This window comes from Hypanus sabinus, chromosome 4, assembly GCF_030144855.1.
Source record: "Hypanus sabinus isolate sHypSab1 chromosome 4, sHypSab1.hap1, whole genome shotgun sequence".
Classification (NCBI taxonomy): domain Eukaryota; kingdom Metazoa; phylum Chordata; class Chondrichthyes; order Myliobatiformes; family Dasyatidae; genus Hypanus; species Hypanus sabinus.
The window spans coordinates 60247160-60823875 of NC_082709.1; the positions used below are offsets into that span (position 1 = coordinate 60247160).

At 40.7% G+C, this 576716-nt stretch overlaps 4 protein-coding genes and 1 long non-coding RNA gene across 9 annotated transcripts; 4 read left to right on the plus strand and 1 right to left on the minus strand.

Moving 5' to 3' along the window:
- Positions 1-12626: 12626 nt before the first annotated feature.
- On the plus strand, positions 12627-105676 carry itgb2 (integrin, beta 2). Its single transcript, XM_059967203.1, has 17 exons — positions 12627-12680; positions 43653-43716; positions 45875-45963; positions 48479-48674; positions 51390-51560; positions 53728-53969; positions 55209-55367; positions 58909-59004; positions 61026-61115; positions 70224-70365; positions 71166-71352; positions 77837-78069; positions 89535-89757; positions 91021-91229; positions 95194-95360; positions 98432-98530; positions 101192-105676. The coding sequence occupies exons 1-16, from the start codon at positions 12642-12644 to the stop codon at positions 98495-98497; spliced, it is 2373 nt and encodes a 790-aa protein (XP_059823186.1). The 5' UTR covers positions 12627-12641; the 3' UTR covers positions 98498-98530; positions 101192-105676.
- A 30851-nt stretch (positions 105677-136527) lies between these two features.
- On the plus strand, positions 136528-401084 carry LOC132392808 (disco-interacting protein 2 homolog A-like). 2 transcript variants are annotated; one of them, XM_059967204.1, is made up of 38 exons: positions 136528-136751; positions 235566-235637; positions 279334-279474; positions 289093-289212; positions 299215-299424; positions 323620-323751; positions 324709-324828; positions 328018-328215; positions 328364-328455; positions 329708-329818; positions 329945-330068; positions 330834-330943; positions 335298-335400; positions 336304-336368; positions 338658-338751; positions 341683-341802; positions 344278-344392; positions 345063-345202; positions 352600-352736; positions 355145-355225; positions 355836-355963; positions 357056-357170; positions 358703-358904; positions 364874-364983; positions 366321-366401; positions 367674-367797; positions 371325-371446; positions 373956-374067; positions 378042-378151; positions 381892-382022; positions 384084-384252; positions 384510-384680; positions 386566-386627; positions 391414-391471; positions 392317-392391; positions 395282-395456; positions 397452-397575; positions 399505-401076. In XM_059967204.1, exons 1-38 carry the CDS (start codon positions 136673-136675, stop codon positions 399755-399757), a joined length of 4686 nt encoding a protein of 1561 aa, XP_059823187.1. In that variant the 5' UTR covers positions 136528-136672; the 3' UTR covers positions 399758-401076. The 2 variants fall into 2 exon arrangements, with proteins under 2 accessions (XP_059823187.1, XP_059823188.1); XM_059967205.1 differs by lacking the exon at positions 136528-136751 and adding an exon at positions 200363-200452 and having other exon boundaries at positions 399505-401084.
- Positions 388952-436516, minus strand: LOC132392810 (uncharacterized). The gene is made up of 3 exons (XR_009511657.1): positions 436383-436516; positions 392713-392903; positions 388952-389276 (listed from the first exon to the last, which is right to left on the minus strand). It is a non-coding gene; the product is annotated as an uncharacterized LOC132392810 (long non-coding RNA).
- Positions 436517-436820: 304 nt separating this feature from the next.
- Positions 436821-446845, plus strand: LOC132392809 (UDP-glucuronosyltransferase 1A1-like). The gene is made up of 5 exons (XM_059967206.1): positions 436821-437825; positions 438335-438466; positions 441335-441422; positions 445166-445385; positions 446176-446845. The coding sequence occupies exons 1-5, from the start codon at positions 436974-436976 to the stop codon at positions 446462-446464; spliced, it is 1581 nt and encodes a 526-aa protein (XP_059823189.1). The 5' UTR covers positions 436821-436973; the 3' UTR covers positions 446465-446845.
- Positions 446846-494077: 47232 nt separating this feature from the next.
- On the plus strand, positions 494078-523330 carry LOC132392811 (UDP-glucuronosyltransferase 1A1-like). 4 transcript variants are annotated; one of them, XM_059967209.1, is made up of 6 exons: positions 494078-494112; positions 495380-495845; positions 504636-504767; positions 508899-508986; positions 510040-510259; positions 521812-523330. In XM_059967209.1, exons 1-6 carry the CDS (start codon positions 494093-494095, stop codon positions 522086-522088), a joined length of 1203 nt encoding a protein of 400 aa, XP_059823192.1. In that variant the 5' UTR covers positions 494078-494092; the 3' UTR covers positions 522089-523330. The 4 variants fall into 4 exon arrangements, with proteins under 4 accessions (XP_059823192.1, XP_059823193.1, XP_059823191.1 ...); XM_059967210.1 differs by lacking the exon at positions 494078-494112 and adding an exon at positions 494876-494905; XM_059967208.1 differs by lacking the exon at positions 494078-494112 and having other exon boundaries at positions 494916-495845.
- The last annotated feature ends 53386 nt before the right edge of the window (positions 523331-576716 follow it).

The window sequence follows — 576716 nt, forward strand, 5'->3', positions numbered from 1 at the left end:
AGGTCCGGCTGTTTGCTGCTACTCTGAGTTGGCTAGTGTGTCTCCTTGTTGTCCAAGTCCTTCAAGTCCAGGCTCATGGTCCGTGTCTAAGTCCAGGCTCCAAGCAGTGTTCCAGTTCCTGGCTCCATGTTCCAATTCTAGGCTCTGAGTCAAGTTCTGAGTCCCAGTAAGGTTCCGAGTCCACGTCAACATCCAAGTTCTGAGTCCGAGTCTGAATCAAGATCCAAGATCCGAGTCTGCGTCCAAGCCAAGTCCTAGTCCAGGATTTACCAGTTTGTTATCCAATGTTTACATCTATGTTCATATTTTTGTCCTCGTTCCCTGGCCTTCCTAGTAACTATTAATAAATACTGTTCTATTTATAATATTGTTCTGCGTCTGTGTCCTGCACTTGGGTCCGCTCCCAATGTCTCCTTGTAACATCAAGTCTGCTCTGCCAAACCATCATGGCTGATCCTGGATCTCACTCAACCCCATACGCCTGCCCTCCCGCCATATCTTTTGATGCCCTGACCAATCAAGAAACTATCCTAATCATGTTTTGATTATCTTAATGAGGGACTTGGATATGACTGACTCTTATATTTATAACTTCTGGCAATAGCAGAACAAGCATAAAAATGACTGCTACTAATAATAATTACAGCCTTTGACACCAACTGTATAATGGCAACCAACTGTAAGAATATGAAAAATGGCGCTATTGCTATTGCATTCATCTGTTGACCAGAACAGTTTCATTTTATTAACAACACTAAGTAGCACTTCAATATCATTGATCTGTGATTATATTACTCAGACATAGAATGACTGCACTATAGGGAAACCTTTAGTGATTAACTTGCTCTTTTGAATTGAAAGTAGTTTCAAATTTTTACAAGTATCTTGCGTCAGTTATTTTGATGGTAGAATGTTAACTCTATGAATCTTTAGTGGGCAGTTTTCTTTCTCCTCAAGGTATTATTTTCATGCTTAAAGTCTAGTTTCACAGGCAGGATGATAACCTTTCCAAATAACCATCCTTCATGAAATTGTTCAAGCAGTATCACCAGAATATATGCCCAACTAGTTCACTGGTTCCCAACCATTTTTGTGCTACCATTAACTGAGGGGTTCATGGACCCCAGGTTGGGAACCCCTGCACTCGACAACAGGTAAACAAGTTACCCAGTCTGTCTCACTGTAGTGCTCAGATGAAATGCACAGCAACACAGGAAATGCACGGGCAATTTCTGGTATTGTAATAAGGATGTTTTGGGCTTCAGATATGGGCTTGGAAAGAAATACACTACCAGGCTGCATCTTCAAGGGGTGCAAGAAACAAGGGCATTGAAGCAAAACATAGTAACATAGAAAAGAATGAGGAAAATGTACTTGAGGGAAGTTGATATTGTGGAAGTTGAGGCAAGTAATTACTCCACTGTTTTACTGTAACCTCGGGGTTTCACTTCTGTACTGAATACTGAATAAAAATGTAACACAATCTGAATTTCTTTACTCTTAATCGTAAAAAGCACATATGAGCAGAAATTACAGTCAATTAGAAAAAGTACACAAATCAAAATAGCTGAAGGAGTTAAAGAACTTACAGAGGTTCAAAAATTGTAATTGAATTAGAATGTGAAGAAGAAAGATGAAGTGTTTCAAATCTGTAAATTCAAATATATCAATAGTAGAAAATGATTTATCATCATAATGGCATATTAGCATAAGGATAGAAGCAGCTGAGATGGGAAAGTCTTTAATTGGGGTGGGCTAATTACTCTGGTATTTGGCAGGAGCTTAGGAGCGTTAACTAGGAACAGATATTCTCAGGGAAATGCATGGCAGAAATGTGTAGGTAGTTTGGGGATCACTTGCACGGGGTTCTGGATAGGTTTGTCCCAGTGAGACAAGGAAGGAACCAAAAGAAGTGGAACAGTCAAGAGGAAGAGAAAGCATACTTAAGGTATAAGAAGCAGAAATCAGGCAGGGTTCTTGATGGCCAGGAAGGAGCTTAGGAGAGTTAGAGGGAAATATGAGAAGGCCTTGGTGAGTAGCATTAAGGAAAACCTTAGGACATTCTACATGTACATGAAGAACAGGAGGATGAGCAAAGTAGGACCAATCATAGATAAAGGGGGAATTGTGCCTGGAGGCAAAGGAGGTAAGGGAGATCTTTCTGAATGTTGCGCTTCAGTGTCCACCAGGAGAGGGACCTTGATGAATGTGAGGTCAGTGCAGAACAAGCAAATGTGCTGGAGCACCTTGGGGTTACTAAACAGGAAGTGCTGGAGTTTCTAAAAAACATTGTGATAGATAAGTCCCCAGGACCAGATGGGATATAACCCATGTTACAATGGGAAGCAAGGGAAAAAAATGCTGGAACACTAATGATGATCTTTGCATCCTCGCTAGCCACAGGAGTGATACCGCAGGATTAGAAGAAGGCCGATGTTGTTCAAAAAAGGTAATAGAGATAACCCTGGGAATTATACACCAGTGAGGCTTGCCACTGTGGTAGGCAAACTATTGGAGAGGATTCCTATGGACAGGATTGATGAGCATTTTACAAGGGATACCTGGAATGCATTGCAGATGTGGTAGTAGCTGTTAATATATTAGGGACAGTTAAAAGATTCTGAGATAGGTACCCGGATGAAAGAGAAATGGAAGGTCATAGGCTGTATAAGAGGGACGGTTTAGATTGATTATGAAGTAGGTTTAGTCTTAACTCTAGGTCAACACAAACTCGTAAGCTAAAGAGCCCATACTGAATGATCATGATATTCTATTGTACTTACCAACACACGTAAAATGCTGGAGGAACTCAATAGGCCAGTTAGCATCTAGGAAAAGAGTACAGTCAGCATTTTGGGCTGAAACCCTTTGGCAGGACTGGAGAAAAAAGCTAGGGAGTAGATTTAAAAGGTTGGTGGTGGGGGGAGAGGAGAGAGAAACACCAGATGATAGGTGAACCTTGGAGGGGGAGGGATGAAGCAAGGAGCTAGGAAGTTGATTGGTCAAAGGGACAGAAGGCCATGAGAGAAAGAAGACAGTGGGGGGGGGGGGCATGGGAGGAGCACCAGAGGGAGGTGATGGATGGGCAAAGAGATAACAGGAGCAAGGGACAAGGGGATGGAAAATGGTAAATGGGGTGAGGGAAGCGTTACTGGAAGATTGAGAAATCGATGTTTGTTCCATCATTCCAATGGGTTGGAGGCTACCCAACACTAAGGTGTTGTTTCTCCAGCCCAAGTGTGGCTTACCTCGACAGTGGAGGAGGCCATGGATGGAATGGGAGTGGGAATAGGAAGTGGAATTGGTTGGCCACTGGGAAACCCCGCTTGTTCTGGTGAAAGGAGTGTAGATGCTCAGCAAAGCGGTCTCCTAGTCTTCGTTGGGTCTCACGGATATACAAGAGGCCACACTGGGAGCACCCAACACAGTATATGACCCCAAGAGATTCACAGGTAAAATGTCGCCTCACTTTGGGACCCTGAATGGTAGTAGCTATAAGGGCAGGTGTAGCATCTGCTCTGCTTGCAAGGGTAAGTGCCAGGAGGAAGGTCAGTGGGGGAGGGAGTCAGTAGGGAGCGATCCCTGCGGAAAGCCAGTGGGGTGGGGGGGGGTGGGAGATGTGTTGGTGGTGGAGGCTTCCGACAATTATGTGCTGAATCACATGCGGCCATACGTCAGAGTTGGCTTAACTTCACGGCCCAGCTTTGTGGCTCCTAATGAGATTGATGTGTGAACATGCAGATTCCCTGACAGGGGCAATAAATGGCAGGTAGGGCAGATAGTTTGGGTGAGGTGCTGACTTGCCTCCACCAGTTTCACTGATCATCTGGGCGCTCCCTCTCAGCACCAGAAGCTGCTCGGTACTGAGCACATCCCCACATACAGAGATCCACAAGAGTCGGTGGGAATACTTCAAGGAGGCTTTGAGCACATCCTTAAATATCTTCCTCTGACTACCTGCCAGGCCCTTCCCGTTAAGCACTGTGCACCAAACGGCAATCTATTTCTAAATAACGAGGTTTAACCACGGCAGATTTGCAGTTCTCTCTGGAGCGTCCCTGCGACCTGCTGCCAACATCAAAATGCCCTTGTCTTGCTGACGAGATTCACGTTTGGGTGGGACGGGTTAATGGTGCTGCTAGTAATGCCGATGGGTGTTAGCCGCCTGGCTATTGCCGAGTCAATAATTTTTTTGAAAAAGACGTTTATGAAAACGTCACGAGTACGAAAATCGCTATTCGATAAAGGAACAGATGAACTCTCCTAATGTCCTTGGCTAACACATGCATTTCAGAGTGGGGGCGAACGTTCAGATTGGGTTCCGTTCAGTTTGGAAACGCATTGCCACTTCCGCCAGTGTTCTTTAAAACTCACTTCCCTCGCGTGAATTAAGTATTGGGAAGTTCAAAGAAGAAACTAGAACTGCGGGCGGAAAACGGAGCGGATTTCAGTTCAGTAAGTATCCAGCTTATTAACGCAGTGGATCTACCCTAATAATAACGGAGCTTCTGGTTGCTTTTTAAATATAATTTCGTTATAAAATTTGCACAGGAAGTACGAATGTTGATCGTCAACCTCGCCTCTCGCTGCAAACTCTCGGTTAGGAGGTTGCGAGCTTCCCCACGCTATAGAGAGTGTGTGGCAGCTCCTTTCAATCTGAGCAACGCACACGCAGAGGAGTGAACTCCTCTCCATAGATGCTGCCGGACCTGCTGAGATATCCCAGCATGTTGTGTGCGTTGCTCTGGGTTTCTAGCAGCTGCGGTATATCAGCCTTTCGGTCTGAACTTTCTCGTCTCTGCTGAATCCACGTTCTGTCACTGCCCAACTTCGCCATCAGGGCAAACTGGTGCCAGACAACCCACAGCTTAAGGCGGGTTGGTGCAATCTTTAGTTAGAAACAAACGTATTTGCAAACTGATTTGACAGCAACCCGTGGTCGAGCTTCATGGTGACGCGAGGGTTCGCTGTTGTGGAAGGTGCCGCGGTACACTCTCGGAGTGGGGCTTCGTTATCCGGATTGCTCCACTCTCTCCGCTCACTGTCCTCCTCCTCAACGCCCTGGCTTTTCAAACCGTAACCTTCACCCCCGCAGTTTTCGCTTCTCTTGTGATCTCTTGATTTCCCATTCAAATTTCTTCTCCTTAACGACCCCCCCCCCTTCCTTTGAACACATGCTTCATTTTCTCTGCTAGAATCTCCTAAAAATTCAGGTTGGTGGAACATAACCTTCTACCCGTGAACATTTTACAACGTATATCATTGCACATTTCCAACTTAAAGCTCTATCATGCGCTGGTATCTCCAAGATCTATGTCAACCCATTTGAATCTCGTTTTTACTGGAATATCTCATAAAGGAAATTTGCATTGAGCCACAAAAGGGGGGCCAAGGATAGGTGGCTGAATACTTGGTGAGGATTACGGGCTTCATGGTAGGTTTTGGAAGTAGAGGAGGAAGGCACAGAATGTAGGTTAAGTCAGGGTTGGGTTTTGGAAAGGTGAACAGGAGGACACAGGAAGTACCAGACCTTTAATGAGAACTAACTGATGAAGGGGAAAGGCAAGCTGGTTCTGTGATGTTATTGAGTCGTGCAGACCTACAGCATAGAAATGGGGTCTTCAACACAACAAATCCATGGCAACCCATCTTGCCTAACCACACGAATCCCATAGGCCCTGAAGGTCAATTGCATGTAGTAATTTTATCTGATTCCATCACCTTCTCCTCTGGCAGGAAGTTTCAGATATTAACTACCTCTGTGTATTAAAAAAAAGATTTCCCTTCCTTCCTCTCACCTTGGTTGTTATGCCCCTACCTCCAAGGGAAGGAAAGATTCTGACTGTCTACCCCTATCTAGGTCTCTCGTAATGTTCATCCTTCCATTAGGTTTTTTTTATCCCACAGGGTATCCTTTACTCCAGGGAAGGCAAGCCCAACCTATCCAATCTCCTTTAAACTAAAATCCTCAAGATGCACTTTATCTGTGTACCTGTAGAAAATAGACCTGTGGTTTTGGAGGATGTCAGCACAGTGCAGCTTCCAACAGGAAAGTGGGCAAGACTAAAGATCCATCCTTGCAGAACCCAGTCAGCTGACAGAAAAAGAGGTAGTTAATTTTAGTGTTAAGGCTGCAGCAGGATTGTGGTGTAGAAATAGGAAGTGCAACTTCACACTTCTGGACAGCGGAAGAGGGCCATTGGTCAACCGTTTGACTGTTGAAAGCCAGGCAGAGGTCAGGGACGGAAAACACATGATGATCACAACCCACAGTTGTATCTATGGGTGTGTCAGCACTTTGGGAGGTGCACGATGAGCAGCCCATGAGGCAAGCTGCTACAAGGAGAGTTCTGCTTTAGCTACAAGTCTGTAACACAAGACTTTTATTTAGAATAGTACCTCACTGAGTCACTCTTACAAAACCAATGAACAAAGTTAAATAGTTATTTAAGTTAAAAGTTAAACATTTTAAAGTTAAACATTGTTTGAGAATTACTGAAATCAACATGAGAAATGTGGACATTTTTAATTAGTTTTGTAATTTCCAGCAGTGAGTAGTTATTTTAGTATGTTAGTAGCACTTTAGAGAGGTCTGTTTTCATGATGTTAGCTCAGGGAATAAATATTGCTGATATTTCCCCCACTCTTAAAGATTTTATCACAGTCACCCACCTCAAGTTAACATCAAGGCTGAAAGAAAACACCTTTACCAGCTTAGTGGCAACTGTAATTATATTTGCGGGAGGTCCAAATGAATGGATTTTGCCAAGAATCCACATATGTCTCACTAGGATTGTGCAGAAGATCACTATCATATTTGGAAGTACATGATGTGTGGGACACCATTATACTTAGCTGTGGGGAGATATCCCTGTGGGTATTCCGTGTAGGAATTTGCATGAACTTAATGAGTATTGCCATCCGGGATTTGGATTTGCTCAGAAATACCTTGCTAATACCTAAGATTTGACCTCATTGATAGATCTTTATCAGAAGGTCGCTACTTTAATGAGTAATAACATGACTGTGATAATGAGGCTATAACAATACAGAAGACATGAGTGTATGGGATGATGATCTGCAAATACCTGCAGTATTCAAAGTTCAAAGTAAATTTATTACCGAAGTACATATATGTCACCATATACAACCCTGAGACTCAGTTTCTTTCGGGCATACTCAATAAATTGAGTATCATAACCGTAATAAAATCAATGAAAGATCACACCAAATGGGCATTCAACCAATGTACAAAAGACAGAAAACTGTGGAAATACAAAAAACCCCAGAAATAATAATAATAAATAAGTAAGCAATAAATACCAAGAACATGAGATAAAGAATCCTTGAAAGTGAGTCCATAGGTTGTGGGAACAGTTCAGTTATGGGGCAGGTGAAGCTGAGTGGAGTTATCCCCTCTGGTTCAAGAACCTGATGGTTGAGGGGTAATAACTGTTCCTGCACTCGGTGCTCTGAGTCCTGAGGCTCCTATACCTTCTTCCCAATGGTAGCAGCGAGAAGAGGGCATGACCTGGGTGGTGGGGATTCCTGATGATGGATGCTGTTTTCCTGCGACAACAGTTCATATAGACCTGCTCAATGGTGGGGAGGGTTTTACCCAGGATGGAATGGGCTGCATCCGCTACTTTCTGAAGAATTTTCCATTCAAGGATATTGGTGTTTCCGTACCAGGCTGTGATGCAGCCAGTCAATATATTCTCCACTGCATATCTATAGAAGTTCTTCTGAGTTTTAGATATCATGTTGAATCTTTTCAAACTCCTAAGGAAATAGAGCTGCTGCTGTGATTTCTTTGTAATTGCCCTTACCTGCTGGGTGTAAGAGATGTCCTCCGAAATGATAGCACTGGGTGGAAATGTCCTCCGAAATGATAGCACTGGGTGGAAATGTCCTCTGAAATGATAGCACTGGGTGGAAATGTCCTCCGAAATGATAGCACTGGGTGGAAATGTCCTCCGAAATGAAAGCACTGGGTGGAAATGTCCTCCGAAATGATAGCACTGGGTGGAAATGTCCTCCGAAATGATAGCACTGGGTGGAAATGTCCTCCGAAATGATAGCACTGGGTGTAAGAGATGTCCTCCGAAATGATAGCACTGGGTGGAAATGTCCTCCGAAATGATAGCACTGGGTGGAAATGTCCTCCGAAATGATAGCACTGGGTGGAAATGTCCTCCGAAATGATAGCACTGGGTGGAAATGTCCTCCGAAATGATAGCACTGGGTGGAAATGTCCTCCGAAATGATAGCACTGGGTGTAAGAGATGTCCTCCGAAATGATAGCACTGGGTGGAAATGTCCTCCGAAATGATAGCACTGGGTGTAAGAGATGTCCTCCGAAATGATAGCACTGGGTGGAAATGTCCTCGGAAATGATAGCACTGGGTGGAAATGTCCTCCGAAATGATAGCACTGGGTGGAAATGTCCTCCGAAATGATAGCACTGGGTGTAAGAGATGTCCTCCGAAATGATAGCACTGGGTGGAAATGTCCTCCGAAATGATAGCACTGGGTGGAAATGTCCTCCGAAATGATAGCACTGGGTGGAAATGTCCTCCGAAATGATAGCACTGGGTGGAAATGTCCTCCGAAATGATAGCACTGGGTGTAAGAGATGTCCTCTGAAATGTTAGCACTGGGTGGAAATGTCCTCCGAAATGATAGCACTGGGTGGAAATGTCCTCTGAAATGATAGCACTGGGTGGAAGTGTCCTCTGAAATGATAGCAATGGGTGGAAATGTCCTCTGAAATGATAGCACTGGGTGGAAATGTCCTCTGAAATGATAGCACTGGGTGGAAATGTCCTCCGAAATGATAGCACTGGGTGGAAATGTCCTCTGAAATGATAGCACTGGGTGGAAGTGTCCTCTGAAATGATAGCACTGAGGAATTTAAAGTTGATGACCTGCTCCTCCTCTGATCCTCCGATGAGGATTGGCTCATGGACATCTGGTTTCCTCCAACTGAAGTAGTTAGCTCTTTCATCTTCCTGACATTGAGTAAGAGGTTGTGATGGCACCACTCCGCCAGATTTTCAATCAATCTTCTATATGCTGATTCGTCGTCACCTTCGATTCTGTCCAAGGCAGTGGTGTTGTCAGCAAACTTAAATATGGCATTGAAGCTGTGCTTAGCCTCACAGTCATGGATGTAAAGCGAGTAGAGCAGGGGGCTGAGCACACAGCCTTGTGGTGCACCTGTGTTGATGGAGATTGTGGAGGAGATGTTGTTGCCAATCCAAACTGACTGGGGTCTGCAGGTGAGGAAATCGAGGATCCAATTGCACAAGCAGGTATTGAGGCCAAGGTCTTGAAGCTTATTGATTAGTTTTGAGGGGATGATGTATTGAACGCTGAGCTGTAATTGAAAAGGAGCATCCTGTTGTATGCATCTTTGCTGTCCAGATGTCCCTGGATTGACTGAAAAGCCAATGAGACGGCATCTGCTGTGGTCCTGTTTGGAGAGGATCCAATTCACTTCTCAGGCAGGATTTGATAAGTTTCATCACCATCCTCTCAAAACACTTCTCAAAACATTACTGTGGATGCAAGCACTACTAGGTGATAATCATTGAGACAGGTTACTACATTCTTCTTAGGCACTGGTGTAGTTGAAGTCTGCTTGAAGCAGGGGGGTACCTCAGACTGTTGAAGCGAGAGGTTGAAGGTCGCAGTGAGCACTCCAGCCAGTTGCTCTTCAGCACTCGGCTGGTACCCCGCCTGGGCTGGATGCTCTTCATGGGTTCACCCTCCTGAAAGCTGTTCGCGCACTGGCCTCGGAGACTGAAATCACTGGATCATTGGGGCTGAGGCAGTTTGTGATGGTTCCTCCATGTTTTGAGGATCAAAGTGAGCACAGTATGAAAGTGAAAGTGAAGCCCTATTGTTGGCTACGTTGCTTGATTTAACTCCATAAGAGGAATTAAAATGTTTCATAGCTAATTGAATTGTGAACACACAATGAGAAATTTGCAAACGGAAAGTTGATACCAACAGTGAGATAAGTTAGTGATCATTATCGTTTCAGGTAGTGCATCAGAATATAGGAGCACCAGAAATAGAATTAGACTTAAGCCTCATGGTTTCCATCTCCTGCTCGGCAATGCAATAAGATCGTGGCTGATGTTTTGAGATAAGTGAGTCTGCAGATGTTGGAAATTTGTATCAACAGGTCCAGAGTCTGGGCTCTCCCCTTCCCCCTGTCCTTTTATTTTGGCTCCTGCCCCTTTTCTAATCTTGATGAAGGGTTTCAGTTTGAATCATCAACTGTACATTCCCCACCATAGATGTTTTCTGACCTCCAGCATTTCAAGTGCATTGATTGACAACCTTTTATCTGAGTGCAGCTCTTCTGCATCAAATCCACATCTGTTGACTCCCTTAATATTTAAATATTTATCAACCTCTGACTTGAGTATACTCAACCACTGAACTTCTTGTGAAATGAATTGGAAAGATTCACCCTGGGGGCAAAGGTTTGCTGTCATCTCAGTCCTGATGGCTGAACCCCTTTGTTTGTTAAGCTGTGATCCCCAGTTCCAGATTCTCAAGCTAGGAAACATTATTTGTTTATGCTTGTACTCAGTGAAGCTACGTAAGATTTAATTCAATCTCATAGTATAATCCTCTTCACCCCAAAAACCAAGATGATAGATTTTTAGTGTGCTCACTGTTCTGCAGGTGTAATGTGTCTTGTTTAGGGAGACCAGACCTGTACATATTATTCCAGATGGAGTTTCAATAGTGTTCTTGATAATTTCCGTGAGACTTGTACATGCATTCTCCTGCCTTCATAACTGGTTACTGAATGTTATGTTTTGGTGCTTCACTTGCAACCAGATCCTTATGAGAACCAGTTTCGTTCAATCTCTGAACACTCAAAAAAAATACTGTTTCTCTCTATTTTCTGAGCAAGTCAATAAAAATTTGGCAAATCCTATTGCAGCTGCATATAGCTTTGGTTAGACCACATATGAAGTAGTTTTGACCATTCTGCATTACAGGACGGATGTGGAGGGTTTGGAGAAGGTGCAGAAGAGGTACACCACAAGGTTACCTCGAATTGAGAGCCTTTGCAATGGGGAGAGAATCGGACTCAGAATCAGGTTCAATATCACTGGCATAGTTGTGAAATGCAGTTTTGTGGCTGCAGTACATTGCAATACATAACAATGAGAACATAAATTACTATATATGTAATATATAAGGTATATATTAAATTGATAGTGCAGAAAGAAAGCAAAGAAAAAAAGTGAGGTAGTGTACAATGGTTCATTGTCCATTCAGAAATGCGATGGTGCAAGGGAGAAGCTGTTCCTGAAATGTTTTATGTGTGTCTTCAGGCTCCCCTACCTCCTCCTTGATGGTAGCGATGACAAGAGGGCACGTTCTGGGTATCGGGGGATCCTTACTAATGGATGCAGCCTTTTTGGGGCATTCCCGAGGAGGCTAGTGCCCATGATGGAGCTGGCTGAGAGTGCAATTTTCTGCAGCTTTTTCTGATCCTGTGCAGTGGCACCTCCTTACCAGATGGTGATGCAACCAGTTAGAATGCTCTCCACGGCACACCTATAGAAATTTGCGAGAGTCTTTGGTGATGTAGCAAGTCTCCTCAAACTCTTAGTGAAATATAGCTGCTGTCGTGCCTTCTTTGTATCTGCATCAATATTTTGGGCCCAGGGTAGATCTTCAGGGGTACTGACACCCAGGAACTCACCATTTCCAGGGCTGATCCTTTGATGAGGACAGGTATGTGTGTTTCCTCATCTTCTCCTGCCTGAAAGATGTGGATTGTTTTCCCTGGAATATCAGAGCTTGAGGGCATTTGTCTGCTTGAGAGAAGTGTGTAAATTTATGAGAGGCATAGACAAGGTAGACTGTCAGACTCTTTTTCCAAATTAGGAGAAGCCAAACACCAGAGGGCAGAGCTTTAAAGTGTGAATGAGAAAGTTTAAAGGACATTTACGGGGCAATGTGGTATGTACCTGGAATGTGATTTTTAGCGAAGTGATGGACGGTGTTATAATGGCAATGGTTGACAGACATTTGGACAGAAATATGAATAGGCAGGGAATGGAGGGATATGGGTCATGTGCAGGCAGAAGGGAATACTTTAACTTGGCATTATAGTCAATATGGGCAATGTTGGCTGAGGGACCTGTTTTGGTACTGTACTGTTCCACATTCTATAACTCATTTTTATTCATTATATTCTATCTGACTTACTCTTGCCAGTCAAAATGCTTGACTATATTTACCTGGAACTTATCTGCATTTTTTCCATAACTGATAGGAGCTGTGTATATAAAAAAAACTTGTTTAGAATTCCTGTTAAATGTGTGTACATGTTTCTATCTGCACTTCTGCTTTTAACTCTCCCTGATGCACTGAGCTAACAACGAAACAGGCTTACATCATTTCTGATGAGTGTAATTCTGCAACATTTATCTGAGTGCAGTATTCCTCAATATGGAAACTTAGTGTACTTTTTTGCTTCTTGCTTGTTGCTTTTATTTCTGGCAAGGGACGGAGCTTCCATTGTGTGCTGCGCCTGTGAGGCTGAGTCGGGTGGCGCCGAGGAAGTCCATAGCGGGGTTACTCCCTTCTGCCGTCGGAGTGGGATGGCGAGTCTGTCAGGACCCTGGGGACTTGTGGAAACTGTGTGGTGATTTCTTTTGAACTTACAGTCCTTTAACATCTTGGATTATTTTTACTGTGCCCATAGTCTTTTTTTTAATCAATTATGCTATTGTTTGCACTGTTGTGACTATATGTTGTAACTATGTGGTTTTGTGCAGGTCTTGTAGCTTTAATTTTTGGTCTTGTTTTTGTGTGGCGGCCCTTCCGGGGAACGCGCTAGAGGGTAGCGCGTTATTAATACGCAGCAGCCTCTCCGGACTCTGGATTGGGGATTGCCAAACGTTACGTGGATTTTCTGGTGTAGTCTGTTTTGTCATATGCTTTTGTGATATCATTCTGGGGGAACGTTGTCTCATTTTTTAACTGCATTGCATTTGTGGTTTCTAAATGACAATAAACTGAATCTGAATCTGATATGAAGTGTGGGAGGATGTATATTTTATTTATTTAGATTTTTACCACCCAGTATCCCACAACAACCCTCCTGACTAGCCCTAACCTAATCACAGAACAATTTACAATGACCAATTAACCTACAGACCTTTGGACTGTGGGAGGAAACTGGAGCACCCAGAGAAAACCTACATATTCCATGGGGATGACGTACAGACTCATTACAGAGGACCCCAGGATTGAACTTTGAATTCCAGCACCCTGAGCTAAAATAGTTTTGTGTTAACCACTACAAAAATTATCTTCAATTTTTCAGAGGTTTCTACAAAAATACGAGATTGATGGGAACTGAAACTAAACAAACAGATTGAGGGCTAAACCAAGTGATCTGGAGAGGGGCAAAGAACAAATCAAATGGAAACACATTTTACAATCTTGTGACTCTGCAAGGGAATTCACATGAAGTTCTGTTGAAGTGAAAAAAATTTGCAAAAGATAATATGCTAAAACCAGATGATCTTTTTCTGCAGTAATGGAAGGCTAAATATTGACCGGGGCTCCTGGGAGAACTACATTGTGCTGAACAAAAATCTTACCATTTAATTGTTGACGTAAGTGTTTGTGGCTCAACTCCCTCAGAACTGCAGTGCAAAGTTGGCCCAAACATTCTGCTCAAGTTTCAAATGAATCAGAATCATGTTTATTATCACTGGCATGAGACGTGAAATTTGTTAACTTAGCAGCAGCAGCAGTTCAATGCAATACATAATCCAGCAGAGAGAGGGGAAAAATAATAATGAATACAATAAAACATAATAAATAAACAAGTAAATCAATTACATATATTGAATAGATTATTTGAAAACAGGAATACTGTATATTAAAAAAGTGAGGTAGTGTCCAAAGCTTCAAATTCAATTTAGGAATCAGATGGCAGAGGGGAAGAAGCTGTTCCTGAATCGCTGAGTGTGTGCCTTCAGGCTTCTGTACCTCCTACTTGATGGTAACAGTGGGAAAAGGGCATGCCCTGGGTGCTAGGGGTCCTTAATAATGGACGCTGCCTTTCTGAGACACCGCTCGCTGAAGATGTCCTGGGTACTTTGTAGGCTAGTGCCCAAGATGGAGCTGACTAGATTTGCAACCTTCTGCAGCTTCTTCCGGTCCTGTGCAGTAGCCCCTGCACAGTAGTGTGAGCTTCAGCGCCTTCAGACTCAGCCACCATCGGAGCTTGTTAATGTAAAGGTAGTTTAAAAGACTGAGATGCTCACTAATCGAAATGGCTGGAAAAACAGGCAAATATGGATTTTCTGTGCTCAGCACATCTTCCCACCAGCTTAACAGTGATAGAGTTCTTTTTGTCCTTACCTACTACCTCATGAGTCTCTGCATCCAACGCATCACTCTCTGCAACTATTGCTATCATCAAAGGGATATAGCTTTACCTTCCTCTCATTCTCTGCTTTCTGCAGGGATCATTTCCTCTGTGACTCCCTTGTCCATTTGTCTCTCCCCATCTTTTATGTCATCTATTATGTCCAATACACCTAATATGGCCTCCTCGACATTGGTGAGACCCTTCGAAAATAGGGGCACCACTTTGTCAAGCACCCCCACTCCATCCGCCAAAAGCAGAACTTCCCACTGACCAAGCAGTTTAATCCTGATTCCTATTCTTGTCCCGACATGTCAGTCCATTGCCTCCTCTTGTGCCACGATGAGGCCACCCTCAGGGTGGAGGAGCAATGCTCGATATTCTGCATGGGTAGCCTCCAAACTGACGGTATGAACATCGATTTCTCTTCATGATTGAAAAAGAAATCCCCACTGGATGCCCTCTTCCTTCCCTTTCTCCAGTGGTCCAATCTCTCCTATCAGATCCCTTCTGCTCCAGCCCTTTACCTTTCCTACCCACCTGGCTTCCCCTAACATCTTCTAGCTATCCTCTCTCCCTTCCGCCCACCTTTTTACTCTGGTGTCTTCTCCCTTCCTTTCCGGTCCTGAAGAAGAGTCTGGGCTGAAAATGTTAACTGTTTAGTCTTTTCCATAGATGCTGTCTGACCTGCTGAGCTCCTCCAGTATTTTGTGCGTATTGGTTTGGATTTCCAGCATTTGCAGAATTTCTTGGGTTTAAGAATATGGAATGCAATGTATAATTGGGGAGAAAGTTTGAAGTAGATTTTGTGTTTTTAAAAAACTGAATATATATGCAGTTTATGGATTTTCCATCATCTGGCAGGTCCCATGCCTTTGGAACATATTGGTATATACGTAAAGTAACTCCATTTTGAAAAACTGTATTTGATCATTTGTACTTGATGTGATGGCAATGATGTTATTCATTGGTCCAGTAAATGGGTATGATAGGGTACTTTGGAGTGGTACAGGATATCACAGATTATTCTACCAAATAAGGGGCACTTTGACACGTTTGCTGAGGTATTTATGCTCAGAGGGATCTGTTTTCATCCTTTGGAGTCAGTGGCATATCTAAGGTATGGCAGGAATGGCACGTGCCCTGGGTGCCACTCGAAGGGGAGGGGGGCGCCACTGAGCAGTTTCTATTAAAGTCAGACAAGCCATCCTCGGATAGTGAAAAAAGAACTTTCTTCAGATGTATGATCTGTCTTTGATTATCATGGGTGAGAAGCACTAGGATGGCCTTATTTTGGAGCATTGACTGTATTCAAAAGAGGCTGCAGGATCCTAGCATGAACTTCCACGATGCTGCCCTGGATTTGAAAGCCCTCCCAGACTATTTTTTATCATGAAAGAGATGTGTTGGTCAGTGAGTCACTCAAAGAAGGTGTCAGTTTCTGTCAAGAATGGAATATTGAAATTGACGTCAGAGACAAAAGAAACGAATGGCTGATGAGAACGCAAGAGACGCTAGATTAGCAGCTAAGGAGGAGATGGAAAGAGTCATGAAAGGAACACTCGACCATCTTCTCAGAGAAATGGAAGAAAGGTTCACTCATTTGCAGGACACTGATGCCAAGTTTGGGTTCCTTTTCGATGTCGAGGGACTTTGTAATGGCACCGACTGTGTTGAACTAAAGAAGAAGTGCGAAAATTTGGGTGAACTGTACAGCTCTGATGTTGATGGACAGCAGCTATATGAATAAATTTTGGACTGCAGAATGTTGCTATCAAGGTGGGTCAACATGAAAATATCAAGACCTGAAGAGCTTCTTGAATTTATTGTTCAGTATGGAGAACAATCTTCACATTGCTATTCAGATAATGCTAACCGTCGCAGTTTCCATCGCCAGCTGTGAGAGATCATTCAGCAAGTTAAAAATAATACTTTCATATGTGAGAGCCTCCATGGGTCAAGGCAGACTCTGATCTTGCTCTACTGAGAGTAGAAAGAGAAGAAACTGAGAAAACTGACTTTGATCACATCATAGACTAATTTGCATCAGTGAAAGCAAGGAAGGTGCAGTTATAATTTTCATGTGTGCCATAATTTGTCAATTAAAAGATTAACAAGCTTGACTTGTATTTTTGAGCTGATTTTATGGTAAAGTTACCTAAAAGATGGGTGTCAGATGTTTGGACAGGGACACAATTTCAGTGCTTGCCATAGGCGCTATTTTCTGTAGATACGCCCCTATTTGGAGTTTCCCAGTAATGATAGCTTAAATTAGTAATGGGAAGAAGTCAGCAAGATTACTGTTACTAGGGCAGTGACGCAGAGAAAATTGTTGAAGGTGGGGACTGACAAATTCCTGAGTCCTGATGGACTTCATCTGGAGACTAAAGTGAAATGGCTGTTGACATTGTTGATGAATTCGATTGGATCCATTAGATTGGAAAACAGTAATGTAACCTATTTTACTGAAAGGATGGGGAGTCCAGTTTTAGGGAAAATATAAGAAGATATTATTAAAAACGAAATGGCAGGGCACTGAAAAAATATCACAGGAATTAGGCAAAGTTAGCATGATCCCGTGAAGGGGAAATATTTTTGACCAGCTGAACCTGTTCAAAGTAATTGTGATTTAGATAAAGAGAAAATAGAGATACTTAGATCTCCAGAAGGTATCACACCAAATTTTATTGCAAAAAATAAAATCACGTGGTCTAGTGTTGGCATGCAGGTGGGTATATCAACCAGGCTCAGAGGAAACAGTGAGTCAGAATAAATAGTTTCTTTTTATTAATGATTGGGAAGCTAAGGTTGCTCCTGTCATAGAGACAGATCAAAAAGTAAGGTGTGAAGAGGGTACAGATAGTGAATGGGAAACAAATGGAAAGGTGTGGGAAAATGTGAAGTTCTCCATTTTGGTAGGATGAGACACTTTTATCCCTTTTTCATGGTTTAGGTGGTGAAAGATAGCAGAACACTGAGATGCCAAGGGGTCTGCGTGTTCTAATGACTCTCTAATGAGGTTCAGAAGATAATTAGGAAAAGGACTGAATGTAATTGTCTGTTACTAAAGGAGCTGAATACAAAAGGAGAGAGATTATGCTTTAATCGTACAGGCAATGGTGAGATCATACTTATGAACACAATTGGTCTCTTAATTAATGAAGGATGTTAATGCATTATGAGTACAGATCGGTATGAGCCCTAGCCTCCCTGCCATAATCTGCATCTGAACGCCTCTACACCAACCTTCTGGACTTCCATCAGGTGAACTAAGCCCTGAACCTTGTCTTCTCTGAAATGAAGTTGGAATCCTTCAACAAGTTAATACAATTGATCTTCCTTCATACCCCCAGTCAAGCTGGCACCACCGAACAACGGTTCCTTGGACGACTCCTCGGGCAGTTAGCTGATCTCTTCAATTATTTCACTTTCTCTACATTTTCTGCTTGTTCTTTTTGTCTTGATTGTGTTTCAGAAACTTTTGGAGCCTGTGATGTGCAGTTTGCATGAGTGAATTGTTAGCTTTTGTGTGAGGGAGGGAGTTGGGGGTTTGGGGTTGATGTTCTAGCTGCCATTGCCCATGTGGGCGATTTGTTAGATTTTTGTGGGGGGAGGGTGGGGATTGGGGTTTGCAAGTTTGTTTCTTTTTCATGTGGGGGCAGGGTGGGGGGGCTTGATGTCTTTCAACAACTCCCATGATTTTTCCATATTTTGTGGCTATCTGGAGAAGATGAATATCAGAGTTCTATTGTATATGTATGCTTTGATAATAAAATGAACCTTGGAACCTTTTCATATGCGTAACGAGCATGGATGTTGTTGATAACAACATCTGGCCTGACGTTGTCCCAACTCAAATGGTAACCAAAGTTTTTTAAGGAATTTCACCCATCAAGCAAATACTTTATAAGGTGTGGACAAGTATTTGGTGAAATATTAATGGACTCCTCTACACAATCTCCATGCTGCTTAATTCATGTGAATTTTAAAAAAAGCATCATACTCTGCCTTAAAATCTAAATTGTATTTTAGAAACTCCCTATGTTTCACTATGTCATGGACAAGATGACTTAGAAAGTGATACCCATGTCACAAAATATCTGCCAAATTGGATAAACATTAAACTGTGGCTTTTATCCTATGAAAACCTATTACACTATGTGAGTGCAGAGATTAAAATTGTTAATGCCCTCTTATTTGAATGAGGCACTGTTCTTTCTATTTAATTGTAATTATTATCTATTTTAATGTCATTCATGGTTTGTTCAAATTTAATAATTCTCTGCAAAAAAATCCTTTATGTACTTCCACTTCACAAAAAAAAAACACAAAACGCGAAACTTACAGGGGGAAAGAACTTTTCTGAATGACAAATATACATCAAAATGGTGTTTTTTAGATTTTAGTGTATATATCTATCTCATCTGTCTGCATGTCTCCTGTTTCAATGCATATGTCGATTGCTTGCAGACTCTGACCTCGGTAAGACAGGAGTTATTTATGAACTCTTCCATTTGTCTGTGTGTGGACGTGTCTGTCTTAGGCTGACCATTTATAGCTCTGAATCTAACTGATGTCCATCTCTTGCTGTTCAGGGTCATGTATAAGCAAACAACCAGATTCTGGTAGTTTGTGTGGATGTGAGTCATAAGCTGGATGCTTATCATTCATGGGAACCTAGAAATTAATCTTGATGATTTTTGGCATGTTATAACATGGCGTTAAAGATCTAAACTGCTGGTTAAATTCAACAGTGTTGGGCTTCTTTGCATTTTGCCATATTGTTTCAGAAACAGATGGTGGAGTTGAGAAGCTTGAATTGAGGCACTCTGGTAATTTGTGATAAAGCTGAGAAATCATGATCCGGTCCTTAATGAACATCACCAGCATTCTTTGGTTGCTGAAGTTGGTAAGTCAAAACTGCATCAGTAATCCCAAACAACAGGAAATATGCTCCTGTGCTTACCAGGAAGACCGTATCACCCATTTTTATAGCAAAGTACGCAATGTGCTGGAGAAATTCAGCCAGTCACGCAACATCAATGGAGCTGAATAAGCAGCTGACATTTTGGGCGGAGGCGTTGACCATTTATTCTCCTCCAGTGCTTTGTGTGGTTGCTCAAGGTTTCTAGCATTTGCAGAATCTCTTGTGTCCTTTTTTTACCATCACATAGACCCTCCAGTATTACAGCTAGGATTTCCTGGCTGGACATTACTTGGAAGATGTTTATAAGGATGTGACTGCAGCTGCATAATATCTGCACTTCGTGGAAAACTTGCAATAACAGAACATGCCCATGGGTGCTCCTGTGCCTTGATGAGAAGGAGGTGGCATCTGAACATCTCACACAGATGATCACTGACTTCCTGAATGGAGTGTAAACAGTCATATGTAGTATATGCTATTTACCACTAACTATGGCCTAGAATGAGCCTGAGGCTGAGAGATTGAATGAACTTGATGCTTCGTTCCAGAGCAATGCAGGCTTGTAGGTCACTTGAGGTTTCTTGGGGGTCCGAAATGTAAGTGAGGACCACAGGAACCTGAGCAGACTTCGCCCATCGAAGAATTGCAGATTGGAGCAACACCGGGATGGATAAGGTGTTGAGAGCTGCCCCCATGTACTCCAGCTCTGATGTACCTCCTGTGAGTCCCTGTGACTGCTGGGGAGCATCTTTTGCACATCCTCGTCATTCATAAAGAGTAGTAAGTTTTGGCAAGTTGGTATTGGAAGGAAAACTTGGTGCTGACAAAGTATTTGAAGATGCAAGGAAGAGTTAGACCTCAGTGTGAGCACCAATGCAGAGTGGTCAGTGGGCTCAATGTATGTAGTGCAGCAGGCAGTCCGACTGTGACTCCAGTTGTAGTCGAAGCAGTGGATAGAGTGGCAATCTGTACAGCAAGCTATGATTCCAGCTGTAATGTGAACTGCACGTAGAGTAGGCTGTGTTTGAGTAGCATGCCGTGCAGAAGTCAATGACTCCAGCTGTGAAGTGAGCAGTTTTGCAGAATAAGCTACAAGCATGTTGTGTGCTGTATATCAGTTTGACTGTGACTCCACATGTAACGGCAACAGTTCATCAATACTCAGACTAATTTGCTTGGAAAATTCACCAATGAATTTTCCTTGTTGCGCTGCTGTTGACATTATGTAATGATAAAGATTCATCTTATTTGTCACATGCACTTTGGAACATTGAAACGGAGTGAAATGCGTCATTTGAGTCAAATCAGATCAGGGAGAACTGTACTGAGGCAGCCTGCGAATATCACCGTGCTTCCACTGCCAACATAGCATGCCCACAACTTATTAACCCTAACCCAGTCCCTGGAATGCGGGAGAAAATCAGAGCACACAGAAGAAACCCACGTGGTCACAGAGGAAGTACAAACTCCTTCCAGACAGCAGCAAGAATCGAACCTCGATTGGTGATCACTGGCACTGTAAAGTGACTGCACTCATCGCTATGCTGTCATATCACCCACAGTGTTTATTTGATGGAAGAAAAACAATAACGATATGCAACATTAATCTATAATGTGTGCAAAACTGTTGTAATTAATGTCAATATTGCTTACAAATTTACAGTCTTGTTTTTCCCAGAGCTCTGAGCTGTGCTGTTTGCCATCTTCAAACAGTAAGAATCCATTTAGCAACTCTTCAGATTTACCTTGTGGAATTGTAATTTCACACAAGACAGACTTAACTTTTACAATAAACAATGTTGTATTTTCAAGTAACAAGAAATGAATGTAAAGTTTTCAGTAATTTGTGACTAGTTGACAATAGATCTTCACTTTTCCTACAATCCTCTCATATACCTTTCCTCTTTTAGTAACGATTTGTGCGAAACATTTAATAATGATTAATAACAATTTAATAATGATTGTGCGTCCCTGTTATGAATGTAGATAATGACCGAATGTTAACAGCCCTCTTGAGGAAGAAGATATAAAGATTTAATTATAAACACAAGAGGTTCTGCAGATGCTGGAAATCCAGAGCAAACATATAAAATGCTGGAGGAACTCAGCAGGCCAGGCAATATCCTTGAAGGAATACAGACTATCGACATTTTGGGCCAAGAAGTCAACTGTTTATTCCCCTCCAAAAATGCTGCCTGACCTGCTAAGTTCCTTCAGCATTTTGTAAGTGTAGCCCAAAAATTTAATCTTCAAGGTAGTGAGCACCAGCTGCATGGTTCACTTTGACACTGGGTCTTACTTGAGATCTACATGTTCTGTCCAGAAAGATTCATCAAGTTATCTTCAGGAAAGGGGAAAAGTGCTTGCATTTATATAGCACTGCCCAAAGCTCAGGATGTCTAAGAGTGCTTGATAATCGTTTGTATGTAACACAGGATAATAAAAGTCATTTTGCGCACAGCAAGAGCTTGCAAACAGCAAAGAAGTTAATTTGTTGGGGTGAAGTTGGTGAAGGGATAAGTTGCTGTGTTAAGATCCGGAAGAACTATTCTTGTTAATGCACGGGCTGATAGCATCTGTGAGAGTGCAATACTCCTTGAGCTGAGACAGTCTCTGTGTCAATACCCAAAATAGCGATGGACACAGAGCATTAGGCCACCTGAAACAAAACAAAGTATTTTGTAACCAAGTTGATGTGATAAACCTGTTTTCCTTTGGCCAAAGTCAAACATGAGCAGCCCAACTGTGCACGTTGTGCACCTTCCGCTGTCTCACTTAGATCAGCCACAACAGCAAGTAAGTTTAGGATATTCACAGACCTGTAGGACCCTGGGCACAGCACAAAACAATAGCAATACAGGTGCTTACTCATTTATTTAGTGATGCTGCTGTAGGCCCTTCCAGCTCTCGAGCCACACTGCTTCAGCAGCCACTGGAAAACATGATTAACCTGAACCTATTTGCGGAGTAATTTACAATGACCAATCAACCCACACGGTACGTCCTGGACTGCGGGAGGAAACTGGAGGACCCAGAGGAAACCCATGGATTCCAGACTCCTTCGAGACTCCTTCCCGAACAGTGCTGGAATTTCACTCCAAGCTCCAGAACAGCACAAGCTGTGACAGTGTCTGCTAACCTCTACTCTACCGTGGTCCATCTTGTGAAGAGTCATTTTGAACTGTTCTAGGCAGTAAAAAAACCTCAAGGGGGAAAGGATGAAATATGAAGGGAAGCTTGCCAATACTATCAAAAATGACAACAAATATAATGAGTAAAAGAGAGGTGAGAGTAGGTTTTGGACCACTGGAAAATGACGCTGAAGAGATAGTACTGGGGACAAGGAAATGGCAGACAAACTGAATAAGTATTTTGCATCAGTCGTCACTGTGGAAGGGACTCGTAGTATGCCAGAAGTTCAAGAGTGTCAAGGGGCAGAAGTGAGGGCAGTTGCTATTTCTTGGGAAGAGGTGCCTGTGAAAACTGAAAGGTAATCTGCACCAGATGGACTGCACCCCAGGGTTTTAATAGAGGGAGCTGAGGAGATGGTGGAGGCATTAGTAATGATCTTTCAAGAATCCATAGAATCTGGCATGGTTCTGCAGGACTGGAAAATCGCAAATGTCACTCCTTCTTCAAGAAGGGAGAGAGGCAGAATACAGGAAATTGTAGGCCAGTTAACCTGACCTCAGTGGTGAGAAGATGTTGGAGTCGATTGTTAAGGATGTGGTTTCAGGTACTTGGAGGCAGAAGATAAAATATGCCAAAGTTAGCATGGTTTTATTAATGGAAAGGCTTGCCTGACAAATCTGTTGGAATGTTTTGAAGAAATAACACGTTGAATAGACAAAGGAGAATCAGTGGATGTCGTGTACTTGGATTTTCAGAAGGCATTTGACGTGTTGTCATACATGAGGCTGCTTATCAAGCTAAGAGGCCAGTGTATTACTGGAAAGACACTAGCATGGATAGAGCATTGGCTGATTGGCAGGAGGCAAAGTGTGGAAATAAAGGGATCCTTTTTGGATTGGCTGCCGGTGACTTGTGGTGTTTCACAGGGGTCTGTGTTGGGACTGCTTCTTTTTACATTATATGTTAATGATTTACATGATGAAATTTATGGCTTTGTGGCTAAGTTTGTGGACAATACTAAGGTAGGTGGAAGGGCATATAGTGTTGCGGAAGAAGAGAGTTTATAGAAGGACAGACAAATTAGGAGAATGGGCAAAGAGGTGGCAGATGGAAGTGTCTGGCCATGCACTTTGGTAGAAGGAATGAAAGCATAGACTATTTTCTAAGTGGTGAGAAAGTTCAAAAATCTAAGTTACAAAGGGATTTTGGAGTCCTAGTGCAGGATTCCCTAAAGGTTAATTTTCAGGTGGTGAGGAAGGCAAATGCAATGTTACTATTCATTTCAAGAGGACAAGAATATAAAAGCAAGGATGTATTGCTGAGACTGTATAAGGCACTGGTGAGGAGTTTTGAGCCCCTTATTTAAGAAAGTATGTGTTGATATTGGAGAGGGTTCAGAGCATGTTCACAAGAATGATTCTGGGAATGAAAGGGTTATCATATAAGCAGTGATTAAAAGCTCAGGTCCTGTACTTGCTGAAATTTAGAAGAATGGGTGTGTGGGGGGGGGGGGGATCTCGTTGAAATGGATGGAATGTTAAAAGGTCTAGACAAAGTGTATGTGAAGAGGATGTTTCCTTTTGTGGGAGAATCTAGGGCCAGAGAGCACTGCCTCAAAGTAGAGGGATGTCCATTTAGAATACAGATGAGGAGGATTTTTTTGGCCCGAGGGTGATGAATCTGTGGAACTTGCTGCTACAGGTGGCTGTGGAGACCAGGTCACTGGGTGTATTTAAGGTGAGGCTAATTAATTCTTAATTAGTCAGGATGTGAAAGGTTATGGAAGAAAGGCAGGAGAATGGGGTTAAGAGGGAAATGGATTAGCCATGACGAAATGGCAGAGCAGACTTGATTGGTCAAATGGCCTAATTCTGGACATGGTCTTAGGGTAAACAATGTAGTAAGGCTTGAGCACTGAAACACTGAAAGTAAGTCACAAGGGTTGCTTTGGTCAAAGAAATGCAAAGTTAGATCTTCTTGACATATAGGATCTGTGTTCAGTAGGTCATGGAGTTGATGCGGAGAAACAAGGCCCAAAGGTCGAATTGGAAGACTGGAAGTTGAGGCCAGTTGGCTGGAGCCCCAGATCTGTGAATCTCAGTGGACTCACTGTAATCTGCAGTTCCAAGTCCACTGGACCAGCAGGCGGAAGGAAGTGGTGGGTTTAGAGGACTGTGTCTGTGCATACATGGGAGGAGAAAAAGAAGCTTGCTTTGCTGTTGTTGTTCTGTTGCTGGTTGTGTTCAGTGTGTTTCTGCTGAGCATTGTGGGCATGCTACGTTGGTGTCAAAATGTGTGGTGACACCTCCAGGCACCCCTCAGCACATCCTCAATGTGTTGGTTGTTAATGCAAACAACTAATTTCACTGTATGCTTTGTTATACGTGTGATAAATATTCCTGAATCTTGAATTGGCGTGTCTCAGAATTCTGTAAAGTTATTAGCTTGTTCAGGCCACAGCACCTTCCCATGATTCTTGGTGAGTGACAACTCTGTTCCTGTCTTCAGTGCAGATAGCAATATCCGAAGATGTCAAGGTGGAATGCTTGTTGTAATTCGTAATCTGTGGCATTTTCAAATGCCAGCTCGATATGCAACATGCTGCAAACCTGTACTATTTAGTCAGGTGGTTCACTTCTGAATTTATTCACAGTTCTGTTCAACATGGACAAACAGGGAAATGACTGGGTTTACAATAATTTTGACAAATCGGGAAAAAGGGAACTAGCTGACCTTTTGGGAACTTATGGGACGTGTTCTACTATCTACCTGATGTCGTGCTAGTTTAAAAAAATATAATCAATGACAGCTTAACAAAATTTAAAATATTGTCATATCACAACATAGGAAATCTGATAAAAGTGGCAGGAAATGGATCAGAAAAAAAATTGTTTTGTACTTGGAGATTCAATGACTCTTATGAAAATACCAGATTCAATCTGACTTCCGTTACAGGAAATGTTTTTGCTTATGTGCTCCCTGACGATGAAGAGTTCTCTGCTTGAGAAGTGATATAAGGAAAAGATTTAATTCAGTAAGCCATAGAGTTCTGTTTGTCAGTTTGGCTGTCAATTGGTCTTTCTCTGTCGTGCTCCCTTCTGGCTTCGTGTGCCCCGATGCTGCTGACTTAAGAAATCAAGGGTTTATTTTTGCCTTTTGGGAAGCAAAAGTTCGACAGCCATTGGAGATAAGAGAAACTGTATCTCTCCATGAGAATGCAGAACAATGGATATTATGAAGAATGCAGAACATTATGAAGAGCTTTAACAAGATCAGCAGGGAAAATCCATTGAACAGTGTGATGATGTATCCTTAAGGTCAGTGGCAGTAGAGGGGGAAGGGTGACACAAGCGGCAGCAGATGGCACACTAGTTGATTGTGAGGCTATGGCAAGGCTGAGGCAGTAAAGAGGGAGGACCTACCTGTGAGAGAACATCGCTTCAGGGAGACCAGCAGCAGCTACGGAGATGCCTGCATGACTCAGAAAGTAATGCATGACAGGAGAGCCAGCTAACTGGTAAGTAGGACCAAGTTAGGATTTCTACTGTTTTCATAGTTTAAGGTAAAGACAGGATGATCGGTAGTGAGATGGGCATTCATCAATTCAAAGGGAATTGAAATTTCATTAAAAGTACCACAGATTGGAGCAGATGCAATGCTAGGGTTTGAAGTCTGAGTATTGGCTGCCTACACAAAGCTGAGTATTTTGAGGTGCTTTCCCCACAACTTAAGGAAGTGCAGTCTGAGAGTGAATGGGGGCCCTCTAGGCAGCAGAAGGGAGGCAGGTAGGTCATCAGGGAAGGTTCAGAGCAAATTTCAGAGAGTGACCTGATAGTGAGGAGAATGGATAGGCACTCCTGCATCAGTAGACATGAATCCAGGATGGTGTGTGGCTTCCTTCAGGCTAGGTCAAGAGTATTGCTGGACATTGAGAAATGGGAGGACAAACAGTCAACAATCGTGGTTCACAATCGTGATGCTACTTCTTCAAAAATGGCAGCAGGGAAAAGACAAGTGGTGAAAGGCCTGTGAATATAACATCAGTGACAGGGAAATGAATGGAAAAGATTTTGAAGAATAAAATTAATCTACACTTGGAGAGGTATGGATTAATTGGTGATAGTCAGTATAGCTTTACTAATGACTATTGAAGAGGTAACTAAGTAGTACAATTGATGGAGTTTATGTGAACCTCATTGAGGCCCTTGACAAGGTCCCAGTGGGACTTGTCCAAGAGGTCAGAGACCATGGTATCCAGGACAATTTGTAAATTGGATCCAATTTAGCTTGGTGATATGAGGTATGGAGTGATGATGGAAGGTCTTGATGCAAATTGGAAACTTGTGTCTACTGGTGTATCATTGGGATCAATAATCAAACCCTGTCAATGTGCTACAACAATATAGAAATGAAGCTGGAGGATTGATTACTCATTTTGCAGATGATGGGAAAGGTGCTGGTTTTATTAATAGTGAAGAGAAACATCTTTGATAACAGAAAATACTGACGAACTGGTAAAGTGGGCAGAAAAACAGCAAAGGAAATTTAATCCTGAAAAATATGAGGTGTTGGATGTTGGGAGGATGAATACAGCTCGAATATATATAATGAAAGATAGGACCCAAATAACAGAGGGATCTTGGTTTATGTGTCAAAGGATCTCTGAAGGTAATGTGTAATACTTGCCTTCATTAACTTGGGCAGAATCCAAGAACAGGCAGGTTGTGATATAACTGAATAAAACAACTGTTAGGGCTGGAATACAGAGTGCAATTTTGATTGCTGCAATGCAAGAAGGATTTCACTGCAGAGGCTGCTCAGGATGGAGTGTTGCAACAAAAAGACGAGGTAGGCAGGGTGTTTGGTTTGAGCACTAAAGGCTGAACAGTAAAGAACTAGGTATAAAAAAAACCTAGTTATAGGGTAGATTGGAAAAATGTTTTCCCCCATAACACAAATGATAATAACTGGAAGGCAGAGGTTAAAGTAAGGCATAGAGCTTTAGAGGGGATTGAAGAAGAGACATTTCACCAAAATATGTTTGAAATCTGGATCCCACTATTTGAAATGGTGGGGAGGCTAGTATACTCACCGCATTCAAGAAGTGTCTAGTCAAGGACCCGAGACCCCACAGCATAGAATTGAGAGCTGGGAAATGAACTTGGTACATTTAGATAAGATGAGCATTATGAATGCAATGAGCTGAAGTATTAAACAGTATCTAAACAGTTGGTCTGTTTTAAGGAAAAGGGTGTTTAGTTTTAAAATGCCTAACCAGCAACCACAACCAAAGTGTAAACCATAACAGTTATTAACAGGAGGTAAATAAGAGTACATTTTGTAAAGTAGGGCAAAAGGCAGAGAAAACAAGACCTCCATTGTAACCCTGCTGTGGAAATTTCCCATAAAGGAAAATACACATTTTTTTACACAGTACAACCTCTGATCATTGCTCTGATTAAATTGAGTATTCCTGGTTCATCTACTGATCAGTAATGAACATCAAATGTGTGATTTTTTTTGCTGCATTGCAAATGACTCATGTAGCTTTTAAATGAAAACAGGAAGCCAACATTTAGCAACAAGCTGAGCTGAAACATTAATACATGTCCCCACCCTTTGAAGTATGGACCAATGTGTTATTTTTTCATGATATATGGCCAATATGGAACTAATTCTGCCTACAACCCTTATTGATCAATGGGCAGTCTATTAAGGAATGGTTTCTTTAAGATCTCATGGTGTGAAATCGCAAGGAGCTTTAGGGGAAATAAAATGTATTCAAAGCAAGAGAGAAGAACCAACACGGTTTTACTATACTGTTTGCTGACTTTGGACAGATGATATGGAAAGAATATTTAATTGGGAGAGGGTGAATTATGCTGCTATTAGGCAGGAACTTGGGAGCATAAACTGGGAACAGATGTATTCAGTGAAATGTACAATGGAAATATGAAGGTCATTCAGGGAGCACATGCATGGGGTTTTGAATAGATTTGTCCATTTGAGACAGGGAAACGATGGTTGTCAAGGGCAGTGGACCATTTAGTCTGGTGGAAGAAGGAAGCATTCTTAAGGCTTAGGAAGCAAGGATCAGACAAAGCATCTGAAAAAAGATAAGGAAGCCAGGAAGGGCCTTTAGAAGGTTCTTAGGAGAGCTGAACAGGGACAAGAGAAGACTTTGATGAAGACTGTAGCCCCTGGTAAGCCTTAGGCTCACTCAGCTCGCTTCCGCATGGGAGGAGCAGCCTTCAGCCCCGCCAGACTGGGTAATCAGCTTGTGTGGATGCTGTGTGATGTCCCCACCCTGCCAAATAATAGATAGTACACCATATGTGATTAAATGATTACACTTTATAGATCTTACTGGAGCTATGTACTTAATAGAGATACAATATAAAAGGAAAAGTAAAAGGCACCAAACTTATCAAAGTCCAACCACTTCGTGCACAACCGTTGGAGCTCAGTTAACAAAGTCTTCTTGTCACCATTCGATCCCCTCTGACCTCCTCAACCCGCCGCCTGGGACCAACAACGGTGGCCAACCAGATGCTCCATGTGAATCTGTCCTCGCCTCCTCTCCTCGCCGAAAATCCTGGGCCTCAGACCCCTGCTTGGGGACCGTACCATCCCTCAGTTTACAGCATCGCGTCTTCTCTCTCTCTAACCCCCTCGCATTGTCTCCCCAAAAGCCTCCCCAACACTAGCTTACAGACCCACAAGAAAGAATAACCTCTATCCCAATTGGGTAACAAACGATTACAATTTTCGTTATCAGTAATTATAACCCAAACAAGCTGTGAGAGAAAGCACTCTCTCACCAGTTAGCATAACAAAGAAGCATTTTTACTTTTAACAAACAAAGAAGCCATTTTGATTACATACACAGTACATAAAAGAAGAAACCCCTTACAAGAGGATTAAGGGAAACTCTACAGCGTTTTACACAGACATGGAGAACAGGAGGATAACTAGGTGAGGGTAGGATTGATAAGGAATAAAAGAGGAAGCATGCACCTGGAGTCAGAGATAACCCTTAATGAATAATTTGTTTTGGTATTCACAATGTACAATAGTCTAATATGACAACGATAAGACCATAAGATTTAAGATCAGAATTGGGCCTTTGGCCCATCAAATCTACTTGCCATAACATCATTGCTGATCAATTCTCCCTCTCATCCCCAAATCTCCTGCCTGCTCCCTGTATCCCTTCATGCCCTGATCAATCAAGAATCTATCAACCTCCATCTTATGTATACCCAATGACTTGGCCCCTACAGCTGCCTGCGGCAACTAATTCCACAGATTCACCACTCCTCCTCATCTCCTGCCAAAAGGACAACCCTCTTTTATAAGGCTTTGTCCTCTGGTTTTAGACTCCTCCACCTCAGAAAATGTCCTCTCCACATACACACTGCCGAGGCCTGTCACATTTGATAAGTTTCAACGAGGTCACCCGTCATTCTCTGAATTCCAGAGCCATCAAACACTCCTCATGTCACATGCTTTTCAGTTCCAGAATCATTTTTGTGAACCTCTTTTGAACACTCTCCAATGTCAGCACATCCTTTCTTAGATAAGGGGCCCGAAACTGTGCTTAGTACTCCAAGTGAAGTCCTCACTGGTGCTTTATAAAGTCTCAACATTATGTCCTTGCTTTTATACTCTAGTCTTCTTGAGATGAGTCCTAACATCGTATTTGCCTTCTTCACCACAGACTCAACCTGCAAGTTAAACTTTAGGGAATCCTGTACAAGGACTCCCAAGTGCCTTTGCACCTCAGTATTTTTGTATTTTCTCTCCATACAGAAAATAGTCAACTCTCATTTCTTCTACCAAAGTGCATGATCCTACACTTCCAGACATTGTACTCCATCTCCACTTTTTTGCTCATTCTCCTTTCTGTAGCCGCTCTACTCCTCAAAACCAACCGACCCTCCACCTATCTTTGTATCATCCACAAACTTGGCCACGAAGCCATCAATTTCATCATCCAAATCATTGACATATCATGTAGAAAAAGAAGCGGTCCCACCACAGACCCCTGTGGACACCACTAGTCACCGGCAGCCAGCCAGAAAAGGCTCCCTTTATTCCCACGCTTTGCCTCCTGGCAATCAGTCAATGCTGTATCCAAGCTTGTATCTTTCCTGTAATACCATGGGCTCTTAACTTGTTAAGCAGCCTCATGTATAGCACCTTGACAAAAGCCTTCTGAAAATCCAAGTACACAACTTTCACTGATTCTCCTTCGTCTCTCCTGCTTGTTATTTCTTCAAAGAAATCCAACAGATTTGTCAGGCAAGAGTTTCCCTTGAAACTGCCTATTTTATCATCTGAGCACCCTAAAACCACTTCCTTAGCCATCAACTCTAACCACTGAGTTCAGACTGAACTGACTTATAATTTCACACACAAGAGAAAATCCGAGCAACACACACAGAATGCTGGAGGAACTCAGCAGGCCAGGCAGCATCTATGGAAAAAAGTACAGTCAATGTTTTGGGCCGAAACCCTTCAGCAGGATGGGAGGAAAAAAAGCTGAGGAATAGACTTAAAAGGTGGGGGGAGGGGAGCGAGAAACACAAGGCAATAGGTGAAACTTGGAGAGGGAGGTATGAAGCTAAGAGCTAGGAAGTTGATTGGTGAAGGAAATGTCCTCCATTTTCAAAGAAAGCGGTTTCCCTTCCTCCACCATCAATGCTGCCCTCAACCGCATCTCTTCCATTTCATGCACGTCTGCTCTTACCCCATCCTCCTGCCATGCTACCAGGGATAGGGTTCCTCTTGTCCTCACCTACCACCCTACCAGGCTCCGCATCCAGCACATAATTCTCTGAAACTTCCACCACCTCCAACTGGATCCCACCACCAAACACATCTTTCTGCTCCCCCCTCCCACCACTTTTTGCTTTCTGCAGGGATCACTTGCTACAAGGCTGCCTTGTTGATTCGTCCCTCCCCACTGATCTCCCTCCTAGCACTTATCCTTGCAAGCTGAACAAGTGCTTCACTTGCCCCTACACCTCCTTCCTCACTACCATTCAGGGCTCCAAACAGTCCTTCCCGGTGAGGCAACACTTCATCTGTGAGTCTGTTGGGGTCATATTTCTCAAACTTCCATTAAGACTTCCAGTAAACTTTCCTTCACCATTTCCCATTCTCTTGTCCCTCTCTCATGTTATCTCCTTGCCCATCCATAACCTCCCCACCTTTCTTCTTTCTTCCATGGCCTTCTGTCTCTTTCACCAATCAACTTCCTAGCTCTTTGCTTCATCCCTCTCCCTCCAAGTTTCACCTATCGCCTGGTGTTTCTCTCTCCTCTCCCCCCACCTTTCAAACCTACTCATCAGCTTTTTTTTTCTCCAGTCCTGCCAAAGGGTTTCAGCCCAAAACATCGACTACTCTTTTCCATAGATGCTGCCTGGCCTGCTGTGTTCCTTCAGCATTGTGTGTATTGCTTGGCCTGTAATTTCCTTTCTTCTGCCTTTCTCCCTTTTTGAAGAGTGGAGTGGCATTTGCAATTTTCCATTCTTCCGGAACAATGCTAGAATCAACTGATTTTTGAATGATCATTACTAATGCCTCTGCAATCCTTTTAGCCATCTGTTTCTGAACTCTGAGGTGTATATCATCTGGTGGAGGTGACTTATCTATCTTCAAACTTTCAGTTTCCCAAGAACCTTCTCTCTAGTTATGGTAATTTCACACACTTCATGCCCCTGAATTTCCACCATACTGTTAGTGTCTTCCAAAGTGAAGACTGATACAAAATACTTCCTCAGTTTGTCCACCATTTCCTCATCCCAGGATCATTTTTCAGTTGTCCAATATCTTTGCTCACCTCTTTTTTACAATTTATATATCTGAAGAAACTTCTGGTATCCCCTTTAATATTATTGATGGCTTACCTTCGTATTCTGTCCTTTTTTATTACATTCTTAGTTGCCTTCCATTGGTTTTTAAGTTTCCCAATCCTCTAACTTCCTACTGAATTTTTCTCTGTTATATGCCCTCCCTTTGGCTTTATGTTGGCTTTGGTTTCTCTTGTCAGTCATGGTTGCGTCATCCTGCCTTTAGAATACTCCTTCTTCTTAGGGACATATATATCCTGTGCCTTCCAATTTGCTCCTAGAAATCCCAGCCATTGCTGTTCTGCCATCATCCCTGCCAATGTTCTTTTCTAATCAATTTTGACCATCTCCTCGCTCACGCTTTCATTCCGTTTACTCCACTGTTATACTGATATGTCTAACTTTAGATGCTTCTTCTCATATTGCAGGGTGAATTTTATCATATTATGATCACCGACACCTTAGAGTTCCTTTACCTTAAGCTCTCTAATCAATTCCAGTTCATTGCACAACATCCAATCCAGAATAGCTGATCCCCTTAGTGGGCTCAACCATGAGCTACTCTGAAAAAACACCCCAAAGGCATTCCGAAATTTCCCCTCTGCGGATCCAGCACCAACCTGATTTTCTGAATCTACCTGCAGATTGAAATCCCCGATGACTATTGTAGCATTACCCTTTTGGTATGCATTTTCTATCTCCCATAGTAATTAGTAGATCACATCTTCACTACTGTTTGGGGGTCTGTATATAACTCCCATCAGGGTCCTGAGCTCTATTCACAAAGATTCAACACATTCTGATCCTATGTCACTTCTTTCTCAGGATGTGATTTCAGAGCCATACCACACCCCCTGCCTACCTGCCTGTCCTTTCGATACAATGTGTATCCATGGACATGAAGCTGCCACCTATAATCCTCTTTCAGCCTTGATTCAGTGATGCCCACAGTGTATACATGCCAAACTGTAACTGTGTTACAAGTTCAACTACCTTATTCTGTATCATGTGCGCATTCAAATATAACACCTTCAGTCTTGCATTCAGCCTTTTTGATTCTGTCTGCCTTTTACATTGCAACTCATTCTGTTGACTGCAATTTTTGAGCAGAATCATCTGCAACTTAATGTGAAAAAGACTAAGGAGCTGGTGGTGGACCTGAGGAGGGCTAAGGCACTGGTGACCCCTGTTTCCATCCAAGGGGTCAGTGTGGACATGATGGAGGAATACAAATACCTGGGGATACGAATTGACAATAAATTGGTCTGGTCAAAGAACACTGAGGATGTCTACAAGAAGGGTCAGAGTCGTCTCTACTTCCTGAGGAGACTGAGGTCCTTTAACATCTGCCAGACGATGCTGAGGATGTTCTACGAGTCTGTGGTGGCCAGTGCTATCATGTTTGCTGTTGTGTGTTGGGGCAGCAGGTTGAGGGTAGCAGACACCAACAGAATCAACAAACTCATTCGCAAGGCCAGTGATGTTGTGGGGGTGGAACTGGACTCTCTGACGGTGGTGTCTGAAAAGAGGATGCTGTCCAAGTTGCATGCCATCTTGGACAATGACTGTCATCCATTCCATAATGTACTGGTTAGGCACAGGAGTACATTCAGCCAAAGACTCATTCTACCGAGATGCAACACTAAGCGTCATAGGAAGTCATTCCTACCTGTGGCCATCAAACTTTACAACTCCTCCCTCGGAGTGTCAGACACCCTGAGCCAATAGGCTGGTCCTGGACTTATTTCTACTTGGCATTATTTGCTTAATATTATTTAATTATTTATGGTTTTATATTGCTATATTTCTTCACTATTCTTGGTTGGTGTGGCTGTAATAAAACCCAGTTTCCCTCGGGATCAATAAAGTATGTCTGTCTGTCTACCCTGTCATCAGCCTCTCCTTGATAGCAATCTCACTGCACACTGTCACCGCTTGTAATCCAATTATCTCATCCTCAGTACTATCTCTCGGGTTCCCATTCCCCCAACAAATTAATTTAAACCCTCCTGAACAGCACTAGCAAGCCTGCTCACAAGACAAGGACCCCCTTGTAACATATTCCTTTTGTACCTTCCCCAGAAGAGATCCCAGTGTTGCATAAGTTGAACCCTTGCCCCCTGCACCAATTCCTCAGCCTCAAATTTATCTGCCAAGTGCTCCAATTCTTACCCTCACTGGTGCGTGGCACGTGATAAGAAAGGACGTGCTGGAATTCCTTAAAAAAACATGAGGACAGTTGAGTCCCCAGGGCTGGACACAATATGGCCCATGTTACTGTGGGATAGGCACACGAACAAAGGGAAAAATGGAGGGCTATGTGGGAGGGAAGTGATTTTGGATTAGATTAAAAGATCAGCACTACATTATGGGCTGAAGGGCCTGTATTGTACTGCCCTGTTTTGCATTCTATGTTCTTCGTGTGTATGTATATGAGAGAGAGAGGGGGAGAGAGAGAGAGAAATCAGCTGACAGATCAAAATTGCTCAGAGATTTTTTTTCACATTCTCCTTTGAACAAGTGTCTTAAGATGTATTATATCCAGCTTTACGTCCACCTGAGTCTGGGCCTCAGTTGTTATGGGAACGTGCCACCAGGTTAGTTGAAGGCCCTTGCGCGTTCTGCTTATGTCCTTTATTGGCTCCCAGTTTGTCACTGAAGACAACATTTCTATATGCTAGGAAAAAAAAGTTAATTGGTTCGGAAGCTGAACTGCTATGTATCTCCAAATAGGAGAATGCACAGGAAAACCACAGGACCTTCTGTAGAAGTTATATCAGAGATGAGGGACTTTTTGAAAGAGGCATGCGCTATCTAAAAGAGGAAAGATTATTTTTAATGTGCAATACAATGATGCTAGACTTGCACAGGCCTCAACACTACTTCAATTTGTACTCTAGTTTTGTTAGCTCTGCTGTTCAGTGAACTTATCTCTTCAAATTAGGTTCAATTACATCATAATATTGGACATATATTTTAGAACAGTGTATTCCTGAGACAGCCTAAAATGTGACATTACTGTTCAGTGGCAACATTAACTCTCGATGCTATCACAATATATTCATTGCTTTGTAAATAACAACAGCAACAAATAATCAGATTATAATATGCAGCCACAGTATTGTATTGAACATAAATTATAAGACTGCACAAGCAATATCTCTTTCCAGGATTGTCTATATTTTGACATAAAGTTTCAATGGTGCAGTAGAGCTGAGGCAGGAAGGGAGAAAAGGGTCTTGGGCTCTGTCACCACATTTGATTTTGGCAACGAAAGACTTTCTTATGGCTGTGCTAATTAGTTGCAATATAGTTACTGAAGATTTATTGATTGCATTTGGGGAATGGGAAAATGCCGTAGAGTCATAGAAAAGTGTATTGTTTGGCCAATCAGTTTCTCCTGGTCAGAAGGGAGTAGGACCAGGCCAGAGTATCCACTGCTTACTTCTATCTTAATTCTGTGGATGTTAGTGTTGAGAAGGTACAATGACTGCACATGACTCAGGAGAAGTGGATTCTGCAACATTAATTCAGATATAGGTTTTGGGACTACTAAGCCCTGAAATTCATCGTTTCCCCATGTTACTTCAGCATTAGATTTGGGATATGATACTTCCTCTTTGTCTAACATGATAAAATAGCAAGCAGAAAAGGGAAAACATAGTTTCCCCTCTGAGAAATCTTGCAGTTAACCAAATACAAATCCAAAGTTTTGTATCCTATACAGATCCAGAAATTGATTTTATCTGGTAGCCGCCAATTTCTCTAAATACAGTTTATTTACAAAGCAGTGAGTATATGTGAGTTCCCAGATTTGTGAAGTTGCCACTGAATAGTAATGTCACATTTCCAGCAATGTACTAAACCAAAATATATCCTTAGTATTACAGTGCAATTGAACCTAGTTTCAAGAGATAAATTCACTGAAGAGCACGATCAACAGAACTATAACGCAAATTGAACCCGCACTGAGGGCAGTGAAAGACCATTCACCATTCCCCATACAAATTACTATCAGAGCAATCTTATTTGCATATGCTCATGGTCAAGTTAGATTGGGGAATTCTAACGTGCACAGAAGACAGATGATATCGACAAGAGTTGATATCAGTATCCATTTTCAGAAATCTCTGAGCCTCTCAACGCGTTGGTTCTTCATTCTTGCCACAGGTCATGCATGTTTTGTGGGAGTTCTATAGCTGGTTCTTTATTCTAGTATTCAAATGATCAACTCTCAACAAGAGCCTGAATGGTGTCTAGGGATCAGGTTACATTTTGCTTTTAGAAATCTGAAGATGTTATGTCTTGGCTCGGTCAAAATTACCACTGAATAGCAATGTGATTGTTTGACGTGGAGCTCACAGCAATTGTTTGGTACCAAAATTAAAACTAATAGGCAGCATTCATTCTCTCTTAGGAGAACACTCCAGTGAATATATTTTAGACAATTTTCTTGAAAAGCAAATAACCAAATAAGTACAATTCCAAGTTGAAGTATTTGAGCATTTCTTTAGATCAAGGACAAAATGAAAGAATTGTACATTGAACATAGAACACTCAGTACATCATAGGCCTTTTGGCACACAACGTTGTGCCGACCATGTAACCTACTTTAGAAGCTGCCTAGAATTTCCCCAGCACATAGCTCTCTTTTTCTAAGCTCCATGTACCTATCCAAGAGGCCCTTAAAAGACCCTGTTGTATCCGCCTCCACCACCTTCGCAGGCAGTGTATTCCAAGCACCCACCTGTGTGAAAAACTTACCTGTGATATTCCCCTTCTACCTGCTTCCAAGCACCTTAAAACTATGCCCCCTCATGTTAGCCATTTCAGCCCTGGGGAAAAGCCTCTGGCTATCCACACGATCAATGCCTCTCATCATCTTATACACCTCTATCAGGCCACCTCTCATCCTCCAGCACATAATTGTAATTGAGGCTCTTTCAGATAGTTACTTACTGTTTCTCAACCATTTTTGGCTAAAAAGCGGTGCTATTTTGTTTATATTCTACCATTGTTTCTGATTGTTTGGATAACACAATTCGTTTGTCAACAAACCCTATTCAGCAATTTGCTTGTGCTGTGGAGCAATTCCACTTGTGGCAGCTGTGAGGCATTGAAATTAAAAATTGTCCATATGCTTTTATTAAAAGGGATTTATTCAGGATAATTTCAGACGAGGTTTGTACCAGGTTTTGTAGCATGTGAGCTTGAGTGTTTTATCTTTTCGAGAACCCAAATCATCATAAGTCGTCAATATAATCAGCAAAGTGCATTCAAATTGTATGGTGGTGTTGGAAAGGGGTAGTAGTACTTGAGGAAATGGGAGTGCTCATTGAAGTGAGAGATGGGCAATGAGTAACTCAGACCTCTTGGCATATTTTCTTCAGTTGGGATCCATGCTTCTAATATACATTTGGCAATAGAATATGTTTTGTTCTACAGTAAGTGAGCAATATTATTACTCGTGATATAGCTGGAGGATTTTGGGGCCACAAACTACATAAAAGGTCTCGTGTGAGCTGTGGAGAAGACTTTGAAGGCACGTATTTACCCAGTGCCGGCTGATTAGCGGTAACTGTGCATCATATTCAGTAATGAGGCATCACAGCGTGGCATGGCAACCACTCTGCCCAAGACAGCAAGAAATTGCAGAGTTGTGAACGCAGCCCAGTCCATCGTAAAATGCAGTCTCTCCTTCGTTGACTTTGCCTGCAGTTCCCACTTCCCTGTGAAGGTAGCCAATATAATCCAGGTCCCTCCCACCTGGATCGTTCTCCCAATGGGCAGAAGATACAAAAGGTTGAGAGCAGGTAGAACCAGACTGAAGGATGGATGCTATCAGATTCTGGAATGGACCTCTCAGTCATGAACTCTTATACATGAACGTTGTGGTCCTTGCATTTTAGTGGTCAAACCTGCACTACAATTCCTCTGCCATTGCAATACTATATTCTGCATTCTGTTTACTCTTTACTGCCTCTGTCTTAACTAATAAGACCTTAGTTAGACCCCACTTGGAGTACTGTGTTCAGTTCTGGTCACCTCACTACAGGAAGGATGTGGAAACTATAGAGAGAGTGCAGAGGAGATCTGCAAGGACGTTGCCTGGATTGGAGTGTGTGTCTTATGAGAATAGGTTGAGTGAACTTGGCCTTTTCTCCTTGAAGCAACAGAAGATGAGAAGTGGCCTGATAGAGGTGTATAAGGTGATGAGAGGCATTGATTTTGTGGATAGCCAGAGGCTTTTCCCCAGGGCAGAAATGACTAACATGAGGGGGCATTGTTTTAAGGTGCTTGGGAGCAGGTACAAGGGGGATGTCAGGGGTAAGTTTTTCACACAGGTGGGTGCTTGGAATACACTGCCAGCGAAGGTGGTGGAGGTGGATACAATAGGGTCTTTTAAGAGACTCTTAGATAGGTACACAGAGCTTAGAAAAATAGAGGGCTATGTGGTAGGGAAATTCTAGGCAGTTTCTAGAGTAGGTTACATGATCGGCACAACATTGTGGACCAAAGGACCTGTAATGGGCTGTAGATTTCTATGTTTCTAATTATGTACAGCGTAATCTGTCTGGCATGCAAAACAAAGCTTTTCACTGTATCTTGGTATGTGTGTCAATACCAATACAATGCTGTCAGTAGTGCCATCTTTCAAATATTTGGGGAGTATTCTCTCTGAGGATAGCGACATTGACAACGACATCCAGAGCCGCATTAAACAGGCATCAGCTGCCTTTGGGAGACTTCGGCGTAGAGTCTTTCAGAACAGGAGCCTGCGTTCCTCCACAAAGGTCACTGTATTGCACCATCTCGGATCGCAAGACCCTGCTGCGGATTGTGAGGTCAGCTGAGAAGATCATCGGGGTCTCCCTTACCGCCATTACGGACATTTACACTACACGCTGCATCCACAAAGCAAACAGCATAATGAAGGACCCCACGCACTCCTCATATAAACTCTTCTCCCACCTGCCGTCTGGGAAAAGGCACCGAACAATTCGGGCTCTCACAACCAGACTATGTAACAGTTTCTTCCCCCAAGCTATCAGACTCCTCAATACCCAGAGCCTGGCCTGACACCTTACTGCCCTATTGGCTTGTTTATTATTTATTGTAATGCCTGCACTGTTTAGTGCACTTTATGCAGTCCTGGGTAGGTCTGTAGTCTAATGTAGTTTTTTTTTCTGTGTTGTTTTTTACGTAGTTCAGTCTAGTTTTTATACTGTGTCATGTAACACCACGGTCCTGAAAAACGTCTCGTTTTTACTATGTGCTGTACCAGCAGTTATGGTCTAAATGACAATAAAAAGTGACTTGACTTGTATACCAAGCGGTCTGTGTCACCACCCTCCTTTATGGCTGTGAAGCTTGGGTAACCTACAGCCGTCACATTAAGTCCTTGGAGTGCTTACACATAAGCTGCCTTCAGCACATCCTAGGAATTACTTGGCGTGAGCGGGTGCCTCACACTGAAATACTTGTAAAGACCAACTGCAGAATTACTGAGGCCATGATCACCCAGTGTCAGCTGTAGTGGCTGGGGCACGTGATAAGGATGCCCCCATGTTGGCTACCCCACAGAGTGTTACACGGCCAGCTACATCATGGTGGATGCTCAGCTGGAGGGCCGAAGAAGCGCTATAAGGATCAGGTGAAGAATGCTTTAAGGAAGTGCGAGATCAGACCCGAGGGCCTGGAGGATGTTGCTGCTGACCGTAACGCTTGGCGACAGCTATGTAGGGATGGGGTTCGTATTCTGGAGATGGAAAGAACAACCAGAAGGCAGCAGAAGAGAGCCAGGAGAAATGCAGCCATGGTTGCCATCACTACCACATATACATGTCCCATCTGCAATAGAGCTTGTGGGTCCAGGAAAGGACTGTATAGTCATCAAAGATCTCACTGTTAAAGGAGTGGACATTGTCATTGGATTCCGATGGACAATTGAAGAAGAAGAAGAATATGAATTATAAACCTGACATTTAAACCAGAGGCCAGAAAAATAAATAAACAGATCAGGTTAAAATCAGTTGCTAAAAGGTAAATTTTTAGGCCTTTTCAGGTTTATCATTGGGTACACAGAAAACAATTTCCAAATCTCCACATAGCATAAAACTTAAAGGTGGAGCGAACTGTGAGGAATGGAGCGATAAAAAAAATCCTGGTTGAAAAAGATCTTTCTTCCAAAGACACAACGTGAGACTATTTCGGAAAAGTCAACACTGCTGTTTGTCAGCTTTTACATTCAGCTGTATGGAACTCAAGGTTACTCAATGTCATTTCCTGTACAAGTGTAAAGGAGAACAAAATAATCTTTCTCTGGATCTGATGCAGCACAAAAAAACCCACAAAAGATAAAGAACACAATAATAATAAAATATACTCAATAAATATATATACATAAGATACTGTAGCTTACATTCATTGATATAATGCCATAAAGTGATGGTAGGCTGTACATAAGCTGACTGACAGGATGTAATAATGTAGAAATGGAATTAGTGGGTGGAGATGTTGATCAGCCTTCCTGCTTGGGGAAGGTAATGTTCTTTGAGTCTGGTAGTTCTGGTGTAGATGCTACGTAGCCTCATCCCTAATGGAAGTAGGACAAACAATCCATGAACAGGGTGGGTGGCATCATCAATGATGTTACTGGCCCTTTTCCAGCACCTTTAGAGTCATAGAGAAGTACAGCACCGAAACAGGCCCTTCGGCCCATCTAGTCCATGCACCAGGACCATAGTCCTCCATATTCCTACCATCTAAGCAGCTATCCAAAATTCTCTTAAACATTGAAATCGAGTCTGCATGCACCACTTATGCTGGCAGCTCATTCCACACCCTCATGACTCTCTGAGTGAAGAAGTTTCCCCATCATATTCCCCTTAAACTTCTCACCTTTCACCCTTAACCCATGACCTTTGGTTGTAGTCCCACGTAACCTCAGTGGAAAAAGCCTACTTGCATTTACTCTATCTATACCCTCATAATTTTGCATACCTCTTTCAAATTTCCTCTCAATCTTCTACGTTCTAAAGAATACAGTCCTAACCTATTCAATCTTTCCTTATAACTCAGGTCATCCAGACCCGGTAACATCCTTGTAAATTTTCTCTGCACTCTTTCAATCTTATTTACAGCTTTCCTTGTAGATAGGTGACCATAACTGTACACAATACTGCAAAGTTAGGCCTCGCCATTACCTTATACAACTTCAACATAACTTCCCATCTCCTGTACTCAATATATTGATTTATGAAGGCCAATGTGCCAAAAGCTTTCTTTACAGCCCTATTCTCCTGTGAAGCCACCTTCAACCAATTATGGACCTGCATTTTTTTGTTCTACTACACTGCTCAGTGCCCTACTGTTCACTGTGTAAAATCTTGCACTCATCTGCGTTAAATTCCATCAGCCATTCTGTATATATGTCATTGCTGGTGGGTAGGCTGGTGCCTGTGAGATGCTGAGTAGTTCTGACTACCCGTTGCAGAGTCTTCCTGTCCACCACAGGCTTTCATGAGAGGGTGTGTGTGACGTTTCCTCCCAGGAATTTGAACCTGCTTGCGGTTTCCAATGCTGTTCCACAGATGTAGAGGGGGTGTGAGTGGTGCGAATTTTTCCGAAGTCCATAACCATCTCCTTTGTTGACAGTAAGGAAGAGGTCATTTGCCTGGCACCAAGCCTTGAGTTCTTCCATCTCCTCTCTGTAGTCTGCCTCATCGCTGTTGGTGATGAACCCCACCACTGTCATGTGCTCGGTGAACCTGACAATGTGATTACTTGGGTGTTCGGCCATGCAGTCCTGTGAGCAGAATGTACTGCAATGGGCTCAACAACTTGGGGACACCCGTGTTGAGGATGATGGGGAGGGAGGAGCCGTTGTGCATCCTGACTGCATGGGGTCTATTTGTCAGGTAGAGTATTTAGACCAAGAAGTAGGAGTTTATTGACCAAGGTCTTTGGAGCAATGGTGTTGAACTGAATTCCAGAAACAGCATTCCGATGTAAGTATCCTTGCTTTCTCGGTGTGTCAGAGCCAGGTGCATGACAAATAACTATGACATCTGATGTGAAGTGGTCCCGTTGGAAAACATATTGATGAGTGTGGCAGGAATGGAGATTTTGATATGTACCATTATCAACCATTCAAAGCACGTCATGATTGGTTCAGTGCCACCGGAAGGTAGTCATTTAGTTATGAAGGTGTCGAGCTCTTTGGTTTGGGAATGATGGTGGTTGATTTGAAGCATGTTGAGATAGTAGCCTGAATGAGTGAAGTGTTGAAGGTGTCTGTGAAGATGTCAGTGAGCTGATGTGCTCAGCCTGAAATGTTGTCTGGCCTGGCTCTCTACATATGTTATAGACAGTGGCTTCTTACCTGGGAGGTGTGCAGCTTTTATGACCGGCAAAGTGTTGCATGCCTCGAAGCATGAGGGAAAATTGTTTAGAGTGTCAAGGAGGGAGATGTAACTGGTACAGTCTACGCTGGGGTTGTTATTGTACAGGCCTTTCTAAAATTTTTTATACGTAGGCAGCCTTTTCCCTCTTGACGCCCAAGAAGAGGTTTCACCTGGCTACTCTGAGAGCTGTTCTGTCCCTGGACTTGAAGGCCGCATCCAAGGTTTTTAATGGAGAGCACATCTTTACCTTCAGCCAGGGCTTCTGGTGGGGCCGTGAGATGACTGTTTTTGAGGCACCAACGTCATCTGCACACTTACTGATGTAGGCAATGACAGCTGAGGCATATTCCTCGAGGTCTATGTCTTTTCTGTTTGTGGCGGTCTCCATGAACATCCACCAGTTAGTCTGTTCAAAACAGTCCTGAAGTGTAGAGATTGCCTCATTAGGCCATACAGTGATGGTCTTCTTACTGGTTTCTCAGGTTTCAGCGGCGGTCAGTATGCTGGATTTATATTATGGAGCTGTGGTCAGAGAGACTAAGGTGAGGGTATGAGATGTCTTTATGAGTACCAGGTAGTCCAATCACAGGCAATCTGTTTGTTCTCCCAGTGGCCTTGGAGAAATTTGTGTAAAATGTTCTGTAGGTAAACGTGATTGAAGCCTCCAGCATTTTATGAAGAGACCATCCTGATACTGCACAGCTCTTCCAGTACGTCCTTGGCATTTGCGCTTGGGGGGATTTATACAGCAGTGATGAACACAACAGTAAACTCCCTGAACAGGTATAATGCTTCAGTACTGAATAAACTTAAGTGGACCTACTTTAATGAACAAGCAAGCTTACAATGTAATATTCAATTTCAAATGAAGATAGTAATCTGTCAATTTTCCTTTAAAATTACAGGAAATGGTCAAGTGGTTCCTCCTTCAGCTCGCATTAGCCTTGGTGCTGGAAACAAAATGGGCTGGTGAGTTAATGTGAAACTTCAATGGATTTGGAAATGAATTTAATAGGAAAAGAGGAAACTCAGCTAATTTATATGTGGTGCCTTTCATGATCTCAGGCTGTCTGTAAGCATTTTACAGTTAATGCAAGGATTTATTGTTATTGTTATTTCAGTAAATATTGGAAATGAAGAAGCCAATGTTTTCTGAGCAAGATGGTGCCAATGGCCAGATAAGGTGGCCCATTGACCAATTGTGGTTGTAGTTGAAATATTGGCCATAGCAACAGGATGCATTCACTTGCTTGTATTCCTAATTCTACAGTCCACCCAAGAAGGTAGATGAAATCTCTATTTAATGTCGCATACTACCTCCAACAGTCCAATAGAGTTGCACTGGAATATCAACTAAAGTTGTACATACAGCCTCGTGAGAGGCATTTTCAGACTCATACAGGAAAGGTAAACCCTAAGCCCTTTAAAATGTTAGTGGTAATAATCCTAATGTCATATCCCTATATTGCATCGAGGAATATTCTACAGCATGGAAGCAGGCCTACTCACCTGGCAACTAGATCAACACACCCATCACTTCCTGTGTGAAAAATCTACTCCTCAGACGTCCTTTAAAACTTTTTCCTCTCACCTTAAGTCTCTGCCCATCTAGTTTCAGGCTCTCCAGCCCAAGGAAAGAGATTGTGAACCTCTGAAAGAACATAGAAAGTAGAATACAAGTCACCCCTCAGCCTCCTTCCCTCTAAGGAAAACAATCCCAGCCTATTTAGTGTTTCCTTTTACCTCAGGTCCTCCAGTACTGGCTCCATCCTTCTGAGGCCTTTCTACCAGCTCTCTAGCTTACTCTCATCCTTCTTATAGTGAGGTGACAAGAACTACAAATCATTGTCCAAGTGCGGTCCCACCATCAACTGAACAGCTGTAACATATCGTCCCAACACCTGTACTCAACGCCCCAAATGATAAAGGCATCATATTCTTCCTTTTTACAGTTTCTTGCTTGCTAAATTGGCAGCTACTTTTTTCCTGTACTGTCACACACTTCAAAAATTGGCAATCATTTTTTGTTTTATTCTGAGGAGGTGTCATAAAATAGAGGTTCTGCGTGTTGATAGCTGCTGACAGCCACTAATTAAAAATCAACCTTGTTGGGGTGTTCAGATTGACCAAGCATCCATCATCAGGGACCCGCACCATCCAGCCCATGCTCTCTGCTCGCTGCTGGCATCAGGAAGGAGGTACACACCTTCAGTCCCACGTCATGAGCTTCAGGAACAGTTATTCCCCCTTGGCCATCAGGCTCCGGAACTCGAGAGGATAACTTCACTCACCCCAACGTTTCAACTGATTTCACAACCCACTGACTTGCTCTCATGGGCTCTACAATGCACATTCTCAATATTTATTTTATTATTATTTTGTTTTTTTTTTGTATGTGCACAATTTTGCCATCCTTTGTCTATCTTTGTGTGCTGTTTTTCAATGATTCTATTCTATTCCTTTGTACTTACTGTGAAGTCCTGCAAGAAAATGCATCTCAGGGTAGTAATATGGTGACACACCTATATATATATATATATTCTTCACCAATCTGCATAACACCCATAATCTGTGTTCCAGCTATCAACATACTTTCCATCTGACTGTGATCTACACTCTGAACTGCTATAGCAGTTCTTTTGTGAGCTACCCGAATCTAGATAACCTATAGTTTTGGTAAGATCTCTTTTAAAGGTGGACCAGATTTGAGGAGGTGAATGATGCACCCATGTCCATCATTCATAAGTTTGCATGCAAACAAGTTATTTCTTCAAAATTCTACATCATAATAAATGTATCTCAATGGATTGAGGATGGTTGTCAGTTGCTGCAGAGGAGGCACTGGAGGATGCCAATTACATATCATTCAGCATAATGGACAGGGAGCTACGATAGGAACAACACCGTTACTTGTCCTAACCTCTGATCTTCCATCAGTGACAGAGATTTTCTGTGGTTCTTCTGAGCATTGGCTTGATTATAAAGCTGAATAATGTGATCTATTATTGTATGATGTAGAGCTGTATTTATATAACTGTCTGTGCCAATTATCTTTTTTCCCAGTATGGAATTTTTGTAAATGTGGTCAGCGGTAATAGAAACTGATTCATTTTTCTTTCCTTGTCAGAATCATCTAGATGCAATCCCACAAAAGCGGAAGAGACTTGCAAGGAATGCATCAAGTTAGGACCAGACTGTGTCTGGTGTAAGGCAGTGGTAAGTCTCTGACAGAATAGAACAGTTTGTAATACCTGGTATAGCACCCATATCTGAAGATGTATTGCGCTTTAGCAGTAATGAAATACTTTGTGACTGAATATCGTTCAATCTGTATGTCTGAGTTTATATCATTTTGAAGAATAATACAGTCCTTAATATTGTGCGGGGGTAAAGGGAGTTACTTTTGGCTTGCATGCGTTTCAAATGACTGACATTTCATATAATTACACAGAATTGTAACTTCTACTTATGCTAAATTTCACCATTGTGCAGATAGAATTCAAACCTGTTGTTGGGTTTAACAAACACAGAAAAGTCAAATAACCTGTATGCACTTTAATTATGAAGCAATTGACTGGATTCCCATGGAGACTAACACCCTGGTCCTATCCAATTATGCAAGATTTTCTTCAATTTTTAGGCCTGAGCAAAACCATTTTAGAACAGTGGCTAAAAGTCCAATGATTCACCAGAGGTACATTGGTGACTGCCTGCAGCCAAAGGTGCAGTGAGCACAGCCATGTATGGCCATTTTCTAAGATCCCTATCATAACAGGTGCCTTCGATCTGCAAATTCAATTCACTCCATATGGCAGCTGGCAGATGAGTACTGAGCACGCACAGAGATTTTATGTGTCTTGGGCTTTGACAGCTCTCTAAATATGGTGCTGAAAAATTATATACCAGAACTCAGTCACATTGTTCTATAACAAAATCATACGTCTAGATCAGTGAAAAATAATTCGGGATTCTCTCTTGATCAGAACCCTGATATAACATTGTCATGTCAACACTATAAAAGAGTGCTCTTTGTAAAATTACAGATTTTATCAATCTACCATAGAAAGCACCCTGTCTGGATGCATAATGGCATGGTATGACCACTGCAGTGAGAAACGGCAGAATTGTGGACACAGCTCAGTACAACGTGGTGATGAGCCCTCTCCCCATGGGCTCTGTCTAGACTTCTCAATGCCTCAGAAAAGCAGCCAGCATATTCAAAGACACTACCCATTCAAGACGTTCTTTCTTTTTCCCTCTCATAAATTGGGGCTGAGTGGGAAATTGGATCAGTCGGTGGGTAGAGTGGCCTAATTCTGCTCCTATATATTATGGTCTTATGGTCCCTTCCATCAGGCAGGAGACGGAAAAATAAGAAGGAACCTGGACCTCACAATCTACCATTATGATCTTGCACCCTATTGTTTACCCATGATGCACTTTCATTCTGCATTCTGTACCTCATTACACTGTATGATAATTTGATTTGCATGAACAGTAAGTGTGAGAAGGTTTTCATAGTATCTTGATATAGATGACAATAAACTGATCCCAATTTCTAATGAAAGAAGGAAAAAATGAGTTGTTCTGGCTGAATCTGATTGAAGCCATGAAGCAAAGCAGGATATTTTCCATTGTATTCTTAGTTCGTCCAGCATATGTTTCACTTCATGAAAGTAAGGCAGCCAGATCATCTATCTAAACAGTCATCTGTAGATCAATATCTATTTCTGGACCTAATTAATCTTCAGAAATCATCTGAGTTCCCAAGACTTTGTGTTCCACCACTTGATTTCCACTATCATATTGTCAAATTGTGCAATTTTCAGTCAATTTTCCTTTAATGCAAATAGCATATATTACTTTTAAGAGCCCTATCTCCACTGATGAAGGTTAAGGATTATGGAAGAATTATGGATTCTTTTGGATAGCTCTATAAGCAAAATATTTGGTAAGCCTGCCTTAAGGGAAGATAGCTTGTAAAGCAATTGAAAAATTCACTAATTATTCTTGCTTTGATGTGATTGAGTGCTTGGTTCAATACAGTTCGGCCATTAGTATGAAGTAATAACTAAAATCAAAAGCAGCTCAAATAATTTTATAACGAATAGAAGTTAAATATGAGTGTCTGATTCCATCAAATTTGGAATCATATTTGCCATTTTAATGTTAATTCCATTATCATTGTTAAAATTCTGGGAGCATAAAAGATAGTAAAGTCTGATTATTGACATTTTTAATCCGGACATAAAAACTAATTCCACCACTTAAAAATAAACACTAGAAAATGGATTGGTTTGGGCTTTGAATCTATCCCCGTTCCCTAAATGTCCTAAGATTATACATGGGCTTCATTGTACGTTCTGACATGAGCCATGGTGTAGCGGCTAGTGCAATGCTACTACAGTCCAGAGTATTGGAGGTCAAAGTTCAATCTTGGCGTCAATTGTAAGAAGTCTGTATGTCTTCCCCCTGGAACGTATGGGTTTTCCGCAGAAGCACCAGATTCCTCCCACAGTCCAAAGACATACTGGTCACTGTAAATTGTCGCAGAATTAGATTAGGGTTAAATCAGGCTGTCATGGGTTTCTCTATCTCACGCTATATTGTTAAATAAGTAAAATAATATAAAGTGAGTACTCACAATTATCTCTTCTGTTTCCTTAATGATTGATACATTTTGTATTTTTATTGTAATTTCCTGCGCATTATAATTCTATTTCTGATGCAGAATTTCACGAAGGCTGGAGAACCAAATTCTGCACGGTGTGATTCTGAGGACTTGCTCAGGAGTAGAGGTTGCAAAGATACAGATATAATTAATCCCAAAAATATGCTTAATTTGGAAGACAACCGACCACTTGGAATACATAAAAACAAGGTGGTACAAATAAAGCCCCAAGAAGTTCGACTAACTCTTCGTCAAGGTAAAAACCCAAAATACTTGATATAATTAAAGATTTCACAGATTTAATTGCTTCAAATGTTGATATGTGCACATTTAAAATAAACTCACAGCATCTAGAATCCTTCAAGATATCTGCATTCTGGGATTAAATATAAGAAAACATCTTTGCTGAGAAATTTAGTTTCCATTGGTCATGCTGAACACACTGAAATGAACCGTTTTGAAAGTGAACGCAAAATGCTCTGGCTACCATAAATATTATTGAATGTTCAATACCAGGTGAATTTCTTGGAAATGTGTTTAAGGGCTTGTTCTCAATGCCTTGCTATTTATGCCTTTCCATAAATAAATGTGGGGAAAATTGCCTTTGATTGTTACTGCCAAACCCAGCAAAAGTCATGGTTGTTAGTTGTACTCACCCATGGGCATTCAGTTCCAATGATTTCAATGAAATTGCAAAGAAGAGTTGAATGAACTACAATGCAGTCATTCCATTGCACAGATATATTTTCAGTTATTTTATTTCTCTCTTCCATTGTACAAAATCTCAATCCCTTTCAAAGACACTGCCATCAATGTCTCTTTCAAGCTACATCAGTGAGTGCTAAGAGTACTCGCAGTCTGCAAGTATGTTAATTGATTTCAAATTAAATCCTTCTATATTAATATGTAGAGCTGTGTTAAGATCTCAAATCATTTACCCATGTATTCTGATTGTTTCACTGGAATATCATGTCCTGACAAAGTTCCTATATGATGAAAGGCCACAATGACTATGTATAAACAATTTATTCCCTCTCCTGAGGTTGGTATTCTCAATTTAGGAAGTAACTGGTAACAACTAGAAAGCTTTTGGCACATTGGCTGTACTGAGTACTGAAGATGGGATGTTATGTTGAAGTTGCATAAAATGTTGGTGAGGCCTAATTTGGAGTATTATGTGCATTTTGGTCACCTACGCACAAGAAAGTTTTAAACAAGATTGAAAGAGTGCAGAGAAAGTTCACAAGGATGTTGCCAGGTCTGTAGGACCTGAGTTATAAGGAAAGGCTGAATAGTTTAGGACTCTGTTCTTTAGGAGGTAGAAGACTGAGAGGAGATGTGATGTATACAAAATTATGAGAGGTACAGATAGGGTAAATGCAAGCAGGCTTTTTCCACTGAGGTTGGGTTGGACTACAACCAGAAGTCATGGGTTAAGGGAGAAAGGTGAGAAGTTTAAGGAGAACACGAGGGGAACATTCTTCACTCAGAGGGTCATGAAAGTGTGGATTGAGCTGTCAGCACAAGTGGTGCACGTGAGCTTGATTTCAACGTTCCAGAAAAGTTTTGTTAGGTATGTACATGGATAGTAGGGATGTGGAGGGCTATGGTCCCAGTGCAGGTCAGTGGGAGCAGGCAGTTTAAGTGGTTTCAGCCTTGACTAAATGGGCTGAAGGGCCTGTTTCTGTGCTGTACTTCTTTCTGCCAATTACTATTTGCAGGAGTATACAGTTCTTGAGTGTGTTCCATTTGTAATAGAACTGATAACACAAAACTAAGTGGGAATAGGGGAAGTGATGAGGATGGGTAGAAGGTTAAAAAAAGTAGATATTTAATTAATGGGCAACGATATGGCAGATGGAAAATGTAAGGCCATCCACTTTGGTAGAAAAATAGAAATTCTGAGTACTTTTTAAATGGTGAATGATTGAGAAATGCTGGTGTTCATGAGGACCTGTGCATTTTGGTGACATCAGTGAAGGCACTGAAGACAGGTAAAAGACAAATAGTATGTTGGCATCTATTGCTTGAGGATTTAAGCACAAGAATCTCCTTACCTAAAGCTCTTGTTGGATGAAGGCTCACCAGACAGGTTTCTGGGAAGCTAGGCTTGTCATATGAGAGCATATTGCATAGATGTGTCATAATACTTTCGAGTTTAGAAGAATGAGAGGTGCTCTCATTGAAATCTAAATTTTACATGGGCTCAGCGAGTTAAAAATTTTTCGGCCTAAGGAGTTGAGAACTAAAGATCAGAGTCTTAAAATAAAGGGTGGGCTTTATTTAGTAGAAAAGGGCGGTGAATCTTCAGAACTTTCTATCTTTGAAAGCTGTGGAGGGACTTTCACTGATTGCATAATTGATTGCATTCACAACAGAGATATTGTTAAAGGGCAGGAAAATATGTTAAGCTAGAAGATCAACCATGGTGGAGAAGTTTCAATGAACCAAATGCCCCATTCTCCTATGTTCTGAAGTCTTTAATATGTGCTTAATCTGTCTAAGGAGACTTAACCAGAAATGTCATCGAAATGAGCATGTCAAAAATTAGGGGTGTGTGTGTGTGTGTGTGTGTGTGTGTGTGTGTGTGTGTGTGTGTGTGTGTGTGTGTGTGTGTGTGTGTGTGTGTGTGTGTGTGTGTGTGTGTGTGTGTGTATGTGTGTGTGTGTGTGTGTGTGTGTGTGTGTGTGTGTTTTAGAGAAGAGCAAAGGAGATGACGCCTTTGGGAGGTACATTTGGAATTTCTGGAGTTAACCAATAGATTATTGATATACCACTTAGGGCTTTGGAGCAGAGTCAAATCATATAAAAAAAACTGATGATATGTTATTTTGTAACTTACATTGTGCAACATTAAATTGCTGAAAGTTTTAAGATTGCCCCATGAAGCAGAGAACAAAGAACAGTAAAACTGTTCCTCTTCAGTTTTTGGTTACTGGTTCCTTAATATATACATTGCTTTGTGTTTTAGGTAGCCCGGCAGTAGTCTCGGTGAAATTTAAGCGTGCTGAAGGTTACCCTATTGATCTGTACTATCTCATGGACCTGTCCTATTCCATGAAAGATGACTTGCAGAAAGTAAAAAACCTGGGAAAAGAGCTCCTTGAAGCCTTGACAAGTGTCACTAAATCTATCAAAATTGGTGAGCCCACCATGTTCTGTTTTGCTTACTATGAATTAAGAAGCTCAGAAATCTAGTAGAATTACATATCCTTTCAAAGTCTGCATTTTGTTTCACAGACTTGGAGGGAAGCTGTCATCTTCCACAGTAAAGGATGCTTTCCTGTCTTAGGGCAGAGCATAATTTTAAAAAGAGGATTTATTAGATATGAATTTCATTAAGGTCATGTTTAATTGGCAGTTCAAGAACCTGTTTTTCATCTGAGTTTAATTCACAGTTTTAAGGATTAAGATATAATCAGAAATATTAAATAAAATATAAACCTTTCAATACTGGTTATAACTTAGAAATAATTGGGCCTCAACATACATTTAAGTGTCACTCACCCTGTGCTCCTTGAGTGCTCCTGTGGTGGAGAATTACATTTTCTCATCATTCCTTCTTGAGGAATTGAAGATTTCCTCAAGAAATATATTGCTGCACCCTGACCATGATTAAGAAAGTCAGCAACTGGTCAATATCACATGTACAGCTTGCTTAGTTCTAAAACTCAGGTTATCCACTGCAATCCGGTGTAGTTTTCTCTTTTATTACTGGTACAACACTGTGTTTGTTTGGTGAAACATTAACAAATGGTTTTATTCTCAAATATCAATGAAATAAAACTCAAATTTTTCAATATTCTTAAAAATAACAGATTTTCATAAAATTGCTTGCAGGTGACCAAGACAGCAATCTTCAGAAGAACACTTACTTGCTCCTGCCTTCTCAATATTTCCTCAATAAAAAACATTGCTATGATGCTTTTTTAATGCTGTCTTATTACCACAAATGCCAGTTACATTATTCCATGGAACCAATTTTCTGTTGGAAAATGAACTAAAAAGGGTCAGTTGTGGAAAGAGCGAGCAGCTTTAAATTCCTGGGCATCAACATCTCAAAAAATCTATTTTGGACACAACATATTGATGCAGTCATGAAGGTGACACACCAGTGATTCTATTCCATTAAGGGTTTTAGGAGATCTTGCATGTCACCAAAGACTCTGCAACTATTTACAGATGTACAGTGGAGAGTATTCTGACTGGTTGCATTACAGCCTGGATTGTAGCCTCCAAAGTACAGGATCACAGGAGGCAGCAGAGGGTTGTAGCTTTAGCCAGTGTAGGCCTTACTACTATCAAGAACATCTTCATGAGGTAGTGCCTCTAGAGGGCAGTATCCATCATTAAGGACCCCCGCCACTTGGGACAGGCCCTTTCTACTTACTACCCTTGGGGAGGAGGTACAGGAGCCTGAAGAGCATACAAAATGTTTTAGAAACAGATTCTTCTCCTTCAACATCAGATTTCTGAATGGTGCATGAACCCATGAACACTATCGCATTATTTATCTTTTGCAATATTTATTTAATTAGTAATTGTTGTGTCTTGCACTGTTGTGCTGCTGCAAAGTAACACATTTCACAACATACACCAGTGATAATATGCCTAATTCTGACTCTGATTAAATTTGCATTCTACTTAAAGACAACTTTTTCATTTTGAGGTACTACAGGAGGGAATTTGTTTTATACTGCAATAAGCATTAGCTTTATATCACTCAATAGCTATGAAACTAATGTGGCTTTACAGGAAACATTTTCTTAAGCTCTTTTTGTCCATTGACAACATTAAGCATAATGTACATCAAGATTTGGAAGGTGACTGTTCAGTTCTGGTAAATGATTATAATGCATCTGAGATAATAGCAGCTAGTTAAGTGGAAGCAACAACAGTAAACACTGGCTTCCAAATAACAATCTGGTCTTTGTGCCAGGTTACAACACACAGAAAATGCTGGAGGAACTCAGCAGGAGAGGCAGCATCTATGGAAATGAATAAACAGTCGATGTTTTGGGCTGAGACCCTTCTTCAGGGCTGGAAAGGAAAGGCAAGATGCCAGAATAAAAAGGTGGGAGGAAGGGAAAGAGGATAGCTAGAAGGTGACAGGTGAAGCTGGGTGGGAGGGTCTTCCCCCTGCTGAGTTCCTCCAGCATTTTCAGTATGTTGCTTTGGATTTCCAGCAAAGCAGAATTTCTTGTGTACATGGTACTAGACTTTCTCATGGTTGAGTAACCAATTAACATCCAATGTAAATAAATAAAATCCACAACAAACTCTTAAATAATGACTTCCCTTGCTTGTAGGATTTGGTTCTTTTGTGGACAAGACGGTACTACCCTTCGTTAACACCCACCAGGAGAAACTGAAAAATCCATGCCCTGATAAGAATGAGGCATGTCAGCCTCCGTTTGATTTCAAGCATGTCCTCAAGCTGACAGATAATGCAAATGTATTCGCTACAGAAGTCGGAAAACAATCTATTTCTGGAAACCTGGATCCTCCGGAGGCGGGCCTGGATGCCATGATGCAAGCAGCAGTGTGTGGGGTAAGGCAGAGCTTAACTGTACCCAGACTTACAACTGTACCGTGCAGATAGCATTGGCTTTCACTTCCACCATCCATCTCAGGCTGCTTTCCCAGGTCCTTCGCTCTCCTCAATCATGGCCCAATTTTCACTACTTGGCATATTTCTTGAGTTTTACTCCTTGGCTTGCCTGTGTCTTTCATTGTTTTGCAAATAAGTGAAGAAATTTTAACTGTTACATTTACTTTGCTTGCTTTTAAAGCAATTAGTGTACAATTGATTCATGATGAAGCGTGCCTGGGAAGGCAGACATGAGTCTGTCTATTGGATCAATCTTCATCTGGCTTCTCATCCACAGCCGCTCCAACATGGGTGGCCCTGAGCTGGCATCGCCTGATGGAGTCCTTGAAGCACGCAAACCTCCACATGATGTCTACATGCTAAGTCATGGAGGGACCTTGCTCCTTCTGGGCTTTACTATTGCTACCAGAAAAAAAAACTGAACAGCTGCAAATAGACTCAGAAGTCGGCATCCAAAAGAGCACAAGCACTAAACCAATGGGGCACTTGACAAACCCCAGCCTGCCCTTGTGGTGCCCCGACCCAGGACGTCCTCCCCCTGGTCCAATCATGCACTCTCACCAAGATCTGAGACAGCTTTTCCATGGTCCATTGACGTGGCCAGGAGCTGGAGGACTGGCTTGACAAAAAAACAATTAGAAGTTTGAAGGGTAAACACCTGCCATATGAAACAACAGCAACAAAGTGTACAATCTTTGTTTAGTATCTCCAGGTAAACACTGCATGTACTTAATAATTCTTCCAAAGAATTCTAAGGCCAAGCTGCCAGCTTTAGTCTAAACAGCAATATGATGGACATTGTCTGCAAAGGTGAAAAGGCATTTGCTGTATTTCCCTTACTTAAATGTCACTTGCATACACTCACACAGATGGAAACTTTTGACTATTCTTTGCCACAAGGAGAAAATAGGAAACTGAGTTGGGGCAAGGAACAAAACATCAGTAGGGATGCCAACTTGCTCCACATCTACTGAAATTCTCTCTCTGTTACTCAATCACTCTCTCTGTCGCTGTCTGCTGCCCCTGCCCATTAGTATAAGCTGAAAGTATGAAATTTAAATATTGCTTCTGTACATTTTCAAGTGAGCCAATAAATATTAAAATGATTGAAACATATATCTTTGTAAAAGCTTGCATAGAAGTTATATACCTGGCTAAAATGAACATTGTTCCCCACAGGAGCAGATTGGGTGGCGCAACGTCACACGGCTTCTTGTTTACACTTCAGATGATGGATTTCACTTTGCTGGAGATGGGAAGCTTGGAGGAATCCTAACACCCAATGATGGCAAATGCCATCTCAATAAAAATGGCATTTATGAAGACAACACAAAATATGTAAGTGTAACCTCTAAGTTGTCCACGTGAACGGAACTGTCCAAGCATTCAATGAGGGGCCTAAATGTTGCAGCTGAGAAGCAATGTCACTTGGTTGATGGCAGAACATTCGCCCATTCCTTATTTGCTTTGACTCAAGGGGACTGTTTCAGAGGGAGGTTCAGCATTGGCTTCCAGTTATTTGTTAGGCTTCATTTAGTTGGCACAAGGATGGATGAGTAGCAAAGGGAAATAAATGGGTATTGTATCTCACACCTTGTTGAAGTTCATCAAAGCATAACTTTTAAGTTCTAACTTTGCTGGCAAGTTCAGCCTTACAACAGGAATTATGTAGAATGAGATCTTCCAATACATACAATAATGCCCATTTACAAGGCAGTAGAAAGCCTGACAGCTATCACTTCTCACAGTAGAGGCTACTGTGTCAAAAAGGCAAAGCAGTGGCAGTGACAATCCCCATGGTCCAAATCTCAATCTCAATCACTGTTTGTTGAAAATCCAACCTCAAAATATAAAACATACTATAGATTTCAAAGTTCAAAGTAAATTAATTATCAAAGTACATATACCATATGTCACTATATACAACCCTGTGATTCATTTTGTTGTGGGCATTCACAGTAAATACAAACACCTCTGCTATTTCTTCTGGTTCCATACACACTTTCCCACTGTCACACTTATAGGTCCTATTCTTTCATGTCTTATCCTCTTGCTCTTCACATACTTGTAGAATGCCTTGGGGTTTTCCTTAATCCTGTCTGCCAAGGCCTTCTCATGGCCCCTTCTGGCTCTCCTAATTTCTGTCTTCAGCTCCTTCCTGTTAGCCTTATAATCTTCTAGATCTCTAACATTACCTAGCTCCATGAACCTTTTGTAAGCTTTTCTTTTCTTCTTGACTAGATTTACTACAGCCTTTATACATCACGGTTCCTGTACCCTACCATAACTTCCCTGTCTCATTGGAACGTATATATGTAGAACTCCACACAAAAATCCCCTGAATATTTGCCACATTTCTTCCATACCTTTCTCTGAGAACATCTGTTCCCAATTTAAGCTTCCAAGTTCCTGCCTGAGAGCCTCATAATTCCCCTTACTCCAATTAAACGCGTTTCTAACTTGTCTATTCCTATCTCTCTCCAATGCTGTTGTAAAGGAGATAGAATTATGATCACTATCTCCAAAATGCTCTCCCACTGAGAGATCAGACACCTGACCAGATTCATTTCCCAATACCAAATCAAGTACAGTCTCTCCTCTTGTAGGCTTATCTACATATTGTGTCAAGAAACTTTCCTGAACACACCTAACAAACTCCAGCCCATCTAAACCCCTTGCTCTAGGGAGATGCCAATAGATATTTGGGAAATTAAAATCTCCCACCACAACAACTCTGTTATTATTGCACCTTTCCAGGATCTGTTTCCCTATCTGCTCCTCAATATCCCTGTTACTATTGGGTAGCCAGTAAAAAACACCCAGTAGAGTTATTGACCCCTTCCTGTTCCTAACCTCCACCCACAGAGACTCCGTAGACAATCCCTCCATGACGTCCTCCTTTTCTGCAGCTGTGACACTATCTGTGATCAACAGTGCCACACCCCCACCTCTTTTGCCTCCCTCCCTGTCCTTTCTGAAACATCTAAAACCCAGCACTTGAAGTGACCATTCCTGTCCCTGAGCCATCCAAGACTCTGTACGGCCACCACATCATAGTTCCAAGTACTGATCCACTTCAGTATAAATTGGGATTGCAAATGATAATCATTGGTTCACTGTTGTACCCATTACTCACCAATGGCTCATATAGCAACACAATGCAGTATTTGAGAAATATTTATAGTCTTGGATGGATTAACTGGTGCCTGGCTGTCCTTAGCCAGACTGCACTATATTTGACTTAACAACAAGAGGAATGTAGTTGAATTTTAACTGAGCTCTGAAGTGGCCCAGTAAACCAGTAAATGCTACCAAAATAGTGATACACTAGTCAGAATATCTCCGTTACATTGGTGGCAACAGTCCAAGAAAGCATCTTTGGTGATGAAGGTTGACTAAGAGATGCTGGCTTTGCCATTGATGCCGTGAAAGCAAACTAAAATAATACAACCACAGACTAGACAGAAAATTTCACAAAAATGCATGTTTGACCACAAACCTGGGGCTCAAGATGTAAGAAAATGAGTGCCGAGCAGTATTGTGTTATTTCTGTAATCACAGAGGAAAGCTTTCCACCTAAGATAGCTGCAGAGTTGAAAATAAATATAGACAATGCTCTCATGTCTTGGACAAACAAATTTATGCATATTATTTAATTGACTTCAAAAGCCCCACCATCAATGAAGAATTGAAATTTACTAACAGAATCACAACTCTTGCTAATGTCATCTTTACCACCTATTACTTGAGGTTCTTTTACAAATCACATTCATTCTCTGTCTCTTGTTCTTGCCCCTTCTACCAATAAATGTTTTTTTCTCCATTTTCTCTGTTGGGTTCTTTACTGATTTTAAATCCCACTATTATATTCCCTCTCATGCTCTTCTGTTTCAAGAGGAACAGGAAAAATGAAGTATTTTCAACTACAGATATGGGGAATATGCTTCCCTTGGCTCTGTAGTTTGTGAATTGTGGAGGTTGTCTATCATGGAGACCTGTGGAGGCTCAGCTATTGACTACATTGAAAAAATAGATATTTATTAGTAATCAAAGTATATCAGGATAGGGTAGGAAAATGGTGTGAGTTCAAAGACCAGCAGGTTTGAAGAGCTGAATGCTCTTTTATACTCCTACTTAATATGTTCTTCAGTCTGTCGATGAAACAAAAATACTTAGTTCCTGGAATTAGCCCAGTAAATCTCCCCTGAATAACTAAGAACTCTCTCATCCCGTCAATACTCCACCAATCTGTTTCAGTCCTATCTCAACATGGGATTCAAAATGGAAGGAAATGCAATGCAATATTGGGTTACTTCTGCAATCACAGAAAACGATTTCTACTTAAGATAGCAACAGAGCCAAAAGTAGATACTCTAGTGTCTTGGACAAGCAAATTATTGCATGTCAATTATTGATGATTTGAAAAGTCACACCATCACTGAAGAATTGAAATTTGATAACAGAATCATAACTATTGAGTGTGCAATATTGGTACCACTGCACTATCTGGAATGGGAGTCCCATATAGAAAGATTGTCTGATACTTCTGAATTTGAGTCAAGGCAGCTGAAATTATGGGCAGCACAGTCACAAGCTATGAATCAACCAGTCAATGTTCATTGTGGAGCTGGGTAGTCTTCATTTATCAAGCTGAGTTTTCCATTTGAATTCAATGTAAAAGAAAATCTGGTGGTTAATTAGTTGAGATGCTGACCCACAAAGCTAGTTTCGTTTCTGAATGAAGCCATGAATTCTTTTGTGTTTTCTATAAATACTAATCCTATTGTTGGTCAATGTGTTATATAACAGTTGCTGTTCATTTCCCCTATCTTGATGTTAATAAGGCATTTTATCTTTTTTTCTGATGTCTGTTTTCTAGGACTATCCATCTGTGGCTGAGCTGGCTGATAAGTTGGCAGAAAATAACATTCAACCGATTTTTGCCGTTACAAATAAAATAATGCCAATATACCAGGTAATCATTTCAGACAAAAGTTAATATTTAACTATTGACAATAAAGTCAGTGTGTTAGTTCATTTGTTATAGTATAATTTTGCCATTGAATTGTTGCAGAACTCCATGATCGTGATATGATTTCACAGAAAAGTGAAAAGTGCCAAGTTACCTATCATAAAAGAAAGCCTTTGCAATTGGCTTTCACAAAAATATAAATTGATCAACTAATAATTTATAGAATTTTACCTTAAAAATGTGAAAGAAGAACAAAACATCTTGAATACAAACTGTAACAATTAACAATTGATAATAGGGAAGTCAGGAAACATTTTTCTGATCTCAGAGGCGTGGGAGAAAACATCAAAATATCAATTAACCATGACTTTTATAATATTTAATCAAGAGTTTGTCTTCCACATGCTTTTTTTTCTTCTCTAAACAAGGAGAACCAGTCTTCTACTGGATTGCCCCCTGATGTGAACTGTACATACCAAATAAATGATCCAAAATGCTGTGAACTAAATGCTGTTTTGTCTAGGGTAAAGTTAACATGCTAAGTTTAACTTGCATTGAGTTCTTCTCTTTATTTATCAATTATATTTTTATTGAAGGAATGACACAATACAGAATACATAATGGATTACATTTTCCTCCATTTTGCTTTTATATCTTACCCCTAAACAAACTTCCCCTCATCCACCCTCCCCAAACATACCTTGGCAGCTGATGTATTTACAACACAACGCTTCACAAATACAAGTATGGACATTTCACAGCCATATCCCCACACTCCTTCAAGACGAAGGCCCACACACATCTACAACATGTCAGATGATCCAGAATACACTCATATTACAATTCATCAGTCACCCTGTGAGGTAAACCATATGCGTGTTAAAAGGGAGGCAACTTCCCAAGTACGATCAAATGCCCTCAACTAGTAGCTAATTCCTTAAGACTCCCAAAATATAACAAGAAAGGTTCCCATTTCAAATAGAACTTTTTCACAGTCCCCTCAGAGTGAATTTAATCCTTTCTAGTTTCAGAAAAAACATTACGCCCTCTAACGAAGCAGCAGCAGATGGGGGAGTGGCAGATTTCCAGACCAGCAAGGTTCTCCTACGGGCCAAAAGTGATGTAACTGCAATGATATCCGACTGGTTTGCATTTAAACCCAAAACATCATCTGCACACCAAATACAGCTATAAGCAGGCAAGGTCTCAGTGTCACCCCCAAAACCAGTGCCCAATAGCCATCAAGCAGAGGGCAAGACCAAAATGCACACACTAAACCAGGCGGAGAGAAGGAACACCGGACACAGCCAGTGTCTGTCCCGGGATATATGTCACATTGAGTTCTTCTCTATTGGATAATAATTAAAGTCACCATTCAGCCAGCTGTTAACAAAAAATTTAATTTTTGTTGTTCCCAAAGATAGCCAAAAGTATAATAGCTCCCTTCTTCCATAAATAGGAGTCACATTTCTATGCAGAAAAAATTATGTTGTACTTTAAAGATTAAATGTGTTTTATCTTTGGGTATGGGATTTTTTTTTTGAGAAATGTACAATAGACAAAAAAAGAAAAATTCTACACTTTATTGAATAGCACAGATACATTTAATGATGGTTAACTACCTGAAAGGGGAAGGAATAAAGAATCAACAGACAGGGTATGAAGACTTGAGCATGGAACATAAAAGTTACTTAAATCTTCACAAAAGCTGAACCTAAACAAAGCAAAATACAGATGTTGCCAATGTGTTATTAACCCAATTGTTCTAATTTATGCTTCAAATAAGCACAACTCTTGTGAGTTTATCAGTAAGTTATCCAATTTGAGAGCCTAATAGCACCCAAAGGGTTTTAAAAATAATCAAATTGTATTCACTACTAACGAACAATTTAAATTATTTATTTTTCCTGGTTCTTGCTGCAAGGTCATACCTCTTTACACTGCAGACTTCCTTTTTACGGTCTTCTTCTAGCACCATGAAGTAATAAAAATGTCTTCTTGTATATCTTTTGGCTTCATTCTAGGAGCTAAGTACCATGATTCCAAAATCTGCAGTGGGAGAATTGAAAGAGGACTCCAGTAATGTGGTTCAGCTAATCAAAGATGCCTATAATGTAAGTCCTGCTTAATGTGAATTTCAATCTTGACTAATTTCTTGCCATTAAAAAGAAGGATCAAGATAGAGGACTAACACTCTGTGAGTAAGCATATTGATAAGCTCAAAGGTAAAGCCTCTGTTTATTTTGCAACAACAGCTTCAGAGCAGACATTTGACTTGGAAAGATCATGAAATTAAGAATGTGCTTGAGCATTCCAGTCATCCATATCACTGTCCTCTGTCCAAAGCCTGACAAGCTACTTCCTTTCTTATCCAATTTCCCTTTCAATCTCAAGATTTATTTAAGGTATTGGAAAAATATGGATTAGGAACATCATTTATAAAATGGATTAAAACCTTAAATACTAATCCCAAAGCTAAAGCAGTGACAAATGGTCAAATTTCAACATCATTTCAGTTAACAAGATCAACTAGGCAAGGTTGCCCATTATCACCTGCTTTATTTGTGTTGGCAATAGAACCACTAGCTGAATTAATTAGAATGGACCCAGATATTAAGGGTTTCAGAGTTAATCAGGAAGAATACAAGATTAACTTATTTGCTGATGATGTTCTACTTTATTTAACAGATCCAATACATTCACTATGCAAATTATCTTATAGATTAGAAGAATATGGGAAAATATCGGGTTATAAAATAAATTAGGATAAAAGTGAAATTTTACCTCTTACTAAAGGAGATTATAATCAATGTCGATTAATAACTCAATTTAGATGGCCAGCAAATGGTATAAAATATTTAGGTATAAGAGTTGATAATGACATAAAAAACTTATACAAATTAAATTATTTACCACTTTTGAAAAAAATTTTGGAAGATCTTGATAAATGGATGGCATTACCAATAACATTAGTAGGTAGAGTAAATACTATAAAAATGAATATATTCCCTAGACTACAATATTTATTTCAATCATTATCAATACAATTACCCCAGAAGTTTTTTCAAGAGTTAAACAAATATGTGAGGAAATTTCTCTGGAAAGGTAAGACGTCAAGAATATCGTTGGAAAAATTGACATGGAAATTTGATCTAGGAGGATTACAACTTCCAAATTTTAAGAATTATTATAAAGCAAATCAACTTAGATTTATTGCATCTTTTTTCGAGAAAGATAAACCGGCATGGGTTAGAATAGAACTAGATAAAATAGGAGAAAACGTACCAGAAGATTTTATATACAAATGGGAATCTAAATGGATACGGGAAAAGAAAGAATCTCCTATATTAAAACATTTGATTGATTTATGGAATAAGATAAATGTTGATGATGAGACAAAAAAATCTTTATTAGCAAAGAGATCTTTAATTCAAAATAGACTTATTCCTTTCACAATGGACAATCAACTTTTATATAATTGGATTCAAAAAGGGATTAGATATATAGGGAATTGTTTTGAAGGAGGTATATTAATGTCATTTGATCAATTAAAGAATAAATATAAAGTATCAAATAACACTTTATTTTGTTACTTTCAATTAAGGGCTTATTTAAGAGAAAAATTAGGTCAAACAATGTTATTGCCGAAACCTAATGAAATAGAAATTTTAATTCAAAAAGGAAATATTAAAAAATTTATATCTTGTATGTATAATTTGATTCAAAAACAGGCAATTAAACAAGGAGTCCATAAGTCAAGACAAAAATGGGAAAGTGATTTGAATATTAAAATTGAAGAAACAAATTGGTCAAGACTATGTCTTGATAATATGACAAATACAATAAATGTTCAGTTAAGATTAGTGCAGTATAATTTTCTACATCAATTATATATTACACCACAAAAAATAAATAAATTAAATCCAAACTTATCGGATCAGTGTTTCCGATGTAACCAGGAAACTGGTACTTTTTTACATTCTACATGGTCTTGTTCTAAAATTCAACCTTTTTGGACAAATTTAAGACTTTTACTGGAACAAATTACAGGAACACAATTTCCTCATAATCCAATATTACTCTTATTAGGTGATATTGAAGGGATAAAACCAAAACTCAAACAAAATAAATACCAGAAAGAATTTATAAAAATTGCATTGGCAGTAGCCAAAAAAGCTATTGCAGTTACTTGGAAATCGGATACACATTTAAGTATAGACTCTTGGAAGAAAGAAATCTATGGTTGTATTCCATTAGAAAAAATTACTTATAATTTAAGAGATAAATATGAAACATTTCTGAAAATTTGGAGCCCTTATTTACAAAAGACAGGATTAAATCTATAGATGCTCTGAAGATGAAACAATTGGTTATTTGGGGAAAGAAATAAATATACATATTAAAGTTATTACGAATTCCATGGAGCATGTGGAGATCTTCCAACAACCAGGCATTCTTTCTTTCTTTCTTTCTTTTTTTTTCTCTTTCTCTTTTTTTTTCCTATAGGACAGTTAGGGGGGGAGGGGTTAAGGGGAGGGGGGAAGGGTTATATACATTTTTTTCATACTTCATTTTGTAACTACTTAAAAATGCAATAAAAAAAAGTTTTCAAAAAAAAGATTGAATACACTTCCACTTATACTACAACCCTGACCTCCTCCCACCCAGGCAGAGCTTTCAGACTAATTATTACTTGAGGTTCTTTTGCAAACCACATTCATTCTGTGTCCCTTGTTCTTCCACCTGCTGGCAACAGGTATTTTTTCTCCATTTTCTCTGTTGTGTCCTTCAATGATTTTAAATCCCACTATTATAATATCTCCCATGCTCCTCTTTTTCAAGAAGAACAGGGAAAATGAAGTATTTTCAACTACAGATATGGGAAAGATGTTTCCCTTGGTTCTGTGGTTGGTGAATTGTGGAGGCTGTCTACCATGGAGACCTGTGGAGGCTCAGCTATTGATTACATTGAAAAGAGAGAGAGATAGAGATAGATACATTGTGGTAGGACTAATCAAAATAGGACATATATGGTAAATGGTAGGGCATTGAAGAATGCAGTAGAACATAGTGATCTAGGAATAATGGTGCATAGTTCCCTGAAGGTGGAATCTCATGTGAATAGGATGGTGAAGAAAGCTTTTGGTATGTTGGCCTTCATAAATCAGAGCATTGAGAATAGGAGTTGGGTGTAATGTTGAAATTGTACAAGGCATTGGTAAGGCCAAATTTGGAGTATTGTGTACAGTTCTAACTACCAAATTATAGGAAAGATGTCAACAAAATAGAGAGAGTACAGAGAAGATTTACTAGAATGTTACCTGGGTTTCAGCACCTAAGTTAGAGAGAAAGGTTGAACAAGTTAGGTCTTTATTCTTTGGAGCATAGAAGGTTGAGGGGGGACTTGATAGAGGTATTTAAAGTTATGAGGGGGATAGATAGAGTTGACGTGGATAGGCTTTTTCCATTGAGAGTAGGGAAGATTCAAACAAGAGGACATGAGTTGAGAGTTGGGGGCAAAAGTTTAGGGGTAACACGAGGGGGAACTTCTTTACTCAGAGAGTGGTAGCTGTGTGGAGTGAGATTCCAGTAGAAGTGGTAGAGGCAGGTTCGATATTGTCTTTTAAAGTAAAGTTGGATAGGTATATGGACAGGAAAGGAATGGAGGGTTATGGGCTGAGTGCAGGTCGGTGGGACTAGGTGAGAGTAAGCATTCGGCACAGACTAGAAGGGCCGAGCTGGGCTGTTTCCATGCTGTAATTGTTAAATGGTTATATGTATCAGTAATCAAAGTATATCAGGATTGGGTAGGAAAATGGTGTGAGGTCAAAGACCAGCAGGTTTGAAGAGCTGAATGGTTTTTTCCTACTCCTACTTTTTATGTTCTTTGGTCTGTCCATGATAAATGCTTCATCCCTGGAATTATTCCAGGGAATCTCTCCCATATACTCTCTAAATCCTTCACATTGCTCCTTTAAAGTGCTCTTCAGAACAAGACATGATAGTCCATTTGTGGCTGAATTAGTGTTTTGTAAACATTTATCATAACTTCCTTACTCTTCAGAGTACAAAAACAAATTACTTAAATAATTCAAACAGATTCATCAGACAAGTTTTCCCCTTAAGGAAACCATGCTGACTTTGGCCTATTTTATCAAGTACCCCAAAATCTCATCAATTATAATGGACTCTCAATGTCTTCCCAATCACTGAAATCAGGGCAACTGGCCTATAATTTCCTCTCTGCTGTATCCATCCCTTCTCAAAAGAGTGACATTGCAATTTTCCAGTTGCCTGGAACCATACCAGATTCTAGTGATTCTTTAAAGATCATTACTAATGCTTCCACAATCTCTCCAGTTATCCCTTTCAGAACCCTGGGTTGGATCCTATCTGGTCCAGGTGACTTATCTATCTTCATACCTTTTAGCTTTCCAAGCACCTTTTCCTTCATAATACCAACAACACTCACTTCTAGCCCAAGACAGTCTGCTGGTGTCCTCCACAGGGAAGATTGATGCAAGATGCATTAAATTTGTCCACCATTTCTTTCCTCCCATTATTACCTCTTTAGTGTAATTTTCCCAAGGTCTGATATCCACTTTTGTCTCTCTTTCACTCTGTATATATCTGAAAAAAACTTTTGGTATTCTCTTTTATTGGCCAGCTTTCCTTCATATTTCATCTTTTCTCTCCTTATAGGCTTTTTAGTTGCTTTCTGTTGGTTCTTAAAAGCTTCCCAATCCTCTGACTTCCCACGAATTTTTTGCTTTACTTCATCTCCTTTTCCTTTTATGCTGCGTTTGACTTCCCTTGTAAGTCATGGTTGCCTCATCCTTCCTTTAGAATAGTTCTTCATCTTTGCAATGTATCTATCCAGCAACTTCCAAATTGCCCCCAGAAACTCCAGCCATTGTTGTTCTGACATCATCCCTGCTAGCATCTTCTTCTAGCCAACTTTGACCAGCTTCTCTCTCATGCCGCTGTAATTTTCTTTAATGCACTGTAATACTGATGCATCTGACTTTATCTTCCTCTCAAACTGCCGGGTGAATTCTATCCTATTATGATCACTACCTCCTATGGGTTCCTCCACCTTATCAAATCTGGTTCATTACACAACACCCAGTCCAGTAGTACCTTTCCCCTAGGAGGTTCAACCACAAATTGCTCTAAAAAGCCATCTTGTAGGCATTCTTCAAATTCCTTATCTTGCAATCAGGTGCCAACCTGATTTTCCCAATCTACCTGTATATCAAAATCCCCCTTGACTATTGTAACATTGCCCTTTTTACATGCATTGTCTATCTCCCATTGTAATATGTATCCCACATATTGGCTATTATTCAAAGGCCTGTTTCTAAATCCCATCATGGTCTTTTTACCTTTGCAGTTTCTCAACTTTACCCACAAAGATTCACAATCTTTTGATCCTGCCGTCTCTTTATAAAGATTTGATTTCATTGTTTACCAAGAGTCACCCCGTCCCCTCTGTCTACCTGCCTATCCTTTTGATACAACGTCTATCTTTAGATGTTCAGCTCCCAACTATCAGCTTTTTTCAGGTATGAGTCAGTGATGCCAACAATTTCTATCTGCCAATCCCTAACAGCACAACAAGACCATCCACCTTATTCTGTATACTGTGTGTATTCAAATATAGCACCTGCCATCCTGTATTCATAACCCTTTTCGATTTTGTTCCCAGGTTACTCTTTGACTCATCCCACTGACTGCAAGTTTGCCCTATTATCTACCTATCTTTCCTCACAGTCTCACCACACACTGCATCTACTTGTACACCAACTGCTCCACCCTCTGTTCTCCTTTCTGACTCCTATGCCCCTATCAAATTTGTTTAAACCCTACCCAACAGCTCTAGCAAACCTGCCCACAGGGATACTGGTCCCCCTTGTATTCAGGTGTAGCCTGTCCTTTTTCTACAGGTCATCGCCTTCTCCAGAAGAGATCCCAGGAATTCAGCAATCTGAAACCCTGCCGCCTACACCAATTCCTCAGTCACACATTCATTTGCCAAATTATCCTTTTCTTACCCTCTCTGGCACGTGGCATGTTCAGCACACCTTTGTGGGCCGTAGGGCCTGTAGTGTGCTGTAGGTTTTCTCTATGTTTCAGTGTCCTTGCTTCTTCTTGGTAGGTCATCCCCCCAAAGCTGTATGCATATTATTGAGGGGAATGTCCACAGGGATACTCTGCACTGGCTGCCTACCCCCTTTTCCTCTCCTGTCTCCTGCAATCCAGGGGTGACTATCTCCCTGTAGCTCTTACTGTCACCTCCTCATTCTCCTGTAGGAGCCAAAGGTCATTGGGCAGCAACTCAAGTTCTTTAACATGGTGTCTGGGGAGCTGTAGCTCAATGCTCTTCATGTAGGTATAGTTATCAGGGAGACCAAAGGTCTCCCAGAGTTTCCACATCTGACACAGAAGCATACTACTAACTCTAGACCTATTCTCAGTGCCCTAGCTATGTACTAATAGGCAAAGAAAGAGAAAACAATCTAGAAACTTAGAACCTCCACCTGTGCTTGCCCAAGCTTATTGAGCCGGAGCCTCCCACTCTAACCCTGGCCCACTCCAACAATGGCTGCTCTGCCTACGCCTCCCTTCTTTGTTTTTTGGCTCAAATAAAATTCATTCTGAGTTGGACTTGTTCTTTACAAATGGCTCCCACCTTGCAACAATGTCTCTCTCACTCGATACTTCAAATTATGACTTACTCCTGATGAAACTTGTTCCCACCTTGCAACGATGTCTCTCTATAAAATTATAAAATCTGATATGTATGATGTATAATGAAAATATTATAAATAATAATTCATATTTTTCTTCATTGAAGTTGAACTATTACATCCCCCATTTCACTATGTTATCTTGAAGAAGATTACTTGTATTATTACCATTCTTTGCAATGTTAGGAATTTTTTTCTCCCATTATCTCTACTCTTTCATGTTCTCTTTAATTTTCTTGTAATTTTTTCTCCTTTACACTCCTCACACATCAGGGGCTTAGAGAATACCACCCCACCCCCCCCCCCCAATGTGTACAGGTATCTCTATTGTTTCTTAACACTAAATTTTTCCAAGATACCTTTTCTCTTCAGCACTGCAACATTATCTTTACTCAGCATCCAATCCGCTCCTTTTCTGAACACTTTGAAGCGGGAATATTTTTATTATTCAGTCCTCCCCTATTACTTACTGTGCCTCTGTCTGTCAAAACATCACAATCCCATGTTCTATGTTAAACCTTTTTACATCCTTCTTAGACCTTCATGAGGCTTTGTACAGCATTGGTCAGACCACATTTGGAGTACTGTGAGCAGTTTTGGCCCCCTTATCTAAGTAAGTATTGGAGTGGGTGCAGAGACAGTTCACAACAATGATCTTGGGAATGAAGGGTAATGTATGAAGAACTTGTGATGGCTCTGGGCCTGTACACACTGTAGTTTAGAATAATGAGAGGTGATCTCAATGAAACCTATTGAATATTGAAAGGCCTGGATAGAGCGGGCATGGAGAGGATGTTTCTAAAAATAGGAGAATCTAGGACCAGAGGGCACAGTCTCAGAATAGAAGGACCATAAAACTTTGGAGCAGAATTAGGCCATTTGGTCCATTGAATCTGCATTGCCATTTGATCATGACTAATTTATTATCCCTCTCAACATAATTTTCCTGCCTTCTCACATAGCCTTTGGTGCTCTTAACCTACCAATCTCCATTTTAAATATATCCAATGACTTGCTCTGCAGCAGTCTATGGCAATACATTTCACAGATTTACCACCCTCTGTCTAAAGTTCCTACTCATCCCTGTTCTAAATGGATGTCCCTCTAATGTGAGGCTGTGCCCTCTTGTCCCAGACTCCCCCTCTATAGGAAACATCCTCTCCTATTTAGGTCTTTCAATATTTGATAGTTTCAATGAGATTCTCCCCCCCGCTTGCTATTTTAAACTTCAGTGAGTACAAACCCAGAGCCATCAAGTGTTCCTTGTACATTAACCCTTTCATTCCTCAAATCATTCTGGTGAACCTCTCTCAATTAATCCAATGCCAGCACATCTTTTCTTTGAAAAGAGGTGCAAAACTGCTCACAATTCTCCAAGTGTGGTCTGACCAATGACTGATAAAACCTCAGCATTACATCCTTGCTTTTATATTCTAGTCCTCTTGAAATGAATACTTACACTGCATTTACCTTCCTTACCACTGTTTCAACCTGCAAACTAACCTTTAGGGAATCTTGCCTGCGAACTCCCAAGTCCCTTTGAACTCCTGATTTCTGAATTTCCTCTCCATTTAGAAAATTGGCTATGCTTTTATTACTTCCACAAAAAAGTGTGACCATTATACTTCCCCACACTTTATTCCATCTGCAGCTTCTTTTCTCATTCTCCTAATCTGTCTAAGTCCTTCTGCATACATGTTGTTTCTGAGTGGCCTAATTCTGATTCTGTGCCTTATGGTCTTCTCGTACTCCCTATTAGCCTGATCATATGAAAACCTCACTACTTTTGGTGCTCTCCATCTTCCCTAATCCTTTGTGTAACCACCTCCAATACTTTCATATAACCATCAAACAATTACAGCATGGAAACAGGCCATCTCGGCCCTTCTAGTCCGTGCCGAACGCTTACTCTCACCTAGTCCCACCGACCTGCACTCAGCCCATAACCCTCCATTCCTTTCCTGTCCATATACCTATCCAATTTTTTTCAGTGTTTTTCTGCCCCTCCTCACTGCTTCCTCCAGTACCCCAATCCTTCCATTGTCCCAGTGAGGACACTGGCCCTGGCTCCAATGAGGTACGGTCCCTCTAGTGCACAAGTGTTGCCTCCCAGAATTAACTCTGATGCTTCTGGAATCTGCACCCCTTCCCCCTGCATCACCCCGGCAGCCACACATTTCATTCTTTTTCAGAGGTTGCATCTGGTTTTCTACCCACATACGTTACCAATGTCCCCTGTAAATACTGCCTCACTCTCTTTCCCCCAAAAATGTTTATTCATTTTTATATTTTCTTAGCTACCCTAGTTATAACATTTATTTTAATGATAAATTATTATTTTCTTATTAATAAACACAGATTTTTTTCAAAGTATAGAACAGGGCCTTCCTATTGCTTCATCTAACTAGCTTGCTCTTTTCCACTTGGTAGAAGGCAATATTCATTGCTTAATAATCAGTGTGTATTTTCCAGAATCTTTCTTCTAAGGTGATAATAAAGCACAACAACTTGCCAGATGGGGTCCGGATTTCTTACAGATCACTCTGCAATGGTGAAAGAACAGAAAGTGAAAAGGAAGGAGTCTGTTCAAATGTGAAGATTAATCAGGAGGCAAGTTGGGACTGAGATCTCATTGTTGGAAATACCTAGAGAAATTCCAAAAATTGGATTCAATATGGCTAAGAATTCAATATTGTAGGAAAAGGGGGAGTATTAATCCACGTGAGGAGCTCATATATTGTGTACAGTGAGCCCCTCCCAATTCAGGAAGCCTGTCATGTATATCCTTTGAAATCATTAATCTTGCAAAACCAGTCGCCAGATGTGCTGAACAGCTCTGCAATCTAGTAATCAGAATTTTAGAGACCATTATATAATTCATCACTGTAAAAGAACATAGACATTAAAAGCCTAAAAATATCACCTAGATATCCAAAGTAAGAAGCAACATTGAAGTAAATAGAATAATTTCAGTTTGCTATGTATAAAATAAATTGCATAGCTAATGAAAATGCACAATAGTTCAAGGGAGAAATAGGACATATTAATTATTTAATTGAGACCTGTTGGGATTGCAAAGGCACTGTTCCCTAAGTATGAACTACAGGAAAAATGGAAAAATATGGATGGAATGTATTTGCTATACCTAACTTCTAATGTTGGAGGAACTCAGCAGATTGGGCAGCATCAGTGGAAACAAACAGTCAATGTGTTGGCCGAGACCCTTCGTCAGGACTGGAGAAGTCCTGCTCTTTAGTCCTGACGTAGGCTCTCGGCCCGAAACGTTGACTGCTCGTTTCCACGGAAACTACCCAACCTGCTGAGTTCCTCCAGCATGTTGTTGCTTTGACCCCAACATCTGCAGTGTACTTTGTGTTAACTTCTAATGTTTATGTATTTCACCTTCCTAGATAGATTTTGAAATCACAATAACCGCAGAGAAGTGCCTATCAGAAGAACAATTAATTGAGATCAAACCCTTGGGCTTCACTGAGAAATTAGACATTCATTTGAAGACAGAATGTGACTGCAAATGTGATGATCAGCCCGAAGTTTCTATATACTGCAACAACAAAGGTCATGTTAAGTGTGGTGTATGCAGGTACAAAAATTCTTTTGAAATTCCTTTATCTTTCTTGTCAATATAACTGTTTAACAAAGCTTTTAGTTACTTTCCTTAAAGGTGGCTTAGTGCCAAGTTTTGTTTGCTAGTCCTGTGCACCTTTTTACTTTACTAAAGTTGCTATACAGATATACATATTTGTTGCTGACTGGAGATAGATCAAGTGTCTTACCTTATGAAGTTCCTTTTTGTTTGAAAATTTAATTTTGTTCTCAGTTTGATTGCTTCTCTGAAGTTCATTCAAAATTATAATTGCTCAGAAATCCAATCTAGGAAAACAGTGCTATATAACAACTGTAGAATCAAGTCCATTGATTGCTTCCACAATATGGTAAAGTATTAATTTTTAGCTATTTGCTTTTTCACATCTTCCTTCTTCTCCCTCCTTCACAGAGTGCATTAACATCAAGCACAGTTGCTTTGACTATTTTGTTCCTTTATTCCTTAATTTTAGAACTCCTCAGCCTCCTATAAACTAAACAGTTCAAACTGTAAGCATTCTTAGAAAGACCTTTGATAAGATCCCACATAGGAAGTTGGTCAAGAAGGTTCAGTCGCATGGCATTCAGGATAAGGAAGTCAATTGGATTACAAATTGGCTTCACGGGAGAAACCAGTGCAGTAGATGCTGGCCTCTCTGGCTAGAGACCTGTGACTACTGGTGTGCCGCAGGAATTGATGCTGGGTCCATTGTTTGGCATCTGTATCAATGACCTAGATGATGTTGTAGTAAACTCAATTAGCAAACTTGCAGCTGACACAAGATTGGAGGTAGCAAGAAAGCTTGCGGTAGGATCTGAACCAGCTAGGAAAATGGATAAAAATGGCAGATGGAATTTAATACAGACAAGTGTGAGGTGTTGCTCCATGGGAGGACAAACCAGAACAGAACTTACATGGTGAGCAGTAGGGGACTGAGGAGTGTGGTAGAACAGAGGGATCTGGGAATACTATCCATAATTTCTTCAAAGTGGCTTCACAGGTAGATAGGGTTGTAACGAAAGCTGTTGACACATTGGCCTTCATAAATCAAAGTATTGAGTTCAGGAATTGGGGTATTATGTTAAAGTTGGAAAAGATGCCGGTGAGGCCTAATTTGGAGTAGTGTGTGCAGTTCTGGTCACGTACCTACAGGAAAGATATCAATAATAATGAAAGAGGGCAGAGAAAATTTGCAATGATGTTGCTAGGACTTGAGCACCTGTGTTTTAGGGAAAGTTTGAAGAGGTTAGGACATTATTCTCTAGAGTGTATGAAAATAAGAGGAGATTTGATGGAGGTATACAAAATTATGAGGAGGATGGTTAAATTTCAACGTTCAGGAGAAATTTGGATAGGAACACATATAGAGGACTGTGGTATCAGAATCAGAACTAGGTTTAGTATCACTGGCATAGATCATAAAATTTGACATTATGTGGTCGCAGTACATTGCAATACATAATAATAGAAACTATAAATTTCAATAAGAAGCATATATAAAAATTAAATTAAATATATAGTGCAAAAGGAGAAGGAAAATAAAAGTGAGGTAGTGCTCATGGATTCATTGTCTATTCAGAAATATAATGGTGGAGGAGAAGAAGCTCTTTATGGAATGTTCTGAGTGTGTGTCTTCAGGCTCCTGTACCACATCCTGAAAAGAGGGCATGTCCTGGGTGACTGGGTGTCCTTAATGAAGAATGCTACCTTTTTGAGACAATAGACAGTAGGTTCAGGAGTAGGCCATTTGGCCCTTCTAGCCAGCACCGCCATTCACTGTGATCATGGCTGATCATACACAGTCAGTACCCCATTCCTGCCCTCTCCCCATATCCCTTGACCCCGCTATCTATAAGAGCTCTATCTAACTCTCTCTTGAATGCATCCAGAGACTTGGCCTCCACTGCCTTCTGGGGCAGAGCATTCCACATATCCACCACTCTCTGGGTGAAAAAGTTTTTCCGCATCTCTGTTCTAAATGGCCTACCCCTTATTCTTAAACTGTGACCTCTAGTTCTGGACTCACCCATCAGCGGGAACATGCTTCCTGCCTCCAGTGTGTCCAATCCCTTAATAATTTTATATGTTTCAATCAGATCCCCTCTCATCCTTCTAAATTCCAGTGTATACAAGCCCAGTCGCTCCAATCTTTCAACATATGACAGTCCTGCCATTCTGGGAATTAACCATGTGAACCTACGCTGCACTCCTTCAATAGCAAGAATGTCCTTCCTCAAATTTGGAGACCAAAACTGCACACAGTACTGCAGGTGTGGTCTCAGCAGGGCCCTGTACAGCTGCAGAAGGACCTCATTACTCCTATACTCAATTCCTCTTGTTATAAAAGCCAGCATGCGGTTAGCTTTCTTCACTGCCTGCTGTACCTGCATGCTTGCTTTCATTGACTGATGTACAAGAACACCTAGACATCGCCTTTTGAATGTGTACTTGATGCTGGGGAGGCTAGTGCCCATGATGGAGCTGCAGGGGGTACAATTTTCTGCAGATTTTTCCAATCCTGTGTAATGTCTGCTCCATACCAGACAGTGATGCAACCAGTTAGAAAGCTCTCCACGGTACATCTGTAGAAATTTGCCAGTGACTGGTGGCATACCCACTCTCCTCAAACTCCTAATGGAATATAGCCACTGTCGTACCTTCTTTGTAATTGCATCAATATGTTGGGCCCAGGACAGAACTCCAGAGATGCTGACACACAGGAACCTGAAACTGCTTACCCATTTCCACTTCTGATCCCTCGATGAGGACAAGGTGTGTGTTACCTTGACTTACCTCTCCTCAAGTTCACAATCAATTCCTTAATATACTGACATTGATGGCAAGGTTGTTCTGTGACACCACTTAACAAGCTGATCTGTCTTGCCCCTGTACACCTCCTTGTCACCATCTGAAATTCTGCCGAAAAATAGTTATGTAGTCAGCAAATTTATAGATAGCATCTGAGCTGTGCCTAACTACACAATTGTCGGTGTAGAAAGAGTAGAACATTGGGCTAAGGATGCATCCTTGAGGAGCCCCAGATCTGATGATCAGTGAGAAGGAGATGTTATTTCCAATCTGTGCAGATTGTGGCCTCCCAGAGAGGAAGCCAAAGACCCATTTGCAGAGTCAAGTACAGAGGCACAGGTTTTGGAGCTTGTTGATTTGACTGAGGGTATGATTGCGTTGAACACTTCAATAAATAGCAGCCTGATGTAGTTATTACTACTATCCAGGTGATCCAAAGCCGATTGGAGAGCCAGTGAGATTGCATCTGCAGAAAACCTATAGTGGCGATGGGCAAATTGCAGCGGCTCCTTGTCCTTGCTGAGGCAGGAGTTGATTCTATCCATGACCAATCTCTCAAAGCACTTCATTGCAGTAGATGTGAGTGCCACTGGGCAATATTCGTTGATGCAGTTCACCTTGCTCTTCTCAGGCGCTGGTTTGATTGTTGTCCTTTTGAAGTAGGTGGAACCTCCAATTGCAGCAGTGAGAGATTGGAGATGGTCCAGGTGCGAGTCAATAGGACTAAGCAGATTAATAGTTTGGCACGAACAAAATGAACCAAAATGTCTATTTCTGGTTGTAGTGCTCCATGACTCTATGACAATATGACTCATGGTCATCAGTTCACTCTTTGATTCTACATCTTTCAATCCAACATCTGGACACTTAAGTATTTTTTAAAAATAACAAGAAATTGAAGTGAATCATTTATGTGACCCTGTGATCCATTGCTATTTCAACTTTTTATTGCCTTGTGTGGTAGTGTATTGTTGCTGCTCTGACTGGTCTCGGTTAGAAAAAGATCATGTCTGAAATGCAAACGTGCAGAAAGGTACACCACGGACTGTATTCAGCATGTTGGTAATGCCAGGTGTTGTATAGCAAGACTATCAGTAAGGACCTATATTTTCCCAATTAACAAAGGATGCAAAATACAGATTTCACACAAGCCCTTGGAACCATTGACTAGAGGTAGGAACTGCTCGGGATTATGTTGGGTGTATCTGGAGGAGATGTGAGTAGAGGAAAATGAATGAGAGCAAAATGTGGAGATGATTGAGGAAAAGAGCGAGAGAATATTGAAACTCTCACCTCTGAAAGTGAGACCTCAGAAGTGCTAGAAATATGCAATAGAGAATGCTGTCTGTAGTTGGGAAACATCAATCTCTCTTGAGGAATATACAGTGCCTATAAAAAGTATTCAACCCCCTCCCTTGGAAGTTTTCATGTTTTATTGTTTTACAACATTGAATCACAGTGGATTTAATCTGGCTTTTTTGACACTGATCAACAGAAAAAGACTCTTTCATGTCAAAGTGAAAACAGATCTGTACAAAGTGATCTGAATTAATTACAAATATGAAACACAAAATAATTGATCGCATAAGTATTCACCCCTTGTAATATGACACACCAAATCATCACTGGTGCAGCTAAATGGTTTTAGAAGTCACATAACTAGCTAAATGGAGATCTGTTTTTGGAGACCTGTGTGCAGTCAAGGTGTTTAATTTGATTGTAGTAAAAATACAGCTGTATCAGGAGGATCCAACTGTTGGTGAGTCTGTATCCTGGCAAAAACTAAACCATGAAGACAATTCCATGAAAAGCTTATTGAAAAGCACAAGTCAGGAGATGGATACAAGAAAATTTCTAAGTCACTGAATATCCTTTGGAGTACAGTTAAGTCAATCATCAAGAAATGGAAAGAATATATGCAGGAAATATGTTCCAGATGCTGGGAGAGTCCAGTACCAGAGGGCATGGTTTGAGAATAAGGGGTAGGTCATTTAGGACAGAGTTAAAGAAAAATTTCTTCTCCCAGAGAGTTGTGGGGGTCTGGAATGCACTGCCTCGGAAGGTAGTGGAGGCCAATTCTCTGGATGCTTTCAAGAAGGAGTTAGATAGGTATCTTATGGATAGGGGAATCAAGGGATATGGGGACAAGGCAGGAACCGGGTATTGATAGTAGATGATCAGCCATGATCTCAGAATGGCGGTGCAGGCTCGAAGGACCAAATGGTCTACTTCTGCACCTATTGTCTATTGTCTAATATGGCACAGCTGCAAATTTGCCTAGAGCAGACTGTCCTCAAAAACTGAGTGACTTTTCAAGGAAGGGACTAGTGAGGGAGGCAACCAAGAGATCTGTGCCAATTCTGGAAGAGTTAAAAGCTTCAGTGGCTGAGACAGGAGAGCCTGTGCAAAGAACAACTGTTGCCTGGGTGCTTCACACAGTTTTATGGGTGTGTGGCAAAGAGAAGGCCGCTGTTTAAAAAAAACTCATATGAAATCTTGGCTAGAGTTTGCCAGAAGGCATATGGGAGACTCTGAAGTCATCTGTAAGAAGGTTCTATGGTCTGATGAGACCAAAATTGAGCTTTTTGGCCTTCAGACTAAATGCTATGTTTGACATAAACCAAACACCGCATATCATCAAAAACACACCATCCCTACCATGAAGCATGGTGGTGGCTGCCTCATGCTGTAGGGGATGCTTCACAACAAAGTTAATGTCCTGGAGTGGTCAAGTCAGAGTCCAGACCTCAATCCAATTGAGAATTTGTGGCTAGACTTGAAAAGGGGTGTTCACTCATGATCCCCATGCAGTCTGACAGAGCCTGGGCAGTTTTGTAAAGCAAAATGGGGAAAATTTGCAGTGTCCAGATGTGCAAAGCTGATAGAGACCTATCCACATGGACTTAAAGCTGTAATTGCTGCCAAAGGTGCATCTACTAAATACTGGCTTGAAGGGGGTGAATACTTATGCAATCAATTATTTTGTGTTTTATATTTGTAATTAATTTGTTCACTCTGTAGAGATCTGTTTTCACCTTGACATGAAAGAGTCTTTTTCTGTTGATCAATGTCAAAAAAAGCCAGATTAAATCCACTGTGATTCAATGTTGTAAAACAATAAAACATGATACATGAAATCTTCTGGTGGGGGGGGGGGGTGAATACTTTCGATAGGCACTGTATTTCAAGGGGAAAATCTGATTTAAAATTGTGCGTTGGTGTGACCTTGCATCAGAAAGGGAAGTTCCAGTATAAACAAGGAAGTCCAGTTACTGAAATCATTAAAATCTATGTGAAGTGCCGATTCATGTTTCTCTCTCCCAAATCTTTGAGTATATCTGGCTTTTCTGTTTTAATATAGCATTGGTCATTAGATTTGCATTTAAAATGTTGCATTGATGTATTTTGGGGGAATGAGAAAGGGAACTCTTTGGACAAAATTCAGAATACTTTTTGCCCGAAGTAGAGAGCTTGAAAATAAGTCAGGCTGCATTTACATTGTGAATTGTCATCTTGTTGGATCTTCTCGAGTAGTGGATTACTTTTGAAATCCACTCATTGGTGGTGTAGGCAGTGAACAGAGTTGGACACTGGTTGGCTTTTACTGTTTATTTTTTATTACTCTACATGCTAATGTGACCAGAAGAGCTGAGTTTGTTATTTCTCTTGCTAGCTGTCTTTCGGGTTGGACTGGCAAGTCTTGCGAATGTGACGCTGGTAAGCGCTCCACTCAAGAACTGGACGCAGCCTGTCGTAAAGATAACACATCATCCACCTGCAGCAACCAGGGAGACTGTTTCTGTGGTGTATGCACTTGCCATACTTATCCCAACAAAAAAGTTTATGGCAAGTACTGCGAATGTGATGACCAGAACTGTGAGCGAAATTTGGGTAAAATGTGTGCAGGTGAGTATTTCTACTTTAACATGCTTAATTTAATTATACACTCAGTGGACACTCTATTGGGTATACTTGTACACCTGTTGTTTGTTAATGCAAGAATCTAAACAGCCAGTCATGTGGCAGCAACTCAATGCATAAAAGCATGCAGACATGGTCAAGAGGTTCAGTTGTTGATCAGCCCAAACATCAGAATGGGGAGAATTGTGAACTAAGTGACTTTGACCATGCAATTATAGTTGGTACCACACAGGTTAGTTTAAGTATCTCAGTAAGCGCTGTTCTTCTGTGATTTTCACACAACAATCTGTCTAGTTTATAGAGAATGGTAAGAAAAAAAATACAGTGATTGGCAAAACAGCCTTGCTAATGGGAGAGGTCAGAGGAGAATGGCCAGACTGGTTCAAGCTGACAGGAATGTGGTTGTAACTCAAATAACCATGCATTACAACAGTGGTGTGCAGAAGAGTGTCTCAGAATGCACAGCACATTGAACCTTGAAGTGGATGGGCTACAGCAATGGAAGACCATGAACATACATTAGGTGGCTACTTCATTGGGTACAGGAGGTACCTAATAAAGTGGCCACAGAGTGTAGAATCTTCCTTGTATGGAATTGTCCTTTATGTTTGTAACTTAACTGTCAAAGAAAACCTGTATGATTCTCTGTGATTGCTAATTCAGAATATTACAAAACTATTACATTTACAAAAGTCATAATGTCTGGCATGCAGTTTGCATCCCAGCTGAATGGGAGTGATGCCGTGTTTGGCTGATGGGATATGATGGGACAGTTCTGGAAAACAAATTTTGCCTTGACCATCAATAAACTGCTCATTTGATTGAATTGCTTCCTCTGGCTGGTGTTTCCTGACTACAGTTTATCTTAGAACTAAAAGAGGTGCTGAGTGGCTTTATCTGTGGTCTTATTTTAAACAATAGATATAAAACACATACAAAGAATGATATGGATAGATGGATGAGGGCCTCTGTTAGTCAGAGTTGACCATGGATATTGCATCCTGGCTACCTAGATACACAAGCCTGGGCAGTACGACATTGAGAGCAAGCCGTTGCCCGTGTAGCAAGCTCCCCCTCTCCACACATCTGATGAACCCAAAGGAATGGCAGAGACCGATACAGTTTGGTACCAGCAGCATTGAACTCGACGTAGGACTGCCTTAGGGACACCAGCTCCAGACTTTACCCTCGGGGTTTACTCCCAAAGCCTTCCCCATGAGGGAGTATACAGATAGCCACAAAGCAGTGGAGGTTTGAAATCAAAGCTTTCCTTCTCGAGGTGAGCTGCCAACCATGGTTATCAAGCCTCATCTGCCTGAAATGTACCAGTAACCTGTCTTTGCCCCTTCACCTGTCAATAGAAATGGTTCCGCTGGGCTTAGTAGCTAAACCACATGTGAAGTTCAGGAACTGGACTTAGTTGTCAGAGTCTAGTTGAGGCACACGCCATTGGGACCATTTAATAGCTAGCAGGAGCTTGTTCCTATTACCACTCCCAGCTATAACAGCCTTAAGGAATAAAGAATGATAGCAGTCAGTTAAAATCAATAGGGAGAAAAATAATAGAACTCCTACCAATGGAAAAAGTAGAAAACTATCTAGAAATAGGTGGTGGAATGGTGGTGCAGTCAATAGTTGCTGTCTCACTGCTGCAGTGACACAGGTTCAATCCTGATAAATAGTTCTGTCTGGAGTTTGCACGTTCTTCCCTTGACCCTGTCAGTTTCTTTCAGGTGCTCCAGTTTCAGGATCAGAATCAGAATTAGGGTTAATATCACCATAATATGTTGTAAAATTTGTTAACTTTGTTCCAGCAGTACAATGCAATACATGATAAATAAAAAAATCTAATTACAGTAATATATCTATATATATATATATTTATCCAATAATTAAATTAAAACAAGTAATAGACAATCGACAATAAGTGCAGGAGTAGGCCATTTGGCCCTTCGAGCCAGCATCGCCATTCAATATGATCATAGCTGATCATCCACAATCAGTACCCCATTCCTGCCTTCTCCCCATATCCCTTGACTCCGGTATCTTTGAGAGCTCTATCTAACTCTTTCTTGAAAGCTTCAGAGAATTGGCTTCCACTGCCTTCTGAGGCAGAGCATTCCATAGATCCACAACTCTCTGGGTGAAAAAGTTTTTCCTCAACTCAGTTCTAAATGGCTTACCCCTTATTCCTAAACTGTGGCCTCTGGTTTTGGACTCCCCCAACATTGGGAACATGGTTCCTGCCTCTAGCATGTCCAATCCCTTAATAAACTTATATGTTTCAATCAGATCCCCTTTCATCCTTCTAAGTTCCAGTGTATACAAGCTCAGTCGCTCTAATCTTTCAACATAGGACAGTCCCGCCATCCTGGGAATTAACCTCGTGAACCTACGCTTCATTCCCTCAATAGCAAGAATGTCCTTTCTCAAATTTGGAGACCAAAACTGAACACAATACTGTTATGGTTGGGTCTGAAGTCCATGTTCCGGTTCTTGATCCGGTCTGCGGATTCCAGGTCCTTCGACTGCCCCTTGTTTCGCCTGGAACTCAAATAGTCACACCTGAGGATCATCTTAGCTTGGTTGGGCCAAGGAGGCGCACCTGATCACTATTGGTTGGCTGTGAATATAAGGGGCTCTGGGAGTGAGTATAGTTTGGGGGTCGTCCTGTCTGTCCCGGCTTGGAGTACCACCATTAATGATGAGTTCTGTGAGTGAGCTATGAACTGGGCTGCACTGTAGCCCGCCCGAGTCTTCCGGCCTCAGTGAGTCTTGAAGTCACCCTGGACCGAGCTCCCTTCCTATTCCTTGCCTCCATCGGGTAAGCCAGGCTGGATTGCCGTTGCCCGGCAGGGGACTCTGCCCCTTCCTATCCCTCTGTGCCCTGCCTGGGAGGTCCGGGTCCTACCCGGGGTTCTGCGACCCACCAAGGGGGCTATCCTCCCAGCATTCCTAGTCCCAAGAACCCATCCTCGCCAAACCTCTAGACCCCAGCCTCCAGCCAAGCCTCAAGACCTCAGCCTCAAGCAAGCCTCAAGCCAAGCGTCGAGACCACTCTGAACCCCAGGATCCTCTCTGAACACCACTGTCTCTACACCTTGTCCTATTCTTTAGCTTGTCCTGTCCTGCCCCCAGTACTGCAGTGCCTGCGTCTTGCATTTGGGTCCAGTCTCACATCCCCTTATGACAAATTCTCCAGGTGTGGTCTCACCAGGGCCCTGTACAACTGCAGAAGGACCTCTTTGCTCCTATACTCAACTCCCCTTGTTATGAAGGCCATTAGCTTTCTTCACTGCTTGCTGTACCTGCATGCTTGCTTTCAGTGACGATGAACAAGAACACCTAGATCTCGTTGTACTTCCCCTTTTACTAACTTGACACCATTCAGATAGTAAGCTGCCTTCCTGTTCTTGCCACCAAAGTGGATAACCTCATATTTATCCACATTAAACTGCATCTGCCATGCATCTGCCCACTCACCCAACCTGTCCAAGTCACCCTGCATTCTCCTAACATCCTCCTCATATTTCACACTGCCACCTAGCTTTGTGTCATCTGAAAATTTGCTAATGTTACTTTTAATCCCTACATCTAAATCATTAATGTATATTGTAAATAGCTGCGGTCCCAGCACCGAGCCTTGCGGTACCCCACTAGTCACTGCCTGCCATTCTAAAAAGGACCCATTAATCACTACTCTTTGTTTCCTGTCTGCAAACCAATTTTCTATCCATGTTAGTACCCTACCCCCAAATACCATGTGCTCTAATTTTGCCCACTAATCTTCTATGTGGGACCTTATCAAAGGCTTTCTGAAAGTCCAGATACACTACATCCACTGGCTCTCCCTTGTCCATTTTCATTGCTACATCCTCAAAAAATTCCAGAAAATTAGTCAAGCATGATTTCCCCTTCGTAAATCCATGCTGACTTGGACCGATCCTGTTACTGCTATCCAAATGTGTCGCTATTTCATCTTTTATAATTGACTCTTGCATCTTCCTGATGTCAGGCTAACTGGTCTGTAATTCCCTGTTTTCTCTCTCCCTCCTTTCTTAAAAAGTGGGATAACATTAGCTACCCTCCAATTCTCAGGAACTGATCCTGAATCTATAGAACACTGGAAAATGATTACCAATGTGTCCACGATTTCTAGAGCCACCTCCTTAAGTACCCTGGGATGCAGACCATCAGGCCCTGGGGATTTATCAGCCTTCAGTCCCATCAATCTACCCAACACCATTTTCTACTTGATGTGAATTTCCTTCAGTACCTCCGTTACCTTAGGTCCTCTGGCCACTATTACATCTGGGAGATTGTCTGTGTCTTCCGTAGTGAAGTAGTGCAAAACTCAATTTTTTTTTAAAAAGCTGTGAGCTAGTGTTCATGGGTTCAATGTACATTTAGGAAATGCATGCAAGAGGGGAAGAAGCTGTTCCTGAATTGCTGAGTGTGTGCCTTCAGGCTTCTATACCTCCTTCCTGATGGAAACAGTGAGAAAAGAGCATGTCCTGGATGGTGGGGATCGTTAAAAATCAATGCCACTTTTCTGAAGCACTGCTTTGTCGAAGATGTCTTGGATACTATGGAGGCTAGTACCCATGATGAAGCTAGCTAATTTTACAAGTTTCTGCGAACTTACTTCAATCTTGTACAGTAGCCCCCTCCCCACCAACCTGGACAGTGTTGTGACCAGTCAGAATGCTCTCCATAGTACATCTGTAAAAGTTTTTGAGCATTTTAAGTGACAAACCAAGCTGCTGTCTTGCCTTCAATATGTTGGGACCAGGTCAGATCCTCAGAGATGTTGACACCCTGGAACTTGAAATTGCTCACCCTCTCCACTTCTGATCCCTCCATGAGGATTGGTGTGTGTTCCCTCATCCTATCCTTTCTGAACTCTACAATCACCTCTTTGGTCTTACTGATGTTGAGTACAAGGTTGTTATTGCTCAACTAGTTGGCATATCTCATTCCTGTATGCCCTTTCCTCACCATCTGAGATTCTACCAACAATGGTCATGTCTTCAGTAAATTTACAGATAGCATTTGAACTATGCCCAGCTGCACTGCCATGGGTATAGAGAGAGTAAAACAGTGGGCTGAGCACACATCCCTGAGGTGTGCCAGTGTTGATTGTCAGCATAACAAAGATATTATTCCCAATCCACGCAGATTGTGGTTAGGAAGTTGAGGATCCAGTTTCAGAGGGAGATACAGAGGCCCAGGTTCTGTAGCTTTTCAATCAGGACTGTAGTTTCCACCAGCATCCCAAAGATGTATACACTGGTAGGTAAATTGGCCACTGCAGATTGTCCCTGGTGAGTAGGTGAGTGGCAGAATTCAGGAGCAACTGAAGGGACTGTGTGGAGAAGTAATGAAATTATAAATGCAAATAGGTGCTTGATGGTGAGCACAGGTTTGTGGGCTGAAGAGAAAATCTATAAATCAAAAACAATAACACTAATAATAATCACAATAATGATAAATAATTATCTACATACATTTCAAAAGGGAAGGAGGCCTTGCCTGACCACTATCTCTTTGAAGAGGTGATTCAGAATTTACAAAAGGCCATTGATTAGAATTACAAGATAAGTAATGAGTAAGTAAGTCTGGAGAATGCAGACAGTGGATCAATAGAAGTAGAGAGAGCTGACTGCAGAAGAACGGAAGTGACGTTTTACAAGGATCAATTCTGGATCCGCAGCTACTCAATATTTTTTACTGGTTATCCAGTGATCGTGCGGGCGGCACGGTAGCACAGCGATTAGTGCAATTGCTTTACAGCAATCTCTGATAGTGGTTCAATTCCTGCTGCTGCCTGTAAGGAGTTTGTACATTCATGACCAAGGGGGTTTCCTCCAGGTACTCCACTTTCCTCCCATATTCCAAAGACATATGGTTAGAGTTTGTGAGTTGTGGGCATACTATGTTGGTGCTGGAAGCATGGTGACACTTGTAGGCTGCCCCCAGTATAATCTTGAGTTGATGCAGACAACTCATTTCACTGTATGTTCTGATGAACTTGTGACAAATAAAGCTAATCTGTAGATTGAGGCAGAAATCTACCAGCAGTACCACTGTTCTGCAACATTTCATTCATTTTACTTTTCTCATTACTAATTTTAACCGACTGCTCTATTATCCCTTAAATATGTCCTATCTTCATTGTAAAAAAATAAATATCAAGTTAGCAAACTCTGTGTAATCAAAAACATAATTTAAATTTTGCAAGTGACACCAAATTGAAGGGATACTTATTACTGCTAACAACATTAACAAATTAAAAATAAGATAAGATTGCAAGATAAATTTCAGCGGAGAGATGTGACAAGGAAAATAAAGAAGTGGCGTGTTACCAGAGAAACAAGTAATTATGTGAGCTCCACATGCGAGATCTATGCGACGCCCAAAACGCCAAGGTTGATTTCCTCCATCTTTCTGGTAGCAGCGTACATTCCACCTCAGGCCAACATCAGGCAGATACTGGAGGAGCTCAGCTCCATAATCAGCAGGCATGAAACAATGCACCCTGATGCCTTCCCTATCGTTTTGGTGGATTTCTACCAGGCCAGTTTGAAGAAGTCTCTGAACATCTACCACCTACATTTCATCTGTGGAACCAGAGGAGCAACACACGTGACCACCATCAAGATCACTTACTGGACCATCCCAGCCCACACTTTGGAAAGTTCAATCACCTGGCTGTACTTCTACTCCCAGTGTATAGACAGAAACTAAAGCCAGCTGTACTAGTGGTGAGGACCAAGAAGATATGGTCAAGGAAGGTGGAGGAGTGCTTAAAGGACAGCTTCGAAACTGTGGACTGGACAATATTCAGGAATTCATCTTTGAAGCTGAACAAATTTGCCACGTTTGCACCAATTTCCTCAAGACCTGTTTAAATGAATGTACGCCTTCAAGAACATACAGGACATACACAAACCAAAAGCAATGGATGAACCAGGAGATTTGTAGTCCGTTGAAAGCTAGATCTGTGGCATTCAAGACTGGCGATCCAAAACTATACAAGAAATCCAGGAGTGACCTACAGAAGGCTATTTTAAGTTATAAAAAAAAACTATTTTGATTGAGGTTAGAGATGTAATCAGATGCCATGTCAGCTCTGGTAGGGGTTTGCAGGACATTACTTCTGACAAACCTAAAATCATGAATGGCTGTGATATTTCACTTCCAGATGAGCTCAATGCCTTTAATGCACACTTTGAAACAGAGAATAAAGCTACATCTGTATGAACCCCTGGTTACCCTGAAATCTCTGTCTTGGAAGCTGATATCAGAACATCTCTCAAGAGTGTGAACTCTTGCAAGACATTAGGCCCTGATTGTGTATCTGGTGGGGCTCTGAAAAACTGTGCCAAACAACGAGCAAGAGTGTTCAAGGACATCTTTAATCTCTCACTGCTGCAGTCGGAGATTTGGAGGGCAGCAATCATACCAGTACCCAAGAAGAGCAGTAAGCTCAGTTCTAATCAACAAGCTCCAAAACCTGGACCTCTGTATTCCCCTCTGCAACTGGATTCTCCTCACCAGGAGATGTGGATCGGAAATAACACTTCCTCCTTGCTGACAGTCAACACTGGTGTACCTCGAAGCCTGCTCTACTCTACACCCACGAATGTGTGCTTAGGCACAGCTCAGATGCCATCTAGAAATTTGTAGATAACACAACTATTGTTGGCAGAATTTGAGATGGTGGCAAGGAGACATACAGGAGTGAGACTGATCAGCTGTTTGAGTGGCTCCAACAACTTTGCACTCAATGTCAGGAATTGATTGTGGACTTCAGGAGGGGAAAGTCGAAGGAATACAAGCCAATCCTCATTGAGGGATCAGCAGTGGAAGGGTGGGTACCTGGGTGTCAACATTTCTGAAGATCTATCCTCGGCCAAGATATTGATACAATTACAAAGAAGGCATGACAGCAGCTATATTTCATTAAGAGTTTGAGGAGACTTAATATGTCACAAATGACACTCGCAATTTTACAGCTGTACCACACGAAGCATTTTAACCGGTTGCATTACCTTCTGGTATAGAGGAGCCACTGCACAGGACTCAAAAAAAGTTGCAGAAATTTATAAACTCAGCCAGATCCATTATGGGCATTAGCCTCCCCAGCATCAAGGACATCTTCAAAAGCTGATGCCTCAAAACGGCGGCATCCATCACAAAGCACCCCCTTCTCCCAGGACATGCCATCTTCTCATTGCTACAATCAAGGAGGAGGTACAGGAGTCTGAAGATAGAAACTCAGTGTTTAAGGAACAGCTTCTTCCTCTCTGCCATTAGAATTCTGAATAGACAATGAACCCTTGAACACTACCTCACTATGTTTTCCTCTACTTTTGCACTACTTATTTATTTTCAAAATTTATATACGTTTTGTAATTTATATACAAAGTTTGTAGTTTTAATTCTTTTATATTGATAGAATGACACATCTTACGATATACTCAGACACATCATCAGTGATGCAACTTGGGATCACAGTGTTTCAGGTCTTTCAACATCAGACACCCTCACCCAGGGGACCAAGACAGGGTTGATCAGGCCCCGATTTGTACCTGAGTAGCATTCTGCCATGGATCACGCCTCCTGATCCACAGCCATCTCGAGACTGTCTCCGCTGCCTTTATGATGTTCCTGTTGGCTTTCCTCTTCTAGGCTCCTGAGATGCTCATAAGCTGTAGGTTTGGGAGAGGGATTAGCCAGCAAACCCTCTGCACCCTCTATGGGCATACATTGTGCCCACCACCCCTTGTTGTAGCACTCCTACACTAAGTCTTGGTAATTTCTTTTTCCTTTCATGGGCCTCCTCCATCCAGTCCTCCCAGGAAATGGTCAGCTCCAACATGACCACCTGTCTAGATGATTCTGACAGTAGCATTATGTCTGGCCTAAGCATGGTCGAGGAGATATACTTGGGGAATCTGAGTTGTTACCCCAGATTGATTCTCAATTGCCAGGCCTTTGCTGTTTCTAGGAGGCCGGCATGCTCCTTGGATTGGATTTGAGCTTTCTTCCCTGCCTTGATAAAAGCAATTGCTTGCTTTGCGGGCGATGGCTGTGCACAAGGTGTCAGCCACTGTCTTCAGCACCTGGTCGTGGCACCAATGATAATGTTCCTCCCCCAAGGCTTTTGGCAGCAGCTGAGGATGTGCTGTAGTGTCCCCTTCCCTCAATACAGGGAGCATGCCGGTGTTTCAGCCTTGCCCCAGCAGTAGAGATTCGCTGGGCTTGACAAGACATCATAGACTGACTGGATCAGGAACCTGATGTGGTGGGATTCAGTTTGCCAAACCTTCCCCCACGAGATGTCACACTCCATTGCCTGGTCCCATCTTGTCAATGCGCCTTGTTGCCGTATGCCAGCAATCTTGCTGGCACATATCTCCTCTGCAGCAGCTCACACCTCATGCTGGACCAACTGGCACTTCACTCTTCCTAGCACCATAATGTGGCAAACTGTTGGGAAGCAAGCCAAGCCTGCCCATCCTGATGCCACTGAGCCCACCAGCACACTATGGCACAGACGTGCTTTGGCTTGTTCAACTGTATCCTGTGCCCTTCATCTCCTGCCTGTCTTCACCTGAATGCCTGTGTGTGAGACCTTTGGGTCACTGGATTCTCTGTACTTCAGCACTTCTCTTGCATGGGTGACCATGAACTCCTCACTCACACTGCTGATGGGGAGTTTCATTCTGTTTTCCTTCCCATACAAGGTGATGCTGCTTAGGCTCTTAGGTAGACCCGGGCACCTCCATAGGGGTTGGCTGATTTTTCACTCAATAGTCTCAACTGCTGACATCATAGACTATCAGAGGCTACAGGATCCGAGGGAGATTACCATGCTGGCAAATCCAAGCCTTGAATTTACCTGACAGCCCTGACTCATCCACAGCAGTCAACCATTGCTGCAGCTCTTTCCTAGCTGCTTTGATGGATGCTTGGATGCTGTGTCCTTCAGTGAACTGTTAAACACCTTGCCAAAGCTCTTCAATGTCTTCTCTGATAGGCGTGGAATTTGGGCACCTCCCAGGTTAAAGCGGAATTTGTCAACTATCTTTCCTCTCTCAAGTACTAATGATCTGGATTTCTTAGGATTGAAGCTCATTCTTGTTCAAGCAATGAGCTTCTCCAGCCCCTGGACGATCCATCTGCATCCTGGAACTGATGTTGTTACAGTTAGGTTATCCATTAATTCTCTTATAGGTAGTTAATGGACACCCTACTTCTGCTGACTTGGTCGATATGTTCATCGCCAAGGAGAAGATGATCACAGACACTGTACATCCTGTTATGGTTCCCTTCTCAGGATATTGCCAATCAAATATGACTGTCCCAGGGGTGACTCTTAGACTTAAGTTACAACATATGCAAGTGGTATGAAACCTGATTCTGAGTTCAAAATGTTACTCAAATACTTCATGCAGCCACAAAGGACAATGAAGTTATTAAAAACATCCCTAAAATTAGGACTATTTTTAAAAGAATAGAGTTGGAGGTCTAAAAAGTTTACTTGAAACCATATTATGATGTATTATATTTAATTCTGGTCATCATATTATGAAAAGATACAGAGACAAAGGGGAAAGACACACACAAAAAACAGATTTACGGGGTAATAGCAGAATAGTGAGGTTGCTCTCAGCAGGAAGGAATGGGCAGGCTGGGTGGGGTAAGACTGTGAGTTATCGTAACAGAGTTTGCAATTGATAAGAGTAAATAGAGCAGGAGTTTCAGCTGTTCAGAAGAGCAAATTTAGAAATCACCAGTAAAACAAAATACTCCTTAAGAAATCAAACAGAGAACTTATAGAAGAGTCGGAACGTAGCTCTTGCTAACATCGAGAATGGTTGAGGGGATCAATTCATACGAGAGACATATTGCTCATGATAGATAAAGGAGAATAGGAAGCTTGATTTGGACAGAAAATGGAGTTGTTTTTAAACAGTATATACATACTGTAGTTATTCTATGTAATACTTTGTATGGATAAAATCTGTATTACTGAGTCTAGTATAATCATTAAGAACATAGAACATGGAACAGTAAAGCATTGTACAAGCTCTTTGGCCCTCAATGTTGTACTGGCCTTTTAACCTACTCTAAAATCAACTTAACCTTTCCCTTCCACATAGCCCTCCAGTTTTCTTTCATTCACGTGCTTATCTAAGAGTCCCTTGAATGTTCCTGATGTATCAGCCTCTACAATTACCCCTGGCAGTGTGATCCATGCACCTACCACTCTCTGTGTTTAAAAAACCACCTACCTCTGACATCCTCATTAAACTTTGCACCAATCACCATAAAATGTTGTCCCTTTCTTATTTGCCATTTCTGGAGAAAGATAATCATGAAAGTCTTTATAATGATACAACAGTGAATATTTACTTTTTACCTTTGATGTTAACTTTCAGGACATGGAAAATGTGATTGTGGAGTATGTCGATGTGATGACGGATTTAGTGGAACTGCCTGTGAGTGTGAAAATGCCTTCGAGCAATGTAAACGGAGCTCAGACAGTGAGATTTGCAGTGGAAGAGGAAACTGCACTTGTAATCATTGCACATGCAATGCAGGTTATCAGCCTCCATATTGCAAAGAGTGCCCAGGATGTTCATCTCCATGCCCTAACTACGTGTAAGTTCCCATTTGCTTTTGATCCATTAGAAAGAACAGCTTAATCTTATCATTTTCTACATTGTAGTGGAACAGAAATAAGTGACTTTGCAGCAGCACTAGCTGTTCTTTGAGAGTTAGACTCACAATGGGTCGCCACTATGGCACAGCAAGTAGAACCACCGCCTCAGAGTCCAGTGGACTGGGTTCAGCTGCAACCCCTGCTGCTGTCGAGCTACACCCCTGATCCCTTCCCATCAAGTCTTTCCTGGTACATTGTCTCCATAGTAGAAATATAATAAGGCAGAAAGGACCAGCAGGTTTTAATGGTTGAAATACTTCAAACGATAAAGAGGTATACTGTGGCAGGACAACGGTGCATCCAGTACAGCTGCTGCCTGACAGCACTGGATACTGTCGTGGTTTTTCGTGCCTCAAAAATGACCAGGAGACGCAGAAGATTCTTTAAGAACGGTTAAACTTTAATTTGCAAATCAAAGCTGAGACAGTCGGTGAGCTAGTCACTGATTGTCCACCGATCCTTGGACATAGCATTTTTTATAGCAATCTCCTGGTTTAGGTGCATTAGCATATCCAGGTCTATAGTATCACAAGTACATCCGCCACTATTGTTTCTACCCATTGACTTAATCATGTTCTAATCTACATCTCTTAGCTACTTCTTATTAACACACCATTATAATCTACATCTCTTAGCTAGCCTCTCATTAACACATTCTTCTACATCTTCTACATTCTTAAGATTTCATTCTCCTACTAAATTGGATACATGCAGAGCAAATAGCAAGTTCAAAGCTGACTACATAGTTTTGGTTACACAGCAAACAATGCAACTTTTATACTCCAGTAATACCTGATTCATTTGTGACCTTGGATGGCATTTCTGTGGAATTTGCCGGTTCTCCTGGAGGCTGCATGGGTTTTCTCACAATAATCCAGCTTCCTCCCAAATGTGGGTTACTGGGTTGCGTGGCCACTGCAAATCTCTCCTAGTGTGTAGGTGAATTGATAAATCTGGGATTGATGAGCTGGTGAGAATGTGGAGAGAATGAAAAAGAGGTTAATACAGAATTAATGTTAATGGAATATTTACCTTTGGTGAGGGTTTGATGGGTTAAAGGGCCTGTTTCGTGTTGTGTCTCTCAATGACTATGTTATTTTATTACGTTGACCTATCTTGCATTATGAAAGAGGAACATATAGTGCAGTCGTTCAAAGAATGTAGTTCTGTGACCTTTGTATTTTATTTGTTATTTCAAACAGACATTGTATAGAGTGCCTTGGATTTTCAAGTGGTCCATTTGCAAAAAATTGCACTCAGTCCTGTGGGAACTTGCGATCCAAAATAGTGGATGAACTAAAAGGGCAGAACAGTTGTAAAGAGAAGGACTCAGATGGGTGTTGGATGACTTTCATCATGATGGAGCTAGATGGAGTTGGAAAATATGAAGTGATTATCCAGGGAAAAAAAGGTTTGCCTAATTATTTTTATTTTAGCAAATAGAGTCACTTCACAGAGGCACTTTACGTTATAAGATACTGATTTCATTTTCATTTGTTTTTAAACTAATATAGAATCATGGAAAAGTACAGCATAGAAATAGGCCCTCTGGCCTAACTGGCCCATGCTGAAACCATTTAAACTGCCTAGTCCCAATGACCTGTGCCGGGACCATAGCCCTCCACACACCTTCATTCCATGTACCTATCCAAACATTGCTTAAATGTTGAAATCATGTTCACATGCACCACTTGAGTTGGCAGCTCATTGCACACCCTCACAACCTTCTGAGTGAAGGAGTTTCCCCTCATATTCCCCTTAAACTTTTCACTTTCACCCTTAACCCATGACCTCTGGTTGTAGTCCCACCCAACCTCAGTGGGACAAGCTTGCCTACATTTATCCTACCTATACCCTTCTAAATTTTGTATGCCTCTCAATCTTCTATGTTCTAAGCAATGAAGTCCTAACCTAGTCAATCTTTCCTTATAACTCAGCTCCTGAAGACCTGACAACATCCTTGTAAATTTTCTCTCTACTCTTTCAACCCTATTTACATCTTTACTGTAAGTAGGTGACTAAAACTGCACACAATACTCTAAATGATGCCTCACCAGTTTCTTATACAACTTCAACATAACATCCATCTCCTGTCTTTCTTCCATGGCCTTTTGTCTCTTTCACCAATCAACTTCCACGCTCTTTACTTCACCACTCCCCCTCCAGGTTTCACCTATCACCTTGTGTTTCTCTCCCCCTTCACCCCCACCTTTTAAATATACTCTGCAGCTTCCAGTCCTGCTGAAAGGTTTCAGCCCGAACCATCAACTGTACTCTTTTCCATTGATGCTGTCTGGCCTGCTAAGTTCCTCCAGCACTTTGTGTGTATTGCTTGGATTTCCAGTATCTCCAGATTTTCTCTTGTTTGTCCCATATCCTGTACTTAGTACTTTGATTTATGAAGGGCAATATGCCAAAAGCTTTCTTTACGATCCTATCTACCTGTGGCACCACTTTCAATGAATTATAGATGTTCTTCCCAGATCCCTTTGTTCTACCACACTACTTAGTGCCTACCATTCACTGTGTAAGACCTACCCTGGTTGGTCTCATCGAAGTGCAACATCTTGTACTTGTCTGCATTAAATTCCATCTGCCATTCTTCAGCCCATTTTCCCAGCTGATCCAGATCTCTCTGCAAGCAATGAGTCTTCCTTGCTGTCCTCTACGAGGAACTATCCTGTTGACAATCCTGGTGACAACCAGAAACTTGCTGACCTAGTTAACCACATTATCATCCAAATCATTGATATCGATAACAAACAAATGGATCCAGCACTGATCTCTTCGGCATTCCACTAGTCATAGGCCTCCAGTCAGAGAGGCAACCATCTACTACCACTCTCTGACTTCTCCCACAAAGCCAACATCTAATCCAATTTACTATCTCATCTTGAATGCCGAGTGACTGAACCTTCTTGACCAACCTCACATGTGAGACCTTGCTAAATTCCATGTAGACAACATCCACTGTCTTGCCTTCATCCACTTTCCTGGTAACTTCCTCGAAAAACTCTATAAGATTGGTCAGATATGACCTACCATGTAGAAAGCCCTGCTGACTATCCATAATCAGTCCCTGTCTATCCAAATACTCATATATCCAGTCCCTTAGAAAACCTTCAAATATCTTTCCCACTGCTGATATCAGACTCACCGGCCTATAATTTCTTGGTTTGTGTTTAGAGCCTTTTTTAAACAGCAGAACAACGTGTGCTATCCTGCAGTCCTCTGGTACCTCACCTGTCGATAAGGATGATTTGAGTATCTCTACTAGGGCCCCAGCAAATTTTGCACTTGCCTCCTGTAGGGTCACCTTGTCAGGCCCTGGCGATTTATCTATCCTGATTTGCCTCAGGACAGCAAACACCTCCTCCTCTGTTTTCTGCTTAGGGTCCATGAAGCTGATGCCATTTTGTCTCACTTCTGTGGACTCTGTGTAAATACGGATGCATAAGAATTATTTAAGATCTCCCCCATCTATTTTAACTTCATTCATGGATTACCATTCTGAACTTTCAGAGGACCAACTTTGTCCCTTGCAATCCTTTTGCCTTTAATATATCTGTAGAAGCTCTTAGGATTCTTCTTCACCTTGTCTGCTAGAGCAACCCCATGCCTTCTTTTAGCCCTCCTGATTAATTTCTTAAATGTTCTCTTGTATTTCTCATACTCCATAAGCACCTCATTTGTTCTTACCTGCCTGTACCTGCTATGCACCTCCTTTTTTTTCTTAGCCTCAATATCTCCTGAAAAACAAGGTTCTCCACATGAGTTATCTTTACCTTTTATTCTGACAGGCACATACAAGCTTCGTACTCTCAAAAAATGTAGTTTTGAGGGTTTCCTACTTACCAAGTACACCTTTGCCAGAGAACAGCCTGTCCCAATTCACGTTTGCTAAATCATTTCTGATACCATCAAAATTAGCCTTTCTCCAATTTGGAATTTCAACTCGCGGACTAGACCTATCTTTTTGCATATTTACTTTGAAATTAATGGTGTTGTGATCACTAGGTACAAAGTGTTTCCCCACACAAACTTCTGTCACCTGCCCTGTCTTACTCCCTAATATTTGGCACCTAGTTTAATATTTATGACCAAAACACAGATATCATTGGCAAGTGATATTTCACTTCCCTCATTGCTCTTTTTGAGCATATTTAGTTAATGGACCAGAAGGAAATTATCATTATTGTATGTTGAAGTGTTAAATCTAATAGCATATCGAGTGGTTCCAGATTCAACACATAGTGAAAAAAAAATATCTGTTTTTATTCAAATTATGTAGGATTTAATCAAAATCTAAACTTTTCCTGCTTTTTGACATTTCAAGCTGGAGTAGTACTAGTTTTAGAATTATGTCATATTTATGCATGTGTTTTGACACCCTCTATTCAAATTTCATGATAATCCTGTAAGAAATAGAGAGACTTTTGTTAAATAACTAGTGACATCTCATCTCACTAGGTAATATAAATTAATTAAATGAATTTATAAAAAAATGCTAGTATTAGATTTGGTGACTGTGAAACTACCAGATTATTGCACATTTTTAACCACCTATGTGCTTTAGGGAAGGAAACAAGCCAGTATTTAATGCTATGACCAAAATAACCAAACCAAAGCAATGCAGTTAATTTTTGATTGTCCTCCACAGGCCAATCAGTTGCTTGAAATGGGGAGCAAGCATCAAACTTGGTACTGAATTTTCCAAAGAAAATAAAACATTCAGTAATTTCTTCCTCCAAAGACCTAACATCTGGGACATCTGTTCCACGGATAGTCATCGACAGCCTGACATTTGCTACTAAATCAAACCTTTCCTCCAGTTTCTCAGATTCTCCCTTAACAACTCTTGCCTTATTTATAATAGAGGTGTTAAAACTGCATACAACCACAAGGAAATGCCATAGGATCCCTCAACAATGCTCAAATTTGGTCAAGGATATTTCTTTTCCTTACTTAATAACTCAGTGCTCTGTCATGTTGAAGAACACTAGGAAAAGCTACAACAGAGCTCTAACGGTACTGACCATCCATCACCAAGACTGATACAAAAGCAAATTTCCCACCTTGCCAAAGGCACAGGCACTAAAACAAAAGTTACTTCATGTTGCACTGTGATATGTCAGCCAGTTACTAAACCAATGGCAACACACCGCGACTAAGAAAAGAGATGGGGTGAAACAGCTCTGCTAATCCACTAGTGAAAAGCTTATTTCTCTTTAATAAATTGCCAGATATTGGAGCTATATTTATTCTGGAAGAATTACCTAGAAAGACCAATCATTAATTTAATTGATATATATCCAATAACTGTTCAAATGGACTGTGCTTTTCTGTGATCACCTGTTTTTGCTTTGTAATTTCAGAATGTCCTCCACCCACAAATGTCATCGCTATTGTTGCTGGTGGAGTAGCTGGCGTGCTGCTGATTGGATTGGTTATTCTCATGATCTGGAAGTTGCTGACTTATCTGTATGACAGAAGGGAATTTAAGAAGTTTGAAAAGGAGCGAGCAAAAGCAAAATGGAATGATGTATGTAGAAATAGTTGTTAAACTTGTACCAAAGCTATGCATTATTAAAATGCCATGCTATGCCATTGTAACATACTGTGGTAACAGTGCATGGTAACCTCTGCACAAAATGCATATCTATAGTTAATTTTCTGTCAGCTAGTATCACATTTTAATTAGACCTTGCTGTCTCTGTGGTATCAATACTAGTTTGGTCTTGCATGACATTGCAAGCCCTGCATACAATAGGTTAGATGACTGCTCTATGATCACCAGTCATCATGCATTCAGGACCATGCTGTATCTTCCACTGTGGTCCAAAGTGCAAACTTTCAAATGAAGCCCAGCTCCCAACATGATGATGAGGTCAGAATTTTCACAAACATTCAAAATCAGTTTGTATTTTCACACCCATATTTTCCTTGTCCTCTTCCCTAAATACACAAGCCGAATAATAATACCTTCCAAGGAGAGGTTTTAGCTGCACTGGAAAACAAAAACATGGAAAGCAGGCATTGGGTCTCAGATTATGAAATGAGGGGCCTAGGCTTTTACTGACTTGGAAGTCCATTCTGTCTTCACTGATAATCCTAGAAACTATAGATTGCTGAGTCTCATGTCATTGGTAGGGAAGTTGGAGAGAATATTTTGGGATAGGATTTATGAATATTTGGAAAACCATGGCCTAATTAGGGAGATAACTTGATGGGATAGTGAAGATGATTGATGAAGGTAGAGTTGTGGATGTTGGCTGCATGGATTTGACAAGGCCCCTTGTGGGAGGCTGATCCAGAAGATTAAGATTCATGGGATTAATGGTGAATTGGCTGTTTGGATTCAGAACTGGCTTGCCCATAGAAGACAGAAGGTGGTGGTTGAAGGGGCTAATTCTGGCTGGAGGTCTGTGATTAGTGGTGATCTGTAATGGGACCTTTGCTGTTTGTGATGTATATAAATGACCTAGAGGAAAATGTAGATGGGTGAGTTAATAAGTTTGGTGATATGAAGACTGGTGGTGTTGTAGATGACTGGCAAAGAATACAGTAGGATGTAGATCAGTTGCAGATATGGGTGGAGAAGTGGCAGATGGAGTTTATCCCAGACAAATGTGAAGCGTTGCACCTTGGTGGGTCAAATGTAAAGAGACAGTATGAATTGAAGGTCTTTGGTGTCCAAGTTTATAGCTCCCAGAAATTGGCTATGCAGGTTGGTAAGGTGATTAAAAAGGCAAATGGCATTCTTGCTTTTATTAGTTGAGGCATTGAGTTCAAAGGTCAGGAAGTTACGTTTGCTGGTTTATAAAACTCTAGTTAGGCCTCATCTGGAGTACTGCATACAGTTCTGGTCACCCCACTATTGGAAGGGTTTCGAGGCTTTGGAGAGGACACATAAGGGTTTACCAGGATGCTGCACTTAAGGTGAGAGGGGGCAATCTTGAGGTAAGTGAGAGAGGCAAGTTTTTTACACAGATTGGTGGGTGCCTGGGACGGGTGTAGAGGCGGATACATGAGGAAATTTTAAGACATGTTTAGATAGGCACATCAATGTAAGCAAAATAGAAGGATAATGACATGGTGTAGGCCTAAGTGATCGGTTTAGTTGGCCATTTGATTGCTAATGTATTTGGTTCAGCACATTTTGGGCTGAAGGGCTTGTTCCTGGGTTGCCATGACAAAATAGTTTTAGATCATTTATGGCCATGATCCGTTTTTTTCTGGAATAGAGAATTATTTGCCACTTTTCATATGGCTTGTGATTAAAGACAGGAGGGAGAGTGTAATGATGTCACTGGGAAGTTTTTACGAATGATATGAACTGTTCACCTATATAATCCCTGGCCGATAGGTAGCATGAAAGTTTCCACATAACGTTCCGTCTAATTGCTGTCTAATCACTGTCATTCAGTTACAGAGCAATGGTAAAAGAGATTGGCACCCACACAGGTTGAATACAAAGGGTTGACTTCAAGTTATTTGAATTGAAGAAATATATCAAATTCAGATTGAAATGAATGTTACTGTGCTCGAAAGGTGGTCAAAAAGTGAATTAGTAGAAAGTATATAATTATGAAATGGTGGGGCAAAGAAAACAGTGTTTCCTCTGGTAGAAAGATAAATCAGATTTAAGATTAAATGCAAAAATATTTTGCAAGGAGGTAGGAGAAAGTATGGAGAGGATTATGGAGGAATGCAGAGCAGAGTTTTCACTCACCAGGGTTCCATTTCCTGCATTCCCTTCCCACTCACTGGAGCTAGTTCCCACACTTCACTTAGGCTTGCCTAGCTACAGATATACTACAGTATTGTGCAACATCACTAAGAAAAGTCAATCAAAAATGGGTTGAGATATTCATAGAAATGGCACCCAACAGTCCAGAAAATCTGCTTGTCTAGCAGTACTCTGACCGTGCCGGACTTTTACTGAAGCTTTATACTGCCATCAGAATTTTATTGGAATAAATTCTGCTGGAACAGATGAGGACTGAATGTTCTAAAGGAAGTTCAGCATTCAGAATCAGGATCAGATTCAGAATCGCCTTTAATATCACCAGCATATGTCATGAAATTTGTTAACAGCTGCAGTACAATGATAAATAACTACTTAGTAGACATATATAATTCATTTTTTCTCTATATTTAAGTTAAAATAAGTAGTACAAAAACCATAAATAAAAAATGTAGAGTTACAGAGAGCCAAGTTACTTTTACTTGTATAAGCTTTTACAATTTCTCCAAAATCTGTTGGTTAGAATGCTTCCTTTTAGTAAAGCCTCAGAACTTGATTGGTGAGATATCTAAGGCTAGAAATCTGAATGAATTTCAGATTTTCAATTTCAGAATTTCTGATATATACTGAACCAATCAAGTTTACTAGCATTGCATTGGTTTTCTTTACTGGGTCTAACAGCAGTGTTGTGTATTTAATATTTCACTAATATTTGAGTAAAATTGTGAATACACAGTTTGATTAATCATTCTTGGTTAAGACAGATGGTAAGGCCAAATGGTCTGCTACTTTGGTATAACTTGTGGTTGTTTGTAATTATACTGGATGGCTTTTCAGATACTAATTTTCTGTGTTACCTCCACCAGGGCGATAATCCATTGTTTAAACAGGCCACAACTGTTACCATAAATCCTAACTTCAAGGGAGATTGAAGATGTTAATAGAGACAAGATCAATTTAAAGTGGTAGGTTTGCATAAGTGGATGTCATTTAAAAGGCTTAACTTTACTGCCAACAGTTTACAGTAATGTTAACTAATGAAAATTGCTTTTAATACATGATTAGAAGTAAATTTAAATTGCATAAATTTGTTTATTATTGTCACAGGTACTGAGATACCTTGATAAACCTCAAAGTTCAAAGTAAATTGATTATCAAAATACATATGTGCCACCCTATACACACCAGAGATTCATTTTCTTACCAGACATTAAGATTTTAATGAATGCAAGTAACACAACCGAATCAAAGAAAGACTACATCAAACAGGACAAACAATCAATGTGCAATAAAACAGCAAACTGTGCAAATATAAAAAGAAAGAGAAAAAATAATAAAGAAATAAGCAATAAATATTGAGAAAATGAGATGAGGAGTCCTTGAAAGGGAGTCCATATTTATGGAACAGTTCAGTGATGGGATGAGTGAAATTATCCCTTCCGAATCAAAAGCCTGATAGTTGAGAGATAGTAATAGTTCCTGAATCTGGTGGTACAGGCCCTAAGGTTTCTGTCCATTCTTCCTGATGGCAGCAATGAGAAGAGAGCATGACCCGGATGGTGGGGGTCCTTGATGAAGGATTCTGCTTTCATGCGTGTAGATGTGCTCAAAGATGGGGAGGGCTTTACTTGGTTCATCACCACCTTTGTTTTGGCCAAAGGCAGTGGTGTCATCAGCAAACTTAAATATGGCATTGGAGCGAAGCATAGGCTCACAGTCATAAGTATAAAATGAGAAGGAGCTCTGTGGTGCACCTGTGCTGATGGAGATTGTGGAGATGTTGTTGCCAACCTGAACTGACTGGGGTCTGCAAGTGAGGAAGTCAAGGAAAAGCTTGTTACAATGGTGCATTGAGAAAGTACAAGGTGAAACAGTAACAATGCAGAATAAAGTGTTGCAGTTCAGAGAACACTTAGTGCAAGCAGGCACTGAGGTGGAAGGTCACAGCAAGTAGATTATGAGGTCGAGTTCATTTTATTGAACTAGGGAACCATTCAGTAGTCTTATGACTGTGGGATAGAAGCTGTCTTTGAGCTTGGAGGTACATGGCTTCAAGTTTTTAGGTCATTTCAATCAGTTTAGGAAATGATTCCAATGAAGAGACAGTGTATAGTCTATTACTGTTGTTTAAGTCAACATGCGGTAGCGTAATTTAATTGGCCACTTCAATTGCATCTATTGTGAGGTGGATGGAAAAGCCTGGGGGATGTTGATGGGAATGAGGAGAACAGAATAGGTAGGGTAGTATTCGTATTTTATGGCCAATGTGGACTAAGCAGATCAGAGAGCTTGTTTCATATTGTATCTGAATAACGAGTATAAATTTTATTGCACATTGCATTTGTGTGAGTTACAAATACTAATATATAATATTTAGAAAGCATCAAAATTTGTACTATTGTCCCAAATAGTGACAAAAATGGTGGTAAAAGTGGTTGGGAACATTTTGGGCCAGTATAAGGAGTACAATTCACATTAGTTGATCCACATGGACGAGCAAAACAAAATTTCTGGTTGTATCTTGGTAAGTGACAATAATAAGCCAATAACAAATAAATAAAGAATCTAATTAAAATTACAATCCTTCAAAGGAGATTAAAGAGTGAAATTGTAAATATATTTTAAAATTTTGAATGGATAAAGCAAAGAAGGCTGAAACTGTGTTTCAACTAGTAGGCAGATCAAGAATGAGATGAAGCAGACTGAAGATTAATGGTTAAAGACTTAGCATGTAACCAGAAGAGACGTTTATGCAGGAGCCTGTAATGAAATGAAAAGTTGTTGATCTAATTTATTAATTCATTTTGTTATAAATATTTAACATCATTGTTAAATTATTACATTGAGCTAAGTTATTGTTCATCTTATTCAGTGAAAAATCAATGACACATTGCCCTAAATTGTTGGTCAGTTCAGTTCTGTTGCAGTAAGTGAGAAATGAATATTCTAAAGGTTCAGCATTCAGAAAGCCAAGTTACTTTGACTTTTCCAAACAATTGCAGTTTCTAAAATGAAAAAAAATATGTATTTCCCTTAATGAAGCTTCAGAATTCAATTGTTTTGGAATCTATAGATTCAAACGCTTAATAACGCATTTACTATTTGCAAAACTATGCTTCCTGTTTTCATTATTTTGTTATACAGTTAAGTATTTTTTTCAATATGCAATCATTTTGTCAAACCCTCCTGGTGATGGCAGTATTGTATGCCCGAGTGACTGTGCAGAAACTCTGATGATCCAATAAATTAAACGCTGTCATACAACTATTACCCTGTTAAGTGCCATGGAAATGTAATGACTTTTTAAAAAAATATGTATCATTAACTGGGGGTAAACAAAACAAGATCCAAAATCAGGGAATGGCTGAAGTGAGCCCAATTCTGTTTTTTTCTATACTTACTGAGTAAGAGACAATAGCTCAAACTTTTAGGCTTGTTTTGCATTGGTTTCCCAGGCTATTTTACTTGGTTTGATAATAGCTGTGGAGTGGTCCATAAATACCAGCATGGACTGGATTGGTCAAACGGCCTGTTTCTCGGCTGTATACCCTGTGGTACAATGTAATTCCTTCAAGAATGACGCTTTTGTAAACTGACTTTTGTTATTTCTGAATCCTCTTCACCAGGGTAATAATCCACTGTTTCGACAAGCCATTACTGTGAATCCCAGCTTCAAAGAAGACTGAAGATTTTGATGGAGATGGGTTCAAATGCTTCAGATATCATTTTACTATTTCCACTTGCAGTATCGCAAACACAGACTATGTGACAGATGAGTAAACAGCCAACCTGAATTGATTGAACCCATAAAACTCACTAACTTTGCATCAGTGATGTACACCCTTGACATATACCCACATTTTTAGATGATAAAAATCAGTTGTCCAGTGCAATACATCTTACCTGCTGTAAATCAATCAATTAATAAAATTTTAAGCACAATGCCTAACAGGTGAGTGAAGAAGTAGCTCTCATTGTGCCTGTGCAAAAACCATCTATCATCAATGAGAACAAGGCAGAAATAATGAAGATGGGTTGTAACTGAGCTTTGATTAAAGCAAGTGATAGTTACTTTAAACAATGGTAATCAAATGCCAGTTAATTCAGTATTCTGGCACTTGCTGCGGTTATTTTCAAAAATACCATTTCCAGTTTTAATAATTAATCTCTAATAGAAGCTGAAACCTCTAGATCCTAAAAAAAAGTTTGTTTTTATGTGCTATGCATTCTTTTATTTGTTTATGAAAATAACAAGTTCAAATGTACGTAGATGAGATTATTATGTTCTATGAAGGCAATGACTATTTGTAAATAGTGCAACCTGCTTCCATTGGTGCTATGCCAATCATGGCTTGTCACAGTGATGCCATCGCAAGAAATCAAAACTCTGCAAGACAAAAAAGCAAATGTTGAGTTCCAGTGAATGAGAAATAAAATCTGAAATATAAACAGAAAAAGTTGGAAGCAAGTCCAGATCTGCTTAGTAGATCAGACAGCACCTCTGGAAGGAGAAACTGTCAATGTTTCTCATCTGTTACACTGTGTCAGAACTGGGAACAAGAGGGAGAGAAAAAAGTTAGTTTTCATTTGGCGGAAAGGGTGTGTCGATGAAAAGGAATGTCTGTGATAGGCGATTCAAGATAGCTCAATGGCAGCAGTTACAGCACATTGAACTTTGTGGTCTGTCTAACTTGTTGTTATTGGTGAGATTGTGGGGCTTGCCCAGCAGGCCATTTTTATTAGAAGGATAAGAATAACTGAGCCAACATGATACAGAGATACATAAAATGATAGTATTTCCCTTTTGCTGTTTCATATGTTGACTTAGTTTTTCTCAATCTTCTGTCTGCATGTTTGTATGGGGGTATATGTAGCTTAAGTGTGATGTTTGCATGTAAAACCTTCTTTAATTGCAGAGATAGTACCATGTTCATTTGCACCTGTACCTAAGGTTAATAATATTATTTCAACCATGCTTTATATGCCTTCCTCATTGATATGTAAACTGCTAAACTTCTTCAAGATAAGTTTATCACAAGCTGTATATCTTCTTCACCAAATCCACCCCCGCTGTTATTGACACTGGTTAAACTGTTTTGTGCACCTGCTTCACTCATTGCACACCCACTCCAACAACCCCAAGCTCTCCACCCTCACCCTGCCTTCCCACCAGCACAGCATACATAGTTGCATCTGATCACACATCCTCGCTACCTTAAGTAGTTCATTTCAACCTCTATAAAATTGCCCGTTTTCATTGCTAGCTGGTACATAATGGTAATTTGCTTCCTTTATTACTTACACTCTATAACATTTAGCACATCTAATTCTGCTCCCCATAATCTACTCAAAGCATGTTATGATAGTCAGCAGGTCTCAGCTTATCTTCTAGTACTTCACTTTAAGATGTTGGTCCTCCTGGTAACCTGCTTCCCTTCCACCAGCCCTTGTGGTCAAAATCAAGAAATTCTGAATTATTGATTTTCACCTCTTGTGCAGTCCGTATACCTTTCCCTCACTTTGGTGGCAAGTGTTCTTTAATTTCCTCCCCTACTTTCAGACCTATCTTGCACGGTCTAGTTCTCCTTCTTCAATATCTGTTTCCATGAAGGTCCAGTACCATATAATATCTTAGTACATTCTTCCTCTATAAGGTGCTACATAAATTGTTCTGTGCACTTATATCTACCAACCATGGATGAATTTCAAGTCTTTTTCTTTTCCTCCAAGTGTGCCAATGATGCTGTGTGATTTACTTCAATGCAGTGTATCTATTTGTGTAATCTGCCCCAACCCTAAAACTTTCCAAGCTTCTCTTGTCCGCCCCTGAATTTACTTCATCCATCACAGACAGCCACGTCATCCATTTCACAGGCCCGAAGCTTCTGAATTTTCTCCCAAACTTTTTCCATCTTGTACTGTTTTCTCTTTTGATATACTCTTCAATGTATCCCAATTGGCCAAGGTTTTGGTCAATTGTGCTAATATCTCATTTTGTGGCTCAGTGCAATGTTATTATATGATAATAGTCCTATGAAGCAGATAGGGATTTTTTCAGTACTAAAAGTAGTATATGAATTGACATTGATATTATCAAGATACATACATTACCATGAATTCATTTACACTCAAAATTGGATTAACTGCAAAAGTCTTCAGGACTGAACATGTCATCCAAATTTTGCTGTACAGAGCACATAAGGGTGCCGGTGGATAACTGTGACAGTGATTTTTTTTATGTGCAAGCTATTAAGCAAAACTAAAGCTAAATTGTAAATTCAGGAAGAAACTTCAAGGAAATTACAGTATATTAAAAAGAAAGGAATTTTGAAGACAATTGTTCTGTTGAATTAATCTCTTTGTAAGCTTTAGACATATTCATGCTTTCTTTTGCATAATACTGATCATAATTATTTTGCACTCATGAAGCTAATGCTAACTGTAAAATAAGAGAAAAGAAATGAACAGATTTTAACACAATAATCCAGAATAAAGAAAAATATTGTAGTTGCCATTTGTTGTTATTTTTCCGAGGAACAGTTCTCAATGTACAGTGAGCAGAAAGAGAAAGAGGTGAAGAATTTAACCTAATCCGGCATGAAAATCAAAAGACTGCAGAGGCTAAAAATGGTTTAAATACTCAGCAGGACAGGCCTCGTCTCTAGGAAGAAGTATCATCAGCACTTCAGATTGGAGACAGAACAAAAGGGGAAATAAAAAAAGCTTGTTGAGCTGCAAAGAGGGTGGAGCAGGGGGATGCCTCTAAAATGGTAAAACTGGGAGGACTAAGTCAATAAACTTTCAAAGTTGTGATGCATGGGATCCACAGAGAATTGGTCAATTGGATTCAGAATTGGCTTGCTCATAGGGGAGAGAGGATAGTGGTTAATGGGACTCATTCTGACTGGTGATCCATGACCAGTGGTGTTCCACAGGGATCTGTACTGTGATACCTGCTGTTTATGATACATGTTAAATTATTTAATGAAAACATGATGGGTAGGTTAGTAAGTTCACAGACAATACAAAAATTGTTGGCAGTGTGGATAGTGTAGAAGACTGACAAAGGATACAGTAGATATTAATTGTTGCAGAAATGGGTGGAGAAATGGCAGATGAAGTTAATCTGGCTTGGTGTGGAGTGTAATCCTTTGGGAGATCAAATGTAAAGGGTTAGTGCCAGTTTTAATAGTTTAACAAAGGGATCTTGAGTCCTGGCCCATAGCTCCCTGAAGGTGGTTCCACAAGTTGGTAGGGTGGTAAAGAAAGCATATGGTATACATTTATTAGTTGAGGCAATGAGTTCAAGAATCAGGAATGTTGCAAACTTGTAGAACTCCGGTTAGGGCACAGCGCAAGGACTTCATTCTATCTGGTTGCCCCATTAAAGAAAGGATGTTGAGGCTTAGGAGAGGATGCAGTAAGGGTTTACTCGGATGTTGCTGGGTTTAGAGGGCATGTGCTAAAAGAAGAGGTTAGACAAACCTAGATTGATTTCTCTGTGGTGGCAGGCGCTAAAGCGAGATATGGTAGAGGTTTGAGAGACATTGACAGGGATTTTTTTTGGGGATTGGAATACGGCATACTTTTAAGGTGTCTGGAATGTGTTCCATGGGTGGTGGATGAATATATGAATATGCAGAGAATGGAGGGATATGGATATTGTGAAGTATGAAGTATTAGTTAGGTACAAAACACCAAATATAGGAGGAATTCAGCAGAACAGGCATCATCTATGGAGGGAAGTAAACAGCTGACGTTTTGGGCCAAGACCCTGCTAAATTTCTCCAGCATTTTGTGTGTTGTCCCACATTTCAAGCATCTTCAGTCTCTCCTGCATCTCATGCAGTCAGGTGTTTAATTACTAGTTCAGCACCACATTGTGGGCTGAAGGCCTGGTTATTGTGCTGTATGTTCTATTTCATCACCCTTATTGAATGTCTGACATTAACTATTACTTCAGTCTTTAAAAGAGCCAAAAAATTTACAACAGTTATTCTTAATTTAAAGAATGGCCCCAGCACCTCCTCGGACTGTGGTCGTTGTTGGTGAAAACAATGCATTTCACAGTATGTTGTGATGTACATATGAAAAATAAAGCTAATCTCTAATCCTTGAGGTGCACCTGTGTTGATAGTCACAGCCTAACTTTTTTTTTGAATATCCCCAACCCAGACCTTTTACCCGACTCCTTAATGCCCTTAATGTGACCAATGGAATAATTCCGCATGAAAGCCACAATGATCTACCTGGAGGAAGACGGACACTTTGGACTGTCGGTTGGTAATGGTATAAAATGAATCCTCCCTTAAAAATGGATAAACAGGCCTCAGCCTAGGATTAAATCTCGATTTGGCAAACAGGGTACATATTATTTGTGAAACAAGCATTCAGGTACAATTTTGCATGTGGAATCGAAATATGGCTTGTTTTACCTTACCAGGCCAATACAGCAGCCTTCATGCAAATATGCATGTTGCAACATGAACAATAATCTATACAGTACATGCACACACAGACAGAAAATACTGGGTAACATAATTAAAGTTCATTATTTTAGTATCCATATGATTGCTAATCATACTCTGTTTTGTTTCTATCGACATTTCCACTGCCTCTGATTCAAATCTAGGAGGCTGCAATCTCCTTCTGTTCAGTACCGCGGAGTCCAAGGTACATTAAAAATCAGGTGCCCACCCCTCGCAAACCCTTCAAAGCAGTTGAGGGGGTTCCAGCCATAAACGAAAACCTCTCCCGAGTATTTTGTTTACAGCCCAGGAAACCATTCTTAAAATCCCACTGGGCCAATTAATGAGTGCTGACCTGGATCTTTGGCCATTTTTGGAAAATGACTCTCCATTCACCTTAAAATTATACCCCCTCAGTTTAGCCATAAATTTGAACATAGGAATAACATCCATAGAGTGTTCGGGAAATGCATCACCTTGCAGTCATAAAAGAGTTCAGATAATAGCAAGTAAGTAGCTTTGTAAGGCTGCAAAGGAGAGCAGTTTAGTACTGGTATTCATAAACTTTTCACTAGAGGGTGCTGTCAGTTTAAACCCGGAGCTTAATTTGAACTGGTTTACAGTATTGGAAAGGTATCAATGCTGCCACCTCATGGATGCTATAAATATCAAACGAATTTCTGACCCTCAAGCAGAAATTTACTAAACAGTAAATTTACTATACTGTTTTATTACTGTTAAATATTACTGTTTTACATAATATTAAATTATATCTGGGGTACATTTACTATTTTTATGGAAAGTGACTAAATAGATAAAACAGGACAAGCCATGCACAAATAAATAAATGAAAATGTAGCGTTCTTTGGCACCTGTTACCAATTTAAGATTTCCCTGAACTCTGGACAATAATGCCACATCCTAAAAGTCATTTCATGGAAGAAATAAGGCAACTAATTTGCACACAGTAAGCTCCCACAAATAGCGATAATAACCAGATATTCTGTTGCAGTGCTGCTGGTTGAAAGGTAAGCATTAGGCACACCTATGAAAAATCTCTTCTGCCCTTCTTCAAATAGTGGCATGTACTCACTCACCTGATGTTGCAGATTGGGATTCTATTTAGTGTAGCACCTAAACATAGCACTGAGGCACTAATCCTTTCAAGAAGACCTTTAACTCATGGCCATGGCTGACAACTAGATATGATATCTAAGTGGAGAAAATAAGATGTTCAAGCAACACACACAAAATGCTGGTGGAATACAGCAGGCCAGGCAGCACCTATAGGAAGAAGCACTGTCGACGTTTCAGGCCGAGACCCTTCGTCAGGGCTAAATGGAAAAGATAGTAAGAGATTTGAAAGTAGGAGGGGAAGGGGGAAATCCAAAATGACAGGAGAAGATAGGAGTGGGTGGGGTGAAGCTAAGAGCTGGAAAGGTGATTGGCAAAAGGGATACAGAGCTGGAGATGGGAAAGGAGCATGGGAGAAAGAAAGCGGGAGGGGGGAGCACCAGAGGGAGATGGAGAACAGGTGAAAACTGATGGGCAGAGAGAAAAAAAAGGAGGGGGGGAAATAAATAAATCAAGGATGGGGTAAGAAGGGGAGGAGAGGCATTAATGGAAGTTAGAGAAGTCAATGTTCATGCCATCAGGTTGGAGGCTACCCATACTGAATATAAGGCGTTGTTCCTCCAATCTGAGTGTGGCTTCATTTTGACAGTAGGGGAAGCCATGGATAGACATATCAGAATGGGAAAGGGACATGTAATTAAAATGTGTGGCCACTGGGAGATCCTGCTTTCTCTGGCGGGCAGAGCATAGGTGTTCAGCGAAACGGTCTCCCAGTCTGCATCAGGTCTCACTGGGAGCACCGGACGCAGTATACCACACCAGCCAACTCACAGGTGAAGTGTCCCATTTTTAACAAAGTTCAGAGGAAAAGGTACAAGAAACACATGTTCTTACTTCAGATGAGAATTACAAGAAGGCTCCATTTTCAAAAGAGTTTTAAAATTACTTAATCACTAAAGAGGAAGATCACTCTTGAGAAATTTCCTGTTCAATGTTCTTGCATTTCAGCTGAGTTTTTCCAAATAAGAATTTCTCAGAAGAATTATTAAAAGTAGATTTTTAATAGAGGCTATAAATACTGACCAAATCATAGTTAAAAAGTCTACTGACATTTATTTGAGAGTTCCCTAGCAAATTGAGTAATAGTGTACAGCATTAAGATGGAATGGTGAAAGCAACAAATCATGGTGGCTCCAATCTATAAGACATTAAATAATGTATTATGACACAAGACTACATATAAGAACACAACAGCAGTGAAATGTTAATACAGTTTCAGAATGAAAAGTGAAGTGATGTATCAAAAGTTCAAATTGGATGCACATCGGTATGAAGTCATAAATAACTAAATCACAGGATAATAGCAAGCAAGTAACCAAATAAATATATTAGGTGATCCATTTGATCTAACAGATAAATTTAAATAAAGATACAAATATCAGACGTATCTGAATTTCATTGAATTACAATTTAGTAGACATAAATAACAATCAATTGTAGCAAACAATGAGTACATGAGTGGATACCTGAATATGAGTAGATGGAAGAGCTAAACCCAACAAATTCCTGTTGGCCTTCAGTATCTTGAAACAACCAACTGGCTGTAGTGTTCAAAGGTATCTTCAAACTCTTCCTGCTGCAGTGGGAGGCTCTCATCTGCTTCAAAAGGGCATCAATCATTCCAGTGCCCAAGAAGAGCAGGGTGAGCTGCCTCAATGACTTTCACCTGGCACCACTCCCATCTACTGTAATGAAGTGTTTTGAGAGGTTGGTCATGGCTGGAATTAGCTCCTACCTCAGCTAGAATCTGAAGCCACTGGAAATTACCTAACACAGTAGGCCTATAGCAGACGCAATCTCACTGGCTCTCCACTTGGCCTTGGACCACCAGGCCAACAGTAATACTTATGTCAGGATGCTGCTTATTGAGTACAACACAATCATCTGCTTGAGGATACTTGACTTCCTTGTTGGGAGGCTACAGTCAGTGTTGATTGCAAGTAACTTGCTGATAATCAATATAGGCACACCTCAAGGATGTGTACTTCGACCACTGCTCCACCCTCTCTATACTCAATACTGCATGGCTAGGCACAGCACAAGTGTCATTGATAAATTTGCCAGTGACACGATGTTGTTGGCAGAATTGCAACTTGTGACAAGGAAGTATACAGGAATAAGACAGATCAGCTGGTTGAGTGGTGTTGCACTCAACATCAGCAAGACCAAGGAATTGGTAGTGGATTCAGGAAAGGGACATGGGGAGAACACACACCAGTCCTCACTGAGGGGTCAGTATTAGAAGGAATGGGCAGCTTCAACTTCCTGGGGTTCAACATCTCAAAGGAGCTTAATATACTAATGCAAGGAGACACACCAGCGACTGTACTTCATTAGAAGTTTAAGGAAATTTGGTAGGTTACCAAAGACTCAAGAAAATTTCCACAGGTGTACTATGGCAAGCATTCTGACTGGTTGCATTACCAACACACAGGATCAGACAGATCCGTGGAAGGTTGTAAACTCAGCCAGTTCCATCATGGGCACCAGCCTCCCCACTGTCAAGGACATCTTCCAAAGGTAGGCAGCATCCATCACGAAGGACTCTCATTACCCAGGACCCAGATACAGGGCGCACACCCTACACTTCAGCTTCTTTCCCTCCGCCTTCCGGTTTCTGAATGGTCCACAAACCCATGAACGCTCCCTCATTATTTTTCTCTCTTTTTGCACTATTGTTTTATTGTCTATGTTTCTTAATGGAACTTACAGAAAATTTCATGTATTGCACCATACTATTGCCACAAAACAACAATGTCAGTGATAATAAACCTAATTCTGATTCTGATCCTTGAAAACCCATTCATGCAGGAAGTTCTTTGACACAGATGGGCTTAGGTCACACCAGGGAGTACTGGAAGTCACAATTTTCCTGGATCATGCATTAGGGGGAAAATCAGAGCACAGAATATTCAACAGACTCTTTTACCCACAATGTTGTGCCGACCTTTTAACCTTACCTCCTACAAATCCTTGTACTTTTCTATTATCCAAGAGATTCTTAAATGTACCTTATGTATCTGCCTCTATCACCATCCCTGACAATGTGTTCCATGCAGCCACCACCCTCTGTAAAAGAGTTACTCTGTCATTGCCCCTAAACTTTCCTCCATTCACCTTAAAATTAATACCCCTCATTTTAGCCATAAATTTGAACATAGGAATATAACATCCATAGAGTGTTCAGGAAATGCATCACCTTGCAGTCATAAAAGAGTTGAGATAATAGCAAATAAGTAGCTTTATAAGGCTGCAAAGGCGAGCAGTTTAGTACTGGTATTCATAAACTGGTTTTCAATGGCCTTTATCAGACAGAGTGGCAACACTTCAAAGGATTGTGTTTCTGAGCAAATATATATCATTGGACAAACTACAGTATAGCACTGTGCTGAAAAGCAGAGGTCACATGAAATCAAGCGATCTCTGCAGAAGATGGTTCTTCTCCAGCCACCAACATGACACTCAGAGGTTGTAGCACATCCCCAGTGTCAAGGGTAAAGGAACTCATGGAAATGGAGAACAAGAAGCAGGCAGAATGAAGGTAGTCTCTTCATCAGTGTTATGGTCCAGTTCGGAGACCGCATTCCGGGTCTTGATCCAGTCCGTGGACTCTGGGTCTTGTAGCCATCCCTCCTTTCACCCTTAAGCCCAAATAGGATCACCTTGGCTTAAGGATGTGCATCTGAGACCTATCGGCTTGCAAGTGTATTTAAGGGGCTCTGGGACTGAGTCTGGTTGGGGGTTGTCTTGCTTTGACTATCCACTGTTAATCATCTAGTTCTGTAAGTCTGTTCTTGTAGTCACCCTGGACTGAACTCCCTTCTGACCCCTTGCCTCTGTGGGGTAAGCAGGCTGGACTGCTGTTGCCTGGTGGGGGGACTCTGACCCCTTCCTACCCCTCTTGTCTGATGGGTTGTGCCCTGCAACCTGCCCAGGAGTTATGTTGCCTGCCCTGAGGACTCTGATTCTTTCCTACCCCTTGCTTCTGATGGGTTGTGCCCTGTGACCTGCCCAGGCCCCTGTGTTCCTGCCTGGGAGGCTGGCCCCTGCCCAGGAGTTATGTGGCTTGCCCAGGGGGCTATCCTCCCAGCATTCTATAGTCAGAGGGGGTGGATAGGAGATTTTGTGGGGAAGATTGGCAGTCTTTGATGGTATGTTGCCTCCCTGATGCTGGGGTCTGGGATATCTCAGATCGGGTGCAGGTTATTCTTGAGAGGGAGGGCAAAAACCCAGATGTTGTGGTCCATGTAGGGACCAATGACACGGGTAGGATGAGTGAGGGGGGTCCTGTGTAGTGAGTTCAGGGAGTTAGGTGTGAAGCTGAAGGGCAGGACCTCCAGGGTAACAATCTCAGGATTGCTACCTGTGCCATGTGCAAATGAGGCAAGGAACAGAAGGATTATACAGATTAATATGTGGCTGAGAGGATGGGGCAGGATGGAGGGCTTCAGGTTTTTAGATAATTGGGCTTTCCACCAGGGAAGGTGGGATCTGTTCTGATGGGATGGTTTACACCTGAACTGGAGCAGTACTAACATTCTTGCAGGAAAGTTTCCTAGTGCTTCTCGGGGGGGGGGGGGAAGGTTAAACTAAATTTGCAGGGGGCAGGGATCCAGAATGTGAGAGGATAGTGAGATGAAGAATAAAGGACAGGTGGGGACTACATGGTTCCAGAATATTAAGTGTGTAGTAGAGAAAGGTGAGGTGGAACAAGTGATAAGGAGGACACATATACAGAGGGATGGTCTGACGGAACATGGAATTAAATGTGTTGAAAGAATAAGTAAATTTAGAAAGGACAACAAAATTCAAGGGGTGTATAGCCCGAAGGGAGTTTGGGGAGCTGGGTTAAGCACAATAGGCAGTGATTTAAACAGAGGAGAAATGGGCTAAAAATTCTATATCTGAATGCACGGTGTCAGAAATAAGGTGGATGAGCTTGAAGCTCAGGTGTGAATGGGTAACTATGATGTTGGGATAATGGAAACATGGCTGCAGGGAGATCAGACCTGGGAAATGAATGTACAAGGGTATACGTGCTATTGTAGGGACAGAAATGTGGGCAGAGGGGGTGGGGTGGCCCTGTTGGTGAGGAATGAGATTCAGTCCTTTGCAAGGGGGGACATAGGATCAGGAGAAGTAGAGTCTGTGTGGATAGAACTGAGGAACAGTAAGGGCAAAAAGACCCTAATGGGTGTTGTCTACAGGGCATCAAACAGTAGCATGGATATTGGGTGCAAGTTGAATAGGGAGTTAACACTGGCATGTGGCAAAGGTAATGTCGCAGTAGTTATGGGGGATTTCAACATGCAGGTGAACTGGGAGAATCAGGTTGGTGCTGGACCCCAGGATAGGGAGTTTGTAGAGTGCCTACGGGATGCATTCTTGGAACAGCTTGTACGAGAGCTGACCAGGGACAAGGCTATTCTGGATTTAGTGTTGTGTAATGAACAGGATTTGATAAGCGATCTTGAAGTAAAGGAACCATTAGGAGGTAGTGATCATAATATAAGTTTTTATCTTCAATTTGAGAAGGATAAGGGCAGATTGGAGGTGTCAGTGTTGCAGTTGAACAGGGGAAACTATGGAGCCATGAGGGAGGAGCTGGCCGAAGTTAACTGGATGGATATCCAAGCAGAAAAGACAGTGGAACAGCAATGGCAGGTACTCTTGGGAATAATGCACAAGGTGCAAAATCAGTTCATCCCCCGGAGAAGGAAGGATTCAAAGGGGGGAAAGGGGCCACAGTGGTTGACAAAGGAAGTCAGAGATTGCATAGCATTAAAAAAAAAGGAAGTATGACAGAGCTAAGGTGAGTGGGAGGACAGATGATTGGGAAGTTTTTAAGGAACAACAGAACTTAATGAAAAAGACAATACATGGAGAAAAAATGAGGTACGAACGCAAGCTAGCCAGGAATATAAAGGAAGATAGCAAAAGCTTTTTTAGGTATGTGAAGAGAAAGAAGATAGTTAAGAACAATGTTGAAGAATGAATTGGGTGAAATTGTTATGGGAAACAGAGAAATGGCAGAAGAATTTAATAAGTACTTTAGATCTGTCTTCACTAGCAATCTAGATTGCTTCACAAGCAATCTCCCAGATGTATGGATGGGCCAAGGACATAGGATAACAGAGGAATTGAAACAGATTGACATTAGGAAGGAAACAGTGATGAGTAGACTGATGGGACTGAAGGCTGACAAATCCCCAGGTCCAGATGGTCTGCATCCTAGGGTACTAAAGGAGGTGGCCCCGGAAATTGCGGATGCATTGGTAATCATTTTCCAATGTTCCTTAGATTCAGGATCAGTTCCTGAGGATTGGAGAATGGCTAATGTTATCCCACTTTTTAAGAAAGGAGGGAGGGAGAAAACAGAACTATCGTCCTGTCAGCCTAACATCAGTTGTGGGGAAGATGCTAGAGTCCATTATTAAAGATGAAATAGTGGCATATCTAGATAGCAGTGATAGGATTGGGCCGAGCCAGCATGGATTTACCAAGGGCAAATCATGCTGGACTAACCTATTGGAGTTTTTCGAGGATGTAACCAGGAAGTTAGACAAGGGAGATCCAGTGGATGTAGTGTACCTTGATTTTCAGAAGGCATTTGATAAGGTCCCACATAGGAGATTGGTGGGTAAAATCAGAGCTCATGGCTTTGGGGGGAAGATATTGACATGGATAGAAAACTGGTTGGCAGATAGAAAGCAAAGGGTAACGGTGAATGGGTGTTTCTTGGAATGGCAGGTGGTGACTAGTGGGGTGCCACAGGGCTTGGTATTGGGACCACAGCTGTTTACGATTTACATCAATGATTTAGATGAAGGCATTGAGAATGACATCAGCAAGTTTGCTGATGACACTAAGCTGGGTGGCAGTGTGACATGTGATGAGGATGTTAGGAGAATTCAGGGTGACTTGGATAGGCTGAGTGAGTGGGCAGATACTTGGCAGATGATGCTTAATGTGAATAAGTGTGAGGTTATCCACTTTGGGAGTAAGAACAGGAAGGCAGATTATTATCTGAATGGTGTAGAGTTAGGTAAGGGAGAAATAAAAAGAGATCTAGGAGTCCTTGTTCATCAGTCAATGAAGGTGAATGAGCTAGTGCAGCAGGCAGTGAAGAAGGCTAATGGAATGTTGGCCTTTATTACAAAGGGAATTGAGTACAAGAGCAAGGGAATCCTCTTGCATTTGTACGGGGCCCTGGTGAGACCACACCTGGAGTATTGTGTACAGTTTTGGTCTCCAGGGTTAAGGAAGGATATCCTGGCTGTAGAGGAAGTGCAGCATAGATTCACGAGGTTAATTCCTGGGATGTCCGGACTGTCTTACGCAGAGAGGTTAGAGAGACTGGGCTTGTACACACTGGAATTAAGGAGATTGAGAGGGGATCGGATTGCAACATATAAGATTATTAAGGGATTGGACAAGATAGAGGCTGGAAATATGTTCCAGATGCTGGGAGAGTCCAGTACCAGAGGGCATGGTTTGAGAATAAGGGGTAGGTCATTTCGGACAGAGTTAAGGAAAAACTTCTCTCAGAGAGTTGTGGGGGTCTGGAATGCACTGCCTCGGAAGGCAGTGGAGGCCAATTCTCTGGATGCTTTCAAGAAGGTGCTAGATAGGTATCTTGTGGATAGGGGGATCAAGGGATAGGGGGACAAGGCAGGAACCGGGTATTGATAGTAGATGATCAGCCATGATCTCAGAATGGTGGTGCAGGCTCGAAGGGCTGAATGGTCTACTTCTGCACCTACTGTCCATTATCATTCCTTGTCCCATAGACCCATCCTTTAGCCCAGCCAAGGACCTGGCTTTGCCATGAATTCCCTGAACCCCAGGATCACTGTTGCATGCCATGGTCTCCCCACCTTGTTCTATCCTTTAGTTGTTCCTATCCTGCCCCTAGTACTTCAGTGCCTGTGTCCTGCATTTGGTTCCAGTCTCCATGTCCCCTTGTGACAATTGGACTGAAAGGAAAAGGCCATTGAAAGATATAAAAATGGCATTTTATAGAGTCATAGATACATTCAGCACAGAAACAGTCCCTTTAGCCCATCTCGTCCTTACCTAAATATTTAAACTGTCTACTCCCATTGGCCTGTGCTAGGACCATAGTCTTCCATGCCCTTACCATCCATGTACCTATTCAAACTTCTCTTAAGCATTGATACTGAGCTTGCATGCACCAGTTGCACTGGCAGCTCATTTTACAATCTCATGACCCTCTGAGTAAGGAAGTTTCCTCTCGTGTTCCCCTTAAATTTTTCACCTTTGATCTTTAACCCATATCCTCTAGTTATAGTTTTGCCCGATCTTGGTGGAAAAAGCCTGCTTGTATTAACCCTGTCTACACCCCTCATAATTTTGTTGACATCTATCAAATCTCTCCTCGGTCTTCTATGTTCTAAGGAATAAATCTTCTAACTCAGGTCCTTCAGTCCTGGCAACATCCTTGTAAATTTTACCTGTACTCTTTCAATCTTGTTTGCATCTTTCCTGTAGGTAGGTGACCATAACTGCACTCTGTTCTCCAAATTCGGTTTCACCAAAGTCTTCTATAACTTCAACATAGCAATCTATCTCCTGTACTCAGTTCTTTGACTTGTGAAAACCAATGTATCTAAAGCTTTCTTTACGACCCTACCTACCTGTGATGCTACTTCCAATGAATTATGGACCTATATTCTCAGATCCCTTTGTTCTACAGCACTCCTCAGTGCCCTACCGTTCATTGTGTAAGACCTACCCCGGTTGGTCCTACCAAAGTGCAACACCTTGCACTTGTCTGCATTAAATTCCATCTGTCATTTTTCAGCCCATTTTTCCAGCTGGTTCAGATCCCACTGCAAGCTCTGCTAGTCTTCCTTGCTAACCACTACACCCCCAAACTCAGTGTCATCCGCAAATTTGCTGATCCAGTTAACCACTTTATCATCCAGATCACTGATATTTACGACAACCAACAGACCCAGTACTGATCCCTGTGGCACTCCACTCATCACATATCTCCACAGGCCTCTCGTCAAAGCGACCACTTAGTACCACTCTCTGGCTTCTCCCACAAAGTCAACGTCTAATACAACCTACTACCTCTTCTTGAATGGCAAGTGACTGAACCTTCTTGACTAACTCTCCATGCAGGACCTTGTCAAATGCTTTACTAAAGTCCTTGTTGACAACATCCATTGCTTTGTTTTATCAATTTTCCTAAAACTTCCTTGAACAACTCTTTAAGTTTGGTTAAACATGACCTACCACAGGGGTCACCTACATTTTTTGCACAGCGGACCGGCTGACGGGGGTGGGGGGAGGAAATGTTAAACACGATAGGAATACATTGGTACTCGAAGGAGGGTCCTTATGTCCAGTCTATTCTGCAATCTGGTTTATATGGCTCTCAGCACTTGCTTCTGTCCTGCTTGCTCATGTTTTTTCTGCTCAAAAAAACTCAATGGGTTTGTACTTAAGTGCAGGGTGCTTGGACTCAGGTACCGAAGCAGTTTTGAGTGCTTTGTTGCCTCATTAGACAACCTCCTGCCTGCTGCCAGACGCCTTGGCCAGGTGTGGCTGGTCGTGGGTGGGATGAGAGGACAAGGTCAGGGCCAGAGGTCGCAGTCCGGAGAGAGCGACCAACTGAGCGAGGAGTGTGTTAGGACACGCGCCCGACCCCCTTGTAGGATCTATCGGCTGACAGAAGTTTGTTTCAGTAGATCGCAGTGAGATAGCTGCTCTGATACTTACGAAACCCTGAGCCCCAATTAGGTCGTCTGCAAATATTTTAGCACCGGGTTCCCCACGAACACTTGGTGTGCTAAACAGGTTTAGAGGTGGCGCCCATCTGCCCGCGCTCCAGGCCAATGGCGCTTCCCACCAGCTGCGCGAGGCCATCACTGCGTTTCGGCGGCTGATGACCTCGTGTGGGTAATGACTTCGCGTGCATTCAACAGTGGACGTGACAGGGAATGAGGAAAGGTGCAGCTGACTCGTATCGTTTCATATCACCAAATCATACCATTTCCTCGCGGCCTGGTAGCACATGCTTTGTGGTTGGGGGACCACTGACCTACCACACACAAAGCCCTGCTGACTTTTTCTAATCAGCCCATGTCTAATCAAATACTCATATATCCAGTCCGTTAGAATACAATTCAATAACTTTCCCACTACTGATGTCAGGCTCACCGGCCTATAATTATTATTAGAGCCTTTTTAAACAGCAGACAATATTAGTTATCTTCCAGCCCTCCACTACCTCACCTGTTGCCTATGGGTGATTTAAATATCTCTGCTAGGCCCTCTACAATTTCTGCACTTGCCTCCCACAGGGTCCAAGGGAACACCTAGTCAGACCCTGGGAATTTATCCACCCTTATTTCCCTCAAGACACCAAACAGTTCCTCCTCAGTAATCTGTATATAAAGTTGTTATCGCTTTGCCTCACTTGTTTAGACAGTGTCCGTCTCCTGAGTATAGATGCAAAAAATTAATTTAAGATCTCAATATTTCTTAGGACTCAGGGCTCCCTAAACCTGTTATCTTTACCTTTTACTCTGACAGGCACATACAAGCCTTGTACTCTCAAAATTTCACTTTTGAAGACCTCCCACTTATCAATTACACCTTTACCAGAAAACTGTCCCAAACCACATTTGCCAGATCATTGGCCTGTCTCCAGTTTAGAATCTCAGCCTACAGACCAAACCTATCATTTTTCATATTTACTGAAACTATTGTCATTATGATCATTGGATGCAAAGAGGTCTCCAACACAAACCTGCCCTGTCTCATTCCCTAATCGCAGATCAAGTAGCATACTCTCTCATTGGGATTTCTGCATACTGATTAAAGAAACTTTCCTGAACATATTTGACAGACTCTGTTCCATCTAGTTCTTTTGCAATATGGGAGTCCCAGTCAACCTGCAGAAAGTTAAAATCATCTATTGTAACAACCTTATGTTTCTTGCAACAGTCTGTGATCTCTCTTTAAATTTATTGCTTGAAATCTTGGGCTGTTTGATGGTCTGTAACCTAGCCCCATTAACATGTTCATACCTTTCTTATTCCTCAGTCACAACCATAACACCTCACTAGACGAGTTCTCCAGTCTGTCCTGACTGAGCACTGCCGTGACTAGTTCCACTACAATGGAACCCCGGAATATTCTGCTGCCAGTCCTGGCTATCCTGAAACCAAGTCTCACTAAAGGCTACAATATCATAACTTCATGTGTTGATCCATGCCTGAGCTCATCTGCCTTTCCTACAATACTTCTTTCATTGAAAATATATGCAGCTCAGGTTCATTAGTCGGACCATAACCTTTTGATTTTTAATTTGTCTGAGGTCTTAGCAATATCTGTCTCCACAACCACCTGTAACTCTAATTTAACACCCCCACTCCATGCAGCACAACCAAACCTTACTGAAAGGATAATAGTCCCCTTCCAGTTCTGGTGCAAATAAGAAATGTAGGAACAAATATCTGAGCATATCTTCATACATGAATGATGAAGGAGGCAGGATATAAGAAAGAAGGTATTAGTGTAATGAATGTTTCTTGTTTTGATACTAGAAGTCAGAAAAATATCCTTTTAGAATTACAGGGTACTTTGTCAAATTTTGAACCTTACATTTTTTTTAAAGAAAACAAAGCTTTAGAGAGAATACAGAGGATATTGGTAATAGGGGTGCAAGATTTAAGTTATAAAGAACATTTTTTCAGAAGTCGTACCCTCATACTAGAGGTTAAAGGAATATTTCATAGTATTATTCAAAGCATTTTGTGTTTCAATGGAGTAAGTGAGCATAATCTGTTTCCAGTGGCAGAAGGATCTGCATCCAGACCAAGCTATCAGAGGAGAATTTTTTGCACTAAAAGTTGAGAAAACCCAAGCTAATCCCTTCCACAAACAACATTCTTTTATCTTCAGTTCTACTTCTCTTCATGAACTACATCATGCAGAAAACAATGTTATATCTGATCCAAAAGATGAGAGATCATCACCAAGACAGCTCAATTCTTATCTCCATTACATTTTGAGTTTATTCCTGTAGAAAGGTTGATCAACATATTTAGAGTTGACTATTTCAATGTGTTTCTGGATGGTTTCACTTGTGATGCTCTCTGTAAATTCAGTAGTCAAATATGTTTCCTGAATTCTATCTTGCACCGATTTCCGCTGTTCTGTCATTCTTGTGTGCGTTGACCTACATTGACTTCAGTTGAGCAAAGGCTCAATTTTTAAATTCTCAGCAATAGTTTAGAACCTCTCCATGATCAAGCTAGTTCAATTTCAGATCTTCTCCAGTCACACAACACTCTGAGGTATCTACACTCCTCCAAATTCAGCCTCTTCAGTGCTATCATGAACAAAGAATTTAAAGAACTGGAATACTTTCACTACTGGAATTTATATTTCAGTCCATTACCAAAATTCAACTAACAATATTACTTTAGAGTAAAGCTGGTGTTTCAAAAAATAGACATCAATTTCAGAAAAAGGAAGGGGAGCATGTGGACTTTGCAACTGAAGTATGACTGGCCTGTTCCCTTATTTTCAAGCAGCATTTGCTGAAGTGACCAAATACATGTACAAATCTTTTACAGAAACTTACAGGAACCAAACAAGCGTCATGGACAAAGATGTCCTGAATGACTGCTTTGATCTCCATTGTACTTCACAAAGCTCATACATGGAATAACAGTTGCCATACAAAGGGATTGCATTTTTTACTAAACATAACATTACATACCATTATTGAAGCATTGAATTAACGTCTAGAGACTTTTTCCTACCTCTGGTGAACACCATTCCCCAAACCATTTGAATGGAAGGTACAATTGCCCAGCTTACTACTCATATCTTATGAATTCATCAAATGGGCAAATGGAACTCATACTCAGCCATCAGATCAAATCAGGGAAACTACATTGGAAAAGACTCAAATGACACACAATGAGATCTCATTGGAACAACAAGATAACAAACAAAGACTTCATAATCAATTCTACAGAGCCATTGTCTGGACTGGATCCTTAACACATGTTCATCTCAGAACCAGCCAGAAACCTATCTAAAAAACATGGTCACCTGTTGCTTGAATTAAAACTCAAATCAAAACCTAGTTGTGAATGCAACAATGACAAACATTGTGGTTTAGGAAAAGAAATGGAATGGAAATATAATTGATATCCCCATTGAAGCTCCAAAAAAAGAGACAAAGGACAGAACTACTACTGTCTACTCAACCATCTTATGGTTTCATACAGAACTTAAAAAAAAAATAGACAACTTGATCTTTGAAGCCTATCATTAAGATTATCTGTGGAAGGAAGTTTTTGTTTTGAACAAATTAAGTTAATGTATAAAAGCTTCCAATTCAAGGTCTACCTATGAACAAAGTACACAGGTGTTGCTATAAGCACAAAAGGCAAATTGGAACACCAGTATGTTTCATACAGCAGTGACTTCCCAATACCTGGTTGCACTTAGTTACATTATTTAAGTGTGAGACTGCAGAAAGGGCATGAGCCTTCCATAAAGTGAATTGAGAACCTCAATGGCTAAGAAAACCTTGTTGTTTGCTGGAAGTGGATAAAGTGTCCAGGTAGGCTGCAACCTTAGTTGCTGAAGGAAGGAAAAGATATGCTTTGGCCGTAATAGTCACAATTATTTCTAATCAGATGGTATACCATGAATAAAAATTTGCAAATATTGGAAAAGAATGTTTTCTAAATACATTAAGCATTTGTTCAAACAAAATTGTATTTCTTATTTATATACACTTCCAAAATATAGCTGATAATGTCACACATAACACCACAGTTTCAGAAAGATGTGGAGGATGTTCAAGAAGATGTAGAGAGGGCACAAGGGAGATTTTATTGTCATCAAGAATGAAGGAATTAAATACTTCATCTATTTGTGACCGTCATTCTTTGATACAGTTCAAGATAGTGCATCGGGCGCATATGTCTAAGGACAAATTAGCCCATATCTTTTCCAATATTAATCCTATTTGCGATAGATGTAATATTGAGGTGGCTACTTTAACACATACGTTTTGGTCTTGTATCAAGTTAGATAATTTTTGAAAATAAATCTTTAAAACTTTATCAAAAGTCTTGAATTTGGATCTACATTCGAACTTATTTACAGCAATTTTTGGGATCATTCTATTGGAAGCAGAAGATATTCCTGTTTCTGCTCAACGGATGATAGCTTTTACAACCTTATTGGCTAGGAGAGCCATTTTGTTTAAATGGAAGGATTCTAATCCACCTACTGCTCTTTATTGGCTTACCTCCATTATGTCCTGTTTAAGTTTAGAGAAAATAAGAAGTCAGACATTTGATACATCCTTTAAATTTGAGGAAGATTGGCGACTTTTATTCAATATTTTCATATGCTTTGACTTATGGCCCTTCCAGTTACCTTTTCAAAGCATTGGATTTGACCAGAAAGTTTTTCTTTTTTTTCTTGCTTTCACTCTTAGTTTGAGCAGCCCAGTTCTTTTTTTTTTGTTTTTCTTTGTTTTGGGGTTTTTTCATGTGTAACATTTTAATCATAAAAGTTTCTTTATTGTTTTACTTCTTTTTAAGGATAAGAGGAGAATCAATTATCTTTTTTTATTATATACTATTAGATTAATACTATGTACGATCTTGATAATTATTTTACATGAATTGTTATAGATATTTGAGATAATTCTCCTCTTGTTTATATATATGTGCTCTTGTATTTAACTAATAAAAATATTGATGAAGAAAGAAAGAATGAAGGAATTAAAGGGGGCCGAAGTACCATGGCTATAAAGTTGACCAAGTGACTGTCACAACCATGGATTCGGCAGCGCAGTAGATATGGCAACAGTGCTTGTGAATTTGCATGTGTCAGGTAATTATTATTTAATTGTGATAGTACTTAACTCCATTCATGTCGTCATAGTTCTTGTCGAGACTTGGACAGAGCATAACAACGCTTCGCTGCTGTTTTGTCTCCGGCTTACCCTAAGATATTGGACTTCCAAATCAACTGACTCTGAAGACTAACTGTATTCGTTGAATGTTTAGATGTCCTTTTCAGCTGCAGTGTAGGCTTAGTTTTCCTTTGTGAGTTTTAGCTAATGGTCCTGTTTAGCCTAGCGTTTGTTGTTTTATTTTCCCTTTAGCACTGTTCATATTAAAGTCTGTGAACTATCAGCTTGCTTCAGTGTCTCTCACTCTGCCCTCGGGCCATATCTGAATCGTGGTGACAGTAACAGCAATGAAAGATTACAGGTAAGTTCAAAGGTTCATTTATTATCAAAGTATACAACTCTGAAGTTCTTCTTCTTCAGGTAGCCATGAAAAAAATGAAAGAAAAGAACTTCAGGATGATCATCAACCCACCCCCCCAAATCCCTCCTCCTGCAAGAAAAGAAACAAACAGAAATGGAACAGTAACATTATCCCTCAAATCCCTCCTCCATGTAAAAAAAAACAAAAACAGAACAGGCACATCAACCACAAATCCCTCCTATCACACAAAAATAAAACAAACAAAAATGGAACAGGCACATCATCCACCAAATCCCTCCTCCCATGTAAAAAAAACCAAACGAAAACAGAACAGGCACATCAACCTCCAAATCCCTCCTCTGGCACAAAAATAAAACAAACAAAAATGGAACAGGCACCTCAACCCCAAAATCCCTCCTCTGGTGTAAAAGAAATGAATAAAGTGGAACAGGCACATCAGCCCCCAAAACCCTCCTCCCTGCACAAAAAAAAACAAGAAAGTTTGGGCGAAAAACACAAAATATTTTTAAAAAATCAGTCTTTAAAAAGTCTATAGTCCATGTCCACATCCAAAAGGCAGAAAGGCTGAGCAACACTTTCCAGGCACAGTAGCAGGCTCTCCCCTCTCAGGTACAGAGTGATCAAAATGTAGTGGAACTCCCTCAGTCTGGCACTTAAGACCTGTGCTTTTCTTAATATATATGAATTATATGTACTTTAATACACTTCCAAATTTATTGATGACACAATGCTTGGAGGTATAGTGAACAATGAGAAAGATAGTAGTTATCTCCATGGAAGTGAAGAAAGACTAGAGTGGATGAATAGATAATAAATGGAGAGTGCTTAGAAATCCTTCCAACAACTTGATAGGAAGAATGTAAAGAGAATGTAAACTAGAGGGCACAATCTTAAAAGGAGAGCAGGACAAGTATGTACACAAAAAAGATTTATAGGAAGTGACAACCGGGCTAAGTGAGTCATGGTGAATCTTCATACAGCATTCTTTTGCAATAACTTATGTATTCTGTCAATTCCTTAACACCATACTTTCAGAAGGAAGTGCAGGTATTACAGACGGTGCAAGAGAGGTTCAATTCATTTTTTGGGCTTTGATGGTAGGGGCAGGATTTATTGTCTGTCCTATTTTCTGTTAGAAACTGGTGATGTGTTGTCTTTGGAACCTTTTTGAGAAGTAACTCAAATATATTTTCCATTTTTTACCACAACTTATAAGGAAAGCATCTCATTTTCCCACAGGTCTATGCCAGAATAAAAAATTGTTAGTGTGAGTGGGTGCTTGACAGTTGCAGTCAGTGAGATGTCCTGAAGGGCCTGTTTCTGAGACGTTTAACTCCATGACCAGAATGTAAATGGTGACCTAGTTCTGTTACTTCACTGACTTTTGCATCTAGCTCTTTCATAGTTCTGCTTTCCACACTGCCAATGTTTTAGATACATAATTTAGCAAAGTCAGCAGGAAGACATGAGGCCTATTAAGAGTGTGCAACCTTTTTTCTGTTTCTGTCCAAGAGGAACATGCCCCCTCCTGTAAAGAAAAATTCTCCTTTTCTTCTCTATTGGAAACCAGTCAGAGCCTATAATTGAATATATTTATGACTATGGATTAATGGAAGAATATTTTGAATAGGGAATTGCACAGCAGATGTTTCTTGATTTACCTAAGTTTGTTAGGAAATGTATGGGAGGCTTAACTTAAAAGCAGAGCAGCTGAGACAACTTAACATTAAATAATATTTTACTAATAACTGCAAAGTAGCAAGCCACAAAGGGCCACAAGAGTGAAAATTTATGTAACACAACAAGGCAATTAGGTAACTAAAGGCTAGTAGCCTTTGAGTTAGGTTGAGGCTGGCTGGTTCAATGGGTGAACAAAGGTCTGTGGGTGAGATCTGAGTTTAAGTAAGGGGCAGTAAATGAGCTGGAAGTAAATGGCAGATGACTCCTGTAGCTGGGTGTAGACTGGGAGGCAACTGCCTGTGTAAGCCTGACAGGATCCCTTTTCTATAGCTGGCACCTGATGGCCCAGGACAATCTGGATGGGTTCAGTGAACTCCTCAATGAGTGATAGATCCAAGGTGAAGCTGAACAGCACCCAAGACATCTCCTCCAGGCCGTAACCTTCCCATTTTGCACACCGCATCCACGACAATGTGAATCCCTCAGCTAGTAAGACTGTAAACACTGGGCCACCTTCCACCATCCTTGGTTCTGGAGGTGCAGGCTCAGGCAGATTGAGTGGTCTATGGACAATGGGTTTGAGAGACAGTGGCTGCTGGAGGTGGTAAGTGACTGGGTTGATGGGATGGGTCTTAAAAAGACCAATGAACTGAGACGAGAGCTTGCGAAAATCAATGCACAGCTGCAGATCTTGGATGGACAGCCAGGCACAGTCCCCAGGCTGGAGTAATCTGGCTGACTTGGCAGCAAGGACAGCCCTCTGTGTCCTCTTCCAAACATTCCAGCAGCAGCAAGCCGGGGCCCTGATGGACGGGACCTTCACTGTTGCTCCTCCATAAGGAAAAACAGGGTTGGTGGCTGTGAAGCACTTCAAGGGGAGAGATATCTGTGGCAGAGGAGGTGTGTAGATGTGGGGCGGTTCGACTCAGAGCAGATAAGTCTTCACTTGCTGATTGGTTCTTTCTAATTGACCATTGGTCAGCTGATGATAGTTAGAGGGCAAACCCACTGAGATGCAGGCTCGGCAGAAGTGGCAGATGATTTATGGGCCCTGGTCTGACAAAACGTCCTGAGAGAAACCGTGGAAGTGGATTATATGTTGGAGAAACAGACATGACACTTTAACTGTTGATAAAAGTTTGGGTCGGGGAGGCAATGAAATGAGCTGCCTTGGAGAACCAGTTCACCACTGTCATGATCACTGCGGCCCCATCAGAAGGTGACATGGGACCACGCATGTTGGGGCCCTGGTTTGGCCACAGGAGCCCAGAGGGCCGCTGGTTGGAGGGATTGGACTGGGCACATTGAGGGCAGGCAGCAATGAACTGATGTATATCTGTGATCATGGTGGGATACCAGAGCCAGTGTTACAGAAATTGCATTATGTGCCTGGATGGCTGGAGAAGCGTGAGAAGTGGTTCCACTGGAGTGCCTCAGCTGCCGGCATGTTTTTTAGCATATGCTGATGACTGAATGAGACAGACATGGTCTTTGGGATCCTTGGAGAAAATGAGGGTGCCATCAAGTTAGACAAACACATACCTGTGGAACATGTCTCGGAGGATCTCATTGATGAAGGCTTGGAAAACTGCTGGATTGTTGGAAACTCTGAAGGGCATCAGTAAGTATCTGTAAGTGTTGTATATTTAATATTTCAGTAATATTTGAGTAATATTGTAAATATATTGTTTGTTTAAATACTCTATTTATTTACATAATTCATTATGGGTTGTATGTAAGAGCACGTGATTGGCATACATCATCACATCACCACGTTATAAGTGTGTGCCTCACTAAAGCAAAGAACACTGTGTATACATTTATCCTGGTCTCCCATATTTTTCTTTTGATTATTTTTTACAGTTACAAAATATAACCAATGCAGGTTTAAAGGCAAAACTTGCAGAACATACAACAATGTAGAACACATGCAATGAGCATGTCAGACAAATAAAAATAAATGGACTGCACAGGGAAGAAAAAAGGCTAAAGCATCAAGTTGCAATTTCAACACTTATGTATCTGAATGCTGTTGATGAAAAATCTGATAATGATGAGAGTGACACAGGACTGAGTAGCCTTCATATTTAAGATATGCAAACTAACATAAGATAAGCAACATGACTTACCACAGAAGTGAATGGCAAATTAATTATAATGGAAATAGACACTAGCTTGGCTGCATCAGTCACTCTACAATGAGTCAGAATGACCCGTCAAAGATAGTGAACTGAAGCCTGCAGATATTCAACTAAGAACTTGCACAGGAGAAAAGATAACACCTGTGGCAATGACATTCATAATAGTAAAATGCAATGACCAACAAGCCACATTGAGCTTGTATGTGATAAAAACAGGAGGACCAACACTGTCAGGCTGAGACAACTACAACTTGTTTGGGGAAACATCCATCATTTGTATGCCACGTCCCCTGCAATAGAGTCAACCGAAAGTGAAGTAAGAAAGGTACTAGATGATGCCACAGCAGTGTTCAAGGATGGCAATGGAAAACTCAAACATATCATAGGTAATTATAGTGTTAAATGAAATTGCCTTACCCAAGTTTTACAAAGCCCAACTGGTTTTTTATAGTGTCAGTCTAACAGGATCTGTGGTGATCTGAAGGTCACCATCAACCCAGTACTTAAAGTAGATCAATATCCCCTGCCCAGGATAGACAATATAATTGCAAACCTTTCTGGACAGAAATATTTCAGCTAAGTGAACTTAGCTAAGACCTACCTACAGATGGAGATGGAAGAAGAGTCCAAAGTGTTTCTCACCATAAACACTCACAAAGAGCTTTATTGCTTAATATGCTTATTTTTGGAGTAGTATTTGCACCCACACTCTGGCAGAAGCTATGGACCAGGTGCTCAGTGTTACCTGGATGACATCATTGTTACTGGTAAGGATGACAACATCCCCAAAATCTGAAGATAGTGTTAAAAAGTTTAGAAGATTATGGGCTCAGAGCATGACACAACATGTGTGTTTTCTTTAAACCAAGCATCACTTATTATGGTCACACCTTTGACACACGAGATTTACACAAGTGTGCTGAGAAAATTCAAGCAGTGGTGGATGCCCCAAGGCAAAAGGATGTGTTACAGTTAAGGTTCTTTTAAGGATTTGTCAATTACTATAACAGGTTCCTGCCAAACCTAGTCACTGTGCTCCACCCCTTGAACTCATTATTACAGATCTGGAAGAAATGGCAATGGACAAAACAGTGTGATGTGGCTCTCAAAAAGACAAAGGGAAAGTGACGGCAGTGTACTCACACATTATGATCCACATCATCCAGTGAAGCTTGTCTGCAATGCTTCACCTCATGATATAGTTGTAGTTGTCACATGTTATGAGTAATGGAAGTGAACACCCCATAGTCTTTGCATCGCTTCCCCTTACAGAGACAAATTACGCACAGATTGACAGAAAGGCCTTGAGTCTGGTTTGGAGTGTAAACTGTTTCAACCAGCACTTGTATGGGAGAGCATTTACCATTATTACTGATCACCCACCACTGGTGTCCATTTTTAATCCCCAGAAGAGTGTTTCACGAACAGTGGCAGTATGAATGCACCAATGAGCTCTGCTTCTTAGAGGACACAGTTAAAAGATCAAATTCAAGAGTACAACTAACCATGGAAATACTGATGGGTTGTCCCATTTACTCTTGGAAAAGGAGATACCTGAAAAATTTACAAAGGGGATACTCCTCTTGACTTATTCTCCCTAATGCAAATCCAAAGTCTCCCTATTACGGCAGAGAAGATCCAAAGGGAAACCAGAAAAGGCCCCACTCTGTCTCAGGTCTACACGGTCACCAAAAATGTCTGGAATGTGCAGCAGAAATTCCAACTTCCACATTTTAACCAGCACCGGGATGAACTTGGCCTTGATGGGGATTGCCTTATGTGGAAATTGGGAGTGGCTGAGAGCTAAAGTGTTTCAGGAGCTACATGCAGGTATGGTCAAAATGAAAGTGTTGGCTCGAATCTTTGACTAGCGTCCTGTGATAGATCAGCAGATTGAGCTGCTGGCCATGCACTGTTCAGGATGCCAACACTTCCAAAAGATGCCAAGAACAGCACCTTGTCATCGCTGGGAATGGTTTGCATTGCCCTGGCAGAGGATTCATGTGGATTTTACCCGACCATTCATGGGCACAAATTTCCTGGTATTAGTGGATGTGGTTGCCACTACAGCCTCACACAGCACTCATGTGTTGAGAACACTTAGTCAGTGACACTGGACCATAGTTTGTTGGGGTATAGTTTCAGTCATTCCTGAAAATGAAATGAATAAGACATCTAACGAGTCTGGAGTGATGATTGTGTACTCAGAAGACTATATCAAGTTGTTCCTCTTTTCTTTCAACAAGTATTATGTGAGGAAATAACCTGGATGACTTTATAGTCAGTAATGCCTCAGACATCTCTTAATCTTTGATAACACAGCTGACAACATCCAAGAAGCATTCTCTGCTCCTTAATCTCACTCCATTGTTGAAATGTATGGGTTGGAGTGTTTCAAAGCTGACTACCTGCAGTGAAAGGGCAATGAAAAGCTGACATCCAGAAGAAATACAATATCAAGATAGCCTCAAAATAGATCAGAGCCTCTTGGATGATGTAATGCATGCAACAATGGTGTATCGTGGAAATGACAGCTAGAATGTATGTCCGATTCTGTATGCTAATGTACCAGAATAACCACCAAAGATATTATCAAATTGGTAATCGAAGATGTATCTGATGAACCAAACCAGGATTATGTAGATGTGTTATTGGAATTTCATGATAAAATACTTGCAAATAAGGGTTTGCTTTTGTTTAAGAAACAGAGTCTTACGAGGAACAAAGCACCACTGGCATGAAAGCAATTCACTACAAAAAAAAAGCTTTGAGAGGTATTCCTCCACAATGAGAAAATTGAGCTATCTTCAAAAATAATAATCCCATACAAAGCACAGTGCTGGGTGTGACCACATGAGAGAAAATCCCGTGCTTTGCTCTAAGGTTAGGTAAAGCAGATCTGCCCAGATTTCTGTCCACACTTACCTTAAAATTCATTCCACAGGAACAGCCCTCACCATCAATGTTGCAAACTCAAACTCACTATCTTCAAAACGCAAAAACCAGTGACAATACATTTACCTCCATCTCAACAAGCAGAAGCACTACAATTACTTATTTACAAACACGTGAGTGGTAGTCCACTCAAGATCTTGAGCCTGGCACTGACATTTAATAAGATTATGGCTGATGTGATTACAACCTCAATTCACCATTCCCATCGATTCATGACTGACTTTCACCACCTCGTGTTATCAAGAGCTAGTCTCAAAGAGGGTCTCCCTCAAAGGCTGGTGGAAGCAGAGACCCAAGATACCTTCACACTCATCTACCATTACTGAGAATGCCCTTATTTAGATGGGGAAAAACTTATTTGAACACAGTAACCCCCAGTTCTAGGTTCTCTGAAATGAGAAAACATCATCTCCACATCCACATTATCAAGATTGCTGGATCTTGCACGTTACATTAATGAGAAACTTATAAAGGTATTTTAAATTATTATCTCGTTAAGATTGTTTTATTAATAAAAATGTATTTTATTATTTCAAACTGAAATTCTTGAGCTCTGTAATGCAACAATTAGGTCTTTAAGCACAGGTCTTATGCAAACCTTAGGAAGCTCCACTACATACTTTCCTGTAATCTTTCATTGCTGTCACTTGGTCAACTTTATAGCTCTGGCACTTCAGCCCTTAATTCCTTCATTCTTAATAATAAAATCTCCTTTGTGCCTTCTCTACATCTTCCTGAACAACCTCCATCTTTCTGAAACTGCGCTGTTATGTGGGATTTTATCAGGTGGCTTTTGGAAGTCTATACAAATCAAAAAATACAATTTTCCTTGAACAACTGCAAAAAATATTTTGAAAACACTCTCTTTTAACTTAATTTTCATTCATGAGACACCATCTGAATTGATATAATTTGAAATATTATGGCCAAAGTCTATTTTTTCCTTCTATCAGCAACTTAGGTAACAGACTGCTTAGATGCTTTAAGCAGAGAAGCATTTAGGATAACATTGAAAACCTTATTGATGGGGAATGCAAAGAAGCCCAGTGTAAGCAGAAGGATCTCCAAAGCTATCAGTATCCCCATTTCATTGGTGTGTCTGAAATTGGCTTTAAACTCTTCAAAACCCATACAGCTGGAGTGAGCGGCAGCAACACGTTCTTGGTACCTGTGATCTGGTTAGAAAAGAGCACAAAAGCCTCCCAGGAAACTTTGATGTTCTAGTATCCAAAGTAACATTCTTCCTCAATCAGTCTTCATTTTCACATTTAAGCTTTCCTCTATTTAATGAGAAAATTGGCTGTAACATTTGTTCATGTGACAGTAATTGTAGTTAAGAAGTAATTAATTGTTCATGAAGTGCTTTGACTATCCTACGAATGGAAACAATGTTGAAGAATTACAAGTTTTCCCTTTCTTTACCTTCAATCACCTCAAGGTTCTTTATTATTCATTTCCAGTAAGGAAAAAATATTATTGTTCTTTTAGGTGTATATTCTATTTATAGAGATCCATAATTCAATACCTTTTCTTAAGTAAATATGTAAACTGAAGATACTCTGCCCAATACACAATCTTTTGATGTCAGTGGTGATATCGAATGCCATCTTATACTGTTATGGCTTTGGTAGGACAGACATTAAGCAAGTTCTTGGCTAAAAATATTTAAGTCTTAAGCCAGTCAAGACTCCAGACGATGCATATTTAACTCCCTATTTGCATTACTGAAGGCCTTTAGTAAACCACAACTTAATCTTTATGAAATTTTAAACATATTCTTTAATGGTATCTGTTCCAAGGACATACTGTATTTTCATGAGACTTCATTCTTTTTTATTATTAGATTCTCATCTTTATAAATTCAGAGGACACCCTTTTTTCACATATTTCACCAAGAATCATCATCCTGAAATATATAAACGAAGATTTAAAAAATCTGTTTTAATTATTGGTGAAGGCAAAGTACTGAGACCATTGAAGGAATTACATATAGTTATGCATGCTATGAATAAAATTATATTTTTATTCCTATTAATTGTAAGCAAATAGGTTTCAATTTCAAACAAGAGTAAGTCTACAGCTGCTGGAAATCCAAGCCACACACACAAAAAGCTGGAGGAACTTAGCAGTCCAGGCAGCATTTATGAAAAGAAATACAGTTGACAGTTTGGGCTGAAACCCTTCCGCAAAACTCTCTCCAGTCCTGTCAGCATTGGCAGTCCAAAGGAGATGCACCAGGCTAATTCCTGAGAAGCAGTTGTCCATCAAGAGAGGTGGCAAACCTATAAACATACATGCCAAAGATGGCACATGCAAAAATGATTTTTTTTTACAACAGAAGAACAGTGAGATGGTTGCGAGAACACGTGAGGTTGGATAATTACTTTCTGAATCCTCACAGACCTGGTGTACACATCATTATTTGGATAGTAAACTGCTGTGCCAGTTGGTGTTGGCTTCATTCTGCTTATATTTTTTCTTGTTGTTTGTGAGTGAACACTAGATATTCAATAATAATGATAAATACTGTATGTGGTTTAGCATTTCCATATTTAATTTTAATACTGAACATTTTACTTCTATTAGTAAATTATGTGATCTGAGAGTATCGATGAGATATTTAAAAGTCCGTCAAACCTTTTTATCTTGTTCAGAATGCCACATACATATGAAAGAAACAAAAATGTTCAAATCAAATTCAAGTTCAACTGTCATTCAACCACACATGAATACAGCTAAATGAAACAATGTTACTCCAGGGTCAAGGGACAAAACACAATACCAAAAGTCATACACAGCACAAAGTCACGTATAAGATAGCACTAAAATACAGTCACACAAAAATATTCTTAAGCGCCTGAATCTGTTAATGTTGCAGCAGTCTGCAGTTGAACACAATCCAGCTTTGTCTTCTTCCGAGTGAACATTCGGGGGGGGGGGGGGCAACACTGACAACACTGACTCCAGCTTGGACGTTGTGCCCCACTGCTTCCGTCATTTCAGATTTCAGTGGAGTGCCTGATGCCAACGCCTCCCCCTGGGTGGCTGCATATAGGTGATACCGTGCCTTGAGGCCTAGCCTTCATAGAGACCTAAGCAACTTCAATAAACCAAACAATTAGACTTGGAATATTTCACACCACCAATGTCCAAAAGGTTCTTGCAATCACAGAGAAAAGTGACTAAGATGATCTCTCATTGTTAGACTGCACACCTCCTTTGTGCATCGATGCCTCATAGGCAGCATCACAGTTCACACTGTCCGGCTCCTTCAGTTTCTCTGCCAATGAGCACTGGTAGACCTGCAGTATCTAAGTTCTTAATGTCCAGCAGGATCTTGCGATTGTAAAAACATACATTAAAAAAAGACAATAACACCTTTGGTTGACTCTGAAGAAGCTGCTGCCATCTCACCAGAAGCCTGGAAAAATGATGGGGGAGGCAGCAGCAACTTTCAAGAGTGGTAGAGTGGAAGATTTGGCATGATTAAGAATTGTGATAAAGCATTATGCACCTTGTATTCTGAAACGGTGGTGTACTGGACTTCCTCCATAAAGTGGCTTTATAAAACTGTTCATAAATGGCTTTACAATCAAAGTGGGTGAAAACAAAAATAACACAATTCTTGTGAATTGAAGAACCAAAAAAAAAGCAGTCAAATATTTTTATGGCATTTTATTTCCGGGTAGTTCCAATTTAGTTGCTGCTGGTTTTGAGGTCTATAAGATTATTGTTCAACATGGAAAACCACTTAGTGATGGGGAATATGTTAAAGGATCAGAGGTCGAGTGTGCTCCTTTCATTTTTGATGGTCTTCCAGAAAAAGGAAAATTATTAAGGACATTAAGGATTTACCAATGAAAATAAACCCAGTAAAAGATAGAATATTAATGATGGGAACAAACATAGCAAAACAAGTAATAAAAATAGCATTTCATATAAATTTCTTTCCATTTGTCATGATAAGAGCACTGATCACTGAGCACTGATCATCAGCTAGGCTAGCCATTCTGGCTCGATTTTGTGGAGCTGATGAAATATGCTAAGAACAGGTTAACTTGGTGATGCAGCCGAAACACACCGTAGCAGTTGAAATATATAAGGCAGTAGTAAAATAATTTTCAGATCAACAAGTTAACCTTTTAAAAATAGTTTTTGTGACAAATAATTGTGCACCCAGCATTTGGTAAGAGGTAAGCTTTGTCAATCTGTTTGCAAAATATGTTGGACATCCACTAATAGGTTTACATTGTATAGTACACAAGGCTTTGCGTGCAAAAGCTGGTCAGCTTGAAAAAGTGATGAAAATTGTATCAAGGTAATTATAAACGCAAGAGGTTCTGCAGGTACTGGAAATCCAGAGCAACACACACAAAATGCTGGAGGAACTCAACAGGTCAGGCAGCATCTATGGAGATGAATAAACAGTTAATGTTTCTGGCCAAGCTCCTGCAACAGGATTCAAGAACAAAAATAATTAATTTTATTTCTGGATGAGCTTTGAAAAAAAAACTTGAGAATCTGCTAAGCAAGGTGAATTCAGTATGCACAGGACTACAAATGTACAACAATGTTTATTGGCTAAGCAGAAACTCTGTCCTTAAATGATGTAGAGTATTTGGATGAAATTTGACTGTTTTTGATGAATGAAAAAAATTCTTGTCAGGAATTCAATGACGTGTTTTTTTGCAGATTTCTCCTCATATTAAATGACTTGAATACCAAATTACAGGGATCTGACAAAACATAATGTCACAAATATGAGAAAATCTGCAGATGCTGGAAATCTAAAGCAACACAAAATGCTGGAGAAACTCAGCAGACCAGGCAGCATTGAAGGAAAAATGTAAACAGCTGACATTTCGGGCTGAGACCCTTTTTCAGGATTGGAAGAAGATGAGAAGTCAGAGTAAAAGGGTTGGGGAGGGGAGAAAGAAGTACAAGGTTACAAATAATAGCTGAAACCAAGAAAGGGGGAAGGGGTGAAGTAAAGAGCTGGGAAACACAATGCTATGTTTGTTAATATAAAAGATTTTGAAATCAAACTGGAAGTATTTAAGAGAAGCCAAAAAATGTCCCCATATATTTCTGAAACCTTAAAAAAACACACGGCAGCTACTGAAATTCCTGAAAAGCCTTCCAATACAGAGCCTCCCAATCTTGGAGCATCATTGGTTCAAATACTGAATAATATTAAGATCTGAAGAAACTGCAAGGTTAACAGAAACTGCAGTGTAACATTAGACAAATTTGGAAATATTGCAGTGGAGTGATTTTGACAATTTTGAAACAGTTGATTGATTTACAAAGCAACTCAATTTGGAGGCAACAATTTCTCAATTTACTGAGCTGAATTAGAAAATTTTGAAAAGATCAGTTAGTGGCTGGATCAAAGCATAAAAATCATGACAGAGGTTCTGAAAATCTGGAATTACATTCCTGAAGCTTTTACCTGTCTGAAGATCTTGCACTGGCAATATTAATAATATTTTCATTAACATATTCATTTGAGAAATTGTTTTCAGTGTATTCCTATAATCCATTATAGGAGCAGAATTACTAGTGAATAAACTAGTGACAGATGTATAGGTCTCAAAACTAAATTCATGTGGATATAAAAGACTTGTCATTGTTGTGCAGCAACAAAACTCACTGAGAATAAGGTGTCTTATTTTCATTTCCTTGATCTTTTGTGAAATTTCTTATGTTACACAAGACGAGCAATAACAATACTATTTAGAGATGTTATTTTTCAATTGTCTTAAAAGATTAATATTTTGAACAGGTTTTCTAAAATGCTTCATTTATTTCAATCTGTTTCTATTTTATCTTTATCAACAGTAATACAATGAATACATGTAAATAAGCAACATGACTCATCCTTTTTTCCTTAAAAAGTCCATGGCTATTGTTACTACTGCTAAATTAATTACCACCTCTGCTCAAAATTACTTGGTACATGAAAGAACAGAATTTCTTTAGAAGATTATCGCCAATTTGGGCACGTACTCAAAAAAGGTCTGTCACTCCTGGGCTAGACTGAGTTTGCTTTCCTTGGAGTATACAAGTTGGACTGCAGGTTTTTGTACCTTAGACACAAGAAAGGCCGCAGAGGCTGGAAATCCAAAGATCCTTGTATCTCAAGAAGACGTTACAGAATAGATGTTGAGATGGTTTTACTCGTAAAAAAGTTATAAATAAGGGATATTGCTACAAAATTAAGGGCTAAGTACATAAAAATTCACCTATCCAAGTAGTGAATCTCTGGAGCTCTCTAGCTTAGAAATCGATGAAGACACACTGTAAAGATGATTATTTAAAAGATCAATTTATTGAGTGTTATTAAGAGCTGGAACTGAAAAGGCGAGACTAGCAGTTTTACTTGACTAGGCCTGAGGAACCAAATATCTCGTGTTCTTACTGGAGCCGGTCCATGAAGTATATGGTGAAAGTCAGGCAGATCACGCACGGTATTTTGGTCATGAAGGGGTGGAATAGACAAACGACAGCAGCGTTAGGAAGCTGTCGCGGGAAGGCAGCATTGTGCAGTCAAACGGGGATCGGATCAAGCATTTGATTATGGGTCTGGCAATGAGATGACAGGGGCGTTTCATAATGATGGGGAGGCACCTACTTGAAGGAAGAAAGACAGTTCTAACTGGCCGAAGCCCGACAAGAAATTCCAAAGCAAGTCCATCCGGTGACGTCCAGCAGCTCACGGTGGGCGACGACGACTATTTGAGCCTAGACTTCCTTCTCCGGTGGGAAAATGACCCTCAATGTCCTCAACTTTGAACCGCTCCATTCTGCTTCCTCTTCACAATATATAGACCGGAAGGTCCCCGTGCAAGATACATAGACCTAACCATTCATCTCGTCTTGATAGCCTCCACTCATCATTACCGTCCCCCCCCCAACTCGGGATCACGTTTCTGGGTTTATGTTACGTTCTCCGTACCTGTCACTGCGCATTCTCTCGCTTCCGCCCGCACAGCCGCGTCTTCAACTGTCAACGGAGCGCGTCATCCACCCTCCGACCAATGGCAGGGTTCGGCTGCCCGGCACCTGCACGAATGGGTTGGGGGAACGCGTCCAATCACAGCCGCCGCGGGACGCGGTAGACGCGGAGGAGGCTTGAAGACCAATGGCGAGGGCGGGCGGCGAGTAAACATGTGCGCACGTGCTCGCGGAGGGCGTCGCCGTCGGGTGGGCGCGCGCGCTCGCTCGCTCCCCGGCGGCGGCGGCGGCGGCGCGGGGCGCGCGCGCCGGGCGGAGTGTGGGCTTGGCAGACGGCGGAGGTGGGAGTGGAGTGGAGGAAGGGCTGTTTGCTAGCGCGTGCTGGCGCTATGGCAGCGTTGAGCAGCGCGTGAGGGACAGAGGACGCCGAGAGAGAAAGCGAGAGGGCGAGAAAAATATCCATGGCCGGCATGGAAACACCCAGCCTCCCGCGCGACGTGAAGGTGAAACTGGCCGAGCTCGAACTTGAGCTCTCCGAGGGTGAGTTTCGGTGCCCCGAAGGGCGTTCTTTTCTTTTTTCTCTTCCTTACCACCGCCGCAGGTGGCCGAGCGCAGCCCGTCGATCCCTGGCGTCGGGAATGGATGGCGGACTCGATGCCCTTCCGCTCGTGGTTGCCGGCGCTGCGATCGCTTTTCCCTTCATTTGTCTTTGCAGCGAAAAAAAAATTAAATGTCCGCAAAAGTGGGCCGTGTTGGTGGAAAGGGACGTAGAGCATCCGGACTGACAAGTTGCAGTGTACAGAGACACAGGAGGAAGCTGTTATATGCCTGCCGTGTCGCTGGGAGGTACTACTCTTGCATGGCAGGCAGCTTGCCTGCTCTGTTAGTTGGAGAGCTTCAGCTGTCTGCCTTCTGATGGCTCTCACTTGCTCAAGACAGTTACTTGCTTCAGCAGGGGAAAGTGCCCCAAGAGAGTGAGGGAGAAGTGTTTTTAATTTAGAATCAAAATATTCTAAGTGGGTATTAAAGATCACCGTCGTGTGTGTGTCACTAATTATATTCCAAATTTAGTTTGCGGTGAATTAGGATTTTTTTTTCCCTTTTTAGGATTTGATTCCAGATGCCGATTTAATTCGGCATTCCCTACCGCCCTACACCCACCCGAGCTTGTTTCTTTATTGCTTCTTGTAAGTTAACGTCATCAGCTTGTGTCGGTGTAGCAACCTCCAATGTAATGAAATGTGTGTTTTGAGGGGATGTTATGGAGTAAAAATGAATAGTGAGCCATATGAAGATATGTTTAGGCAAATAAACAAATTGGTTCAGAAGTAGGTTTTTTTTAAAAAAAGAGGAAGGTGGGGAGAGAGGGAATTCCAAGACCAAAAACCTTGGCAACTGAAGGTATGGCTGTCAATGATGGATGATTTAAAATAGCGAGTAGAGGTTTGAGGCTATAGATGAATGTATAAATAGATCAGATGTTAAAGTCTAGTTTTTTATTAAGGATGTTAAATGTCGTTAAGCATGGATGGTAGGTGAATAAGACTGGGTGTAAGCCAAGTCAGAAGTAGTTATATTTTGGATGACCTTAAATTTGCTGAAGGTGGTATATGGAAAACTGGCAGGTATATTTTGGTATTTAGAGTTAACAAAAACACAGATTAGAATTTCACGGTCCTAATTCTTAATTGTTAGCTTTTAAAAAATCAGTTGCATGATGAAAGAAATTTATGTTGCAGCTATGGAACAGCTAGATCACACCTGGACTATTACGTACATCTGTATCTACCACATGTTGTGAAGGACACATTACCTTTGGAGGCTGGGTTGTATAGATTTATGAATATGATACCGTATTACAGGGGTGAATGCCTCCACAAATCCAGATTATCTTTTCAAGAATTTTGAAGGTTGGAGAATGTGCTTGGTGGTGTTTTCTGTCCTCCCTATTTCTTAATGGGGAGCCAAGTACTTACTGGCTACAACATCAAGACAAAATGCTGGAGGAACTCTGCAAATTAGGTAGCATCTATGGAAGGGACATAGATGACATTTTGGGCTGAGATCCTTCATCAGGACTGAAAAGGCAGGGGGCAGAAGCCAGAATAAGAAGGTGGGGTGGAGGTGAGAAGGGATTAGAAATGGGTTGTGGTAGGTAAAACCAGATTAGTGGAAAAGTGGTTGGCTGGGGGAGGGGGAATGAAGTAAGAAGCTGGAAAGGGATAGGCGTAAGGCTGAAGAAGGAAGAATCTAATTGGAGAGTTCAGTGAATCATGGAAGAAAGAAAAGGGCGGGGAAGTGATGGGCTGATGAGAAGAGGAACGAAAGTAACCAGAACGGGAAAGGGAAAAAGCACGGAGGGTTGTGGAGAGAAGTTTTATGTTCTGTCATCAGGTTGGATGCTTCCCAGTGAAATGAGGTTTTGCTCTTCCACCTTGAGTTTGGCCTCGTTGTGGCAGTAGAGGAGGCCCTAGGCAGATACTTCAGTATGGGAATGGGTAGCTGAATTGAAATGGGTTGATCCTGTCTTTTGCAGCAGTCAGAGTAAAGTTGCTTGACAGAACAGTCCCCCAATCTGCATTAGGTCTCGCTGATGTAGAGGAAACTACACCAAGTACAATAGCTAGCTCTGAGAGACTTGCTGTGAAGGGTTGCCTCACATGGAAGGACTGTTTGAGGCCCTGAATAGTGGCAAGACAGGAGTTAGTAAGGGCATGTACACTTGTCTTGCTTGCAGGAATATGTGCCAGGGTGGAGATCAGTGGGGATGGACAATGGAGGCATGTGGAGAGCAATCCCTTTGGTAAAGGGGGAGAGGGAAAGAGCTGCTTAGCAGTAGGGTCCCATTTCTCTTTTATTTATGAGATGGGTCAATTGACATTTAAAAATATGAAAGCGATGTCTGTTAATGCAAGTTTATTAACCAGACAGAGGGATTGAAGTCAGACCAATAGTGATTTAATAGAATGGTGGAATATGACTAAATGGGCTTCATCTATTTCAATGCCAAGGATCAGTGGTTAAGAGTTGTATATGTTGAAGACCATTTTGCTTCTATTGTTACGTTAATTTGTAAATAAGGTTTTCAGTTGGTAATGTTTCTGGTCGATCTTTTGGGTATCAAAGTCAAAAGGTTGCATCTTGCTACATAATTACAGATATCTGAAGGCAGTGTTGATGCAGGAAAAACAATACATTGAATTTCTTCCTTGTCTGAGTACATTGAGGGGTGTGTCCAGGGACATGGGAAGTGCCTCACTTTTTTCCTTTGTGGAGTTTTATTGTTTGAAGGTAGCATAGTACAATGGGGCCAGGTTGGTCAAGATATAAAGTATAACATCCTCTTCCATCTATATGCTTCAGTGAATAATTTGAAGTTAACCTAGAGATTAGCCTCCTGCTGTGCATATATGGAAGTATCTTCTGTATACTGTGTACCTTAGCCACTGAAATTGGGTTGATGTTAGTTCTGGAGTCATCGTCGTTGTCTTTTTCTTAAGCCTATCGCTTCCTACTGGGGCATAGGCTGCTGATAGGAACTCTCCAGAGTCCTCTGTCCTGGGCCAGTCTTTCAAGTAGTCCCCAGGTGTAATTCATCTTCAAAGATCCATCCTCTCCCAGGGATGTGTTTGTGTAGCTCTGGGTTTTTAGGAGATGGAGTTGCAAGCCCTGTGCCCAGCCCTCCTCCTTTCGCAGTTCTGGAGAAGAGGTGATTTATGTTAAACATTGTCCTATAAAGTAGCATCTCTTCAGGAAACCTTTGGAGTGCAACACTGAAGTGAGAAACATTTTGAAAAACTGGCAATAATACACCCTTGTTATCAGTCTGCCATGATATTGGGTCTTTGGTATGGTTAATTAAGGTTATGATATGTATGCCATCATGTAATGTGTACTAGATGGACAAGAAAATCAAATTTTGTAGTTGCTCCTCTGTCCATTTTGGGGTCGTCAGATCTAGTGAGGAAAAAATAAGGGTCTGCATAGTGGATGATGCTGCTCATTTTACTTCTCTTGGAGTTGACTCCTGGTAAAACTCTGTTCCACTTTGAAGGACAGATTCCGTCTGGGAACAGCTCCTCAGTCACTGAGAGCCAGTGGTTGAGGAGGACTCTAACCACGATATTTTCTGTGGCAGACAACAAGGAATCTTCTTTCTTGAAGGCTACTAATTTGGCACAAAGCTCATTGTCAAAGCTCATAGTCATCCTTATCCTCTGTAATGGCACATTCTTTCCTCAGCCTTTCCTATGTCGTAGCATAACTATCTTTATTTTATTTATTTGGGTATGTCTGACATCTGGAAACAGATTATCTATTCCAAACCCCACAACTCCACGGACAAAGAATCCACCAAATGATCCACCATATTCTCTTGGAGAATATGTATAACTTGCCTTTGGATTTGTGAGAATTCCAAGCTATAACTACTCAAAATGCAGAAGGAGCATTTGGGTTAGCTCTGAGAACCACAGAACTATTTGTTGGGGATGCATAGAAACACAATATAAACACTGAAAAGAGTGTTCTATCTGGCAAGTAACCACTTGCCAACCACATTTGTGGAAACGTCTGAGTGTCCCACATTTTAAAAATAGTCAGTGGAGGAGGGGATGAAGATTAAGCAGCTTTTTATTTTTAAGTAAAATTTATATCTAAAGAGGGATTGGGGAGGTTGTTTATCTGTCACAATGTTATCTTGCATAATGTACTTGTGGAATTTTCTTCGTTTTGCATTTTCAAGAAAAGCATCCCAAGGCTGCTGTTAGTATTTGATCGGTTTTATTATTCAGGATTCTGGAAACGGTTTCTTCTCAACTTCTTTTCAGACAGATATAAATATATGTGGGTGCAGTTGGTGATCAAATCCTATTTTTAACAGAAGTTTTCTGAATGTGGTAGTTTAATGATCTATGCCAACATAAATATAGAAATTTTTAATAAATACAAATATCCAGGTATGGCATTGAAGGTTTCACTTAGCTCAATGAAAGGGTGAAAATTTGAGAAGTAGTTGTTAGTCAATAACAAACAGATTCCATATGATGTGATCCAAAAGAGGAAGGAATTTCTTCATGTCTTAATCGCAACTATTTAGGCAATATGATCTCATTGAGGTGATAAAGTACATTGTGCTATGGTACAATTTGGAGAACAAGTCATTTTTTTAAAAATGTTTTTTTCTTGCAGTGTTAATATTGAAGCCTACAGTACGGTGATATAATTATGGATACTTTCAATGGGGGATTGTGGGTTCTTTTAATGCAGCAATAGATTGTCTTGTATGATTTATCAGTTTGTTCTCAAGGAGGGGCTGTGATATTTTCTGTTTGAGAGGAATCCAAGGAACTATTTCCAGAAGCTAGTTGAGCTTGCTCTTGGGATGGGTGTATGGATGACATTGGGAAAAAGCTTGATGTTGGTTGGAAACCGAACCAATGGAAGGAAATATTTTAATGTGTAAGCATAGAACAATGTGTAACAAGCCTTTGGGCCAGTGTTGTGTTGAACTGACTAAATTAGTAATCAAATGCCCAACTAAACTAATCCCTTCTGTGTACGTAATGTCTATACCCTTTAATTTTCGATCCTTTCATGTGTCTATCCCAGAGTACATTCTGGGCATCCGCTATTCTGTGGGTGTGTTTATGTAATATTAATACACCCTCCCCCTCTGATTTAGCCCATCCACTTCAAGGTTCAACGTGTTGTGCATTGAAAATTGCTCCTGCACGGCACTGTTGTAATGTGTAGTTATTGGAGTTATTCTCACCTTCCTGTCAGTTCAGAATCAGGTTTATTATCACTGGTGTGAAATTTCTTAACTTAGCAGCAGCAGTTCAATGCAATACATAATCTAGCAGAGAAAAATAATAATAAATAAAATAAAAAGAGAATAAACAAGTAAATCAGTTACATATATTTTTTTTTTAAAAAAGTGAGGTAGTGTCCAAACATTCAATGTCCATTTAGGAATCGGATGGCAGAGGGGAAGAAGCTGTTCTTGAATCACTGAATGTGTGCCATCAGGCTTCTGTATTCCTATCTGATGGTAACAGTGAGAAAAGGGCATGCACTGGGTGCTGGAAGTCCTTAATAATGGACGCTGCCTTTCTGAGACAACGCTCCCTGAAGATGTCCTAGGTACTTTGTAGGCTAGTACCAAAGATGAAGCTGACTAGATTTGCAACCTTCTGCAGCTTCTTTAGGTCCTGTGCAGTAGCCCCTCCTTACCAGACAGTGATGCAGCCTGTCAGAATGCTCTTCACGGTACAACTATAGAAGTTTTTGAGTCTATTTGTTGACATACCAAATTTTTTCAAACTCCTAATGAATTATAGCTGTTGTCTTGCCTTTATGACTATATCGAATTGTTTGGATTAGGTTAGATCCTCAGAGATCTTGACACCCAGGAACTTGAAGCTGCTCACACTCTCCACTTCTGATCCCCCTCAGGATTGGTACGTGTTCCTTTGTCTTACCCTTCCTAAAGTCCACAATCAGCTCTTTCGTCTTACTGGTGTTGAGTGCCAGATTGTTGCTGTGGCGCCACTCCACTAGTTGGCATATCTCGCTCCTGTACACATCACTACCTGAGATTCTACCAACAATGGTTGTATCATCAGCAAATTTATTTGAGCTGTGCTTAGCCACACAGTCATGTGTAGATAGAGAGTAGAGCAGTGGGCTAAGCACACCCCGCTGAGGTGCACCAGTGTTGATCATCAGTGAGGAGGAAATGTTATCACCAATCTGCACAGATTGCGTTCTTCTGGTTAGGAAGTCAAAGATTCAATTGCAGAGGGAAGTTCTGCAATTTCTCAATCAGGATTGTGGGAATGATGGTATTAAATGCTGAGCTATGGTCGGGGAACAGCATCCTGACATAGTGTTTGTGTTGTCCAGTTGGTCTAAAGCCTTGTGGAGAGCCATTGAGATTGTGTCTGCCGTTGACCTATTGTGATGATAGGCAAATTGCAATGGGTCAAGGTCCTTGTTGAGGCAGGAGTTCAGTCTAGTCATGACGAACTTCTCAAAGCATTTCGTCACTGTCGATGTGAGTGCCACTGTGCGATGGTCATTAAGGCAGATAAGGCAATAAGGTCTGAACCGGCCCGGCCATTCTCCTGTGATCTCACTCATTTAACAAGATGTTTTTGCCCTCAGAACTGTTGCTCACTAGAAGCTCTTTTTTTTTGTTTATTGAATCATTCACTGTAAATTCTGGAGACTGTTGTACGTGAAAATTCCAGGACCTTGGCAGTTACTGAGACTTAAATCATCCATTCTGCCACCAATAGTCGTTCCATAGCCATAGTCACTAAGATCACATTTCTTCCTCCATTCTGATGTCAGGTATGAACAACAGTTGAACTTTGACCATGTCTGCATGCTTTTATGCTTTGAATTACTGCCACATGATTAACTGATAAAATAATTGCATTAACGAGCAGTTGTACCTAATAAGGTGGCCACTGAGTGTTTATATCCTGCACATCTCCTTTGAACTTGCCCCCTCTCACATTAAATGTATGCTCTCTTATTAAGCATTTCAAGCCTTGGAGAAAGGTACTGGCTGTCTTATCCATGCCTTTCATAATATTATATAGAACTCTATCAGATCTCCTCTCAGCCTCCACTGCTTCAAATAAAACAATCCAAGTTTGCCCAGCCTCTCCTTACAGCATATGTTTTCAAATCCATGCAGCATCCTGGTAAACCTTTTCTGCACACTTTCCATCGCGTGCTCATCCTTCCTATAATGGAGTGGCCAGAATTGAATGACAAACTCCTCATTTGACTGAGATAGTTTTATAAAGCTGCAACATAACTGCCAACTCTTGAACTCAGTTCCTCGACTGTTAAAGGCAAGTATTCCAATACCTTCTTTACTACTGTATCAACATGTGTAGCCACTTTCAGGGAGTTTCGGATCATGGATCCAAGAAGCCTCTGCACATTGACGCTCAAGTTTCTTGCCATTAATAGTGTACCATCCCTTTACATTTGATCTTCCAAAATGCAACACTTCATATTTGGCTGGATTATGTTCCATCTGCCATTTCTCTGTGTATATCTGCAGTTGATTTGTATCCTGCTGTATCCTTCGGCACTGCTCACAATGTCACTCATCTTTGTATCACCTGTACAGAACTTGGAATAGTACAGGCCCTTAAGCCAACAATGTTGTGCTGATCCTTTAGTATACTCCAAGCTTAATCTAATCTTTCCTTCCTTAATAATCCTCAACTTTTCTATCATATATTTGCCTATCGTTAAGTGTCTGTTAAATGTCCTAATGCATCTGCCTCTATCACCATCCCTGGCAGTGTTCTATGAAATTACCACTCTGTGCACAAAAGAAAAGCTACCTCTGACATCTCCCCCCCCCCCCCCAATGCTTTTCTCCAAACCCCTTAAAGTTATGCCAAGATCTTGGTAGGCCCCAGCAATCTCAGCTATTGACTCTTAATAATCTGGGGTATATCCCATCAGGCCCTGGGGACATCCTTCTTGAAGAGACCCAATAATTTTTTTATATTTTGAAGTGCCCTAGCAAATTAGCACATTCCACATTGATCTCCCTATTCTCCACATCCTTCTCTGGAAAATACTGATGCAAAGTACTCATTTAGGATTTTGCATACATTCTCTTCCTTCCAGCACATATACCCTTTTTTTTATCCTTACCTGCTCTCTGGTTATCCTCTTGCTCTTCAAGTCTACTTAGAATGCTTTGGGATCCTCTTCTGACTGGAACATGACTGTGTCCTATAGTCTGTGCAGTTTGTCTTTTATCAACCTCTGCATGTCAGATGTGGACTTAAGCAAGAACAGCTGATCTCAATTAGATATTTCCTAAATTGTCCTACTTGTAGGTCATTCACCTAGCCAGTCTGAGCAAACGTGAATGTGATCCACCTGTAGCGTTCTCGCTCGGGTGTAACGAAACGCTGAATTAAACGCCGAGATAAACCGCAGTCAATGAAACAAGGTTGCAGTAAGATTAACCATTTACTGTTCACTCTTCACATTAACGTATGGTGAAAACTGTTGATAAAACAATACAAGATTGATACAGTATTTGTTCCCTTCTTGATATCACGTTTACATTGTAAATACTTGTAAAAGTAAACTACAACTACATTGCATTAAAGTGCAGCATACAGTCAGAATCTATCTACGCCATGGACCACTTTAAATACACTTCAACACAAACTATCCGCAACTCTTTAACTAACGAAAACATAAACCTTATCGGCCGTCGTTACTTTTAACGGGATCGGCGTTAACATTTTAATTCAACATATCGATTATCTATTAACTTACAGCGTTGCTCTCACTGGGATTTCTAATGCTTACAAACAACTTCTGGCACGGTTCTGCCTCGTGCGAGCCCCCGCCCTTGTGTTGATCCCAAACCGGTATTTTCCCACAAGACGCGGCGAAACCGGATGTGACGTCATCACATGCCGATATATTTTACAGGCAATGAATATACTTTAAACAATTCTAATTCTAACTAGAAAATACTAACAAATGAATTACTAAGCGAAAATATTATAAACTAAATAACTGCCATAAAGGCAACACACCACCTATCATGACATGTTCTCACTGCCTGCTTCATCTTTGCACAATCTGAAATTAATGGTTGCTATCATTTTAGTTCTGTTTTGTGCTAAGATTTGAGTGGCAGCTGAATCTGTTAACTCCCAAGCTGCTTTAGTCCCCTGGCAAAAGCATAGCTAAAGACTCTGTTAGCCATTCACCTGTATACACATGGAATTGCTGTTTATTTACCAGTGGGAAGTCTCAATGGAAATTGAAAACTATTTTGGGAATCTTTTTGTGCAATAAATGCAGGTGGAGAGTTAAAGATTTTTGAAAACAATGTGATTGCTTGTTCTAGATGTAATGATTTTGAATAAAGGAACTTGTAATCCTGGTAGCATACATGAGAGGTGTCTTGTTTAAGATGTTCAAGTGTGGAAATAAGAAGAAAATGTCAAATTTAGGAACAGATTACATTCATTGATATTAATTGGGGCACTTTGGGCTAGAATTAAAATGGCTTGGCTACATGATTGGAAATAGCAACATCTTTTCACAGTTTTTGCCTCAATGAAGCTTTTTAAAAAAGTGCTCTGAAAATTAAAGTAGCATTCTGTTACTTGTAGGTATTTTATTTGATTCACAAGACGCTTCACTGGCTTAAATTATTATATAATTCACAAGATTGATCAGGAATAGCATTCCATGGTTTGGTACCTCAGCAGCTGCAGGTGAGGTTGTCAGAGCAGTGTATAGTTTTTGTATACTTGGAAGAATAGAAATGTTTGGTATAGATGTCTTTTTTTATTAATTTGAAGTGTTGGTGTGTTATTTAAAAATTTTGTCATTACACATTTTAAGGAGTTGCTTTTTAATTGTTGACATTTAGAAACATCAACAAACCCTTGTATCTTTGCCAGACAACAAATCTGATGGTGGGCTTTGCCATCTGTTAAGTTTTCTAGAGTTGTTTCATGAAGAGGACTTGTGCTGACCTATTCTTGTCAGGGCATATGGCCATTTTGAGGGCTGATTGCCGTTCAGGATCTCTTCTCAGCTTCAGGGTCACTTTGGTCAGCAAAATTGAACAGTGATCCAGAGAATGAAGGTTCAGGGACTTCACGGAGTATGACTGGTGAGGGTCAGTTTGGCAATGTCTGGAAGATGTGAGGATTTAACTGAGGGATAATAATGACTAAAGTTGTTGACTAGGAACAAGAGCCACATTGAAAGGTAAAATGCTGTCAGAATGGATGTCAATGGAAGTGCAAGATGTTGGGTGGCTTGTTTTGAGCAACCAGACCTGCTTTGTCTGTTCCATTTAACAAGTGTCCTTAACATGCAGGGAGCATTTTGTCACCTTAAGGACAGTGGTCATTCCTACCAATATTGTCATTGACAGCCACCAAATTTGTGATGAGGAAGACGTGTGTGTTATTCCTTGGAATGGTTCACTCATTGCCTAATATAGACCTTGTCTAATAGCTGTGTCCTGCAGGAATTGGCCAGCTCAATCAAAGTGGTTGCTACTTAGTTATGCAGTGTTATGAACACTGAAGCTTTCTGTCCAACATGCATTGTAGTCTTCCTACACTTGTTTATATTAGGAGCATTGATTTTTAGCAACAGTGGGTCAGTAGAAAGTGGCAGTCAGCAGGAGATTGCTAGATTAGTTTGACGTTTTTAGAGAAGGATGCTCATTCGAAGTAAGGTCAACTTTTCTGTGTCTGAATCCGGGACTGGGCAGTTAAGAGTCAACCACGTATGGGTTAGACCAAAGGCCTTAAAAGACATTAATGAACTATAAGTTTTATGTGACAATCCGTAGTTTGATTGTCAATATAATTACGACCTTTCTTCCTAATTTAGTTCCGGATTATTCAATTTATTTGAATTTAATTTTCACTGTCTTGGTGGGATTGGGACTTGTTCCCAGATTTTTAGTTTGGTTCTTTGTATTACTTGTCAACTCTGTTAACCACTTAGCCATTTATCCCCAAAGATTTAAATATTCAGCAATGAAGTATTGTGTGTGAATTGGTATATGGTGTTGGAAACTAGTAAATGTGCTCGTCATCAGTTTCCTATAGGAAACAATTGTCTATTTGCTGATTGAGAGTTCATTGCCAATTTTCACAAGATTGCTTAGTTTGAAACCCATTTGACCTTGTGAATTTCAAGGCTGTCAAGGGTGAATTTCAAAGCAATTAATTGTCAATGAAGCTGGGTAGAGAGATCAGTGTGCAGTCCAGTTTGGACCTCAAAGAACACTCCCTGGTTTTAACTAGGCTTTTTGTTGTTACCATCCACCGTATTTAATAGGATTTGTCTATCTACAACTCATGCATGCATTGATTAGATCAAGGAGCTGTCACCTTTATAAGTTGTTAGATTGTGGTGGGTATGTCTCAGAGGCTATCATTCTGTAGAATACTGTCATTGTATTAATTGTATTTTCCTCTCTGTGTAAAGGAAAAGGGTTCTATGGCCCGATTTCAGGACCATTTGATGTCTGATAAAACAAGCAATATCTGAGTATCTTTAATTGTATACAGACTGACTCTTACATCAGTTTGCTTTTGTAGCGCTGAGTCTTTTGAAGTAATTGGTCTGGGATGTGTTTTGGGTAACCCAGGATACGAAAGGAAATTCATAGATGAGGGAAGTTATTTTTTTTCCTCATTTTTAAGTTGAATTTTCTTTTGTTTATTTTACATGTTTTATGATTTGTTTTATTTTTGTGATTAAATAAGGTAGTAACCTACAAATCATTGGCAGTTTCACATGATGAAGGACGGCTGATTCAATAGTGGTCTTGCAAGTCAGACTTGGCTGATTAGATAAGTGGGAAAACCTTGAGTTTCCTCATCTAGAGCAGGAGATATGAGATTGACTGGGTAGGTGGGTAGTTTAAGATGGGACATTCCTTTCAGGATTTCTGTGCACTTCCACTAAATAGACTTAGTTTTAAATAACAAGCTGAATATGCCTTTTCTACTTAGAGTGATACTGGACCAGAGATTCGTGGCAGTCAATAGAACACCTTTTTAATTTCATTAAAATGATTTTGGACACCTCTGAAGTTTTTCCTCTATCCAGGTAGTACTCTCTTCCTTTGACAGATTTTTCTCAGGCAAGTGAGTAACTGTAGTACTTTTTTTAAGGGAGATGGCAAATTGGAGTACATCTATAAAGATAACTGAAGTACTTGGATTTGAATGAAATAAAGATGACCAGTACAGTATTTTAGTGTTTGATGGAGTTGTAACTATCAATGGTAATCTGATTCAGAAGGGCAAAGACAATGTGATTCATTATTCCACCAGCATTTTGTGTGTGTTGTTTGAATTTCCAGCATCTGCAGATTTCCTTGTGTGTGATTCATAATCTGTGGAGTTGGCTTTTCATTACTTTATCATCTCACCTTCAAGTCCTTGTAATTAATAGATGCTTATTCTAATTATCTACTGCTTATTTTCATACAAGCAATTTCTTTGAGTTTTATTTGCCAGTCAGTGTTTGTCTCAGTTCCCAGTGACACTTTGGATGAGGTTAGCTGCTAATATTGTCATTATTGGTTGTTTTTTATTTGCAATAGCTATCTGATGGCCCTTTCAAAAGGTTTTGGTACATCTACAATACTATACAAAATTCTTAGGCGAGATAATAGCCTGGGTGCCTCAGACTTCTGCACAATACTGTATTTGTCAATATGGAGCGGAGCGCAAGTTTGTAAATCTGGTGGGAACAAAGGATGTTGGGAATGGTGAGGTTGGAGCACTGTGGGAGGGGGGTGGGATAGGTCACAGGAGGAGTGCCGGGGCAAGGAATGGTGAGGGTGGAACACTGTGGGAGGGGGGGGTGGGACAGGTCACAGAAGGAGTGCCAGGGGCAGGGAATGGTGAGGGTGGAACACTGTGGGAGGGGGGGGTGGGACAGGTCACAGAAGGAGTGCCAGGGGCAGGGAATGGTGAGGGTGGAACACTGTGGGAGGGGGGGGTGGGACAGGTCACAGAAGGAGTGCCAGGGGCAGGGAATGGTGAGGTTGGAGCACTGTGGGAGGGGGGTGGGCAGGTCACAGAAGGAGTGCCAGGGGCAGGGAATGGTGAGGGTGGAACGCTGTGGGAGGGGGGGTGGGACAGGTCACAGGAGTGCCAGGGGCAGGGAATGGTGAGGGTGGAACACTGTGGGAGGGGGGGGGTGGGACAGGTCACAGAAGGAGTGCCAGGGGCAGGGAATGGTGAGGTTGGAGCACTGTGGGAGGGGGGTGGGCAGGTCACAGAAGGAGTGCCAGGGGCAGGGAATGGTGAGGTTGGAGCACTGTGGGAGGGGGGTGGGCAGGTCACAGAAGGAGTGCCGGGGCAGGGAATGGTGAGGGTGGAACACTGTGGGAGGGGGGGGTGGGACAGGTCACAGGAGTGCCAGGGGCAGGGAATGGTGAGGGTGGAACACTGTGGGAGGGGGGGGGGTGGGACAGGTCACAGAAGGAGTGCCAGGGCAGGGAATGGTGAGGTTGGAGCACTGTGGGAGGGGGGTGGGCAGGTCACAGAAGGAGTGCCAGGGGCAGGGAATGGTGAGGGTGGAACACTGTGGGAGGGGGGGGGGTGGGACAGGTCACAGAAGGAGTGCCGGCGCAGGGAATGGTGAGGGAGGAACACTGTGGGGGGGGGGGGTGGGACAGGTCACAGGAGTGCCAGGGGCAGGGAATGGTGAGGGTGGAACACTGTGGGAGGGGGGGGTGGGACAGGTCACAGAAGGAGTGCCAGGGGCAGGGAATGGTGAGGTTGGAGCACTGTGGGAGTGGGGTGGGCAGGTCACAGAAGGAGTGCCAGGGGCAGGGAATGGTGAGGGTGGAACACTGTGGGAGGGGGGTGGGACAGGTCACAGAAGGAGTGCCGGGGCAGGGAATGGTGAGGGTGGAACGCTGTGGGAGGGGGGGTGGGACAGGTCACAGAAGGAGTGCCGGGGCAGGGAATGGTGAGGGTGGAACACTGTGGGGGGGGGGGGAGTGGGACAGGTTACAGAAGGAGTGCCGGGGCAGGGAATGGTGAGGGTGGAACGCTGTGGGAGGGGGGTGGGACAGGTCACAGAAGGAGTGCCGGGGCAGGGAATGGTGAGGTTGGAGCACTGTGGGAGGTGGGTGGGATAGGTCACAGAAGGAGTGCCAGGGGCAGGGAATGGTGAGGTTGGAGCACTGTGGGAGGGGGGTGGGCAGGTCACAGAAGGAGTGCCAGGGGCAGGGAATGGTGAGGGTGGAACACTGTGGGGGGGGGGGGTGGGACAGGTCACAGAAGGAGTGCCGGGGCAGGGAATGGTGAGGGTGGAACACTGTGGGGGGGGGGGTGGGACAGGTCACAGGAGTGCCAGGGGCAGGGAATGGTGAGGGTGTAACACTGTGGGAGGGGGGGTGGGACAGGTCACAGGAGTGCCAGGGACAGGGAATGGTGAGGTTGGAGCACTGTGGGAGGGGGGTGGGCAGGTCACAGAAGGAGTGCCAGGGGCAGGGAATGGTGAGGGTGGAACACTGTGGGAGGGGGGTGGGACAGGTCACAGAAGGAGTGCCGGGGCAGGGAATGGTGAGGGTGGAACACTGTGGGAGGGGGGTGGGACAGGTCACAGAAGGAGTGCCGGGGCAGGGAATGGTGAGGGTGGAACGCTGTGGGAGGGGGGGTGGGACAGGTCACAGAAGGAGTGCCGGGGCAGGGAATGGTGAGGTTGGAGCACTGTGGGAGGGGGGTGGGCAGGTCACAGAAGGAGTGCCAGGGGCAGGGAATGGTGAGGGTGGAACACTGTGGGAGGGGGGGGTGGGACAGGTCACAGAAGGAGTGCCGGGGCAGGGAATGGTGAGGGTGGAACACTGTGGGAGGGGGGGGTGGGACAGGTCACAGGAGTGCCAGGGGCAGGGAATGGTGAGGGTGGAACACTGTGGGAGGGGGGGGGGTGGGACAGGTCACAGGAGTGCCAGGGGCAGGGAATGGTGAGGGTGGAACACTGTGGGAGGGGGGGGTGGGACAGGTCACAGGAGTGCCAGGGGCAGGGAATGGTGAGGGTGGAACACTGTGGGAGGGGGGGGGGTGGGACAGGTCACAGGAGTGCCAGGGGCAGGGAATGGTGAGGGTGGAACACTGTGGGAGGGGGGGGTGGGACAGGTCACAGAAGGAGTGCCGGGGCAGGGAATGGTGAGGTTGGAGCACTGTGGGAGGGGGGGGTGGGACAGGTCACAGAAGGAGTGCCGGGGCAGGGGATGGTGTGGGTGCAGACATACCCAGCCCTGAGACAGCAGGCAAGTTCACTTGAATACAAACAATTACTTTATTGACCATTACAGAATGCCTCTCTGGCGCTTCCCGCTCCTTCCCCTCCCCTTTTTCCAACCATGATTCTCCTCTCCCCGCCCCCTTCCCCTTTCCCACTCTCAGTCCATAATAGAGACCCATATCATAATGGGGAGTATCATCACTCACGTATGTGATGAATTTTTTAAGTGGTAGCAGTAGAGTGCAATGCATAAAATTACTAAGACTTTTGTACTGTACTTTTACCTGTTGGCTTATCAGGTTACTGTTATCAGTGGGGATTTTATTAACGTTCTGTACATGCTCCAAAGTGTGACATCTCACCATGTGACTGGTAGTAGCTTTAAAATACTTTGAACCATTTTACCTTCATTTGTTTTAGACACTTGACTTGTTGCTGTCTGGAGAGGGCATAGGAAAATCCTCAGCAGGTTAACTTGCCGTATAAATACTTGTCCAGCATATGATTTGTGCTCAATGTCAGTTTTTCTTTGGTATTGTTTTCATTGTCTTTTCTCTCACTCCTCAGACTTTACACTTGGGAAAGGCACTATTGAGATAAATTCCCATTTGAATTTCTGGAATTTGAAGTGTTTTAAGGAAATTAACTCTCTTCATCCTTTCAGTAGCTCTACACCCTTTTGTTTTCAGGATTCTCTAAGAAAAGGCACATCATATTTTGCTATCCCACTCATGTCATTTGAACTAACTTGTCTCGGCAGCTTTCCTCTTGTTTCTTGCCTGTTCAACCCTCAAGGGTGACATAATTGCCCTTTGCCCTTGTTTCCTTCCCTCCTCTAGCATTCCAGACACCATTGTTCCATGTTTTGTTCATGAAGCAGACTCCTGTACACTTGGAAGACCAATTAGAGAATTGATTATTAGTTTATTACCTGTTTGGTGCCACAGAAAGTTGTTGAGGCCAAATTGGAGATGGCTTTTGTCCAACTCATTCTTAAATATGAGGTACAAAAAGCATATAATGAGGATGGGCAGATGATATTGAGATAGAGAATCAGCTGTGATTGTTTTGAATGGTAGGATGATTGTATTATTGCCCTTGGAGTGGCCTTGCTCTGCTCCTTTTTTTATGTTTAAATGCCTAACTCCAGTGCCAATTTTAAAAAATTCTACACCCTTTTCTCACTTACTATGTTGTCTCTGGGTGCTCTCCCATGAAGTCAACATGTGCTGGTGGAATGAACACAAACTCCTCTTTCAGCTAAGCACACAATTTAAAATGTTACCTTTTTTGCCTCCATGGTTCTAGTCTGATCTGAATATTTTCGAACACTTCTATTCATTTTCACATTTGTAGCAGCCACTGTACTTTTGAATTATGGCCTTTCCTTTTATAAAGCCAGATCTATTTGCATTTTGTTGAATATTTCTCAATTTGTTTGACTATAGGGAAAACTGCTTTGTCAGCTGCCTGGGCTTCCAGCTAGCTTTATACTAGCTGTTTTGCATTCTGGACAGAATTTAGCCAGATCTGAAATTTTACCCTCCTGTGCTTCTATTTGGTGCTTTCACACCATTCAGCAGTGATTCACTTTTGTTGTTGATTGTTCCAGGGTGTCTCAAAAATGATTGTGCACTTGTTTTGCTTTCCATATTACATAGGAAAATGGGGTTTCTGTTCTGGAATTTACTGATCTAATTGAGAACTGAAATGTGACTATAAATTAAAGTTAGTTCATTGAATGTGCAGTGATTTAACACACCCCAGGGTTGTGAAAGGCATCATGTAAATGCAGATACAAAAGAAAATCAGCATGCAAGGAAAAACAAGTTTGGCAGCATCTTTGGTGTGAGGAGTGGCTCTTGGATTGACAGCCCTATCAGGTCTTCTATTTGCAGATTCAGTTTGTTTCTTTTGGGCATGCTGCCTCATGTTTAAACTGAACTGGGACGCAGAAATCAAAATGATATCACCTTCGGTATAGTTGTCTGAATGAAGGCATGTTCAGCAGTTGTGCATATGTTGCAGCATTGTTTATAGAGTGTTGTTGGTGACACAATGAGGGGGATATAGCATGCAATTGTTTTGGTTTGCTAAGGTGTAATTGGAGCATTAGGTTTCATTATCAGTTGAGCTTTGAGATCTTTATAGATTTTAAGTTTCTTGAGGTGGAAGGGACAAAGTGAAGGCCCATTAGCAATCTCTTGAAGCTGCTTATATGTTAGAAATCCTATTACCCTGTTAGCTCAGCATGAGGTCCCAGAAATGAGTTAATGGAATCGGTACTCTATATGTGAACAACAGACACAAAATGCTGGAGGAACTCAGCAGGCCAGGCAGCATCTCAGGAAAGAGTACAGTCGACATTGCAGATGAAACATTGGCTCGAGTCCCTTCCTAGATGCTGTCTGGCCTGCTGAGATTTTCTATCATTTTGTGTGTGTTACTCGGATTTCCAGCATCTGCAGATTTTCCCGTTTGTGATTGGACTCTATGTATGTGATGTTACTTGTGCTCTTGCTGTTCCAGGAACTTGATGCGAACGTCTGTCCTGCATCTCTTGTTATGTCTGTTGGAATAAGTCACCCGCAGCTTGGTGAGGAAGGGCTGCTTCAATGGGCTTTGCAGGGTGGCTGAGCCAAGTGTGCTCGTGTGTATGCACTCATTGTTGAGTGCACGGGCTTTGCTGAGAGCAGCAGCCCTGCTGCACATGTTGACAGACTGTCTGGGATCTCATGCCCTGGCTCTTCCGTAATTTCAAACATGTCTACTATTGCAAGTCCCAATATGGCTGCCTTCAATTGGCAAAATCTGTTTTGACTAAAGAAAAGTGTTAAAAGTTAATCCAAGGTAATAGCCACATCTTTAAAAAAACACGTTAAATTACTGGTATTCTTTTTTAAAAATGTGGTATTGTATTGACAGATACACCTAATTACATGGGTGGCTTGACACTAGATAGGTGATAATTGCTGTTGAATCCAAACTACCTTTAACCTAGGTTATGTGGGAAATTGAATGCATGTGAATGGTAATCAAATAACTTTAAAGAAAAATACATTCATTAATATTGCACAGTGGTAATGAGCTAAATACTTTTGATTTGCTATTGTGTATGAAATATAAGTGCTGCTGTTGGTACATCCGTTTTCAGTATGTTTTGGCTCTGCTCTTAGTAACGCTGCCGCTTCTAAACCTGACCCTTTTCCTATTTTTGTGACTGCTTCCTGTGCATTGCCTTCCGTGACTCCAATTATGCCGCTCAAAATTAAAGAGACAAGTGATTTGTTATGACTGGTGCTTTTTTCCCATTTTCTTTTCTCAATGTATGTGTGAATGGTGCACGTAGATTAGAAATTGAGGTCAAGCTGAATTGAGATCTCTGGGGCCTGAGGAATATCAATTTTGGGGCTTTAACTCTTTTTAAAATGAGATATTTTCACACATTTGTTGACTAGCAACTCATTTAATACGTCATTCACATTTTCTTATCTGGTGACAATTAATACTTAACTAAAACTAAATTTTCTCCTTTTTCTGGAGACAAAACTTCAAACTTTTCTGAAGTTTGGAAAGTATAAATTTACAATTAAACTGTAAATTTTTTTCTTATGTTTTCTTAATGCAAGTGGATGTGGAGCGAGAAATTTAACAGTTTACTCTTTATCTGGCAGCCAGATGACAAAACAATTATTTCCATATCTTAACATTGTTACTTAAAGTCTTTGGCCCATTAATATTATTGCTGTAGTGTCCTCTGATTTGTGTTCTATCTGGCTATAATTCTGAATTTTGTTAATTAATGTACCTAACTAATCTATGTAGTTCATTTTACAGTCACAGGCCAGATAGGTTATCCAAAGTGTTACCAATTTCCAATCTTCTACATGGAGCTAAAAGATGTTTTGATGTTATGAAGTGTCCCATCTGGCCCAGATTGGAATTTTTAATGAGATTGCATGATTCTATCTGTGTTTTTCCTTATACATGTCTGTAATTTTTCAAAAAAAAAATACAGTCCTATAATTATGATGTAAATTAAGTATTATACAGTTTGCACTTCAGTAAATATCCCCTGGAAATTCATGCTGTCCTGCCCTGTTGTGAATAAGTAGATGGGGCAATTGTATGGAAGAATGATTTTGTATAATATACAATTGAAATTTATCTATAAATATGATCCAGGTCTTCTAGACAAATATAGTGATGTCAAATGGCAAGCAATGGATATCAATGCCATTATTTTACTAAATTACTTTGTTCATTCAAAGCCTGGGCACATGAGGACCACTTATGCCCACACATTTTAAACAGAAGTTTAAGCTTGCTTTGGTATTAGTTAAAAACAACTTTACATTGATCCTTGGAGGGAGGGTGAAGCACAAGTCATCTCACTACTTGGTCATCCATTAAGTATTCTTCTTAGTGTTTACTTGTGTGATTCTCCACTCTTTGCATGGAGGATACTGAGTATCTGGGATGAGCTTCCAAAGCAGGTGCAAGGTCAGCATTTAAGAGGGTTTTGGATAGCTACATGGAGTGAAGGGCTTGGGGAGTTGTTGGCAGAATGAGATCAACTGGAACTAGCAGGGAGGATGCTGTGGTTGGCATAGACCAGTTGGGCCACAAGACCTGTTTCCATATTGCATTACTTTGTAATTCTGTTTATGTACCCTTAACTGGCATGGAATACCATAACATTGAATGTACTTCTGTGCTCATCTTTAGAGAGACACTTGAATGGCCAGTGTTGCTGATTGGTAGGAGCTACATTATCATGTTCTTGTCAGTGTCTGAGAAAGGATTGTGCCAAATGGTTGGTAGTTCAGTTGATGTTCAACCATTAATATAATTAATATACTGATATTGCATTTGTCGTGTGATGTGAAAAGTAATTAGTAACTGACATTGACATTTGGCTGGAAAATGTTCAAAATATCTTTGAGTCTATCATCAGGCAGAGTGATAAGTACTGTTTGTCTCTGTGATCTTTTCTTACTTTAAACATATATATGGAATATGTTTTGCTGACCTGCCTGAATGCATCTCTGAGACATTTTGACTTCAGCAGTGCACTTGACCAGAGGGAATTTGTATATGGATCTTTATTAATAGATATAAAACATATCTAGCTGTTTGAATGAATATGGTACTTAATAGAAGCATCCATGTTAATTGTATGGAATGAGCAATTTTTCTGTGACATGGAACTGGATATTTGGTTGTTTTCCTATGGAATGAATTTTGCTGGTAATCACAATATGGTTAGCAGACACCTTTTTATTTTTGAATTTTGATCTCCTATGTGAATTATTTTTGTTCATTACATTAACAGCATTTGTTTTTAATCGCAAGTAGTCCAGACATTTGCTGGAGCTTGTTTCTGCCATTTTGTTTTCTTGGATGCTGATACAGGTTTATGATATTCCTTTAACAGGAGCAACGCGGTTCCTTGGTGCATTGATTGCTTAATGCTATTTTGCAGCATTTGATAGTACTGGGGAAAAAATATACTTTGCTGTAGTAACCAAGGCTGTATTTATTGCAGAAATCAAACCTTCAGAATGATTTGATGACCTTGGAGCTGAAGAAATTGAAGAATATTTGAGATAGTTTTATAAATAACTGGATTTATGATTTCCCTCTTCTATGGAGGATTCTAGTTTTTTGTTCCTTGCACACTCTTGGAGGAATACATAGAAGAGTAAAGGTGTGTGCTTTAATCTTCACCTGAATATTAGGGCTGCTGCTAGTCGTCTTTATTAGGCAACAGGGTACTGCATTGTTCCATATTCTCACTTGCATTTATCCTTTGCTCATCTTATCCTTTGAAAGTGAAAAAATACTGAGAGTCATCTTTATAAAACAATATCAGTATTTTAGATTGCATTAATTCCAGCTGTGCTTGTTAATCTGCAGTGAGGTTAGAGTTCAAACTGTGTACGGCATACTCTACAGTGCAGTAATTTCATTGGTCTGACTTTGGCATATACAGGCTAGTCGGTATAATAATGCAAGGTGGGTCTATTGATTAACAGTTTTTTTTGTACATCACTTCAGTTAACCAATTGCTTTGAAAGCCATTTACTCTTCATCTGTAAATTAACTTTTGAGTCTTGTAATTGAATGCCTTCTCAAGCTTGTGAGTGATGCATTGTGCTCCCACCCGGTCTAAATGTGGTTTTTACAAATGCTTCTGGAAAATGGCTGTAGTTGTAGAGATATACATGGTTTACTTTGAGTTTGTTTCCCAATGTCTGTTAACCACAAATTAATTTCATTATAATCTGTTTCAATATGAATTCAAGCATTGAATACTTGGTAAAGATTAAAGATTAGTTTTGTTTGTCACTTCTGCGTTGAAACATACAGTGAAATGCATCATTTGCGTCAGCAACTAACTCATTCTAAATACTCACTACCCTCTATGCAAAGAAGAGTAGCAAATCATGGAAGTAAACATGAAGAAAAATACTTAATGGATGACCAACTTGTGTGATGACTTGTGCTTTACTCTTCTGTCCAGGGATCAATGTAAGGTTGATTTTAACTAACACCAAAGCAAGCTTCAACTTCACCTTTAAACTTGTTTAGGTATGAATGGTTCCCTTGTTCCCAGGTTTTGAATGCACAAAGTCCTAGCCCATATGTTGTTGCTGTGCTTCTAATAGTAGTAGTGTGATCACTTGAGTTGAGTAAGCTGTTCTCCTAAGGGGTCATTGGGCCCTCAATGGCTGTAGAGGCCATTCTGTGATCCATATATTCTGGTGCAGTGTGGACACAAGTGAGTGGTAGCTGTGGTTAGTGGTTGGGTCTTTTGGTTGTTCATTCTCTCCTTTTGCAGCTGCTGCTTATTCTCTGTGGCACAGCGGAGGTCCCTAGGTGCACATCTCCCTCTTGAACAGATTTCCTCCAGGTGTTTCTATTGTTTAGTGACTTCCCAGTTTTTAGATATAATGTCAGATTTCTTCAGATTGATTTTGAAGTTGTCTTTGAAGAATTTCCTTTGTCCACCAGGGATTCGCTGACCTTCCTTCAACTTGGAGTAAAGGATCTGTTTGGGGATAAGTGAGTTATACGTTCAAACTATATGACTTATCCATTGCTGCTGATGTTCCTGTATTGTGATAGAGTTCTGTTCACATTGGTCTCCTCCAGCATGTTGATGCTGGTATTTCTATGCTTCAAGTTGATCCTCAAAATCTTTGGTAAGGTTCTATGATGGTATTTTTCCAGGGCTTTCTGGTGTCTACTGTAGGTAGTCCTTGATTCAGCTCCATACAGTAATGTAGGAAGGGCAACTGCTTTATCACTTTGTTTGGTCCTGTAGGTCATGGTCTTCATAGGCTCCTCAATCTTGCATAGGCTCTACTGTTACTGTGGTTATCTCTGAGTCTATGCGATGGTTGATCTCTGAGTCTATGCCTGCTTTTGAGGAAAGACTGTTGCCAAGGTAAGGAAGGTGGTCAGCATTTTCAAGGGTAATATTGTCAACCTTTACGGAGGGCTAGATAAATGGCTAGTTGGGCAGTGGCTGATATAGGACCTGTGTCTTTTTATATTCAGAACAAGACCCAGGGCTCTATACATCTTGACAAAGGCATTCAGGACATATTGGAGGTCTTCTTGAGTGTGTGTTGAGTTGGTGTTATCATCCACATTCTGATATGCAGATGACAGTGCTATGATAGTGGTGGTGCTGACCTTGTTCCTGGGCTTAAACCGGTTAAGGTTGAAAAACCTTTCTTCCGTTCTACACACGTTTGGGATTCCCTGTAGCATGTTTTGGCAAATTAAGTGAAGGATGTCAGTAGTAAAGATAGCAAATACCATGGGATCACTGATGCAGCCCTGTTTGACTCCTGTCTTGACTGAAGGGTTCTGATTCAGCACCACTATTGCTGAGTACTGCAGCTGATGTATGCCATCATACAGTAGCCTTAATATTCATAAGTACTGGTCAAGACAGCTACGTCCTGATAGTATGTGCCATAGAACTTGATGGACAACTGTGTCAAATACCTTTGTCAAATCTATGGAAGCCAAGTACAAGGGTTGGCTTTGTTAACAGCATTTTTCCTGTAATTGGAGTGCTGTGAAGATCTTGTGTGCTACCTCTAGATGGGTGGAAAGCACACTGTGATTTAGGGAGTATTTCTTGAGATAGCAGACGGAATTGGTTGACAAGGATATGTTCAAGTGCTTGGTGCTGCTGTTGGCAGGAGGGAGACTCCTCTAATTGCCACAATCTACCTTGTCCCCTTCTTGAATATGGTCACTATTAGAGCATCCCAGAGCTCTGAGGGCAGTTGTTCCTTTTCCTCATATCTGGCTTCAATGCTGAGGCCATTATTGCAAAAGCTGGAAAAAATAGTGCTTTCAGTCCTCAAACCCAAACTCTGGGTGCAGTACATAGACAATACCTTTGACATACTCAAATTAAATGAAATGGAGGATACCTTCAGTGACATTGTTTACAATGGAAAGAGAAAGCAACTGACTTGCGTTCTCCTTGTCACGAGAAGGATAGACGGTAGGTTCTGTCTACTGGAAGGGTGTACACACAGACCAAGTATTGAACTACCACAGTAACCACCCAGCCTGCCAAAAGAAAAACATTTGCACCTTAAGAGAGCACAAACACATTGTAGCACCACTGAACTTCAGGCCAGGGAAGAGAAGTATTTATTCAAAGTATTCCAGAACAATGGTTACTCATGGAATTTTTTCAGAAGATCCTGACAATGGGGAGACAATTGAGCTGACTTTATTCAATGTGTGACCTTGCCCTACATCAAGAATATTGCAAAAAATGACAGCTCGACTGCTTGACACCACAATTGATCACAAACCAACAGCGACTTTAAGGAAGCTTGCATCAAGAACCAAAATACCAGTAAAGACGCCCAAGAAAAGCAATGTGGTGTACAGGATCATCTGTGGAGACTGCAACAAGAACTACATTGGCCAGACGGAAAGTAAACTCTGAACTTGTTTATGTGAACAGAAACTGGCAGTACCGAGACCTGATCCCCTGTTGCTGATCTTGGAACATGAAGACCGAGAAGGACACTGCTGAGGTTCTGGTGCAGACAAACATGAACCAGGTGCGAGAATTTTTAGAAGGTCATTCTCTTCTGATAACTCCTTAAACAAAAATATTGATGGGGGGAGGGGATGAAGTGATGGGTGAAACCTGGAGGGGGAAGGATGAAGTTCAGAGCTGGGAAGTTGGTGAAAGAGACAAGGCCATGGAACGAAGAAAAGGCGGGAGGAGAACCAGAGTGAGGCGATGAGCAGGCAAGGAGATAAGGTGAGTGAGGGGGTGGGGTGAAGTACTGGAAGTTCGAGAAGTCAATGTTCATGCCATTAGGTTGGAGCCTACCTAACCTGAATATAAGGTGCTGTTCCTCCAACCAAAGTGTGGTGTCATTACGACAGTGGAGGAGACAAAGGATGGACATATCGGTATGGGAAGTGGAATTAAAATGGGTGGCCACTGGAAGACCCTGCATTTTCTGGTGGATATTTGTAGGTGCTTGGCGAAGCAGTCTCCCAATCTACATTGAGTCTCACTAATATACAAGAGGTCACACCGGGAACATTGAACAAAGTATATGACCCTAACAAACCACAGGTGAAATGTTGCCTCACGTGGAAGGACAGTTTAGGGCTCTGAATGGTAGTGAGGAGCAGGTGTAGCATTTGTTCTGCTTGCAAGGATGAGTTACATGATGGAGATCAGTGGGGAGGAACAAATGGACAAGGGAGTTGCGTAGGGAGCGATCCCTGCAGAGAACAAAGTGGGGGGAGGGGAAGATGTGGTATTCCTTTGGAGCTGGTGGTGAATTGTGTGCTGGATGCAGAGGCTGGTGGGGTACTAGGTGAAGACGAGGAATCCTATCCCAGCTAGGCTGGCAAGAGGATGGGGTAAGAGCAGATGTATGTGAATTAGAAGAGATGCAGTTGAGGGCAGATTTGATGGTGGAAGAAGGGAAGCCCCTTTCTTTGAAAAAGGAGGACATTGCCCTCTTCTGGAATGAAAAGCCTCATCTTTAGGGCAGAGGCAGGGGAATTGAAAGAAGGGGTGGCTTTTTTACAAGTAACAGGGTGGGGCAAGATATAGTCCAGATCACTGTGAGAGTCTATGGGTTTATAATAGACATCAGTGGATTCAAAGTCACTGAACATTCCTTGGAACCAAAAGTGGAAAAGACTTCCCACTCGTTTTTTAAAAAAAAATGTGGAGAAAAAATACAAACCTACAACCATGCTGTCTAGGTCAAGTCAACCCTCTAAACTTAGTCACTGGAGAAGAATAGGACCTGTAAGCGAGTTTACTGTGACACCAACAGTCACTCTGAGTGAGCTGCAGAAGTCAGTGGCTGCAACTGGAGATGATGTTCATGGCTCCACAGTCTCTTGGGCCTTGCACGAAAAGGGTATTTATGGAAGAGTGGCAAGGAAGAAGCCCTGGCTAGGGGGGGAAAAAAGCATTTCTTTGCCCTTCAAGACCTTTGCAAAGCATCACTTGGAAGATGCTGTAAAAATGAGGAAGAAGATATTGTGGTCGGATGAGACTAAAGTGGAACTTTGGCTTCAATACTAAGGGGTATGTGTGGCATAAATCTAATACTGCACATCTGCCTGACTGACCTAGCCATTGCCAGAAAGCATAAACTGGTGAGGAAGTTTGTCTTTCAGCAGGATAACTACCCAAAACGCACTGCCAGAGCATTCATGGAGTGGCTCCATATGAAGAAATTGATATCCTTGTGTGACGTTGGCCTGATCGAACATCTTTGGCAAGACCTCAAGATTGCTGTTCACTGCCACTCCCCAACTAGCCTGGCACAGCTTGAGTAATTTTGCAAGCAGGAATGGGCAAATCTTGCTCTATCACGTTGTGCAAAGCTGACACTGTCCAAAAAGACTACTGCTGTAATAAAGACTAGCTGTAATAGCTGTGAGAGGTAGTTCAGCTAAGGACTGTACAAAGGGAGGTGAATAGATTAATATCTTTGAACTGCTGACATTTTAGTTCTTGAATTTTTAATTTTTCATGCCTTACATTTTTCCCTTTTATGCGGGGACTTTGCTATGGGGGGGGGGAGGAGCATGTCATTCACAAATAAAAATTCTCAGTTATATTGATCAAAATTCCTGTTTATAATATTCATTTATGTGAATAAAGGGTTGGGGACTGAATACTTTTACAAGGCACAATAAGTAATTGTCAGGACTCTAGACATACTTTGCTACAGAAAGTGGCAAAAGCCTATTTGTATTAAAATCATGGCACTTGGTCTTGATTTTTAATTGGTTTGGAAGACGCCTCCACCTACCTTCTTGTGCAACTGGATCATTGATTTCCTTACTGGCAGACCCCAGTTACTATGGACTGGTTACACCACCACCTCCATACTCACCATCAGCACAGGTGCACCATGAGGCTGTGTTTCTCTCCTGCTCTACTCATGTTACACTTGTGGTTGTATGGTTATGTATGTCTCCAGTGCCACATTAGTTTGCTGACTACATTACTGTTGTTAGTCAAATCAAAGTGTTGACAGATCACCATATAGGAGGGAGATTTAAAATTTGGTTGAGACATTGGAGCAGAATTAGGCCATTCAGCCCATCAAGACTTCTCTGCCATTCCATCATAGCTGATCCCACTCAACCCCATACACCTACCTTTTTGTCATATTCTTTGATACCCTGACCAATCAGGAAACAACCTACTTCCACCTTAAATGTACCACTGGACTTGGCCTCCACCACAGTCTGTGGCAAAGGATTCCACAGATTCACTACTGTCTGGCTAAAAAAAATTCCTCCTTACCTCTGTTCTGAAAGGTCGCCCCTCAAAATTGAGATGTGCCCTCTAGTTCTGGATACTTCCACCATAGGAAACATCCTCTCCACATCCATCCTATCTAGTCGCTTCAACATTTGGTAGGTTTCAATGAGATCCTCACGCATCTTTCTAAATTCCGGTGAGTACAAGCCCGAAGCTACCAAATGCTGTTCATATGTTAACCCCTTAATTCCCAGAATCATCCTCGTGAGCTTCCTCTGGACTCTCTCCAATGTCAACACATCCTTTCTGAGATATGGGGCCCAAAACTGTTGACAGTATTCCAAGTGGGGCCTGACTAGTGTCTTATTAAAAACTGAGCATTATCTCCTTGCTTTTATATTCTATTCCCCTTGAAATAAATGCCTTCTTTACCAAAGACTCAACCTGTATATTAACTTTCTGGGTGTCTTACACGAGGACTCCTATGTCCCTCTGCACTTCTGCAGTTTGAACCTTCTTTCCATTTAGATAATAGTTTGCACCATTGTTCCTTTTACCAAAATGCATTGTCATACATTTTCCAATGCTGTGTTCCATCTGTCATTTTGCTCATTTTTCTAATTTGTCCAAGTCATGCTGCAATTGCATAACTTCCTCAGCACTTCCTACCCCCCTCCACCTATCATGGTGTCATCTGCAAACTTTGCCACAGGCCATCAATTCCATTATCCAAATCACTGTGACAAACAATGTGGAAAAGCAGTGGTCCCAATATTGAACCCAGAGGAACATCACTAGTCACTGGCAGCCAACCAGAAAAGGCCCCTTTTACTCCCACTTGCTGCCTCCTGCCTGTCAGCCATTTATCTATCCATGCCAGTATCCTTCCTGTAATGCCATAGGATTTTCTCTTGCTAAGCAGTCTCATGTTTGGCACCTTATCAAATGCCTTCAACCACAACAACTTGTCAGTCAACGTCAGCAAAACTGAAGAGCTAAGTACCATCAGGAGAAAGAAGCCAGAGGTCCATGAGCCAGTCCTCATTGGGTTAGCAGAGGTGGAGAGGGTCAGTAACTTGAAATTTCTTGGTATTAACATATCAGAGGATCTGACCTATGGTCAGCATGTAAGTGTCATCACAAAAAAGGCATGACAATGCTTCTGCTTTCATAGAAGTTTGTGTAGATTCAGCATGTTATCTAAAGCATTGACTAAAGCATACTTTGGATGCACAGTGGAGAATATCCCACCTGGTTGCATCCTGGCTTGGTATGGAAACACCATGCCAAAGAATGGAAAAGGATTCAGAAAATTGTGGACGTAGCCAGTCCATCACAGGCAAAGCCATTGAATACATTTACATGGAGCGCTGTTGCAAGAAAGCAGCATCCATCATTAAAGACCCCCACAATGCAGGCCATGCCCTTACTACTATTGCCAGGCAAGAAGTTTAGAAGTCTTGGGTCCCACAGCACTAGGTCAGGAACAGTTACTGCCATCAAGCTCCTGAACTGACATGGATAACATCAAGCACCATTACTCTGAACTGATTCTATGAGCTACAGACTCACTTTCAAGGATTCTTTACAGCTCATGTGCTACTTTAAAAAAATTTGTACAATGTCTTTTGCACATTGGTTGTTTGTCAGTCTTTGTTTATGTATGGTTTAATACAAATTCTATTGTACTTTTTTCCTGTAAATGTCTGCAAGAAAATAAACCTCAAGGTAGTATATGGTAACATATATGGACTTTGATAATTTACTTTGAAAATGTGCCCAGTCATAGCAGCCTTTATATTCTTAAGTTTCTGAAGTGGGGTTTGATCTTGATTTCCTTTGTTTCATAGTACTGTTGACAGTTGTCTTCTTAGGAGAAGAACTTCCAGGCTATATTGTTTGAATGCCCTAATTTTTCCTTTAAAAATAAATGGGGGAAATGTGAAATACTGTGGTTCTTTACAATAGCATATATGGGTGATAATAAAACACCCGTGCTATAATGAGGAATGAAGTGATTACAATTACTACCCAAAATAATAGCAAGACCCTTTGCTCTGATTTATAATTTGTTTAGACTGGAATATTTCAATTCAGTACTTTAAATTAATCTTTGTCTTGTAGTGTATTGGAGGTGGGGTGCTGAATAGAAACTAGCAATGTGAGAAATAATTTGATATTTACTTAGTATTGCAGTCACCAGGAGAAGAAAGATTATCTTGTTGCAGTGAAAAATGTAAATTAGACATATCATCTGTTTCATAGGAGGAATATGTTAAATGTAATTTGCAGCATAGTTTGAGTAAAATTCTTCTGCCTAGTGAGTAATTTTCCATTGGTTGAGAATGGAGGTTTTTATGAGACTTCATTTGTACCAGTTAGTTCACTGAACTGCCAGTACCATTCATCTTTGTTTACTTTAAAAGTAATTGTATTTAAGAATGCATTGTACTGTGGCTGTCTGTTCACAGATCTTGTGTAATCAGGATGATTATAAATGTGTGCCAGTATTGCACTAACTTTTTGTTATGTTTCATCGTAGAGTGCTCGTGTGTGTAAAGTGGGATAATGAAAGCTCCTTGATCTGTAAATGAAAAGCTTGTGTTTGGGTAATAAACTTGTATGTCAAAGCCACTTCCTTTTTCATAATGGTTAAATATATTAGGGAGGAGCTGAAGAGCAAGGCATTTATATAACAATAGAATTTTATTGGAAATAGCAAACTCTTAATTGGTTGAGGTTTTAGTTGCTAATTTTTCGATTGAGAGAATATTGTGTGGATGAAAATTGCAGGGAATGAACTGTAAGCAATACATGAATCTTTAGAGCTTAACTTAGTTGAAAAGTTGAGACTACCAGGAGAAATTAAAATCAAGGTGATTTTAACTGTGTAGGGTGTTGGGTTTTTAAATTGCAAACTATAGTATATGAGCATTAGCTGCCTGCTAGAAAGTCAGTTTTTGCAAATTAATGGGACAAATGTGTTTCAGTCACCCATGTAAGGTTTTCATTTGTTTTAAGTTGAGTGGTGGAGTAAAAATGAGTGAATAATATTAGTGTAATTTATATTTACTGTTTCTGTCTGTGTTCCAGAACTAAGGCATCACATATGCTGGAAATCTGAAATAAAGGTGAAAATTCTACAATTGCTCAGTAAATCAGACGTTGTCTGTGAAGAATGAGCACAGTTCTTGATTCAGGTCAAGGACCTTTCATAAGAACTTTGAAAAGTTAACAATAGTTCAAATAGTACTTTATAAATGCATGCCTTACTTGCATTAATAAAAGAAATATGGAAAGAAATATGTTATTGGATGGTCTTTATGCATTTCGTAACCAACCAATGTTGGTGTGTTCAGAGCTTTTCAGATGTTACTGTCAGTGTAATATGCTATGATTGTTAATTAAAAGAGCCGAGAGTGAAGTACAGCGTACCTCAGTGCAAGTATTGGAATTGTTAGAAATCTAAGATGCAAATTTTAAAAATCCCTGTTTATTTGCCTCGACGCAATTGTTCCAATGTTGCAACCTTCCACACCAGTGTTCAGATTCATCTTCATTTTATTTCTCATGTACAACAAAACAGTGAAATATGTCTTCTGCATTAATGTCCAACACACATTCAAGCACCAACATTGCAAACCCACAATGCTCAGTAGAAGAACACAACACAATGAATAACAAAACAACAACTGCAAAACAAGTCCCTCTGCTCCCACCCATCCATGCACTTAATCCTACAGCTGAAGGGCATGCTGTTTTTGGTCTGCAGCCTCCAATGGACTCACAAGATTTGCAGACATTGGTGAGCTCATAGATTCAGCACTCCGCCCATTGGGCTCCAACGTGTTTTCCTTTATTTTCCACCTGTGGGGTTTCTTCCACCAGAGTTGATGGGCTCATCAGTGTTTGTTCAGTTTCCTATGCTCCACTTTCATTCTTTTTCCTCTCTCTCAGAACCAAGGTTGAATTCTTAATTTTCTCTCTCCATCCCATCAGCCATCACATCCAATAACAGATAAGGCAATGCAATTTCTAAAATACTGCCATGTGACACATTTTTCCCCTTTCTACCACTTTGATTTTTCCCAAAGGACCATTTCTTATCAGATACCATAACTCGCTCTAATTTCCATGACTGTCTTTGATCCGCTTTCCTACGGCACACTTCTAAACTGTCTCTGCCTTGGGTTCTAAATAGAATTTTGAATTAAAGCAATGTGCTACAGATTTAATACGCTATTTGCTGTGTAATATTGTTGCAGTTTTCCTTGGGTATAAGGAAACCTTTTTTTTAGTTTTGGAGTCTGTTTCTTTGGGTTTATCAGATGAAGTTAGTATCTGCCAATTGTAAGTAAAGAAATGCTTATCCCTTATGCAAGTTATTAATGGAATTCATAATGTTGAAATTTGAACTTAAATGTTCTTTGGTTTGCAATAATGGTAGGTGGAGAGGTTGAATGAAAAGTAGATCAAATTAAGAGATGTGATATGTGCAAGTGATTCCAGTGCTAGACATCAAGTTTATTGGCATTGTTAACTTGTAATCATGGCAAGAATGTCAGTTAAGGTGAAATGGAATTAACTGTGAATCATTGATTGGGGCAAGTGAAGAGGAAACATTAAAATTGGCAGTGTGGTTTAGAATTCTGATGTTTAGCTCAAGGTAAATTTAATTGTTCTTAGAAGATTGCTGCGTTGTAAAGGCTCAGTGCTGCAACTTTTTTTTCTGACTTCCTTTTTTGAAGGTGTACCCAGTACTTGCTGTTTCCATCACCACTCTTTCCTCTCCTCCACCTCCTCCCCCAAATAGAATAAGAGTACAAACAGTTATTTTGAGAAGGTCCTATCTGATGCTCTAGTTTGTTTCTAATTATTTGAAGGATTAATAGTAAAAATAAACAATGTAATTATTGCAGCAATATTACTTCTGGAGCTCGAAATAATAAATTGGGTTTGGTGTTCAAGTGTGTAGGTGAAAAGCCATTTAACACTGATCCAAAGTAGTTCTATCATTGGATGAATGGGGAAAAAGATTTTTTTTTACCTCCTACAGTAAGAAGATGGTTTCTTAATTAAAGTCAGATTTGTTTTTCATCCATTGAAATATTTAGCTTTATTTAAGGGGAAAATTGAAAAGGCTTCATGTAATCTCCTCAGAAGGTCAACTTTCAGTCTTTCTCAAAGTGAGCCTTTGGAGAGCTGTCTCTGACAAATTGCATTTATTTATCACCTGTATTGGAGAGAGAAATTTCTGGACAAAAATCTGGAGTAGGTAACATGGGTGTTGGATGGTTTATGTTAGCATGTTCATCAATTAAGGCTAGATGTCTGAAGTAAAGAATAGAAAAAGGCTAGTCACATTGTTAAGTGTGTAGGTGAGTCATTCAAATGATTTGGGGACTGGAACTCCAAATATGTAAGCAGATCCCTAAAATGAAGAAACATTTTGGGTGATTCATATTCCATAATGTTAACTGGAATGCAGTCAGCTTACAAGTTTTAAAGGACGCAAATAATTTAAGTATAACGTGGAGAAGATTTTTGTTTTAATCAAGTATATATGCATTAAACTTAACTGTTCGATGGAAAAATTCTGTATTTGATTTTATGGAATGAATCTGAATAGATGCAGAGAGCATGTTTTTGCATAAAGCAGTCAGATGTAGCATGGTTATGAAGAATGAGCATAAAATGGGAATAAAAGTTATAAATTGGGTTAAGGCCTATTTTATTAAAGTAAAATCCCAAAATTTGTCTGGAAGCAACTTACTGAAGGTAAATAAGTTGAAAGAATGAGAGGCATTTTAGAAAGACTTTTGAAGGGTTCAAGAAAATTTGTAAGAAAAACAAAATATTGTTAATTCTTGGTAGGTCAAACAAGATCTGTAGAAAAAGAAACTCTCAACATTTCACTGGCCCTTCAAGAATTATGCTGAGATTGTCAAACCTGGCATAAATGACATGATGCATCAAACAAACATAAAAATCTTGTTTTAGATGTGGATAATACTGCAGTTGGACTTGAGGCAGTTAAGTTTAAAATATTGCATGGGGTTGTGCATAAGAGGGAAAGTATTTTGTCTTTGAAAATGGGCAAGTTGCTGGGCCCAGGTGAAAAATGTCAGTCTTTAAAAGAGGCTAGAGACCACGTAATGGAAGATCAGACTACTCTTTCTACTCTCATGGCAAAAAGATGACTGGTTAACTTGCCTTCAAAAAGGCACAAATTTAATGAGGGAAGTTGAAATAGATTTGTGAAAAGAAGTCGAATGATTGAAGAGTTAACAAAAATAGCAACAAGGGCAATTTGTTCATAAAATCTGCAAACAAATTGGCAACTGTATAAACTGTGTAGGACTTTAGCTGATTGGTCAGAGAAGTCTTGCATCATGAAATATCAACTGTCCCTTTGTCTGCACAAGTGTTGCTTGACCTCTGGTTTTGCTACACATTTTACCATCTACTTTCTGTCTCCAGAAAAGTGCAAGCCCAGGGATCCAAGGGATATGCAGGAAGTAGTACAATGATGGTTGACAATTGATTTTGTGACTGGGGGGGAAAAACGTGTTATTGGGGGTAAACTTGGGCTTACAATGAGATTCCATAGGAGCAGAAATAGGCCATTTGGCCCTTTGAGTCTACTTTGTTATTCAATCAGGGATGATTTATTTTTCCCTCTCAACTCAATTCTCCAGTCACCAGGAGAAGAAAAATTGTCTTGTTGCAATGAAAAATATAAATTAAACGTATCATCTGTTTCATAGCAGGAATATGTTAAACGTAATATGCAGCATAGTTTGAATAAAATTCTTCTGCCAAGTGGAGTAACTTTCCATTAGTTGAGAGTGGAGGTTTTTCCCTGTATCCTTTGATGTCCCTACATTTATTATCGAAGTATGTATACTTAATAGAACCATGAGATTTGTCTTCTTACAGGCAGCTACAAAACAAAGATATGCAGCAGAATCCATTAAAACAAAAAAAGACTGGGAAATACCCGATGTGTAAAGAATAAAAAAGGAAAAAATCGTGTAAACAATAAAAGTAAACAAATAGCATTCAGGACTGAAGTTTATAAAAGTGAGTCCACACTGATTGTAGCAGGCCACAACCATGGTGCAGAGGTGAGTAAACCACGGAGTTATGAATGAGTTTGAGGTTCAGCACAGAGACAAGTAAACCTCATGGTGCAGCAACTTGAACCTGCCCGTGCCTCTCCTCCAGCCCCGACACCCTGTCTATTTCAATGTGGCCCAGCTCTTAAATCATCCAGCCCTTGCTCTTGGACTCGGACCCTAATGCTTTGATTTGTTAATGGGCTAGTGCCACGCCACCTCAGTTTGGCTCTGTGCTTAAATTGATCAAACCTTTCCCCGCTCTTAGGCCTGAGTGTGGGCCCCGTTGCCTTGATTCTACATTGCCTCCGCTCACCTCGGTTCTACTGAATAGAATTTCCTCCAAGTTCGCTCCAGGAAAGGTCAAACATTGGCTTGTTCCTTGCTCTTTGGCCTGGACCCCACTGCCTTGATTCAGCATGTACACACAATGCCACAGCTGTTCTGCACCTTCGAGACTTAATCAGCAGTATCTTAATCAGGGACCTATCAACCTCTGCTTGAAATATACCCAATAATTTGGCCTCCAGAGCCATATTTGGCAATGAATTCCACTGAGTCACCTCCCTCTGGCTAAGAGATTCCTCCTCATTAAGATAAATGATGCTCATATAATCCACTATTATTTGAGAAGCACTTGGGAACAAGCTCAGCAAAATGAATGAACTAGTAGTTACACAGAGAAACAGGTTTGAGAATGAAACCACAGAAAAGAATGCAATAAAGATCAAATTCAAAATATGGAAAATAATGAAGATGCCATATCAAAATTACTTTCCATTATATGTGGTGATTACTTTTCAAAATAGTTTTATCTGCAATAAAGAGTGTTGAAATATTTTGAGGTTGTAAAAGAAACTGGGAAAAAAAAGGCACGTTTTCTCCTTCAAAACACTTTTTTCCACACTAAACCTAATTTTAAAAAAGATTTCCTCAACTTGTGCTGTTCGAAGGTCTTATAAATTATTATTTTTTGTATTTTTATTAGGCTTGTCCCATGTGATTTATTTCTATACAATCCTAGACGGCCTGAATATATGATAGTAACCAAATAGTGTCTTACATCAGATTGTCATGGAAAAAGCTTAGTCCCGATATCTTTAAAAAGCCAATCATATCCTTTCATTGGAAAATCAAAGCTAATTGATTTATTGTGTTTAATCATCAAAAGCTGCAAAAAATCTGTTGGAAAGTGTATGAGCTAACCAATTGACAAATCGAATATCTAAGCTAACTACATGAAAGATGTTTCCAATCCAATTTTTGGTTTAATTACTTTAATTCCCATTTCCCTAAAATGATGTTTCTGCCATGCACTTTAGAATTCACTCCCTCAGTAGTGCCACTTGTAAAATCTTCTCGAAAAGCCCACCCACAAAGCTGAGGCAGGAAATGCTGTCTAAAAATCTCTTCTTGACATTGGTATTGTGCATTTCATGATTTCAGAAAATGGGTTAAAACAGAAACAAGCCACTGTGCCTGTGATTGGTAAAAGAAGGTCCAGTCAACCAAATCCAACTATCTGGCACTTGGACCACAGCCCTGCAGATTTTAATTCTCAAAGAACTGGTGAGGTTTCTGTCTGTGCCCTTTGTTTCAGACAGTAAGTTCCAGACCTTCATGTGAGAAAGATTTCCTTAACTGGCCTCTAATCCTAGCAATTATTTTGACCACACTGCTGATTAATTTTATTTTTATTTTATTTAGTTATACAGTGCAGAACAGGCCCTTCCAGTCCAATGAACTGTTACCCAGCAACCCACCTATTTAACACCAGCCTAAAAGGATAATTTACAATGACCAATTAACTTACTAACCGGTATGTCTTTAGAATGTGTGTGGAAACCGGGGCACCTGGAGAAAACACACATTCACACAGAGGGCATCCAATCTCTTTGCAGACAGCATTGGAATTGAATTCAGAACTCCGATGCCCCGAGCTGTAAGAGTGTTGTGCTAACCACTAAGGTACCAATTCACTTCACAAGTTTTGTATAACTCAGTTAAGCAGTCTGTCAATCTTGTATGTTTGTAAGAAAGCAACTCTTTTGCATCCAGTCTTAACTTATAGCTATTGTTTTTTCAGCCCTGACAACATCCTCTTAAATATCCTCTACATCCTTGCCAATACAATTGCATCCTTTCTGTAACATGGTGGCCAAATCTGTATGCAATACTCAAACTGAAGCTTACTATTCCTCAAGAGATGAGGGAAACAAGTTGATCTGTTTTGGAGGACATTCCTACTACCAAGAAAGAGATATTTGCAGCCTTTCAGCATATTTAAGCTTAATAGATCCCCAGAGCCTGACTGAATGCATCTCAGACTTTGTGGGGGGTGACAGGAAATTGCAAAAGCTATTGCAGAAATGTTTGCTTTATCGTGAGATACTCAAGACCGGAAGTGGCTAATATTGTTCTGTTGTTTAAAAATGGTTGCAAGGAACTGCAGGCCAGTCAACCTGAGATCAGTTGTGGGTTAGCTACTGGGGAAGATTCTCAGAGACAACATTTGGGAAGGCAGTCTGGTAAGATTAGAATGGCTTTCTGTGTGGGATGCTGTGTTTGATGAACCTTTCAGAATTTTTTTGAAGAGGTAACCTAAATGAGGGTAGGGTAGTAAATATTGTATATTTGGGTTTCAGCAAGGCCTTCAACAAGGTACTTCATGGTGGGCTGATCTGGAAGGTTAGGAATTCAGGGAGAGCTACGTGGATTCAAACTCAGCTTTGAGGTAGGATACTGAGGGTGGTGGTTAATGGTTGGTTAGTGAATAATGGTGTGCTGCAATGATCAGTGTTGAGATCTTTGTTATTATTTATACAAATGATTTGGATGCAAATATAGAAGATTCAATTTTAGTCAGTTAGTATACTTTGAAACATACAGTGAAATGTGTCATTTGCATTAACAGTCAACACACCTGAGGGTGTGGTGGGGTCAGTCCTTAAGTGTCACCACACATTCCATTGACAGCATGGCTTGTCCACCATGCTCATCAGAACTACACAGAATACAAAAAAAAAAGCAGAACACAACCAGCAACAAAACAACACCAGCAAGTCAGGTCTCATTCCTCCCTTCCATCCACGCACTTATACAGTTCTTCAACCCAGAGCAGGCTTCCAGGCTCTAGTAGACCCAGATGGGGGCCTGCAGACACCAGGCTTTGACTTGTACAGTGAACTTGCAGGTAAATTTGAGATGAAGTCAAACCAGCATAGAACTTGTGCTTTGAATGCTAGGGTACCTGTGAGTGTAATAGAACAGAGGAACTGAGGGGTACAAGTGCATAGATTGTGGAAAGTAATGTCATAAGTAGACAGGGTGGTGAAAAAAGACATTTAGCATGCTATCCTTCATCGGTCATGGCATCTTATATAGGAATTGGTACGTTATGTTCTAGTTGTATAGGCTCTGGTTGGTGTATTGTGTACAGCTTTTGGTCACCCTGTTATTGGAAAGATGTGGTTAAACTGGAAAGAGTGCAGAGAAGAATAACACTATACCTGTGTGAAACCCCACAGCATCCAGTTACCTGTGATCTCAGTCTCGGAGGTTGATGGCAGAGCATCCTTCAAGTGGGTGAACCATTACAAGACATCAGGCCCCGATGGTGTAGCTGGTTGGGTTTTGAAAATCTATGCTGAACAACTGGTTAGAGTGTTCACCTCTTCAACCTTTCACTGCTGTAGTCTGATGCTTCAAAAGAGCAATAATCAGTTCAGTGCCCAAGAAGAGCAGAAAAGCTGCCTCAATCACTATCACCTTATAGCACTCACCATAATGAGGTATGGTACAGAAGGGACAGTTGCATCTGAACTGGAGGGGGACTAATATCCTGGCAGGAGATTTGTCAATGCTGTATGATGGGGTTTAAAATAGAGTTGCAGACAGTTGGGAACCATAGTGCTAGAACAGTTAGTGGAGAGGTTGAGGAGGCAGATATTGGTAAGACTTCAAAGTTGGGAATCAAGGTTGGGCATGGTGCGACTAGTGTCCTGAGCTGTGTATACAGTGGTGCTAGCAAGTTTGTGAATCCTTCAGGATTTTCTCTATTTTTGCATAAGTATGATCTAAAATGTGATCAGATCTTCACTCAAGTCCTAAAACTAGACAGAGAACCCAAGTAAATAAATAACACAAAAACATTATACTTGTTCATTTAAAGGGGAAATTTGTCAGGTGTTTTAAAACAATCAGGTTTGAGTGTGGGAGGCCCTGCCCAATTTAAAGAACATCAAGTTGGGTCTTCACTATCAAAGACTGATCTTTGACTCACAGGTGTTTGGAAGTGTGCCATGCCTTGATCGAAGGAGATTTCTGAGGACCTCAGAAAAAATTGTTGGCACTCACAGATTGTGGAGGCATTAATAATGATCTTTTAAAAAATCCTTGAACTCTGGCATAGTGCCAGAGAACTGGAAAATTTTAGAAGAGAGGAGGGTGGCAGAACGGAAATTATAGACCAAGTAGCATGACCTCAGTGGTTGGGAAGATATTGGAGTCAATTGTTAAAGATGAAGTCATGGAGTACTTGGTGACAGAGGACAAGATAGGACACAGTCAGCATGGTTTCTTTAATGGAAAGACTTACCTGACGAACCTGTTGGAATTCTTTGAGGTGATAGAGGGGATGCAGTGGATGTTTATTTGTTTTTCAGAAGGCCTGTGACAAGGTACCACATTTGAGGCTGCTTACCAGAGCCCATGGTGTTACAGGAGAGTTACTGGCATGGTTAGATCATTGGCTGATTGGGAGGAAGCAGTGAGTGGGAATAAAAGCCTTCTTTTCTGGTTGCCAGTGACTAGTGGAGTTTCGCAGGGGTCGGTACGGGATTCCTTTTTATGCTGTAAATCAATGATTAGTTGAGTGGTCACCAACCTTTTTAAGCCCAAGATCCCCTACCTCGACCTTAGTGAAAGGCAAGATTGACCCCACATCAATTAGTTATACGCATGCGCACCGGGGCAGAAAAGACCAGAAGTAAAACCTCACAACCTGGAAGCAGAAATAATGTATAAACACCAGGGGTCACCATCCTTTTCTCGGACCGCGGACCAGTTTAATATTGACAATATTCTTGCGGACTGAGGGGGGGGGGTGTTAAACACAACCGGAATACAATGATACTCGAAGCACGTTCCTTATAGTCTATTCCACAATTTAGTTTTCGTGGCTCTCAGCACTTAGCTTTTGTCCCGCTTGCTCATGTTTTTTTTTGCTGAAAAAACTCAGACGGGTTTGTCGAAGTGCAGGGTGCTTAGATTCAAGGTACTGAAGCAGGTTTGAGTGCTTTCTTGCCTCATTAGACAGCCTTCCACCCGCCACCAGACGCCTTGACCAGGTGCAGCTGTTTGTGTGTTGGGGTCGCGGTGGTTGCAGTCCAAAGCAAGCAACTGACCAGCGAGGAGTGTGACAGTGCGCACCCGCCCCCCCCCCGTAGGATTTACCAGCTGAAGAAAATTTGTCTTGGGGGTGACGTAGGTCGCAGTGAGGTAGCTGCTATGCTACTTACGAATTAGGTCGTCTGCGAATATTTTAGCACCGGGTTCCCACGAACATTCGGTGTGCCAAACAGGTCCAGAGGCAGCGCCCATCTCTCTGCGCTCCAGGCCAGTAGCAATGACACTTTTTGCTGGCCGTCCTAGGCGGCCGGTTACCCGAGGCCAACCAGTGATCCCTGGCGCAAGGGTATCGCTGCATTTAGGCGACTGATGACCTCGCGTGTGTTCAAGTTCAACAGTGGGCGTGACGGAATGAGAAAAGGTGCAGCTGACTCATCGTTTCCTTACAGCCTCGTGGTTGGGGACCAGCGCGTGGTGGGGGAGCTACATGCATGCGCACTGGGCAGAAAGAACGGAACTAAAACCCTGCAACCCGGAAACAATCTCTCAACAGTATTTGTGTATTTTTCTTTTTTTTTGGGATCTACTGGGAAAGTCTCAAAGATCGACCAGTCAATCGTGATTGGTGGGTTGGCGACCACTAATTTAGTTGATGAAATAGATGGCTTTGTTGCCATGTTTGCAGATGTTACAAAGATTGGTGAGAGGCAGTTAGTGTTGAGGAAACGGAGGCCTCATAAGGACTTGGACAGATTAGGAGAATAGGCAAGAAAGTGGCAAATGAAATATAATGTTGGAAAATACATAGTCATGCACTTTGGTAGAAGAAATAAATGTGCAATGTTAGCATTCATTTCAAGAGGTCTAGAATACAAGAGCAGGTATGTGATGCTGAGGCTTTATAAGATACTGGTGAGGCCTCACCCTTGAATATTGTGAACTGTTTTGGGGTACTCAGCTAAGAAAAGATGTGCTGGTTTTGAAGGAAGTTCACAAGGATGATTCTGGGAATGGAAGGGTTATCATAGGAGGAACATGGGTCTGTGGGAATTTGAGGGATGAGTGGGAATCTTATTGAAACTTTTTGAACATTGAAAGGTCTAGACAGAATAGATGTAGAATGGTTGTTTCCCATGGTGGAGGAATCTAGGATAAGAGGGCACAGCCTCAAGATAGAGAAGTATCCATTTAATACAGAGATGAAGAGCAATTTCTTTAGCTCTAGAGTGGTGAATTTGTGGAATTTATTACAACAGGCAGCTGTGGAGGCCAGGTTGTTGGGTGTATTTAAGGCAGAGCTTGATAGGACACGGCATCAAAGTTATGGAGAGAAGGCTGGGGAATGGGGCTGAGGAGAGGGGGAAAAGGAGCAGCCATGATTAAATGGTGGAGCAGACTCAATGGGCCAAATGGCCTAACTCTACTCCTATGTCTTATGGTCTAAGTTATTGCTGTACACTAGTTACTGAAAGCAAAGGTTCACATACTTTTTCCAACAAATACATATAATATTGGATAATTTTTCTCAATAAATGAACAAGTATAATGTTTTTGTGTTATTTATTTAATTGGATTCTATTTATCTAGTTTTAGGACTTGTGTGAAGATCTGATCACCTTTTGGGTCATATTAATGGAGAAATAGAGAACATTCTTAAATGGTTACAAACTTTCTAGCACCACTATTTCAATGCAAGAAGTAGCTTAGGAAATGCAGATGAGCTCAGGGCATGGTTCAACATCTGGAATTGTAATATTGTAGCCATTAATGAGACTTGGTTGCAGGAGGGGCAGGATTGGCAACTCAATATTCCAGGGTTCAATTATTTTATATGTGACAGAGCTGGAGAGATTTAAGGAGGATGGGTGGCGTTACTAGTCAGGGAAACTGTCGCAGCAGTGCTCTGTCAGGACAGAACTTGATGAGGCACTATGGGTATTACTGAGAAATAAAGGTATGACCACGTTAATGGCATTTACTTGTTGGACCTGGTAGTCAATAACCAGCTCCTTCATCATTGCCTGTGATTCAGCCAATGACAGTGGTGTCAAGAGGAAACTTAAATATGGCATTGAGCTATGTTTAGTCTTAAGTATTAAGATAGTAGAGCAGTGGGCTAAGCACGCAGCTTTGTGGTGTACCTATGCTGATGGAAATCATGTGGAAATGGTGCTAATCTGAATTGACTGGGGTCGACGTGAGGAAATAAAGGATCCAGTTGCACAAGGGCATATTGAGGCCTATGAACTGCAAGCTTTTTGCTTAGTTTTGAAGGGGTGATGGTACTAAATGCTGAATTGTAGTCAATAAAGAGTGTCCTTTCTTTTCTTTCTTTTTTTTTTCAATCTTTTTATTGAGTTTCATATATAAAAAAAACATAACATAATAATGAATAGGTTATAAATACAATAGACTTGATATTGCATTAATAATAGGATAATAATATCCTATTAAACATCAACAAAAAAAGGTACATTAATCAATCAAGTCTATATAATTATATATGAAAAAAAAACAAAAATAATCGTCAAAAGAAAAGGAAAAAAAAATTTGAAAATATATAAAAGAGAATATATATTGAAAAAAAACCACTAAACTAAACTAACATGGGCAATAATAACAGTTTATAAGTATATGATAGTGTCAAAAAACTCCGGAACTCCATACCTGAACAAGAATAAGCAGAGAGAAGGTCTGAAAAAGGCCAAATTAATTCATATGAAAATGTCGGATGAATGGTCCCCAAGTTTCTTCAAATTTAATTGATGAGTCAAAAATAGTGCTTCTAATTTTTTCCAAGCTCAGATAAGAAATAGTTTGAGAAAACCACTGAGACGTGGTAGGAGGATTTACTTCTTTCCAGTTTTGTAATATAGACCTTCTGGCCATTAATGTTACAAAAGCAATCATTCGTCTGATTGAAGGGGAAAACTGATTACCATCCTCATTTGGTATACCAAAAATTGCAGTAATAAAATGAGGTTGTAAATCGATATTCCAAATTGAGGAAATGGTAACAAATATGTCCTTCCAATAGTTATGTAAAGTGGGACATGACCAAAACATATGGGTCAGTGAAGCCACTTCTGAATGACATCTGTCACATTGAGGGTTAATATGAGAATAGAATCGAGCAAGCTTATCTTTAGACATATAAGCTCTATGTACAATTTTAAATTGTATTAAAGCATGTTTAGCACATATAGAAGAGGAATTAACTATTTGTAAAATTTTTTCCCATTTATCTGTTGATATATTGTATCGAAGTTCTTTTTCCCATTCTTGTTTAATTCTATCTGATATTTCTGGTTGTATCTTCATAATCATATTATAAATAAAAGCTACTAATCCCTTCTGACAAGGATTAAAGGTAAAAATCAAATCTGAGAAATCCATTGAAGTTGAATTGGGAAAAGATGGTAGAACTTTATGTAAGAAATTTCTGATTTGTAAGTATCTGAAAAAATTAGATTTAGGTAATTTAAATTTGTTGGAAAGTTGGTCAAAAGACATCAAAGTACCTTCAAAAAAAAGACCACGAAAACATTTTATACCTTTCCTTTTCCATATGCTAAAAGCTTGATCTGTCAATGAAGGTTTGAAAAAAAAATTAAGTAAAATAGGGCTATCAAGAACGAAGTTTTTCAGAGTAAAAAACTTACGAAATTGAAACCAAATTCGTAATGTATGTTTGATAACAGGATTAGATATCTGTTTATTGAATTTAACTAAAAAGAGATGTATGCATCTTCACTGTTCAGATGTTCCAGTGTTGAGTGGAGAGCCAATGAAATGGCAACTGCTGTTAACCTGTTGTGACAATAAGCAAATTGGAGCCCAGTCATCCCTCAAGCAGGAATTGATAGATTTCATCAACAAACTTTCAAAGCGCTTCATCACAGTGGAAATATGTGCTACTAGATGATATTGAGGTTGGTTACCTCATTCTTCTTGGGCACCAGTAGCATTGAAACCTGCTTGAAGGTAGGTACCTCAGACTCCTGAAGTGATGGGTTAAAGATCTCAGTGAACACTTAAGCCTATTGCTCAGCACAAATCTGCAGTACTCTGCCAAGTACCCTCTGTAGGCCAGATGCTTTCTGTGGTTTCACCCTCTCAAAGGATGCTCTGATGTTGGCCACAGACAGAAATTGCAGGGGTCATCAGGAGCTGTGGGAGTTGGTGAAGATGTCTCCATGTTTTGATTGTTAATGTGAGCATAAAAGGCATTGAGCCCATCTGAGAGTGAAACCTTGTTGTCATATTTGTCGCTTGGATTTATTTCGTTGGAAGGTGATAGCATTCAAGCCCTGCCACAGCTGTCAAGCATCCTTCAGTGACTGCAGCTTGATCTAGAATTGCTACTTTGCATGTGAGATGGCTTTCTGGAGGTCACACCTGGACCTTTTGTAGTTTATTTGGTCGCCAAACTTGAGTGCCACTGATCCTTCAGCAGATTGGGAATCTCTTGGTTCATCCAGGGCTTCTGTTTGGAGAAGACTTAAATGATATAGTGGGACACACTCACCATGACTGACTTGATGAAGTCTGTGACAGTGGTGCCTTATTTGTTCAGATCCTCTTTGCCTTCCATGCCATCTCGGTGCAGACTCGAAGGGCCGAATTGTCTACTTCTGCACCTGTTGTCTATTGTCTACCTCTTCATTGTCCTTACTTCTGGAGCCTTGCTCTTTAGACTTTGCCTGTATACAGATAGGAGGAGGACATCCAGATGATCAGATTTCCTGAAATGCAGTCCAAGGATGGAATGGTAGGCATTCCTTGTGGTTGAGTGTTCAGATCCTGATGAAGGGTCAGGCAGCATCTATGGAAATAAATAGTCAGTATTTTAGGTCAAGACCCTTCATCAGGACCTGAACACTTGACCAGTGCTTATACTACCATAAAGAATGCCTCATGTTCCAACCCTAGACTGTATTCCCTCAGCAAATGGATCCTTGACTTATAGGGAGACCACAGTTTGTGTGGATCAGTAGTAACATTCTTAGTTCAACATCAACAAGATGAAGGAACACATTGTGGATCTCAGGAAGGGGAAGTCAGGAGCACAAACACCAGTCCTCATGATAGGGTGGCAGTGGAAAGGGTCAGTAGCTTCAAGCCCCTGAGCATCAACATCTCAGTGGATTTATTCTGGACCTAATACATAATAGATCACAAGAATGAATCTGCAGATGCTGGAAATAAATAAAAACACAAAATGCTGGCAGAACTCAGTAGGCCAGACAGCATCTACGGGAGGAGGTAGTGACAACGTTTCAGGCCGAAACCCTTCATCAGGAGTGAAATAACATGGGATGATAGAGGGGGGGGATAACAAGTGGGGGGAGGGATGAAGTAGAGAGCTGGGAAGTGATAGGCTGAAGGGAAATGGGCAGGGGGAAGGTGGAGAATTATGGGAAATAAAAGAGAAAGAAAGGTAGGGCTGGGGGGAGATTATAGTGAGGGGGGAAAAGAGAGAGAGAAAGAGAACCAGACTAAAATTCTAGATAGGGGTGGGGTAAGGGGGGGGGCAGGGGTATCAACGGAGGTCTGTGAGTTGAATGTTCATGCTGGCAGGTAGGAGGCTACCTAGGTGGGAGATAAGGTATTGCTTCATTAACCTGCGTGTGGCCTCATCTTGACGGTAGAGGAGGCCATGGACAGACATATCGTAGTGGGAGTAGTCTGTGGAATTGAAATGTGTGGCCACAGGGAGATCCCGCCACTGCTGGAGGACTGAGCGCCGGTGTTCAGCAAAACAGTCTCCCAGTCTGCGGCAGATCTCCCCAATGTATAAATGCCCACATCGGGAGCACCGGATACGGTATATCACCCCAGCTGACTCGCAGGTGAAGTGGTGCCTCACCTGAAAGGACTGTCTGAGGCCTGGGATGGTGGTGAGGGAAGAAGTGTGAGGGCAGGTGTAGCACTTCTTCCATTTGCAGGGATGTCGGTGGGGAGGGATGGGGGGGGGGGAGAGATGAATGGACAAGGGAGTCGTGTAGGGAGCGATCCCTGAGGAAAGCCGAGAATGGGGGGGGGGAAGGAGAAGATGTGTCTGGTGGTGGGATCCTGTAGGAGGTGGCGGAAGTTACGGAGGATTATACGTTGGATCTGTAGGCTGGTAGGGTGATAGGTGAGGACCAGGGGGACCCTATCCCTGGTGGGCTGGTGGGGGGATGGGGTGAGGGCAAAGGTGTGTGAAATACGGGAGATGCGATAGAGGGCAGAGTTGATAGTGGACGAAGGGAAGAAAAAAGGAAGACATCTCCTTTGTCCTAGAATGAAAGGCAATCCTGAGAGCAGAGGCGGAGGAATTGAGAGAAAGGGATAGCATTTTTGCTGGAGTCAGAGTGGGAGGAGGAATAGTCTAGGTAGCTGTGAGAGTCTGTAGGTTTGTAGTAGACATCGGTGGATAGGCTGGCTGTCTCCAGAGATAGAAACAGAAAGTTCTAGAAAGGGGAGGGAGGTGTCGGAAATAGACCAGGTGAATTTGAGGGCAGGGTGAAAGTTGGAGGCGAAGTTAATGAAGTTGACGAGCTCAGCATGTGTGCAGGAAGCAGCGCCAATGCAGTCACCTGCAGCTTTACTTTATTAGGAATTTCAGGTGGTTTGGTATATCACAAAGACTCAACAGAGAACAAAGAAGAGTACAGCACTAGATAAGGAATTCAGCCAAAATGTTGTGCTAATCTACAGAATATTTTTTTCTCTGTTAATATTATGTTAATATTTTATGTGCTTTATGTGATATGTTCTGTTTTGCACCTTTTTCCTCGAGGAACATTGTTTAGCTGCATACTTGTGTAAGGTTGAATGACAGTGAACCTGAATAATGAATTTAATGCAAATTTATAGTATCATCTATATTCCTCTATTCCTTTTGTATTTATGTGTTCATCGGAAAGCCTCTTAAATTCCACCAAACGGTCTGGTTCCAGGCATCTTCTACTCACTGTACCAAAAAAACCCTCACATGACCTTAAAAACTTCCCTCTCTAGCCTTAAATGCATCTCCTTTGGTGTTTTGACATTCCTACTCTGGGGGGGGGGGGGGGGCTGGGTGGAGTAGTTTCTGACTGTCTTCCCTATTTTATGCCTTTCATTAGTTTTAAAACCATCTATCAGGTTTTCCCTCACCTTCTGATACCCTAGGGAAAACAACCCAAGTTTGGCCACCTTTTGTAGCTCATCCCTCCACTCCAGGCACAGGTAGCAATACTGAAATTATAGTCCTGGAAATTCTGTTTTAAATTTCTACCCAGCTCTCTCAAACTCCTTTTGCAAGACCTGTTATTGAGAATTATATGGGTCATGACCTCTGGCTGCTCAACTTACCCACTCCGAATGTCCTGTACCGACTGTGAGACGTTGTTAACCCTGGCACCAGGGAGGAAACACATCATCATAAAATCTTAATTGTGGCCTCAAAGATGCTTACTTGCACCCCTTACTGTTGTATTTATCACTCTGCCTCACTTCAACCCTTCCATTTTTCTTGGACTGTTCCTTTTTATATTCTGCTCCTCATCATTGTCAGATTCGAGTTTAATTACAATACTGAAATATTCTCATCACCTTGAGAATGGTATTATCAAATCAATTCTGATATTGTAAAACTCAACTTTACAATACTGCAATTTTTTTTGGTTAAATATTAACTTGACCTGTTGTCTTACTTAACCATCTTCTGAAGGAGTGTATCAGGATACTGAATTCAAACAGGACATAATTTTTGCTAAATATTTGGTTTTTATGAAAATGTACAACTGTATCAGATACATGAAAATTTAAGACATATAAAAACTTCAGTTGCTTGTAAAATCTGGTTGAGTTAGAAAATGAAACCACAGGGTAGTAAAGTAAAGCTCCTATGATTGTCTTTAATCCCAAAATACGATAATATGAAATCCACTGGACATTTCACATACAGAGTTAAGATGCACAACATAATAAAATAGCGAGCTAACTGGCAGTTGACCAGTTTTGGTTTTGGATTTCGCATTACTGCAGAGGATTGCCTTCTACCTAGCTTTCAGTCCAAAAAAATGACAATTACGACAAATGTTCACAAACTTCCTTGGCAGCTTCCCAGATGACAAAATTCTCACAAGCAAATTAAAGTTACTGATTAATTCCGTTGAACTGCACAGCTTCAGATGGAAATCCCAATGTAATGATTAGCGTTCTTGTAAATCATTATTCATTGTTTGCAAAGCATCATCTTAACAGCCTTACCAGTTAACCTACAGTATTTTCACATAATTGATCTCCAAGTTACTGATATGTAGGAAATATGATTGAAAATAGAAGTTAACTTTACTGGTTGATGACACTTCAGAATTGGTTAGCTCTTACACAAATATGAATGACTTAAATAGTTGAATTTAATAATGGTGACATCAGACGCATCTCCAATCTCCAATTCCCTTCTCACAAATCATTTGCACTAGTTTACGTGAACTGGAAAATTACCAGCTTTTTTTATGGAAATGTTAACTTACAGTTCCAAGGCAGAATGCATACATTATTAAATCTGTGTCAACTGCCATTCCTGTGAAGCTCAATTATAAAGATTTGTAAAATTCAACTTCAAGGCAATGAAGCTACTATATTGTGAAGTAGCTGGAAGATTTTATTCCTGAAAATAAAAATAACAAAACTTTTTTCAATGTGCACATATCATGAAAATTATTATCAACAATTCAGAAGGCAAAGATCCAACAATCTAATAACCTGAAATTTTAAAGCAACACAATTTCAAATAATTATCTATTCCATCTTTTGGTCAGCTCCACAACTATTAAGCACTTTGAATTACAACCAGTGCAACAGTGTTTATGCTTACGTGGGTTATCCAGTTTTAAAGAGGTACTTCTATAAAGGTCTATTGATGAATCAGCAGTAGAGGACAAATAGCACGTTTTCCAAATATTCACATGATTTTCTTGATAAACAGAAATCTGAAATTCAATTTAAGCATTTACTTCAATTTGAAATCATCACTGATTTACGCAAGTAATAGAATATAAATATGTAAGACAGCAAGTGTTCAGAAAACTAGAGTTCCATTTTAAACTTGGGGTTACTCTCACAAGGATAGCCCAAACTTGATTCGCAGACTAGAGAAAATCTGCAGGTGCGGGAAATCTGAGACACACAGGCACACATCCGGAGGAACCCGACAATCAACGTTTCGTGTCGAAACCCTTCAGCAGGTCTGACCCTGAATGGTTTCGACCCAGAACGTTGACTGTACCTTTTGTGTGAGTTGTTCTTAATTCACAGACTGACTTTTACAACTGTTTAGCTCAATTTATAAATTGTATCTTCTTAACATTTAAAAATTGAATCACCGTTTTTTGTTTGTTTAAAAAAATCAGGTGATCTTGAATAAACAGGCTTTCTGATATCAGGTTTGGACTGTTTTATTAAATTAGAGGTAATGTTTGGAGCTCCAATTTTACAAAAATGATGAAAATGTCTAATACAATATAAAATTTATGTTCCAAGTGATACTCCATACTTTCAAAAGTATGAACAGCCAAAGTAATTTACAATGTTGGTTCTGTTCAAAATCTCTAAGAAATAGTATGCAAGAAACCTATTGCAAAATAATATAACAAATCATATAACATCAAAATAGTTGTTGTGGAAGGGGAAGCAGGACAGGAGGAGGGGAAGAGTACATAAGGAGACAATGATTACCAGTGTGCAGTTAACTCTCTAGTTATCCCTTCCTTCTCTGTGCTATACTTGCTTGTGTTTGAAATGCTGCTGGTAGTCAGGCATTTCAGTTGTATCTTAGGTGTTGGTAAAATCTAGTTCAAAGTATCTGGAGGAGGCAGGAGCAGTTTGCCTGCAAGATGTCGATATTACATTGAATCATAATTCAGATTATGTGGCTATTCTTACTGGGCTGTTTCAAAGTTGTTATAATGTGAAATGTAGCAGATACAAGCCAACTGGAAAATGACCCCTTTATTCCGACTCTTTGCCTGTGCCAGTCAGCTAATCTTCTGTTTGTGCCAGTATCTGTCCTGTACCACCATAGGATCTTATCTTATTTAACAGACTCGTGTGTGGTACCTTGTCAAAGGCCTTCTGAAAATCCAAGTAAATAACATCCACAGGTTCTCCTTTGTCTATCCTGCTTGTTATTTCCTCAAAGAATTCCAACAGATTTCACCTTAAGGAAACCATGGTGACTTTGGCCTTCAAGTATCCAAAACCTTATCCTCTTCCAACATCTTACCAACCACTCCAAGGTTAACTGCCCTATAATTTTTTGTTTTTTGCTTCCCTCCCTTCTTAAAAGAGTGGAGTGGCATTATTGATTTTTCAGTCCTCTGGAACCATTCCAGAATCTAATGATTCTTGAAAGAATCCTCCACATTACTAATAACTCCACGGTCTCTTCAGCTACTTCTTTCAGCACCCTGGGGTGTAAACTATCTGGTCCAGGTGACTTAATCTACCTTGGGAAGCTGAAAGGTCTCAATCTCGGTCTCCTTAGTATAGCAACAACACTCCCTTCTGCAGCTTTTTTGCTGTATACAGCAATGATCTAAATGCAGGGGCATGTTGAAAATGATATAGATGGTAAATTGCCCAAGGAATCTTTAAACTGCAAGAAGACTAAGATGGTCTGGAAGTTGGGCAGAAAAGCGGTAAACGGAAATTAATCTAGAAAAATGAAAAGTATTTAGAATGTAGCAAGGAATATACAGCAAAATGACTGGATGCAGAGAAGTGTGCCAAATCGGGGAGCTGACTGTATTTACAAGGTTGTTATAGGTGCAGGTAGGCCAATGAAATCTGATCACTATATAAGGTATGTTTTACTTTGTTAGCTGAGGTATAGACTATAAGATCAAAGAGATTATTCAAGAATCGAGTCATAAAGCAATGCAATACGGCCCTTTAGACCAATGAGTCCATGTTGACCATAGTGCCCACCCAGATTTCTGCATTCGGCCTATACCCTACTAAGCCTAGCCCTCAGTGCATCTGTCCAACTGGTTCTTAAATGATGTATTGTACCTGTCTCAACTACCTCTTCTAGCAGTACATTCCATATACTTTCCACCCTCCCTTATGAAGGGGTTTCCCCTCAGGTCCCTTTTAAATTTTATACTTTTCACCCTCAAGCTGTGACCCCCAGTTTTGGTCTCCCCTGCCCTGGGAAAAGACCATTACCATTCACTTCATCTATGCCACTCGTAATTTTGAACATTTTTATAGGGCCACCTATCATTCTCCTGCGTTCAACGGAATAAAGATCTTGCCTGACCAACCTCCATGACTCAAGTGGTCTAGTCCTGGCAAAATCCTCGGAGTCTTTTCAGAATCAGATTTATTATCATTGACATGATGTGCAATTTGCTTAGTATCATCAGTAGAGTGCAAAGATACTGTCTAAGCTTACAAGAAAGAATAGGGCAAAACAAAAAGGAATAATGAAGTAGCAAACATGAATTCATGGACCACTTGGAAATCTCGTGACAGATAGCAAGATGGTGTTGAGTGTGGGTCTTCAGATTCCTGTGCTTCCCCCTGATGTTAGTAATAAAAGAGTGCATAACCTGTTATGGTAAGTGTTCTTAATGATTGGTGCCACCTTTTTGGGGCCCTGCCTCTTGAAGTTATCTTCACTGGTGGGGAGTGTTGTGTCAGTGATGAAGCTGGCAGAGTTTACAACCCTTTGCAGCTTGTTGTGATTCTGTGTATTGGAAGCTCTGTACTAGGCTTCAATTGTATCAGTGCCCAAGAAGAGTGTGGTAACCTGTCTAAATGACTTTCACCCAGTGGCACTTACATTCACAGTGATGAAGGTGTTTTTGAGAGGTTGGTGTTGAAGCTCCTGTCTGAATGGCAACTTGATTTGCTTCAGTTTGCCTGTGGAAGCAACAGGTCCACAGCAGATGCCATCTCATTGGCTATTCACACAACCCTGGAACATCTGGACAGCAAAGATGCAAGCATCAGGATGCTGTTTATTGATTACAGCTTGACATTTAACACTATCATCCTCTCTAAGTTGATCAGTAAATTCCTAGGCCTAAATACCCCCTTGTGCAATTAGATCCTGGATTTTTTCACTTGCAGGTCCCAGTCAGTCTGGATTGACATAAACATCCCTTCCACAATCTCCATTAGCACAGGAGCATCACAGGTACTTGTGCTTAGCCCCCTGCTCTACTTGCTTTACACCTATGACTGTATGGCTAAGTACAGTTTCAACACCATATACAGATTTGTTAATAACACCACTGTTGTGGACAAAGATGGTGATGAATCAGCAGACAACAGGGAGATTGAAAATTTGGCTGAGTGGTGTAATAACAACAACTTATCACTCAATGTCATTAAGACCAAGGAACTGATTTAGAGAGAAACCAGAGTTCCATGAGCCAGTAGTTAACGGAGGATCAGAGGCAGAGAGGGTAGGTAGCTTTAAATTCCTGGGTGTTACGATCTCAGAGGACCTGTCCTGGACCCATCATAAAGATATAATTATGAAGAAAACACAGCAGTACCTCTATTTTCTCAGTAGTCTGTGGAGATTTGGGGTGTCATTAGAAATCGTGGCAAGCATATCCAGCTGTGTGTAGAAAGTGCGCTGTCTGGCTGCATTGCGGCCTGGTGTGGGAACACCAATGCCTTTGAGTGGGAAATCTTATGAAAGGTGATGGATTCAGCCCAGTACATCATGGGTAAAATCCTCCCAATCATTGAGCACATCTACATGAAATGTTGCCGTAGAAAAGCAGCATCCATCATCAAAATCCTCACCATCCAGGCCATGCTCTCTTTTCATTGCAGCCATCAGGTAGAAGGTACACCAAGACTCACGTCTAGGTTCAAGAACAGTTACTATCCCACAACCATCAGGCTCTTGAGCAAAATGGGATAAACTGCATTCATTTGAAGACTCTTTTATCTTGTTATTTCATGCTTATTATTTATTGGTATTTATTTATATCTGCATTTGTACAGTTTGTTTATGGTTTACAGTTCTAGATGTTTACAGTTTTCAGATCCTGTTTACAGTTACTGTTCTATAGATTTGCTAAGTATGCCTGCAGAAAAAGAACCTCAGGTTTGTATGTGGTGATATGTATATACTCTGATAATTTTACTTTAAACTTTGAACTTTTGAAGTCAGCTCCGATAGAGCTAATGTCCCACATTTATCCTGACCACTGGTGTGGATTTTGTACATTTGACCTTTGTGTGGGTTTCCTCCAGTTACTTTGTCTTCTTCTCACAAGGTTTATGAGGTGGATAAAATGGGACTAGTTTTAAGTGGAGACTTGTTTGCAAATGTGGATCTGGTGGATGGAAGAATTGTTTCCATGCTATGTGATTTGGATTTTATGACCAAGGATTTGAAACAGTGAATTTTGACTGAAATAGCTGGATTCTTTTTTTCTAGGAGTATTGAAGATTGAGATAGAGATGTACTGGTTTAAATGTTTGCTATGTATCTAAGCAAAGGATTGATTTTAAGTGATGGGCAAAAGTTGTGAAGGAGATTTGAGGGGACATCCTCAAAGTGTACCTGTAACTTACCGGCATTGGAATCTGACTCAGTCATGGTTTTCGAGAAAGAACAGAATAGACACGAGGGAAAAGTACTTTGCTGAACTACAGGGAGGAGACTATAGGACTTTTGCCCTCCAAAAGCTGGCACAGCTGTGGTGAGCTGAAGGGTCACGTGCTGTTGAGTGATTCATTGTCTAAATTCTCCCCCTCTGACTGATTTCATCCTTGTGTATCAATGCTTCCGAAACTACACCACCCGGGTGAACTAAAAAAATCACAATAATTTTTATTTCAGGAACTGCTTATTGAAAATTCTTCGGTCACTTGAGTGTGTTACGTTCTTAAATGATGGACTTCAGCATTTGCTGAAGGCAAGTGGGGGAAGTTAACAGAATCATTTCCAACATAGCAGAGCTTAGTTTGTGAAAGGGTAACCACATTCCAAATAAATAACGATATTTCTGGTACATCAACATATTTTGGGCAATATTGCAATCTGAGATAAGAATAGATAGCCCAAGTTATCTGGGTTCCTTGTGTTCTGTATATACGATGCTATTGGTAGTTGAGTTTTTGAGCACTTGGTCCTGAACTTTTAATAGAGCTACTATTGCGTAAAGATTTTATCATTTGGAAAATGTATCCTGATGAATCTTAAAGCTGTATACAGTGGTTAATGTACATTCATGAAAATATTTCAAAATGGTAGCATTTTGTCTGTTACCAATAATTTCCTTTATATTTGTATTCTGTGGTCAATGCTATTAATTAATTAAATATAATGGTTATATTCTCTATTTTGCTAAGTAGCTACAGTATTTATTGTTGATATATTATTATGATCTGAATCTGGGGAATTTATGGCTTGTTTGTGGCTTCACAGAAATATTTTTCTGTACTTCATTGTTAGTGGAACATATGTTGGGGCTTTTGTGTCTCCTTTCCTTCCTCTTGTGGCTGAAGGTTTAAGTTCCCAGAAGTGGTTAAAACTAACTGTTCCAATGAACTTGATGAAAGCATTTAGCAAGTCTCATATCAAATGTATCATATCATATCAGTACTCATATCAGTATGTAATTGGGTTACTTGATGGTGAGTACATATGTTTCTCACAACATTTGCCCTGCTGGAGTTGCTAGCTATTTCTCCCTGAGCCATATCATATGTTTTTGGGCTTGTTTTTTTTCCAAAATGTAAGTTTTGCATAAACTATCAGAAAGCAGTGTTATTGTGAGATGATTTGGATCAGATATGGGTGATTAGTGAAATAAGTGGCTACATTGATTAAAGCAGGACAATGGCCAAGCTGCGAAATGAACAGAAATGGAGGGAAGAGTATCTTTTTAAACTCAGAATTGATCAGCGTACCAAGCCAGGTCTTTGTGCCTTATAAAAATGTATGCAGACTCTATTGAAATCATCCTCAAGATGAACTATTAAACTTTCTGATAGTTTTTATTATTTTAAACTTCAGATATAAGATTTAATTAGATTCAGTATTTTTAAAAAATGCAGTTTTGCATAGTTGCATTAACCATTTTTAATCAGATGACAGGCAAAGAAATGGAGTCTCTAGCTTGTTTCTGTTTGAAACCAAAGACAAAGATTTTGTTTCTCCCAATAGTAGGAGAAATTTCTGGAAGCAGTTTGAAAACTTATGATAGTGGGTCAAGAGAGAAATTGAGAGAAAGATGCATGTTGTTGACTAACTGTGTTTAGATCAGGGGTGGGCAAACTTTTTGACTTGTGGGCCACAAAGGGTTCTAAAATTTGACAGGGGGGCCGGACCAGGAGCAGATGGACGGAGTGTTTTGGTAATACACCTCATAAGAGAAAATAAAATATCATGGGATATGTAGAAAACATGTGCTTTAATTTCAATTGAAAATGAACAAATGCATTACAACAAAATATCTGTCTTTGAAGTCCCATGGTATTTAGATATTTGTTGAAATGACTTTTAAAACACTGAAAATTAAATGAATAAAATACAGCTTTTTTTAATAGTAACAGTTATTATTTTAAAGCACTGAAAATTCTGTTATCCTTCAAGATATTATCATCATCACTCTCCTCCTGACTGTCTTTATTTCAAAAATGGTAGGAGATGCAGGTCTACTTGTCCTGCTCCTTCTTATTCAATTGTCCCCTGTGCCAAAACTCAACAACGACCAGCACAAGGACAGAACAGTGACAGCGCGCCAGTATGCGGAGCGCGTTATTTGATCCGGAGTGCATTTTTTATTTTGAGAACGTATGTGCACCTGCGCACTACTCATGTCCATCACTTAACAGAAATGACATGTAACATGTAAGGCTTATTGAAAAAAATATTTTCAAATGCATTTTTTTACATAACACAACGAAGAAACTTATTTTTAATTTCAGTGGGAACAGTGTTGTTGGTCTCCTTTTTTAGCCAGCGCATCAAAGTCTGGATTTAGTTTTGTTGTGGCGATTCTCAGGATGGATCTGAGGTGTTGGTCAGTTAACTTGGATCTGTGGCTGGCTTTGTTGATGTTCATGACGCTGAACGCCTGTTCACACAAATAGGTCGAGCCGAACAAAGAGTAAAGCGCAAATGTGGAGTAATACGCTGCACCTCAACAAAGGTCAGTGTATATAGAGTGCATCATCTATTGGGAAAACGCCAGAATTGCAGGGGAAAAACGTTAACAAGGTTTATTAATATAATTTCATCAAGTTCTGCGGGCTGGATTAAAAAGTTTAACAGGCCGCATATGGCCCCCGGGCCGTAGTTTGCCCATGCCTGGTTTCGATGATGATGGCCAAGGGCATTGTGTAGTTAGAAAAGGGAAGAGTTAAAGAGTAGATCATTGAGGACACCAGGTTTCATAATTTGGGGTGGGGGGGGGGGGGAAGAGGCTGCTAGAAAATCTCAGTGGTTCCATAGCATGTATTGAAGCAAAGGAATGGTGAACAAATCCTGCTGTTAGGTGAAAATAAATCAAACCAGCCAGATAACATGTTGGGGGGGGGGGCAGAGTAAAAGAAAAAAGTGGATTGATGCACTTTCACAAGAACCATGTAAAGGTACAGAACTGGAGAGAGGGGTAAGTAGCAGAGATGGCAAAAGTGGAAGTCTGTAAGGTGAGGGCAAGAGAGATTGAATGTCCAGATTGGTGACAAAATTTGCAGAAAGAGGATTGTAAAGGTATATCTGGGAGTGGTGAAAATCGGATGAGATGAAAAAGGCCTGAAATTACCTGGTGAAAAAGAATCAGTGACCTCTGGGATTGAGATTGTATAAGACCAGAATGGCTAATTTTCTGAATTTGATAAATCTGGTGTTGAGTTTGTCAAGCAGTTGTATGCCTAGATAGAATGGGAGATGTTGTTCCTCGAGTTTGTTTTTGTTGGAACAATGTGAGAAAAGGAATGTTAAAATCACAGGGAGTGAATTTGAAATTAACGTGTTGGACACCTAAGTTCAGGCCCTTCTTTGCAAATTGAACAGAGTTGTTCAGTAAAGTAAAACAGTTGCAAAATCAAACCTGTTGAAGGAACTCAGCAGATTGAGCAACATCTGTGGAAGTGAAGTAATGGTCAGCATTTTGAGACATGACCCTGCATTCGGGGCTGAGTGTGTCATGGAAGGTGGCCAATATAAAGAGGTGAGAGGGAGGATTGAGGTGGGAGCTGGCAGGCGATTGTAGAAACACCAGGTGAGGAGGGCGATTGGCAGATGGAGTTTGGTTGGGGTAGATTCAGGAAATGGCTGGGAGGTGATGGATAGAGTAAGAAGGGGAGAAAAACTGGGGACAAATCTATTAAATAAGGAAAGTAATCAGTGGAATCAGGAAGAGAGGGATGAAGGGGGTAGATGGAGGAGGTTAATGAAACTATGTGAAGGGGTAAAGAGACAGAAGGAGAGAGAAAAAGTAGGGAATACAGGTTACCTTGTGATAGTACAGTATTGGATTTGTTGATAGCCAGACTCTAAACTCAAAGGCCTTAAGCCCTGTCTGATTTTGATAGGTATGGGTACCCTCACTAAAGGGAGGTTATTTTGTAACTACTCAATCTTCAAAGACTAGTTAACTTCCCTGATTATCCTTCTCGGAGAGTTTCGCTGTCAATACCCATTACTTAAGTGGTGGTTCCCCCTTCCCTACCAAGGAGGGGATACTTGCAGCTAACAAAGTTGTTTAAATACAGTTTATCTTTAGTAATACAAGTTTAAATTCAAACAACATTTAAAGCTCAGAGGCTTTATATCTCATGAGAGATTTGCATATTCCAAACCATTTCTAGTACAAAGGATTTCCAAAACACAGATACAAGTTCTATAAGCTAAAAAGAGATACCCATGAGCCGCAGACAAACCAGTCATATGTTGTAGTAAGAGGAATGGATTCTAGTTCACCCCGTGTTTCTGTCATTCTTCTTGATGTTCCTTAACCATTTCTAATAAGCTAGACTGCTTGCTAAATTTGTACTGTTTCCTTGCCGCTTCTGTGGCTTCACATATATGGTATACTTTTTAATACGTGGTCTAAAAGCTTCTGGACACAGAGTTCCCATGTACCAAAAATTTATGCTGTTGAGCTGATTCAATGAATACATAAGTCTTGCAACTATAAACAGTTCAGCTATTTATATGCTAAACAATAATATCAATCAGGTTTGCAAGCTTCCTTAAACTAAATAACTTAATCAACATTGTCTAGTTTGAAATAAGCAAAATGTAATAACCTATTGTTTTGTTCTGCACCTTCTGAGCAGTTAGCCCAGGTGCTGTGAGTTAGCAAGTCTGTAACTCTGTAGAGGGTGTTATTTGCAAAGCTGTCTTTTTAACTGCAGACTGATTAGTGCTTGCCAATTTCATTAAGAACAAAGACTGTCTCCTGTTTACGACAAGAAGCAAAACAAAAAAAAGTTGCAAGTTTAATTTGCTCATAAACAACATTTTGATCTTTAAAGGTGTCAGTTGCTTGTGTTTAGAAAATTGAGCTTGGCAAAAAAAGGAAGGCCCCCGGCCCATGACAGTGAATATTCACACAACTTGAAATTTGCAGTTGTAGGCTACTCAGTTAGAACACGAGTTGCTGTTCTTCTAGTTTGTGTTTAATGTCATCCTGGCAGTGGAGAAGGCTGAGAACTGACAGATTAGTATATAGAAGGAGAGTTGAAATGGCTTGGGCCAAGAGGTCAGAAGATGGCCCATGCAGGTATCTGCAAGTGTTATACAAATGGTTGCAAGTCCATGCTTGATTTTGCTGAGAAATTCGTAATTGCCACTCCTGCAAATGAAGCAGATGTATTATGTTGAAGAATGTTCCTAGGCTACCTACATATAAATGTGGAATAGCGTACCTTGGAAGTGTAACATCCAGGCAATTTTGTTTATGTTGTGAATTTGACATAATTGACAAGTTTGACTGCAATGAGGAGAGCACATTCAGAGCACTAAATGCTGTTGACTTTCCACAGACCCAATAGATTTCTGTCTTCAGTTTTGCAGAGGAAGCTGCATCGGAGCACCAAATACATTACACTCAGTTGGAAGAACTACAAATAATTCATTGGAACTGGTAGGGAGATGGTTAGAAAAGGGGCCTCAGTGTTGATGAACAATGAATCAGTGTTTTCCAGAGGGTCATTCTTTGCATTTGATTATTTTTTAATGTGAATTTTACCTCTGTCTTTCCTTAATTCTTTCTGTGACATCTCACATGCCTGTTTACACTTTCTTCTTGTACGGTCATTTTCATAATGACCAAATCTAGGAGGCTACCCTCCTCTACCATCAAGATGACCTAAGAATAGAATTATGCCATTTGGTCCATCAAGTCTGCTCTGTCATTTGATCATGGCTGATTTATTTTCTTTAAAAATCTCCCGCCTGGGTAGCCTCCTACCTGCCGGCATGAACATCCAACTCACAGACCTCCATTGATACTCCTGCCCCCACCCCCCCTTACCCCATCCCTATCTATTATTTCAGTCTGGTCCTCTTTCTCTCTCTTTTTTTCCCCTCTCACTATAATCTCCCCCCAGCCCTACCTTTCTTTCTCTTTTATTTCCCATAATTCTCCACCTTCCCCCTAGCTCATTTCCCTCCAACCTATCACTTCCTAGCTCTCCACTATATCACTCCTCCCACTTCTTATCCCCCCCCTTGACCATCCCATGTTACTTCACTCCCGATGAAGGGTTTCGGCCTGAAACGTCGTCACTACCTCCTCCCATAGATGCTGTCTGGCCTGCTGAGTTCTGCCAGCATTTTGTGTTTTTATTTAGCTTGCTTCATGTTTTCATTCCTTTTCTTTGCCATAGTTAACGGTTTGGCTCAGATATTCATAATTGCCACTCCTGCAAAAGAAGCAGATGTATTATATTGAGGAATGTGCCCAGACTACTTACACATAAATATGGAATGGCATACCTTAGAAGTGTAACATCAGGGCAGTTTTGTTTGTGTTGTGAACTTGACATCATTGACAAGTTTGACTGCAATGAATGCTATTTCAATTGCTATGAATTTGATTGGTCAGGTAGGAAATGTTCCTTTGTGTGATTGAACGAGAATTTAATATTCAAATCCTATTGAACTTGCACTTTTGTGTAGATACAGATGTGGCTATTGAGATCTGTGTGCCTATTGTGCACTCCAGTGAAGCTGTAACTGAACTTCATAATCTGCTCGCGTTCTTAATTTCTTGTGTATGGTCCTTCACAAAAATATTAGATGTGATCCGTTCTTCGTCCCCTCCAGATGTGATCAAATTGTTACCCATCCACCATTTTGTTCAGCTAATTAAAACTGTAGCTTGGAGTTTATCTTGCTCATTCATTAATTACTTCTGGACCCACTGACCTGCTGCTGCATGATTCTCCTAGATACTACAGATTAAAATTTTTGTGTACCACACACAAAATACTGTAGGAGCTCAAAGTCAGGTAGCATCTGTGGAAAGGAATAAACAGTCGATATTTCAGGCTGAGGCCCTTCATTGGGACAGACCTGCTGAGTCCAGCATTTTCTGTGTGTATTTCCAGCATCTGCAGAATCTCCTGTGTTTAAAAGTTTTGTTCAGTCTCTCCATGACTTCAATGTCAGTCCAGCTGAAAAACCTGTGATGAACTCATTTCCCTACCATGAGCTGTACAATGGTCATATAGCCATTAAGCACTCCAATTTTCATTCCAAACCTCTCTCTCTACCTCTCTCTTCCTTTTAAAACACAATACAATTTACATCTGAACAAGCTTGTAATTTTTTTTAGTATTGTCTCTTTCAGCAAGGTGACTAATCTTATTGAATGCTTGGGAGGCCTTTATCATGTTAAAGAGAACTTTTGAAATGCAAGTTATTGAATTTGTCCTACCTTTTACATGGAAGCATTTTGTTTTTCCTGTGGAATACTCAAGTCTTTATGTTGAATATTGAAAGTTTTATCTTTATTAGGACATTTGTTCTCATTTTGTCATTTGACAAAGTGCATAAATTTGAAGTGGATATATTGCAATTCCTTTTTAAAAGATGAGGACAAAGAAAAGTGCAATTATGCAGTACCTTTTAAGCCTCTTTCAGGGCATCTCAGATTGCTTCACAGCCAACAAAATGATTACTGTTGTAATGTTACAAATACAAGTATCCACAAATATGCAAAATGATGATTGCGTGGATGATAGTGACAATTAGTGTTCAAAATGTTGGGGATAAGTATCTGTAATATTTTTAAATACTTGGGGAGCAGGCAGGGTTTTAAGACCATATGACCTAAGAATAGAATTATGCCATTTGGTCCATCAAGTCTGCTCTGTCATTTGATCATGGCTGATTTATTTTCTTTATCAACCCCATTCTCCCCTGTAACCTTTGATGCCCTGACTAACCAAGAGCAAATCAATATCCACTTTAAATATACCAATGACTTAGCCCTCACAGCCGCCTGTGACAATGAATTCCACAGGTTCACTGTCCTCTGGCTAAAGAAATTCCTCCTCATCGCTTCTAAAGGCTGTCCTTCTGAGGCTGTGCCATCTGGTCCCAGATTCATACTCTCCATGCCTTCTATCCAGGCCTTTCAGTATTTGGTAGGTTTACCTTCTCCAGTGAGTACAGGTACTGAGTCATCAAATGCTTCTCACCTGTTAACCCTTTCATTCCCAGAATCATTCCTATGAACTTTCTCTGGACCCTCTCCAATGCCAGCACATCCTTTCTTAGTTAAGGGGCCCAAAGCTGCTCACAATTCTCCAAGTGCAATCTGACCAATGCCTTATAAAACCTCAATATTACATCCTTGCTTTTATATTCTTGTCATCTTGAAATGAATGCAAACATTGCATTTGCCTTGCTTACCACCGACTCAACCTGCAAGTTAACCTTCAGGGAATCTGGCAGTAGGGCTCCCAAGTCCCTTTGTACCTCCAATTTCTGAATTTGCTTCCCTTTTGGAGAACAGTTTATTCCTTTTACCAAAATACATGACTGTACATTCTTCTATATTGTGTTCTGTCTGCCTCTTCTTTGCCCATTCTCCTAATCTGTCCAGGTCCTTTGCGTACTACTTGCTTCTTCATCGTTGCTTGTCCTTCCATCTATCTTTGTATCTTTGGAAAACTTGGTTACATAGCCATCCATTCCATCATGCAGATCATTACTGAGTTGCAGATCCAAAGCCAGCCCCTGCAGAACACCACTAGTCACCAGCAGCCAACCAGAAAAGGCCTCCTTTATTCCCACTCTTTGCCATCCGCCAGTCAGCTAATCTTTTGTCCATGCTAACTTATCTTTCCTGTAATACCATTGGCTCTTATTAAGCAGCCGCATGTACAGCACTTTGTCAAAAGCCTTCTGAAAATCCATATAAATAACATCCACCCACTCATTTGTCTATTGTGCCTGTTATTTCCTCAAAGGATTCCAACAGATTTGTCAGGTGAGATTTCCTCTTCAGGAAACTATGCTGAACTCAGCCTATTTTGTCATGTGCCTTCAAGAACCCTGAAACCTCATCCTTAATAATGGGCTCTAACAACTTGCTAACCATTGAAGTTAGGTTAACTGGCTGATAATTTCCTTTTTCCTCTCTTCTTAAAGAGCAGAACTATACCAGAATTGTTGATTCTTGAAATATCATTGCTAATGCCTCGGCAGTCTCTTCAGCTACCTCTTTCAGAACCCTGGGACATAGTCCATCTGGTCCAGATGACTTTATCTATCTTCAGACCTTTTAGTTTCCCAGTACCTTCTCCTTAGTATTAGCAACTACTCTCACTTCTGCCCCCAACACTCTCAGTGTCTGATGTATTACTGATACATCTTCCATAGTGAAGAATGATGCAAAATACTACTTAAATTCTTCTGCCATTTCTGTGTTCCCCATTACTACCCTTCCAGTGTAATTTTCTAGTGGTCCGATGTCCAATTATTATTAAGCAACACAGTGGTTTAATTATTGTCTACTCACTTGTTTACTCTTCATATATCTAAAAAAACTTTTGGTATCCTCTTTTATATTATTGGGTAGCTTACTTTCATGTTCCATCTTTTCTCTCCTTATTGTTTTTTTTAGTTTCCTTTTGTTAGCTTTTAAAAGCTTCCCATTAACTTTTGCTATATTGTTTGCCTTGTGTTTTGCTTTTATGCTGTCTTTGACTTCTCTCATCAGCCCTAGTTTATCACTTTCCTTTTAGAATGCTTCTTTGGGATGAACTGATCTTATGTCTCCCAATTACTTCCAGAAGCTCTACTATCATCACTGCTAGTGTCCCCTTTTAATCAGCTTTGGCCAGCTCCTCTCTCGTGCCTCTGTAGTTCTCTTTACTCATCTGTGGTACTGATGCATTCAATTTTAGCTTCTCTTTCTCAAACTGCAGGGTGAATTCTATATATTGGGATCACTACCTTCTAAGAGTCCCTTTACCTTAAGCACACCAATGAAATCTAATTCATTTCACATCACCTAATTTAGAATTGCCTTTTCCTTAGTAGGCTCAACCACAAAGTGTTTTAAAATCTACCTATCTATATATTGAAATCCCGTATTTTCATCTTAACCTTGTCCTTTTTACATGCCCTGTCTTATATCCTGTTGTTATTTGTATGCCGTGTCCTGCATATATCTCAATTTAGGGTCATTTTAACCTTTTAGTTTTAGAACTCAATCCACAAGGATTCTACATTTTCTGATTTATATATTTGATTTCTTTTTTTTTACACAACAAAGCCACATCCACACTGCACACCTGCTTGTCCTTTCAATATGATGTGTATCTTTGGATGTTGAGCTGTGTTCTTCTTTCAACCATGACTCAGTGATGCCCACAACAGCATACAGTCGACCCTCCTTATCCGTGGAGGATTGGTTCCGGGACTCCCTGCTGATACCAAAAAATGTGGATGCTCAAGTCCCTTATTTAACCTGTCTCAGTGCTGGTGGACTTTAGGACCTGGGGGAGCTCTGGACCCGCTGCCGCTGCTGAATCCACAGTGTTTCTGTTCTGTTGACAGAAAATGATCACGATTGAAAATGAAGTGGAAATAATGAAGTGATCAGAAAGAGATGAAATGCCATCGGTCATTGGAAAAGCATCAGGCTACAGTCGGTCAATGATCGGAACAATTTTAAAGGGTAAAGTGAAAATAATGGAGCATGTGAAAGGCCCTGCCCCGATGAAAGCTACAATTATTATTAAGCAACGCAGTGGTTTAATTATTGAAATACATACATTTCTTAAGTGTTTTATATGCATAGAAAGGTAAAGTATATACTAAGACAAACGTTTGACTGACGCTAAATAATACCGGATGTATCTGTTCCAACTTACGTACAAATTCGACTTAAAGACTACCTGTACTTTAAATCATCTGTAGATTACTTCTAGCACCTCATACAATGTAAATGCTATTTAAATAGTAGTTATACTGTATTGTTTAGGGAATGATGACAAGAAAGAAGTCTGTATATGCTCAAACGAAGAGTGCTGGAGAGAGAACTTAAGGGTTTTTTTCTGATCCTGATCCGTGGTAACCTCGCACATCCTCCCGTATACTTTAAATCATCTCTAGATTACTTATAATACTTAATACAATGTAAATGCTATGTGAATAGTTGTTATACTGTATTGTTTAAGGAATAATGACAAGAAAAAAAAGTCTGTACATGCTCAAACAACGAGTGCTAGAGAGAGAACTTCCAAGTTTTCCCTATCCACGGTTGGTTGAATCCGCGCACGCGGAACCTGTGGATAAGGAGGGCCGACTGTACTACCAATTTATAACCGTGCTACAAGATCATCACCTGAGGTATACTGTGTGCATTTAAATATCTTCAGTCTTGTTCTTCACCACTCTGCTTCTTAATTTTGTCTCCTGTTGTCTGAAATTAAATTATCTCTTTCTAAACTTTGTTTATTCTTTAACACGAGCATCTACAGATACTGGAAATCCAGAGTAACACATACATAGTGCAGGAGGATCTCAGCAGGTCAGGGAGCATCTATGGAAAGGAATAAACAGCCAAGATTTTGGGCCAAGACCTTTTGTCAGGGTCCTCATATTCCTTTCCTTAGATGCTGTATGACCTGCTGAGTTCCTCCTGCATTTTGTATGTTTGTTCTTCATTCTGGAAACTTCAGTAACCTCTGTTGTAATCTCCTTCACTTTTACTTTGTCCACACTTTTCCAAGCTGTTTGAATCCCTTCTATTTAGCTTAAAGCCCTATCCATGGCCCAATTATGTTATTTGCCACTCCCTGGGTACAACATGGTTCTGGTGGATCCTGAACCATTGGAACTGCTCTCTCTTTCCCAGTACTAGTGCCAACATCCCACAAATCCAAAGCCACTTATTCCACACCAATCTTTGAGTCACTCATTTAGCTCACTGATCTTTTAACCCTGTGCTAATTTGCATATGGTTCAGTAAACAATCCAGCAATTATTTGGTTTCGCATTTTAAATTAGTCCTTAGCTGCTCAAATTCCTTCAGTGCAACCTCTTTCCTCATTCTTCCTACATTGTTGGTACCCACATGGACCACCACAACTGGAACTTCCCCTCCCATTCCAAATTACTCTACAGGTCAGATGAGGTAACTGAACCAGGGCATCAGGCAGACAATACAGCTTGCGACAGAGAATTCCCTGACTTTACCATTCCTAATTATCACTACATTCCTGCTCTCTTCCCCATCCCCTCTCTTAAATAACTCCCTGAACCATGGTGCCATGGTTTGCTCATCTTTCCAACTTCCCCCACTCTCATCCTCACAGGAAGCAGTAATATAGACCTTTTGGGCAAACTTGAGGCTCCTCCAGCACTACCTCTTGGTTCACTCTAACTGCCTCACCAATAGTCACACACTCTTGACTCTGGCCATAGACTGAATTTGAAGCAGTTAATCTAATGGATATGACTCCCTTTTGAACAGTGTACAGATAACCTCTCCCCTCCATGATGCATGAAGGTGTTTGAAATTCATATTCCAGGTCATCAACTTTGAGCCTAAGTTCCTCAAGCAAATCTGCTTGCTGCAGATGTGGTTACAATGACATCCAGCAGCTTCTACATCGTACAACTACCACGCATCACCTGAACCTGTATCCCTATTTTATTTCATTTGTTGTCATTTAGTATCATTATAGTTAACTATAAAGCCTTCCCTGTTCTTATCTGTTACTCACTTGTGCCATCGGCTCCAAAAAAATGTCTCAGACTCCAACACTGGCTCACTCACGCAGTGGCTGCTCCAAAGTTGTCTCTGGGACCTTGGCCGAAGTGAATTCACACACGAGACTTGTGCTTTGAAATGGTCCCTGCTCTTGCATAGATCTTGCTCTCACTACTCTAAAGTGAAATTCATGCACAGCATGATTTGCTCTTTTCAGTCACTGCCTTTCTGACATAGATCTTGCTCTTTGTTTTGGCTATGTTACCTGAATGATAGTAAATCAAACGCATTTCTCGAGTTGTCTTAAATTGATCTACTAAAGTCATTGTGAATTCTCTAAAGGAAATTACAAGCAACCATACTTAGGTTGACTACATGTACAACAAACTTTGTATGAAGAGATGGTGCAACTTACTGGCCATCATGATTATGAAAAGGCAAATCTCTGCAAAATTAGAGACATTCAAATGCACAACAGCTGTGGCAGGGTTTGTAAGACATCACTTCCGCTAAGGCAAAACCTAAAAGCATAATTGCCAGCGATGCTTCACTTCCCAATAAACTCAATGCCTTTTATGCATGCTTGAAAGGGAGAATAACAAGATGCATGTGAAAATCCTCACAGCATCTGGCGTTCCTGTGTTCTCTGTTTTAGAGGCCAACATTGGAACATCCTTTGAAGGGTGAGCTCTTGCGTGGTGTCAGGCAATCACAGTGTACCTGGTAGGGTTATGAAAGTTTGTGCCAACCAAACTGACTGCAGTATGCAAGGACATTTTAACCTTTCACTGCTGGAGTCAGCGGTTCCCAGTTGCTTCAAAAGGGCATCAGTCATAGAAGAGCAGGGTGAACTGCCTCAATGACTGTTGCCTTATAGAACTTGCACCTACTGTGATGAAGTGCTTTATGAGGTTGATTATGGCTGGAATTAACTCCTGCCTGAGCAAGGACTTGCACTCGCTGCAATTCACATACCACCACAACAGGTCTATAGTGGATTGAATCTCACTGGTTCTCCACATGCGTCAGGCTGCTGTATATCGATTACAGCTCAGCATTCAACACTATCACCTACTCTGTATTTATCAACAAGTTTCAGAACCAGTGCCTCTATATCTTTTCCTCTGCAACTGTTCAGCTTCTTTTTTGGGAGAAGTGTGGATCTGTAATAGGATTTCATCCACACTTACAATCAACACAGGTGCACCTCAAGGATACTTGCTTCGTCCACTGCTTTATTGTCTGTACACTTGTGACTGTGTGGTGAGGCACAGCTCAAACACCATTGATAAATTCACTGATGATAATGATGGAATCTCAAATGGAGGTCAGGAGACGTGCAGGAGTGAGATGGATCAGCTGGTTGAGTGGTGTCACAACAACAACCTCATATTCAACATCATCAAGACTGAGGAATTGATTGTGGACTTCAGGAAAGGGAGCTTCTTCCCATCTGCCATCAGATTTCTGAATGGTCCATGACCTATGAACACCATCTCGTTAATTCTCTTTTGCACTTTTTTTTATGAATTGCAGTAAATTTTGCCTTGCACTGCATTGGTGCTGCATAACAACGGATTTTACGACATTTATTTTTAGTGATAATAAATGTTATTCTGATTTTTGATAAAGTAATTGGCATATGTTCAGGTGCACTGATTGAAGTTAATTTCATTCTTCACCATACTATTCAGCACATTACTTCATTGCTGAGTATATGCAAAGGAAATTCCATTTGGCTTTACAATACGGAAATAGAACTGGAAGGAAAGGCTGTAACAGGGATGTTAAAATGTGGGTTTGCTTTTTTTTCCCAGACTCATAAGTGATGTGTCCATTTCTGTAGAAAAGTTTAAATCCTTTGTCTTGTGAAGGATACAAGCAGTGAATCTCGTGCCATCAAGTAAAGAGATTGACATTAAAATAAGGGCATCTTTCGGTCATGACAAAGTAGAAATGTATTGTAATAATTTGTAACTCGCTTGAAGAGAATGATCCTGCCAATTCTGGCAATGAAAGGAGATCCTTATAAGGGTTGCTTTTAAAATCTCCATAGCAAATAGTTGCTTGGCAACATCTGTTGTTAGTCTGGTCTGTGAGTAATTGCTAGTTCAAATATTGTGAACTAAAGTTCCTTCTGTGTTTGTCAGTGGAATGCATGAGGCTTGTCAGAACTTCCTTTAAAACTTTCCCTTCAGTGACCAGCTTTGTTCAGATTGACCAGCTAATTACTCTATAATGAAATAATTACTTAGTATAGTTTTAAAGCTTTACCTTTCAATGATGCAAGGTGAAATGAGTTGCTTTGTCTTTGGAAAGAAGGAAGATATTTACATTTATACGTTCATGTTAAATAGTATTGGAAGGCTAATTGGAGATCAAGAAATTTGCAGGGGATAATTTTGGCTGTCAAATAATTTTCGGTTATTTTAGTTACCTGTAAGTAGACGGCAGCTTGGTACATTGTACAATTAGTACTACATTGAAGTGTTCATAATGTAAAACTAAAGTATTATTCTGTTGAATGACTAACGATATTACACTTGAAGTTCCTCACCATAATTTTCACATTGCCAAATGTTAAAGCTAATTCTGTAACTTGAAAAAAAATGCTTTGGAACGTGCTGTATCTAAGATACACAATTGTACTGCTGTCTTCCTTTTCTATAAAGCTGGATTTCCTTGTTAATGTTCTCATCCCATTCAGAGAGGACCTGTGGTTATGGTATCAGGGCCTTGCATGATGTAATGTAGTCATGTGATTGGGCTAGAAGAATGCCCTCCTGCAAAATGGCCGCAGACACGTTTGACAGTTGTTAAAGCTATCCAGCTTCATATTGACTTAGCTTTCAGTTTTGTTTTCCTTTCTTTTTAAAGCATTGAAGAACTTAAACTGAAAATTAAAAAATACAAAAAAGAGAAAAGAATACATTTTAGCAAAAAAGTAATTATGAAATTGAGTTGCCTTTCATACTTGCTGCTGTACAATCTCTTCTCAAAAGAATGGTATTGCAAATGCCCCAAGGTTATCTCGCAAGAGTTTCTGATCTTTTTTTATGCAATGGACCGATAGTATTAAGCAAGGGGTCCATGATCCCAGGTTGGGAACCCCTGAGTGGAATATCCTCAGTAGGAGCCAGATTATTCTGACAAATGTGTGGGCACCCACTGTTATACTCTGTGGAGTACAGTCAGGAAATGGCAACGGATTTGGCCAACAGATTCAGGTATCTTGCATTGTCCAAGTTCTTTTTGTGAAAGCTGTCAGGTATAATAGTTGTTGCAAGCATTAGTCATCCTTGAGCAGCTTCCATTTGTGGCATCATTTCTTTTGGGGAACTTTCTTCAAAGAGGAAAAGTAAGGTGGTATGAGAATCCCAAATCAAGGGAGGAATTAAATAAAAGTAACATGAGTAATAAATACTTGTTCAGAAAAAGCAATTTTTGTTTGGTAAAGTAAGACATGATTCAAAAGGTTAACAAAATAAACGAGGTTGGAATTCTGGCTGCAGAAAAATTTTGCCTGTTGCTTATATTTGAGACAAGATGGGGTGCCGAGCAGGGAAACTAATGTTGCATAACTTTAGCCTTTGGTGGGTACATTTCTGGGAACTATCAGAAATTTAGTGATTTGAGCTTTGGAAAGAGCAAGCTGATCAGTCAGCATGGGTTTGTGAAAGATAGGTCATGGCTAACTAATGTTAATTGTGCATTTAATAAGGCCTTGCAGAAGGAAGTATTAGTTATAAAATTAGTATTACTCAATCAACAAACTGAAATACAACACTTGTAAGCAAGACTTTTAATAATTCACTAATCATACAATAAAGATTAAACTCTATTCCTGAGGTTTTTTCAATGCCACAAAGATTTCTCCAGCATTATTGAAAAAACTGAAGAAATAAGGAAGGTATAAAGAAGCCCATGTGGGGCAAAGGATCACCAAGAGAAACTTACTGATTTTCACATGAAATTGCAGTGAATGAACTCTGACAGTATCACTCTCCCTATAGCAATAAAATCTAGTCCAATCAAAACTGTTAATGAAATGTTGACAATTATCTCAACAGTTTGGTGATAAAAAGCAAGGAAGTTGCTTTGTGTGTGCAGAACCTTGCCTATAATCTTAATGGAGAACTACGTTCAGTTCTGGATTCCATACCTTAGAAGGAAATATTGATTCTTGTAAGGGTGTGGTTTATGTTTTACCAGAATGATAACTAAAAGAATTATATTTATGAGGGCTTGTGGCGGAACTTGCTTGAAATGTCACTCATAAGGTATTGGCAGATGGTCAAATTGAGCTGTTTAAAGTGATTTAACAAAAAATGACTTGAGTAAATGCAGTTCAAAGGTTGATAAATGGTATTGAGGTGCGAAAATTTAGTTTAATGACAGTTCAAGCTAGAAGAAATAAGCATTTAATCCTATTCCTGCACATCTGTTTGGTTGGCAAAATTTATGCACTTTATTACTCATTTGAGATACTGATTAAAGATGTGTTAAGGAACCTTTCTCTGTCCTGTAATTCCAACTTTTCTGCCAAACATGGCAGAGGCTGGTAGGTAAATAGGCATCTGAAAGTAACTTCAGATGGGCATTGTTTGAAGGCAACAAACCTTGGAGGAACTCAGTAGGTTAGGCAGCATCTCTGGAGGGAAATGGACACACACCATTTTGAGTCAAGATCCTTCATCTGGGATGAAAGACAAGAGGGAAGGTAGCCATTATAAAGTGGTGAGGGGAAGGGGAGGAGTAAGAGAAACCAGTTTGAATTCTCTGCAGGTCCAGTATTAACTGCAGTTTTGTGCAGGATCTTGAGTTTCTGAGACTCCAACCTAGACTGTTTTGAACTCTGATTTCTTCCATTTTGCAAAAATCTCAGCCTCTGAACTGATAGTGAGGTTAACATTTCAATTTTATAGGAGAGATCAAAGCATTACTGCCAAATGACCCTTGGCTTCTGTGTTGTATCTTGATATTTGTACTTCTAGAATAACCTTTTGGGTATAAATATCTTGTGTGAACTAATGTCTACTAGATTGCATCAAACTGAGCTGCTGACCAGTGGTTAGTATTGGGACTGGAACAGTTTCTTTCACAAAATGAATCTCTCAGTTTAGCAACACATGAAATAACCTCAAGCAATAAAACCATTTCATCATGGCAAAACTTTTTTGTACTGTATTTGGTATGGGAACCTGTGCACAATTTTAATAAATGTTCATATTTTCTTGTCAAAAATACAACTGTTGTTTGATTTGTGAAGGTGCTAAGGAAAAGTAATCATTTTGGGTCCTGCATTGCAGTTATTTTTAAGATTCAGAAAGGGCATTAGCGCAGCAGTATTACATCGTGACTACAGAAGCGCAGGGAATATATTTGGAACTTGTAGGTCCAAAATGTCATTGGTTATTGATTAAACAGCAGATGGTAAGAGGATTTCTAATGAGGATCTTCAACTAGAAGACTGATGATACCAGTAGTTAATCGCTCAAGAAGTATTCTTCGATGTGTTTAAATTTTAACTTGGAGTTTTTTGTGAGATTCTAGCATTACCAAGATTTAATTTTTGGCATTAGAGTGGTTGAGCAGGTGATGACAAGCTCCTTCTGAAAGTCATTTTGAAATTACTCCTGAAGTGCTGTTACATGGGTAGTAATCAATATTTGGCTATTGATAATCTGTTTAAGTGAATCAAATTGATTTAAGACTAAATATTCTGATAGTGCAGATCTTGGGATAAAGATATTTTTTTATCCTTTAAGTATTCCAGCAATAAACAACTTCAACCCTCGTGTATTTGACAGCTGGGTTCCAGATTTATCAGTTTGTGCATTGCTGTATCATTATTTTGTACTGGTTGAGAGAGTCAGCAGCTTTAAATTCCTGAATGTTAACATATCGATGACCTGTCCTGGACCCTGTACACCGATGCAATACCATGAAAGCATGCTTGATCTTTATTTTCCCTGGGGATTAGCTAAACTCTTAAACTCTGTTAGCCTGCAGAAGGTATAGTGCATGGGGTTGTGGGTAGATGGTACCATATGGGCAAGTGGACAGTGGGGAGGGAGAAATCAGCATGGGGAATGTATGTTCCCTGAATTTGAAAGAATTAATGTTTCTACTATTAGGTTGAGGACTCCTGAGGCAGAATAGGTGTCTTTTTTCTAGTATGCATTTTGTCTTGCTCTTGCACCAGAGAAAGTTGAGCACTGATAGTTCTGTGTGGGTATAGGAAGGGGAGTTGAAATGACATGCAATCAGATCAGAATGGTCATTACAGATGCTGTAGATGTTCTGCATAATGGTCACTTTGTTTTACCATTGTCAAGGAGGCCACAGCGAGATAACAGAATATTAGTAGTTCAAGTTTGGAATGCTGCATGTGAACCATTGCCTGATAAGGAAGTTGTTTGGATGTAGTGAAGGAGGAGGTGGAAGAATTAACCATTTTCCCCTCTGTGGTCATAGGGTACAGTATCAGTGGGTGAGTAAGGATGAGTGAACCAGGGAGTCATAGAGAGAGTGGTCTCTGCAGAAAGGGGTGGGGAGGGAAAGATGTGATTGGTGGTTGGATCTCATTGCAGCTGGCTGAAATGAGGAAAGATAATGTGCTGGATGAAAGGTGAGGACCTCGGGGTGGGGATGCTGTCAAAACAGAAGGCCTGAGAATGGAGCAAATGCTGTGAGGACTTCAGCCATCACAGCCACTTTTCCCAAAAAAGGACATCTCAGTTGTCCTGGAGCAGAAAGCCTTGTTTGAGAACAGAAGTAGTGGAGATGGAGAAACTGGAAAAAATGGTATAAAGACCATTTACTATAATATTGGTTTTAACAGGGCTCCTAAATGTCACACCTGGTTAAGTGCTACTTTGATGTCAAGTGTAGTTGCTCTTGTGTTTCTCTGGGAATTCAGCTTTTTGGTTCATGTGTGGACTGAAGCTGAACTGCGTGTTGGTGAGCGTGTTACTGCTGGCCAAGGGCTGTTTGTTAGTGCTGCCCTTGAACAAGGTATAACTGTATATTTTGAAGTACAATCTTTCACTTCTATCCCCCATCAAGAAGGCCTTGAAGTTCTCCTCTGCATTTTTCACCACCTTCCTCTGTCTGGCGGAACTGATTCTCACCCTCAATGTTTTCTTTTTCAGCTCTTCCCACTTCCTCCAAGCTCAAAGTACAACCGTGCACACCTGGAATGGCCCCAGAAAAGCCTGTCTTTCTGTTGGCCAAGTGGAACAGACCATATTCCAAGTCTTCCCTGGTAATGCTCCCAAACTCTTTTTGCATTACATTGACAACTGCTTTGGTGTTGCTTCATGCACTTATGCTGAGCTCACCAATTTCATCAACTTTGCCTCAAGCTTCTACCCTATCCTTAAATTCACTTGATCCATTTCTGGCACCTCTCTCCCCTTTCTCACTATCTAACCCCATCACTAGAGTCAGACTGTCTACTGATATCTCTTATGAACACTCCAATTCCCACAGCAGTCTTGACTATATCTTTTTCCACCTTATCTCCTGTAAAAATGCTATTCCCTTTTCTCCGTTCCTTTGTCCTTGTCACATCTGTTCCCAGGATGAGTCTTTCCTTTCCAGGACATTGGAGATGTCCTACTTCAAAGAACAAGGTTTCTCTTCCTTCACTATTGATGCTGCCCTCACCTGCATCAGGACATCCATGTCTCATTTCATAGACATCCGTGTCTTCCCGCTGGCTTAATGGGGATAGAGTTCCTTTTGTTCCGCAATTTCCACCATCTTCAACAGGACTCTTCCACCAAATAGATCTTTACCATCCCCTGCTCACTGCTTTCTGCAGGGATCGTTCCCTCTGTGATTCCTTTGTACATTCATCCATCCTCACTAATCTCCTCCCTGGCTCTTACAAGCAACTGAGTGCTGCAGCCTCCTATTCACCTCCTTCACCTCAGTTCAAGGCCCCAAACAGTCCTTCCAGGTAAGTCAGTACTTCATATGTGAATCATTTGGGGTTGTTTATTGTATCTGGTGCCCCTAGTGCGGTCTCCTCTATATTGGTGAAACAACATAGATTAGGGGACTGCTTTGTTGAGCACCTTAGCTCCATCCACATAAAGTGGAATTTCCTGGTGACCAGCCATCCAGTTCCTATCCCCATTCCTGTTCTGACATGTTGGTCCATGGCTTTGTTTTCTACTATGTTGAGGTCACTCTCTGGTTGGAGGAGCAACACCTCATACTCTGTCTAGGTAACCTCCAGCCTGGTGGCATGAGCACTGATTTCTCGAACTAGTTATTTTCCCCCTCTTTTTCATTTCCACACCCTAGCATTTTACCTTTTCTTCTCACCTGCTTATCACCTCCCCTTTCTCTTTCTCACATTATCCACCCTCCTCTCCTACGAGATTCTTTCTTCTATGGCCCCTCCCTTTTCCACCTATTATCTACTAGCTTCTTACTTTATTCCCCTCCTGGCTTCATCTATCACCTCCTAACTTGTCCTTCTCCACTCCCCCCCCCAAAAAAAACCCTCCTTAATCTGGCTATTTCCTCCTCCTCCTCTTCCAGTCCTAATGAAGGGTCTCAGCTGAAGTGTTGACTGTTCATTCCCATAGATGCTGCCTGAGTTCTGCCAGCATTTTGTTTTATCTTATTTAGTGATATAGCGCAGTGTCGGCCCATCCGGCTCTTTGACTTCTGACAAACTCGATTAACCATGGGCCGATTTGCACTGAGTTAACCTGCCTGGTATGTCTTTGGGCTGTGGGAGGAAACCGGAGCACCCGGGGAAAACACACGCATTCCACAGGGAGGCTGTATAGACTCTTTACAGATAAAGCAGAAATTGATCTCCTAACTCTGGAATGCCTTTGGATTTCCAGTATCTGCAGGATCTCTTGTGGTTATAATAGCTGTATATCTTTTGACTTTGTTGCAGAGGTGCTAATGTTATAAGTGGACACCAATAGAATCTGATGTTCTGCAATTTGATCTGCTGGGTGTGACATTACTAAACTCTGTCAATTCTTGCTGTTTTTGTTGTTTATCATGTCTGTAAGTTTTACTGGGTTGGTGTTTACCCTTGGATACGCTTGCTGTCACTTGCATGTCCTTCTGCATTCCTCATTGAACTAGAGCTGGTCCATGCATTAACGATAAAATGATAGGAGAGGGTTATGGTGAGGTAAATGATTGTGAAAGTGTATAGTTACGATTCTGAAGTCTCTAGCACTTCACAAATGTCTAGTTTTGAGCTGACTAGAATGTTATTATCAAGATTTCATAGCAGCATGACATGATAGAGGGTGCCCACGGTGTGAAGGTAGGACTTTGCCATCTTGAGACCACTTCTATCATGAAAAGTTACATCCTCCACGGGTCGATTGGTGAGAACAAGGGCAAGCAGATTTATTATTCTCATATACCTTCCTTTGTTGCAACTTGTACACATGGGCAAGTGTGATACACAAGCTGCTAGAACATGACAGCAAGTGGAGCAGCATTGGTGGGAATTAAGAAATTGTCATTTTTTGAGGCTGAAACCCTGCATCAGGACTGAGAGAATGGGTGTTTGGGGGAGCAGCAGGATGGATTTGCCAACTGCTGTTGGGCTGATGGCATCTTCTGTATGGGTGGGAGTTTGATTCATAGAATTATCTTTACATTTTGCAGAGAAATTTGAATGGTTGAGTTAAGCAGTAGTTACAAACCATTCTGAGGCACTGTTATGACTTACTGATCTCTCCAACCCAGCAAGCTGCCATTTTTCAAAACTTTCCAGAACAAGCTACTTTGAAGATAGAACTTACAAAATTTGTTTTTTAGTTAAAGTAGCATAGTTTAAGTTTTGTATCTTACAGTGCCAGACCTGACAATTTATGTCATTATTTTGTCACAGTCCAATTTATTCACATATAGGTTTGCAAAGGGATTTGTGAACACTGTATGTGATCGACTGCCAACAGAGTTTACAGAATCTTTACAGTGCAATTTGAGCCTATTTGGCCTTTTGACTCCATATTTTATTTCAGAAGAGCAATTTCTTTCTCTTTTCCCTATAGTTCTGTTAGATTTCTTTTTAGTATTGTTCCATTTTGAAAGCACAGTTTGACTTGATTCTGCTAACTTATAGGCAGATTTCCAGATCATAAATGTTCTCTGTTGTTTTTTCCACCTCATGTGACCCCTGTATTTCTTTTCTAAGTTATCAATTTATGGTTCCCAGTTCTTGACCATTCTCTAATGGAGAGAGCTTGTGCTGTTCTCTCAAATCTATCAAACTTTGCTTTAAGAAGAACATCCCAGTTGTTGTAATTGAATCCTGAGGCTGAGATTGCTCATTCATGGTTCTGTTTGCTGAATCTTGTATACTGTCACTCTTGCACCTTTTTATAGTTTCTAAAATGAAATGGTCTGAACCTCTATGTTTTGCCTAACCTATGCTTTGTTCTGTTTAACAGATTTAATTTACTAAAATCATATCTTTTAAAAAAAGGACAGAATTAGGCATTGACTTTGAAAGCCAGTGAAATTCTGGGAATTTCCATTGAATCTCCCTGGAAAGACATTCTTCTATCTTATAGACATTCTGAACCACAAAATCAGAGTCATATCCATGGCCAGTTCTTGAATTTTCCAGTTTTTCTCTCTTCATAGACACGCTTTACTTTCCTGTCTCAAGGACCAGCAAGTTCTCCCACCTCAACCTCACCTCACCACCTTCCCTCTCTTTACACCCACTCCATGCAGTTAAGCTGTCAATAACTAAGCTTTTACCACCACCTCCTAGTTGACACCTACCTATGTTATGCATTTTCTGTTGGTCCTGATCCTGTCACAGGCACTCCTTTGGATCTCTCCAACCCGTCCCCATCTCTGGAAGTTTCAACCTGTCCGTTTTCCAAATTCTTTCATCTGAAGAAAAACCACCAACCCGGAATCTGAAATACATTTCTTTCCATAAACATTGCTTGTTCTGTTTATTGAGTATTTCTGACTTTTTATCTTGTTATTTTTCTCAACTTTGTCACTGAATGCAGATGATAGCATCTGGCATTGTTTAGATATGAATTAATTCTATAATTGTGATTTTCAATAATTCTTATCCAGGAGGATAGTTCAAGGAACAATTAATGTTATGAGTTCTGTGGTGACATATTAAATTGGTTGCTTTGTTGTGAAAATGGGGTTCCACAGTAGTGTAGCGGTTAGTGCAATGCTTTACAGTGTGCCAGCCATTAGAATGGAATTCGAAATCCCCCTCTCCACCTCCTGAAGAGAATTTGTACGCTTTCCTCATGACCATGTGGGTTATCTCCAGGTGCTCCAATTTCCTTCAACATTTCAAAGACATATGGGTTAGGGTAGTGAGTTGTAGGTATGCTATTTTGATACTGGAAGCATGATGACACTTGCACAATCCTCATTGATTTGGTACATGAATTTCACTGTATATTTGGATGTACATGTGATAAATAAAGCTGATCTAATTTAATCTAAGAATATTTTGGAGTGAGTGTTTTGCAACTGAAGCAGCAGTTTGCTATTGTCAGTGAAATCAAAATCATCTTCCCATTCTTGTGTTGCCTTCTTCATATTGTTGTTTTTATTGATTTAATATCATTGTCATAAAATTAATGTAGAGTTGCTAACACTTAAAAATTGCAACTACAGCTGTTATTCTGTAGGCATTTTGCAGAGGAGATCATAGTCATACACAATGCACTCAGAGAGATTTTGACTAGATATGGCATTGCCTTACTTCATTTATCATGTGTTCTCTTTTTTGGCCAATCCAATCTGCATAAAAGTTGCGCAGTAGCATAGCTTGTGAAACTGCTGCTTCATGGTGTGTGAGGTCTAGTTTTCTGACCTCTTCATTCCCATTTGCATTCCCCGTGACCACATGGGTTTCCACATATGGGATGGCAGATTAATTGGCCAATGCAAATGGTGCCTAGTTTGTAGATAACTGGTAGAATTTGGTTGTTGAGTTGGTGAGAATTTGCTGAGAATAGAAAATGGGATTAATGTAAATGAGGAGTTGATGGTCAGTGCAGACTTGGTGGGCTGGAGGGCCTGTTATTATGTTCTCATTTTCTGCAATTGAAAGAGCTGAAATAATTTTTGACAAGTTTCTTGTGAGCGACATTTGAAATGTAAAAGAGCCACATGTGGCTTGTTATCTGTGGTTTAGCTACCACAATTGCAGAGGTATGTAAAAACTTTAGGTAATTCACTTGGTGTTATGCCATTTACTTTTACGTCCAGTAGCATTTCCTGAACAATGAATGAATGGTTCTCATTTGTGGATGGTGTTTGTCATCATATGCCACTAATATTAAGGAATAATTGCAATGTTGACAAGAATAATTCAGAGTTGGCTTTAAAAAGCATTCACTGATTATGCATTGGCTAAATTGTCTACAACCATTTCATGTTTGGTTCATATGTCTGAGAAGGAAATTGGAAATGTACGAGAGTAAAAATGGGATAATAAATAAAGTAACTGAAATATTATTTACTTAAAGAGGCAAGCTTTTAATATTCAACAATGCAGAAGCCTGGCAGACTTGGCAATATTGTAATCATGCTTCCTGCGGAAGCAAGCAATTTATTTAGAGATGGAGGGGGGGGGGGGGTGGTGGTGAAGTATGCCTAAGAAGCATCAGAGATGCTTTCCAATTAAGTTGTTTAATTTGTGCAGAAAAGTTGTCAGTTGTACTTTAATTATGTTCATGAACTCTATCTGTTGCTTCAAACCATGGGCAAAAGCTTTTTGGATCAAACATTTCTCCCTGTCTATTGCATTCTTGTTATTCATAGTTTTCTCTGAACTGTCATAGCCAGTTAGATTTGTGAAATTTCTGATGGTTGTCCATTGATTTGAATGTTGAAAAACGATGGAAGGAAACTAAATAGGGAGTTGGCTTTTTGAAAGGATCTGTGGGCTCTCAACTTTCATACTTTAATATTTTCACTCTTGGATCATGATATGTGGTTATTGATGGAATACTCCACTTGTCTGCATAAGTGCAGCTCCATCACACTTGAGAATATGATGACATTTTAAAAATTAAAACTATTCCCCATTTGGCACCCATCCATCACTGATTTCCTTAGGCTGCAATGCTTGCAATCAGCAGGATGTGTGGCAGTTATTTGCCAAGTCCATTCTTGCATCTTGCCTGAAACCTGTAACCTCTACCACTAAGAAGGAGCATCAACAGGGATATGGGGCCACCACCACCTGAAGATTTTCCTCCCAGACTGCAAATGTTGTGTCTTTATTGTTACTGGGTTGAAATCCTTGAATCCTCTTGTCAGCAGAACAGCAGGAAAGGCTATGGTTGTTTAAGAAAGTGACTTACCACCAATGTTCCCTCTAATTTTTAGCAGGCAGTGTGCACAAAAATCTTACGTTGTGTAAATTTTTTCCTGTGACAAAAGTATGTGCGCACTGAATGTACACATGGCACAGTTTATGTAGGTTTACAAAATATTTGATATAAAACTGCACAGAATAACAACAAAATAACATACATATTTAAGTCACTCAGTTATTTTTTTCTCTCTCCTGACTTTGGCATTTATCCATCTTTGTAAACTCTGTCTAGACTAATAGAACTTCCATACAATTGATAGCTTTTGATTTTCATTAACATATCCAAATGACATTCACTTAAACAGTTTCTCAGCTTGTTTTTGAGTTAATTCATTTGGCTAAAACCTCGCTCACAGTCCGCACTAGATGCAGGAAAGGTTCCCCCAATGTCCATCAACTGTGCAAGGTCACAAAACTTTATTTTGAAGTACCAATGCCACCATTTGAGCTAAGTTTGAAATCAGTTTGGATTTAATTTTTTTGCATGGAAAATTTGAAATCAGTAAACTGTCCTAACTATTACAGTATTTTCAGCTGGAAAATCATGATATTTTAGACATAAGGCATTAACTTGTTCATCACCAGATGTGAAGTCAGCTAACAACACACTGTCAATAAGAACTTTGATCTCCTTTGGGTTTGATCGTTTTCACTCTTGCTCATCTGCACTCAACTGTAACGTGTATCACTCCTGTAACGGGTAATGATGGGTTCTGTTGCCTGAGCGAATTATTTGCCAAATGATGCCAAATATCTTCCCACTTTCCACTCAAATTCTCCAGCAACTTTTGCATCATGACAATACAAACAGATAACTCCAGTTTCGGAATCATACATAAATATTTCTCGTAGCTGAATGTTCATGACCTCATGAGCTTTCGGTGTAGCAGTTTCTACTATTTTGTTAAGCCATTCAACTTTAAACAAATTTGCATTTCTTTTGTGCTTCACACCCGTTGCTTCTTTTGAATTCAACATAGTGAATCAATATTTTTTTCCAGTAAAAACTTAGTAAGCTATCTACAGGATTTGAAACAGATCTTTGTAAACTTTACAATATGAACACTGTCTGCCAAAGATGGCTGCCGCCGTGATGCAGTTGTACAAACCAGAACAGGAAAGGTGAGGTGACATAAATTAGTGACGTGCATTGTGATATTTGAAAAAACGACTAACTAGTTAACAGAAGCATTTAGCTAAGAGATTATTTTCAATAAGTATAATTATTAATTATTATTATTTTAGGTAACTAACCTTTTGTGCGCAGATTAATTTCCTTTGTGCGCTGCTTGAAAAAAGTGCGTGCACACATATGCACAGCTTACAGGGAACATAGCTTACCACTGTTTTAAGATTAATTATAGATGGGCACTTAATGTTGGAGATACTCATATTCCAAAGACAAATAATGAAGCAAAAATGTATATGTAATACTATAGTTAGAATAAGCAGTTGTTTTACCTCTTTTATCTTGATTCCCTTTGATTGACTAAAGAAATTGTGGTATAGGGCAGGGTTGGAAGGGACGGAACTCTGAAGCTGTAACTTAGCAATGAATCTTTTATAAGTTGGTAGAATTTTGATGAATTGTTGTCTGTGTGAAAACTGGTTTGAGCTGGGAATGTGTCTCTACTTGTTCCAAGGTTTGGAGGATTTCCACCAGTAGTAGATTTTGCCATTGGAATGGAGTTTCATTTAAAAACACATGGTTGCAAAGTAATGATGTCGACAGTAAGATTTTTTTAAAAACTTAGCTAACACTAATAATTCTGGCTTTGAACACGCAATGTGAGACTGAACATTAATTTATTCGGGTCAAAATCTTTAATTTTATGAGCAGAACATACTTTACACTGGAATTTTTTTTGGGAACCATAAACACTCATTGTGGTTAGTGTGGTTGGGTGCATTTTTGAATGCTTTTAAAATGTATTTCTTTCTCCAGGAAAGCGGGTACTGGTTGGATGACTTGGGAATTTTGCATAATGTATAAAGAATGAGAGGAGGTATTGTCTTAAAAGATTAACTGTCACTTTTAAAGTGGTTCAAACATGAGAAAATGCTGTTGCTGGAAATTCAAGCTGCACACACAAAATTTTTCAGGAACTCAGCAGGCCAGCAACTATAGAAAAGAGTTGATTTTCTGGGCTGAGAATGGTCTTGGCCTGAAATGTTGACTGTTAATTCTTTTCCATAGATGCTGCCTGGCCTGCTGAGTTCCTCCAGCATTTTGTGTGTGCTGCTTTAAAGTGGTTATAGTCTAGTACACTCTTTTGCATTGTAATTTGTTCAGTTGGAATGGAGGAACATGGAAACCATTGTCTTTGGCTCCTGCCATTTTTTAAAACCTGAAATAAATCAATGTCCAAACAGTATTTTGATCAGTGGGCTAAAATGTGTTGCTTGCAATTTGGTTGTAAACTTCTTACAGGGTCCTCTTGACGTATCAGATGATTACAACTTCAATCAGGAGGTCAAATGCAAGTGCATCTTATTTATGCGGTTAAGCCTAGGGATATAGCTCAGTCATGCTAACCTGAAGGTGTCTGACGCTCTTGTGCCACCTATAGCTGACTTATGTAGTGTGATCTCCTTCATATGATCAGGATCCCTGAGCTAACTTGAAAATGCAATTAGGCAATTTGTTATTTCCTTTATAAAGCATTGTAAAAAAATACTATAAACATGAAAAAATATGCAGATGTTGGAAACCTAAACAACACAGACAAAATGCTACTCAACAGGCCAGGCAGTGCCTACGCAAAAGAGTTATAGTCAATGTTTCAGGCTGAGACCCTTCAGCAAGGTCCTGTTCACATCATTCATGTGAGTTGCTGTTCGCTATCTCAAGGATCCTCTATCACGAGAGTCTTTCAATGGTATGTAATGGGTACATAGAATGAGTTGTTAGAGGAAATATCACAAGCAGGTGCAATTACATCATTAAAAAGACATTTTGACAGATTCATGAATAGGAAATGTTTGGAGGGATATGGACCAAATGCAGGCAAATGGGATTGCCTCAGGAAAGCACTTCGGATGGCATTTTATTTATTTTTATTTAGAGACTCCCATGCCCAGTTACACCATGTGAACAATTAACCTGTTAACCAGTACGGTCTTTGGGATGTGGGAGGAACCTGGAACACCTAGAGGAAACTCACCTGGTCACAGGAAGAGTATGCAAGCTCCTTGCAGGCAGCAGCGGGAATTGAACCTGGGTTGCTGGGACTTTATGCTAACCACTACACTACCATGAGCCAAAGGACCTGTTTTCATTCTATATAACTCTTATTCTGCATGCCTTCTACTTTGTACTTCTGTGCATCTTCTAATTTCTAGATCCTCTACTGGTGACTAAGGCTTCAGTTTTCCAGCTTCTAGGTTCAAATTCCCTTCATGGATTTGTCTGCCTCCCCTAAGTTCAAATTAATTTACAAAGTACGTACACTGTATGTCACCACATTTTCTTGTGGGCATACTCAATAAATCCGTAATAGAATAAATGAAAAACTGCACAAACTGGGGTGTTCGACCAGTGTGCAAAAGATGGCAAGGTGCAGATACAAAAAGCAAGAAGTAATAATAATAGATAGTCGGTCAAGATGGTGCCAGTTGTACAACAATCTCCTGGTCAACATCTTCCAGATAGCCCACAAAAATGTCTATTTTACTTCTATTACATCTGTTTTTCATCTTAAATGTGTTTCTGGAACTGTTAGAGCCTGTGATTTACAGTCTGGAGATTGACTGAGTGATCCAGAGCTTTGCTATCTTCAAGAAGATTCTGAGAAGCAAGTGTGCACTCAGATGACCTCAAGGTGAAGAAGGCGAAGTGGGACACAAACATGAGGAAATCTGCAGATGCTGGAAATTCAAACAACACACACAAAATGCTGGTGGAACACAGCAAGCCAGGCAGCATCTATAGGAGAAGCACTGTCGACGTTTCAGGCCGAGACCCTTCGTCGGGACCCTTCGAAGGGTCTCGGCCCGAAATGTCGACAGTGCTTCTCCTATAGATGCTGCCTGGCCTGCTGTGTTCCACCAGCATTTTGTGTGTGTTGAAGTGGGACACAAGCTGATGTTTGTCTCTGTTTTGCCGGTTAAAGCATCGAGAAAGATTGAGATAGCGAGGTGAATGCAGAAAGCGAGTGAGTGTTCAGTGCCGACTGGCTGACTTTTGATCACTGTTGGAGAAGGAACCTGTGAGTGGCCTGTTGTTGTGGGGCTCACTGCGGCTGGCGGGTAGGCCTTCTGTGGTGTCTCTCTTTTGATGATGGAGGACATTACAGGGGTTTTCCAATATTGATTAGACTGTTGTGTTTATAGACTGGTGGAATTTTTTCAGACTTGTGGTTCTTGTATTTTGTTTTTTTTTGCTTGTTCCATTCTATTTTGTTGTGTGAAGGAAGGGAGTTGGGGGTTGATGTTCTTGTTGCCTTCTATTAGTTTTTTTGTACAGGGGAAGGTTCGGGGGGGGGGCCCAATGTTCATTTTGTGCAGTGGAGGGTTTGGGGATTGACGATCAGGATACCATTCCTTTTTTGTGCAAGGGGATGTTTCCTTCTGAATTACCTTCATGTTCTTTCATTATTTTGCTCCTATTTGGAGAAGGAGAAACTCAGAGTGGTACTTGGATACATACTTTGGTAATGATAACCTTTGAACCTTTGAAATAAATAAGCAATAAATATCGAGAACATGAGATGGAGAGTCCCCGAAAGTGAGTCCACAGGATGTGGGAGCATTTCAGTCTTGGGGTAGGTGAAATTGAGTGAAGTTATCCCCTTTGGTTCAAAAGCCTGAAGGTTGAGGGGTAATAACTGCTTCAACCTGGTAATGAGAGTCTTGAGGCTCCTGTACCACTGGTAGCAGTGAGAAGCGAGCATGTCCTGGGTATTGAGAGTCTCAAATGATGGGTGCTGCTTTGCTGCATCAACATACCATGTAGATGTGCAAGATAGTGGGGAGGGCTTTACCTGTGATAAACCAGGCCATATCCACTACTTTTTGTAGGATTTTCAGTTCAAGGGCTTTGGTGTTTCCATACCAAACTGTCATGCAGCTGGTCAATATACTCTCCACTACACATATCGAAGTTTGTTAGAGTTTTAGATGTCATGCTGAATATTCGCAAACTCCTAAGGAAGTAAGTTTACTGCTGTGCTTTCTTTGTAATTGCACGTGTGTTGGGCCCAGGATAGGCCCTTTGAAATGATAACACCAAAGAATTTAAAGCTACTGACCCTGTCCAACTATGATCCTCCAATGAGAACTGGCTTATGGACATCTGGTTTTGGAGTGGATCCAAGTTGCTTTTCAGGCAGGCAGGAATTGATAAGTTTCATCACCAACCTCTCAAAACACTTCCATCGCTGCGGATGTAAGTCCTACTGGAATGTAGGCATTGAGGTAGGTTACCACATTCTCCTTAGGCACCGGGTGGCATAAGTGAAGCCTGCTTGAAGCAGGTGGGTACCTTAGACCACCAAAGTGAGAGATTAAGTATCTCAGTGAACACTCTATCCAATTATTCAGCATAGATCTTTAGTTTGATGTTGTGGTGTTCACTGAGCTTGGCAATGAGCTTGCAGGTGTTACATCATCAGTCAAAGTGATGTAGTGACATCCTCAGTGTGCAGTTGTTGGTGTTTTTCTCTGGGAGTGCTAGCATTTATATAGTGCCCCCCCCCTCCCCATTCACTTGCCTTGATCTTGATTGGTCCCCCTTCAGTTAACCTTTGAATTCTATTGGTGTTTCTTTGGCTCTTAGAGTTTTGTAGATGGCATCTATTTTGATATGGTTATTTGCATAGTTATCAAAGAGAATGATGCTTCTAAAAATTCTCATGCCTGCTTTTTGTTTACCTGCACCAGAACTGCTGCGGTGTCGCAGTTAGTATTCTTATTGGTCTTCATGTTCTGCCAGTTTGTGTTCCTGTAAACGAGTTTATTTATTTATTGAGAAACATTGCAGAATAGGCCCTTTGAACCACGCTGCCCAGCAATCCTCCAATTTAATCCTAGCCTAATTGCAGGACAATTTACAGTGACCACTATGGGTACGTCTTTGGACTGTGGGAGGAAACTGGAGCACCTGGAGGAAACCCACGCAGACTTGGAGAGAAGGTACAGACTCCTTGCAGGTAGCAGCAGGAACTGAACCCAGGTTGCCTGTTCTGTAAAGCGTTATGCTAATCATTATGCTACAGTGCCACCTTAAGGTGAGAATTTAAGTCCTTCCTGGCTGACTTAGTTCTTGTTGCAGTCTCCACAGGTGAACCTGTACACTACTTTAGTGGTACCTTGGTTCTTGAGACAAGCTTCCTTAAAGTTGCTGTTGGTTTGTGAGCGATTGTGATGCTGTGAGGTTCAGGCAATTGAGCTGTCAGTTTTGATAGATCTTTAATATTTGGCCAGGTACTCTGCCTGGGCTGGATGCTTTTTGTCGGTTCACCCTCCTGAAGGCTGCTTGCATGTTGGCCTCAAAGATTGAAATCACAGGGTCATCGGGGGCTATGGGGGGGTTGCAGTGGTTCCTCCATGTTCTGATAGTCAAATTCAGCATAGAAGGCATTGAGCTCATCTGGAAGTGAAGCCCTTTTGTCATCTTTGTCGCTTGATTTTACTTTGTAAGAGGTAACAGCATTCAAGCCCTGCCACAGGTTTAGTCTGGAATTGCCACTTTGCCCATGAGGTGGCTTTCTGGAGGTGATCCCTGGACCTCTTGTAATTTTCTTTGTCACCAGACTTCAATGCCTCTGATCTGAACCTCAGCAGATTGTGGATCTCATTGTTAATCCAGGGCTTCTGGAAGATTCTGAATGATCTTGTGAGGGCACACTTGTCCACGACTGTTTTTATAAAGTCTGTGACAACCATGGTGTATTCATTCAGATCTACAGATGAGTCATTGAACACGGCCCAGTTCACTGACATGAAGCAATCATGTAGCCGCTTCTCTGCCTCCCACAACCACCTCTTTGAAGTCCTAATCTCTGGAGCCTTGTTCTTCAGCCTTTGACTGCATGTATGTGGGAGAAGGACAGCCAAGTGATCAGATTTACTGAAATCTGCTCTGGCATGGAATGGTAGGCATTCCTTATCTTAATGTAACAATGGTATAGTTTGTTGGGACTTCAGGTGCTACAGTTTATATGCTGATGGTGATTTGGCAGGTAATTGGCCAGTTTCCTTTTAAGATATTCCTTGAAACTCTTCACTTTGATTGGGACTATGTCCTTTGCCTTGGCATTATTTTCTGTTTTGCTCTGTCTCACACATTCATGGGTTTTACTTGTTTTTCATTCATTGGTCTGTGAAGTCTACTCTTGCGATAGTGCTCATTTGTGATTCTGGTTAACAAAGTTACTGGTTGCTATTTTAAATGACTGATTATAGCTAATTTAAGTATTCTGCTTACCTGAATTTCCAACAAGTTAAATATGGCTTGAGATAGTAAGTAAGCTTGTATTGCAGAACATTATGACCCTGCCTGGGTATTCCCAGAATTACAGAGGTCCAACAGGATTTAAAAGATTAAGGTAATTTAGATAGAAAGCTCAAAAAAAGTTACCTGGCAGCTGTCTTAGCCAAAGGATGACCTACTATCCCTAGAAATTGCCAAGTTAGCTTCCATGCTTAAAAGGTGGTATAAATCATTTAGATTGCTACTGCATGGTTTTTTTAAGTAGTGTTTGCAATCAAAAGGGTTGGGAACCATTGCCATTCTGAGTGATTTGTACAATTCCATGAATCTTAAATGTGTTTGTGAGGCTTATGCATGTCATTGAATATGGAATCATAGAACATGTAAGTACATCCTTAGCCTTTTCCAGTACCATGGTGAAGTCATAGACAAGCTCGTGCTGCAACTCGTTTTCTACTTTGCTAGTCTACAATCCAGCGGGATGAATATTTAATTTTCTAACTTCAAGTGATCCACATCCTCTGTGTTCCTTTCTTACTCCTACCAGTTTACCTAGGTTCTCTATTCCTTCACCTTTTTTGCTTACTCACACCTTGGCAGTTACTCAGATTTGTCACCCCTATCCCATCACCCATGTCCGTCTCACACCAATCTATCTGGGTTTTTTCTTCCTTGATTTACACTTTCTAACCCGTCTCCCCATCTGACTCTTATCTCTCCATCAACCTCCTTTACCTGGTTTTACATCAACTTACAGCCTCTGTGTCTACCTTCCTCTCCTTTCCTTCCACCTGATTCTCTGTCTAATTATTTTTCCTTTTCTTTGTGAGCATGCTTTCCTAGCATTGTGAGATTTCATATTGCAACCATCCTTCCGGTGAAAAAAATTCTTCATGTTTCCCTATAACAACCACCTTTCCCTTAAGTATGGGACTTATATTAGATGTGTCTTGTTAGAGGGAAGATTTCTCATGCTCTTTGGACCATGAAGTCTGTACCAACAATTGACCACCTATTTTACACTAATCCAAAAGTAATTCAATTTTTACTTTTTTTTTGAGATGTGGAAACCTAAATATTTATGGTAACACAGTGCTGGAGCATCTCAGCAGATCGGGCAATATCTATGGAGAAGAATAAATGGTCGCTGGGACCCTTCATTGGAACTAATTGAAATATGCTGATTAAAATCCCTGTACTGATTGAAATGTAATTCAATAATTAATGAATATTCAACATGCCGAGAGGCTTTGGATGCTAAAATACAGTGTATTCCAGTTAATTAGGCACTGGCTTATTTGGGATAACTCTTAAAGAGCAAAAACTAATTGAGAAAATTGTCAGGATTTCCTTCATTTATTTGGGACACTGTGCTGCTTAATTGGGGCAGGATACTGTTGCCAAAAAGGTTCCAGTTAGCTTCAGATGCACATACTTATATAACCGTTAGACACTGCACCTTGCTCAGAGCAAACAATTTTTAAATAGTGTCAGTTGTGTATGTTTGTGTTTCTTTTAAAAAAAAACAGTGATTTTTGTTATAGTTGCTGAAAAATAAGCAGTAAGACAGTTCCGAATTCTTTTTTCACTGTGGTTTCAAGCATTCAGCTTGGAGATGCCTGAAATGGCTGGTACTGAAAATAAAAAGATTGCATTGCAATTTGAAGGTATCTACAATTATCTTGAATGTTGCAATGAAAATGAAAACTTGAAGGATACTTGTTAGTATTGTATGAAAGCAGTCCATTATGTACATTAGGTGTCAAAGCTGATTTTGTTCATTGCATACACTGGGTGGAATTCCTCTGTCAATAACTACTAGGAACTAATACAGTTTTATAATACTGTAGTATTATTGGTAGTGTTTAATTTGTTCTGTATTTCATTTAAATACATAGTTTGTTACTTTGTCTTGTTTTTATACATTTTCAATTTTGGCTAATTGGGGCAGTCATTTAATTAGGCCAAAATGTACTGGTCCTAATGTGCTTCAGTTAAAAGGAATCATTGAAATAACCTAGTGCTCATTCACATTATCAGCCCTCTTGCTCAGCTGTTTTCCTTACTTCATTCAGCAATGTCCTGAGCTGCATCAGACTGCCTTGTCACATCACGGTATACTTGGAGAACGCCGCCAGAGCTGTGGGACGACAGCTGCCTTCCAAGTGCACCAGATGTGCCTGAGGGCTGAGATCAGTTTTGGGCGGAGGGTGGTGTGGGGGATGGGTAGTGGGATTTGTAAAATGCCTGGATGATAGTCTGGTCACAGAGGGTCTTGGTGCATTTTCTTTAGGGAATCATTCTGAGGCATACATTCAGCTTCTGAGCCTTTGAAACAGGAAACAAAGAGTCTTCACTTTGTATTGCCTGACTCATACTGAAAGGATTGATTGGCCAGAGCTGCACATCCAGGCTACTTGTTATCTACAGTGTCTCTGGCTCAGTCATTTCCTGATTGTTATTTTCATCTTTTCCTTTTTACTGTGTTTTAGACCTTGGCCTTTGTGCTTTATTTTTAGTCTTATTGTGAAAAGCCTGGAGAGAATACAAATTTCATTTCTACAGAGCAAAGACTTCAATGGCAAATTAGTCTGCATGGATAGGTTGGAAATTGTAATCAGTTACCAAAATTAGCTTTAAAATAACCCACATTCTGTAAGGATCGGTACATGGAGATTTGTGTGAGCTACACTCATTTTCCAGAAGCATTTGTCAGGTATGGAAACTGCCTTTTTGTGTTTGACATTAGTAATGGTTTGAAGATATTTCTTATCCTTGCTGTTACTACGGTATTACTTTATGCAAAGCGATGCAATATACATTTGATATGCTGCCATTTAGTTCAATTTATTTTACGGTTCAGTTTGCAAATTAATTTTTGTTCCTCTTAACTCTTGCCAACTAAATATACCATCCACTGTATGGTGGTATCATGACATACCTGAAATCTTAAGTTGCATTTATGTGGTCTTAATTATTAAAATTAACTGCATATTTGCAGTTTGATTGTTGAAAATATTTCCACAATTTGATGAGATGGCTTTTTTTAATCTAGCCTTTTGATTGCACCTCAGGGATTTGTTTATTTCACATTCTGTGTTTCCTTCACAATGACAATAAACTCTGCATCTAGAGATGTATTCAGTAAGGCTTTTAAATTTCTACTTTTGCCTTGTTTTTCTTTGGCTTTCTGTTTGAGCTTATGTTTTTTTATATTCTGCCCATTTTCCTGACAAACATCTCATTGCTGTTCCCTTTTGGGCATATTTTGCTTTCCTACTTGATAATTCTGTAATTTCAAAAACTTTCAAGACAAATGGTTGGTTTTGCCATATCCATGTGTTTTTTATCTGAGCTATCTTATCAAATGGGTTAAGTTAAAGTCTGAGGGAAAATTATGTACAAGTATTATATTATCATGTATTGCATTGAACTGCTGCTGCTAAATTAACAAATTTCATAACATACCGGTGATAATAAATATGATTCTGATCCTGACAAGTGTTTTTTTACCAGCACCATAACCTAAAACATTTTCCATATAAATATTTGCTCTTCAGATGTAAATACTGCTATAATACAAGTTTGTGTTAACCAGATAATTACCTCAAAGGTTTTGATTTGGGGAGTAACTGTTAACCGGAAATTGGAGATAAATGCTGTGCTGCAGTTGGTGAAGTTCTAAGGGGTTAGTCTTATCCACAGAGATACCTGAGAGCTCAGTAGCATAGCCTTTTGACACATACTTCCTGTGGTTCACAGCTTACTTGGTAATTCAAGTGCATGGCTAGATAAAAATTGCAAATCTGAAATAAAATGAAACACTCAGTAGGTCAAATAGTATCCATGGGAAGAGAAACAGTTCAGGTTTCAGGTACAGGATGCTTGGTGTGAACTTTTAATTGTGCTCATCTTGGTACTACTAGAATGTTGGAGAGTACCTCAAGTCAAGTCAACTTTTATTGTCATTTCGACCATAACTGCTGGTACAGTGCATAGTAAAAATGAGACAACGTTTTTCAGGACCATGGTGTTACATGACACAGTACAAAAAACTAGACTGAACTACGTAATTTACAAAAACAACAGAGAAAGCTACACTAGACTACAGACCTACACTGGACTGCATAAAGTGCACAAAAAAAGTGTAGGCATTACAATAAATAATAAACAGGACAGTAGGGCAAGGTGTCAGTCCAGGCTTCGGGTATTGAGGAGTCTGATAGCTTGGGGGAAGAAACTGTTGCATAGTCTGGTCGTGAGAGCCTGAATGCTTCGGAGCCTTTTCCCAGACAGCAGGAGGGAGAAGAGATTGTATAAAAGGTGCATGGGGTCCTTCATAACGCTGTTTCCTGTTACCTGCCTCCATCCTTCAGACAGTGCACTCCAGATTCCAACCATCCTCTCGATGAAAAATCTCTTCTAAACTTACTATTTACCCTAAACCAATACTCTGTAGTTTTACAGTCTCTTATCTGTGATTCTCATATCACCCTCCTTGGTCTCCTCTGCTCCAAAGAAAGCCCAGCTTCTGCATTTTCCTTGTAACTCTCCATCCTAAGCCAATCCTGATGAATCTTCTCTGCAGTCTCTCTAATGTTGTCACACCTTTGCTATAGTGTTCGATGCAGAACGTGGTTTATAAAGTCAGAACATCATTGTACTTATGAATAAAGTACAACGTATGTCTTCATGACCTTAACATAGAACAAAGAACATTACAGCACAGTACAGGCTCTTCAGTCCATGATGATGTGTCGACCTTTTAACCTACTCCTAGATCAATCTAATCCTTCCTTCCTCCATAGCCCTCCACTTTTCCATCATGCATGTGCCTAGGAGATTTTGAAATGCTTGCAGGCCATTTCATGCACCTAACATTTTTTGTGTAAAGAGCCTGCATCTGATGTGCCGCCTATACTTTCCTCAAACCACCTTAAAATTATGCCTGCTTTTATTAGACATTTCCACTTTGAGGAAAAAGTCTTTGGCTATGCCTCTTATTATCTTGTGCACCTCTATCAAGTCACCTCTTATCCTCCTTTTCTCTAAAGAGAAAAGCCACAGCTGGCTTAACCTACCTTCATAAGACATGTCCTCTAGTCCAGGTAGCATCCGAGTAAATATCTTCATCCACTCTAAAGCTTCCACATCCTCCCTATAATGAGGTGACCAGAACTGAACACAGTATTCAAAGTGTGGTCTAACCAGAGGCTTGCAGCTCTTGAACTCAATCCCCCAACTAATGAAGGGCAATACATCTTACACTTTAGCAACCTATCAGCTCGTTCGGCAACTTGGGGGGGGGGGGCGGAATCTATGGACGTGGACCCCATGATGCCTTTGTACCTCCACATTGCCAAGAATCCTGCCATTAAACTTGAATTCTGCCCTCAAATTTGACCTTCTAAAATGAATCACTTCACAGTTTCCCAGGTTGAACTCCCATCTGTCACTTCTCGACCCAGCTCTGCATCCTGTTAATGTCCAGCTGGATCCTATGACAACACTCCTCACTATCTGCAAATCCACCAACTTTTGTGTCATCTGCAACTTACTAACTGACCCTTCCACTTCCTCATCTAGGTCATTTGTAAAAATCACAAAGAGCAGGGGTCTCAGAACAGATCCCTGTGGAACACCTCACCAACCTCCAGGCAGAAAATGCTTCATCTGCAACCACACTCTGCCTTCTGTGGGCAGGCCAGTTCAGTACCCACACAGCAATTTCCCTGGATCCCATGCCTCTTGATTTCCTGAATCAGCTTACCAATGGGAGCCTCATAAATGCTTTACTAAAGTCCACTGCTGGACATCCATCAACATGCTTTGTCACATTCTAAAAGAATTTAATCAGGCTTTTGAGGCATGATTTGCCCTTCACAAAACCATGCTGAGTATCCCTAATCAGACTGCTTCTCCAAATGCTCGTAAATCCTGTCTCTTAAAAATCTTTTCAAATAATTTGCCCACCACCGAATTAAGACTCACTAGTCTATAATTGCCAGTGTTGTACCTGCTTCTTTTCTTGAACAAAGGAATAATAGTTGTCACCGTTCAATCATCCAGTACTACTGCAAAAATCATCACCAAAAAGCAGCAATCTCTTCCTTCACTTCCCATAGTAACCTGGGGTATTTCCTGTCTGGCCCTGGGGACTTAACTATCCTAATTTTTTTCAAAAGGTCCACCATATGATTTTTCTTAATGTTGACATGTTCAAGTATATCAGCCTTTTTTTTTACATTGTTCTCACAAACGTCAAGGTAGCTCTCACAGGTGAATACTGAAGAAAACTATTCATGACGGACCTCCCTTTTCTTCTTACATCAGGCATGTGTTTCTTCTACTATCCTTGATCAGCCCTACCCTCATTCTGGCCATCATCCTATTCTCTCTCGCTCTCTAGATATAGCTAGATATAGATAGAATAGGATATATATATATATATATATATGTGTGTGTGTGTGTGTGTGTAGAATGTCTTGGGATTTCCTTAATCTTACTTGCGAAAGCCTTCTCATTTCCCCTTCTAGTTCTTCTAAGTCCATTTTTCAGCTCCTGGATACCTTGAAAGTCTCTAAAGCCCTGTCAGATCCTTGCTTCCTAAACCTTAAGTAAGATTTTTTCTTCCTCTTGACAAAATGTTCACATCTCTTGTCAACTATGATTCCGTCACCATTGCTTCCCCGCTTAAACAGAGACAAACCTATCCAGAAACGCCTATAAATGCTCCCTAAACAACCTCCACATTTCTGTTTTGCGTTTCCTTGAGTTCATCTATTCCCATTATATGCTACCCAGTTCCTGCTTGATAGCATTATCATTCCCCTCCTCTATTTAAATATTTCCTCATACTCTCTGCTCCCATCCCTGTCCAAGACTGTGGTAAAGGTCAGGGAGTTGTGGTTGTTTCTGAAATCCTCTTCCATCGAGAGATAGGAGGCTTGACCTGGTACATTGCCTAGCATGAGATCTCATATGTCTCTCCTCTAGTTAGCCTGTTTATATATTGAGTCAGGAATCCTTCCTGGATACACCAAACAAATTCTGTCCTATCCACATCTTTCGTACCAAGGGAGTGTTAATCATTATTTGAGAATTTGAAGTCCTTCATTGCATCAGCCATGTTTAATTGCATCTTTCTAAAATCTGCCTCCTAATCTGTGTAGAGTACTCCCAGTGGAGTTATTGCTGCCTTCCTGTTTCTGACTTCCACCTTCACTGACTCAGTGGACAATACAATGTCCTCCTTTCTGCAGATGTTATACTATCCCTGATTAACAATGTTAACCCACACCCCATCACCTCTTTGGGTTGAGACCTTCATCAGGACTGGAAAGGAAGATGCAAGATGCCAGAATAAGAAGTTGGGGGTAGGGAATGGAGTGCAAGCTAGGAGGTGATAGGGTATTGTGGACAACCCTAATAGATTCGCAGGTGCAAAATCGTCTCACCTGGAAGGACTGTTTGGAGCTCTGAATTGAGGTGAGGGAGGAGGTGAATGGGCAGGTATAGCACTTCTTACACTTGCAGGGATAAGTGCCACAAGGGAGATTAGTGGGGATGGACGAGAGGCCAAGGGAATCACAGGGAGCGATTTGTGGAAAGAGGTCGGGGGAAGGGGTAACAGGGGGTTGTAGAAGTGCCCTGCCCTATAAAAAAGGCACACAGTCGGGTTACTGACAGAGCCTGCTTGTCTCAAGAAAGATCTGTTTGTGCACCGTGCCTGGATCAAAACAACTTTCACAAGACTGTAGAAGAATAATTGTAGGGATGCATGAAGCTGGTAAAGGCTACAAAAGTATTTCTAAAGACCTGAGTATTAATCAGTCCACAGTAGGAGAAATTGTCTACAAATGGAGGAAATTCAGTATTGGTGCTACTCTCCCTAGGAGAGCAGGCATCCTGCAAAAATCACACTAAGGGTAACAGCAAAAGACCTGCAGAGATTGCTAGAACTTGGCAAAAGTTCTGTTCGTGTGTCCACTATAAGAAAAATACTGAACAAGAATGATGTTCACAGAAGGACACCATGGAGGGAACCACTGCTGTCCATCGCTGCATGTATTAAGTTTGCAAAAGACTACCTGGGTGTTCTACAACACTTCTGGGACACTGTTCTGTGGACAGATGAGACAAAAGTTGAACCTCTTGGCAGAAATGCACATCGCTATGTTTAGAGGGAAAAGGGCACCATAGCAACACCAAAATCTCATTCCAACTGTGAAGCATGGCAGAAGGAGCATCATGGTTTGGGGTTGTTTTGCTGCCTCAGGGCCTGGACAGCTTGCAGTTGTTAGGGAGCAGTGAATTCAAAATTGTACCAAGGCGAGACAATGATCTGAAACACAAGAACAAATTAATAACAGAATGGTTTGAAAAGAAAAAAATTGTGTTTTGGAATGGCTAAGTCAGAATCCAGAGTCCAAACCTTACCCCAATTGAAATACTGTGGCATGAGCTGAAGGGGATTGTTCATACAAGGTATCCCAGAAATTTTGCTAATTTTGCTAATGGTCTAATGTGGGTTATTAGTTTGGGCAGATTATATTTGCCTGTTATTGTAACTTGGATGAAGATCAGACCACATTTTATGAATAATTAATGCAGAAAACCAGGTAATTGCAAAGAGTTCACAAACTTTTTCTTGCAACTGTACCTATCAGTATCCTCCCCACTATTAGGTGTGCTGATGAAATGCAAGTCCATTATAACCAATGCATTATTTTTATCTGCTAGTTTCATAATTTTGGAAGTAAAACTTATTTCTGATCGGGCTATGGTTTGGTTTTGACATTTGTATTTATTATTTGAATAAGCCTTGTGATTGTTCCTGATTCTTGAGTTTGTAGATGAATGTAAATTAGACATACAGAATTTTTTTAGAAAGTTGCTCCCCTGTTTTAAAAAAAAATCAACTTGTATTATTAATGTGGTTACAGAGGGCTCACTGTACCTACCAGCCCTCTCCAAACACCATTTCTGATTAATGTCTATTATGTGATGCTGACCCCTCAAGTGAGGGATGGGTTGTTGTGTTGCGTCCAGTTGACTGGGCAAATAAGACTAGACAGCAAATTTTTTTCAGAAGTGTTGCTTCCCAAGATTTTTTATGGTTACGATGGACTGCTTGAAGCTGAACACAAATATAATTTCAGATCACTTGTATCATGTAGGAATTTGGAGAAACAAGAAATAAACTTTTATTGAATATAATGGGTTTAGTTGCGTAATGGTGCTGATGCTTTGCAAGAGTTCAACTGAGCTAAAAATGCTTTGATTATTTTCATTTGTACTCGACGTCTGTGGCTTCTCACTTACGTGTCCCAACAATAATCAATCAGCATTGATGGATTACAGTTACCCTGATACCATTTCTCCATGCCCTGGTGAAAACTTTCACCATGCTCGTCACTGACAGTGCCAAAATTTGCAGGGAAGAAGTCTAAATAGGAATTCAGAAGATTAGTCTTTAGTGACATGTTGCACTTGGTTTTGTCTGCTTGAAGTATGTTGTCAACCAGCTGCATAATTTGATGCTCTGTAGTTGTCAAAAAAATTTTCAACAACATCCAAGAATACCTTCCATGCGGTTTTCTCTGGTCCCACTGGAAGTTCTTCAAATTCCTTGTCATTGATTACCAGTTTGATTTGTGGATCAACAAAAATGTCTTCCTAATTTTGGCATCAGTTATTCTGGGAAACGTCTGTCTCAAATACTGAAACCCTTTATCTTCTTTGTTCATCGCTTTCACAAAATTTTTCATAAGCCTCAATCTTACATGAAGAGGAGGCAAAACTATCTTTTTTGGATCTACAAGTAGATATGTGCCACACTTTTCTGCCCTGGAACCAACTGCTTACAGAGAGACCAATCCTTTTTAATGTAATGAGATTCTTTAGCACTGCTGTCCCATTTGCAAATGAAACAACAGTACTTGGTGAATCTGAGCTGCTTTCCTAGTAGCAGCACTACTATTTTCAGATCAACACAGATGTTCCAGTTGTTACTGTACTGAGGTGTCTCAATATAACTTCTGGCTCTCAGCTTCACCCCACCCTTTCCGGTCTTCTCCTATCATTTCACATTCCCCCCTCCTACTTTCAAATCTCTTACTATCTTCCCTTTCGGTTAATTCTGACGAAGGGTCTCGGCCCAAAACGTCGACTGTGCTTCTCCCTATAGATGCTGCCTGGCCTGCTGAGTTCCACCAGCATTTTGTGTGTGTTGCTTCCAGATTTTGGTAGTTTTCCTTCATGTGTAGTGCATAGCTGATCGTTATTAAAGGCCGGACATTGCTGTTGTGTAGTAGCACAGCTTTCTAGCTGAAGAATTAATAAAAAGATGCCATAGTAGTGGGTCATACTGGCAACCATAAGCAGTCAAAAGATCATAAATGACAGGGCAAAAATGCAGATTATCAACCTGACCAAAGAATTGCACCAAATCTTCTTAGTGGCAGTGAAAGTTGGAAATTTTTTTGCCTGGTGACATCAGATTCCATCCTTGCAGTCTTGAACCCAGTAATTCTGCTTTTGCTTTTGATAAACCCAAGTCTCTGATTAGGTCATTTAATTCAGATTGAGTTATCAGATGAGGCTTACTCACGTAAAGGATTCAAAATCTGCATCAGCATCTTTCTTGTTTTCCATTCCTGGGTTGAGCATCATGGCATCTTCATGCACCTCCTCCAGACTCCATATCTGATGGTTTCAGTACTGGAAGATTGTCATCAGGTGGCGCAGGTCTCATGACTGAAGGGAAATTGGGGTATTCAATGGATTTCTTGTTATTAGGAGAGAAACCAGGCACACAGGTCAGGCAGAAGTAGTAGAAACATAGAAAATAGGTGCAGGAGTAGGCCATTTGGCCCTTCGAGCCTGCACCGCCGTTCAGTATGATCATGGCTGATCATCCAACTCAGAACCCCGTACCTGCTTTCTCTCCAAACCCCCTGATCCCTTTAGCCAAAAGGGCCATATCTAACTTCCTCTTAAATATAGCCAAATGAACTGGTCTCAACTGTTTCTTGTGGCAGAGAATTCCACAGATTCACCACTCTCTGTGTGAAGAAGTTTTTCCTCATCTCGGTCCTAAAAGGCTTCCCCTTTATCCTTAAACTGTGACCCCTTGTTCTGGACTTCCCCAACATCGGAAACAATCTTCCTGCATCTAGCCTGTCCAATCCCTTTAGAATTTTATACGTTTCAATAAGATCCCCCCTCAATCTTCTAAATTCTAGTGAGTATAAGCCTAGTCGATCCAGGCTTTCTTCATATGAAAGTCCTGCCATCCCAGGAATCAATCTGGTGAACCTTCTTTGTATTCCCTCTATGGCAAGAATGTCTTTCCTCAGATTAGGGGACCAAAACTGCACACAATACTCTAGGTGCAGTAGAACCTCCCTGCTCCTGTACTCAAATCCTTTTGCTATGAATGCCAACATGATTCTTCCGCTCTAGCCCTGTCATTGGCACTGCAAATAGCATAATAACACTGACTACTGAGTACCTCTGAGCCAAGCTCTAAGAACGACAATGCATGTTGCGCAACAAATGTGAGGAGCTCAGGCCAATTTTAGAACTCACAGGCTTTCTTAATAAGAGGAGTTGAGCTCTGTCTTTGAGATTTAAGTGTATATTTGTCACAAATGCTCCCAAAAGTACAATTACTTTATCATAATGAGTACACACAGTGTGCTATGCGCATAGAGCATGCTCATCAACGTGATGTAAACCCAATGCATAGAACGGTGTGTGGTTGATGCTTTTATAGCCTTTCTAAAACCTGTCCGGCCATGCGGAATCCACCCTTCCTTAGCATGCCTGGACAAGATGGAAAACTTTTCAGCTTAAATTGTGGGCTATATTTTAATGGACTTTAATTATGAACCAAAATAACAAATATAGGCGACTTCAAAAAAAAAATACATGAAAGGGAAATTTCATGGCTATTTTCATGATCAGTGGCCCAAATTCATAAGATACACCCAAGAGTATTCAGGAAGCAAAATCTTTGTTGTTCAATGCAATCAAGATGGTCATTAGTTGAATTATTTCCTGTGACAGTTTCACAGATAAAATTGTTTACTATTGCTTGGAATGTTAAGGTTCCTTTTAACTCAGCAGCATAAATCCTTCTATATTATTTTCATTATTGATACTGCATAACAACTGGGGATAGGCTTGGAAAAGTTTTATCTTTGTATTGTATACACATTTACCAAATAATGAAAGATTAAAACTTGTTCTTTTTTTCCATTCAGGTGATATCACTCAGAAGGGCTATGAAAAGAAAAAGGCCAAACTGCTGGCTCCATACATACCACAGACTGTAGGTAAGATGTAAATGATTAACAAAATAGTAGATTAAAAGGAATGTGATGAACTTTGTCATTCGGATTGAGAAAATGCCTTTGCTATGCCTTTGCCTATCACCCACACTTGATGTGATTTTTCTTTTTAAAACCCACATTGTCCTCTATACTCATCATGTCCATGAGCTGCACTTTTGTTGATTAATTTCTATTTAAACTGTTGAATGTACAATTTTCTGGTCCTTATGTTTGGTATTGCTGTAAACTGTTCCCTTGCTTTCAAATTCACCCACTACTCTTAATAAATGCTACTATATTTTCTTAAAAGGACTTAGCATTGTCCCTGATTTATGTATATCATTGAATGTGTTACCTTCCAAATCCATAGACTTGTGATGTTTCATGTAATTGTTTACCAGCACTACACTTTCTCAGTAGCTGTTAGAACTTTGATTGGGGGACCTTCATCAAGCACCTTTATTGTCGATGGTTGCCCATCTCAGTTTGATGTCCCATTTCCACATGGACATTTCTGTCCATTGCCTCCTTTACTGCTTGATGAGACCAAACTCAGAACACTTCATGTTCTCTCTGGGTAGCCTCCAGCCTGATGGCATGAACCTGATTTCTCTGTCTTCTGGGAATTCCACCCACAACCCCCGCCCCACTTCTCTTCTTTCTGTTCCTATTCTGGTTACCCTCTCATCCCATGTAATCTGTGCTTTGTCTCTGTCTGGTTCTCCTCCTCCCTTTTCTACCATGGTCTGCTGTCCTCTCTCATTAGATTCCTCCTCCACTACCTATCGCCTCCTAATTTCTTCATACTCTCACCCTACCATTCACATTCCCCCTCGCCTGGTTTCACCTATCACCTGCCAACTTGTAATCCTTCCCTGCCTACCACCTTATTCTGGTTTTTACCCCCCCCCCCCCGCTTTGTTTCCAGCCCTGATAGAGGGTCTTAGCTTGAAATGTCGACTTTTTTCACCTCCTTTGATGCTGTCTGACTTGCTGAGTTTCTGCAGCATTTTGTGTGTTGCTTAAGATGACCAGCATCTGCAGAATCTCTTGTGTTTAGGAATTTTAAAATCTTTGAGCTGGTGAGCTGTAATCAATACATGCTAGTTATCATGAGAGATGGATGAATGCATATTGATACAGGAAGGAGTTCCCAATGGCTACCCATTTCACTTCAACTTGCCATTCCTATATTGACGGGCCTGTCTGTGGCCGCCTCTATTGCCATAATGAGACCAAATTCAGGTTGGAGGAACACCATGTCGTATTCTGTCTGGGTAGCCTCCAACCTGATGGCATGAACATAATTTCTCTAACTGCTGGTAATTTCTGACCCCTTCTCTCTTCCATTCCCATCCTACTTCTTCTCCTCACATGTCCATTGCCTTCCTCTGGTCCCCCTCCTCCTTTTGTAGGAGAGGATCCACTGTCCTCTTTTATTATATCCCTTCTTCAGCCCTTTACCTCTTCCACCTGTCACTTCCTAACTTCTTACTTCATCCTTCCACCCTAACCACCCACATTCCCCCTCATCTGGTCTCACCTATCACCAATTCAAGATTCTGCTGATAGTGGAAAAATGTTCATTATGTTCCATTGTTCATTAATTTCCATAGATGCTTCTTGACTTGCTGAGTTATGCCAGCATTTTGTGTGTGTTACTCACCTCTCACCTGCCAGCTTGTACCCTTTCCCCTTTCCCCTCTCGCCATGACCTTATTCTGGCTTCGGCCAGTCCTGATAGGGGTCTTGGCCCAAAACGTAGACTGTTTATTCATTTCCATAGATGTTCCCTGACTTGCTGAGTTCTAGTATTTTGTGTGTGTTTTAAAATTCCTATTCTCATGTCCATTTATATTGACCTGTAAAACTTAAGTCCTGACTGAATAACTCAGCATTCTTCCTTTTGTGACTTTTGTGCATTTTTTGATTGGGAGCTTTACCTTAAAGCTGCCTTTAAGTTTTCAAATTCTCTGTTTGCTACATCTAGACTACAGTGCTGGTAATAAATAGCTCAATGCAACACACAGAAAATGCTGGAGGAACTCAGCAGGTCAGGCAGCATCAATTGAAATGAATAAGCAGTCAATATTTTGGGCCAACACTCTTCATCAGGACTACAAGGTAATAAGTGAGGCCAGCTGAGTGAGGAAGGGAGGAATGAAGTGAGAAGCTGGGAGGTGATGTGGAAAAGTCAAAGGACTGGAGGAGAAGGAATTTGATTGGAGAGGAGAGTGGACCATGGGAGAAAGGGAAGGATGAGAAACACCAGGAGGAGATGATAGGTAGGTGAGGAGAAGAGGTAAAAGGCCAGAGTGGGGAAATGAAGAAGAGGGAAGGAGAAAATGCTGGAAGATGGTGAAACCAATGTTCATGCCATCAGGTTGGAGGCTACCTAGACAGAATATGAGATGTTGTTCTTTAAGTCTGAGAGTGGCCTCATTGTGGTGGAAGAGGAAACTATACATGTGGAATGGGAATAGGGATAGGAATTGAAATGGTTGCCCACTGGGAAATTTCACTTTTTGCGGATAGAGCTGAGGTGCTCAACAAAGCATTGGGTCTCACCAATGTGGAGGAGGCCACATCAGAAGCACCCCAACAGATTTGCGGGTGAAGGGTTGCCTCACCTGGGAGGACTGCTTGAGGCCCTGGATGGAGCTGAGGGGAAAGGTAAATGGGCAGGTGTAGTATTCTTGGCGCTTGCAGGGTTAAGTGCCCAGAAGGAGATTAGAGGGGAGGGATGGACTGGACAAGGGAATCATGGGGGAAGCGATCCCTGTGGAAAGTGAGGGTGGGTGGGGGAGGTAAAATGTGTTTGGTGGTCAAGTTCCGTTGAAGTTGTGGAGAGTGATGTGTTGGATGCAGAGGCTCATGGGGAGATGGGTAAGAACAAGAGAAACTCTATCACTGTTAAGGCAGAGTGGGGGTGAGTGCAGATGTTTCTGAAATGGAGGAGAATTGATTGAGGGGAGCATCACTGGTAGAAGAAGGATTACCCCATTCTTTGAAGAAGGACATGTCCTGGAAAGGAAAGCCTCATCCTGGGAACAGATGCGATGGAGACAAAGGAACTAAGAAACAAGAATGGCATTTTTGCAGGAGACAATATGGGAGGAGGTAATCAGTGGGTTTTTAAATATATCAGTGGTCTGTTTGTCTCCAGAGATGGAGACAGAGAGATTGAGAAAGAGGAGAGAGTTGTCAGAAATAAACTGAGTATACTTAAGGGCAGGTGAAAAGTTAGAGACAAATTTGATGAAATTGACAAGCTCAGTGTGGGTGCACTAAGCAGCATCAATGCAGCTATTAATGTAGCACAGAAAGAGCTGGGGAGCATTACCAGCGAAGGCATGGAACATGGATTGTTCCACATATCCAATGAAAAAGTAGGCAAAGCTGGGGCACGTGAGGTCATGATTACACCTTGACTGTGGAGAAAGTGGATGGAGCCATAAGAGAAACTGTTTAGAGTGAGGACCAGTTCCACCAGACAAAGTATGGTGGTGATGGAGGGGAATTGTTTGGGTCTGTTGTGAAGAAAGAAGTAGAGAGCCTTAAGACCTTCTTGATGGGGGAATAGATGTGTAAAGCTCAATTACTTCATTTGTCACAATTCTTGGTTAAACATTTCTCACCTCGAAAGTGATAGTAGGTGTAGAGATAATTTCAGTACTGCAAGATTTCTGTAGGATCTGGGTTACCGTGAGAGCTTTAAAAATCAAAGACTGCACGAGACAGTGTAGATGTTTTTTTTGTGCCCCCTAGGTAAGAACGTTTTGAAATGTTTTTTTATATATTTATCTGTGTATTTAAATTGTTTGTAATACACTGAAGATCATCTGCAAGATTAGAATTCATAATGAATATAGTTCTACAGTGGCCAGTGAGTAGTTGGAGGGTAGAATGAGTTGGGAAGCAGGGGGTGGGGGCAAAGAGAAATCTACTCTAATTTGTTTGGAATTAAATTTGCTAATTCTTCACAACTGGGAAAATTCTGACTTATAAAGCATACAAGTTGTCATAGACAGTCTTCTTTAGGATGTGGAGTGACTTGATAAAGGTGCACAAGATGATAAGATACAGGTAATGGACAGCTAGAGACCTTCTTCCAGGGCACAAGTGGCTAATTCAAGGGGGGCCATACTCGGTGATTAAAGGGAAGTATATTTGGTGGGGGAAATGTCAGAGGAATGCTTTTTACACAGGGAGTGGTGAGTGTGTGGAATGTACTGCCTAGAGTGGTGGTAGAGCGGATACAGTCAGCCCTCTTTATCCGTGGGTTCTGCATGCACAGATTCAACCAACCGCGGATCGGGAAAATCCAGAAGTTCTCTCTCCAGCACTCATCGTTTTGAGCGTTGATTGCCTTGTGTCTCATTTGGTTCCTACTTTGTTTCTGTAAAAAAAAGACGCCTAAAAAGCAATTAAGTGGTCAAAGCAATTTCTCAAAGGCTAAGAGGGAGCGTAAAGTGCTATCTCTTGCCAAGAAAGTAGAAATCTTAGATCTTTTGGAAAGTGGCATGTCGCTTGCCGAAGTGGTCCTCAGCCCTCAACCTCCACAGATCCTGAATTTAGTATTATTGAGCCTCCTCCAAAGTGTCCTTATTCCCTAAACAATACAGTGTAACAACTATTTACATAGCATTTCCATTATACTAGGTATTATAAATACTGTAATCTAGAAGTATCACTCGTTGTTTGAGTATTGTTCGCCTCGTGTCTCATTCGTTCGCTACTTGTGCTGTGAGCGAGAGGAAGGAGTTTAAAGTTGGTAAGGGATGGCTGGCTAGCTATGTAAAGTGCTACAGCCTCAAAAACTTAAAGATCATGGGAGAATTGGGATTGGCTGATGCTGAGGTGGCGTCAGCATTCCCAGAAGAGCTACGATGGTTGTGTCTGTACTGAACATGTACAGACTTTTTTTTCTTGTCTTTATTCTCTAAACAATACATTATAACAACTATTTACATAGCATTTGCATTGTATTAGGTATTATAAGTAATCTAGAGATGATTTAAAGTATACGGGAGGATGTGTGTAGGTTATATACAAATACTTCGCCATTTTATATAAGGGACTTGAGCATCCATGTTTTTTGGTATCTGCGGGGGGGGGGGGGGTCACAGAACCAATCCCCCATGGATAAGGAAGGCTGACTGTACTTTAGGGTAATTTTAGATACTCTTATAGACACACGGATGCAGTGATTAAAAAGAGTGGAGTATTCTGGTGATCCTTTTAGATGATTGAATCTAGTCGAGATGATTGCATAGGTTGAGAGTTCACACATACTATGGTGTAGCTCACTCAGTGTGTCTTCTGTGATTTACTTCCCGTGCCATTCAGCTGTCAAGTGGGTAAGTTGACTGTTGAGGCTCAGTTGCTCCTTTTAACAGGTTTGATATCGAGGCTACATTTGGCCTCAAATAAGCTCATCTTCATTTATCCATTTAAAAAAAAGTATTTTTTTTCCTTAAAAGGGCATATTTGTTGTGCTTAAGCTTTCTCACTTGAGTTTCCTTTGCCACCCATGCTCTCATATTTGACCAGGAAGTGGTGGCAGCAACCTTTTCATTGGTAATCCTGGTATACTTTTATCATATGCTGTCAGTGTCCCAGTTTTCCAAACATACACATTCCTGTTAGTTCCCTGGTGAGAGGCGGCCTGGCAGATGCTCTGTTTTTTTTTATCAGTTTGCAGAGCTAATGATACTTCCTGATGAAAGTAATGTTGGTAATGATAGCCAAAAATTTTGACCTGCGTAACATGGTATGTTAGAATCTTTTTTATTAGCATTTGGAAGTTGGTAGGGTACAGCTTATCCTTTGTTTTGATTTGTTCTGCTGAAGCTGTTCATTATTTGTTGGAGTTGTGACTTTATAGTTTGGAGTGGTTCATTTGTCTGGGCTGGGTTGACAAAGATGACAGTTCCCTACTCTGTTAAATGATTGCACAATGCTGATGCAAGGCATTTTGAACATGTTTTAATCATCACTTTAGTGGATATCCAATAAAAGAACACAATAATTTGTAACTATATGCTAATAAGTTTTTGTTTATGTAAATCAAAAATATAATTTAACAACATCTAGCTTCATAATTAAACCAACATGACTACCATTTGAGGCAGCATTGATATAAGCACAAATTGCAGCTTAAGTATTTTTCTATCAAGTTTTTCATTTTACCCCACTGGTTCTTGTACTTTAGTGGTCACCAACCTTTTTAAGCCCAAGATCCCCTACCTCAGCCTAGTGAAAGGCAAGATCGACTCCAGATTGATTAGTTGCATGCCGGGGCAGGGGAAAAAAAAGGAAGTAAAACCCCACAACCCGGAAGTAGAAATAATGTATAAACATCATGAGTATTCACCCTTTTTTGCACCGCAGACCGGTTTAATATTGATAATATTCTTGCGGACTGGCCGACGGTGGGGGTGGGAGGTAAACACGATGGGAATACAGCGATACTTGAAGCAGGTTCCTTATGTCCAGTCTATTTTGCAGTTTAGTTTTCGTGGCTCTCGACACTTAGCTCCTGTCCCGCGCTGCTCGCGTTTTTTCTGCTGGAAAAAAAGCTCAACAGGTTCATCTTTAAGTGCAGGGTGTTTGGACTGAAGGTGCCGAAACAGTTTTGAGGGCTTCATTGGCTCATTAGACAGCCTCCGGGCCCGAACTCCAGACTCCCGCCCGCCGCCAGACGTCTTGGCCAGGTGCGGCTGGTTGTGGGTCGGGTGAGAGGACAAAGTCAGGGCCGGAGGTCCCTGTGCTGGGACCACAGCAGTCGTAGTCCAGAGAGAGTGACCGACCGAGTGAGGAGAGCGTTAGGACGCGCACCCGCCACCCCCCCCCCCCCCCCCCCCCCGATTTACTGGCTGACAAAATTTTGTTTCAGTAGAGCGCAGCGCGGTAGCTGCTCTGCTGCTTATGAAACCCCGAGCCTGAATTAGATCGACTGCAAATATTTTAGCACTGGGTTCCCCACGAACATTCAGTGTGCTGAACAGGTTTAGAGGCGGCGTCCATCTGTCCACACTCCATGGTCCAGGCCGGTAGCAACGGCACTTCCTGCCGGCCGTGCGAGGGTGTTACTGCGTTTAGGCGACTGATGACCTCGCATGGGTTCAACAGTGGGCGTGACAGGGAATGAGGGAAGGTGCAGCTGACTTACATCGTTTCCTCGCGGCCCGGTGATTGGGGACCGCTGAAGTACACTGAGTAGTGCGGGGGAGCTACATGCATCCTCACTGGGCAGAAAGAACGGAACTAAAGCCCTGCAACCTGGAAACACTCTCAACAGTATATGTGTATTTAATTTTCTTTTTCTTTTGAGATCTACTGGGAAAATCTCAAAGATTGACCAGTCAATCACGATCGACGAGTTGGCGACCACTATTGTACTTGAATGTGTACATTAGGACTTGTTAAATTCTTCTTTTTCCCATCTCCTATTATTTGTGTACTGTGTCATGCATCATGAATGTGAATGACTTGTTCTGCACAGTTAAATTTCAGTAGCTCAACAAGAACAAAGACTGTTTCATAAAAGATTGTGATGTATGAACTTCAACAAAATAATTGGCACTTTTGGTATATAGGCCTTCCTCAACCAAAACCTTTTGTGATCATCAAAGTAATGAATTTTAGTAGCCAGACAATTGAATTATTCAACCATACTTGACTTCATATTTTGGCAGTGTTTTCTAAAACATCAAAGTTATATTTTCCCAAAAATATCATTTAAAATCAACAATTGTTTTTCATTGTGAAATTAGGAAGTGTTAATATGAAAGTCTTCTTGTTTTCTTCACACTCATATAGACAGGTGTATATTTGCTGTCCTTACCCTTCCTGAAGACAACAATCAGGTCTTTAGCAACACACACAAAATGCTGGGGAACTCAGCAAGTCAGGCAGTGTCTTTGGAAAGGAATAAACAATTTAGAACTGAGACCTTTCGTCTCGAGGAAAGGAAAGAAGAAGAAGCCAGAATAAGAAGTGGTGGTGAGGAGAAGGAATACAATCTGGTAGATGGTGGATGAGACCAGGAGAGGGGGAAGGTGGATGAGTGGGGAAGGGGAGATGAAGTATGAAGGTAGGAAGTGATAGGTGGAAGAGGTAAAAAGCTGAAGAAGCAATCTTATAGGAGAGGACAGTGGATTATGGAAGAAAGGGAATAAGGGGGAGAGCCAGAGGGAAGTGATGGGCAGTTGAGGAAAAGAGAAGAGGTGAGAGAGGAGGCAGAATGGGAAATGGAAAAGGAGATAAGGGAGGAGTAATTAAAGGAAGTTAGAGAAATTGATGTTTGTGCCATCAGGTTGGAGGCTACAAAGATAGAGTATGAGGTATTACTCCTCCAACCTGAGTTTGGTCTCCTCATAACAGCTGAGAAAGCCATGGGCAGATATGTTGGAATGGGAATGGGAGGTTGAATTGTAAAGGGTGGTAACCTGAAGATCCTACCTTTTGTGGTTGATAGAGCAAAGTTGCTCAATCTTAGTCAGGTCTTAATGATGTAAAGGAGGCTGTACCAGGAGCACTGGATATGATAGATGACACCCACAGACTTTCAGATAATTTGTCATCTCACCTGGAAGTACAGTTTGAGGCCCTGAACAGTGGTGAGTGAGGTGGTGTAGGGGCAAGTGTAGCACTTGTCATGCTTGCAGCAATAAGTGTCAGGAGGGAGATGAGTGGACAAAGAAGTCATGTACCTAGCAATCCCGATAGAAAGCAGGGGTGGGGGGGGGGGGGGAGGCAAAGATGTGCTTTTTGGTAGGATCTCACTGGAAATGGCGGAAGTTACAGAGAATGATTTGGTGCATATAGAGATTTGTGGGGGTGGAAGTGACATTGTGGGAAGTTGTATAGTCAAGATAACTTTGAGAGTCAGTAGATTTGTAAAAGATAATGGTGGATAATTTGTTTCCAGCTATAGAGGCAGATTGAGAAAGGGGAGAGAGATGTTAAGAGATGGACTAAACAAATTTGAGTGCACAGAGGAAGTTTAGCTGATGTTGAGTGAGAGATTGTTTTTGCAGCTTCATTCAATTAGGTGACCTATTTATTTTTCCCCAGTAAATTGACTCATTACCACCTGTTATGCATCCAAAAACATTACTGCTGTCAGAGATGGCATTGGAGCATTGCTTAGCTGCAGAGTCATTTATTTCGAGAGTACCGCAAGGGCCAAGGAAGCAATGTTGAGGCGTACCTGTATTGATGGTTGGTGAGGAGGGGACCTTGTTACCGATCTTCATAGAGATCCGCAGATGAGGAAGTTCAGTATCCAGTTACACTGGGAGGTACTTGGCATTGGAGAAACAACATTTTGCAGACAGCTAGCAGAAACGGTTTCATGCTTGGGATTTGACCTTTTTAATTTTTGACCAGTTTAGAGATGTCATTCTATCTTCTTAATTTGATGAGCAAATAGTCTGGTAAATTTTGCAGTTTGTAATGTACTTATTTGGTGGATGGTCAACATGAACGGTGTTTCATTGCTAATTACAAGGCTGCCAAACCTTGTCAGGGTTTTTGAACTTGTGTGATCCAAAGCTATTTCAAGTGCATAGCAAAGTAATTCTATTTGAATAGACCCGATGAGGGGGTGAAAAGAAAGCTATTAAGTACAAATTGAATACCCCTTATCCAAAATGCTTGGGGCAGGAAGTGCTTTGGATTGAATTTTTTTGGATTTTGGAATATATGATGACATAGCTTGGGATCACTATCATATCTGACTTTGAATTTATGCATATATATGTAATTGCAAAGAAAGCTCAACAGTGCCTCTATTTCCTTAGGTGTCTGCAGAGATCTGGCATGACACCAAAAAAATTTGACGAAGTTCTATAGGTGTATGGTGGACAGTGTATTGACTGGCTGCTTCATAGTCTGGTATGGGAATACCAATCCTTTGAATGGAAAATCCTACTAAAGGTAGACGATTTGGTTCAGTACATCACAGGTTGTCAAGCCCTCCCAGCCATTGAGCACAACTACATAAAATGCTGTTATAGGAAGGTGGCATCCATCATCAAAGATCCTCAACGCCCAGGCCATGCTCTTTTCTTGCTGCTGCCGTCAGGTAGAAGGTATGCCAGCCTCAGGACTTATACCACCAGCTTCAAGAACAGTTACTACCACTCAGCTATTAGGTTCTTAAACAAAAAGGGATAATTACGCTCTTCTGTTAAGATGTTGCCACAACCAACGATCTCACTTTAAGGACTCCTTCTGTTGTTATTTCATATTCTTGTTATTTATTCTTATTTAATTATGTTTGCATTTCTACAGTTTGTTGTCTTCTATGCTCTACTTGATCTTCATTGATCTTGTTATAGTTACTATCCTGTAGGTTTGCTGAGTATGCCTACAAGAAAAAGAATCTCAGGGTTTTATGTGGTGACATATATATACTCTGATAATAAAATTTACTTTGAACTTTATTGGTAAGCACTCTTTGTCTTTCACTTGTTCATCATACATGTACTGATGTAGCCATTCAGTTCTTGGTAAATTTATCAATGAATATTTCTGCTGCTTTGTGATCTGCAGACACATTATCACCAGAAAATTTCAAAAATTTAATGCCGTGCCTTTTAAATTTCTGCAACCGGCCTGTTGAATATTTAGTTACCTTCAATTTTCAGTTCATCGTGGATAGGTTTTTGCTTGTTTCATGATTAGCATACCATTCAGCAGCATATGTTCACACCGACATTGATGAATCCATTTTTTCAGTACACAATCAAGATCTTCATTCTTCACCATATGTAGTGCTTTTCTATTTTTCATGAACTTATTTGCATTACATATGTGAGGTCACTTCTCAAAATTGTCTGTGGTGTGCAGAAACCTGTCAGCACTCAAAAAAATTTCAAATTTTGTAATTTTGAATAAGGAGTACTCGACCTGTATTTATATTTAAAAAATTATAGCCTCTGGAAAAGGATGGGTATAAGTGTTGCAGAAAAATAATTGGTTGCAAATGTTATCCATCATCCAGCAAAGTTGTGATAAGATAGTGTTCCTTTCACAGATACTACTTAATGGTTACTATTTTTATGACTTCTTTCCAAGTCATCAAGAACTAAGTTGTAATTCCATAGTCATCAGTTGTGAGGTATTTCCTTGGTAATAGTTTATGTGTGTTTGCTCATGTTTCGAATAGTTATTGTGTATCTTTAGTGTTGTTTAATTGGGTGTACACCAGGATGCCCTTTGTACATGCTTATAACAGTTTTATATCGATCCAGCTTTTATTTCCAAAGATGGTGTTGAAAACATTCTTCAGATGCATAGTGGAGACTATCCTGACAAGCTGCATCACTGCTTGGTACAGAAACTGCTTTGCAGCAAACAGGAGTGTTGCATAACGGGTAGTCAAAATGGCCCAGTGCATCACCGGCACCAGTCTGCCTGCCATCAAGGATGTAGATAAATAAAAGTGCTGGAAAATGGCCAGTAACATCATGAAGGATTGCACTCACCCAGCTTATGGATTGTTTGTCCCACTCCCATCAGGGAGGAGACTGCTTAGCATCCACGCCAGGACCACCAGACTCAAAAGCAATTACTTTCCCCAAGCAGTAAGATTGATCAACACTTCCACCCACTAATTCCTCCACTACTTTATTATCAGTCACTGTATAAGGTGCACAGTCAACCTATTTATATATATTTATTGTGTTGTTTTTAATTATTATTATGTTCTTTTGTGTTTTGTTTCATTGCATCGCATCCAGGGTTAACAATTTTTTTTGTTCTCCCTTACACTTGTGTACAGGATATGACATTAAACAATCTTGAATTTGTTCTTTATAAGGTGCATGTTTATGTTTTAATATGCTGGGGCATTTGAAATTTACTCTGGCTGTTGCAAAGTAATTGCAGCATGAGTGTACTTTGATTATGGACAAATAATACTCATTTTTATTGGCGTGAGGGTGGAGATAATGGGAACAGCTTGCAGATGCAGATTGTGATGACCGTGTCACTCAAAGATTTATCTGTCTGTTCGAAATTAAAATGTATGGGCAATAGTCTGTGAGGTTGCTGACAGATCATTATTTGAATCCTTGACTTGCAACAGGTTCACTTTAAATCTACAGTGCTGAAACTTTATACCAAAAGGGAAATTTGTTGAACTGTTTTGATTAACTGCCTGTGTGCTCATTGAATGAATGTCAGTCTTCTATTATGAATGTGCTGAATTTGTGTAAAGTAAACAGCTACACCCCATGACTTGTTTTAAGGTTTTGTTGTGTAAAGTAACCCTTTTAACAAGGAATTAAGGGAGACTGATGGAAAGGATCATGAGAGGCAGGAACCTAAATTATTACTAAAAGGCAACTAATCAAAACAGTATTGTCTTTGAAGATGGCAGTGTATGCATTCCTTGAGGGTGCTTTGTAATGCTGGTGATTTTATGTGAGGTTTGCATATCTTGATGTGATCCTGAAAGAATGCTGGTGGTTGAACAGACTCCTTTTGTAATGTGACTTTCAGACATGGCAGTCTCCACAGCTGACTCACAAAGGACCAGCTTTATAAGAATGTAACATTTCTCCAAATGAGACCATATAGCCTTGCATTTTATTGACCTTTCTCAGAACTGAGAATGCCAAAGCACAGCCATTATCTCTTATGACATTGCTGACTGTACAGGCCAAGAATGCTGACTCTCTAATAAATAGACATTTCTATTTATTGTTGTAGAACCCTGAGCTGGTCGTGTCATGGGTTAGCTAAATGGTCAATTTTTACTTGATGTTATGGCACCTGTTTAGTGCACATTCAGTTAAATGCAGAGAAGCTTGTCCATCAAAAGCTGGCCTTTACACAATTAACATTTGTTGACAAATAACTTTACACCAATTTCCTGCTGATTATCGAACTGTACATTACATACACCTGACCTTACAGTTTTATTAAGCAGCCTGGTCAAATGGCAGTTTTGTGATCAGAGTTATCCTAGCCTTCATGTGATAAATATGAGGATTTTTGCTGATAACTGAAGTATTGACCTAAGTGTTTAGATTGCAACATTTTATATTAAAAGTATATGTATTATAATCCACAATCTCCAATGGGATCCTACAACCAGTTGTATTCTTAACCCCCCCCCCCCAGCTTTTCACAGAGATCACTCCCTTCGTGGTTCCCACATCCATTTGTCCCTCCCCATTAATCTCCCTCTCAACATTTATCCCTGCAAGTGGCCAAAGTGCTACACCTCCTTCCTCATCTCAATTCAGGGTTCCAAACAGACTTTCCAGGTGAGGCAACACTTAATTTGTGAATCTGCTGGGGTTGTCCATTATATCCAGTGCTGCTGATGAAGCTTCCTGTATATTAGTGAGATCCGTCATAAATTGAGAGACTGCTTTGACAAGCTCCTTCCATCAAAAATGGAACTTCTGATGACCAAATGTTTTAATTTCGATTCCTGTTCTGACTTTTCGGTCCATGGCCTTTTCATGCCACGATGAGGCCACGCTCAGGGTGGAGGAGTAAAACCTTATATTCTGTCTGCGTAGCCTCCAATCTGATAGCATGAATAGCAATTTCTCCTTCTAGTTAAAAAATTATCTCTTCCCCCTTCTATTCTCCACTCTGGCCTCTTACCTCTTCTCACCTGCCCATCACCTCCCCTTGGGGCCCCTTTCTTCTATGGTCCCCTCTCCTCTCCTATCAGCTTCCTTGCTTTCCAGCCATTTACTTTTCCTTCCCACCTGATTTCACCTATTACCTTCTTGCTATTCCCCTCCTTCCCCACCCCCCCATCTTTTTATTCTGGCTTCTTCTCCCTTCTTTTCCAGTCCTGAAGAAGGGTCTCGGCGTGAAACATTGACTGTTTATTCGTTTCTATAGATGCTGCTTCACCTGCTGAGGTCTTCCAACATTTTGTGTGTTATTTAAAATATTGTATGCCATATTGTATCTGGAATGAATAATGGTGCTTTATGAACCCACCTTCAAGGATTCTTCAACTCATGTTCTTGGTATTTTTACTTAATAATTACAATTTTTTTCTCTACTTTGTATTTGCAGTTTGATTTTTGCACATTGGTTGTGTGGGGTTTTCATTGATTCTCTTGATTTTTTTTCTATTTACTGTGAATGCCCAGAAGAAAATAAATATCAGAGTACGAAAACCCCATGGTGACATGAGTGGTGACATGTATATAGTTCGTTAATAAATTTACTTTGAAAATGTTGATAGTTTTGAAAACTGTGAATATCCTACTCCTACAGAATGCAAACTAAAGCACTTTAGCTCTTAATAGGTTGAATATAATTTCATTATGACTAAAGAGAGCAATGTGATTTGGTCTTGCACATATTGCCAGTAACAAATTTATATCTGAATATATACCACATCATTCATAAAATATCAGTGACCAACAAAAATAATTATGGAACTTTTAGCTTTTGTATGTGGGACAATAATCTAAGAAACATTCCAGATTTGTTGTTAAAGCGCTGTAACTCTGAGATAAGATCTGTGCAAATTGTCAAAATGTTAAAAATGAAAGATGTTTGCAAGTTTTACTGAAATCAGATATTTGAATTGTTTGCTTGCTAAGTTAAGGAACAGCCATTGCTATTTTGGATCCCTGATCTAGTAATGTCGTGGGTTATTTAAATTTCAGTTAATGATTGTCCAATGACAGTAACAGATAGGATGTTGTTTTGCAGCAAAGAATCATTGCATAATTCATGTCACCTGGTTTATTAATATGTTGGGAAAAGGTCAAGCCAGTGGCTGTACTTATTAGGAGTTTGAGGAGATTTGGTAGTCATCGAAGAAGCTTGCTAGAATCTACAGATGTATTGTGGAGAACATTCTGACTAGTTGCAACACTACCTGGCATGGAGGCTCCAATGCATAGGATCAAAACAAGTTGTTTCAGGTTATATGGTTGTAGACTCAACTAACTCCCATCATGACCACAAGCCATCAAGAACATTATCAAAAGGTGGTGAGGACGCTTACCATCCAGGACCTCTATTACCATTAGGGTGGAGGTACAGGAGCCTGAAGATGCGCACTCATTGTTTTAGGAACAGCTTCCTCCTCTCTACCACCAGATTTCTGAATGCTCCATGCGCATTATCTTACTATTTGTTCTCTTTTTGCACTCTTTATTTTAACATATTTTGTTCTGTAATTCAGTTTTTTTAATGTATTGCAATGTACTGCTACACAGTAAGATGCTTATGCCTGAACAGTGTTGTTGAAGCTCAGTGTATCCAGCGGATATCACAATTTCTTCACCTGCTTGCAACCTGTAAAGACTCTGTTCTATTTCCCATTTTCTCTGCTTGTGTTCTACCTACTCTGAGTCTTCCCTCACCGGTTCCAGAGGCTGACATTTTTCTTTTTCTTTAGCAGTGACTTCCTCTGGCACAGTTGATGAGTCTTTGTTTTCTGACCTCTGTACTCATTTTCTCAACTGCAGATAGAACAAAGATGGGTTTGCTCTAGTCCTTTCCTTGGACCATGCAGCTTGCACATTCAATGATCATTCTCATTTTTACTATTTCCAATAGGCCACATCTTTCATCCCTTCCTTCTTGCCTTTAGTATTGCAAAGCTGTGCTGAACATGTCCCTACCTTAGAACTACCTAGCCTTTAAACATAGCTCTCTATTTTTCTAGGCTCCACATAGCCATGCAGGAGTCTCTTAAAAGACCCTATCATTTCCGCCTCATCCACCGCCGCTGGCAGCCCATTCCAGGCACTCACCACTCTCTACATAAAAAAAAACACCCCTGACATCTCCTCTATACCTACTTCCAAGCACCTTAAAACAATGCCCTCTTGTGCTAGCCACTGCAACCCTGGGGAAAAGCCTCTGGCTATCCACATGATCAACGCCTCTCATTATCTTGTGCATCTTTATCAGGTCACCTCATCCTCTGTCACACCAAGGAGAAAAGGCTGAGTTCACTCAACCTAGTCTCTTAAGGTATACTCCCCAATCCAGGCAACATTCTTGTAAATCTCCTCCTCATCTTTCCATGGTTTCCACGTCCTTCCTTTAGTGAGACAACCAGAACTGAGCACAGTACTCCAAATGGGGTCTGACCAGGGTCCTAAATAGCTGTAACATTACCTCTCGGCTCTTAAACTCGATCCCCCGATTGATGAAGGCCAATGCACTGTATGCCTTTTTAACCCAGAGTCAACCTGCGTAGCAGCTTTGAGTGTCCTATGGACTCGGACCCCAAGACCCCTCTGATCCTTCACACTGCCAAGAGTCTTACCATTAATGCTATATTCTGCCATCATATTTGACCTACCAAAATGAACCACTTCACACTTATCTGGGTTGAACTCCATCTGCCACTTCTCAGCCCAGTTTTGTATCCTATCAATGTTCCGTTGTAACCTCTGATAGCCCTGCACACTATCCACAACACCTCCCACCTTTCTGTCATCAGCAAATTTACAAATTTTCTCATGGCACCTTGGCATGCAACATCTGCCTTTTGGTTTGTTATTGTCAAGTTTCAAGGTACGGTGAAAAACTTGTCCTGCATACTATTCACGGGCCACTTTATTACAACAATACATTGAGATAGTACAAGTATGCAGAATGAAGTATTACAGAAACAGAGAGAGTGCAGTGCAGGTAATCAAAAAGGTGCAAGGTCATAACATGATGTATTTTGAGGTTAAGAGTCCCATCTTCATGTACTAGGGAACTGTTCAGTAAGTCTATAAATGTTGGATAAAAGCTGTCCGATGGAAGCGGAGAGAAGAGAGAATGACTGGGGTATGTAAACAGCTAGGTTATTCTTGGTAGTGAGAACTGTAGACAGGGTCATTGAAAGGGAGGCTGGTTTCTGTGATGTGCTGAGCTGTGTCCACAAGCCTTTGCAGTTCTTTGCAATCATAGGCAGAGCAGTTGCTTTATTAAGCTGTGATGCATAGTAATAGGATGCTTTCTATGGTGCATTGATTGAAGACTGATAAGGTAGAGAGGTGTCAAATGGGACATTCTAAATTTCTTTAGCCTCCCAAGCAAGTAAAGACACTATTGAGCTTTGTTGGCCCTGAAATTGACATGGTTAGACTTGGATTTGGAGTATTGTGTGCAGTTTTGGTCACCTAATTACAGGGAGGATATTGATAAGGTTGAAAGATTGCAGAGAAGGTTTACAAGGATGTTTCCAGGACTTGAGAAACTGAGTTACAGGGAAAGGTTGAATAGGTTAGGACTTTATTCCTTGGAGCGTAGAAGAATGAGGGGAGATTTGATAGAGATATATAAAATTAAGACAGGTATAGATAGAGTGAATGCAAGCTGGCTTTTTCCACTGAGGCAAATACGAGGAAATCTGCAGATGCTGGAAATTCAAGCAAGACACACAAAATGCTGGTGGAACGCAGCAGACCAGGCAGCATCTATATGGAGAAGCAATGTCGACGTTTTGGGCCGAGACCCTTCGTCCTGACGTCAACATTGCTTCTCCCTATGGATGCTGCCTGGCCTGCTGCGTTCCACCAGCATTTTGTGTGTTTTTCCACTGGGGCAAGGGGAGAAAAAATCCAGAAGACATGGGTTAAGGGTGAAGGGGGAAAAGTTTAAAGGGAACATTGGTGGGGGGGGGGGGGTTTCCTCATACAGAGTGGTGGGAGTATGGAATGAGCTGCCAGATGAAGAGATAACTGAGTTTTGGACGCATATAAGGAGACCGGTAGAAATAGGTCCCTCGCATAACTGGGAATCAGCATAATCCGAATACGCATATAATGAGGATAGGGTGTACTGTGTTCAGTTCTGGTCACCTCATTACAGGAAGGATATGAATACTATAGAGAGAGACCAGAGGAAATTTACAAGGATGTTGTCTGGATTGGAGAGCAACTCGAGGTGGTACTGATGGATCTTTGGTTGCTTTGGAGGTAGGTGAGTTTTTAACTCTTCATGGTCAGGAACACAAAGAGCCTATTCCACTATTTCCCACTCCTTTTTCCACTGCCCCTGTTTTCCCCTTCCCTCTGCCCCCACCCCTACTCTCTGTAATTGATAATTGATACTGAGATTGATAATTGATTGTTACCTCATCGTCCTTCATGGGGATTTGGTATGATGGCTTTGATTTATTATAACAAAGGTAGCTTATTGCTTAGCACAATGCTTTACAGTACCAGTGACCCAGGTTCACTTCCCATCACTGACTGTAAGGAGTTTGTACGTTTCTCCTGTAACTGAGTGGGATTTCCTCCGGGTGCTCTGGTTTCCTCGCGATGGTTAGTAAATTAATTGGGCATTGTAAATTGTACTGTATCTTAAGAAAACAATGAAAACAAGAAACAAGAGGCTATGCTTAAAAATTGTTTAGTTAGCTGAGAATTGCATTGAAATATCATGTGGCCATGAAAGGCAATGGATCAATGTTAGCTGCCCTGTAATGATTTTGATTTGCAAGCTTTTGCGTTGTTCAAAAATATTTCATTATGTATATTTTTCATTAGGAATTTGAGGAGATTTGGTATGTCACCAAAAACCCTCACAAATTTCTATAGATGTACCATGGAGAGTATTCTAACTGGCTGCATCATTTTCTGGTATGGGTATGGGGATGGGGGCTACTGCACAGAATCGAAGTAATCTGTAGTGAGTTGTAAAGTTAATGAGCTCCATCATAGGCCTCTGTAGTATCCAGAATATCTTTATGGAGCAGTACCTCAACAAAGTGCATCCATCATTAAGGACCCCCATCACCCAGGGCATGCCCTCTTCTCATTACTACTCGGAAAGAGGTATAAAAGCCTGACGACACACATGTAATGATTCAGGAATAGCTTGTCAGCTTCTTCTCCTCTGATTTCTGAATGGACATTGAACCCATGAACTACCTCACTACTTTTTAATTTTTTTGGACTGTTCTTTTAATTTAGCTATTATATACATGCACTGTAATTAGATTTTCCTGTCTCTATTACTATGTATTGCATTGTACTTCTGTGGTAAATTTAACAAATATCATGATGTACCTGTACTGGTGATATTAAATCTGATTCTGATCTAACAAAATCTCCTTCCTGGTTCTATTCAGCTTCAGGTTTATACCATTAACCCTATTGCAGTGCTTGTAAATTTGGACTATTTACACCAGCCCAAGTCAAAACCATTGACATAACCACTAAAGAAAACCTTTGCAGACCCATGCAAATCCATTATAACTAGTTTTTTCTCACTCTGAATTGCATAATGTTAAATTGTTTTATTTGTGTTAATATGACAATGTTTCAAGATGTTCTTTACGATGCATTATTTTGTTTACTCATGACCTCTGCATCTTGAGGGAAGATCCAGATTGAATTGAGTTTTACTTTGTAACTGCTTCATTGCTGTTATGTCCTAAAGAGCAGAAAAATGTACTCTTGATATCTTAAGATTGTTTTTACTCAAATAATTACCCCCATCTTTGCTGGATGGATATGGAGCTGATGGTGTTGATGTACAAGTATGAATTCTTGAAAATATTTAGTATGTGGACAAACAATATTTCTACAGTAAATCTTTTCGGAATCGCATTGATCCTCATTGGTGTTCAGCTTTAAAGTAGGGTGATGCTGCAGCTTTTTTGCTGATATTTTGCATTGATTGTTCTGACAGAGTGCATGATGCAGCGAGAAGTGAACGATTCTATTGGGATCAGCATACTTTGTGCTGCTGCTGCAGAGACACGGCAACGGGTAGAATTCCGTGGATGTTGCTGACATACAGAAACTGAAATTTAGTGCTTAAAATTGGCATTCTTTCAAGCATGTTTGCAGTTTTATTTGAGCAATTGTTGTTTGTTAGTTGTGCCATTAATAAGAAGAGGCACTGGCTGAATAATTTATCAGCCAGCAAAGGCTTTTATGCCTCGATTTTTGTTTTGGAATTTTGAAAGTGCTAGTCTGAAAATCTAATTGTGTAAATGACATGCATTGCATATTTATTGTCACCATTATCTTTGCTTCATTTTGATGAGTTTCAGTCATTTGAGGCTGTGGTGTTAAATTGCGGTCAATGTTACCTCCTGATAACATCTGATTAAGTGATTATAATGTTTTATCTTTTAATTCATTGCCTAAAGTCAAGCCTTTGTTGAATTAAACAAAATAAATGATTGAACACCTTATCTAGTTCTTGAATATATCCAAATCACTTCCTACTTATTGCATCATTTTGAAATGCTGCACATCTACTATACAACAGCTTCGCGTAATAAAATTGCACAATTAAATAGTGTTTTTGAAATAAATAATAGGGAACAGAGGAAAGTAGTTAAATTTTCTTTCAGAAAATGGTATATTATAGTTTTTGAATTTGAAGATGTTCTCAGCTGAGAAGCTACATCTCTGTTCATATAATTTAACAGTACTGCACTGAAGTTCTGTTCAACGTTGTGTGTTTTGGTTCTGGAATCTGAGCACTTCATCTTCAAGCAGTGACTGCTGCAATATCAAATCAACACTGCCTGGCACTTTGAACATTGTTTTAAAAACAAAACCTGAAAAATGGCTTGAAGTCTGGCAGTGCCTACAGAGACAAAAGCCTCCCCCCCCCAGTATATTATTCATGATATATACAGTAAAAAAAGATGTCTTTTTTGCTGTGCACTGTTCTGTCAGTTTGGTGCATCCTCTTACAATGAGTCAGTGCCAAATGCTTCCTTCTCAAGCAATTTCTCCATGATACCTTTGATAGTCTGTGGTTCTTCCTCTCAGAGCCTTTGTGGTTACTGCACCGGCCATTAATACGTATCTCAAGGTAGGGTCTTGCACTTTGGGATGTGCCATTTGGCAGCATTCATTTGTGGACACTTTCTTAAACTAGAAGTTCAAGTTTTGGGCAGACCAAAGTGAGTCGTTCAATCAGTTGAGTTTACAATGGCAGGTGATCATTGTCTTATTATGCTTCCATGGGAACAGCATGTGGATCAGATTTTTGAGTTACGTAGAGGCTTGGCTTAAATTTCAACAAGGACCTGCAACTCTCTTTGTGGTGAATGCATGGTTCATGAGATGGGTAGTGATCTTGCCTGCACTGCAGTAAAATTTATTTGTAGTCTGCAGTGGGACTGAGAACCCGACTGTGAATGCTGATGAAAAGATTCCCTCACTATTGGTCAAGTGAGATCGTGGTTCTTGTTTGAGAGTTTGCACACAGATGTTTTGCCAAATGACTTTAATGGTCTGCTCAGAGAGTCATAGAACACTACAGCACAGAAACAGGCCCTTTGGCCCATCTAGTCCATGTCTAACCATTAATCTGCCTCATCCCAACAATTTGCCCAGACCAGAGCCTCTATATGCCTCCCATCCATATATCCATCTAAATTTCTCTGAAATGTTCAAATCAAGCCTGCAAAAACCACTTGTGCTGGCAGTTCTCTCTACACTGTCATCACTCTCTGAGTGAAGAAGTTCCCTCTCATGTTCCCATTAAACATTTCACCTTTCACCCGTAACTCATGACCTCCAGTTATTGTTTCACCCAACCTCAGTGGAAAAAGCCTGCTTGCATTTACACTATCTATACCTCTCATAATTTTATATACCTCTATCAAATCTTCTCTCAGTCTTCTATGTTCCAGGAAATAAAGTCCTAACCTAGTTGACCTTTCCCTCTAACTCAAGTCCTCAAGTTCTGGCAACATCCTTGTAAATTTTCTCTGCATTTTCTCAGTTTTATTTACATCTTTCCTCTAGGTAGGTGACCAAAACTGTAGACAATACTTGAAATTATGTTTCACCAATGTCTTATACAATTTCAACATAACATCCCAACTCCTTTACTCAGTACTTCAATTTATGAAGGGCATTGTGCCATAAGCTTTTTTATGACCGTCTATCTATGATGCCACTTTCAAGGAATTATGGATCTGTATTGTAAAGATTCATCTACACATTTCTCAGTGACCTACTGCTCACCATGTAAGACCTACCCTTATAAGTACAACACCTCACACTTATCTGTATTAAATTTCATCTGCCATTTTCCAGCCCATTTTTACAGTTTGTCTAGATTGTGCTGCGAACTGTGGTCTTCTTCCCTGTCCCTTACACCCTGAAACTTGGTGTCATCTGCAGATTTGCTGATCTAGTTAACCACATTATATACAGATAATTGATTATAGCTGACAAACAACAACAGACCCAGTGCTGATCCCTGCAGCACACCATTAGTTACAGACCTCCAGTCAGAGAAGCAACCATCTGCCTGCATTCAGGCTTTTGCGAAGCTCAAATCTAATCCAATTTACTGTCTCATCTTAAATGACGTGCAACTGAACAATCTTGACCAACCTGTTATGCTGGACCTTGTCAAAGGTCTTTCTGAAGTCTATGTAGACAACATCCACTGCCTTCGTTAACGTTCCTGGTAACTTCCTCAAAAAAACTCTATAGGATTGGTTAGACATGACCTACTGCACACTAAGCCATGCTGACTATCCTTGATCAGTACCTGTCTATCCAATTATCAATATATCTGGTCCCTTAGAATACATTCCAATAACTTTCCCACTACTGGCCTATAATTTCCTGGCTTATTCATAAGAGTGTTTCTTAAACTACATGAACAACATTTGCTATTCTCCAATCCTCTAGTGGCTTGCCCATGGCTAAGGATGTTTAAATATCTCAGCTAGGGTCTCTGCAATTTCTGTACTGGCCTCCCTCTGGGTCCGAGGGAACACCTTGTCAGGTCCTGTGGATTCATTCACCCTAATTTGCCTCAACACAGCAAACACCTCCTCCTCTGTATTCTATCTCCGGTCCATGACCTCGTTGCTGCTTTGCTTCACTCCTATAGACTCTGTCTTTCTCCCGAGTAAGTAGAGATGCAAAAAAATGTATTTAAGATCTTCCTCCATCTCTTTTGGCTCCACATATAGATTACCATTCTGATCTTTCAGAGGACCAATTTTGTCCCTTACCATCTTTTTGCTGTTAATATATCAGTAGAAGCTCTTAGATTCTCCTTCACCTTGTTTGCGAGAGCAACAGCATGCCTTCTTCTAACCCTGCTGATTTCCTCAAGTGTTCTCTTGCATTCCTCAAGAACCTCATATGTTCCTTCCTACTTAAACTTCTTATGCACTTCCTTTTTCTTAACCAGGGCCTCAGTATCAAACTAGGTTCCCTAAACCTGTTATCCTTGCCTTTTATTTTGATAGGAACATACAAACTCTGTGCTCTCAAAATTTTACTTTTGAAGGCCTCCCACTTTCTAAGCATACCTTTGCCAGAAACCTACCTGTCCCAATCCACGCTTGTCAAATCCTTTTTTATACCATCAAAATTAGCCTTTCTCCAATTTAGAATCTCAACCTGAGGACCAGATCTATTCTTTTCCATAATTACCCTGAAACTAATGGCAATACGATCACTAGATGCAAAGTGTTCCCATAAACAAACTTCTGTCACCTGCCCTATCTCATTTCCTAGTAGGAAATCCAGTATCTTACATTCTTTAGTGGGACTTCAATGTACTGGTTAAGGAAACTTCCCTGAGCGCATTTAACAAACTCTTCCATCCACTCCTTTTATCGTACGGGAGTCCCAGTTAATATGTGGAAATGTAAAATCACCTGGTATCTCAACCTTCTATTTCTTGCAATAGTCTGCGATCTTTCCACAAATCTGCTCCTCTAAATCCTGCAACTGTTGAGTAGCCAATAATATAATACCAATAACATGGTCATTCCTTTCTTATTCCTTGGCTCTACGTGTAAAGCCTCACTAGACGAGTTCTCCAGTCTGTACTGTCTAAGCATTGCTGTGACATTTAGCCTGACTTTAATGCCATTCATCCCCTTTAGTACCTCCACTCTTATCACATTTAAAACAATGGAATCCTGGAACACTGAGCTGCCAGTCCTACGCCTTCTGCAACCAAGTCTCACTAATGGCTACATTGTCATAATTCCATGTGCTGCTCCATGCCCTAAGCTCATCCGCCTTTCCTATAATACTCCTTGCATTGAAACGTATGCAGTTCAGAACATTAGTTCTATCATGCTCAACCTTTTGATAATCTTGACTTTGTATGTAGGCTTTAGCATCTTTCTCCATAATCACTCTACTATCTGTTCTGTGCTCTGGTTCCTACCCACCCCCCGCAACTTCAGTTTAACACCCCCCCCCCCCACCCCCATGCAGCACTCTCAAACAAACCTGCTAGGATATTAGTACACCTCCAGTTCAGGTGAAAACTGTTCCTTGTGTACAGGTCCCACCTTCCCTGGAAGGAAGCCCAATGATCCAAAAATCTGAAGCCCTCCCTCCTGCGCCATCTTCCTTTTTCTTGCCTCACTAGCATGTGGCATGAGTAGCAATCCTGAGATCGCAACCCTGGAAGTCTTGACCTTTAAGCTAGCACCTAACTCCTGGAACTCACTTTGCAGGACCTTATCACCCCTCCTAATCATGTCATTGGTAACAACATGGACCATGACCTCTGGGTGCTCACCCTCCCACTTAAGAATGCTGTGTACTCGATCTGAGACCTTTCTGATCCTGGTTTCCAGGAGGCAACATACCATCTGGGAAACTCGTTCTCATCCAGAGAACCTCCTTTCTGTTCCCCTAGCCATCAAATTATCTTTGACTGCAGCTCACCTCTTCTCCTCCCTTCTGAGCCACAGAGCCAGACTCAGTGCCAGAGACCTGACCGCTGTGGCTTTCCTCTGCTACATCATTTCTCCCCTCACCCCCCCACCCCAAACAGCTTCCAAACAGTGTTGAGGGGACTGACCACAGGGGGTACTCTGCACTGGCTGCCTATTCCCTTTCCCTCTCCTGATGGTCTCCCAGTTACCTGTGTCGTGTACCTTGGGTGTAACTATCTCCCTGTATGTCATGTCTATCATCCCCTCAACCTTCTGAATGATCCAGAATTCATCCAGTTCCAGTTACAACTCCTAGAAGTTACAGCCGGATATACTTCTTGCAGGAGTAGTCTGGGACACTGGAAGTTTCTCTGTCTTACCACATCCCGCAAGAATGGCATTCCACCATCCTGCCTGGCATCCCCACTGCTATAAATGTGCAATAAGAAGGAAAAAATAAATAACAGAAAAAAATCTACTTGTAGCCTTCCCCTCTCTTCGCGGAAGCCTCAACTGTCCACTCACAAAATGGCTGTTCCGCTTAAACTTAACTTTTTACTGGACTTTGCTAGGTGCCTAATTATGCACAATCCAATGTCTCCTCGGGAATTACGGTGCGTGCGCAAAATGTCAACTATTTGTATAGTAATAATGTATATATTACAGTCATCCCTTGGTATCTGCGGGGGATTGGTTCCAGGACTCCCCATGGATACCAAAATCTGTGGATGCTCAAGTCCCTTATATAAAATGGCGTAGTTTTTACATATAACCTACACACATCCTCCCGTATACTTCAAATCATCTCTAGATTACTTATAATACCTAATAGAATGTAAATGCTATGTAAATAGTTGTTATACTGTATTGTTTAAGGAATAATAACAAGAAAGAAAAGTCTGTACGTGTCCAGTACAGACGTAACCATCGTAGCTCTTCTGGGAACGCTGATTCTGCCTCGACATCAGCCAATCCCGATTCTCCCGTGATCTTTAAGTTCTTGAGGCTGTAGCGCTTTACATATCTAGCCTTAAACTCCTTCCTCTCGCTCACAACACAAGTAGCGAATGAACAAGATGCGAGGCGAACAATGCTCAAAGAACGAGTGCTGGAGAGAGACTGAGGATCTGTGAAATGGCAGGAGGCTACAGCAGGATATGCCTACACATCACTTCATTCACGTGGATTCAGTGTAGTGCTCGGCGCGCAGCAAATTCAAGTTTTGCTTTTTGGAACTTAGTGGAATTTTTTTCTGAATATTTTCGATCCGCGGTTGGTTGAATCCGCGGATGCAGAACCTGTGGATACGGATGGCTGACTATATATGGTATTATAGTATTACTATAATAGTATATATTATAGTAATAATATAGAATATGTTTCAATGTCTACTTTGACTACTGCCTGAAGTATTTGTGGTTGAAGATGTTTTATAACAGGAAGTTTTCTGCAAAGAGTAGTCAATGTGGCAGGATCCAAGGAACATTACATGATAGCAAGCTCGTGTCCATCCTTGGCAATGCTGGGTCAGACTGAGCTTTAGGAGGTTGTTATACTTTGTGTTTGTGTCCTTAAGTTCTCTGAACTGCTTGATGCAGATGCTTATTAAAATGAAGGCAGCGTTGAGTATCCCACCCATGGTTGTTGGCATCCATGATTTATGCAAGGCTATCAGTATTATTCCTGGTTGTTACGGTACAAGTCTTGATTGGTGATGGCCTTGGAAATAACCTTTTAATTCACTTTGAATAGAGAAATAAATATCTGATGCCCTCACTGTTCCTCCCTTGTTTCTGCTTATGACTGAAGGTGATGATATCCTTTCTCAAGGGTCTATCCAGTTGCAGAGTCAAATGAAACTGCTGACTTTTCATCACAGGAGTTCTATTGTTTCAGATGATTGATCAGATGGAGCCTGTGCTCCTTCAGTATCAGTGGCCACTGCCTCTTGTATCCACTTGTGTAAAACCACTTGAGAAAGAGTACAGTAAGTCCCAAGGACTGTGTTCTCTCGGGCCTTTCTATCATGGATACCAGCTTCGAATTTCCAAAATCTCTATGTCTGGCTCTGAAGACGTTACTGAATTCTTCAGGTCTATAGATCACAGTGCTCCATCTGTGAAACTGTTGTAAGCAGCAACTTGAGAACCCAGTTCCATGGAGCAGACTCTGCCTCAGAATGCTCAACTATAATCGTTCAATTGAAAGAATGATGCTTACTGTCTCTTTACCTCCCAGAGTTCCTCCTCAACTCCCTCTGATTCTCTCATACTTTCTGAGCACGGACTAAGAATGTGGTGGAAATAGACGGAAAGGAAGGTCAGAGATGGGTTGACTGTAATTGAGTTTCTCAACAAGTGGGTAAGGGAACAATGCATGTGAAGCAACCTTTGATAGCAATCCACTTCTTGAGTGACAGAACAGAGTGAAACTTTGTAGCAAACATAATGAAATTTCAACTGCTGCAAGAGTGATGTGTCATAGCATTATCTTTTCAATGCTATGTGACAGACGTGAGGAAGGAAGCGCCAGGTGGATTGAAATGAGGAAATGTTTTGTGTATCGAACAAAGGTGAAGCTATGACTTGGGTCCACTCATTTTCTATGGTTACACCTATCATTTGTAGTAAGTGAGTGGATTCAAAGAAGTTTTAATGTCCAGGTTATGCATGCCCAGCACCCTATGCTAAAATCACTATGTGACTTCATGCACAAAGCTCCCTTTTCTGGATGCTATCTTCCTGGTTTTTTTACATTCTGCAGTTCTTTGGTCTATTCTGAATGGCGATAAACATCGGGCAGCCCTGTGAGGAGGCTATGCCCCATACAGTCTGATACCTGGTGATGTTAGGGGTGGGAAATTTAGCAAAAAACTTTAAATTAAATAAAACATTAGTTTTAATCATAGGTTTTTGAACAGATAATTTTCATTGCCTCTCTACCTCCTGAATCTTTGCCTTACCAGCCACATTGTAATCCTGTGGTAAAGGAACTGTGTTGGTTTTCCTCCATACTTACTGTCTGCCATCCCCCACCTTCCTTTGGAATCTTTATCGGCATTGTTTTACTTCCTTTCCACTGTATGCTCATGTTACTTCCTCTGCAGTGAAACCAATCTACTGCCTTGTTATGTCCAAATGGAATCTATACTAAGTGTTTAATTTTTCTAACTAATTTTTTTAGCTTATCGATATTCATGTCATTATTTACCTCCCTGGAATTACATTTAAATCCAGCTGCAAACATGTTTGCTATTGGTACAATCATTGTTGACTTTGGTGAACTTTCATTGGTTTTATTTTGTAATCTGTGCATATTTTAGTTTTGTATTTCCCTGAATGGAAAATTTTGTTTCTTTTTGGTGCTTTGTCACTATCTCTTTGTATTGGCCTTTTCCACATTTCCTAACAATCTGGAAGTCAAGCACCAAGATTGTTATTGTTTTGTAATCTTTTTCTATATTCTGCTACCCCTTTGCCTTTTTAAATATTGACCTTTCTTCATGCATAGATTGAGGTGAATATGATTACTGGACAAATTTGGAGGTCAAGATTGTTATCTCAAACTATCTTATTCCATAGGACATAAATAGAAAGGAAATGAGGATCTAACTACTATAATACTCTATATTTATAGCCACACAATGATTTTTGAGATTATTTTGCATTGTTGCTGTCCGTTGTACCTCACTGGCTAAAAGCAAGAAGTTAAAAATTGCAGTACTACTTCTTTTGATGCTGTTAAAACAACATGGTATCTATTAAAGTCTCATTAAAAGTGAGAACTTCTAATTCAAAAAAAGCAGTATTGGATTTTCATGTGTGATGCTACATTAAATTTGCTCAGGTATCAGACCCAAGTCCAAAATTTTCACTGTTGTATGAAGAAATAAATGAAGGTTGTCAGAAACACACTGAGTCTCAGCAATTTGCAGAACGGTAAACTTTATTTTTCGAGTCTGCAGAGTCGGACCCAACCAGCTCCTGCTAGATTGAGTGCCGAATTACACTTTGCACAGTTTTTTTATACCCTAGTTGTTTACGACTTTGTGAGTTGCACCCATGTGAGGTGCAGACATTCTTCCTTAATCTCATTACAAAATTACAAATGTGACTACCCTTTGGCCCACTTATCAGCCTCAGCGCATTAACACCATTATTGTTCAACCGTTAAGCATGTCTTCCCGTTACCTGTATCGCTTCTTTAATCAGCAAGCTATTGTTTCATCCTGATTTTGCAAATTGGTTTATACGTTGCCCTGCAAGTTGCTTTGCACGTTCTTTCTGTGTCAGCACATTCTAAATGGACTCCTTAAGAATCATTTCTCTCAATCCACCCTTTTTCTTTTTAGAATGTGCTATCAGTTGGGCTTTTGCCACGGGTTTACATAGGCTTCTTCCTCTAGCTCTATTTCCCTTTGTAGGAGTACCTGAACAGGATCAGCTGGGGCCCCTGGTTGCATGACTTGTCTTGCCACCCGAGCTACTAGCTCCCGCAAGCAGGGGATCAGACATGGTAGCAGAAGGAGGACCATCAATCCCCCTCCTATAACCCCTAAAGCGGTTCGCCACCAGCCTCCTTTCAACCATCCGTCCAGCCAGTCCCAATACCCCAGCGGCTTCCAGGTCTGTACCGGCACGTGGGCCAGTTTCCTTATTTTATCTGATATTTTTTGAACCACCTTTCCGTTGTCATCTATCTTTAAGCAGCAGTTGGTTAGATTAAACTTTCCACATACTCCTCCTTTTTGTTGTAGTCATAACATTTCTCGTTTACATGAGAGTGTGATACAAAGGACCCTGGAAAAACCGTCATGCCCACCCTTACCATCGTCCTGCACTTATCACATCCCCCTTCAGCGCTTCTCAACAATAGCAGTATATACATTACAGTCCCAAAGTTCATTCTGTCCGTCTTTTGAGCTTTAGCACCATCGGGTCTTCTCCCTGGACGCAAGTCCATTCTGCACCTTCTTCGGGCTTTACGGGTCCCTTGATTCTCGCGGCGTGGGTCCACCCTTTTTCTTTTGTCCTTACTGCGGCTTCGGTGGTCAGTAGCACCTGGAATGGGCCTTCCCACTGCGGCTGTAACTTCTCTGGCTTCCAAGTCTTAATCAGGACCCAGTCACCGGGCTGAGTTCGGTGGAGTGCGAAGTCCAGAGGTGGGGTTTGTGCGAGTAACCCCTTCCTGCGCAATTCTGCAAAAGAACGAGATAGTGCCTGTAAATAGTCCCTTACAAAGACATCTCCCCCTTGCAGGGAAGGATAGCCCTCCACCTTGTTCCAATATGGAAGGCCAAACAACATTTCATAAGGGGATACTCCTGTATCTTTTCGAGGAGCCGTGCGGATTCTTAGTAGGGCCAGGGGTAGACACTTGGTCCAGGGTAGCTTGGTTTCCATCATTAGTTTTGTCAATTGCGTCTTCAAAGTACTGTTCATCCTCTCAACTCTTCCTGAGCTCTGAGGGTGCCAGGGGGTGTGCAGCTTCCACTGGATTCCTAAGGCGTCACAGATTAGCTGGTGTGTTTTTGAGGCAAAGTGTGTTCCCCTATCTGAATCAATAGACCCCATTATTCCATATCTCGGGACTATATTTTCTAATAGGATCCGTGCCACTGTAGGGGCGTCCGCTTTAGTGGTTGGGAATGCTTCCACCCACCTAGTGAAGTGATCCACAATTACTAACAGGTACTTCCATCTCTGAACTTGTGGTAGTTCCGTAAAGTCTATTTGGATCCGATGGAACGGTCGGACGGCTAGTGTTTGTCCCCCCTTCTGGGTGGCACGCATCATTTTCTTGTTTACCTTTTGACAGGTGTAACAGCCCCACACCTCCTGTTGAGCTAGTGTGAATATCCCTTTACAAACATAGTCCCTTAGGATAGTGTCGCACATAGCTTGCACTCCCCAATGGCTTTGTTGGTGTAGTTGTTGCAGTATATGACGAGTTATTTCCTTATTCAGTACTTGCCGTCCGTCGGGGGTCTTCCACTCGCCTTCTGATGTTTGTCGGGCTCCCCTGTTGATTCCCCGTATAAGAACTGTGCCGGGTTACAACTATTGTTCCTTTCAAAGCTTACATCATCCCCGACCATCAGAATGGTTTCGTATTTCAGTATGCGAGAGTCCGTCAACCACCGCTGAGCTTTTTGGGCTAAGAGGGTGCTAACGGAGTGCTGGGTATACACCGTCATTCTTCCCCCAAAGGTTAATTTCCGTGCTTCTTCTACTAGTACGGCTGCTGCCGCTACGGCTTGTATGCACGTCGGCCATCCCCGGAATACCGGGTCTAACATTTTTGATAAAAAGGCCACAGGTTGCCGCTTTCCTTTTTCTTGGGTTAGTACTCCAAACGCAGTTCCTTCATTGTTTGTTGCATACAGCTGAAAGGGCTTTTCCAGTGCTGGCAGTGTTAATACCGGGGCCCGAATTAGTTGCCCTTTTATTTTCCTGAACTTCTGTTCTTCTTCTTCGGTCCAGCTGATTATTCCCCGGTCTTCCTTTGCCAATTTGTCGTACATAAACTTCACCAGGGGGGTATAATTCTCTATCCAAATCCGGCAATAGCCCACTAAGCCCAGAAATTGTCTTATTTCCTTCTTTGTCCTGGGAAGCGGTATTTTTAGTTATTCCCGCTATTCTTTCTGGGGTTATTTGGCGGTGCCCTTTACTGACTCTGTGTCCGAGATATGTTATTTCCTTCTCGACAAATTGCAGTTTCTTCTTGGACACCCGCAATCCTTTTTCTCCTAGGTAATTCAGGAGTCTTATAGTATCGTCTCGCACTACCTCCTCTGCTGGTCCCGATAGTAGTAGGTCATCGACATACTGTAATAGTTGGTTCTTTTCGGTACAATGGAATCCAGCCAATACTTGCTCCAGTACCTGTTCGAATAGGTTTGGGGACTCCGTGAACCCTTGGGGCAAGACGGTCCACCGGAGTTGCTTCTTCCGCCCAGTGAAGGGATTTTCCCATTCAAATGCGAACATATCTCGGCTACCTTCCTCCAACGGACAACTCCAAAAGGCATCTTTTAGATCTATCACACTGAACCATTCATGTTCAGGAGGTATTTTGCTCATTAATGTATAGGGGTTAGGCACTACCGGGTATCGTGTTTGGACTACCGCATTTAAGCCTCTCAGATCTTGAACCATTCGATACGTGCCGTCGGGCTTTCGGACCGGTAGGATGGGGGTATTAAAGGGTGACATACATTCTTCCAGGAGTCCATCTGATACTAATGTCTCAATTACAGGTTGTAATCCCCTCCTCCCTTCCATGGCAATGGGATATTGCCGTCTTCTCTTTTCTGCTTGTTTGTCCCACTGTGGGTCGTTTACTGGAAATTTCCGGTCCCCCGGTAACTCATTCGGCTGTTCCCTTCCCCAAATTGATATTGCAGCTTGTCGTATCATTTGCCTCTCTTGTGCAGAAAATAGCGTTCCCATAATCGCATGCATTTCTTCCCAAGTGTAAACATTAGGTCCTAAGAATTGATCCAACTGTTCTGCCAGTCCCATTGGATCTTCTAATAAAGTTTTCATATCTTTCTTAAATCCTCGTACTTCGGTACTTGTCAGAGGGACGTTTACAAATCCTGTCCCTCCTCGTGCTCCTCCCATTGGAACCTCTCGAAGGGGACACAGCTGTACCTCTTCCTTTTTTAATTCGTCTTTCTTTTTCTTATCTGCTCTTGTCACACTCCTTGTTTCGATCCTTGCTTTTGCTTTTTCCCTAACATCCCTCTCTTCCCTCTCCGGGTCTATTTCTTCTGTTTTTTTTAACTTTCTTCACGTCCTCCCTCTGCTCCCGCAAAGGGCGCAGAAGGCTGGACATAGGGAGGGGGTAAATGATCGAGTGGGTCCCACTTCCGCTCCCCTTTAATGCCCAACTTAAAACTCTTTGTTGTTACTCCTGGCCAGGGAGCCCAACAAAAAGCATAAGCAATTTCTTCCGGTTTTACATTTGGTTTTGAATTAACGTAAATGTTTAAGGCTTGTCGTACCCAATCCTCCTCAGACCCAAGCCGCGGCCACCAGACCGCAGGTTTTTCTATCGGCTGTTTCGACCAAATTAAACAGTACTGTATCATTTTTTTCTTTTGTTTCCCTTTTAGTCTTCCACATCCCCAATTCTCAAACATTCTACCGAGGGGGCTATCAGGAGGAACCCCCGGGTATGGTCCCGGTCTTCTCCGTCTCCTCTTTCTTTTTAGAGCCACCCCCTCCCATCTTATTCCGCTCTTACTTAATCAGGAGGACCCCCAGGTAGCGATCCCGGTCTTCTCCGTCCTTACTTATTCCCGCACCGTTCTACTATAATAGTAGGCACTTACCCGGTGCGTCCTGGGGACTTCCAGTACCAGGTACTGTCCCCTTCTCCCCGTTTACCGCTCTGCGCTGTCCGGATATCACTCGCTCAAGCCGCGCTGGAGCGACGAGCAAGGAGTCAGGGACCGCCAAACTCGGCGGGGTGCACCGTCTCCGATGTCCTTCCTCGTGTCCACCGCGGCCGGAGTGTGGATCCCGGACGAGCCCCCACGTTGTCAGAAACACACTGAGTCTCAGCAATTTGCAGAACGGTAAACTTTATTTTTCGAGTCTGCAGAGTCGGACCCAACCAGCTCCTGCTAGATTGAGTGCCGAATTACACTTTGCACAGTTTTTTTATACCCTAGTTGTTTACGACTTTGTGAGTTGCACCCATGTGAGGTGCAGACATTCTTCCTTAATCTCATTACAAAATTACAAATGTGACTACCCTTTGGCCCACTTATCAGCCTCAGCGCATTAACACCATTATTGTTCAACCGTTAAGCATGTCTTCCCGTTACCTGTATCGCTTCTTTAATCAGCAAGCTATTGTTTCATCCTGATTTTGCAAATTGGTTTATACGTTGCCCTGCAAGTTGCTTTGCACGTTCTTTCTGTGTCAGCACATTCTAAATGGACTCCTTAAGAATCATTTCTCTCAAAGGTGTGGATGTGTTTCCAGGGGACCATAAGGTGTTGTACAGGCTGGTGAGGAACAGTGTCCATAAGAGGCAGGTTCTTTGTGTTAGGGTATCATGGATGCCATTTAGAGAACATCTTCTGGCAGGAGATCTCTAAGAGTATGTACAGTCCATGAACAGCTTTACTCTGAGGAAGCCTGTAATGCAGTAAGGTGCTGAAAGTTCTCGGATTCTTCATCTATCAAATCACAATGTGGAAATCACTGGCATAGCCGGCACATATTATCTGTTCCTACTTTCCCTTAAGAAGCCACTTTCTTGAGCAGCTGCAGACCTTTTGCTGAATTGGTGGGTTGAGTGAGAGGATTGAAAGTAGAGCAATACCAAGTCAGGATGGTGAATCACTTGGAAGGGAATTTGAAGTGATGTTCTCATCCATCAGCTGTCAGCGTTGTTCTTGGTGATAGAGAAGATATATTTGAGAGACCCATTGAGCTTCTTAGACAAGAACTTTATAGATTGTATACACTTCAACAATGGTTGGTCGTCTGGTGGTCAAGGAAATTTATTTATAGGATAGTGCTTATGTAGCTGGGGTAATTGAATTCTGGATGATGGTAACCTGCAGGCTTATGATGGGAAGGTGTGGCAAAATAATGCCTTTGTAAGCAAAAAGTGGACTCCCACTCTGTAGTATTTAATTACTTGGTGCTTTTGTGGTTCAAATTTTCTTTGCTATTTAACAGTCATGTCTGCGTATTATCATAGTTTTGAATTATTCAAGGAATGTGGGCTTCCCTAATTTGGGAAAATAGTGATGAACTGACTTCTTGAACTACTGCAGTTTTTGAGGTGTGGGTATGCTAACAACCTGTGAGGGAAGTGTTGCAGAATCTTGACTCAAGGATGGGAAAGGAACAGTTGGGGATGATAGTGTTGCCATGCTTTTGTTTCTCTTGTCCTAGTTGGTGGAGGTTGTGGATTGTGAGGGTGCTATCTGAGGAGTCTTAGTGAGTTGCTGCAGTGCTGAGAAATTTGCAAAAAACTTGAACAGTCACCAGGGAATACTTCTACTTGTGATGGAAGAAAATTATTGATGAAGCAATTGCAGATGACTGTACTCTGGGACTGGATGTTTGATCTTCAGTAACCACCTTTCTTTGTCTGAGATATTTTGGTAGCTATTTAAATGTTTATGCTTGATGTTCATTGACATTAGTTCGTACAGTCTTTGTCCCACTTGGTCAAGTGCTAACTTGAAACCTGACTCTTGCCTCCCCCTTGGAACTTGCCCCTTTGATCCATGCTTGCACCAAGGATGTGATGAGGAAATGAAAAAAGTAACACACACAAAATGCTGAAGAAATTCAACACTGTGGAAGTGAGGAAACAGTTGACGTTTTGGGCTGAGACCCTTTCCAAATCAGGAAAGGAAAGGGGAAGATGCCGGAATAAAAAGGTGGGGGGAGGGAAAGGGGGACTAGCAAGAAGATGATAAGTGAAGCTACGTGGATGGGAAAGGTAAAGGGCTGGAGAAGGAGGAATCTAATAGGAGAGGTGAATGAATCATACGAGAAAGGGAAGAAGGAGGAGCATCAGGTGGAGGAGAGAGTAGGGAATAGAAGAACGGGGAGGTGATTTTACCGGAAGGAGAATTCAATGTTCATGCCATCAGGTTGGAGGCTACCCGATGAAAAACAAGGTTTTGCTCCTCCATCCTGAGAATGGCTTCATCGTGGTAAAAGAAGAGGCTGTGAACCAATGTTAGAATGGAATTGGGGTAGGAAAGGAAATGGTTGGCCATTGGGAAATTCTGCTCTCGCCAGATGGTACTCAACAAAGTGGGCACCCCGCCCCCGAAGTTGTGCCGGGTTTCACCAATGCTGCATTAGGAGCACCAGATACAATAGACGACTCCAGCAGATTTGCAGCTGAAGTGTTGCCTCACCTAGGAAGACTCTGTGTGGTTCTGAACGGAAGTTGCTTGCAGGAATATATGCCAGGAAGGAGGTTAGTGGGGAGAAGTGAATGGACAAGGGAACCACTGAGGAAGCAATCCCTCTGGAAAGTGGGGAGAGGGAGGTAAAGATGTGTTTGGTGGTAGGATCCCTTGAAGATGGTGGAAGTTGCAGAGAGTGATATGTTAAATGCAGAGGTTCATGGGATGGTAGGTGAGGACAAGAACTCTATCCCTGTTAAGATGGTGAGAAGGTGGGGTGAGTGTGCATGTCCGGGAAGTGGAGGAGATGCTGGTGACAGCAGCATCAATGGTGGAGGGAGGGAAACTCCATTCTTTAAAGGAGGAGGAAATGAAAGCCCCATCCAGGGAACAGATGCAGATGAGACAGGAACTGAGAAAAGAGATTAGCATTTTTACTGGAGACAGGGTGGGAAGAGATATAGTCAAGATAGCCGAGGAAATTGGTAGATTTACAAAATATGTTCGTCGGCAGTTACTCTGCAGAGATTGAGAAAGGGGAGGGAGGTGTCAGAAATGGACGAAGTGAATTTAAGGGCAGGGTGGAAGTCATCAGTACAAGGTGGGGAATTCTTGCCAAAGAAGTGGGCTCAGAGATGGAGGTGGTGGAAGAAGAGCTTGCCGTGACAGCTGACATGGAACTCGTTGGAGTGTGGACGAAAAGGGACTAAAGTAAAGCTTTTGCTGAAGACAGAATGTTCCGCCTCAGAGTGGGAAAGATTGGAGCAAATGGTGAAGGCAGGGCAGTGATGAGAACTGGGATCAGAGCGGGGGGGGGGGGGGGGGTGGGGGGTGGAGTAGATTTGGTAGCATCAGAGGAGGGGGAAGGGTTGGGATATTCAGTGAAGGCAGAAGAAGATCAAGTCTCTGAGGACCCAAGAGGTGATGGGAGGAGCTTGAGAGACCCAGGGTTGGAGAGTGGTGGTGGGGAAATAGGTGCTCGGGGGCCCAGTGGCAGCAAGGAAGATCTGGGCTGGGAGAAGCTGGCAGCTGAGTTTTGGGCTGGAGCCAGAGCGTGACCAGAGCAGAGTTCAGAGCGCATCTGAACACGCCCAGGGTCTTCGGAACCGAAGTTGTCTGTGGTGGAATCTATGAACTGGGACCGGAGTTGGTGAAGATTATATACCCAGTTTTGAGGTGTCCAGGATTGTCAGAACCAGGGTCAGATTCAGCAGGATCTGCTGTCTAAAGGTATCTGATTGAATCAAGGTCTAAGCAAGAGGTGACAGGGATTGCAGTCTGGGGTTGTTCAGTGCCATCAGAGCTGGAATTGGAGTTGGCGGGATCCATCATTTCTGTTTTTAATTAAAGCTGTGATGAAGCCCAGAGCCAATTGGTTTCAGTGTCACCCAAACTGGACATTGATGAAAAGGTTATTGGAATGTAAATATGATGTGATAACTTTGTTCATGAGTAATCACTGAGTTGTAATTAGCTGAATTAGGCTCGCTATATCTTTTGTTAATGATATTTCAAAGTTCAAAGTAAATTTATTGTCAAAGTACATATATATCACCATTTACAATCCTGAGATTCATTTTCTTATAGGCACATTCAATAAATCTTTAAACAAATATATGAACAACATACTTCAAATGTTTGTTCCAGTACTAGGTATGGGGTTCAGTTGTTGTTAACCATGTTTTTGTATTCAGCGTCTCAATTTTGCCTATCCAAAAAGGACAAATACTTGAGAACCAGAAAACAAAACAGATGGAATTAATTCTGAATGATCCCAAATTCTTTGGGATCATTCAGTGTCTTCTTACTCCTAAAGAGGGCAGACTAAATTTTGACCACCTATTCTCGTTTTCTTTTTATTTTAGTCTTGACGTAATTCTTATTAATCTTTCACTGGTTTCAAAACTTCAGTACAAATTGTCAACAACACACACAAAATACTGGTGGAACACAGCAGGCCAGGCAGCATCTACCGGGAGACCCGAAACGTCGACAGTGCTTCTTCCTGTAGATGCTGCCTGGCCTGCTGTGTTCCACCAGTATTTTGTGTGTGTTGTTTGAATTCCCATTATCTGCAGATTTCCTCATGTTTGCTGTACAAATTGTCAAGTTGCTTAATGATTGTGAACTGGATATAGTGAAAATGGAAGGGTGAGCTCAAATTTCAGACTGAATAATATGAATAATTTAAATAGGCATAAAGGACAATTGAAATTTAATGGAGAATTATGTGCAAAGTACAGAAAATGGCACTTATGCTTCATATATTGTATTAAAGTAAGGATGAAAGAGATGGATGAACTTGCAAGGCATAATACTATATAGGCAACCAACATGGAGTAGCTTTTTGAAAAGCCAACCCTGCATAGCCAAAGCAGTAAAACAAAATTTACAAGTTGTTATGACTAATGGACCATTTGCTTATTGTTTAGGCTTGGTCATCAGAACATAAGGGATGTGTTCAGGCACTGTCAGCAATACACAGAGAAACAAGATAGATTCTGAGTTATTAGGACAGGAAACATTTAAAAAGAGATTCTTTATAACTTCATAATGGTTGACTTGAAATATTGCTTCAAATTAAATGAGAAGAAAAATGTATCTTGAATTCAGAATAATTTGTATTTTTACTTTTCTGGATTAAATATGTGACCAGGGATTAGATTGTTGGTTGGACTGCATGTCCAAGTTCAGTATTTTTTCTTTGGAAAGAAAAATCAGTCTCCCTCTTTTTCTGAATTGTCATGATTTCCTGAAATGAATTGGTGCTTCTGAATGGTAATTTGTAATTATAAGAGAGCTTAGTAACCTGGTGTTATGACAACGGTCTTTTTCTTAATGCCAGCAAAACAAAAGAACTAGTCATTGACTTCAGTAATAGGAGTTGATGCACATGCTCCTGTCTTTATCAATGGTGCTGAGGTTGATAGGATTGTAAGCTTCAAATTTCCAGGAGTGAGCATCAAGAGTAGCCTGTCCTCGACCAACCTTGTAAATGGCACAGCTCAGAAAGCTCACCAATGCCTCTACTTACTCAGGAGGCTAAAATAATTTGTCATGTCCCCATCAATGCTTACCAATTTTTATTGATACATCACAGAAAGTTTTTTGTCTGCATGCATAATGGCTTGGTATAGCAACTGTTCTTCCCATAATGGCAACACACTGCAGAGAGTTGTGGACACAGCTCCCAGATCAGGGAAACCAGCCTCTCCTCTGTGAACTTTGTTTATGCTTCTTGCTGACTCAGTAAAGTAACCAGCATAATCACCCAACTTGGACCCCGTTCTATCTTAACCCCGTTCCCATCAGGCAGAAGATACAAAAGCCTGAAATCACGTAATAGCAGGCTCAAGGACAGATTCTGTCCCACTGTTAACAGACCAGTGGATGGTTCCTTAGCAGGAAAAGATAGACTCTTGACATCACAGTCTATCTTCTTGTGATTTGCACCTTATTGTCTACTTGCACTGCACTTTTCTCTGTAGCTGTTAAACTTTATTCTGCAAGGTCATTATTTTGCATTGTACTGCCTCGATGCATTGTGTAATGAATTGATCTATATGAACAGCGTGCAAGACAATATTTTCACTGTACCTCAATAGATATGCCAACCAATTTCAATTATGCAGAAAGTAACAGTGAATTATCTGTCAAGGAAGTGATATTTTCATTAGTACTTTTATGAGTACCAAAACTTTGCAATATTGTTTTTTTAGACATAGATCTGATGATCTCACTTAAAACCAAAAGACAATTCCGGTTTTACTGACATGATGAAGGATAGTAGAGCTTTCTCTGGAGGTGTGGATCTTGATCTACAATAAATTCACATTGGTCCTTATAATAGTTATTCAAGAAAGTCTCCAAGCACACTTGGCAGAACACTTTTGAAATGCTACAAGATACTATTTACTTTGATAATGTCACTATGGAGAAAGATTGAAAGAAGAGCATGAAAGCAGCTTTATAGAAGAGCAAGCTTCTGTGACTAGAGAAATGTGCAAGTAAGAATACATGTGCACTCAATCTACCACATGTCATATGCAAAAGGTACAAAAAATGGAAAATTGAATGCTTTGAAATATAAATGAGTAAAAGGAAGGTACATCTTTAGAAAACAAAATGGGATATGATTCTGTCCAGAGTGAGAGGGGAAGTAATGTGGAATATGGGAAAATGTGAAATAAGTGAAAATTAGGAATGATAATAGCACATGGCAGACAATATTATGATATAAGAAAATAGAGATGAATACTAAGATACATTAAAACAGAAATGCTGTAAGAAATTGGTCAGTTAAGTAGCATATGTGGCAAGAGAAAATTTAAAATCAAAGACCCTTTAGCAAGTGGCCTATGTTCATGAAGGGTCAGACTTCAACCCACAATGTTGTACCTGATTTCCTTTTTCACAGATGCTGCTCGACTGGCTGAGTCCTTCCAGAACCTCTGTTGTTTCAGATCTCAGCATCTATAGTTGGACTTGTTTTTGAAAACGTGGACTAATTACTTTGCCTCACTCTTAATTATTTCACTCCAAAGAATGTGTAAAGCAATGTATACTTTTGTATTTTTAGGTCAACTATATATAAATAAGTTAATGTTGTTAACACTTTGAAATCACATCAGTTTTCCATTTAAATTTAATCATTTTATGTGGAAACAGCTCATTTGATATGAAATACTTAACATTATGCTTTATTTTTTTGCCCTCATCACTTATGTTTTCTTAAGGTTAGAGTCATTCAGCACAAAAACATGCCGTTAAGCCTACTGAATCTGTGCTGGCCATTAAACACACATTTATGTCAGTTCTATTTTTATTACCCCCACATTTCTGTCAGCTTCCAATTCTTCTGCTTAGTTGTACGCTTGGGAAACATGCAGTGGCCACATAATCTATGATCCACTCATCTCTGGGATGTGGAAGGAGCTCATGCAGTCACAAAGAAAGTGCAACCTTAACACGAACGCCAGAAGTTAGGATTGATCTGGGTCACTGGGGCTGAGAGGCAGCAGCAGTACTCGCTGCATCACTAGGCTGCTTTAAAATTAGTTGTGTGTAGTCTGAAGGCCCAGAGGCCGCCTGTCCTGGGGTTGGAGGCGTGGAGGGTGGGAAGGGGGCTTGATTTGCTGCTGTTATCTTGTTCTGTTATTGTTCTTGCTTGTGTTGTTCTTTGGGAAATTGTGCGAATGTTTTGTATGTTGGTGTCAGATGGAATACATGGTCACACATGGCTGCTTGCAGCACATCGTTTGGTGTGTTGGTTGTTAATGCAAATGATACATTTAACTATATGTTTTGATGTATATGTGATGAATAAATCTGAATCTGAACCCTACAGTTAAATTTTCATAATTATATTCAGTTAGTTTAAATAACAACATTGCAAACTTCTGAAATAAAGCCACGGCAATGTCTTGTTTAATTGTCATGTTTTGCCCTACTTCAAATTTACTCAGTTAAGGACATCTTGACTTGGTTTAAAATTGACACCAATTAAATGAGTTGATAGGTGAACTTGACCTCAATCAAGATGAAGTAATCTTTTATTCTATATTTGCAAACTGTCAGTGCAGTTTAACATGGTCAAGAACTCTAGAGTCTGTTTACAATAAGGGCTTGAACTTTTAATCTGAGATGTGATTTGATTTAGGTACAAAGAGATTGCCTTTCTCCCTCAATGAATATTAGCACAAAAATTAATTTATCATTCATCTCGTTGCTGCTGTGGGATACTGGCTTTTGAAGAAAGACAACTGTGTTGAAGTACACAAAAAATCTCTGCCCTTCATGAGAGGCAGAGTAATGAGCTTTACTGATGTACAATAACATACTCCAAAATATTTTATAAATATCTCTATTAATTGTAAATCTTAGTTGTACATAAAATGTGATAGGAGCAAAGTGCTTTATGTAGACCTTTCCATCATAGGAGTTGGAATTATTCTGTCTATGAAACAGAATGTGTAATTCTCATTCTAATCCAGATGCTCTGAAGGTATATTATACTGCTTTTTGATACTGTCAAGAAATTTGTCTTTAGCAGGTATTTTTATGGTATTTTAAGGGGGTAGATACTTGCTTGAGAGATTGATATTTGGAATTTGAAATATACAGTCTGCAGCTTATTACTTAAAATGAACATGAAGCATAAAGGATTAATAATGTAGTATTTATTGCTTCTGAATATTCTTTGACTTTCTGAAATTCATAGCATCAAGTGTTTTTTCCCATCGGTAGTTTGATAATCATTTCACCTCTATAAAGAGCTTTTCCAAATTTGGTTAGTCTAACACTTCCATTAATAACCTAAACATGTGTAAATAAAGCCTAAGGAGCTTAATGAGTAATCTGAATACTCTTGTGGGACAATTGATTTAACAAAAAGAGGGTTGTAAATCCATTAATATAAGTTACTACAGTTTGAATGGAGTTATCAGCAGAGGGGAATGTATAACCCAGAGTACTTAAAGAAATTTTATCTTGGAATTATTTGAAGGATAGTTATGTTTTTTGATTTTCCATAATATTTCCTTGTGATCATTATGTAGTTTTAGTGACAATTATGTAGGCCTCAATGGCATGCTTGGGTTTGAAAATATTTTTCGAGGTGTAGCTTCTTTTTAAATGAGTAGAAGCATAGATTGCCAAATTCAATTCATTTTGAAAATTAATTAATTAATCTTGTATCTTTTGAATTATTTGAATTCCAGTGCAGTGGATTCCAGTTAATCGGGTCATTGGTTAATCAGGGCAGCTGTGCATTTGGAACAACTCTCCAAGAAAAACCAAATCAAGAAAATAGCTGGGTTTCTTTTTGTTTATTTGGGACATTCTGCTATTTAATTGGGGCAGGATACTGTTGCCAAACAGTTTCTAACTTGTGTCAGTTTTGTGCACTTGTGTGGTAATTGGACACTACACTGTGCTTAGAGTGATCAGTTTTTAAAAAGTGTCAGCTGCATGTGTTTGTCTTCAGAAAGCAGTGATTTTTGTCACTGGTAGTTGGTGAGAAATAAGCAGTACGACAATTTGGAATTGTCTTGCTCATCGCCACTTCAAGCATTTAGGCTTGGAGATGCCAGAGACGACTGGGAGTGAAAATGAAACAATTTTGCTACTTCATCAGGTTAGGAAATATGAAGAATTTGAGAGTATTAACAACTTTCATGATTATTACAATGAAAATGAAGTTTTGGAGGATTCAATTGTTGAGCATTGTATGAAGGCAGTCCATTATCTGCACTAGGTGTCTGCACTAATTTTGTTCATTTACAGTCAATAAAAAGAACATGGCATCATGCTGGTTGTCTTGTCATATTCGACGGTGACAGCGAAACCTGTGTGTGAGAGTTTTTAAGGTGGAAAAGCCTTTGCACTGGGACATTTCCACTTTCAACCTAGGAAATCCGGATCCAGTGGTACAAGTAATCATTACAAACAGGGGTCTTACTTGGTTGCAGTGGATGACCATGATTTCTTCTGTGCTTTATCATGCCCATGAGGCATTGCAGAACTGCTTTCTTGGATGTTGGATCTCACTGTGAATGTCATCTGCCAGAATTGACTTCCTATTCTAGGACAGGCATGTCCCTATTTCTCTGGGGTATGATCCTGCTGGCCACCTCACCTGGTTTAGTCCACTGGCAAACGGTGTATTGGAGTGTGGTTGCTGTCGCATGCAAACGGCTTCTTGGAGCTATAGGTGAGAGCTGAGTGACTGGTGGAGACAAAACTGAGTGAGCTGTCCCAGATGGACATGGAGGTGCTATCCCTCCCTGGACACCCCTGTATACTGGATGAATTAATTCCTCCCATCGATAACTGTGAGAAACTAATACACAGTTTTATAGTACCAAGTAGCATTGGTAGTGTTCTAATTTGTTCTGTATTTCATTTAAATACATAAATTGGTATTTGGTTAAATGATAGTTTGTTGATAGTTATTTTTAACTATTTCCATGCAACTTCAGCTAATAGGGGAAGCAGTTTAATTGGGCCAAAATGTACTGGTCCCAATAGGTCCTTATTAACCAGAATCCACTGTATATATACACACAGACACATGTATGCAATAAACTGAAAATTCACATGGATAAGTGCGAGAAAGAGCAGAAGGGGGAGAGATGTCTTAAAGGTTAAACCTCTTTTGTTTTTGCAGGTGTAGATCCTTTTCAGCTTGAGCCCAGACTTCCTGGTCCTCTCCAATCTTCACCTTTTTCCTCTAATGTCCCTTTTGTGGCTGCATCCAGACAGCCCAAATCCAGAGCCTCCAATTCCAGAGATGAACGCTATCGATCTGGTAAGTCATGATTATGCTAAGAAGAGGTGAGGAAAGATTGAACAAAAGAGAATTGGTCTTTTATTCTGAATGACATTTTCATATGAGTCTTTCAGTCGATTTCAAACTAATTGTATTGAGCAAATTTTCCATTTTTGAAAAATGTCTTTTTAAATCCCATTTTGAAGTTGTTCAGCAACTTTAGCACTGTGTAATCCAACAATTTTTTTTTTGTGATGAGCTGGGTGTATTCATTTCTGAGCTTTGAAGCACGTAGACCTTTCCTTTTTTTCCTGTACTGTACACTCATTTGCACTGGAACTAAAAAGGTAGCTTTAGTACTTCCTAATGCTTTTCAGATCTACCCGTGAAAGCAAAATGGTCCACAAAAATTTCTTCCATGAAATAGAGAAGATTACAATATATTCTACTGTGGAGGATTTACTATGTTCTCTTTAAAATTTATTCCCTTTATTATTAAAGGAATAAGAATAATTTATATTGCCATTCAGTACTGCAGATTGCTTCATTGGCTGTGGGACATAGTCACAGGGGTAATTTAGGTGGCATTTCATACAACACAATCACATGGTAACCTTGACATGGTACTTTTTAAAAAATCTTTTATGGTATGGTTTCCTCGAAGCCATTATATATGTTTGGATTTTCACTTTGTGTTCATATTCCCTCCTATTTATCTCCCCCCAAAAAATCATCTTGGAGCCATATACAAGAATTTGAAAATCTCAGTTGGAATGGAGCATTTGGGGCACAGAGGCTGTTTCCATGTTGTATTTCATCTATATCAGTTTTTAAGGCCAGTGTGGGACAAGTACGTTTTGCTAAAAATAGAGAAAGGTGTTCAGCAGGTAGGCAACTGGGAAGTTCATGAGATGGTATGTCCCTTTCTCTGCTGAAGATGTTCCCATTTGTGCACATTGTATGGACTTGATGTTTTTGGTGTCAGTCCTGGATTCCCAGGAGTGGGTAGGGATTTTGCAGTTCTTTGCTTTGAGAACATCCTTGAATATTTTCTTTGCCATCTAGTAATCTCTTCTTGTGACAGAAGTTAGAATAGAACATTTGGTTCTCAAGTCTGGTGTTTGCATATAAGTGACATGCCACAACTATTGGAGTTAACAGTATAATTAGAGCCTTAGTACACTCATGTGACTTTATTCCGCCTGCAGCTGTGGAGGACTTTGTGAAGTCATTGATCATATATCCAGTAATTTTTAGTGTCTGCTGTAATTTGTCCAGACCCTGAAGCATACAGAAAGGTGGACTGGTCATGCTTAAAATTTTTGCTGTTTATTGTGCTCCATGTAGTGGTCTGCATGGCAAATGAATCTATTGTTCACTTGTTTATTAGAATCATGACCTGCTTGCTATTGTGAAGCCAAGATAAACTGGACATTAATTTCTGCAGATGGTCACCTTAAATATGGCTATCTCATAGTTCATTCTAATAGATGGAATCAGAGGCTTCGGTGAGGATGAAAAAGGCTATGGATATTGGTTTGTGCTCTATCCTGCCTTTCTCCTGGAGTTGTCAAGCAGGTAAGATCATGTCCCATGTGCTGCTTCAGGGCTAGAATCCATACTGTGATTCATAGCTCTTTGGCCACTGCAAGAAGGCAGTAGAAAACCCTAACACTGATTTTGGCCTGTGGCATACATCGGGGAAATCACTTTGTAGTTAGAGCAGTTGGATTCTATGTTTTTGTGGTGATGTTTTCTGAAATCTGCTGGCAGATCTGTATGTGGTAGATAAAGTTATGTATTTGCCACTGGAATTCTTTATCATCAAGTTCAAAACTTAGCCAGGGATACTGTCTACTCTCAAAGCCTTGTATTTTAGTTGCTATATGACCTCTAGAATGTCTTGTTGGCCAGGGGTACTGACAGGGCTGGAGCAAATATATGGCTGGGGGTTGGAGTCAAGAGCTCTTGCATCAAGGACAGAATTGCATTTGAGGAGAGGTTTGAACTTCTTCCAGTTGGCACTGACTGCCTTCTGCCCTTCATGAGTGCAGTGCCTTTTTTGATTCTTGACTGGCGTGGGCTTGAGGTAGTTTAAAAACTTGGATAGCCTTGACGAGGATAAGAAATCAGCATGCATTACGGTTGTCAGTGAGTTTCTTCAACTCTTGGGTTCTTTTCACCCACCATACATGACCTTAAATTTATTGGTTTTCTGTTGGTCTTGGCTTTCAGGTTTCAGTGGTGGTTTTGTTCTCTATGTACCATGGTGGAGCTTCCAATCCAGGAATTTGTTGCATTGGTAGTTAATTAGCTCCTCAACAAGTTATTTTCATCAAGCCTGTGTTCTTTGTGCTTAAAAATGCAGTAAGTCTCTTCCTAACTGCTAATTAGGCTATATTCCAGATGTTATAGACACTCTGTAAATTACAATTATCAAGTTCTCTGTAAAACACTAGGTAGAAGTGATTTTTTTAATATAGGTCCTTCACCACTGTTTTCCTGTTCTGTTCAAACTTAATAGTTGTAGTTTTGGGACCCGGTTGATACAGAAGACTGAGAATCTGGAACTGAACTGTTAGAGATAGGAGATGCAGGCACCCTTGTGGTTTCAAACTCAAATGATGAGAAATCTTAGCAAAAACTTGTACTGGACCAGTACCACGTGGTCCTGTGCCTGTCTTCTGGCAAAATGGTCTTGCAAGCATGCATAATATGAACATGCTTCAAGACTTTGTCAGGAGGCTCACAGTCTTTAAGTTATCTTCCCTTACTCTCACCTTGTAAATCAATGCCAGGGGATTACATCTTTTTCTACCTGATATTTGTCTTGTCCAGGAACATCAGTTTGTCACCTTCAATCAAGCTCTTTTTGTTCTCCCAGACAAAATGCTTAAAAGTCCTTTTGTCCTGTCTAAAGCCTTAACTGGAGTTGGTATTCTTTAGGCAACATTTTTTAACACATACTACCTTAATTCACAGCTCCAGTTGAGCCTTGCAGTGCGGTTAAAGTCACAGAGTGTTCAAACAGTATAGATAAAGCCCTTTGATCCACAGTTCGCACTTGACTATTTCCAATTTCCTGAGTTTGGTCCATATCCCTTTAAGCCTCATCCCTCCATATACAGTGGCATGCAAAAGTTTGGGCACCCTGTTACCGTGAATAGTTACGTGAGTAGAAGATGAATTGATCTCAAAAAGTCATAAAGTATTCTTTTCAACATTTTAAGCAAGATTAGTGTATTATTTTTGTTTTGTACAACTTTAGAGTGGAAAAAAAGGAAAGGAGCGCCATGCAAAAGTTTGGGCACCCCAAGAGATTTGAGCTCTCACATAACTTTTACCAAGGTCTCAGACCTTAATTAGCTTGTTAGGGCTATGGCTTGTTCACAGTCATCATTAGGAAAGTCCAGGTGATGCAAATTTCAAAGCTTTATAAATACCCTGACTCCTCAAACCTTGTCCCAGCAATCAGCAGCCATTGGCTCCTCTAAGCAGCTGCCTAGCACTCTGAAAATTAAAAGAAGTGATGCCCACAAAGCAGGAGGAGGCTATAAGAAGATAGCAAAGCATTTTCAGGTTGTCATTTCCTCAGTTCGTTATGTAATTAAGAAATGGCAGTTAACAGGAATGGTTGAGGTCTGGAAGACCAAGAAAATTTTCTGAGAGAACTGCTCGTAGGATTGCTGGAAAGGCAGATCAAAACCCCTGTTTCACTGCAAAAGATCTTCTGGAAGATTTAGCAGACTCTGGAGTGGTGATGCACTGTTCTACTGTGCAGCAACACCTGCACAAATATGACCTTCATGGAAGAGTCATCAGAAGAAAACCTTTCCTGCATCCTCACCTCAAAATTCAGCATCAGAATTTGCAAAGGAACATCTAAACAAACCTGATGTATTTTGGAAACCAATCCTGTGGACTGATGAAGTTAAAATAGAACTTTTCAGTTGCAATGAGCAAAGGTATGCTTGGAGAAAAAAGGATGCAGAATTTCATGAAAAGAACACCTCTCCAACTGTTAAGCATGGTGGGGGAGTGGATCAATCATGCTTTGGGCTTGTGTTGCAGCCAGTGGCACAGGGAACATTTCACTGGTAGAGGGAAGAATGAATTCAATTAAGTACCAGCAAATTCTGGAAGCAAACATCACACCGTCTAAAAAAGCTGAAGATGAAAAGAGGATGGCTTCTACAACAGTATAATGATCCTAAACGCACCTCAAAATCCACAATGGACTAAGCTGAAGGTTTAGAGGCGTAAGCTGAAGATTTTGCCATGGCCCTCACAGTCCCCCGGCCTAAACATCATCAAAAATCTGTGGATAAACCTCAAAAGAGCAGTGCACGCAAGACGGCCCAAGAACCTCACAGAACTAGAAGCCTTTTTCAAGGAAGAATGGGTGAAAATCCCCCAAACAAGACTTGAAAGACTCTTTGGCTACAGAAAGCGTTTACAAGCTGTGATACTTGCCAAAGGGGGTGTTACTCAGTTCTGACTATGCAGGGTGCCCAAACTTTTGCTTCGGGCCCTTTTCCTTTTTTGTTATTTTGAAACTGTAAAAGATGGAAATAAAAAAATAATCTTGCTTTAAATATTAAAGAAACGTGTCATCTTTAACTTTATGCCTTTTGGAAATCAGGTCATCTTTTAATCGCTTAGCTATTCACAGTAACAAATTTTGACCAGTGGTGCCCAAACTTCTGCATGCCACTGTACATATACAAGTTACTTTGCCTCTTGGGTGCCTTTTAAATCTTTCCCCTCTCTATGTTCCCTAGTTTTGGACTCCCCTACCTTGAGAAGCATCTACCTTACCTATGCCTTTAGTAATTTTAAATATTGCAAGAAGATTGCCCCTCAATCTCCTGTGTTCCAAGGAATAAAGATGTAGCCTGGTCAACCTTTCTCAATAACTCAGGCCTTCTAATTCTTGCAACTTCCCTGTAAATCTTGTCTGTATTCCTTTTACTTCAGCAAATGTCAGTGCTTAATTCCAGTGTTCTGATCGCCATTCATTGGTGATGCAGAGAATCTCTCAAGTAACATTTCTAGTAAAGAAAGCGCTATTGCCTTTTCCTCAGTCATTCAAGTATTCTTAAAATAAAAGCAGAATTCTGGAAATACACAATTAACATTTCAGGTTGATCTTTCATTAAAAATGTAACCCCCTGGGTCACCTCAGGCTCGCTCAGCTCGTTCTCGTCTAGGGGGAACAGCCTTTGGCCCCGCCAAACTGGGTAATCAGCTGGTGTGGATGCTGTGTGATGTCCCCGCCTCGCCCAAAAACAGACAGTACACCATAAGCGATTAAATGAATACAATTTATAAAGGTTACTATAACTAAGTGATTAATAACGATACAGTATATATGAAGAGAAAAAATAAAGAAAAGGCGCCAAACTTATCAAAGTCCAAACCACTTCGTGCACAACCGTTGGAGCTCAATTACTGAAGTCTTCTGGCCACCATTCGATCCCCTCCGAACTCCTCGACTCGCAGCTCAGGACCCTCCGAGTGGTCAACCAAGCACATCTAGCTTCATCCCCCCTCCTCGGAGTACCTCCTGGCCTCGGACCCTCGCTTGGGGTCCGTTCCTCGCCCAGCTTAGAGCATGGCGTCCTCTCTCTCAACCCCCTCGCGCCGATCTGCCCAAAAGCCCGTCAACAAAAGCTTACAGACTCAGAAGAAAGAACATTAATCCCCATTTGGTTTACAAAGGAATACAATTCTTCCAGCACTCTCTCTCGCAACAAAGAAGCATTCCTGCTAGTTAACAAACAAAGAAGCCCTTTTGATTACATACACAGTAACAAAGGAAAAAGAAACCCCCTTTACAAAAAATTTCAACAATGTGAAATCCTGATTGTTTCTCTCATCACATATGTTGCTTGACCACCTGAATATTTCCAATATTTTTCTGTGTTTATTTTGGATATCCAATATTTGTAGTACTTTTTGTTTACTCTTTAAATGCCTTACTGTGATATATTAATTTAATAATGGTACACTTGTATTTTTCTTTGTGTTACTTGATAAGTTTATCACAATGGAACTACTTGTGCATTAGTTCATCAAATCCAACTACTTTCCGGGTATTCTGGTTTCATAAGAATTGGCCTCAGAGAATTGTTAGTAGGATTATGTACCATGCGGTTCTACATGTTAAGTCTTATTATCCTGCTAGGAAAATTTATTCTTTAAGGGTACAGCTTAATACTTGTAATCTTGGTCAATTAAGCTTATTGACTTCTAGCAATAATGTTCCTTTGGTCATGAAAATATTAGGAACATCATGGTCCCTTGAACAATTTATAAATACTGTAGAGTGCAAGAGTAAGTGCTTCAGGTTGATGGCCCTTGAGTGATTTTTTTTAATCTCCAAAGCTGGGGAAAAGAGAACTTGATTCACCTTATGACAAGATTTGCTACCCATAGTTTCTATTACATCGAGCTCTAACATTGCTTACCTGAACGATGTTGGAGAGTTGAATAAGCTGATGCTGACTTCTTAGATACAGGTAGCAAGATGTTAGCAATTGAAACGCCCTGTCAGCCTTTGACAGGAGACAAGGCAAGAGACAAAATAATGGTGTCTAGGCTTTGTAACAGTTTACAAATAAAAACTACCACAATTGAATTAAATAATTCAAATCATTAAGTTGTTTGCCAACATATTAATAAATAATTAGATACTAAAAAAATAATTAAACTAGCCTATTTCTTCACCATCTCCAAGGAAAGAATCCTCATTCAAAGTGAAATATTCCTTTGCTCCCTAATGAAATTTGTCCTGCTACTTTTAGCATATGAAAGAATGGAGGCATTTTTAAACAGTTACTTTGAAATTTAATGAACCAACTATGCCTGTAACTGTCACTGAGCACTATTGCAGGACTGGCATTTATCATGGCATAACACTCCCTGCCAACACTCCCTGCCTTCAGGAGATGGTGCCTCAGTGGTGTCCACCAATGGGGACATGCCATTTTCACCTTACTAGCATTGGGAAGGTGATACTCAAAGTTTCAGGAACAGCTTTTCCCTACTGCCATCAGGTTTCTGAATGGTCCATGAACACTACCTCATTTTTTCCTTTTGTACCATTTATTGATTTTTTTTGTAACTTATAGTAATTTTTGTCTTGTACTGTACTGCTACCACAAAACAACAAATTGCATGACACAAACTGCAGATGCTGGAAATCTTGAGCAAAGTTCTGGAGGAGCTCAGTAGGTCATGCAGCATCTATTGGGAATGAACCATCAACATTTCAAGCCAAGACCCTTAATCATGGCTGGAAAGTAAGGGGGGAAACAAGAATAAGAAGGAGCAAATGTACAAGCTTGTGCATGTTAAGTGAGACCACGTGAGGGGGAAGGTGATGAGTGAGGGAAGGAGGATGATGTGAAAAGCAGAGAGATGATATGTGTAAGAGTTAAAAGGCTGAAGGAAGAATCTGATAGGAGGATAGTGGACCATAAAGTAGAGGTGGGAAACCAAGGGTGTGGTGGGCAAATTGAGGGTAGAGGAGGGGTAAACAGGCATGAGGGAAAACTGATATGTTTTGTAACTTCAAAACATTAAACTAATTCAAAGGAAGACTCAGGAGTCTGAAATGTGAATCTGATTTCGAGTTTATTTTAAGCTAGGTACATGTATATCACATGGTAGCGTGATGACATGAGTAATTCTCCTATTTGTACATATAACCCATAGTGAACTATTTAAATAAACAGGAATTCTTAAATAACCTACACACACGCACATGTGATTACTGGAATATTAAATACACAACTAAAACAAAGAAAGGGGTATGGAAACAGAGGGGAGTGGTTACTGAGAGTTACAGAAATAAATATTAATGCCATCAGGTTGGAGACTACCCAGACAAAATATCAAAATATGATGCAGCTGCCACAACCTGCATTTGGCCTCACTGTGGCAGTAAAGGAGACTGTGGGAATGTGAAGTCGATTTGAAATGCATGCCCACCAGGAGATCCCATGTGTTGCGGGGGGCAGAATGAAGGTGCTCAACGAAACAGTCCTCCAATCTGTCAGGCATCACTGATATAGAAGAGGGTGCACTGGGTGCACCAGAACGAGTAAATGACAGACTCACAGGTGAATTGCTGCAGGAAGGGACAAAGGGACACAGAGAGAATGATCCCCATAGAAAGCAGAGAAGGTGGATGGTGGAGGAAAAGATGTGCCTGGTGTTTAAGATTCTCTTGATGGCAGAAGTTGAAGAGAATGATGTTTTGGATGTGAAGCTTCATGGGTGATAGGTGAGGATAGGAAGAAGCCTTATCTGTTAGGACAGGGTGGGATGGGGTGAGGGCAAGCTTGCAGGAAATGGAGCAGATATGGATAAGGGGGCATCTTGGAAGTTCTGGAAACAAAAGTATCTTTCTGAGAACAGATGTAGCATAGCTGAAGGAACTGAGACAAGGGAATAGCAGTTTTACAAGTGACAGTGGAAAGAAGTATAGTCACGATAACTCTGAGAGTCATTGGAGTTATAAAAAATTATGTCTTGAGAGGTGGAGATAGATCAAGAAAGGAGAGAGAGGTGTCAGAGATGGACCAAGTAAATTTGAAAGCAAGGTGAAAGCTGGAACATATTTGATGAAATTAATGAATTCAGCTTGGGTGCGGGAAGCAGCACTAATGCAATTGTCACTGTAGCACGGAAGGAATTGGGGAGTGTTACTAGTGTGGCTTTGGAACATGGACTATGCCATGTAGACGTGGCAATATTAATAAACCTAATTGGGATACAAATCTGTACTTACCTGGCTGGGCAAAACCGCATTTTCATGGAAGTATGGAGGATAAATTATTTGAGCTAGAGCTGCTAGAATACTTTTAGGATTTGCAGTTGATTTGGAGCTATCGTCATTTTTTTTCATTTGAGATCACAGTAGTGTAAGAATTCAAATCAATATGAAGATGCCATATTGAGGTTTAGCTTAATGAAATGGGTTTTGTAATTTGAGCTAGTTGTAACACAAGCATTTTTGTTCGTGTGATGTGATTCTCAAAGTAATGCAAAAATAAAGGTGAGTTCTGTGATTCTAATGACCTTGTGTCATAGAATTGGTGATTCCTGTAGTTGCAAGTATTTACTTGTGGCAGATTGATATCATTGTTGTCCTTCTTGGCTTCTGTTCAGAAACTTCATCTGGACATATCCTGCCAATTAAAGGATTAGCTACATTCATACATTTGAAAATATTTTAAACGATTGCTGATTTAAAATATTATAACCAAGTTTATTGCAGTTCATCGTTGACTTCTGTAAATTTCCATGCTAATCCCTTGGGGAAAATTTCTCTTGTATCTTGATTCATAAATGGTTCTTGAATTACCCATTGTTTTTGTAGGTTTCTTGGGATAACTTTATCTCTGTTTTCTTCCTAACCCCCACCCATCTGAGTGGCAGCTGGTTTCCGATAACTCCATGCAATAGTGTTCCTGTAATCTAAAACTCATTGCCTAGAGGATGCATTTCCATCTCAAGAGTTTCACAGCACCATACATTCCTTTCAGTATTTTGCATTAGAAGACTAATTTTTAATGTGTTCTTTTAAATCTCAGAGGTTGGCAGTTGCAAATTTAATCATATTGTTTGCTCATCTTTCTGTTTCCACAGACTTGCACACAGAAGCAGTCCAAGCTGCACTCGCCAAATATAAAGAGAGAAAAATGCCGATGCCTTCCAAGAGGCGCTCTGTGCTTGTTCATTCATCATTAGATGCATACACTCCTCCAGGTACACATCTCTGAGTAACAAACCCAGTCTTGGTATAATCTGCATGTAATCGAATTGTACTGTTGGCTCTATTTGTCAAACTGTAAATTTGGGCCCGCTGCTGAACTCTGGCAGACGACTCATAAAGAACTCTGAATGACGTTATGGAGTTCAAATAATGATATTCTGTTGTTTGAAAGTTTGTTCTCTCCCTCCCCTCCCCCACAACCCGTGTAGCTGTATCAAGCACAGACAATGTAATCAGAACCTTCCAAAAACAAGTTGTTGCAGATCTGATTCATTGTGAAGGGAAGAGTACTTTGGAAACATATTTCTATGAATAGAGAAATTTAAATTGGAATTGATAAAACTGGTATCAAAGCATGAATATTCTGACCACTTATTTATTTCTGAAATTTCCTTTCCTTTATACCCACTGTGTGTAGTTTTGGATAAGTTCTTAAAAGTAAGCTAACACAGCAACCTATCACTGGACTGCCCAAAGTTTTATGTAAAAGGGGAAGGATAGCTTTTTGAATATAAAAAAGAAAAATAGGAATGCAAGACAAATATTGTGAGTTCTTAAGTTATTCTTCAGTGCAGTTATAATGGGAGTGGACATTTCATTACTTTATATGACCAATGTGTAGGTATGAAGTCCTACTCAGAAATTAAGAGAAAAATTGATTTTTACTCAAATAAATAAACTTTTGTCCAAGAAACAGAAAACTAGACTTAAGTCTCTCTTCTCCAAGCAGTGTGCCATTCTCTAAGTGAGAACAGAACTGTAAATTAAGTTGTTACCTTCCTATATCTGTTTAACAATGCCATTGTACTTCAGTTTTGCACCTTGTTTTGGATAAAATAATATTGTCACGAATTGCATCCAGGAGGAGAGATACACAATAGTTAAAATTTTTCTCCAGCAATAATGACGTTCATAGCAAGTTTTTGAGGTCGCAGATTACTCCAAAGGGACTTGACAGCAGCACTGTTTCCATCTAAAAATTATAATCTAGCCACATGTCAAGGTAGAAAGATCTGGTTGAAGATAAGCTTAAAAATACGTTCTAAAGGGAGAAAGGAGGTGGAAAGATCCAGGGCTTTGGGCCATGGCATCCACAGAGGAGTTTAAGCATGGATGTCATCACAGAGTTGGGAGTCAGCTTGGTGGTGACACGGATGTGTGGTCTCAAGCTTGTCTTGGGAGTTAAATATAGCATCAAAATGATCAAAGGTATGGTTCACTTTTATTTATCTGGAAGAGGGGGTTGGTGTCAGTAGTTAAATGGAGTTTGTGATGGGGTGAACGAATATGGCTTGGGCTTTTCCAGTCTTTAGTTGAGCAGGTTTCTGTTCGTCTAGTGCTATTTGTTGGATATGCAGGTCTAAAAATCAAGGGCGAATGAAATGGCCAAGAGTACTGTGGGGTCGAGGTGGAAATTCACAGGTAAATGGGAAACAAATAAGCTGTTTTAATAGTATGTCAAGTATGACAACCTTTGGATAAGAATAGAAAGTATCCCACTTCCACTTGACCTCTTGTTAGAACATAGGAAATAGAAGCAGAAATAAGCTGTTCACCCCAGTTTATCTGCTCTGCCATTCAGTAAGATCATAGCTGACCACTTTCCCACTTTACTGCATTAATCTTCTATCTCAATTCTTGTAGTGATAAAAACTTATCAAGCTCTGTCCTGAATATACTGATACTCAGTATTAACTGAGTTAGCATTAACCTTTTTGATAAAGAATTCTAAAGATTCAGAAGTTTCTGGCTGAAGAAGTTTCTCCTCTGCTCTGAATGGCTGACCCTTTAATTTGAGATTATGCCTCTGATTTTAGACCTAATGCCAAAGGAAATGGCATCAGGGCATCCATTCTGTCAAACCCTGGAATTGAATTGAAAATACACTTGGACTAAGATGTTAACTGTCCTGTGCTATCACCAATGGGATCATCAGTTGATCTGCCACCTGTCTTCAGGAGTTTTAGCCCACTTATGATCAATACTCCCTCGAGTGTGTGGGCTAGCATTGCTAAAGTACCACCTCCCACTAGTGAGCTTGAAAACTTGGCATCTGCCTCTATTAGAGTTGTTAGTTGCTTCCATCCAACAGATAGTCTGCTCTTCAGGTGTCTATGCAGCTACTGAAGGGTTCACCTTTTTTAATTGTTGTTCTTAATATCATACAACAAACACATTGTCCTGGACAGTTGCTCAGTTGCAAGTATCATAAGATGCAGGTCATCAGGTCCTGGGAATTATCACTTTGTAGTCCATTAATTTCTTCAGAATTAAGTCTTTACTAATACCCGTTTGTTTGAGCATCTCATTCAACTTCCATAGTCGTTCTCCACTATTTCCAGGCTATAGTGTCAGTCTTCAAGAGTACAGGGGAATACTTTTCAATTTCTCTATTATTTTCTTTATGTCATTAACTATTGCAAATCTTTTCCTTTTAGAATATCGATAGTTATGTTTTATTTTCTTACAAGCTTAACTCATGGTTTTTGCCTTCTTTCCTTTATCTATGCCTTGACTAGATTTTGAACTTTTCCCAATCCTCTGGTTTGTTATTCTGGAAAATTTTATACACTTTTTGATCTACTGTGACCTTTAAACTTGATAGTCACAGTTGGATCATGTCTCTTGTTGCACATTTTCACCTATATTATTACTTGCACAATATGTATTTTTCATTAAATATTATGTATTGTTAATATCCTGCCATACCTTTTCAATGTGGTTTCTCAGTCTAGCACAGTTAACTTATGCCTCATGCATTTGTATATCGCTTTCTTTGATACAAGACCCTGACTGACAGCAAGCCAAATCACATGACTTTTTATATAAAACTTTATTATGTTATGATCACTGATTGCTAAACGCACCTTAACATCCTAATACAGCTAAACTTTTCTCATTACATTTTGTTTTCTCAGAATGCTGATCTGGAAAATTGTCTCTTTTACACCAATGTTTGGTCACTTCACGACCAATTTTTGTCATGTCTATTATATTGTGCTAATTCATTTCTGAATATGCCAAATAACTAACAATTACTGATACTTTTATGGGTGATATGTGCAGTCAGATAAAAAACCTTTATTACTTTTTCCTTTTGTAACTTGGAAGGTTGCCCCTTGCTGTCAAACTTTAGTTATCATCGCATAGCTTGCTACTTTGCACTATCATTGTTTCATTTATCCTTATTATTTGAAATTTCTTCTTGCTAGCAATCTTAGCTTTCCTTCTAAGGCCTCAGTTTTTCACTGTAGCTTGGTAAATGTGCCAATAATAAAATTATATCTGTCTGAGTATCTACAGTCCCCATAATTTGGTGTGCCAGATCACTGGTCACAGCCCAATTCATCCTATCACAGCAGAGCAGCTTTCCTTGGTAATCAGTGGAGATTATTCCACTGTTGTTGGTTCATATACATGAGTGTACTGGAGCTTATTTTTCCCTTTCATTGGGCAGCAAATAAAATAACTTTTGTTTATCACTGTCATTGCTATGAAGCCTTAGCCTGATTTTTGGTAATAATGAGCTATATACAAGACATACAGTGCCTATAAAAAAAAGTATTCACTCCTAGTGGATGTTTTCCTGTTTCATTTTTTTTTACAACTTTGAATCACAGTGGTTTTAATTTGAGTTTTTTTTGTCGTTGATCAACAGAAAAAAGCTCGTGTCAAAGTGAAAACATGTCTACAAAGTGATCTAAATTAATCACAAATACAAAACACAAAATAATTGATTGCACAAGTATTCACCCCCTTCAAGTCAGTGTTTGGTAGATGCATCTTTGACAGCAATTACAGCCATGAATGTGTGTGGATAGGTTTCTATCAGCTTTGCACATCTGGACACTGCAATTTTTCCCCATTCTTCTTTACAAGACTGCTCAAGCTCTGTCAGATGGCATGGGGATCATGAGTGAACAGCCCTTTTTAAGTCCAGCCACAAATTCTAAATAGGATTGAGGTCTAGGCTTTGACTTGGTCACCAGGGCATTAACATTATTGCTTTTAAGCCATTCCAGTATAGCTTTGGCTTTATGCTTGTGGTCATTTTCTTGCTGGAAAACAAATCTTCTCCTGAGTAACAGTTCTCTTGCAGACTGCATCAGGTTTTCCTCCAGGATTTTCATGTATTTTGCTGCATTCATTTTACCCTCTACCTTCACAAGCCTTCCAGGGCTTGCTAGAGTGAAGCATCCCCTCAGCATGATGCAACCACCACCATGCTTCACAGTAGAGATTGTGTGTGGTGTTTGGCGTATTATGATCACCAAAAAGATCAATTTTAGTTTCATTAGACCATAGAACCTTCTTTCAGCTGACTTCAGAGTCTCCATATGCCTTCTGGCAAACGCTAGCTGAGATTTCATGACTTTTTGTTCCAGCAGTGCAGTCTCTCCCATCTGAGCCATTGTAACTCCTGCAAAGTTGTCATAGGTCTCTTGGTGGCCTCCCTCACTAGTCCCCTTCTTGCACGGTCACTCCATTTTTGAGGACAGCAAATTACAGGCAGATTACATGTGTGATATTCTTTCCATTTCTTGATGATTGACTTAACTGTACTCCTAGTGACTTGGAAGCTTTCTTGTAACCATCTTCTGACTTGTGCTTTTCAATAACCTTTTTGTGGAGTTGCTTGGAGTGTTCTGTTGTCTTCATGGAACACACACAAAATGCTGGAGGAACTCTCCAGCATTTTATGTCTCTCTTGGATTTCCTGCATTTGCAGATTTTCTATTGTTTGTGATTGGGCTACTATACTGCGATGTCTCTTCCAGGGTTGCCTTCCCTGAAGAGGTTTAATTCTTCCCTTCAGTCCTGATGAAGGTTCATGGTCTGAAATGTTGACAGTATTCTTTTCCATAGATGCTGCCTGATCTGCTAAGTTCCTCCAGCATTTTGTGTGTGCTGCTTAGATTTATAGCATCTGTAGATTTTCTCTTCTTCCTGTCTTCATGCTGTAGTTCTTGCCAGGATACTGACTCACCAGCAGTTCAACTTCCAAATACAGATGTATTTTTACTGCTATCAATTGAAGTACCTTGACTGCACACTGGTGATCTACATTTAACTAATTATGTGACTTCTGAAACCAATTAGCTGCACCAGTGATGATTTGGTGTGTCATATTAAAGAGGGTGAATACTTAAGCAATCAATTATTTTGTGTTTTATATTTGTGATTAATTTAGATCACTTTGTGGAGATCTTTTTTTCACTTTGACTTGAAAGAGTCTTTTTCTGTTGATCAGTGTAACACAATAAAACATGAAAACTTCCAAGGGGGGTGAATACTTTTTGTAGGTACTGTATATCCCATAAAGGGTATTTGTACTTTGAATAGTTCTGGAAAAAGTGTAACTATCTTTTTTGAAATAAATTAATTTGAAAACCATTTTTAATATCAATCTGCAGTTTTATAATAGAAGCAACGAAACAACTTGAGCCTCTTCTGCAGATCAATTATTTCACAACTAATCTGCATTTCCATTCCATTTACTCAATTTTGTTTCTCATCTATTGACTGGCCTTCCACAATAGAGTTTTGTGGCAGCAAGTTCTCCATTTCCACTGAGCTTTCTGAATTAATCATCTATAATTTCACTGAAGGTCAAAAATCAGGATTTACCAATTAGATAATTTCTCTCAATCTACTTTATCAGGTCATTTAATTATAGGAAGTAACTTTATTAGATAACCTTGCAATTTTGGGAACATAAGGAGAGAAAAAAAAACAAGTCTTTGGAAGCCATCTATTTGTTAACCCTTATGAGTCCTCATCTCATTCTGGAGAAGAAACTTTTCTATGTTGAAGCATGTGATGTGATGCCTCAAACAGAATGCAAACATTATATCTTCTTGGTCAATTATAAAGAGAGCCATATCCAGATGAAAATCTCTTCTTTTCCATAGCTGGTAAGGTTAGAGAAAAAGAAGGGACTTGCAGCAAAAATCGTTACCTCTTATGCAAGCAGAGAAAGCAAGTTACCTTAAAATTTAATCTGGAAGGCAGTAATGTTCCCTGCTATTCTTCAAGCTTACGTTGGGAAACAATATAGGATGCCACAGACAAATTGAACTGTGAATGGGACGGAGAATTAAAAAGGGAAGCAACAAGGAGCCATGAGTTGCTCTGCAGTCTGAACTCATATGCTCTGCAACTGGTTACTCAGTCCCAGCAATGTATTCACTGGAGTAACACAAGATGCCTGGAGGAACTGAATGGGTCTAAGGCACGGAGTGGGCAGTTGATTTTTCAAGTCACAACCTGTCACATGGACTGACAACTGCATAGGTGCTGCTTCCAGTCCAGATGAAGAGGCTTGACCCAAAACACCAACTGTCCACTTCTTTCTGTAGTTACCTGACCCACTGAGTCAGCATCTTGTGTGTTACTTCAGATTCTGGCATCTGCAATTTCTTCTTTTTCAATCTTTTTATTATTATTATCAATATCAACATAAAATTGATACATAGATAATGGGATTACAAACATACACATTTCAACTGAACATGAAAGAATACATAAGCAATAGTTATAGTTACAGTATAAATGAGTCTTCCCAAATCAAGTAACAAATAAACAAGGCAAACCTAGGTATATCATAATATATATTTTTAAAAAAACAGAAAAAAGAAAAAAAATTATGCAAAAAAACTAATCTAACAATCTAATAACTAATAAGGGAAAAAATGAAAAAAGAAAAAATGAAAAAAAGGGCTGTTTATAATATCTAACAAAAATACAAAATCATCAGTGTCGTCAACTTCGATCAACAAATAGGCTTGGAACAGGGTCATATTACATCATATGAAAATATTGAATAAATGGTCTCCATATCTTTTCAAATTTAATAGAAGTATCAAATACAACACTTCTAATTTTTTCTAAATTTAGACATAACATAGTTTGAGAAAACCAATGAAATGCGGTAGGAGGATTAATTTCTTTCCAATTCAACAAAATAGATCTTCTAGCCATTAATGTAAGAAATGCTTCATTTCTTTTTGTAAATGCTTCATTTATAGATTAGGAATTTCTTAAATACCATACTTCCTACCTTTCCAAATCTTGTGTCTTCAGGTATTTTGGAGAATTTGTTTGAACTAAATCTTTCTCAGAAAGGGTTAATATCAAAACTCTACAATATAATTATGAAGATACATTCAGAGCCCTTCTATAAGATTAAAAATGATCTGCAATTTCTTCTATTGCCAATATATCTCGGTTTCATCTTAACAGAAATATTTCCTTTATTCTATCCATTACCTCCTCTTTAACAAATTGCCATTATTTTCCTCTTTCTCAATTCTTAAACATTAACTTTTTATATTTACATAGATGCTACATGATTTGCTGATTGTTTCTATCATTTTCTGTTTTCTTTCCAGGTCGCCAGCATCTGCAGATTTTGATTTTTATATTTGAATATTTGCAAGAATCCTGTTATTTAATCAATAAAACACCTAATGTGTTAGAAGAATGAATATTGCCCATATCTGTTAGTGTTGAAGCCAAAGTATATTACATACCAGATAGAAACAGACGGATTAGCATCCATCAAATCCAAGACTTAGTTTAGGAATGATGTAATATTCATTTGTTAGTATTGAACCAAAATGGGTCAACTACAATCAAATTTTAGAAATGATTAAAAATCTGGAGCTCGAGGAAACAAAGCCACAGTTTTCTTCATTGTTGTCCATTGTCAGTCTTTCACCTTGCTCAGAATGTGGAAATAACATTGCAGGATAGAATCGCAGTAGTTAACAACAATTATTAATCTATCAATCTAAAATCCATAAAAGTATGTTTGAAGTTAGAACCTCAAAATGAAATAAAATGTTTACTTTTTACATGTGTGGCATGAATATGTTTTAGGGTTTGATGCTTTAATGTTAAAATTGGAACATGGTGAAATTTATATAAAGGATGAAGTATATTATGCAGTGTAGATTTTGTATTATGCACTTATTATCAGTTGCATCTCTTGTCAAGTTAATATTTTAAAAATAAATGTTAAATGAGTGCAAGTAGAATCAGATATGTCCACTTAAACTTCCTTTTTAGCTGTATCATACCTGATCATTTACTTAGTTTGTATTCTTGCCAAACCTACAACATGTGGTTCATTTCGTGTCCAAAAATTTTTGCTTCAGACTTAATAGACTCGATGCTTGTGAATCTACAACACCATAGGGTAGAGGATTCAAAAGGTTTGTGATTGAGTAATAAGAGTTTGTCCTCATCTCAGTCCAAAATGACCATTTCTTTATCAGGAGACTTAATCTTATTGTTATCTTGGTGCTAGAGGAAACAAAGTCCTCACCATTCTGCTATGCCACCTCTGATCTTCAACTCTCCATTATACTCTGACCCTGCCACCCACAGCCCCTGGCCAAAACATCTCTTCACTCTCAGCTACTTTACCTGTAATCCTCTTTCTGACAAATGGAAACAATCATCCAGCCTATATCTAACATATTTAAAAAAAAGCCCTTTTTTTTCACTCCTCATCACCCACCATCCTTTGCTAGCTTGATTCATTGGGATAGCAGTGATGAATCATGTTTGTCGGGCTTGTCATGTACACAATATTTTGGCCGTTCTGTACAACAGTATCATTGCTGCTTCTAAAGTGGTAAAGCCAAGGTACAACTGATAGACCATAATTGATACATTCATATTTCTAAAATTTGCAGCCAGAAGGGATAGACTGTTGTCATTTTCCTTTAAAATCTCACTTGTTTCAATGGTCATTTCTTGCTCTTCTGAACTCCAATGAACATTGGTGTATCCTACTCAAATAGGACATTCCTGTGATTGACCTAGTGACTCTGCATTGCACTGCTATGAGCCAAGTATTGAAGGACATATGCAAAGTGAAGTGGGCTTACTGATGTGGGCTTAACAAAGCCCTTTGCAGCTTTAGCAAGACTACCTTACTCTTGAACTTCATCCCTTTTAAATGTATTATGCACTATGATACTTGCATATTAACTTGCTGTATTTTGAATTTCAGCAATTCCAGGTCCCTCTATGTACCACTAGTTATGATCCAAGTTCCTAATCATAATAAATAATCTGATTCATATCACTAATCTCACATTATAACTTGCCAATTTGCTCACTATATCCCTTTTACAGGCGGCTTGCTTTCCATTCTGAGAGCTTATTCATCTACCTGGCTTTGTATCATCAGCAAATGTGGAAACATCACTGTCTTCTGTTCCATCCAAGTCATTTATATTGACCATGAAAGAAGAGGGATCAGCTGATCAATTTGGTAACAGCTGAAAACCTCATTGTAACTTGTTTACTTCCACTCTTATTTTGCTCTTCAACCAATTATCTTTGTCCATCCTATCAGGTTGCTATCAACCTATATTCATGTTATCTAAACACACCATTTTTCATATTGAATAGAAGGAATTATGGAGATAGAAGAATAGTGCAGAATAACATAAGTGGAAAATTATGTATAAAAAGCCTCTTTTGTGGTGTTTGAAATTAGTTTAAAAAATTAAATGGGTTAATAGAGTTTTGATAAACTAGAGTTGAGAATCTTTGAATGGAGCAGCATAGAAATGAAACTCAAAGTATGGTTTAGTTCTCATTCCTAGCACTTATCGATAGCATCAGGGGGTTACAACAGAGGATATAAGGCAATTAAGCAATGGGAAATTAAATTCCTTGTAAATATGATGTAATGGAGATACCTCAAAGTTTGTACTCAAATAATTATTTATATCTAGTTTTTATGTTATGTTGCTTGTGTGATGTGTAAAATAATAAAGGCTATTCTTAATAAGAATCTGAGAATTAAAAATAACGTTCTTATTAACATTTATTAAGTCAGGCTACTTGTGGGATGCAAATCGTGTCCTGCAAATCCTTTGTCCAGTATGTGTAATATGCACCCTATGAGGCTGTGTTACTAAGTTTAATAGAATAGCGACTACACTGTCCTAACGTTAGTATTATATTGAATGCAGACACATCCTCAGCATCAGAAGATGAGGGCTCACTCCGTCGTCAGGGCCGGATCACGTCCACTCCAAAGCAGGGCCATTTGAACGTTGAGCACTGGCTTAACAAGGTTATCCAGAGCTCCTCCACCTCATCCTCTGCATCGTCCACCTCATCACATGTAGGAGGGAAACCTACTGCTTCACTAGCTGACCTCATGGCGCATTCCCATTTAGGTCAGTAAACCTTTATTAATTTTATTCCTCTGCAGCATTATCAGACAAAACTTTTACTATACATAGACTGTTGTCTAAATTGTCACAACTGAGTAGTGCAGATTCTGGTAGGCCTGATTTGCTAAGGGAAAGGGCAGGGTTATTGATTTGTTATGGTCTCAACTTTAAAACAAAAACATTGTATGACTAAGGTTGCTTACTCCTAACTTCAGTGTAGAAACAGCGTACTGCAAAAGGAAAGAAAACACTTGCATTACATTGTATTACTTTGTTCATAACGTCAGAAGTTCCACAGCACCTTGCAATTAATTACTTTTGAAGTACACATATGGCAGTCAGTTTGGCATCAATGCCCCTGCAAGCAAAAATGAAATAGGCATAAAATTGATTTGTGTTTGGAGATGATTGAAGAATAATTCTTGGGAGAACATCATTGAAGGAAACACTCAGCAGTTCAAACTGTTGTCAGTGTTGGAAAAAAACATGAAAATTGAGTTTGTTAGTACTTTTCCTGTGAACTGGAAAAGTTTGCTAATATTTGGCTTGTATCCATGAAATTTTAAATCTAACCTGAAAGGTGTTGTTTTTAATGTATATTTTTGGGTTTTTGGTTTCTAGTTTGCATAATTTGTCTTTTGCCGTACCAAAATATTGCAAGGTACTGGAGGAAATTATGTGAAACTGTTCAGGGGAATCATTTCAGTTGTAGTTGTCAAAAATAGTTAGTGGGGTGATAGCTACTGGTGAGCATGGATAGACATGCAGCAGATTAATTAATTCTTTACATATCCTTTGTAAGTAGTCAGCATACTTATGATGTTGGCAATTTAAAATAGAACTTCATTTTTATTCTCTAATCATGATTGCCTCCTAATAAAAACTATCCTAGCAATTTATTACTGAGTGGAAGTCATGACAAAAGGTATGTAAAGTTACTGGTTCTCACATTATTATCTCAAAAAATAAAATAAATGCACTGTCACACATTTTTGGAGTGATATTTCATTATTTTCTGAACTTATCATTTTTTGTTGTAAATGTTTTTGCTTTCAGTGTTATTTTCTTCGCTTTATTCTTTGAACACTGAAAAGTTTATATTGATAATATGCAAACTTGAATAGAGTTATATTGCATAGTATCGACCAATGAACGAAACACAATGGTTTCATTTGGTATTTTGTTTGTGATTGTCTCCATTTGTGCACATGTGCATTCACATCAGCGCATTTTATTCTGCTTGCATTGCATGTACGCTCACTTTCTTGTCTTAATGCATGTGCTTGCTGTCTTTCAGGTGTGTGCTGCTTTCAACTCCCTACTGCACCCTCTTCAACTGTGGTGCACAAGCTGTTGCTTCTATTTTCCTTCTGGATGTATATTTTTTGTTATTTCTGCTCCCTGCCCTCTTTCTCCTCCTTCCATTTGATAACATGTTCACATGCTTTGCATCTGTTACACATGCTTGATTTCCACACCACTCCTCTTGTCCATCACTCCTATTCTAAACCCCATCCGCAGCCCTCTTCCCTGATGAGTTTGGTGGTGTTGGCTAGATAATTTTGGGCAGAGGGTCATGGGTGCATAATTAACAGCTTGGATATGTTGGGCAAATCCAAAGTTCTGTAACTTACAGCAAGCTTTTGGAACTGAGAATTGTGTTGTATCTACTGAAATTCCTTATTCTGCATATTATTAAAAGGAAACTAATGCTCGTCAAACGTTACCTCCCTTTTGGAATCTACTGGTTCATTTTCTTGGCATTTTTTTTACATCTTTGTGTACTGTGGGTTCGCTTGGGGTGCAAGAAGCTTTGTGCAAAGAATTGTGCTTCAACTCTTAACACTTGGAGATGTGTTGTCCCATTTTAATGTACACAATATAGTGTTTTTACCATGATACTTACTCTTCCTCATCATTTTCCGTACCTTCTGTATCACTGTAAGACCATAAGATATAGGAGCAGAATTAGACCATTTGGTCCATTGAGTCTGTTCTGCCATCTTATCATGGCTGATCTATTTTCCTTGTCAGCCCCAATCTCCTGCCTTCTCCTCTGTACCCCTTCAAGCCTTGACCAATTGAGAATCTATGAACTTCTGCCTTATATGTACATAAAGGCTTAGTCTGCACAGCTGCCTGTGGCAAAGAGTTCCACAGATTCATCACTTTCTGGCTAAAGAAATTCCTCCTCATCTTTGTTCTAAAAGGATCCTCTCTATTCTGAGGCTGTGAGCTCTGGTTTTAGACTCTCCTACAATTGGAAACATTCTTTCCACATCCACTCTATCAAGGTCTTTCACCTTTCAATAGGTTTCAATGAGGTTACTCCTCATTCTTCTAAATTCTTGTGAATATTGGCCCAGAGCCGTCAAATGCTCTTCATATGACAAGTCACTTAATCCTGGAATCATTTTCGTGAACCTCTTGTTATTATCTAGCTTTCTTTTGTATTCTATCTTTACCTCCTTTACTGACATTTTTTCATTACCTTTTGTTGGTTTTTAAGAGCTTCCCAGCCCTCTAACTCCCCACTAGTTTTTGCTTTATTATATGCCCTTTCTTTTGCTTTTCTGTTGGCTTTGACTTCTCTTGTTAGCCATGGTTGTGTTATCTTGCCTTTAGAACACTTATTCCTCTTTGGGATGTATTTTTCCTGTGCCTTTCAAATTGTTTCTGGAAATTCCAGCATTTGATGCTATGCAGTCATCCCTGCAAATGTTCCTTTTCAATAATTTCTGGCTGACTCCCCTCATGCCTCTGTAATTCGCTTTACTCTGCTGTAATACTGATATATCTGACTTTATCTTCTCCTTCTCAAATTTTAGGGTGAATTCTTTCATATTATGATCATCGCCCCTAAGATTTCCTTTACCTTAAGCTCTCTAATCAATTCTAGTTCATTGCACAACATCCAATCCAGAATAGCTGATCCCCTAGTGGGCTCAATCACAAGCTGCTCTAAAAAGCCATCTCATAAGCATTCTAGAAATTCTCCCTTTTGGGATCCAGCACAAACCTGATTTTCCCAATCGACCCGCATGTTGAAATCCCCCATGACTTTTGTAACATTGCCCTTTTGGCATGCATTTTCTATCTCCTGTTGTAATTTGTAGATCACATCCTTACTATTGTTTGGGGGTTTGTATACAACTCCCATCAGGGTCTTTTTACCCTTGCAGTTCTGTAGCTCTATCCACAATGATTTAACACCTTTTGAATGTAAGTCACCTCTTTCTAATGACTTAATTTCATTTTTACCAACGGTCAACACCCCACCTTCTGCTTACCTGCCTGTCCTTTCGATACAATGTCTATCCTTAGACATTAAACTCCCAGCTGCAATCTTCTTTCAGCCATGATTCAGCAATGCCTGCAACATCATACATGTCATCTCTAACTGTGCTACAAGTTCATCTACATTATTCCATATACTGTGTGCATTCAGATAAAACACCTTCAGTCTTGTATTCACTGTTTTCAATTTTGTCTGCCTTTTACATTGCAACTCATCCTGTTGGCTGCAATTTTGCCCTGTCATCAGCCTCTCCTTGCTGAGAGTCTCACTACAGACTGCCTTTGCACACACCCTAAGGTATTGAGCTCTTTCACAATTACACCCCTCATCCACCAGATGCCATTTTCTATGAACTACCATCCATTCCCACCACTACTTAGATCCCATCACTTCTCAGTATTTATACCTTTACTCCTGTTAAATAATTTTCCATTCTTACTTGCTATCCCCTTATACATTTATCTTTTGACACCTTCATTCTGTTTCACAAACCTCCAGCTGAAAAGTAGTTTACACTGTGGAATAGGTATCAGAGATTGTATTGTCAGTTGGAGGCAGTAGAATGAGGCACTGATAGTATGTGCAGTTGATTATCGTGGAAAAGAATAAATGTGGACTAAATCGTGTGCCATGTTAGACTTCAGAGGATGGGATGACTGAGCATTTGTGTAACAATGAACACAGCTTAATTTCCAAGGTATCGAAGTTGTAAATGATTGTGTTTTTCTAAACTGAATTAAAGTTGAAAAATTTGAGGCTGGAGTATTCCATACAGAGATTTCATTTTTATGTGATATTTATTGTTGGGATAGTTCATCAACAGAGGAACAGATCTATTGCTGTCATGGTCATCTTTACTTTTTTAATAACCACAATAGCTAAAATATAATGTTCCCTATTGACTGTTTATGTACCTAATATTTCTGTCATCATACTGGAGGCACTGGAAGTGACACTCTTTTTTCTGTATTGGTACCAAGACTAAGAATCAGTGGTTTATTTTTGAGATTGGCTTTGAGTTATTGGTGTTTTTTACAGTTGCCAATGATTCCATGTAGATTATCATTATTTTTAACTATTATTTACTGAATGCTTTGAGGAACAGGTATAGGTTCAGAATCAATCTCATGCTTAACCTCTTTTAGGTTGAGGAACAGGTACAGGTTCAGAATCAATCATGCTTAAACTCTTTCCTGTCCATTAGTACTTTTTTATGAGTGAATTAGAAATGTCAGCACTTGAGATCATTGGATATGTGCCAGTGCTTGCTCAGCCATGAAATTATCTTCTCAATTTTAATACCATTAATCCTGGCTGCTTGTGTAACTTGTATTTTTTAATCAAAATTTGCTCAAATAGATGTATGGTTCATGAGTTTTTTTTTTACTAATTTCTATATTTCATTTGCTTATTATATTGTTGATAACCAATTATTTTGCATTTCTAACAATCCAAATTTGTACTTGATATTATTTTCAGTTTGAGAGGAATTTGGAGGTTTGGAAGAACATTAATTACTTTCATAAGTGTAGTAACCTGAGTCTGCAACTTGATACTCAATGAATCTGAATAATGTGGAGAATGTAGAACATAGAACAGCACAATACAGGAAGATGCCCTTTCAGTCCACCATGTCTGTGCCAACAATCTCAGCCAGTGGTTCCCAGACTTCTTTGGGTTACCACCCACTTCGCTCCACGACCACACCCCCAGCGCCCCCCCCCCCCCCGCACTCCCTTCCTGGCCATTGCAATAAAACTATCAAGAATTTTGATTTATGGTATACAGTAAAAGAAAGTAGGAACTGCAAATTCAAAGTAGTGACAAATAATTGCATAACTTAATTCGAATACACTCAGTCCTACTTATCCACGGGGGATTGGTTCCAGGACCCCCGCGGATGCCAAAAAATGTGGATGCTCAAGTCCCTTATTTAACCTGTTTCAGTGTGGTGGACTTTAGGACCCAGCGGAGCTCAGGACCTTATTTAACCTGACGCAGTGTGGTGGACTTTAGGACCCGCCACCCTCAGTGTTTCTCTTCCGTTGACGGAAAACGATCATGATTGAAAATAAAGTGGAAATAATAAAGCAATCGGAAAGAGGTGAAATGCCATCGGTCATTGGAAAAGCGTTAGGCTACATTCGGTCAACAATTTCATCAACAATTTTAGAATGTGTATTAGTTTTCCACCTATTCAGTACTTCATTACTTTTTCACCTTTCAACGAGATGGATGGGCTTGGTGCATTGTTACCATCTTCTCAACTTGAGGCTGAATGTCTGTTGCTCTGAAAGAAGTTGGATGACTTGAGCTGAGACCATGCTCCACTAAATAGATCCTGTTGGTCAATAATTTGCAGACTTTTCGTTGCTCTGAAAGAAGTTGGGTGACAAGGTGAAGCCACGTTCCACTAAGTATGATGTTGGAAAGACAATAAAGAACATCTTGACCTTTCTTCACAGTTCAGGATAGTGCTCAGAGATTTCTTTCTGCAACCAAAAGTCTTGATATGATTTTTCTGAACCTCAGCTTCAGCTTAAAGTGATTTTGTAGTGGGGTAGTTCTTCATCTGTCCTTGTTAATTCCTCATTGCAAGTGTTCAGGAATAGATTGATTACCCAATCTGGATTGAAAGAAGATCCCCAAATATCTGCGAAATGTATTTTTGTAGCTCACCCAGGTGGGCACAGTATTCTTGAAGATTATCATTTAGTGTCCTTTTTTCTCTTTTAACTCAGAGAGGCTTGGAAATTGGAAAAGGTTGCAATGGCCAATGTTGCACTTAAGTAGGGTACCTTGGACAGAAATATGGAGACGACTAATTTGACTTCGATAAGATTCAAATAATTTACTTGCAACTGAAGATGGATGTCATTGACCTTTGCAAATAATTTTGACAAATAAGCAATGTCATGCCTAATATTCTTGACATGATAACTGAAGCGTCAAATCTTCAAAGAAATTTAGCGTAGTCTCAAAAACCACATGAAATTGTTTCAGTTTCCTTTTGAGGGTCATCTGACTTCTGTGTGCAACAGCAAGTGTTCAAATTGTTCATCATTCTCAATACAAAGCTTTTGAAGTAGTTAAGAATTGCGAGAATGGGACTTCATTTTATTTGTTGTTGTTCCTTTCTGCGCTTTGTGGTGCATTAGATGGCAACCTTTTTTAGGATTTTTGTCTGTTTTTTTATGAGTCCAAGTTGCTTAACGCTCAACCTAGCATAAATGGAAAGCTGGCCAGATTTGAACCTGGATCCTCTTGTTTTAAAGTCTGGTGCAGATGCCACAATACTACCGGCCAGTTTTAATTTTATTTAATGCTGTGATAATTGTATTTAATGGATTGTGCAGCCGATCAGTTAAATTTTTGTGACAAGATGTTGTCTGTGAATTCCACTGAATGGTAAATATGTTAGGTACACTGTTTTTAAGAAAGTAATAACCCTATGGTGGTGTCCTGTCATTGATGGTGCCCCATCTGTCACGCAAGCAAGAATGTTGGTGAGCAACAACCCAAAATATTGACTCTCCCTTCGGATCTGTTTCTAGTCCCCTTGCAAGCAACAACTCTTGAACTATACTTTCATCTATTATGAAGTGAACATAACCAAGAAGCAAAGATTCATTGCTTGGCAAAGCTGATGCATCCAACTGCAGAGCAAATTCTGTTGTCTAAAATAAGTTTCACAATGCACTTCTACACTCTCAGACATTTCAACTATGAACAGAGTTGTTGTGGAGTAGAATCACTTTCCTTATTTGATCTGGTTACTGTACTTAGAATCTCCCTCACTACTGGCAGAATTAGTTCTTCTTCAGTTGTACGGGGCTTTCTAGATTCAGTAATGAACAATGAAATTTTATAAAAACACAAAAACTTTTTTGCACAATCATTATTTTGTTGTGAAGTGCTGGCAAATACATTTTTAAGTGTTTTCTGCTTCTGAAGATAAGCCAAGTTCCTGTTTGCTTTATCGGAGTGTATTCTCTTCAAATGTTCAAGGAGTCTGATTTGAAAAAACAGACACCTTGGCTGCTGTTGGTTGCCTCATGCTGGTATAAATCTATATTTCAAATGCACCACACTATACTGTCTACACTTCTTTTTCATTTGGTCTGCTACTGCTATTTTTGTTATGAATGAGCGATCATGGTCAGTCACTTATTGTTTAAGTCCAATATTAAATGCTGCAATCAATAAAGGGGAAAGTTATAATGTCATAATAGCTTAGGCAAAACCTGATTCTGTACCTTGAAGGCACATGGAATGGAGCAGTGATACCTTGGTTAGGCTGTAAGCTAGAGAACTACTGTCTGGACCACTTGAAAGGGCAGATTCTAAACTTTACTCCATTGAACGCCACACTCAAATTCACAGGAATTGTGTTACTGCGTGCTTGGAGTATGAGAATCATACCAGCTAACACTACCTACAGCAGAGAATGGCAAAAATGCATGGGTGGGCCCAGAAATAACATAATTTCTTCATGATATGCTAAATAGTGCACCATTATATTGCTTTTCAATAACCATAGCATGCTTTGAGCAGAGTCTAGAATGGTGGCTAGCAAGAGAAAAGGTGATTTAAGTCGTCACTGTAACCAATTATGAGGCACTAAGGATCAAAAGCTTTTAATTATATAACTCATTTCTTAAATTATGTTTGTAATCCCTCAGCTGCCACCATCTCTTGCTACTGAGCTCTTCACCAGCACCCCTTTATCTTTATTGCCCCCTTAGAAACTCCTACTGCCCCAGGGGGGCACAGTACTGCCCACTTTAGGATCCACTGATCTAAACTAATCCCATCTGCCTGCCTACAGTCCATGTCCCTCTGTTGCCTATCTGTCCATATGTTTACATGCCTAATCAGTGTTTTATATAACTGCCAGACGACTTGCCACCTTTTAATACTCAATGGCCCAACTGGTCTAGTCATGCATGCTGTCCACCAACCATCTTTATTACCCCATCACTTGTGTTGCCATTTCAGGGAGATGTGGACTTGCACCTTAGTATCCCTTTGTATGTCATTGCTCCTTAGAGTCCTGCTATTCCTCTTACATGTGACCTCCCAAAATCATCACCTCACCCTTCTGCCAAATTTTCAACTGATCTGTATCATGCTGTATCTTTTGACAATCTTCCTCATTTTCCACAACTCCACCAATTTCAGTGTAGTCTGAAAACTTACTAATCAGTCCATCTGCATCTCAGACCAAAGGGTAATACAACAACAAAGTCTCAATTGAATTTATTGGTTAAAGTTTTACTTGTGCTGAATTTATAGCGTATTTGCTTATATGGAGTACTTCTCGCAAATTCAGCTGACCTCCACAACCATCAGCAACTTTGTACAGTGGACTGTGTATTATCCCTTTTCAATTCAAGAACAGTAAGACCACTAATCGGGTGCACTCAAGCAAGCAGATTTTCTGGACTGTCAGATGTTATTCCATTAATAGTCCAGCACACTTCCAGTTCACTTTTTAAAAGATGTACAGTAAAAGAAGATTCCAATGAGCCCAGTAATGGTAAAGGGTTCTCAGTACGCTCTAAAGGAAGGTTGGAAACAGATCCAGCTAAGTTTCAAGGGAATGTGACCAGTTGAATCACATTCATTTGAAGAGAGTGCATGAACTAGGCCCTGGCAAATGGACAGGAGCACCAGATGCCAAACAGTCTGAGTAAACTCAAGAAATTCTGCCAATGCTGGAAATCCAGAGCAACACACAAAATGCTGGAAGAACTCAGTGAGTCAGGCAGCATCTATGGAAATAAATAATCAATCAGTGTTTCTGGCCGAGTCTCTGTCAGGAATGGGGAAGATGCCAGAATAAGAAGTTGGGGGAGTGGAAAGAGGGCAATCTAGAAGGCGATAGCTGAAGCCAGGTAGGTGGGAGAGTTGGGGAGGGGGGAATGATGTACGAATCTGGGAGGTGATAAGTGGAAAAGGCAAAGGGCCGGAGAAGAAGGAATATGGTAGTAGAGGAGAGTGGATCATGAGAGAAAGGGATGAGGGACACCAGGGGGAAGAGGTAAGAAGCCAATGTGGGGAAATAAAGAAAAGGGAAGGGGGAGGGGTAACAATTGCCAAAAGTTGGAGAAATTGATGTTCGTGCCATCAGGTTTGGAGGCTACCCCAACGGAATATGAAGTGCATTGGGATGCTCACAGATGTTCCCAACAGATTTGCATGTGAAATGTTACCTGGAAGGACTGTTTGGGCCCTGAATGGAGCTGAGGAAGGGGATATATGGACAGGTGTGTAGCACATGCCATTTGCAGGGATAAATGCCTGGAGGGATGAATGGACCAGAGAATCATGGAGCAATCCCTGCGGAAACTGGAGGTGGAGTGGTGGGGAGGTAAAGATGTGGTTGGTGGTAAGGTCCTTTTGAAGATGGCAGAAGTTGCGGAGGGTGATGTGTTGGGCGCGGAGACTCATGGGGTGGTAGGTGAGGTCAAGAGGAATTCTATCCCTGTTAAAGTCCTGGGAAGATTGGGCAACTGGATGTCTGGAAAATAGAGGAGATGTGGATGAGGGCAGCATCAATGGCAGAGGAAGGGAAACCCTTTCTTTGAGGGAAGGAGGACATTTTGATGCCCTGAAAAGAATGCCCTCATCCTGAGGTTTTTTTTGTTTTTCTGTTTCCCTTAGATATTCATAGTGTATCACCATGCAAATAATGCACCAAATATTCTTGATGTGCACTGAACATGCCAAAATTCTCAGTTCTGATGCTCACCAGTAAATACAGTTGACTTTGATTCATTTTGGCATGTTGTAATTTTTAATTGATTATCATTGGACGACAATCTGAGGATTGTCTGCATTAATAATGTGGATATATTCAATGGCATTCTTGATGAAATTTGAATGGGCTTTCTGATCAGGGGATATTGGTACTATATGTACTTAAATCAAAGTAAGTTGACCATTGCTGCACAGCAGGATTAGGGACATTTAATTGTAAATCTTAGCCAACATTTGTGTTTGTTGTTATGTCTTTTCTCGCTGATTGAAGATCTAACTTGCACAAGTTGGGTCTTATTCATGACATATGCTTGTTATTTGCTCAAAATGACCAACATTTTGTTTGCTTGAATACTCTTCCAATGGTACCCATTTTCTTAGATGAGCAGCCATCTGTTGGCCTTTTAATAACAAATATTCAGTAATATTTACCAAAATGATTTAGTGAATATGCAGCAATATAGCTATTAAATATTCTTTATAATTTTAACACATTCTCTGGAGGTTTCTTTCAATCAAGTAAGAGGCCACCCTCATTAAAATGCTTTTAGTTTTGGACTCAAAATACATTTCAGCTGTGTTAAAACCACACTAAATTATCTCAGTTAAATCAAAAAGTATGTCTAAACTGGAGGGAAGAGAGAAAATTATTTTTTAATAGTGTCAGTGTTTGTTCATTCAGATTAAATTTATGATTATGCTTATGCAAATTAATTTTAACCGACATTTAGAGCTTAATGTATTTCTGTTATTTTTTTTCTGTCATGCTGAAAGCAAAACCTCTGGGCCCTGTTTAGGGAAAAAAAAATTACCAAGTAGAAGGTTACAGGTAAATTGGTGGAGGGGTTTGAGTTATAGAGTCAGCATTTAAAAAAAACATTTGGAAGTGGAATTGTGAATTGCACTAATAAGTTTAATGTTGAATGTTCCCTTAAATGCCTTAATAACAAAAGCTGTATTTCTTGTCTCTGGTGATGGTTAGTAAACTGCAAGTGGTTGGTGCAAATGCTAAAGGCAAGGTAAAAATATTTACTCTGAATGAAACATAGTGGTTGGGTGCAGCTTTAAATAGCACTCCCATGTGAGTGGTGCTCAGAAAGCATTATTGAAAACGATCCATTACAAATATTTTGTCACCTGACATTGGCCATTTTCCACAATTGAACATCCTTCACTATCTTAATATGTGTACATAGTTTAAAAAAAATTATTTCCAAAATTGTCCATTCTGAACTTGTATATGAATGTAAGTTTAAAGGTTTGAAGTTGAAATTTTATCATTTAAAAAGAAAAGCAGTTGACACTAGCAAATGTTTAGAGAGAAAAGAAAAGCATTGTGTGAAAAATGATGTGTCTCCTGTTTTGAGAACACTGTTCTAAGTTGGAAGCAAAATACCTTGCATTAAAATATGGATCTGGATTACTTCAAGGCCTCACATCTGTATAATAGGAAAATGCATCTGTTAGACAAAGTCTTGTGGGTGTAGAAACGAGAGGCCTGCAGTCTATCTGTACAAGTGGGTGCTAATAATTATTTAAAATTTAATAAATCAGTTTCTCCTTGCCACCACCAATGCAAGCTACATCATTTATTCTGTCATAACTTTGCATTTTCAATCCTGCTTGCATTTATTTGCTGGCAAGACAATATATATTGTTTAATTCCTGGAGATATGATGTATACTTCTGTCACTGCTTTGACAGAGTATAAGATAGTTTTAATGTATCCTCTCATAAAAAGAGGTTTAGCTTTTGTCTGTAAATATATTGCTTCTCTGAAAACAGTGTGCAGGCTGTGCCCTTAATAACATAAACATGTCTGTATATCATATCCTTAAGTTGAATATTATTGTTGTGAGTCTATCATTTTTTGGATCTCTAAAGCTATTTTAATATTGAGGGAGGCTATTTTGCCCATCTAAAACCATGCCAACCCTCTGTAGAACAATCCAGCCCCATACCTCTGCACTCCCCTGCATAAGTTTCATTCCCTTAAGTGGCTTTCCAGTTTCTTTTTGAAATCATTGATCATCTCCATTTCACCATTCACTTTGGAAGTAAGTTCCAAGTTCCTTCCATACAATCCATAAAAATGAAAAGTTCTCACTCGCCTTCCATATAACTTCAAGCTTTGTATATTTCCTTACAAATAATTTGCAGTCAGCCTCTAGCCACTTTGGAGTATCTGCTTTGGAAGGAAGAATGAGAAAGCAAGTTACTTAAATAGAGGAAGACTTACACAATGTTATGGCACAAAAGGATTGGTGGCCTGGTGCATGAAACTATTGGTGTGGAGATACAATTGTTATTTAGGAAGGCTGGTGGAATATTGGTTTTTATCATAAGGAATATAGAGAATTAAAAAATAGAGATATTTTGATGCAACTTTACTGGGCACTAGTGAGACTCACACCTGGAATATTGCTTACTTTGTGCTTTCCATATTTAAAGAAGGATATACTTGCATTGGTGGCAGTCTAGCAAATGTTCACTCAGTTGATTCCTGGAATGAAAGGGTTGATGTGGGAAGCAAGGTTGAAGGACTATTCTCATTGGAGTATAGAAGGATGAGAAGGGATATTATTGTAACATAAGACTTTGAAGGTTAATGAGTCACTTTGGCTCACCTTGGGGGAAGGGTAGTGGGTTCATAGCTTGAGGAGTTTAGCAATTTATTCTGTGTGTATTTGACCCTTGGGAAATCTCTACTCCAGAGAATTGTGGAGAAGGAGCTATAGAACATATTAGAGTTAGGGATTGATCGATATTTCAAGTACAAGGGAATTGAAGGGTGTGGGTATGAGCTGGTGAAGTTTCAGTCAATATTAATTATCCATGATCTTATTGATAATTGATTTATTATTGTCGCATATGCTAAAATACAGTGGAAAGCTAGTTTGCATGCCATATACAAGTACATTGAGGTAGTGAAGAATTAAAACAAAAAAAAACAAAACAGAATGAAGATATAGTTAAGCAATTACAGAGAAAGTGCAATGCAGGTGGGCTGATAAAGTGCAAGCACCATGAAGAGGTATGCTGTGAGATTTGAGAGCTCATCTTTAGCATCTAAGACATCCATTCATAAGTCTTATAATGTCAGATAGAGTTCTCCTTGTGCCTGGTGGTGCATGGTCTCAATCTTTTGTATATTCTGCCTGAAGGGAGGAAGAAGAATGGAGAATGACTAACTGGGATGAGAGCCCTCCTTGATTATGTTGGCTGCTTTCCTGAGGCAGTGGGAAGTGTAGATTGAGTCATTGGAGAGGAGGTGGGTTTGCTTGATGGACTGGGCTATATTCACAGCTCTTTGTAATTTCTTAGTGTCGTGCCAAGATTTGATGCATCTCGATGGGAGTATCTGTAAAAATTGGTGGACATGCCAAACTTCCTGAGCCTTCAGGACAAGTTGTTAGTGATATTTTTACATTTAAGAACTTGAAGTTCTCAACCACCCCTGAGCACTATTTTTTATAGATGGGTGTGTGCTCCACCTTGACCATCTATTTAGTTTTACAGACACTAGGGTAAAACTTGTCTTAACTCCATGCCACTCTGCTCTCCTTCCTGTACTCTGTCTCATCATTTTCTTTAAAAATCCAATCTACTATAATGGTGTCAAACTCTATGGGTTGCTCCTAATCCTATTTTATTTTCATGTTGCCTCTTAATTTTTCCCTGACCTTGTTTCTACCCACTACTGGTTAGACTAGCAGGCTATAATCCCTGAAAATCCTAAAACTGCCAATGTTGAATACGTGAAATAAAAAAGGAAACTGTTGGGAACACTCAGCTGGTCATGCAGGTACTGCCCGGCTGTTTCCAGCATTTTCTGCTTTTACTTTAGGCTGAGAAACTTTCTTCTTTGGCCCCATTTTTGTAAATCTCAAGAATATTTACGTAATCAGTATGACAACCAGAAGTAGATTGAGTCTTCGTATTGTAGTATAGCCAGTGGTTTATTAAAATTAAGTATTACTTCTTACCTTTTGTATTCACTGTCTCAATTTTTGAAGCCCAGAATCACATATGCTTTGTTGTTTGCTCTGTCAATATGTTTGTGTCGGTTTCAAAGATCTTTGTACAAGAACCCTCTTGCTTTGTAACTGTCTCTCCCATCCCCTTCGGCTAATCAAATAAAAAAAATCAAATCTAGTTAAATTGTCCTTCAGTCCATACATAGGTACAGCCAAATGGGACACCGTTACTCTGGAGCCAACGTGCAAAATAGCAAGCAAACTTTAAAAAATAGCAAGTAACATAAGTCAAAAGCATATTCACTCAATATATATATAAATAGTCAAGACCCTGTGCGACACTGCCCTGCAATCAGTGGCACAGTTTCCAGGCAATGTGCGGACACACACAATCCAGCTTGTCATTCCTCCGCTTGAACATGGGAGGATAGCACCTACAGGAGAGCCCAGACCCCAAGCGAGCTCAGACATCCTGCTGTATATGCTTCTGTGTCTCTCACCTGGCCTGCAGTAGCAGGCAAGCACGAGGTTTAAGGCCTAGTTCTTGCTACAGTTGAAGCTATACAGCTCCCATGTCACCTATCTCACCACTAGACAAGGGTAACAGGCTGGCGGCAACTTACATTATCACAGGGTATTGTGATCGCAGGTGAAGTGTCCTGAGACAATCTCCTATGGTTATAACACCCCCGTCGGCTCCTCCAAAATCCTGACGGACTTCTTCTCCATCTCCTTGGCCTCGGCCAGCTCCTTTGACACCTTGGCCATCTCTGATGCTGACACCGGTCCAGCTACTCCGATCACTGAGCAGCTCACTGATGGAGTAGCCCTGCGGTACCTGATGTTCTTGGAGTTGAATTATCTTTGGGATTGTCAAAAAAAAACAAACTTTACGAAGAAAATAAACAGCTCTGGTTGGCCCTCAAGAGGCCACTGTGTTTGTATGCTCTGCCATCTTACTGGAAGAGTGAACGTGATACACCATCTCACACTTCTGTTGAATTCCATTGTTACTTGTTTTTCAATCTTTCATTACCCATGTCCTTTTCACTTGTTGTTTTACTTGCTGTTTAACACACCTCCAAGTTTGGGATCATTGGCAAATTTTGAAATTTTATTCTGTTCCACTTCAGAGAGAAACAGTGGGATTAGTGTTAAGGAACAGCGTCACTGCTCATCCTTAAATGTGACAACTACTTTCCTTTTAGAAGTGTCAACATTATCAAAGTTGACATTAACCTTCATATTGAAAGGCCTAGATGTAGTGGATGTTTGTTATAGTGGGGATCAGAGGGCACAGACTCAGAATACAAGGATGTCCCTTAACAGAGATGAGAAATTTTCTTCAGACTCAGCCAGCGGAGTCTGAGAGGGCTGTGAGAGGGATTAGTAACGGCATCAAAGATCATGGGGAGAAAGCAGGAGAATAGGGTTGAGAGGGATAATAAATCAGCCATGATGGAAAGACAGAGCAGACTTGATGGGCTGAATGGCTGAATTGTGCTCCTTTTGTCTTGTAGTCTAATATTCAGAGAGCTTCAATCCAAGCATCGTGTGGAACTTTGTCAAATGCTTTCTTAAAATTATTTGAGGCAATAGTGCCTCATTTCCAGATTAGGTGAGATTCTTTCCAAATATTCAAGTATATCCTGCTTATAATTTACCCATCCTTTATTATCTCAATTTGTTCTGCTCCTTTCAGTACATCAGGCTGTACCTGAAACATTTTCCTTCTTAAAGATAACAAGCTCTTTTGTTACAGTTTTTCTTGCCAACATTTGGTTCCATTTTTACCTCTTGCATTGTATTGAAGTTAACCTTCTTGCAATTCATAAGTTCCATTTCAGACTCTCTTTTGCCAATATCTGCTCTCAGTCTAAACTTCATGATGCATATCACTTCAGCTGACAAATCCACAGTCCTTCTGAATCTGGAGTTCTATTATGTAAACCTAGTCAAGGGGAAGGACTGGCAATAAACCTCCAAATCAGAATCATGTGTTACTTAGAGGGGAAGCTGTAGAATTCCCATGTGTCATCTGCTGTTGTTGTCTTACTGATTGTGGCTGGAGGTTGGTACAACCATAGTTGCTGAGGTGAATAATTACAGTGTATTGTGTAGATAGTACACACTGTAGTCAATGTGCACTGATGATGTATGGGGTTCCAATCAAACAGGTTGCCCTTTCCGGGGTGATGTCAAGCCTTCTGAGAATTGTCAGAAATGCACTTATTCAGGCAATCTGTTACATTCCTGACTGTGCTTTAAGGATGATGGAAAAGCAGTTGATACTGGATACTGACTTCTTGGTATGCTCTTGTAGCCGTGCAATGTACCTGCTGGTCCAGTCAAGGTTGTGATCAGTGATGACCTTCAGAATATTGCCGGGTGTAAATGCTAAATGTCAGCACTTGCTGGAGATGGTCTTTGCTGGCATTATTAATGTTGCTTATTACTTACCAGCCCATACTTTACATTTGGCTTGGTCAAGTATAGGCTCAAAGTTCAAAGTAACTTTTATTATTAGGGTACATATATGTCACCATGTACAACCCAGAGATTCATTTTCCTGCAGGCATATTCAATAAATCCAATGACTGTAATAGAATTAATGAACCAAAAGGGTGAACAGTGTATAAAAGACAACAAACTGTGCAAATACAAAAAGAAAAAAAAACAATTATAATAGCTACATAAATAAGCAATAAATATCAAGAACATGAGATGAAGCGAGTCCATAGGTTGTGGGAACAGTTCACTGATGGGGTAGGTGAAGTTGAGTGAAATTATCTCCTCTGGTTCAAGAGCCTGATGGTTGATGGATAATAACTGTTCCTGCACCTGGTGGTGTGAGTCCTGAGGCTCCTGTAGCATCTTCCGTTGGCAGCAGTGAGAAGAGACTATGACCTGTGTGGTGGGGGTTCCTGATAATGAATGCTACTTTCCTGCAACAACATTCCATGTAGATATGCACAGTAGAGGGGTGGGCTTTACCTGTGACGGACTAGACCATATCCACTACTTTTTGCAGGAGTTTCTGTTCAAGAACATTAGTGCTTCCATACCAGGCAGTGATGCAGCCAATCAATAAATATACTGCCCACTGCACATGAATAGAAATTTGTCAGAGTTTTAGATGTCATGTTGAATCTTTACAAACTGCTAAGGAAGCAGAAGCACTACTATGCTTTCTTCATAATTGCACTTGTGTGCTGGGCCCTGAAGAGGTCCTCTGAAATGATAACACCAAGGAATTTAAAGTTGCTAACCATCTCCGTCACTGAACCCCCTACCCACACAACCCCCCCAACTCCCGGCTCATAGACTTCCAGTTTCCTCCTCCTGAAGTCCTTGGTCTTGCTGATGTTGAATATCAGGTGGTTGTTGTGGCCCCACTCAGCCAGATATTCAATCTCCTTCCTCTCTGCTGATTTGTCACCACCTTTGATTTGGCCCTATGATAGTAATGTCATCAGCAAATGAAAATATGGCATTGGAGCTTGCTTAGCCACACAGACATAACTGTGAAGCAAGTCGAGCAAGGGGCTAAGCACACAGCCTTGTGATGCACCTGTGCTGATGGTGATTGAGAAGGATCCAAACTGACTGGAGTCTGCAAGTGAGGAAATCAAGGATCCAGTTGCATGAGGAGGCCAAGGTCTTGAAGTTTATTTATTAATTTTGAGGAGATGTTAGAATAATTGAAGCCTGATTGAATCAGGTGGATACCTCACTGCCAAAGCAAGAGGTTTAAGATCTCGTTGAATACTCCAGTCAGTTGACCAGCAAAAGTCTGTAGTTCTTGGCCAAGTACCCCATCTAGGTCGGATGCTTTTCATGTGTTCACCCTTCTGAAGGATGCTCTCATAGACTGAAATCACAGGGTCATAAGGGTTTATGGGAGTTAGTAATGGTTTCTTCATGTTTTGATGGTTAAGGTGAGCATAGAAGGCATTGAGCTTATCTGGAAGCGAAGCCCCGTTTTCATTCATTCATGTATTGAGCGGTTGTGAATGAAATTAATATGGTGCAAGCATCTCTCCTCCTGACTTCATGAGGCGAGGAAGGGTATTGATGAAGAGGCTGAAGGTGGCTAGATCTAGAAAACTGTCCTATCTTTATCTACTTTACTTCACTATTCTGTCAGTTTTATTACAGGCCTTTATTTTAACCTGGTACGTTTGGTCAATTGTATTTGTAATCTGACTGCCAAGAAAACAGAATGAAGCATCTAGTAGCTCCAGAAATTCTGGTTTAATCCTTACCATAGCACCATAAGACCATTAGGCCATTCAGCCCATTGAGTCTCCTCCACCATCCCGTCATATTTATTATCCCTCTCAAATCCATTATGAAAACAGTCATGGATGAGTCTGTCCCCACAAAATCATTCAGTCTTCCCCAACCAGAAGCCTTGGATAAACTAAGATCTGCAGTTGGCTGAGGGCCGGATCAATGGTGTTGAAGTTTTGCGACCAAGTAAAATACAACCGCAGGAAAGCCATCTCACATGTGCAGTAGAGGCTGGAGATGAAACATACCTACTCCTGCCTCAGGAATGACTTGGATCTGCTCCAATTTGCGTACCGTTACAACAGGTCAGCAGCAGATGCCATTTCATTGGCTCTTCACTCAACCTTCGATTGTCTGGGCAGTGAAGATCTACATATCAGGATTCTCTTCAAAGACTACAGTTCTACACTTAACACTATCTATTCCCAATGCCTTGGACTCAATACCTCCTTGTACAACTGGATCCTTGATTTCCTCACTTATAGACCCTGGTCAGTTTGGATTGGCAGCTACAATCTCTATTAGCACAGGAGCACCACAGGATTGTGTGCTTAGCCCTCTGCTCTCCTCGCTTTTTACTTCTGACTGTGAGGCTAAGTACAGATCCAATACCATATGCTGATGAATCAGCATAGAGGAGGGTTATTGAAAATCTGGCTGAATGGGACCACTCAATGAATCTCAGCAAAACCAAGTAGCTAATTACTGACTACTAGGGGAGAAAACCAGAGGTCATGAGCCAGTCATCATCTGAGGATCAGATGTGGAGAGAGACAGCCACTTTAAATTCCTCAGCGTTTTCATTTCAGAGGATCTCTCTTGGGCCCAGTACATAAGTGTCATTGTGAAGCTGGCACAGCAGCACCTCTACTTAGAAGTTTGCCCAGATTTGGCACGTCATCTAATGCTTTGACAAGCTTCTATAGGTGCATGGTGGAGAATATACTGACCATTGCATCATGCTCTGGTATAGGAATACCAATGCCCTTGAATGGAAAAATCTACTAGAAGTTTTGGATGCAGCCTAGTCTATCGCAGGTAAAGCCCTACCCACTATTGAGCACAGTTACAAGAAGAACTGTCGCAGGAAAACAGTGTCCATCATTAAGGACCCCTCCATCCAGGCCATGCTCTCTTCTTGCTGCTGCCACCAGGAGCAACAGGTACAGGAGCTTCAAGTCCCACACTACTATGTTCAGGAACAGTTATTGCCCCTCAACCCAGAGAAGTTAACTTTAGTGACCCTCATACTGAACATTTCACAACTTATGGAATTAAGTTTTAAGGACTCTACAAATTGTGTTTTTGATATTTATTGCTTTTTTTGTACTTGTATTTTATTGTCTTTTGCACATTGTTATAATTTTTGCCCATTTTTCATTGACTCTATAGTGTTTATTTGTATTTACTATGAATACCTGCAAGAAAATGGATCTCAGGGTAGTATACATGTCACAGAGTCATAGAGCTATACAGGATGGAAACAGGCCCTTCCACCCAACCTCCCTGCTAGTCCCTGTTGCCTGACCTCAGCCTCTTTCCTCCACATATGCTTCCAAATACCTCTTAAGTTGTACTTATCTTGACCACCATCTTACAGCTCATTCCAAGTACTCTGTGTAAATTCATTACCTCTTGACTGTCTTTTTAAATCTCTCCACTCTTACTTTGTATCTGTGTTCTCTAGTTTTGGACTCCCCAACCCTAGGGAAAAGACTATGACTTCCCACCTTCTCCATACCTCTCATGATTGTATAAACTTCGATGAGGCTGCCCCTCATTTTCTTGCATTCCAGGGAATAAAGATCCAACCTGGTCAATCTCTCCCTATATCTCAGGCCCTCTAGTCCAGGTAGCACCTTGGAAAATCTCTACTGTACCCTCTCCAGCTTGACAACGTCTTTCCTATAACAGGGAGACCAAAACTGTACACAGTTATCCAAGTGCAGGCTCACCAATGACTAATATAACTGCAGTATAATGTCCCAACTTGTAAACAGATGTCCTGCCTGATGTAGTCCAGTATGCTAAATGCCCTCTTCAACATCCTGTCAACTTGCACTGCTGCTTTCGGGGAACTGCACACTTGTACTCCCAGGCCCCGCAGTTCCACACCACTTGGCAGCGCCCTTCCATTCACTGTATAGGTACTGCCCTGGTGTGAATGTCCAAAATGCACCACCTCACAGTATATGGTGACATATTTGTATTTTGATACTAAATTTACTTTGAACTTTGGTTTTCCTGCCTTCTCTTTAACACCCTTATTAATCAAGAACCTATCAACGTCCATTTTAAATATATTCAATGACATAACTTGCACAGCTGTCTGTGCCAATGAATTCCACAGATTCATCAACCTCTAGCAAAAGAACTTTCATCCTTATCTCTATTCTAATGAATGTCCTTGTATTTTGAGTCTGTGCTTTCTGGTCCTAAACTCCCTCACTATAGTAAACATTCCCTCCATGTACACTCTCTCTAAGCCTTTCAATATTCAATAGGTTTCAATGAGATCCTTCTTCATTCTTCTAAACTCTAGTGAGTCTAGGCCTAGAGCCATTAAGTACTTTTATATGTTGCCCTTTCATTCCTGGGATCATTCTCATGAACCTTCTCTAGACCCAATCCAATGCCTGCACATCTTTTCTTAGATAAGAGGCACAAAACTGCTCACAGTTCTCTATGGTCTGACCAATGACTTATAAAGCTTTAGCATTACATCCTTGTTTTTATATTCTAGTCCTCTTGAAATAAAAGCTGACCGTGGGTGCACTTCTCTCATAACCCCAAAACCTGTAAATTGGCTCTCTGGTTGTAGTTGAGTGGTAGAATTGCAGATGCGGGGGGTTGGAGGAGTTGGTGGGGGAATAAAAGTGAAATTAGTGTAAATGGCTCTTTGATGTTAGGTGTGCTCTAAGTGTTTTTCTGTTACTGTATAAGAAATTATTCTAACATACGTTTTGTTAATGGATATATTTTCTGTCACTTGTGGTTGTCAAATGGTCTTTTCAAAAATAATCTTGAAATATAGGATGCTTTTATTTACAATTAACATATACATAATCTTTTTCTTGCAAATGATTGGAATGTAGAAGTCTGTGTGACGACTTTGTCATGGGGTTTGAGTGATGTATTCTTTTTATTCTGCCAGAGCTGACATCACAGACATCAGTACCAAAATAAGTTGGTTCCTGTGTGACTTGTTGCATAGAAGGTGCCAAAATACTGATTCCTGTGATAGCTGCTGGAAATCTAATTTAACAGCAAAACTGACATGCCGGGATTGATTGATATGAAGCAAGCTACATAACATTGTGCACAGGCTTCAGTCTAACCTTCAGAATACTGATTACCTGGAAGCATTTTGCTATTCCTGGTCTACCCTGAACACATTTTTGTAGTGCTTCTGCATTATCATAAATATAAGCAAAAGAAAGGAATCAGAGGTGCAAGAAGGACAACAGATGGCCATTTATAGTTGGTATGCAGATTAGACAGATATCTATGAAAGTATACAGTATTGTTCCTTGCGTTTATGTGGATCAAACACCCTTTACGGATGCACAGGTTTGACCTGGATTTGAATATACTAGGCATAATTTCAAATGACATTTGCAAATGATAAAACTTGGAAATCTTACAAATGATGCAATAGACAGTAACAGCTTAAGCTGATTTATAGATGTTAAGTGGGTCAAAACATGCCATATTGAATATGGAATTACAAATGATTCAATGGAAAATAATGAAGACAGTCAATCTATCTAAAGCTTTAATTGGGTACGAATTGGTATTTAAAGGGTTGTAATATATTGTAATCACATTATGTAACAATTTTTGAATCTATGTGATTGCAGAATCATGCCAGTATAAAGCAAAATAAGTGTTATCTCCCACTGTAACTTGTTACCATCTTCTGTTTTTTTAGACTTTTCTGCATGAAGTTTTCGAGACAAAATGTTATAGAATGGACATCAATTCTGCCAGCTTCTGATCTCAGTACATAAAATAGATCCATTACTCATGTTCCTCATATTAATTGTAGATTTTGTAAATGTGGACCAGTCACAAATAAGCAGTTCGGATAAATGCTGGTAAATTTAGAAAAAAAAGGAAAATATATTTATCATTGTCACATGTACAGTGAAAAGCTTTGTTTTGCATGCCACCCATACAATTAATCACATCAGTACATTGAGGTAGTACAACGCAAAAAAAAATACAGAAAGTGCAGTGCAGTCAGACAATAAGGTGTGAGGCGATAATGAGATAGATTGTGAGATCAACGGTCCCTTTTATCATACTAAGACCATTCATTAGTCTTATAACAGCAAGATAGAAGCTGTCCTTGAGTCTACTGGTACATACTTTCAGGCTTTAAGTAACGTGCATTCAACCTGAATCATAATGTGGTCATTTACTGAATAACTCTTGAGATGTTTCTTCCTTGTTATCTCCTTCACATACATCCTTAGCTTCAAGCTAAATGTGTTGATGTAACAGTGCCTATAAAAAAATACTCACCCCTCTTGGAAGTTTACATGTTTCTTGTTTTACAACATTGAATCACAGTGGATTTAATTTGGCTTTTTTGACCCTGGTCAACAGAAAAGACTCTTCCGTGTCAAATTGAGAACAAATTTCTACGATTTGGTCTAAATTTTTAAAAATTATAAACATAAAATAATTGATTGCATAATTACTCACCTCCTTCAAGTCAATATTTAGTAGATGCACTTTTGGCAACAGTTACAGCCTTGACTCTATGTAGGTAGGTTTCTATCAGCATATCTGCAATTTTTCCCATTTTTCTTTACAAAACTGCTCAAGCTCTGTCAGATTGCATGGGGATCGTGAGTGAACAGCCCTTTTCAAGTCCAGTCAGATATTCTCAATTGGATGGAGGTCAGGACTCTGACTTGGCCACTCCAGGACATTAACTTTGTTGTTTTTAAGCCATTCCTGTATAGCTTTGGCTTTATACTTGGAATCATTGTCTTGCTGGAAAAACCTTCTCCCAAGTTGCAGTTCTTTTGCAGACTACATTAGGTTTTCCTCCAGGATTTCTCTGTATTTTGCTGCATTCATTTTACTCTCCACCTTCACAAGCCTTCCAGAGCCTGTTGCAGTGAAGCAACCCCACAGTATGATGTGGCCATACTTCTCGGTAGAAATGGTGTGTTTTTGATAATGTGTGGTATTTGGCCTGCACCAAAAATACCATTTAGTCTGATGGCCAAAAAGCTCAATTTTGGTTTCATCAGACCATAGAACCTTCTTCCAGCTGACTTCAGAGTCTCCCACATGCCTTCTGGCAAACTCTAGCTGAGATGTCGTGAGTTTTTTTCAACAGTGGCTTTCTCTTTGCCTCTCTTCAACCACTGAAATTTGTAACTTGTGCAGAGTTGTCATAGGTCTCTTGGTGGGCTTCCTCATTAGTACTCTTCTTGCATGGTCGCTCAGTTTTTGAGGGTGGCCTGCTCTAGGCAGATTTACAGCTGTGCTGTAAATCAACTGATCTCAGTCATAAAGTTGCAGGAATATAGTGTTTGATATCAGTTGGACTGGGGAAAATTAACAGGGCTACAATTTGTAATCACTTTGCGGACAGTACTGCTTGTTGTGTGAGCTTTTCCTGCCAGTTGTCATCAGTTCTATCATGGTATTGTGATAGTGATTTCAGCTATTTTTTGGAAAGCAAACAACTCTTAATTGAGGGGGTGAGAAGGGATGTTCAGGTGTAGAGGAAGGAAGTGAAGAGATAACCATTTGAAGAATAATTTTTCATTTAGTTTTTTGTTTTAAGTGCATTCTCGAATCTTTTTTCAGAAGGAGCTAATGGTTAATCCTTTTCCCTTTTGTCAGACAACCACTCAGCACCGCCAGATGTGACCACAGGTGCATCAGAGCGTGTTACCCACTTTGAGAGACCACAAGTGTCTTCAGTTCGTGGTGTACCTCGAGTTTTCAACAGTGGCTCAATGGAAACTGCTGATGGTGAGTTGGGGTGGAATGGAACTAGTTCAGCTTCTGGCACTGAAGAAATTCAATTTCAATGAAGCAAACATAAACAATGCCTACTCTTTTAGTTTTCTCTGACTCTCAAATTAAACACCTTACCATTTGGCTAAACACCAAACCTGCCAATGTTTAATGCATTGTGGGCCTGTCACCACCACATTCTGTATTGAATCCTTATATTTGTTTGACATTGAAAACTTACCATTATGAGGGAGTCATTCATCTTGGCAATTTGGGCATGATTTGGCCATATTATGTAATTTTAAAAATGTTGGAATGTCAAAAGTATTTGATATGTTAATAACCTAAGTATGTTAATAGTACAATCATAAATATGATACAGGAAATATGGCAACCTATTTTGACACAGTAGTGCCTCACAACAGCAAAGTAACAAACATCCACTTCTCCTTTGGTTCATCCATAAATATTGTCAGGATACTCTAGTGAAAAACTCACTTCAAGTTATCTGGTTTGCCTTGCTAGTAAATTTTAAATTCACCTGAGAGGGCAGATGGATCCTTGGTTAACATCTGATCAAAGGAAACTCATTTCAGAAATGTAGTGCTTCCTCACTACTGCTTTGCTTATCATTTTATGCTCAGAGTCTTTAAGGAGTTTCAAATTCCTGAGTGCAAATGATAGATGTTTTCTTAAATAATAGTTGTGCAACAAATCTGAAGTCTAATTACATTTCATATATTCAATTGAAAGTACTAGCACAGTGTTGAGACATTAATGATGCAAAATTCATTAAAAATAAATCTATTTCTCCTATTTTAAACACCTGATTTATCTCTTGAAGATGGCTTTACTTAAATACCTTTTCAGTCTGTAATATTTGAATTGTTTACAGTATTTTAAAATAAAATCCGTGGATGCCATATAGAGCAGAAAAATGTAGGGGAAAAATTAATGTGCTTATTTTGGCAGGAGTACCTGTGAATAGTAGAGTTTCATCAAAAATTCAGCAGCTTCTGAACACACTCAAGAGGCCCAAGCGACCACCTTTGAAGGAGTTCTTTGTGGACGACTTTGAAGAACAGCTGGAAGGTGCAAGTCCAAAATAAAGATAATGATTTTAAGATTAGTGAATATTGAATTAGCAGTGCTCTATTAGAGAAATTATATGAATTTAATTTTCAGATATCATTTAGCCAATCATGTTGGGAAAGCTTTTGTTTTTCTCTGAGATTCTCTATTATAGTTTTGTGGTTTAGGGCACAGCAGCTGATTGTTTTCTTTACAACCCTTGCATGTGATTTTTTTTATCCTTGTCATTTTCAGCAGCTTACATTTTGGTACATTGGAGAAGTTGGAAATCAGTATTGTAGTTTCATGATTTAGTTGTTTAAGCTAGATTCTTTATTGATCCCAAAAGAAATTACAGTGTCACAGTAGCATTACAAGTGCACAGGTATAAAAATAAACAAATATTAGAAGGGAAGTAAGAAAGAATTTTTTTAAAAGTTACTTCAAATATTCTGACATGAGGGTGTCATCTCTTCACTGGCTATAGGTTGACTTATTATGGAGCATAATGACCAAGGTTAAGAATGACCTCATAAAGCACTCTTTGGAGCATCACAGTTGTCTTAATCTATATGGAGGGTGAAAGTCATTGTCCAGAATTGCCAGGATTTTCCGTAGGATCCTTTGTTCTACCACAGCCTCCAGTGTGTCCAGTTTGATCCCTATAGCAGAGCCAGCCTTTCCAATCAGTTTATTGAGCCTGTTGGCATCACCCATGTTGATGCTATTGCCCCAGCACACACCATGTAGAAGATTCTACTGGCAACAACAGACTGGTAGAACATGTGAAGGAGAGGTTGGCATACTCTAAAGGATCTCAGTCTCCTTAGGAAGTAGAGGTGACTTTGGCCCTTCTTGTACACAGCCTCTGTGTTGGTGCGCCACTCAAGTTTGTCATCCAGGTGCACCCCTAGGTACTTGTAGTTCCTCACCATCAATAGTAACGGAGCATTGTAGGCTGTCTTCTTGAAGTCCATCACCATCTGTCTTACTGTTGAGATGCAGATGATTCAGCTTGCACCATTTGAAGATTGAAGTTTTAGCATTTAATTTATTTTGAGGGACGTTGTGGTTAAGAACGTTGCAGCTCTGCAAAGGCATGAGCAGAGTTCTGTGTCAGTTTTCTTGTTGATGTACCCTGAAAAGTTTGGGTAAGTTCTCAACCCTGCATTTTCTTGAGAGTCTACCAGGAAGCCATCACAGCCTCCTTTCCTCATGCTTAACTATGTACTGGTAATTTTGTGACAGTACATAAACACATGAGCTGCTTTTACTATTTTTTATAACTGTTCTGCTGCTTGTGAAGTGCTAAACTGATTGTTTGGGCCAAATGTAACTGAAAACACTAAAGCTTATTATCTTAAGCTGTTACACAAATTTCATGTGAATGCACCTTCCAATCATTAACACTTGAGATCAATGCGAGTCTGCAGTAAATGTCAGAGATGTAAGTTATTCAAAAATTTAATTCAAAACAATACCTTCAAATTGTAGTGCTAGTTGATATGACTTACCAACTTGCAATGATTGACTCAGGCAGGAATTACTAGTCCATTGATGTGATAAGAGTTTGCTAAGGGGAAAGGTTTCTGAACTTGAACTATTTGAAGAGTACGGAAAAATCCTTTCCTACTGTTTCCTTAGTGTTGTCAATTGTCATTTATAGATTACACATTTATATTGTCACTAATTTCTCTTAAGTATTGTGCCCTAAGCACAAAATCCTGGTTCATTATCCTCTTCTTTCCAACTCTGGTGACTATTACAAAGAGTCAGAGTTCATTCCCTTGACCACAGTGTAGCGGCAACTGAACAAACCAACGTTGCTGCTGGTGATCAGACAGACATACTTTATTGATCCTGAGGGAAATTGGGTTTTGTTACAGCTGCATCAACCAAGAATAATGAAGAAATATAGCAATATAAAACCACAAATAATTAAATAATAATAAGTTAATCATGCCAAGTGGAAATAAGTCCAGGACCAGCCTATTGGCTCAGGGTGTCTGACACTCCGAGGGAGGAGTTGTACATGGGTAGCTATCCATGTATGATGCACCCTCTGATGAATCCAATAATAATATTCAAAGAGTCAAAGAAATATATTCAATCCTTAACAACTAGCAAAACATAGTCTTGAAACGATAAAACTTATGAAATTTAAACTAGCGATAATAAATGTACTTAAGCGGACTTAAGTGAAATTCTACATAATTGAGTGAAATTAAGCGGTCAACAAACGATATGACATCTGGAGGTCCCCAGCTCTAAAACTGCCCAGAATAAAGCATGGATATGGAATTTATTCCCTTTGCTTTTACCACACCTCACCCACATGACCAACTGTTATAATAAACATAATAAATGTGCAACACAGAATACAATGCAGATGGAAAACAAATGCGTGGCTCCTAAACACAGTATGCTGAATCATGATCTCTGGCAGTAAAATGTGATAAGATCTTGGCCCAGAAGCTTTTTTTTACTGTACATTAAAGAATCAACAGAAACCTGTTGAAGTGCATTTTGAAGCCTCCCACAGGAGAATACTTACTTTTTGAGAAAGGCAACATTGGTCCATCCATAGACCATCCATGATTCTGTTGTAGGCCGAAATCTGTTTTGTATGGGGCTGTGAAAGAGTGATATTGTGTTCTAGTGTTCACGGCATGCCTGTAAATCTTGGTTCGTGTTCTTTTTGTGTAGTTATGCACAAAATTCACGTGATAGTTACATGCAAAACGTGAACTTTGCATTGCATTGCCGCATGGCTGGGTATCTTTCCACAACTGAAATTGGCACTGTCCTGTTTTGTTGCATATTTGTCCTTGAATTATTGATTGAATTCTCTGATCAGTGGCTCCTCATGTTGGACAAATGAGTCGGTGACTGTTCAGAATGATGTATATTTTTTGTGATGGATGATAGGCTACTCATGATTCAATAAAGATGAGTTGCAGATAACCTTAACGAAGTGCAGCAGCCCTCGCCTTTCATGTAGGCAAAGCATATTTTTGTGTATATACTTGCAGTGATGTCAGTCACACAGTTGTTCACCACTTTCTACAATCATTTTTCTGATATGACTGTTGTATATGAAAGCATTAGACTTTCAGGTGCTTCTGTTTTAAGAATGAGAACTATGAGATCAGCTAAGATTTTATTTTGTTTTTGATATTGTTTATTTTTACTACCTTGCTTCACTTTCAGCCCCTCAAGCTGACCCAAATCAGCCAAAACCAGAAGGTTTGCAGACCACACCTTTACAAGGAGAATCACTAGGAGTAGTGACAAATTGGCCTCCATCGCTGCTGGCAGCTCTACAAAGATGGGGCACCACCCAACCCAAAGCATCTTGTCTGACCTCACTGGATACAACAGGGAAGCCAGTTTATACACTCACATATGGTAAGGACCTGTTTACTAATTGTAATTATAGAATTTGTCATTGGTATTATCTTTTTGGTTGTATAGCTTTTTAACTCAAAGGCTGAATATATTTAGGGTATGCCTTGCAAAACTTAATGGTTGATTCCTTTTGTTTTATCTGTTTCAGGGAAGCTTTGGACTCGGAGCCTCAAACTGGCCTACACACTTCTCAACAAACTGAGCAGCAAAAATGATCCGCAGCTGAGACCTGGTGATAGAGTATGTTACTCAAGCCAAGGAATATTAGGGTTCCTTTTTCATAAAATTATGGAAATATTAACACAGCCAAAGCTCATATAATAGTGCTAGCTAGCCAACTGCAATAAAAGAACCCTTTCTCTCTGTGTTTTTGCATTGAAGATTGAGTGACACTTTTGTATCACTTCAATTTCTAAACCAGTGCAGAGGACATAGTTACAGATTGTGTTATCCTGATGGTCAGGTTTCATTTGGCAATCATTGAGCAACCTAACGTAATCAAACTGCAGTGCTTTCTGGTTAATTGAGCCTTTGAGCAGCTACTTATTTGGGACCACTCTTAAAGAGCAAAAACTAATTGAGAAATTTGTCAGGGTTCCCTTCATTTACTTGATACTATGCCACTTAATAGGGCCAGGAAAATGCAACAAACAGGTTCTAACTTGTGACAGTTGTGTGCACTTTTATGACAGTTATAGACACTATACCGTGCTGAGAGCAAGCAGTTTCAAATAGTGTCAGTTGCTTGTGTTTTTGTTCAAAAAGCAGTTATTTTTGTCACTGATAATTGCAAGGAAATGAGCAGTAAGATGGTCTGAACTATTTTGCAGTTTCAAGCATTTAGGCTTGGAGATGCCAGAAATGGTCAGGAAGAAAAAATAAAATGATTTCACTACATCAACAAGTTAGGAAATAAATGAAGAATTTGAAGGTATAGACAATCACCTTGTATATTACACTGAAAATGAGGATTCGGAGGATGCAATCGTAGATAGCATTGTATGAAGGCAGCCCATTATCTGCACTGTGTCTGCACTGATTTTGTTAATTTACAGTCAAACAAACACGTCAGCATGCACCGGATGAATTCCTCTGTTGATAATTATTAGGATCTAATATACAGTTTTATAATCCTGTAGTAGTATTAGTAGTTTCTCATTTGTTCTGTATTTCAATTAAACACATACTCAGTCTGTTTTTTTAAATACCTTTTTAACTATTTCCTTGAAGCTTTGGTTAATTGGTGCAGCCACTTAATTGGATCAAAATGTACTGGTCTCAATTAACTGGAATTCACTGTATAAAACATTTGCAACTAGCGTAATTCAAAGACAATGCCACAAACCCTGGTCATCCCCAATGCTTTCCAGTCATTTTAGGTGGGATATGTGAATAAAACCTTAGAATGATCACAACCTACTGTGTGTGTAAGAAATAGGAGCATCTTGCATGAATTTAAGGCTTTAAGTAATACAAGGTTCCTCTCTTACAGGTTGCTTTGGTGTATCCAAACAATGATCCTGTGGCGTTTATTGTGGCATTTTACAGTTGCCTTTTAGCAGAATTGGTTCCTGTGCCCATTGAAGTTCCACTGACAAGAAAGGTAATCCTGCATATCTAAATTTCTGATCCAAAATGGAACTTGGTTCTGTTGCATGTTATTGTGGGGCCGATGATTAATACATTCTGAAATGAACTTCTCAAATAATGTCTTCTTTGCTTTTGGTAGGATGCTGGCAGTCAACAAATTGGCTTTCTGCTTGGTAGCTGCGGTGTATCGGTAGCACTAACATGTGATGCCTGCCATAAAGGATTACCAAAGTCCCAAGCTGGGGATATTGTGCAATTTAAAGGTAATATCACATCACTAAGCACTGGATAACATGTATGATCATCATGACGTTTTTTATAAGAGATGTGTTGGCTGGCCATTGCTTCATACAAGAGGGTAGAAAATATTTTCATTGACGCTACTTGTTTGCAAACAGGTCTATGAATGGGGAGGATGGGTGTTGCTGAGGGTGGGGAATGATCAAAATAAAATGAACATGCTAGGAATTATCCATTAATTCATGTATTGTTTGCAGTTTTCTTTGTGATGTTTTCTTTCTTTGGGTACTCAGACATGTACTCCTGGTGTGTGGATGACATTGTCATTTGAGTTAAATAAGATAGAGAGCTGATGAGTTTTTTGCCTAATTTCCTTCCATGGAATTGGGCACAAACATTTTAAATTGTACAAATGATTTGCAAGTTTTTTTTAAGTTAGGAGAGGTCCATAAAATCTCTTCTGGGCCTACACCATTTAGCATCGTTGCAAATCTTGCCTCACAGCCCACATTCCTGTCTTATCCACACACTATTTAATTTTGAATTCCTTTTTGATTATTGTCAAGAATTCACTCAAGTACTATAATTTTTTAACTAATTGAATGAGAACTTCACACCTTTTTGGTTGCTTATCACCCTGCCTCAGATTAAACTGTCTATCATTGAACTGGAAAGTTAGCTCTGAGTTTGCACCTCACAAATGTTGCCTGACCTTCTGAGTTTGTTTTGATTTCAGAATTCCAGTATCCTCAGTTTTTTTTTAATTGAATTGTCTATTTTCTTTGTAGGTTGGCCTCGACTGGGTTGGTTTGTCACAGATGTTAAGAACTTATCTAAACCTCCTAAGGACTGGCACCCAGTGATCAGAGATGCCAGTAATAATATTGCTTACATTGAGGTATGTTCTAAGTTTATCTCATTGTATGATGGTGCTTTATACATGATTAACTTGGTAAGCATGATTTGTTTTTCAAAATGTTTAGATTTCAATAAACAATTTATCTTCTGATCAATTATGTCTGCTTGAGATTATTTAGTATTTATATAGCATCTGTAAGGTTGTTAACGGCAATAAGATTCTTCAAAAGGAATAACAAATAAAAAATCGACATGTATCCAGGGCAGAAAGCCAAAATATTGTTGAGAGGTACATTTTTCCTTTCAAGGAAAGAAAGGCAGATTTTGGAAGGGATTTGCAGATTTAACAGTTGCAAATGATAGAGCACTCAAGATGCTATATACATGGATTTCGGTTAATTGGGGCAACCACTTATTTGAGACGTCTCTTAAAGAACAAAAACTAATTGAGAAAATAGCCTAGACTCTTCATTTATTTGGGACACTGTGCCACTTAATTGGGGCAGGAGACTGTTGCTGAACAGTTTCTAACTTGTGTCTATGTGATCTTATGACACTATACTGTGCCTGGAGCAAACAGTTTTTAAATAGCATTAGTTTCATATGTTTGTGTTTGGAGAGCAGTGATTTTTCTCACTGGTAGTTGGTGACAAATAAGCTGTAAGACACTTAAAGACTGTTCTTGCTCACTGCAGTTTCAAGCATTCAGACTTGAAAATGCTAGAATCAGTGGGGAGTGAAAATAAAAGGGTTTCACTACTTCAACAAGTTAGGAACTACGAAGAATTTGAAGGTATCGATAGTCATCTTCAATATTACCCCACCGGACGCTTAACTGCAAATCTCTGGCTCCAGCAACTGTTTGCATGCTACAGCTACATGTTTGCATGGTACACCACTTCAACAGGGTGGCCGGTGGGTCTCATACACTGGCGAGTTTGGGACATGCTTGTCCTAGCATGCGAAGTCTGCTCCAGCGGTCTGGGCAAATGGGATCTACAGTGAGATTCAACAGCCAGGAAGGCAGTTCTGCAAAACTATATGGAGAGCAAAGGACATGACAAGGCACAAGAGAAGTCATGGTCATCCACTGCAAACATAGAAGACCCTAGATATAATGACTACTCATATCACTGGAACTGGACGTCCAAGGCCAAGAGAGTGGAAATGGCCCAGTGCAATGGATTTTCCACTTTGAAACCTCTCCTGCACAGGCTTCCTGTCATCATCAGAGACAATGGTCAACGGCCAGTGTTATTGATAGTATTCCAATTTGTTATGTATTTCATTTAAATACATAATTTGTTATTCAGTTAAGTGGTAGTTTGACTTTTTATACCTTTTTAAGTATTTCTGTGCAACTTCAGCAAAATGGAGCAGCGGCTTAATTGGGCCAAAATACACTGGGTCCCAATGTATCCCATTTAACCAGAATCCATTGTATTTTTGAAATTGGGAAGACTTGGGGAGACTGCAGAGATGAGGCACACAGAATAAGTCAATGGATTGACTTTAGAACAAAGAATTCTAGAAATGAAGCTTTGCTCACTTACTTGGAAATGAGGTATAATTTACACAAATGAAGAATTTATGATTTACAGTTTTGAGACAATAATGTGCAATTAATAACCAGGAAGGGGAACGGCTGGTCAGTAATTTAATGGAATTTGTCAAATATGCCATCATTTAAACTGGAAGCTGAAAAGTCCATGTCTCCAAGGTAACCTGGATGATGTATAGAACTAAATTCAAAATCTACTTCTGTGACAGCAAGTCAAAGGGCATGGATTTGAACTTTGATAGACAAGTTTGTTTGCCAAGTAATATTAATTTGCACAGAAGGCAGTTAATAGCTAAAAGAAATTTCCAGGAAAAGTGACAAAACATGTGAATTATAAAAAACTAAATGCTGCTATAGGAAGAATTTTTATAGGATAAAAATTATAAAGATCCTTCATTCAACCCTCTTTAATAATATACATGGAGAGATTAGTTAACACATAATCCATGCAATTTTTACTCAAAGCTTCTTTTCAGTTTTCCAGATTATATTGCTTAAAATTAGGGGTGCTAATTTTGGTCAGGGGATGTCTTTCCCATTGCTCACATGGCCAAGTAATCACTAAATATTGTTTTTAAATTATTTAATGCTGACCTGCTATAACGGTGAAGACAAAGTTATTACTAACAAGGGGAAATCTGCAGAAGCTGGAAATCCAAGCAACACACACAAAATGCTGGAGGAACTCAGCAGGCCAGGCAGCATCTATTGAAAAAAGTACAGTCGCATTTTGGGCTGAGATCCTTCAGCAGCACTGGAGGGAAAAAAAGATCAGTAGATTTGAAAGGTGGGGGAGAGGAGAGAGAAACGTAAGGTGATAGGTGAAACGGGTGGGGTGAAATGAAGAGCTGGGAAGTTGATTGGTGAAAGAGATACAGGACTGGAGAAGGGGGGGTTCTGATAGGAGAGGACAGAAGACCCAGGAAGAAAGAAAAGGGGGGAGTAGCACCAGAGAGAGGTGATGGGCATGCAAGGAAATGAGTGAGAAAGGGAAAAGGGAATGCTGAATAGTGAAGGGGAGATAGGGCATTACCAGAAGTTTGAGAAATCGATGTTCGTGCCATCAGGTTGGAAGCTACCCAGAAGGAATATAAGATCTTGTTCCTCCAACCCGAGTGTGGCCTCATCGCGACGATAGAGGAGGCCATGGATAGACGTATCAGAAAGGGAATGAGTAGTGGAATTAAAATAGATAGCTGCTGGGAGATCCTGCTTCTACTGGCAGACGGAGCATAGGTGTTCAACGAAGCGGTTTCCTAATCTATGTCGGGTCTCACCGATATACATGAGGCCACACCAACCTCATATTTCTGTCCCTGCACCTCCCATTTCTAACCTCCTACCCAAGATTCACAAACCCTCTTGTCCAGGTAGACCCATTGTTTCAGCTTGTTCCTGCTTCACTGAACTCACAGCTGTATAGCCTGACTGATTTTTATTCCTCCCCCCCCCCCCTTCCATGAAACTTCACACACTCTAGATCTTTTCAATGATTTCAGTAATTTACCGCTACTTCCATCATATCCAATGGGATCCCACTACCAAACACATCTTTCTCTCCCCCACATTTTCTGCTTTCCGCAGGGTTCGCTCCCTACGTGACTCATTGTCAATTCGTCCCACCCCACTGATCTTCCTCCTGGTATATATCCTTGCAAGCAGAACAAGTGCAACACCTGCCCCTACACCACTTTCCCCACCACCATTCAGTGCCCCAAACAGTCCTTCCAGGTGAGGCAGCACCTCACCTGAGAGTCTGTTGTGTTCGGTGCTCCTGGTGTTGCCTGCTATATATCGGTGAGACCCAATGTAGATTGGGAGACCGCTTCGCCGAGCACCCACACTCTGCCAGAAAAAGCGGGATCTCCCAGTGATCACCCATTTTAATTCCACTTCCTGTTCCCTATCAGATATGTCAAACCATGGCCTCCTCTGCTGTCACGATGAGGCCACACTCAGGTTGGAGGAACAACACCTTATATTCCGGCTGGGTAGCCTCCAACCTGATGGCATGAACATTGATTTCTTGAACTTCCGGTAATGTCCCCCCTTTCGCCATTTACCATCCCCTTTTCCCTCTCTCACCTTATCTCATTGCCTGCCCATTGCCTCCCTCTGGTGCTGCTCCCCCTTGTTCTTTCTTCCATGGCTTTCTGCCCTCTCCTATCAGATGCCTCCTTCTTCAACCCTGTCTCTCTTTCACCAATCAACTTCCCAGCTCTTAACTTCATCCCTTCCCAGTTTCACCTTTCACCTTGTGTTTCCCTCTCCAATCCTGCTGAAGGGTGTCGGCCTGAAATGTCAACTGTATTTTTTTTTCCATAGATGCTCCCTGGCCTGCTGAGCTCCTCCAGCATTTTGTGTGTATTGACAAGATTATTACTATTTTTTTCTCTAACAAAATGGTCATAAATGGGTTTCAATATAATTGCTTATGAAGGACAGAAAAAATGTTTTCTCTACAGATTTTATTGCTGCTCCAAATTTGAGGTAAATTCAAGTGATTAGCTGGGAAAAATCTGTTCAAAGATGTCATTGAAGCTGCTGATTTGTATTGTTTATGCTGTAAATTTACATACCTTACTTTCGCTGGCGGCAAAATTGGCAGGCTAGAGCACTCCTCAGGGCTGCTCTTGCAAATGTGAACTTGCTGAGGAGTCCTCACCACTGTTATGGTTGTATTCTAGCATTTTTTTATTTTGGAGTCCAGTGGTTGAGCATCTACTTCAAGTGTGCTAGGTAATTTATCCAGATGGAACTCATGTTTGTGATGCTCCACCAATCTAGAATTTTTGATTACTCTTAAATTTATTTTTCATTACTCCTCCTCCAGTACAAGACAAGTAAAGAAGGAAGTTCAATGGGCATCACAGTATCTCAGACAGCAATGTTGGCACATTGCCATGTCCTTAGTCAAAGCTGTAGGTACAGTGAAGGTGAGTAAAACGTGCTAAATGGGTATTTAGCTAAAAAGTATCTTTCCCCAATTTGTTACTTGCTATCAAGTTTTCCTCCTATTGTCATCTTCCAGTTAAGCGGTTTACACTCTTATCTATCAAACCCACGCTCAGACCAGAAGAGAAAGTTAAACAGTTCTATTGCTGTAATTTTAAAGTGTTCCGTTGAAGGGTACTGTTCTGACAAAATGGTAAACCATTATAATGAGTAATATGTTTTTCTGCAGGAGTGGCGTACACTGGTATCTGGCCAAGGTACTAGTGCTTTGTGTGTTAGTTTAGATTATTGCACTTTCACTTATCGAGTATAAAAACTTGACCTTTTTTTCTTTCTCATTTTATTTTAAGATTTTGACGTCATTCCCGTTGGTTTCTTGGTAGAAATTCTGTCATCCAGCTCAAAGCTGGAATCAGTGGGGTTCATGCTATATGATTCAGTGCTACTTCAGTTCATGACTTTGGCTAGTGAACCAACAAAGACCTAAAGGGTGGTTTAATGTGTCCCTCATTCTGGTGTGGATTCTGTAGGGTACTTGAAGTAGGTTCTGATATTATGTTTACTTGAAGAGAGATTTTCTGGGTTTTGATGGTTGATGTTTTCAGGTAGAGAAAAAAAAACATAATTATTGAGCTGCAGAATGATAAGTAAATTGGAACTTGTGATCTCCTAATTGCTGTGAATGAGGGGTAGTGAAAATTTCTTTTTGGGGATATTGCACAAAAAGTATTAAAAGAAGTGTTGAAGTTTAATTGATTGACATATACTGAACATGGTTGTAAAATATCACTTAATAAATATTGCAGTAAAATACAAACATTTCTATGCCATATGTCCCTATGACTTTAAGTTTAAACAGAACATATTCTCTATTTATATTGCAGGGGAGACATTAACAAATGTTTTGGATTTTAAAAGGGATGCTGGACTGTGGCATGGCATTTTAACTGTAAGTATTGCAGAGGCATAGACAGTTTGCTTTTTCAATGCATAGTTAATGAGTATGCCTGTTCACAATCTAAGCCTGGTTAGCAATGGTAAATGGTTCCTATATTGTTTCCTATCCACATACTAATCTTCATTGTGTTTTGAATCACTTGATTTAATAATTCTGAAAAAGATAGTTGAATTCAGATGGGTTATATAAATTAAGTTACTGTTATAAATATAGCTGTCAGTTAAACAAGCCACATTTAAGTCAAGCAAATATTGCACACCATTTCCCATTAGTATTATCATCAATTAAAAAGTCACCACTAAGAATACCAGCTATTTTGAGAAGACGCAATTATGTTGTAATTAGCTATTATATTTAATTGGCTAATACTTGACATTGTTGGAGGGCTGTGTGCTTTTTGTAACTGTGATAAAGGGAAGCAGCAAATCCTTTAATAGATTTTATAATTAGTCTCTTGTTCACATGCAATATACTTTGGTGATATTTAAAAGCCTTAGTAGCTACTGGTCACCTTGATTTAAATAATTCTTCCAGACTTCATGAGTTAAATTTAATGTCAAGGATTCATCTATTGCCAACAGTTTGCAATTGAAGCTTTTTCTTTTGTTCTCATTACCATCATCCTACATGTTTAGCAAACAAATCATGTCTAAAGCCATTCAGTTTTGTTTCAAGTAAAGCTATCAAGTCGTTAGCTGTTTATTCTGATATGGTACAGCTGAACTGTATTTTAATTTCTTAACCTTTCATGATTTAAGTTTAAAAATGCCAGATTTATTCTCAGAAATTCTGGTTGCTTAACTGGAAGTTGCTTCTTTTCATGATAATTATCTTGATGATGCCCTGGTGTTGCTAAAAAGTCATGTTCAAGTAATGTTTTCTATTGTGGTTAAGGCAGGAAGGGAGTAATCTCTAGGATGTTACTCTTTTTTCTTTATGCTCCAAGAACACTTTCTCCTTGCACATTTAGCATAATCGTTGTTTTTATTGGTAGTATTCTGTCTAGCACATTGCATAATTGACTACATATTTGTTTCAGCCCCACCTTTTTATTGTATAACATCATAATTTGCTTTTTACTATGTCTGACTTATGTTGTTTCGAATTTGCTTCGGCATTTTGACACCTATCCACAACTTTTGGATGATCACATTGTAGGGAATAATGAGATATCAATTTATTTTCCTAACATATTTAGAGGAACCTTTTAAATGTAGATATTTTGCACATTTATGCTACCTACTTTGAACATTGGTTGACCTCATCTTTATGGGCTTGCAATCGGTAGATTTTTCAGAATTCTAAATCAATTTGCTACTGCTTTTCTCAGAGATTAGTGAATCTGGAATTCTTTGTGTTAGGAAGTAGCAGAGGCTACCCATTAAATATATTTAAGATACAGATTGATTTTAGCATACTAGGGTAGTTAAGGGTCATAGGGGAAAAGGCAGGTAGGTGGAGCTGAGTCCATGGCCAGATCAGCCATGATCTTACTGCATGGTGGAGCAGATTTAATGTCAGATGGTCTGCTCTTGCTCCTTTTCTCTATGTTCTTAGTTCATATGTCAAAGTTGTTAAAATAAAATTTGATGTTGAGTGATGCTTGGCAGAGATACTGTAAAGTTCAAGTTCTCATGGCCTTTGCTCCTTGGAGCAATTATTATTATCCCTCCATGATTTGTGTGTCAGTTGAAAAATCTCTCTCTGATATTTTTGATATTGAAATGATTAGCTAGCTATTGGTAGACTAATGATTCTTATTGGCTTTCCCCAACTTGTTGCTTGTCTGTCAAGATTTCCTACTGTTGTCACCTTCTAGTTATGCTAGTCACACTCTTAGCATTAGAATTCACTGCTCTGACCAAAAGAGAAAGTTAAACAATTCTAACTGCGATTTTAAAGTTTTAAATTTCTTTACCAGGTATTGGTTCACATAGTCATATGCCATCAAGGTTTATGTAACCCAGAATCCACTGAAGTACATTCCATCTGTATTATTCTGGCCATCTAACTATTACCAGAAACCTGATGCTGCAAGGGTCTGCTTGGTTTGGGATATCAGATTGCTGAACTGACTGTAGAAAGTTGATGAAGCTCTGAATTGGCATTGATAATTTTAAGTTGTATACATTATCGTTAGTATCCCATTTCACTGTAGTGACCCAAAGTAACGTTCTTTACCCTTGCCCACAAGGATAAGGGTAATTTGTTGTCAGGTGATAACCTATGTGTAATTTGAGGTGTCATACAAACCAATATTTTATATAATCTTGTTGACAGAGTGTCATGAACAGAATGCATGTCATCAACATTCCCTATGCTCTGATGAAAGTAAATCCTCTTTCTTGGATACAGAAAGTCTGTGCCTACAAAGGTAAGGTAATAGCAATATTGGGAAAAAAATAATAAGTAAATTCATTCAGGTCAACACAAGTTCTGTTTCCATTGGCAATAGACTTTTTTATTTTCATAGATTAAAAATATTTAGCCCCTTATTCATGTTGGCCTATGGCTTCTGTGTTTAGAATTCTGTGTCTGATAGGGAATTCTAAGTTCCATGTCGCCTTCCTTCCTGTTTGGTTATTTCAACATGGAACGAGGTAATTTGGCCTATCTGAGCCATAATGCATCCCTGCAGAAGAACAATCCTGTTGTTTACATTCCACCGTTAACTCCTCAGAGCCCTGCATCTTAATCTCTGTCTCATATGTCCATCAAGCTCCCCTTTGATTCTTTTGACATATATGTACCCTAGAGGTAATTTACATTAGCAATTATCTTTCCAGCACATACTTGGAATGAGGCATAGCTTGCCTTAGAGAGAACTTGCAAACTCCATGCAGGAGGGAACTGAGATCAGGATTGAACCTGAGTCACTGGAACTGAAATGGCAATATTCATTGCTGTGCCACTATGCTCCCCAGCCTTGCTTCATGTATAGCTTTATACCTAAATTAACATGCGCTAATGTGCACTTATCTTTGAAGCAGGTTGGCCACATTGAGAAGTGAAGCCAGAAAGAATCCCTGGCTTAATAACTAGAAGTATAAAGTACAAAAATAGAACTATATGTTCAGTGTTTACAAATATTTCTGAAGAGCTGTCCTGGATCTTTATGTTTAATTCTGCATGCCATATCTTAGGCAGGATGTACAAGTCTGGTTCTGGGGTGGCTGGTATAGCTAGTTTGCAAGTGTTCAAAATAAGTAAGAATTTTGATCAAATTTTAAGGAATTGTTTTGAGTGACAGAGTAGAGATTTAGTAAAGGCCACAGATTTTGGAAACAGAGTTGATGAAGTTATTTTTAATGTTGTAATTTTACATGATCTGCTGTATGTTGACTGAAAGGATTATGACTGCAGCTTCAAATGTGCCACAAGATGAAATTAGTTTAAGACTTGAAGGGAAAAAGAATGATGAGGCAACGGGAAAGGGGAGGGTTATGGAGGTAACTGACATTTTCTTCTGACTGCCGGGAGTCAGAATTAGCTAATGATCTTTTCTGGTGTTGTAGTGTTCTGTGATTTTTACATGTAGCAACCTCTGTGTGGTAGCAGTTTTACATTTTAACTGTTCTGGGTAAAGAATTCACTCAAGCAATTCATGAAAAGGCTAATAAATCTCCTATTGTTGGCATCTTTGAGTCTCCCTGCAATGGAAACATAATTTCTCCTCACAAAGAAGGGTTAACAAACTAGATGAAATGAATAAGTAAAGATCTTCCATATCCTCAAAGACAAAATACAGTCAGCCCTCCTTATCCACGAGGGATTGGTTCTGGGACCCCTTGTGGATGCCAAAAAACACAGATGCTCAAGTCCCTTATTCAACCTGTCTCAGTGCAGTGGACATTAGGACCCAGCAGTCAAGCTCTGAATCCGCAGTGTTTCTGTTCACGAAAATAATCACAATCATGATTGAAAATAAAGTGTAAGTAATAAGCAATCAGAAAGAGGTGAAACGCCATTGGTCATTGGAAAAGCGTTAGGCTTCAGTTGGCCAACGATCGGTAACATTTTAAAGGATAAAGTTAGAAAGGCCCTGCCCTGATGAAAGCTACAATAATTACTAAGCAACGCAGTGGTTTAATTTTGGGGTTTTGGGTTTTTGATCCTCCACATCAACCAGGCACGTAAGGAGAGCGCACTCGGAAGTGGTCTGTCACTGGATCGAACTCGGGAACTTCCCGAGCTTGGCGCTGAAACATATATTCTTAAGTGTTTTATATGCATAGAAAGGTAAAATATATACTATATACTAAGACAAACGTTTGACTAACTGACGCTAAATAATATTGGATGTACCTGTACCGACTTACATAGTAAGAGAACTTCCGATTTTTTCCGATCCCGATCCATGGTAACCTACGCACATCTTCCCATATACTTTAAATCATCTCTAGATTACTTATAATATCTAATACAATGTAAATGCTATGTAAAATATAACAACTGCATTGTTTCGGGAATAATGACAAGAAAAAAAAGTCTTTACACGCTCGAACAACAAGTGCTGGAATAGCACTTCCGGGTTTTCTTGAATCGCGTTTGGTTGAATTTGCGCATGCGGAACTCGCAGAAAAGGAGGGCCGACTGTACAAATGAGGATGTAATTTCTTATGCTACTTGTTTGATTTGGAAATCTTTTAAAGATTGATAAAGATTCTTGTGTTCTAGGCCTAACTTTACAAAGTCTGATCTTGATGCGTATTTTCTGCCCAGAAAGTTTAAGCATTCTAAAACTTGTTCACCCAATTGCCATCACGACTTTTATGTTCTTGTAACATTGAATTTGTTTTCTTAACTTTCTCAGCTGTTCTACATTGCCAGCTACTTGTAGTGCAATATGATTTTGGGTACTTTTAGCAAGTTATTCTGGTCATAAGAATTTAGTTTTCTGGATATATGTGCCAATGATTAAATTTTCAGAAGGAAAAAAGATTTATCAAATTAAATTTGACGATTGGTTTTGAAATAATAAAAGCAATGTAAATATTTTTGCATAGTTCACTTTGCAACCTACATTCGTTGTTATCGATAAAATGTCTAAGGGTTTCCATTGTGACAGTCAAAATGAATTTTCACCTGCAATATATTAGAATTAGTGCTGCCAGCATTATGCAAGGATTAGGAACGCCTGTTTTTATATATTTTTGTGTTGTACTTTAACAATGCTTCTTATAAACATAGCTGGGGTATGATTGTTGACAACTTTCTAACCTATTTAAGTAATCCGATTTTTAAAACTCGTATCTTAAAGAGTAGTTATAATGAGTACGAAGTGAACCACTTTGTCTCCTTGCAGCTCACGTTGCTGTGGTGAAGTCTCGGGACATGCATTGGGCTCTCTTAGCTCAGCGAGATCAGAGGGATGTAAGCCTCAGTTCACTGCGAATGTTGATTGTAGCAGATGGTGCAAACCCATGTAAGTATGCAGATGGCCATCCCTTGTCCCTAATAACTTTTTTTGGCTGGCCATAATCACTTTCATCATGCTATCCAGTCTTCTGACATCATTTTCTTCTGCCCCAACTGTAAAGAAAAAAAACAAAACTTATTTCACCTTATATTTCGCCTTATTTCACAGTTATAAATACTTCAGCCACTGTCCATTTCTGGTAAAGATGGAATCCATCTTAACCAATGTGATCTGGATGGATAATATTGAATTTTGGCATCTTGCTAATCTCTACTAAGGCCACCAGTGGAAAGGAAAATTCCTCAGCTTTTCCTCTATAACAAACAGTCTTAAGTGCAATCCATTATTCTTAACCCTCATGTTACACCATTCCAGAGAACGACGAGACCTTATTGCTGCTAATATTGGTTCATTTATCCACTTTTTTCTTCATGCTCTTCCTTCCAGTGTCTTATTCTGAGATCTTTGTTTAGCCTTTTTTTTCTCTTCTGCCCTCTCAAAACTTATTGTGCTAACAAGTTTTGTATTGAGTTCTTTTAAACTGCATTTAATGTAGGTGGTGAACAGCCATCCAGCATTGTAAATGATTCCCTCCTTAGGTAGAAATTACAACCTGATTTTGAACTTCTCTTGTGAATGTGCCTATTATACATTCCCCTCCATAAACTTAAGGATAATTTCAAATTCTCCTGATGTCTTAACCCACATAAAGTTCCATCTACATCTGTCTTAGCATGTTCATGTTGATTCCCAGTGTCACTGAATTAAATTTCTTATTCTTTTATTTAAAAAAAATGTTATCTCTAACATTTTCCACAGTACAGTGCCTTTTCCCTGGAGTTCTATCACTGAACAATTGAATGAATGTTAGATACATTTCAATTGCATGGTTTGTATTTAATTAGATTATTTACAATGAAACCCATCTGTCAAGTCTGCAAATCTTACTGTCTAATGCATAACATAAATCATCAAGCTATCTTTTTTATTATGAAATAATACTTAAGGGCTGAGCATTAAATATTTGATGGACTGACAGTACTGTCCTTATTCAAGCACTGATCTAAAAAGGGCTACTGTTTCAAATGTCTTGCGGCAATTTGTTTTTGTTTGAGGTAGCTCCTGATAAATTTTGATTAGCTTGGCTCTGTAAATATTGGAATAGCAAAAATACTATTATACAACCACTTCAAATATAATTCAAATATCTGTCTGAAGAAACTCCTACATATACCGACAGCATTCAGGGGAACCTCTTCAGCTCTCCAAAAAACACACATAAATCAGAATGATTTGCAGAATATATACTGACAAATCACGTGCACAAAAAATCCCAGATATCATATCATCATCAGTGCATTGTGTTGATTTTGCTAGCCTTTCGCTTGGGGTGAAATCAGGTTCTATTTCTGACTTGTCAGGATCTATTTCTTTTAACATCTACATATAGTGCATGAGGATTTTCTCCGAAGTATTATGTGGCATATTAGTCGTAAGCTAGTTGTACCCATTAAAGCAAAGCTATTTGTTAAATAGATCAAGCCTAGGTTCACAGGCCCCAATGCATACTTGCATTTAAAATAGCTACAGGAAAGTTCCTGGAACAATTGCCCCACAGATGAACAAGTTATTAAAAGTTGCTCTGAGATGGAGAATGGAATATGCAGAGATCAGTCATAATCAAGAAATTGAAATAACCTACAGGATAGCACCACAATACTGACCTCTGCTTATGTTGTGATAGAATTGTTATTCATGCCCTTGACTCACAACATGATTGGCTTCCTATGCTGTCTGGGATAAACCGGTTTGTGAATTGTGAAAAAGGGTTGAATCACAAACTGTATTCAACTCCTGAACAAAACACAGATAGGGAGAACAGGGAGCAGAACATAAGAAAACCTGCAATGCAGCATCAACTGTACAAGAAATCTAGTTACAATATGTTTCATTTGTTAAAATGTGAGAAGAAAGTAGATTTAATTTGAATTGAATTTTGGTTTTAAAATCACTCTGCTAACTTAGTAATTTTAAGCAGAGTGAGAGCTGTGAGTTATCATTTCATATAAATATGAAAGTTATTTTTCTCCAGTTTGCAAACTGGTGGTTCTCGAGCTTTTAATACTTTTAGAAATGCAATGGGGTGGCAAAATGCATTTATTTTTATAAGCCTTATTCCCTCATTTTCATTTCCTATCTTACAAGTCATTTTCCTATCTTGCAATAATCGTCTTGTTGACACTTAGCACCATCATTTAAGGCTGGGTTAGGATGAGGAAATGTGTTTATCTGGTCAACATTTTATTGCTATGAACTTGTTCATTCATTCTATTATACTGATTGATCATGTGTTTCCTCCAGTAATACATTATTGCTAACATTAAAGCCACCATCACAGAGTCTGATAATTTAGTAACATTCTTTACTCAATTTCAAAATTTAATTCTTACTGAAAATATTGTATTTTTTTTATTTTTGCAGGGTCAATATCATCTTGTGATGCATTTATGAATGTATTTCAGTCACGTGGCTTACGACCTGAGGTGATCTGCCCATGTGCGAGCTCATCAGAAGCTCTGACAGTGGCTATTCGCAGGTATTAAGCTTTCTTTTTTTAAAATATTTTTTTATTAGTTTTTCAAAACATTTTACAAATTAAAAACCCCAAATCCCAAAGAGAAACATTAAAACAGTGCAAAATTAAGCATACAATAACAATATGCTACAAAGGAAGAGAATTTAGCAAAAATAAGCACCTGAATTAAAGACAAGTAAGCTTGGTATTAAGCTTTCTTCATAATGTAAGTCTTGGGATTCACCAGCTCCTAAACTCTGAGTGTGTTGAAGTTTCCAAGTTATTTTGACAAAAGGTTGTGTATCTGTAATGTACTTCTGAGAAACTTTTTAAATGTTTCATGCAGCAATGTCAGAATCAATAACTTTTCTTCCATTGCCAGATATGGCAGTGAGATTTGGAGATCTTAAGGGGAGAAGGCATGACTTTGCACCAGTCCTTAACACAGTTAAATGGTGTTTGAACCCTTCTAGCTTTTGGCTGTGTAGCAATACAAGAGGACAAATAAAAGGAATGGTTATATGAGATTTTTTTACACTCTTATCAATAGCCAGGCAGATTCTGTGTTCATAATATACAGAACTAAATTACTCTCAAGTTCATGTTTTCAAAAGATTAAGTATAATTAATTATTTGGAATGGCCTTTAATGTTTAAAAATCCAGTGACGAGATTGTATTTTCCTCTTTCAGACCTGGTGATTTAGGAGGACCTTTATCAGGGAAGATGGTGCTATCTATGAATGGCTTGAGTTATGGTGTAATACGTATGGACACAGAAGAAAAGCTCTCTGTTCTGACCGTCCAAGATGTGGGTGCTGTTATGCCTGGAGGTAGATTTACCCTGTTAGTTAAATTCATTAATCTTAATGGTGCTTCCTGCAGGGACTACTACAATAATTCAATTTTATAGTATATTTGAACTCTTGCAGCTTATTTTATGAATGTGAAGATCCTTTGTCCTGCCTCCTGTTATTCCCATTGCTGCCCTTCCTCTTTCAGATCATTGCTAATCCACATTTTGCTTTCACCCATCCTCTCTGATGTATCCTCTCCTGGTTATTTAGCACTGCCGCTCTGCAACACATCAAAGATCAGAAGTGGTGACCTACCTGGGATTATCCTGTAATTGTGTGTAGATTTTTGGATTCCTAAATATGAGAGATAATAATGAGTGGGCCTTGGCTTCGAGCATATTCTTTGGCAGTTTTTAGGGCATACTTTTTTTTATTGGAGAAGGGTGTATCATTCATTAATCCATTTTGATCAATTCTTTAATTCCTTCAAATGTTTATCCACAGCCCTGTTAACAAATTTACCAGACTGATAAATGGGTTGAAGGTGTGTCCTGTGAGGAATGGTCCATTGGAAGTCTAGAAGAATGAGAATGAGATTTTACTGAATTTCTGAAGGGGTTGCAGGGTCAAAACCAAGGGGATGTTTATCTTGGTGGGAGAGGCCAGAGCCAGGAGAGATTCAGGATAGAGAGGTGCCCAGTTAAGACAGAAACATGCTTTTATTTCCTCAGACTTCTGGACCGTTTGATTTTATTATCCCAGCAAGCCATGAACACTGAGTTATTAACTATTTTTCAAGGTTATTTTAAATTATTTTAAGGATGTATGGCACCAAAGTGTTATAAAATGAAAGAACTGTGCAGCACAAAAATGGGCCCTTTCAGCCCACCTAATCATGCCAGGCTGTGCTAATCCCATTTGCCTGCATTGGATCTGTTATCTCTACAGTTCCTATCCAAATGCATTTCAAACATTATAATCGTATCTTTCTCCATGATCTCCTCTGGCAGCTCCTCCTCAACAACCACCACCCTGTGTGAAAATATTTAATCCCTCAACTCCCTCTCACCTTCAATGAGTGCCCTTGAGCTCTAGGCAGTTGGTCCTCAAAACATACTCAATCTGTAGAACAAAGAAAATGGAACTCTACATTTTTGGATTCCTATAAATGAGAGATAATAATGAGTGGGTCTTGGCCCCAAGCATATATTTTGGCATGGTAAAACCAGTTTTTACGGCATACAGCTGCTTCGGCCCACAATATTGTTCTGACCTTTTAACCAACTGCAAAATCTCTACCTTCAAGTTTAACCTTCCAAAGTGGATCACTTTACACTTTTCAGGATTGAATTCATCTGCCACTTCTCGGGACTGTTCTCCATCCTATCAGTGTCCTGTTGTAATCCACAACAATCATGTAAACTATCCACAACACCAACAACCTTTGTGTCATTTGCAAACTTACTAATCCACCCTTCCACTTCCTTAAACAAGGCGTTTATAGAAGTCACAAATAGTAGTGGTCACATTACAGATCCCCGAGGAACACCACTGATCACCAACCTCCGGATACAATATGCTCCATCTATTATCACCCTCTGTCTTCTGTGGGCAAGCCAATTCTGAATCCATGTAACCAAGTGTCTCTGGCTCCCATTACTAAAATTCATAGACACTACATCTGCTGCTTTACCTTCATCACTTGGTTTTGCAATTTATATAACAATTACAGCATGGAAACAGGCCATCTCGGCCCTTCTAGTCCATGCCGAACACTTAATCTCACCTAGTTCCCCCGACCTCTACTCAGCCCATAACCCTCCATTCCTTTCCTGTCCATATACCTATCCAATTTTACTTTAAATGACAATATCGAACCTGCCTCTACCACTTCTACTGGAAGCTCATTCCACACAGCTACCACTCCCTGAGTGAAAAAATTCCCCCTCGTGTTATGCCTAAACTTTTGCCCGCTAACTCTCAACTCATGTTCTCAAACCGCCCTTTCCTTGAAGAATTCCGTTAGTCTCATGAGGCACAACCTGCCCCTCACAGAGCCATACTTACTAACTGTAATCAGACTATGCTTCTTCAAATGTTCATGAGTCCTGTCTCTAAGAATCCTCCCCAATAGGTTGTCTACCACGGTAGGAAGAATCACTAGGATTATCCCTATTACCTTTTCTGGAACAAATACTTTGAATCTTCTGCTGCTACTCCTCTGGCCAGTGAGAATACAAATATCATTGCCAAAGATGCAGCAATTTCTTCCCTCACTTTCTGTGGTAACCTGGGGTATATCCTGTCTGGCCCTGGGAACTTGATCTATCCTAATGTTTTTCAAAAGTTCCAGCACATCCTCTTCTCAAGGTTGATGCTGCCCTCACATTTGTCAAGTCCCTCTCTTATTTTGTCTGTCACCTTCATTTCATAAATGTTCTTAAGGTCACCACTTGGCCTCAAGTTCCCGTGAAAATCAGTGCAGCCAATTGAATTATCAAATTCCTTCCTATAACTACTGTCCTCCTTTCCAGACATATCCCTGTAAACTTTCTGTGGTCTTTCTAATTGCAACTACATTGTGTAGTGTGGTGACTGGAACTGTACATAATAATCCAAGTGTGATCTCATGATATCTCAACTCCATGAAAGCAAGCCTGTGAAATTCCCACTTTCTCTACCCTATCCATCTGTGTCATGGTTACTCAGATCAGCATAGCATGCTGCTAATTAGGCAAAGTAAGTTCTCTTTCCAATGCTGTTTCCAGTTTGGCATGTATTAAGATCTGGCTATATTTAGAAAACACTCTCTGCTTTGTTCTTTTGGTGATCTTAACTTTTTGTTTTCTGATTACCAGTTTACAAACCTATCAAAATTGCTTCCCCATGTTCACTGTTAAGAATTTGCATAACTTACATTCTCAGTTTCTCACCTCAATCTAGAATCTTGTAGTTGTGTCATTATCTTAGAAAATCTCTTAGACACTTTTTTTGTTTCTTAACATTGTTCTTGTTTTGCTATCCTTAAATCTGACTTCTACTTTAAGAAAGTAAATGTAAATGGCACCTCCCATTCTTTATTAATTCATTTATCTGTATTCAAATACATCTGATGTATACAGGCCCAACTGACCACTGATTAGTAGGGGTGTTACTCTTGGCTCATTGATAGCAATCTTGCCTCTGAATCAGAAACAGGCGATTTTAATGAGCATTCCAGGTTTAAGTATATAGTGATAACTAGTGGTTGAATATAATACCAAAGGAATACTATACTTCTGAAGGTGCTATCATTCAGATATGTTTTTAAAAAAAAGCATTGTCAGCTCCTTAAATATGAGCATTCCATCTCACTACTGAGTTCATCCAGTGCCCTAGCCAACATTTAGCCTTCAGCTAAAACCACTAAAACATGGTACACACAAAAAGTGCTGCAGGAACTCAACAGGCCAGGCAACATCTATGGAAAAAAGTACAGTTGACGTTTCGGGCCAAGACTCTTCAGCAGTCCATTTGAAGGGTCTCGGCCCGAAATGTCGACTGTACTCTTTTTTTTCCTTAGAACCTTCCTGGCCTACTGATTTCCTCCAGCATTTTGTGTGTGTTGCTTGGATTTCCAGCATCTGTAGATTTTTTTCTTGTTTGTGATTGGACCACTAAAACATATTGCCTTGTCATGTATCCTATTGTGATTCTGGGTTCTTGCTGTGTATAATTTGACTCTCTTGTTCCAATATTTATTACATTCCTGATTATGGTTCAAATTATTTTTTCTTGTCTGATTGAACATTCTAGAGTGAAAGACTTGTTCTGAAAAATCATGATGCCTAAACATAATGCACAGTTGGGTATTTTTGCAGTCTATTGCCATGGTAGATCTGTACAATGTCATCAAGTACATATTGTGCATACAGTACTTCTATGGAGCCGTACTGTTCAAAGTAATACCCAGCATCAGGGACACTACAATTGTGCAATCACAAATTGTGATTCAAGCTCTGAGTCATGATCCTTTCTATTTGGTGGGGGAGAGGGGTGGTGAATGGTGCTGAACAGCAAGACATCATGTAATCCAGGATGTTGCCTAGATTAGAGAGTATGTCTCATGAGAAAAGGTTCCAATCTATTTTTGAACAAAGTGGGCTGGTTCTGATTGAAGAACAAAAGTGCAAGATGATCTGAAAAATCAGCATAATTTCTTAGCTCTGGTCACTGATAAAGAAGTTACTCAATCTGTATGGCAATTTGCACAAAGAATTGTTAAGAACATAGAACAGTACAGTAGAGTATAGAACAAGCCCTTCAGCCCATGATGTTGTGCTGACCCCAAATCCAAAATCAATCTAACACTTCTCTCCTGCATATCCCTTCATTTTCTTTGCATCCATGTGCCTATTTAGAAGCCTCTTAAATGTCATTAATATGACTGCCTTTGCTACCACCTCTGGCAGTACATTTCATGTACCTATTCACATAGCTACCACTCTGTGTTTGTGTATATATTTAAAAAAAAGGTACCCCTGACTTGCCACCCTTCCCTACAAATTTCCTCCAAATCACCTTAAAAGTATGACTGCATATTAGCTCTTTCCACCCTGGGAAAATGAATCTTGCTGTCCACTTATATATAATCTCTTTATCATTTTCTACACCTTTATTAAGTCACCTCTTATCCTCCTTTGTGCCAAAGGGAAAAGCCCTAGAGTGTTCAGTCTCTCCTCAGGAGATATGCTCTTTGATCCAGACAGCATCCTGGTAAATCTCTTTGCATCCTCTTTAAAGTTTACACATCTTTCCTATAATGAGGCAACCAGAACTGGACACAATATGGCAAGCGTGGCCTTACCATAGTTTATAGAGCTGCAACGTTACCTCACAGCTCTTGAACTAAATCCCCTGACTAACAAAGCCCTACACACCATATGCCTCTTGACCACCCTGTCTGTATTTATCTGTATTCAAATGAATCTAAATATGCTGGCCCAACTTGTTGACCACTGATTAGTTAGGTGTAGTTCTCAGCCATGTTACCTCCAGGTGTTACTCTTGGCTCATTATAGCAATCTTCCATCTGATTCAGAAGTACATGATTACAACAAGCACTTCAGATTTGAGTATATAGTCTAGACTGGTGGTTGAATATAGTACTGAGGGAAATACTACACTTGTGAAAGTCCCATCATTTATTGTATGTCACTATTAAGTTAATCCAGTACTTCAGGCAACTTTTTAATCTTCATTGAGGACTCAAAGATCATTGCCAGAGGCACAGCAATCTCTTCCCTCACTTCCTAAAGTAACCTGGAGTATATCCCAACTGGCCCTGGGGACTTGCCACTCACTGGTGAAGCAAATATTCATTAAGGACCTCCTTTACCTCCTCTGACTCCAGACGCATTTCCTCTTTATCCGTGACTGGCCCTACCCTCAATTTAGTCATCCTCCTCTTCTTCACGTGTTTGTAGAACGCCTTGATGTTTTTCTTAATTCTACTTGCCAAGGTCTTCTCGTGTCCCCATCTAGCTCAACTAAGTCCCCTCTTAGGTTCCTTGTTATCTTATGACTCTCAAGAGCCCTTTCTGATCCTTGTTTCCTAAACCTTAAGTATGCTTCTTTTTCCCTCTTGACTAGATGTTCCATATCTCTTGGAAACCATGATACCTTTATCCTACCATCCTCTCCCTGCCTCAAGGGGGCAAACCTATCTAGAATCCCATACAAGCACTCCCTAAACAACTTACACATTTCCATTGTGCATTTCCCTGAGTACATCTGTTCTCTATTTATGTTCCTACTTTCCTACCTAATAGCATCATAATTTACCCTTCCCTCAGTTTTATACTTTCTTATATCCTCTGCTCTTATCCCTGTCCTAAGCTATGGTAGTCAGGGAGTTGAGGTCACTGTCTCTAAAATGCTCACCCACCAAGAGATCAGTCATCTGACCAGGTTTGTTGCCTAGTGGAAGACAATGTATGGTCCTCTTCTCTAGTCAGCCTGTCCACATAGTGCGTCAAGAATCTTTTTGAGACACGCTTCAATTCTGCCCCTTCTGAGCCTCCTGTACTAAGGAGGTGTTAATCAATATTAGGAAAGTTGAAGACTTCAAAAACAACACCTCTGTCATTTTTACCTCTGTCCTGCACCTCAGTGTCCCTGTTGCTGTTGGGGGAGTCTATAAAATGCTCCCAATAGAATGATTACTCCATTCCAGTTTCTGACTTCCAATCACATGATCCCTCCACAACAACTTCCCTTTCTGCAGCAGTGACACTATCACTGATTAGCAATGTTACTCCCACACCTCACTTACTTCTTTAAAACATCTAAACCCCAGAACATCCAGTAGCCATTCCTGCCCTTGTGACAGGAAAGTCTCTGCAATAGCCACAAGGTTGTAGATCCATGCTCTTAGTTCATCATCATTGTTTCCGATACTTGCTGCAGTAAAGTCAGCACATTTCAACCTATCCAATTGACTGCATTTATGCCATATGCACTACCTAGCCGTTCTCAGTCTCTCTACACCAACTGCTACATCCTCTGACCTATCACCCTGGTTCTCATCTTCCTGCCAATCTAGGTTAAACCTTCTCCATCAGCTCTAGCAATCCTGACCACAAGGATATTGTACATATTTGAGGAATGAAAGTTAACTGCAGCAAATCATAAACACAGGAGAGTCTGCAGATGCTAGAAATAAGAAACAACACACACAAGATGCTGGAGGAACCTAGAAGGTCAGGCAGCATCTATGAAAATGAACAGATAGTCTGAGTTTCAGGCCGAGACCCTTCTTCAGAACTGAGAAGGAGGGGAAAAGATGTCACAATAAAAAGGTTGGGGTATGGCACATGGCTCCAGGGTTGAACACCTAATGGTTTTTTTTCTCTCACTTTGCTTTAGTAGGGGTTCTTTTCCTTTTTTTGTGTCACCATATTTTTCAATCTTTAAAACATTTTTTTTTCCTTTGAGACATTGTAAGTTTTACCTACTTCAACGTACTCTTGTTATTTTGGATGATAATAATAATAAAAAGATTTGAAAAGAAAGAAAGAGTTGGGGTGGGGGGGGGTGAGAAAGGCTATCTGGAAGATGATGGGTAAAGCAAGGTAGGTGGGAAAGATCAAGGGTTGGAGAAGCTGGTGTAGCAGGTCTGGGCGAGTACACATGGTCGAAGAGTCGGAGTGCAGCAGTGATCAGGAGGAGCAGTGAGAGAGGGTTTCACTGAACTCCTGTTAAAGAGAAGATTTAAACTTCTTCAGGGTAGGCATCCCTCAAAGAGACTTCACAGTGAAATAGCAAATCACTGTAGCAAATGTCTCAGGGCGAAGACTTGTCATAGCAGATGATTGTAACATATATTTTCCCTGCTGGTCATTGCTTCTTTCTCTCTATAACTGTGGATTTTTCTTTGCCTGTGTGTCTTCCAGCATTGGTGTGCATTGTAAAGTTTGAAGGCACCCCATATCTATGCAAAACGGATGAAATTGGTGAGATCTGTGTGAGCTCACGCGCTTCAGGGACATCATACTATGGACTTCCTGGAATGACAAAGACTGTTTTTGAGGTATGCAAAGCCAATATGCAAATCAAGTTCAAGTTCCAGTTTAATTGTCACTCAGCCATACATGAATATCTGTGAATACAGCCAAGCAAAACAGCGTTACTCTGGGGCCAAGGTACAAAACACAGTACCAACAGTCATACACAGCACAAGGCACATATAGCACTTATAAGATAGCAGTAAAATACAGACACACAAAAAAAGGTCTAAGTCCATGAATGTTGCAGTAGTCTTCAGTTGAACAAGATACAACTCATCTTCTGCCAAGCAAACACAAGGGACAGCACTGACTCCAGCCTTTATGCCACACCACACCACCTCCGGCAGTCCGGTGGAGCGCCTGATTCCGAAGCCCTCCCTGGGAGACTGCAAACAGCCGACACCATGGCTTGAGGCCTAATCCTTGTTAAGCTGAGGCCACACACTGGCCCCGCCATTCACCAGTAAACTAATGAATTGGACTTGCAGCATTTCACACCACCAATGTCCAACAGGGTCTTGCAATCACAAGGTGACTAAGATAATCACTCGCTGTTAGACTGCACAATGACACACTTCTGTTGCAGGCGGCATCATGGTCCGCACCAAGTCCAGCTCCTTTAGTTTCTCCACCAACCAGCAACTCACAGACCTGCAATACTTTAAATTATTAATGTCTAGCAGGGTCTTGTGATTGCAAGGAATACATTTTAAATAGGCAATAACTCTGTTGGTTGACCCCATAGATGCCGCTATGTCCAAGCGCGCTACCATCTTACTGGAAGTGTAGTAGAGAGTTCTAGAGTACTTTGTTTTAATTATTCAAGTTCAGTTACTGGCTACATGCAAATATATAATAAAAAAATACTGAAGTTCCTCAAGTAAGTTTGCAGATTTAATTTCTCTTTTCAAGGTTTTAAAAACTAGATACATGTGCTGCTATTTTCTTTTCATGTCTTGGTCTGAATTCTGACTTTGTCCAAATTTTAATCCTCTTAGTGACTTTAGAGCTTTTGATAGAATGGACTGGATAATTTTTAATGTAAGGGGCACAGAGAAATGGTATTTTATCTAATGTGTAGGGAATAGATTTGCTGATAGAAGAACATTTCAAATATATAAAAAGGATATGTTTGTTATTTCCTTGGAGCAAGTGATTTGTAAATTTTGTTATTTCAAAATCTCAGCGTTGTTCAACAGTGTATATTATGATTGTATGGATGCCTGAATTTTCCCTGTGATTGGGTCAACATGATTTAAATAAAAGCATTTTGATTACCGACCGTTGTTAGATAAAAATAAACTCCTTGTTATACAACATAAAGTCATACTTGGGCTGTACGGCTCAAAAATATGAAAAAGTAAAGATAAAAATGGGACAACAGTTCAGTTATAGTGCAAAGCTATTAAAAAGTAACAGAGCAGCTTTAAGATTTTTTTCCAGTATCACAGAAATGTGATTGTTTTGCCATCATTACCTTGCTTCTTTTGAGTTTTTGTTTTTTTGTTCAACATTCAGTAAATTTCTTTGGTGCAAGCTGTAATTTGGCACACACCCTCCTTGGTCCTAAAGTTGAGAAGGTTGGAATTCAGCACGTGATTTGCTTGAATAAACCAGAGTACAGTGATGACTTAACTGTTACCTCTCTAGGTCTTGAATGATTTACCTTCTAGAATGATTAGTTAAAGACAGAATTGGTTTTCTGGGGAAAACATGGGTGGTGCTGAAACAACGCCAAAATCTAGTATAAGTGGAATAACATCATGTGTTATTTTTATTCGTGCTGTTTGCCCTGAAGCACTTGTAATATTAGAATCTCAAGCTTGTTCTTGATTGGCTCACCTCTAGTTACTGTTCACCCTTTTAAGAATTACCTCAAAAACCTACCCAATTCCATTAGAAAGGAGACATAGTCCAGCTTGTCAATATTCAGATTGTAATAAACGTGTTAGAATGCAGGGCATTCAATTCCACAGCAAATAACATTTGCCAAACTTAACAAGCTTCATATGATATTGACAAGAAATACGATTCTCAACTTTATTTTCTAAAACAAATATCTTAATGAATCACAGTATCATGTACAAGAAGATTGGTAAGTTTGACATTACACCAAGATCTGTTTCTTTTTTGATGGAAGTTGAAAGACCCTATCATTACCAGATACTGAGCCGATGCAGAATAATCACTTGACTGCTACTGTTTAATGTTTTAAATGTATTATACTCAGAGATCTAAGGGGTATCTATTTAGATATTGAATTCTTAAAAATGTTATCTGATGTCCTCTGTGCTTTATTTCAGTTATTCTGTATTTCTTCAGAGTTATGCAGTATTTAAATGCTTTCTGAAGGGTTATAATACATTTATGTATTGTTTGGTTTCTTTTGGATGGTATTGGAATAATTCATCTGTTGTTTATATTTTGCCAGGCTGTGCCAGTGAATGCTGGAGGAGTTCCTGTCAGTGAGCATGTCTTCACAAGAACTAACTTACTGGGCTTTCTAGGATCAGTAAGGATTTTTTAAAAATAATCATTGGATAGAATTGTTCTGAGGTTTATATGTTTGTTCCTTGGTTTATATTGACGTGACTCAAAATTTGCTAAAATGAAATCAGTGGCAAAAATCAAGATAGATCATTCCAAAACCTGCAAATTCATAATCTAGAGAAAGGTAAGATGCCACTATTAATGATCAGTATAATGTAGATAATTCTTAACTATCTTCTGAAACGATTATACCTTCAAAATTATAATGAAAATCTGAGACATACCATTCTAACATTAAAATAGGGTACAGATTTAGTGATGATAAAAGAACTCATCATCCAGTCAAACCTACTGTCTTCTCATATCCAAAATCAGAGCTGTCTTAAACTCATGGCCATTGATCCCAGATTTTTCTGCCACTCTTTGGATTGACCTTGTCCCTTTGGCAAGAGAGAAAGATGGATAATGAACATTTGCATAAGTTGGGTTGATTTTTGGTGTGCAAGGTTTCACAGCAATGAAGAGTGTATACAGTGTACCCTGCCAAAGATTAAAAGCAGTTACTGTCATTCTGATGCCACTATTTCTAACTGCAGTGACCCATAGTCGTGATATTTCACTTTGAACCGTAGGGAAACCAAGTATTTGTGGTAGGGAAGATGGATGGCCTGATGGTGGTCAGTGGACGGAGGCACAATGCAGACGATGTTGTTGCAACAGCTTTAGCAGTGGAGCCCATGAAGTTTGTTTACAGAGGGAGGTGAGTACGTTTCTAGCTATGGACATGATTTGCAAAATCAAAATGCTGTATGTATTCAGCTTCGGTAGCAATTATGGAGAGAAACATAGATTTTACATCAAGTTCATCAGAAATGAATCAGTATGTCATTATCTTGAAATATTCTCTTTTTCTCAGTTCAGATGCTGCCTGATCTAAGCATTTCCAGACTCACTGCTTTTTTTATTGAAATAATGGTTCTTTAGCTAGAGTGAAACAGGTTTTGTAGTTTTGTCAATTCTCTAAATGTTATAATGTATCTTTTTAGATTGATACTATTCATGAAAGTTTATATATCATATGTTTTACAGACTTAAACGCAGTATAAAAACTAATGTCTTAAGATTGAAGTATGTAAATCAGACAAATGCTTCATTAATGTTGTCTTATTTAATAAAGACAGAACCTTACCTATTCTTCGAATGCATTTCAGCCTTGTTATACAAGCTATTGTGCCTTCCTTCTATATCAAAGTGCATGAAATTGAAATATTTACTCATTTATTTCCTTATGCACATTATTGGTCTTTAATCATTGACACAATTTATCATTTAATAAAAATAAACAATGCGTACTATGATGCCAGAAAAAACACCAGTATAAATGGCTATTATGAGAACCTACTTCAAGGGAAAAGGTAAAGAACCATTTAATTATTCATTCTGTTGAAATTTATAAACCCACTAAAAGATTTGAGAAATCACTTGCAGACTGTATATCAATTTTTTTTATAAAACAGTGTAATTTTCAGCATTTTTGTCTGTCATAGATTGTCCTTTCCAAGAGTAAAAACGTTCACATTCTGATAAGGAAATTTACTGTTTCTGCAAAGAATGGGAACAATATCATATCACACATTAACACTTACTGTTTCCATGGTTTTAATTAGTCTTTTAGATAGACTAAGAAAACAAACATTATGCATATTTTGAGTGTTTTTATAGGACCTTTAAGTGTATAAGATGTGAGTGCTTTCATGATCTCTAGAATCAAAGAATCTTCAAAGATAGTTATATAACTCGCACATATTTATAGGCAGGATTCTTACTTTACCCTCTTCTGGTTCTATTTTAGGATCGCAGTATTTTCAGTGAATGTGCTCCATGATGAACGCATTGTATTGGTGGCAGAGCAGAGACCAGATGCTTCAGAGGAGGACAGTTTCCAGTGGATGAGTAGAGTCTTGCAAGTAATTAAGCTATTATCTCTGAGGGAGGCCTGTTTGATTTTTACTTTCAGCTTTGGTCTTTAAATACAAAGTTTAAAGATTTAAATTGTACAGAGAGCTTGTGGCTCAGAAATGATTACAAATGTGCTTTTCTTAAAATGATTTGTATATTTTAGGATTCTAGTCAAAAATATTATTTACTGCATAGTTCTTAATCTGCCCAGTAGATATTTGGCTGTTCAAAATTGTTATTTTCCTGGATCTGAAATGATGGAGAAGTATGAATTCTCAATAAAATTAGAAATATTTAAAGCACAGTTTAAACTTCTCCCTTACATTTAAAGTTACCGTTTTCAGTATTATCAACAAATGCTGTCATTTGCATATTTAATAGTTTATTTTAAATATCAGATATGAGAACATAAGAATAAAACCATTCAGCCCCTCATTCCAGCTCCATCATTCAGTACAATGATGCTCATCTTTTCCTTACTGCCACTTTCTTATATGAACCCTGGATCCCTTGATTTCCTGAATATTTGGTAAAATAAAAAATCTAAAATATCTAAAAATAAATCGTTGTTCTTTGTCATAATTATACCCAGAGACTGAGCTCCACAGTCATTTTGGATACAGAATTCCACTGACACAAAACCTTCTTGTGCAAGAGATTTCTTCTTGATTCTAACATAAATGATAAATGGCCAGTGCTTTATTTTACTTCTCTGACCCCCTGGTTTCAAACATTCTCACCTGGAGAACCAAGTAGAGAGTTCTGTCAAGCCCTGTAATAACATATGTTTCAGTGAGATTGCTTTGCATTTTTCTAAGCTCAAAAGTATGGACCCGATTTGCATTAAACAGCAAGAACCTGGTGAACCTTCACTGCATTTCCTCACCACATTTGTATCCCTCCTTAAGTAGGGTAATAGTAACTCTGCACAGTATTTCCACCAGGGCTCTAAAAGACAGACCATAGGAGCAGAATTAGGCCAGTTGGTTCACTGAGTCGTCCATTCAATCATGGCAGATTTATTATCCTTTCCAACTTCATTTTCCTACCTTCTCCCCATAACCATACTGATTAGGAACCTATCAACCCCTACTTAAATATACTCAATGACCTGGCCTCCACAGCCACCTGTAGTAATGAATTCCAAGAAAATTGAATATATGTAATTGAAGCAAAAGCACGGCACTCATGTAAAATGTTGCAGTGAAGATCAGTATATTATTTTAGTGATTCATGTACAAGGGCACACTTGTCTCTTTCAGTCTCATTGTTTACACAATACTTTGCTTTAATATTTTTCCCCATCATATAGTATCTCTTATACCATTAATTTCTCTAAGCTATCTAAAGCATTTCTAAATACAGAGTTTGGGATATTTGTAATCAATATATTGGCACATAATACTAATATTAACATTGCTGGCTTAATATGGCTTTGAAGTTGAAGAAGAAATACTTCCAACTATGTCACAGGTTTACGGCAAGTGAATGAGAGCATCCAGCAAGAGAATGGTAATTATCTCATATTGATATTTTCCAGGCTATCGACAGTATCCATCAGGTAGGAGTTTACTGCCTGGCCCTGGTACCTGCTAATACACTTCCCAAAACTCCTTTAGGAGGGATCCACCTGTCTGAAACCAAACAGCGTTTCCTGGAAGGGTTGTTGCACCCATGCAATGTGTTAATGTGCCCCCACACCTGTGTCACCAACCTTCCTAAACCTCGGCAAAAGCAGCCAGGTAGGGATAAGTCACTAGATTTTATTTTGCCTATAGTTGAAATGAATGTGTTTTGCAAAATATCTTTTTTCTTATTAATAATCTTCAATTTGTACTGTAATGTTCCTTGATTAGACTGAGAGTTTGAAATTGTTAGTACTCAATGTGACGTGCCAGGCAGAGAAATTAACCCTCTCAATGTAATTTAAATGTTTAATTTTTTTTTCAATGGTCATTCTTATTTCCAGTGTTACAAATCAGCAACAATGAATATATAATTGAGGCAGGTTTTTTATAACAAATAAAACATCTATTAAACACAGAAAAAACCCCACAAGTAAACAAACGACTAACGTAACTGGAAGTCAGCTGTGCTACGGCAGCTTGAACAGTTCTTAAAGTGGTAAAGTAGTAATGCGAAAGTCCAAAATGATTTATAGTCCTTTAAAGGAGAGGCTTTTGTTGATAATAAATTCTCTTTCGTGGTGTTACGGCTTAGCCCAGTTGAAGTATGCTTCAATCAAAGGATTTTTGATGAAGAAAAATGAAACGGCTTAAAAGGCACTGACCTTTCTTTGGCGAAACTTTGCCCAACCCTCTATTCTTCTGGCAGAACAGGGGTTATCATGGGCATAGCTGATGAATTCCTTCCGAATGAGGATCAAACAAGCTCGAACCTGCTTTACCGTCAAAATCAACTTTCCTTGATCTTTAACTTCCCGAACTTCAAATCTTCACTCTCCAATGACTGGACTGACAATAATATGGCAAAACTGCTGGCAATAACCTTTAAGACTTAAAACAGAAAGTAAAACTCCACTCTTAAATGAAGCTGCGTCATAACATCGGAATACGCAGCAGCATGGAGTCAGTAGCGAATTCAGCCACGAACTACCCACGTCACAGGGTGGGGTTCTCCTTTTATACCTGGTTGAAAAAAACTATCACATGACCTCTCACTGGCGGGAAAATGATGTCACTCCCCCATCACAAGACCATTACCTCATCTCCAGTATAGCTTCAATTACATCATGATCATGTGACAGGTACGAGATACCCACGGGTACGTAACACCAGAACAGCTACCTTACATCTCGCCACCAGAAATTGTTTTTTAATTGGATTTATGTATTTATTTATTAGAGATACAGCTTGGTAACAGACCCTTCTGGCCCGAAGAGTCCGTGCCTTCCAATTAAATCCATGTGACCAATTAACCTACTTACCTGTGTGTCTTTAAGATATGGGAGAAAACAGAGCACCTGGAGGAAACCCTTAGACATGGAAAGAGCGTACAGACTCCTGACAGTCAGCAATTGGAATTGAATCCAAGTCGCTGCCACTGTACTATTCTACAAAATGTGTTTATCTAGTCAGTCACCATCCTGCAGTAATGCTGTGTGCAGTGGTACAGCCTCAAAAGTCCCTCTTGGGAAATTTTTTCCCCAGAATTCCTTTGGCAGAATGTCTATGAAATTTGCAACTAATTTCTCCAGCATTAGTGCAGGGAAGTTTTATTGAGATGATGCCTCTCCATAGAGAGCTGAGAAACAGTGTTGCGACATGGTCTAAATGAATAATGAGAAGTTCAAGACTTCTAATCTTGAATCTGTGTGCACAGAACTCCCAGAAAGCACCAGATTTGCCACCAATACCAGGCCACAGACTCTCTGGCAGGTGTGTGATGGAAGTTCATACTAACATCTCTCAAATCCATGATCACCAAGAGATTACCGCCTGCAGGTTTTCTTCTTAAGTCTCAAATGATCCTGACTTGGAAATACAGTGAGTTCTGGTTAATTGGGCCACCAGTTAATCGGGGCAGCCTTTTGTTTGGGATAACTCTTAAAGAACAAAAACTAATCGAGAAACAACAAAATCTAATCTAAGTTCTTCTGGGATGCTAAACATGGATGACCCGAAATGGCAGCTCTAATTGAAAACGATGGAAATCACCAAATATTCTTGTTCTAGCCTGTTACATCTGAGAACCATTACTGCATCTAAGATGTATACAGTCAGTAATGAAGTTTTAATGCGATTGAACGATCTATCGTTGCTTAAAACTGACAGAAATAGACTGGACTGTGGCTGGCACACTGCCCCTTTAAGAAGCCACCAACGAAGGAGGGATTGACATGCTGGTCTGATGATAAGTTTTTGACTCCCAGTACCAACTATCTTGCTGGCAAACGTACAGTCTCTGGGTGCTGTGTCAGAGGGGCATTAGGACTGCTTGAATCCTCTGATTTATGGAATTTTGGTTAACCCCTTCTGTACTGGACATAGCGATTCGAATAGATGAGTTCAGAATGCACCATCAAAGTAGGTCAATCGAGATTTTCAAAAGCAGAGGTGGAGGTGTATGCCTCATGATCAATTTCTTGTGGTGTACTAATGTGACATCCTAATATTTTTAATCAGACCTGGAATATCTTGCAGTTAAGTGCCAGCCATTTTACCTGCCACGGGAGATTTCAGCGATCATTTTGGTGGTGGTGGCCAATGTCAAACAATCTCTAGACAAACTGAGCGATGTAACCAACAGGTATGAAACAGCACATTTTGATGACTTCACCATTATTATGGGGGATTTTAGCCAGGTAAGCTTGATGAAGTAACTAATTATTAAGAACAAATCACCTGTAGTACCAGAAGAAATAACACACTGGACCACTGTTACTCTAAGTTCAAGAATTCCTACTGTACTATCCCATGTCCACACTTTGGTAAGTCTGATCACCTGTACTTGGCTGTACTTCTACTTCCTGAGTATAGGTGGAGACTGCAGAACCAGTAGTGAGGACCATGAAGGTATGGGCCTGGAAGGCACAGGAGCCCTTACCGATGCTTTGAATCAGTGAATTAGGCTGTATTCAGGGGGTCATCTTCAAGTCTGGATGAATATGCCACAGTTGTCACAAACTTTATTAAAACCTGTGTGGATGAGAGTGTGCCCACGAAAACTTACTGTACATTCCCTAACCAAAAGCCCAGGATGAACCAGGAGGTTCATAGTCTGCTGAGGGCTAGATCTGTAGCATTTAAGTCTGGCGACCCAGGCCTGTATAAGAAAGCCAGTTATGACTTGCAGAGGGCTATTTCGAGAGTGAAGAAACATTCCGAGAGACACGGGAGGTGACATTGGATGCGCATCAGCTCTGACAGGGTTTGCAGGCCATTACTCCCTACAGAGCAAAACCCAACATTATGAATAGCAGCGATACTTCTCTACCATCTTACCTTTTATGCTTGCTTTGAAAGGGAAAATGAAACCACAGCTATGAGGATCCCTGCAGCATCCAGTCACCCTGTAATCTCTGTCTCAGAGGCAGAATTCAGGCTCTCTTTCAAGAGGGTGAACCCACACAAGGTGGCTGGGCCCGGTGGTGTACCTGATAAGCTTCTGAAAAATGTGCTAACTAACTGGTGGGGGTATTCAAAGACATCTTCAATCTCTCATTGCTACTGCTGGAAGTTCCCATCACTTCAAAAGGACAACAATTATACCAGTGACCAAGAAGAGCAGCATTAGCTGCCTTAACGTCTGTTGTCCAGTAGCACTCACATCTACGGTGATGAAATGATCTGCACCTGCCTTGGGAAGGACCTGGATCCACTGCAGTTTGCTTATCACCATAATAGGTCTCCAACAGATGTGATCTCAATGACTCTCCTTGCAGCCCTGGGTCACCTGGACAATGCAAATACCTTTGTCAGGATGCTGTATGTTAACTACGGCTCAGTGTTTAATGCCATTATTCCTACAATCCTGATAGAAAAGCTACAGAACCTAGTCCTCTGTCTCCCTCTGCAACTGGATCCTCAGCTTCCTAACTGGAAGACCACAGTCTGTATGGATGGGAAATAACATCTCCACCTCACTGACAATCAACACTGGCACACCACAGGAGTCTGTGCTTAGCCCACTGTTTTACTCTGTCTATACCCACAACTGTGTGGCTATGCACAGCTCAAATAACGTTTATAAATCTGCTGATACACCCATTGTTTGCAGAATGTAAGATGGTGATGAAAGGGCATACAGGAGCGAGGTATACCAGTTAGTTGAGTGTCATCATAGCAGCAACCTTACAGTTAATATCATCAAGACCTAAGACCTGATTGTGGACTTCAGAAAGGGTACAATGAGGGAACACAAACCAATCCTCATAGAGGGATCAGATGTGGCGAGAATGAACAGTTTCGTGTTCTTGACCTCAGAAGATCTAATCTGGTTACGACATATAGATACAGCTATAAAGAAGGCAAAACTGTGACTATAATTCATTCAACATTTGAGCACATTTGGTTTATTAACTGAAACACTCGAACTTTTACAAAATGTACCGTGGAGAGCATTCTGACTGGCTACATTACTGTCTTGTATGGGGCGTGGGGGGGCCTACTGCACAAGGTCGAAGTAAGTTGCAGAAACTTGTAAAAGTTAGTCAGCTTCATCATGTGTAATAACCTCCATAGTATCCAGACATCTTCAAGGAGCCCTGCCTTAGGAAGACGGCATCTATCATTATACCCACCACCCAGGACATGCCCTCTTCTCATTGTTACCATCGGGAAGAAAGTATAGAAGCCTGAAGGTACACGCTCAGCAATTCAGGAACAGTTCCTTCCCCTCCAGGTTCTAAATGGACATTGAACCCGTGAACACTACGTGAACAGTAGTACCTCACTACTGTTTTTGTTTTTTCACAAGACTTATTTTAACTATTTGTTAGATATATATATTTACTGTAATTCAGTTTTTGCTCTATATTTGTCATTCATTGTAATATTAATGAATTTCTTGACATATGCCAATAATATTAAACCTGACTCTGATTTTCTTTTTAAAAAATAGCTGGAATTCACTATGTTACTATGTTTATTTGGGACACTATGCCACTTAATTGGGACAGGAGACTGTTGCCAAACATTTTCTAGCACGTGTCAGTTGAGTGCACTTTTGTGACCTTTAGGCGCTATACCATGCTTAGAGTGCACAGTTTTTAAATAGTGTCATTTGCATGTGTTTCTGATCAAAAAGCAGTGATCAGCAAGAAATAAGTAGAAAGACAATTCAGAACTGTTTTGCTCACTGCAGATTCAAGCATTGAGGCTTGGAGATGCCAGAAATGGCGGAGAGTGAAAATGAAACTATTTCACTACTTCAACAAGTTATAAACTATGAAGAATTTGAAAGTATCTACAATCATCTTGAATGTTACAATGAAAATGACGACTTGGAGGATGTAGTCATTAAAAGTATTGTATGAAGGCAGTTTATTATCTGCACTAGGTGTCTGAGCTGATTTTGTTTATTTACAATCAGTCAAAAAAAGGATGAATTAGAAACTAATACAGTTTTAGGGTTTTGTAACATCGGTAGTATTCTGCTTTGTTCTGTGTTTCATTTAAATACACAATTTGTTACTCAGTATTTGTCCTTTTATATACCTTTTTAACAAATTCCATGAAACTTTGGCAAATTGAGGCAGCTGCTTAATTAGGCCAAAATGTACTACTCCTGATGTGCCCCAATTAATTGGAATCCACTGTATATTACCACTGTTGCATTGTTGTTGGATCTACTTCCCGGAACTCCCTCCTTAAAAGTATGGGCATAACTCCAACAGAAGTTCTGCCGCATTTCAACACTGTGGGCAATTATGGATGAATGATAAATGCTAGTGCTGTTAATGATGCCCACGTATCAAAAATAAATAAATAATTTAACATCCTATCTTTCATCTTTTTAAATTATATTAGCAAGAAATATAATTACAAAAAATGTAGCCTTCTGTTTTTCAATTACTTATGACTTAAATTTATAATTCTGTTTCTGAGTATTATATTCTGAGAAGTAGTTAATCTAAAATGTGCATCAGTCAAATGGCTCTGTTCTTTCCCTGTTAGATAACCTAGCTAAAATGCTGGGTTAATCCAGTGAATAATAATGCTTTTTTTGTATTATTTGTCGTTGCATACAGAAGTGGGTCCTGCTTCCATGATAGTTGGTAACCTTGTGGCAGGAAAGCGAATAGCACAGGCCGCGGGCAGGGATGTCACACAGTTCGAAGACAATGATCAGGCTCGGAAGGTAAGGTTTTTCTGTGTGCTGTTAATTATATGTTACAATGGAACTTGTTCTATGAAGTGGTTGAGTTGTTTTCTACCCCTTGCATAATATAAGCATTTTAGCATGTATTACAGAAATTAAATGAGAAAAACAAGCTCAGAGAGAAATAGTTCCAGTTCCTATTCTCATATGGGTTCATAAATGATAGTAGGTCTGGAGTATTTGAGCCATGGGGATTCAAATTCTTGTCAGGCCCTGGAATCAAAGACAACAATCTTAAAATCAAGGCATACTTGGACAGAGATCCACTGTAGACCTTGGAATGTGATAGGGCTTTTGTGCCAAGAGCATTCGGTACTATTTTACAGCCCAGAATATTTGGCTGAAATGTATTTTTTTTTAATTTTTCATTTTGATTGCACATGCCTATGTTCTTAAATCCTTGAAGACTTTTAGCAAGAATAGTGCCTGATTTGAATTTGGGATGCAATATCAGATGGGAAAGCAATCCATGAAGGTTGATCCTATTGCAAGTGTGGAGACTGAAGCAGCCAAGTTCAACACAGCAAGCTTCCAAAGTAAATTGTGGCAATGACCAAATAATGTTTTTAGTGGTACTGATTGTCAGATAAATATTAACCAGGATACTGGGATAGCTTCCTCATCTCCCTCCTCAACCATGTGAACAAACTAGCCAGCACAAGCACAAGGCCATGAATGGCCAGCATTTGTGCTGTACAGCACTGACTCTGATGGCATACATTTAGGGGGAAAGTATTTTTATCGCAGAATGTGAAAGCTTTAAAACAAAATCCTGTGATTAATTATTTTGACCCTGACTTTATAAACAGCAATAAGTATGAAGGGACCTTATCAAAAGCTCAAGGCTTAATGCTGGCGTGAAAAAAGGCAACTGTTCATATTGCATTCAGCTTTTGTTTCTCAGTGTAAGTTGTTAGTGTAGCTGAAACCCCACTGTTGCTACATGTTGCACTATTGTAAAAATTTGTCAGGAGCAAATATTGCTCTCTGTTACACTTGCAAGCAGTAGTTCCTTTGGGAGGAATTCATAGTTATTATTTATTGTGATTCTGTACTAGAAACCAGAACAGTTTTCTCCTTTGTTCATCTGCTCCCTTCTCTCTGCACGCCTTATTAACTCTTGCCACAAGTAACTTAACTTGACTATGTTTATTTTATGGAGTTTATTTTTGTTTTTTTGTATTGTCTTGCAAGTTGATGCATATTTTATTATAACAAAATGCTTGTTGGCAACGTGCATTTGTTGCTGTATTTTAGCAATGTTCTTGATGTCTGCTCTGGCTTTGACTGACAAATAACATTGTTTGTTTTCTCAGTTTTTGTTTTTGGCAGATGTATTACATTGGCGTGCTCAGACCACTCCAGACCATCCTCTTTTCCTCCTTCTAAATGCCAAGGTCTGTTAAAAAGCAAATTATTTTATACTTGGGTATTAAAGTGAAAGTAAGAGTTACTCTGTTATTTTAATTTGTATGTTTAGTTTTGTCATTTGGACTGCAGGATCTATTTAGCTATAGTGGAATGTGAGAGTCAAAAATTAACATTTAAGAATAATTGGTGGAAACTGAGTACTTGGAAACTGTTCCAGCTGCTACCATCTGGGAAACGGTTCTGCAGCATAAAAGCCAGGACCACAGGCTCCGGAACAGCTTCTTCCACCAGGCCATCAGACTGATTAATTTTTGCTGACCCAACTGTATTTCTATGTTATACTGACTATCCTGGTGTACATAATATTTATTATAAATTACTATAATTTGCACTTTGCATATTTAGATGGAGATGTAACATAAAGATTTTTACTCCTCATGTATATGAAGGATAAAAGTAATAAAGTCAATTCAATTCAATACTTGTGAAATGATTTCAGTTGAATTTTAATGCCCTGAGCTTAATTGCATCATGGGTTTGAATATTTTTGATTCTCTTATATTAAGGTATTGAGTAATGCACATCGCCCAACACCACATTGTTTGTCCAAGTGTTGCTTTCAAATATCTTTATCATACTAAATAAAAGTTCATTAAAATCTTCTTAAAACCAGCAACCTCTATTAGTCTGATGTTAAAAATCATTTGCACTTAAATTTCAATAATCGTAAGGGTTAACTTCTTACTGCTTACCTGCTATAATGCAGCTGTATATATAATCTGTATCAGCAGCAGTGTGAGACAGTTACCATTATCTATAACAAATGATGCTCCTAGTGCCACATGCCTATATGTCAGTCAATTTTTGTGTTGTAAAACATTTTAAAAGTGAATGCCAAATGCATTTGATTGACGGCCTGAAGGAAAAGCTTTCTTTGCTTTGAACGATTTTTCGACCAAACAACAGTGAGACACTGGCCTTGGCTTTTGTTAATTTTGTTTTTAAACTCTGCAGCTCTTTTTAAAAAAAAAAAGCTGTTTTGTCCATTGAAAGACAGTTCAACATGACGTGTCCTTGAGCAATGCCATGGAAGGAAGGTCCTTTACCTTTTAATGAGGTATTGTGGGTTACTAAATATGTGGATGATGTTTTTGTGTTGACATAGATGGGTGCAAGATATTGGTTGAATATATTGAGAGTTCTTATCAAGACACTCCACGATAATGTACAAGATTTGTGACAGCAGCTTCCTCTGTCATGATTTGATAAAGTGGTAAATTTTATTTTTCTCCCATCAGGGCACTGTAGTGAATACAGCTACGTGTATACAACTGCACAAGAGGGCTGAGAGAGTTGCTGCAGCCTTGCTAGAAAAAGGGCGTCTCAATACTGGGGACCATGTGGCATTGGTTTATCCACCAGGTAATGGGGCAAATGTTCCATTTGACTGATGTACTTGTTAGCAAAATTGGGGACAAGTAAAGTTTAATTGGGGAAAGGTTTAATTGGGGACAAGAGAACTGTTTGCTTCCACAGGTTTTTGCTGAATTGGGTAACTCTAGTTAAATTCATGAATATTTATTCACACTTTTTTGGGAATTCTAATTTTTATAAAGACAAAGATTAGCTTTGTTTGTCACATCTACATTGAAACATATACTGAAATATGTTGTTTGCATCTAATCAAATCAGTTGTAATGGACAACCTGCAAGTGTAGCCATGCATCCTCCTCTGACATAGCATGGCCAGAACTTAGTAATCTTAACCTGTACTGTATGCCTTTGAAATATGAGAGGAATCTAGAGTACCCGGAGGAAACCCATGCAGTCACAGGGATAACGTACAAAATCACTCCAGGCATTGGTGGGAATTGAACCCCCTATTGGTGATTGCTGGCGCTGTAAAGCAGTGAGCTAACTGCTACGCTACCATGCTGCCTCAAGAAATTTTTGGTTCACAGTCTAGTTCACATTAACTTGCATTTGGATGTTGAAGTCATCTTGGCTCATGAGATACTACTTGCACAGCAGCTGAGTGAATTGCAGTATAGAATTTGTTTCATGATGGATTATATTTAGATTTGCTGGCTACAGAAATGGTGCTTCCTGTATTTTCTGTCACGTGAAGCAAAAGATATTAAGAGATGATGTCTTGGATTCATATAATTATGATCTTCGATGGGATGAGTATCCAGAACCAAAATCTAGGGAAAGGTGTGTACCAAATAGCGTGGCAGGGCAATCCAAGCATAGTGACTAGGCACCTTTGCCTCATAGTTTAAGGTTTAGACATCAGCTGAATAACTGTTTGTTAAGGGTTAGGGTTAGGTTCTGTTCTTTGCTCTAAGTTTGGTGCAAAAAGTTTTAGAGAATAAGCTAATTGAAAAGTTGTCAACAAGGAATGTGTGTTTATTCTGCCTGTCAATGTGGCATGAATTTTTACCTGTTTGACGTTTTGAGATTGATTAAAATTCACTGTGTATGTTATTTTGTTCATTATATCATATGAGTAAAATCAATTTACCCTTTGTTTTTTTGTTGATCTGAGTCCAATGAGGTTCACTGTTCTGTTTCTGTGAAATTTCCGAAATGAATTCATTAATCACTATTTGCATTTAATTATAAACAATTTATATTTCCATGAAGCATCTTAGGATATTTCATTGTCAAGCAAAATTTACTTTGGGCTGCAAATGACCAAATGTTTGGTTAAAAAGAGTTTAAAGAGTATTTTAAGGCATGAGGGAGAGACCGTAACACCCTAAGACATAAGAGCAGAATTGGGCCATTTGTCCCATTGAGCCTGCTCTGCCATTAAATCTTGTTATATTTATTTTTCCTCTCACCTCCACTCTCCTGTCTTCTTCCTGTAACATTTGACACCCTTACTAATCAAGTGTGACCCAGTGACTTGGCCTCCACAGCTGTCTGTGGCAATGAATTCCACAGATTTACCACCCTCTGGCTAAGTAAGTTCCTCCTCATCTCTGTTCTAAATGGACGTCCTTGTATGCTGATGCTGTGTCCTAGACTCCTACTAATGGAAGCATCTTCTTCATGTACACTCTATCTAGGCCTTTCAGTATTCAGTATGTTTCAGTGAGATCCTCACCCCCCCCCCCCCACCCCATTCTTTTAAACTCCAGTCATTGCAGGCCCAGAACCTTCAAGTACTCCTCAGACTTTAACCCTTTCATTCCCAGAATCACTCTCATAAACCTCTTCTGTACCCCCTCTAGTGCCAGCACATCTTTTATAAGATATGGGGCCCAAAACTGCTCTGATCACAATTTACCAGAAGTAAAGAAGCTGTGAAGTTTATAAAGGAATTCAAGAGCCAAAATTTCAAGCATTATGGTGGAGTGATTAAATTTGGCCGTGACATCTGCTGGTTAAGGTGCACATAAATCTAGAAGATTGTAGGAGTGAAAGAACTTTGTGCAAATAGGTGAACATGAGCCCAAGGACAGATATATTATGAGTTTAAATATGTTGTCAGTATCTTTGATGGACAAGACTTGGGAGTGAAGAAATTATCACTAGTAGTGCCTTAGTTGTTTTTTAACGTATGGAAATAGAAATCCAGAATGGCAGTATTGGAAAAGGTCAAGAACAGAGATAACAAAGGTTTCAAAGGTAGATTTAATGTCAGAAAAATGTATACATGTACATCGTGAAATACTTTTTCTTCGCAACCATCCAGGAAAATAGAGGAGTGCCCCTAAAGAATGAATGACAGATAATTGTTGGAACCCCAAATTCCCCCCCTCCAGCTCCCCTCCCTCCTACACGTAAGCGGCAGCAAACAATGATCCCTCCTCCCCTCCCCCCCGGCAAAAAAAAAAGACCCTTATAAGAAATTCGGCAGCAGTAGGACAGAGCAAATCAATGTTGTCCAGTTAAAAATCATGTCTTAGCCTTTTGAATATTGTCAAGCAAAGCACTGAGATGGCAAACTTTATTGGTAGGATTTTCTTATTCAAGTAATGTTGGATGTTAGGTTAGCTGTATGACTAATCTGAGATAGTGGAATAATCCAGAGAGTGGAGATTTGAATGTTATCTGCATGCAGGTAGAAATTGATGTTCCTTCAAATGACGTTGCCACAGGGAAGTATGGGGCAGAGAAATTGAAGAATTTGTGCCAAAAAATACTGTTGAGGGTTTGAAGGCAACATGATGCAGAAACAGATTGAAAAAAAATTGCAGCCAATTTTCCATTGTTTTCAAATGCTAGGTCATGTTATCTTTTGGTGACTCAATAATATTAACTCTTGCCCACAAGTGACTCCATATGCTTATACAATGAGCGAGCAATGCTGAAGTTGAGAATATTTCTTGAGCAGATATTTCTACCATTGCAGCAACACATCATTTGTACATTTTGCTCATTAAAAATTGGTAGTTGGGGTATTATTGATGCAGTGGGTAATGGTCCCTTATTTGTTCATCAATTAATAGTGTTTAATTTTTTAATTAGTTTAATTTCCAATCATGTTAATTTTCACACGCGTAGCCCATATAAAAGCTGTCTTTGATTTTAAGCTATTTTAATAATGTGTCAAAGCAATGCTTTGAAGCTGCATATAGTGTAATTTAGTAATGTACGGTAAGGAGGCAAGGGCTACCAGGGAACATATAATAGAATATCTGTTTATATGTCTGGATCTGTGAGACTGTGACAGTCTGATTATCATAAATGGATTTCATTCTACACTAATAAATTTTGTCCTCTGCAGATTTATCCTGGAAAAATGGTGTCAACCAGCTCTTACTTAATAAGTGTATATTCTTTAATATTTGAATGCACATTGTTGACCCAATTTCATTTCCAGACCATTTGCAGGCATTTACATTAATTTTTTGTCTATCAATTTTTACTAAATTTTGTTGTCTCTAAGCACGTACTACATTACTAAACAAACTACCTCATTCTGTCTCTTCTTGCAGGTATCGATCTTATAATAACTTTCTACGGGTGTCTGTATGCAGGATGTGTGCCTGTCGCTGTGCGACCGCCTCATCCTCAGAACCTTGCTACAACTTTGCCAACTGTTAAGATGATTGTTGAGGTATGATATTAAATCACTGAAGATTAGTTTTATTTGTCACATGTACATCAAAACAGACAGTGGCCATTTTATTAGGTACAGGAGTGGAATCCACTGTGATCTTCACTGTTGTAACCCATCCACTTCAAGGTTCAACATGTTGTGCATGCAGAGATGCTCTTCTGCACACCACTGTTACAATGTGTACTTATATGATTTAATGTTGACTTCCTGTCAGCTTGAACCAGCCTGTCCATTCTCCTCTGACCTCTCTCATTAATAAAGCATTATAGCCCACAGAACTACTGCTCACTGGATGTTTTTTGTTTTTTGCACCATTCTCTGTTAACTCTGGAGACTGTTGTGCATGAAAGTTCCATGCACATAACTCACTAATCAGACTGTATACCTTTAGAATGCAGTAAGAAAGCGGAGCACCTGGAGGAAACCCATTGCTCATGAGGAGAATGTACAAGCTCCTTACAGACAGCGGTGGGAATTGAATCCCAATCTTACAGCGGTGGTATAATCATGTTACACTATCTGCTTCACTACCGTGCCATCCTACCACACTAGGCACCTTTCCAAAAATCACTATGTTGCACCACCATCTCTGAATTATTCCATGAACTATAAGCACAAGATACTATTGATGATGGAATCTGGAGCAATACACAAAATGCTGGAGGAACTTGATGGGTCAGGGTACATCTGTAGAAGAAAATGAACAGTTGACAGTTTGGGTCAAGGCCCCTCGTTACTTGCCAGCTCTTGTTCCCATTCCCCCCCGCCCCCCAACCTTTTATATGAATGATTGGTCTTGAACTGAAGTGTCGACTGTCCATTTCCCTTCATGAGTGCTGCCTGACCTGCTGCGGTTCTTCAGCATTTTGTGCTGTTCCATTAACTACCTTGCCTTAGAATTCACCGAAGTCTTGTGAACTATATTGCTACCTCTGAATAAGAATTACTATCAAATCAAAAAACAATAAAAACTGTAGATGCTGGAAATCTACAATGAAAACAAGAAATTCTGGGAGTAATTGGCAAATCTGGCAGCATCTATGGGGACAGAAATGTTGACATTGCAGGCCAAAACCTTTCATCATTAAGGGTCATTTCCATCCATGTAGAAAATATGGTTAATGGAACTACTATGAAAGCTAATTTCCATTTAAAAATAAAACTGGAAGACATGCTTACAGAAGCAATGTCCATTGCATGGATTTACTAATATAACCTTGTCAATCACTATGCTGCATTCCATGGGACAAATGTAACAGAGAGAGCTCTGCTAAGCAAAGGAATAGTTGTTAAGCAATACTTCAAAGTGCTTTTCTGCCCAGAGCAGGGATTTCCAAACTGTGGTCCATGGTCCCCTTGCTTAATGGTATTGGTCCACAGCATAACGAAAGGTTGGGAACCCCTGGTCTAGAGGAACTAATGGTAATCTGTTATGTCACTTTGCTGTATATGCAAAGTATTAGAGATATTGTTAAATCAAAATGCTGTAATAAAAAGAAACACTCATCTTGATTAAGTAAATTTCTATTGAAGCAGAATTTCTCTGAATTATGAAAAAAGAAAACTTCTGAAGGTTTACTCATTTGTATGTACTGTTTATATGACCACTGTGCAGCAAAGTTGGTATAGTCTCTGATAGAATAAGGCTCTGGATTGAAGCCAACTCAAATGAATAGGAGTTGTTCAGTCAACTGGTGTAAACCAGTATGATAGTGCAACTGCTTGGCTTATTCCATCCACTTCATACTTAACAAACGTGTTTTTGTTTACATAAAACAAGGAGTACTCATCAAGCCATCATGTTTTAAGTGTAGGAATCTATGCTTCAGTAAAATTCAAAGAGTAGGCAGGTAAAGTAGGTAATCCTAAATTGAGGCAGTGGCTTTATCTAACAATATTTCACTTAGGACAATTATAACACCTTAGTCTGAATGCATAACTTGTTTCCTAGTAATCTGGAATATGTGAATTTAGGATGGATTATTTCCCATTGTTTTACATGGGTTCTTCTGCTAAAAAAAGAATGAGATTATTTTGTGCTATATTAAGTAGAAACAGGTATCTCCCATTGAATCTGAACATTTATTGGGCTTGTTTATAATCCATCATTTTTTCTTGTCAATAAGTCAAAGTGTACAGGTATATTAGAAATCAAAATGTAAAGAGACATTTCTCAGGTAAAATTCTTTTGTTTTGATCAAAGGACCATAGTCTGAACATTGGCAATATTTTTATTGCCATTAGGATCTTCTGTGCATTATCAGCATCATTTGATTTTAAATTTGGAGTTTCATAGTATAGGAATAAAGACAAGTGAAGTTTTTGTTTTGTTTGAAGGTAGTTGTCCCATTGATGAATTAACAGCAGAAACCAAGTTTGATAAGCAATGGGTTATTTGTGAAATGAATTGGTATTTGGGCCAGCTCATGTCTCAAGTCATGACTCATCCACATTATCTATAATGATACTCTGTAGGATGTACTCACTATTTACCTTTTCCTTCCAGGTAAGCAAATCTGTCTGCATACTCACAACGCAAGCTATATTAAAACTGTTTCGTTCAAAAGAGGCAGCTTCAGCAGTGGATGTCAAGACCTGGCCAACAGTTATAGATACTGGTAAGATTTTACTAAATAAACGTGCAATTTATTAGTTGGATGATAGGCTATTTAAATGTTTATTAATCTATTGGAGAAAGTTGATTGACATCATATTTTCCCTGGTGACTGAAATAGTTCAATATTTCATACCTAGAATAAATCAGAAAAAAATGAATATACCTTTCTGATCGGGGAAATACTGTTGTTCATAATATTGAGCTATATGATTATATAGCCCAGTATTAGGATTGCTGTCAGCAAGGTACTGCACTCTAGAAGTTACTTATACAAACATACCGTACGAGTATACTGTTTTGGATCCAGTTGAAGGGGACTATCTACTGGGGGAGCTGCAGTGACCAGGTCTCTGGCACTGAGTATAGTGCTGTGGCTCAAAAAAGAAGAGAGGCAAAGGCGACTGCAGTAGTGATAAGAGATTCCATAGTTAGAGGAAGAATGATGAGATTCTGTGGACGTGATAGAAACATCTGGATGGTATATTGCCTCCCAGGTGGCAGAGTCAGGGATATCTAGATCAGGCATTCTAAAGGGGAAGGGTGAATAGTTAGAATTATTGGTGCATACTGGCACCAATGACATAGGTTAGGAAAGTTGAAGAGAGATTTTAGGGAGCTAGGTAGAAAGCTGATAAGTGCTACATGCCAGTGAGGGTAAGAATCAGCATTTGGCAGATAAATGCATGGCTGAGGAACTGATGCAGGGGTTCTAATTTCTGGATCATTAGAATCTCTTCTGGGGAAAGTACATCCTGACCTTTACATAAGTGATGGGTTGCACCTGACCCCAAGGGGAACCAATATCCTTGCAGACAGGTTTGCTAGACCTGCTTGGGAGGCTTAAAACTGTTTTGGCAGGGAGATGGGAACCAGGTGAAAGGACTAATGACAAGGCAGTTGGTTTACAAACAGAGGCAGTGTGTGGTGAGACTGCTAGCAAAGACAGGCTGATGGTACAGCAAAATTGCAGTCGATGGGATGAGTTGCAATGCAAAAGGGAAGCAAAATTGAAACAGGTCATGAATACAGGACTAAAGGTGTTATAATTGAACACAGTATATGGAATTAGGTAGATGAACTTGTAGCACAGTTACAGATTGGCATGTATGCCATTGTAAGCATCACTGAATTGTGGCTAAAAGAAGATTATAGCTGGGAGCTTAACATCCAAGGATGCACATTGTATCAAAAAGACAGGGAGGTAGGCAGAATGGGTGGGGTGGCTTGGGTGGTAAAAAATAAAATGGAATCCTTGGAAAGAGGTGACATAGGACCAGGAGGTGTAGAATCCTTGTGTGTAGAGCTAAGAAGCTACAAAGCTAAAAATACCCTGATTGGAGTTATATACATACCTCTGAACAGCAACAAAGATGTAGGCTACAAATTGCAACAGGAGATAGAAAATGCCTGTTGAAAGAGTAATATTATGATTGTCATGGGGGATTTCAATATGCAGGTAGATTAGGAAAATCAGGTTGGTGCTCAATCCCAAGAGGAGGAACTTGTAGAGTGCCTATAGGATAGCTTTTTAGAGAAATTCATGGTTGAGCCCACTATGGGATCAGCTGTTCTGGATTGTGTGTTGTGCAGTGAACTGGAGAGCTTAAGGTAAAGGAACCCATAGGGGACAGTGATCATAATATAAAAGAATTCAGCCTGCAGTTTGAGAGGGAGAAGCTAAAGTCAGATGTATCAGTATTATAATGGAGTAAAGGGAATTACAGAGGCATGAGAGAGGAGCTGATCAAGGTTCATTGGAAGGGGACGCTAGCAAGGATTGCGGCAAAGCAGTAACTGCCGGAGTTTCTAGGAACTATTTGGAAGGCGCAAGGTAGATGCATCCCAAAGAAGAAGTAGTATTCTAAAGGTAGAATGACGCACCTGTGAATGACAAGGGAAGTCAAAGCCAAAGAGGGGTAGATAATAGAGTAAAAATTAGTGTGAAGTTAGAAGATTGGGAAGTTTTAAAATATCAACAGAAGGCAACTAAAAAATCCATAAAGAGGGAAAAGATGGGGTACAAAGGTAAGCTGGCCAATAATATTAAAGAGGATACCAAATGTTTCTTCAGATATATAAAGAGTAAAAGAGAGGCAAGAGTAGATATCGGACCACTGGAAAATTATGCTGGACAAGTAATGGGGGACAAGGAAATGGCGGAGGAACTAAAGTACTAGAGCATTTTTCATCAGTCTTCACTGTGGAAGACATTAGCAGTGTGCCGGATGTTCAAGAGTGTCAGGGGGCAAAAATGAATGAAGTTGCCATTACTACGGAGAATGCTTTGGAAACTGAAAGGTCTGAAGGTACATAAATCACTTGGACTAAATGGTCTACACCCCAAGGTTCTAAAAGAAATGACTGAAGAGATATGGAGGCATTAGTAAAGATCTTTGAAGAATCAATAGATTCTGGCATGGTTCTGGAGGACTGGAAAATTGTAAGTGCCTCTCCACTCTTCAAGTAGGGAGAGAGGAAGAAGAAAGGAAATTGTAGGCAAGTTAGTCTGACCTCTGTTGTCTGGTTGGGATGATGTTGGAGTCAATTGTCAAGAATGTGGTTTTGGGGTACTTGGAGGCACATGGGAAAATCTTTCCTGACAAGTCTCTTTCAAACCTTTGAAGAAATAACAGGTAGGATAGACAAAGGAGAATCGATAAATGTTGTGTACTCGGATTTTCAGAAGGCCTTTGAGAAGGTGCCGAACATGAGGCTGCTAAACAAGATAAGAGCCCATAGTATTACAGGAAAGATAGTAGCTTGGATAAAGCAATGACTGATTGGCTGGAGGCAAAAAGTGGGAATAAAGGAAGCCTTTTCTGATTGGCTGCCGGAGACAAGTGGTGTTCCATAGGGGTCTGTGTTGGGGCGGCTTCTTTTTATGTTATATATCAATGATTTGGATGATAGATTTTTGGCTTTGTGTCCCAAGTTTGCAAAGATGGATGGAGTGACAGGTAGTGGTGAGAAAGCAGAAAGGCTACAGAAGGACTTAGACAGATTAGGAGAATGGGCAAAGAAATGGCAGATGAAGTACAATATTGGGAAGTGTATAGTCATGCAAGTTGGTAGAAGAAATAAAAGTGTAGACTATTTTCTAAATGGAGAGAAAATTCAAGTATCTGAGGTGCAAAGGGACTTGGAAGGCTTTGTGCAGGTTGAGTCAGTAGTGAGGAAGGCAAATTCAATGTTCACATTCATTTCAAGAGAACTAGAATATAAAAGCAAGAAAGTAATGCTGAAGCTTCATAAGGCACTGGTGAGGCTTCACTTGAAGTACTGTGAGCAGTTTTGGGACTCATCTAAGAAACAATGTGCAGACATTGGCAAGGGTTCAGAGGAGCCTTATCCTTTTCCAGAGGAGACTTCTCATATGAGGAGTGTTACTGGGCCTGTACTCTCTGGAATTCAGAAGAATGAGAGGGGAATCTCATTGAAACCTGTCAAATGTTAAGATTCAACAGAGTGAATATGGATGGGATGTTTCCTATGGTGGGAGAGTCAAGGACCAGAGGGGACAGCCACAGGATAGAGGGACGTCCATTTAGAATGGAGATGAAGAGGAATTTCTTTAGGCAGAGAATTATGAATCTGGAATTTGTTGCCACAGGGGGCTATGGAGACCAAGTCAGTTGGTCTATTTAAGACAGAGGTTGATAGATTCATGATTAGTCAGGACATAAATGGTTTTGGGGAGAAGGCAGGAGCTTGGGGCTGAGAGGGAAATGGATCAGCTATGTTGAAATGGTGGAGCAGACTCAATGGGCAAAATGGTAATTCTACTGAAATATTTTATGGTCTTGTATGTTGACCTGATCTGATCTCGGTCTGCTTCTCTTTTTGGGCATGTAGAATTATTCAGAGTACATTCTGTGCTAGGAACAAGTTTTATCAATTTCTGAGTTCATTATACTGCAGATGTTTTAATGAAGTCTAATTTTGATCATTTTTGACAAATTTATGTATTTTGATCAGATGACCTACCAAGAAGGAAGCCCCCCCAGATATATAAAGCCCCAACACCTGAAATGTTGGCGTATCTGGACTTCAGTGTGTCTACTACTGGAATCCTGGCAGGAGTGAAGGTATGGCATCTTAACAGTTGGTTAGCTGAGTATTCAACTCAGATTTGTGACAATTATATGAAATCCTACAAACTGCCTATTGCTGAATAAATATATTTTTAATTGGTCATTCAGTAGATGTACAGATATTAAGCAAGTAGGATTTTAAGCCTGTTCAACTCTGTACAATTTGGAAGGTGCAACAGCATTGAACCCTAATCACATCTTTGACTGAAGGCTGCATATAAAATCTTATTAATAAAGCAAGATTTATTGGATTTCAAGTGAACTTTTTAAAAATACCAGCTACATTCTCCCCAGGCATTTTATATACAAATTATTTCAACTTATGAGATGGTGCATTTTGGACATTCAAACCATGATAGATCCTATACTGTGACCGGCAGTCCGCTAATGAGATTGTGGAAAAGGGGGACCAGAGGATATATTCACCTAAATCAGCTGTGGAAGTAAATGGAGCAGTGATGAAAATGTTTATCTTGCTGGCCTTCGTCACTCAGGGCACTGTATTTATAAATAAGCAGAGACATAATGAGTAAGATCACACTTGGAGTACTCTGTTCAGTTTTGGTTACCCAGTTATAGGAAAGACCTTGTCAAGCTGGAGAGGGTGCAGAAGAATTTACAAGAATGCTGCCTGAACTAGAGGGAATGAGAGGGAGAGGTTGGATCTTCATTCCTTGGAGCGTAGAAAAACGAGAGGTTAGAAGTTCATAAAATCATGAAGACTATGGATAAGGTGGACAGTCATTCTTTTCCCCAGGCCTGGGAGGCCAAAGCTAGTGAGCACTGATAGAAAATGAGGGAGAGATTTAAAAGAAATCTGGGAGCTAGTTTCTTTACCTAGATCATAATGAGTACTTGGAATGCGTTGCTAGAGGAAGTGGTCAAGGCAGGTAGAATTACAGCATTTAAAGGCATTTGGATAGGTACATGGGGGGGGGGGTGTGGGCTTCGAAGGTTATGGGCTGAACACAGGTAGTTGGGACTAACAGGGAGGTTGCTGTGGTCGGCATGGACCAGTTGAACCAAATGGCATGTTTCCATGCTGTACAATTCTACGACTAATTGCAAGGAATAAAATTTCACAGTAGTGGTGAGGAAGAGGATGGTATACAGCATCACCATCTCACAGCACAAGGGATGTAGAGGGGTCAGCCGTGACCTTGTGTGCTGTATGTGGAAGGTTATCAGTTTTCTCCCACACCCCACAGATGTGCAGGTTAATAGGTTAATTGATAATTGTGAAATGTCCTTATTGTGTAGATGAGTGGGAGAATCTGGCAGGATTTCTGATGGGAATGTGGAGAGAATTTGAATATGGGATTAATGTAGTATACATGGGGGGTGGGGTTGATTCTCTACTTGGACAGTGAGCCTCAGGGCCTGTTTCTGTGATGTGCTCTAAAGTAAATCTTGTATTTAAGCATGCTGTTTATTACATCAGGGTGCCTTTAAGTTATCTCAGGCTTATGACATATTCTAGAGAAGTGTAATCATTGTTATGGTGTTGAAAATATGACAGAATATTTATGTACTGGTATTACAAGCTCCTACAAGCAGTAGTATCCAAGATAGTCTGCTGTTGGTAATATCAATTGATGGTAGACATTCAGCAGAACCCTGGGAACTGTTATGAATGATGCTGTGGAATCTTTTGGGACTGCACAAGAGGGCAAGCATTTAGCACCTCACCTCAGTGGTCATTAAGAACAAATTTCAGAGGGGAGGTAATGGTCTTTTGACTCTGTAGGACCTCTCAAGTCAAGTCAAGTCATTTTTTATTGTCATTTCGACCATAACTGCTGGTACAGTACACAGTGAAAACAAGACAACATTTTCCAGGACCATGATGCTACATGAAACAGTACAAAAACTACACTGAACTATATAAAAACAACATAGAAAAACTACACTAGACTACAGACTTACCAAGGACTGCAGAAAATGCACAAAACAGTGCAGGCATTACAATAAATAATAAACAAGACAATAGGCATAGTAGAGGGCAGTAAGTTGGTGTCAGTCCAGGCTCTGGGTATTGAGGAGTCTGATGACTTGGGGGAAGAAACTGGTGCATAGTCTGGTCGTTAGAGCCCGAATGCTTCGGTGCCTTTTTCCCAGGTGGCAGGAGGGAGAAGAGGGGTGCGAGGGGTCCTTCATAATTCTGTTTGCTTTGCGGATGCAGCATGTAGTGTAAATGTCTGTAATGGCGGGAAGAGAGACCCCGATGATCTTCTCTGCTGACCGCACTATCCACTGCAGGGTCTTGTGATCCAAAATGATGCAATTTCTGAACCAGGCAGTGATGCAGCTGCTCAGGATGCTCTCAGTACAACCTCTGTAGAACGTGATGAGGATGGGGGGTGGGAGATGGACTTTCCTCAGCCTTCACAGAAAGTAGAGACGCTGCTGGGCTTTCTTTGCTATGGAGCTGGTGTTGAGGGACCAGGTGAGATTCTCTGCCAGGTGAACACCCAAGAAATTTAGAGCTCTTAACAATCTCTACCGAGGAGCTGTCGATGTTCAGCGGGGAGTGGTCGCTCCGTGCCCTCCTGAAGTCAACAACCATCTCTTTTGTTCACATTAAGAGACAAGTTGTTGGCTCTGCACCATTCCATTAACCACTGCCCCTCCTCCCTGTACGCTGACTCGTCGTTCTTGCTGATGAGACCCACCACAGTCGTGTCACCAGCAAATTTGATGATGTGGTTCGAGCTGTGCGTTGCAGCACAGTCGTGGGTCAGCAGAGTGAACAGCAGTGGGCTGAGCATACAGCCCTGGGGGGCTCAGTATGATTGTGTTGGAGATGCTACTTCCGATCCGGACCTACTGAGGTCTCCCAGTCAGGAAGTCTAGGATCCAGTTGCAGAGGGAGGTGTTCAGGCCCAGTAAGCAGAGGTGGGCATAGAAATGGATTTGTTTCATGATTCTTGTCTCATTGTGCACTTGGCAATTTCACTATGCGTGCACATCAGCCTTGTCATGAAAGCATCCCATCTGAATCCTTTAAGGCAGTGTGGATTTGGACTGCCAACACTGCACACCCTTCTGCTCCAAGCTCCCCTCTAATGAGTCTTTACACAGTGTTCCTAAGGCTTGGTGTCTGGCAAAGTTCCTTGTGATATGTATCTTTGTAACCTAATTCTCTCATCCCTGATGGTGCTGTGAAGTATGAAGTGCAGTGACATCTTTTGTTCCCACCCAAACCCAAATAGTGGTCTCCTGTCCAATTCCTGATTGTTGCCCTGAATGGAGGAGGAAGAGGAAGAAGAGGCAGCAGGCACTGAATTAGCTTTATTCTCCTAGATTTTATTCAGTCACCCCTCTTCCTGAGTGCTTCTCTCTCTTCTATAACAACCTTAATGTATATGGCTGCTATTTGGAGTGTGCCTTTAAGTGCTGATATCTTCCTGTGACTGCTGCATTTGTGTTTAAGGCAGGTACAATCAAAATTTTTAAGACAGTTGGAGAGGTACATGAATTGGAAAGGTTTAGAAGCTTATGGGCCAAATGCTGGCTAATGGAATTAGTTTGGATGAAGTCTCTTGATGGGCATAGACCAGTTGAGCAGAAGGGCTGTTTCTGTACTATTGTAACTCTCTGATTCTACAACTAGTGTTAATATGATTAGAATCTCAGAGCAAACCTGGTTTTAAATGTTTTTTACTTTCCCTGCTTTAAGGCTAAATGCAATCATGAATGCATATTCATTTGAGAATTGTCTTTATTGTCAACAGATGTCTCATGAAGCAACTAGTGCTATGTGTCGCTCCATTAAGTTGCAATGTGAGCTCTACCCTTCCCGACAGATTGCAGTTTGCCTTGATCCCTATTGCGGTCTTGGTTTTGCACTCTGGTGCCTCTGTAGGTAAGAAAAATGTTCCTAAAGACATTGATTATTAAGATGTTATCTGTTCCCTGGAATATGGGGTGAAGGTAAAGAGTTGTTTTTATGATTGTATACTTGTTCCTTATGATTTTTTTTCCAGGGATCGGTGTCAGGAGCTTTATATATGGAATTGGAATTGGTGTATATTGTCACATGTACCCAGATACAGTGAAAAGCTTTTCTTGAATACTATTTATGCAGATCAATTTGTTACACAATGTATTAAGGTAGAACAAAGTAAAACAATAACAAAGCAGAGTAAAGTGTAACAGCAACCGAGAAAGTACAGTGCAGGTAACCATTATGTTGCAAGATTTATAATGAAGTAGAGTGTGAGGTCAAGAGTCCAACTTAGTACTAGGGATCTATTTAATAGTCTTATAACCACGGGTAGAAGCTGTCCTTGAGAGATAAGGTGGAGGTAGGGGGCATGATCATTAAGTTTGAAGGTGACAGGAAGATTGATGGAGTTGATTGTATGAAGTGTAGACTTGGTCTGCAGGACTATATATAATAATGTATTGGTTAACTAGGCTAATAAATGGCAGATGGAGTTTAATCTAGATAAATATCAGGTAATTAATTTTGGGAATACTACTGAGGCTAGGACATACACCATGAATGGTAGGATCCTAGCGAGTTTTGAAGAGGGACCTTGATTTACAAGTTGAAAGGTCTCTTTGAAGGTGGTAGGACAGGTAGGTAACATAGCAAATGGATTCTGCCCTTTGTTACTCAGGACATTGAATACAAGAAAAGGGAAGTTATCCTTTAACATTATAACATATAGGTCAGGCCCCATCTGGAATACAGCATGCACTCCCGGTCACCACTCTATAGGAAAGATATGATAGTGCTGAAGAGAGTGTAGATGAGATTCACCAGGATGTTGCAGGGAATGGAGAAACTGAAGAGTCTGTGTTTGCTTTCCCTGGAGCATTGGAGGTTGAGAGATATAACTGAAATATATAAAACTGAGGGGTATTAAAAAAAAAGTAGACTGCAGGAAACTTCTTCCCAGAATCAGAGGAGCATAAATTTAGGGTAAGGGACAAGAGATTTAGAAGGGTTCTGAGGGCACCTTCCTTCACCCAGAGAGTGTTGAGTTCTTGGAATACTCTGTGAAAATGTGTGGATTCATTTAAGAAGTAGACAAACACTCAAATTACTTAAGCATAGAAGATAACTGGTCAAGTATTGCAAGATAATGATAATTTGAATGGGTGCCCAATGGTTCACATTGACATGGTGGCCTATTTTCAAAGGGTATGACTCTGTGGCAGGAATTTAACTACAGGAAATTAACTCTACTATGGCAATTACATAATTCTTCAATTTATAACAAAGTCAGTGCCTGCAAGTGCAAAAAAACGTATATTTTCATACAAATTAGTGATAATGAGAAACCAAAAGACTGTTCTAAAATGTAACTTTGTTTTATGCTAATACACAGTCCTTGCGTGAGCAAACCAATTGTGACACTGCAAACCATAACACTACCTGTAAGCGCTTCTTGTTGAGAAGAAACATGCTTATTAAAGACTTGATCTCTAACTACTGATGTTCATTATTTATGATTTAATGTAATGTCAAATAAAGAACAAATTTCTAGTTTAATTAACTGAGCTGAAACTAATGTGCAATGTGTTCTTTCTAAGTGGTTTGGTATTAATAGGTGATTACAGAGCATGGCAAGTCAACATGTTGAAACTTAAGCTGTGATAGCATAGAATATTGATGTATGAGTTCAGTCTGCTAAAATTTGATTTCTCAGCTTGCGATGTTGCTACATAACTATGGGGAAGCATCAGAAATGTAGAGCGACACTCAGTTTTAAGGTGCTCTAATGACAGGCCTCTAAACACATTTGAGCAGCATGGAAAGAACCAATTTAAGTGAAAGAAAATTAAAGCCATTCTCTGTATGTTCTCACATTTATTTTATAATTTATTTATTTTATCAATTGTCTAAGGTTGAACTATGAGCACAATTAAAGATGTCAGATACAAATTTTCATAATTATTTTGGTTTTTTTCCTAGTGTGTATTCAGGTCATCAGTCCATCCTTGTTCCTCCCCTTGAATTGGAGAGCAATGTCTCTCTGTGGCTCTCTGCAGTTAGTCAGTACAAAGTGCGTGTGACTTTCTGTTCCTACTCTGTAATGGAGATGTGCACTAAAGGACTTGGTGCACAAACAGATGCACTCAAGGTAGGAGCCAGTAGTGAATCTGGAGTTTACTTGGCAAATTGTGTCAATGACTGGGTCTTTTGTTGAAGTATGCTATGTTAGCTAGATGACAACACTTTGTCTTTTCAAATCATATTTAATCTTGTTGAGGTTTATACTAAGTGGCATATTTTACAAAAAGAAATCACCTTACCTGTTCTTCATAAATCTAAGAAATGTTACTGCTTTCATAATCTCTGCACTGTCATGATCTTAAGACCATGTTTTCTTTTTCCAAGGCAAAAGGTGTAAATTTGTCCTGTGTTCGAACATGCATGGTGGTTGCAGAGGAGCGACCACGAATAGCGCTTACACAGTCCTTCTCCAAGTTATTTAAGGATCTTGGACTATCTCTGAGAGCTGTCAGTACAACCTTTGGCTGCAGGGTCAATGTGGCCATCTGCTTACAGGTGAGAATTTCATGATATAAGCTAAATTAAACTGAAAATCTATTCATATGTCAATATCTTTCAGAGAAGAGTAAACCCTCAGCCTAGGCAATGCCACAGGCTTCTACTTCTTCCTTGTTTCTGAAGAATACTTAACTGCCCCAAGTTTATCTTAGGCGAAACTACAAGTTTGATCTGTATATCCAGTTTGAAAATTACAGGAAGTGAATATGTAGTAAAACTGTTATGCACCTTAGGAGATAATACCCACAATTTTTCTCTGATCAGTCCAGAGCCATGGATCTATCCTTTGAAAATGGTCACTGGTCCCTGCAACTACAACCCTATCCCACACAAGAAAATAGTAATCAAGTCACCAGTGTATCAATGTGATGTTAGACTAATTGGCACTATCATTCTGATGTAATGAACTTCTGGTGTAGGAGTCTCAGATTTCATAGCAAAGTCTCAGAATTTTGTGTCGTGGTGGCTATGGAAGTAGCAAGAGGAAACTGTTTGAGGAGATGTGACAGAATAGTTCTGTTTATGATGTACATAATGTGTTATGCCCTTGCCATTGGCCTCTTGAAAATTCCACTGTGATTAATTAATGGCTGTGCTTTGTCCGTAGTTTCTTTGGATTCTGTACTTAAGCAGCAGTGTAATTTTTTTTTGCTAACCACTAATCCAGTGTCTTCAGTAACTGTTTTGCTGTTTCTGTTTGTCTCTTGTCTCTTGCTTATGCTTCTCTCTCTTTTAAATCTGGCTGTCCCTTCCTCTCTGTGGGCTGACCTGTGTCATCTCCTTTCCTCGTTTTCTCCTCCCTCATACTCTCAGCCACACAGGCTGGGCAAGCTGGCTGAGCAGGTAGAGTAATTTTTGTGTCTTTTTTTTGTCCCAGATTATCATCTATGCCAGCTGGAAAGCTTATCTAAAATTTATTTATTGCAAAATGATAAAGCTTAGAATTGCTTCTTTATTTTAAAGCTGAATGATTTGGAAAGAATCATTTCAGTGGAAATTCATCGTGCAAAAGGAAATATGTGACTTGTTGATAGAACCTAAGTGAACAGATATAATGGCATTGGGTGAAATAATTTTTATCCGTTATTTTAATGGTAGTTACCTATTAACAGTGGTCGGAATCGTCCTATTATCTTGTTATTTAACCTCCTCTCTTGTTAACCCTAGGTTTATTTTCCACTGATGAATGGTAGATACCATGACTTTGTTTATAGTTTGAAAATGAGTTCACATTATTTTATCATGTTTGTGTTTGAAAGCTAAAATGGCATATTTTTAGCGATGTGTATTATTGGAATACACATGGCAGGCAAACATTCTAGCCCCACCTGGACTTGCCTTAGAATGAGGTGCTGTCCTGTACGATGAGACAGAAAATCAAATCAATTTTAATTCCAAGCTCCTGTTAGGTCAGCAGCAAGCATCTATCAGTGGTGTCTACTTGGTTCTCCTGCACTTGTCTTGCAGAATATTTTACCTGTGAAAAGTTATTTTACTTGTAGAGCACAGTCTCATTTAAGCACTGCAAATTGGTAGGGACTACTTGCCATAGAAATTCATTAATAACAAAGCATTTAAAAAAATAGTTGGATGAGCAAGTATAGGGAGGGAAACATACAATTAAATCCAAATGTTATTTTGTAATTGCTAAAGGATCTTGTTATCATGAAATGTATCATCTATTTTGAATGCGTCTGTAATGCTTAATTTGCATTTAAGGATATTTACTCATGGTTATATAAATAGTATCCTTCAATTTTGAGTATTTTGTGCCAAAAAATATTGTGCCATCTAGGTTTAATAGAACAATTTACAATAAGCCATGTACTGTATTTTCCATTTGTTGAACACATCTGATGTTGATATCAATACTTTTTCTTAGGGAACATCTGGACCTGATCCAACTACAGTCTTTGTGGATATGAGAGCCCTCCGACATGACAGGTATGCTTATGCTATTAATTTGGATTTTTTATTTGTTGTGTTCTCTCCTTGTATTTTTTATTTTGTTTCAAGCATCATCCTCTTTAGATTCTGGTGAGTTATGGAGTGTCTGATTTTGACAGATTAAAAGTTTGATCAATCTGTTTCACGATTAACAGCCAAGATAGACGCCTTTCCAGTCAGCATTTGCACTCTGATGGGACCTCCTGCCCCACTCTCCTCCATGTACTCTCGTTGCTTTATGTGCAGCCACCTCAGCTTCTTATAATAGTGAGCTTTACTTTTTAATCAATCTCTGATTAAAAGTTGTTTCTTGAATTCCCTTTTGGATTTCTTACTGTAATCTTAGATTTACTGTATGGACCTAAGACTAAACCTCATCTACAAGTGGAAGCTTTCTTGTGTACCTGCCAAACATTACAGTCTTAATGTAATCACGATTTTTCTTGTGAAAAGACATAGGCTGATTAATAATTCATGATACAAGGAGTCTCATTTCTGGTAACATCTGTGTATATAGTTGATACTTGCATTTCCAGTGCTCTGTATGTAAATATGGCCTAATGGCTGCTATATGAAATTTGGCATTGTACAAAACCTAACCAGTTCTGTCAAATTTGCTTGAAATAAATTGAAATGCAAATATTTCCTAAATACTACTTTTGTGGAGCACTACCAACCATCTTTTGCTAATCTGAGTTAATTAATTTTAATCTCCTACTTTCTTGTCATCTGTTTTGTAGCCAGTTTATTCTTGTTCCGCCTCTTATCCCATGACTCAGCACGTTCTCACATTCATGATTCAACTATGCAGAACATTATTGAATATCTTTGTATTCTTGACACATTATGTTTACTTCATAACCCTTTTCTAATCTCCCTAGTTATTACAAGAAATTCAATAAGATTGATCAAGCATAAAATGCCATTTTGACTACCCTTTTAATTATCCTATTGCGCTAATCTGAGTGGAATTTCTGATTGTTTATTTAGTACATTTGAGCAAAATTTTAATTACCTTTCACAAATGTTAAGCTAATTGATCTGTACTTCCGTTGATATGTTCTATTTCACTTTGTGTAAAGAAATTCTGTTAATTGTCAGCTAATCTTTTGGCACTGCTCACTTTTCCATTGAACTATGACATTTGCTTTGTTATTTTTTTCTATTGCATGTGTAGTGACACATGACCAGAATGTTATCTGCTTTATTACATCTATTTTATTAATTATTGTTCCTTTTTCTGTTTTGAATATTTCATTACAATTTTGAAGCTCTTCCAATGTCATGTTCATCATATCAAGTCAAGTCACTTTTTATTGTCATTTCAACCATAACTGCTGGTACAATACATAGTGAAAATGAGACAACGTTTTTTCAGGACCATGGTGTTACATGACACAGTACAAAAAACTAGACTGAACTACATAAAAAAACAACACAGAAAAAAAACTACACTAGACTACAGACCTACCCAGGATTGCATAAAGTGCACAAAACGTGCAGGCATTACAATAAATAATAAACAGGACAATAGGGCAGTAAGGTGTCAGTCCAGGCTCCGGGTATTGAGGAGTCCGATAGCTTGGGGGAAGAAGCTGTTACATAGTCTGCTCTTTACAGCCCAAATGCTTCAGTGCCTTTTCCCAGAAGGGAGAAGAGTTTGTATGAGGGGTGCGTGGGGTCCTTCATTATGCTGTATGCTTTGCGGATGCAGTATATAGTGTAAATGTCCGTAATGGCGGGAATAGAGACCCTGATGATCTTCTCAGCTGACCTCACTATCTGCTGCAGGGTCTTGCGATCCGAGATGGTGCAATTTCCGAACCAGGCAGTGATGCAGCTGCTCAGGATGCTCTCAATACAACCCCTGTAGAATATGATGAGGATGGGGGGGTGGGAGAAGGACTTTCCTCAGCCTTTGCAGAAAGTAGAGATGCTGCTGGGCTTTCTTTGCAATGGAGCTGGTGTTGAGGAACCAGGTGAGATTCTCTGCCAGGTGAACACCAAGAAATTTGGTGCTCTTAACGATCTCTACTGAGGAGCCGTCGATGTTCAGTGGGGAGCGGTCGCTCTGTGCCCTCCTGAAGTCAACAACCATCTCTTTTGCTCACGAGTGAATCTGCAGATGCTGGAAATAAATTTTTAAAAAACACAAAGTGCTAGCAGAACTCAGCAGGCCAGACAGCATCTATGGGAGTTGGTAGTGACGACGTTTCGGGCCGAAACCCTTCAACCCTTCCTGATGAAGGGTTTCGGCCTGAAACATCGTCACTACCTTTTCCCATAGATGCTGTCTGGCCTGCTGAGCTCTGCCAGCATTTTATGTTTTTTTTAAACCATCTCTTTTGTTCACATTCAGAGACAGGTTGTTGGCTCTGCACCAGTCTGTTAGCCGCTGCACCTCCTCTCTGTAAGCTGATTCGTTGTTCTTGCTGATGAGACCCACCAGGGTTGTGTCATCAGTGAACTTGATGATGTGGTTCGAGCTGTGTGTTGCAGCACAGTCGTGGGTCAGCAGAGTGAACAGCAATGGACTGAGCACACAGCCCTGGGGGCCCCCGTGCTCAGTGTGATGGTGTTGGAGATGCTGCTCCCGATCCGGTCTGACTGAGGTCTCCCAGTCAGGAAGTCGAGGATCTTTGTTCCCTATTGAAAACAAAGCATTCAATATCCCTGCCAGTAATCATTTCATTATTCTGGCCTTTTTGCTGCTGTGAGTTAGAGCTAAATGGAGACATAAAGTTTGCATTTGTATGTTTTTCTCCATGTAGTTTCATGTTTTCAAAGAGATATGGAGCAAGAAATGTTTTGGTATTGAATGTTTGAATGAAAACATAGTTAATTGAACAAAAGAAAAAAATGCAGTGGAAGACAGAAAGTGGAAACGAAAGGAAAAGTTGGAAATATTCAACTTTTAATGATCTGGTTCATTGATTTTTCATTAGAACAGGAAGAGGTCCTAGTCTGAGTCTGGATATATATTTAAGAGTTCAAATATGAAAGAACATAGGCAGGGAATAAGATGGGTGCAGAATGTTGGTAGGAAAGGACAGTTGGAAAAGTTTATGAAATAGTTAAAGCTGAAGTATTGATGGTGCAGGGCAAATTGGGATGATACTAGGACAAATAAAGCAACAAAAGGTGTTAATGGTAACTGAAGAGTAGGGAAGCTTAGAACGTGGTGAAATGTGTGTTCTCTGGCAGATCACTGCTGGCTGCTCATCAGCCTGACCTTTAAACCCAGTTCAGAATCAGAATCAAGTTTAATATCACTGACATATGTCATTGTTTTAGTTTATCGATTTCCTATATCAGCACTCATTGTCTTGAGAAAATGGATATTAATTAAAGGAATACTCAATACTGTCACCGTTACAAACAAAAAAATATCAGTCACTAATAAAACTTCCTTTTACACCTGTTAAAATTTACAATCTGGCTCCTTTTTTTATTTTCATGGATGTGTTGCATCGGTATTGTAAAAAAGCAACCAAAATTTGGTCGAAATTTATAGCAAACATTCAACTGTAATACAACTCTCGAAGAGATGCCCCTTAAATCTATCAATGGGTTAGTCATATTAATAGAGAAAAGTATAAGGATATGATGACAAATTAGAGAGTTTTCAAACACCCTGCAAATAGCAAGTCAAGGGATTTTTCATCCTGAAAGTGCAAACTGCTGTGGTGTCTGAATGACAAAACATTGCTTTGTAAGAATTTTTGATGTATAAATAAAGCTTCTGATAGCCCTGTAATTTTGAATGTTCCTTGGTGACAGCTATTTTGGGTAACTGTGAGGTTGATTAACTGCTGTTAAAGAACCATTTCTGCAATGCCCTGCTGTTTTCCTTTCAGTCTTATCATTTTCAAATTATAAAAGTTTAATCCTGTCTCCTGTGATGAGCTCTCTGAGACAATAGGTTATCTATGAGATAGCAGTAAAGAGCCGGTGTTATATCCCCCGTGGTGCTACTGCTCCACCACCAAACTCGACAAGGCAGGCTGTTAGAATAGAGATGATGTAAGCAGGCAGCCACATGCCACAGTATAGCTTTCCAAAGTGCATAGGAAAGATCAAATGGGAAAGTTTGTGAATAAATGGAGGATTGAATGAGTAAAGCATTGATGATACAAAGCATATGGGGGTAATATTGGGGCAAGTAGAGCAACAAAAGTGAAGTTGTAAAGATAAAAATTTACCCACTCTTTACAGCAACTGCTGCTGAGATGTGAATTGGCTAAAGCAGAAGCACTATTATTCTTGTACTGTGTTTTTCTGTTTTGTGACTGCTCATAAAGTTTGCTAGAATTCTTTCCTTTCATTAATGTTGCAGTACTTGAAGGAAATCATAAGGAAGCTTTTACATGGCATGCTCATCATGGCAAATACAGCATTACATCAGCCACAGGATGTAACCTAGACCCATTCATCTTTTATACATTGGCTCCTGGTCTGGCACTGCTATATGCTTAATCTCCTCATTGTATTCAAATTGCTCTGTAGCTTATTCTCTACACATCTATAGCTCATGAGCTTTGTTAAGTAGCATAATGAAGGAATGTAAATAATAGTATTGAGATTCAGATCCTGAGGCTGTTATTTCTCTTTTCTGAATATATTGAATAGCGTATATTCGAAAGTGATAAATGCATGATAAAAGTAAGTCATTTTAAAATGGTAATTCCTGTTGGAGGGAATGTTTATGTATATTTCTTTAATATACTGTTTCTTATTCTTAAAAAAGAATGCTTTTTTAAAGAAATAACTTCTCTTGTTCTAGGGTGCGCTTGGTAGAGAGAGGCTCTCCACATAGTCTTCCATTAATGGAATCGGGAAAGGTACGTGCACTAGAAAGCTGTGAGTTGGTAAAATCTTAATCTTATGTCTGAGTAGTCAGGCCTCAAAATGTGGGAGGTTACAGTTGAAAAGCAGATAAGAGAAATCAGGAATAAGTGTTGCCAACATTATGTGTTGTTTTAAGAATAATGTTGTATTTGAAGTTTAGGAGAATTAAGAAATAAGTTGAGAAAAGCAAAGCTGAAAATCACTAATAGAAACAGAAGATTCCTTAGGTCTTCAACAGCTCAGGCAGCATCTTTCAAAAGATAAACAGAATTGATGTTTCAGGTCAAGAGTCCCTCGTCAGTTCTAACAAAGGGTCTTTCACCTGAAATGTTAACTTTATTCTCCAAATGTTGCCTAATTTGCTAAGTATTTCCCATGTACTGTTTTTCATTTAAGTTGAGAGAAGTATTGGTCATGCTCATTACAATAATCAGTGGGAGATATGACTGTGATAGAAAGGCATTAAATGTATTGGTTATCTTTCAAACAGGAGAACACTGGGCCATGTAACATTTTAGATTCCTTTTTCAAATATTTCACTACCTTGATTATTCAGAATGTGAATACAAATACCTTTTGATCCCAGTGTTAATCGATAAAATAAGGTTGAAAAGGTTTAAAATTCAACAATAAAACCAAATGCATCAATCCTTAACTTTTGTTCAAACATGCCTTGGACATAGGCCTGAAATTTTAAGTTTGCTTCTCTTGAATTTTATGATTTGCTGAGTTTTTTCTAAAATATTTAAAGTGTAATAGAATTAACAGCAGAATCAAAAGCAAAGCAACTGGACTAATGTACTGATCTTAAGCTTAGCCCTTTTGATCTCTTTTGCAGATTCTCCCTGGAGTAAAGGTTATCATAACTAACCCAGAGACAAAAGGCCCGCTGGGAGATTCACACCTTGGAGAGGTGAGATTGTAAAATATCAAATGTCAATCAAAGCCATATACCACATTTTCTACAACTTCAAAAGTGTAGGGTCAGTGAGCATGGAAACAGGCCCTGCGATCCAGTTTATCCATACTGACTGCATTGTCTGTCTCAGCTAGTCCCATTTGCCTGTGTTTGAGCAATATCCCTCTAAACCTTTTCTATCCTGGCCCAAACGTCTTTCCAACATTGTGGTTATCCTTTCCTCTACAGCTTCACCTTGCAGCTCCTTCCAAAATCCCACCATTTCCTGTGTGGAAGAAGTTGCCCTTTGGGTCCTTTAAATCTTTTTCTTCTTACCTTAGATCCACGACCTTTAGTTTTAGATTCCCTTTTGGTAACGTAGTGAGTGGTTAGCACAATGCTTTACATTACAAGCAACCCAGGTTCATTTCCTGCCGCTGCCTAAAAGGAGTTAGTACGTTCACCTTGAGACCACGTGAGTTTTCTCTGGTACTCTGGTTTCCTCCCACAGTCTAACAGTACAAACTCTGCAAATACAAAGAGAAAGGAATAATAGTAATAATAAATGAGCGATAAATATCAAGAACATTGAGATGAAGAGTTCTTGAAAGTGAGTCCATTGATGGGTGGGACCATTTCAATGATGGGGCAAGTGAAATTGAATGAAGTCTTTCAAGATCCTGATGATTGAGGGGTAATAACGGTTCCTGAACCTGGTGGTGGGGGGCTGTTTCCACAATTATTGATATGTACTGTTTTCATCAAAGATGCATTGTTGTATGAATGCATATTGACACTTAATTGGCATGACAAGATTTCACAAACAAGATGAATTAATAATTGCACAGTTTTGTGCTGTTGCCCACAGGCTGTGCTGTGCACTGGCTCCCCTATAAATGGTGGCGTGGGATGCCGTCTGTCATTTGTGGTGACACTTCGAAAACCAGTTTATTATCTGTTCTGTCAATGCTGTACTCCTTTTTTGCTTCAAAATGTTCGATTAGTACAAACATTCTCAAACTTTTTTCTGTTTTCACCTTAGAGTTTCAAACCCTCCATTGACATACAACCCTGTCTCCTTTTTAAAGGAAAATCTAAAGATCTATTCTATATAAAAGCTGATGTGAAATCAAAAAGGCAATTCAAGTGAAGCTAGGGACAGAATTGGTTACACATAACTGTGACAGAGCTTGCATTCCATTATTTCTGATAAGGTGGAACCTAACAGTATAAGTGGTGGTGATGCAACTCCCTAACTTTAAATGCTCACTTTTATGTTATTTAAAGGAGAATAACACTATACTTGTGCAAATCCTGCAACATCTGTCAGCCCTGTGATCTTTGTCTTGGTTTATGACCTTGCCCTTACTACCCACACTGTATTTTGCCTGTACTGTAACACTTTTTTCTGTACTCTTTATTGTTTTACCTAGTATTACCTCAATACATTGTTGTTATGAATTGATCTGTGTAGGCAATATGCAGGACAAGTTTTTCACTGTACCTCGGTGGAAACCTGAAATACTTCGTAAGGAATACCAGAATCTTGGCATAAATAAAATTTGATAGTGTGAGAATCATGAGAGCTGCAACACTACTGGTAGTGATAATGCATGCAGAGCTTGTTCATTAGAGCTGGCATTCTCTTCACCTTGGCTTCGATTTTAATTATCTTGCAAGAAACAAGCACCTATTATTATCAAACATATGTAATCCTCATCGGGCTTGTATGCAAATGTGGCTCGATAGCTAACTTTGCTAACAGCCACGTGACCTAGTGATGAGAAGACTACCTTCCATAAACAATATATGTCCAGGGTCAGTGTGATTTGGGGTTCAACCAAATGGGAACATCATGATGTTCTGATTAAAAAAAACCTCGATCTGAGCAAATGCTGTGTAAATACTGCCAGTACACAATTATCAGTTGGCAAGAAATAACAGATTGTACACTGCATAAAATTATAAAGAAAATATATTTCCTAATTTCAGCTTCATCAAGTAGTTATTAAAAGAAAGAAAAGAAAAAATATAAAAGGGCCTATTACAGTTAAACCAGTCTAAATATGCTCATAGCTATTGGAGCTCTTCTCTTCCAAAACCGGATATAACCTTTACAGCACTAAACCCATGGTCTGCGTGAAAGCATCCACCACAGTCTGAACTAGAAGTCTATCTTGAACAAACTGGTTCTCTCCCTCAGGAGTACTGGCCCTCCTCAGAGCCATTCATCTGCACAAAGCTCTTCTTGCAATGGGGACTACCCTTACCACGGCATACTGTGACATTTCCCTTCTGTCCTACTCTGCGGTGCCTGCAAAAAAATCCCAAGCGAGACTACTGTCCAACACAAATCTCTCTCCGCCACACTCTCTCTAGAACTTTCTCCTGGTCCCACCTTCCTGATTGGCTGATGCAACAATCCTAAGCTCGTATCTTTAGCCAAAACCAAAACGTTCTACGAGCAGGACACACTGCTTCTGCAGAAAACTGCTGAAATGAAATACCTACAGAAGAACAATAGAAGTCTTAACCAGGGCATTATACATTGTTAACCCAAATTTAGTTTTTGGAGGACTGTGAATTAAAATGGTTTTTAGCTTCACTCATTATTTGTTCATTGAAGGAAATAGTGATTATGTTGCCTTTCCTGCTCAGATTTAAGAACAGCTTCTTCCCCTCTGCCATCCAATGGATATTGAACTCATGAACACTACCTCACTAGTTTTAAATTTTAATTTGGCACTACTTATTTAGTTTAACGGTTGTGTATCAAAAATATATTTTATTAATATAATTCAAGGTTTTTTCTCTCTTATTATGCATTGCATCGTGCTGCTGCTGCAAAGCTAACAAGTTTCACGACCTTTGATGGTGATATTAAGCCTGATTCTGATTCTGACAGATCTGGGTGAGCAGTCCACATAATGCCACTGGGTACTACACTGTTTACGGTGAGGAGTCCTTGCACGCTGACCACTTCAACGCCAAACTCAGTTTTGGAGATACACAGACTTTGTGGGCACGGACTGGGTATCTTGGATTTCTTCGCAGAACAGAACTGACTGACGCAACTGGAGGTGAGTTGGTGTGCTTCAAGAAAAAGAAGTGCTGATTCTTTTGTTTATTATAATTTATTAATTTAAATTTCAGTAAATTTGTTAAGTTTCAAACAGCATGCTGGTAGAATGGGAATGTTAAGAAGTTTAAGTTATACCATTTCAGAACAGTGTCTACTGTTACAAGGATTAAAATGCGTGAGATTTGAGATTTGTGACATGGATGAGTAATGTAACTTGTTTAGAAAAAACGAGCACTTGCAGAGAAAATATTTTTATCAAATTCTGATTTAAAGTCAACTAGGAACCATTCACTTGTTATTTCTGTTGACCTTGTATAGAATCTCTTTCAGATCCATTCAAGGCAATGGAAATAAAGTAAGACAAAGGTTTGGCTTTTTGAATTAATTAATCATAAGTATATTTATGAGGAACATTTTCCGGGAGTTGTGTGATATGAGGCATATGCTGAACTGTGGCAACTACCAAAAAACTGTAGAAGTTCAGGGCTATAGTAGGATGCATTTGTGGTTACATCAAAAATATAACTTTGGTAATTGAGGAAATGAAGACATTCATATACTTAAGGGAGAACGTTCTTATCTGTTACACTGAGCCAATGTTCCCTCTGATTTGTAATGACCTGTGTGCACAAAATTTCGTGCTGTGCAATTTTTTGGCCAGTGACAAAAACGTGCACACTGAATAATTTTGTCAATAAAAACTGTATAAATAAGCCAGTTCTAAAATCTGCAGACAAGTAATCAGAAACCGTCAACACCATCCACATCAAAAACCGGAAAATGAAGGTATACGATTTGGAATGAAGGTATAGGATTGTGAAATGGACTTAACATGCCATTGAGATTGATGACCTTTTGTACACAGTGCGCTGGTAGCAAAAGATGTGTGGCGTACACCTTAGAGCAGGGATGGCCAACCTATGGTGCATGCGCCAAAAGTGGCATATTGGATGATTAGAAGTGACGCTTTGTATCCCAGTGATAATAATAAAAAAGTAAGCCTACTCATGCAAAAAGTATTAACCAAAAATGAAATTGTAGGAAAAAAAGTCTATAACAGGAATTCAAGTAGCTGAGAGCTATAAATGGGTTTTGCTGAGAATAAATCTAAAACTTAGCAATTATTTTTAGTGATTTAATTATTTCATGCACATTTTTTGGTGAATGTTATCTTCTTTCACATTAATCTGTTTTCAATTTTAAAAAAATTCAATGAGTCAGACTAGGAAAGAAAGACTTCTGTTCTGCAGTTGTTCCATAACTGTTCAATACAACATTTGATACTTGTTTAATCTTGAGGCGCCAGGTGTGATGGATCGCAGGTTTTTGACAGTCAGTTTACAATTGACACTTGTGCGCTACGGAGTTGTGTTTTGTTTGTCTTTTGTGAACATTTGCAGTTTTGTACTTTTTCAAAAATTAAGCCTAGTTTTTACATTCAGTTACCCATCACAGTGCAAAAGAAAAGCAGAAAGTGATAATAAGCGTGAATTCAATGAACAGTGGGAAAATGAGTTCTTATTTATAGCGGGTCCGTCAGGAAAACCGTTGTGCATTGTTTGTGAAAACACTTTCTCACATAATAGAAGACACGATCTTAATAGACACTATAAAACACAACATCAGACTGAAAGAGAAAGAAAACTGAAGCTAGTGCTTGGGTCTGAGTTACGGAAAGAATATGTGATTAAGAAAAAGAAGAAATCAAAAGAAGACAAAATATATTTGTTAAAAGTCTCATTAAGGTAAGTAATGTTTATCTTGTTTTTATATTAAATCAATATATCATGTAAAAATGCTAAATATGTCTCTATTAACATTTTTACAAGAATTGAATGGGGGTACAAGAGTTGTGTGGCATATCTGAATTCGTGCATGAAAAAGTTGACGCATGGAATGTGAAAAGTTGGCCACCCCTACCTTGGAGGGAGCATTGCTCTGAGCTAACTCAGACTGAATTCTCTGGATATGTGATAGCTGTCTCCTGTTACAGAACGTCACGATGCCCTGTATGTGGTGGGGTCCTTGGATGAGACTCTGGAGCTGAGAGGAATGCGTTATCATCCCATTGATATTGAGACCTCAGTGCTCAGAACACACAAGAGCATTGCTGAATGGTACGGCATAAATACTGTAAATTAAATATCAGAATGATGAATTGATAGAAGCTTGATTCACTAACAATTTTGCTTTAAAATTCTTCTTTCCAAATCATGTAAACTGTACATTGGGATGTGGAATGACTTTCTTTTGCTTGACTACTGCTTAATGAGTATAGATCTCAACAAGAGAGTAATGAGTCAGGATAGAGTTGTGGAAGGAGAGGAATAAAAGATAGCACATCTGAGTGATGAGGAAGAGAGTGAAATGAAAAGATGCGGATAAAATTAGCTGAATAGACCTGCAGAATCTACACTACACTTGATCTCAGCCAGAAGGTGATCCTGATTATATATGTAAGGCAAATTCCAAGAGAACATCATGAACATAATTAAAACATTAGGGAGAATCTCTGAGGCACTGGAGTGGAAGACTGTCACATGAAATACGCATAAACCAGTTTCCAGGTTCTTATTTCATGTGGCGATCTAATGGATCGAAGGAGGACAGTGTCAGGGACCAGCATCAGTGTGGAGTCAGAAGGCTGAAGAGGAGGATTGACTCTGTGCCACCAGAGTGTAACCCTAGAACAACAACTCATAGACTAGAGATGCAAGAAGGCTTCCAGGTGTGGACTCAAAGAAATAGGATCTTTGGGCCTTCAGCAAACAGAGCATAAGAAAGGAAACAGTGACTTACAGTAAAGTGAAAAGTGAACTCACAAAATCACTGCACATTTCAGAGACACCATCTGAGCAATGTTTTTTTTTTATTTAAAGCATTCAGACCTGGGAAGATTCCAAAGAACTGGGATAAGCCCATAAGAATTAGAAGATTAGCTGTTTTTTTTAACCTCCCAAAGATCATTGCTTCAGTATGTAGAAATTTCTTGTCATTTCAGTCTTGAATATTGACCTATTTTGAGACAATGACCCCTTATGCTTGACACCTCCACCTGGTGGGGGTAGTAGGCTAGGAATCGTCAACTCCTTAAGTACCTGGTCAAACCCTGTATTAGTCTGCAAGATGGAAGAATTGTGAAGAGAATGGAGCAGTGATAGATCAGTGGCCATGGGTAGTCAATGGATTGGTGGAAGGCAGAGAAGTGAAGTGATTTGGTAGTAGAATCTAGAGTAAGATGGAAATTGAAGGTAAGTAGCACAAAAAAACCTCTTGATTGCAGGAACAAAAATTGAATTTACATGGCTGCTCATCTGGTGGATTAAAGACTATGTGAAAGAAGTAGGTCTTCCAAGTGTTGGCAGTGAAAAAGTGAAATTTGCTTGATAAGAGTAGAAATTTCTTTCCAAGAACACAAAAACAGCAGCACAGTTAAAAACTGAAATTCATTCAAAAATTTGAGTAATGGAGATTGTATGCCAGAGGGCATAGTTAAATATGAGGAGATGATTGCCAGTCAAAACCATGCAAGTGTGCCCTTCCAGTTTAGTTCAGCAGTACAATATTGCATTTTGTAAAATAGTGAAAGGATTGGCCAATGTTATTTCAGACCTTGAAATGCTGCAAGAGTCAATCTACTGTCATGAGCATATTCAGAGGGGTCCCTCTTTTTCACTAGCTCTCCTCAGAAAGTTATAAAAGGTTTGAATTGGTGTGAAATGAAACCGAGCTTAGTAGTGCAGATGTGACCACAACTACATCTGTTCAAATTACAGATAAAGAATTCGAGTGGATGGGCAACCTTCCTTTTAAAGAGAGCTTTATTTTCTCATTCATCAAGTTGTTCCTTAAGCAACTGCGACGGATACCCATGGATGGTGGTACAGCAAAGAAGTTGATCATGTGTTATCAATGTGCCACCTATCCTCATAATCATAAATATATTTCATGCATTATGTGGATAACTGTATCCCTAAGCACACCGTGAGTAGCAGCACAATGCCTTTCTTATGTGTTCCTAATTTTTGTTCTTTGTTCCTCCACAGTGCTGTCTTTACGTGGACCAACCTGCTCGTTGTTGTGGTTGAATTGGACGGTTCTGAGCAGGAAGCACTGGACTTGGTTGCCTTGGTTACCAATGTTGTTTTAGAAGAACATTATCTGATTGTAGGTGTGGTGGTTGTGGTGGACCCTGGGGTGATTCCCATCAACTCACGCGGTGAGAAGCAGAGGATGCACCTTCGGGATGGTTTCCTAGCTGATCAGCTTGATCCCATTTATGTGGCCTATAATATGTGAGCGCAGTGCTCTGACTGCCTATTGCTACTGCTGCCTCAGTGACAGTATTTGCCGGTGCCATGAATGTCCATGTCGATCTTGTATGCTGCACTAAGAATGAGAACGAAGAGAAAGCCAGGCCATGCTGGGAGGCGGTGCTGCGTGCATTAAAGCCATATGTCCAGTATGATCTGTCATCCATTTCTCATGATGATGTTCTGCAGAGCTCCAAAGGCTGTCACATCAGAAGACAGCAGGCTAGCCTACTACACCACTGCTGGTGCCATATTAAATGTGAAGTAGTGTTCTAGAAACGCCACTGTATCACAACACATTCAACAGACTACACAACTGCAATGGGGACATATCTTCTTCATACATCCTTAGACTTCCTACAAGAATGGGAGGCGAATAAGTTTTGAGTCACCAGTGTTACCGTTTTCTTAAATCCCTGCTTTTCTCCACAGTATGTATCATCACACTTGTGTGGCTGTGGATTTGGAAGTTCTTTTTAAAACCTATTTATTCTGGATATAATTGGATAAATGGACAGGTGATCTATCCAAGAGCCAGGTGTAGGGGTGGGGCAGGTATTTTAAAGTTGTTCGCATCCTCAAGCTAATCCACTGTTCATGTCGCTGAGAAGTAAAGGAAGAATGATTGAGGACAATGCTTATGTTGAGTTCTGAGTTGTCCTGTGATGTTCGCACTAACGGCTTATGAGTGGAACTTTAGAAGAGTTTTAAATCCCACCCTTTTATTGTGATCTGCAGAGCTAGTGAGGATCTTGCCAACATTTCATTGTTGTGATTGCCCACTAACCATGATAATCTGGACCCAGCATCAGAAAGCCACAGTCGGACCACCTACCTACATTAGGAGCATTATCTCTCCAGGAAGAATAAAAAAAAAATAAGTATCCTGTTGTTTTAATGAATATCCTATCTGATACTTTTTTATAAAATACTTTCATTCCATGTGTCATTTCATCTATGAAATTCAACTGCAATATTGCATTTTGTAAAATAGTGAAAGGATTGGTCAATGTTATGTCAGACCTTGAAATGCTGCAAGAGTCAATCTACTGTCATGAGGATATTCAGAGAGGTCCCTCATCTTCAGTAGCTTTCCTCAGAAAGTTACAAAGGGTTTGAATTGGTGTGAAGTGAAACCGAAACCCTTCTGTTTGATAATGCCAGTTACTACAATTTGCACCGTTGCTGGCATGCACCTGCATACCCGCTGGCTTTTCATGCATTCTTGGTCTTGAGATATAACACAACTTGGTGATTGCATAAATAAAGTTATTTCACACATTTCCAACTTTTTCTGCTAAAACATTTTTATTCCCCTGATGGGACCACAACTTCTGCTAAAACACTTTTATTCCCCTGATGGGACCACAACATATGAGCATTCATTTGGTTTATTTGCCACAAATAAGACCTCCTGAAATTTTTACTATGAATTTCCCAAGGAAACATTTTACTCTTGTGTTCATAGCCATTTAAAAAATTGTGTTAAGTGAATAATCAGCACTGAATGAGATTGTAATGCCTCACAATGTTGTGATGTTGTAACTTGATTGGAGCATATTTTCCTTTTAAGGAGTCAAGATTATTTTATGTCATTTCCAGTACACAAATATAGAGAACAAAATGATTTTTCCTCTGGATCTGATGCAGTACCAAAAAGCACAATAAGATGACACAATTTTAAAAAAAAATCATAATTATTATAAATACACAAGACAGCTGATACACATTGTATGCCCATAAAGAGACGCTTGGCACAGGAGTGTAGTGTCTGTACATATGGTTACTCTGATAGTAGGAAATAATAAAATAGTGGTTGTGGGATGGATTCCTCGGTAGAGGTGTCAATCAGCCTTACTGCTTGGGGAAAGTAAATGTTTTTGAGTCTGGTGGTCGTGGCATGTATACTACATTGCTTCCTCCCTTATTGGAGTGGGACAAATAGTCCATGAACAGAGTGGATGGGATCCTTCATAATATTGCTGCCCTTTTCCAGACCTTTCTGTGTATGTATATATATATTGTGGTGGATGTGTTCTGAAACTATGAGAGGTTATGTGAGATGTGCACTCCCAGGAGTTTGAAACTGCTCCCAATTTCCAGTACTGTGCTGCTGATGTATGGAGGGCTGTGAGTTCTCCTGAGGTTGATAACCATGTCTATTGTCTTGTTGAAGCAATCAATAACTTACTAACAAATCAGGAACATCAACACAAATTTGACCTGTAATACAGATGTCAGAAATCGAATGGGCCTCTTTCAGTCTTGGGCTAACCCGATATTTAAACAGAATTCTTGTATTTGATAAGGGATCTGTGATGGGATATTGCAGTCCACTGTTAAGCCTGTGCTAGCAATGTGGGGGAACCATTCAGCAGCACCTGAAAGTGCACCTGCAGTGCAGGCAATTTAATCAAGGCTAAAAACTGCAGATGCTGGAAATCTGAAACAATAGCAGATTCCTGAAATAGCCGGTTAGAGAACATCCATGGGAAGAGGAACAGTCAACATTTCATGTGGAAGAATAACACTTTCCATTTTTATTTTAGATTTCCAGCAGTCAGTATTTTTGAGTTTCATTTACTTCAAAATCAGTGTCCCTACATCACATTTGTCACTTTCTCTGTTGGCAGTTTCTTTCTCCTTACACTTTTTAACCTGATAAGTACTTGCATCATTTTCTATTTTTACCCTAGATATTTTAGTTATTGCTTTGCATTTGAGGCAATAGTATTTTTTGAAGATATGTTTTAAGTCTGGGGTGACAATTTCTGGAAGTTTTTTTTAGCCTCTGTTGTGACTTCTTTTTTCGTGTGTGGAGTGGAGGGCTTCTCTGGCAAGTCCAGAATTTATTGTCTCCCTGTGATGATGGTGAGTGATGTGCCTTAAATCACTGTGGTCCTTCTGATGAAGTTGCTGAAACAGTGCCAGGATTTAGAATTGTTCCTAAAGTGATATAATTCCAAGTTGGCCTGATTCCAAAGGATAGAAGAAGAATTTACAGGTGATGGTGTTCCCATGCATCAGTGATACTTTCTAATATCTCTCATAAATTTTGTAGGTACTGTTAAAATAGCATAGCAAGTAAATGTAGTACATTAGTGTGCTAGGGGTGAAGGAATGAAATGTTTGTGTGGGTGAATTAAGCATCCAAAATATTAGGTGTGTTTTGTCTGGGATGATGTCCAGCTGCTTGAAGGTTAGAACTTCACTTTTTTAAGCAAGTTGAGAGTATAATATCACAATCTAGAGACATGCCTTGCAGATGGATGGAAAGGCCTCATGGATTTGGAAGGTGAGTCACTTGTGACAGGATTGCTGTTCTGGCTAGTACAGTGTCTAAATGGCTGGTCTTGTTAATTTTCTGGTAAATTATAATCAAGATGTGGGACAACTCAGTGAGAGTAGCACTGATGAATGCAAAGAAAGCTTTTCTGGAATGTATTATTGGAACTACTCTTTGCTGACACCTGGAGTACAGATGAATGACCTTTACAGTCAATCTGATATGATTCTTCTAAAATTGAGAGCATGAGAAAAGCATTAAATACAGAAGAGAGCAAGATCAGCATGGACATGAGGAGGTCTCTATGCTGAAGATGATACCTGCAAAATGTCTTCAGTGAGCACTTCTGCCTCAAAAGGGGTTGGGAGCTTTGTACTGGCTTGGTTAAAGGACTGAAAAAGAGTACTTTAAGTTTGGCAGGTTAGTACAGATATTAGTAATGGATCCCAGCTTTTGTAAATGAAAGGACAGTTTGCTGATGGTGCAAAGATTGATAAAAGTGAGCTTAGTCTTAGTCAATTGTGTGATCACAATTCTATCTCCTTTACCATAGCATTGGAGAGGGATAGGAACAGACAAGTTAGGAAAGTGTTTAATTGGAGTAAAGGGAAATATGATGCTATCAGGCAGGAACTTGGAAGCATAAATTGTAAACAGATGTTCTCAGGGAAATACATGGAAGAAATGTGGCAAATGTTCAGGGGATATTTGCATGGAATTCTGCATAGATAAGTTCCAATGAGATGGAAAGGATGGTAGAGTACAGGAACCGTGGTGTACAAAGGCTTTTGTAAATCTAGTCAAGAAGAAAAGAAGAGCTTATGAAAGGTTCAAAAAACAAGGTAATGGGAGAGATCTAGGTAGATAGATAGATAGATACTTTATTCATCCCCAAGGGGAAATTCAACATTTTTCCAGTGTCCCATACACTTATTGTAGCAAAACTAATTACATACAGTATTTAACTCAGTATAAATATGATATGCATCTAAAATCACCCTCCCAAAAAGCATTAATAAATAGCTTTTAAAAAGTTCTTAAATAGTTTACTAAAGTGCATTGAGTGGTAACTTAAGCTCAGTCCTAACCCTGGCACTTTAACATATCTTGCCCCTGGTGGTTGAATTGTAGAGTTGTAGAAGATTACAGGGCTAGTAGGAAGGAACTTAAGAAAAATTAGGAGAGCCAGAAGGGGCCATGAGAAGGCCTTGGCGGACAGGATTAAGGAAAACCCCAAGGCATTCTACAAGTATGTGAAGAGCAAGAGGATAAGACATGAGAGAATAGGACCTGTCAAAGTGTGACAGTGGAAAAGTGTGTATAGAAACGGAGGAGAAAGCAGAGGTACTAAGTGACTACTTTGCTTCAGTATTCTCTACGGAAAAGGATCTTGGTGATTGTAGGGATGACTTGCAGCAGATTGTAAAGCTTGAGCATGTAGATAGTAAGGAAGAGGATGTGCTGGAGCTTTTGGGTAGCATCGTTGGATAAGTCACCAGGACCAGATGGGATGTACCTCAGGCTACTTTGGGAAGCAAGGGAGGAGATTGCTGAGTCTCTGGCAATGATCTTTGTATCATCAGTGAGGACAGGAGAGGTTCCAGAGGATTGGAGGGTTGCAGATATTGTTTCTTCATTCAAGAAAGGGATTAGGGATAGCCCCAGGAAATTATAGACCAGTGTGTCTTACTTCAGTGGTTGGTAAGTTGAGGGAGAAGATCCCGAGAGACAGGATTTATGAACATTTCAAGAGGCATAATATGATTAGGAATAATCAGCATGGCTTTGCCAAAGGCAGGCCATGCCTTCCGAGCCTGATTGAATTTTTTGAGGATGTGACAGCACATCGATGAGGGTAGAGCCATAGATGTAGTGTATATGGATTTTAGCAAGGCATTTGATACGATACCCCATGCAAAGCTTATTGAGAATGCAAGGGGGCTTGGGATCCAAGGGGATATTGCTTTGTGGATTCAGAACTGGCTTGCCCACAGAAGGCAAAGAGTGGTGGTAGACGGGTCATACTCTGCATGGAGGCTGGTGACCAGTGGTGTGCTTCGGGGATCTGTTCTGGGACCCCTACTCTTGGTGATTTTTATAAATGACCTGGATGAGGAAGTGGAAGTATGAGTTAGTATAATTGCTGATGACATAAAGGTTCAGGGGTGTTGTGGATAATGTGGAGGGCTGTCAGAGGTTGCAACGGGACATTGATAGGATACAAAACTGGGCTGAGAAGTGGCAGATGGAGTTCAACCCAGATAAGTGTGAAGTGGTTCATTTTGTTAGGTCAAATATGATGGCAGAATATAACATTAATGGCAAGACGCTTGGTAGTGTGGAGGATCAGAGGGATCTTGGGGTCCAAGTCCATAGGACACTCAAAGCTGCAATGCAGGTTCACTCTAGTTAAGAAGACCTATGGAACATTGACCTTCATCAATCGTGGGATTGAGTTTGAGCCAAGAGGTAATGTTGCAGCTATATAGGATCCTGGTCAGACCCCACTTGGAGTTCTGTGCTCAATTCTGGTCACCTCACTACAGGAGGGACGTGGAAACCATAGAAAGGGTGCAGAGGAGATTTACAAGGATGTTGCTTGGATTGGGGAGCATGTCTTATGAGAATAGGTAGAGTGAACTTGGATGGATGGAGGATGAGAGGTAATGATTGTGTGGATAGTCAGAGGCTTTTTCCCAGGACTGAAATGGCTAGCACGAGAGGGCATAGTTTTAAGGAGCTTGGAAGTAGGTACAGAGGAGATGTCAGGGGTAAGTTTTTTACACAGAGATTGGTGAGTGCGTGGAATGTGCTGCTGCTGGTGGAGGCGGAAATGATAGGGTCTTTTGAGAGACTCCAGGATGGATACACCAAGCTTAGAAAAATAGGGCTATGAGTAAGCCTAGGTAGTTCTAAGGTAAGGACATGTTCGGCACAGCTTTGTGGGCTGAAGGGCCTGTATTGTGCTGTAGGTTTTCTACGTTTCTATTCTATGTCTATATTTAAGTGAAGCCACAATTAGATGTTCAGATTGATGTTCTACCAGTCCTGCTGCAACCAGACACTGATAATATTGAACAATGATGCAATTAACAGAAAAGATGATTTGCACCATCTTCAGAGCAGAATTCAGAAAAGGTAAAGTTAAATTTTTTTTAGAGATGTAGTATTGTATTGTAATAGGCTCTTCCAGCCCAACAAATCCACATCACCCCATTACACCCATGTGACCAATTAATCTACTAACCTGTACATCTTTAGAACGTGGGAGGAAACTGGAGCACCTGGGGGGAACCCACATAGTCATGGGGAGAAAGTACAGACAGCAGTGAGAAACAAACACTACTGTAATAGTGTTATGCTACCCCCTGTGCTACAGTTCCATGGTAATATATACTGACATTTGCAGTATCTAAAGTCAAAAGTGCAGAATAGATTATCAATCTTGGCTTTGTCACTGAACCTTGCACTCAGCAAATACAATTCATTCCACATAATATGTAGAACCAGCATACGCACTGTGTCAAGCCAAAGAAATAGGCTCTAAAAAGATCCCACCTGCATATCAAACGTGCTATAGGCTTCATTGTGTCTTTCAGTTCAGTTGTTCCTATACATGTAAAGCTTTGACATCTACCTTAAAAGTGGAAGATTTCAAAGTTGTGTCCAGACCAAATCTAATCAGTTACCACCTCATGAGTCGACTCAATCAACAAACTGGGGGAACTGCGTGACAGTGTTATCAAGTTACACTTCTAAACAGCATATGAAGTCAATGTGGGATTTCCTAGCAACCTTCGCCTAAGCATGAACAGAAGTCAGAATTCTAAAGGTGTTTGTGATGGCAGTCAACAGCAAGGAGCACATACAAATTAAAGTTATCAGGATTTGTACAGAGTACTCTTCAACTGCATTAAAGAATTGATTGTACAGTACTTATTGGAGGCCAATTATCATTGACCTATGATTGCCTAAGATGCTGTCATAGGTCCAATCATCATTTGCTGCCTTATCAGTAACCCTGCCTTCACCCAAGGTTAAAAAAAAGGATGTAAACTTCACACATGTGGCTACACGATACCTTAAGTCAGAAGCTAGGTATTCCATAGTAGCCATCCCACTCAACAAATGTCTGCAAGCTAACATGTACTGTTCACTACTTACCTCTTTAAATTTTAATTCTGTAACACTTCTTCCACAACATGCAGGACAATGTAGCCATTCAAAGCCTAACTATTCATTCCCGTTAACAAAAGTGTCCAGTGTCTAAAAGTCACTACTGAAACTTGTGAGGACTTTAGCAGAATCTATCAAACCTCTAGAAAAACTAGCATCCACTTTAGAAGTATTGTCTGTCTAATATAGTGGCAGCAGTTTATTTTTCTCCTGAGAGTGGCAAGTCTTTGGAATTCTCTTCCTCACAAGGTGATGGATGCAGATTTTTAAAATACTTTTTCTGACATAAACTCGTGCCTGGATAAGCAAGGGGGTGAAAAAAAATGGGGAATTGAAATTACATGCAGATCTTTTGAATGGCAGAACATGCTTAAGGACTTCTGTATCCATCTGCTAACTCAAATGCTCATTAAGTCAAAGTGTAGTATGCTGGTTATTGAAACAATCCGTCCCAAATTCTTCTCCTCCACTTCAAGGGGGCATGGACTATCGATTCCAAGCAGTCACTGGGGTTGTTGCTTTCTTCAAGGAGGCTTTGAATATACCCTTGAATCTTTTCCTCTGTCTGTTTGATAATGTCTTTGCATGACAGATACTTGCCTTCAAGAGCTGGCTTCCGAGATGTGGGAAGTTTGGGAAATGGTATAGTTTTCCATATTTCACCAGGAACCTTTATCATCAGAGGACATGCGGTGCAGAGGGGATAGTTTGGTAGAGAATCATAGTCTGTCAAATGTTGAATGTAAGGCTTAGGCTCTTAAGCTTCAAAGAATAAGTGAATGATCCATCATTAACTCATTTGTTCCTATGTTGTCTAATTTTTAATTATTTAGCTATTGAGTTCTTCACTCTTTTGAACAAAAGATATGGAATTTTCTTGTAAACACAAAAAGGGTCATAGTTTCTCCCATGGTCCACTCACCACTCCTATCAGATTCCTTTTTCAGCCCATTAACTTTTCCACCTATCACCTCCCTGCGTACTTTATCTTCCCTCCTCCACACACCTGACTTCACCTATCACCTTCCAGCTTGTACCCCTTCCTCTGCTCCCACCTGCTTGTTTTGGGTTTTCCTCCTTTCCGGTCCTGATGAAGGGTCTCAGCCTGAGATGTTGACTGTTTATTCCTTTTAATAAATCCTGCCTGACCCACTGAGCTCTTCCAGCATCTTGTGTGTGTTACTCTGGGTTTCCAGCATCTGCAAAATCTCCTGTTTTTATTATTGTACAGAGGAGCCATTCAATATTCTTGTACTTGTGGGATAGATGTTGTCCTTGAGCCCTGTGGTACATGTTTTCAGGCTTTTGTATCTTTTACCTGATCGGAGGAGTGAGAAGAGAGGATGTCTGGGTGCACCTCAACCTTTAAGATTTTAACTATTCCATCTGCTCCCTTCCCTGGACCACTGCTTCCTCTGCCTTGACAGTGTTCTGTTCAATGCAGTTTTCATGGACCTGCCTTAAATAATAATTTTTAAAAAGTCATGTCCATAGTTTTTCAACTTCAAAAAGTACTTAACACAATCTATAATGTACATGTACAGTACAGTATTTGCACTCAATGGTCCAAACCTTGTTTTGCTTTCTGCTTTCCTTCATAATCATTGAATCATATTTTTTAGTTCACCAACACTGTCATCACATGCTAGGTGAAAGCAGGTGAGTCTGTTTGACAAAATGGCTCTCCAGGTTGAGGAAACTATTTGGAGCCAGAAGTGACGGATGTATATAGGTGGTGACCCACCACAGGTAACTACAATTTACTTCATACCCTGTAAGTGATTACACATTTTTAACAAAAACAAACTCTCAGTAAAATAACCAAAATAAACTTACTCAGAATGAAATGACTATTAAGGAGTTGAACATACATTTACCATTGTGTGTACAATGTTTCTTAATTATGAAATCTTGGTAGAATTAATGAGTATTCTAAACACGTAATTAAAAATGATCTGTGACTAAGGTAACTTGCACAATACCTCTTAGCTGTTTTAAAATATTGTCCTTTACTCACCAGAAACAGAAATAGTATTGTTTAAAATTGCTGCAGAAAGACAGTATGTCTGCAATATTAGTTCAAACAAATCAATTTTAATTCTCCTTGGCCTTGATCCTTGCAGATTGTTGTAAAAGCCCTTAAGGGGTGGGGTATATTTACTGCTTGCTCCTTACAGGAAGTATTAAGAGCAGGCAGTATATTTTTCAGCTTAAACTGCCACAAGTTTACATGTGAAGATTTGTCATATCCTTTTATAATTGTCTGAACTGAGAGTGACATGTCTTGGCTTATGGAATGTGAAGGTGTTTTCATCTGGTTAAATTCAGCACTCAATTATTCTTATTTTCTCAATGATGCCAAATCCAGGTAGAGGTTCGCTGCCTGTGAATTTAAGTAGCACTCTGATTTGAAAAGTTTATTTAAAATTATGTGATTAAAATGAATGATGACAATATTATCTATTTTTTGGATAAATATGTCTCAAAACCATTATGGAATGGCATTGTCCCAAGACCTCAAAATGTGGGTTTAGGCAGGGTCATCGCAGGGTGTATTCTAGGAAAGCAGCTCATTTTAAGTGTACTTTCATCTATAAGATAGTATAGTGTTAAATAATTGGTGTACAGAGCCTTTTTCAAACAGCTTGACAATTACTGCTTATAGTAAATCCATAATAAGCTCAGATAATGTGATACAGTATGCAAAATTTCACATATACTTTATTTTCAACTGTCTGGAAAGCAGAAATATGTGCTGATCCTGATCTATACAACCTAAAACAAAAAAATGTATTTCCAATAATATTCTGTAGAACCAGAAATAGATTACATAATCTTGTTTCCATAACATTTATATTAAACTTTAGGATATGGACATCAATGGTAAAATTCTACTTTCTCCTCTTCCTGGTAATCTTGGAAAAACTGATGAGCCTTCTGCAGAACACTTGACTGTACTTGTGATTGTTGTTCCTTCTTGCTCAGTGTGAACACAAATAGAACTGCAAGATAGTAGCCTTCAAATCCTGCAATGCTCTTGGACCATCTCACCACATCTCCCTCATTCTTTCTCCCGTCTGTTACCACCAACCTCAGCAATCTCCAGTCTGCTAGCTCTCTGAGCCACGTGTACTTTTTCATTTCTGGCTTTCTGATCACCTCTGAATTTAATTGGAACAAGCCTTAAGTTACCAAAGCCTTGAGCTCTGTAATTCTCTCTCTTATTTCTCTGTCAATTGTGCTCCTTTAGGCATACCTGAAAACCACCTGGCCTTTTTTGAGGTTTGCTATCAAATGTTTGTTACTGCTGCATTGAAGTGCCTTGAACTTCTGTTACATTAGAAGTGCTAAGAAGAAGTATCATTTTAAAAGTCAAGGCCCCACTTAATGTATCCTGAATGTATCATTTGTATGCTAAATGTTGTGATTTCATGTTGCCGTGTAAAATCAAAGCAACTTCTTTGAAAATTGCCTATAGAAAGTAGTTACAGCTCAGTCACTGGGAAGATCTGATGGGTATCTGCCACCTTCTGCTCTTGCACGTGAGGCATAACAATGGGAATTATATTCTAGGCAATGTATTACCGATCAGTCATGAGCTAATAATTTTTTCTATCTTGCATATTCCTTAATGCATTAAGACCATATCATATAGGAGCAGAATTAGGCCATTTGTCCCAAAGAGTCTGCTCTGCGATTTCATCATGGCTGATCCATTTTTCCTCTCAGCACCAGTCTCCTGCCTTCTTTCTGTATCCCTTCATGCCCTGACCAATCAGAATATATCAACCTCTGCCTTTTTTATGTATATAAAGAAGATGCTAAAAGCTTTTTTAAGTATATAAAGGGTAAAAGAGAGTCGAGGGTAGATATAGGACCAATACAAAATGACGCTGGAGATATTGTAATGAGAGATGCAGAGATAGCAGAGGAACTGAATGCGTATTTTGCATCAATCTTCACAGTGGAAGACATCTGCAGTATACCAGACATTCAAGAGTGTCTGGGAAGTGAAGTTTGTACAGTGAAAGTTACAACTGAGAAGGTGCTCAGGAAGCTTAATGGTCTGAGGGTGGATAAATCTCCTGGACCTGATGGAATGCACCCTTGGGTTCTGAAGAAGTAGCTGGAGAGATTGTGGAGGCATTAACAATGATCTTTCAAGAATCGATAGATTCTGGCATTGTACCGGATGACCGGAAAATTGCAAATGTTACTCCATTATTTAAGAAGGGAGGGAGGCAGCAGAAAGGGAACTATAGACCTGTTAGCCTGACATCAGTGGTTGGGAAGTTGTTGGAATCAATTGTTAGGGATGAAATTATGGAGTACCTGGAGGCACATGACAAGATAGGCCACAGCCAGCATGGTTTCCTGAAAGAAATATCCTGCCTGACAAACCTACTGCAATTCTTTGAGGAAATTACAAGCAGGGTAGGCAAAGGAGATGCAGTAGATGTGGTGTACTTGGATTTTCAGAAGGCCTTTGACAAGGTGACGCACATGAGGCTGCTTAGCAAGATAACATCCAATGAAATTACAGAGAAGTTACTAGCGTTCGGCAGAAAATAGAGAGTGGGAATAAAGATATCCTATTCAGGCTGGCTGCTGGTTACCAGTGGAGTTCCACAGGGGTCGGTGTTGGGAGCACTGCTGTTTTTCGATGAATGTCAATGTTTTGGACTACGGTATTAATGTATTACTTCGTCGATGGTACAAAGATAGGTGGAGGAGCGAATAGTGTTGAGGAAACAGAGAGTCTGCAGAGAGACTTAGATAGTTTAGGGGAATGGGCAAAGAAGTGGCAAATGAAATACAATGTTGGAAAGTGTATGGTCATGCACTTCGGTGGAAGAAATAAATGGGCCTACTATTATTTAGGTGGGGAGAGAATTCAAAATGCAGAGATGCAGAGGGACTTGGGAGTCCTTGTGCAGGATACCCTAAAAGTTAACCTCCAGGTTGAGTCGGTGGTAAAGAAGTTAAATGCAATGTTGGTATTCATTTCTAGAGGTATAGAATATAAGAGCAGGGATGTGATGTTGAGGCTCTATAAGGCACTCGTGAGACCACACTTGGAATATTGTGTGCAGTTTTGGGCTCCTTATTTTAGAAAGGATATACAGACATTGGAGAGGGTTCAGAGAAGATTCACGAGAGTGATTCCAGGAATTAAAGGGTTACCATATGAGAACATCTGGCAGCTCTTGGGCTGTATTCCGTGGAGTTCAGGAGAAAGAGGGAGGAATCTCATAGAAACATTCCGAATGTTAAAAGGCCTGAACAAATTAGATATGGCAAAGTTATTCCCCATGGTAGGGGATTCTAGGACAAGAAGGCATGACTTCAGGATTGACGGACATCCTTTTAGAACTGCGATGCAGAGAAATTAGTCAGAGGGTGGTAAATCTGTGGAATTTGTTGCCACGAGCAGCTGTGGAGGCCGTCACTGGGTGTATTTGAGGTAGAGATAAATAGGTTCTTTATTAGCAAGGACATCAGAGAGTATGGGCTGAAAGCAGAGCAGTGGGGATGACTGGAAAAATTGGATCAGCCCATGATTGAATGGCGGAGCAGACTCAATGGGCTGAATGGCCTACTTCTGCTCCTGTATCTTATGGTCTTATAAAAACTTTGCCTCTACAGTTGACTGTGGCAAAGAATTCCACAGAGTCACCACTCTCTGGCTAAAAAATCTATTCTGAGGCTGTGTCCTCTGGTCTTAGACTCCCCCACCATAGGAAATATCCTCTCCACGTACACAATATCAATGTCTTTCAGCATTCAAAATGTTTCAATGAGGTCACTCCTCATTCTTCTGAATTCCAATGAAGATGGGCCCAGAACTATCAAGTGCCCTTCATATGACAAGCCATTCAATCCTGGAATCATTTTCATGAATCTTCTTTGTACCCTCTCCAACTTCAGTACATCCTTTCTAAGATAAGGAAACCAAACCTGCTCACAATACTCCAAGTAAGGCTTCACCAGTGCTTTATAAAGTCTCAATATTATATCCTTGCTTTTACAGTGCCTATAAAAGGTATTCATCCTTCTTGAAAGTTTTCATGGTTTTTTTACAACATAGAATCACAGTGGATTTAATCTGGCTTTTTGACACTGATCAGTGGACTAAACTCTTCTGTGTCAAAGTGAAGACAAATTTCTACAAATTGGTCTAAATTTATTGCAATTATTAAACACAAAATAACTGACTGCGTAAGTATTCACCCTCTTCAAGTCAGTATTTAGTAGATGCACCTTTGGCAGCAATTACAGCCTTGATTCAGTGTGGATAGATCTCTATCAGCTTTCATATTTGGGTACTGCAAATTTTCCCCATTCTTCTTCACAAAACTGCTCAAGCTTTGTCATATTGCATGGGGATCATGAATGAACAGCCCTTTTCAAGTCCAGTCAATGTTCTCAATTGATTTAAGGTCTGGACTTTGACTTGGCCACACCAAGACATTAACTTTGTTGTTTTAAAGCCATTCTGGTGTAGCTTTGGCTTTATGCTTGGGGTCATTGTCTTGCAGGAAATCAAATCTTCTCCCAAGTCGCAATTCTCTTGCAGACTGCATCAAGTTTTCTTCCAAGATTTCCCTGATTTTTACTGCATTCATTTTACCCTCTACCGTCTCGAGCCTTCCAGGCCCTACTGCAATGAAACATCCCCACAACGTGATGCTCACCACCACCATGCTTCACAGTAGAGATGATGTGTTTTTGATGATGTGCAGTGTTTGGCTTACACCATAGATGGTATTTAGTCTGATGGCCAAAAAGTTCAATTTTGGTTTCATCAGACCATAGAACCTTCTTCCAGCTGACTTCAGAGTCTCCCACATGCCTTCTGGCAAACTCGAGCTAAGATTTCATGTGAGTTTTTTTTTCCAAGAGTGGCTTTCTATTTGCCACTTTCCCATAAAGCCGCGACTGGTGAAGCACTAGGGCAACAGCTGTTGTATGAGCCATTTCTCCCATCTCAGCTGCTGAAATTTGTAACTCAGTTGTCATAGGGTTCCTGGGGACCTCCCTCACTAGTCTCCTTCTTGCATGGTCACTCAGTTTTTGAGGACGGCCTGCTCTAGGCAGATTTACAGCTTGTGCCACATTCTTTCAATTTCTTGATGATTGACTAACTGTATTCCAAGGGATATTGAATGAGTTGGAAATTATCTTGTATCCATCTCCTGACTTGTGCTTTTCAATAACATTTTCATGGAGTTGTTTGGAGTGTTCTTTTGTCTCCATGGTATAGTTTTTGCAGGATACTGACTCACCATAAGTTGGACCTTCTAGATACAGGTGTATTTTTACTACAATCAATTGAAACCACCTTGACTGCACACATTACAGTCTCCATTTAATTATGTGACTCCTAAAACCATTTGGCTACATCACTGATGATTTGGTGTGCCTTATTAAAGGGGGTGAATACTGACGCAATTAAGTATTTTGTGTTTTATTTTTGTAATTAATTTAGATCACTCTGTAGAGATCTGTTTTCACTGACACCAAACAGTCTTTTTCCAAATTCACTGACACCAAAGAGTCTTTTTAGCCAAATTAAATTCACTGTGATTCAGTGTTGTAAAACAATAAAACATATAAACTTCTGAGGGGGGAGGGTGAATACTTTCCACGGGCACTGCGTATTCTATTTTACCAACAAACAATAATTAATTTCAGTTTTGAAATTTCCAGTTAATTTAACCATGGCAGCTTTGTGAATGAGAAACTTACAGCAAGAAAGTTATTAGCTGTATTTAGCAAAATTAACATTGCTGAACTCCTCAATTTATTAAAGTTTATAGAAATTATCATCTATAAATTTGGATGAGGTGGTTTTGTATAAACTACAAGCAGCATGTGATTTAAAAAATCAGAACAATATACCTTGCAAAAATATATCCAAAAAAAAATTGGCCTTGCTATTGTTGGGTTATTGACAACGATAACCAACTTTGTCATAATACCTTTTTATAATGTGCACTAATGTATCCGACATAATGTATAAGCAAATATCTTCACAATCGGGTATTATGGTTAAAAGAACCAACTGAAATACCAATCCTGGAAAATTAATGGCATGTCAAAAAATGGGTGTACAGTAATCCAATAGCTGTAGTAGAGACATGGCACCAACTATGGGTGTCATGATAGTGCAACAGTTACCATGATGTTATTACAGCTAAGAGCATTGGAGTTCAAAGTTTAATCCGCTGCTGTCTGTAAGGAGTTAGTACATCCTCCCTGTGAATGCATTGGTTTCCTCTGGGTGCTCCGATTTTCTCCCACATTCCAAAGACATGCCGATTAGTAGGTTGATTGGTTATTATAAATTGTCCTTTGATTAGGCTAGGGTTAAATAGAAGGGTTGTTGCTCAGTGTGGCTTGTTCGTCCAGAAGGGCCTGTTCTGCACTGTCTTTCTAAATAATAAATAACTGACAGGTGAAAGTGACAATTAGTTTACATGGATCAGTTCTTCAGATCGGAGTCCTGGGGCAGTTATCTTCAGCTGCTTCATCAGTGAACATTCATCCATTATAAGAAAAGCACATTTCTTTCCACTTTGTTTGATTTGCTGCTCTTCACAATTCATGTTCGCAGGCAGTAAAACTGGAACAACATTTAGGTCAAAGCAGCCTACTTGATTAATATCCCATCAAGTTAATCCTTCTTTCTCCAGCAGTGTACAGAGGCTACTGTGTATATCATCTATATAATGCAAATTCTTCTTTGACGGCATGCAAGTCCCTGCTCAGACAGCACAGTGGCATAGGCTGTAGAGCTGCTGACTCAATGTTGACCTCTGCTGTCAATGTGGAATTAGTTCATTCTTCCTGTGACTACATGTGTTTCTTCAAGGTGTGCCAGTTTCCTCCCACGTCCCAAAAATGTGCAGGTTTGTAGGTGAATCCGTCACTGTAAATTGCTTTCAGTGGAGACGAATAGCTGCCGGGGTGAAGGAGTTGATGGGCGTGGAGGGAGAACAGAAAATGGGATTAATTTGGGATCAGTGCAAATGGGCGCTTGCTAGTGTGGGCTCGGTGGCAGAAGGTTCTTTTACCGTGTTGTGGTATCTCTGACTCTAGCACCCTGAAAACTCAGAACCTTTGTTACATAGTGAAAAAAACATGAAAACTGAGAATTCCCCCACAAGTCTTGAAATTTAAAATACATTAACATTCCTTTTCTCACTGCCAGATCACACTGTGACCTCTCACAAATGACATGTCAATTTTCATACTCTTACTGTCAATACCACCATTCATGAGCTCTCTACTGCCTTTAACTTGTACTCCTCAGTCCTTGTCTAGAAAGAAAAAAAGAACTTATTCATTCACCTACCCTCCCCCCCCCACCACTCCAACTTTTATTATTCTGGCTTCTGTCTCCCTTCTTTTTCAGTCCTGATGAAGGGTCTAGCCCTGGAACATTGACTTTATTTTCCTCCATAGATGCTGTCTGACTTGCCGAGTTCCTCCAATATTTCTGCACACATGTTGCTGCAGAAAGAAAGAGTAGATGTTTCCTTCATTTAAATTGTCAGGAGACCAAAGTCATTGCCTTAGTTCACAGCCATAGTCTCTGACCCTTAACCAGTCTCATCCTGGCCACTTCTTGAGGATAGTTGAGACACTCATAATCTTGGCATCCCTATTTGACCCCACACTGAGCTTCGGAATCTGTGTCATTTACATGCATCCACCTATTAAGATTAGCCATCTTGAATTTCCATGCCTTCAGCTGGCCAGATCCCAAGCTCTGAATATCCCACACTAAACCACTCTGCATCTCTCCCTCCCTTGTCCTTGAAACAAGCCTCCTCAAGCTTGTGCTTGCCCATCTTACTAATATCATGTTTCTGTCAAATTTTATTATTGATCACCGAAACATCTTGCAACATTTTATTGTGTCCATTACATTACTGTAATTAACTTTGTCTTCATTTGGAGTGGTCTAGTGGTTGCCAATGAGCTCCACAGAAGGGAGAAAATGATTTTGAATAAAATTGGAGATATGCTATGACCAGTGGTAGCTTGCCCATTCATCCTAACTTTATCCTGTCACAAGCTGGACAGTAGCTATATGTGTGAAATACCAGGAGTGCAGAAATGTGGAGATCTTGAGCAAAACAGTCTGATAAAGGGCCCTTTTCACTTGCATATGCTGAAACTAAATAGGCTAAAAATATTACAAAGAGAGTCTTTTACAATTGACGGCCCCTTTTTTGTCATATGATGTTAAATTATTCTACACAGTCTACCCCATTTATGTCATAACTAGGGACAGTCTGGTTGTCTGTTTTTCAACATTCCTCTGATCATGTACATCTGTGCCTCGTTTAATACGATAGCCTTGTGCTGGCTGAATACAAGTGTCGTCTTCTGTTGGGAAGAATAAATAATTGTTTGCAGCAAGAATGGGCCATGCAAGGACTGTTCTCTGAGACTCCTGGAGCTCCTTTTATTACCCTGCATTTACTTACTGATTTGGAAGTTTTAAGCATCGCACTATTTAATTCTTAGATAGCATGGGGATAGGAGAGTTTAAATGGGTAGCCATGGAGTTGCAGAGAATACACTGGGTTCAGTGTATTTGTTGTGTATTCACAATGAAACGTTTAAAGGAGGAGATGAGATAGCCAACCTGTGAATCTGACTCATTTTAGCCAGGATAACTGGATAACAGGTATGTTTTTGTCTCAAGCACACACACAGTTAAGTGAAGCTCAGGGTGTATGACTAATTCTCCTGATATTAGATTGATAGTTTTCCCAATTCTCTTCCTCATCAACAATGAAATCTCCATAGCTTGGTTAGAGATAGACCACCAGCACTTTCCTTTAATATAACATTATATAGCAGGCTGGGCTCTGGCCTGGTAGCTATCTTCAGTTTATAAATTGATAGACTATAGTCTATTCTGCAAAAGTAGCCTTGTGGAAAGTTGACCTCTCTTGCTAAACATGGAACATGAAATAGTACAGCACAGAAACACACCCTTCAGCCCATGATGTTGGGCCAAACTAATAAAGCTAATTAAACTAATTCTTTCTACCTGCACACAGTTCATAACCCTCCATTCTCTGCATATTCATGTGTCTTTCTAAGATCCTCTTAATGCCCCTAATGTATCTGCCTCCACCACCACTTCTGATGGTGCACTGCAGACACAGCCACCGCTCTGTAAGAACAAAAATCTTGCACCACATCTCTCCTTTTGAATTGTCCCCTTCTCACCTTAAATGCATTGCCTCTAGTATTAGACGTTCCGACTGGAAGAAAGATACTGTCCACCATCTATTCCTCTCACAATCTTATAAACATTTGCCAATTTTCTCTCAGCCTCTGTGACTCCAGAGAAAATGACCTTGGTTTGTGCAAACCTCTGCTGCTAGCACATGCCCTCAAATCCATGCAGCATCCTGCTAAGCCTCTTTTGCACCCTCAGCAAAGCCTTCACATCTTTTAATGGGGTGGCCAGAAATTAAGGCTATATTCAAGACGTGTTATAAAGCTGCAACATAATTTGCAAATCTAACTCAGTGACTCAACTAATAACGGCAAGCATACAAGATGCCTTCTTTACTGCTCTCAACTTATTAAGTCACTTTCAAGGGAGCAATGGACTTGGCCCCTTTGATGCCTCTGTACATCAATGCTGTTAAGGTTCCTGCCATGAACTGTATGCTTTGCCTTTACATTTTGATCCCCCAAAGTGCAATAACTCATGTTTGCCTGGATTAAACAACAAACCTAATGTTGATCTATGTAATCAAAGAGATGAATGGAGATTTAAAAAATCATTCGGCTACTCTTTAGTTTGGATTTCTCTGATCTTTGTCCATCAAGGAGGAATACAAGTAAAAGATGCAGCTAAGTTTGAATAAGGTTGCGACACCTTGTTTTTGGGTTGCACTGGGAGGTACTAAAGGAACAGAAACTTGCATTCACCGTGCCTTTCACAACTTCAGGTCATCCAAAGAATATCACAACCAATGAAGTTCTTCTGAAATGTTACTGTTGTTGCAACATGGGGAATGCCTCTCATAAATAATGCACTGTAGCCTCTCATAGGCAGCAATGATATACTGAGCAGTTAATGTTTATAGTAGGAGGGGATCTAGTCAAGCTTTACTCATACCTCAGGCACTTGTTCCATGACAATGTGCAGAAGAATCCTGTGTGAGAAATATCAGTATCTACCACAGAGTGGTGAATGCGTGGAACACGCTGCCAATGGTGGTTATAGGCACGACTACATTAGGGACATTTCAGACACTCTTGGATAGGCACGTGAAAGAAAAATGGAGAGGTATGTACAAGGGATAGTTAGATTGATCTTAAGAATAGGCTAAAACATCAGCACAGCATTGTTGGCTAAGGGGCCTGTACTGTGCTGAAATATTCTATGTTCTAATAGACTCAAATTTATCATCCTACCAATATCCTGAATCCAGCTGTGCTTAATGAGAGATACCATTGTGTGAAATTCCACATATTAACCACAAGCATATCCCATTTACAATATCTAATCACACTGTTCACATGCTGCTTGAGTAAACTCATTAATTTTCACAGCCCTAAATCCTATCTGTAGAAATGTCTAAGACAAAGGCTTTTAGTTGATAACCCACATGTTCCTGTGCACACCAGAATAGTTCTAGGTTCTGTCTGCCCAGTTGCAGCAGAGATGCTGTACCAGTATTGGTTTCAATGTCCACCAGTTTAGAAATGCACAAAGAAGGGCCTCGGCCCAAAACATCGACTGTTTACTCCTTTCCGTAGATGCTGCCTGGCCTGCTGAGTTCCTCCAGCATTTTGTTTGTGTTGCGTGGATTTCCAGCATCCGCAGATTTTCTCTTGCTAGAAATACACAAAAATCAGTTTGTTCTTGATTACTCAAAAACTTCTATAGTTCTACCATGGAGAGCATTCTGACTGGCTGCATCACTGTCTGGTATGGAGGGGCTACTGAACAGGTCCGAAAGAGGCTGCAGAATGTTGTAAGTCTAATCAGCTCCTTCTTGGGCACTAACTTACAAAGTACCTGGGACATCTTTAGCGAGGGGTGTCTCAGGAAAGCAGTATCCATTATTAAGGACCTCCAGCACCCAATGCATGCCCTTTTCTCACTGTTGCCATCAGGTAGGAGGTACAGAAGCCTGAAGGCACACACTCAGCAATTCAGGAACAGCTTCTTCCCCTCTGCCATCCAATTCACAAATGGACATTGAAGCTTTGGACACTACCTCACTTTTTTTTAAATATACAGTATTTTTGTTTTTGCACTTTTTAAAATCTATTCAAATATGTAATTGATTTACTTGTTTATTTTTCTCTCTGCTAGATTATGTATTGCATTGAATTGTTGCTGCTAAGTTAACAAATATCACGTCACATGCCGGTGATAATAAACCTGATTCTGATTGCTTCCATCTGGAATGCATATGTTAGTAAGCACTAGTTTATGATAGATTTAGGCTAGGCCATGATGCTCCCTGTGTCAGATAGCTTGCTGTACTACCAAGCTGGTTGAACACATGAAGAACACACTGTTCATTCAGGCAGTGTGAAAGCAGATCCAGGGTGCACCCGTAGCTTGGCATAAGCCACTGTTTTTTGGATGCATAAAGGAAACTGAAACTCGGGCTCACAATCTTTGTATTAAGTGTGTCTTCCTGGGACCATGTTTTTATGATTTAGCTGCATTTTTACTCGTATTTTGTTTGTCTTTCCGATCTGAGAAATCCAAGTCGAATCATTTATTTCTCATCTCCATTAATTTCTTTCTTTACATAAGGTAGTGCAATTATTCAGCTGGGCTCCTCCAACAATACCTCCCAAACATGTGCCCTTTACCAGCAAGAAGAACAAGGACAGCGGGTACATGCAAGCCACACCACCTGAAATGCCTCTCCGAGGATCACACTACCCTGACTTGGAAATGTATTGCAGGTTCTAAATCGTATAACTCGCTATTCAACTGGACCATGTGAATACCTCCAATGAACAGTCTCCTCTTCCTGTGCTGAGAAGGACTTCAGTGGTTCAAGATAGCTGCTCACTGGCACCTTCTCCAGGATACTGTGATTATGTAATAATGTTGGCTTTGAGTAAATACTAGACCCAAAAAATTAAATTTGAGCACAGAAGGCAATCCAAGTGGTCAACACACACAAAATGCTGAAGGAATTTTGGCCAGGCAGCATCTATGGGGAAAACAAAGTACAGTCGACATTTCAGGCTGAAACCTTTCAGTAGGCTGGAGGAAAAAAGAGATGAGTAGAATTAAAAGGTGAAGGAGGGGAGAGAGAAGCACTAGGTAACAGTTGTGGCAAAATGTAGAGCTGGATTATTGATCTTCGTTTCTCATTTTTCAGAAGAGTGCTCAACATTAGGGAAAAGACTGAAATAAAATTTAAGCTGAAAATTTTGGGATACAATACTTGAATGTGTGGACCAATATTCATTCACTGAAATAAGTCATCCTTTTGATCAAAACTAGGAATAATCACTCCCCAAGACTAGAATTTTTGATCATCAGAGACATTGAAGAGCTTTTAACTGCAACAAGCTTACAGACAACTATAAGGACTATGAGGGAAGGACTTCAAGATCCTTCTCCTTGATGACTGGTTATGATGTTACCCTGCACCACTTTGCATAGCAATGTCTCCGATAAAGGACAGCTATATGTAATTGTGGTTGTTGGATAGCCTAAGTGGCCAGCCAGACTGAGAATAAGCTAGATCATAAATGAAATATTTCCATAGATATCTGGCTGGCAGCAACAGAACTTAGGGGCATGTAGATTTCTCAACATGGTGGTTATGTTCTTAAGTTCGGAGTCCAATTCTGTAAGGAGTCTCTGTACATCCTCTCCTTGGAATGCGTGGGTTTTCTTTAGGCCTTCTGGTTTCCTTCCACAGACCAACGATCTACCGGGTAGGTGATTGGGTTTGTTGTGAGTTGCTAAGGTGGTGTGGCTCGAAGGACCAAAGAGCCTACTCTGTGCTGTACTGCTACATAGATAAAGGAATAACTCACCAGCTCATTATGGACTTAGCCCTAAACAGAATCCAATATTTGCTCAAGATCTATGTTTTTGTACAATTTTTCTTAAATCTGTCAGAAGCTGGTAAACATTATGTTTTATTAAAAATGAGGGATAGGAGATCTATCAATCTCAAGAACATACCTTGGCAAATGTGGTTTTTAAAAACACATGGGACTTAAGATACATAATTTTTCTTGTAATCGATGTAGGATAAACTTCTAACCTACTAACTATAAATGGATGCTAGATCTAGTACACACCATCACCTGAGTAATGTAAAGCCACTATTTTTTATATATTTTTACAAATTTCTAATTACAACGTAATTGCTTTACACAGGGTCACATTTAATCTCTAGAGATCAAGGAGAAGACTAGTCTTGGGGAGTGATTATTCCTAGTTTTGATCAAAAGGATGTTGAGCATAATTTTACTAATATATTAAAATACATTTACAAAAAAAATCCTTAACTGATAGTAAGTAATTAGAAACTTATAAGGAATAAAAAACAAACTACTTAAACACTTCCTATTTTTTGATCAAAGTCAAGCCAAAGCTAGGGTCTTAAATCTAAACAAAGCACAGAATGAGGGTATTAGTATAAGATAACCAAGGAGATTAGTGAGAAACAGGACAAAACTGTAAAAGCTCTCTCCTCACTGCTACAGGAGCCTCAAGACTCACACTACCAGGTTTATTACTTCTCAAACATCAGGCTTTTGAACCAAAGTGAATAATTCACTTACTCCATCACTGAAATGTCCCCATAAACCTTGGATTCACTTTCAAGGACTCTTCATCTCATGTTCTAGATATTTATTGCTTATTTACTTATTATTATTTATTTTTTCTTTCTTTTTGTATTTTCACAGTTTGTTGTCTTTTGCACACTGCTGGTGTGGTCTGTCATTGATTCTATTATAGTTACTGGATTTATTGAGTTGACCTGCAAGAAAATTAATCTCAGGGTTGCAAATGGTGACATATATATGTACTTTCATAATAAATTTACTTTGAACTTTAAGAAATGAAAAAAGATTAGAACAATTAATTTCTGATGGATTGAGAAAGGAGAAAATTACATTGTGAAGTAAGTAAATGGTAGAAACTCAAATGTAATACCCTGTTCCAGTTTTTTGTCACACAGGTCCACTTAAAGCTTCACTCAGCTTTGAAAGAGGTAGCAATGACTATGTGTATTTATTGTTTGTGATCTCTCAAAATTTCTTTAATTTTTCTACAAATGTTAATGTCAATATTTAAGGAAGGAAGGAAAGACAAAGCCAGGAATCAGAGCAGTGGACCAGACATCTGTAATAGGGAAAATATTGGGATCTATTATTAAGGAAGTGAAAGAAGGTAATTAAAACATAATAATGGTATTGAATAGAGTCCACATGAATTTCTGAAAGATAAATTACGTTTGGTAAATCTATAATTTTGAGTTAAGTGAATAGAAAAGGGTGATCCAACAGATGTGATGAATGTTGTCTTTCAGGAGGCCTGAAATAAGATGTCATGCAAGAGTTTATTAAACAAAATTAAAGTTTTTGAGATAGTGGGTAATATACTAGCTGGGAGTGAGGATTGGTTAATAAACAAATTCAGAATAAAGGGGCCATTATTAAATCAGAGGAATGTGAGGTGCTTTCTTAAGTAGCGTTGGGGCTGATTGTTCACAGGCCAGATCAGTTGTTCACAGCCCAGATCAGTAATTTCACTGAGGGATAAGTCCAGCATATAATTTTGCTGATGATACAAAGCAGGGTGATGATGCTGTTGTGAAGAGCATATAGATAGACTTCAAGGGAATACAGATTGGTAAAGTTAATGGCTGGGACAGAGCAGATAGAATCTTATGTCAGTACTGATGAACCCAGATAGAATAAGTAAAGACTCGGTTAAAATCCCCAGTCTTCCCCTGACTAGCTTCCTGCAGGTGCAAGAGGTTTTTGAATGTACACCTGCCTATAAAGAAGACCAGAAGTATAATTAACTTTTGTTTTCAAGGTCTTGTTGACATAAAACTTATTTTCTCCAGAGGTGTACATGATATCCAAGCAGCATCCATGATTTATTCATTCTCACTCTCAGTGATCGATCAATGGTGCATGCATTTGTCCACATTTGTCTATTCTGTCCACTGCACAGTCCTTGTGGAGACAAAATCCCATTTTCATACCCTTTGTCAAGCATTAGCATCAGAACAGATCTAACTGTGGGCCAGCACCAGGAGCAGAAATGGACTACCAAACCACGTAACCTCCTCAAAGCTTTCCGCTTCTTTTTGGATTCCAGACCTAACCAATTCCCCTCTACCGCCACTCTCCTCCGTCTAGCAGAATCAGTTCTTACTCTCAATAATTTCTCCTTTGGCTCCTCCCACTTCCTCCAAACCAAAGGTGTAGCCATGGGCACCTGCATGGGTCTCAGTTATGCCTGCCTTTTTGTTGGCTTTGTGGAACAATCCCGGTTCCAAGCCTATACGAGTATCCATCCCCCTCTTTTCCTTCGCTACATCGATGACTGCATTGGCGCTGCCTCCTGCAAGCATGCTGAGCTCGTTGACTTCATTAACTTTGTCTCCAACTTTCACCCTGTCCTCAAATTTACCTGGTCTATTTCCAACACCTCCCTCCCCTTTCTTGACCTTTCTGTCTCCATCTCTGGAGACGGCCTATCTACTGATATCTACTATAAGCCTACAAACTCTCACAGCTACCTGGACTATTCCTCTTCTCACCCTGTCTTTTACAAAAATGCCATTCTCTTCTCGCAATTCCTCCGTCTCTGCCGCATCTGCTCTCGGGATGAGGCTTTTCATTCCAGGATGAAAGTGATGTCTTCCTTTTTTAAACAAAGGGGCTTCCCTTCCTCCACTATCAACTCTGTTCTCAAACGCATCTCTCCCATTTCCCGCACATCTGCCCTCACCCCATCCTCCTACCACCCCACTCGGGATAGGGTTCCCCTTGTTCTCACCTACCACCCCACCAGCCTCTGGGTCCAACGTATAATTCTCTGTAACTTCCGCCACCTCCAATGGGATTCCACTACCAAGCACATCTTTCCCTCCCCCCACTCTTTCTGCTTTCTGCAGGGATCGCTCCCTACACGACTCCCTTGTCCACTCGCCCCACCCACATCCCTTTCCACCGATCTCCCTCCTGGCACTTATCCTTGTAAGCAGAACAAGTGCTACACCTGCCCTTACAGTTCCTCCCTCACTACAATTCAGGGCCCCAGACAGTCCTTCTAGGTGAGGCAACACTTCACCTGTGAGTGGGCTGGTGTGGTAAACTGCATCCGGTGCTCCCGGTGTGGCCTTTTATATATTGGTGAGACCCGACGCAGACTGGGAGACCATTTCGTTGAACACCTACGCTCTGTCTGCCAGAGAAAGCAGAATCTCCCAGTGCCACATATTTTAATTCCACGTCCCATTCCCATTCTGATATGTCAATCCATGGCCTCCACTACTGTCAAGATGAAGCCACACTCAGGTTGGAGGAACAACACCTGATATTCCGTCTGGGTAGCCTCCAACCTGGTGACATGAACACTGGCTTCTCTAACTTCCATTAATGCCCCTCCTCCCCTTATTACCCCATCCCTGATTTATTTATTTTTCTCCACCTCCCCTTTTTGTTCTCCCTCTGCCTGTTCTCCATCTCCTTCTGGTGCTCCCCTCCCCCTTTCTTTCTCCCTAGGCCTCCTGTCCCACGATCCTTTCCCTTCTCCAGCTCTGTATCCCTTTTGCCAATCACCTTTCCAGCTCTTAGCTTCATGCCACCCCCTCCGGTCTTCTATCATTTCGCATTTCCCCCTTTCAAATCTGTTACTATATTTTCTGTCAGCTAGTCCTGATGAAGGGTCTCAGCTCGAAACGTCGACTGTGCTTCTCCCTATAGATGCTGCCTGGCCTGCTGTGTTTCACCAGCATTGTGTGTGTGTGTTGATGTAACCTCCCGTGGGTCTCTCTCTGTCAATATGATCAAGCCAAGGGATCAATCCCAGTTCAAGAGGATTGCAGTAGAGTATGCTGGCAGTGACACTAGATATACCCAAAACTCAGTGCTACTCTTGTGAAGCTGTTCTGCTTGGCACCTGTGTGCTAAATAGTACACTATAGACAGCTGAGTGATCTTCCAACCAACACATTAGAACTCTGTGTCCTGCCACACTTAGTTGTAAAAACTAGTAGACAGTTAAACATCTGCTGGGTTTAGGTTGTTGCTCCAAGGATTTCCCCACCCAGCACATCAGCAGAACCCAGCATCCGAGTGCTAAAGAAGAGGTTGAGACATTCACAACTCTGTTCAGCCAGAAGTGCAGAGAAGATAATCATCTTGGCTTCATCCTGAGACCCCTGCTATCACAGAAACCAGCCTTCAGCCAATTTAATTCATTTTACTCAATATCAAGAGATATGTGAGCACTGTATATGGCTGGGGCCAAGCAACATTGCAGCTGTAGTATTGAAGACCTATGCCCCAGAACTAGCCTCTAGTCAAGTTATTTATACGCAATTATAGCACAGCTATCTGCTTGACAATGTGAAGCACTGTTCAGGTGTCCTTTCTACAAAGAGCAGGTCAAAGCTACTGTTCAAATACTCTATTCTCAATCATCAGCAAGGTGGTGGAAGATGTCATCAATCATTCTATCATTGCCTCACCCATGTCTCGACATGAAATATCAACTGCTTATTTCCCTCTAAGGATGTAGCCTGACCCGTTGAGTTCAAAGGTTCATTTTATTGTCAAAGTATGCATGCGCCGTATGACTGATACTTGTCTTCTCCAGATAGCCATGGAATACAGGAAAACCATGGGGGTTGTTGAAAGAGAAAACATGAACCCCTACGCCCACCCTTGGCATGAAAAAGGAACAAACTTGCCCAACCCCTCCCCTACAGGAAAAAACCTACTATTCAATGCTCAGTTCAGATTTCACCAAGATCACTGAGCTGCAGGCTTCTAACCCTAACCCTAATGAAAGGCATGGGCCAGATTAACCTGGCTTCACCATACTAGCCCATCCACCATTGCACCTCAGGCATCACCAGTCAAAACTCTGCAGCCTAACCTCTCCCAGCCAAACATTTACATCCACCAGCCCAACACTCAAACCTAATCCTAAAGTCCTGAAGGGGTACACACCCCCACAAACACTAGGCACTCCCCGATTAACCCTGGCTTCAGCCCCACAAACCCAAAGCACACCCCAATTAACCCTTGCTAAACCCCCACAAACACTGAGTCCTATGTCAGGAGGGGCAAAATTCAACAAAGGCAAGTGTTGGACCTGGTTAATGAAGGCGTGGGCCAGTTCAAAGTGGTAGGGTTGCGTGAAACTGAATCTCAAGTGACGAGATCAAAAAGCACAAGAGGGCTGATTCGCCCACTGCCCGCATAATCTCAACCTAACCTTACAGTGACACGCTCTTCATTCTCCCGGTCCACGAAGTACCAATAAGAAAGCCCAGATACACAGAAGGTGAGAGAGAACCAGTAAATTAAACCCAAGATGGGGCGACAGACAAGTCAGTGCTAAACTCAGGTGCAGTTCTGCTGAATGCCCAGTAAACACTGTCAATTTAACCCATGCAATCCCAGGCATACAGATGCCAGGTAATGATGTTTTAAAAATATCATTACCCTCAGAATTACATGCCTCTCATTATCTTGGTCCCTGGGAAAAACACAACTCAGATCGTTGAACCAAGTGGTGTCGGACCACAATAATGAAAGGCATGGGCCAGATTAACCTGGCTTCACCATACTAGCCCAGCCGCCATCGCAGTGCATACATCAACACTCAAAACTCTGCAGCCTAACCTCTCCCAGCCAAACACTCAAACCTAATCCTAAAGTCCTGAAGGGGTACACACCCCCACAAACCCTAGGCACTCCCCGATTAACCCTGGCTTCAGCCCCACAAACCCAAAGTACACCCCAATTAACCCTTGCTAAACCCCCACAAACCGGATATCCTATGTCAAGAGGGGCAAGATCTAACAAAGGCAAGTGTTGGACCTGGTTAATGAAGGCGTGGGCCAGATCAAAGTGGCAGGGTCACATGAAACTGAATCTCAAGTGACGAGATCAAAAAGCACAAGAGGGCTGATTCGCCCACTGCCCGCATAATCTCAACCTAAACTTACTATTCAATGCTCAGTTCAGATTTCACCAAGATCACCGAGGCTTCTAACCCTAACCCTCACCCTCACCCTAACCCTACTATTCAATGCTCAGTTCAGATTTCACCAAGATCACTGAGCTGCAGGCTTCTTTGTGACCTTAATCAAAGTATGGATCAAAAAGCTGAATCCCAGAGGTGAGCTGAGAACGGCTGCCCTTGACATCAAGGCAGCTCTTGACCAAGTGTGACATCAAGGAGTCCTGGTTAAATTGGAACCAGCTGGCATTAAGAGAAATACAGCCCAATGCCTGGAATCCTAAACCCTACATACCACAAAAAAGATGGCTGTGGTTTTCAAAGACCAATTACTGTATCTCAGCCCTCACAGCCAGACTTCCTCAAGGCAGTGTGCTAGATCCAATTGTCTTAAACTGCTTCAACAATGACTTGCCTTCTATCATACGGTCAGAAGTGGAGACTGAACAACTTTAGTCTCATTTACAACTCCTTAGAAAACAAATTAGTCCATTCCTGCCTGCAGCAAAAGCATGATTGTACTTGGGCATAGCTTGATATGTGTCAAACTAACATTTGCTTCACAGAAATCCTTCCACCAACCAACCACAAGGCACAACTGAGAAAGTGATGGAATGCGCTCAGCTTACCTGGATGAGTTTGATTCCAAAATCAAGACCTAGTAGTTCAAAGTTTGGTGTTTGATTGCCATCTTCCAGATAGCTTCACACCCCAATCACTACCTGCACAGCATGGCTGCAGTGTGTACCATCTAAAAGTGCACCACAGTTACTCCCTGGGCCACTCTCGCAGTACCTGCTCAAACCAGCAATCACTGCCAAGAACACTGGCAACAGATGCAAGAACAAACATGAAGGTCCATCTCAAACTGTGCACCATCCTGGCTTAGAAATATTGCCTCTTCTTCATTAGACCTGTGACAGGTCTAACTCCAGTAACATCCTGCCCAACACTGGGAATGGTTCAAAGTTGCAAGTCATTGCTATTGTTATTCCACCATTTACACTTGTTCACTGGGGATGTCTGAGAACCCTTATCCAATGTGCTGGTGAATGGCAGATGTGATTTGCCTGCACTCTGGTTGAGCTCCAAGCCATTGTGCTCCCCTGCCTTCTAAAAGAATCACAGGAGGTCTGATTGAAATCAAGTATCAGAATTTCTGAGAAGAAAGCTTTCAATTGTTTTTCACACTGCAATTACACTAGGCCAGATGTGTGTTGCATGGAATATGATTGGATGACAATGGAAAATTCACTCGTAGCATGGGACTCCTTTGCTACGTCTTTGAAGCTTTGAACTGAAACAGCAGTTTGCTTTCCAGAGCCCCACTCTCAGAACATTGCGTACTCTGCCTCTGTTTGTGTTGTGGCTTTCACCACTAGGTGGCAGTCTGAGCACACGCTCAGCTTAATTCATTAAATAATCAAGTCACAGAATACTGAACAGCACAGAAACATCTTCTCCAGCCCAGTATATCTGCATGAACTGCGATGCCAGTCAAAGCTAATTTCCCTGCACCTATATCCCAAATTCTGTGCCTGTTTAAGTCACTGTCTAAGCACCTCTTAAAACTTGCCCCCAGCTTGTTTCAAATGGGCCTTCAGGTCCGGTGCTCCCGGTGTGGCCTTTTATATATTGGTGAGACCCAACGCAGACTGGGAAACTGTTTTGCTGAACACCTACACTTTGTCCACCAGAGAAAGCAGGATCTCCCAGTGGCCACACATTTTAATTCCACGTCCCAATCCCATTCTGATATGTCTATCCATGGCCTCCTCTACTGTCAAGATGAAGCCACACTCAGGTTGGAGGAACAACACCTGATATTCCGTCTGGGTAGCCTCCAACCTGATGGCATGAACATTGACTTCTCTAACTTCCATGAATGCCCTCCTCTCCTTCTTACCCCATCTCTGACATATTTAGTTTCCCCCCCTCCTTTTTTTTCTCTCTCTCTGCCCAACCCTCTGCCTGTTCTCCATCTCCCTCTGGTGCTCTCCTCCCCCTTTCTTTCTCCCGAGGTCTCCCGTCCCATGATCCTCACCCATCTCCAGCTCTGTATGCTTTTTGCCAATCACCTTTCCGGCTCTCAGCTTCACCCCACCCCCTCCGGTCTTCTCCTATCATTTTGCATTTCCCCCTTTCAAATCTCTTACTATCTTTTCTTTCAGTTAGTCCTGACGAAGGGTCTCGGCCCGAAACGTCGACTATACTTCTTCCTATAGATGCTGCCTGGCCTGCTGTGTTCCACCAGCATTTTGTGTGTGTTGCTTGAATTTCCAGCATCTGCAGATTTCCTCGTGTTTGCCTTCAGGTTTTTACAAGGTTTGTTTTCAGTATGAGGAGAGTCTTACTAAGGAAGGATTTTCTGACCTTCCCTAGTTGTCCTGAAGGAATTCAGAGTCAACTGCTTTATTATGAACCCGATTTCTTTAGACTGATCAATTGTACAGTTCATCTTGATCCTGTTTCCACCTGACATCAAAACATGCAGTGGTTACCATATGGGCTTCCCCTTGCCTACAGAAGCAAGCACTGATCCAAGCAAATCAGCAGTTCTGGTTCAGCAGAAGGAATCCAAGTCGTTCACTCTTCACATGTTGAACCACAGACTGTAAATTTTTGTTCACCTCTCACGACAATCCCAGTCTACATCACCAAAGACTAGGATAGATCATGATTCTATCCCTTCAAAGCATCTCTCCTTAACAGTTAAGTAACCACTGTTTCTCTGACCATAACCTTTTATGTGTTTCCTTCACTCAGTCATTAGAAGAGTTACCACGATTCCCAAACACACCTTAGAAATAGGAATTCACCAAATCTCACAATTCTAAATTGGACTCCTTAATTTTTTTAATCTAAAAGATGAACTGCGAATTAATACTTAGTTTCCTAGTGCTCCTAGTTTCCTTTACAGCAAGCACCGGAGACATGGACAAATCCACAGGATCAGATGAGATCTATCCCAGATTACTGCAATAAAATAAGATAACTAGGCCATTGACAGAAATCTTCTACATCTTCATATGAACAGGTGAGATACCAGAAATTGGAGGATAGCTTATGTTATTCCTTTATTCAAGAAGTGCAGCAAGGATAAGTCAGGTAACTAGAGCTTACTTGTAGGGAAATTACTGGAGAACATTCTAAGGGACAGGATTTATGTACATTTGGAAAGGCAGAGTTAGTTAGGTGTAGTTGGCATGGCTTTGGATGGGCGAAATCCTGTCCCATTTAGTAGGCTGCTTCAGAAGGGTAAGGCACATGGGATCAAAAGCAGGCTGGCTAAATAAATACAAAACAGCCTTGGTGATTGGAGATACAGACAAAGATTGAACATGCCATTTATATATTTCAATTCCTTAAGGTATCTCTCCTTTCCAATTAAAGAAAATTGGAGGATTATGGATATATAGGGTTAGATTAATTGTGGAGAAGGCTTAAAAGCTGGTACAACACCGTGGGCCAAAGGGCCTGAATTGTGCTGCACTATGTTCTAAACATTGCTACCAACTGCATTCTTGCTACCTATGGTTTTCTCTGTGTTTAAAAAAAACACACTTGTCTCACAAATTACCTTTAAACTTTCCCCCTCTCACCTTAAATTTATGTCCTCTAGTATTTGACATTTCCACCCAGGGAAACAATTGTGACTAGCCATCTATTACATTCATTTTATAATCTCGTCAGATTCACTCCTCAGCCTCCAACACTCCAGAGAAAACAATGCAAGTTTGTCCGATGTCTCTTCATGGTTAATACTCTCCAATCCAGGCAACATCCTAGTGAACCTCTCCTCCACCCTCTCCCAACTCTCAAGATCCTTCCTGTAATGCAGCAAACAGAACCGCACACAATACTGCAAAAGTAGCAGGAAAAAATGTTTTATGAAGCTGCAACATAACTTGCAAACTTTTCTACTCAATGCTGTGACCGATGAAGGCAAGTGTGCCTTACCTTGTTTACCATGCTTTCCACATCACTTTCAGGGAGCTATGGATTTGCACCTCAAGATCCCTCTGTACATAAATGCTGTTAAGGGTCCTGCCATTAACTATACTTTCCTCTTACACTACACCTCCCAAAATGCAAAACATTTGTCTGGAATAAAAATCATTTGCCTGCCCAAGTCTGGAATTAACGTGGCTAAAGAGGAGACAAAGATCTCCGACAGGGCCCCAGTAATTTCCTCCCTCAGCCTAGGATAGATTCCATCAGGCCTTGGGGACTTATCTACCTAATATTTTTTAATACACCACACCCAACAGCATCACCCATGCCCTAGAATATCAACATGCTCCTTTTCAATCTAACTATCGTGCATGTCCTTCTCTTTGGGAACACTGATGCAAAGTACTCACCCTTGTTTGCTTCCAAGGCTCCATGCATTAATTCTCTTCTTTGTCTTAGAGTGGATCTACCTTCTCCTTTGCCACCATCTTGCTCCTAATATGCAGTACATACAAAATACTTTGCAATTATCCCTAATCCCAAGGACACAGGACATTTCTGGTCAATGATTCTTCACGATCCCTAACTTAAGATCTTCCCTGTTTCTTTTACGTAGGCAGCATGGTAGAGTAGCAATTAATGCAACACTATTACAGCACCAGTTGTAAGACTGGGGTTTGATTCCTGCCTCTGTAGATAAGGAGTACACAGATTGTTGGAGGACCTCAGCAGGTCAGGCAGCCTCCATGGAAATGAACAAATAGTCAATGTTTTGAGCCGAGGCCTCCTTCAGGGCTGTAAGAAGGGTCTCAGCCTGAAATGTCAACTGTTCGTTAGTTTCCATGGTGCTGTCTGACCTGCTGAGTTCCTCCAGCATCGTGCATATTTTGCTTTGGATTCGCAGCATCTGCAGAATTTCTTGTGTTAAAGAGTTTGTACATTCTCCCTGCTGTTACATGGGTTTCCTCCAGGTGCTCCAGTTTCCTCCCACTTTCCAAACACATATGTGTAGGGTTATTGAGTTGTGGACATGCCATGTTGGGACAGAAAGCATGGCAACAGTTGTGGGCTATTCCCCAAGTACAATCCTCACTGATTTGATATGACACAAATGATGCATTTCATTATATGTTTTGATAAGACCATTTGGCCCATTAAGTCTGCTCTGTCATTCCATTATGGCTGATTTATTATTCAACTCAACACCCTTACTAATAAATAATCTATCAACCTCTACTTTAAATATACCCAATGAACTGGCCTCCACAGCCATCTTTGGCAATGAATTCCACAGATTTACCGCCCGCTGATTGAAGAAATTCCTCCTCAATTCTATTCTAAAGGGACATCCTTGTATTTTGAGACTGTGCCCTCTGACCCTAGACTCTCCCACTTTAGGAAACATCTTCTCCAAGTCCACTCTGTCTACTAGAGGTTCCCAACCTGAGGTCCATGGACCCCTCGGTTAATGATAGGGGCCTGTGACATAAAAAAGATTGGCCACCCCTGATCTAGACCCTTCAATATTTGATACATTTCAATGAATGAAATCCCCTCACTCTTCTAAACTCCAGTAGGTACAGGTTATGAGCCATTAAACACTCCTCACACATTAACTCTTTCATTCTCATGATCATTCTCTTGAACCCGCTCTGGACCCCCTCCAATGTTAGCACATCCTCTCACAACTGCCCAAAACTGCTCATAATACTCTAAGTGCAGTCTGTTCAAAGCCTTACATCCTTGCTTTTATATTCTAGTGCTCTTGAAATGAATGATAACATTGCATTTGCCTACCTACTCAACCCACAAGTTGTGGAATCCTGAACGAGGACACCCAAGTCCCTTTGCACGTCTAATTTTTCCATTTGCTCCCTCTTTAGAAAATAGTCTCTCTTAATTCCTTCTACTAAAGTGTATGACTATACACTTTGTCCATTTTTCTAATCTTTTTGTCCTTTTGCAGACTCCCTGCTTCCTCAGTTATATCTACCCCTTCACCTATGTTTGTATCATCCACAAACTTGGCCACAATGTCATAGATTCCATTATCCAAATCATAGACAGAAGTGGTCCCAACACCAACCTCTGCAGAAACCATTTGTCACCGATATCCAACCAGAAAAGCCCCCCTTTATTACCACTCTTTACCTCCTCCCAGTCACCTTCTATCCACGCTAGTATCTTTCATGCTGGTATGTAATATCATATGCTCTGATCTTGTTTAGCAGCCTCGTGTGTGGCATTTTGTCAAAGGCCTTCTGAAAATCCAAGTAAACAACATCCATTAACTCTTCTTTGTCTATCCAGTCTGTGAGTTCCTTAAAGAATTCCCACAGATTTGTCAGGCAAGATTTCTCCTTAAAGAAGCCATGCTGACTTCAGCCTATTTTATCATGCGCTTTCAAGTATCCCATCAGGCTCAGAGAGCTATAATTTCTTGTCTTTTGCCTCTCTCACTTCTGAGTGGGATGACACTTGCAATTTTCTAGTTTTCGGGACGCATTCCACAATCTAGGGATTACTGAAAGATAACTATTAATGCCTCCACAATCTCTTCAGCTACCTCTTTAAGAACCCTGTGGTGTAGTGTGTCTGGTCCAGGTGACTTATCTGCCTTCAGCTTCTTGAGCACCTTCTCCTTAGTAATAGCAAATTACATTTACTTCTGCCCCGACACTTTCAAATCTCTGGCATGATACTGTTAGTGTCTTCCACAGTGAAGACTGCGCAAAATATTTAATTGAATTTGTTCACCATCTCTTTGTCCCCTATTACTACCTTTCCAGCTTCATTTTCCAGCAGTCTGATAGCCACTCTCACCTCTCTTTTACTCTTTATATATCTGAAAAAAATCTTTTGATATCCTCTTAAATTATTGGTTAGCTTACATTTTATATTTCATCCTTTCTCTCCTTATTGCTTTTCTCATTGCCTTCTGTTGGTTTTTAAAAGCTTCCCAATCCTTCATCTTCCCCCCCCCTATTTTTTTGCTATATTATATGCCCTTGCTTTTGCTTTTGTACCATCTTTGACTTCCCTTGTTAGCCTCCTTTGCAATACTACTTCTTGAGGATGACAATTTACGGAGTTCCACATGTATATGCGACAAATAAGGCTAATTTTTATCTTTAAAAAATCTTACTCGAGGGCCAGAAGTCTAACTTCAGCTTCCTAAGCCTCCATGTGCTGTATTTCTCCTTTTGACCAAACTTACAACTTGTCATATAAGATTCACAGACCTTGCCTATTGTTTCATCCCTATGCTTGTTCTGAAAGCTAATCAACCGGCCTTTAAAAATAACTCCTACACACTGTATCAAATGTGGATTTACCCTCAAAGAGCTGCTTCCAATCTCTTTCCTCCAGTTATGGCCTAATTGTACTGCAATTAACCTTCCCCCAATTTAGCACTTTAACTTTCCTGTCTTTAAAATTTACAGAACGAAGATCGCTGTTCCCAAAATGTTCCCCACTGAAACGTAATCATCTCGGGGTGGCATGGCAGCATACTAGTTAATCCAGCATGATTACAGCACGGTGACCCAGGTTCAATTCCGTCACTGTCAGACTGTGTGGATTTCCTCCGGGCGTTCTGGCTTCCTCCCATATTCCAAAGTCGTACAGGTTAATTGATTTCATGGCTGGAAAAGCCTGTCACTCTGCTGTTCATCTAAATACAAACTTACACATCTGGTCCAGCTCATTCCTCAGTATAAGGTCTTATGTGACCCATCCCTAGATGGACCATTTACATACTGTTTCAAGAAACCTTCTTACATGATCCTGTCAAATTCCACCCATTCTAAGCCCTGGCACAATGAGACTCCAATCAATATTTGAGAAAGTTAAAAATCATGCATGACCTTCACCTGGCTGCTTGTCAGGATCCGCCCAAGTGTCTGCTTACCATCAAAGCGCTCCCTTCCCACCTCTACCTACCTGGGCTCGCTGGATAAGCCGTCACGGAGTAAGAAAGATTTTTTTCAAATGGGAAAATCACGCCTTTGCGCTTTCACAGGGCGAATGCAAAAATAATCACGTTCAAACGGTCTGCCTGGGCAAGCTGCCTTCGCACTCCCGCAAGCACTCGACTTTTCCGACCACTGACAGACTAACTGCGCCCCAGTGACACCGGAGACTGTCGATGCTGAAATGTGGAGCAACTATTTACTGGAGGAACTCAGTGAGACAAACAGCAGCTGAATCTCTCCAGTAGTTTCACTGTCGATGACCAACCCCGTTATTTGAATTTGGACATCAAGTCGTTTTAACTTCGCGTAACTTTCCACTTTTTGTACAAACACATCGAGAAATCCAACAGGAAACTTCCCTCTCTCTCCCCCTCCCTTCCCCTGTGTGCGTGAGAAGTGAGCTGCCAGCAGATAGTTAATGATGTAACTGAATCTTGAGATAAGAACAAACCTCTGGCAGTTATATATTGGCTGGATTGTGGCTCGTACCAAATTTGAGCTGAGTTTTCGAGTAATCGCGCCCGGAAAGCGGTGCAAAGCACAGACTGTATCTGGTAAAATGGCCGTTGATTTTCGCAGTCTTCATACAGCGGGGACCCTACTCCTCATTACCGGCTTTCTCTGGAGAGGAGCTGAGGGCGGGAATCTTTTAGTGGTGCCTGTGGATGGAAGTCACTGGTTAAACCTGAAGATTCTTATGGATGAGCTTGGGAAAAGAGGCCACAACGTGGTCGTGGTTGTGCCCGAAGTGAACATGAAGATGGGCCCGTCTTCCCACTACACCACAAAGATTTACCCTGTTCCGTATGGCAGTAAAGAATTGGACAAAACGACACCAACGATTGTAACCAACATGTCGTTGTTCCAAAGAGTCGCCGGTATTTTTCGAAAGGTGGGGGCACTTCGCGACCTCACCCTGACCACCTGTGAGAGTTTGCTGTACAACGGGGAGATGATGCGGGAGCTGGCCGAGGGAAAATTCGACGCTCTGCTGACCGACCCCTTCATCCCGTGCGGCGCGATCATTGCCGACTACCTTTCTCTCCCCGTCGTGAACCTACTGCGAGGGCTCCCTTGCGGCTTGGATTATTTAGCCACTAAATGTCCCAGACCACTCTCGTACGTGCCCAGGTTTTTCACCAACAACTCCGATCGAATGACCTTTCTCCAAAGGGTAAAAAACTTCCTGGCCAGTCTCTGCGAACCGTGGCTATGCCATTTTCTATATTCACCGTTTGAAGATTTGGCCATTAGGTTCCTCCAGAGAGATGTGACCCTGGTCCAGCTACTGAGTCAGTCTTCTATCTGGCTGCTGCGGTACGACTTCATCCTGGAGTACCCCAGACCCCTGATGCCAAACATGATCCTTGTTGGGGGCATCAACTGTAAGGAGAAGAAACCCTTGCCTCAGGTGAGAGAAGTACTGGTCAAATTGATGAACAATTAGGCGAGGTGAGGGAGAAGTTGCCGTAATCTCTCCCGCCATTGATTGCAGTGGAAGCTGGGTAAGGGGTTGGTATTTCAATTAATATTTAGGGGAACTAGACAGCAAATTAAACAGCATTGAAATGGCCCATTCAATCTACCACTTCCTTACCAAACTTTTTGCCCAATTATACAAATCTCCTTTATCCTCAATTGGACTATACCCTTCACTGACTTGCCCCATTAGTGATCTGGCCAAATATTTCTGAAAAATGCAGTGACTGTATTTGATTCACGTGCCACCTCTGACAGCCAGTTCCATATACTTACCCTCTATCTTTAAAAAAATATATTGTGGGCTTGTTTAAAACTATATACTGCATCATAGCATTTTCCTTTGAGAGCATTGGTGATCACGTTATGCCTGAAGATGTTAAAGCGTCTGCCAGATTCTTTGTCCCTGAAATGTTAAAATCTCTGTTTTAACTGTTGCAGGAGCTGGAAGAATTTGTAAATAGTTCTGGAGAGCATGGGGTTGTGATCTTTACCCTTGGTTCAATGGTATCAGAAATTCCACTTGAAATAGCCAATCGCATTGCAAGTGCATTTGGGCAAATCCCTCAGAAGGTGAGTCTTGGGAACACTGAATGAAAATATTGGTTTATGAAAGACATAAGCATTCAGGTCAATTCTACTGTATAACCTCATAGGCATCCTGTTAATTTGCACTACTAATGTTGTTACTAATGTATGACATTAATCATTAGTATTATTACTAATGCTACTAATCTAAAGGAGTCAAGTCCTCTGGAAAAGGGGTAGGCACCAGATCTGGACAGACTCTGGCCATGTAGGGTTGCCAGTCTAATGAAGACATTGTTGTGAAAATATTCTCACAGCATCAACCCTGTCATGTACCTTAAGAGAGATGCATTCGCAATACGATTCTTTTCATTCATCTGTTGAGGGGATGTAGAGCTATTCAATCCCAAATTATAGGGTGATTTTAAAAATCAGTCTATTGCTGTATTCCATCTAAAGCAAGCATATCTTACTTGTTTAGATAAGATAATCAGAACTGCACAATTCCCAAAGTGCAATCTGAAAAAACTTCTATATAATTGCAGAAAAAATTCTTTGTTTTTACATCAATTTCTTTGTCATGAGTGTAAGCATCCCAATGTTTCTAATTACTTGCTGTAACTGCATGTTCTGTGACTTTTGTCTACTCATATTCAATAATATCAATATTTTCCAATCTCTTACCTTTTAAAATTATGTCACTCTATTTTTCTTTCTAAAGTATCTTCTCACATTTCTTAACATTATATTTCATCTGATATGTTCTTGACTACTTCCCTAATTTGTCTTTCACTGTTTGAATTTCCTCACTCAGCTCAGAAGCTGCAAACTAGGATAACATTGGTTTTTTTTTTGTTAACCAGTCCTTAAATTGCTTGTATGCTGCACTCAAACCCTTTAATCATTCTTTTGAGTAATATGCATGGCCCCAGGTTACGGCTATTTGGGTAACGGAAATTCACCCTCACAAAATTCACAAATCACTGCCCAAGAGTTTGTGGCAAGGAATAAAATTTCTTCTTTGAGGAAATATAGAGAAAAAGAATACACACAACATTACTTTTATTCAACACGTGTTTCTTGATCCATGGACAGATGACACGAGTTCACATTATTGAAAATGGCGACACAGATTGTTTTCCTGTTTTCTAGGTATGTAATGCCCCCCCCCCCCACACCCTGTAATGCAGGCCTTGCCTATACTCCTTATTGCCTTATTGAATGTATTTACATTTACAACCATTGGTTCTCTATAATTGATCTTGCTAGTTATAATCTCCAGAAAAAAAACTGCCAAAAACAATTTCCAATCGTAATCTGTGTTCATGTTCTCCAGTCATATTAAGGTTTTGTCAATGAAAGGATGACATTATTAAATGTATGGACTTTTCCTGTGCTTTTAGGCTATATTGTCTCTAGTCCCTTGCCTTCCTCCTCTACATTGACTTGATGATGAGAATGCTTGTTTGACCTGGTGCTAAATAATAGCTGCAGCATCATTATTGTCTTAAGCCAGTAAACGTCAATAATGTATACTTCTCCAGTCAATTAGCATCACCAGAAATTGGCAAAGTCTGTAGCTGGCAAAGAAAGGAAATGGCAGACAGATGATATGAGAAGAACTCTGCATGGGTATGTCCTTGCAAAAAAACTGAGGCTTCCTCATAGCAGCACAAATACAGCTTTTGGAACATCCCCTGAGGAGTTCTGGCAGATGTAGCATGGGGACCTTGAGTAGGGTAAGCATAAGCATTAGGACAACTGCTCCAGTGTATAAATGGATTCCCAGGAAGGTTCTAAATTGTGCACAAAACTGCTTTTCAAGAGCAGACACACAAGTGGAGCTGTGTCATGCTATCTGGGGCTTGTAGCATTGATTTGTGGCAGTTCAGACAACACTTTTTGCCATATGCCCTCCGGTGAAGGAATGGCATGGGATCTTTATTTGCAGTCTTTGCATTGCTAGTGACAATGGAAAAACCTGAGACATTGGTGGGGAAAGACATGAAGAATATTCTCTTTCATGAATAGCATGGTAGAGTCAGGAGGAAGAGCGAGAGAGGAAGAGATGAGCACTGAGAGGGGAGAGTGAGATGCTGGTGGGGGAGGAGAGGGATGAACAGGGAGAGTGAAAAAATGGGGAAGGAGTAATCATCAAGAAGGAAAACTGGAGAATGGAAAGAGAAAGGCTGAAGAAAGACATCAGTTGTGCAGAAGGGGCAAGGGGGAGGTGTGAGATAAGGTGAGTAGGGAGAGAAAATGAAAGGATGAGGATGGAGAGAGGGAATGCAGATGACTGAGGAAGCAGAGGATTGTGTAAAAGAAATGGAAGGGATGTTGGAGAAATAATCCAAGGTTCTACTTGGTGTGGAATGCAAGTAAGTTCTAACGTGTTTCCTCTGAAAGATGAGGTTTGCTTTGATTTGCATCCATGCTCAGGCCACGGAAAGGCTGAGGATGGCATCAGGTCTTCATCTCTGTTCAGATTCAGGTCTAATCAGGGGTCGTCCAGCTTCTTGAGATTGGCATGTTCACTTCAGACCAGGTTAGTGTGGCCAACAAGAAACAGTCCTGGATCTGCACAGTTCTCCTCTTTCTGCATCACATTGCTCTCTCCTGGTTCCTTGCTAATCGCTCCGATCAGCATTCTCCTGTCTTCACCACGTCATCCCTCCCAACATCCCCTTTCTGATGACCCACTTTACACTTCTCTAGCATGCCCTGGAGCTTTCTTGCAACATGCAAGTTATTATGTAATTGGAAGTTGCTAATGTAATTTAAAACTGACTCTTTGTTTCTATTTTTTCTCCACTTACACACCAACATATCTGTTCATGTTCATTGCTTTGTTTTTAATGTTTTTCTCTTTTTTTTCTTTTCCTTTGTTGGTAACTCAACATTGCTTTGTTAAAGGTCCTGTGGAAATATACTGGAGAGGTGCCCACTACACTGTCACCGAATACAAAGCTAGTAAAATGGTTACCACAGAATGATTTACTTGGTAAGGTACTAATCCAATATTTATCTGACTTTAGCAAAGTATCTGTCTCATAGGAAGTACTTAGTTAACTCATTATTGATTTGCAAATGGGAGCTTCAAGACACCCCTGAACACTTTACATCCAATTAAGTGTCACTGAAGAGTATTCACTGTTGTAACATGAACAACTAAACAAATAAATTTTGCATACTCCCATAAACAACAATATTCTCTTTTTCTGTTAGTTTCTTATGAATTAGAAGGAAGCCATTTTGCCCATTGAGTGTATAGGAGCTTTTGGACCATTGCCATTCATTCCGACGATGACCTTGACTCAGGCCTGAGAGGCCAGTGTCAGCCATTTTCATGCCTTACAAGGCACAGAACGAAAGACTGTGGTGCGCCCCCCCCCCCGCCCGTAGACATTTCACAGTATTTTTCTTTATTTTTAGGAGGTTGAGTTACGAGCTCAACACTCAAGCCAGCATGGATGGAATGCATTCTCGGGAACGGCCTGACTGGATTCGAATCTGGGTCCGGCACTGATGTCACTGTGCCACCAGCCAACCATTCATTCCATTACCCATTAATTTCTCTTTAACCCACTCTTCCTCATACACCTATCAACCACACTGCTGCTATCTCCCATCTTCATTATGGGTAATTAAAAATTGCCAATTAATCTGGAGCACTCTTTGGGGATGTGGAAGGAAACCAGAGTGCCTGGGAGAACGGGGGCTTGCTTGCAATGTCACAGAGAGAACATGCAAACATGACACAAACAAGACTCGAGGTCAGGGTTGAAGCACTAACTGCTGCATTACACTGGCCACCATGGTAAAACTGATCAGTAAAGAACACAGAACAAATACTGAGCAAGTGCTCATGGTGGAGCTAAACATGGGAGAGGCACTGAAGGCAACTCCCTCACTTCACTTCACATCACATCACAGATGCGCCCCGGATGTCTTGCATGTTTAGTCACGACATTGAGCCAGCATTTCATCTTATAGAGTTACGGAGAGATATTGCGAGGGAACAGGTCCTTCAGCCCCTGGATCTGTGCTGACCATGAGCCATCCATTTACACTAATCCTACATTAAAACCGTTTTATTTTCCCCATGTTCCCATCAGATTTTACCACTCACCTCCAAAACTAGGGGCAATTTATTGCAGCAGATTAACCTACCAACCTGCACATCTTTGAGATGTGTGTGTGTGTGGGAAGGGGGAAAGCAGCCTCACACAGACAGCTTCCTCACTGCTGGGGGAGGCAGGAGAGGGTCAATGAATCTCATAGGTAAGGAAGATGATAATGAGAACCACTGGGGAGAGATGAAGGAATGCCTGTGAACAAAGTCACCGGTGAGACACTAAAGCTAATGGATATAGTCTTTATTCAGCAAAACAAGCAGGCATCATACCGGAGACACTTTTAGAAGAAGAGTACTCCTGACCCAATATTACTTCACATTTTATATAGCAAAGAATAAAGGTAACAACAGGGCAATTCCAATGCATTTATATTGCTTCCTTTGAGTTTCAGGCTACGTCCACACTAGACTGGATAATTTTGAAAATGCCAGTTTCGCGTAAAAACGATAGGCATCCACAGTAGGTGTTTTTAAAAATCTCGGTCCACATTAAAATGGATATTTGGGCGTATCTCCTCCTCCTGGGCATGTGCAGGACTCATCTACAGAAAACAACTGAAGAGAAAGCGGATTACTGTTTCTGTTTCCGCTGCGGCGTTGTTCTATTGCATTCGTGAAAACAATGAAATTCTGCACTGCTGCCACCATCCGTCCTGGCACATCATGACAGCGTTTTTAGATTTCTCCAGTTACCCTGTCCACACTGCTCTGCCCAAGAGACGTTTTCAAAATTACACACTCTGGAGAGCATTTCTGAAAATCTCCGTTTTCGGGGGACGAGAACGCCATTTTAGTGTGGACAGAGGGTAAAAACAAAGAGAAAAGGCTTTGGTTACGGATTTACCCAGCATAGTGTGGACGTAGCCTCAGACACCTAGAGCTTCACACTCAGAATGAGTGTTAATCACCTCTTTTTTTGCAGCTGCATTCATGCAGACACCTCAGATGAATTGATCTTTCCTAGTTATCCTGGCAATCAACCTGAAGGCTAATTTATACTTGTGCGTCACATCTACGCTTTAGGTACTGCGTACTCTACGCCATAGGGTGACGCGTTCCTCCCCAAAAAAGTAACTTGTGCATCACGGCGACGCAGACCACAACAACTGTAATTGGTCCGCTTGGTAGCATCGCGTTTCCGGTTGCTTCTTCTCCACCATGTCTGTACACCGATGCAAACAGAACAGCCCTTAACACTGTTCTGCTGCCATAGCTCCGGAACTCAAGATGCTTTGGTGACAGGTTGCCTCGGCTGTGGAAGGAATGCACAGTCCCCACATTAGCCTCCTTAGCCACTCAGAATGCACAGCACCAAAGTGGTAACGGTACATCTTCAACTCTGAGGGATTGCCTGAAATCTAGACTACATAGCTTAGCTTTCCTCTGGAGTGACAGTGCCCAACTTATTTAAAGGCATCAGGTAACTTCCCCATTGCCTTGAATTATTGAGGCTACTGACTGAGAAAACAAAATTATTAGCAGAGTAATAGGCACCAGGTGAAGAGTCTCAACCTGAAACATTAGCTGTCCATTTCCCTCCGTATGTGCTGAGTTCCTCCAGCAAATTGTTTTTTCCTCTGGATGACGGAATCGATGGGCTGCGTGACCAGGTCTGCTGCTGATATAAAGATAGGTGAAGGGGAGGCGGTGTTGAGGAAACAGGGAGTCTGCAAAAGGACTTGGGCAGATTGGTATAACGGGCAAAGAAGTGGCAGATGGAATACAGTGTCGAGAAGTGTATGGTCATGCACTTTGGTGGAAGGAATAAAGGCAAAGACTATTTTCTATGCAAATTCAGAAATCAAAGGTGTAAAAGACGGGAGTCTTAGTGCAGGATTCCCTAAAGTTAAATTACAGGTTGAGTTGGGGGGAAGGAAGGCAAATGATTTAATTTCTAGAGGACTAGAATATAAAAGCAAGGATGTAATACTGAGATATTATAAGGCATACTGCCATTGGAGTGGTGTGACTAGTTTTGGGCCCCTTATCCAAGAAAGGGTGTGTTGGCATTGGATAGGGTCCAGAGAAGATTTACAAGAATGATGCCAGGAATGAAAGGTTAATGTGTTGGATGACTCAGTGTACTCACTGAAGTTCAGAGAATGGATGGGGGGCCAGGCATCTCATTGAAAGCTATTGAATATTGAAATGCCTAGATGAAGAGGACCTGGAGAGGATTTTTCCAAAAGTAGGAGAGTCTAGGACCAGAACATACAGTCTCAGAATACAAGGATATCTCTTTCAAACAGAAATACACAGGAATTTCTTTAGCTAGATGGTGATGGACATGTCGACTCATTGCCACAGATGGCTGTGCAGGTTGTCATTGGGTATATTTAAAGTGGAGGTTGATTGGTTCTTGATTAGTTACCGTGTCAATGGTTACAGGGAGAAGGCAGGAAAATAGAGTTGAGAGGGAAAATAAATCAGCTATGGTTGAATGGCAGAGGAGACTTGATGGGCTGAATGTCTAATTCTGTTCCTATATCTTACGGTTTTATGGGTTCCAGCATCTGCAGTCTTTTGTGCCCACTGAAAATTGTTATGCAGCCAAGATATATTGTGTCACCTTAACGTTTGACTGTTTGCTTCACTCTTCTGTGAACCAGGACATCCTAAAACACGAGCCTTCATCACCCATGGAGGGACCAATGGTATCTATGAGGCTATCTGCAATGGTGTGCCATCTGTTATGCTACCACTATTTGGGGATCAAGGATATAATGTACAACACATGGTCAATCATGGTGCTGGTATCCAACTGGATATAGAAAATATGAACTCTCATGATCTAGTAAATGCTTTAAATACAGTTATCAATGATAAGAGGTGAGTGAAGTGAATGATTCTATTCTTAATTCTAGGAAAAGAAAATGACTTGTATTAACTTAGTACCTCGTGACCTTGGGGCATACCAAATTTCTTGCAATTGATGAAGTACTTTTAGAGGTATTGTTGGCACGTATGAAAAAGAATACCATGTTAAATGTGCAGAAATATTAATATGACATTGATCAGATGATTTTTCTTGGTGATGTTTCTTGAGGAGTATTGACTCTGGCATTATGGAAAACCTACTCTTCAAATAATGTCATAGGTCCCTTTATCTTGTAGAGAGGGGCACCTTGCCCAGAAGGTGATACCTTCCCCAGTTGGTTCCATTAGCAAGGAACAAATTGATTCACTTTCAAATCAAAGCTTAGTTTGGAATCACACGGTTTGATAAAAGCTGCTTGAATTGACTGAAGACTGTTTAAGTATGGTGGAGTAAATCAGGTATCTTCATGTCACTCTATGCTAATTCTCAATTAATGTAAGAATATCACTCTACAGTATGTTCCTTGGCAAGTAGAAGGTTATGATATGAAATAATGCTTTTTCTTAATTAAATTGTTTCACAGTATCTCTGCACTGGGTAAAGTGCTATTGTCCCTTAGCTGGAAGGAAAAAGGCTGTAGTTGCTCAGTTTATTATCTGTAAGCTATGGTCCATGAAACATTGTTTTGTGGTGGCCATGGTCCATTTTGAGATTAGTTCTTGTGCTTCAAGTAGATTCTCTTCTATGTCAACATTATGCCCACGACTTCAAACTAATACAGAATGTCCTTTTCTTCTGCAGGTACAAAGAAACCATGATGACATTATCGGCATTGCACAACGATCGGTTATCTGAGCCGATCAACGTCTCAGTCCATTGGGTGGAATTTGTGATGAAGCACAAAGGGGCAGAACACTTGCGTACTGCAGCACACAACCTTAACTGGATCCAGTACCACTGTCTAGATGTCATTGGTGTGCTGCTTGTCACTTGGGTGGCTTTCGTATACTTAATATCTAAATGTTGCTCATTATGCTGCAGGAGGTACTTGTGTGGAGACAGGAAATCGAGGAAGAGAAAATCAGAGTGAGGTAGACAATAATCATTTTTTAAGTATTTGAAGATTTAGTTTGCCTTTATTACTGGTTAAAAGGTAACTCAGTCCATGAGAAAAGAAGTCTGCTTATTCCTCCCAGTTCACTAATGATGGGTATTGATTTGTTTGGATGAGGGGAATAGAAGATGCATGGGGAAAGAAATTGTCAGGGTGATGGCAGGAGTGGTGACTGAGGGAAGTCATTTCAAGTATCAAGATTATCTTAGTTCTTTTTGGATTTTATCATTTCTGTTCGACCTAGCTACTATGGGAATGAGCTGGATGAATTAAAGGATCTGGGTTTTTTTTGTGATTGTTAATTTTTGACATTATATATTTCATGAGTTGATGCATTAAAAGAATTTGGAAAGTGGACTAACTAACAGGTTTACTGAAATTTGTCTAAGAATGAGCAAATTCTCATTTCAAAATATGTAGCGTTTGACTTTCATAAGATTTTGTTCTGCCTAGATTTCTTATCTGCACTTGGAAATGAATTACACCAGAGACCATGATTCTTTTAACATCCATATGAGATATATTTTCAAAGTTATTTTGACTATATATTTTAATGAATTTTGTGCATAAATCACAAATGAGTACCTGTGGTTCTGTGAAAATAAGGCAGTTCCAATGTGCTTGACTGATGCTATGCTTATTAAAAAAACCTGTAGGTAATGGGAATCCCTTATAAAGAAATGAAGGCCATAGTGTCAAAAGAGGATGAAAGAAACCTGGAGTCAAGGCATCCCAAAATAAACAATCTGTGGAAAGTTATGGTATATAGAAATATGGAAATTTTAGGTGTAAACTGAATTTTAATAGGAAATATCAGAAAATGTGTCATTTGATTCATATATTTAGACAATAGACAATAGGTGCAGAAGTAGACCATTCGGCCCCTCGAGTCTGCACCGCCATTCTGAGATCATGGCTGATCATTCACTATCAATACCCAGTCCCTGCCTTGTCCCCATATCCCTCGATTCCCCTATCCATCAGATATCTATCTAGCTCCTTCTTGAAAGCATCCAGAGAATTGGCCTCCACCATCTTCCGAGGCAGTGCATTCCACACCTCCACAACTCTCTGGGAGAAGAAGCTCTTCCTCAACTCTGTTTTAAATAACTGACCTCTTATTCTCAATTCATGCCCTCTGGTACTGGACTCTCCCAACATCTGGAACATATTTCCTGCCTCAATCCTATCAAATCCTTTAATTATCTTAAATGTTGCAATCAGATCCCCTCTCAATCTCCTCAATTCCAGCGTGTACAAGCCCAATCTCTCCAATCTCTCTGCGTAAGACAGCCCTGCCACCCCAGGAATCAACCTAGTGAATCTACGCTGCACTTCCTCAATTGCCAGAATGTCCTTCCTTAAACCTGGAGACCAAAACTGTACACAATATTCCAGGTGTGGTCTCACCAGGGCCCTTTTCAAATGCAAAAGTACATCCTTGCTCTTGTACTCAATTCCCCTTGTAACAAAGGCCAACATTCCATTTGCCCTCTTCACTGCCTGTTGCACTTGCTCAATCACCTTCATTGACTGGTGAACTAGGACTCCTAGGTCTCTTTGCATTTCTCCCTTACCTAACTCTACACCGTTCAGACAATACTCTGCCCTCTTGTTCCTGCTTCCAAAGTGGATAACTTCACGTTTATTCACATTGAATGACATCTGCCAAGTATTTGCCCACTCATCCAGCCTATCCAAGTCTCCCTGTATTCTCCTAACGTCCTCTTCGCATGTCACACTGCCACCCAGTTTAGTATTGTCAGCAAACTTGCTGATATAGTTTTCAATGCCCTCATCTAAATCGTTGACATAAATCGTAAAGAGCTGTGGTCCCAATACAGAGCCCTGTGGTACCCCACTAGTCACCTCCAGCCAGTCTGAGAAACACCCATTCACTGCTACCCTTTGCTTTCTATCTGCCAACCAGTTTTCTATCCATGTTGAAACCCTGCCCCCAATGCCATGAGCTCTGATTTTACTCACCAATCTCCTATGTGGCACCTTATCGAATGCCTTCTGAAAATCTAGGTAACCAACATCCACTGGCTTACCCTCGTCTAACATCCTTGTTACACCCTTAAAAAACTCCAACAGATTAGTCAAGCATGATTTGCCCTTGGTAAGTCCATGCTGGCTTGGCCTAATCCTATTTCTGCCTTCAAGATGTGCCACTATTTCGTCCTTAATAATGGACTCAAGCATCTTCCCCACGACTGACGTTAGGCTAACAGGGCGATAGTTTTCCGTTTTCTCCTTCCCTCCCTTCTTGAAAAGTGGGATAACATTAGCCACTCTCCAATCTTCAGGAACTGATCCTGAATCTAAGGAACATTGGAAAATGATTACCAATGCATCCGCAATTTCCTGAGGCACCTCTTTTAGAACCCTCAGATGCAGACCATCTGGACCCGGGAATTTATTAGCCTTCAGTCCTACCAGTCTACTCATCACAGTTTCTTTCCTAATGTCAATCTGTCTCAATTCCTCTGATATCTTATGACCCTGGCCCATCCATACATCTGGGAGATTGCTTGTGTCCTCCCTGGTGAAGACAGATCTAAAGTACGCATTAAATTCTGTTGCCATTTCCCTGTTTCCCATAACAATTTCTCCCAATTCATTCTTCAAGGGGCCAACATTGTTCTTAACTATCTTCTTTCTCTTCACATACCTAAAAAAGCTTTTGCTATCCCCTTTTATATTCCTGGCTAGACTGAGCTCATACCTGATTTTTTTCTCTCCATATTGCTTTTTTAGTTAAGATCTGCTGTTCCTTAAAACTTTCCCAATCATCTGTATTCCCACTCATCTTAGCCCTGTCATACTTCTTTTTCTTTAATGCTATACAATCTCTGACTTCCTTTGTCAACCACTGTGGCCCCTTCCCCCTCTTTGAATCCTTCCTTCTCATTGGAATGAACTGCTTTTGCATCTTTTGTATTATGCCCAAGAATATCTGCCACTGCTGATCCACTGTCTTTCCTGCCAGGGCATCCGCCCATTTAACTTTGGCCAGCTCTTCCCTCATGGCTCCGTAGTCTCCTTTATTTAATTGCAACACTGACACCTCTGATCTGCCCTTATCCCTCTCAAATTGTAGATAAAAACTTATCATGTTATGATCACTACTTCCTAATGGCTCCTTTACTTCAAGATCACTTATCAATTCCCATTCATTACACATCACCAAGTCCAAAATAACCTCGTTCCTGGTTGGCTCAAGCACAAGCTGTTCCAAAAATACATCCCTTAGACACTCCACAAACTCCCTATCCTGGGGTCCAGCACCTACCCGATTCTCCCAGTTCACCTGCATGTTGAAATCTCCCATAACGACTGCATTACCTTTAGCACATGCCAATGTTAACTCCCTAATCAACTTGTACCCAATATCCACGCTACTGTTTGGGGGCCTGTACACAACACCCATTAGGGTCTTTTTACCCTTACTGTTCCTCAGCTCAATCCACACAGACTCTACTTCCCCTGTTCCCAAGTCACCTCTTGCTAAGAACTGAATCTCACTCCTCACCAACAGGGCCACCCCACCCCCTCTTCCCATATTTCTGTCTCTATGATAGCACGTATACCCTGGTACACTCAATTCCCAGGCCTGATCCCCTTGCAGCCATGTCTCCGTTATCCCAACAATATCGTAGTTCCCCATTTTCATCTGAGCTTCAAGCTCATCTGTCTTATTTCTGACACTACGCGCATTCAAGTATAGAATTCTTAGCCCATTCCTCCTCTCTTTGCTTAAAACACTGTCTACTGTACCTAACCCAGCTCCTTGAACTTCCATCGGGCTAATTGCACCCTGAATTTTGATGACCTTCTCAAGATCACCCCAACCTTCTACACATTTAACCCCATGCTCCTTCTGAACAACCCTCTGGATCTGGATCCCTGCCCCCTGCACATCTAGTTTAAACCGCCCCGAGCAGCACTGGCAAACACTCCTGCAAGAATGTTAGTACCCCTCCGGTTCAGATGTAGACCGTCCCTTCGAAACAGATCCCAATGTCCCTGGAACAAAGACCAATTATCCAAAAACCTGAACCCTTCCTTCCTGCACCATGCTCTCAGCCTCGTATTAATGTGCATAATCATTCTATTCTTCGCCTCACTCGCACGTGGCACAGGTAGCAATCCCGAGATTGTCACCGTGGAGGTCCTGCCTTTCAGCTTCACTCCTAACTCCCTGAACTCTCTAAGCAGGACCCCCTCACTCACCTTACCTGCATCGTTGGTCCCTACATGGACCACTACATCTGGGTTCATGCCCTCGTTCTCAAGAATAGCCTGCACCCGATCTAAGATGTCCCGGACCCTGGCACCAGGGAGGCAACATACCATCCGAGACTCCCGATCTGCCCCACAAAATCTCCTGTCTGCCCCCCTAACTATAGAATCCCCTAAAACTATCGCTCTCTTCTCTTCCCTCCTCCCCTTTCTAGTTGAGGGTTCAACCTCTGTGCCAGAGGCAGGACCACTACAACTCATTCCTGGTCAGTCATCCCCATCAACAGTATCCAGTACGGTATACTTATTGTTAATGGGAATGGCCGTAGGGGTGCTCTGCTCTCTCTGCCTCTCTGAACTGTCACCCATCTGCCTACTTCTTGGTTTTTTGGTGTGACTGCCTCCTGATAACTCCTATCTATCTCTGCCTCTGCCTCCCGAATGATCCGTAGTTCATCCAGCTCCAGCTCCAACTCCCTAACTCGGGCTGATAGGAGCTGCAGCTGGACGCACCTCTTGCAGGTGTGGTCATCAGGGACAACTGTGTTGACCCTGACTTCCCACATACTGCATACGGAGTATAAATTTCATGTTGATATTTATTTTTATGATCAGGTCAGAAGTTAAAAATGGTAGGTTAAAATGATTAAAAACAAGTGGATTGCCGCCTGTTAGCTTACCAGTTGGAAACTGCCAACCAGGCGCAATGAAAAATACATCTGTAAGTTAGAATAACTTCGGAGAAGCTTCACAAAAATGGAAAAAGGAAGGGCAATCATGATTGCACTGGGATAACTGAGGACAAGGTGTTCAGCAGTAGGCATGTTGGTTCAGGATGGAAGAAGGCCAACAATACTGACTCCTTGTCCATTTTAAAATGGGTATGGTTCCCATGAGTACAAAGGCTTTTCTCTAATTGCTCAATACAGACAGTCATCTGCTGAGGGAAGTCAATCAGTGTGTACTACATGGACTGTTGGACAAGGTATTGGTTTGTTATTGTCACATGTTCCAAGATATTTTGCAAAGCTTATCTTGTATACTGTTCATACAGATCAAATCATTACATGATGTACAAGCTGGAATAAGGTAAAACAATAACAATGCAAAATAAAGTGTACAAGTTATCGAAGCAGTGCAGTGCAGGAAAGTGATGAAGTGCCACAGTGTATTGTACAAGAGGGGCATTGGAGGTTGTTAGGAGTGGAATAGAAGCTGCCTGCTGGCGCCAGTGGTTCTGCTCTCAGTGTTGCGTCAAGGCTTCGGCTTCAGCGGCAGGGCAGCGGCTCAGAATCTGGCGATCACCAAAGGACCGTTATCCAACCAGTTTCTGACGTGAAGTTACAGTAACAATTAGGGAGGGAACTGTCTCTACTCAGATTAAACGATCCAGCCCATTATTTATAAGTGAAGAATTGTTCTACAGGGTGTTTGGTGGGGATAAGCTCAGCTACTGTGTCCTCTACCTCCCTACCACCTCACAATCTCCTACAGTTAAATAGTTTGGTTTTATCCACAATGTGACTTTCTACAGGAGGCAGTCATCTGTGTGAAGCAAATGGAGGAAAACCTTTATCCTCAGGGGAAACACACCTTTGACTATTGATAAGGATTCGGTAACCTTATCCTTTCCTTTCTACCTGATTGTCCCAGTGCACTCTTTCCTCCTCTACCCTTAGTAAAGATTGTCTGAAATTCTGCTATCTCTCGTCCAATTCATAACAATTACCATTCACCCCTTGCTTCCTGATAATCACTACGCTTCCTTTCAAGTAAAATCTTAATTTTAAAATCCTCACGTTCGTTTCCAATTACACACACAACCTCTCTCCTCTCTGATTTTGTTATTTCCTCCTCTAACTGGTGTAAATGCTTTTCCTTTTGGCCTGAAAGCAGAAATTTTCTCCCTAATTTTTACCCATTTTTTCTTAGACTTGTTTCTCCTCAAATCTGCTTCTTTAAACTTCACCTTTGTAACTAAGCATTGTTTTTATCCTTCCTAAAGTCATTCTCAAATTTTGTTTAAATGTTTTTTGAAGTGCCTTTGGAGACTTTGCTATATTGTAAGTAGTTAATCTTTCAGTGACCTGCAATGACATTTAAAATTCTCATTCTTGTGTTCAAACGTCCTTGGACTTTCATCTTCTTTATCCTTGTGATTTCAGTGCACCATAGTCCTTAAAAGATACCTGTGATCATCTGCTTACTTTGCTTCACTCTTTAGCCATACCCTCTCTAGCTTGGTGCTGTCCCGTGGAATTTCCTCCCTGTGCCTCTCTACCTCTTTCCTTTAAACCTATGACTTCCATTGAGCTGTTGGTCTTGTCCGAACATTTCCTCACATGGCTTGCTGCAAAACAATGGCACAGCTCGAAGAGCCACTGCCTTACAGTATCAAAGACTCAGGTTCAATGCTGACCTCACATCGCTATGAAGTTTGCACATCTTCTCAGGTAGATTAATTGACCACTGTATATTGTACCTAGCTTAGGAGTAAATCTGGAGGGAGTGCTTGGGAAGATAGGGAGAATAAAAATTGGTATTAATGTAGGATTAGTGTGAATGATGCTCGGTGTAGACTTAGTCCAATAGGCTGAGATGGGCTGAAAAGCCTGTTTCCATACTGTAACTTTAGTCTGAGTTACCCCTTGGGAAGTAGTACTACATTGAAGCCATTGTCTTCCAGCAACTTGCTGTTACATAAGATATTTTCCACACCTGCAGTTTTTTTCTGTCCAATGATGATGCTCAGAACATCTTGCAATTAGGTGACTTAAAACTTGCATTGTGGACAAACGAATATGGGGGCTATACCTGCCATTAATTACATTTGGCAGATACTTGAATTCAATGCAAATTAGAACTCAACCAGATGATGGTCCTAGTCTTTTCATCAATGAGCTGATGAACTTTATTCTGTAGAGAAGCATTCACTTTTCACAAATGAGTGCAGCGAAAAACGTTTTAAAAACAAACTTAATATGTGGAAGGAGACATGATACCAGTGAATCAAAGTAACAGCTTAAACTGGAAAACTTTGCTGTAGAAACCTGAGGGAGAAAAACTCCCGGTTGTGAGTGTGCCCATGAACCAATTTTCTTGCTCTGAAATGATCTTCCCAATGCCTTGCAGCAGAAAAGATGTTTGCAAAATGATGTGAAGTGATGTCGTTGACGTGCCTTTTTCCCAAAGAACTAGATTGATCTTGAACATCAGTAGGCAGGGGATTGAGGAATATAGATCACATTCAGGCAAATGCAGAATTTAAATTGGCATCGTGGTCAAAGCAGACATTGTGGGCCAAAGGGCTGAGTCCTGTGTTGCACTGTTCTGCATTCTGTATTAGAAACTTTCCACAGCTGTTGCAGAATGCCGATGAGAATTTGCTTTACAGCACAGAATTGATGTAGAAGCTTGTGATTAAAAGTTGAAAACTGACTGACCCCGTATTTATTGCCCAGTTTTGTTCCTACTACAAACTTGCTTTGAGGAATTCCTTGTGTTTTGATTATTTAATTGCTGTGTCCAAATCGATTCTTATAAATTTAGGACAAGGACCTTTTTGCCAAAAGACAGAAAAAGGCATGCCAGCCACATTTAATTATTGTGTGGCATTTCTGACATTCTCACCTTCAAATTTCTTCACAAAAAGATAATGCTGGGGTAGATGAGGAGTTTAGCCGTTTGGTGTTTCTTCGTGACACTTTTACAAACTGGAAACGAGCAGCTCGGTAATAAAAAATGTTTAATGCCTGCTTTTCTATCCAACTTAGAAACATCTTTCCATTGAGCAATTAAATTACTATGTGAACAGATCTAGTATAAGAATTATACCTGCCATTATTTAATTTTTCAATGTACCTGCCTGTTGGATTTGATAGGATTCTAAATAATCACACGAGGGAGAGTGGAAAGGATGACTATGCTAAAAGGATTGGATAGATGAGGCTTCTGAGGCACTTAAACATCAGCCTCAATATGTTGCATGCTTCTAAGAGTGATAGATTACCAAGGTTCATTCCCAGTTGGCTGAACAAGCTGAAACTTAGTTCTTAAATAACATCGAGTGCAATTCTGTGCAAACCACATTTCTGTTTTACATTACTGAAAGTTTCCTTTGGAATTTTAAACTATTCCCCAAGAAGTATCAGCCACAAGAATTACCACAGGAAAAATGTTCCTACGGTATCAAAATAAGGTGTGCTAATTTTACTGTTATAGATATCAGGGAAAAACTATAAATGGTAGAATGTGTAACGGAGCGATGAATTTGCTGAGCATCTAGACTTTTATCTAATCACAGCAGATTAGTGTGATAAATATATAACATGGACTTTGAATTCAGTCAATGAACAGTCAAATGAATTGCAATCCCACAGCTATTTGCTATCTTAACTTAAAACAGAGAATGTTGGAACTAAGCATTAGGTCAGGTAATAACTGACAAGAAGCCTGTAGAATAAATGTTTCATTGGATGATATTTTATCATTCATGGGAAGACATAGAGACTCCTTACAGATAGAGGCGGAATTGAATCCAGGTTACTGGTGCTGTAATGATGTTATGCTAACCACTGCACTATTAAACTATAATACTGTGCAATCAAAATGTCTGTTTTGCATCGCACATAGTTTCCTAAAACCCAATTAACTTCTAATTGATGTTATTACAATCTAGAATCTTCATTGTTGGTAAGAGCTGCTTTTCTCATTATCCAGTTTAAATGTATCTTCCACGTGGAGTGTAGGAAGTGAGCAGATAAGGGCATCCCAGAGCTTGGAGAATGATGGGCTTAGCAGAGTATCCCATTACTACTGAAATGTACAGATTGAAAGGAAAAGTGGAATAATGAAGAAGGATGACATAAACTCAATCAGAAAGTGAAGTAGAGGGAAAGAAATATTGAGTAAGAGAAAGAAAAAAAGAAAACGTGCTTTTCTAATTCAACACAAAATAATATAAAAGAACGAGATCACCCATTTAATTATTCATTTTCTGTGAGATTTAATAGTCATTTAGCTCCATGCTGTTAATTCTTATCCTTTAACTGAAGCTAATTTCTAAATGCAAATTCTGTAAGAAACTCCTAAAGCTATCTGTGGAGCTTTATAAAACAGGCAGTAGTTTTCAGTAACTCAAAGGGCATCTATTTTCAACTTGTATATGAATATGGAACAGCATTATTGCAGCGTCATAAGCCTGGATAATAATTTCTTCCTTCACTAGTTCTCAAGCGTCAGTGTGAACGGATGCTCACCTGGAACAGTTCAAAGAGGGCAAAGAAAGTAACTGAAAGTATTCAAAACGCGACATCAGATTTTTGAATGATCCTTAAACGCTAACTCATGATTCCTCTTCCACACATTTATTTATTAGTTTCTAGTGCCCTGCACTGTACTGCTGTGCAAAACAACAAACCTCCCAACTTCTGTCAATAATAAATCTGATTCTGAAGCCAATGCCTTAATTGCCTGAGACTGGCAAGCATGACTTGGTTTATACAGAAGACACGCCACTGATGTCATTTAATAGCCTCCCATACCTATTAAAAGGGAGGTTTTCTTTGAACATTTTTATTTGACTTGAACTTGAGCATTGGGAAATAACTGGCGGTCAGGGCAGAAACTCTTTAGATCTTAGAGCTCCTTTATAATGGGGCTCAACTTCAAAGTAAGATCAGAAGCAGAAATGGTTGTTAATGATTGTGCAATGATCAGTATCTTTCCAAATTACAAGGAGCAACTTTTGGGCAATGTTCAGACTTGGGCGAATAAGTGACAAGTAACACTGCATTGCAAATGTGTGTCAAAGGTTGGGGGTTCTGCTGACTTGCTAAAGTCTCCCCACCATGTATATTCAGTGGTTACTTTACTAGGTGCCCCCTGTCACTGAGTATATGTTCATGGTCTTCTGCTGCTGTTGCCCAAAGGTTTGACATGTTATGCACTTAGCAGTGCTCCTCTGCTTACCGCTGTTTAGCATGTGCTTATTTGAGTTACCGTCAACTTGAACCAGTCTGGCCATTCTTCTCTGACCTCTCTCATTAACAAAGCATTTTTACCCATAGAACTGCTCACTAGATGATTTTTGTTTTTTGCACCATTCTCAGTAAAATCTTGAGACTGTTGTGCATGAAACTCCCAAGAGATCAGAAGTTTCTGAGTTACTCAAACACCCCCCCCCCCCATTTGACACCAACAATAATTCCACAGTCAGTCACTTAGGTCACAGTTCTTCCACATTCTGATGTTTGGTCTGAACAGCAACTGATCTTCTTGACCATGTCTGCATTATTTTATGCGCTGCCACACGATTGACTGATTTGTGAATCTGCAAGGGGTCATATACTATATCGGGTGCTCTGGTGTGGCCTCCTCTACATTAGGGAGATCTGACATCAGATTAGAGGGCCGCTTCATTGAGCATTTTGTTCTATCCGCCACATAAAGCAGGTTCTCCGGTGTTCAATTCAGCTTCCCAGTTTTGATGTGTCTGTCCATGGCCTCCTGTACTGCCACAATAAGACCACATTTATATTCCATCTGGGTAGCCTGCAGCCTGATGGCATGAAAATCAATTTCTCTAACTTCTGGTCATTTCTTCCCTTCTCCTCCTCTCTTTTTCCATATCTCATTCTTGCTCCACTTTTACCCCCTTCTCATCTGTTCATTACCTCCCTTTGGTGCCCCTCTTCCTTCCCTTTCTCCCATGGTCCATTCTCCTTTCCTATCAGATTCATTCTTCTTCACCCCCTTACCTTTTCCACCCTATCACCTTACAGCTTCTCATTTCATCCTCTGCCACCCATCCACCCACCTTCCCCCTCACCTGGCTTCACCTATCACCTGTCAACTTGTATTCCTCCCCCCCCCACCCACCTTTTTTATTATGGCTTCTTCCCTCTTTCTTTCCAGTCCTGATAAAAGGTCTCAGTTCAAAACATCAAATGTTTATTCCTCTCTGATTATTGCAGCCTGATCTGAGTTCCTCTAGCATTTTGTGTGTGTTGCTCTGGATTTCCAGCATCTGGAGAACCTCTTCCATTTAAGACTTTGGAACTTCATCCTGGATTGGAAAGACACTTCCATTCTTTCATTGCAACCAGACCAAAATACTGGAACTACCTATCTAACAACAGAATGGGAATTTGTCAATGTAAGTAAAATGAAAGAGCTGATCGTGGACTTTCCAACCAATCTTCATAGAGGAATCAGAAGTAGAGAGAATGCGCAAATTCAAGTTTCTGGGTGTCAAGATCTCTGAGTTTCTAACCTGGTCCCCAACATAATGATGCAGCTAAGAAGGAGGCAAGACAGTGGCTATAGTTCATTAAGAGTTTGAAGAGATTTGCTATGCCACCGAAAACAGTCAAAAAATTCTCTAGGTGTACTGTGGAGAGCATTCTAGCCAGCCGCATTACTGTCTGGTATGGGCGGGGGGTGGGGGGGGATACTGTACAAGACCAAAAGAAGCTACAAAACATTGTAAAATCAGTCAGCTCCATCTTGTGTACTAACCTCCATAGTATCCAAGACATCTTCAAGAAGTGGTGCCTTAGAAAGACAACATCCATTATCAAAGACCCCCCATCACCCAGGGCATGCCCTTTTCTCGCTGTTACCATCAGGTAGGAGATACAGAAGCCTGAAGGCTCACACTCAGTGATTCAGGAACAGCTTCTTCCCCTTGGCCATACAATTCCTAAATGGACATTGAACACATGAAAGCTACCTCACTTTTTAAAAGTATGTATTATTTCTGTTTTTGCACTATTTTAATCCATTCAATATACCTATATATATACTGTAATTGATTTATTTACTTATTTATTTTTTTCTATATTATCATGTATTGTATTGAACTTTTGCTGCTAAGTTAACAAATTTCAAGACACATGATAAGCGGATGATACTAAACCTGATTCTCCAAAGTTTCAACAATGTGCTTTCAAAAGTAATTAGGGAGGGCAAGCAATACTCAATGTCATGACTTTAAAGAATAATCACAGGTAAAGCTTGCAGCAGCAATGCCTTCCCGATGTTCACACTCTGCTCAGGTGTTGGTAAAGGAGTTACCAGCTTGAGTTGCTTTTTCCAGCAAACTTGCATCAGAGGGGTGTGGCATACGCTTGAGTTTTCTGTGGCTGGTCCGGTTCCACCCACATCCTAAAGATCATGCTGCTTTTTAACTTAATTGTCAACTATGATTACTCCTTCAGTGAGCGTTTAGAGAATCCAGGCTAAGTTAATGGGCATGAGAGAATGAAAGGGTTATCAGCAAGTAAGTGGGAGAATGGGATCGTTCTGATCGCTCATAGACCTGATGGCTGAATCACCTACTCCTATACAATTTGGACATATGAGAAACCTTCCAATTGATAGTGGGATGGAGTGGCAGAGCAAGGGATAATGGAAGGAAAAGTGACCAGGACTTAGGGCTGCATGGTTACAAAAATAACCATAATTGTTAAAGTTATAACGGATATGAAGTTCCCTAATTTTCTGAGAGGACCTTTACCTGTACAATCTCCAAGTTAACTGTGCTGGCCTAATAGAGTCACAGCCTGACTTTCAATCTGGGTTTCAGATGCTGTCTGTGTAGAGTTTGGATGTTCTCCCTATCGCTGAGTGAGGTTCCCATGGGGGCTTCAGTCCCTCCCCCATCCCAAATACATGCAACTGGGTGGGTTGACTGCCCTAGGTGTGTAGATGAGTGGGAGAATCTGAATGGAGTTATTGGGAATGTGGAGAGAATTAAAAAGTAGGATTAATACAAATTTGTGGCTAATGGCCTGTGTGGACTTAGTGACTCAGAGGGCCTCTCTGATTATGACCCTACCCCACCCCTATTTCATTAATTCTTTATTCTCCTCGAAATTATAGCACCACATTTCACTGTGGGAATAGCTCAAATGCACTCTGATGGCACATGTTCACAACTTCATTCTATCTTGGAAATGTATAGTGGCAAAGGGGATGAATGATTCTGTTTCCACACACTCCATTAGTGAAGAACACCTTTGATGAAAATCTAGAATGCTAAAAAGTTGAAGCTATCCCCTGGTTTATGGGGTTTACTTTCAAGGGTGAATAATTGAACTGATTTATGATGACAAGTTGGTTAGACTAGGGTTATGTAGAATAGAGAAATATGGGAGATCTAGTTGAGGTGTTCGAGATGGTTTTATGGATAGGTAGAATCTATATATTTTTCTCTGACTGTGGTGTAGAGAAAGCTATGAGGTCTAAGGCTTAGATTGGGTGTTGTGTAATAACTCTGATCTTATTAGGAAGGTTAATGTAAAGGAATCCCCTAGGAGGCAGTGATCGCAATATGATTGAATTCATACTGCAATCTGCAGGGGAGAAGCACAAGTCACATGTATCAGTATCACAATGGAATAAAGGGAATTAGCGAGGCATGAGAGAGGAGCTTTCCCAGGTGGATTTGAGGAGGATACTGGTGGGGATGACGGCAGAGCAGAGATGGCTGAAGTCTCTGAGAATAGTTCACAAGGCACTGGATAGATCTGTCCCATAGAAGAAGTTGTTCTCAAATGGCAGGGGTAGGCAACCATGGCTGACAAGGGAAGTTAAGGACTGTACAAAAGTTAAGGAAAGGAAACAGAGGTAGAAAAAGTGAATGGGAAGTTGGATGATTGGGAAGCTTGTAAAATCCAACAATAGGCAACTAAAAAAGCTATAGGAAAGGAAAAGGTGAAATATGAGGGCAAACTAGCCAATCATATAAAGCAGGATACCAAAATTTTTATATAAAGAGTGAACGAGAGGTGAGAGCTGATATTGGACCACTAGAAAATGATGCCAGTGAGGTACTAATGGGGGACAAAGCAATGGCGGATGAACTTAATGGGTACTTTGCATTTGCCTTCACTGTGGAAAACAGTGCACCAGAGTGTCAGGGAGCAGGAGTGAGTGTCATTGCTATTACAAAGGAAAAAGTACCAGGCAAACTCAAAGGTCTTAAGGTGGATAAGACACCTGGACCAGATGGACTACATCCCAGAGTCCCGAGAGAGGTTGCTGAAGAGATAACAGATGCATTAGTCATGATCTTTCAAGAATCACTTGATTTTGGCATGGTCCCAGGGGACTGGAAGATTGTAAGTATCAGTCCACTGTTTAGGAAGGATGGAAGGCAGAAGAAAGGAAATTATAGGCCAGTCAGCCAAACGTCAGTGGTTGGGAAAGTGTTGAGGTCTATTATCAAGGATGAAGTTTCAAGGCAGTCAGAGACAAATGATAAAATAAGTCAAAGCCAGCATAGTTTCTGCAAAGGGGAATCTTGCCTGACAAATCTGTTAGAGTTCTTTGAGGAAGTAACAAGCAGGGTGGACAAAGGAGAGGCAGTGGATGTCATTTACTTGAATTTCCAGAAGACATTTGATAAGGTGCCACACATGAGGCTGCTTAAGAAGATGAAATCCTTTGATGTTACAGGAAAGATACTGGCATGGATAGCAGAATGGCTGAAAGGCAGTAGGCAGCGAGTGGGGCCTTAGCTGGTTGGCTGCCAGTGACTAGTGGTGGTCCTCAGGGGACAGTAATGGGACCACTACTTTTCACATTGTTTGTCAATGATTTAGATGTTGGAACTGATGGCTTTGTGGCTGATACAACAATGGATGGAGGAGTAGGTAGTGCTAAGAAAGCAATGCGATTGCAGCAGGACTGAAACGTATTGGAAGAATGGGCAAAGAAACGCCAGATGGAATACAGTGTTGGGAAGTGTATGATAATGCTGTTTGGTAAAAGGAACAATAGTGTGGACTATTATCTAAATGGGGTGACGGTTCAAACATCAGAAGTGCAGAGAGACTTAGTAGGCCTCGTGCAAAACTCCCAGAAGGTGAATTTACAGGTTGAGTCTGTAGTAAAGAAAGCAAATACAATGTTGGCATTTAATTCAAGGGAATAGAATATAACAGTGAGGAGATAATGCTGAGCCTTTATAGTCAAGCCATACTTGGAATATTGTCAACAGTTTTGGGCCCCATATCTCAGAAAGAATGCGTTGTTGGGGACAGTCCAGAGGAGATTCATGAGGATCATTCTGGGAATGAAGGGGTTAACATATGAGGAGCATTTGACCGGTTTGGGCCTGTACTCTCTGGAATTTAGAAAAATGCAGGGGGATCTCATTGAAATCTACTGAATGCTGAAAGACTAGATAGGATAGATGTGAAGAGGATGTTTCCTATGGTGGGAGTAACTGGAACTACAGGCCACAGCCTCAGAATTGAGGGGTGACCCTTTAGAACAGAGATAAGGCAGAATTTTTTTAGCAAATGTCACTCCACTCTTTAAGAAAGGAGGAAGGCACCAGAAAGGAAATTATAGACAAGTTAGCGTGACCTCAGTGGTTGGGAAGATGCTAAGAGTCAATTGTTAAGGATGAGGTGATAGAGTACTTGGTGATACAAGACAAGATAGTACAACATCAGCGTGGTTTCCTTCAGGGAAAATCCTGCCTGATGAACATGTTGAAATTCTTTGAGGAGATTACAAATAGGATAGATAAAGGAGATGGAATGGATGTTGTATATTTGGACTTTCAGAAAGCCACACATGAGGCTGCTTACAAGTTAAGAGCCCGTGGTATTACAGGGAAGTTACTAACATGGTTAGAGCATTGGCTGAATGGTAGGAGGCAGTGAGTGGGAATAAAAGGATCCTTTTCTGGTTGGCTGCCAGTGACTAGTGGTGTTCCGCAGGGGTCGGTGTTGGGACCACTTTTTTATGCTATATATAAGTGATTTAGATGATGGAATAGATGGCTTTGTTGCCAAGTTTGCAGATGATACAAAGATTGCTAGAGGGGCAGGTAGTGTTGAGGAAACACGTAGGGTGCAGAAGGACTTAGACAGATGAGGAGAATGGGAAAGAAAGTGGGAAATGAAATACAATGTTGGTAAATGTATGATCGTGAACTTTGGTAGTAGAAATAAATGTGCAGACTATTTTCTAAATGGGGAGAAAATCCAAAAATCTGAGATGCAAAGCGGCTTGGAGGTCCTTGTACAGAACACCCTGCAGCTTAACTTGCAGGTAGGAAGGCAAATACCACGTTAGCATTCATTTCAAGAGGTCTAGAATACAAGAGCAAGGATGTGATGCTGAGGCTTTATAAGGCACTGGTGGGGCCTCACCCTGAGTATTGTTAACAGTTTTGGGCCCCTCATCTTAGAGGAGATGTGCTGGCATTGGAGAGGGTCCAGAGGAGGTTCACAAGGATGATTTCAGGAATGAAAGGGTTATCATACGAGGAATGTTTGATGGCTCTGGATCTGTACTCGCTGGAATTTAGAAGGATGAGAGGGGATCTCATTGAAACTTTTTGAATGTTGAAAAGCCTAGACAGAGTAGATGTGGAAAGGATGTTTCCCATGGTGAGAGAGTCTAGGTCAAGATAGAATAGAGGGATGCCCTTTCAGAACAGAGATGCGGAGAAATTTCTTTAGCTAAAGGGTGGTGAATTTGTGGAATTTGTTGCCACATGCAGCTGTGGAGATCAGAGCGTTGGGTGTATTTAAGGCAAAAATTGATAGGTTCTTGATTAGACAGGACATCAGAGGTTACGGGGTGAAGGCCAGGAACTGGGATTGAAGGGGAAGAAAAAAAATGGTGGAGCAGACTCAGTGGATCAGATGGCCTAATTCTATTCATATGTCTTATGGATATGGTGAGACGGCAGATGTGTGGGATTGAGTGGGATCCGGGATCAGCCATGACGGAATGGCAGAGCAATCTCGATGGGCTGAATGGCCTAAATCTGCTACTATGTCTCATGGTCTTATGGGTGCTCCATGGTCCAAAGATGTAACGGTTAGTAGGCTAATTGGTCATTGTAACTTGTCCTGTGATTGGGCTAGGGTTAAACAAGTGGGCTGCAAGGCTGTACCTCTCGTTGGGCCAGAGGGGTCTGTTCTGTGCTGCATCTCTCAACAAAATAAATTTCAGACTGAAATGAGATTTTCCTTCACACAGTCAATGGCAAACCAGTGGAATTCTACCAAAGAAGACATTTAAGATACCTTGGAATCTGCATTTAAGATAGAGATGGATGGACTTTTTACACACAAAAGCAATGATGAGTAAGGGGAGAGAGCAGGAAAATGGTTTTAGGATGGAGAATCATTGAGATATCAAGGTTCAAGATTCAAGATTGTTTATTGTCATACAAGTGTAAAGGAGAACAGAATAATTGATACTCCAGATCCAATGCAGGATTAAAAAAATGAGAATTAGCATAAAAACGTAAGATATAAATGTAAAAGCAATCCTATAAAACAATACAAGTAAAGTGGCAGTGGATGGGAGGGGTGTTGGGGAGATGAACGGTGCTGAGGGGCTGTGGAGAGGAGTGCATGTAATGGTGGTGACACGGGTTAACGGGTAGAGGTGTTGCTCAGCTTGACAGCTTGGGTTGAAGTAGCTATTTTTGAGTCTAGTCCTGGCATGGATCTTGCATTCCCTCTTATTTATTTAGAGATACAGCATGCAGTAGGCCATGCTGTAATAGTGACATGCTAACGGCTGTGCTACTGTGGCACCCTCCCTGATGGCAGTGGGACAAACAGTCCATAAACAGGGTGGGTGGGATCGTTCATGATATTGTTCAAAGAGCTACATGACCTTCTCCTGCTCCTGTTCTTCTACATATCTGTTTCAAGTGGATGGTGCAGATTTCTCTTCGTGCACAGGAAGGGACTTGATTCTCTGCTATACACTAGCCTTGCAGAATGTTTGGACAGTTCTGTCCCTGGACTCAGGTCATAACTTTTCTCTGCTAGTTGAGGTATGGTTTGTGCTAATTGAGGAGCAACTTTTCAGGGTAGGGAATGGGTAACAGTTCAAAAGTTGAACTAGGGAAGTTCAAAAGAGGAAACTGCTTGAGACAGGAACATAGCATCTGTTCATGTAAGACTTGGCAAAATTTCTAAACCAATATGTCAAATTCCTTTTCTTATCTATCTACTCTTCCTTTGGTCAGTCTATAAAGAGTGCTGTTTAAAATAAAATTTTTCAGCATGTAGCAATTTCTAGCAATATTAGGAATGTTAAAACCCATTTATAATGTTTAATACAGCAGGCTAGAGTAAGTAAGAGTTCAGATTCCGATACTGCAGCAGAACATAAACAGAACACATTATCGCTTTGCACGTTACCAGATAGTCAAATGTCTTTCTTGGCTGGAGTTCAACTGCATGCTCCCTACGTTTTACTGGATTATTAATTGTACTCCAAGGTCAGAGTGTATTTCTTTCTTTGTTGCAGTCATGCCAGCTCCCAACAGAGCAATTCTAGCAGTCCCATTTTCCCTTGACTTTTTCTCCATAATTTGCTCTCTTTCACATGTCCATCAACTCCCCTCCAAGGGGTAGTTTGCAGTATCCAATATAGCAGGGTTCCCAACCTGGGGCCCACAGACCCCTTGCTTGACGATATTTTTCCATGGCATAAAAAAAGGTGATGAACCCCTGCTGTAGCCTACAAACATTTCTCTGGCACGTGGGAAGGAACTGGAGTAATTGAGGGAAAACCCACTGGTCACAGAGAATGCATGCAAACTATGCATAGGCCACAATCCAACCATGTCTCTGGAGTTGCACTTTCATGCCAGTACGTGAAATAACATTATATAAAATATTAGCAAATGTTATGTTTTGGGACCAGCTCCTCATATCGCCTGCAGCTGAAAGTCTGCAATACAAATTTGGAATAAGCCTGAAAACCAGGCTTGGTTCCAAGACTTTTATACACAATTGGAGCAGAGCCAATTCCAGGCTACATGTGACAACTCTGTAAAATTCCACTTTTGAATGGTGTTTGCATTTTCTGCTCCCTAAGGCTTCTTGAATGCCATGGGAACTAAAATTCGGAGTGCAGTGATTTAATATGAATCTAAGATTGCATAGATAAGCAAGTAGATAGCACGAAATTCTGAATGCATACAAAGTTCTGAACTGTCCACTGTATTCTAACTCTTATTACAGGAGTGCCTATTCATTGCTTCTAATAATCTCCTTACAAATCATAATATAATGCTGAGACATTATGAGACAGCATGTAGTATGATAGCATGATTAGTTTAAGTTTGTCTCCTGTGTGTAGATCTCGGATTCCTACTTACTCTACCTTCCTGTGCTTTCCATTGTATATCAGGGCTTATTGTTCTGAATTATATTGGTTAATATAGCACATTATTACATTACACTCTGCTGTCGCCTAAACATAACAATAGTTTGCAAGGAGATCTTTTGAAGCAATTTAGGCACACCTGTAAGACTTACAATCTTGTGCACAGTTCATCCTGGCCGTTCTCTGAATAATTAATCCTTTGCGTGACAAGCAGCTATGATTGAACTACTGAGTGATAGGGTGTTTGTTTTTTTACATGGTGCATAGTGCTTTCAGTTTTTTAAATTATGTGGTATAATGCCAAGTGTTGCATCTAAATTACACATATTACTACACTTTAAAAGTTATTATTTTCACAAGATGGTGGCTGAGTCATATTGTGATTTTAAATATTGCCATTAATTTTGATTACACCATCCAGACTGATACTCCAGTGCCGAATTAAAGGAGTGTTGGACTGTTGGACACTACTGTTTAAGATGAAAGGTTAAACCTTTTGTCCAGTTTCACTTTTGCCCAGTCAAGTTGATGGACAGCAAGAACAATTTCCTTATGTCCAGCCCATTAAGATTATATCAGTTGGGAACCAGGATGAGCTAAATTGGATCTAACATTGTCTTGGTGGAAGGAGACAGAGGATAATAGGAAGGTTCTTTTTCAGATTGGACACCCGTGACCAGTAATATGCCATAGTGATCGGTGCAGGATGTCCTGTTCCTTGTCATATAAGTGACTTGAATGAGAATGCAGGTGGCATGATTAATAGCAACACATCATTCTCGACAAATTCTGCCATCTCCAAAGGGGTCATACCTCCAAACATATCTGCTTTCCACAGAAAATGTTCCCTCCCTGATTCTTTTGTCCATTCATCCCTCCCCAACTAATCTCCATTCTGGCGCTTATCCCTAAAAGCAGCCCAAGTGCTACACCTGCCCACTCCCCTCCTCCCTCACCTCCACTCAGGCCTTGCAGGTGAGACAAGACTTCACCTGTGAATCTGCTAGGGTTTTGTTGTATCTAGTGCTCCCTATCCTCTATATTGGGGAGACCTGCCGTAAATTGGGGGACTGGTTTGTTAAGCACCTCCATGACGTCCACCAAAAGCTGAACTTCCTGGTGGCCAAACCGTTTAATTCTGATTTCCATTTCTGTTCCAACTTGATGGCCCATGGCTTTCTTGTGTGCCACAATGAGGCCTGAGAACATATGGAGCAACACCCTGTATTCTGACTGGGTAGCCTCCAACATGATAGCATGAATATTGATTTCTTCTTCCGGTAAACAAGTTTTTCCCTCCTCCTCCCCTCTTCTTCTATTCTCCACTCTGAACTCTTACCTCTTCTCACCTGCCTATCACCTCCTCTGGGTCCCTTCCTCCTTCCCCTTCTCCTATGGTGCACTCTCCTCTCCTATCAGATTCCTTCCTCTCGAGCCCTTTAGCTTTCCCACCCACCTGGCTTTACCTATCACCTTCTACTATCCTCCTTCCTCCCCCCCCACCTTCCTTTCCAATCCTAAAGATGGGTCTCATCCCAAAACATTGATTGTTTATTAATTTCCATGGATGCTGCCTGACTTGCTGAGTTCCTCCAGTATTTTGTATGTGTTGCTTTGGATTTTCAGCATCTGAAGATTTTTTCATGTTTATGATGAATAAACTTGCAGATGTCACCAAGATTACTGGTGTGGACAGTGGAGGAGGTGGTCTAAATTTACTTCTAAACCAACTGGGAAAGAGGATCAAGGAATGGCAGATGGAATTTTACTCCGATAAGTGTGAAGTGATGAATTTTGGAAAGTTAAATCAAGACAGGGTATACACAGTGAATGACAAAGCTTTGACAAGTGTCATAGAATACAGGGAGCTAGGGATACAAGTATGTAGTCCTCTGAAAGTATCAGGTAGGCAAAGTGATGAAGAATGCATATGTCATGCCTGCCCTCATCAGACAAGGCATTAAGTACAAGAGGTGGGGCACCAATATACAACAGTACAATTGTTGGTGAAACTGCATTTGGAATATTGTTTTCAGTTCTGGTTGCCATACTGTATAAAGAATGGGATTAAGCTAGAGAGGCTACAGAAAAATTTCACAAGGATGTTGCTGAGATTTGACAGCTTGAGAGACTGGACAGGCTGGACTGTCATCCCTGAAAGAAAGGAGACAGGTATATATATATTACATTATGAGGGGCATAGACACAATCTTTCTTCCTGGTTAGGGAAATCTAATATTATAGGCCATTGGTTAAGGTGTGAGGAGAATGATTTAACGGGATCGTGGGGGGGATATACGATACAAGCTGCTGACGGAAGTGGTGGAGATGAGTACAATAAGACATTTGGACAGATACGTGGATAGGAAAAGTTTAGATTTAGAGGGATATGGCCAAATGAAAGCAAATGTGATTAGCTTAGTACTTCAATCAGCTTGACCTAGTTGAGCTGATCAGCCTTGATCTGTGCCAATAAACTCTGATCCCATTACTTTGCCCATCAACCTCAAAAGCAAATTATTTCACTGTATCACATTAGTTATTATGAGAGCTTGCTGTACATTACAATGACTGCCACTATTCCAACATTACAACAGTGGTTGATCTTCAAGTGAATGTTATGAGCTGAACTCGCCAGTATTTGTGAAAGATGCTGTAGGAATGGACATTCCTTTTTCTTTATTTTCCACCTCTTTTGGTGCTAACGCTGAATTATTTCACCTCTGCAGTGTCATTTTTATTTCCCTCTGCTACCCAAGTCTGGTTCTGTCTTTCAAGAAAAACCTCAATGGAATCACCCTGAACTTAGTTACATTTGAGTTTTTATGTTCTTAAGTGCAAAGATAACAACATGTGATGGAATACCATTTCAATAATTACAATTGCACAATTTACTTCAGTTACTTTGAGTGCAGGGAGATGGTTCAATTGGATTACATCTTTGCAACAAGAGCACATCTAAACTGACAAGGCACCTCTAACATTCCAAACCTTTTTAGGACAGAATAATTTTGATGGATAGCCTAAACATTTCGGAGGACAGAGACCCCTGACATTAAAAAAAAAAGCGTTGTGAGGGCTGACTCTCTGGCTACACAAATACTCCTTAACTGATGATATCTGATGCCTATGTTAATTTTAACATGGTCTGTATATATGGCCTGTGCATAAGAGAATGTGTCATGGTTATGTCAATACTAAATAATACATTTAGGTGGAGAGGGATAAGAGTTAGAAAGATCAAGGAATTGTGGTTTATTGGAACTGACACAGAGAAAGAGTTGATGTAGCATTGATCAGCAGTGATCACATTGAATGGCAGGACGGGCTAGAGCAGGGGTCAGCAACCTTTACCACTGAAAGAGCCATTTGGACCCATTTCCCACAGTAAAGAAAACACTGGGAGCCACAAAACCCGTTTGACATTTAAAATGAAATAACACTGCATACAACGTTTTTTTTTGCCTTTATGCTATGTATAAACAAACTATAATGTGTTGCATTTATGAAATCGATGAACTCCTGCAGAGAAAACGAAATTACATTTCTGCATGCAACAAAAACATTTTGAACTCCGAAAAAAAGACGTTGGGTTGAAGGTTACTTTTAAGTAAAATACTCAATGTCTATTTGAGTCCTTCTTGTATTTATGAAAAACACTGAACTTAAATTGTCCGACAGCAGCAAACCAATAATAACGTCAGCCAGCTGTCAACCTGAAAAATAAAAGGACTATTTCATTGAACAATGAAAAAATATGAATATATGTAAAATAATAGGCAATTAAAATATGTATCATACTTGGTTAATGGGATTTCTGCTCCTGGACCTCAGCGCACAGCGTCTGCACATGAGGGCTGTATGACGTCACCTTCATCCTTACACAGGATCGCAAGCTGTCATCTGTGAGGCGTGTGCGATGTTTGTTTTTAATAAAGTTCATGTTGGAGAACACCTGCTCACATATGTGGATCCAAAGATCGACAGGACTCCAAGCGCATACCTTTTAATGTTTACATAAATGTCGGGGATAGCATTCCATGTTTCGAACACAAGTTTGTCCGGTTTAGGGAGGTTTTTAATATCACTCCATTTGTGATTCTGAGCAAGAACGGCCTTCTGACGGGCAACATCTTCAAGATCTGCTGTCAAGCATCTAAACTTGGACACCCATATGTCTTTGTCGGCTATGTCAGCCAGTTCCATCTCAAGATCAGGTTTGCTCACACCTGCCAATGCAGTCGTATTCAGTAGGGATGGATCGATGCTTAGGGGAGTGACCGGGAAGGATAATGTGTTTTTTTCCTCTCTGAACTCACAGAAGCATTTCCCAAATGATGTTTGCATTGCGATGATTGCAGAATGTAAATACTCCGAATTTATCATGTCGTGACCTTGTTTGAACTCCCTCAAATTGGGGAAGTGAGACAATGTGCCTTTCTGTAAATCTCTGGCAAGCACTGTCAACTTGCGCTCGAATGCCAAAACATCCTCCAACATGTGCAGGGCTGTATGTCCTTACCCCTGAAGAGCTGTGTTCAGCGTGTTCAGGTGCGCTGTCATGTCTACCATGAAGTGTAGCTTTTCCAGCCACTCTGGCTGTTCCAGCTCAGGAAAGGTGAGCCCTTTGCTGCCCAGGAACGTTTTCACTTCTTCCAGACACGCGACAAAGCGTTTCAGCACCTCCCCTCTTGACAGCCACTGGACTTTGTTGTGCAGCAGGAGATCAGAATATGCACTTTCCAGCTCGTCCAGTAACAAACGGAATTGATGGTGATTTAAACTTTTTGCCATTATTTTATTGACAATCTGAATGACAACATCCATTACTTCTGTGCATTCCGGAGGAAATGTTTGAGCACACAGTGCCTCGTGGTGCAAGATGCAGTGAAAAGTCAGCAGTTTTCTGTCCAGCGACTTCTGCAGTAAAGCCACAAATCCCTTGTGCGCTCCTGTTGTACTAGGTGCCCCATCAGTAGCTACTGACACCAGGTGGGTGGTCTTTATTCCTTTGGCTCTTAAACAATTCAAGACAGCCTCACAGATGTCCTCCCCCTGTGTTTGGCCTTTTAGAGGTATCAACTCAATCATTTCTTCCTGTGGCCCGGCAGAGTTTACATATCGGCAGAACAGCGCTATTTGTTCAATATCACCTTTGTCTTTAGACTCATCACAGGCAATCGAGTAGGCCACCGCTGAATTGATGTCTTTAATTTGCTGTCTTGTGATGTCTTCTGCCATTTTTATGGTTCTGTCTTTGACAGTCTTTGCAGAGAGGGGCATATGCCTGATTTTCTGCACAATTCCACTCTTGTTTTTAAAGTCCGTGAATAGGTGTTCTGAAATCTTAATGAAAGATTCTTTTATATATTTACCATCTGTAAACTGCTTCCCGTGCCTGACTATTTCCTGAGCGGCAACAAAACTAGCATATATAGTTGATTTTCCAGACTTCATCCACTTCTTGAAATGATTTTTGCTCGGATCAACCTTCCGCATCAGTTCCGAAATGGCTTTTTTTCTCTAATCTCCATCCGGATATTTTTGAGCAAAGGCTGCATGTTTATTCTGGAAATGTCTTGCGACTTTTGACTTTTTGTTGTTTGCTAGTTTCTCATTGCATATTAAGCATACCGGTAAATCAGCCTCGTCAGCAGTGAAAGCAAATGAATCTGCCCACGTATCATTAAACGTTCTGTTTTCTTCAGTCATTTTTCTTTTTTTAGAATTCTCCAGTTAGCCTACCTTGGATTGAAAAATTAAAGAAATCGCGCACTGGCGGGTGTCAGGCTTTGGCAGTGGTGACGTATATTAATAGCGACCAAAAACACGTTTTATTTAGATTGTACAAGATCACCATAATCTTCAAATTTAGAGTTACATTTCAAAAACTAACAAACTAACATAAAATATATTTTAATTAAATACTCATCATTTATTTTCCAAAGCCACAGGGAGCCGCAGCACAGAGTTGAAAGAGCCGCAGGTTACCGACCCCTGGGCTAGAGGGATCTGTCTGCCTAGTCCTGATCCAATTTTCCTGTGTTCTCACTGTCAGTGAAGAGTTCACATGAATACAGTACCAGCAACTCCTACTTTCCTTTCCCTTGTACCTTACCATCAGAGTATCTGTTTGATCAGCTTACAAAATTAAAAGGCACCATAAAATAACCATTCTAAATTAGCTTTATAAATAAATGACATGTTCAAATCAAAACTCAGTTGACTGGCATGCCCATGGTTGGCTTGCTGTCTGATCACCCTTGTGCATTCCCTAAATTTTAAAACAAAGAGCACAGAACAGTACAGCCCTTGGCCCATAATAGTACTGACCCCTTAACCTTCCCCAAGGTCAATCTAACCCGGGGGTCGGCAACCCGCGGCTCCGGAGCCACATGTGGCTCTTTTACGTCTGTGCTGCGGCTCCCTGTTGCTTTGGGAAATAATTGGTTGTGGCGACCCTTTTCCTGGCACATCCGAACCGACTCACAATAAGATAGCCTACGGGGGTTTGCGAGCACAGAGCTTTGGAGCCTCTGCGCCATGGGGGGGGGGCAGGTTGAGGGAGGCTTAAAAGTGAGGCTGAAGATTTCGAATAAAGTTTTTTTCCTTCGACTGCAGTTACCGACTCCGTGTCGTAATTTTAGCGCTGCGTGTAGCACACCGCTACATGGTCAGTATTTAATTAATATGTATTTTATGTTAGTTTGTTAGTTTTTGAAATGTAAATCTAAATTTGAAGATTATGGTGATCTTGTACAATCTAAATAAGACGTTGTGGCGACCCATTTCCTGACACATCCGAACCGGCTCACAATTAGCCAGTGTTCAGGCTAAGGGAGATAGCCTACGGGGGTTTGTGAGTACGTGTCTTTTGCAGCATCCGCGCCCATGGGGGGCGGGTTGAGGGAGGCTTAAAAGCAAGGCTGTTTAGTTCGAATAAAGCTATCTTTGACTGCAGTTTACTGACTGCGTGTAGCAACCGCTACAACGTGTTTTTATCGCTGGCTGTCCAGAGGGGAGGTGCTGAAACGCTTTGTCGCGTGTCTGGAAGAAGTGAAAACTTTCCTGGGCAGCAAAGGGCTCAGCTTTCCTGAGCTGGAACAGCCAGAGTGGCTGGAAAAGCTACACTTCATGGTAGACATGACAGCGCACCTGAACACGCTGAACACAGCTCTTTCAACGGGGTAAGGACGTACAGCCCTGCACATGTTGGAGGATGTTTTGCATTCGAGCGCAAGTTGACGTTGCTTGCCAGAGATTTACAGAAAGGCACATTGTCTCACTTCCCCAATTTGAGAGAGTTCAAACAATGTCACGACATGATAAATTCGGAGTATTTACATTCTGCAATCATCGCAATGCAAACATCGTTTGGGAAACGCTTCTGTGAGTTCAGAGAGGAAAAAAACACATTATCCTTCCCGGTCACTCCCCTAAGCATCGATCCATCCCTACTGAATACGACTGCATTGTCAGGTGTGAGTCAACCTGAAGAAGTATGATAAATATTTTAATTGCGTATTATTTTACGTATATTCATATGTTTTCATTGTTCAGTGAAATAGTCCTTTTATTTTTCAGGTTGACAGCTGGCTGACGTTATTTTTGGTTTGCTGCTGGCGGCAAATTTAAGTTTGGCGTTTTTCATAAATACAAGAAGGACTCAAATAGACGTTGAGTATTTTACTTAAAAGTAACCTTCAACCCAACGTCTTTTTTTCGGAGTTCAAAATGTTTTTGTTGCATGCAGAAATGTAATTTCGTTTTCTCTGCAGGAGTTCATCAATTTCATAAATGCAACACATTATAGTTTATTTATACATAGCATAAAGGCAAAACAAAACGTTGTATGCAGTGTTATTTCATTTTAAATGTCAAACGGGTTTTGCGGCTCCCAGTGTTTTCTTTTCTGTGGGAAACGGGTCCAAGTGGCTCTTTCAGTGGTAAAGGTTGCTGACCCCTGATCTAACCCTTCCCTCCCACATAGACCTCCATTTTTCTTGCATTTCTTAAATGTTCCTTATGTACCTGCTTCCAACACCACCCCTGGTAGTGTGTTCCACTCTCTGTATATAAAAAAAAACTACCTGTGCTATCTCCACACAGCAGGTTAAGAGCAGGTACCATCTCATTGGCTCTTCACTCAACCCTGGAACAGCTGGATAGTGAAGTTGCTTTCATCAAGGTACTCTTCATTGACTGCAGCTCTGCATTCAACGCGATCGTCCTCTCAATGCCCCCTTGTGCAATTGGATCCTGGATTTCCTCGCTTGCAGCCCCAGTCGGTTCAGAGTGGCAACTGTATCTCCTCCACAGTCACTATCAGCACAGGTATACAACAAAGCTGTGTACTTAGCCCCATTTGTACCTATGTTTGTGTCATTAAGTACAGCTCTAATGCTGCATTTATAAGTTTTCTGATGACACCACTGTTGTTTCCCAAAACAAAGGTGGTGATGAATCAGCGTATAGGAGAGAGTTTGAAAATCTGGCTGAATGGTGCCACAGCAACCTCTCACTCAATGTCAGTAAACACCAAGGAGCTGATTACTAAATGTGGAGGAGGAAACCAGACGTCCATGAGCCAGTCCTCATCAGGGGATCAGAGAGGGAGAGGTTCAGCAAATTTGAATTCCTCGGAATTATACTGTCAGAGGATGTGTCTGGGGTCCATTATGTAACTGCCATTACAATGAGGGCACAGCAGCATCTCTACTTTCTTAGAAGTTTTCAGATTCGGTAGGTCACCTAACACTTTGATAAGTACCTATAGATGCTGACTGGTTGCTTCATGGCCTGGTATGGAAACACCAATGCCCTTGAAGAGAAAAGCCCACAAAAAGTAGTGGATACAGAGCAACACATACAGCCCAGTCCATTCACGGGTAAAGCCCTTCCCACCATTGTGCACATCTAAATGGATGTATGTGTTGTGGCAGGAAAGCAGCCCCCATCATCAAGGGCCCCCACCATCCAGGCCATGCTCTCTTCTCATTGTTGCCGTCAGTATGGAAGTACAGGAACCTTAGGCCCCACAGCATCAGGTTCATTGATTCTATTGTGATTCTTTATACTTATTGTGAATGCCTGCAAGAAAATTAATCTCAGCGTAATATATGGTGATATATTTGTATTTTGATAATAAATTTACTTTGAACTATACTTACCTTCTAATTACCTTAAACTCATGCCCCCTCTTATTAGCCATTTCTGCCCTTGGAAAAAGACTCTAGCAGGCAACTCTATTGATGTCTCTCATCATCTTACACACCTTTATCATGTTGCCTCTCACGCTCCTTCTCTCCAAAGCGAGTAGCCCTAGCTCGCTCAACCCATCCTCATAAGACATGCTCTCTAATCCAGGCATCATCCTTATAAATCTCTGTACCTTCTCTGAAGCTTCCACATCCTTCCTATAATGAGGCAAGCAGAACGGAACACAATTATCACAGTTTTATAGAGTTGTGACATTACTTCATGGCTAATGTCTCTCTACTGTTACCTAACTTGATGCTCCTGCATAAAGCTACCCCAGCAACTTAGGCATTGCTGGCAGAAGACAGCTGATTTCATTGGATGAAACTGTAGTCTTGGAGAATGACCTCACACTCCTGGAAATGGCTTTAAAAGTTTGAATTACTTTGCGATGAACAGCTTTAGCCTGAGCTGTCTGACTGACAGGGAACCAAAGAAAACTGGAGTGGGAGTGGATCACTCAATCCTTTAAGCCTGCCCTGCTTTTAATTGTGATCATAACTGATCTACCCCAGGTCTCAAATTCTCTTCTTGTTGGATTCCCACAGCCCTCGATTCTTCTAACTTTCGAAAATTTATCTATCTTCACTTTATAAATGCTTCTAACAATTCAAGCTGGTACAAAATGAGGAATAGTGCTTTTTCAAGAGAGGAATTGTTGCCCAGAGCAAGGGTAGCACACCAGCAATCCTCATGATCTGCTAGGGGCTAGATTTTTGGCCTGCTGTAAATCCCTGTAAATACCCATGCATCCTATAATTCACAGCCAGTATCACAGCAGACTCAGCAACTAATTACGTTGTGAATGCTGGAATTTTGGCCACCAATTACTGCTTGATGGCCAAGCCCATGATTTTGTGAATGAGGGATGGCCATTGCTTTACCACTGGCAAGCTGTGTGCCAAATTTGAGCTGGAATTCTGCTCTATATTTTGACATTGCATGCAGACTTTCTGGCAGACTTTCAAATATTTCCTGTGGATATTTTTCAAGCATGTTCATTAGCTTTCTTTCTTTAACCTGTCACACACAAGTTCTTTTCTGAGTCTTCTGCACAAGAACTTGCAATCTAGCCACACCAGCACTGTTCATTGTCCTCATTCTGGGTCCAAGATGCTGTGTGTCCAGTGACTCCATGATGGCACAAACCTCCATTGAGTCACAGCACAGATTTAGTTGTTTTTGAATTGATTATTTTTTAATTTTTTTAGGTTTGTAAGGATGGTTTGGGGAGCAGAGAGGGGAGTTAGGGGTCAGGTTGGGGTTTAGGAATAGGAACGTAGGGGAATTAAAATTCAGGCTGGAGTCTAAGTCTTTGCTCCATGAGTGTGTTAGTTGTTAGCGCAGAAGATGTACACTCAACAAATAAACTTGAATCTTGAATCTTGATTCAAAACATGCAGATCATAACTTGCTATTTTCTTACATGCACAGTGACCTAGAGACTGAGAAGTGCATTCAAGTGATAGTATGTATTCCTTGTCAGTATCTGCTGTTACAAATGTGCCACAACTCTGAGGGGCTGAAGGGTACAAACTAGCCCCCTCCTTTCTGAGAATCACAAGATCACTATTAATTCAGTTCAGGAGACCCAGGAAATGAGAGAAAGACATGCAGAATCCACAAAGAGTTTGGAATGTGTCCTGGCCTCCGAAAGGCAGAACCATTGATACCGGCTATTGTCTCTTGGAGACGGAATTGTGTATTGAATCCTGTACGATGCATTGAAGCCCCAGGCAATGAACCGGGGGGGGGGGGGGGGGTTGGTGGAGGGATTGCATCATCCCAACCTGATTGACATCTGAGACCCTGTGAGTCAGGATAAAAGAGGGTCTGTGGGAACAGCCCCTCAGATGCACCAGAGGAAACGCTAGAACTCCTGTAACAGCGTAATAGTGAAAGCTGGTGGAAACAGCCCACGTGCATCCTTTTCCATTTGCCTCGGAATTGGTGGGTCTTGCCACGGAAGCATGGCTTTAGCTAACCACAAATGGGAAACCAGTCCCCCAATGACTCTCGAAGTCGAAGGATTGACATCATAAAAGGAATGGGCAAGTTAAACCTCCGTCTTTCTCTCCAACCAAAAAAGGCTGCAGCCTACAGCTTGAATGAACTAAAGTGACTTTTATATTTCCATCAGACGATAAATGATCCCCTAGACAATGATAGAGGTATTTCTTATTGATTATTATTATACCCGCGCTTTTAGATTTAGTATTGACGATGTATATTATCTGTATGTTTGCATTGATATTATTTTCGTGTATTTTTATCAATAAATACTGTTAAAAGTAGTACCATCAGACTTCAACAGACCTCTATCTTTGCTGGTAAGTGACCCAGTTACGGGGTACGTAACACTGCTCCTGCACTAAAAGGCCACCCAAGATATATAAAAAGATTTGCAAGGTTAAGATTATGGCATGAACAGAGGAGATGGAGGTATAGAATGGATGCTTACACCATCTGAAACTTCCAATCAGGAGTGAATGGAGCCAAAGAAGGAAAAAAAAACCTGTAATCTTTTCTGCTATTGACTGCCTCTTGCAGTAGCATTAGTATTGTAGTCCACGGGAGTAGATCCTTAAAAACATTAGCTTTACTTGTCACATGTGCATTGAAACATACAGTAAAATGCATCGTTTGTGTCAATGACCAACACAGTCCATAAATGTACGGGGGATAGTTCGCAATTGACACCACGCTTCCAGGGCCACCATAGCATGCCCACAACTTGCTAACCCTATCTGAAATCAGAACACCTGGTGGAAACCACGCAGTTACAGGGAGAATGTGCGCACTCCTTCTAGACGGCGGTGGAAACTGAAGCCCAGTCTGGATCACTGTTGCTGTAAAGGGTTACACGAACTGCTACACCACTGTGCGTGACTGTCAGCTCCTCTGCCTTTGAGCACTGTCTTAAAGGAGTTCTAGATTCTAGATTCTGGTTTTGACAAGGCGCTCTCCTTCTGCATGCCAAACTCATCATCAAACTTCAAGACTTGGACTTCTATACCTCCCTCTGCAACTGAATCTTCGACTTCCTCACTAATCATCAATGCAGGTACACCTCAAGACTGCATTCTTAGCCCTTGCTCTATTCTCTATACACACATGACTATGTGGCTAAGCACAGTGCCAATACCATTTTCAAATTCGTCAACAAAACTACTATTGTTGATTGAATTGCAGGTAGTGGTGATAAATCACGGGTTGAGTGTTGCCACAGAAAACAACCTCTCACTCAGCATGAACAAACTAAAGAGCTGATTGTTGACTTTAGGAAAGGGCAGGAGAGTGAACTTGCAACAGTCTACATTGAGAAACCACCAGTGGTCTCCCAATCAGCAGTTTTAAATTCCTGGGTGTTGACATAATGGGTGACCTATACTGGGCCAGCAGATAGATGTAATCATAAGGAAAGTACATCAGTCTGTTACTTTCTTAGAAGGTTAAGGAGGTTGGCTTGTCATTGGACACTGTAACAAACTCCTACAGATATACTGTTAAAAGTATCCCGACTGATTGCATCATGGTCTGGAACAGCAATTCCAATGCAGAAATGTAAGAAGCTCTGGAGAGTAGTGGATCTGCCTAATACGTCACAGATGCATTCTTCCCCAACATTGGTAATATCTATAGGAGACACTGCCTTAAGAAAGCAACATCTATCATTGAAGATCTCTACCATCTGGGCCATAGCATTTTTTTCACAGCTACCATCATGCAGGAGATACAGAAGTCTAAAGTCCCACACCACGAGGTTAAAAAACAGCGATTTCCCTTCAACCATTTGGTTCTTGAACCCTAATCACTGCAGTTTAGCAACACTATGACCACTTTGACCACCTTATACTAAAATGGGCTTTATATTGTCTACATGAGGAAATCTGCAGATGCTGGAAATTCAAGCAACACACACAAAATGCTGGTGGAACACAGCAGGCCAGACAGCATCTATAGGGAGAAGCGCAGTCAACGTTTTGGGCCAAGACCCTTAGTCAGGATGAAGTCGGTCTTTGTCCTGACAAAGAGTCTCAGCCCAAAATGTCGACTGTGCTTCTCCCTATAGATGCTGCCTGGCCTGCTGTGTTCCACCAGCATTTTTGTGTGTTGTTTATTTTCTCTAATTGTGTTTTCTTGTAAAAATTCTGCATATTTTATGATTAAATTATGTTTTTCTTGTGAATGCTGCTTTATGATGCTATATGCCTGGGATGTTGCTGCTGTTTTCCATTGTACTTGTGTATACCTATACTTGTGCATATGACAATAAATTCGACTTTGACTATCTCTTTTGTCAATACTTTCAATGTGTCATCCAAGATACCTGGAGCCCATTCTTCCCTATTTTTCTCAACTTCCTAGGTTGGACAACATATTGTCTAGTCTCAAGCTCTTTAAGAAATGTGGCCTGACTTTAATTAGGACAAAACAACTTTAAGTGGAAGTAAGTTATTAATTTGGAATATTGTGCTCAGTTCTGGTCGCCTCATTATAAGAAGAGTGTGGAATCTTTGGAGAGGGCGCAGAGGAGATTTACCAGGATGCTGCCTGGATTAGAGAGTTTGTCTTATAAGGATAGATTGAGCAAGCTAGGGCTTGTCTCTTTGGAGCAAAAGAGGATGACAGATGACTTGATAAAAGTAATCAAGATGACAAGAAGCATAGATTGAGTACTTAGCCAGAGACTTTTTCCCAGGGCAGAAATGTCTAATACCAGGAGACATAAACTTAAAGTGATTGGAGGAAAGTATAGGGTGGATTTCAGAGGTAGAGTTTCTACAGACAGTGCTGAGTGCATGGAACATCCTGCCAGGGTTGGTGGTAGAGACAGATCCATTAGGGGCATTCAAGAAACTCTTAGATGACACATAGATGACAGAAAAATGGAGGACACTGTCGGAGGGGAGAGTTAGATCGATCTTAGAGTAGATTAAGAAGTCAGCTCACCATGATAGGCTGAAGAGATTGTACGGCACTATGGCAATGATATTATATCCCACTGGCACAGCCTGCTGATGGCTGCTGTCTTACAATGAATGGGCAAAAGTTAATCATCTTTTGTGTTGTTTGTAACTGCTTTGGGGAGAACTGAACTTAGCCTTGAGAATATTTGTGATGAAAGGAAAATAGTTGGTACAATGGAGTTAAAGTTAGAGACTCAAAGTTTAAAAACATGCTCCTCTTGCTTATTCATATACTGTATATGTATATTAATATGTTCTGAACATCAAAATCATTCATAGTACTCTGGGGGTGAGGCCTAGCTGGCTACTTTCTACAGTCGTGAGAGAAAGCTTGTCCTGCCCCACTCCAATATCTTGAGGTAAGACATAAGCACTGAGCTTGGAGTCAGTTTGTCCAGTGTGATGCCTTGGGACATCTGTACAAGTTCATTGCAATCTTTTCTCATGGGCCTATGATGAATGCATTTCTCAAAACCTATTCTGTCTAAACCCTTCCTTGACTGAACAAAATGAAAGAATGAATAAAGTTTGGTGTTCAGTTCAGCTGTCACTGCCAGCTCTCCTTTAACAGATACCTCAAATACATTGAATAGTGAACATGGAGCCACTGTCAAAATACAGTTCAATACCACAGAGAAAGCCATTTCAGGATTTTAGTTCTATCTTTTAAATTTATCTCATATCCAATGAGAACTTTGCTCCAATATTCATTACATCACAGCTGCATGTTGCATTGTAAGACTTAGTACTGTAACTGTTAATTTGGATAGTTTTTTTTAAACAAAGTTTCACACTGTGTTGGCAAGAAGCTCTCTGGGATTTTGCAGAGCCAATAAAATTGTACTGGAGATGTTTGCATGTTAGAATGTTGTAAACTAAAGTACAGGGGACATGAGTGTGATTAATTCTGTGGAAGGAGACTGGAACAGAAACAGAACAGAATGAACTTCTCTGGCTTACTGTTTTATATTGAAAAATCCAAATTATAATGTAAACCAATACAAGGTAATGCAAAGGGCTCTGCAAAAGGTACATGACAATAAAACATTTAGCTCTTAATTTTTAATCCCCACCTAACATGGATTCTGAGTTAAATGTAGCCTCTGCTTTAGACTCAGACAGTTGCACGCAAACCAAAGAATGAGAAGGGAGCTGCCTATGACATACATGGGTCTTCTTTTTTGTTGATGTGAAAGTCAGGAACAGGCAGGCTGGACAATGGGGACTCTGTCTATTAGAGTTGGCAAATCTAAAGCAAAACCATGTCATAACCTATCATATACAGATAAGAACAAGAGAGAATGATTATCTAGACCAGATTTTGAAACTAATCAATACTGGAATTTTACAGCATCGACTGAGCCTTTCTGGCCATTAAAAAACATATGTGTTAGATGGTTGAAGTAACTTCCAAACCAGCTCTGCTCCTCTTTTTTTTTATTTTATCATATTTCTGTCCAAATTCCCTATTGAAAGTTACTGACACAAACTTTGTGGAGAAGTGCCTGCATTTCATTGGGCACAGTGAGAGCCAGTGCTTCACAGCACCAGAGACCCGAGATCAATCCCAGCCTCCAGGAAAAGTTTGACAATGTGTTTTTTCTCCAATTACCTGTCATTTTCCAAAGACATGTCGTTTGTTAGCGAAATTGGTTACTGTAGATTCTCCTGCATAAATGAATTCTCCTAATCTTAGGAGAATAAGATAGCTTAGTGTAAGATTAATGTAAAAATGAGTATCTGATGGATTTGGTGAGCCAAAGGATATAGTGTCATAGAGAAGCACAGCACAGAAACAGGCCCTTCAGCCCATCTAATCCAGGCTGAAGCTTACTTAAACTGCATAACTCGCAATGATCTGCACCTGGTCCATAACCCTCTATATCCCTACTATCCGTGTACCTATCCAAACTTCCCTTAAACGTTGAAATTGAGTTCACGTGGACCACTTGTGCTGGCAGCTCATTCCACACTCTCATGACTCTCTGAGTGATTAAATATTCCCTCATGTTCCCTTTAAACTTTTCACCTTTCACCATTAAGCTATGATCTCTGGTTGTAGTCCCGCCCAACCTCAGTGGAAAAAGCCTGTTTGCATTTACCCTATCTATACCCCTCATAATTTTGTATACCTCTGTCAAATCTCCTCTTAGTCTTCTATATTCCAAAGAATACAGTCCTAATCTATTCAATCTTTACTTATAACTCATGTCCTCCAGACCTGGCAACATCCTTGTAAATTTTCTCTGCACTCTTCCAGTCTTGTTTATAGCTTTCATGTAGATAGGTGACCAAACTGCACACAATACTTCAAATTAGGCCTCACCAATGTCTTATACAACTTTATCATAACATCCCATCTTCTGTACTCAATATATTGATTTATGAAGGCCAACGTGCCAAAAGCTTTCTTTATGATCCTATGTATCTGTGACACCACTTTCAATGAATATTTATACTCCCAGATCTCTTTGTCCTACCACACTCCTCAGTGTCCTACCATTCACTGTGTAAGACCTACCCTGGTTAATCCTACCAAAGTGCAAAACTTTGCACTTGTCTGTATTAAATTCCATCGGCCATTTTTCCAATCCATTTTTCCAGCTTATGCAGGTCCCTCTGCAAGCTGTGATTGTTTTCATTGTCCATTACAATCTTGGTGTCATCTGCAAATTTGCTGATCAAGTTAACCACATTATCATCCAGATCATTAATATAGATGACAAACAACAAAGAACCAAGCACCGATCCCTAAGGCACACCACTCCAGTCAGAGAGGCAGCCATCTACTACCACTCTCTGGCTTCTCCCACAAAGCCAATGTCTAATCCAATTTACTACCTTATTTTGAATGCCAAGCGACTGAACCTTCTTGACCAGTCTCCCATGTGGCACCTTGTCAAATGCCTTACTAAAGTCCACGTAGATAACACCCTCTGCCTTGCCTTCAACAACTTTCCTCGTAACTTTCTTGAAAAACTCAAAAAGATTGGTTAGACATGACCTACCACACATGACACCATGCTGTCTATCCTTAATCAGTCCATGTCTATCCAAATACTTATTTATCTGGTCCCTTAGAATATCTTCCAATAACTTTCCTACAATCGTTGTCACACTCACTGCCCTATAATTTCCTGATTTCTGTTTAGAGCCTTTTTTAAATAGTGGGACAGCATTGGCCATCCTCCTATTAGCTATCCTGTTGCTAAGGATGTTTTAAATTTCTCTGCTAGGGCCTGGCAATTTCTACACTTGCCTCCTGTAGGGTCCAAGGGAACATGTTGTCAGGCCCTGGGGATTTATCCACCCTGATTTGCCTCAGGGTAGCAAACACCTCCTCTTCTGTAATCTGTACAGGCCCATGAAGTTGGCGTGTTTTGCCTCATTTCTATAGACTCTGTATCCATACCCTGAGTAAATACAGATGCAAAGAATGCATTTAAGGTCTCCTGGATCTGCTTTGGTTCTACACGTGAATTACCATTCTAGTCTTCCAGAGGACCAACTAACATACCTGTAGAATCCCTTAGAATATTGTCTGCTAGAGCAATTTCATGCCTTGTTTTAACCTATCACAAACAAGACAATTGGGTTGGAGGAGCAACACCTTATATTCCATCTGGGTAGTCTCTAACCTGATGGCATGAACATCGATTTCTCAAGCTTCTGGTATTGCCCCTCCCCTTCTTTATTCCCCATCCCCTTTTTCCTCTCTCACTTTATCTCCTTCCCTGACCATCACCTCCCTCTGGTGATCCTCCCCCTTTTTCTTTCTTCCGTGGCCTTCTGTCCTCTGCTATTAGATTCCCCCTTCTCCAGCCCTGAATCTCTTTCACCATTCAACTTCCCAATTCTTTACTTCGCCCCTCCCCCCTCTCCCGGTTTCACCCATCAACTAGTGTTTCTCCCTCCCCTCCCCCCACCTTCTAACTCTGACTCCTCATCTTTTTTACTCCAGTCCTTCTGAAGACTCTTGGCTCGAAATGACAACTATACTCTTTTCCACACATGCTGTCTGGCCTGCTGAGTACCTCCATCACTTTGCATGTGTTGCTTGTTTCAGCCTTCCTGACTTCATTCTTAAGTGTTCTCTTGCATTTCTTGTACTCCATGAGAACTTCATTTGTTCCTTTGCCTATACCTGCTCAGCACTTCCTGTTTTTTCTTAACTGGGGCCTCAGTTATCTTTTGAAAACCAAGATTCCTGACACTTGTGACCTTTATCTTTTATTCTGACAAGCTTTGTACTTTCACAATTTCACTTTAATACCTCTCATTTTCCAAGTACACAGTCGCCAGAGAACAGCCTGTCCCAATCCACAGTTGCCAGAACATTTCTGATACAATTATGATCTCAACCCGCTGAGGAGACCTATCTCTCTGCATATTTACTTTGAATCTAATGGTGCTGTGACCACTGGAGTGTTCCCCTACACAAACAACCTCTGTCATCTGCCCTGTCTCATTCCCTAATAGCAGATCCAGTATTGTACGCTCTCTCATTGATTCTGCTATGTACTGATGATCAATACATGGAAAGTACAACCTTATCTTTCTTGCAACAGTCTGCAATCTCATTACATATTTGTTCCTCTAAATCCCTAGGACTTGTTGGCTGGTCTGTAACATAGTCTTGTTTCCAAGCTGTATCTCTCTATGACTCTATGATGTTACATTCTGATTTCTCACATAGGCGCCAACTTCTTGGCAGCTGCTGGCCATGAAACTTAACTCTTTCCCCAACTATAAGGCTCTGTTAGAACTGCCTGTGTTGGATCAACATCTCCGTTCAAATGAATGGGGAAAACCAGTGTGAGGAATTTAGTTAAGGTGAAGTGAATTTAGTTTTTGAAATGTTTTTAAGTTTATTTAAATGTTTTCATTGCATTCAGTGATTTAGGATTTTGCTTGTTTGGGTTTATTTAATTATTTTGAAAACTCAATTTCATAAAAATCTATTTTTTAAATATTTGTAATACCCTTTGAATGTTTCTGAGGAGAGTTTGGGGAGATTGGATTTAAATCTGTGGAAGTTTTGAAGTGAGAAGGTAATTGATTAAAATGTACAAGATCCTGAAGAACCTTGACAGGATGGACACAATGGAGCTATCTCCTCTTGTGGGAGAAACCCTCTGAACATTAAAAGGATTGAAAGAGAAATGAAACTAAACCTTTTCCTCTTAGCAAATCAAAAGTCTGTGGATCTCTCCCTTCCTCAAAAGGTGATAAAGTGGAGTATCTGAATATTAAGGCAAATAGATAGATTCTTGATAAAACATAACAGTGTAAGGTTACTGAGAAAGAGTGGAATGTGGTCACAGTCAGCTCAGCAATGATCTTAGAAGCAGGCTTGATGGGCAGAGAAATCTACTTCTCCTTATTCATTTTTTTTGGTTATTCATATGCCCTGTACATCCAAGCCGTTCATAATGTCCTGGTGCTGTGCATTAGCTGGCTACTTGCTGCAGTTTTGAGAGAAAGTTTGACCTGCCCCAACCCGTGAGGTAAAATTTAAGCAGCTGAGTTTGGAGCCAATTTGCCCAGTGTGTTACCTTCAGGGCATCTTTTCAATGGATTTCTAGTGAGTGTGTTTCTTGTGATCTATCCTGTCAAAACTCTTTATTTATTAATTAAATGAAATGAAGGAATAATTAAAGCCAATTGTTTGGATTGACTGTTGCTGTAAACCATTCCTTGATGGTCTCCACATACTTTAAATAAATTGAATGGTGAAGAATGATGGAGATGTTATTCAAAGTATAGGTCAGTAGCACACAGAAAGTCATCTCAGAATGGTAGGTCTATCTTTTAAACTAGTCTCATATCCTAAGAAAATCTTACTCTAATATTCCTGGCGTTAAAGGTTTAAAAAGAAAGACTGCCATATACATCAGCCATCGTCGGAGTGGACCGAGGCAGAGTGGGTCGGCTTTGGCTCAATTAGACTTCAGCGAGAACAGGCAGAGCCGAGGTTTGAACGGGGCACAACTGCGCAAGTGCGTGAAAGTCGAGGCAGCGGGAGAATTTAAATAGCGAGCAGAGGCTGGAGCTTCACTCCAGGTGAGGTAAGGCCGGGTAAGCTCCTTTAATTAATCTAATTAGATTAGGAGTAGGTAATGGAGGCAGCAGTTAGGGCAGTTGAGTGCTCCATTTGCGGTATGTGGGAAGTCAGGGCAAGCACAATTGTCCCTGATGACTACACCTGCAAAAGGTGCATCCAGCTGCAGCTCCTGACAAACCGTGTTAGGGAACTGGAGCTGGAGCTGGATGAACTTTGGATCATTTGGGAGGCAGAGGCAGAAATAGACAGGAGTTTCAGGGAGATAGTCACCCCTAGGAGTCAGGAGACAGGTAGTTGGGTGACTGTCAGGAGAGGGAAGGGGAGTAGACAGGAAGAGCAGGGCACCCCTGTGGCCGTTCCCATCAACAATAAGTATACCGTTTTGGATACTGTTGGTGGGGACGACCTACCAGGGACAAGTTGCAGTGGTTGCGTCTCTGGCACCGAGACTGGACCCTCAGCTCAGAAGGGAAGGAGGGAAAAGGAGAGCAGTAGTGATAGGGGATTCGATAGTTAGGGACAGATAGGAGGTTCTGTGGAAGAAATCGAGAATCCCGGATGGTCTGTTGCCTCCCTGGTGCCAGGGTCTGCGATATCTCAGGTCGAGTTCTCAGTATTCTCAAGAGGGAGGGTGAGCAGCCAGATGTCGTGGTCCATGTTGGGACCAATAACGTGGGTAGGAAGAGTGAGGAGGTCCTGAAAGGTGAGTTTAGGGAGCTAGGTGCCAAGTTAAAGGACAGGACCTCCAGGATAGCAATCTCAGGATTGCTACCCGTACCACGTGCAGGTAAGTTTAGAAATAGTAAGATAGTGCAGATCAACACTTGGCTGAAGATATGGTGTAGGAGGGAGGGCTTCAGATTTATAGATAATTGGGCAGTTTTCAAGAGAAGGTGGGACCTGTTCCAGTGGGGCGGTTTACATCTGAACTGGAGGGGGACAAATATTCTTGCAGGTAGGTTTGCTAGAGAGGCTCCAGTGGATTTAAACTACAAACCCCGTTTCCAGAAAAGTTGGGATATTTTCCAAAATGCAATAAAAACAAAAATCTGTGATATGTTAATTCATGTGAACCTTTATTTAACTGACAAAATTACAAAGAAAAGATTTTCAATAGTTTTACTGACCAACTTAATTGTATTTTAGAATTTGATGGCTGCAACACACTGAACAAAAGTTGGGACAGAGGCATGTTTACCATTGTGTTACATCACCTTTCCTTTTAATAGCACTGTTTAATCATTTGGGAACTGAGGATACTAATTGTAGTAGATTTGCAATCGGAAATTTTGTCCATTCTTGCTTGATTTAAGACTTCAGCTGCTCAACAGTCCGTGGTCTCCGTTGTCTGATTCTCCTCTTCATGGTGCGCCATACATTTTCAATAAGAGATAGATCTGAACTGGCAGCAGGCCAGTCAAGCACACGCACTCTGTGTCTACAAAGCCACGCTGTTGTAGCCCGTGCAGAATGTGGTCTGGCATTGTCCTGCTGAAATAAGCATGGACGTCCCGGGAAAAGACGTCGCCTTGATGGCAACATATGTCTCTCTAAAATCCTAATATATGCCTCAGAGTCAATGGTACCTTCACATACATGCAACTCACCCATGCCGTGGGCACTGATGCTCCCCCATACCATCACAGATGCTGGCTTTTGCACCTTTCACTGATAACAATCAGGATGGTCGTTTTCATCTTTGGCACGGACAACTCAACACCTGTTTTTTCCGAAAACTAGCTGAAATGTGGACTCATCTGACCACAGCACATGGTTCCACAGTCTTTCGGTCCATCTGAGATGAGCTCGGGCCCAGAGAACTCGCTGGCGTTTCTGCATAGAGTTGATGTATGGCTTCCTCCTTGCGTAATACAGTTTCAAGTTGCATTTCTGGATGCAGCGACGGACTGTGTTAAGTGACAATGGTTTTCCAAAGTACTCCCGAGCCCAGGTGGCTATAATTGTCACAGTAGCATGACGGTTTCTTAGGCAGTGCTGCCTGAGGGCTCGAAGATCACGCGCATTAAACAGTGGTTTCTGACCTTGCCCTTTACGCACTGAGATGTCTCTGAATTCGCTGAATCTTTTCACATTATGTACTGTAGATGTTGAAAGACCTAAATTCTCTGCAATCTTGCATTGGGAAATGTTCCTTTTGAAGTGACTAACAGTTCTCTCACAGATTTTGGCACAAAGGGGTGAGCCACGACCCATCCTTGCTTGCAAAGACTGAGCCTTTGATGGACGCTACTTTTATACCCAGTCATGATACCTCACCTGCTACCAACTAGCCTGCTTAATGTGGAGTCTTCCAAACCGGTGTTACTTGAATATTCTGTGCACTTTTCAATCTTATTTTAACTCTGTCCCAACTTTTGTTGAGTGTGTTGCAGCCATCAAATTATACATTTGTGTATATTTACAAAATACAATTAAGTTGGTCAGTAAAACTATTGAAAATCTTTTCTTTGCACTTTTGTCAGTTAAATAAGGGTTCACGTGAATTAACATATCACAGATTCTTGTTTTGAAGACTGTATAAGTCTTCAACATGTTGAAGTTTGTATGCTTACAGCTGAGTGTAAGATTACTGGAATGTGTCCAGAAATTCAAATTCAGAATCAGATTAGCTTACCACATGTACCTCGAGGCGTAGAGTAAAATGTGTTTTTTGCATTATAACAACCAACACATCCCAAAGGTGGGCTGGGGGCAGCCCACAAAAGTCGGCACACTTTCTGGTGCCAGCATTACATGCCCACCATTCTTGGCAGAGCAACACAGAAAATACCAGGCAACAAAGCAACAGCAAGAAAGCAAGGCTCGTTCCTACCACCAGCCCAACACCCCTCACCCCGGCACACCACATCCACCCATGCACACACACAGCCCTCTAACCCAAAGGCAGGCTGTCCTCAGCCTCCAGAGCACTTGTGGATTTGCAGACTTGGGGCCCTCGACTTCCCCAGCTGACTCAGAGAGATTCACATACTCAGGCCTCTGACCACTGGGCCTTGACTTCTGGACAAACGTATTCAACACATTGAGGCATTAGTGGTGCTAGGCTGGGTGACCTTCTGGAGTATTGGATGGTAGTCCTATTAATGCCCCAACACACTTTTAATTTACTTGTTAAACACAGTATTATAGTACAGTGAACATGGCCAGTTTAAAGATGGGAACCAGGCACTGAGAGGATGAAAGGGATTGGGCGCAATGGTGAGCCATTGAAATTTCAGAGCAATTGAGTAGCTGATTATTAGGGTTTTACTGTTTTGACCTTTTCAAGGCTATTTTATATACTTTGCAAAGTTATGACCTTATGGTCAAACTTGCATCCCTGATACAACCTCTGAACTGGAGCCTATGCAATGATGTAATTTCATTTTTAGAATCTTTTTATTGATTATATAGTCTTCAACAGCTATAAAATGATACAAAACTCCAACAGATTAATATGTATACAATTAATAAAGCTGAAGAAAAAAACTGATCTTAAAATATAAAAATGGGGAAAAAAATTATATATAGGAAAAAGAAGAGAAAAAAAGAATCCCATCTAAACTAGGAAAAAACCCCACTAACTACAAAAAAAAACACCCATTAGGAATCAACCCCCCCAGAGCAATACATTTAACCATCGTCTAAATATATAAAAAAGTCATCAACCGCCATTTCATATTTATAAAAAAAATAAAATTGGAAGGATAACATATAACTTAATTCAAATTAAATGATAATATTTGGCAAAAGAACCCCATCTTTTCTCAAGATCAAATCAAGGATCAAAAATTCTACTTCTAATTTTTTCCAAACTAAGACATAACATCACTTGAGAGAACCATTCAATTAATGTAGGGGAAGAAATATCTTTCCATTTTAATAAGATAGCCCTTCTTTCCAGTAGTGTAACAAATGCGATTACATGTTGATCTGAAAATAAGATACCCTGAATGTGATGCAGAACTATTCCAAATAGAACGGTCAATCTATTAGGTTGTAAATTAATTTTCAAAGCTTTAGAGATTGTAGAAAATAAAGATTTCCAGAACGATTTTAATACAGAACACGACCAGAACATATGTGACAAGGTAGCTACTTCAGTTTTACATCTATCACAATAGTTATCTATACTAGGAAATATTATTTAATCTTGTATTGGAGCTTACGTGAAGCTAAAAATATTCATGGTATCTCTCTGAATGGAACCATAAGATTTCTCTTTATGCTGATGATCTTTTGGTTTTTATTTCAAATCTTGAGGAATCAATTCCTAATCTTTTGGAAATACTTAAAGATTTTGGTAAATTTTCAGGATATAAATTTAATTTGAATAAAAGTGAATTGTTTCCATTAAATGTTCCTGTTAGTATATACAATGCCATGCCTTTTAGAATTGTTAATACATTTAAATATTTAGGTATTATAATTACTAAAAAATATAAAAATCTCTTTAAAGTGAATATAGTTCCTTTAATGGACTCCATGAAACAATCTATTTTCTAGATGGATTACTCTTTCTTTAATAGGTCATATTCATGCTGTGAAAATGATGATTTTACCTAGATTTTTATACATTTTCCAAAGTATACCTTTCTTTTTAACTAAAAAAATTTTTTGATCAAATTGACTTTCTTATTTCTTCTTTTATTTGGAACAATAAGAGACCAAGAATTAATAAGTATCATTTACAAAAATCTAAAGCAATGATGTTGCACTGCAGGTGAACCTGGACCATATCTCCTGGGGCAGCCTGCCACTGGGCATTTCTGGAACAAATGGATTTCTAAATGTACACGGAACAGGAAGGCCTATAAAGTAAGTAACTTAGCTAATTCCCTGAACATCCTTCTGCACTACTCCTTCCACTTCATCATCCAGTACCCCACATCTTCAGCCAATTGGCCCCAAATTCCTCATCATACCCTTTACTGCCATTCCAAAGCTGTAATGATTTCCCCAACCCCATAATCTCAGTGTCTTTGATCTTAGAATCAGAATCAGATTTATTATCACTGAGAAATTATACAGAATTTGACATTTTGTGGCAGCAATACGGTGTAAAGACATAAAATTACTATAAATTGCAAAACTAAATAGATAGTTCAAAGAAAGTCTGTGAGTTCAAGGACTGTTCTGAAATCTGATAGTGGAAGGAAAAAAGGTGTTTCTGAATAATTGGATGCAGCTCTTCAGGCTCCTGTACTCCATCCCTGATGGTGGTGATAAGAAGAGGCCACAAATCTCTTTTGTAGTTAACAGTCTACAAGACATTCAGTGCCCTTAGTGACTCAATCACACAGGTGAACTGCTAGTTCTGTTTCCCATCCCAAGCTCAATGATAGTTTACTGCCTGCCATCATATTGCAACCCACTATATTCTGGGGTAGCCAGCAGAGGAGCAATATTGCACAAGTTGTATCTGCTGTGATGCGTTAGTCCATTAATCAAAATGGGTAGTTGACATGAGTGAGGCGAGGATTACTATAAAAATGTGTGCATGATAGTCCACACAGTCTCAGTGGGCCAGAGAGCCTGTTTCTGAGCTCTGTCTCCGTGATAACTTACGACTGAATGGAAAATTACTGGAAATGTGTCCAGGAATTCAGCTTCACTGTGAAAGAGGGAAGCCAAATCAAAGCTGAGTACAGTCAAAGTTTATTCAAGGGAAGCAGCCATAAGAAAGGATATGAGCAGTAGGGTAAGATGCAGGCCAGTCATAGTGGAGTCATCCAGCAACGAAATGGGCCCTTTGACCCAATTGGTGCATGAGGACCAAGATTCACATCTAAACCGATCTTATTTGGCCCGTATCCTTCGAAAGATTTCCTGTACCTATCCAAGTGCCTTTCAAATATTGTTAATGTACCTGCCTCAACTCTTTCTCCAGCAGCTCATGGCCACCGTCTGAGTGAAAAGGTTGCCCCTCAGTTTCCTGATAAGTCACCCTAAATGTATGTTCTCTAGATTTTGATTCTCAAATTCTGAGGAAAAAGACTGTGCATTCACCCTATATGTGCCTCTCATGACCTTATACACCACAATAAGATCACCCCTCAGTCTCCTATGCACTAATCAATAAAGCCTTGCCCTGCTCAAATGCTCTCCACAACTCAGCTTTTCGAATCCTGGCCACATCTTTGTAAATCAGTTGGAAGCAATTGAACAATGTTTGGAAGTGAAAGCACGTAGCTCCTTGTAAAAGCCTACTTTACCCAAACCTGTTAGGACTACTAAGCAGGATAGGCTTCCTGCCTTATTGCCAGAAGTCCCATGAGTTCTGTGCAGATTTGATACCATCCCCTAGGCCAGAGGTCGGCAACCTGCGGCTCCAGAGCCACATGCGGCTCTTTGATCTCTGTGATGCGGCTCCCCGTGGTTTGTTAGCTTTTGAAATGTAATTCGAAATTTGAAGATTATGGTGATCTTGTACAATCTGAAAACTTTGCGGAGACACCGTTTCCTGGCACATCCGAACCGGCTCACAATTAGCCACCGTTCCGACTAAGGGAGATAGCCCACGGGGGTTTGTGAGTACGTGTCTTTTGGAGCATCCGCGCCCACGGGGACGGGTTGAGGGAGGCTTTAAAGCAAGGCTGTTTAGTTCGAATAAAGTTACCTTTGACTGCAGTGTCTTTATTTTAGCGCTGCGTGTAGCACACCGCTACAACGTGTTTTTTTATCACTATTAATATACATCACAACTGCCAATGCCTGACGCCCGCCAGTGCGTGCATTCTTTTAATTCTTCGATCCAAGGTAGGCTACCTACGGAGTAACCTTCAACCCAACGTCTTTTTTTCGGAGTTCAAAATGTTTTTGTTGCATGCAGAAATGTAATTTCGTTTTCTCTGCAGGAGTTCATCAATTTCATAAATGCAACACATTATAGTTTGTTTATACATAGCATAAAGGCAAAAAAAACCCGTTGTATGCAGTGTTATTTCATTTTGTGGCTCCCAGTGTTTTCTTTTCTGTGGGAAATGGGTCCATATTGGCTCTTTCAGTGGTAAACGTTGCCGACCCCTGCCCTAGGCAATCAGCACTAGGGTATAAGGACAGGCTGTTCTTTTCAATATCTGGAACCTTTGCCCAAAAGCATGAATTAAATATTTACCTTACAACAGTGACTAATTCTCAAAAGCAAATCATTACCTGATGTCACAGAACATGTTGCGTATATTCAAAAGTCTAGAAATGCCTCCAACCTATTTTTGGAGTTCAAATAGTGCAGTAGGCTAAGGGTAACTGAGATTTAATGGGGCAGTCTTATTAATAGCAAAGCTAGTCCAATCCATTCACGCTGATTACAATGTTCACTTTCATGCTGGTACACAGTAAAAACTTGCTTTCACCCTGACACTGTCTGTAAAAGTCAGACAGAGCTAGAACTTCAATGTAATTTTCATTGATGGCTTTCCCTGTGCAGTGCCGCAAGGCACTGTATCTCCTGTTGTGGGTTCCGCCAGTTGTCATGTACTGCAAGAGCAGCTCTTCACATAACATGGAACCTGGGGGTGTTGCTGTGGATTATGCAGTGATGGAGGTGTGGTGAACTACATATACCTGTCTGGACATGCCCCTTGCTGACTGCTCCTGTGGCTCCTCCCACAGACCCCTGTATAAAGTCGATCGAGGCCTGAGCCCGGCCTCTCTGTCTCCAGGATGTAGTATGGTGGTCACTCACTGCTTGTTCTTTCTTCCAATCAATAAAAGCCGGTATCTCGCCTTACGTCTCAGGGTGAGTTATTGATGGTGCATCAATGGAGGGGAGAATTGTTTCCAGGAGAGCTGGACAGGTATCTGCAGGTATTGTTTCTGGAGCAAGGGAGACATGGAGAATGGCCAGGACCCAGCCAGGCACTTCTGGTGGGACACTGACAGGGAAGATGTGAATGTCTGGGAATGACTACCCTGCAGTGCAGGTAAATTCCTTTGCTTCCTCTTCCTCTTGCTGTAGGCCAAAGGAAATGTGGATGAAGTCTTTCTCTGAGTGTGGAATTCGGGGTGACCTTCCCAATGCAGTAGTGGTTAGCAAACTGTGAGAAGCTACAGCAGTCCTGAGGCTAGGAGAGAGATGGTGACTCCTACCCGAAGCCAATGAATGGGCAAATCCAAAAATGTATGTAAAATTAAAATTGGTCATTTGGTATTCCAGTGCAGAAAGAGGTTGTATGGTTCATTGTGTCTACACCAGCTTTCGACCAGCTCACGAGAGCCAACACTTAGCCCTTTCTCTATAGCCTTGCAAAATTTTCCCCATTGTATATTTAAAACATATGCCTAGAGGCCACTTTATTAGGTAAAAGGACTGAGCCTGATGGGACTGCTGTACTGACCCGATGGATCAGTTCCGTGGTAGGTGAGCCTAATTAATCAGAGCTGAAACCAGGTGTCACCGAACACACTGGAAACCAAGGAGTAGTTGATAACACCAAGACCAGCAATGGTGGAAATAGTACTGCTTGGCCAGTCCAATCACAGTAATGAGTATGAATCTTTCGTGCCACATCCACTGGAAAGGTGCCCAGTGTGAAATTGGCTGATAGATTGCAGGACTGAATAGCCTGTGATGCAGTATATTTCAGTTTGAAAAAGAAGTGTGGAAAATATTAACTAAGGCAATGCAATCCTAAATAAATAATTAATCTGTCTGTTTGACGTTGACAAACCATTTTCACTGACTGCCAATGATAGGGTTTAAGGTGAGGGTTGCTGGTAAGTTTTATTGGGTGGTATTTAAGTAGAAAGGGCTCCTCTCACTCCGCCACTGAGTTTTGAGTTGCCTCCCAGGATGGCTTGGATTTATCGTGACATTGGACAGCTTGTGTGGTTCCTGCTTTGCTTGCAATGGTCTTGCATCTGGGTTGAGAGTGGGAAGCTGCTGGTTGTCCCTTTCGACGGGAGTCATTGGCTCAGTTTGCAGACTACACTGAAGGAGCTTCATGGAAGAGGACATCAAATTGTTGTCGTCTACCCTGAAAACACTCTGATGATTAAAGCATCCCATTTCTACACCAGCAAGACTTATTTTGTTCCCTTCAGCAAAGAAGATGTGGTGAAAACACATAGAGATCTGATACAGATGGCCCTTTACAATGGGACCTTTTATGAAAGAGTTAGGAGTTCTTTGGAACATTTGGTGAGTTACAGGGATTATGTCCTGACTAACTGTAAATATTTATTGTTTAGTGCAGAGCTGATGCAGGAATTGATGGAAGCAAAATTTGATGCCCTACTGACAGACCCCTTTTCACCTTGTGGTGTAATTGTTGCCGACTACCTCTCCCTTCCAACGGTGAACCTACTGCGATGGATTCCTTGTGGTTTGGAATACTCAGCCACTAAATGTCCCAGACCACTCTCGTATGTGCCCAGGTTTTTCACCAACAACTCCGATCGAATGACCTTTCTCCAAAGGGTAAAAAACTTCCTGGCCAGTCTCTGCGAACCGTGGCTATGCCATTTTCTATATTCACCATTTGAAGATTTGGCCATTAGTTTCCTCCAGAGAGATGTGACCTTGGTCCAGCTACTGAGTCAGTCTTCCATCTGGCTGCTGCGGTACGACTTCATCCTGGAGTACCCCAGACCCCTGATGCCAAACATGATCCTTGTTGGAGGCATGAATTGCAAGGAGAGGAAACCTTTGCCCCAGGTGGGAACAGTACCGGTGTGAATTCAATGATTGCATATGAGTTTATGAATATAGCAAACACAACAGCGTAAAATGGCAGATACACGCTCCATTTAAAATTGAAAAATACGGCATAAAATCATGAATTACCCTCTACAGATGCTGCCTGATCTAGTGTGTACTTCTAATACTTCTGGTTTCATTTCAGATTTCCAGAAAAAATTTCTGAATCTTCCCTGTACAACCTTTCCCTCTCATACCCCACACTGTTTTTCTGCAAAATCCTATTAGTTGTGTCAGTTCTTGTCCCTCTCCCTCACACTTTCTCTCCCATTGATTCTTTTCCCTCCCAGCCTCCCACATTGCCTCTCATTCTACTCACAATCCCTTCCCTTCACAGTCTCTGCCATTCACCTGGCCCCTACTCTTAACCACTGCCCAGAATGTCTCCTTCTTCCTTACATCTGTGTGCGCACTCATCCCCATATTTTTGTAAACCCGCCTTACTCTCTTTCATATGCTCAACCTCACTCCCTCTTTATTCTCCCCACATACTCTCCTAACACATTCCCCACCATTATCCACATTATCTCTGCCCTTCAATGTTCCCTATTTGTCACATGCTTCCATTTTCTCTGTCTTCCTCGCTGTGGGCGTATCACTGTCATCCTCTTTTCTTCCCCTTCACTCAGCTGAACTCTGCATCCCATCAGACTTGCCTCAAGCCTTCTCCCTGAAAGCCCTTGCAAATATAATGCTTCTTTCCAAAAAAAAAGTGGAAATCAGAAAGTCAGATAATTGCAGCCTAGTTTGCCTAACATATGTCTTCAGGAAAATGTCAAGAGCTATAATTGAATGATTATAGAAGGACATCTGGAAGACTTCAGGGTAATCAAAGAAAGCCAACATTGCCTTGTAAAGCAAAATCACATTTGACCGATTTATTAGTGTTTTTGAACAAGTGCTAGATGCTGTGGATGAATATATTGTTTTTGTATTTTAAAATTGCATTTGTTAAATTGCTGCATTTTAGCCTATTGCAGGAAATAAAAGATAACCCATCTGAATCAGTGAAGATGTGGAATTGTTCATTTTGGCATAAAAGTATGTCATCTCCATGACGAGTGATCCCTGAGATATAGGGGGATCTGAACACCATTGTGTGCAATTTGTTAAAAGCTAGCATATAGGTACCGCAAGTAGTTTGGAAAACTAACAGAAGAGTTCAACTAGAGCAGTGACTCCCAAACGTTGTTGGGTTATTGTCCCTTGACTCTCAGACCAGTGACCACAACATTTTACCAGCCATTACATTAAAAATGTAAAGAATTTTGATTTATGATGCACAGTGAAAGAAAACGGGAACTGCAAATTCAAAGCAGTGACAAGTAATTGTAAAAATTATTGAAATATATTTAAAGTTACAAATAAAATTAGTTTATTTAATTACAGTCAAAACAATTTCATCAATGATTTTAGAGTGTACATTAGTAGTCCAACTATTCTCTACTTCATTGCTTTCTCACCTTTCAGTGAGATGGACGGGCTTGGTGCAGTGATGCAACTTCTCAACATCAGGCTGACTGTCACTCAGAGGAGTTTCAGATCCTCTTGTTCATAATTTGTAGTCTGTTTAATTGCTTTGAAAGAATTTGGGCAACTGCACTGAAACTGTACTCCACTAAATATGATATTGGAAAGGCAATACCTTGATCTTTTTCCACAGTGCAGGATAGAGCTAAGAGATTTATTTCTGCAACCAAAAGTCTTGATAAGATATTTGAACCTCAGCTTCAGCTCAAAGTCATTTTGTAGCAAGATCTGTTCTTCATCCTTCATTCCTGTTAATTCCTCATTACAAGTAGTTAGGAATGGATTTATTACCAAATCTGGAATTTAGATTGAGAGAAGATCCTGAAATCTCTTTGACATGTCTTAATGTAGCTCGCTCAGGTGGGCACAGTATATTTGAAGATCATCATCTGGTATTCTTTCTCTCTTCCGACTCAGATATTCAGAAATTGGAAAAGATCACAACAACCAGTTTTGCACTTAAACAGGGTTAACATGGACTGATTTGACTCTGATATGATTCACATTATTTCCTTGCAATTGAAGATTCATTAAACTTTGCAATAATTCTAACAAATAAGCAATGTCATGCCAAATACTCGAGTTGATTACTGAATGAAGCATTTGAGTCTTCAAAGAATTTTATCCCAGTTTTGAAAAGTGTGAAAAAGAGCATTTCAGGCAGTTTCCTTTTGAAAACCATCTGACTTCTTTGTGCAACAGCAAGAATTCAAACCGTTCATCATTCCCAATACAAAGCTTTCAAAATAGTTGAGAATTGAGAGTGTGGGACTTGATTTTACTTACTGCTGTGATAACAGTACTTAATGATTTTTGCAACCAATCAATTGTTTTTTTTTGCAATTACACTATGAATTACACATGTTAGGTACAGTATTTTTTTCAAAAAACTAAAATCCCCACTGTGGCATCCTGCCATTGATCCCAATCTGTCATGCAAACAAGAATGTTGGAGAGCGGAATGTCCATCTTTGAAAAATTCCTGAACAACCCAAAATATTGATTCCCCTTTCATATCTATTTCCAGTGCCCTTGCAAATAACAGCTCTTGAACCATGCTTTCATCTTTTATGAAGTGAACTTAACCAAGAAGTGAAATTTCATTGCCTGGCAAAGTTGACTCATCCAACTGCAGAGCAAATTCTGTTTCCTAAGTATGTTGCACAATGTGCTTCCACATTCTCAGCCATTTTGCCTATTTGAACTGAGTTGTTGCTGTGCGGAATCGCTTTAATTATTTGGTCTGATGACTTGTGCAAAACCTTTCACAGAACCTCCCTTTCTACTGGTAAAATCAATTCTTCTCCAACTGTATGGAGCTTTCCAGATTTAACAATGAGCAGCTAAATGTGTACTAAGCATACAAGCTATCATCGTTTTGCTGTGAAGTGCTGGCAAACATGTTTTGAAGTGTTTTCCATGTCTGAAAGTGTTCACGAAGTGACTGAAAATAAGCCAAGTTCTTGTTTGCTTGATCAGAGTGTATTCTCTTCAAATGGTTAAGGAGTCTTCAATTGCCCTCAAGATCATTCAAAATGGCAGATCCTGAACTTCATCCCAGAATGTAATACTCCAATTTACAAGAATTGCATTACTGTGTGATTAGAGTATGGGAATCAGAGTACCTACCACTGTACTACAGCAGTGAATGCTGAGAATGCAACTATAATGTGGCTTGGAAATAACATGATTTCCTCAGCCCATTCTTCTCATGATATGCCAAATACAGAAGAGTCACATTGATTTTCACAACTAAAATATGCTTTGAGCAAAGACTGAGAACAATGGGTTAACAAGAGATGTGTTGTTTATGTAATCAATTATGAGGCACTGAGGATCAAACACTTGCACTAAGTAATTCATTCCTTAAATTAAGCCCGTAATCCCTCTGCAGTCCCCCTTTGTCACGCAGCGTTTCCCCCCACTGCCCCCCTTATCTTTAGAAACCCACCACTCCCAAATGGGCAATATTAGTGAGCTAGAGGAATTGAACACAGAGGGAAGTTATGCATCAATTACATCATGATGAATTCGTAAAGACTTGTACACAAGTTGGTCTCAAAAAGGGTTGCGAACGATAAACCATACAGAGCGGTGTATCAGAGTAAAAAGCAAACAAGTTTATTTGTATAGCACTTTTCAAACACAAGACAGTTCAAAGTGCTTTATATAGAACAAGGTATAAAAATCAAACATCAAATTTCAGACAATATATAAGTGAATAAAATCACACAAAAATAGATGTGATAAATAGAAGTTACAGTGCAGGAGATTCTAATTAAGTTACAGTGAAAAGAAAAGTTTTAAGCCTTGATTTAAAAGAGCTTAAAGTTGGGGTGGACTTCATATCGTCTGGAAGATTATTCTTGATTTGTGGAACATAGTAACTAAATGTTGCTTCACCATGTTGGGGATGGTAAACAGTCCCGCCTAGACAACCTGAGAGCTCGGGAAGGTTCATAATGCAGTAGGAGATCGGAGTTGTATTTTGGCCCTAGACCACTCAGTGCTTTATAAACCAGTAGTAATATTTTAAAGTCAGTTCTCTGATGGGTAGGAAGCCAGGGTAGTGATCCGAGAACTAGAGTGATAAGTTCTACTGTCCTGGTCTTAATGAGGATTCTAGTAGAAGCATTCTGAATGAGCTGTTGCTGTCCCAGCGATTTTTGTACAGAGACCTGTGAAAATGCCATTATAGTAGTCTTGCCTGCTAATTACAAATGCATAAACGAGTTTTTCTAGATCTTGCTAAGACATTAGCCCTTTAACTCTCGATATATATTTAAGAAAGTAGATTCTACTTATTACTCTACTGAATCACCTCAACTGAATAATTTGGATTCATTAATGAGAAAGATCTCTCTGATACTCATTCCATATTTCTGAGGCATAATTAGTTACACTTACGAGTTGGCACAGGTCACAGAGTGAGAGATTTAAGTAAAGGAGCTTTCATAGAATTTCAGCAGCACTGTTTGCAAAAGGCCCCATGAATTAGCAAAAGCAAATAAAAATAAGGCAGGGACAAGTGGAATAGCCATTGCGTGAGTGTGGAAGGAGGCTTTGACTCATCATGCTTGGGCGAGGTAAGTATCTGGTAAGTTTCTTCTTCTTCAATCTTCATTCTTTTTCTGTTAGTATGTAATTAGAGAAATGCGAATGGCTCCGGGGTGGGGTCTGTTGTGTTCTTTGTGTGAGATATAGGAATTTTGGGAGACCACCAGAACACATCAACACCAGGAACATTGAGCTAAGGGACAGGAGCTGCAGCTTGATGATCTACAGCTTCTACATAAGACTGAGGAAGTGATAGATAGGAGTTACAGAGAGGTAATCACCCCCAAGTTGCAGGAGGTAGGACAATGGGTGACTATCAGGAGAAGGAAGGGAAAAGGGCAAGAGCACTTCTGTGACCTATCCCCTCAATAATAAGTATACTGTTTCAAATACTGTTAAGGGTTTGACCATCCTGGGGAGGGGCTGCAACAACCAGGCCTTTGGCACCGAGGCTGGCACTGTGACTCAGAAGCGAAAGAGGGAGAAGAAGGCTGCAGTACTGATAGGAGATTCCATAGTTAAAGCAGACGATATGAGTTTCTGTGGGCATGATAGAGATGCCCAGATGGTACATTGCCTCTCAGGGGCCAGGATTAAGGAGGTCTCAGATCAGGTCTATGACAATCTAAAATGGGAGGGTGAGCAACTGGAAGTCTTGGTTAGCGTTGGCATTAATGACATAGGTAGGAAAAGCAAGGAGATCCTGAAGAGAGAATTTGGGGGGCTAGGTAGAAAGCCGAAAAGCAGGACTTCCAGAGTAGCGTTCTCTGGATTGCTGCCTGCACCAGGCACCAGTGAGGGTAAGAATAGGATGATCTGGCAAGTGAACGTGTGGCTGAAGAACTGGTGCAGAGTGCAGAGTTTCAGGTTTCTGGATCATTGTGATTTCTTCTGGTCAAGGTATGACCTGTACAAAAGGGATGGGTTACACCTGAACTCAAGGAAGACCAATATTCTTGTGGGCATGTTTGCTGGAGCTATTTGGGAGGGTTGAAACTAACTTGGCAGGAGAATGGGAACCAGAATGATAAGGCTGTTGCTTACAAGCCGAGACAGGGTGTAGTGAGCCTGCCAGGAAAGACAGGCAGATGAAAGGGCAAAATTACAGTCAGGAGGACAAAATCGAAAAGGGTGTTGGATGCAAGATTGAATGTTCTATATTTGATTGCATGCGGTATACGGATTATGGTCGATGATCTTGCAGCACAGTTAGAGATCGACAGGTATGATGTTGTGGACATCACTGAAGGAAGAATATAGTTGGGACAGCAGGTAGGCTGAGGGGGTGTTGTGACTCTGCTGGTAAAAAATGAAATCAAATCCTTAGAAAGAGGTGACAAAGAATCAAATGATGTAGAATTCTCATGAGTAGAGCTAAGAAATTGCAAGGGTAAAAAATGATGCAAGTTATATACAGGTTTACAAACAGTAGCCAGTATGTGGACTACAAAAGACAACAGGAGATAGAAAAGGCTTGTCAAAAGGGCAATGTTATGATAATCAATATGTTGGTAGATTGGGAAAATCAGGGTTATGCTGGATCCCAAGAGAGAGAATTTATAGAATGCCTTCAAGATGAATTTTTAGATCACCATGTGGTAGAGCCCAATAGGGGTTCAGCTATTCTGGATTGGATGTTGTGTAATGAACTGGGTTTGATTAGGGAGCTTAAGGTAAAGGAACTCCCAGGAGACAATGAATTCACCTGCAATTTGAGATTGGGAAGATAAAGTCAGATGTACCAGTATTACAATGGAGTAAAAGGAATTACCGAGGCATGAGTGAGGAGCTGGCCGAAGTTGATTGGAAGGGAACACTAGCAGTGAAGACAGAAGAGAAGTAATGGCTGGAATTTCTGGGAGCAGTTTGGAAGGTGCAGGATAGATACATCACAACAAAGAAGAATTTATTCTAAAGGCAGGATGATGCAGTGGCTGGCAAGGGAAAACAAAGCCAATATAAAAGCAAAAATGAGGGCATAGAATAGAGCAAAAATTAGTGAGAAATTAGATGATTGGGAAACTTATAAAAACCCAACAGAAGGCAACTAAAAAAAAGCCCTAAGGGGGAAAAGATGAACTATGAGGATATACAATGGTGTTGGCGTGTGGCCAAGTGGTTAAGGCGTTTGTCTAGTTATCTGAAAGTCGCTAGTTCGAGCCTTGCAAATGTGTCCTTGAGCAGGGCACTTAACTACACATTTCTCTGTGATGACACCGGTGCCAAGCTGTATGGGTCCTAATGCCCTTCCCTTGGACAACATTGGTGACTGGGAGAGGGAAGACTTGCAGCTTGGACAACTGCCGGTCTTCCATTAAAAAAACCCTGCCCAGGCTTACGCCCTGGAAACTTTCCAAGGTGCAAATCCATGGTCTATTGAGACTAACGGAGGCCTACACTCTACACAACACACTAGCCAACAATATCAAAATTTTTTCAGATATATAAAGAGTAAAAGAGAGGAGAGAGGAGATATTGAACCTTTGGAAAATGATGCTGGACAGGTAGCAATGGGGGACAAGAAAATGACAGAGAAACTGAGTAAGTATTTTGCATCAGTTTTCACTGTGAATACTCTAGCAGTATGCCAGAAGTTCAAGAGTGTCCGGGGGCACAGGTGAGTGCGGTTTCTATGCTGGGAGAAGATGCTTGGGAAACTGAAACGTCTGAAGTCAGTTAAGTCACCTGGACCAGATGGACTATTCCCCAGTGTTCCGAAAGAGGTAGCTGTGGATATTGTGGAGGCATTAGTAATGATCTTTCAAGAATCACTAGATTCCAGAATTGTTCCGGAGGACAGAAAACTTACAAATGTTACTCCACTCCTCAAAGAAGGGGGGAAGGCAGAAGAAAACAAATTATAGCACAATTATTCTGACCTCAGTGGTCGGAAGATGTTGGAGTCAATTGTTGAGGATGTGATTTTGGGTACTTTATGCACATGATAAAATAAACAAAAGTCAGCAAGGTTTTCCTTAAAGGACAGTATTGTGAGCAGTTTTGGGCCCCTTTTTTAAGAAACAATGTGCTGGCATTCGATAGGGTTCAGTGGAGATTCATGAGAATGATTCCAGGAATGAAAAACCTATCATATGAGGAGAGATTGATGGCTCTTAGCCTTTTCTCGCTGGAATTTAGATGAATGAGGGTGATCTCACTGAAATCTATCAAATGTTGAAAGGCGTAGATAGAGTGGATGTGGAGAGAATGTTTCCTATAGTGGGGGAGTCTAAGACCAGAGGGCGTAGCCTCAGAATAGAGGAATGACAATTTAGAATGGAGATGAGGAGGAATTTCAGAGGGTGGTAAATCTGTGGAATTCGTTGCCACAGGCAACTGTGGAGGTCAGGCCATTTAAGGTGGAGGCTGATACGTTCTTGAATAGTCAGGGCGTGAAAGGTTATAGGGAGAAGGTGGGAGAATGGGGTTGAGAGGGAAATGGATCAGCCATGATGAAATGGCAGAGTAGACTTGATGGGTTGAATGGTCTAATTCTGCTCCTATGTCTTATGCTTCAATATATTTCCAGTATATCATCTACATACCCAGCTTTACCGGATAACAGTGGCAAAGGAACGCACATAATTTCTCAGACAAATTCTGTATTGCATGGGATTCCACTTCAATATCTTATCATCCTGAGTGACGTCCATAGTAGATCACACAAATGATTGTCCCACAACTGAGTATCATCAGCATTTCCTGGATAACTATAACTAGATCCAAAGTGACAGAGGTTTCAGTCTGTCACAGGAAGAATGTTGTGACAAACTAATAAATTAGTAATCAAATGGCAAATTAAATTAAACCCTTCTGCCTACACAACGTCCCTCACATTCATGTGCCTATCTAAACATCTCTTAGGTATTTGTAATGTATCTGGCTCTAACACACCACACCAGGCAGCATATTCCAGGCTCCCAGCACTCTCTTGGTAAAAAAAAAGGCTTGCCCCTCACATCTCCTTTGAACTTAACCCCCTACCCTCACCTTAACTACATGCCCTCTGGTATTAGACATTTCAACCCTGGGGAAAAGATACTGTCTGCCTCTTATTAGCTTATAAACCTCAATCAGATCTCCCTTCATCCTCTGAAAAAACAACCCAGAGAAATCTTGTAGTTGCTAAATATTAAAAAAGCTTTTTACTTTTCTTTCCAGGACCTGGAAGACTTTTTGAACAGTTCTGGAGAACATGGTGTTGTGATCTTCTCCCTAGGGTCATTGATTTCTAACATGCCAATCTCAACAGCCAACATGATTGCAGAAGCATTTGGTCAAATTCCTCAGAAGGTGATGTCAAAAAGAGGCAGATTTTTACCTGGTCAACACATGCACAACAAATTTACACAGCTGTGTATAGTATAGTCAAGCTAAGTCTATGTTCATTGTGCTTTAATATAATGTGACTCAACTCTTTCACCTCAATCATAGTGAATATTGTTATTTTTAATTTTTAAATTTAAGAAACAAGGACTGTGTCTTGGGTTTAACCTACAGGAGTTCAACAACTGTCCAGAGTTCAGTGAGGGATTGTGAAGTGACCCAAGAAGTTAGAGAATCTTCGATCATGGGGTGGGTCGGGGGTGGGGGGGGGGAGTGGGTAAGGGGTAGGGAGTCAACATCATTCTCTGGTCTGAGCCTTTATGGAGGTATCCCATAGGTCCCAAGGTCCTGCTCTTCCCTACACCTGCTACCTTGCTTTACTTTGATCGTAATGCATGGTGAGCCTTGCCTTGTTTTGCTGCCCTTCAGGCTTGTTGTATGGACTCCACCCTCTAAACTACTTACTACTACTTACAAACATTGTGATGAAGTGCTTAGATGAAACATATCAATTCTTGACTCAGAAGCAACTTGGATCCACTCCAATTAGCCTACCAGCACAAGGTCCACAGTAGAGGCTATTTCATTGGCTTTCAACTCAACTCTGAAACATCTGAGCATCAAAGATGCACCATCAGGGTGCTCTTCATTGATTACAGCTCAACATTCAATACTATTATCTCCTCAAAACTAATCAACAAACTTTAAGCCCTTGGCCTCAATACTTCCTTGTGCAACTGGATCCTTGATTTCCTCACTTGCAGACCCCAGTCAGTTCAGATTGACAACAGCATCTCCTCCTCAATCTCCCTCAGCACAGGTGCACCGCAAAGCTGTGGACTTAGCCCCCTGCTCTGCTTGTTTTATAGTTTAGACTGTGAGGCTAACTACAGCTTCAATGCTATATTTAAGTTTGTTGATGACACCACTGTTGTGGGTCGAATCAAAGGTGGTGATGAATCAGCACACGGAAGGGAGACTGAAAATCTGGCCGAGTGGTGCCACAACAACATCTCGCACAAGGCTGGCAAGACCAAGGAGATAATTAGTGACTTAAGGAGGAGAAGACCAGAGGTCCAAAAGGTCCTCGTCAGGAATCAGAGCTGGAGATGGTCAGCAACTTTACATTCCTCAGTGTTATCATTTCAGAGGATCTGTCCTGGGTCCATCACTTAAGTGCAATTACAAAGAAAGCACATCAGTGCCTCTACTTAGTTAGAAGTTTGTGAAGATTCGGCATGTCATTTAAAACTTTGACAAACTTCGATAGATAAGTCGTGGAGAGTATATTTGGTTTCATCATGGCCTGGTATGGAATGCACTTGTATGGAAAATCCTGCAAAAAGTAATATACACGGCTCAGTCCATCACAGGTAAAGCCCTCCTAACCACTGAGCGTATCTACAAGGAGCACTGTCGCAGAAAACAGCATCCATCATCAAGCGTCCCCACCATCCAGGCCATGCTCTTGTCTCACTGCTTCCATCAGGAAGAAGGTGCAGGAGCCTCAGGGCTCTCACCCCCAGGTTCAGGGAGAATTATTATCTCCCGTCACTGAACTGTTCCCACAGCCTATGGATTCACTTTTGCATTTATTGATTATTAATTGTTACTTTTTCTTTCTTTTTGTATTGCACAGCTTGTTGTCTTTTGCACATTGGTTTTCCATCCTTTTAAGTGTGCCCCTTCATTGTTTCTATTGTGTTTCTCGTACTTACTGTGATTGCTTAAAGAAAATGAATCTCAGGGTTGTTTATGGACACATATACGTGTGTAGTTTGATAATAGATTTACTTTGAACTTTGAACACTACTCATTCCAGACCTGATTTAAAGTCCCTGTTTCATGTGTATTCATCCAGAAGACAGCGAGAAGCAACGTACTGCTGGAAATCTGAAGGGAAATCAAAAAATCTGTGAGCAGCACAGGTAGAGCAGCTACCTTGGAGTGCCAGCGGCCCAGGTTCAGCTGTCATCTTGGATTTGCCCATTCTCCCTGTGGCCAAGTGGTTTTCCTCCAGGAGCACTGATTTCATGCCACAATCCAAAACTGTGTGGAGTGGCAGCCTCTGCAAAATTGCCCCTACTGGGTAAATTAGAGATAGGATCTGGTGGGAATTGATGAAAATAAGTGTCAGCAAGAGGTGATTATTGACTTCAGGAGGAGAAAACGGGAGGTCCATTAGCCAGTCCTCATTGGGGGATCAAAGGTGGAGAGAGTCAACAACTTTAAGTTCCTCAGTGTTATCATTTCAGAGGATCTGTCCTGGGTCCAGCTCATAAGTGCCACTACAAGGAAAGCACAGCAGTGCCTCTACTTCCTTATAAGTTTGTGAAGATTTGGCATGTCATCTGAAACTTTGACAAATTTTATAGATGTGTGGTAGAGAGTATATTGGCTCATTTCATCATGATCTGGTATGGAAACACCTATGCCCTTGAATGGAAAATCCTGCAAAAAGTAACGGATACAACCCAGCCATCACGGGTAAAGCCCTCCCCACCATTGAGCACATCTACATGGAGTGCTGTCAGAGGAAAGCAGCACTGACCATTGAGGACTTGCAGCAGCAGTATAGTACATAACATAATAATGGAAAAAACTGTGAATTACAGTAATTATGTATATAAAATAGTTAAATTAAATAAATAGTCCAAAAATAGAAATTAAAAAAATAGTGAGGTAATGTTCATGGGCTCAATGTCCACTCAGAAATTGGATGGCAGAGGGGCAGAAGCTGTTCTTGAATTGTAGAGTGTGCGCCTTCAGGCTTGGTGGGAGCAAAGAGAACTGGGTGATGGGGTCCTCAATGCTGGATGCCACCTTTTTGAGGTATCGCTCCTTGAAGATGTCCTGGATACCATGGAGGATAGTGCCCATGATGGAGCCAAGTGTTTACAACTCTCTGCAGCTTACTTTGATCCTATTCAGACCCTCCATACCAGACGGTGGTGTGTAGAGTTAGAAAGCTCTCCACGGTACATCTGTAGAAATTTGTGAGTGTCTTAGGTGACAGACCAAACTCCTAATTTCAAGCTCCTAATGAAATATAGCCACTGTTGTGCCACCTTTGTAGCTGCATCGATATGTTGGTCCTAGGATAGATCCTCAGAGATGTTGACACCCAGGAATTTGAAACTGCTCACCCTTTCCACTTCTGATCCTTCTAAGGACTGGGTGTGTTCCCTTGTCTTACCCTTTCTCAAGTCCACAATCAGTCCTTTGGTGTTACTGACGCTGAGTGCAAGGTTGTTGCTGTGACACCACTCAACTAGCTGATATATCTTGCTGCTGTACACCCTTATCACCACCTGGAATTCTGCCAACAATAGTTGTATCATCAGCAAATTTACTGATGATACAACTATTGTTGGTGTTTGAGCTGTGCCTAGCCACATAGTCACGGGTGTAGAGATAGCAGAGCGGTGGGCTAGGCACACATGTCTGCGATGAACCAGTGTTGATTGTTAGTGAGATAGAGATATTATTTCTGATCTGCACAGATTGTGGTTTTACGGTTAGGAAGTCGAGGATCCAGTTGCAGAGGGAGATACAGAGACCCATGTTCTGGAGCTTTTCAATCATAACTGTAGGAATGATGGTGTTAAACACTGAGCTGTAATCAATAAACAGCATGCTGACATCGGTATTTGTATCGTCCAGGTGATCAAGGCTGCAAGGAGAGCCAATGAGATTGCAACTGTGAAAAGGCAGTTTGCAGTAGGTCAAGGTCCTTGCTGAGACAGGAGTTGATTCTAGCCATAACCAACCTCTCAAAGCAAATCATCACAATAGATATGAGTGATACTGGACGATAGCTGTTAAGGCAGCTTATCCTGCTCTACTTGGGCACTGGTATAATTGTTGCCCTTGACACGCATCTGATTATGCCTCCAACTGCATTCGGAATTGTTCCTTTGCTCTTGACATAGTCCTCTGCAAGTCTTAATAGAGGATGAGACAATGCTCTCCATCTATGTCTCAGGTTTAAATTTGATCCCAGGGCCCTGTGTGAGTTCCTCCCACTGAGCCTGACAAAAACCTAAGGGAATAGATAAAATGTGACTCGACAGGAGACCTTTGCCTCTCTTGTGACAGGTGGTGTGGAGGTACAGTGGAGAAAGGCCCTCGAAGCTGGCAGCCAACACCAAGCTCCTGGAATGGCTGCCGCAGAATGACTTACTGGGTAAGAGTGCAACATCAGTTGATAATGTCTTCCCCCATTGGTGGTTGGGTATGAGAGCTCGAGCCTCTTCACTAGAGGGGTGGATGCCTTTGCTGATTGTACTGATGCATACTCTAAAGAAGGAAATTATTTTATTGAGGTAATCTGGGCACATCCTTTATAAAGAGATTTTACCCCCAGTGTCCTCCTATTGGCCTTATTTGAGAGAGTGACAGCCAATGGGTCACAGAGGTATTTTTTTCTGTTTCAATTTGGCCTCTGGGCTTACCCAGAGTTGGGTTGAGTTATCTGTGAGGCCTAGTACCTGATCAAACCTAGAAGGAAATGGTTTGTGAGATAAGTGTGCCCAGATGATTACTACTTCAGAACATTTCATGAAAGTTGTACTTCCCACTTCCTGAGCCTGGGATATTACAATAGATTTTTTCAATGGACACACACAGTAGTTGAGTGGAAGATTGGCGCAGGATGGCATATCCTCAAGCACTTCCCAGTCGTCCAGCTTGCACATGCTCAATGAAACATCTTCTTCCATAATTACCTCTGCATATAGGATCAGGAGGAGTCCAAATGGAGCTCACACCAGTCCTGCTATTCTGTCTATCCAACTTCATTAACCAACCTTTTCCCTAAAATTCCCTGAAGTCTTGGGTAGTCAAAATCTACCAAAAATTTAAATTATTGATCACTGAAATCAGAAATAAAAACAGAAAGCAGAAGGAAATGAAGCTAAAATTGCAGTTCAAAGACCTTTCATCAAATTAACTATTGAGCAAGTATCAGCTTTCATTCCTGGAAGTGTTTTTCAAATTCTGACCACTTTCAATGTGTCCAAGTAGTATTACCTACACTCTTGAGAAGTTGGGCTGCAATTTGCAAGTATAGTCATAAACTCTGCTAGTGGTTTCTCACAATCCAGTTTCACAAGAAGGTTGCTCTGAGGTGTTTACATTGGAAGCTCTTCTCCTGCAGCACATTGCTGAAGGAAGTGGATTCAAGGTTGATTAGGGAATGACAGATTCATTTCTTGTTTTCCATTGTTCTGCGTACTAGCACATCCCAAAACGCGAGCTTTCCTGACTCACGGAGGGACACATGGAATCTATGAGGCGATCTGTGCTGCTGTACCGATGGTTATCATTCCTCTGTTTGGAGACCAGCAGGATAACATGCAGCAAATGATACATCAAGGGGCAGGGATTGGTTTGTCTTTGCAAAATATGAACTCCCAAGATCTCGTGGAAGCACTTAAAAATGTTATCAATGATACCAAGTAAGTGACATTCTCACTACTCTCAGCTACGTGAAACTTTCAAAGACTTTGTGCCTGCCTTGAAAACGTAAAATAGAGCAGATATTTCTGGATGTTATGAAAAAAGCTTTACACAAGCATTTTATAGAGTTTTTATTTTTAACAAGCACTCTGTGGCCACTTTATTAGGTACCTGCTGTACCTAGTAACATGACCTCTGAGTGTATGTTCATGGCCTACCTCTGCTGCAGACAATCCACTTCGAGGTTCAACATGTTGTGCATTCAGAGCTTCTCTTCTGGATCCAACTGTTGTAGCATGTTTTTATTTGAGTTACTGTCACTATCCTCTCAACCTGAAGCAGTCTGGCTTTTCTCCTCTGACTTCTCTCATTAACAAGATGCTTTTGCCCACTAAACTGCCACCTTCAGGATATTCTTTGTTTTTCTTTGCACCATTCTTTGTAAACGATAGAGACTGTTGTGTGTAAAAGTCCCAGGAGTTCAGCATTTCTGAGATACTCAAATCAACCTGTCTGACACTAACAATTCTTCCCTATTCTGATGTTTGGCTTGAACAACAACAGGACCTTTAGTCCATGTCTGCATGCTTTTATGCATTGAGTTGCTCTCACATAATTGGCTGATTAGATATTTGCATTAATGAGCAGGTGTACAGTTGTACATAATAAAGTGGCCACTGTGTGTATAAAGATAACCTTTTCATACAAGTTGGAAAAGCATAAAGTTTTCCCTTATTTTATGTTCTCATTCATCTTGCATTAATTAGATGCTTTAATCCCCAGTTCAAGTGTATGATTTCTTCTTACTTGCTAAAGCCTGCATCTGAATGTTGGAGAAGTCCTTCTAGAACAGACCTCTTATGTGCATTGAATGAATTAAATTATGCATGGTGAATGTGCATTTCAACACTGTGCAATACCAAATATTATAACACAGACTCATGAAGTAAGATAAAATGTAATCAAATTAAAAGAAAGCTGTCTTTAAGCAAAATTAATTTAAAACCAGACATTTCAAGGTTGCATAACGCTACCAACAATCAAGACAAAGTTACAAGGTTCCGTTCCTGATGAAGGGTTTCAGTCCAATGTATGAACTGTACCCTTTTGCATAGATGCTGCCTGGCCTGCTGAGTTCCTCCAGCATTTTATGTGTGCTGCTTGGATTTCCAGCATCTGCAGATTTTCTCTTGTTTACTACAATAGATTAACAGCCTCTGTTTCTGAAGGTGAGAGTGAATGTAAACAGCAGATTCCTTGTAAACAGGTACTTTCAAACAAAGAATATATTGGTAAAAATTCCAGTATCTCTCACTCAAATTGTACCTACGTTCACCTCCTCACTCACCCTTCCACTCACATGACTCAAAAACAGCTGAAAAGTTAGAACATCAAACACAGAACAATACAGCACAGTGCAGGCTCTTTCGACCACAATGTTCAGCCGGCTTTTTAACCTACTCCAAAATCAATCTAATCCTTCCCTCCTAGATAGTCCTCCATTTTTCTTTCATCTATGTGCTTATCTAAAAGTGACTTAAATGCCTGTAGAGTACCTGATCTTGACTCCGTGATGCACCATCAATAACTCACTCTGAGACATAAAGGCGAGATATCGGCTTTTATTGACTGGAAGAAGGAACCAGCAGTGAGTGACCACAATACTACATCCTGGAGACTGAGAGGCCGGGCTCAGGCCTCGATCGCCTTTATACCGGGGTCTGTGGGAGGAGCCACAGGAGCAGTCAGCAGGGGGCGTGTCCAGACAGGCACACGTAGTTCACCACATTCACCCCCCCTTTGTTTTAAAAGAGTCCCCATGTGGCGAAGTTTCTTACAGGTTAAGTCTATCAGGTGGTCGAATCTGTTGCTGCGATCTACGTAGCACCGGCTGTGATTGCACAGATGCCGGCGGTGGTGGAGATTGCACAGGAGACGGAGGTTGTGCTGGTTCCAGCCCACTAGGCGCCAGTGGTCCCTCATGCATGTGCGAGGCGCCTGGTATATATGTGTACGAAACGCCTGGTATATGAGTGTCGTGAGGAGTCTGTGTAGGGCCTGGTGAGCGCGGTGTCACCTCGGGTACAGGGTTCATAGTTACTGGAGAGTGTTCAGGGTAGTGGTCTGCTGCGGGCGCCAGGTCGCGGACGGAGATCGTGTCCTCCCGCCCATCAGGTAAGACCACGTAGGCATACTGGGGGTTCGCATGTAGAAGGTGAACCCTCTCGACCAGTGGGGAGTATTTATTACTCATCACATGTTTCCGGAGCAGCGCTGGCCCCGGGGACGTCAGCCAAACTGGTAGGGCGGTCCCAGTGACAGACGTCCTGGGAAAACAGAATAGGCGTTCGTGAGGGGTGGCATTGGTGGACGTACACAACAGAGAGAGGATAGAGTGGAGTGCCTCAAGGAGGACCTCCTGCCATCGAGAGACCGGCAACCCTTTTGACTTAAGGGCTAAAAGTGTGGCCTTCCACACTGCGGCATTCTCCCTCTCCACCTGTCCATTTCCCCAGGGATTATAACTCGTGGTCCGACTAGTAGCAATGCCCCTAGCTAGCAGGTACTGGTGCAGCTCGTCACTCATAAAGGAGGACCCTCTATCACTGTGGATATAGCAGGGATACCCGAACAGAATGAAGAGCTGGCGCAGGGCTTTTATGACGGACGTGGCAGTGGTGTCGGGGCAGGGAATGGCAAAGGGGAACCGTGAGTACTCGTCGATGACATTGAGAAAATAGACATTGCGGTCAGTGGAGGGAAGGGGGCCCTTAAAGTCAACGCTCAGTCGCTCAAAAAGGCGGGTGGCCTTGACAAGTTGTGCCGTGTCAGGACAGTAGAAGTGCAGTTTGCACTCAGTGCAAATTTGGCAGTCCCTGGTCATCATCCTGATGTCCTCCAGGGAGTACGGCAGGTTCCGAGCTTTCACAAAATGGTAAAATCGGGTGACCCCCGGATGGCAAAGTTGTGCATGAAGGGCGTATAGCTGGTTGAGCTGTGTGCTAGCACACGTTCCCCAGGATAGGGCATCAGGGGGCTCATTGAGTCTGCCAGGCCGGTACAGGATATCATAGTTGCAGGTGGACAGTTCTATTCTCCACCGCAAAATCTTATCATTTTTGATTTTGCCCCGCTGTTGGTTGCTGAACATGAACGCAACTGAGCGCTGGTCGGTCAGCAAAGTGAACCTTTTGCTGGCGAGATAGTGCCTCCAGTGCCTAACAGCCTCCACTATGGCCTGGGCTTCTTTCTCCACCGCGGAGTGCTGAATTTCAGAGCCTTGGAGGGTACGAGAAAAGAATGCTACTGGTCTGCCTTCCTGATTGAGGGTAGCAGCCAGAGTGAAATCGGAGGCGTCACACTCCACTTGGAAGGGAGCGGTCTCGTCCACGGCATGCATCGTAGCTTTGGCAATGTCCCCTTTAATGCAGCTGAAGGCCGCGCAGGCCTCGGCAGAGAGGGGAAACGAGGTAGACTTGACCAGGGGGCGTGCCTTGTCTACGTAATGGGGGACCCATTGGGCGTAATAGGAAAAAAAACCCAGGCACCGTCTGAGGGCTTTGAGAGTGGTGGGAAGAGGGAGTTCTAACAGGGGGTGCATACGGTCGGGATCAGGGCCAATGACCCCGTTTTCCACGACATACCCAAGGATAGCGAGACGGGTGGTTCCGAACACACACTTGTCCCTGTTATAAGTAAGGTTCAGGGCTTTGGCCACTTGGAGAAATCATTGGAGGTTGGCGTCGTGATCCGGCCAGTCACGACCACAGATGGTGATGTTATCCAAATAGGGAAATGTGGCCTTCAGTTGGCACTGGTCCACTATCCGGTCCATTTCCCTCTGGAAGACAGAGACACCATTCGTGACACCGAAGGGGACGCGCAGGAAGTGATAGAGCCTGCCGCCCGCCTCGAAGGCAGTGTAGGGGCGGTCCTCTGGGCGGATGGGGAGCTGGTGATAAGCGGATTTCAGATCTATTGTCGAGCACACCTTGTACTGAGCTATCTGGTTGACCATATCCGCGATGCGGGGTAGGGGGTACACGTCAAGCTGCGTGAACCTATTGATGGTCTGGCTATAGTCCACGACCATCCTATTTTTCTGCCTGGTCCGAACAACAACCACCTGGGCCCTCCAAGGACTTGTGCTTGGCTCAATGATCCCCTCCCTGAGCAGCTGCTGCACCTCTGATTGAATGAAGGCCCTGTCCCCCGCGCTGTACCTCCTGCTTTTAGTTGCCACAGGTTTACAGTCGGGGGTCAGGTTGGCGAACAGCGGTGGGGGAGGGACCTTGAGGGTGGAGAGGCTGCAAGTAGTGTCAGTAGCGCAGCTGTCAGCATGGCACTGGATGGGACGTGTAGGCCTGTGTGTGTGTATGGTCAGTAGTGATGAAGTCCCACAGAACTGAGGATTCCGGACAGTGAGTGGTGGGAGGGGCCCGTCATACTCCATTGTCACACTTTTCAGGTGGCTCTGGAAGTCCAGCCCCAATAGCACAGGTGCGCACAGATTAGGCATGACCAGTAGCGCACAATTCTGTGCCTTGCACCACCAATGTCGCTACACAACCCACCCGGATGTCTGTGGAATGTGACCCAGAAGCCAAATTGATCCTCTGACTTACCGGCCGCGTTGCGAGTTGGCAGCGTTACACTGTGTCCGGGTGAATAAAACTCTCAGTGCTGCCCGTATCAAACAGGCATCTAGTCCTGTGCCCCTCCACCAGGATGTCCATCATTGACCTTGCGAGCGGGTGTGGGGCGCTTTGGTCGAGGGTTACAGTGGCCAGAGTTGAGCCGTCGGGGTACCCAGTAAGCATCGGAGGGCCGGGGGCAGGACATGGTGACGTCGACAAAGATGGCTGCCCACATCCGGGGTACCCAGTAAGCATCGGAGGGCCAGGGGCGGGGCATGCTGACGTCGACAAAGATGGCTGCCCACATCCGGGGTACCCAGTAAGCATCGGTGGGTCAGGGGCGGGGCATGCTGACGCTGACAAAGATGGCCGCCCACATCTGGGCATGCAAGATGGCGGCCCCCATGTCTCACCCGCAGTGCTGCACTCTGCTCGTAGTTTAGACTTACAGACCATGGTGAAATGGCCCCACTTTCCGCAGCTGGAGCAGGTCGCTTCTCACGCCCGGCAGCGTTTTCGGGGATGTTTACCAACTCCACAGAAATAACACAGCACGGGCTTCTGACGGGCCGCAGCTGTGGTCGAGTTCGGGGAGCTCATGGAATCGCGACTGGCAGCGGCGTTGGCGAATTCGCTCGCGGGAACCGGTGGTGACGGGGTCTGAGGCATCCACGGAACTGGCGGGGAATCGCGCGGCTGGACAGCATCAGCGTTGTGCAGCGCAGCTTCCAGAGTGTCGGCTGTCTCGATCGCTGAGCGTAAGGTGAGATCGGCTTTTTCCAGCAGCCGCTGGCGCACGTACACTGACCTCAGTCCTGTCACAAAGGCGTCTCATACCAGCAGCTCCGCATGCTGTTCTGCCGTGAGCGTCTTGCAGTCCCAAGCTCGGACGAGTGTCTGTAGTGCTCGGAGAAACTCGGCGCTCGATTCTCCAGGCCGCTGTCGCTGGGTAGCTAAGCAATGTCTTGCGTAGACGGTGTTCACCGGCTGCAGGTACTGTCTTTTGAGGGCATCCAGTGCCCCTTCGTAGGTCGGCAGGTCCCGGATAATGGAATAAACTTTTGGGGTGACCCTTGAGAGGAGAATTCTGTGCATAATAGCAGGGTCAGTCGCACAAACCTCCTCCAAGTATGATTGGAAGCATGCAAGCCAGTGTTCAAAAGCAAGAGCTGCTTCAGGGTCTTGAGGGTCCAAATCCAACCTTTCCGGACGTAAAACGGTTTCCATGTTTTAAAATTTCCAGTCAATAAAAATGATGCACCATCAATAACTCACTCTGAGACGTAAAGGCGAGATATCGGCTTTTATTGACTGGAAGAAGGAACCAGCAGTGAGTGACCACCATACTACATCCACATACTATATCACTAAAGTACTGAGAGGCCGGGCTCAGGCTCGATCGCCTTTATACAGGGGTCTGTGGGAGGAGCCACAGGAGCAGTCAGCAGGGGGCATGTCCAGACAGGCACACGTAGTTCACCACACTCCGTGTGTTCCATGCACTCACCACTCTTTGTGTAAAAAAAATTATGTCTGACATCATCGCCCCCCCAGCATACTCTCCTTCAATCAACTTAAAAGTCTCGTATTAGCCTTTGCCGCCATGAGCAAGAGGTATTGGTTGTCCGCTCTATCCATACCTCATATTATCTTATACACTTTTATCTAATTCCCTTCATCTTCTTTGCTCCAAAGAGAAAAGCACTAGCTTGCTCGATCTTTCTTCATAGGAGATGTTCTTCAATCTAGAAAGCGTCCTGGTAAATCTCTCCTCTGCCCTCTCTAAAAGTTCCTATAATGAGGCAACCAGAATTGAACACAACACGCCAAGTGTTGTCAAAACAGTTTTAGAGAGCTGCAGCATTATCTCATGACTCTTGAACTCAGTTCCCCTACTAGTTAAAGGCTAAAGCACCATAAACACTCTCAACCACCCTCTCAACTTTGAAGGATCTATGGAACTGGACCCCAAAACCCCTCTGTTCCCCACCCTGCTAAGAATCCTGCCATTAACTGTCTACTCAGACTTCCAGAGTGTATCACTTCACACTTTTCTGGATTGAATGTCATCTGCCACATCTCAGCCCAGCTCTGCACCTTGCCAATGTCACATTGGTAACTTTCTCCACTATCCATAACAGCATTGGCCTTCATGTCTTCTCCAAACTTACTAACCCCCCCCCCCTTCCACTTCCTCATCTAAGTTATATATAAAAATGACTTTAAAAAGGGGTGTCAGAACAAATCCCTGTGGAACACCAGGCAGAATAGGCACTGTCTACTGCTACCCTCTGCCTTCTATGGCCAAGCCAATTCCAAATCCATTCAGCCACGTTTGCCTGGATCGCATGCCTTCTGACTTTATGAATGAGCCTACCATGGGGAACCTTGTTGAACACCTTACTAAAATCCATATACACCACATCCATGGGTCTACCTTCATCAATTTTATCATTTCTTTGAAAAAGTCAGTCAGGCTCATGAAGCATGACTTACCCCTCATAAAACCATGCTGACTATTCCTAAACTGACAATATTTCTCCAAAGCTCGTAATTCCTATCTCTAAAAATCTTCACCAACAGATTGACGATACTAGTGTAGGTCTCGGTAGTCTGTGATTCCCAGGATTATCCGTATTACCTTTCTTGAACAAAGAAATAATGTTTTCTATTTTTGATACCATCTTCTGGTACTACTCCTGTGGCCAGTGAGGCCACAAAGATCATTGCCAAATGTGCAGTAATCTCATTCCTGGCTTCCAGTAGTAACCTGGGATATACCCTGTCAGACCTGAGCACTTGCCTATCTTTATGTTTTTCAAAAGTTCCAACACTGCTTCTTTCCTGACCTCAGCCTGTTTTACACAAACCTCACATTTGGCAAGTTGCCATATTTAATCAACATTTTAAAAGCCACAGAGTGATCCCATATTTGTAATCAATTCCTAGCCAAGATATAACTTGCACTCAAGTTTTAAACAGGCTGAACAATGTAAAAACTTAACCAACCCCACTTGAAGGTAACTTTAATAGGCTACAGGCCAAGTGCTGGAATTAGTACATTAGTTGGCACGGATACCATGATTCCAAGGTCCTGTTCTATGTTGTATGTGATTTTACAATGGTAAGATTTTAACACAAAGGAATGCTATATCACTCATGCAAACACATGCATTTACTTACCCACATACCAACTAGAATTTCAGCTGCTCTCTTTCTCGGTTTCCATTCTTTAATCGATGACCCAATACTAACAGAAAAAAATGATTGCCCTACAATTGCAGACTATGACTCTAGCTTTGGTATAACAAAAACTCTCACATTCCCAGGGCACCCTTCATTTCACATTTATTGCCTGTGGGAGATGAGTTTCTTCATTTCTCCTTTAGTATCACACACTTTTCCAGATTTGGGTTAACTTATATTCCTTGCGTCTTTCATATTAGTCTGCCATGCTTGAAAGCACAAAATCATTTACATCACTGAGGTCAAACAAACGTGAGAGCCAGTGTGATCAATGTGCAGGGAAAGCTAATTGTTCTGTGTTCACATCTTCTGATTTTAGTGCAGGACAATTGTCTCTTGCTCCTGCAAAGTAAGTTGGCTGCAGTCACTCTACATGAGGTGTTCAGAGGAACTTTCTCATGACTTCAGACAGATAAAGGCTCTCACTTCCTGTGACCCTTGTTTTAGTTACTTCCATTTCTCTTCCTGCCTTGGGCTTTCCCATAAGCACACAAGGTCTGAGCATGAAAAGTCATAATCAAATCTTTTTTGTCTTGATCTCAGTGATTCTGTTGCCAGAAGTTAACTTTGATGGTTGTCCCCTACTTATCTAACTCACTGCTCCAACTTAGATGAGTGATCTCACTGTGTTAACCTTGCCCTCTCCCTATTTCTTTCACTTAGACTTGGTCAAATGTCTGCCAGAAGTCCAGGATCCCCACATGAAATAGGATGCGAACTCTGTCTCTGCACATCACATCTGAGATCAAGTTGGTTATCAATGATCCCCTGACAATCTGTACACATTTCAGGATGATTAGAGCTGCAAAGTGTTAGATACATGTGCTAAGGATGTACAAAGGCAGGGGAAATGGAAGGGACAGAAAGAAGATTGCAGTAAGGTAGAAGATATTGTAGTGCATTGTAAGTACAACTGATCTGGCTGCTGAGTATCACTCATTTACTCATTAAGATATAGAGCTTAAAGTAAACAAAGCCTTTAATTGGGCTATTTGTTTTGTTTGCCTGGACTCTAAACTCTAGACTTTTGTTTCCTGTGTCAGCCCTGCTTGGTGTGCTTCTACAAGCTAGTGCCAGGAGTTCAATCCTATTACATTTATAACACCAATATGATTTTATTGGCAGACAGAAGTTCTGTGACTTTTTTTGATAATCCGTCTGAAGCACTCATATGACCTGAGCTTTTCCAGACTCTCAGGATGCCTGAGTTCCTGCCAAAGCTGCCTTTAATGCCATTGAGCAAAACACTACCTTCCATGTCTTGTCTCATTTCAATTGTAACAGCAGTTCTTGTTGCCTTCTGAATAGTAAAGTTAAGGGATAAAGGGTTTGGCCTGAATCTGTTCATCACTTAATCCTAAACTGACCTGTGACCCAATAAACTGTTCGAATTACAATGGATGACTAAACCCCTCAGATTGACAATGTGATCCCCAGTTGTCTCCTCTGGCATCTCGTTATCAGCGCTGAAGTTATTTGGATATTTCTGGATTGCAATGTGCTCTCAACAATCTTTCCAAATGGATGCCCACTGCACTTCATAATGCCAACAAGTTCCCTGTGGTGCATAAATGTTAGTCTCTGCTGGGAATATCACTTCCCTCCACTCGACACAATTTGTTTTTCAGCACATTCATGCATAGCCTCTACAAAGTACAAGAACATGCCCAAGTGCCCAAAGTAAACATTGAGTCCACCTTTGGCTTTATTATCAAAAACTTTCCAATATAATCTAGTTTTGAAGTTAGTTGTGTGTCTTATTTTCTGTGCCTTTCCAAAGGGATTTCTAAATACAGCACATTCCTGTTAATTGGGACACATCAGAACCAGTGCATTTTGGCCCAATTACTGTATGCTGAAGTTTCACAGAAATAGGCAAAATAGTATATAAAAAGACAAACTACACTTTAACTGAGGAACAAATTAGAACATCCAAAACTATTACAGTACTATAAAGCTGTGTATTAGTTCCAGATAGTTACCGATCAACAAATTCATTCATGTACACTAATGTGTTCTTTTGATTGACTGTAAATGAACAAAATCAGTGCAGACACCTGGTGCAGATGGTGGACTGCCTCCATACATTGCTTTGGACAAACGTACCCTCCAAATCTTCATTTTAATGGTAACATTCAAGATGATTGTTAATACCTTCAGATTCTTCCTAACTTAATGAAGTAGTGAAATTATTTCATTTTCTCTCCCACCCATTTCTGGTATCTCCAAGTCTGAATGCTTGAAACGACAGTGAGCAAAGCAGTTCTGAATTGTCTTGCTGTTTATTAGTCCCCAACCATCAGAGAAAAAAATCACTGCTTTTTGAACACAAACACGCAAGTGTTTGTGTTTGTGTTCAAACTATTTAAAAACAGTTTGTTCTAAGCACGGTTTAGTGTCTAATGGCTACACAAGTGCACACAACTGAAGCTAGTTAGAAAATGTTTGGCAACAGTCATCTGCCCCAATTAAGTGGCATAGCTCCACAGTCCCAAATCCCAGTTATTTTCTTGATTAGTTTTGTTATTTATGAGTTGTGCCCAATATGTGGCTGCTCCAATTAACTGATGGTCCGATTAACTGGAATCCACTGCATCCCATCTTCATTACTAATGCATTGTTGATTCTTCTGAATTCTTACTAGAGTACAGTAATACCATCACTCATTTATTCATTTCAACCCAGCTACAAGTAAACACATCAAAGAGTAGAGTGCTGCAGCTGATTGAGGGATACCTAGCTCCAGCAACCTGGGTTCAATCCTGACCTCAGGTGCCAACAGTGTGGAGCTGCACATGCGACCAAATAGATTTACCTTGGATGATCTGGTTTCCTCCTGTATCCCAAAGATGCGAAGGGTTGGTAGATTAACTGACTTGTAAATTGATGAGTGGCAGAGTCTGGGGGAGTTGATGGGAACATGGGGTGAATAAAATGAGGTTAGTGTAGGTAGGTAACCTTTTCAAAATGGACACAGTGGAGACAAAAAAAAGTGGAAAAGCTTTACACAAAAGTGGGAGGAAGAATGTGTCATTAGACTAACCTTGCAGTCTGCAGCCTTACCATTGAAACCAACCACTAAAAATAGAGAGAGAAATATGAGGGAGGGATGAGCTGAAGATGGAGAAGGTGAATGATGAAAATTTGAATAAAATTGTGAGTGTGGATTGAGAATAGAGGGCGGCAGTGATATAGTCATCATTGTGCTGGAATAAGCAGTACAGGGAGTCACTTGAGTAGTCCATGAACAAAAAGAACTTTCCTTCTGTTGTATAAAACTTAGATTTGCAGAACATCACAGGAGGAAGGGGTGGTGAGAAAGGACTTCATGTCCATGGTGAGAAGATGAGCTGGGAAGTATCAAATTGGTGGAAGGCCCCGGAAGAGATATGGAAATGGACTGGAAACAGTATCATCTTGTGGCAGATATTGTCTCTAAATTTGTTTTTTACTTATGCTATATCTACAATTGTATTATTAGATTGATGAGTGAGGTATATGGACCGAATTATAACTGCAGTACCAGGATCAGTAACACCCATCAATAATGCTGCATTCACTGGTTAGATCCAAAGAAGTCTTCGTGCTTCAAGAACTGATTACATCTGGTTCTGAGAGCTTTTCAGTGGGGACCATTGTCTTAACAGTGCAATAACTTTATGTTTCAGATACAAGGAAAACATGATGAAGCTGTCTTCGCTGCACCAGGATCGCCCGTTGAACCCACTGGAGCTCTCTGTCTATTGGGTTGAGTTTGTAATGAGGCATGGAAGTGCCAAACATTTGCAGACTGCAGCTCATGATCTGAATTGGATCCAGTTCTATTGTTTGGATGTCATCGGCACCTTTCTTGCTGTGACCTTATTATTTGTCTACCTAGTCATCAAGTGCTGCTTAGTCTGTCTACGCAAAGTGAAGGGCCACAGAAAGAATAAACTTGACTGAAGAACCTTCTAGGATGAGGCTTCTCCATGTCATCTGATTGTCTGAAGCCCAAAACCTTCCTCCACTATCATAAGGCCGACTCAAATCATAATTTTTACATTCCACCCCTTTCCATTTGTAACTCTACTTTCAACATCCAAGTTCTACTTTGCCTTATGCCACTTCCCCCCATTCTCTAGTCTTTCCTTTAGTCTCCCTTTTCTGCCAACTTTTGGAGGCCCTCCTGAATATCTTCTAACAGCTCAGTGAGGACTGTTGTTTATAACTGCTGCTGTGAAGCTCCTTTAGATGTTTCATATTGTTTGAAATGCTGGTGAAAAACAAAATGCTGCTATAAGACCACAAGACATAGAGCAGAATTAATTTGTCCGGCCCATGAAGTCTACTCCACCATCCATTCATGGCTGATTTACTTTCCCTCTTATCCCTATTCTCCTGCTTTCCTCTGTAAGCTTTGATGCTCATACTAATCAACCTCCACTTTAAATATATCCAATAACTTGGCCTCCATAGTTGTCAATGGCAATAAGTAGATTGTGATTATAGTAGGGAACTTCCCAGACTAATGAGTTCTGTTCCCAATGGAGATTCTTATTTCAGGCATGAATGTAATCCCAACAAGAAGTCAGCAGCAAAGTGCTCCAACACAATGTATTTCCCCAAAGTATTCTGGGAAGAATAAACAATATTCTCCATTTCTCAGTCCGCGACAACACCACAACCCCCACATCGCCCTTGCAATAAGCAATACAGTTCTGGTAATTTTTAACAATTTGCCTTATCTGCTTAATAGATTTTTATGTTTGATGCACAAGGACACTCAGATCCCTTTGCATCGCAGAGCTCCGCAATCCATCGCCATTTAAATGATAGGCATTTTTGAAAAATAAAATCTGTCAAACTGGACAGATACACCTTTTCTTGCATTGTATACCTTTTGCAATATCACTGTCCACTCAATTAATCTGTCTCTATCCTCTTCTAGCTTCAGGTGAATTCAAAGCAATCTTGTGCAATCTTTAATGAAATGATTCAAATTACTTGATTAGTTTATAGCTTTATAGACAACAATGTCTGTTTTACTGCTAAGTTTTCTACAGGTAATTGTAATCTTGATTCTAGGTTTAAAAATACCAAACACAATTGGGTGAAGTTTCTCAGAGAATGTAAGCAACAGGTAATTTTTAACCTAGAGTGAGTTGTGGAATATTACATCATAATAAAGAGTACTGTATATGTTCATTGGCTGTTCCTCACACTGCAAAATGTGTTCAGTTTTATTTGCTGGTAAAATGACTGGTTGCAGTTGAACAACACACACAAAATGCTGGTGGAACGCACCAGGCCAGGCAGCATCTATAGGGAGAAATACAGTCAACTGTACTTCTTTCTATAGATGCTGCCTGGCCTGCTGCATTCCACCAGCATTTTGTGTGTGTTGCTTGAATTTCCAGCATCTGCAGATTTCCTCGAGTTTGGTTCCATCTGAACTAGTCTTGCACTGCTGCCTTTACTCAATGGTAGTGCAGTGTTAGAATATGGATTCCGAGTATGGAACCAGCAATGATAGAGCTCTTACCTTGCTGTTTACAGTGTTGCACTTTGTTCCCATTGCAGTGTTGAGGCCATGTTGCGTAGTCAGAGATACTGCCCATTGGATGAAACTTTGAACTGGAGTGCCCTCACGAGTCAATCTGAATGATCCTAACTCATTATTATGAGAACAAATGAAATCTTCCTGCCTGATATTTGATATTTACTCAACATCACAAAATCAGATCAATTGGTGGAATGTTGATCATATTTTCCTTGCCATTTGGCCTTCAATGACAGAGTGAGTAGGCCTCACAGGTAAAATGAGGTGTCCAAGGGAAATAAAGGACAAGCCTGTAGCCAGATGGTTGGAATAGGTCCAACCATGGCAAAATGAAACACAGCTTCCCACAGTACCTCATTGTCATGATCATGATCAACTAACACTTGTTCCTCCGATGGCCCTGCACCCTGAGCTCTCAGTTCACAGAGATGCATCAGGACGTAGCCTTCACAACAACCCTGCTGCTCAGCAGTCCCATGTCAGCTCCACAGTGCTTCAGGAAGGCAGCTGCCTCCCGCCCCAAATACAGGCAGCACCCAGTTACTTAAAGACCCCATTTCGTGAGGTGACCCTTCAGTACTGGTCTAGATAAAGTGACACAGCTGAGGAGCAGCAGAAGGGAGTCTCGGTCGGAATTACCAGAGGAACATCATCAGTGTGACGCCAAGAACTGCACACTGATGTGGCCGAAAACAATCCACTCCATAATTTTGTTCCCACTCTATTTGTGTACCTATCTGTCCAATAAACCATCTGGCCAAGTGGCTAAGGCATTGGTCTAGTGATCTGAAGGTCACTAGTTTGAGCCTCAGCTGAGGCAGCGTGTTGTGTCCTTAAGCAAGGCACTTAGCCACATGTTGCTCTGCGACGACACCGGTGCCAAGCTGTATGGGTCCTACTGTCCTTCCCTTGGACAACATTGGTGGCGTGGAGAGGGGAGACTTGCAGCATGGACAACTGCTGGTCTTCCATACAACCCTGCCCAGGCCTCAGTCAACATCGAAATTGATGGACAGCCAAAGAAGAAGAGACCATCTGAACAACCAACAAAATATTCAACACTTCGTGGAATGTCTGTAGAGAGGAAAACAGATACAAAGTTCCGTATCTGACTGCAGCTGCTAATAGTCCATGTTAGGGAACTGGAGCCAGATGACCCATGGATCATTTGGGAGGCTGAGCGGTTTTAGACAGGAGTTACGGGGAGGCAGTCCCACCAAAGTTGCAGGATAAAGGTAGCTGAATAACCCTCAGAGGAGAGAAAGGGAATAGGCAATCAGTGCCATTCCTATATGCCACTTTGGACATTATTAGGGGGAGATGACCTACCAGGGTAAAGCCATAGCAATCAGCTGTCTGGCATTGAGAATGGCTCTGTGGCTCGGAAGGGAAGTGGGTGTGAGGGAGGAGAGGAGAGCGGTATTCATTTGTTAGGGGAACAGGCAGGATGTTCTATGGATGAAAATGAGTGTCCTGGATGGTATGTTGCCTCCTAGGTGCCAGGTTCAGAGATGTTTTTTGACTGAATCCACAGCATTCTTAATGGGAAGTGTGAACAACCCGAAGTTGTGGTTCCAGTTGGTACCAATGACATAGGGAGGAAGTGTGACGAAGTCCTGTACAGTGAGTTCAGGGAGTTAGGTGCTAAGTTAAAAGACAAGACCTCCAGCGTGGTAATCTCAGGATTATTACCTGAGCCACATGCCAGTAAGGCAAGAAGTAGGAAGATAGTGCAGTTTTACATTTAATTAAGGAAATGGAGCAAGAAGGAGGCTTCAGATTTTGGGTCATTGGATTCTCTTCATCAGCAGAAGGGAGCTGTTTGCACGTGAACTGGAGGTGGGAACTAATTTCCTTGCAGGAAGGCTAGTTGGTTTGGATAAGGTATGGGAGAAATTAAAGTAGAGTTGCAAGGGTGTGGGAATCAGAGAGGCAGGTCAGCAAGTGGAATGACCGTAGGGAAAGCAGATGCAGATCCTATAAGCAAAATCAGAAATCGACTGGTTGAGCATGGTGTGGCTAATGTTCTGAGATGCTTCTACAATGCAAGTAATATGTAGGTAAGGTAGATGGACAGAGCATGGATCAGCTTGTGGAATAATGATGTTTTAGCCGTTAGTGAGACTTGGTTGCATGAAGAGCAGGATTCTGATTTTCTGGGATTCTGTTGTTTTAGAATGATAGAGGGGTGGTATTAAAGGGAGAGAGGTGGCATTACTCATTAAGGAAAATGTCACAATGGTGATCAGAATACAGTGGAAGGCTCATCTACTGAGGCAGTTTGGTTGGAACTTTGCAATAAAACAGAGTTAACCACATTGACCCATCAATAGGCAGGGATTTAGAGAGATGACAGACAGTTGCAAAGAAATATATAAGGTTGTGATTGTAGGTGATTTTAACTTTCCGCGTATTGACTGGGAATCCCATACTGTAAAGGGATTGGATGGGACTAAGTTTGTCAAATATGTTCAGGAAATTTCCTTAATCAATATATAAAGATCCTAATTAGCGAGAGCGTGATACTGGATCTCTTTGCAGGAAACGAGTCAGCAATTGACAGAAGTAGGGCAACGGATTGAATCTAGTGATCATAATTTCATCGGTTTCAAGATAATTATGGAGAAGGATAGGAATGGTTCTTAGACTGGGATTATAAATTGGAGTAAGGCTCATTTTTCTGGTATTAGAAAGAATCTGGCAAAGTGAATTGGGAGAGGCTGCTTTCCAAGTTCAAGTCAAGTTCAATTTCAAGTTTAATTGTCATTCAACCACGCATATGAATACAGCCAAACAAACGAACATGCCTCTGAGGCCAAGGTGCAAAGCATGAACCAACAGTCATGCACAGCACACATCGCACGTATAATTATGACAGCAGAAAAACATAGTCACAAAAAATCTATTAAAAAGTAATAATGTAGCTCAAGTGACTGAGTCTCATGGTTGCAGATTGTTGGTGCATGGATGTTGTCCTGGAGCCCCATTTCTGCAAGAACAAGCCTGTAGTAGTTCATGATTTTGCGCAGTGCAAATGCAGACGAGCACAATCCAGCTTGTCTTCAACTGAGCGAACACTGGAGGGCAGTACCAGGAAGGTCAGCCCACGACCCAGTACGGAATCCAGCGTCTCTGCAACAGGAAACTCCAAGGCACGAGGGCCCGGCCCACGCCACAACTAAGGCAATGCAGCTCCCCTGCCATTGGCCTCACCAATGAACCAGTGTATTGGACTCACAGTATCCCACATTACCAAAGTCCAACAGGGTCTTGTAATTACAACAAAAATGTCCAAAAGATCCGCTGGTTCATGCACCGCCTCCTTGTGACGCCCCTTTCTTCCCTGAGCCACTGCACAATGCACAGGTGCAGCTCCACTGCTTTTGACCAGCTCACCAGCCCAGCAGAGCTGCAGTACTCGTTGTACTTGATAAGCAGCAGCGTCTTGCCATCGTGAAAAAGACATAAAGGACAAACAATTCCCTTTGACTGGACCCAGAGAGGCCATTGCATCTGTGCATGGCGCCATCCCACCTGAATTAGGTAATCCACCTTTCCAGCAGAGTAAGCGAGAAGCTTTCAATAATGAAACAATGATAGTACATAATCTGCATATTCCTGTTCGAATAAAAGACATGGCTGAAAGGGTTAGGGAACTTTGGTTATCAACGGATATTGAGGCCCGAGTAAAGAAAAAGAAGCAGGCTCATATCAGGTATTGGCAGTTAAGATCAAACGAGGTGCTCGAGGAGTGAAAGAAATGCAAGAGAAACTTTGAGATATATCAGTAGGGCTGAAAGAGGACATAAGGTTCCTCCGACAGATGGTAAAAGAGAATCCCAAGGATTTTTCTGGCTATATTAGGAGCAAAAGGATAGCAAGGGACAAAACTGATCCACTTGAAGAGCAGTATGATAATCTGTATACGGAGCTGAAAGAGATGTGAGATCTTACATACATTTTTTGCATCTGTATTTGTTATGTTTTGCAACTCCAGAAACTAATCAAAAGAAAAAAAGTGAGACCGGGAAAATATGACTTCTTCACTTTACTTTAGTGACGCTTGCACAAATGACGTGGTGATGTAATGATGCATGCCATTCATGTACTTCTATGCGTAACCCATAATGCATTTTGTAAGCAACAAAGAACACTTAATCAAACAATATATTTACAACATTGTTCAAATATTATTGAAAAGTTAAATATACAACACATACTTGCTTAGGAATAAAGTCCAACTCAATATAGAATGTATCTCAATGTTACATATATATGCAGTATACTAGATAATCCAACAACAGCAGTGTAGATCTGAGTCAATGTGAGGTCTTTTGATCATCTTTGGATTAGGGAGAACATGTCAAGAGGAGTGTCCTCTTTTGTAAATTTTTCAGGTATTTCCTTTTCCAAGAGTAAACAGGACAATCCATCAGCAGTTCTATTTATTGGTTGTCCTCTCGAATTTGATTTTTTAATTGTGTCCTCCAAGAAACAGAGCCCAACTCTGCATTCGTGATTCTGCTGTTAGTGGACACTCTTCTGTTGATTGAAAATGAGTCTTAGCGGTTCATGATCAGCAATGACACTAAATCATCAAGTAAACTCTCTCCCATACAGTGGCTATAAAAAGTATTCACCCTCCCACCCCCGGAAATTCTCATGTTTTATTGTTTAACAACATCGAATCACTGCATAAGTATGCTCCCCTTTCAAGTCAATGTTTAGTAGATGCAGCTTTGGCAGCAATTAAAGTCTTGAGTGTGTGAGGATAGGTCTCTATGACACAAAAATACAACTGCAGATGCTGTGGATCAAAGAATACGTACACAATACTGGAAGAACTCAGCAGGTCAGGCAGCATCCGTGAGAAAAGAGTAGCCAACGTTTTGGGCTGAGACCCCTTCATCAGGAATGGGTGGGAAGAGAGGGCCGAAGCCCAGTATTAGAGATAGGGGAAGGGGTAGGGCCTAGAGGCGCCAGGTAGAAAACCAATCAGAGGAAGGATAAAGGGGGGTGGGGTAGGGGATAAGCATGAAAGAACTGTAGAGATAAAGAAGCAGAAAGTTGAAAGGGGAGAGAGGCAGAGAGGGACCTGGGATAGGGGAAGGGGAGGGGGAGGGTATCTATGAGCTTTGCATATCTAGATACTGCAATTTTTTTCATTCTTCTTTACAAAAGGCAGCCCTTTTCAAGTTTAGTCACAAATTCTCAATTGGAATCAATTTGATTAAGGTCCAGATTCTGAATTGGCCACTCCAAGTTATTAACTTAGTTGTTGTTAAGCCATTCCCATAAGCTTTATGCTTGAGGTTATTGTCTTGTTGGAAAACAAATCTTCTCCCAAGTCGCAGTTCTCTTGCAGACTTCATCAGGTTTTCCTTCAAGATTTCCCTGTAATTTTGTTACATTCACTTTACTCTCTACCTTCACCCGCCTTCCAGGGCCTGCTTCAGTGATGCATCCTGATGCACCATCAATAACTCTCGGAGACATGAGGCGAGATATAGGCTTTTATTGGCTGGAAGAAAGAACAAGCAGCAATTGACCCCACATTACATCCTGGAGACTGAGACCGGGGCGATGTCTCCAATTGCCTTTATACCGGGGTCCGCTGCTGGCGAACAGCGGTGGGGGAGGGATCTTGAGGGTGGAGAGGCTGCAAGTGATGTCAGTAGCACAGCTGTCGGCATGGTGCTGGGTGGGATGTGCGGGTCGGTGTGTGTGTGTGGTCAGTAGTGGGGTATATGATGAAGTCCCACAAAACTGAGGATTCCTGACAGTGATTGGTGGGAGGGGCCCATCATATGCCATAGTCACACTTTTGAGGTGGCTCTGGAAGTCCAGCCCCAATAGCACAGGCGTGCACAGTTGAGGCATGACCAGTAGTGCAAAGTTCCAATATTCTGTGCCCTGCACCACCAATGTTGCTACACAACCCACCCGGATGTCTGTGGAATGCGACCCAGAAGCCATGGTGACCCTCTGGCTTAGCGGCCATGTCATGAGTCTGCAGCGTTGCACTGTGTCCGGGTTAATAAAACTCTCAGTGCTGCCCATGTCAAACAGGCAGCTAGTCCTGTGCCCCTCCACCAGGATGTCCATCATTGACCTTGCAAGCTGGTGTGGGGCACTTTGATTGAGGGTTATGGAGGCCAGAGTTGAACCGCCATCTTGGTGCCCGGTAAGCACTGATGGGTCGGGGGCGGGGCGAGGTGGAGCCAACAAAGATGGCCGCCCCCATACCTCGCACAAGGCGGGCAGGCAAGATGGCAGCCCCTATGCCTCACATGCAGCGCTGCCTGACCCTGCTCGTGGTTCCGACTTACAAACCTTGGCGAAATGGCCCTTCTTCCCACAGCTGAAGCAGGTAGCTTCTCGGGCCAGGCAGCGTTTTCGGAGGTGCTTTTCGAGTCCGCAGAAGTAACACTGCGCGGACTTGCGACTGGCAGCAGCTGTGGTCGGTTTCGGGGAGTTCGTGGACTCGTGACTGGCAGCGGCGGTGGTGGATTCGCGCGCGGCGGCGGCGGGGTCTGCAGTGTCCACGGAACTGGCGGGGGATCGCACGGCTGGACAGCATCAGCGTTGTGCAGATCAGCCTCCAGCGTGTTGGCCATCTTGATCGCCGAGCATAAGGTAAGATCGGCATTTTCCAGCAGCCGCTGGCGCACGTACACTGACCTGATCCCCGTAACGAAGGTGTCTCTTACCAGGAGCTCCACATGCTGTTCCACCGTCAGTCCCCTGCAGTCGCAGGCCCGCACAGGTGTCTGTAGGGCTTGGAGAAACTCCCCGCTCGACTCGTCGGGTCGCTGTCGCAGCGTTGCTAAGCGATGTCTTGCATAGATGGTGTTCACCTGCCGCAGGTACTGTCTTTTGAGGGTGTCCAGTGCCCCTTGGTAGGCCGGCAGGTCCCTGATAAGGGAGAATTCTTTCGGTCTTACTCTGGAAAGGAGGATTTTGTACATTGTGGCAGGCTCAGTCACTGGAATCGCTTCCAAGTATGATTGGAAGCATGCAAGCCAAAGGCAAGAGCTGCTTCTGGAGCTTGGGGGTCCAAGTCTAATTTTTCTGGATGTAAAATGCTTTCCATCTTTTAAAACTTCCAGCCAATAAAATTCTTGAGTAATTATGATAAACATGGGAAAAGTATGAAAACTCTTTGTCATTAGGGTGTAGAAAACGCCAAATTTCACAAATAGCTGAATCAATCATAAAAGAGTTAATAAGAGAAGCCGATTTATTTGGAAGAATTTGGGTGGGCTTGGATCTATCCATCAAAGGGTTTAAACAACAGTTAAAATCCCCACCCATTATCAGTCTATATTGATTCAGATTAGGAAAGGATGTAAATAAGCATTTAAAAAATTCAGGACAATCAGTATTTGGAGCATAAACATTAACTAGAACAGCTTTTTGATTAAAAAAGTAGACCAGTAATAAGCAAAAATCTACCTTGTGGATCTGAAATTGTTTCATGATGTATAAAAGAAGATGATGAGTCTATAAAAATAGAAACACCTCTTACTTTGGCTTGCGAATTTGAGTGATACTCTTGGTCCTGCTAAAACCTAAAAAAACGTTGACTATCCACCTTCCTTACATGAATCTCTTGCACAAAAATAACATTGGCATTCATTCTATGGAATACTTTGAATATTTTTTTCTGTTTGATTGGATGATTTAAACCATTAGTATTTCAAGAAACAAAATTAATAATCCTATCAATATTGACAATATTTATTACAGTTAACACATAAGTTTAAAAAAAAAGTGAACTCATGGACCCGGAAGAAGGAAGTGAGTTCAAGGAGAAACCGGAAGTCACGGCACTGCAACCATTTTTGTAGTTTTGTATAGGCCCATGAAATAAAACTACGCAAAAAGCAAGCAAAAAGAAAAAAAGGAAAAGAAAAATCCCCCTCCCTCCACTCTCGAAACCCCAGGAAAAAAGGCAAGCAGGCAATCTAATACTAAAATTACCCCTGTGTCTCAGGACGGCAACTCAGACAAAAAAAAATTGAAAAAAATACAAACAACCCCTATTATAAGAAAGGGTTAATATAACAAAAGTTAAAATATAAAATTAGTATTATATATATATAACAAAAGGGTTAAAAAATTAAATTGATAAAACCCATAAATAAATAAATAATACTAAATTAGTATTTTAAATGAGAGTTTAAAACTTTCAAACTCATCAAAACGGATATGACGTTCCAAGCACTAGAGTCTGTCGGGAAGAAGAAACGCCATTTTATTATTTTTTTTAAATCTTAATATTTAAATGTTAAAAATATAAAAAAGCATATACAAACTTATAAAAGGAACCCTAATAAGTTATTTTCAAGGCTAATAGATTAATAATATATAAAAAAATAATAAAGTCAGAATAAACCAAAAAAAAGAACTTTTACCGTATATAAAAAATACATGTAAACCATACCCAAAAAAAATCATTCTGTAAAAGATTGAAATTTATAGACTAATTATTACATTAGTCAACCCGATAGAGTGTCATTGTTCCAAAAAACTTTGAGCATCCGCTGGAGATTTGAACAACCGAGAAGTTCCGTCTTCAAAAGTAACTCTCAGGTGTGCTGGAAATAACAGCGCTTGCTTGTAGCCTTTCTGGTGAATCTTCGACATAACCGGTCTAAAAGCCATTCTTGCCCTTAAAACTTCAGGGCTATAATTGTCCAAAATACAAAATTTAATTTCTTGAAAGTTAGTCATACCCTTTTTCCGAGCCGCCCGAATCAGACGCTCTTTGGTATGTGGGTAATGGATCCAGAGAATTACATGTCGTGGTTTATTTGAATCAGAACGATAGCGAGAGACACGGTGTGCACGATCGATTATTGGAGGAGAGTCCAGAACTTCAATAAAATTGATGCACCATCAATAACTCTCGGAGACTTGAGGCAAGATATAGACTTTTATTGGCTGGAAGAAAGAACAAGCAGCGGGGGGCGGAGTTTCAAGATGGCGACATAGACATCTGCCTTTTAGGCGCTCTTCATCTTTTCAACTATAATCACCCTTTAGACCCTTCTAAAGACCCTTTATCTCTCGATGCAATTTCTAATCTTCTGGATACTAAACTTGCAAGTTTGGAAAGTAAATTGGAAAGTAAAGCGGCAAATTTGGAAGGTAAACTGGCAAGTTTGGAAAATAAACTTACCACGAAAATGTCTGAACTTGTTAGATTGTTAGAGTTGTTAGATCGCTTGATACCAAGCTTCAATCGCAGGCATCGGATATTCAACGGCATGAAGACAAGATCGTGACTCTTGAGAAGTTAATTTGTGAAAAAATACGTACAATTGAAACGTTGGAGAAGAAGGTACTGTCAACTGCTAGAACAGTTGATCAGTATAAGTTTAAAATTACCGATCTTGAAAACCGATCTCGCAGAAAGAATTTGCGAATCATCGGGCTTCCCGAGAAAGTTGAGTCCGGTGACTTAACTGAATTTTTCTCTAACTTATTATGGGAAGTTTTTGGTGATGAAGCTTTGATCGTGCCCACAGAGTTGCGAGATTTTCGGCTAAGGGTGACAAGCCACGAGCTGTGATTGTTCGCCTCCATTATCCTCGGGAGAAAGAGCTTTTAATCTGATTAGCTCGTCAGAAAGGTATGATTTCTCACAGAAACTTTAAGTTTCGTATTGTTGAAGATTATTCATTTGATGTGATGAAAGCGAGAATCGCTTTTAAACCGGTGATGACAGAGATTCATTCGATTGGACTTAAACAAGCTTTAAGATACCCAGCGAATCTCAGAATTACGTTGAGTGACGACAGTCAGCACTTCTTTAATACTCTGGAAGAAGCGAAGAAATTCATCGAAGAATATCGATCTTCTAGTATAAGTTGAACTATGTGTTATGTTGAAGAATTTTTGGAGAGAAGATGCCATTTCGTTTTGGGTTTTAACCTATGAAGCTGTGTTGTAGCTTCTTACTTTGGTCTATAGATCTGTTTTTTTTATTATTATCATGGTTTATAGATGCTTTTCTAATTTTTCTATAATGTCTTTTTTCTTATTTTTTCTCTGTATTGGATATACACGTTTATATTTTGTGATAATTACTTAATTTTTAAGATGTTGTTTCTTCTTCCCATAAGACCTTGCTTTCCGTAAGCATTTATTTGTTTGCTTTTACTTGGAAATGGGACGAATGTTTTGGATTTTTTGGACTTTTTTTATATTGTAGTGACTATTGAATCCTTTTTTAATCCTATTTTGATGACTTTTTTATTAAATTTTTAATAGATTGAACTTACATTTATATTTTGTAATATGGTTTTCTCAAAATGTCATTTCTTCTTCCCATAAGTCTTTACTTTTGAAACATCATTTTTCTTGTATTTGAATATGGAATCTTTTTTTAAAGGTATATTACACTTTTGCAAACTTTAATGTTTATCCTTTTTTATTAACGATCTTTTGCTTTACTATATTACTTTTCTTTTCATTTTGATTGATATATATATATATATTTTTTGCAACCCTGTACTTTAATCTGGGTGTTATATAGTTTCTTTTTATATTTTCATGGAGTTGCCATCTTGAAATGGGGGTAATATTAATATTAGTTTGTGCGCCTGCCGCTTGGCTTTTTTTCGAGGGGTGGGGGTAGGGGGTAGGGGTCTTTTTTCACGCTTTTGCTTTTTATTTTTTTGCTTTTAGTACATGGGCCGACTTTAAATTATTAATATTGGTGAGGTGTCATGTTCTTCAGTTGCTCCTGTATCATTATTCCTTCTTCCTGAACTATGGGTTATGTGTCTTTTTAACCTTTTATCATATATACAATTAATATTGGCATGATGGACAAGTCTATTAATTTTATTTCTTGGAATACTAATGGTTTAAATCATCTGATTAAACGTAAAAAAATATTTAAAGTATTCCATAGACTAAATGCTAATATTATCTTTGCACAGGAGACCCATATTAGGAGGGAGGACAATCAACGCTTTTTTAGGTTCTGGAAGGGTCAACAATTTCACTCGAATTGTACTGCTAAAATTAGGGGTGTGTCTATTTTCATAGACCCCTCAATTTCGTTTATACATCATGAAATTATATCTGATCCACAGGGCAGATTCTTGTTGATTACTGGTTCACTTTTTAATCAAAAAGTGGCTTTAGTTAATATTTATGCTCCAAACTTTGACTGCCCTGAATTTTTAAACGTTTATTTACTTCCCTTCCTAATCTAAATGAATATATGTTGATAATGGGTGGAGATTTCAATTGTTATTTGAACCCTTTGATGGATAGATCTAAACCTATTCGAATTCTTCCGAATAGATCAGCTTTACTTATTAATTCTTTTATGGTCGATTCGGGAATTACTGAAATATGGCGGTTTTTGAACCCTAAAGATAAAGAATTTTCGTTTTTTCACATGTATATTATAGTTATTCTAGAATTGATTATTTCCTTATTGATCATCGTTTATTAACAGATGTTACTGACTGTAGATACGATTCTATTGCCATTTCGGATCATGCACCTTTGAAGTTATCTATCAAGATTTCGGACTCTTCCATTAATACTAGATCTTGGAGACTCAATGCTACTTTGCTTCAAGACCCAGAATTTATTACCTTTATAAAACAGCAAATTGACTTATTTTTTTCAACAAACTATACTGAAGAGATTGACAGAGGAATACTTTGGGATTCTTTTAAGGCTTTTATTCATGGACAAATTATCTCATATTCCGCTGGTAAAAGAAAACAAAGATATTTAGATATAGCTTTATTAGTGGATAAAATTAAAGAAATTGATAAGATTTACTCCGTGACTCCTACCAAAGAACTTTATAAGAAGAGAGTTGAGCTTCAAATGGAACATAGCTTATTATTATCTTCTTCAATTGAGAATCAATTAATTAAGACCAGGGCTCAATTTTATATTCATAGTGACCGAACTGGTAAATTGTTAGCTAACCAATTAAAAGCTATTTCGACTAAGCGACAAATTATTAAAATTCATAAACAAGATGGTAATTTGACTACTGATCATAAAGAAATCAATAATGCTTTCCAAGATTTTTATAAATCTTTATGTCAATCAGAATTTGATGGTGATCTGTCTATGATGGATAATTTTTTTAACAATTTGAATATTCCCAAACTGACAGATGAAGATCGAAGTTTGTTTGATGCTCCTATTTCTATGGCTGAAGTAGGAGAGGCTATTTCATCAATGAATTCAGGGAAAGCTCCTGGTCCTGATGGTTATATTATAGAATTCTTTAAAACTTTTTCTTCTTTGGTTTCCCCTTGGTTATGTGAAATCTTTAATGATGCATTCATTAAGAAGAGATTACCTCAGTCTTTTTATGAAGCTACTATTTCTTTAATTCTTAAAAAAGATAAGGATCCTACTTTATGTGCATCTTATCGCCCTATATCGCTACTAAATGTAGACTCTAAGATTCTTACAAAAACTTTAGCTATTAGGTTAGAAAAGATACTATCACAGATTATCTCAGGAGATCAAACTGGTTTTATTAGGAACCGATATTCCTTTTTTAATGTTAGAAAATTGATTAATATAATTTATACTTCTCCACCCACAATCTCAGAATGTGTTATTTCATTAGATGCTGAAAAAGTTTTTGATAGAGTTGAATGGACATACTTATTTAATGCCTTGAAAATTTTAAATTTTAGCTCTAATTTTATATCATGGATTAAATTAATATATTATAAACCTGTTGCTTCTGTTCTTATGAATAATTACAGATCCTCTTTTTTTCAATTATCTCGTGGTACGAGACAAGGTTGTCCCTTAAGTCCTTTATTATTTAATATTGCATTAGAACCTTTAGCCATTGCTATTTGTGAATCTCCTAATATTTTTGGTATTACCCGTAATGAGAAGTTATACAAGTTATCACTTTATGCTGATGACTTGTTGTTATATATTTCTGATCCTGATAGGTCTATTCCCGCTATTCTATCCTTGTTGGTTCAATTTGGTAGTTTCTCTGGTTACAAACTAAATTTGGACAAGAGTGAATTATTTCCTTTAAATGCGCAAACCTTACTGAATGACAGGATACCATTTAAAGTTGTTACTGATAACTTTATCTATTTAGGTATAAAAATTACCAAGAAATATAAAGATTTATTCAGATTGAATTTTTTACCTATGCTTCATCAAATTCAACAGCTTACTACTAGATAGTCTCCTTTATCCTTATCATTAGTTGGTCGGATTAATGCTATTAAAATGATGATTTTACTGAAATTTTTATAGTTATTTCAAGCCTTACCAATTTTTATTCCTAAATCTTTTTTTGATAACATTGATTCAAAAATTTCCTCATTTGTGTGGCAAAATAAAAATCCCAGATTAAGTAAAAGACAGTTACAGAAATCTAAAAAGGATGGTGATTTAGCTTTGCCTAATTTTAGATTTTATTATTGGGCAAATAATATTCAAAATTTAATATATTGGAAACTAGATTTAGACTCACCATTGTGCCCACAGTGGGTAAATTTAGAATGTAATGATGCACAAGGCTATTCTTTATTCTCTGTTCTTGGTTCTTCTCTCCCTGCTGATTTAGTTAAATTCAATAAACAGATATCTAACCCTATTGTCAAACATACATTACGAATTTGGTTTCAATTTCGTAAGTTGTTTACTCTGAAAAACTTTGTTCTTGATAGCCCTATCTTACTTAATTTTTTTTTAAACCTTCTTTAACAGATCAAGCTTTTAGCATATGGAAAAGGAAAGGTATAATATGTTTTCGTGATTTTTTTTTGAAGGTAGTTTGATGTCTTTTGACCAACTTTCCAACAAATTTAAGTTACCTAAATCTAATTTTTTTAGATATTTACAAATTAGAATTTTTTTATATAAAGTTTTACCATCCTTTCCTAATTCAACTTTGATAGATTTTTCAGATATGATTTTTACTTTAAATCCCTGTCAGGAGGGATTAGTGGCTCTTATTTATAATATGATTATGAAGATACAACCAGAGGTATCGGGTAGAATTAAACAGGAATGGGAAAAAGAACTTCAATACAATATTTCAACGGAAAAATGGGGAAAAATTTTACAAATGGCTAATTCTTCTTCTATATGTGCTAAACATGCTTTAATACAATTCAAGGTCATACATAGAGCTCATATCTCCAAAGATAAGCTTGCTCGATTTTACTCTCAGGTTAACCCTCAATGTGACAGATGTCATTTAGATGGGGCTTCATTGACCCACATATTTTGGTCATGTCCTACCTTACATAACTATTGGAAGGACATATTCGCTACCATTTCCTCAATTTGTAATATTGATTTACAACCTCATTCTATCACTGTAATTTTTGGTATACCAAATGAAGATGATAGTCGACTTTCCCCTTCAATTAGATGAATGATTGCCTTTGCAACATTAATGGCCAGAAGGTCTATATTACAAAATTGGAAAGAAGTAAATCCTCCTACCACATTTCAGTGGTTCTCTCAAACTATTTCTTGTCTGAGTTTAGAAAAAATTAGTACTATTTTCGATTCATCAATTAAATTTGAAGAAACTTGGGGACCGTTCATTCGACATTTTCATATGAATTAATTTGGCTGCTTCCAGACCTTTTCTCTTTTTATTCTTGTTCTGGTATGGAGTTCCGGAGTTTTTGACACTATCATATACATATAAACTGTTATTATTGCCCATGTTTAGTTTAGGTTTATTATTTTTTTTATATATTTTTTTCTTGCATTTTTATATATTTTTTTCTTTTGTTGGCTATTCTTAATCCCTTTCATGTATAATCAATATAGGTTAGATTGATTATTATATGATTTTTTTTGCCGATAGTTTAATAAGATATTGTTATCTTGTTATTAATTTAACTTTAAGTTTAATGTACTCGTAACCTATTTAATACAATATTATGTTATGTTTTTTTATATATGAAATTCAATAAAAAGATTGAAAAAGAAAAGAAAGAACAAGCAGCAATTGACCACCACACTACATCCTCGAGACTGAGACCTGGGCGGTGTCTCCAATCGCCTTTATACTGGGGTCCGTGGGAGGAGCCACTGTCAGCGGGGTGGGGGGGGCGAGTCCAGACAGGTATATGTAGTTCACCACACATCCCCACAGCATGATGCAGCCGCCATTGTGTTTCACGGTAGGGAATGGTGTGTTTCTGATGATGCGCAGGGTTTGGCTTAAGCCAAACATTGCATTTAGTCTGATGATCAAAAAGCTCAATTTTGGTTTCATCAGACTATAGAACCTTCTTCCAGGTGAAACATGACTTCTGGCCAACTCTACCCAGAATTTCATGTGAGCCTTTTTCAGCAGTGGCTTTCTCTTTGCCACTATCCCATAAAACTGTGACTGGTGAAGCACGCAGGTTGTATGTGCACCTTCTTGCATCTCAGACACTGAAGCCTGTAACTCCTCCAGAGTTGTTATAGGTCTCTTAGTTGTTTTCTTACTCATCCCTACTGGAACAATCGCTCAGTTTTTGAGGATGGCCTGCTCTAGGCAGATTTACAGCAGTGTCACATTCTTCCCATTTCTTGATGATTGACTTAACTGTACTCCAAAGGATATTCAGTGACTTGGCAATTTTCTTGTATCCATCTCCTGACTTGTTCTTTTCAATAACTTTTTCACAGAGTTGCTTGGAGTGTTCTTTTGTCTTCATGGTGTAGTTTTTGCCAGGATACTGACTCACCAGCAGTTGGACATTCCAGATACAGGTGTATTTTTACTCCAAACCAAACTCGAGTCCTTTCTGTCAATCTGTGTCCTGACGAAGGGTCTCGGCCTGAAACATCAACAGTGCTTCGCCTATGGATGCTGCCTGGCCTGCTGCATTCCACCAGTATTTTGTGTGTGTTGTTTGAATTTCCAGCATCTGCAGATTTCCTTGTGTTTGTTAATCTATGTGTATTTTTTCTCTGCAGCGGTAAGGGAACATGATGCAAAGGTTGTGGGATATTTGCTTCCAAACCTCATTGCATATGACATGACAGCACCTAATAAAGTGAGGCATCACAAGCATGCTTCACTTGATAATGTGGATCAAAATGTCCAAGTACAGTATTTGATGTCATATACATCCTCTGAGGGAGGCGGAGTTAAGATGGCGCCAATTGGCTCTTGGAGCTCATCTGCGGAAACAGCTTAAATTCCTCTCTTAATGTCTCTTTTTTTCCATTTTCATGTGGTTAGGATTCTGTCAAGGTCCTGATCTGCAAGTGGCACTCAAACTGCATTGTTTTTTTGAGGTGTATGTGTTCCCGCTCCTGGAGTTCACTGGCTGTTTTCTGGCATTCTCCAGGCACAGCTTGAATGAAGATGCCTCTGGCGTGCGGTCCTGTGGACCATTGATTCCAGGCCAGCATTGACGACTGAGGCATCGCGGGAGATAAAACATACAGATTTTGCTGCAGCGGATGTATGGACGGAGGTCTCTGTAGTCAAGCGATTTCGCTCTCTCTTTCTTGCAATGGTGGGGAGAGTCTCCTGCTGATTCTTGGGTGGGAGAATCTCAGAATTAAAAAGCATCATGGAAGAATGTAAATATCATATCAGTGACTGTCAGATTCCCCTTTCACTGTGAATATGGGTGATATCTCTCTGTCCCTGTTGTGAGAGAGCCAGTGGCATGTTGAACTATTGGGTACACCATCATTTTTGTTGGCTGCAGATCATGGTCTCTCTTTGGGTTCTTTGCTGTTGCTCAGTGGGTGGTGGACACCAACACTTTTTGCTGAAATGGGTGGGGGGGCGAGTGGATGGGGAGATTGACATGTTGATGCTGGCTGCTGCTTGCGCATGGGAGGAGGGAGGGGGGCTTTGGGGTTCTTACGATTTTTCTGATGTCTGCAAAGACAAGTATTTCAGGTTGTATACCATATACATTCTCTGATGATAAACAGAACTATTGAATGATTTGAAACTTTTGGAAAGCCTCCTCACACAACTTTGCCCTTTGCTATTTCTTCCCAATCTGTAGAAATGAGTTTAAGGGATGCAGCACACTAGCCAGGTTTGACAGTAACTGACTGTGATGTAACCTTTGACCCTGGGGCATCCAACGTTGCTCGAATTTTCTCAGCACACCTATGTTATGCTTGTGCAGCAAAGGTGTGACCACAGTAAGTGATGCTTGGTTTCAATAATTCCCACATGTTGTATCATGCTCTGAACCCAAATCTAAATTCTAAATCTTCTAATCTTTTTTTAACATTGTCTTGAGATCTTGGCAATGTTCTTTGTAATCCTTACTAGTAAAAATGATGTCATCCAATGATTGCCTGGGCATGCTTGCAGCACCTGTTTTAGTTTTCTGCCAGAGTGCAGGTGCAGATGCTATTTCAAATATAATCCTATGATAATGATAAAGCCTTTGTGAGAAATATTTTCCATCTCTGTCTGTAGATAGGCCTCAGCTAAGTCCACTTTGTTGAAGTGCTTTCCTCTAGAAAGGTTTGCAAATATATCCTTTCTCCCGGGCAGAGGGTACTGATCTATGTTCGATACTGGGTTGATGGTGACCTTAAAATTACCACAGGTCCTAATAGACCCATCCTTCTTGGCTACTGGGGCCATAGGTGTTGTCCATGGGCTCCACTCACCCTTAGAAAGAATTCCTTCAGCCTCCATGCAACCTAGCTCACTGGCTACTTTATGACGGATGCTATAAGGAATTGGATGGGCTTTGTAAAACCTGGATGTGACATTTTTATTTGACACTATTTTATCTTTGATATGTTTGGGTTTTCCAGTGCCATCCTTGATCAGCACTATGGCATCATCCAGTACCTTCCCTAAGTACTGACCTGGAGGGTAATGCTGGTGAACCACAGTTACATACAACACTTCTGTGTATACCTCTTTTGAATTACTCTCACTGCAATCTGCAGCATGTAGTTTCCCTTTAAACAATATAATTTTAAGCCAACTTACTGATCTATAGAGTTCACTATCTTCTGAAGAACTCAATGGACATGGCCGGAAGTGAGGAGTAGGGAGGGGGGGGTCTCGAAACTATACTGCATATACTGAAGTGCAGAAGGATGAGGCCCTCCTTACCCAGCATCTTGTTAGTAAATGTGCAGTTACTAGAGAACAAAATGGAGGACCTGAGGGCGAGATTGCTGAATGGGAGGGAAATGAGAGATTGTTGTGTGCTATGTCTGAGAGAGACATGGCTTGGTCCCAGCACGCCAGATACAGCGGTCAGACCTGAAGGCTTCATGATCTACTGAATGGACTGACCTGCTGATTTGGAAAAGGCAAAAGATGGAGGTGTGTGTTTCATGATGAACTCTCAGTGGTGCTCTGACGTGGCAGATTACTTGAACTCAAGTTCCCCCGACCTTGAAAACCTAACAATGAAATGCTGCCTGTTCTATTTACCTAGTGACTGCTCCTCAATAATCCTGACCACAATTCACACACCACCAGCCATTGACTATAATCAAGCGCTTGAAATATTGTATGATGCCTTTTCCAATCAAGAAACAGTCCACCTTGACAGATTTCAAATCATGGTTGGGTACTTCAACCAGGCTTGCTTGAAGAAAACCCTACCCAATTACCATCAACATGTAACCTGTAGCAGCAGAGGTCCAACACACTAGACCACTGTTCCACTAAGATAAGGAATGCCTACTGTTCCATGCCCAAACCACATTGCAGTAAATCTGATTACTTGGCTGTCTTTCTCCTTCCTGCATACAGGCAGAGGCTAAGAGCAAAGTTCCAGAGAATAGGACAATGAAGAGGTGGCCACGGGAGGCAGATGAGTGGCCACAGGATTGCTTCAAGTCAGTGGACTGGGCCCTGTTCAAGGTCTCGTGTGGGGATCTGAATGCTCACACCACAGTTGTCACAGAATTCTATTAAAACAGTTGCAGATGAGTGTGTCCCCACTAAGTCATTCAGTCTTCCCCAACCAGAAGCACTGGATTAACTAAGAGATCTGCAATCTGTTGAGAGCCAGATCAGAGGCATTCAAGCCTTGTGACCAAGTAAGTTACAAGAGGTCCAGGTACGTCCTCTGGAAAGCCATCTCATAGGCAAAGTGGCAATTCCAGACTAAACTTGAATCAACGAAAGATGTTCAACAGTTGTGGCTGGGCTTGAATACCATCACCTCTTATAAAGTTAAATCAGGTAAAATAGGTGACAACAGGGCTTTGCTTCCAGATGAGCTGAATGCCTTTCATGCTTGCTCAGTCCTGAGCCAGGGAACCTAATGTGCTTTAATAATAAATTGACTTTGAACTTGGGGGTGTTGCATGCTAATGGTGGATGGATCTCCAATGGTGGATGAAGCCAGTCATGGCCCCACAACGCCGGCCCTCCTGTTTTTACCACACACAAGCCCAATGTGACATGTTGTTTGTTGTATTTCACTGTTACAAATATCATTCCCACAGGAGTTATCTTTTCTCTGCTATAAGTTCTTAGTTGGATATCTGCAGGCTGTTGAAACTCATTTTGTGCAATGACTAAACAATTGAGCCAGTGTTCAAGTTTATTTTAATTAATTTGCCGTTCACTTCTGATGTTAACGGCACCAGACTTGTTTCTTTTTAGTGTTCACATTATAAATTTAAAAGCTACCCAGTCATGTGTCACTCTCATCATTATCAGATTTTTCATCAACAGCATTCAGATCAGAGCTCTCTCTGAAACTGCAACTTGAATTTTTATCTTTTTCTCTTCCCTGTGCAGTCCATTTATTTTTGTTTGCCAGACATGCTCTTTGTATGTGTCCTATTTCATTGCATTTTTGCAAGTTTCACCTTTAAACCTGCATTGGTCTGGTGTATGTGAGCCCCTGCCACAATGGTAACACAATTTGTTCAGCCAGGCAGGTACGCTCACTTTCGTTCCTGACTGCAATGCAATTTCGTCTCTGACTGCTGTGATAATTGATACAGCCATGTCAATTGCTCTTTTAAATGTGAGTTGTGCTTTAGCTTGGAGTTATTTTTGAATGGCTTTTTTGTAAGATTCCAAAAACTAAATGATCTCTCAGTGCATCATTAAGCCCAGCACTGAATTGGCAATGCTCAGACAATTTCTTCTATTCAGCCACGCAGGCTGAAATAGACTCTCCTGCCTTTTGATTCAGCTTTTGAAGCCTAAAGCGTTCTGCAGTCAACAATGGTTCAAAATGTTTTTGCATTGAACTCACGATATCAGCAAAGCTCATTTCAGCTGGTTTGGTTGGAGCAGTTAAACTTCTAAGCAAACTGTATGTTTTTCCACCTATTGCACTCACATAAATAGGTCGTTGCACTCACATTGCACTGGCAAAAAAATGGCAGCACGACGGCAGTATGCATGGCCACTCCAGGAATGAATATCTGTTATCTGTAAGTAGGGGCTGTGCACAATCCTGATTTGATAGAGATGGACGTGAGAAGCACGGAGGAACTTCTGGTGAAACTTCTGACATGCCTGTTTTGCTGCCGCTGCTACTGTGCGATCGAGAAATCTCCGGAGAAGAAGACCCCAAATCCTCGGCTTTGCCTGTTACTTGATGGCCGGGGCTGGGGTCAAAGCGCTCAGCAGAGATGGTGCTTGGTGCTCGATATCAGAGGACTGGTCAGAAGCTCGAAGTTTTTTGGACGGACTCAGAGTTGGCTGTGGTCGGATGCTTCCAGAGGCTGCATTGGGAAGTTTTGTGGTGCTGGAGGTTCATGGCAGGAAGAGTTTTTCTTCCTCCTACCGTCGACGTGGGATGATGGGCTGTCGAGGACTTCGAGACTTTTTACCGTGTCCGTGGTTTGTCCGTATCAAATTACGGCATTGCTTTGCACTGTTGTAACTATATGTTATAATTATGTGCTTTTTGTCAGTTAGTCTTGGTCTGTCTTGTGTTTTTGTGATATCATACTGGAGGAACATTGTATCATTGCATGCATTACTAAATGACAATAAACGAGGACTGAGTGTCCTCACAATCTAATCTAATCTAATCTAATCACATAACTGGCACTCATTTTGCATCAGCTATTTCATTTGCTTCAAAATACTGCTCAATTTGTTTAGCATACATCAGCCATTTATCTGTGGTGCACATCTGGCTCACCGAGCTGCAACTCCTCAGAGAATGCATTAAGGAGCTGCAGCTTGATGAACTTAGGTTCATAGAGGAGCAGAGGAGGTGATAGATAAGAGCTACAGGGAGGTCATCACCCCTAGGCTGCAGGAGGCAGCCTGTGTGACAGTCAGAAGAAGGAAGGAAAATGGGCAGCTGGTACAGAGTACCCCTGTGCCATTCCCCTCAATCATAAGAATACCATTTTGGATACTCTTGAATAGTTGGGTGGGGAGGAGCTACCCCGCGGTAGCCCCAGCGACTGGGTCTCTGGCACTAGGGTCTGGCGCTGTCTCAGAAGGGAAGAGAGGTGAAGAGGGTTTCAGTAATGACTGGAGATTCCATAATTAGAGGAAAAGCGATGAAATTCTGTGGCTGCGATAGAGACACCTGGATGGTTTGCTGCCTTCCCAGGTGCCAGGGTGAAGGATCTCTCAGATCGGGTCCGTGGCATTCTAAAGGGGGAGGGGGAGCAGCCAGAAGTCTTGGTACGTATTGGCACCAACGACATAGGTAGGAAAAGTGAGGAAGTCCTGAAGAGAGATTGTAGGGAGCTAGGTAGAAAGCTGAAATAGCGGTACCTCCAAGGTAGTAATCTCTGGATTGCTGCCTGTGCCACACACCATGGTAAGAATAGAAGCATTTGGCAGATAAATGAACGTCTGAAGAACTGGTGCATGGGGCAGGGATTCAGATTTCTGGATCATTAGCGTCTCTTCTCGAGAAGGTACAATCTGTACATAAGGGATGGGTTACATGTAAACCTGCAGGGGACCAATATCCTTGCAGGCAGGTTTGCTAGACTTGTTTGGGATGGTGTAAACTAATTTGGCAGGGGGATGGGAACTGGAGTGATAGGGCTGAGAAGGGGCAGTTGGTTTATAAACAGAGGCAGTGTGTAGGGAGACCGACAGCAAGGACAGGCTGATGGTAGGGCAAAATTGCAATCAGCAGGAGGAGTTGCAAGGTAAAAGGAGGACAAAATTGAAATGAGTGATGAATACAGGGTGTTATATTTGAATGCACACAGTATACGGAATATGGTAGATGAACCTGTAGCACAGTTAGAGATTGGCAGGTATGACATTGTGGCCATCACTGAATTGCTGAGTGAATTTTATACCTGGGAAATTCACACTAAGGACCCATCTTGTATCGAAAGGATACATACACAACACTGGAAGAAGGACTGGCAGATAGATGGTAGGAATGGGCAGCTCTGTTGGTAAAAAAATGAAATCAAATCCTTAGAAGGAGATGACACAGGATCGTAAGGTGTAGAACCCTTGTGGATAGAGCTAAGAAACTACAAGGGTGAAAAGATACTAATGGGAGTTATATACAGGCCTACAAACAATGCCAAAGATGTGGCTACAAATTACAACAGGATATAGGAAAGCCATGTCAAAAGGACAATGTTATGTTAGTCAAGGGGTATTTCAAAATGAAGGTAAATTCCGAAAATCAAGTTAGTGCTGGATCCCTAGAGGGAGAATTTGTAGAATGCTTATGAGGTGTTTTTTTAGAGCAGGTCGTGGTTGAGTCCACTGGGGGATCAGCTATTCTGAATTGGGCGCTGTGCAATGAACATGAACTGATTTGAGAGCTTAAGGTAAAGAAACTCTGAGGGGTAGCATGATCATAGAATGATAGAATTCACCCTGCAATTTGAGGGAGAGAAGAAAACGTCAGATGCATCAGTATTGCAATGGAGTTAAGGGAATTACAGACATGAGGGAGGAACTGGCCATAGTTGGATGGAAGGGGACATTAGCAGGGATAACAGTAGAGAAAATGGCTGGAATTTATCAAGTAATTTGGAAGGCACAGGATACGTACATCCCAAAGAAGAAATAATATTCTAAAGGCAAGATGATACAACTGTGGCTGACAAGGGAAGTCAAAACCAACATAAAAGCCAAAATGAAGGAATATAATAGAGCAAAAATTAAGGAAAGTTAGAAAACTGGGATGATTTAGAAACAAACAAATGGCAACTAAAAAACATAAAGAGGGAATTGATGGAAAGTGAAGGTAAGCTAGCCAATAATATTAAATAGGATACCAAAAGATTTCTCAAGTATATAAAGAGTAAAAGAGAAGTGGAAGTAGGTGTCATACTGTTGGAAAGTAATGCTGGAGAGGTAGTACTGGAGGACAAGGAAATGGTGGATGAACTGAGTAAGTATTTTGCATCAGTCGTCACTGTGGAAGACACTGGCATTATGCTGGATGTTCAAGAATGTCAAGGGGCAGAAGTGAGTGAAGTTGTCATTACTAGAGAGAAGGTACTTGGGAAGCTGAAAGGTCTGAAGGTAGGTAAGTCATCTGGACCAGATGGTCTGCAACCCATGGTTCTAAATGAGGTGGCTGAAAAGATTATGAAGGCATTGGTAATAATCTTCCAAGAATCAATAGATTCTGACATGGTTCCAGTGGACTAGAAAATTGTAAATGTCATTCCACTCTTCAAAGAGAGAGAGAGGCAGAAGAAAAGAAATAATAGGATAGTTAGTCTGACCTCAGAGGTTGCTAAGATATTGAAGTTGATTGTTAAGGATGTGGTTTCAGGTTGCTTGACAGGATAAAATAAGCTGAAGTCAGCATAGTTTCCTTAAGGGAAAATCTTGCCAGATAGATCTGTTGGAATTCTTTGAGGAAATAACAGGTAGAATAGACAAAGGAGAATCATTGGATGTTGTGTACTTGTGTTTTCAGAAGGGCTTTATCAAGGTTCTGCACGAGTTTGCTTAACAAGATAAGAGCTGATGGTATTACAGGAGAGATTCTAGCATTGATAGAGCATGGCTGATTGGCAAGAGGCTAAGAGTGGGAATAAAGGGCACCTTTTCTAGTTGGCTAGCGTAATGTTCCACAGGGGTCTGTGTTAAGACCGTTGCTTTTTATGCTAAATGTTAATGATTTGGATGATGGAATTGATGGCTTTGTGACCAAGTTTGCAGATGATACAGAGATAGGTGGAGGGGCAGGCAGTGTTGTAGAAGCAGGGAGGCTGCAAAGGGACTTAGATATATCAGGAGAATGGGCAAAAAAGTGGCAGATGGAATACAGTCAGGAAGTGTATGGTTATAGAAGAAATAAAGCATAGACTATTATGAAAATGGAGAGAAAATTCAAAAATCTGAGGTGCAAGTGGACTTGTGAGTCCTCATGCAGGATTCCTTTAAGGTTAATTTGCAGGTTGAGTCTGTGGTGAGGAAGGCAAATGGTTTGGAGGAGGTTCATGGGAATCGTTCCAGGAATGAAAGGATTACCATATGAGGAGTGTTCAGAAGAATGAGGGGAGATCTCTTTGAAACTTATCAAATGTTGAAAGGCCTCAGAAGAGTGAATGTGGAGAGGATGCTTCCTCTAGTGGGGGAACCTTGGACCAGAATGCACAGACTCAAGATAGAAGGATGTCCATTTAGACTGGAGATGAGGAGGAATTACTTTAGCCAGATCTGTTGTGCTCATTGCCACAGGTGGCTGTGGAGACCAAGTCATTGGGTATATTTATGGCAGAGGTTAATGGGTTCTTGGTTAGTCAGGGCATGAAGGATTATGGGAAGAAAGCAGGAGATTGGAGCTGAGAGAGAAATGGATCAGCCATGATGAGATGGCAGGGTGGACTTGATGGGCTAAATAGCCCAATTCTGCTCTTATATCTTATGCTCTTACCTTTCTAGCCATTTCTGCTTAAAAAAAAATTATTATCAGCTGGTACTCGTTGTTTATGAACCTGTGTATTTAATCTGCTTTCTGTCTTTTTTTAAAGTTGAACATCTTTCTCCCCTTCCAAAGAAACATAGACATGCTGTGATTTTTTAAAAACTCGTACATCTCTCTCTTCCCTTCAAAGAAAAACAAGTTCCGTTTCAACGGTCACTTCAATTTAATTTTAAAACTTATTTTTCGCCACTGTTATGTTTTGTAACTTAAGAAATTAATTGAAAGGAAAGCATGGGAGCCCAGAAAAATGTGTTTACTTCGTTTTACTTTAGTGAGGCGTGCACATATGACATGGTGGAGTAATGACGTATGCCATTCACGTACTTTTATATACAACCCATAATGAATTCTTTAGACAACAAATAATGCTTAATCAAACAATATATTTACAATATTATTCAAATGTTATTGAAATATTAAATACAGAGCAGTATTTACTTGGGAGACAGATGCAAATTCTATAGAACTGAGGCAAAGGAGAAGTGAGATCATGGACCAAATCTGAATTATGGAAGAGGTGATGCTGGCTACCGTGAAGCAATTTAGAGTGAATAAGTCCTCAGGGTCTCATAATATTTCTCCTTGGACGTTTTGGGAGGCTAGTGCAGATATTGTGGTGGCCCTGGCTAAGATATTTAAAACATACTTGACCACAGGTGACACGCTGGAGGACTGGAAGATAGCTAATGTCATTCTATTGTTCAAGAATCAGATTAAGCCAGGAAGTTAAAAGCCGGTGAGCCTGACATTAGTTGTGGAAAAATTATTCAAATGCATTCTAAGGAACAGGATATATAAGTATTAGGATTGAAGAGACCTGATTAGGTATAGTTAACATCGCTTTGTGCGTGGTAGGTCATGCGTAACCAATCCTAGAGATTTTCAAGGAGGGTTCCAAGAAGGTTGAAGAAGGAAAGGCAGTGGAAGTTATCTACATGCAACGTTGCAAGGCCTTTGACGAAGTCCGATATGGAAGGTTGGTCCAGAATGATCTATCACTTGGCATTCAGGGTGAAGTTACCAACTGGATCCAGCAGTGGATTAGTAAGGGAATCTAGTAGATGGCTGTCTCTCAGACTGGAGGCATTTGATGAGTGGTGCGTCACAGGGGTCTGTTGTTTATCATCTGTATTGATGACTTGGATGATGAAGTGGTTAAGTGGATCAGCAAATTTGTGGATGACACTAAGACTGGGAGCCTAGTGGACATAGGCTCTCAAAGCTTACAACATGATCTTGACCAGATGGGAAAACAGACTGGAAAATGGTAGATGGAGTGTAATCAAGGCAGTGTGATGTGTTGCACTTTGGGAGGACAAACCAGAGTGAGATTTACACAGTATATGATAGGGCTCTGTGGTGTGCTGTAGAACAAAGCGATCTTGGAATACAGATACATATTCCCTTCATAGTGGCATTACAGGTATTTAGGGTCGTAAAAGGAGGTTTTAACACATTGGCCTTCATAAATTAGGATTTTGAGTACAGGAGTTGTGATGTTATGCTGAAGTTGTACAAGACATTGGAGAGGCCAAACATAGAGTATTGTGTGGAGTTCTGGTCACCTATCTGCAGGAAAGACATCAGTAAGCCTGAAAAATGCAGAGGAGACTGAAGCTTGGAAGGTGAGATGACTGTGACCGTGACATCCAGTGGCAAAGCAGTCCAGACAGACATGAGCCTGCATTTCAGATCACAAAATGATAAATCGAAGTGCAGACAAAGAATGCAGACTGAGAGTTGATTATTAATACATGGCATAAAATGTAAGGGGTTTTGTGCTGAGCCTTGCACCACAGCCAGGGCACCATTGAATCCACATGAGTTGCTTTCCTTCTACAATCTGTGAGAGAATTGGCAGCCAAGAGGAATGCTACTTCCCAATTCCCATCCAAGTCAGTGTCCAACATCTGGGGACAGTTCCTCTAGGCATCAGCAGCCCGTGCTCCCATCTGCACTTGAATCAATGTGGCAAACCAAAGGAGGACTTGCCCCACAGACAGTGTGCTTCATGATTCCATGTGTGTGGGCAGACTGCAGACAATAACAACCATGCTGCCACGTGGTGATTGGTGCAGCAGAACAATGGTGTATGATGCTGTCACTGAAACCTCTCTGAGGACCCCCACTGTACCCAGCAGAATGTGTTTCCCAATCCACTGAACATCCGCTGATCAGACGAGGCATAAATGGTATAGGCAGCTGGTTTCTTTTTCCAATGGTCAAAACATCTGTATTGGAGTGCATCATTTAAGGTGAGAGAAGGGGGGGGGGGGGGAAATTCAAAGGAGATAGGCAGAGCACATTTTTTTACCCAAAGAATGGTGGGTGCCTGGAATGTGCTGCTGAGGGTGGTGATGGAGTTAAATATGATAGAAACTACCATGGGATGAGGGAGGATTTGGCTAGTATGGACTGGGATCACAGGCTATATGGTGGGGTGGTTGAGGAACAGTGGAAGACTTCCAAAGAGATTTTTCATGTGGTCAACAAAAGTATATTCCAATTAAAAGCAATGACAGTAAGGGTGGGGAGAGCCAGCATTGGATAACTAAGGAAATAAAAGAAGGCATCAAACTAAAAGGTTGTGCACACAAAGTTGCCAAGAGTAGAGGGAAACTGGAAGATAGGGAAAACTTTAAAAAGCAACAAAAAACCACTAAGCGAGCAGTAAAGAAAAGGAAAAAGGGAAGATAGGTTATGAAAATAAAATAGCACTAAATATAAAAATACATAGTAGAAATTTTTATAATTATATAAAGCAGAAAATGGTGGCTAAAGTGAACGTAGGTCCCTTGGAGGACGAGAAGGGGGAATTGATAATGGGTAATGAGGAAATGGCAGAGGCTTTGAATGACTATTTTGTGTTGGTCTTCATGGTGGAGGATATGTTTAACATGCCAAAGAGAGCTGTTATGGAGAGGACCTCGTTACAATAGCCATCACTAAAGAGATAGTGCTGAGCAAACTTGTGGGCCTGAAGATAGACAAGTCCCCTGGTCCTGATGGAATGCATCCCAGGGTACTGAAAGAAATAGCAGAAGTTATAGAAGAGGCTTTGGTGATAATTTACCAAAATACTCTGGACTCTGGGCAGGGCCTGGTAGATTGGAAGATGGTTAATGTCACAGCACTGTTCAGAAAAAGATGTAGGCAAAAGGCAGGTAACTATTCACCAGTTAGTTTAACATCTATAGTTGGGGGAATGCTTGAAGCTATCATTTAAGAAGAAATAGCGAGGCATCTGGAAAGAAATGGATCCATTAGGCAGACACAGCATGGATTCAGCAAAGGCAGGTCCTGTTTGACAAACTTACTGGAGATCTTTGAGGAGATAATGAGCACAGTGGACAGAGGAAAACAGATGAACGTTATTGGATTTCCAGATGGTGTTCGATATGGTGCCACATAAAAGACTTATATTCATGAGATAAGGATGCACAGAGTTGGGGGTGATGTATTAGCATGGATAAAGGATTGGTTAACCAATAGAAAGCAGAGAGTTGGGATACATTGGTTTTACTCTGGTTGGCAATCAGTGGTGAGCAGTGTGTCACAGGGGTTGTTACTGTGTCCACCACTGTTCACGATATGCATTAACGATCTGGAAGAGGGGACTAAGTGTAGTGTATCTAAATTTGCTGGTAATACTAAATTGAGTGGAAAAGCGAACTGTGCAGAAGATACAGAGAGTCGGCAGAGAGATTTAGATAGGTTAAGTGAGTGGGCAAGGGTCTGGCAGAGGGAGTACAATATTGGTAAATGCGAGGTCATCCATTTTGGAAGGAAAATGGAAGGGCACATTATTATTTAAATGGTAAAAAACTGCAGCATGCTGCTGTGCAGAGTGACTTGGGAGTGTTTAAGCAAAATCACAAAAGGTTGGTTTGCAGGTGCAGCAGGCTATCAAGAAGGCAAATAGAATATTGGCCTTCATTGCTAGAGGGATTGAATTTAAGAGTAGGGTGGTTATGCTGCAACTGTACAGAGTATTGGTGAGGCTGCACCTGGAGTACTGTGTGCAGTTCTGGTCTCCTTGTTTGAGGAAGGATATACTGGCTTTGGAGGTGGTGTAGAGGAGGTTCAGCAGGTTGATTCCAGAGGTGAGGGGATTAGATTAAGAAGAGAGATTGAGTCACCTGGGACAGTACTTACTGGAATAGAGAAGAATGAGATAGCTATAGAAACATATAAAATTATGAAAGAGATAGATAAGATAGAGGCTGGAAAGTTGTTCCCACTGGTAGGTGAGATTAGAACTAGGGGACATAGCCTCAAAATTCAGGGGAGTAGATTTAGACAGAGATTATGAGGAACTGATTTTTGCAGAGAATGGTTGATCTGTAGAGTTCTCTGCCCAATAAAGCAGCGGAGGCTACCTCAGTAATATGTTTAAGATACAGTTAGAGAGATTTTTGCATTGTAGGGGAATTAAGGCAGGTAGGTGGAGATGAGTCCATGGCCAGATCAGCCATGGTCTTATTGAATGGCGGAGCAGGCTTGACAAGGCAAATGGCCTACTCCTGCTCCTATTTCTTATGTTCTTATTTATGTTTTAGGTATTTAAGAGGCTTTTAGATTGGCAAAATTCAAAGTAAATTTATTATCAATGTTCATACATGTCACCATATACAACTCTGAGATTAATTTTCTGGGGGCATACTGAATAAGTCCATAATAGAATAATGACCATAATAGAATCTATGAAAGACCACACCAACTTGGACATTCAACTAGTGTGCAAAAGAAAACAAACTGTGGAAAAACAAAAAGAAAGAAAAACATGATAGTAATAAATAACAATAACTATTGAGAACATGAGATGAAAGTGTGTCCATATGTTATGGGAACATTTCAATAATGGGGCAAGTGAAGTTAAGTGAAGTTATCCCCTTTGGTTCAAGATCCTGACGGTTGGGGTGACAACTGTTCCTGAACCTGGCAGTGTGGGTCCTGAGGCTCCTGTACCACCTTCCAGATGGCAGCAGTGAGAAGAGAACATGCCCTGATCATGGATGCTGCTTTCCTGTGACAATGTTCCATTCGATAGAACATAGAACATAGAAATTTATAGCATGTTACAGGCCCTTCAGCCCATAATGTTGTGCCGACCATCGAACCTACTCTAGAGACTGCCCAGAATTTCCCTAGCACATAGCCATCTATTTTTATAAGCTCCGCTTATCTATCTAAGAGGCTCTTAAAAGACTCTATTGTATCCACTTCCACCACCGCTGCCGGCCGTGCATTCCACGCACCCACCACTCTCTGTGTGAAAAACTTACCTCCAACATTCCCTCGGTACCTATTTCCAAGCCAAAAACTATGCCTCCTTGTGTTAGCCCCTTCAGCCCTGGGAAAAAGCCTCTGACTATCCACACGATCAATGCCTCTCATCATCCTATACACCTCTATCAGGTCACCTCCATCCTCCATCGGTCCAAGGAGAAAAGGCCGAGTTCACTCAACCTATTCTCATAAGGTTTGCCCTCCAATCCAGGCAACATCTTTGTAAATCTCCTCTGCACTCTCTCTGTATAGTTTCCACATCCTTCCTGTAGTGAGGTGACCAGAACTGAGCACAGTACTCCGTGGGGTCTGACCAAGGTCTTATATAGCTGTAACATTACCTCACGGCTCTTGAACTCAGTCCCATGGTTGATGATGCCAACACACCATACACCTTCTTAACAACACTGTCAACCTGTACAGCAGCTTCAGTGTCTATGGATACGGACCCCAAAATCTCTCAGATCCTCCACACTGCCAAGAGTCCTACCATTAATATTATATTCTGTCTATTGAGATATACTCAATGATGGAGAAGGCTTTAGCTGTGACGGATTGGACCATATCCACTACTTTTTGTAGGATTTTCTGTTTAAGGACATCGGGTTTCCATATCAGGCCATGATGCAGTCAGTCAATATACTCTCCACTGCACGTTCGTCAAAGTTTTAGATGTCATGCTGAATCTTAGCAACCTTCTAAGGAAGTAGAGGCGCTGCCATGCTTAAGTGCTCTGCCCATGCCAGGTCCTTTGAAATAAAAACTCTAAGGATTTTTAAACTGCTGACCCTCTCCTCTGATCCTCTGATGAGGACTGGCTCATGGACCTCTGGTTGCCTCCTCCTAAAGTCAATGATCAGCTCCTTGGGTCTTGTTGACATTGAGTAAGAAGCTGTTGTTATGACACCACTTAGCCAGATTTTCAATCTCCCTCCTATTTGCTAATTCGATGACTGTGCAGAGAATGTGTGGAATGGGCATTGTATAGGCAAAAGGGATGAGTTTAGTTAGGTGTTTAATTACTATTTTCATTAGTCTGGCACAATATTGTGGGCTGAAGGGCCTGTTCCTGTGCTATATTGTTCTGTCTTCCATGTCCTGCTGTATACCCCTGCCATTATGACTGAACAGGCCTTATCTGTGGAGAGAAAGCAGTGTTAACTTTGTCACTAGTAATGCCCACCTGGTGTTACTCACCATTGCAGGGAAAACCATAGATTAAAAGAAATCTCTACGCTAAAGAATGTCATATTGCACAAACATTACACAGTGTCACCTTTCCCCAGTGCCCTTGTGCTTCTCCTGTGTTGCAATACTGGTTGATGGTCATCAGTAATAGGAAATTGGTTTATCATTGTCACATGTACAGAGATACAGTGAAAAACTTTGTACTGTATACCATCCAGGCAGATCAATTCACAAAATCAGTACATGGGCATGGACAAATGAATAACAACAATGAAATGCAGAGTTACTGTGACAGAGATAGGACAGTGTAGTCGGGGAATAAGGTGCAAGGGCCATGATGCAGTAGATTGTAAGGATGAGGGTTCCTCTTTAATATTCTAGATGTCCATTCAAAAGTCTTATAACAGTGGGACCTTGAGCCTGGTAGTATGAGCTCCTCTCTCTGTTGTATCTTCTGGCCAATGGGAGAGGGGAGCAAAGAGAAGTCTTTGATTGGAACTGGTATTGATTTATTATTGTCACTTGTGTCAAGACGCAGTCAAACGCTTGCCTTGGATGTTGTACATGCAATCAGATCGTTGCACAGTGCATTGAGATATAGTACGGTAAAACAATAACAATGCAGTATAAAATGGAAACGTTACCGAAAAAGTGTGGTGCAGGTGAGCAATAACATGCAAGATCGTGATGAGTTAGATTGTGAAGCCAAGAGTCCCTCTTATTTTACAAGAAGTCCATTCAAGAGTCTGATGACAGTGGGACAGAAACTGTCCTTGAGCCTGGTGGTATGTGATTTCAGGCTTTTGTATCTGCCCGATGGCAGAGAGAATAAGAGAAAATGTCTAGGGTTGGTGTTCCTGTTGTCTGGAGTCACTGATTCAGTATCCAGACCATATTGGAGACCCTTCACAGGAGAGGACATCAAATTGTTATTGTTTCCCTGAAACTCTTTGAAGGAGTTCCATTACTACACCAACAAGATTTATTTCATTTCCTTCAGCAAAGAAGATATGGAGCAGATACTCAGAAATCATTGTAGTGGCCATCTTCAAAGTGGACTGAGGCAGAGTGGGTCGGCTTTGGTTCAATCAGGCTTTGACAAGAACAGGCAGAGCCGAGGTTTGAACAGGGCACAACTGCGCAAGTGCGTGAAAGTCGAGGCAGAGAGAGAATTTAAATAGTGAGCAGAGGCTGGAGCTTCACTCCAGGTGAGGTAAGCTCCTTTAATTAATCTAATTAGATTAGGAGTAGGTAATGGAGGCAGCAGTTAGGGCAGTTGAGTGCTCCATTTGCGGTATGTGGGAAGTCAGGACAAGCACAATTGTCCCTGATGACTACACCTGCAAAAGGTGCATCCAGCTGCAGCTCCTGACAAACCGTGTTAGGGAACTGGAGCTGGAGCTGGATGAACTTCGGATCATTTGGGAGGCAGAGGCAGAAATAGACAGGAGTTTCAGGGAGATAGTCACCCCTAGGAGTCAGGAGACAGGTAGTTGGGTGACTGTCAGGAGAGGGAAGGGGAGTAGACAGGAAGAGCAGAGCACCCCTGTGGCCATTCCCATCAACAATAAGTATACCGTTTTGGATACTGTTGGTGGGGACGACCTACCAGGGACAAGTTGCAGTGGTTGCGTCTCTGGCACCGAGACTGGACCCTCAGCTCAGAAGGGAAGGAGGGAAAAGAGGAGAGCAGTAGTGATAGGGGATTCGATAGTTAGGGACAGATAGGAGGTTCTGTGGAAGAAATCGAGAATCCCGGATGGTCTGTTGCCTCCCTGGTGCCAGGGTCTGCGATATCTCAGGTCGAGTTCTCAGTATTCTCAAGAGGGAGGGTGAGCAGCCAGATGTTGTGGTCCATGTTGGGACCAATAACGTGGGTAGGAAGAGTGAGGAGGTCCTGAAAGGTGAGTTTAGGGAGCTAGGTGCCAAGTTAAAGGACAGGACCTCCAGGATAGCAATCTCAGCATTGCTACCAGTGCCACGTGCAGGTAAGTTTAGAAATAGTAAGATAGTGCAGATCAACACGTGGCTGAAGATATGGTGTAGGAGGGAGGGCTTCAGATTTATAGATAATTAGTCAGTTTTCCAGGGAAGGTGGGACCTGTTCTGATGGGACGGTTTACATCTGAACTGGAGGGGGAAAATATTCTTGCAGGTAAGTTTGCTAGAGAGGCTCCAGTGGATTTAAACTAGATACAGGGGGAGGGGAACCCCAGTGTAGGAACAGATGTATGGGAGAAGGAAGAAAAAGAAGACAGTAAAGTTCTTTGTACTGTTACAGACAAACAGAGAGGAAGAGGTGGAGAATTTCTTAAATGCATTTATTTTAACGCTAGGAGCATTGTAAGAAAGGTGAATGAGCTTAGAGCATGGATTGATACCTGGAAATATGATGTTGTAGCTATTAGTAAAACATGGTTGTAGGAGGGGTGTGATTGGCAACTAAATATTCCTGGATTTTGTTGCTTCAGGTATGATAGAATTGGAGGGACAAGAGAGAGGAGTGTTGTGTTGCTTGTCAGAGAAAATATTACAGCGATGCTCCGGCAGGATAGATTAGAGGGCTTGTCTAGGGAGACTATTTGGGTGGAATTGAGGAATGGGAAAGGTGTAGTAACACTTATATGGGGTGTATTATAGACCACCTAATGGGGAGCGAGAATTTGAGGAGCAAATTTACAAGGAGATAGCAGATATTTGTATTAAGCACAGGGTTGTGATTGTGGGAGATTTTAATTTTCCACACATAGACTGGGAAGCCCATACTGTAAAAGGGGTGGATGGTTTGGAGTTTGTAAAATGTGTGCAGGATAGTTTTTTGCAGCAATACATAGAGGTACTGACTAGAGAAGGGGCAGTTTTGGATCTTCTGTTAGGGAATGAAATAGGTCAGGTGACGGAGGTATGTGTTGGGGAGCACTTCGGGTCCAGTGATCACAATGCCATTAGTTTCAATATAATTATGGAGAAGGATAGGACTGGACCCAGGGCTGAGATTTTTGATTGGAGAAAGGCTAACTTTGAGACAATGCAAAAGGATTTAAAAGGTGTGGTTTGGGTCAATTTGTTTTATGGGAAGGATGCAATAGAGAAATGGCAGTCATTTAAAGGTGAAAATTTGAGGGTACAGAATCTTTATGTTCCTGTTAGTTTGAAAGGAAAGGTTAAAAGTTTGAGAGAGCCATGGTTTTCAAGGGATATTGGAAACTTGGTTAGGAAAAAGAGAGGTAGCTACAATAAATATAGGCAGCATAGAGTAAATGAGGTGCTCGAGGAATATAAAGAATGTAAAAAGAATCTTAAGAAAGAAATTAAAAAAGCTAAAAGAAGATACGAGGTTGCTTCGGCAAGTAAGGTGAAAATAAATCCAAGGGGTTTCTACAGTTATATCAATAGCAAAAGGATAGTGAGGGATAAAATTGGCCCCTTAGAGAATCAGAGTGGTCAGCTACGTGTGGAGCCAAAAGAGATGGGGGAGATTTTGAACAATTTCTTTTCTTCGGTATTCACTCAGGAGAAGAACATTGAATTGTGTAATGTAAGGGAAACAAGTAGGGAAGTTATGGAAACTATGACGATTAAAGAGGAGGGAGTACTGGTGCTTTTAAGGATTATAAAAGTGGATAAATCTTTGGTCCTGACAGGATATTCCCTAGGACCTTGAGGGAGGTTGGTGTAGAAATAGCAAGGGCTCTGACAGAAATATTTCAAATGTCATTAGGAACGGGGATGGTGCTGGAGGATTGGCATATTTCTCATGTGGTTCCATTGTTTAAAAAGGGTTCTAAGAGTAAACCTAGCAATCATAGTTTGACAGTTTGACGTCAGTGGTGGGTAAATTAATGGAAAGTATTCTTAGAGATGGTATATATAATTATCTGGATAGGCAGGGTCTGATTAGGAACAGGTCATGTTCGACAAACCTTATTGAATTTTTTGAAGAGCTTATGAGGAAAGTTGACGAGGGTAAAGCAGTGAATGTTGTCTATATGGACCAGTGAGGCCTTTCACAAGGTTCTGCACGGAAGGATAGTTAGGAAGGATCAATCGTTAGGTATTAATACAGAAGTAGTAAAATGGATTCAACAGTGGCTGGATGGGAGATGCCAGAGAGTAGTGGTGGATAACTGTTCGTCAGGTTGGAGGCTGGTGACTGGTGGTGTGCCTCAGGGATCTGTACTGGGTCCAATGTTGTTTGTCATATACAAATGTACATTAATGATCTGGATGATGGGTGGTAAATTGGATTAGTAAGTATGCAGATGATACTAAGGTAGGTGGTGTTGTGGATAATAAATTTGGTTTTCAAAGTTTGCAGAGAGATTTAGGCCGGTTAGAAGAGTGGGCTGAGCGATGGCAGGTGGAGTTTAATGCTGATAAGTGTGAGGTGCTACATTTTGGTAGGATTAATCCAAATAGGACATACATGGTAAATGGTAGGGCATTGAAGAATGCAGTAGAACAGAGTGATCTAGGAATAATGGTGCATAGTTCCCTGAAGGTGGAATCTCATGTGGATAGGGTGGTGAAGAAAGCTTTTGGTATGCTGGCCTTTATAAATCAGAGCATTGAGTATAGGAGTTGAGATGTAATGTTAAAATTGTATAAGGCATTGATAAGGCCGAATTTGGAGTATTGTGTACAGTTCTGGTCACTGAATTATAGAAAAGATGTCAACAAAATAGAGAGAGTACAGAGAAGATTTACTAGAATGTTGCCTGGGTTTCAGCACCTAAGTTACAGGGAAAGATTGAACAAGTTCGGTCTTTATTCTTTGGAGCGTAGAAGGCTGAGGAGGGACTTGATAGAGGTATTTAAAATTATGAGGGAGATAAATAGGGTTGACGTGGATAGGCTTTTTCCACTGAGAGTAGGGGAGATTCAAACAAGAGGACATGAGTTGAGATTTTGTTATTTAAAGCAAAATTGGATAGGTATATGGACAGGAAAGGAATGGAGGGTTATGGGCTGAGTGTGGGTCAGTGGGAGATTATGCATTCGGCATGGACCAGAAGGGCTGAGATGGCCTGTTTCCGTGCTGTAATTGTTACAGGGTTATATGGTTAAATATGATAGAACTGGCTTTGTACGATGGGACTGTTTTTGAACAGGCTGGAGGACAATGCAGCATATGAATGGATACAGGCAGTATGTCCAGTCTAACTGAGAATATTTCAAACAGGAGAAAATCTGCAGATGCTGGAAATCCGAGCAACACACACAAAATGCTGGAGAAACTCAGCAGGCCAGGAAGCATCTACGGAAAGAATATAGTCGATGTTTCAGGCCGAGACCCTTCAGCAGAACTGGACTCTTTCCATAGACGCTACCTGGCCTGCTGAGATCCTCCAGCATTTTGTGTGTGTTGCTTAAATGGGAACATTTATTGCCAAATACAGAAGAGATATAGGAGTTGTTGAAGGAAAATTTGATGCTCAGCTGACAGAGAGTTAAAGCACTTAGCAAGTACCCCTGTCTTCCCACTGTGAAGTTAGCGCAATGTCTCCTTTGTTGTTTGGAATACGCAGACACTTGGTGCCCCAGACCACTCTCGTAGATGCCTGGAACTTTCACAGGAAGCACCAAGTGAAAGACTTTTCTCCAAAGGACTGGAGCATGCTGATTAGCTTTTTGGATCTGTCTGTTTTTTGTATTTGTCATTTGAAGATTTGGTCACCAGGTTCCACCAGAGAGATGTGACCCTGGTCCAGCTACTGAGTCAGTCTTCTATCTGGCTGCTGCGGTACGACTTCATCCTGGAGTACCCCAGACCCCTGATGCCAAACGTGGTCCTTGTTGGAGGCATCACCTGCAAGGAGAGGAAGCGCTTGCCCTGGGGGAAGTAGTACTGGTGTGAACTAAATGAGTGGGCATGTCTCCCTGTGCCAAGTAAAAGTACAATCATGTAAAATAACAGGCACACACCTCCTGGGTATAAGAAATTGGTGTGATGTTGAATTATTTGACATTATAGGTCACTCAGGTAGCATTCAATTTAATTTGAGAAATGGTGATGAAGAAATGGGGATAAATTTGGAAGGCATGCACATTAAAGTGGAGATGACCAGGAAGGTAGTATTCCATAAAGTTGCTGTCCTAGTCCTTAGTGGTGATGTGTGCTTGGGGATTCCGTCCATGCTTTGGTGACTGGCTGCAGTTCACCCTGTTGACTATGCACACTGTACATAGTGCAGCCTGTGGTTACTGCATTTGTGCACTATGGGGGAACATGTCCACATAGGTACCGAGCTAAAGTAAATCTAGTAAAACCAGAGAAGTGCGGATACTGTAAATGTGTAACAAAAGCAGAGAATGCTGGAATTATTCATCAGGTCAGCAGTTTCGACGGAGGGAGAAGCAGAGTTAATGTTACAGGTTGAAGACCCAAGGGCAAAGCTAGGAAAGACCTGGGTGTGTTTGATGTGCTCTGGGGAAGTATCTCCCTGGGAAGGAGAAGTTTTCATTTACTCCTTCACTGGTGGCTTGGTGCTGAATAACTGAGCTCTGATGAAGCTCTGAGACATGGACTCTCTTTCTCTCTCCACAGGTTCTGACCCATCTGATGAGCCTTTTCAGGACCTTCCCTTAACTTGATTCTCCCAATTCCATTTGGTGCTTTTGCTGAAAGTCTTTTTCTGTTCCCCTTTCTTAATTCTTCAGAGACCTTAAGCATCAATGAGATGAACCAGGCTGCATTCCCCTGGGGATTTTGGTCATGCTACTGAGCTTAGAGTTGGGAGAGTGGAGCCCGTAGCAAGCAAGGAAGAAATGGGGAACATATTATGAGAAGATTTTCCCAGCACAAATTACTACTTTACTTCTTTTTTTTTTCTTTCCAGGTTCTGGAAAGCTTTTTGAACTCTTCTGGAGAACATGGTGCTGTGTTCTCCTTAGGATCATGTTGGCTGCACAGACAAACCAGTCTCAACAGCCAACATGATCCTAAGAGAACAGCACAGCACCATGTTCTCCAGAAATGTTCAAAAAGTTTTCCAAATTCCTCAGAAGGTGTTAACAAATGGTGGCAGACTTTTGCTGGTCAACACATGCTCAACAAACTTGTATACAGCCAAGAACAATGCAGGCACTTACACCTTCAGTCCCTTTCCAGAAGATTTTTGATCAGAACACTTGCCTGTATTCATTCCAGGCCTGCCTTTGGGTTGTGATCCAAGGTCCCTGTTTCATGTGTATTCATCCAGGATACCTAATGAGATAGAAAAGCAAAACGCTGCTGGAAATCGGAGGGGTTTCCACAGGTGAGTCAAAGTCTGAGGAGAGAAGAGCAGAATTCATTCTCGTGTCAACGACTTTCCTTCAGAAACCTTTAACATTTGCAACAAGGAAAATGCTCACTAAGGTGCATTGGAAGTTTTTTCTGTGTGTGCCAGTGACCAGACAATCTATTCTTAATGAAGTTACTTGAATGATAACCAATGTCCAGGATCACTGGGAGGACTTAGAGTGATTTACATCCACGTGAGGAAGCTTCACTAAAATAATTACACCTAGAACAGTGCAGCACCCCCTCCGTACTGCATCAGAGAGCTAAGGCACAGCTTTCTCTTTATGTCTCCAGTTAAAATTGATTCTGGGGCTCAGTGGGTCAGGTGTGTGACTTCTACCCTCTCAGCTATACTGAAACCTTAGGGAACAGGTAAGATTAATTTGACAGGTGCAAAAGAGGCTGAGGGGTGACCTTATACAGCTTTATAGAATCATGAGGGGCAGAGACAGGGTAGATGATCACAAGGTAAAGGAGTCTAAAACAACAGGGGAAGGAGACCTGAGGGGCAAGTTTTCCACAGAGGGTGGTAGCTATATGGAGCGGGCTGCCAGAGAAAGTCCAACTACAATGTTTAAAAGACATTTGGACAGGTATGTGGAGAGGAAAGATTTAGGTGGATATGGACCAATGCAGGCAACAGGGGCCATCATGGATGAGTTGGACCGAAGGGCCTATTTCCATGCTGTATGACCCTGCAAATTACTTTTAACTCTCTTGTTACAGGTGGAGTGGAGGCACACTAGAGAAAGACCCTCGAAGCTGGCAGCCAACACCAAGCTCATGAAATGGCTACCACAGAATGACTTGCTGGGTAACAGGGCTACGTTGGTTGATAAATACAAGAGATTCTGCAGATGCTAGAAATCTAGAGCAACAAACTCAAAATGTTGGGGGAACTCAGCAGGTAAGGCGACATCTCTGGTGAGGGATAAACAGCTAATGTTTGGGCTGAGACTCTTCATCAGGAGTGGAAAAGAAAGGGGAGAGAGCCGGAAGGCAAAGGTGGGGTCGGGGGAGCAGAAGGAGTACAAGCTGGTAGGCGATAGGTGAGGGGGAAGCTGGGTGGGTGGGAGATGGGGGATGCAGTAAGAAGCAGGAAGATGGCAGGTGGAAGAGGGAAAGGGCTGAAGAATGAGGAGTCTGATAAGAGAGGGTGGACTATGGAAGAAAAGGAGGGAAGAGGAGCTCCAGATGGAGGTGATGGGCAGGTGAGAAGAAAGGATGAGAGGGAAATCAGAATGGGGAATAGAAAAAAGAGAAGAAGCAGGGGGTTGAGAAGTTACCAAAAGTTATAGAAATAGATGTTTATGACATCAGGTTGACACAGGTTGATGTTATCTCCCTCCATTGGTTGTTGGGTATGGGAACGGGCACCAACCTTAGCTTGTTAACAGGAGGGATACCTTTATTGAAATACTTGATGTGTAAGATTGAAGTTTGCAGAGTTGCCGAGCTGGCCAGAAGTTCTCCAGATTCTTGTGTTCACCAGCTACAGCTGCCACTGAAGAGAGGGTGAGTCTCGTGCTAGCTTCCATGATTCTCACTAGGGGCTTCTCCTCCACATTTACCTCTGCAACAGATGCACTAATGATCTCATTTTCATAATATAGTATAAATCGGCGAGTCATAGAGTCATCCCTCACATAAAGAGGCCCTTTAGCCACACTGTCCATGCCGGTTATCCAGTATCCGTTTATACGATCCCAGCTCTTGGTCTGTGCACTTAGGCAATTGAAGTACTAAGTACTTCTTAAATATTGCAAGAGTTTTTTGTTCTATCTCAGTGAGGTTTAGATTCCAGTCACCCCCCTCAGTGAAAAAGTTCTGCCTCATATCCTGCCTGACCCTCTTACCCCCAGTTGTAAGCGTAGACATCTCTTCTACGGAGATAAGATGCCTACCACTTACCCTGTCTCTGTCCCTTGCATTTTTCTACAACTCTATAATCTCTCCACTCAGCTTCTTCCGCCACAAGGAAAAGAAACCAGCCTGTTCAGATCTCCTCACACCGTAACTCCAGTGTTTCACTCCACCTCCAGCCGCGTCCTGATGAACCTCCTCAGCACCCTCTCCAGTCCAACCACGTCCTTCCTGTAGTGCAGTGACCAGAATCGTACACCACAGCTGAACTTTGCTTTATAAAGCTGTACCATAACCAACCAGCTTTTATATTCTGCGTTCCGTCTAATGAATGCAAGCATCCCAAGTGCCTCCTTCACTACCTCTTCCAGCTGTGCTGCTACCTTTGGCAACCTTGGACCTGCATACCAACTCCTTCACTTTCTCAGTGCTCCTTAATGCCCTGCCTTTTTTAGTAGATGCTTACCCTTATTGGTCTTCCCAAAGTGCTTACTTCACACTTAGCAGGATTAAATTCCATCTGCTACGACTCAGCCCATTTTAACAACTGACCAGCTTCATCCTGTAGTCTGTGACGGTCCCACTCACTGACATCAGGCAGCAGCTGTGAGTTTCTTGCTTACAGCTTGTTACTGGGCCCTGGGTGGGTCAGGCCCAGCACTAGAGCAGAAGTGAAAGGGAGGAGTCTGGAAGATGTACAGTCTCTGCTCTCCCTTGGCTCCATTCTTAAGCTATCATCACCCTGCAGTTTGCACCCTCCACCTCAGATGAGCCTCAGGAACCAGAAAAAAAGGGTGAACACACTTTATAGAACATAGAACAGTACAGCACAGGAACAGCCCTTTGGCCCACAACATTGTAAACAGATAAGCTAAAAATCAAATCAAAAACACTCAAATGCTAATCCCTCCTCTGTCACAATGTCCATATCACTCCATTTCCTCACATTTATGGGCCTATCTAAACAGCTCTTAAAAGCCTCTGATGTACTTGCCTCAACCCCCATACCAGGCAGCGGTTTCCATGGATCCACCACTCTCTGAGTAAGAAACTTACCCCTCGCACCCCTTTGAAACTACCCCCTCACTTTCAATGCGTGCCCTCTGGTATTGGACATTTCAACTGTGGGGAACAGAGACCTCCTGGCTATTCCACCTATGCCTCTCATAATCTTATAAACCTCTATCAGATCTGCTCTCAGCCTCAGGCACTTCGGAGAAAACAACCAACATTTATGCAGCCTCTCACGATAGCACATGCCCTCTAAACCTCTTTTGCACCCTCTCCAAAACCTTGACATTCCTCCTATAGTGGAGCGACCAGATCTATATGCAATACTCCAGATGTGGCCTGAAGTTTTTATAAAGGTTTTATAAAGTTGCAACATAATTTCCTGACTTTTGAACTCAGTGCCTCAAATCATAAAAGTAAGCATTCCATAAGCCTCCTTAACCACCTTCTTGACCGGTGTAGGCACTTCCAAGAAGCTATGAACTTGGATCCCATGACCACTCTGCTCAGCAACACTGTTAAGGAGAGTCTCCTTAACAGTGTACTGTCTCCTTGCATTTGCCCTACTAAGGTGAAACACATTACATTTATCTAGGTTAAACTCTATCTACCATTTCTCTGCCCATATCTGCAAATAATATATATTGCACTGTATTCTTTGCCAGCCACAATCCGCAACTCCACCAATCTTGGTATCATCTGCAAACTTACTAATGCTCTCATCTATATTTTCGTCCGGCCCTTTGTATAAATCACAAACAGCAGAGGTCCCAGTACAGACCCCTGCAGAACTCCACTAATTGCAGACCTCCAGCTCAATTAAGTCCCTTTGATCACTACTCTTTGTCTATGCACAAGCCAGTTCTGAATCCAAACAGCCAATTCACCGTGGACCCCATGCATCCTAATCTTCTGGATTAGTCTTCCATGAGGTACTCTGTCAAACACCTTACTAAAATCTATGCAGGTACCATCTATTGCCCCACCTTCATCAATCTCTCTCAACACCTTGTCAAAGAATTTGTTCAAGTGGATAAGACACAACCTGCCCCACACAAAGCCATGCTGGCCTAGTTAGGCCATGGGTTTCCAAATGCTCACATATCATATCCCTAAGAATTTTCTCCAGCAATCTCCCTGCAACTGATGTGAGACTCATGTCCTGGTCTATAGTTCCCAACATTTTCCCTTGTTCCCGTAGGTAAAGGTACAACATTAACCACTTGCCAGTCCTCCAAAACCTTGCCTGTGCTGAGAGAGGACACGAAAATACTGGTCAAGGACCTAACAATCTTGTCTCTTGCCTCATTCAATAACCAGGGGTAAATCCCATCAGGCCCTGAGAACATAGCCACCTTAATACTCATTAGGAGGCCCAACACTTCCTCCTCCTTGACCACCGAACACCCAAACGTATTTATACACTGATCGCCTGGTCCTCCACATCCTTTTCCTTGGTAAAAACTGAAGCAAAGTACTCATTAAGTACCTCAGTCATATTCTCTGCATTCCAGCAAATGTTCCCCTCTTTATCCTTGAGTGATCCTACCCTCTCCTTAGTTATCCTCTTTCTCTTGATGTATATATAGAACGCCTTGGGATTCCCCTTAATCTTACTTGCCAAGGGCTTTTCATGGCCCTTCCAGGCTTTCCTAATTCCCTTTTTTAGTTCTTTTCAGGTGTCTTTAAGCTGCTCATACGCTCTGTTTGATCCTAACTTCTGAACCTTTGCATACTTCTTCATTTTCTTCTTCTCTCTGGACATCCACAGTTCTCTTATCTTTCCGTCTCTGTCCTTCCTTCTACCAGGAACATACCTTTCCCATAGTCTGTGCAACTGATCTTTAAACACCCTTCATGTGCCTGCTGTGAACTTGCCAGAAACAAGAGGTGTTCCCAATTAACGTTTCTGCCTAATGTCCTCGTAATCCGCCCTACTCCAATTTAAGACTCTCCCACAAGGATCATACCTATCCTTGTCTATAACTATCCTGAAAGTGAAGGAATTGTGGTCTCTATTTTCTAACAGCTAACCCACTAAAAAGTCAGTCACCTAGCCAGGTTTATTACCCAACACCAGGTCCAGTACTGCCCCCTCTGGGGGAGATAAAGGTAAGCAGTTTCAAGTTCCTGGGTGTCAGCCTCTCTGAAGATCTATCCTGGGACCAACATATTGAAGCAATTACAAAGAAGGCTCAATAGGAGTTTCAGGGGACTTGCTTTGTCACTAAAGACTCTCACAAATTTCTACAGATTTACCTTGGAGAGCATTCTAACTGGTTGCATCACCATCTGATATGGCAGGGCCACTGCACAGGATCAGAAAAAGCTGCAGAAAATTATAAATTCAGCCAGCTCCATCACAGGCTCCAGCCTCACCAGCATCGAGGACTTCAAAAGGCAATCCCTCGAAAAGATGACATCCATTAATAAGGACCTCCTTTACCTATGACATGTCCTTTCCTCATTGCTACCATCAAGGAGAAGGTCCAGTAGCCTGAAGGCACACACTCAACATTTCAGCAACAGCTTCTTCCTCATCCACCATCAGAGTTCTGAGTGGACAATGAACCCACATACATTATGTCAGTATTTTTTCTCTCTCTGTCTCTTTGTACTACTTATTTAATTTAATTTCACTGCTGCAGCAAAACAATAAATTCCATGACAAAAGCCAATGATATAAGACCTGATTCTGATTCTGATTTGCAGATACTGAGATCTTGCAAGCTTTGCACGCAACAGGCTGCAGTTTGTAAACGAAAACCAACCTACCTAAGGTGTCTGGAACTTGTACTTTTGAATTTGTGGGCACTAAGCTTCTCCCTCCCCAACTAAGCAAGACTGAAAATTGATACTCGAGCTTCAAAGCTCTTACCCCGAAGAACAATAACGCTAGGGATCCTTTGTGTAAGAGAACATTCCTGTAAACATATTGTTCTCAAGACAGGAAATTATAGGCCAGTTAGCCTGACTTCAGTGGTTAGTAAGAGGTTTGAAAGGTTTGGGGTACTTGAAGGCACGTGACAAAACAGGCTGAAGTCAGCATACTTTTCTTATGGGGGAGTCTTGCCTAACAAATCTTTTGGAATTTTTGAGGGAATAACAGACAGGATAAAAAAAAGGAGATTCACTGGATGCTGTATACTTGAAATTTTAGAAGGCCTTTGGCAAGGTGCCACTCATGAGGCTGCTGAACAAAACTGGAGCGCATGGTATTACAGGAAAGATATTAACATGTCTAGAAGGTTGGCTGACGCAGGAGGCAAAGAGTGGGAATAAAGTGGGCCTTTTCTGATCGGCTGCTGATGACTAATAATGCTGGTGTTAGGACAGCTTCTTATCATGTTATACAGTATGTCAGAGATTTGGATGTGGAATCGATGGCCTTGTGGCCAAGTTCGCAGACAATACAAAGATAGGTGGAGGGACAGGTAGTGCTGAGGAAGCAGGAAGTCTGTAGAAAGGCTTAGACAGAGAAGAATGGGCAAAGAAGTGGCTGATGGAATATAGTGTAGGGAAATGTATCTTCATGCACTTTGGTAGAAGGAATAAAGGCAAAGACTATTTTCTAAATGTGGAGAAAATTCAGAAATCAGAGGTGCAAAGGGACTTGGCGGTTCTTGTGTAGGACTAAAGTGTTAACCTAATCGAAAGGTTAACCTGCAGGTTGAGTTTGTGGTAAAAAAGGCAAATACAATGTTGGCATTCATTTCGAGAGGGCTAAAATATAAAAACAAATGTAATGCTGAGGCTTCAACAGGCATTGTTCAGACTGCATTTGGAGTATTGTGAGCAGTTTTGGGCCCCTTATTTAAGAAAGGATTAGATTAGATTAGATTCAATTTTATTGTCGTTGTGCCGAGTACAGATACAAAGCCAAATGAAATGCAGTTAGCATCTAACCAGAAATGCAAAGAATGGTGTTATTTACAAAATAACTGCGAATAAAAAGTGCTAAAGCACACAAATATAAAAGTACTGAGACAGTACAATATGGGTGCAATACTGCTTAGCGCTGTGATGTGATGTTCAGCAGGGTCACAGCCTCAGGGAAGAAGCTCTTCCTGTGCCTGCTGGTGTGGGAGCGGAGGCTCCTGTAGCACCTATCAGATGGGAGGAGAGTAAAAAGTCCATGGTTAGGGTGAGATGCATCCTTGATAATGCTTTTTGCCCTGCCCAGGCAGCATTTATGGTAGATGTTCTCAATGGTGGGCAATTGGGTACAGATAATCTGCTGGGCAGTTTTCGCCACACACTGGAGTGCTTTGCAGTCTGATACGGGCCAATTGCCATCCCACACTGAGATGCAGTTGGTGAGTATGCTCTCAATGGTACAGCGGTAAAAGTCTGTCAGTATCCTGGGACACAGGTGAGCCTTCTTGATGCTCCTCAGGAAATAAAGACGCTGTTGCGTCTTTTTGATCAGGATGGAGGAGTTCAGGGACCAGGTGAGATCCTCAGAAGTGTGGACACCAAGGAATTTGAAGCTTGATACATGCTCCACTACAGCTCTGTTGATGTAGATGGGACGTGAGTGTGGCTCTTAGCACCCCTGAAGTCCACAATGATCTCCTTGGTCTTCTGGGTGTTAAGGGCCAGGTTGTTGTCAGCAATGTGCTAACATTGGAGAGGGTCCAGAGGAGATTCACGAGAATCATCCCGGAAATGACAGGGTTAATGTATGAGGGGCATTTGATGGCTCTGGGACTGTACTTGCTGGAATTTACAAGAATGAAGGGGGATCTCAATGAAACATTAAGTATTATAAAACTGACAGAAACTGCACTGTCCTCAGTGGCAGGGAGGGTGTGTCTGTGAAACTAGCTGAGTCTACTGCACTCTGCAGCCTTTTGTGATCCTTGCATTGGATGCTCCATATCAATTCCCTCTCTCTCCCTTCCCCCATTCCACTTTCACTCTGCCTCCTCTTCTAGCTGCCTATCACCTCTCTCATGGTTCCACCTCCTTCTACTACCCATAGTGCTTTCCCCTTACATTCCTTCTTCACCTTTCCTGCCTATCCCCTCCCTGCTTCCCCTCCCCTGCCCCTTGATCTTTCCCCTTACTGGTTTTTCAACTGGCACCTTCCAGCCTTCTCCCTCCCACCCTTCTCCCACCTTCTTTATAGGGCCCCTGCCCCCTCCCTCTTCAGTTCTGATGAAGGGCCTCAGCCCGAAACGTTGACTGACCGTTTCCACGGATGCTGCCCGACCTGCTGAGTTCCTCCAGCTTGTTGCACGGGTTGCTTTGTCCACAGCATCTGCAGTTTATATCAAGCTGTGATGCAGCCCCTCAGAAAGCTCCCCATAGAAATTTGCCAGAGTCTTTGATGATATACCAAATCTCCTCAGTAGAACCACTGGCATGCCTTCTCTGTGATTTCATCAGCATGTCGGGCATGTGCACACTCTACGAATGTGATTCCCCTGGGGAGGGTGTGGAGATTTCCCTCGCTGAGAGGACTTTGGTAATGGGGAGAGATTGGATAGGCTGGTCTTGTTTTCCTGGAGCAAAGGAGGCTTGATGGTGACTTGATTGAAGTAGATAAGATCATGAGACTCATGGATAGTTTACCAAAGTCCCTTTTTCCTTAGTAAGGGCATTAAAAACAGATGGGCATGGATTTAACTTAAGAGGAAGGAGTTTGAAAAGAGATCTGAGGGGTAATTTTTTTGACTCACAGTGATAGGTGATGTCTGGAATCTGTTGCCAGAGAAGGTGGTGGAATCAGAAACAATCACTATGTTTAAGGGACATTTAGAAAGACACCCAAATAGGAAGCTGTGAAAGAATATAGCCCTAATGTAGGCAAATGAGATTACTGTAGATGGGCAAAAAAGTTGCCGTGGATACGGTGGGCCAAAGGCCTGTTGATGTGTTGTATGACTCTGTTACCAAGAGTATCACATAAAGCTAATTTGTACATTTAGGATATTTTTCTTGGGCAATAATATATTATGTGTCCCACTGGGGAGAGGGAAAATGCTTGATCTTCTCCTGGGTAACAGGGCAAAGCAAGTGACTGAGATGACAGTGGGGAATTTCTAGGGACCAGTTACCACCATTGTTCTGTTAGAATATAGTTAAGGAAAAGGACAGAACTGGTCCACAGATATGAGACAGGAGCTTGCAAAGGCTGAATGGAGTAGGTTGTTTGAGGACAAAGGGGCATCTAACAAGTGGAAGGCTTTTGAAGGTGAGATAGTGAGAACTCAGTGTCTGTATGTTCCTGTTAGAGTGAAGGCCAAGGCTGGTAGGAGTAGGGAATCCTGGAGGACAAGGAATATTGAAAGCCTGGCCATGATAAAGGAGGCATAGGCCAGGTACAGGCAGTTATGATCAAGTGTATCCCAGGAGGAGTACAGGGAATGCAGGAATGTACTCAGAAATGAAACTGGGAATGCAAAAGGGGGCATGAAGTGACTTAGGCAGAGAATATTTAGGAACATCCAAAGAATTTCATGCATATTAAGGAAAAAAGGTAACTAGAGAGAGAATAGAGCCTTTTAAAGATCAAAGCGGACACCTTTGTGTATAGTCAAAGGCTACGGGCAAGGACCTTGACGGCTGACCTTGATAACTGACCTTGACGACTGAACTTGACAACTATTTCTTCCTTTGGTTTTCCTGTGGAGAAAGACATGATGACTTTGGAACAAGGAAAAGTAAATGGCAAGGTCTTGGGTCTAGTCTGCATTACAAAGGAGGTATTGAATGTCTTAAAATGCATGAAGGTAGACAGATTTCTGGTGATCAAACAAGTTATTCAAGAACATTGTGGGAGGCCAGAGAAGCCCCTACTGAGATATTGTACTTCCATCATTGTTAGCCATGGCTGGTGGGATAGTGCCTTTAAGTAAAAAGAGTGGCAAAGGAAACCTGGGAACTGTAGGACCAGTAAGTCTAACATTTGTGGTAGTAAGTTACTGGAGAGGATACTGGGGTTAATATTTACAGTACATACATCTGAAACGACTTGTTGATTAAGGGTAGACAGGATGGCTCTGTGCAGGAGAGATCATGCCTTATAAATTTGATTGAGTGTTTTGTTGATGTGATCAAGAAAGTTGATGAAGACAGGGTGGTAGGTAAGGTTTATATGGACCTTGGTAAGGGCCTTAATGGTCCACACAGGAGGCTGTTCTATAAGGTTAGATTGCATGGAATCAGAGAGAGCAGGCTAATTGCATACTGAATTGGCCTGAGGGTGATGCTGCAAGGTTGTTTCTTGGACTTGGAGGCCTGTGAGTGGTGGTGTACGTCAAGTGTCAGTGCTGGGCATATTGTTCGTCATCATTATCAATGATAAGAATCAGAATATACAATGTTTTGCAGGTAAATTTGCAGATTACACCACAAAGATGGTGAATTGGATTATTATTGTCTTACGTGCCAAGGTACAGTGAAAAGCTTGTCTTGCATACCATCTGTACAGATCATTTCATTGCAAAAGTGCATTGAAATGTAACAGGTAAACCAGCAACGATCAGAATAAAGTGTTACAGGAACAGAGAAATGTAGTATGAGTAGACAATATCACAACAAGGTAGATTGTGTAGTTGGGAGTTCATCTTATTGTACTAGAGGACAAAGGATCTAGTGCTTTCCTGACATATATGATGAATACATTTTTCACAGGCTTCCAGGCAGGCACAGGTATCAATTTTAACTGGCGTTTCAATGACAAAACTCTGCCATCTTCTCAAGATGATAGAGTTTGTCATTGAAATGTTGGTTAAAATCAATACCTGTACTTGGCTGGAAGCCTGATAGGAGTTTATTCGTACTGTGGGACCATTCAATAGTCTTATAATAGTGGGATGGAAGCCTGGTGGTATGCTCATTCAGGCTTTGGCACCTTCTGCATAATGGGTGGGGTGGGAGGGAGGAAATGTTTGGAATTGGTATGGTCTTTGATTCTGTCGGCTATTTTACTACAGCAGTGAGAAGAGTAGACAGGGTACATGGAGAGGAGGTTGGTTTCTACGACGTGCTGAGCTGCATCCACGACTCTCTGCACGTTCTTGCGGGCATGTGGAGTGGAGTTGCCCTACCAAGCAGAGATCATTGTGAGGGTCAAAGGGGACATGCCAAATTTCTTTAAATTCTTGGGTAAAAAGAGGCACTAGTAATCTTTCTTAGCTGTGGCATTGATGTGGTTGGACAAGGGTTGGCTATTGGTGATGTTCACACTTAGGAACTTGAAGCTCTCGAGAATGTTGCCAAGGATTACAGGGGGATCTTAATCAGCTGAGCAATGCCAGTTAGAGTTTAATTCAGTTCAGTGTGTCCCACTTGGTGGTGCAATAACTTCAGCCCTGGACTCCAGAGCAAATCCAAGTCGGGTTGAGCGTTGAGCTAGCAACTCAGCCTCGTAAAAACAAGAATAGCTTGCTACGGAAACACCGTCATGATGGTGCCCTGATAACTCCACTGCGGAGTTAAGGGCTTTAAAGAAAGAAAGAAAGATCAGTTCAGTATGAGGTGTTGTATTTTGGAAAGTCAAAGTCAGGTAGGACTTTCACAGTGAATGGCAGAGCCTTGGGGAATGTTGTAGAGCTTGAAGTACAAGTATATTCTTCACTGAAAGTGGAATTACAGGTGGACAGGGTGGTAAAGAAGGCTTTTGGTGTACTCAGGGCAATGAATACAAAAGTTGGGTCATAATGCATTTGTACAGGATGCAGGTGAACCCACTCTAGGAGTATTTTGTTCAGTTTTGGTTGACCTACCCCAGATGTTATAAAATTGGAACGTGTGAAGAAAAGATTAGTAAGTTCTGCTAAAGGGTCTCGGTCCAAGACCTTGACTGTACTCTTTTCAGTAGATGCTGCCTGGCCTGTTGAGTTCCTCCAGCATTTTGTATGTATTGCTTAATAAAGATGCTGTCAGGATTGAGTTATAGGGAAACATTGGACTGGCTAGGACTTTATTCCTAGGGGATTGAGAGTGGTGTATGAAATCCTGAGGGATGTATAGATAGGGTGAATGGACTCAGGCTTTTTCCCAGGACTGAGAATCAAGAACTAGATGACATCGGTTTTAAGGTGAGAGGGGAAAGATTTAATAGGAACTTGAACAACACTTTTTTCACACTAAGGGTGAGACGTGGATTGAGCTGCCAGAGGAAGTAGTTAGGTCAGGTACAATAACAACTTTTAAGAGACTGTTGGACTGGTGTATGGATTAGAAAAGTTTGGAAGGTGATAAGCCAAACACTGGCAAATGGGACTGGCTTGTGTGGAGCATCTTGGTCTGGTCAGACCCTTTGGGACGAAGGACCTGTTTACATACTAAACAACTCAATGACTATTCCAGGGAAATGTGTGGGGCCAAAGGAGAACCGATTCAATGTGGTCACCTGTGCAATCAGGTGCAGCAATGTGGTGGAGGGGGACAGGTTGGGTCTGCAAGGAAGAAGTAGTGTGCTTGCAGAACTTTCCAGTGGGGGATGAAAAGGGACTGGAGGTTCATGGTGAAGGTTGAGAAAAATAAACTGGGAAATGTTGAACTGGCAGAGAGCCTGGGAAGAGATATGGAAATGGTCTGGAATAAGCATCCTTTTGTGGCAGAAACTCCTCTTAAACAAAGTAAAATCCAAAAAAGAATAGATTGGGGATGCCTCAGAGCTCCGTAGCCTTGGTTATACCTTTGATATTGGGTGCTGTCTGTGTGGGGCCTGTACATTTGCCCCTGCCACCACATGGGGTTCCACCATCAGTCCGGGTTTCCTCCCTTATCCCAAAGGTATTGGCTGCTGAAAATTACCCTTACTGTAGGAAAGTGGGAAAACAATGAAAAAGGAATTTGTTGAGCAAGTGAGAGAAGATGAGTTGCAGTGCTCCAGGGAACTAAAGGTTGGAATGGCTTTGCTCTGGAAGGCAGTTGACCCAATGGGCCAACTGGCCTGCTTCTTTGTTGTAATAAATTAAACAGGTCAGGCAGTGTCAGTTCTGATGAAGAGTCTTCAACATGAATTATGATCTGTTTATTTCTCCACAGACACTGCTTTACCTGGTGAGTCTTTCCAGCATTTTAAATTTAATATTTTATACTACAACTGTAGTATCAGATTTAATATGGCATATGGGCTGCATGATAACAGCAGCACCAGGACCAATAATGCCCATTGAAAATGCTGCATTGGCTGGTCAGGGACAGATCACCGACAAGAGAAAATCTGCAGATGCTGGAATTTCAAAAAAAACACACACAAAGTGCTGGAGGAGCTCAGCAGTCCAGGCAGCATCTACGGAAAAGAGTACAGTTGACATTTTGGGCCGAGACCCTTCAGCAGGAACATCTGGCTTAGGGAGCTCACCAACAGGGACTATTGTCTTAAAGGTGCAATAACTTTGTTTCAGATACAAGGAACTCCACAAGGATCACCTACCCGTTCAAGCCTCTTGAGCTCTCTGTCTATCGGGAAGAGTTTGTAATAGATCACAGAGCTGCCAGACTTTTGCAGACTGCATCTCATGATCTGAACTGGATCCAGTTTCACTGCCTGTCTGTCATCTGGACCGTTCTTGCTGTGGCCCTGCCGCTTGTCTACCTGGTGATCAAGTTTTGCGCAGAATGAGGGGAAAACTTGACCTATGTACTTTCTTAAGACGAGCCTTCTCCAGGGCATATGGTTGTCTGAAGCACAAAATCTTTCCTCCACTGTCACTCGGCAGAGTCAACTGACAGTGGTCATGGCTGTCTTAACAATCTTCACATCCTGTACCCTTCTATTAGTGACCTTGTATTCACCATCCAATTTCTGCTCTGCATTTCTCTTACAAAACACTTCTAACTCTCCCTCCTCCTCTGCACTTTCCTTTCAACCCTTCTCCATCACTAACTTTTGGAGACCTCCCTAAATATTTACTAATGTGGCTGATTGTCAATTGTTGTTTGTAACAGCTGCCGTGATGCTTGACAATGTTTAATATACCATTTTAATGTAAGATGTTGCTATGGTAAAGAACTTCATAGACAATTCTGAAGATCTTCGTTTAAGGTTAGCATTAACATAATCCCAACATGGAGTCAGCAGGGAAGTGAATCATAAGCTAGGGAAACAAAAGTTTTCCTAACTTATTCCTACTGGAAGAAGCGATGTTCTCCATTTCCAGTCTCTATCTCACTTGATTATCAGCCACTGTCCAATATGTCTGCAACTCTCTATCGGAAATCAAAGTCCAGGAATAGGTGAGCTTGAAGGTCGAAGACTGAATTCGGCAAGTCTGGAGGTCAAATCCCCTGGGTTGGCATGTCTAGAAGCTGAAGTCTAGGCCAGGGATAGAGGTTGGTGTCCCAATGTCTGAGAGTCCAGGGGAATTGGTGGTCACAGGCTGCCTGTGAGTGGGAGAGTGGGAAAAAGGCGTGTTTGTTTTTGTTGTCGTGTTGTTCTGAATGGTGGTGACACTTACAGGCTGCCGCCAGTACATCCTTAGTTTGCACTGATTGTTAACGCAAACAAAGCACTTCACTGTATGTTTTGATGTACATTAAATAAATAAATGAATGTGAATCTGAAAGTAGGTAAAATTG

Excerpts from the sequence above, each read along its gene's own strand:
- LOC132392811 (XM_059967208.1), top strand. The coding sequence starts at position 494,982 with ATGGCTTGGATTTATCGTGACATTGGACAGCTTGTGTGGTTCCTGCTT. Across the intron at positions 495,846-504,635 it reads AGAGGAAACCTTTGCCCCAG|GACCTGGAAGACTTTTTGAA; the intron begins GTGGGAACAGTA and ends TTTTCTTTCCAG. Across the intron at positions 504,768-508,898 it reads TTGGTCAAATTCCTCAGAAG|GTGGTGTGGAGGTACAGTGG; the intron begins GTGATGTCAAAA and ends CTCTTGTGACAG.
- LOC132392809 (XM_059967206.1), top strand. The coding sequence starts at position 436,974 with ATGGCCGTTGATTTTCGCAGTCTTCATACAGCGGGGACCCTACTCCTC. Across the intron at positions 437,826-438,334 it reads AGAAGAAACCCTTGCCTCAG|GAGCTGGAAGAATTTGTAAA; the intron begins GTGAGAGAAGTA and ends TAACTGTTGCAG. Across the intron at positions 441,423-445,165 it reads ACCACAGAATGATTTACTTG|GACATCCTAAAACACGAGCC; the intron begins GTAAGGTACTAA and ends TCTGTGAACCAG.
- itgb2 (XM_059967203.1), top strand. The coding sequence starts at position 12,642 with ATGGCGAGTCTGTCAGGACCCTGGGGACTTGTGGAAACT. Across the intron at positions 51,561-53,727 it reads CACTAAATCTATCAAAATTG|GATTTGGTTCTTTTGTGGAC; the intron begins GTGAGCCCACCA and ends CCTTGCTTGTAG. Across the intron at positions 70,366-71,165 it reads GAAGATTAATCAGGAGGCAA|ATTTTGAAATCACAATAACC; the intron begins GTTGGGACTGAG and ends CTTCCTAGATAG.
- LOC132392808 (XM_059967204.1), top strand. The coding sequence starts at position 136,673 with ATGGCCGGCATGGAAACACCCAGCCTCCCGCGCGACGTGAAGGTGAAA. Across the intron at positions 299,425-323,619 it reads CATGGCGCATTCCCATTTAG|ACAACCACTCAGCACCGCCA; the intron begins GTCAGTAAACCT and ends CCCTTTTGTCAG. Across the intron at positions 328,216-328,363 it reads AGTTTATACACTCACATATG|GGAAGCTTTGGACTCGGAGC; the intron begins GTAAGGACCTGT and ends TATCTGTTTCAG.